Consider the following 576716-nt stretch of genomic DNA (forward strand, 5'->3'; position numbering starts at 1 on the left):
CGTGTGCTCTGGTTTCCTTCACGGTGTTCCGTTGCGCCAGAAGTGGTTTAGTCCTGCTGGCCACATGACCCGGAAAGCTGTCTGTGGACAAACGCCGGCTCCATTCGGCCTGAAAGCGAGATGAGCACTGCAACCCCATAGTCACCTTTGACTGGACTTAACTGTCCAGGGGTCCTTTACCTTTTTTTTTTACCTCCACAAGTGCATTGCCGTAGAGAAGGCTCTCTCCTCCACAGCCACCTGCCTCACCTCATTTGGAGATAGAGCATGGAGGAGGGTTTGCCCTTTGTACATGTGCCTGGGTACTCTAGTCATACCTCTAGGTCAGGCATCCCCAAACTGCAGCCCTCCAGATGTTTTGGCCTACAACTCCCATGATCCCTAGCAGGACCAGTGGTCAGGGAAGATGGGGATTGTAGTCCAAAACATCTGGAGGGCCGAAGTTTGGGGATGCCTGCTCTAGGTCTTCAAATGCCACTAACATGGACTTCACAGAACATACTGGTTCTGTCACATTGTTCTTACTCGAAATCCTGCTACGCAGCTTAGATTTCCCCCCTCTGTGCCTTGTAATGTTGCCATTAACTTCCTCTATGTTAGATCTACTAATATAACACTTTGGTTCATTTTTATGGTTTGTTTTCCTGGAAGGAGCCCAAGCCTTTCCAATACAGTCTGCTGATATGCTATAAATATGTCTGCATCCACGTTACAATATTGACGCTGTATTTATATTCCTGCTACTACTGGCAAACCTGGAATGGTTTCTGAGTCAGTTGCCAAGATGGGTAACGAAATAGTCTCTTCTGCTTCATACAAAACACTGTTCAGGTTACATTTCCCAGGTCTCTTGTAATCGTCTTGAATTGTGAGGGTCTCTGTCCTTATCCAGAACTTTCACTGTGGCAGATATTTCCTCTCTTTCCTCGAACCTTCATCGACAAAGTCCTGTAATCATTTCATTTCTGAGAAAAGAGACTCTTCATTTTGTACTGTTTTGTAATGATTTGACAAATACCGGTAATTCCTTATATTGTCTTTTTAAAGATAATGTCAACTTCCTAGTTAGAATGGTGTACATGGGGGGGGGGACATAGCAAAAACTTTCTCTTTTTTTGAAAATATTTTTATTAAATTTCCCAAATAAACAACAAATAAAATAATATTTTTTTTTACATTCCACCTTATATACCCCTCTCATTTCCTCACGCTGCCGAGCTGCAACTTCCCTCCCACCCTTCATCTGGATTTCTTGTTTCCTCTTATCTCGCACTTATTTTATACTAACATAAATAAATTAAATTCGTAGGATTTATTTCAGTCCTGCAAGTATCTTTAAACTTCTACAGTTCTTCTCCATGCAATCAATAAATTTATTCCAGTCCCCCTGGAACTTTGCATCTCCTTGGTTTCAGATCCCACAGGTTAACTTTGCTAGCTCTGCATAGTCAAACATTTTCATCCGCCACTCCTCAATAGTTGGTAACTCATGTAATTTCCATTTTTGGGCTAGTAATGCCCTCGCCGCAGTTGTGGCATACATGAATAATCTCTTATCACCCTTTGCTATCTCTTCTCCCATTAGTTCCAATAAGAAAGCTTCGTGTTTTGGGGGGAAAGTGTACTGAAAACATAGCAAAAACTTTCAGGGAGGTGTCACAGAAAAGTGATTTCCTGCTCACCCAACATCAATGTTTATAACTCAAATTATGTATACTGTAATTGGTCTGGAAAGGTCACGCCCACCCACTAGTCACATGCATGGAAGGATGCTCCAGGCCAGGAGGAACAGGAAGTTCCGACTGGCTGGACCAAACATTCCCTTGCATGTCCACTCTAGCAAAACAAGGAATGTTGTATTTGACTGCTCCCAGTGGATTATATCCCACAATCTTCAGTAAGCACATGTGCTGAAGTTCAGAGAGCAGCGTTCTGTGAGTAATTTGCAAATTGCTTGATGTCCTCGCTGTTGTTATCCTCATGCTTGTCGCTGTATACCTTAGTGTCAATTATTGCTGCTAATGTGCTTTGTCCCAAATATCTTCGAGCAGCAGGAGCTTTGGTTTGTGCATGCTGCACTCATAATTTTCATATGGTTTCCATGATTTTTGCTAGCCTGATCATTTTAAGAATTAATCACACATGATTGAGGAATGAGCTCAGACATGAAACTGACATCCAGATTGCCAAATTGAAATATTCATGAAATAAAAGCACTACAGCTTTATAAATCATGGTGATGCTATTGATTTCTTCCCCCTCCTTACATTTCCAGAATGGACTCATAAATCTGTGTGTATCAGACAGAAACAACATAAATGGAGGGACTGATTTGTTTTCTGTTTGCATGGGTTTCCCATTTTGCTTTTGGCTTCCATATATCCTTATCTGGAAGAAGTATGCATTTAGAGCATGGGAGACAATTTGAAGCTAGTATTTCAATATTGAGAACACTTATTGATTGTCCGAGTATTTCCTTCTCATAAACTTCAAAGATTGTTGATGTTTAAATGCTGTTAAGGGGAAAAAAAACTATCGATGTGTTGGTTTTATTCATTGTTCACTGATACCTTGATGGACACGGCAATTTAAGTGTGCTCTGCTTTCATAAGAATACATTTGAAACCGTGAGGCCATTTCAGACGTGACAAAATTCTTAAACTGAAGCAGCTTCCATGTAGAAAATTGAATGCCAACTATGTGCAATAATCAAACACACACTTGTATTCTGCAGTGAGCATGCCCGCTCTGGGAAGCTGAAATTGGTATAACAAATATACACAGAATGAAATGTACATGCATGCAATCATTACACATGGCAATCTGAATGTGACTATATGTGATTTTGTTTCAAATCTTGTTCAGAATGTTTTTCATATCTGATGCAATCATTGGTACAAATCTTTCTTCAGGAAATAGTGTTGTTGTTTAGTCGTTTAGTCGTGTCCGACTCTTCGTGACCCCATGTCTTGCACTGCCTCCCGCAGTTTGGTCAAACTCATGTTCGTAGCTTCGAGAACACTGTCCAACCATCTTGTCCTCTGTCGTCCCCTTCTCCTAGTGCCCTCCATCTTTCCCAACATCAGGGTCTTTTCCAGGGAGTCTTCTCTTCTCATGAGGTGGCCAAAGTATTGGAGCCTCAGCTTCACGATCTGTCCTTCCAGGGAGCACTCAGGGCTGATTTCCTTAAGAATGGATAGGTTTGATCTTCTAGCAGTCCATGGGACTCTCAAGAGTCTCCTCCAGCACCATAATATGTAGTATAGTATGTAGTCATAATAGTATGTAGTCATAAAATAAGCATTCTTTGCAAATGCATTTTCAAAATGACACAACCTTGGGGGAGGGGGGGACACATGTTACTTATGTGCCCATCTAGATAAGATCCACTACATCAGCTGACATGAAACCTGTCCATTATTTTGAAATTGCCGGGTCTTATTTCCATGTAATGATGTATTCAAGTAGGCTGCAATATAGATAATAATAATTTATTATTTAAACCCCGCCCATCTGGCTGGGTTTCCCCAGCCACTCTGGGCGGCTTCCAACAAAATATTAAAATACAATAGTCTGTTAAACATTAAAAGCTTCCCTAAACATGGCTGCCTTCAGATGTCTTCTAAAAATCTGGTTGTTTTTCTCTTTGGCATCTGGTGGGAGGGTGTTCCACAGGGTGGGTGCCACTACCGAGAAGGCCCTCTGCCTGGTTCCCTGTAACTTGGCTTCTCGCAGTGAGGGAACCGCCAGAAGGCCCTCGGTACTGGACCTCAGTGTCCGGGCAGAACGGTGGGGGTGGAGACGCTCCTTCAGGTATACTGGATAGAGGCCATTTAGGGCTTTAAAGATGCATTGACAATAAAAAATAAGGGTTTGTGAAGGTGTGAAAATGAAAACATATCAATAAAAAGGTAAAAGTTTAAGGTCTCCAGCCCCAATACAGATAGACTTTGTATAAGATATGTTCTTATTAACAAATAACTTTTTTTCCAATTCTGTTGGCCAAGCAAAAGAGAATAACCCATGTTACAGTGTGCTACAAGCAAAAGGAGACTAGTGTTTGAGATATCCTTTTTACCACAAGGTCACTTTTATAATAGTCATGCAAGAACCCCTGGAATTTCCTGTGATTTCTCTAGTAGAAAAAAGAAAGAAAAGAAATTTAGTGAATGAGTGTTGCTTCATGCTAAACCAGTAACTGCTCTATCTGGGGTGGATTCTCTTACTATCTTAAACTACCTGGTATTATATTTAGCCTTGGTTGGATGCATCTCTTTTGCTCCTTACGATGACAATGTATCTGGATTACTTAGATTACTCCTTAATGGATTGCTTTGTGAAGAATCCTGCTACTAAAAATTGTGTATATTGTATACACTGTGCTTGTGGGCTATTATATATATCTATAGGCAGTACCACCTGTGCAACCAGGACCAGGATTTCTGAACATAGGTCCAAAATACGTAATAAATGCTTAGACGCCTCCTTAGTGCAGCATTTCCAGCAAGCAGCTCATACAGAGAATGATCTGAGCTTCTTTATTTTGTGGACCTTTAAAAAACTGCTTTTTAGAACTGTGGGCATATGAAGAGCATTGTTACAAAAGGAGTATACAGTAAATTAATGTTTCAACTTGGAACCTTGTATCCTAAGGGTCTTAACACTGAATTTGATTTGGGATGTTATGTATACGTTTAATATGTATGTATTCTATTGTTTAGTGCAGTGGTTCCCAACAGGTGGTCCGGGGACCCCCAGGGGTCCGCGAGCTATGCCAGAGGGGTCCGCAAGATGCTATTAGAATAAAAAATATATTAAATATATTTCGTATGATAACAGATTTTTTGTTTTGGCCGCTTCCTGCATGAGCAGAGTCTAGAGCAAAACTAGAATTAGATAGAGGTGGTAGTTCTGCTGTATGCCGTTAGGTGGCGCTTTACAAACACTACTGTTTTGCAAAGAGGCAGCACGCGCATCCTACTAACGCTCACCTCCCCAAGAAGCTTTGCGCGCGTTGGCTTCATTTGTGCGCTACTGTGCAGGTACCCTGTCTTCTCCATTCCCCTCCCTCCTCCCTGGCGTGCGCTGCCTCTTTGCAAAACAGTAGTGTTTGTAAACAAAGCAAGCATTTTCTTCCATGTGTTTCATGAAAAACAAATATAGGAATCAGCTGGACATGCGGTCGGATTTCAGAGTGAAAGTTTCAAGTTTGGAACCTAATATTTCAGAAATAATGGACTCAAAGGACAGATTTAACTCATCTCATTAAGAACTGAAAATTAAAACTAACTGTATACTGATGGAGTACTCTGTTGTAACTGTAAAAAACGTATAAATATAAAATATAAAAAGACACTTAATTTGGCTCTCACTTTTTAATTTTAGGATTAGGAATTAATGGGGGTCCTTGTCACAATAGCGGCTCGATGAGGGGTCCTCGAGAAAATTTTGTTGGGAACCCCTGGTTTAGTGGTAACAGAAAATTGACACTGTACCTTTAACCAGGTAACCATGTAATGATTGATTCCATTCACCTGCTATGTATTTAATGCTTGAAGCAAGTCTGAACATTAGCTGTGCCTGTGAATACTGTCTTATTTTGTGTAAACTGTTTTGTCTGACTGGGTAAGATATAGCATGTTATTTGTGCTTTACAATTTCTTTGTATTAATATACATTGGAATTTGAGTGCTATTTGTACCTTGCAGCCGTTTGAACTGATAAAGATTGTGGAGAAACCTGTTGCATATCCGGAGGACTGGTCTTCCTTCATTTTGCCCACCTGTGTTTACCTGATCATGGTGGTGGCTATATAAGACCTACTGAAGAACATTCATCCAGCTCTTTCTTTCATCCACCTGTGTTGACTTCACCAGGGTGGTGGCAGTCTAAGACCAACTGAAGAGTTTTCTATCCAGTTCAGTTTTTACAAACTATCTTGAACATTCTTTATTTTTCTATTGGCAGCAGGTTGCTGTTCAATGCTTGGACAATACCCCCTTGTTGAATGGTTCGTTTATTCAGACTTTAAAACATTCACTGTGCATATAATTCATTCTATGTTTTTGGCAGAACCAGTATTGATCTGCACATGGCATTGTAACATGTTTTTGTTTGTTTGAATGGTCATGATAACTTTAGTCCAGTTATTATCCCAGTAAATTCCCTTTTATATTTATTGGCCAGTTTGTGGTGGTTTGTTTTTGTTTTTGAATCCTGCTACATGCAACATTTTGTTATGCCATCCCTATTATTATTTATGCCTTTTTTCACTATATATATATATATATATATATATATATATATATATATTGCTTGATTGTTTTTTAAATTAAAAATCTCTATGATTCTGAGATCATAGGGATTCTGAGATCCGATTACATGCATCCAAGCTCATGGCTGAACTTACCTTCCTGGCAAGAATTTCAAAATGAGACAAGAGAGATTTGCAGACAGTCCCTACATTACTACGGTAATAGAGACCAGTTCATGTGGCTGGATTTTGAAACCTATGGTTTGAAGTCACCTGGGTTGTCTTAGACACTTGTCATAAGCGGTGCCAGATTTACGTATAAGCTAAACAAGCTATAGCTTAGGGCCCCACTCTCTTGCCCCCCCCCCAAAAAAAAATTAAAGCGAAAAAACCTGGATGTGCATTTCCAAAATATAAGATAAAAAACAAATAAAACAAAACATACATACAGCAACAGTGTTTTGTGTTGTGTAGGCTCCTATGATTTATGTAATGGGCCCCACCTGCTCGCCTACTCCCTAAAATACCACTGGTTTGCTCATTTCTATATATAGGGTGCCTACATTCTGCATGGACTGGTTGCATGGCAACGTGTGTAAATGGCTTTAGATACCTATTAGGTCCATCAATTACTATATAGCATATACTCAACACAAAAAAGCGACAGTTTGTTGTTGACACAAGACAGCTGGACATATAAAGGGCTCCATTACCTTCAGTAGTTTAGGGCCTCATCAAACCTAAATCCAGGACAGATCTGGTGCAGGGGTTTGCAAAGCAGGGGCAAAAGTTTTAAGGTCTGGGGCCAATGCCTGGGAAGAAAATAAACCCAGCCTGGACATGTCTGCAAATGCCACTTCCGATCCACACCAGCCCTTCCTTTTCATGTATTTATGTCCCTTCTCCATCAGCTGTTTTAGGATGAGCAGTTTCTCTTCCAGCCTGTCTCATCCTTGGCAGACATATTCATTTACTATTGCAAGGGGCAATGGAGGATGGCAAGGGGATCTTCAGGGAGCCTGCCGTCCAGACTGAAGGACATCGGCAACTGAATCCAATTTGAGGACATTAAATATATCTTCTTTGTTTTCAACAAGCATCTAATCTAGCTTAGTATAACCACAGAATATTGCTAATGTGGTATATCATGAATCAGCATAGAGACATATCTGCAAATGGTTCCCACTGTCTGGTTGTACACAAGATATTATTCATTTACCCTTTTCATCTTGTCCCTGCAAGATCATTAGTCCACTGGGTTATAGCTAGGGCATGCAGAGAGGTCTCTGTAAAGGGAGGGTGCTTCGTTTGCCGACTATTCTAGACTGCAGACTATTAAATGGAAAAAAATCATTTAAATGTGTAGTCTACTCTTTTGCTTTAGTGGTTTAGAGTCTCATCCTATATAGGACAGTGCTTGCCAACCCTTTTGATATGATAGCCCACAAGTCCAAATGTACTTGGTTGGTGACCATTATTTATTGTCACATGAATTTTTGACCTTCGGTTTTTGGCAGTATCAGTTCCTTCATTTTAGCTGCAAGTTTGCTTATTTTATATCAATGTTTGAGCCGTCTGTGCAAAAATGTGCTTAACACCCCTATTAATGTGAAATTTGTTGAAATATTTATAGTACTTACAAAGTTATTCAGGGCTGGTTTTTTTAATTGGGAAATGTAAGAATATCAATCATCTGATTGCAGAATGTTACTTCATAAGCTTTAAAAGTTATTCTAAAACATATGGTTACACAGACAGTGTTAGATAAAACAAGCTATGAATATTTTTAAATAGTTTTAGCAATGATCAAATCTATTTTGGCAAGTACCAGTGGGATGGCTGAGCTTGTATATTGGCAACAAGTCAGTCAGTGCAAGGTGGTCAGACCCAGTCTCAGAGCGTTACAGACACAACACTTGCTACTGTATTTCTTCATAGCAATCACTGCTGAAAAGCTTGGCTTTCAAAGATGTACTACCCCAATTGGCAGCGGCAGGCCTTGTGAGGAACAGTTGAAGGAGCTGGGCATACTTCACCTGGAAAAGAGGAGAATGAGAGGAGATGTGGTAGCCATCATGAAATATCTCAAGGGCTGTCACAAGCTTGTTCTCCTGCTCTGTAGAATGGATTCTGCTCAAACCAATGGATTCAATTTATAAGAAAGGAGTTACTGTACTGACTAAGTATCGGGAAGAACTTTCTGACAGTAAGAGCTGTTTGATAGTAGAACGGCCTCCCCCAGAAGGTGGTGGACTTTCCTCTAAGCAGAGGTTGAATGACCATCTGTCATGGATGCTTTAGCTGAGATTTCTAGATGATCCTTGGGTTCCCTTCCAACTCTGCAATTCTATAATGCTATACTACTTGTAGCTTCTATTTTTTAACCATTGGATAATAAGAACACATACACCTTGGCCCCTCTGTGGGGGGAAAAGTAGCTTCTGCGGTGATAGACATTTTAGTGGGAAATGGCACAGGGAAAAAAGTTTAAGCATCCTCCCCCATCATTCCTCTACTCAGGGTAAAGGTAAAGGGACCCCTGACCATTAGGTCCAGTCGTGACCGACTCTAACTACAATGCTTGTGCAGTGCAATGCTACCCAACACATAATAAGAATGCATACACAATTCTTCTCCTCTGAATTTTTCCTGTGGTTCTGGAGTTCCAAATTACATGATCTTGTTTCTGAACTGGGACTGGTCTTTTTGGAATCTCCCTTTGTTTTGGAATTTTGTGCAAAAGTGCTCTGCAGGGATGGTTTCCTGCAGCTTTCAGTTCCTTTGCTTGTTCGTGACTTTCCCTCCTAATGATGAGAGTGATGAAAATGTGCACAGATAAAATACTACCCAAACCCCCTCCCCCCCAAAAAAATGAAGACTGCAAGACAATTATTTGTGTGGCATCTTACCAACATGTAAGAAACCATGTGTGCTTCACTAAGGCAATGGACTAACAACACCTTGATATAACCATGCACACTCCATCAGTTGTCCTAACTCTGTGGCAGGGCCGTCCTTTCCATTTGGCTTAGTGCCGCGGTGCGCCAGGGCGCCTCCCCATCAGGGGCGCTGGGCTAGGGCGCCCAGCAGCCCTGCACGCTGCTCATGTTCGAGGCGGTGAGTGAGGTACTGCTGCTGAAGCAGCCTAGCTCTGCCACTGCCCCTCTTCCGTTGCACTTGCAGGGGGTGGTCGACTGTATCTTCTGCCGTGCATTGTTCCCGCCACGCCCCCTCGCAACAGCAGGCTTGCAAGGGGGGCGGCGGGAGCAGCACCCGAAAGGGCTCCTTTCGGTGCACTGTCCCCGCCACGCCCCCTCACAACAGCAGGCTTCCTAGCCGCCGTTCCAACGGCACCTAGCAAGCGGGGGGGGGGACACCAGAGGTATTTTGCACCATGGCGCTGGATACCCTTAAGACGGCCCTGCTCTGCGGAATGGCCCTTCCCCAAAGATTCAGAAGGAAACCTATTTAAAAACTACCAACTGCGGAAGGTAACATTGAGCATCCACCGGCTTATTATCTCCTCCACTGAGATGCTGCGAAAACTTATTGATCTATATCTGGATGCTTTGGGAAACAATTCTTCTTTGCTTTGCTATAAAATATGTCACCTCATCAGGTACTGCATAAGAGAACCCTGGGCCGTGTTCAAAACAAATTCCAATCTTACAAACACCATGGAGGAATTTCAAGAAATGGTGAGGGTTCATGGTGAGGAGCCTAATGGATACGTCTCAAATAAATGCTCGAGAGTGGTCCAGAAAGATAGCACAGCAGATAAATTCTAACAGCAGTAAGTAACGAAAAGTGTCGCTACTTTTTGATCGCTTGGAGCCAGAGGAGATGTCGGAGCACCTCACTTACCTTGAATTCAAATCCTTCCGACGGATATCACTTCCAGATTATCAGAACTACATCATACACCCACCATCACATTGACTGCTGTTTTTGTGCTGCTTGATCCGCAGCTTCTATTTTTTAACTTCTCTGATGGGGTTAGATGCCAACAGCATGTTGCATCTCCGCTAAAAGATCTGCACTGGCTGCCCCTGTGCTATGGGCCAGATTCAAGCTGCTTGTGTTGATATATGAAGCCTGGAAACAACTTGGGGCCAGGATATCTTAAGTTATCCTTATATCCCATCTCAATCATTGAGAGTATCCACAGGAGAGCTTTTGGTTGTCTCCCATGTTTCAGAAGCCTGAAGGGCTTCAGATAAAAGTCGGGCATTTACTTGTCAGTCCCATACTGTGGAATATTCTTCCAGCAGAGATTCAGTTGCCATACTCACTGCTAGCTTCCAGCTCTCTCTCGAATACCTTTTTATGACAACAGGCCTAATTTTGCTTAAAATTTCTCCAAGATGAGCCACCTACTTTTACGATTATCTTGTACAGTGTTTATGGTATCTTATATTTTATTGCATCAGCATATATTGCCCACTGACTTGGTTTTTATATCAGTGGGCGGGTTTATAAATATTTTTAGGAATGAATAAATCAAAGTAGCACAAATAAAGGCATAATGGTAGCGGAAAGTGTGTGCAATTCTGCATGCTGGGGTTCTGAAATTAATTGTAGACGGAACTACTTCTAGTTAAAATAAAACTAAGGAGGAATGGAACATCTGGAATAGGATAAAACCATTTATCGTCAACTACCCTGAACTAGCCTTTAAGTTGTAGTTAGTAGATATGTAGAGGACAGATCAAAAAGAATTATCTCCCAGAGCATTGCAGTACTATTTCTCCCTGCTCTGAAGCAAATTTTCAAAGCAAGATAAATTCATCCAACTGGCAACCTGTTAAGCAAACCTACAGACTTTGATGTCACACCTCCATTCCATTTTTCAGAGTTGAGGTGGAAACACATTAGCTGCATCATCAACAGCTAATCTCTCCTGTCCACAATTTCGAATTTGAGAGAGTGTCATAGCTTTGCCGGAAGCCCACAATGGCCTGACAGGGGCTGGGAAATTGCTAGGCAACCTGTAAATCTGCTTAGCAAAGCACTCCGTTTCTCCTGTTAACATTTTGGCTTCGGAAGCAACTTCACTTCTCATTTGCTCGAATGACACAGGCAGGCAACTGCCGAAGCCTCTTCATAGACAGGTGCTCTCAACACCTTTTATATTTCAGTACTTTTTTTCACATCTCAGGAAAACATAAATACTTCTGATTTTTTCCTAGTCCATTGTAGAGGCGTTTGCCTGCTGGTATCAGCACTCTTTTTTAAAAAGTCCTTTCCATTGGGTTTTCTTTTCCCCATATAATTATAGGTTGGCTGGGGTTACATAATAATGCATGTGCAAAAGACAGGCTGGGCTTTTCAGGGAGTTCCATTATCTGTGTTACGTTTGTGATGATACTGGCTGGTTTTCTCCAAAGGCAAGGATAAAATGGGCAGATACGATATTTTGAGGCAAGCTGCTGTTGGTTGAATTACATAGATGGATTTGGTTGGCCACTGAGAGGATGTGCAAGTTGTGGCCTTTGAGATATCACAGATAACTGTTGTGCTTTTCCTAGAATATGTGAATAGTCCTATTGGATCATACAAAAGGTCTGGTATCTAGTGAAGTGTTGTCCTTTTCAACGAAAGGCCTTTGAGAAGTCCCTAGGCAAGATTCTCCCATGGATGGTTCCTAGCAGTTGCTATTTATATACTGCCGGCTTTAAAGAATGCCAGTTATGAACATAGGTAGAAAGTTTTCTCATATTGCCTCTCCAGGGTTTCAAGTAGAAGTCTGGTGGTTCTAACGCTGCTTTTGGGGTTCCTTGTTTCTGTTTTGGAGATATGAGTAATCTTTCTTTTACACTTAGATTGCATTATTTTAAATGTTGTGTCTTTGATTATGCATGTTCTGTTGCCTAGAGCAGTGTTTCTCAACCAGTATGCCTCCAGATGTTTTGGGACTACAACTCCCATCATCCCTAGCTAGCAAGACCAGTGGTCAGGAATGATGGGAGTTGTAGTCCCAAAACATCTGGAGGCACACTGGTTGAGAAACACTGGCCTAGAGTTTTGGCATGGGTGACATACATATCTAATAAACTGATTAATACTGATGATAATAAATCTACACAAAAGAATCACATTTAAAGGAAAAAGGGGAAAGAACATTTCTTAATTTATTTTCTTACAAAAGGCACTCTGATACTTTTTTGTTACCCAAGAACTGCATCTGTTAACATTCGGGAAACAAAAGAGAAAAACCTGATCCTCACAGAGTTGGTGGATAACTAAGTTTTAAGCTGCCCATTACCTAGGAAGGAACATAGCAGGTCATATCAGAATACATAGTGATCAATTTCCTAAAGCATTCCTAGTAAAGCAACACACAGTTGGACTTCTTCCGATGTCCCAGTGCATTCAATTTCTTTAATAGATCTGAAGGCAAATATTTGAGAGTTTGCCCTCCACAGCAGCTTTGTCTCCTCTGCACTTATAATAATAATCAACATTTCAGAAGCCAGAGGATGTGACCTACTCGACTTTTCACATTATGAAATGGAGCTTCAGTTGTAATGCAGAATTTAACAGAGGATATGATTTACTGAGCATGTTTAACTCTGAACAACCTTTTCGATTTAGTGGTGGTCATGACAGCATTAAAAGCAAATCTCAGAACCATCTTAGTGATATATTAAAAGCATCCATAAATTGAAAGCGCCTTGTGATGGCTTGCTTTCTCCAATGATGCTGAAGAATACCCAAAACACTCTGTGCATCAGAAAATAGGGGAAATGTCTGATCAAATAAAACAAGGTTGAAAATACTTTTATACTGGAATTTATTTTTTCACCTGAACACTGCTAATGAAACGGGATGTTCCTCATCGTCTTCATAGTGGATTTGTGTATGTGAGTAGTTTCCGTTGATGCAGGGTGCATCTCCTACAAAACCATTTTGTATGTGCAGGAAACAAAAGTTTCCTTTTTTATTACACAATCAACAACCGTCCTCTCCAGTTTGCATTTCACAGTGTCTGAACAAAGTGCAAAATGTCCACCTTGGATACATCTCCCAGGTAGCACATTTCAGTCCATAGCTTTTGAAAACGCAGGGTAGAGAATTGAAGATCTCCGAAGCCCCTTCTGTGATAATCTTCAACATAAAAGCACACAACTGTAATCCACACAATGTACTTGTGGTTTCAGGAGATGTGCTTTATAAATCCTGAGCATGGTATTTGTTCTCTATTCTCTTCTCAGCATTATACGATCCACACATCTTCTGCCCCGACAAGACAGTTAGGCAGCTGGGCTTCCTTTGCTGGTGTGTGTGTTGTGTTGTGTGTGTTGTATGTGTGTGTGTGTGTGTGTGTGTGTGTGTGTGTGTGACAGTGGCTTACTGTGTGCTGTGGACATTGCCATTCCCAGACTATTTTGCAACACCCCCCTGCAAAAAATTTGCACACTTCAATTTTCAAAAACAGATTGTTTTTCAGAAATGATAGAATTCTTCAAAATATAAAATGAAAGTAAAATATTATCAGAAATGGATAGGCTGTAGCAAAATCTAATCTTTGCCACTCACATCCCTTTGCGGCTGCCTAGTTGGCCTCATGATAGCTCTACTTTGGCCTTGGCTATAATTCCACAGCACAAAGCCATTTATGGGAAATTACTTGCAGAAATGTGTCCAGGCAGCAATCTTTTTAGGAGCGTCCGATTTGTGCTCGACTGCACACATGTGCACCACTTTCAGAAAAAAGTGCATCTCTCACCACCAGATGTTGTGGCCTAACAGCTTGAGAACTTTTGTTTAGCCACTTTGTCTAGTAGGCGGCTTAGCAAGACAGACCACTTGTCTGACTGAGATTTCAGTTATTATGGCTCTCCTGCACATCTCGGCGTGGGGAGTTATCCTGCTACTAAAACATGGGAATGACTATTAATCAATGCCATTTTTCTAGGAAAAGAGGGGCTGGAACATGAACATCTTTTCTTATTCTCTTATGGTAAAAGGTAAAGGTAAAGGACCCCTGGATGGTTAAGTCCAGTCAAAGACGACTATGGTGTGTAGCGCTCGTCTCTGCTTTCAGGCCGAGGGAGCCGGCATTTGTCCACAGAAAGTTTTTCCAGGTCATGTAGCCAGGATGACTAAACTGCTTTTGGTGCAATGGAACACCGTGATGGAAGCCAGAGCACACAGAAATGCCATTTATCTTCCCACCGCAGCAGTACCTTAATATCTAGTTGTGATGGTATGCTTTTGAACTGCTAGGTTGGCAGAAGCTGGGACAGAGCAATGCACAGATTCAAACCGCCGACCTTACGATCGGCAAGCCCAAGAGGCTCAGTGGTTTAGACCACCGGAGAGGTGCTGGAACTGAAAAAAAGCCCTGCTCCTAATGCTTGCATTGAGATGTCATTACTTGTTTTCCTTCCTAATAATAATAATAATAATAATAATAATAATAATAATAATAAATTTATTATTTATACCCCGCCCATCTGGCTGGGTTTCCCCAGCCACTCTGGGTGGCTTCCAACAGAAAAATAAAATAAAAAAGTTGATTAAACATTAAAAGCCTCCCTAAACAGGGCTGCCTTCAGTTGTCCTCTAAAAGTCTGGTAGTTATTTTTCTTTTTGACATCTGTTGGGAGGGCATTCCACAGGGCGGGTGCCACTACCGAGAAGGCCCTCTGTCTAGTTCCCTGTAACTTGGCTTCTCGCAGCGAGGGAACCGCCAGAAGGCCCTCGGCACTGGACCTAAGTGTCCGGGCAGAGCGATGGAGGTGGAGACGCTCCTTCAGGTATACTGGACCGAGGCCGTTTAAAAATAAGATAGACATCTTAGCAATGAAACACTTTCATGTCAGACCCGAGATCCCAACACAGCAGAGCAGGAGCACAGAGAGCAGATAAGGGAAGCTTTCACCCATGTATTAACAGCAGGACTTCAGACATAGACGAGAGAACTGAGAGACCAAGAGTTAAATCACAGAAACCACATTGCTGTATACAGTGGTACCTCGGGTTACTGACCCAATGTGCCATTCACATCCCAAAAAGTCTGAAATCCCAAGCGGCGATAGAGTGCATGTGCGAAAGAGCGATAGAGTGCTCATGCACATGCAAAGCGCGCAGAATGCTTCTGCGCATGCGCGCATGGCGGAACCCGGAAGTAAACACTTCCGGGTCCACAGCATTTGCAACTCGGAAAAACCCAGCCCGCAGTGGACGCAACATGAGGTATGACTATACTGGACTGTGGGTAAGACACCCGTTCCTGGGCTTCCTGGGAAATTCTAGTCATCTGGCAATTCAACAAACAATGTCTGGCAGGCTCGTAATAGACTGAGTTCCTAGTTAAATGTCACTCAGTGTCCTTGCACCCAATGTATTAGAACCATACTGCATTATATGCAACCACATGTAAGAAACTTTGCTGGCTTGCTTCTTTGCTTGGCAGGCAGAAAAGTGATTAACCTTACCTTTTTCTGCTGGTATTCCTCAACCACTGTGTGTGTGTTTCCTCCCACGTGGTTCCAGATGCTTGCTTGCAAGTATAAATGAGCATCTGGAATCCTGCAAAGGTGAAAGCAGACCAGGAGTAGGGGAGATACTGGAGAAAACTAGTGGATGATGACTTAGGTTCCCCTTCCTTTTCTTTGCTAAGAAAAGTATGTGTCTTGCTGCCATTGTTTTCAGCAAAGGAGCAAGCCTTCCAAGTTTTCTTACAAGCAGTTGGAAGTGCCATGCAGTTTGTTCCTTAAACTAAAGTCAGTTATTCCACCATCATTATTAAAGCCAGAGAATATGTAGGAAAGCTAGCTGAGGTTGGGGGGTGGGGGAAAGGATGACAGTGTAAATTCCAGAATGCCAAGTACCTAGATCTTTTGGTTCCTCAATTGATGATGTGTCATATAAACCCTTGAGAAATTATGTGATGTTATGTGACATTGATTAAAACGGATTTTCCACTGAATTATTCTCTTCCAATAGTAAAGTAATGAGTCATGCCTGATGTGTCAGTCTCTCACATTTTGGCAGTTTAAGTATATACATCCTGGGATGTGATCCAACTGTGCTAACGTCTGAAATAAAACAGAATGAAAAACACCACTCCAATTTGACAATGGGAATAGAAGTGCGTTTAAACAACTGTATGGAGAAACTATTGTTCTGAATGTATGCTGTCATAGCACATTGTTAATGCGTTATTTTGCGGAGGAAAACAAGTATGGTAAAGGACCATTGAATCAACTGCAAACATTCAGATTTTTTTTTTTGCTGGAAAAAACAATGCACCATTACAAAAAAAACACTTGGGAGCAGGTGGGAAAATAATCCAGGATATTAATCACAAACTGTACTTTAAGCTGGATCTCTCGGCTCACTGGAAAGGGTGACAGTGGCATTAGGACAAATTGCAGCACTAATAGAGAATTGGGGGGGGGGATAGCTGGAGAACATGGAACGTATTTCATTGCTCTGGAATGATCTCTTGTGCTAAAGTAGTCTGCAAACTTAATTCTGAGACTGAGCAAGTGATGGAAATGATCATCTCCAAGTTGAGTGTACAGTACAGCATTCAGAGTACCAGCTGGAATCAGAGGTTTTCAACATATGCAGGTGTAGTCTACTTTGTGGTCAGGTAAAGGTAAAGGTAAGGTCCAGTCGCGGACGACTCTGGGGTTGCAGTACTCATCTCGCTTTACTGACCGAGGGAGCCGGTGTTTCTCCGCAGACAGTTTTTCCGGGTCATGTGGCCAGCATGACTAAGCCGCTTCTGGCGAAACCAGAGCAGCGCATGGAAACGCCGTTTACCTTCCTGCCAGGGTGGTACCTATTTATCTACTTGCACTTTGATGTGCTTTCGAACTGCTTAGGTGGGCAGAAGCTGGAACTGAGCAACGGGAGCTCACCCCGTCGCGGGGATTCGAACCGCCGACCTTCCGATCGGCAAGCCCTAGGCTCAGTGGTTTAGACCACAGAGCCATCCGTATCCCTTGCGGTCAGGTAGCCCAGTGATTGCTGACGGCTTCAGTAGCAGCGTGAGATTCTGTTCTGAAACAGCTGCAGGGCGCAGGATCCTGCTTAGGGCAAGCATGGCAAACCAATTAGCCTTTATAAAACCTCTTATAACCCACGGCACTAATCTGCAGGAGGAGCTTGCAGGGACTTGGCAGACCATTAGAAGATGCTAAGAGCAATTGTTGGTCCTGCCTATGAGCATCTTCACATACACAACTACAATGAAGTTTATTTTTAATACAGGTACAGCAGGAATGGTGATCAACCACATCCAGTTTGGCCTAGTGACATGGCTATCTTAGGCAGTTCTTTCTGGGTGTCATGAGAAGGGAGCAAATCGTTATTTGATTTATGATTCTTGCACTGCCAGAGGTGGGTAGAGATTCATCCATAGCTGCCAAGTCTCCCGTATTCCCCGGGAAACCCCCGTTTTTCCAGCTGTCCCCAGCCGAAAAAACGGATTTTTTTTGTTTTTCCCCCGGTTTATTCTGGCGCGGCGGCCATTTTGGAACTGGGCAGAGCATGCTCAGAAGCGACTTTTGATGCTGCTCTGCCCAGTTCCAAAATGGCTGCAGCCTGACTTCTGGTGCGGGGGTCATTTTGGAACTGGGCACAGCAGCATCAAAAGTCACTTCTGAGCATGCTCCGCCCAGTTCCAAAATGGCGGCAGCGCTACTTCCGGTATGCTACTTCCGGTCCGATCCCTTATTTTTCAGAGAGGAACTTGACAGGTATGGATTCATCCGCTTCACATTTCAATGCGAAACCACATCATTTGCACTTCCCATAATAATACATAAACCTGAAGGAAAACAGCCTTTGAAATTCTCTGGGTTTTGTGTTGCAGTTCTTTAACCATCCCAAGGGTACAATAATAGTAATAATTTATTATTACGGTCAAAGACCAGTTCAAGGTCCCAAGGTCCCAAAAGTGTCTATAACAGGGAAGTATGCGAGAAAATGCATACGTTGTATAATAATAATAATAATAATAATAATAATAATAATAATAATAATAGTCAGATTCGTCCATCCTCAAGATCCTTACAAGAGTTTCTGCCCCATATGCCGGGATAACTTGGCTGACTTTTGGTATCATGCAATTTCATTCAGATGGGGCCACCATTTGCTGCTCAAAAAGGCCCTGCTCTCATGTTTGTAACAAACATTACAAACAGACCCTCCAAGTGTCATATTTTCCAGGGACAGTCCCGGATTTACAGAAGACATCCCAGTTTCTGATTTGATCCCAGATTGTCCCACTTTTCCCTTGGAAAGAATTGAGTCATGCGGCCACCTGAGCCAAGGAGATTAAAAAACAATACAATCTTTAAGAGACACCTGAAGGCAGAACCTGTATAGGAAAGGTTTTTTTAATGTTTTATTATATCTTATATATGTTGGAAGTCACTCAGAGTGGCTGGGGTATTCTAGCCAGATGTGAGGATATAAATAATAATAATAATAATAATAATAATAATAATAATAATATAGGACATCCTTATTTTCATTGGAGAAATGATTGAGGATAGGCAACCATTATATATTCAGGAATGAATGAAGCACCCTATATGTTCGAGAAAACCTTTCACCAAGAGCAAAATCTATTCTGGGTTTGTTAGGCTTGCCATATGTCAGGAAAATTCCTGCCATGTCCTGGGTTTCGGATGTAAAAATGGTGTCAGGGGAATTTTGCCAAATCAGCAAAATTTCAGGCAAAACCCGGATGTATAACAATGTGATGGAAAAAACAGCTCAAAAAGCTTAAAATCACTAATTGGGGTTAGGATTCCCCCAAAAAGCTCTACAATTTGGGTTTGTTCCCCCCAAAACTTAACAATTTACTTTTTGGCAACCCTAGGTTTGTTCTTTTGTGGGGTGTTTTGTTGCTGCAGAAACACACCTTCTGGGTTTGTTCACACACACACACACACACACACACAACGGTTCATCTGCAAGAACTGGTTCACAACATAAATGGATGGCAGTCGCTGGAGGACTGATATGAATGCTACATTTGATATTATTTGCAATTTGACCCACTGACTCTTTGGTCATGGGAATAATACAGGAACCAGAAAGAGCGCAGATTGACTGTAGCATTTGGAAGGGCCAGCAGCCGGGAGACAGTGGCATTATTACAGAGCCCGTTTAAAACACATAATCTCATTTTACAACTTGAGGGAAAGAGCAGCAGGTCCTATTTATAGCTGGTGGCGGGGCGGGAAAGGAGGGAGGGAAGGAGAATCTATTCTGGCATGGTCAAGTTGAGCAGCGTGTTGTGATATGAGATGGGGATTGCTCTACAAGAGTCATTACTCCTGTTTATTGAATAGCACGCTAGTTATTAAAAAAACAAAAATCAATATTAATGGCCGGGACACAAGTTCAAGCTGACCCTGAACAGTTCTTATTAATGAAACTGCATTTTTCTTTCCTCCATCGCCCCCTTTTTTTCCAGCAATCTCTTCCCCTCCCCCAGCAGCTCTGTCTATGTTAGTGTGAAAGTATTTTATAAGTGATTATGTTTCCTTATCACTCGGCTTATCATCCAGCTATCATACAGGTGAAACATACATACATAACATCAAAGGTTTGTGCTGGGCAGGTAATTCACTTTATTGCAGGGTGTCCCACCCCACCCACCGCCAAAAAATAACCATCAGTAGCTCCCACTTTTTCCTTGCCCCACCATCTGCAAATAGGAGCTCGCTTGTTTCAAGACTCCTTGTTGTGCAGCTGTTAGAATGTTACATTGAGACCCGAATTCAAAACTTAACCCACTCAGCCGCAAAACTCACTCACTGACGTCGACCTACCTCAGAGGTTTGTTGTAAAGATAAAAGCTGGGTAGAACCAGATACAGTGTCCTGAGCTCCTGGGATGAGCTAGAAATCTGAAAGGCAGGTAGAGTTTTAACTCTTTGGTAATTGCCGGGAGAAATATCAACAACCTCAGATATGCTGATGACACAACCTTGATGGCAGAAAGTGAGGAAGAATTAAAGAACCTTTTAATGAGGGTGAAAGAGGAGAGCGCAAAATATGGTCTGAAGCTCAACATCAAAAAAACTAAGATAATGGCCACTGGTCCCATCACCTCCTGGCAAATAGAAGGGGAAGAAATTGAGGCAGTGAGAGATTTTACTTTCTTGGGTTCCATGATCACTGCAGATGGTGACAGCAGTCACGAAATTAAAAGACGCCTGCTTCTTGGGAGAAAAGCAATGACAAACCTAGACAGCATCTTAAAAAGCAGAGACATCACCTTGCTGACAAAGGTCCATATAGTTAAAGCTATGGTTTTCCCAGTAGTGATGTATGGAAGTGAGAGCTGGATCATAAAGAAGGCTGATTGCCGAAGAATTGATGCTTTTGATTTATGGTGGGATGAGACTCTTGAGCATGGACTGCAAGAAGATCCATTCTATCCATTCTGAAGGAAATCAGCCCTGAGTGCTCCCTGGAAGGACAGATTGTGAAGCTGAGGCTCCAATACTTTGGCCACCTCATGAGAAGAGAAGACTCCCTGGAAAAGACCCTGATGTTGGGAAAGATGGAAGGCACAAGGAGAAGGGGATGACAGAGGACGAGATGGTTGGACAGTGTTCTCGAAGCTACTAACATGAGTCTGACCAAACTGCAGGAGGCAGTGGAAGACAGGAGTGTCTGGCATGCTCTGGTCCATGGAGTCACAAAGAGTTGGACACGACTAAACAACTAAACAATTAATGAATCAATCAATCAGTATGGCTATGGTTACTCAGAAACTCAAACTGTAAAACCACAGGATTGGAAGAGACCCCCCCCAGAGGACATCCAGCCCAAGCCCAACCCTAGAACAACATGAATCACAACTTATGAATTTACTTGTTAAGGCTGTGGGATTTACTCAATTTATGATTATGATTATTCAATTTCTATACCGCTTAATATATTTAAAATATCTCAAAGCGGTGTACAAAAAACTGAAGCAACAACAACTTGAACAAAAAAATTTACAAAAATACATAGTTCCATATTAAACTGTTACATTAATACAAAGTTACTAATATATATATATAGATATATAAACAATATCAAGTCACCTGTTCGTCCTCCGCTTCTATGTTCCATTGTGATCATTTGAGAAGCTCACCAGTAAGGTGGATTGCCAGCATTTCTGTATTTTAATATTTTGTTGGAAGCCGCCCAGAATGGCTGGGGGAACCTGGCCAGATGGGCGGGGTATAAATAAGAAATTATTATTATTGTTGTTATTATTATTATTATTATTATTATTATTATTATTATTATTATTATAGCATTTCTTATCAGAATTTCTAGATTATTTTGATGTCTTTAATGAAATCATTAACTAATTAATTACTCTGTTAATGGTGTCATTAATATGTCAATAATTCGACAATAGAAGACAGCATGTTGAATAACCTAGTATTTGACAGAAACGGAACTGCAGCAGAATAGAAACAGCGCTGATTGTGACAAAGGCAGATTGGAACAGAAATAGCTGCATTTTTCCATCCCTAGGAGCAACTGGCATGGGGAACCAGCCTTTGTCAAACAAACAGATTATCTTTAAAACACATACATATACAATATTTGATTTTCATCATTATCTAGCCTACTGTAAAGAAATAGGAAACAAAAGCTTGGCACGCTGTCCAGCAGCATTGGAGCATGAGTCGAAAAATTGCAGAAGAGGGGTCTTTTTGGTTGTTTTTTTTTTAAGGTATTGATCCAAACCAGGCTTTGTTGTGCATTACACATAAAATGCAATTAGAAACAAAAGTTATCCATCTACACAACATTAATTGTACTAGTATAAGTAATTCATCTAGAGAAGCAACTGAAAGGAAACGATGGAAACCCAAGCAATGCATTTGGGGCAGTAATGGGGCCTGTTTCTTTAAAGGTTCTTCCGGCCCACCCTTGAGGCAAGGTGAGGGGACTGCCTTGGGTGGCAGGGGAGCAGATCTGGTCTCCAAGGAATGTGTTGCCCACTGCTGCAATGATAGCAACAGCTTTGTCGTGCTCCTTACAGGCTATATCTGCTGCCTCTTCTGTAGCCCACCCTCCATGCCATCTCCATTTCTTCTCCCTCTTGGTCAACAGGAGGTGCTGCTGATCTCCTCCAACCCTTTCTCCCGGTGTAGATCTTTATTCTCACCATGTTCCTAGTGTAGATCTTTACTTACCTCTTCTTTCCTGGCAGATGTGCATGTGCGTGCGTGCGTGCATGTGCCATTTTGTGGTTTGCCTCAGGTGCCAAAATTTCTTCGGCCGGCACAGTCCCTGTTCCAAATACCTGAGTGAATAAATATGCTTTTGGGAGGGGTTGTTCCTTCACACGCTTCTCCCAGTTGTTTGTTATTTTTCTGATGATTAATTCTGCATGGGCCTAACGAATTAATCGGAGCTCGTTTTTGACCTGTAAAATTGTCCCTTGAGAAGAAGCTTAGATTTCACTGAATTAAGGCCTATCTTCTTGGGAAACTCCATGAGATCAGTGATCAAATTTCAAAGAGGAGGGTCCAACCACTGCTAAAGCTAATCTCCTAATAGCAGAAGGAAATATCAGCCAACCCACCGGTTAAAAACCCAGAGAACATGCCATGTTATCAGTAGATTTTTGAGAACAGAATAGGGTTTTCAAAGCATTTGCATAAATTATACAAAGTAGGGAGGCTTATGATGCCTCGCAGTGCTTCCCAGCTGAAATAAATGCACAAAACACAGCCTGTCAGTTCGGTGTATTTGCATTTCAGATTAACAAGCCAGGTCTATGCATTCCACTTTGAGTGGTCAAGTACTGACAGCTCAGGACATCAATACATCGTCAAGGGGTTTTTACATCCATTATACCTGAACTGCATTGTACATTGATTTATGTCTATCATCAGGATTTATAAGTACAGGCACAGAGCTACAAACAATTTAGCTTCACATTTAAATCTCCAGGTAGTCTCTTTTTTCAATATCAGAGCAACAGTCTTTGCTTTCTCCAGCATCACAAAGCCACTTGTAAGTCTTGATACTTTTTTCTTTTTTTCTTTTAAGAATGCAAAAGTTAGGATTACGTGACTGTTAGCTGGTGACTGCATGCCTGTCAAGCACGGGGAGTGGTTAGGGTCTTGAAGCCAGAGCATATCCCACACCTGTTACAGCTGGCAGAGGGTGTTGAACAGTCCTCAGGGGCAGCCTTATATAGGGCTGGTTTCAGTGAAGCCTCAGAGCTGTGAAGCGAAGATTATGATGTTCAGATAAGAATCTCAGTAAGAGAAGTCACTCTTCTCTTGAGGTCAAATTGCCAATGTTTTCCATTAAAGTCTGAAGGAATAGTGATGGATCTACAAGGCTGTGGACTTGGAGAGGTCAGGGGAGGCTGAGTCCCATTACATGGGGGTTCTTCCTTGTCTCTCCCGGGCTGCAAGGTCCTCTGCACTGACCATAATTATGTCACTTCAGTTTGGATTCCACATCATTGTCTTTATACGATTCAGGCCTGCGTAGAGTGAGACAATAAGTAAATAATAAAACTAAAAATGGAGGGTTGAATAAAAAGGATACATAGAACTGGGTAACACCAGTGTGTTGTTCTGGCGGACTGCCTCGCCAGAGTGGTGCATGCTCTGGTTATCTCCCACTTGGATTACTGCAATGCACTCTACGTGGGGCTACCTTTGAAGGTGACCTGGAAACTGCAACTAATCCAGAATGCGGCAGCTAGACTGGTGACTGGGAGCGGCCGCCGGGACCACATAACACTGGTCCTGAGAGATCTACACTGGCTCCCAGTACGTTTCCGAGTACAATTCAAAGTGTTGGTGTTGACCTTTAAAGCCCTAAACGGCCTTGGTCCTGTATACCTGAAGGAGCATCTCCATCCCCACCATTCAGCCCGGACACTGAGATCCAGCACCGAGGGCCTTCTGGCAGTTCCCTCGCTACGAGAAGCCAAGTTACAGGGAACCAGGCAGAGGGTCTTCTCGGTAGTAGCACCCACCCTGTGGAACGCCCTCCCACCAGAGGTCAAAGAGAACAACAATTACCAGACCTTTAGAAGGCATCTCAATACAGCCCTGTTTAGGGAAGCCTTTAATGTTTGATGGATTTCTGTATTTTAGTATTTTGTTGGAAGCCGCCCAGAGTGGCTGGGGGAACCCGGCCAGATGGGCGGGGTATAAATAATAAATTACTACTACTACTACTACTACTACTACTACTACCTACTACTTTTTCATTGTAAGAGATACTTCCTGTCCAGGTCAGGGGTGGTCCCATGGGCATTTTCCAGGTCCTGCAGCCATCAGCACTGACTGAGTATGCCCAATATGGCTGAGGATTGGAGATATCAACACGTACCATGCATGGCTTTGTAACAGTCCATCTCTCTCCCCCAACCCCAGCACCAATTTGCACAGTGTTCTTCTTCCTGTCTCTGACCACCCCTCCCATCCAATACTACCTTAGGGGCCCTTCTCTTATTATCTTTGCAGCATGGGAGTGTGGCTTCATCTTGGACCAAAATATAATTTTAGAATGTCCTGCGCCATGCATCACATTGCAGAAGCTAGAGCAGGTGTGTGTAACCATTGGTCCTTCAGATGTTGCTGAACTACAACTACCTTCAGCCTCACCCAGCATGGCCAATGACCAGGGATCATGGGAGTTGTAGTTCAGCAACATCTGGAGGGCCAAAGTCTCTCCCCATCTGGACTAGAGCAATTTTGTCAAGGAGAGTAGCAGCTGCAGCAGCAGCATGGTTTCCTTCTCTGTGGTAGAGGGCTTCTCACATGGTGTTCAGTGGTTCAAACATCTCAAAGCTAATGGGGAAGGGAACCTTGTCCATTCTGTTGCACAACATTTATGAATTAGCTATTTGCATCACTGTACCCGTCAGCTCTGGACAATTTCTGTTATATATATATATATATATATATATATATATATATATATATATATATATAAACCCAGCGTATCTTCCTTGAAATCAACAACTTCCACCAGCTGAGAATGTAATCTCATAAACTGAAAGACCTTCTCAAAGAGCTCTAGTCCTTCCATTGCCAACACCTTGGGGAAATAGTCTATATGTCCTGGTGGAAATGGAGACAGCTGTTGGTCAATAAATCATCAGAATCACTGAAGACTGATGAACAGAGGGCACACTGCAATATCATAGCTTGTGGCTAAGTTCCTGGGTTGCTCAGTGATGTACTTTTGATGCATTGCATATCCGTTAACTTTTATTACTCTGGTGTGTGCATGCAAATCTATCGATTTCTCTGTCTGGAGGAAATATTTAATCCCTCTTCAGAGATAACAATTTTTTATTATTTTGGAATGTGCCTTTCAGAGAGTCGTAGCTTTCATCTGCAATGGAAGGCATTGGCTGTAGGTAAGATCCAGGGACCAGAGGACTTTGTTTTCAAACAGGGAACAGCTATTAGAAGATTTCTACTGATCCATTTGTACCTGTCAGGGGGACTCCCTACAGGGACCCTCCCCCAGTCATCCTGACCAACACTTCGCCCAGCAACAGCACGAGCAGCAGGTCAGGAGGAGGGAATGAGGAATGGAGCGGAGTGGAGAGGGGGCTCCAAGACGTGTCAGAGCCTCAGCACTGACCCAGCTGGCCAGAGGAGGAAGGACAGCGCAGCGAGGTGTCGGAGCCTCTGCAACGCTCCAGCCAAAGGACAGGAGAAGGAACGCAGCAGCCCCTTCCGGCGCCCACGTTGAGTCGTGCACCCAGACGTAGGGCAAGGGGGCGGCGTTTTGGGGTTCCCACTATTATGCTGGCGCAAGAGCAGACAAGCGCCATTTCCGGGTTCTGAATCAGACTAGGCAGTCATGTTTTCTGATGTCTCCGCACTGTAAATAATACGCACAACAAAGCTCTTAAAGACAGAGCAGCCTGGAGCGTCCTTACTCTGGAGTAGCCGCAACAATCCCCTGACAGCACCCTTTATGTATGAAATGCTTCATGAAATCTTGTGTTGTTTAATTTTAGGGTACTGAGCAAATGGCATGTTAAATTATTTCAGAAGATCAAGTGCACTTAAATCTTTGGAAAAGCTGTTTGATAACCCAGTGGGCTTATAAGGCAAGTATCAGAACTGATTCAGACATGCAGGCATCATACCGTACTCCGTGTTGCCTTCCATGTGAAAATGGAAGTGTCAGTCAAGTCTATAATTGGTGGGTCTACTTGACTGATTTGTCCCCTCACTGACACACCAGTGGTGTTGCGGGAAAGTTAGGAGTGCAAGGAGGTCATAATGACAGGCCCCAGACAGCCATCCCCTGAGGGTGCCCACAGTCACATCCTCAACAAGAGTAATAAATAAATAAATAAATAAATAATTAATAATAATAATAATAATAATAATAATAATAATAAATAATTTGTGAGCTGGTAAAGGGCAATGTAGTTGTTAGCATGTTGGACTTTGGTTGAGGAGAATTGGGTTCTCATCCCTGATCAGCCATGAAGTTTCCTGGGTGACTGTGGTTCAGACACTGTCTGAGCCTAACCTATCAAACAGATCATGTGCCAAACAGGATCTGTCCTCCAAAATCCCAGCCAACGTTACACCACTGACAAATAGCACCCCAGAGGATGATTTGTTTATTTTATTTTCAGTGGTACCTTGGGTTACAAACACCTTGGGTTACAAACACTTCAGGTTACAGACTCCACTAACCCGGAAGTAGCACCTCGGGTTAAGAACTTTACCTCAGGATGAGAACAGAAATTGTGTGCAATCGGTGCAGCGGCAGCAGGAGGCCCCATTAGCTAAAGTGGTACCTCAGGTTAAGAACGGACCTCCGGAACAAATTAAGTTCGTAACCGGAGGTACCACTGTTCTTTACAGAATTTGCATACCACATAACTGTAAAAACCAGCTGTGGTAGCTCCTGCTGTGAAAAATTATTGAAAATGCATTCCCAAATGTTCCTGCTCCACGACAACACTGCCCCCAAACCCATGGTTGGTGTTTTTTAAAGATGCCTTTAGGAATCTGGGTGAAATGTTCACTACATTCATAGCTTGGTTAATCAGACAGAATATAACTTTCATGATTGGCGTTGTTGGGCTCTTGGGCTGGATCTACACTGACCTTTTAAATGTCATTAGAACGACATTAGATATATCATTGCAAAACGTCACTGGTACATTTAAAACGTTCCTCGCCTTTAACAACGAAGTTTCCCTATTGCCAGGTCCTGATTGTTCTTCTTCACCCTCTGGTGTCACAATACAGTGGTGCCTCGACTTACGAATTTAATCCGTTCCGAAGGCACCTTCGTAGGTTGAAAAATTCGTAATTCGAAAAGCGCCATTGGAAACGCGATTTCCCATAGGAATGCATTGGAAACGGAAAAATTTGTAAGTCGAAGCAACCCCATCTAAAAATTCATAAGTCGAAAAAACCCTATCTAAAACCGCCGCAGTTTCCGTTCGGATGTCGAGGAATTCGTTAAGTGTGCGGCCATTAGCCCCATTCGCAAGTCGAAAAATTCGGTTGTCGAGTCGTTCACAAGTCAAGGTACCACTGTATTAACATTGCAAGCAAAACATAATCTGCCTATTACGTTATGGAAATTATTCCTTAACCGTTCCTTAACATTATTGTAGATTTGCCCTGGTGAGGTGTCTCAGAGCAAGGAGGAGGTCTAACCAGGGAGCTAGTCCCTTTGAGGGAATCTTGCCCAAGAGTTTCCCAAAACCTGACACCAGTCGCTAGGCATAACAAATGTCTATCCAAATCACAAGCAACAATATCAGCAATGCAACCTTCAGCTCACTTAAAAGCTGTTGCCTGTCTCCAGTTGCCTGTCTCCAGTCTCCAGTACTAAGGTAGGGCCTGCAGTGTCCTCTAAAGATGCGTCTTGATAGCTATTCAATGTTTTGGAAAGATGTAAATAGATTTTAGGAGTTTTTAACAGCAAGTTGGCAACGCTGTGGAGCCATTATTCCCTTGACAAGCTACTTCATCAGCTTCAGTGACACAGCCATCAGTGTGCTGCAGTGGAAGTAGGCCCTTGGGAAGGAGGACCGTGAGAATTTCAAGAGTCTGAACATTCCCAGATCGTCGAGTACAAAAATAAGAATATCCTTTTCACAGCGATCCTTAAAGAGAAGCCATAAAGTTTGACTTCTGTGGCTTCCTTTACTCAAACTCAATGAATTACAGTATATCATTAGTCTTTTCAAAAATAAAGCCATTGTAATCTACATCCACAATTCCACCCCCCCCCCCTTTACCTGCTACTAGAGGCATAACATTGAAAGAAGAGGAAACTCTTCATTTGATCATTTCACTGCAGGGGCTGAAAACATTGTAGTCCTCATGCAGACAATGCCAGGATAGTGAATATAATTTCCCAGGTGCTCCTCTCCTGCAAGTATTCCTCCCCTCCTTTCCTGTAGAGGAAAGGAACTTATTGGACTAGAAATAAAGCCAAACCACAGAGTACAAATAACATTTAGCTACTTGAAACCTGAATTGTAATTTGACCCTATACTGTGGGAACCTGGAAGAGGACAACAAAGGAGCACAGTTGCCCTGAGGGTGATGTACACAACTGTTGTTGTTGATGATGATGCTTGAAGAATCTGATCTTTGCAGATTCTGATTTGGATGGACCTGATAGGAGATCTGGATAGAACCATAAATATCCACCAGATTACGCACTTATAACTCCCCCCCCCCAAAAAAAGGATGAAAATACTCTTTAAAAAAATGTTTTCAGTTGAAATCTTGTTTAGGAATGCATATTTTGAGATAAAGTAGCTTAGAACTATATGTTAGCTCCATTGGTTAGAACACAGTGCTGATAATGCCAAGGTCGTGGGTTCAATCCCCATATGGGCCTTTTGGACTAGATGACCGTCAGGGTCCCTTCCACCGTCACGATTATATGATATAAATGGAATCTGTGGTGATTCTTGGGCTGAAGTATTGTTTACGGGGGGTTGAGAGAGCTGTTGCTGTTAATTGCTGTTGTTGTATCTTTAGTTTTAAATCTTATGATTTATGTGGAAATGGTTCCCATTAGGTTGTGTACTTTTTGATGTGTTTTATTTATTGTTTAGGACTTCTGTTATGTCTGTAATTATGTAAATCTTGTCATGCTGTAAGCTGCCTTGAACATAGTTTCAACTATGAAAAGACAGCATACAAATAAAATGATGATGATGATGATGATGATGATGATGATGATGATGAAAATGTTACGGGGGGAAATGGCACAGTCCAGAAATCTAACTAAACTTTAGTCAAAATTCAGCTAAACTTTACTCAAAGTAGACCCATGGAAATTAATGAACAGGACTATGTTAGGTCCACCAATTTCAATAGGTCTGTTCTGAGAAAATGTTAAATAACACCAAGATTTATTTGTCCATCTGCTATTGCTAACATGCTTAAGGATGCCCGAGGAACTTTTGACACTTGTACTTTTACTGCTATAAATGGGAATGCCAGAATATGATCTTCTGTCCAAAAGCACTGTATTGGGGTGTGTTTGTTTGTATGTGTACACACACACACACACACACACACACACACATACACACACACACACACACACACACACACACACACACACACAAGATCCTTACATCCTTACTCCTATTTGGGAAACTGAGTACAATAGCAAACAGAAATATCAGGTGTGCACCCAACTATCCCAAAAGGCCGGTGCAAATATTTCCTAGGACAAAAAGAAAAGCTGAGTGACATGTGCCAAGCTATTATATTGACAGTTGTTCCAAGTTTATACAACTTCATACTGCAGGTGGGAGGTTGTGTAGCTGAACACATGGAAAACATCCTTCCTGGAGAAAGTTAGGATACCAGGAATAAAAATCCTAGGGATTTAAACATGCAATCTCTCTCACACATACCCCTCTTGGAATATAAACTGCCACATTCTGAAAAGAGCCATGACATGTGATAGTGCTAAAATGCACATTTTGGTTCAAAGGCATGCACATTATTAAAAAGACAATGGGAAAGGCATATGGAAAAGCCATAATCCCAAACCCAACAAGCCTTTAATTTGAAACAAATGGTTAGGAAAAACCCCAGGGTTCGGTACATGGTTTATACTGAGTGCAGGACATTATTGGAAAAAATGCTGTTTTTCCAGTTCTTCACACAGTATTAAAGCATCTGTAAAACTTGGCTAGAAATCTAATGAGAATATGTTCTTTCATGGGGTTTCTGGCATTCTGTTTAAGGTCCCAGCTGGTGACACTGCTAAGTGTAGCATCACTCGCTGGTATTCTGGTATCTCTGGTTCTTGATCTTGGCCAGAACCAGGAAATGATTACAACATTTTCTAGCCTTTGAAAAGATCCATTTTATTTCACACTTAGCTACAGAGGTCTGGAGGAAAAGGAAGAACGGGGTGTTTCTCAAAGCAGAGAGGCCATCTCAAACAGATCTGTTAAATGAAAGTTGCTCACAGCTTCCTTACACTACACAGCATAACTTTGTAGGGCTTACTGTTCTATCCTCTCCTCCTCCATAAATTCATCTCCGCTCTGATATAATTTTCACCAGCGCAGCTGTGACCATTACGTAAGCAAGGGGCAAGCAGCAAAGACCGTCACCTTCTGCTTAAAGCACTTCCGAGGCAAGCAGCAACCACAACCAAAATTTGGCAACCAAAATTATCACGGTGCTGCTGCAGATTCTCTGCAAGGAATAGTGCCAATGCTGACGGTTTCTTAGTCTGAAAAAGGTAAGATGAGAAAAGGGGGACATGATAGAGAAGCATTAAGTTGTACATATTGTGGAGTGAATGGAGAGACCTCCCCACCCCCACCCCAAGTCTCATAATAATAGAATCCAGGATCACCGAATGAGGGATATAGGACAGACAAAAGAAGCACTGTTTCACAACACACATAGTTAGAACTATAAAAAGTACTACAAGTTATGATGGTGACCTTCAATTTAAAGGTAAAGGTAAAGGGACCCCTGACCATTAGGTCCAGTCGTGACCGACTCTGGGGTTGCGCGCTCATCTCGCATTATTGGCCGAGGGAGCCGGCGTATAGCTTCCAGGTCATGTGGCCAGCATGACAAAGCTGCTTCTGGCAAACCAGAGCAGCACATGGAAACGCCGTTTACCTTCCCGCTGTAGGGGTACCTATTTATCTACTTGCATTTTGACGTGCTTTCGAACTGCTAGGTTGGCAGGAGCAGGGACCAAGCAACGGGAGCTCACCCCGTCACAGGGATTCGAACCGCCGACCTTCTGATCAGCAAGCCCTAGGCTCAGTGGTTTAACCCACAGCGCCACTTTATAAAGGTTTTAGATCAGTGGTTCCCAATGAGCTGAGTACTGCAGACCTCCTGTTTTTCAAAAGCCAAGCCATGGACCTCCTACTTTTGAAAAGGTTGATATCTCTGTGGTAGGTTTCGTTATGTGAATGGTGCCACTATACCTTCCAACATGTCCTAGCACAAAACCAGGCTGTGCATCTTCCACAGGGCTGGATTGAGGTTTGATGAGGCCCTAAGCTACTGAAGGTAATGGGGCCCTTTATATGTCTAGCTGTCCTTTGTCAACAACAAATTGTCGCTGTTACTTACATCACTGGAGCCTACACAACACAAAACACTGTTGCTGTCTGTAGGTTTTATTTTATTTGTTTTTTATCTTTTATTTTGGAAATGTACATCCAGGTTTTTTTCCCTTTAAATGTTTTTTTGGGGGGGCCAAGAGAATGGTACCCTAAGCTATAGCTTACTTAACTTGTATGTAAATCCGGCACTGGTCTTCCAAGCCATGCTCCTGCATGAGTCATGCGACCTGTACATTTTTGCCTAAGAGCATGCCCCCCCCCTCCCAAAGGAAGGTCCGGGACAGTTGACGGGTACCTGCCACAGAGCCCCTGAGTGGGTTACATGGATCTACAGGCCACCAATTGGGAACCACTGTATTAGATGAAGTCAAGGAGGATAAGACTGTAAATAGTTAGTAGTAATGGCTGACTATATATTACCTCCAGGATCAAAGCCTCTGAATAGAGGGTGGAACAACTATGGGTTAATGCCCTCAAATCCTGCCTTTGGTCTAACAACAAAGACAAATTATAATTCTAAAACAGTATAAAAAGGGGCACTTTTTTTTATTCATGTTGTGCCCGCTCATCCTGCTCTTGCCTTTGGTAAACAGAAGACATGAAAATATCCAAATTATTTGGTTTCATGATGTTCTGCCAACAGTCTCCAATGAATAAAGAAATTAAATGTCATTTTAAAAAAAATAAAAAATAAAAATAAAACTATTATTTGTTTCACTTCTAAACCCATATATCTAATGACAATTTTTTTTTTTTTTTTGCAAAGATGATGGTGAATAAGCTGAAGATTAACCCGGAGAATGTAAAGGTACTGTTGGAGCAGGATGTTCCTCATGTTTGTGTGTGTTGCTTTCAGCCAAGTTTGTGCTTCTCCACTGTGAAAATTTATGAGCTACAGAAGCTTCAGGGAAGATTTGATTGCACAAAGTGGTGGAAGAACCCTGTAATCCAGAGAGATCACCCTTCTTTACTGTAAGGTTGCAAACACCTATGCACACCAACTGAGCATATGCCTCCTGGAACTCATTGAAACCTACTTCCAAGTTGACAAGGACCTGGACTGTTAGGGTGTAGATATCGTTGAATGCATTAGTTCCTAATGAATGTATATTAGATCAGGCCTTTAATGGGATGTAGCACAGATGAAGAGACCAAATCCAAAAGACTTTTATCAAGGACTGATTCCCCGTTAAAACTCCTTAATCAAGGTATTAATTTTATACCAGCATTTCCTTTCCTGAGCTATAGCAGAGTATTTTAAGATTATCCAATTATTGCTTAAGAAGCAGTTGAACATCACTAAGAACACATATACCTCACCTGAGCTATCAAGCAGCTTTGGAGCACATCTCTTTGAGAAACCTCTGCGCTCTAAACACGAAACTATCCTCATCTGGTCCAACAAATTTCAAAAGACCTCAGTAATTGGAGTAATTGTAATGCATATCCCCACCCCCACCCCTCAGGCTTAAAGTACAGGCAGAGGTACAGTCATACCTCGGTTTATGTATGCCTTGGTTTGAATATTTTCAGTTTAAGTTCTCTGCAGACCCGTCTGGAACAGATTAATCCACTTTCCATTACTTTCAATTGGAAAGTTCGCTTCAGGTTAAGTATGCTTCATGTTAAGTACGGACTTCCGGAACCAATTACACTCATACCTCGGGTTAAGTACGCTTCAGGTTGAGTACTTCGCGAATCCGTCTGGAACAGATTACTCCACTTTCCATTACTTCCAATGGGAAAGTTCGCTTCTGGTTAAGTACGCTTCAGGTTAAGTACAGACTTCCAGAACCAATTGTGTTTGTAAACCGAGGTACCACTGTAGTGGCATTCCTATCCCCTTCCTAGATTATTCCTATTTATTCCTGCAGGTATTTTGAAATATAATAAGATGGCTTTCCACGATTTGCGCGAACAATTAGAATTTTCATTTTAAAAAACAATTTAAGTTCAGTTTATTTGATTTATTACCTCTTCTTCACCACCATCGTTAAACATTATGGTTGAAAAGTAAGAACGTGACCACACACCATCAGCCTGATCCTGTACCCCCAATGGACATGAAAAGCACGCACTTCTCTACACATAATTTTTTGTGTTCTGGCTTATTCTCCCTCTTCCCTGTGGTTAATGGCTGTTTTCTACATTTATTTTATTTAAGTTTTTTTAACCCCGTATTTCAGCGAAAAACCAAATCAAAATAAAGACTCCCCATGCTCTTACAAATAACCTTGTAAAAAAATACAGAGTCCCTGTCCTTAGGCTTATACTCGAAAAACACCACAAAAGGAAACAGAATTGGGAGGGAGGAGGAAATAAGCAAACTCAGGTTCACATTCTTAGAATTAAAAGAATAATATGTTCTAATTACCAAGTGGGAAGGAAACATAGCTGTCAAGTTCTCCCTTTTTAAAAAAAAAAGGAAATTCCCTTATGCTGAATAGGCTTCCTCGCAAGAAAAGGGAAAACTTGACAGCTATGGATGGAAAGGAGAAGAGGGACCAAAAGTTGCTATTGCTCAGCCGCACTGATGAAATGGCCATACATACCTTCTCTTTCCTCCTCTGCCACAGCTGGTGCAATGATGGAGGGAGGGGGGGGTCGTTGCTCATATCCTCCAACATTCCTCTAATGACAATAGGGACGTCCCATTCCATATTGATAGTTTTGCTATTTATACCCCACACATCTTACTGGGTTGCCCCAGCCACTCTGGGCAGCTTCCAACATATATAAACACATAATAAAACATTAAACATTGTTTTTTAAAAAACCTTCCCAATACAGGATTGCCTTCAGACAGCTCGGGGGGGGGGTCAAATAACTCCATAGCCCCCAACATATCTCTGATGAAAATAAGGACATCCTACTATAATCTCCAACATTTCTCTGATGAAAATAGGGACATCCTAAGGAAAAGTGGGATCAAATCAGAAACCGGGACGGATTCCTTAAATCAGGGATATCCCTGGAAAATATGGAAACTTGGAGGCTCTGGTTTCTTAGCAAAGTGGGTCCTAAGAGAGAAAAAAGAGCAGGGCCTTCTCAGTGGTAACACCCACTCTATGGAAGTTCCTCTCAAGAGAAGCCTGACAGCCTATCTCAGCCTCTGGAAACATGTATGTTCTTACTTCAGAAGGCATTTCCTCTTTAAAGATAAATATTATTATTTTTCTGCTCTGTGGAACCCAGCCATTCGAGTCAGGTACTTTAATTAATTCTTATGTTTTATTGATTTCTGCAAATTGTCTGAATGCATTTTTACTCATTTGTAAGCTTCCCCGAGGCTCTGTTTACAACATGTGTGTGGCAGGGTAGGAATGGAAATAAATAAACTCCTAACTGTCATTGACTGAACTAATTATGCCCAAATGGCCCCAAACAATTTAAATCAAGAATGTATTTGATGGAAGGACTCCTGAATAAAGGAGTTCAACAATTAATTACATTAATCGGAATTTGAAAAGATGGAGATTCTTTGGATCTATTACAATAGCAGCAGCAGGAACAAGCAGATGTTTTCTTGGCAGAAAGAGAAAGCAGCCATGGGAGTATTATTATTTTTTATCAGTGGTGAAGTCATTCATGTCTAAAACATGTTAACATATTTATAGTTGACAAAGTACTCACTAGTGAAATATAGTACAGTATACTGTTTTTCAAGGAGAATTCCCCCATGCAATATGAAAATACTAGACAATATAAGAAAATTCCAGTCTTGAAAATGCCTATCTGTGGTTTTAAGTACGGGAGACGTCCCCGCACGATTGCTTAGCAGACAATGATCTACTTTCGTTAGTTTAAAAACTTTGTACAGCTTCTGAGGTCCTTCACGCAAACCGCAGATCATTTGAGCCAACACTTTCCAGTAGATTCTAGAGCAGGCACCCCCAAACTTCGGCCCTCCAGATGTTTTTGGACTACAATCCCCATCATCCCTGACCACTGGTCCTGTTAGCTAGGGATCATGGGAGTTGTAGGCCAAAACATCTGGAGGGCCGCAGTTTGGGGGATGCCTGTTCTAGAGCTCATGGTCTAGACTAGGCTCCTTGACTTGAGCGGGGGGTTTCAGCCAGTGTGCCATGGCACCATGGGGTGCCTTGAATGATGGTTAGGGGTGCTGCGGTCAACACTGGCCTCTGACCCTCTTTCCTTCCCTCTCTTCTCTGATGCCCTTGTGTCACTGTCTCCCAAAAGCTTGTGTGGCTGTTTGTTGCAGCAGCCCTGGCTACAAGCTCCCCAAGCGAATGGTGCCTCTGGGGCTGGCCAGGGGGTGCTGGTTGCCAGGAGCTGAGGCAGCCTCAGAATAAGCAAGCAAGTGGGTGAGAGAGCCCAGCCAGCCAGTTCGCCAGCCCTTGCTGTTGGGAACAGACGGACAAGTGGGAGGCCGGGCAGCCAGGCAGGTTTAGCTCCGGCCTTTCTTGTGCTTTCTGTGCGCAATGCTTGCCTGGAAGCTCAGTGCCCGGCGCCAAAGGGAGCCTTTCCCCCATGCAGGCCTGGCAGTGCCCACTGCTGTTTCCCAAGGAGAGTAAGAGCATGGCCTCATGTTCACCTTTGGGCAGTTTTCATCAAGCTGCTAAGACTGGGAGCATTCTCAAGACTGGCGTTGGAGAGACCACCTTTCTTGGGGGGGGGCAGATCTCAGAGACCCGGGGCAGTGACAGCGGCTGCCTGGAGGCCTCCCAAGGAGAGGAGAGGAGGCTGAAGGAACACTTCACAAGGGAAAGTGTTTGAAAATGGATATGGGGCTGCCAGCTCTGCAGGCAAGAGATTACATAGCTGGGCTTCTGAGCCAGTTCCATCTGACAAGCTGAAATGGGTGTGCTGATAGAACAATCTCCTTAGAGCTATGCTGAAGGCCTTCCAGTTGTAAGAATCGCCCTATTACTTAGGTACTCTGGACTTGAAATGAGGATTTGGTGTCCACATTTTATTGTTGTACAAGCAGAGATGGCGCCCTGCCTCTGGGTTGTGTTGGTAACAAATCTGCAGCCCGTCTGTATGATCAGAGTTGCTTCCTTATTTGAATAATCCAGAAGATGGAAAGAAATCTTTCTTCTTTCCGCTAGGCTGCCTACAGTATAATGATCCATAGCATTCTCCTTGGAAGCTGCCTTACTTATAGCAAGTGAGATTATTTGTTCCTCTCCGAATGGCAGGATCTCAGATAAAGGAATTCGATATCACCTACTACCCTTCCTTTGGTTTTCTTTTTAAATTGGAGAAGCCAGGGTTGGAACTCAGGACTTTTTGCATGCAGGGCATAGAATCACAGAGTTGGAAGGGGACCCTGAGGGTCATCTAGTCCAAACCCCTGCAGTGCAGGAATATGCAACTGTCCCATATGGGAATCGAACCTGCAACCTTGGCACTATCAGTACACGCTCTAACCCAGGCAGGGGCTCTGCCACTGAACTACAGCTCCTCTACTAAAAGCAGAAATGATTGACCTTCGTGAATTAATCCCTGTTCTCATAGATTGCATGAATCACAGCCACCCCATCCTACCCTACCCCAGATCATCAGGTCTATAGTACTGGGCATGGGGCAGAGAGTCACGTACAGCCAGTGCACCACCAGGAATTCCTCTTTTAAACTATCATTTTCACTTCCAGTTACCACTGAGCATTGCTTAGCCCATCAACTCCCAGCCTGGCTTACCAAAGATAGCAGCTGTTGAATAATGTGCTAAATATTTTTTTGCCTCTTCTCATCTCGCTGAGTACATCTGAGCAGTGCAGAGTGCTCTCTGCCCCTCGCCACCTAATGGGGTCTACAGTTACCCAAGTCAAATACTAGATTTCACCAAAAACAAACAAATCCATTTTGTTTCATTAGAGGTTTTATCAATCATGATGTGCAGAAATGGAGGTCGCAACCACAGTTTCCCATCTCACAGGCAGAGGAATTGCCAGCTTCAGCTGACAGCGGGGAGAATTTGGGTGAGTATTCTAGTTTTACTGCCAGGGAGCGGGAGAGAGACCTGTGAAGTTTTCTGCCTCGGGAGTCAAAATAACTTGCGCATCGTGGGTCTTGACCCGAGGGAGAAGAAGCCGTTTGCAAATGTCTTGGTCCAGCCTCGTGAAAGCTGTAGCCCAGTGACCGAAGCGGCAAGTCTACCCACCTCATTGCATAATATGAAAGGACAGGGCTTTGTGCTGGGAGGAAAAGAATGCTTCTGTTTCTCCTGAAACAGTAGCTGCTCCTTTTCCTGCAGAAATTGCTAACTGCATAGCAATCAGGTCAGCTCGGGAACCGGGCCTGGTTACAGCCGAGCGGCACCTCTTGACAGACATGCCGCCAGCCTGGCGCTCCTGTTGGATCACTGCCTCCACTTCAAACAAGATGGCGACCAATTCTAATCCGCCGTAGTAATCGTCAGTTGGGCAGGGGTATATTGCCCTGCTGAACTAAATAAAGGAGAGTGAAGGAGGTTTGATATGTTGTCTGCGCACCTTTGGCGATAAAGCACTCCTTCTCAAAAGAGGAAGAACTTATCACACAGTGTTATTAGCTGTGGTATTAATTGGCCAAATTAAAATTCAGCCAAGTAGACTGCATATTTAAAATGGCTGGCTGAATATAGCGATCATTTGTCAATGTCCTCTGCTGAATTGTTAGTGAGACAGGCCTGAACGCATTATTCAAGACAGCAAATGAATAGTTCCAGTTGCTATGGATACAGCTCTGGTGAGGGGTAAATGTTCGCCTCTTGGCTCTCCTCCCTACTCTGTTTTTCCCCCTTTTCTCTTTCTTTTTTTACGTTCAGATTTGGAACATTGCAGAATGCAGAGGATAGTGCTGCAACGAAGCTCTGGAAAGTCGTTTTGTGACTTGAGTGATTAGCAGGTGTATTAGGACTGATCAACAATTATCTGACCCAAAGTAGTGGCCATATGATTTCTGCTCATTAACTCTCCCCTTTTTTCCATGGTTCAGCCAATGGGATCAAACTGACATAACTTAGGAATACTGAGCCTTTAATGACTAGCCTTTAATGACTATAGGAGCACCTCCTTCAAGCACAACCTCGATAAGAATACACAATGAACTTGTGCCAAAAAGGTTCACACAAACTTACCCCTGTGAACTAGGACAGGCTGCAAGATGCTCTGTTACTTGGTCCGGGGTGGCCACCATCTGCATTTTTAACCTTTGGCCTGACACACGCAAAATTCAGATCTATGATTAGCATTTCTGGGAAAGGGCAGGCTTTTCTACAGAGCTACTTTTAAAGCTCTGTGAAACCAGGGTTATATGAGCACCAAGAAGTTTAGGGAGAGATTTAGGCTCAACTCCAGGGTTCCAATCAAGAACATTTATTTAAGAATCAAGACAGAGAAATTCAGACATTGGAACCCTGCTTCCCCAAAGAAAAAGAAAAAGCACAGAATTAAGTAGGTCACCCTAACTGGTTGGGACACTTACAAAAACAAACCCCAAACACAACTACTCACATCTCAAAGTGGATGCCACGCAAACTACTGGAGGGCAGCCTGGGTTTTCATGGTTGCATATTCTGGTCTTGACTCTCATGAAGTACAAAGGGGATTGGAGAGGGAAGATGGAATTAAAATGCTCCAATCCTATAGCCTGACATGGTCCTGTCTTCAGGTTGGTTCTGCATCAGTCTTAATTAATAATCATGGCGGAGGAGATGGAGCCCCGTTTGGATGCAGAATGATACAGTGGAACCTTGGCTTTTGACCGGAACCCATTTCGGAAGACCATTCAACTTCCGAAAAGTTTGAAAACTGAAAGCGGAAGCCTCAATACAATAGGGAAACCCAAAACGGAAGCCACGTGGCACGTTCAGCTTCCGAAAACCATTTGAAGACCAGAGCAGTTACTTCTGGGTTTTCGGCGTTTGAAAGCCGAAATGTTTGACTTCTGAGATGCTTGAAAACCAGGTTCCACTGTATAGATTTTGGTGTCTGTAAAGGTTTGAGGGAAGCTCTCCTGGAGGCAGAGTAAACAGCCTAAGGCCAATAGAGGCTGGAAGACAGACTGTGGGGAGAGACAGACCTCTGCTTTGGGGTCTGTTTGGGTTACTTCATATTTTATAAGATGCCGAGCCTGTGCCGGACAGCACAAAACACTGTATGGATATTTTGCTTGTATCTTTGATGCTTATGTTCTGTTTTTGAAGAGTTATGACAGTAAAACTTTGAATAATACTTTTATATGCCTGGACATAAAAGGAGTCAGATCTCATGCTTTCAGTCGCTTCAAACAGCACAATATTAATATCTGCAACAGTGCTTTCCTCCCTACCTGCCTGTTTTTCTGTACTGTTTCCCTTCAGCTGCCCACACTATATTGTTTTCTTCCTGGCTTGCCACTGAACTTACCAACCAAGAACTCCTCTCTTAATCTTTTCCCTCCCCTAACTGTACTTGTGGCCAATCCAGTTTCCCTCTCGCTTTCACTGTCTCTGTCATCCTTCAGTGGGATTTTTTTTTCTTGTCCTTTTGTCACTTTCAAGGTGGGTGTTTTTTTTTTTAAAAAAAAAGTCATCATGAAAACTGATTAACAGTTTAGTACTTATTTCTCTTAACATACATGTTTTTTGTATGCAACTTGACCTAATAGGTACTTTTTTTTTGTAAAGCAACTCTCCCTAATATAGCGCATTTTTTGATGTCATTTTCACCAATACGTGCTTTTTTAATGTGCATTTTACCCAGGCATGTGCATTTTGCCCTGGCTGTATAACTGCACTGCAAAATACAGAGAATGTTTCGGTTTGCATATTGTTTTGAAAAGTGAAAATCAGGTAAGGTTTGCCCTTAAATGTTTACTTTTTAAAAACTCTTTTTGGTTATTGTTGATTTTAGTTATCTTTTAAGGGCTTGAAATTACTTGTTTTAAAAACCTGTTTCTAATTGATAATTTTAATGTTTCTTGCAAACTGCTTAGAAATTTTATTGCGCTCAAGAACTACTGTATGTTAATGTTGTTAAGTAATAAATTAATGCAAACTGAATCAGATTTCATCCTCAACCCCATTCCTCCTGGCATCCCCAGCCTTCATCGTAAAAGACTACTCCAAGATGACCACCAAAGCCTATAATTTTTACTGAACATCCCAGTTCCAGTTATTCTGTAATACCCTTTCCTCTCAGTGATTTCACAGGCCATCAGTTGGCTTGATTTTTAAACTATTTTATTTATTTATTTATTGAATATTTCTATAGTGCCATATCATGGAATTATCGATACAGTTTTTGAAACAGAAAGCTTCATTTGAAAACTTTAAACTTTTAAAATAAAAACATATAATCACTAGCTGTACCCGGCCACGCATTGCTGTGGCTGAGTCAGGGGCCCCATTTCCCAGGACAGGGGGACGCTCTGTGTGGGTCCCCCGGTGGGTGAGGGGGTAGGGAAGTACCTATAGGTAATGTTGGGAAGGGTCTCCCATTTCCCCCACGGTGGAGGTGGTTTCAGGGTGTGGTGTGGCGGCAGGACCGGGGTGTCTCTCCTGCCGTTGGTGGAGTCGGCGGAGGGGACTTGTGGGCCCGGCCTGGCTGTGGAAGTGGCGCCTGTGACAGTGGACATGGGATCAGGGCCCAGTCTGGCTCTGCAGAAGGCATCGGGGGCGACGGACACGGGATCGGGGTCAGGCCTGATTCCAGAGAGGGTGGGGGCAGGGGCACAGGAGTGGCGGTGGGACCGGGCCTGCCTCTCCTGCTGTGCCTGGAATTGGCGGAAGGAGTTGTGGGCCCGGTCTGGCTCTGGAGCAGCCTGGTGAGGTAGGAGGAGTAGGAGTTGGGGGCTGGTGGTGGCGAGGTAGGAGGGGGAGGAGGGGGAGGCTGGGGTGTGATGGCAGTACAGAAATGGCGTCTGTTCCTTTGCCGTCCACTGGAGGGAGCTATTTCCCCCCACAAATTCATGTTTTTACCTGTGACAGGTGTCACATCTGTGCAATCTAAGTTTATGGAAACACTCGCATATTGGACTGGAACGTTGTGTCCAAATTTCAACTCAATCGGTGAAGCGGTTTTGGAGAAAGATCATGAAACACAAACATGGACCTTTTACATATATATATATATATATATATATATATATATATATATATATATATATATGGGGTTAATAAAAAATAACAATTTAATAAACTCACAACAACAAATGAGAAATCTTTATTGGACATACAGATAGAAAATACAAATACAATGTATAGTAAAAAAAATTAAATATGTGCATATATATATATATCTTTATTTATTTTTATGAATATATATTATTTTATAAATATTATATATATATATATATATATATATATATATATATATATATACACACACACACACACACACACACACATACATATACACACACACACACACAAAGAGGATTAAACGAGAAACTATAAGTACAAAAGAAAGAGGGTGAAGGTTTAAAAACGATATGAAGAATGTTGAAAATAGACTGAAATGATAAGGAATGTTATACCGCGCAACCAAACACATGAATTTAAAAACAGCAGAAAGTAGTGTGGAAGTTGATCTTAGGGAATTCTTGTAACTTTAGGTTTGAATTTTAAGAGTTGTTGTTATTATTATTACTATATTAAGTTGAATTTTTATTTGAGAATTATAGAGAATTTGTAAAGATAATGATTGTAATGAGCCCAAATGTTTGATAATGGAATATGTTGTATGTGAAAATTAATAAAAATTAGTTTTTTTTAAAAAAATAACAATTTAAACAGTTGCAAAGGCTTGTCAGCATAGAAAGGTGTTTGAGAGACACCAAAAAGTAAAAAGTAGGGTTCCTGCTAAATCTCTGCTGGAAGAGTGTACCACTTTTATATATATAGTTGGGGGGGGAGGGGGGTATTGTTCTTTCGTTTGTTACCTAGTGTAGAGCAAGCATGTCCAACCGGTAGATCACGATCTACCAGTAGATTGTGGTGCATCCCTGGTTGATCCCGGTCGATCGCGTTATCCTGATCGATCCCCCCCACAAAAGCTCAACAACGTCAGTCACCGACTCCACACCTGCAGTCTAGCCACAGTATTCATGGCCAGCCCAATGGCAATCCCACATAGGGCACCTTATAGAAATCCAGTCATCATGGTTATCAATTACTTATAACCAACCTTTCTGATTAGGGGTCACCGCAAGAACTAGCATGGCCGGTCTTCTTTCCAGAAGGCCCAGTACAATGAGGCAATTAGATCAAGGGAAGTAATAGTACCACTGTATTCTGCTCTGGTCAGACCTCACCTGGAGTACTGTGTCCAGTTCTGGGCACCACAGTTCAAGAAGGATACTGACAAGCTGGAACGTGTCCAGAAGAGGGCAAGCAAAATGGTCAAAGGCCTGGAAACAATGCCTTATGAGGAACGGCTTAGGGAGCTGGGTATGTTTAGCTTGGAGAAGAGAAGGTTAAGGGGTGATATGATAGCCATGTTCAAATATATAAAAGGATGTCATATGGAAGAGGGTGAAAGGTTGTTTTCTGCTGCTCCAGAGAAGCAGACACGGAACAATGGTTTCAAACTACAAGAAAGAAGATTCCACCTAAACATTAGGAAGAACTTCCTGACAGTAAGAGCTGTTCGGCAGTGGAATTTGCTACCAAGGAGTGTGGTGGAGTCTCCTTCTTTGGAGGTCTTTAAGCAGAGGCTTGACAGGCATATGTCAAGAATGCTTTGATATCTGAACCTCCCTATGTGTAGAGACTTGAAAGGGGGATATATGGCAAACTTGAAGAGTCAGGAAGGGTGCAGGCTCTTCATGTTGGCTAGATTCAACGTATTCCCCTCTATGAAGATAAAAGGAAGATATCTAGCTCTCCCAAAAGCCAAACATTTATGTAAATGCGGGAAGAATGAACCTGATACATTGGACCACATTTTCTTTTCCTGCAATTATGGTATTAATGCGAGAAGGCGATTGCTGGGTGCTTTGCAGGTTGATGCATCGATCGCTGCATTGCCAACTATTCAGGGGTTACTATCGGATAATAATGATGGAGTTACTTTAGTGGTGGCTGAGTTTTTGTGCTCGGTTTATGCAGAGAGATTGGGCCACTGTGGAGAGGACCAGGGGATGCTAATTGAAAATTGATATATCGCTTTAAAATATTAATTTAATTAATAGGTATTTTATTTCATGAAGTCTCTAACGTGAATGTTTTATCTATAATTTTGTTCTGAAGCTCTTGAATTTGTCATGCCTAATAAAGGTTATTGATTGATTGGCTTTGATGGTGTTTCCTGCTCGGCAGGGGGTTGGACTGGATGGCCCTTGTGGTCTCTTCCAACTCTATGATTCTATGATTCTAATTAAGAAACAGACCACAATCCCATGTTTTGCTTTGTTTTGTTTTTGACATCTACCTTCAGGCTAGATGAAGGTTTAGGATAAGTCCTTTTTAAAATTAAAATACATTGCAGGGTTTTCCCCCTGCCAGTGCCAATGGTTTTAATTTATTTCTTAGCGGGGATTATGTCAGATATGAGATAAGATTAGGCTCGACACGTTTCTTCCTCTCACAGGTATAGCATGATGATAACATGATTATACTCCATCCCCGTTACTAGATCTGGAGATAAGTCGTCGGGGCAGCCATTCCTTTGTCCCTCGTGACATGAAAGTCTGAGGAGCTGTATCAGGAGTAATTAACTTGTGCCATTATCCCATGTGGAGATCAGCGATTGGCAGGAAATGAACCTTTGTCAGCGCTTGCATGCACAGAAGTGCTAAAGCCAAGATATAGGACATTGTTCAGTGTCTCTCCTGTAAGCATTTCAGATTTTGAAAGAAGCTAATCTCCTGCGCTATAGCAACTGACAGCAAGCATGTGGGGTTCATGGTTTCTAGGCAAGGGGTTCATTTACACCACATTTGCCCATTTTAATTCAGCTAACACCTTGATCCTACAGACCCAATAGTAATCAAAATCCCACTGATTTCAATGCAACTGAAGGGAGAGGTTTGCCAATTGTGTTATTGAGCTAGATCTGATCCTATAGTTTGCATTGTTGCATTGCCCCCCCAATATTCCTCCTAAAATGCTTCTTAAAGAAGCTTTCCTCTTTGCCTCTATGCCTCCGTGTGTTAAAGTGCAATGTAACAGTGAGACTTGCTATCAAGGCTAAGAGCTGACCTTGTCTGGAACACAGAATGAGAGGCAGAGAGGTTTATCAGCGGTACTGCCAGCCTGACGCTGACGCTGGAATCCTTTACGCATAGTCTTACTCAAGGCTGAGTGAGGATGCTACCAGGGCAGCATGAGTCAGCATGTGTTTATGCACAAGACCGGACACAGGAAGATCCATATATGTACTTGTGACCCCCTTGCATGCACACATTTACAGAGGAGGGGGAAAGGAGTCCAAGAAGTGTATAAGAAGATTTGCAATTTGTGTTTCTCTACTCTTGTCGTGAACTGATCACCTTGAGTCTCTTATTAATAAGAAATTAAATTCTTTCTCTGAATTCAACCCCCGGTGTCATTATTGACTATCTCTGTCCTGCCTGGGCGCAACTTAAGGACCCTTAGTAGCTGATAACAAAGAGGGCTCCTTCACAAGCCACATTTTACCAAGTGCCCTTGCCATTGGCTCCCACAGGTATGGATTCTCAAATGCCCGCCCTTTGAATCAGTGAAGTCTAACATGTAGCCCTACAGATATTGTTGGGCTCCTAGTTCCCAGTATGCTCAGTGGTTAAGGATGATGAAAGTTTTAGCTCAACATCTGAAAAGCCATTGCTTAAAATAATGAGGAAACTATCATATTTTCCCATGTATAACATTCCCCCCCCCGTGTATAAGACACCCCCTATTTTGGGGAACTCCAAATTAAGAAAATGGGGAGAAATTGCCCGATGTATAAGACAAAGATCTCCATATTCAGAGACTTATGACTATTGTAGGCCACAGCGCCCAACATCCCTGGTCATTGGCCATGATGCCTGGAGCTCATTATTATTATTATTATTATTATTATTATTATTATTATTATTATTATTTATTACTTATACCCCGCCCATCTGGCTGGGTTTCCCCAGCCACTCTGGGCGGCTTCCAACAGAAACATTAAAATACACTAATTTCTTAAACATTGAACAGGGCTGCCTTCAGATGTCTTCTAAAAGTCTGGTAGTTGTTTTCCTCTTTGACATCTGATGGGAGGGCAGGCGTCACCACCGAGAAGGCCCTCTGCCTGGTTCCCTGCAACTTGGCTTCTCTCAATGAGGGAACCGCCAGAAGGCCCTCGGTGCTGGACCTCAGTGTCCGGGCAGTGCAATGGGGGTGGAGACGCTCCTTTAGGTATACTGGACTGAGGCCGTTTAGGGCTTTAAAGGTCAACACCAACACTTTGAACTGTGCTCGGAAACGTACTGGGAGCCAATGTAGGTCTTTCAGGACCAGTGTTATCTGTCATGAAGGTGACAGATTCCCCACCCCTGATTTAGTGGTATAGCACAGATGGTGCTTATGAATCTCTATTTCTACTTTGCTTGTCTACCATACAGGTAGCAGCCAAAAGTTCTCCAAACTGGCAGAAAGCCTTAACCTTGGTTCATGCAAGTTCTGAGTGGTTAAGCATGATGTTGAAAGTTGAAAGTTCTTGTGATGTCCAGCCCCATCTCTTGAACCAAGAACCCAGCACTTTCCATGGTCTCTTTTGCCACCCTTTATTCTAGTTTAAAGGTGGGAAGGTAGCACAGATAGCCTCAGTATGGACTTATATTTTTAAACCCATTTCAGCCACATTGTAGAAAGGGGACCAAATAAAACAGACACCCCATATTCAGTGGACAGTTCTGGATCGGCCCCATGACTGGCAGAGATTCAAATTACCCCATGATAAGGGTTCGAACCTATCTCCCTGAGGTCCAAGACCAGCAGTCTGCCCACTCTGGCTCAGCTGAACTGCTTTTGAGCAGTTTTTAGAAGTCAGTTTACCTCAGGAGTAAAACACTCAGTTGGGTCTCCTCCTTGTTTAAATGTCACCAATTCCTTTTAGTAGAATCACAATCTATTAGGAATAAATAAATTCTCATAGTTGATACAAACACCCAAGGGCAATAATCTACAGTATGGGCCATTGACTTGGAAAATGTAATTACGAAATTAATGCCATTTTTGATTTATGAGAGGAGTGCAACACGGTTGAAAACTACAGCATATCTACTTTTTTAGATGTGGATTTGAAGTATACAAATATCCTAAAGCAGGCTAAATGAAATGTTGTTGTTTTTTTAAAAAAATGAAACTTCTTCTCTTCGCAGAATTTGATGGAACAAAAATACAACAGATCAGTATTTTGCCTGTGAGTTGTGACATGGAGCAAATGACTTCTCAAGGTGGAAAACCAGGGCCTTTGGGGAGCAAAAATAATGGTGATTATTTACAGGGAATAGTAGGTAGAGGACACAGGGATCATCACAGCTTGAGCCACTGCTGCTTTCAAACCAGGCCTGCTTGTGTGAAATATGAATTAAACCATTCTCCAATCTGAGGAACTGCTCCAAGCAATAAGGAGTTAGTGTCTAACACACACATGTGACGAAACCTACTGAGATGATCTCTCTCTCTCCACAACCTTCTCACCATCTTTAGGTAACTGAAGCATCTGTATCATCCTGCCAAGTGTCAAGGAGAAAGATACCACACTTTGGGGGCAGAGGAGGGGGAAAATATGTGATAAAATGTCCATAATTCTGTCAGAAACGGGAGACGAGGGTGACAAGTGACTCCCATAACCAGTATATGAGAAGCAGAAAAGCTGTGTTCAGGCAGCCAGAGAAAGCTGGAATCTCCTCACAGGATTTAATATAGTCAGGTGATTACAGTTTTTCTTCCACTTGGAAAGAGCTTTTTTTTGGGGGGGGGGGAACCCTCTCCATTGCAGGTATAATGATGAATGAGAGTTAAACAGGCCAGCCAATTTAAATACTGTGATATATGGGTTGCTGAGAACGGTGATTGTGAGGTAATACAATGCAGCCTTGGTTGTACTGTTGGAATATGGTATATATCTTGAATGACAAACACGTGCCTGTAGGTTAGGGTCTAGTTGTCCAGAAGAGCGGTTTGCCTGCTAGTACTGCGTAGTGGAGAAAAGATGGATGGCAAAACTCATGCATCTTCTACAGATGAATGGATGTGAACTGTTGTGATATGGGCAAGAGACATGGGGTTGTATTATTGTGGTTTTTTGTGATGGATTAGATCAGGCTTCCCCAAACTGCGGCCCTCCAGATGTTTTGGCCTACAACTCCCATGATCCCTAGCTAAGAGGACCAGTGGTCAGGGATGATGGGAATTGTAGTCCAAAACATCTGGAGGGCTGAAGTTTGGGGGTGCCTGGATTAGATCATCAAAAGTGGGTCAAAGGAGTAATTAGATGGAAGGCTAATGAGTTTAAGATAAGATAAACCCCCAATGTCTGAATTCGCCCTCCATTATTACGATGGTAAACTGTTTCTCTTCTTCTTGTTACTACTACTAATATTACAGTTATTTATTATTATTTATTTCGTTTTAAAATTTGCATGCCACCCGAATTGCCACAGGTCTCGCGACATAAAAGAAGAATATAAAAACACAAAATATGTAATAAAGGTCTGTATAGTTAAGCTATGGTTTTCCCAGTAGTGATGTATGGAAGTGAGAGCTGGACCATCAAGAAGGCTGATCGCCGAAGAATTGATGCTTTTGAATTATGGTGCTGGAGGAGACTCTTGAGAGTCCCATGGACTGCAAGAAGATCAAACCTATCCATTCTGAAGGAAATCAGCCCTGAGTGCTCACTGGAAGGACAGATCCTGAAGCTGAGGCTCCAATACTTTGGCCACCTCATGAGAAGAGAAGACTCCCTGGAAAAGACCCTGATGTTGGGAAAGATGGAGGGCACAAGGAGAAGGGGACGACAGAGGACGAGATGGTTGGACAGTGTTATCAAAGCTACCAACATGAGTCTGACTAAACTGCAGAAGCCAGTGGAAGACAGGAGTGCCTGGCGTGCTATGGTCCATGGGGTCACGAAGAGTCAGACACGACTAAACGACTAAACAACAACAATGTAATAAAAATAGGAACAACACATTTTAAAAGGGCATTGCATGTCAAGGCCTGGTTAAAGAGGAATGTTTCTGCCTGACACCTGAAGGTATATAATGAAGTTGCCAGGCGAGCCTCCTTGAGGAGAGCATTCTACAAATGGGGAGCCACTGCAGAGAAGGCCTGTTCTCATGTTGCCACTCTCCGGACATGTCATGGAGGAAGCACATGAAGAAGGGCCTCAGGAAAGGATCTTGGCGTCTGGGTAGGTTCATATGGAGAGAGGCGGTCCTTGAGGTATTGCTGCTACTACGACTATTGCTACTATTACTATTATAGTGAGTCAGACCACTACTCCATCCAGCTCAGTATTGGCTGCGCTGTCTGGCAGCGGCTTTCCAAGGTTTCGATCAAAAGTCTTTCTCAGCCCTGCCTGGAGAAGCTGGGAATTGAAACCGGGGCCTCCTGCATCTAAAGCAGATGCTGTGTCACAAAGCTAAAGCCCTTCCCCATTCACTCTGGTGGGCTGCAGCTGGGGGGGGGGAAACAAACCCCACAGGTTGCATCCTACATTGAGGAGCCTTGCATTGAGCAGCAGGGGTTGAACTAGGTGTGTGAGACTTTCCAACTATGTGATACTTACGTTTCATTGTATCACTAGTACATCTTGTGGGCTAAACCAGTGCTCCTCAACCTTGGGCCTCCAGATGTTTTTGGCCTACAACTCTCATGATCCCTAGCTAGCAGGACCAGTGGTCAGGGATGATGGGAATTGTAGTCTCAAAACATCTGGAGGCCCAAGGTTGAGGACCACTGGTCTAAACCACTGAGCCTCTTGGGCTTGCCAATCAGAAGGTCAGTGGTTTGAATCCCTGAGACAGAGTGAGCTCCTGTTGCTCTGTCTCAACTCCTGCCAACCTAGCAGTTCAAAAGCACGTCAAAGTGCAAGTAGATAAATAGGTACCGCAGCGGTGGGAAGGTAAACAGTGTTTCCGTGCGCTCTGGCTTCCGTTACAGTGTTCCATTGCACCAGAAGCGGTTTAGTCCTGCTGGCCACATGACCCGGAAAGCTGTCTGTGGACAAACGCCGGCTCCCTCAGTCCGAAAGTGAGATGAGCGCCGCAACCACATAGTTGCTTTTGACTGGACTTAACTGTCCAGGGGTCCTTTACCTTTACCTTTTTACCTTGCACTCGTGCACAAACACAAGCGCATGAAGGTTCCTACCCTTAGGCTTAACTACTGTGGGAAGCTAGTCAAACTTGCCTGCTTAGAGACTTGAAGCAACCTCTAGTCGTGATGGGGTGTGTGTGGAGAGAAACGGCCTAGGCATGCTATATTTGGCGTAACATCTTTTTTGTTCCTTCTCAGTCTGACAAAAGACTCATCTAGATGAAATCCAGAAATTGCCCAGCGCCACAGTAGCTAGCCTGCTGTTTCTTTGCCTTCATTGTTTAGGAGTAGGTGGGTGGGGGGTGGAATCTGTTAGTGTTTAAATATACGTGGGCAGATGGAGGGCAGGTGTTAATGGAAAGGCTTTCCCCCCTGAAAATCATTTCCAAGGAACCATGTGCAACGGAGATAAGGATTTTTTAGGTTTCTGCTAGAACCAGGGAAATTAATAACAACAACAAAAAGACCTTTGTGTGGTTGGTTGCTTAATGAAATTAGAATTCTGAAGGGAGCAAACTGCTTTTAAAAGTTTGCAGCGGTTCCCCACACAAGGATCCCTGGTTTATTTCCCAGCATATATTTTATAAGCAAGGATTGTCACACCATAATATATGAGAGCGATGAATGGCTGCTGTGGCTGATTACACACCAAAGCATTCAATCATTCACAAACGGCTGTTCATTTCCAATATACAATGAGGCAATGGAGAGTGCAGTTTGTGCAGGCCTATCCATCTTTTCTACAGGAGTAAGTCTGTGTATGTGTGTGTGTAAATGAAAACAAAGAACGAGATCCAGTTTGCTCTGCTTGAAATAAAGGTGAGGGTTGATAGTCTTAATTCTCCATATTCTCTATAAATCAGTTAGCTCCTGCATCAAGAATTGTTGACAGATGGGAATGTTTTGACATGGTCTTCTGGGATTGTGATATTGTATTACTGTATTATTAATCTTCACTGCTGGAGCTCACATACGAACCCAGTTTGCACGGCGTTGAACCCAATAAGGTTAATGGTACATCAATCTGGATTACTGATACAGCTCAGACAGTAGTATGTTATCAGGCACCATATTAAGTCAAATATTATTTTGCAAAATGGGGCCGGAAATGTTGTGAATATTCTCATTCTGTATTATACTTATTGGGTTTAACATGATCAACTATAGCTAGTATGACTGAGAGAAGGGTGACTGTATCTTTGGAAAGTTTGCACATGGGTATAATCGAAGAATCATAGAATTAAAACCGGAAGGGACCCTGAGGGTCATCCAATCCAACCCCCTGCAATGCAGGAATCTCAAGTAAAAGATCCATGACTGATGACTGTCATCACTCTGCTTAAAAACCTCCATGGAAGGTGATTCCACCACCATACAAGAGTCTGTTCCACTGTTGAAGAAGCTTTTGCTGTCAGAAAGATCTTCCTGACCTTTAGTCAGAATTTTCTTTCTTGTAACCTGAATCCATTGCTCCATCCTTCACATGACAGCCTGTTAGATAAACAGGACTTCATTTCAGCCTTTCCCATTGTGGTGCTCCTTTGATTTTTGGACTATAGCTTCTATCATCCCTGACACTCAGCCATGGTCTGATGAAAGTTGTAGTTCAAAACTTTGGGATGGGTTTTTGGAAGATGCAGATCTAAAGCAAATATTTAAAAACGTAGCATAAACACTGACAATTGGGTACCACTGGCCTGCGAGCGCTCCAGTTGGAGAACAGCCTTTAACAAAGGTGTCATGGACTTTGAAGACTCGAACTCAGGACGAAAGGGAGAAATGATCTAAGAGGAAGGCACGTTTGGCATACCCTCACCGTGATCAACTCTTGTCTGGAACCTGTGTCCCCTCTGTGAAAGGACGTGTGGATCCAGAATTGGCCTCCAAAGTCACTTATGGACACAGTATTAAGACTGTGTTCATGGAAGACAATCTTACTCGGCTATGAGTGGTCAGCAAAGAAGAAAAGAAGATTCCCAGGCTATTACCTCAAAGGAAATTTTGCTGACTCCATTTCCTTTCAAGTTATGTTGATTTCCTAAGATTAGGTAAAGGTAAAGGGACCCCTGACCATTAGGACCAGTCGTGACCGACTCTGGGGTTGCGCGCTCATCTCGCATTATTGGCCGAGGGAGCCGGCGTATAGCTTCCAGGTCATGTGGCCAGCATGACAAAGCCACTTCTGGCAAACCAGCGCAGCACACAGAAACGCCGTTTACCTTCCCGCTGTAGCGGTTCCTATTTATCTACTTGCATTTTGACGTGCTTTCAAACTGCTAGGTTGGCAGGAGCTGGGACCAAGCAATGGGAGCTCACCCCGTCACAGGGATTCGAACCGCCGACCTTCTGATCAGCAAGCCCTAGGCTCAGTGGTTGAACCACAGCGCCACCTGGGTCCCTTCCTAAGATTATGTAGTACCTAATACACAATTTAGGAGTTTTGCCCCGCATACTTAGCTTTCACACATGGTAATTAAATAATTAGAAACATCTAGTACATAGGTCGCCACGGGTGGCTCTGTAGTCTAAACCACAGAGCCTAGGGCTTGCCGATCAGAAGGTCGGTGATTTGAATCCCTGTGATGGGGTGAGCTACCGTTGCTCGGTCCCTGCTCCTGCCAACCTAGCAGTTCAAAAACACACCAGCGCAAGTAGATAAATAGGTACCGCTCCGACCGGAAGGTAAACGGAGTTCCCGTGCGCTGCTCTGGTTTACCAGAAGCGGCTTAGTCATGCTGGCTACATGACCTGGATGCTGTCTTCGGACAAATGCCAGCTCCCTCAGCCTATAGAGCGAGATGAGCGCACAACCCGAGTCATCTGCAACTGGACCTAACGGTCAGGGGTGCCTTTACCTTTTACTACATTGGCCAACTACACACATGGATCTATCTTAAATATATACGAGGCTCACTATTTTCCTGTTCTAACGCACATAGGAAAATATTTCCTTTTTTAACCTTCTCATTCAGAGTGAAGGCCACGGATGATTTTTCATTTGTCTTTAGTGACATAATCATGTAAGGAAATGTGATTGGCTAACTGGCAATATGACACCAATATGTTCACTACAGGGTCCCTGATTGGTTGGGATTATGACATGAAGAAGCAAGATGCACACATAGTAGTGTCAAAGCAGCAGCATAGCAGGGCTGGAAACACATGGCGGGAAAACATGAAAGGCCGTGCAAATTTAGGAGCATTTCAAGGGGATTTTCACACTCTTTCAAAACCCATTGTTCACCATCACAAAACGTGAGAACAGCACTTATCCTTGCACCTTTGCCCCAGACAGCTAGTTCCCATTGCTTCCTCTGTGCAATGATATGCTCTCTTTTTATCCAGATGTTTCACTAGCAGAAATTAATGCACAGTCTCATAGCCATTAATTTATTGTTCATGAAGAAAAGCTCCACGTACTCGCATGAGAAGTTATTGAAGGCTTAGAAACAGAGGCTGTGAGTGAATAGATTTCTTTGTCAACCAAGAATGTTTAATTGATTATATAATTTAACTTGTATGTTCTATTTGATAGTCTCCTATTAGAACTCTGCCCTCCTACTTTATAGTCAATTGTAAGCTCCAGCAATGGCAGAATATATTTATTTGCTTTAGAATTTGCAATTTTCTGCCTTATGAACTAATAGTTATTTGCAATTTCTTTCACTAAGGGGAGCCTATTGCCCCAGGAAAAATGATTAGCTATCATTCAGACTTGTAGCCTGTTTATTTTTAGTTATTTCTTTTATTTATTTTGGATCCACATTTATTTTGGATCCTACATCAGCACGACACAACAACCACAAGGCTTAAACTGGTAAACCTTAGCACTCTCCCATTTGAACTGACCATATAATGGTGCATTTCTATGAGAATCCAGTGGGTCTCACAAAATGTTTAAGAAACCCAGACCTGGTTTATCCTCCTTAGCAATTTGCAGTGTAAGTGGCCTAAGATGGGATTGTTATTATATGTTTGGGTGGTGGATTTAACCCATATCCCAGGATGGGAGGAGAGGTATGATGGGGCAGGAATCCACTCACAAGTGGGAGGAGGCAGGCAGACTCCTCGGAGGCCCCATATTTTGTTTATGTATCCTGTGTTTTTATATCATGGTTTTATCCTGTGAGACCTGTGGGTAGATGATCCTGAGAGCATATACCAGCCTCCCCCAATGGTGTGTCCTGCATATGTTTTGTAAATAAGCCATAAGATGCCACCGTCTCTGCTGTGCCGCATTGTCCAAAAGGAAACACAGAGCCCTGGTAACCCCTCACACCATTTGGTGGTGTGTAACAGCACATACATACAGTGGGGACAGGATTAAAGAGGTCTTGAAAAATTCATAGAGAAGACTATCAATGGCAAGTAGCCATGACGGCTATGCTCTGCTATGCTCAGCTGGAGGCAGGAATGCTTCTGAATACCAGTTGCTGGAAACCACAGGAGAGGAGAGGGTTCTTGTGGTTGAATCCTGCTTGAAAGTTTCCCACCAGCATCTGATTGGCCACTGTGGGAAGAGGTTGCTGGACTAGATGGGCCATTGGCCTGATCCAACAGCCTAATAATAATAATAATAATAATAATAATAATAATAATACCCCATCCATCTGACTGGGTTGCCCCAACCACTCTGGGCGGCTTCCAATGAATATGAAAGCATAATAAAATACCAAACATCGAAAACTTGCTTCAGGTGTCTTCTACAAGTTGTATAGTTATTTCTCTCCTTGACATCTGATGGGAGGGTGCCACTACCGAGAAAACCCTCTTATGGTCTTAACCATGGGTAGGGAAACTAAGGCCCCGGGGCCGGATCCGGCCCAATCACCTTCTAAATCCGGCCTGCGGACGGTCCAGGAATCAGCGTGTTTTCATGAGTAGAATGTGTCCTTTTATTGAAAATGCATCTTTGGGTTATTTGTGGGGCATTGGAATTTGTTCATATATTTTTTTCCTTCAAAATTTAGTCCGGCCCCCCACAAGGTCTGATGGACAGTGGACCAGCTACCTGCTGAAAACGTTTGCTGAACCCTGGCCTTAACAGATCAGATATAAACAGACTGGGAGTTATACTGAATAAATTAACACAAACACGCCGGGCATGTGCAAGGCACCATTTCTCTGCACTTGCACAAATGAGCTCCCCGTAGTTTGATTCCCCTTTTTTCATCCGGCAAAGGAAACTGTTGGGAGACAACTGAAAGCTTCTAAAAAGAATGAGTGCGGCAGGCCTCCTAAGCATTAAATTAGCCAAGGCCTACAAATACCACACCTACCAGATTCTTCTCGATCCTTGCTTGTCAGAAACATTCCATGGCGAGAGAGAACCGCGCAGATACTTTAATTAGCCAGTGTAAGACTTCAGTTTGCATTAGGGTTGATTTTGGCCTCTGGCATGGATTCATCTCCGGCGCATAAAAAAACCCTATGGGCCCGTCTAACAAAGCAAACCACACACACACCTCTCTCTCTAAGGAAATTACAATCAATTTCCCCTCTTAGCAATACAGGCAGAGAGCCAGACAGTTGCCAAAGCGCTTCAGAGATAAAATATCAATTTCCCATCTACTCGTCCAGCCCCTAGATCACAAAAGAAAGAAAGAAAGGCACAGGGGGAAGAGGAGGCAGAGTCACAAAAACACACAACTCGTCTCCGTATCGAGAGAGCAGCTTGGCAACAAATTCTTACTGCATTATCGAAAAAGCAGATTTTTGATGTAAGAGTTAAAACAACAACATTAAAACAGAATAAATAGGTTGTGTTTGGGGGTTGGGAGTCTTTGGTCCTCTTTACTGAATATTTACAAGGTAGTCATCATTGTGACAGGCAAGCGGGAACTGTGAACGAGAGAATGAAAAATGTTACCACCAGGATATCAGGGTGGGACACATCATTACTACTCTGTACACTGAGAAGTATTGGTTCCTCCTCCTTGGAGTCCCTAGCAAAGGCGCCCGGTGGAAGGACAGAAAATAAGTTTGCCTATACTTCCATGGGGTCTCCCAAAGCTGTACTCAATTTTTTTTTTCCTCATAGAAGAGATTGTCCTGCTAATATAACCCAGTGAATGATGGAAATAATGCTGAGATTGGGTAATTTATTTTTTCATCAAAAGCAATTGGTAGGTCTTGAGATAAGCCAGTAATTGCGTGGGAAGACCCGAAAGACACAGTTGACAGCAATATTAGTTTAAGATTATTGGCATAATTTTGACCACAACTTGATTGATTACAGAATGTGAGTGGTTTGCTTAGGCCTTGGTTCGACTAGCTGCACCTACACCTTCGGCAGGACAGCACTGACAACTGGATTCCGGCAGAGGTCAGTAAGGGTAAACATCCTGGGGGAGCATTGGTCCTACCGCAGACACAACCTCACCCCAACATGCTCCCAGGTGCTCTGTTGTGGCCCTAACCCCTGAAAGGGGATCTAGGAGTCTAGGAGTCTTGGTAGACCACAAACTTGACATGAGTCAGCAGTGTGATGCAGCAGCTAAAAAAGCCAATGCAATTCTGGGCTGCATCAATAGGAGTATAGCATCTAGATCAAGGGAAGTAATAGTACCACTGTATTCTGCTCTGGTCAGACCTCACCTGGAGTACTGTGTCCAGTTCTGGGCACCACAGTTCAAGAAGGATACTGATAAGCTGGAACGTGTCCAGAAGAGGGCAACCAAAATGGTCAAAGGCCTGGAAACGATGCCTTATGAGGAACGGCTTAGGGAGCTGGGTATGTTTAGCCTGGAGAAGAGAAGGTTAAGGGGTGATATGATAGCCATGTTCAAATATATAAAAGGATGTCATATAGAGGAGGGAGAAAGGTTGATTTCTGCTGCTCCAGAGAAGCGGACACGGAGCAACGGATTCAAACTACAAGAAAGAAAATTCCACCTAAACATTAGGAAGAACTTCCTGACAGTAAGAGCTGTTCGGCAGTGGAATTTGCTGCCAAGGAGTGTGGTGGAGTCTCCTTCTTTGGAGGTCTTTAAGCAGAGGCTTGACAGCCATCTGTCAGGAATGCTTTGATGGTGTTTCCTTCTTGGCAGGGGGTTGGACTGGATGGCCCTTGTGGTCTCTTCCAACTCTATGATTCTATGATTCTATGACAAAAGCATGCCGAGCCCCTGGATTCCTTGAACGGAATACCCTATCACACATTGGGAGGGGCAGGTGTGACAACCTCCCCTCCACTGCTCCTTGAACCAATGCCTAACCGCCAAAGTGTACAAAGTTATGACGATTTGCTGCACGGCAGGCGAAACCCAAGAGGTACCAGCCAATCAGCCAAATGGGAAAATTCCTACCGGGCCCCTGCCCCCAAAGCAGACGACCCATAGGTCCCCCGGCTGCAAATGCAATGCAACCCCATTGGCCAGAATTACCTCAGCAACCGAGGGACCCGATCGGGTTGTTGTGGCTATCCAAACGATCCCACCCACACAAACGGTGAGGTCAGTCTTGGTGATCTCACTGCAACACGTTGCCTTCCATGATGAGGAAATGATTTGTCAGGAACGGCGACTAAGTCATGCAGCTTTACCTGGGGCATGGTAAATGTTAGCACAAAGTACATAACGGAAATGAGGTTGAAATTTGGGTATTTATTTATCACTATATACAGTAGTCTTCAGATTGAACTGTAAAAGCCAGTATTCTCTGATGATCTGTCTTTCTGTCTATCTATACATACTGGGCCTGAACCTGTACTAGAGGGCCCTGGTTGCCATATGTCCTCTTTTTCCAGGACACATCCTCTTTTTCACGGGTGTCAGGGGCTGGACTGAGGAAGAATGGTGGGAACCGCCCTCCCCTCTTCCAGCACCTTCCCGAGAAGAGGAGGAGAGTATAGACTTAGAACAGTGGTTTGCAGAAGGTCGTAGTTCGGAGGTGGAGGAGGAGGGGAGAGACAGCTAACAGACTCTTGAAAGCCTTCCTGACCCCCACCCCACCCCTCTCCCAGAACAAGGCATGCCTTGAGAGTAACAGAACAGAAAGCTCAGCGGCAGAAAGCACAGATCCGTTGTCGCAGGGGTGACATAGAATAGGAGGGACTGAGAGGGTGGGACTTTACTTGGAACAAAGTCATTCTCTAAGAGAAACCACATTCCTTCGTCTCTCTCTGTGAATATTGAACAAACTACTTGGTAAGAACTCTTCTGGTTTATCTGCTTCTTGGCATCCCACCGTGGGAAGGATAGGATTTCCTGAAACCTTGACAAGGGGTAGAGTCATCATAGCGAATGAAGTCAGCAAATGTCTCCTCTTTTTCTCTCTTCAAAACATTGCAACCCTACAATGATTGCAGGGTTTTGGATGTGGGGCAACTTCCATGGAATCTTCTTCCTTTCGGGGGTGTGTGTGTGTTCCTTCTATCTTTTCAATTCTATGATTCCCTCTCCCTCCATAGGATTGCTCTACCCATTCTCCATCTGTAATATGGCACCAAAGGTGCGCACCATACCTATTGGTTGTGAGCTTTCTTGAGATATAAAGCTGGTAAAGCACTTTGCACATTATTCCTACAGAGATACTTTTTTTATAACAAGGGTCTTAATGGTTTGGGGAAACGGTAGCAGGTGCAAACTAACTTAAAAGATTTACCTTGCAGATTCACTGACATCGTTGAATGTATTCTGCCCTGTTGTTATTGGCAAGGGCCCCTGTTTTTTCTGCAATAATAACAGAAGGGCTTTTAAAATTATATTCTGCTGACACAAGCCAGTTGCATACATTGAAGTGGGCAGCGCGGAGAGTTTTAAAAGCATCCTGTTTACAGGCCTGATGCAAAATGATCACCGTTCATTACACTGCCCCATTTGCAAGGTGCTTTTGGGCTCATCTGCGAAAGCCAGACAGCACAGATCTGACCTTGCATCTTCAGTCATTGCTATTAGACATTGAGTATGCTTCTGACAATTGCTAGCACTGGCCATTGCGAGAGAGACGGGAGGCACAGTTTAGCATTTGCCAGGCAGGGGAATGCAGGCTTGAGTGGGATCTTAATAGACAATGTTTGAAACTTTTTTTCCCATTTTTAGAAAACCACACTATTACTCGAGATCAATGAATTCAGCATACCAAAATAAAATTCCTGCGCTCTTAATGACGAAACGTAGTTATAATGTTTAGAGCACTGAGAATCATTTTCATGCATTTTAGCAACCCTCCTGTGTGAACAAAAGGAGTGTTGCAATACATTAAAAGGGTCCCTGGTTTCTGAGTAGTTGGTGATAGTTGTTGTTGATGATAATACAAGTGCCATGTTGAGTTTGGTGTCCAACCCTCAATTTTGTATGAAAAGTTAACTCAGCTATTTGGTACAGCTGTGAAGTAAACAGTACAATGTTTATCCACTCAAGACAGAACAAGGATCATAATGTTTATTCGCTCAGGACAGAACAATGCAGTATATTTGCATTCTCCCTCCATACGTTTTTGATACTTGAGAAGCAGGCAGTCACGTTTTCGCCTGAATTTCCTGCAAGAGATAGCAGCTGTGGAGTTTATTTCGTATCCTATGCCGTGTTCCCATTGGTCATCAATTGTGGTGAGGGGGGTTGTAGTGCCTTGGAGCAGTATTTTCCATATTGTAGATGCTACCCCTTTGCTGTGTCTCTGCTAGGAGTTTTTCAAAGTTAGTAAGTGACCCGATGGCTGCTGTTTTTGTTACTGCGTTGTTTTAGGAGGTGTGTATTTGGTGGCAGGTCATCCAGGGTATTTGAGTATCCCCTGGGAACCAACCAAAGACCTCTGGGTGTAGGGTGGTGTATAAGTTTAATAAATAATAATATTAAATTGATTCCTCTTCATGCAGGGAGCCCATTGCAATCAGATCTCTAAGCTTCCCCCACCTCCCGGCGTGGGCAAAGCTATGCCATGCTCCACTCTGGTTGGTCATTTCGCAGTCACTCGGACCCTAAAGCCTATTTGTTAGAAGCCGCCCAGAGTGGCTGGCGAAACTCAGCCAGATGGGCGGGGTATAAATAAATAAATAAACAAACAAACAACAACAACAACACTTGTAATGCACTATAAACTAAGGTAAAAATGGATTGTTTTTAAGAAAAATAGAGAAAATCTAGGATGCATTTGAAAAAGATTGAAAATGGAAAGCATGAAAGGGTGGAGGGAAGTCTAAGGATTCAGTATTCCTAAATGTTGATGATGGCTAATGTTTGAATTTAAATGTGTAGCGTAAAACTGAATAAAAAAAGATTATAAATAAATAAATGAAAGACGTTTAAGACATCTAGTTAATTGGATCCTCTTCAAGGAAGGTACGCATTGTGCTCAGGGCCCCAGGCATCTCCCACCTCCTGGTGTGGGCAGGGCTATGCCCTGCTCCACTCTGGTTGGTCGTTTTGCGGTCAATTGGTCTCTAAAGCCAATGGCTTGCCTTGGGGCGTAGCCGCGAAACACTATTTAATCCTCGCACGATGTTTGCTGGACCTCTTTGCCTTTGCGCAGCGGATCACCCCCCATCCCCCTTTATCTGATGCGTTGGCCTTCCTATGGACATTGTTGGTTGCCTGTTTTGCAAGGGGGGCCTGGTAGGATTCCCCCCCCCCCATCTGGCAGATTGGCAGAGCCATTTGGTTTTCGCCTAGCAATCGTCACAACTTTGTAAGGTTTGGCGATTAGGCATTGGATCAGCAATGTGTGGGGCGGGGAGGTGAAGCCATCACCTACCCCTCCAAGCCCAAGGGTATTCCATTGAGGGAATCTGGGGTGGGCCTGGGTCTTGTCCGAAACCCCGCGGTAGGGGCTAGGGCCATACCAGGACTCCACGGGGGCACCAGAGGGAGCTCGAGTCGGTCGGCATCGGCGGGGCTCCCTCTGGCAGTGTTTCACTGTGATGAGGGTGGGAGTCTGATATGGTTTGGATGATTCCAATACCTAAGCCAATACCACTCACATTCTGTATTCCATAAAGTTGTGGCCTAAATTTTGCCCAATAACTTAAATTAAAATCCCATGATTTCAGATACATCCCTTCAGGGTGTATCTGAAGAAGTGTGCATGCACACGAAAGCTCATACCAAAATATAAACATAGTTGGTCTTTAAGGTGCTACTGAAGGAATTTTTTTATTTTAAAATCCCATGTCACTGTGTCTTCATTTATGGGCAGGGAGCCTTTACCTGCCCTGTTTGGAGAATGAATGCAGGATTCTGCACAGAGAGGAAGAGATCCAGCATGGACCTCTAGCCGTTTTCAAATTAATTCCACACACAAACATACTGTATTTTTCGCTCCATAAGACACACTTATTTCCCCCTTAAAAATAAGGGGAAATGTCTGTGCGTCTTATGGAACGAATGTGTGGTCGATTGCTGGCTCCCTTTCCGGCGCCGGCCCCTTGCACAGGCCTCCATTGCTGAATGTTCTGCAGACGAAGGCTGTTTGTTTCCCCAGCGACATGTGACTGGCTGATTAGATTATCTGTCTGGAAACTCTAGAGATGGTTCCCCTTTCCTTTCCTAAAGAAGCTGTAGAACTGTGAGTTGAACCCCATAAAAACAGAATTTTTTCCCTTTGCAAAGTAAGCTCAAAAACTTCGAGCTGATTTTTTTTTAAAAAAAGGGTTTTTTCCCCTTTGCAAAAGAAGCTGCAAAACTTTGAGCTGATCCTCAAAAAAAATGGGGCTTTCCCCCTTTCCTCCTCTAAAAACTAGGTGTGTCTTCTGGTCAGATGCACCTTATGGAGCGAGAAATACGATGCTTGGTTTGCTAGTGCAAACAGTATGGTCCTGGTGTGGGATTCTCCCCCCCCTCCCCATTTGACAGAAGGAGAGACTTGAAAGGCTAAAAAGAAATGTTTTTTTATTGTTATTTCAGAAAGCAAGGCTTAAGAAAAGACAACCAGGGCTGCATAACACTGACATTTTTATTAGAATTCTTTTGTAACAAATGGAACTTGTGTCAGCAAATAACTGATTTTCATACAGACTTTCTTTCGCCACCAATGTAACGAAGTAAGAAAATAAAAAGCACGCCTTTCATTCTGTAAAACATTTACGCGTACTACTAATTAGAGGTAATTGTATTTTTTTTTCAACAAGCCATTTTACAAGGTAAATTTTTTTATTTCGATTTTTTTGTTTTTGTTTTCAGTCTAGGCATCCAAAACGAGAGCAAAGAACACAACTTGTATTATCTTTGTAAAGACACTCCAAGCTCGAATGGCAAAGCCACGTAACAAGATGGATGACGGGAGCTGCAGCCTTCTGATATTCTGTTGGGAGTATCAGGGCACTCGAAAAAACGAAAACGAAAAGAGAGATCACAAAACCATAAAAGGAGCCGGGGAGAAAAATAATAACAACGAGGGGGAGGGAACTTGCATTTTGTTGTTGCCCCTGCAAACGCCCTCCCCCCCTTTTAAACATGTTTTGTGTTATTTACATACACACAAGTGGATTTTCATAAGCAGTTTCCTTACAGATGGGTTCAAGTAATAATACTATTGGGTGTAGAATCATTAGGGCAGTGCATAGTACAAAGGTATAGAAAGTGCAAGTCTCCCTAGAGTAACCCCTTCCTTCCCCCAGCCATCCTCGCCAACGTCTAACCATGCAAACCAGGTTTTTTTTCTTTCTTTTTTTTATTAAAAAAAGAGCTAAAATAAAAGTTCTGTACAAATAATTTTTTCATATATTTTGCGTATTTCTCCATTGTTAACTAATTACAAAATTATACATAACTACACATACATAGGTAAATAATAGCACCGTACTGGTTATGCTGATGAAACCGAATTCTGAGCTTGGTAAATGGCAGATAATGACACCTACTAATTAAAGAAAGAGAGAGAGAGAGAGAGAGAGAGAGAGAGAGAGAGATCACTGCACAGCAAAGATACAGAAAATGGAATGCACATCAATGATTTGGAGAGAGTTCCTCGTTAGAAGCAACTCCTGAATAGCAGTTTTGACGGGAATATGTGCGGCTATTTCTTCCTCTTCTTGTCACGTGAAAATGTTCACCCCTCACTCACTAGTGATTTCATACAACGCTTTTCTTGAGTAAATCAAATGATTTGTTTTTGTTTTTTGCAGAAAAAAGACCAATTGTTTTCATGAGCAATCGGCCTGCCTGGTGTATGTCTGCACATGGATTTTATTTTCTTTATGCTCTTCTGTGTGTACATACTGACCTCACAAGCCACATGACACACACACCCCATGCGCAGTCTGCAGTGACCACAGAGCAAGGACGCACTTGAGCCCCATGCAAAATGGGGTCGGCGGCATTCTGTCACGCACTACCAATCTTGCACTTCCAATACAGAACACAGAAGGTTCCTGTGCAGACATGGCTTTCCTCTATGCTTCTAAAATGTAGCATTTTTTCCCCACTGGGAGTGTCTGAAAACCGGGTACTTTTGGCTAAAAGCATGAGTTCGCTGCATAATCTGGCACTTTAAAAAAATACTATTTCGACAGAAACAAATCAAAAAACAAAATGAAACATATAGTGCACATTCTTCTCTGATTCTGATGTAAGTTAGAGAATCTCATTCTGAGGTAGCCTTCTATAATACTTTATTATTATTATTAATTATTAATTATTATTATACATATATATGTTTAATTCCCCCCCCCCATTTTTGCATTTTTATATATAAAAGTGCTCAAATAGAATGCTTTCTAGTGTTTGGTCTTTTAATATATTTATTTCTGGTAGTGATAGGAAAAATGGAAAAAGAGAGAGAGAAAATTCTAAGTCAAGATCAATTAATCACTTCCTTGGTGATCCTATTTTTTTTTAAAAAAAACCACATTTAAAACAATTCTTTTGATATTTATGTTCCAACATGGTGCTAGGCTGAACCCAGACCATTGCAAGAGCAAATGGCTTCCATTATAGTGCCTCCAAATGTTTTGTACCGTCCACAAAGTAGGGGGGGGTCCACATATAATCTTCCTTACATTTATGCCCTCCGTCCGCTTGCCTGACCCAGCTTATCTCAGGAGGCCTTTTAGCCTGAGTAAAGTGAACATGCTTTGGCCTCCAGTGAAAATTCGTGGGCATGGATATGAATCAAGATCCATTCTAATCGCTGCTCCGATGTGTGTTAAGGGGTATCTATCTACCTTCTCTTTTCAGCACGGTGCTACTGGCTTCGGATAACCAATGCAATGGATATGAAAACAGATTTGGATAAACAGCCCCTGGCTACCCAACTGCTTGGGATAAACATGGATTAATATTTAACACCAGGAATGCATATTCTTAAAAGACCTCTTTGTACATGTGTTGAAAAGCTAATGCTTTTTAATCGAAGAAAAGGTTGGGGGGGGGAGTGACACAGAGAAATGTGAGTTCAACTAATGCAAATACAGACGAAACAAAACTCGAAGAAATGCTATCAAAATAGGCATCAAATATAAGGCACTCTAAATGTAAAAATTAAAATTAAAAAAAAAACCCTCAGCATTTTCCATTAATGCTGTACGCCACAAAAAGAGTTCTGATTCAACAGAGCAACATGAGTTTGGCTTTGCCCCATTATACATCGTCAATGCACATGTCCTACCGTATACTATAGACAATTATACAAGTGAATACATTTTTAAAACATCTTGACAACTATTATATTACAACATTCTCCCCTCCTAAGGGAATATGCACTGACCTTTCCCACATGCACACTTCCTATATTTAGTATGGTTTGTTTATTGCACTAAGGTGTTACACTAAGATGTTTTTGTATGTGTGAGATGCGTGTACATATGATTTCCATCCTTTTTTTCTCCTTTTTTTTGGGGGGGGGGGGTAGGACTGAGTTTCAAGTATCACTGATGTGCATTCCTCATTTCCCCTGGAAAACAGACAACAAAACAAAAAGCCTTCAGAGCAAAACAATGAGATGCAGACATGTTCAGAAATATTGTATGGACTAAATGTAGCATTTTGGATTCCCCTCCCTTCCTCCACTGCTTCAATGAATCCAAGTCATGGAAGAACTGATATGCGATATATGCATTTCTGTCTATCTATCTACGTGCATAATTGTAGATTGATAGAGAGACAATAATAGAGATATACATATATTTATAGATATAAAGAGAAAGGTGTGTGTGTGTGTGTGTGTGTGTGTGTGTGTGTTAATAGCAGCTTTATACTTTGCGCTTCCCTGTTGATTCCAAAAGAAACAAAAAACAAAACCTTCCATATGTATATTAACTGATTTATATTTCATATTGTTTTTAATAATAATAATAAATCAAAATGTAAAAGCAATTATCTAAATGAGAATGTGGTCCTGGAGATAAATATAGGGCTGCACAAAAATGTGCAAATTTTCAAATTATTTAACATTTCTACAGCGAGATATTACAGGTAACAGTTCTACAGCGTAAAAAAATCTACAATTCTGAAACAAACAAACAAAATGAACGGTTATGCAACTTTTTTTCCTCCAAATTCACTTCATTGAATGATAAACCTTTGTTTAAAAAAAAGAAAAGGAAAAGAGTTTACACAGTTAAAAATGAAGCACAGGTCAGCAGTATCTTTACAATACTAAAAAACTAAATCAAGGACTTTCTTTTTAAACATTCGCCCTTTCCCCTCCCACCCCCCCCCAAAGTGTTATTCATGAGCAATATGGTAGGAAGGGGAGATGTTGAAGCAAAAGAGTTTGTCTTTTTTCAGAGCAGCCAGGTACTGGCCCTTTGACAAACATCTCGCACTGAATTGCAGGACTCCCAAGTTCCACGTTGTTAACTATCATGCAATCCTGAACAAGATGATGGTTCTTTGCAGAATTTGCTCTTCCCTTTAACTTCAACCAAAGCCGAATCCTTGAGGTCTCTGTAAAATGAAATCCTTCAGATGCCTCAATCAGTCTGGATTCTTTTTATTATGTTTCTGGATAAGGTTTATTGAACTGTGAATTTGTTGGTCCACCTGGAACAGTTTCCTGTTTGTTTGTTTGTTTTCCTTTTAATATTTCCCCACTAATTGGTCTTTAGTTAGGAGTTAAGAAGTACTTCTCAAGCACACGGTATGGCTCAGAAGAGGCTCTCTGGATCTTAAAGGGCCTGCAGTTAAAAATCCAGGATGGTCGGGGATTTTGTTTTACGTTGCATAGTGATCAAAGCTGCCCAGGTATTCTAGTGCGGCTCGATAGCAGAACTGATATTGATCCTTGGGGGAGAAAGAGAGAAAGAGAAGTTAAGAGAAATCCTTTTGCTGCTTTCTGGTTATAACACCGCCAATTTCTTACCCGTGAATGGTTAGCAGAACTGGAGACGGTTGTGAGACATGCTGCTCTCCCTTCTGGGGAGAAGTTCTTTGCTCCTTTATCTTGCCAGCTTTAACCATTGCTTCATGTAACTTCTACACATATATTAACCGGAACACCTACACCTTATCCAGGTTTTGGCACCAGTTGTGCTTCCCTAGCAAACCTGGGGTTCTTGGCATGTGTACCTGTACAATAATATTGCTACAATTTCTGATGCGGCTTGTATGGATAAGAGAAAATAAGCAAAACACCAGGAAGCTCAACAAGAACTTTTGTTTCCTGCAAATAAAAGATTGGTTGGAGGATAGATGGCGGCTAACAGATTGAGGTTGAATCCTGACAAGACAGAAGTACTGTTTTTTTGGGGACAGGAGGCGGGCAGGTGTGGATGACTCCCTGGTCCTCAGTGGGGTAACTGTGCCCCTGAAGGACCAGGTGCGCAGCCTGGGAGTCATTTTGGACTCACAGCTGTCCATGGAGGCGCAGGTCAATTCTGTGTCCAGGGCGGCTATCTACCAGCTCCATCTGGTACGCAGGCTGAGACCCTACCTGCCTGCAGACTGTCTCGCCAGAGTGGTGCATGCTCTGGTTATCTCCTGCTTGGACTACTGCAATGCGCTCTACGTGGGGCTACCTTTGAAGGTGATCCGGAAACTGCAATTAATCCAGAATGCGGCAGCTAGACTAGTGACTGGGAGCAGCCGCCAAGACCACATAACACTGGTCTTGAAAGACCTGCATTGGCTCCCAGTACGTTTCTGAGCACAATTCAAAGTGTTGGTACTGACCTTTAAAGCTCTAAATGGCCTCGGTCCTGTATACCTGAAGGAGTGTCTCCACCCCCACCATTCAGCCCGGACACTGAGATCCAGCGCCGAGGGCCTTCTGGTGGTTCCCTCATTGCGAGAATCAGACAGAGGGCCTTCTCGGTAGTGGCACCCGCCCTGTGGAAGGCCCTCCCAGCAGATGTCAAGGCAATAAGCAACTATTTTACTTTTAGAAGACAACTGAAGGCGGCCCTGTTTAGGGAAGTTTTTAATGTTTGATGCTGTACTATTTTAAATATTCGGTTGGAAGCCACCCAGAGTGGCTGGGGAAACCCAGCCAGATGGGTGGGGTATAAATAATAATAATAATAATAATAATAATAATAATAATAATAATTCAGATATCTTACTGTGTTTAGTTCCAAGCCTGTATGGCTTTGCCAGAGAGGTCTTGGTAATTCTGGGTTCTTTGCAACAGGCTGGTGGCATGTGAGATCAGATGACCCTCTCTCCTGTGGACCCTGGACTTTTGAATTCCTTGCTTTCAGATGTCGAACTAGCCCCAATTTCGGGCATATCCAGAAGATATGGAGAGGCGCAGCTTTCTGCCCAGGCTTTCAGAAATACGGTGACTGCTCACTCTACTGTTACTGATTTTACTGGTTGTGCTGTCATTGTAGTTGTATGATATGATATTACTTTATGATTATGTAATCCACCCAGGGTATTTTAGTGAAGGGAGGGCAATAAGTGCACTTAATAAATGGCTACTGTTTCCTAAATCATTTATTGCTGCTTAAGTGCTTAGAAGAAACCCCATGTACCAGTTTCTGTTCCCATGGTAGTGGGGAGCAATATCCTGGTGCACCAAGAGCAGGCATAGGCAACTTTTGGCTCTTCAGATGTTTTGGAACTACAACTCCCATGATCCGTAGCCAACAGGGCCAGTGGTCAGGGATCATGGGAGTTGTAGTTCCAAAACATATGGAGAGCGAAGGTTGCCTATGCCTGACCAAGAGAAATTCTTGGAATGTAAGTTTCTCCAAAAAATAAATAAAAATTAAAAAATTAAAAAAATTCCGCAGTAACAAAGGTTTAAAGCAGGCATAGGCAAACTCGGCCCTCCAGATGTTTTGGGACTACAACTCCCACCATCCCTGACCAATGGGTCTGTTAACTAGGGATGATGGGAGTTGTAGTCCCAAAACATCTGGAGGGCCAGGTTTGCCTATGCCTGGTTTAAAGAGTATTAGCAATAATTTCTTGCACACTGTAATACCAGGACTGCTTTGCTATGGGGTTAATATATCCATGTTGCTTTGGAAAATGTGCAAATCAGGCCTAAGGTCTGTCTTAAATGGTGTTGTATTTTATTCCAAAGCTTGCTAGGAGCTGTGCTGAATGTTGTGGTACATAACTGTTCCACAAGTTTTTATATATGAAGGTCAAAGTACATCCATGATGAGGCAAAAGAAGACGAATTCTCAGTTTAAGAGAAGGAACGTCAAATCATCCAAAATGCAAACTTGCAAATTTTATTTTATATGTGAGTGTAAGTATTTGTTTCTAGGAACTAATGGGACATAAAGACATTTTTCATCTGCAATAATACTAGTAATAGAAAATAAATGGATTTTACTCTTGAGTTTTGTCTGAGTTATTAGGATCAGTGAGAGGGGAAATGGCCCAATTCCATTCTAAATAACTTTGTTTTAAAAGTTGTTAAAACTGTAGTGTTGGACTACAAGCCTGCAGTCAAAGATTTAGGAGCTATGTCCTAATCATTGTTTAAAACCCAGCACCCTGTGCTTACACCTGGCCTACAGACTCCCAAATCCATCCATTCTGAACTCCCAAATCCATCCATTCTGTCAGAGCTCCTCTCGTCCCTGGGAATGTAATGGGGCCCTTTATATGTCTAGCTGTCTTTTGTCAACAACAAATTGCTGCTTTAAGCCATTTGCACATGCGGACTGTAGGCACCCTATACAGTGGTACCTCGACTTATGAACGACTCGACAACTGAATTTTTCGACTTACGAATGGGGCAAATGGACGCACGCTTACGAATTTCTTGACATCCGAATGGAAACCGCGGCGGTTTTAGATAGGGATTTTTCGACTTAACGAATTTTTAGTTGGGGTTGCTTCGACTTGCGAATTTTTTCCGTTTCCGATGCATTCCTATGTGAAATTGCGTTTCCAATGGCGCTTTTCGACTTACGAATTTTTCGACCTACGATGGTGCCTTCCGAACGGATTAAATTCATAAGTCGAGGCACCACTGTATATCGAAATGAGAAAACCAGTGATATTTTAGGGAGCAGGCTAGCAGGCAGGGTCCATGACTTACATCATAGGAGCCTACACAACACAAACACTGTTGCAAATGTATGTAGGTTTTATTTTATTTGTTTTTTTATCTTATATTTTGGAAATGTACATCCAGGTTTTTTTCCTTTAATTTTTTGGGAGGCCTCCAAGAGAGTGGGGCCCTAAGCTATAGCTTGTTTAGCTTAGACGTAAATCTGGCACTGTGTGCTTGCCCAAACTGTAGTTTACTGTGTTTGCAGCTGTTTGCATTCCCAGTTAATCTGCGCAGACCTCAAACAGCACCAACCTCAATGCTTTTGCCCCGTAAAATTGGGTTTTACCAGATTTCCTTCCCATCCTCTTTCTAAGAACTGTCCTTCAAAGTGCATCTTTTTCCACAACCCTCTTCCTCCATCCCCTTTCCCAGGATGGGCAGGCTCCTCTTTCCACCCAAGGTTATACTTGTGGGGCTCTGTCCAGCAATCTTATTTTCAGTGCTAGAGCTGAACCCTGAGAACATATACACTCTCTCCCCCCCCACAAACAGAGTGTCTTCTAGGTTCCTCCTCTCACTCCCTCTTTTCCAGCTCCAGTTCCAGGGTCAAATGAGTTCTCCTGAAGAAAGGCAATAGCTGCTTGGCAGGACTTTTGATTGTCCATTCCATTCTTTCTCTCTTTCTGTGGCTGAGAAAGGGAGAGGAGCCAGCAATGGCTTTTTATAAGGGGGCCGAATAAATGGGGAGGCTTCTGGGAGAGCAGTAAGAGAATATCAAGAGGATGTTTTTTATTTAATTTTTTAAAACTCTCTCTCTTTCTCACACACAGAAAAACAACCAACAATCTTCTCTTTTGCTACTACTACCAGTCACTAGACTGCAAGGAAATGCATTTTCAGCTGGATGAATGGGTCTCTGCAATGGATGTCGTGTGTGTGTGTGTGTGTGTGTGTGTGTGTATGTGTGCGCACCTTTTGTGTTTTTAACTTCTTTTGCTATTTTTACTATGCATCACCTTGAGATCCTTGTGTGGAAAGCAATTCATTCCTACTAATTCATTAAATTTATTAGGCTTTTCTGCCATGGCAACTAAAAGTGACTTACAAAATGTTAAGAAAAACAAACAAACACATGCATACATTAAAACCAGCAAAAAAGGGGGGGATCCTACTAGATTAAAACAGCTCACCCATGAAAAAACACCTTGAATAGTTATAACCAAAGGCTTGATTAAAAGGAATATTTTTGCCTGGCACCTGATGAGCCTTCCTGGGGAGAGCATTCCACAAGGTATAACACATCTTTCTCCCCACTGCACTTCCTGCCTGATGCCCCACTGTTTGTGGCAAAGCTTCACTCTGCCACAAACAACATTCAGTTCAATGAAAATTAAGGGATATCCTAGGGCTTGCTGATCGGAAGGTCGGTAGTTAAAATCCCCGCGACGGGGTGAGCTCCCGTTGCTTGGTCCCAGCTCCTGCCAACCTAGCAGTTCGAAAGCACGTCAAAGTGCAGGTAGATAAATAGGTACCACTCCAGTGGGAAGGTAAATGGCGTTTCCGTGTGCTGCTCTGGTTTCGCCAGAAGCGGCTTAGTCATGCTGGCCACATGACCAAGAAAAACTGTCTGCGGACAAACACCAGCTCCCTCAGCCAGTAAAGCAAGATGAACTCCGCAACCCCAGAGTTTTGACCATTATTCTATAGCTACCAATGTGTGTATGTATCATAGAATCAGAGAACTGTAGAGTTGGAAGGGACCACAAGGGTCATCTAGTCCAACCCCTTGCAATGCAGGAATCTTTTGCCCAAAGTGGGGCTCAAACACACAACCTTGATTTATCCCAGACCCCCTATACAGTGGTACCTTGGTTTATGAACTTAATCTCTTCCGGAAGTCTGTTCTTAAACCAAGGTGTGCTTTCCCATAGCAGCGGGGGAATCAGTTTGCAAATGGAACGCACTCAACAGGAAGCGGAACATGTTGGTCAAAGTTGACCAACCAAAACACCTACTTCCGGGTATACAGTGTTCTTAATACAAGTTGTTCATAAACTAAGCTGTTCTTAAACCAAGGTACCACTGGATAGATAGATAGATAGATAGATAGATAGATAGATAGAGTACAGGTGAAACTCGGAAAATTAGAATATCGTCGAAAAGTGCATTTATTTCAGTAATGCAACTTATTATTTTTTATTTTTATTTTAAGTTTTACAAATGCTTTCTTTTGGAAATTCCATAGTAATAAAACAAAAATAAACAAAATAAACAAAAATAAACATCGCTATTACATTTCATTAATTATATTCCATTTATAATTGACGCGCCTAACGACAAATAATTACAATTACAACAAATAAAGGCTTGACATATCTTGCTTTGCATGTCATGCATCTATCTCATATATTGGTTTCACCTTTTAAGTTGCATTACTGAAATAAATGCACTTTTCGACGATGTTCTAATTTTCCAAGTTTCACCTGTAGCTAGCTAGCTAGCTAGCTAGCTATAGAATAAGTGGAAGAATGACAAGTTATTCTTACCTCTGTCTGTACCATGGCTGGCCGTTGCGTCCTTAACATTTTGACAGTCTGGAAGATATCTACAACACCTTCGTATCTCATTCTTTCCAACACAATGCTCAGGGTTATGAACACTCCGGTCCTTCCAACACCAGCACTGAAGAAGGAAAAAAGGAAAGTGAATAATTTGGCTGACTGCTGAGCTGCAGAAACGGTATGTCATATGTGCAGACAAACCTTCGATGCTCCATAAATATCTTTACACGGCAGCTGTAGATTGCAAGGGGATCATTATTTGACAAGCTGAAATGTATTTGGAAATGAAGTGTTGGATATAGCGGAATGATTTGAAGGGATTCTTAGTTTTTAACCAAATACAGAAGGGCCATTAGAAATAGAAACCACAACACTTATAAATGTTTGTTCCAAACGTGTTCTTTCCAACAACAACAACAACAAAAGCAAGCTTGTTAGTCCAACTGCAATAGCGGGATAAAACTATTTTCATTAACATGGCAAAGTCCAAAGAATCAATGCAATAAAGGATTGGGATCATCTGGTTAAAATATTTGTTATGGGTTGCAGACCACAAGTTTATGCCACAGAGAAACAGCCCTTTCCTGGCTGCCAAATTGGGGGAATGGCCTGGCTGCTGTAGAAAATTGTAATGATGGCTGATGAAACTAGCGTATAACGACTGAAACACATAGGGATAAATTGAGAAATGGAAGCTCCTTCTACTTCATTTTTCTTGTACAATCTAGGAAAGCATTTGGTATACATAAAAATCTCCGGGATGGATTTTATTGCAGGAGGGGGCAATCTTATTATGAAAAGCAGCTCAGTATGATTATCGGTCCCATATTGTAGATGATGATGGTGATGATATTCATTCATTCATTCATTCATTCATTCATTCATTAATTCCCTGCTCATTTGGCTTGGTTTCCCCAGCCACTCTGGGCGGCTCCCAATAGAATATTAAAAACACGATAAAAACATCAAACATTAAAAACTTCCCCAAACAGATAGGAGAATGGGGTGACATTTGAACTTAGGACCTCCTGGATCACAGCACTATACAACTTCCACTCTCATTTGTTTCCACACACCCCACCCCAAATTACCATTCTGTCAAATCATTTCATCAGTTTTCATCTCATCAATGGCATCTGAGGGTGATTATTACTTACCTACAGTGAACCGAGATTGGCCCATCTTGCCCAAACTGCTCTTTTGTTTTATGAACTTGGCCTATGAAATCAATAAACCCTTCTCCTGACTTTGGCACTCCTTGTTCAGGCCAATCAGTGAACTGGAACTGCCTCACCGTCCGAGACTGGCCGTCCTTGAATGAAATATACACATATAGGATAAGCAACACAGTAAGGCAGAAAACAAGGTATTTTTTTTGGGGGGGGGGCAAACCAGCGAAGGGAAAAATACTGTAACCCACAATGAGCAAAAGGAGTGAAGACACTTCTGAGACAATGCTGACGAGGCTCGTGTTTCCCTTGTCGTTTTGCACTTGGTAAAACCACACTGAGATAAGAATGCAATTTCATTGACCACAGTGATGCTCAAATTGCTCCCTGCATTGGAAAGGATGTTCTCTGACATTTAAATCCTGGAAAAACAGGGTCTTGAAGGGACAAGGAAACTGTGAGCTAGTTAAGTGGGAATTTCCCTTCTTTCTGGTGCAATGGAAGGCACTGCAGTGCCAACAAAATCCAAATTCTCTTTATAGCTAACTAAACGTCTCTGGCTTGGCTACTAGGCTCTTCTTCCTTAGCACTCTTTCAAATGTGTCTCTCTCTTTCCGTAGGAATGCCATCTGTAAAGCTGCATCTTTTGCAAAGGGTGACTGGAAAGTGCTCATTCATGTCTTCTAATCCCAACCAGTACCGGGTTGTGCTTGGGCCACCAGGTCCCGTCCCCACCTCAGTGTGGTGTGGCGTAGGTGTCCTGCGTCCCACTGAGGGTGACCCGGCCACACCATTTGCCAGGTGGCCAATCAGGGCACTGTGGGGGTGTGGCTAGGGCCAATTTAAACTGCGGTACAACTTTGGAAGCTTCTCTTTCAGCCTCACGCCGCGGATCTCCCGCCCTCCCACCCTCTTTTAGGTAGGGTCGCTGGCCTTGCTATGGACTTCGGTTGGTCGCCATTGAGGGGCCTGGTAGGACTTTTTCCACTTGGCAAATTGGCACCAGCCACTTGGCTTTCGCCTACCTCGTAGCAATTGTCACAATTTTGTAAGGTTTGGTGGTTAGGCATTGGAATAGCGATGTGGCCATCACCTGCCCCTCCATGCGTAAGGGTATTCCGTTAAAGGAATCCGGGGGTGTGGATCTCGTCCTAAGCCCGGGGAGGGGCTAGGGCCATGCCACGACCCCAGTGGGAACCCAGCGGGGCTTGAGTCGATCCACATCGGCGGAGCTCCCCCTACGGGTGGTTTACCCTTCCAGACTCCCTGCAAGGCGGGCAGGAGTCCAATATAGTCTGTTGATGCCAATGTCTAAGCCAATACCGCTCACATCCTTTAACCAATAAAGTTGTGGCCTAAATTTTGCCCATAACATTAACCTAAAATCTGTGACCTTGTGTCTTTATTCTCCTGGGGGGTGGCTTGGGGGTCTTGAAGCGCAAGTGCTCATTTATGTATTCTAATATCTACTAGTAAGTTGCTGGCCTATCTGGGTAGTAGCTAGCTGCCCTTCAAGCATAATGCATAGGACATGGAAATGGTGATGGAGCCAGTCTAAACCTCCATAGTATACACACCCCAAACTGTATGGCCCATGGCAAATTTGCAGAATGTGCCACTGTAGCTTCTTATTTTGCTCAGAAGCAAATGAAGAAACAAGAACGAACAAAACCTACTCTGTACATTGCGCGTGCACGCACACACACACACTGACTCACTGTCTCACTGTGTAAACTCAGGTCATTCAAGATAGTCTTGTGAATAAGCCCAAAAAAATTTCAGTGGTACCTCGGTTTAAGTACTCAATTGGTTCCGGGGAGCCATTTGCTCCCCGAAAAGTACTTAAGCCGAGTGGTGCTTCCACGCACATGCAAAGTGCCACTAGAGCGCTTCTGCGCATGCGCGGACCGCACAGATTGCTTCTGCACATGCGTGCTCCGTAGAACCTAGAAGTAAACACTTCCGGGTCTGCGGAGTACTCAAACCGAAAGTACTCAAACCGCAGCGGACGTAAACCGAGGTATGTCTGTACAAGCACACACAATGTTTGAGTCCTGCTACCCACACATACATAAGGTAATCATTTGATATATGTTGACAGCCTAAGAGTTAAACACAAAGAACCATCAACACTATGCTTCCAGTTTACTAAAGTTTAACTATCTGGTTGTTTGAAGGTGAGCTTTGCCTTTGTAACTGAAATGGTAAATCAAGAATTGAGTTCATGATGGTGCATTTTATGACATGGGCTGATTAAGACTGCCTTACATTTTTCACCCCCTAACCATGCCCACAACTGCAGTAGTTTTGGGTCTTCGTCTTCATTTCAGTGACCCAGAGATAAAATGTGCCAGAACCAATTTCACACCAAAATTAAGACACCCAGCTCTATGATTTCTGAAATTATCATTGGGGAGGGGGGAGGCATTATTTTTTATTAGTATTAGTTCAATTTTATACCACCCTTTCTCCAAAGTTCTCAGAGCGGTTTACAACATTAAGAACATAATTTATGCAGCTTAATCATAAAAACATAACACACAGCATAATAATACACAACATAATAGTAAAATAATCATAATTATAGCCCCCCTCCCATTTAACAGGCCATCAATTATTTAATGACCAAAGACCTGGGTAAAGAGGAATGTTTTCACCCGGCACAAAAAGACATGTAATGACGGCACCAGACGAGCCTCTCTGGGCTAGTGGTTATTGCAAGTGCTGCAAGAGAATGAACTATTTTGCGCAGGGGCCATGTTAACCTTCTCTGTATTGTTCCAGTTTTAGTATATGTGCTGCTGTCAAAAAAGGTTATTTATGTATGCCACTACTGTGGTCGGTGTTTTGTTAGCCCCAAAACGAGTGAGGTCCCAACTAAAGAAGAATGGCAACTTAAACTGATGGAATGTGTGCAGCTTGCAGACCTAACATATACAGTGGGACCTTGACTTACGAGCTCCTCGACATCTGACGTTTTCGACTTACGAAAGGGAAAAGTGGCCGCGCGCTTACGATTTTTCCGACATCCGAACGGAAAACCCGTTCGCGGCTAGATGCGGTTTCCTCGACTTACGAATTTTTCTGTTTCCAATGCATTCCTATGGGAAACCGCTTTTCCTATGGGAAACTCGACTTACGAAGTTTTCGACCTACGAGTGTGCATTCAGAATGGATTAAATTTGTAAGTCGAGGTCCCACTGTAGAATAAAAGAACAGGGAGAACATATGTTTAAAGAAGGTTGGAAAATGTTTATTGGATATATGGGGGAAATTGTGTACACTTGAAAACATTGGCAGCATTCAGATAAATTCAACGGTGTAAATAAGTTTTGATGGATGTAATAATGGAATGCTGATTGGTTTAGTTTATGTAAAATATGCAGGGATTTATGTTATGCAAAATGAGCCATGGGAAGAGAAGAAAGGAAATCATTGATATTTTAAGGCTGTCTAAATGAATATTCTAAAATGTAAAACAGAAAATTTAATAAAAATTATAGAAAACAAAGAGAATAAACTGTTTTGCATCTAGCACAAAACTCTTGCAGGCCTCAGTGCACATCACTGAAGGACCTGATCACAATTGTTGCGCTTGCTCGTTTTCGCACGTTGTCAATTTGTGTATGCTGCGACATTGAATAGAAGTGACACAAATTGAGCTATTGCTGCTAACCTTCATGCCTTCCGGATACCTCAGACTTCCTGAAAGTCTCTACTTTCCCGCCATGGTAAGAGAAACACAGCAGATGCCATGTCACTGTGCCTGTGAGCTATAACTGTACAGGAGAGCAGGAGACGGGAAGCTATTGCCAGATGCCAATCCCTTAAAACGGCACTTTTTTTGCAGAATGAAACCAATGAATAACCTCAATGATTATGGGAATTCTGTTACAGCAGCTTGGAAGCCGGAGGCAAGGGGTGGGGGTGGGGAATAATTATACCCCAACCAAAGCATTCAGCTATGATTGCTTTGACATGGAGGTGAATATAGGTTTCTTAAAATAATAAACCCAAACAAAATGATAACTTAGTTGATGCTATTCCTCGAGTAGGCTTTCGTTTTCTGTCCAATTCCACAGTACATCCTACAGCAATGATGTATGCAGGAGGAGGAGGTGTTGACAATCACCGAAATCAGCAATGCCCAATGAAAAATTATAGGCTTGGTTTACCCTGACGCAGACCTATAACACATCTTGTTCATCTTAAATATTTTAAATAGCAGAGACTTCTCTTTTGCCTGATTAAAGCACTCGGTGGCTAAGTAGTACAGTCATGTGGATAATTGTGAAAAGACACCGGAGCTACAGTGTTATTCAGTTTGTAGCATTCTGATGAGATGTTCTTGAACCAAGGAGTGCTTTTGCTTCGTTAAAAGTGCCTTTTACTTAAGAGGAAATAGCAGCAATTCACTTGAAGCGGACATGCAGCAAAGCTTGTGAAACCTGCAATGCCAGCAAGTTACTTCACAAATTGCAATCCTATTCTAACGTCACACTTTCGCTGCAAGCAACTGTGCCAGCAGAAATGTTTAGCGTCACAGGGTACTAATTTTTGTCAACTAAAAAAAGATCAATTGCATATGTCTCTCTTCTCAAGGTGTTTTGCGTTAATAATTTAGTGTCTACTAGTTACAGGTAGGTAGCCGTGTTGGTCTGAGTCGAAACAAAATAAAAAAATTCCTTCAGTAGCACCTTAAAGACCAACTAAGTTTTTATTTTGGTATGAGCTTTCGTGTGCATGCACACTTCGTCAGATACCTAGCTTTTGAGAAATTCCTACTAGCTTTTGAGAAATTCCAGCACTGTTATATCATGAAAGGCCAGAACAAATATCTATAAAAGACATTTCTATCTTGCTTTAATAACTTGCATGTTATTTAAGGCTGACACCAAAAAGACTGTGCGGTGGCAGTAAGCTACCCCAAAACCTGCCTAGAAATCGACTCTGCTCTTAGACTACTGGCATGACGAACAGTCTGTCTTGAAATTTAACGAGATGCTCATTTATGGCAGTCACTAAAGGAATGCCAAGAATATATTAACACCTTTAGATTGTATCCTCTGCAGCTACGAAGGAGTTTAGGCTTTTTAGTTACGTCTTCACTGGTCAGGCAAAGCAACAACAAAATATTGCTATTTTCATTGCACGCAAACACGCACACCTTGGGGCAGCTGTCTGATTAAAACAGTTAATTGAGTCCATTCTCTGTCTAACCCTAAGAACTAGGTGACCATCTGTGTTTCTATCTCTCCATAGATAAAATCAGATGCCTTTGAAAGAGGTTCACAGTGTAGAAAGTGTTTCTCACAGATATCATTGCTATAGAAGTGCCGTGTGCAGCTGCCCCATTTTGTTGACCCTGATCGTTAACACAGGATTCAAGTGCAAAGCAGAAAGTGGGAAGTAATCATGTGACACTTTACACTGTAATTCATACTGGAAGGTAGGAATAGTCCCTTCCGCCGTAGGAGGAGGGCAGATTGTGGCCTCCACGAGCACTCCACGTGAATGGGGAATGGATGCTTCCCCCCCGCCAGCCCATTGGCTTGCTCCCGGTCGTGGCGCTCCCTTGGCGCATCCAATCAGGACGTTCCAATTTAAGCAAGCCCGCGGCCGGGATATGGCCTCTCTTCTCCTGACCGCTAGCTGCTTCGTTTTTCCCGCCCACCCTCCCTTTAGGCAGGGCTGTTTTTTGACATTGCCTTTGAGGGGCCTGGTAGGAATTTGCCCACTTGGCAATTTGGCTCTGGCCTGGTGGTTTTCGCCTACCTCGTAGCAACTCGTCACAACTTTGGTTTTTGGCAGTAGGCATTGGATTATCTCTGAAAGGTTACAGGTGTGGGGGGGAGGTTGCTGCCATCACCTCCCCCAAAATGCCGAAGGGTACTCCCTTAAGGAGTCCGGGGGCATTGCCATGTCCGAAGCCGTGGTAGGTGAGGGCCTAAGGCACGCCCCCTGGCGGTGACCCCAGGGTGAGTTCCTAGTTGATCTGCATTGCAGGGCTCACCCAACGGTGGTTAACCCTTCACAGACTGCCAGCAGAGCGGACTGGAGTTGGATATAGACGGTTAGATCCAATGCCTAAGCCAATACCTCTCTACATCCGTAATCAAGAAAGTTGTGGCCTTCTACGCCCATTAACCTTATGCAATGTGTCCTGTGTCTTTATTTATTCCGGGGTGTGTGGGGGGTGGGGTGATCAGGGCATTGCCACACAAAACACAGAGCTACTTTCACCAATCTAGATTCTTCAGTTATTGTTTACGGCTCGCAACATTACATTGCTGTTGCCATTTTTAATGTGTGCAAAAAAGTAGTGAACACAGACATAATAAGAAGTATTGAGTTTCCTTTTTTCAAGTTGAGAGATGGGAATCCTGTTCCTATAGGTGTGCACAGCCTGACCCTATAGATCTGTGCATATAATGTCATGTGGTACTCACAGGTGATTGCTTTCACAAGTAACTCCTATAGCAACTGCAAAAGCCCTCGGAAATCCACAGTACACAAATGTCTGTTTCCTCTTCATGCTCAGTGTGAGAAACTGAGATACGAAAGCTGGGAGCTAAATGTCACTTTAAACCTAGGTTATGGGCGCAACAATGGAATGCCTAGGTCCGCTTTTTTTTTTTTGTAACAAGAATACAAAGTTGAAAATGAATGAACTGCAGCTAAAATATTATGTTCATTTCCCCCATAGTCTAGTCCTTCCCCTGCCCACCCCCCTAATATTTTTAAGAGGGTCTCTTCTCCAGTTTTCAGAGCATGGGCGTAGGCAGGGGGGCAGGAGGGGGCAGTTGCCCCCCCCCTAGAAGCAAAAAAATTAATGTATTTTACAGACCATAACCAGCACTTTTCCCCTCCAAAAACTGAAGTGGAAAGGGCTTTGCTTTAGCAAGAGCTGCTAAGTCTCCGCTTGCTGGGGGGGGGGGGACACAGCAGTAACAAAAACACATCAAATAAATAAAGGAAAGTGGCTACCAGTAGTTAAGCAGTTAAGACAATGGAGCATATATCCCCAGGCAAGATTCGATAGCTGACCATTTCACCCTATTGTTCTTAAGTGGCAGTTGTTAATGGGCATTCAGGAGCATTAAGAGTTCTATTGGCGATTTAATGAGGGTGCAGACTCAGAGGATTCAATTTGAATAAGGTGGCTCTGCAAGGCTAAAAAGAAGTGAATAAGAAAGGGGGGGGCTGTAGCTTTGACAGACACAGTGATGTTTATAAAAAGCATTGGTGTTCCAGTCTGCCCCTCCTCCTGCATCTGTATACTGTAAATCAGGGGTGGCCACCTCCCAAGAGACTCTGATCTACTCAGAGTTTAAAACTGGGGGTGATCTACCCCCTTTTGGGGGGTTCAGGTCAAAGCTGTTGAGTTTTTTTTTAAAGGAAGGGAAGCCCTGTTTTTTGGGGTTTAGGTCAAACTTGTTGAGCTTCTTTTAGGAGGGAGGCCCATTTTTGTTTAGGGCTTCAGGTCATAGTTCAACTTTTTTGAGGGAGGAGGAAAATTTTGGGTGAGCTTTTTTTAGGGGTGCCAGTGACCTACCAGTGATCTACCACAGACATCCAGTGATCTACTGGTAGATCACAATCTACCTGTTGGACGTGCCTGCTGTAAATCAAGCAGAGAGAAAGCTGCTTACAAGGCTCCTGTACATGCAGAGTTCCAGCATCACAGCGTCACCCAGAGGCACCCACAAATATGAGTTATCCCTCTCTCTATTTCTTCCTTCCTTCCCTCCCTCTTCCATCCTTAATAAAATACGGGGGGAGGCAGATAAGCCCCACATAGAAAGCCCATCAACATGGGGGGATGACTCTTTCAAATACGGTATTTACCAGTAATTGGGGGGGGCACCTAGGCCTCTAGGTGTTAGATGCTATGCCTAGGAGTAGGACAATTCAAGAAAGCAGAACGATGCATATGGTATGGTAATATATCAATAGAATCATAGAATTGTAGTCGGAAGGGACCACAAGGGTCATCTAGTCCAACCCCCTGCAATGCAGGATTTTTTCCCTAAGGTGGGGCTTGAACCATGGTTGAAATATTATGCTGATATGCAGCAACGCCTCGGAGCCGTCGTGGCTGCGGCCATGTCTTGCCTCGCCCTCGCCCGCCCTGCCACCCCCTCTCGCCTGCCCGACCCTCCCGTCCTCTCCAGCCAAGCAGGGTAGCCGCCAACGCTACCAGCCCCAGAAGCACAAGGTGGCCGCTGCTGCCACCGCCACGATGTCATCAGGCCCGTTGGCCCTTTAGTCCCACCCACTTTGTGGCCCCTCCCCTTCTGTGCATTGGCCCCGCCCCTGAACGACCATGGCTTGCCCCCCCCCTAGTTTTGATCCTGGCTACGCCCCTGTTTCAGAGCAAGGTGGTGGCTGATTTTTGTGTCTTTCCCCCTCAATTTTGTGGTTGCCTCTCTTTTTATTCTCTTTTAAACATGGCAGCCATTTTGTGGTATGCCACAACACCACAGCAGCCATGTTTCAACTGGCACCCATGTCACTTCATCAAAATTCCAAATTTCCCAGTGGTCCAAATAGGCTGACAATCCCTATTTTATATATACAATGTGCAGAATTCAACTCAAGGACAGATATTTGCCTTCACAGCTTTATTTTTTTTTTAAAAAAAGAATCAGCTTAAAACTTCTTGGCCAATGTCTGCTGGGACCCACCCCCTGCCCAAAGCCAGAATGGGATGCAAAAGAATTTCCAGCGGTTGGGGTAGGGATTCAGTATCCTGCGCCGTGGTGAACTTCAAGTAACCAAGCCCAAAATGATTTAGGGCTTTAAAGGTCAATGGCAGCACCAAAATACACCACCAACTAGTGCAACTGGCAAATATAGCCGCACTGTGTTGTAATTGCCTGGTGCCTGCCAATATCTGGACGGCTGTATTTTGCAATTTGAAGTTAAAGGCAGGCATGATACTGGTTCAGCCTGAATGCCAGCCGTAAGTCTGTCCCCAGTAGCGTAGGAAGATTGGGGCCGTGGGGACGCGGCGCCCCGGGCAGCGTGATCCCAGGGGCGCCATCGCGGCTGCCTGCCCCGCCCCCAAAATGTGCACCCCACCCCTGCGTGCAGCGTGCCCCGCCCCCAAAATGTGCACCCTACCCCTGTGTGCGGTGTGCCCCGCCCCAAAATGCACACCCCGCCCCTGCACGCGGTGCGCCCCACCCCCAAAACGTGCGGCACGCCGGGGGCCGCACGCCTGCTCTCCGCCACTCTCTGTCCCATTGGTAACAATGGAAGCAAAATAGCATAACTCTGGCTAGAGCAAGTGTGATGACAACTACTATATTAGATTTTGCACTCGAGTTTTGCACTTGAGATTTTGCAACTTGAGCTTCCTATGATTTAAAAGCTGGGTCTAGGAACTCTCCCACGCGGCTGCATCCCCACAGTATATCTTCTTTGAGCCAACTTTTAATAGCAGCAGCAAAAGCAGCAATCCTTTTGAGCTGAGGGAAGGCTCAGAGTTTTAGGAAGCTGAGCTAGAGTTTTTAACGGAGAGACATTTTGTCCCTTGTAAGCGCAACACTCTGTTAGGTTTCTCTAATCAACGTTATTGCCACAGGGCTTCCAAAAATGGAGACGAGTAGGGGGGTTTATCCTGCCATTGAGTGTGAAGTGTTACAAATCACAGCTTGAAAATGGCTTGAGCCAGGCCTATAAAAATGTTTATATACAGTTAATCTTATATCAGCAACGAACCTCCGACTCAGCTGTTCAGATAAGGAATGCAAAATGAAAATTAGCCCGTCAGGGTCACGGCCGTGTAGCTCTTCTCTGCAGACAGATTAGAACGCCGAGGAATAAGCTATGCCAGGAATCAAATTATAATGTGTAAACCTTGTCAAGCTTCCCTTAAGAATGCCATTTGCTCTGCAGTTTTTAAATCACACCACATTAACCTTCCAGCTCACACAACCTAAAGGGCTGCTGCAAAACAACAACATATTTAAAGCCTTAAGTGGAGACAATTCCTTTAAAAAGTATTGGGAGACGGCGGATTGAGTAAGGGAATAGGGGAATAGCATTTTGGTCTTCTGATCAGTTAACTGTGCTCCATTACAAAAAAATCATTGGTTGGATCCAGACTCAGTCTTACTTAAAAGAGACCCACTCAAATCAATAGAACCGGTAATTTATCAATCAATAGAACCAGTAATTTATGTCCATTACTTAAATTTGTTAAGGTGTTGGGAATTGCAGCTCTGTGAGGGGTAAACTACAGTTTCTAGGATTCTTTGGCAGAAAAATGTTTTTTAAATGTATACATAACCAACCAGATCTGCTCTCCTCCTTCTCTTTTTGCACAAAGTGAAATATTTCTTCACTTATATTTTTAAGTAACTTTCATTACAGTTCTTTAGCACCCATTGTTGGCTTGAAAACAGAGTTACCAAGGTGGATATAGATGGAAAATACAACAAGGAGGCCTCTGTTCCCATGGGAAGCTGAAATTCACTGGCAGGTCTCGGACCAAGGCACAGTTTGGTTACTGCGTACATCAGGAAACCAAGCACAAGAGGCAAGTAAACTGTCCTGTCTGTGCAAGGATTACTGGTAGCTCAGTTGTACTATACCCTTCTCCTTCCTCTGTCCCCCTCCCCCCCAAAACTGCTCGGGATGTGGAGAAATCTCTAGAATAAATCAGGGGGAGGACACGGGGGAGGAGGGAAAGTTGCGTTGTGTCCTGAGTGATTACAGTAAGTTAGCACAATGTTGAAAACAACCCTAAGCGCTGGCATGTGGCTGGAGGGGTGGGGGAAGCAAATATGCATCACGTTGAAGTATCAGGCAACTGGACCTAGTTCTGTGGAACTTACCCTGGCATCTGTGACCTTGAACTCCCTTAGGATATACTGCGGCATGTTGTATTCTGCCATGGGATCCACCACAAAGTACTGATACCTGGCTGAGCGCTCTGCTGGCCAATACTGGTGGCATTTTTCCTGCAAGGGGTAAAAATAAGGCAATTCATTTGTTTAGAATTCTATGCCACTCTGCCTTCCAAGGAGGTTGGGAAAAATAACACTTACCGTACTTTCCTGTGTATAAGAGGACGGTTTTTAAAAATTTAAAAAACTGTTAGAAATTGGGGGTCGTCTTATACACGGATAGTGCACTGGGGGACGGACTTGTGATAGGTTTGTATCGCTAGCCTGAGATTGTCAGCAGCTTGTTGACATGTTATTGGTGGCTGCGGCAAGGGCTGTTGATGACTGGGTGTCGCTGTGGCAATAGGGCGGGCTATGGGCGACTTCTGGCGGCGAGGGGACGCACGATAGGTGGCTTTAGCGGCGCATGCGAGTGGCAGCGTACTTCATTGGGTGAGCAATTTCCTTCACCTCCCCCTTAAAAAAGCTCAACAACTATGGGCCATCCTCCCCCCATTTTATTAATTTGAAGTCCCCCAAAATAGAGGGGTTGTTATACACACAAAAAAATGGTAGTTATCGAAGGTCGAACATTTACTGGGAGTTAGCCCCCCTTGAAAACGAGAGGACTTGCTTCTGAATCGACATGCACAGGCTTGCACAGTGAAATGTGCCAGGCAATGGCGGAGGAAGCCTCTTGGGTGCGGAGCCTCGGGGGGTCTGCTTGCCTCCTCCCACACAGCTGCCCTACAGCTGGGGGGGGAGGCAGTGGGCGGACCGTTAGGGGCACACGCCGGAGCCACCGCGTCTCTCCCAGCAGACACGTGTCTCGGGCGCACTGCAGGCCCCACGGTGAGTGCCGCCTGGCATTTTGTCACCCCGCTCATTGGTGACACTCAGGGCGACCCGTCCCTACCGCCCCCTCTTCCTCCGCCACTGGTGCCAGGACAACCAAGCAAAAGCCCACCCTCCCCACTCTCTTCATCCAGCATCTGCTCCCAGTTCTCCCTTGTCCCTCAAAGCTGCCGCTAGTCACAGCTCTGCCATTAATTAACAAGCTCAAGTACTTGAACCGCACCAGCCTATGTATCTTCACTTCTCACCCTCATTCTGCCTTTACCGGGTTTGCTTGAAACGATTCTTTCTAGCTGCTGCCCATTTTGTTCTTCGTGTTCACAGCTCCCTTCCTCTTTTATCTTGTCTCTTCTGATAGCTCCTGAACACCATTGCCCTATGACTGCATTCATCTAAATTCTTTCCCCACTTGTCTCCAAGACTCTTCCCTCCTGATTGTGCTGTACACTAAAACTAACGAATGTATGTGAAGCACCTAGATTTCCCTGCTGCTCCCATCCCAACGTTAACACCCATTAGGGTTAGCTCTTAAGGAGCTAACTTTTTAACAACAACCCCGAAGGCCAGAAATGCAGTGCTTTTGTAAAATGCAAAGAAACTCGTGGGTTGCAAAAGTCTGAAGAGCCCCTAGGATTTTGGGTGTGTCCAAATAACAATGTGCATGTTTTATGAGTGTATCATATTGCTCTTTTTGATAATGGATTCATTTGTCTGGCAAATGTCTGAGGAAGCAACATGATCATCAAATACAGTTTAAGGTTGTGAATCTTCTGCCAGAACTGCAAGAGACAGGAAAATAGGTACTGAGCTTTTTTTATTAAAAAAAAGACTTAAAATTAAATTATTACAAGACTGGCTTAAAAGTTATCATCCATCTATATTTAATATATAATACTGTGTTTGCTTTTCAAATCATCTAGCTAAAAATACATATAGCTTTTCAAATAACAAATCATTGCATCTCTACAGCTAAGTGGCTTGGGATCTTTACTTCACATAACTCTTACATAGTGGATGAAACACCTCTCTCTCTCTCTCTCTCTCTGTGTGTGTGTGTGTGTGTACACACATGCTAAAGTTCTTAGAATTTTATTTAGACAAGAAACTCTTAATTTTAGAGTATTGACACTGATACCAATATAGCAAAACAAAACATTTTGATATAGAACCAAAGTCTTCTGAAAACAAAGCAATGTTCTTTTGAAAAGCACTCGAATATTTCCCAGCCAGTTGCAGAACTACTAATCTTTTCTCCAGCCATGTATAGAAGAGTTAATATTTACACAAATCTTGTAGAGATTTATTAGCATTGCAAAATGATGTGAATTATTTGTTGACTTTCTCAGACCTATAGTTGAAAGAGTTTCCTTTGGATGATCCCTCGGCTACAGATTTTAAATATTTTGGAAAGAGCCAGCTCCTGCCACTTTGTACCAATGACCTAAATTTCAGCCTGGTTGACAGCCTGTTGAATTTCCAGAGCTGGTGGCAACTTGGCCATAACTTTCTGATTCCTTTGACAAAAGAGATCCACCTGGTCTTAACTCATAGAACTAGGAGATGTTGCTGTACTTGAATATTTGTTTTCTATGTTCTGAAAGTGGTAGGATTTTTGAGGGTAGGCATAACAAAAGCAAAGAATCCTTAAATGGCACTCCTAAAATCCCAGCGTCTTGCAGAGAATACTGGGACCTAGTTCTCACAAACATCAGATGTTGAGGTGGTAAACCTTTGTCTGGATTGCACCACTTCTAAGACTGAATGCTCCTTCAATTATTTATTTTCAGTTGACCTGCACACAGAAATGTTCCACCCTAGCCTTTTCCCTGCCATGCCTAGTTTTAGGAATACATGAATGTTCATGGGGAAGCATTCCAGAATGTAAGCCTTCGCCTGCAGACTAAAGAAGTGATGCTGTTAAGACAAAAGACAGGCACCTCATCTGATGTTTGTGAGAACTAAGCCACAGGGGCTTGGACTAGTTGACCCTATGTGTTGACTCAACACTTCAGAACATATCCAACAAGCCCCTCAACTATATTGCAGCTCTCTAGTCATTGGCTAGGTGCTTTTCAAGAGAAGTCACCCTCCATTATAAATTTTTTCATTGAGGAACCCGGAACCCAGAAACAATGTTTAAGAACTACCGCTCTCTATAAACCTTAGCATATATTCTTGACATGATTGGGAGCTACCCAGATCATATGTTGATGTTGTATGTATATGAAGACATGCTAGTTACATACATCCATACGTTTTTATTATGTGTGTCCTTGAGGATTAGCTTCCTTTCCATTATGCCTAGCGAAGACTATTCCCTATATATCAATAATAGTTGGTCCAGTGTAAGTAATTGCTCTTTCGAATCGCTTGCTCTTGCTGCACATCCTATGCCAAACCAATTTTTGACATTGACTGTCTGGAAATGTGCCACATACTTACTCTGCCCATTTCTCGTAGTTTAGTAAGCATGACTACGATGGTTGAATTGTGCTCCCAAAGCATTCTCCAGAAATCTTCTGTTGTTTCTGCCAAAGGTCCCTGTGTAGCGATATAGGCTTTTTGTTGCCTAAGTTTGAAATAGAAGGGCAAACATTTACCAATCCAAGGAAGTCAAAGACTCTCTTGTTGAATATAAACATTCTGCTGAACCATCATCTCTAAGCCATGTACAGATGTAAATTATTGATCGTAAGCACATTAAAAACATATTAAAGATTGTTTAATCAAACGATAGCATTGTTTTGTTTTTTGGAAGTTTGTGGAAGAAATTGCACTGTTAATATTGTGATTTATGGCTTTATCTTATTTAAATTTTAATGCAACTCTAATAGCTCAATTTTGTGAGCTGCAAAAAGCACTTAGGAAACACTTAGTGGTAAAGCTCCATTTTTGCATTCAAGGCTGGCTGTCATACAGTCTATTGAGCTCATGACTTATGGCTCCAAAGCACTTTTTTGTTTTGTTAATGACGCAAAAGTATAGGGAAAAGTTTTGAAGTCGTGAACAAAGGTGGGAATGTGGCAGGCTAGTTCATTTTCTTAAAAGCTGCCAAGAAACATGGCCCCACTTTCCCCTTCTACAAGTAGAAATCTGCTATTCACCCTCAAAGGCTCAGGCCACACATTTAGTATCTGTAAGGTAAAGGTAAAGGGACCCCTGACCATTAGGTCCAGTCGTGAACAACTCTGGGGTTGCGGCGCTCATCTCGCATTATTGGCCGAGGGAGCCGGTGTACAGCTTCCAGGTCATGTGGCCAGCATGACTAAGCTGCTTCTGGCAAACAAGAGCAGCACACGGAAACGCCGTTTACCTTCCCGCTGTAGTGGTACCTATTTATCTACTTGCACTTTGACATGCTTTCGAACTGCAGGAGCTGGGACCGAGCAACAGGAGCTCACCCCGTCACAGGAATTCGAACCGCCGACCTTCTGATCAGCAAGCCCTAGACTCTGTGGTTTAACCCACAGTGCCACCTGCGTCCCGTATCTGTATAGTAGTATCTGTATAGTATCTTAAATAACCAGCTGCTGGAGTCCTACTGTTTGTAACTTTGCTGCATTTCTGTACCATCTGTTTGCTGCTTCACTGCCAGCGTTTGAGAACAGCGAACTGAAACGTCCATATGTTAGTATCTTAACATGTATTATAGGAAAATCAATCTGTTATTGCTGTGACTTCCCATTTTCAGAAGCGGACACATGATAATCAAGTAAAACTCTACATGACAGCAGTTTTAGGGAAAGGCTCTTTCTGTATTTCCCCTTTGTGACAGGGAACCCTTTGCAGTGCCTGCTCCATCTACATTGCTCTGGCAGGGATGGGAGAAGATCTAGGCACAGCATATCTCTTTTCTCCAACAGTATTAGCCTTACTGAAAAGGGAGCAATGCTGAAATGCAACGCACAGAAATACAGACTCTTCCTATGAGAACAGACATTTGACTTTGCTGACTGGTACAGGTAAGGTAAGGTAAAGGGTCAAGGACTCCTAGACGGTTAAGTCCAGTCAAAGGCAACTGTGGGGTTGCGATGCTCACGGCGTCTGTCCACAGGCTGCTTTCTGGGTCATGTTGCCATCATGACTAAACTGCTTCTGGAGCAATGGAACACTGTGACGGAAACCAGAGTGCACAGAAACGCCGTTTACCTTCCCGCCGCAGCAGTACCTATTTATCTACTTGCACTGGCATGCTTTCGAACTGCTAGGTTGGCAGGAGCTGGGACAGAGCAACGGGAGCTTACTTCGTTGCTGGGATTCAAACTGCCGACCTTCCAATCGGCAAGCTCAAGAGGACTACAGAGGCTGCCACAATAGCAAGAAGAAACAGCTGCATAGCACATTGGGTTGTGTCCACCTATGTTAGAGCATACCCACTGAAATTGACCCACTTCTGTCGGTCGATAAAAACTTACAGAATTTGTAAAGAAGAGGGGTTTTTTACCACACAGAAAAACCCTGCCTTTTAGTACCTGTATCCATCGATAAAGCTGGCATTGATATAATCAGACCCTTCTACCCCTCGAATAGGCTGCAAACATATCCTTGTGGATTCATATGGCATAATATTAACAAGGCGATTTTTAAATTTATTACATGGAAGATTGGCACTGATGAATCTTGAAGTGTGAGCTTTAGAGCTGGCTAGCCGCTGTGGAAAGAGAGAAAGAGCATGATTTTTGCAATTGTATTGGACCAAACCTTCTTATACAGATAATTTCCTATCGCTCCTTCACGCGGCACATTTTTAAACTATGGAACATGCTATCGCAAGATGCTGTGGTGTTCCTAACTTGGAAGGCTTTGAAAGGGGGGTTAGAGAAATGAATGGAGAATAAGGAAATGTCAAATGCTACCATCCAATGTGGATATGTACTAGCTTCAGGAGGTATGCTCCCGAGCACCCTTTGCTGGGGTTGGGGAGTGAGAGGGGGCTATTGCAAGCTGTGGGCTTCAAACAGGAATCTGGTTAGCCATTGTGAGAATAGAACGCTGGACTAAACAGGCCTTTGCTCTGATCCTGTAGGGGGCATTCTTATGTCCTTGTCCAATTGTTTGTTGAATCTCACATGCAAGAAATGCATGTTTCCAAACCCTGCTTTAATGCAACGCTAACTCTTTAGAAAACAAACTTACAAAGGTATATTCCGCATACCCCCTAGCAGAACGACTAGAATTTAGACTGTTGCTAATCTTCATAGGGGAAATCTACCAAACCACATGAACCCATTTGGAATCAAGTCTAATTTCCCCCACCCCACCCCAATAAAACAGTTTCCACTGTAAAACCGCACGGGGAAACCCCCATTATACAAAGTACCTTAAATTCCAGTTCCATCCCTGTGACATTCTCTCCTGCTTCTATCTGTGTCAGCTTCTGAATATATGCATACAGGTTCCTGGCCGGCACTTCGGTATTTCCACACGTCACTGCTTCAAGCAGTGCATCGTGGATAAAGATGTATTGGTCCTCCGTCTGAACCATATAATTCCTCTGGGCTCTCATTAGTGTTACGTGGCCATAAATATCTACAGTCTTTTCATGCTTTATTCTCTCTAGCATGGCATCTATTACAATGAAACAGCCGGTCCTGCCAACTCCAGCACTAGGGGGAAGGAAAAACAAAACACAAGATACGTGTAAGCGATAGAAACATTACAGTATGACATTTCTTGACATACTGTCATGGCAACATACATCATGCATTGCAATGGATCCTGCTTTCCAGTGCGTTTTTCAGTAAAAACAAAAAAGGGAAAGGAAAAAGCAAGGGGCTCATAACTTGATACAAGTGGGTATAAAAATTGTGCTGTGGGTGTAAAAATTGACCACCATGAGCAGTTTTTCTTCTTCCCCACATTACAAAAAAAGCACTACTGCTTCCTAACATACATGCTGGTTCTGTTAATTTTCAGGGTATTTTTTGATAACCAGGTCCCCTCCTCAAGATAGCTCAGTCTCGTGAGAGTCGTTTCCCTGTGGTGAGATCTGGGTTGGAAAGTTCCATGAAATTCACCCCATTCAAGCATGCAGTAGCTCATGGGACTACTGTTGAATCATGTCACAAAGAAGCAGCTCCCAACACTATGGAAGTACTATGGGGGAAAGCCCTTTGCTTGCAAGTGACAGTGAGTCATAGAATCACGGAACTGTAGAATTGGAAGGATGTAGAAAACTGTAGAATTTTTCCAGGATGAAGAGGAACCAACAGTAAGCACTCTTTGCATTTGGTCAGTCAAGCAGCTACAAATACGCCTAACAGTAATCTCACCCAGCCCACATTTTACCAGCTTCTCTGCAAGAATACCATGGCAGACTTTGTCAAATGCCATACTGAGATCAAGTTACACTATGTCCACAGCATTTCCCTTGTAACACTGTCAGAGAGAGAGAGAGAGAGAGAGAGAGAGAGAGAGAGAGAGAGAGAGAGAGAGAGAGATTTGCCTGGCATGACTTGTTTTCCAGAAACTCATGCTGGATCTTAGTCAGCGGCAGAGCTTCATGCTCCACCACCGGGGGCGGAGAGTAGGTGCGGTGCCCCCAGGGATGTGGTGCGCGTTCTGGGGGTGGGTCGGGGTGCACGTTTTGGCGGCGGGGCACATTGTGCGCAGGGGCGGGGCATGCGTTTTGGGGGCAGGGCGCGCCGTGTGCAGGGGCACGTCACGCATTTTGGGGCGGGACGTGCGTTTTGGGGGCGGGACGGGCAGCCGCGATGGTGCCCCTGGGATCGCGCCGCTTGGGAAGCACTGCCCCCACCGCCCCTACCTTCCTACGCGCCTGGTCTTAGTAATCACTGAATCTTTTTCTAAGTGCTTAAAGACCAACTGTTTAGCTAACTTGTTTGAGGACCTTTCCTGGTATTGATGTCAAGCTGACCGGTTGGTAGTTACCTAGGACTTCTCCCCCACCCTTTGAAGATGGAGACAACCTCCACAGGGACCTCCTGTGTTCTCCAAGAATTCTCAAAGATTATAGACAGAGCCTTTGATATCCATAAACTCCTTTAGTACCCTCCAGTGAAGCTCATCAAGCCCTGGAGATTTGAATTCATTTAAAGTAGCTAGGTATTCCTTTACCACCCTTTCCCCTATATTGGGCTGCAGCTCCCGCCTTTTATCATTTATTCTTTTAACACCAGATTGGGCACTGCTGTCCTTTCAGGTGAAGACAGAGGCAAAGTGGGTGTTGAGTAGTCACCCAATAGCATTTCTCCATCTTCTCCTATTTGCTTCTTCTTCTTCTTGCTTTAAACATAGTTGAAAAAAACTTTTTAAAAATTATTTTCTGAGCTGTAGCCCACCTGACATTCACCCTGCAACTGTGCGCAGGGGCGGGCGTGGGGGGCGGGCGTGCCGCACGCAGGGGTGGGACGTGCACTACCTGTGTACGGTATACTATTCCTTTGTGATTTCCACTGTCTTCCATTTCTTATACTTAAATCTCAGCTCCTCTGTAAGCTCTCTAAACATTTGTGCCTTCAATATTTCACCTTTAAGGAACTCCCATCCACATTGGACTCCATTCTCTTTGAGTATTTCTGACCATGCGATTTCACGCAGTAGTTCCTTGAGCTTTTTGAAATTGGCCTTCTTAAAGTGTAGAGTGCATGTCTGACTACACTCAGGTTTCCCTTGCCTTTGTATCAAGAAACCTAAGAGGACATGATCACTTCCTCCCAAGGGTCTCAATACTTCTTGGTTGATCAGTTTCTCCCTGTCGGTGAGGACCAAGTCCCCTTGTTGTTTCTTCCAGCTTCTGCGAAATGAAATTGTCAGCGAGGCAATGGAGGAGTTTGCTGGACCTTTCATTCTTGGCAGAGTTTGAATTCCAACAGATATTGTGCTAGTTGAAGTCTCCCATGACTACTTTATCTCTCCTTTTTGAGTGTTGTTATTGTTGTTTTAATAATCTTTATTGGTTTAAAATACAGATCATTTACAGCGGAAACAAAGAAGGAAAGGAAAGGAAAGTAAAAATGAAGAAAAGAAAGAAAAAAACTGTATACAAAAAGAAACTGCATCTTCTCAAATAACAATTAAATAAAAATTATGGATATAAAACTTCCAACCGTTCTCATTATACTGTTTATACTGTCATTGTTTTCTCACACAGATTTATGTTATATCATATTATTTTCATATAATCCAAAAAGATACCTATTACATTTTTTTACTTACAGGTATCATTCAAATTCTGCTAGTATGGTATTATTTGTACAATATAGTCTTAATATTCCTTAAATATTCTCCATTCTCCATATATTTTCTGATTTGAAACTCCTCTAACTCTTCCCATCAGTTTTGCTACCGTAGTTGCAAGTACTCTATCATAAGTGTCTCCCACTCTGTTATCATGCTTGCTTCGGCAGCACATATACTAAAATTGGGTCCTTTTTGAGTGTTTGGTAATCTGCTGTAGCAAGGGATCATCCAAGTCTTCAGCCTGGCTTGTGGGGTTTATACATAGCTGCCAAGTTATCCCTTTTTTACAGGGATTTTCCCTTATGCTGAATAGGCTTCCTCGCGAGAAAAGGGGAAACTTGGCAGCTATGGTTTATAGCAGATACTCACAGTAAGGTCTCCTACATTTTTTACCCGTGTACTCTCAATCTGCCTTTTATGTTGTGGATTTCTTCACAAGTGTACACATCCTTTACATATAATACAACTCGTCCCCTTCCCTTCCTGTTTGGTCGACTCCTTCTTAACAGATCATACCCCTCCATTTCTACATTCCAGTCAGGAGTCTCATCCTACTAGGTTTCAGTAGTGTCTATTAGGTCCTATTTGCTACCCTATATTAAGAGCTCAGATTGGTCTTGCTTGTTTCCCATACTCTGTGCATGAGTACAGAGACAACTGAAACCATGAGTCATTCCCTTCAGCTGCTTCCTTCTTGCAGTTTCCTGCCCTTTAGCAGGTTTCTGGAGCACCACCTCAGTTTCCTGTGCCTCAGTGAAGCTATTATCCGCAGGAACATTGTTTCCATCCCACTAAGGATTTAGTTTTACACTAATTGGTTATCACCGAGTGTATTTTCCACCTTACCACACATTGCGGGTTTTACTCCAATTAACCAAATAAAACCTAAAGAGATTGAAATATTTGATTCACACTACTGCTGTTGTCCGACACTGCAACAATTGCTTCCTGAGCTCAGGGCATGTATTTGGTGCCCTGAGCACTGGGCATTTTTGAATCTTTCATGAGATTCAGTTCCATGAAAATCTTGGCAAGGGGTGAAAATACAGTCATACCTCAGGTTATGGCCGCTTCAGGTTGCGTGTTTTCGGGTTGCGCACCGCACCAAACCCGGAAGTCCTGGAATGGGTTACTTTCGGGTTTCAGCGCTCGTGCATGTGCAGAAACACTAAATCACACTTTGCACATGCGCAGAAGCGCCGAATCGCAACCCGCACATGCACAGATGCAGTGTTGCGGGTTGTGAATGCAGTGGGTTGCGAACGTGCCTCCCGCATGGATCACGTTTGCAACCCAAGTCAGTGGTGTCGCTAGCCTTCTGGCTGCCTGGGGCGACAAACCTGTAGGCACCCCGCCGGGGGGCAGGGCGTCCATCGCACTACGGAGCAGGTTGCCAGGGGCGGTGCTCCAGCGCCCGGATCTGAGGATCCTGATGCTAGAGCGGCACCGCCGGCAACCCGCTCCGTAGCTCGCTGACGCCCCTCGTCGCTCCGTCTGAGCAGGAAGAAGCACAAAGCGAGCTATGGAGTGGGTTGCTGGTGCCGCCGCTCTAGCATAGGGATCCTCGGATCCGGGGGCTGGAGCACCGCTGCTGGCAACCCGCTCTGTAGTGCGCTTTGTGCTTCTTCCTGCTCAGGCAGAGCAGCGAGGGGCGTCAGTGGAGACGCCCCTCGATGCTCCATCTCCACCTGAGTAGGAAGAAGCACAAAGCGCGCTATGGATAGGCTTGCCGCCCGCTTTGTGCTTCTTCCTACTCAGGCGGAGGCGGAGCGGCGAGGGGCTTCAGTGGCTGCCGCTGCTCTCTGGCCTGCCCCTTGCCTCTGCCCCACCAGGAAGAAGTGAGGGACGAGGCCAGCAACACCAGGGCCTCTGCGATGGTGGTCGCGCCGCTGCCATGGTAGCGGCAGCTATCGGTCAAGGTGGAGAGGGGTCGCCACGCTGCCCCCCACAGAGTAGAGCCTGGGGCACCCCACCCCCTATTGCGATGCCCCTGACCCAAGTGTCCACTGTATGTGTTTAAGAGACTGGGAAAAGTGCAGAGTAAAGGGCTTTCTTTCATTCTCTGAAAGGATGCTACATAGACACAACATCACCAGGCGAAAAGCTGACACCAGGATCACATGATCCATGATACTCCCAGGGGTTCTCCAATCACCTTTGTTGCTGACTTCCCTACAACATGCTTGAGGCTGAAATCCATGACTCAGGAATGTGGCTTTATTACAATTTTCTTCAAAAGTGGCCAATTTAAATCCCACAATTAAGGTGTGTTTTATTAAAAGAGGAAAAGCGTCTTTTGTATCTGTGATAATAACATCCCTTAAACCCACTAAACCTGCAAAGACAAAAATATCTGATGCCCCTTTTGTTAACGAATTTCAAAAAGAAAGATTTTTTCTTCTAACTCTATACAACAAAGCTCACTGACATTTAAGTTCAATCAAGAGTGATCAGTCCGCAGTATTGCTTTGTTAACTAAATTAGATAAAGGAATTAATTTGTCTTTTATTTGTATGTGAAATTGGTACGTATACATTTTTGTCAGAACCACCAAGGTCAACCAAGCAACCCACATTTCTCTTATCTAGCTCATTATTCTAGGATTCTATTATTAAATGCTTGTTTTGATTCCCCCCCCCCCAACCATCACTGTTGTGGTGTGCATGACTTAAACTGAAGGATTAGAATTTTTAAAGAGTAGGAAAGTCTCTTTGATCTTGCAGAGCTGAGCTTGGTGGCATGGTGATAATAACTGATGTGCATTTTGCTTCCCTCCCTAACTCATTTCTATAGCGCTGAGTCCCAAACACAGCATGAACAGTACAGCTGATAAGGAATCTCTGGGTTATCTAAGCCTTTCCTTGTCTGAGTTGCCAAGCACTGTTCCTTCAAAAGGAACAAACTAAGCCCTAAGCAGTTAAGTTTGTTACGTTTAGCCGGAAAATCTTAGAGCAAAAGAGGGGGCAGGGGGAGATCTGCCTTACGAAATGCCAAACTCTATGTAACGGGTAGCCTATGTACGGCCCTCCAAATGTTCAGGCACTCCAACTCCCATCGGCTCCATCCAGCATGGTGAATGGTCAAGGATAATGGGAGGTGTAGTCCAAATTGGGTACCAATGCTCTGTGGTTTAATTTTTTACAAAAAAACATGCTGATCACAATTTTCAAGAGCTGTCAGAATGTGTTTTGCATGTGCACAAGCAGTTATAATCTTTTAGTAAAATATAAAAAATTACTTATGCTATGGATGTTTTGGTCTTATCTCATATTTGAAAGCATGTAACATTATGCATGTATTAGTGTGTGTGTGTGCACATTGTTTTTTGCTTATGTATTGGCCTATAGCAAGGGTGGGGAACCTCCGGTTTGCAGGCCAGTTTGGACTGCAAGGCTGCTTTTTCAGCACCATGTCCACTAGTTGATCAGCTGACATAATTCTGATGGGTGGGTTATGTCAGCTGATAGGCAGGGGGAATAAGTCCTGCTAAATTTGGCAGGATTGAATGCAAACCCCTTCCTGATACATGAAAGGGATTCGCATTCAACTCCTTGCTAAAACGAAGGGAGGACTTCATTTTAGCAGGGGGTTCCATGCAAACCCCTTGTAATCTGGAAGGGATCTGCATTGAAACCCCTGTAAAATCAAATATTTTCTCTCTCCCCATTTTAGTGAGGTGCTTTGAAGTCCCAGCATTAGGACTTTGATGCACAAAAACACCTGATATTGGGAAACTGCAAGCCTGATAAGTTTCTGATCCACAGATCCAAAAAGATTCCCTACCCTTGTTGGACAGTGCTCTTGAAGCTACCAACATGAGTCTGACCAAACTGCAGGAGGCAGTGGAAGACAGGAGTGCCTGGCGTGCTCATGGGGTCACGAAGAGTCGGACATGACTAAATGACTAAACAACAACAACAACAACCCTTGTTCTATAGAATAGGAATGAAAAGTTCATTTGATCAGCTTTCTTGGAAGTATGTAGAGCTTCACAGGACTCTTCATTCTGTCTGGTGAAGAGTTCCATGATGCTCAAAAGTTTGCATGCCTCTAACCTACAAGTTTTGCGTTACTTTTGGAAATTAATCAGGCAACTTGAAGGAAAAAAGTTTTGATGCATATTGTTTGGATCCAAGCCTGTTCTCAGGGTGGGGGCTTAGGTCATGAATGTTAGCAGCACGTCTACTCAGAAGTAAGTTCCACTGTGTTCAATATAGCAAAGCCCCACAGATGTGAATATACCATTGCAGCTGCGGCCAAACAGTTATTCTACTTCTTGTAACAACTTCATTTCATTCACTTTACTCCATAAGACTGCTCCCAAACTCTAACAGTGTGTGTGTGTGTGTGTGTGTGTGTGTGTGGAATCTTTTTATTTCAGTTAGCAAAAGAAATTGCAGTGTTTACAAGCCAAAAGACTATGCAATCCATTAAACAAGCATGCCTACTAGGAAATTGTTATTGCTTCAGTGCTATCATTCATCCAGTTCCAACATTTGTTTTCAATATCTGCAAACACAACTGAGTCAGTCCTGTGAGTTGAAATATGCTTAATGTCCCATGATGTGATACAGCTACAGTATGCAGAAAAGGGAAATTAAGAGGCATTCGGGGGGCCATTCCATACTGAAGGCATTGTGTGGTTGTGCTGGGAGACTGGCTTTTCTGATTAATTTGTTGCTATTACAGTGCTGACCCTTAACTGATATTTCAGTGATCTGGCAAGGGAAGCCATTGTAATTACGAGATTTCACAGGCCATTTATTTGGAAGAACAAAGATATTAAAATATGGGCCAAAAATCATTCAGGACATATTTGACATATATCAGGGGATAATCCGATTGAATATTGCGGCTTTGGAATATATAGAGACTGCCGTTTTTTGAGGTTTGAGTACATAAAGCAACTGTGATAAAAACAGAACGAAACAAACAAACAAACAAACAAAAAAAGCGCTGATGGAAAGGTACAGAGTTTATGGAGAAGTTATATGGTAAATTAAACGACAGTGCCAAAAACAAAAACAGAGCAATTTTGCTAGGAAGATTGTTGTAATCAGAAAACAAAGTGCACCATTTTTACACAAAAGCAGAGTACTCACAGTAGCTCCTGTGCTCTACACACCGAAAGTATTCAAGTTTTATAGGGATATTCATTCAAATTAAGTAACAATGCTACTGTGACGATAACCTGCACCATAAGCTACCCGGAACTTATTGAAGGGGGGTGGGGGAATACAAGCAGGGCTTTTTTTTCAGCCAGAACTCACTGGAACTCAATTCCGGCACCTCTCAGGTGGGCGCCATTGCCATTCTAAGAGAACAAAGGAGGAGCTCATGGTGAGTTCCGGCACCTCTTTTTCTAGAAAAATAGCACTGCATACAAGTATTTATGTTCATATTTAGTATACTTATATCCAGTGCTTTTCTTAAGAATGAAGCTCTGTGGGTGCTAGTACAGTGCCTCGGCCCAGTCTATCTGAAGGAGCATCTCCACCCCCATCATTCAGCCCAGACACTGAGGTCCAGCTCCAAGGACCTTCCGGTGGTTCCCTCACTGTGAGAAGTGAGGCTACAGGGAACCAGGCAGAGGGCCTTCTCGGTGGTGGCACCCGCCCTGTGGAATACTCTCCCATCAGATGTCAAGGAAATACAGTGGTACCTCGGTTTATGAACACAATTGGTTCCGGAAGTCTGTTCATAAACTGAAGCGTTCATAAACTGAAGCGAACTTTTCCATTGAAAGTAATGCAAAGTGGATTAATCCGTTCCAGACGGGTCCGCGAAGTACTTAAACTGAAGCGTTCATAAACTGAAACATGGGTGTAATTGGTTCCGGAAGTCTGTTCATAAACTGAAGCGTTCATAAACTGAAGCAAACTTTCCCATTAAAAGTAATGGAAAGTGAATTAATCCGTTCCAGATGGGTCCACGGCGTTCATAAACCGAAAATTCATAAACCGAGGTGTTCATAAACCGAGGTTCCACTGTATACAACTATCTGACTTTTAGAAGACATCTGAAGGCAACCCTATTTAGGGAAGTTTTTAATGTTTGATGTTTTATCGTGTTTTTAATATTCTGTTGGGAGCTGCCCAGAGTGGCTGGGGAAATCCAGCCAGATGGGCAGGATATAAATTATTATCATTATCATCATCATTATTATTAAACTCAAAGTGGCATACATGAGATTCCTAGGTGGTCTTCTGTCCAGACACTGGGGAAACCCAGCCAGATGGGCGGGGTATAAAAATAAATTATTATTATTATTATTAATTATTATTATTATTATTATTATTATTCGCTTCGGCAAGGTAGTTGCATCATGTGCCCTCAGACCAAAGTAACAGGAACGACACATAGATTGGGAGTTTGATGGTGGAGGGAAGGACTGGTCGACTGCTGGTGACAGCGTTATGGGTGACACAGATTCTTAGCATTAAAAAAAAGGAGCTGTCAAGTGGAGCTGCTACCTTATTGCCCAATGCTATTTTGTTATTCCACTGAATAAGGAAGCTTAATGGCTAAAAAAAATTCTCCTGGTGATTACTCAGAGGACTGCTTTTTGATTCACATCAGTGAAATCAATGGGCTTAAGTGTGATTAACTTATATTGGCCGTTAGGTACAACAGTTATTCAGATCTGTGTTATACTGCTTAGAGAGTTGTCCATGCTTTTCAGGTGGGAATACAGTGTACAATTAAAGCAATTGCAGATAACAATATGCATACAATTGGCAACAGTGGTTTGAATATGCATTTTGCAATATGCAAGGCCAGCATGCAGGAAGGCAGAAATATCCGGGGAACCAAAGGGGGTAGGCTCTGCGCATCTCAGTGTTTTGCTTGATCCAGGCACACAACATGTACCTTTGGATAACACAGGCATATCTTAGGTTGGTACAAACACTTTAATGTGCTGAATTGGATCAAATGAATTTCTAATCTTTCCAAACTTGGGGGAGGAAGATTGTAAAAATATAATGTCATATAAGTCACATGTGTCTACTGCTTCAGAATCAACATGTTACATCAGAAACACTTTCAATAGGACATGGTAAATTTCTGTTTCATGGATTTCATTCCTCAAGCTGACAATCGGCTGATTGTTGGCACTGAGGAAGCCCCGTGTATAGTGGTACCCAAGCCAACAAACAGTAAGAAGTTGAAGAATAAAGCAGCAAGAACAGGGCAAGGTAGATGCATGTCACATGACAGGGAAAGCTTCTGTACTGTAGGGCAAGTTGTGTAATGCAACAATAGCTGTTTTGTTCAAATCAGTGGGAATAATGTAAGTATCTGTTGCAGAGTGCTGTGTACTTTACAGCACTTATCTCTTTCCTCCGCACAATACCTGCAGGAAGGTAAGATAATGCTTACAAGGTAATTTTATATTAGACAAATCAGTGGGAACTAATTGTACCTAATACAAGAAGCAAGTACTATACACAGCAGGCTTAATCACAGTCATTTAAGGTTACGAGATTTCCAATGCGGGGGAAAAAATAACTGTCCATAATAATCACGTACAGGAGATGTGAATGTGGAGTTGAATTAGATTATACTACTTATTGCCTTCCATCTCTGTGGTTCCATTCATGGAGAGATTGAGGCCCAATTTACTGATCAAAGTAAAAAGGTAAAGGACCCCTGGACAGTTAATTCCAGTCAAAGGCGACTATGGGGTTGTGGCGCTCAACTCGCTTTCAGGCCGGCGTTTGTCCACAGACAGCTTTCTGGGTCATGTGGCTAGCAGGACTAAACTAAATGCCATTTACCTTCCTGCCAGAGTGGTACCTATTTATCTACTTGCACTTTGATGTGCTTTCGAACTGCTAGGTTGGCAGGAGCTGGGACAGAGCAATGGGAGCTCACTCCGTCAAGGGGATTCAAACCGCCGACCTTGGGCAAGCCCAAGAGGCTCAGTGGTTTAGACCAGTGTTTCCCAACCTTGTGCCTCCAGCTGTTTTCGGACTACAATTCCCATCATTCCTGACCACTGGTCTTGCTAGCTAGGGATGATGGGAGTTGTAGTCCCAAAACATCTGGAGGCACAAGGTTGGGAAACGCTGGTTTAGACCACTGATTATACATCTAGTGAACTGTCTCTCCATGCATTTATGTTGCTTGTATGATGATCAAAAGGTTTGGGATCAAAAGGTATGATGACTCTTGGGCAACTTTTCATTTCGAGGCACTTCTCAAGTGTGGTTCTAATCAGCCTGAACCACATGGGTATCTATTAGGTCCTAGTGGCAGTCACGTTACCAAGGCGGCATGTAAAGTGGGCTTAAGCACCCATCTTAAGAAAGGCTGTGGAAATCTCTCTTGGCTTCAGGGAGAGCAGAAATAAATGAATGAGCGATTAATCCTCAAGAAACAAAGTCCTCTATCCTTCCTAGAATATTTTTTAAGACCAAGGCAATTTGTGATATCAACAGATGGCATATTACCGCATAAGCCACGAGGCACATTTTGTGATGTCTGAGTGACAAATTCCCACTGCTACAGCTCTTATTGCTGGGCTGAAATGCCTCTCTTCTGCCTTGCTGTGTTTACTTCCAACTGGGCTATAGGGGAGGAAGAGGCACAGATCCCCATGTATTTCTTGACAAAAGATGCCCTTTACAAAATATGAGGATTTTTCTCTTGAGAGTCAAGGCACCCAGCAGACAGATTGCTATACCTGACTCAGACTTGACTTCAAATTTCTCCTCAGCTGCTAATTTCATGGGTTAGCCTTGTGAGCTTCTGAGCCCCACCGATTTACTCTGTAGTTCTGCTTTAATTCTCCAAAAGAAAAAGAAAAAGCTACCATACACTGAATGTGCGATATAAAATTGCAAGGAAATAGTTGTAAGGATCAATGAATAAAACTGTATTTATATGGAAAAGATGATAATTTGTAGGGATCCTAAATCTACATTTCAGCTCTAATCAACAAAGGGACTAGGCATCAGAGAGGCACAATCTTCATAGCTGCCAAGTTTTCCCCTTTCTCGCGAGGAAGCCTATTCAGCATAAGGGAAAATCCCTTTAAAAAAGGGATAACTTGGCAGCTATGACAATCTTCTCTAAGTAAGTGATTATCATTAGAAGCTATTTAGAGGGTTAAAACGGGAGCAGAAAGAGACATTATTCTAATTTAGAAGCCAATGATGATGCATAGCTAATTAGAACATTGTGAAATTAAAAGTGGAGATTATTACCCTAGGAAACAACAAACCTCAATAGCACAGATATTTGTCATAAATGAACACTGCTTTATAATATCATTTAACCTGTGTGTATGCATGCATGTGTAGCAATTAAACAAGCTCAAACTCAATGGCGGGATTTGAATCAGGTGTTTTGAGGGGAAAGGCCATTATGCTCATTTGCCGCCAGTAGCAGTAAAGTTCTTCTAGATGAAATATTAATTGCCTCTGGTCTATTTTTGGGGGAATCCTGCAACGTGCTTAAGTTTTTACTCTGCTAACTATATGTTGGAATCTGCTCTGGATCCATATGGAGTAGAACAGGCATCCCCAAACTTCGGCCCTCCAGATGTTTTGGACTACAATTCCCATCATGCCTGACCACTGGTCCTGTTAGCTAGGGATCATGGGAGTTGTAGGCCAAAACATCTGGAGGGCTGCAGTTTGGGGATGCCTGGAGTAGAATTTCATGACACTGTATTCTACCAAACTGGACAATTGATCCAACTAGCTCAGTTCATTTATTCATTCTACTTACCAGATTATTAAGGCAGCTGCTGTCTACTCTGATCGACACCCATCCCACCGCCTCCTATCTTGTACCTGGAAATGCTAGTGCCCGAAGCTGGGCCATTGTATATGCAAGGCATATTGCTTTATTTCCAAACTGTGGCTTCTATATCCATATCATTTCACCTTTTCAACAAACCGTAATTTTGAGATATGCTGCTGTTAGAAGGGCCAAAACATACATTAAAGGAACATTGGAAACAGAATCAGGAGGGTTGTGCTCTGAATTACAACATGTGAAATGGTAATACAACCAAAATGCCACATGTAAACCAACACTGCAACTCAATCTTCTGCTGAAAGGAACAATTGAGGACAGGGGGAAATCAAGTTAACCATGATTACTCATTTTGAGGGGTGGTATTTTAGTAATGGAACACTGGTTGGAAGGACTCCGTGCAAAGATAACAGGACTATTTTTGCGGCTACATTTTCGTTTTGGAAGCACAGAAAAATGCTTTTTTGACAAAGGAAGGCTTTCATGCTGACTACTTTAGATCAAAATACAGGCTGGTTCAAGTGGAGCCAAAGAGGTTAAGCAGCCAAAATTGATGCTATGCATTCTGTGTCTGAGGCTATTCGAGAATTCACTGTAGGTACAGCTGGGAAATCTCACGAATACCCTTGTCCAGATCTCAGCTATTAGGGTTATAAAAATATTTTCACATTTCCTGCAGATGGCTAGATTCTTTTCTTTGCTCGTAATTTTAATTCAGAATTCATTACAGACAGCTGTTGGCTCTGATAGAAACTAATTGCTCTTTTACCAGACTCAGCTGTGAGCAGTCAGGCTTCCTTTCCCTTATAGAGTATATATAAACACAGGCAGGAAAAAATTAACTAAATACATGTGGATAAAATGACTCATTGAGAATACTGATCAAATAATGTTTCAAACCACAGCGCAGGTCAAAGAAAATTACAAGACTCACAGGACACGATAAATACCAGGAAATAAGGACTAATAGTGATAAGTTATAGAGTGGCATTTCTATTTCAAGAAATACACGCAAGACTGTATTTTTGTAAGTGGTCAGTTTAACAAACTGAAGCATCATCAATCCACCAGGAACATATTCAGCAGAAAGGTATTTGCATAGGAAGACTGTGCCTGCTAGCAGGATCCTTGCACCTAATCCATTCTTTTCTGGGAAAATAGATAGCAGATGTGCAGAGGATCCAAATGCTAATGACTACAGAGTGTCTCCGCGAAATGCAAGGAAGCTGCCGTCATGCACTGGAAAAGCTCAAGGTTAGCCACTTTTGTTGGGGAACACCGGTACTGTGCTTCAACAATTGAAGCACAGCCTGCCAAGCAAGCACCTCTGCAGTACACTTCCTTACTTGAAAGGACGCTTCAAACCACAGCACAGTTCAAAGAAACAGGAGATATGCAGCGGAACAAGCAGAAGCTGCAAATGGTCCTTGCCTGTAGCTCCCTCCAATGGGTAGGAAAGTAAAGGTAAAAAGGTAAAAGGCCCCTGGACGCTTAAGTCCCGTCAAAGGCGACTATGGGGTCGCGATGCTCATCTCGCTTTCAGGCCAGGGGAGCCGGCGTCTGTCCACAGACAGCTTGCTGGGTCATGTGGCCAGCATGATTAAACTGCTCCTGGCGCGACAGGACACCATGACAGAAGCCAGAGAGCACGGAAACACCGTTTACCTATTTATCTACTTGCACTGGCATGCTTTCAAACTGCTAGGTTTGCAGAAGCTGGGACAGAGCAACGGGATCTTGTGAACCACCCTTAGACCTGTGGGGATAGGGCGCTATACTACCACTACTACTACTACAACAACAACAAAAACAACTCACATAATTTTAGCATCTGCTCATCAATAAGTATTCCCTCAAGTAATCAGATATGGTCTGTTTTGATTTATAACTTGCATTAGCTGTGGTAAAAGAGGACAGAGTGTTCAGACCAATACTAAACATCACTCAACGTGACTCGTTTCCTGGTCAGCATGCTTGTTTATTTTTAATGCTCTTTTACAATTTTTTACACCATACAATATTCATCCTTATCTCTTATCCTCGGACGTCCCAGTCCATCTCTGCATGGCATTCTAGGTACCGGTAGTCTTTTTGTTGGCTGCATAATCTATTGTTCCACCCATTTTCATCTCAAATCTTCCTTTATTTAATGTTACCTGCTGCTCATGCGTTCATTCCTACTTGCATGATAACTGACTATTATATCCTCTGAGTTACTCTTCAAAACACTTCCACTCATCTCTTATCTGTGACTCGTCCTTATTTCTTAGTTTCACAGTCATAGTTACTAATTCTGTGTAGAATTAGAATTTCAAACTGTGATCTAATGTCAGGGCCTTAGAGGACATGAACAGGCATACTGATGCCCACAGTATTTGAAAGCAAAGGTAAGAAGACAGCTGTGGAATTAAATGTTGTGTGGGGGGGGTCCCCATTAGGCATAATAGAGGAATAATAAAATATCCCATTTGCTAGAAGGAACAAACAAACAAACAAACAAATGTGAAACATTTGTATTTAAGATTGTTGACAGACAATCTATTTATTGAGCATTCGTTCTGACTTTTTGGCTGGGGGGGGGGTATATGACATTGCATCAAGTAATCACTACCCAATGGTTCCTAGTGCATTTCTTCATCATTTTCCTTATAGCAAAAAGTTAGATTTTGGGGGCGGTGGGAGGAATGATTTGTAGTTCAAGAGTGCTGAATCAGCTTTAACTGTGCAACCTGGTTTTGCCAGCAAGTGACTGAATTCCACCTGAAAATAGCAACAGCACCCTAAGGTTTCTTGTTGTATTTATACCGCACCCACAACTAGATCCCTTACAGTTGAGAAATGACCACAAAGCGCCCCAACAAAGGTTTACAGTCTGAATGATGTGACACATTTAGGGAAAAGGAGCAGGTGAATTTGGAAAAAAACCCTCAGCAAATCAGGAATAAAAGCAAAGCAATCAGACCGGGAAGCTTGGAGGGGAAACAAAGACAAGTCTTAGAAGGTTGTTTGAACACAGTGAAGTAGGACAAGTATCAGTGGGACGAGAATTCCAATGATAAGAAATGATAACAGAGAAAGGGCAAGTAGGAGAAACAGCAGAAGTGAGGTGGCACATACCAGAAGACAAGAGAATACATTATAGTCAGAGAGATGTGAGATAGGAAGGTACAAATTGAATTAAGTGATTTAAAGATGAAAGATAAAAATTTAAATATAAAATGGAACATGCACAGAAGTCCATAAAGATCGACATGATCAAAGTGGAAGGAACAGGAAAGTAAGCATTCATAATAGAAACCCTAGAATGGAGATAAAGGAAGCCCAACTAGAAGAACATTACAATAATCATGCTGAGAAATAAGAGAGGGCGAACTCTTGGTTTTAGGGTCAATCTAGGGAAAGGCAGGAACAAACCTCAGACTATTAGACAGATGGAAACAGAAATATGAGTGAAGGTGTGAGAGGAGGAAGATAAAACGGAATCTAAAACAGCAGCAAGATTGCAACCTTGAGGAGAAAAACATCATAAAGATTAAGCTAAAAGAAAGAAGAGAGGAGGACATTGGAAACCTCCCTTTCTGGCCGGAACAAATCGTATGTGGGGAATGAATGATGCGAGTTCTGCATCTGAAGTATGCTCTTTTTAATAAGTGTATGGGACTGTTAGCTGCACCTTACTTGAATTACGACTTCAATAAAACATTTAAAACTTGGCTGATTACTGTTCGGCAGCCTTTTAACTGTGTATGAGGGGGTTATTGTTTGGCTGTTTTGTTTTAATTATTTACTTGTTTTTCTCCTGTATGTTATTCTGTGCACGTGCCCTGAGATGCTGTGATGAAGGGTGATATATGAATCAAATAAATAATGACAACAACAACAACAACAACAACAACAACAACAACAACAACAGGAACTTGACATGAGAAGACAATTCATAGTTAACGTTTAGAATGACTTATGAAGTTTATGTTCAATGTATTTACATTAATGCGCTTACATGTTGTTCATGCACTTAAATATCTCAGATTCCCCACTGTAGATATGGCATAAAAATTGGAAAAATTACACCTTCACTTCCATGTTATTTGCCAGGAAACCTGATCAAAGAAATGTTCTTGTATTATTCAGTATTTATAGTTTTGTGTGTATACTGTCTTGTTCAAACTATGGTATTTGATGTTTAAAAAAAGTAAAGTGAGGCTCTATGTTTGTATGTTTTAATTTCTGTAAACTTTTACATGTAAAAAAGAGTGTCAGGTGAGCAAATGAATGAACTGGCATCAAAGTGTGTGTGTGTAGGGGGGGGAAACAAACTTCTAGAAATAACTTCTAGAAATAAAACATGAATATCTCATAGCTGGCTGAAATTTATCTTTAGCATATCTCTAAATGAGAGCACATTCCTTAAATCCACAATTCACATTTTTCAAAGCTGCCCACCTGCCTTCTTTCTGTTACTCATTTTATGGACATTAGCAATGTATCTGAACACTTCATTAAACCATGTCCCTTCAAGGATTGCCCACTGGTGCTCTGTTGCAGAAACACAAAGGATAAAGGCCTATGTTTCTATACAAAGCTTCTGGGTAACATTACTGAAGCAATTGCTAAGACTTCTGTGAAGTTCTCAAAACAAAACAAAAAGGTTTCCAGATGCCCTCTGGTGCTATTCGGCTATGATCTGATGAGCACCTGTTTGCCAGCAATAATCCGACTTCAAACGCAACGGTGTGCTTTTCCTGCTATCAATAGACCACATGTTACACTCTGTCTATTGCAGATTCATAGAATTAAAGCCTGAATTTCAAACAATAAGTGCTCATTAAAAGGACATTTAATTTTACAAATTAAAGCAGAATCAGCATGGAGGCAATGGTTGGACTGTGATATTGCTAAATTGCTCTGGAATAGGCAGAATATTATGCAGAGGTAGAAATGGATAACTAAATGAGGCATTTATAAGTTATTCATTAGAACCAGCTCTGCTGTCTGGCAAATGGGACCAATGGCCATGACATTCCACTTCTAGAAGGTATAAGTAAGTGCCAGCTGGAAAGTTGAATGTTACTGCCATTATGATGATTAAAACACTATCAGCATATGTAGTGCTCTATGGAATGACAAAAACAGGCTCCTACACCAATGGCCTAACAATCTGCACCTATCTGGATTCTGTGGTATTCTAAAGTTAAACTAGAGTTGTGGTTCTTAGAAACACAAAGCAAAACCCCAAATCCTTGAGTATGCATGCATTATTTGTTAGTAGTAAGACCTCTGCCATTTATGGGTACAGCAAAAATTGCTTTGAGCTTTTCTCATTTCTTTTTTGCAGGCCCAGCACATCTGAGCTGCCAAGAGAAGATGCATGGATTGCAGGCTAAGGGTTAAAACCATTTAAATGCAACTTAGCAATTAAAGGCATTGTTTTCATTTTCTTTTCCTGCAGATGACTGTTAGCTGGTTCCAAGCTGCTTTTGCTTTTGTTCCTAGGAGTTTGGCATGCTGAATCTGGTCGGTCACAATCAAGAGGAAGTTGGTTATGTCTCAAGTCCTATTGAAATCAATGGGGGAAGACAATCACAACTAACACATCCCATTGATTTAAATAGGGCTTAAGTGCACCTCTTTGGATTGCTGCCATAATATATAATTGGAGTGCACAGTCTATAGAAAATTTCAAGGGAATAGATTATGGAGGGCCAATCACATGCTCTCAGTGGAAGCTTAATTGCCTACATCGTCAGTTAAGAAAACAATTCACCCAGTACTTTATCACTGTTGCTTAACAGAACTGTTTATTTTTATCCTTATTTTTTAGCTGCACTGTATAAAAGCTTTTTTGGCACTCATGAAAATTACATCCAGTTTTCACATCAAGTCTTTCAGTTGCAGCTCTTAAATTCATACATGAAAACTTATTTGAGGGATGCTTATGATTATGTTTTTCATAAATCTACCATCAACACCGTTTGCTCTCAGCTCTGGAAACAAAAACAAAGAAAAATGAAACACGGAGGAGGTCTCCATAAAACAACTTCGTTTCAGTTAGGAACAAGAGAACAGGTCTTGCACTCATTGTTTTCCTCAGAAGAAAGTCCTGCTGTGTTTAATGAGCCTGACTGGGGTATATGTGCACTGGATTGCACCCCAGGAAAGAACAAAATGAGAACTAAAAAGTACAGTGCTCAAATTCTGTGGACTTAAAGGACAGTGGGGCAAAAAAAAAGTGAAAATAATAATCCAGGGCTTCCTTTTTCCTGTCTCCCAGTTGCTGAAGAACAAAGACTTGACAAAGAGTTCTTTCCAATGGCTTCAATGCTCAGGTTACTGTGATGGGTATGCAATTTGCTGCCTGAAGGCATTTCAGGCAATATACATGGCTTATCCAGAGAACAGAGACAGCTAAGGCAAGTGCTCTAGCTTTGAAAACTTTGAACATTGATCTGACACTGTCACACCCTTTTGCTACCCTGTATATATGGAGTATATATACCACTTCTAGAAGGCACTAGGAGAAGGGGACGACAGAGGACAAGATGGTTGGACAGTGTTCTCGAAGCTACGAACAGGAGTTTGACCAAACTGCAGGAGGCAGTGGAAGACAGGAGTGCCTGGCATGCTCTGGTCCATGGGGTCACGAAGAGTCGGACACAACTAAATGACTAAACCACAACAATGATATATGGAGTGCTCAGGGATGGGTATAGTATCTGGTGGGGGACATTTTGTTCTTCTTCTGGGTTAGTTTGTCTACCTTTGGTCCCCACCCTGCACTCTGCTCTCATCTATGGCTCCTAGAAGCTGTCCGCATGCAACAGTGGACACACACTGGGAATGGCTTCGACTGGCTGGCTAAACCAGGTGAGGGTAGCTGATAGGTCTCAAACCCCCAGTAAGTTAGGGACTTTCCCTGCATGTGGAGAAAGGCTTCGGAGGGTTGAGTAGACGAGAGCAATAGTGGGCCCACTGGTCAAGAAGGCGGTTTCTGCACATGCTGTAGAGGGAAGTGGGGCTCGTCCACTTGGGAAGGTAGCCCATCCAGGAGAAGGAAAACTCTGATCCTAAACATCCGCTGCCTTGCGAGAAGAAACGGCTAAGGAGCAAATCCTACCCAAATCTGGAGTGGAGTTGCGAAGATACTCCCAGTATCTGATGGCGCCAGGGTGGGAGACACAATGTGCACCGTGGAAGTGTCAGAGAAAGGCAGGAACAGAGAAGGAGGTGGGGCTTGCAGCTATCGTCATGGGGATGGATGATGAAGAAGAAGAGGAGTATGGATTTGATATCCCGCTTCATCACTACCCTAAGGAGTCTCAAAGCGGCTAACATTCTCCTTTCCCTTCCTCCCCCACAACAGACACTCTGTGAGGTGGGTGGGGCTGAGAGACTTCAGTGAAGTGTGACTAGCCCAAGGTCACCCAGCAGCTGCATGTGGAGGAGCAGGGAAGCGAACCCGGTTCCCCAGATTACGAGTCTACCGCTCTTAACCACTACACCACACTGGATGAGACAAGAGAGCAGGCTGAGGAAGCTCCCTCCCCAGGATCCTTGCCAACAAATTTTCCCACTCCTGGCAGAGGCTCCCACATTCTGCTGGAACCCTCCCCAAGGTCCTTGGCCAATCTTCCATCTGCATCATCCTGACCTGGCCAGCCCATGACAGCCTCAAGGTTAAAATGCACCTGAGGGACTGTCTCCCCTAATGCCATCTTGCCTGCTGCCCAAATATCAAAAGGAGATGTCCTTCTCTGTGTCCTACCTCAGTTTACACAAGGTTGACAGCAAGAAGCTATAAGGCTTTCTCAGTATGGTGTGGGCCACTTTGCTACTTGAAATGTGAGCGGCCACCTTTCTGGCTGCCTTTTGCTTGTTGATGAAGACATTTTTTAATAATAATAATAATAATAATAATAATAATAATAATAATAAACCCATCAGGCTTTGCCTATTTATTTTATTTAAATGCTATGTTTTATCTGTGGTATCTGCCTGTGTTGGATTTTTAAGGCATTTCTATTTATATGATATTGCAGTTTTAAATCGTTGTAAATTGCCTTGAGTAGTGCATAGGAATTAGAAGCATTGGGCAGAAATTTCTGTTTTTTTAATAAATAAACAAATTATCAGCAGATTCTTTCTACAGTGGTACCTCGGTTTATGAACACAATTGGTTCCGGAAGTCTGTTCATAAACTGAAGCGTTCATAAACTGAAGCGAACTTCCCCATTGAAAGTAATGGAAAGTGGATTAATCCGTTCCAGACGGTCCGCGGAGTAACCGTTCATAAACTGAAGCAAACTTTCCCATTGAAAGTAATGGAAAGTGGATTAATCCGTTCCAGACGGGTCCGCGGAGTACTTAAACTGAAGCGTTCATAAACTGAAACATGGGTGTAAATTGGTTCCGGAAGTCTGTTCATAAACTGAAGCATTCATAAACTGAAGCGAACTTTCCCATTAAAAGTAATGGAAAGTGAATTAATCCGTTCCAGATGGGTCCGCGGTGTTCATAAACCGAAAATTCATAAACCGAGGTGTTCATAAACCGAGGTTCCACTGTATTTAGAATTGTTCAAAATTGCTTATCCGATTGCCTCACATTTCAGGTAAAACAAATCAGGGATATAAATTGAAATTACTTGTAGCATATATAAATAGGTAATAAGAAACTTCCTTTCACAAACAAAATCAATGGATTTGCAAGATCACCAGAACAGATGCAGTTTCGTACTTTTCGGGTATATCTTTCCAACTTGGTGGGTATCCAATGTTTTGAACAATTGGGTTCTTCTGCCTTCGGAGATTCAGCTACTTGAGCTGTATGTTGAGCAAAATGCTAGCGATCGCAAGGTCCAGGCACACACTGTCTTTCCCATAAATGTTCCCAATAAATATTATCACATAATATTATAGCTAGTATGAGGGGAGCCTCTATGCACTTATGGTGCTGGACTCATGAGAGCTCAAGAATGCCCCTGAAACTGGCAAACTGGAATTGGGGGAAGCATGCAAGCAAGTAAACCACACTTGGGAGGTCCCTATAAGAAGGATTACAAATATACTTGAGCATGTATATGGAAATTCTGCTTGGGTGGATTCTGTATCCATAGTTCCAAGTCAGGGGTCAGCAAACTTTTTCAGCAGGGGGCCGGTCCACTGTCCTTTAGACCTTGTGAGGGGCCAGACTATTTTTTTTGAGGGGGGGGTGAACGAATTCCTATGCCACACAAAACCCCCAGAGGTGCATATAAAAACACACTGATTCCTGGACCGTCGGTGGGCCAGATTTAGAAGGCGACTGGGCCGGATCTGGCCCCTGGGGCTTAGTTTGCCTACCCATGTTCTAAGCGCACCTCCCAGGAATATATGCTATCTTGAGGTAGCCTACTTGCATTTTTTGGTACATTTTCCTTCAAACAAGCCCCATTTGCATAAACACAATTTCAAGCTTTCAAAATAGTTCACCATGTAGCTATTGCTCGGAAACAACTACCACTGTGTTCTAGAGCTCCTTTTCAGCTTGTGGGGCTAGTTCCATGCCTGTTTAGACTACAACCATCATGTATTCAGTTAATCAGAACTCCCAGCGAATGGGAGAAATGCAAATGAAATGCTATGTGCAATATGTGGGATGCCAAATTATGAGCCATTGGCTTATGGCATTAACCTGTCACTTGCAAGCGTTTGTTACAGCGAAGCCTGCACTTACCTGCAGTGAACAAGCATTGGCCCAGCATCCGGAGGATTACAGGTTTTCACTCGTCGTAAGAAAGCTAGGAATGGTGTTGGGTGTTCTGGAACTCCATGGTCAGGCCAGGCAGTGAACTGAAACTGCCTCACTTCTCTCTTCTCACTTGATCCGTTCTGCCAGAGAAGAATGTTGGTTGGAATGACTGACCATTGTCACAACAGTGCTCCAGAATGGAGCAAAGGCATATTTGCCACATCACCATGAGTCTTAAATAAAATTCCATTTAAAGGCAGAATATGATAATATCTCGCAAGCTGAGTCTGTGGCTACTCTAGAACCGTGGCACGTATTTAATAGTGAACCTGTATTGGATTTATCACAGTAACAAACTTCTCAGTGATGGTGCTGGAAAGCACTGCTATTCACTACCAGTACTACTGCAGCTAAGCAGGATGGGAGCTATTGCATAGCCAGCCCAACACTGAGAATGCATTACTTAAGCCAGAGTTTTTCAACCTTTTTGAGTCCACGACTCCCTTGGCCAACTACATTCTTTCTGCGGCAGCCCTGTGGGGCTCAGGAGCCCAGTTATGTCATCCCTTGCCTGCACAACTGGCAGCCTCTCACCCTTTTTCAAACACCTTCCCTTGTGCAGTGTTCCCTCAGCTTCCTCTCCCCTCTCCTTGGGAGTCCTCTGGGCAGCCACTGCTACCGTCCCTTGTCTCTGAGCTGCCCCCCCACCCCAAAGAGAGGTGCCTCCTCCCACTGCCCCACAGGGGCCTGGGACTTCTCTGTCCATTCCCAAGAGCAAGGGTTGCCGCACTGGGTGGCTGGGCTCCCTCGCCCGCTTGCTTGCTTACTCTGAGGCTGCCTCAGCTACTGGCAGCCTACATACCCTGGCCAGCCCCAGAGGCCCCATTTGCCTGCTGAGCTTGTAGCCAGGGATACTGCAACAAACAGCTGTGCAAGCCTTTAGGAGGCAGAGACATGAGAGGGCATCAGAGGAGCAAGGGAAGAAAAGAGGGACAGAGGCCAGTGTTGCCCGCAGCATGCCTGACCATCATTCAAGGCACCCCAGGGTGCTACGGCACACTGGTTGAAAACCGCTGACTTAAACTAAAGGAACTGGCTGTAAATTAGATTAGAAAACAAATATTCAAATAATTAAAAGGAAGAGGAACTGTTTACTAGGGCCATGGAGGGAAGAAGGACAACGAGTAAAAGATTTCAGAGTTCTGATATGGGTTGAATGTCAATAAATGTTTTATAGTTGTAAAGATGTTTGATAATGGCTAGTAATGTTATGGTCCCCCCTTCCACAGCACTCTGCAGGCTTTAGATAGGAAACTGGGTGAGCATTTAATTCTAGGGAATCTTTCTGTTGCAAGGAACTAGACTGTATGGTCCCATGTAATCCAGTTATATTGTTATAAACAACCATGACCCTCTCTCGCCACCAAAAAATATCTGATGCATACACAACAAAGAATTACCTTGTAAAGTGCAAATGTTCTAACACAGTATGTTGCCAATTCTACAGTGTCCAACAAGGTCACCTGGATCAGTCCATATGTTTCGGTTCCTCTGCTCGGCCAATACTGATCACATTTCACCTGCAAAAAGCATTTTAGGCAGAAATATGTTCACTTTTTAAATAGCATGAATCACGTTGCTCACAGCTGAAAACTAATGAAAACAGGCTGACAAGAATATTACTATGTTGGGATAGGAGACACCCCAACAGCATGTGGTCTAGTTGCTGTGGAAATGATCCAGATCATCCAGAAGGACGACGAGATGATGGTGCACTTGGGGAACACAATATAAACAAGCTTCCTGAGCACTCAGCATGCCGAATGGGACAATGGGACCTTGAGCCTTTATGCTGCAGATTTTATAGGGGGTGTTTCACAGAAAAGTAGCGTCATCAGTAATGCTTGATGTGTGCAACTCGGTGGGCCAGATGGTGTGCATCAGCACAGCTACAAAATAGATTGAGTCAGGAAGAGGATTCACGAAACTATGTTGTCTGATAAAAGAAACTGCTTCCTGTTCCACCTCTCTCATCCTCAGCTTGGCATGTATGTACAGTAAAAACGAGGAATTCTTCAATAATATGACAAGAGGGCTGCATGTTTTTCCACTGAGATGGAACTGATCTTCAAGGGACCTGCTTTTCTCCAGTTCCAGAAAAAGAGATGCTATTTTCTGTCCTTTTTTTCTCAGATATCTGGGGGGGACGGGGACGGGCACCCAGAAAACATACAAACCAAAATCTTAAGCCAGAGGTGTAAATGAAGGCAAAGAAGGGAAATAGCTGGGCATGACTTCCTCTATCTGCCCGGGCTTTGTAATTATTTAAGACTGTATGCTGGTGTTCTATCTTATTTTACTGCTCTGCTATATCTTGTTTGTTTCTTCATTATTAATTCTTTTTAAATTTATGCTTTTATTATTTTACTGTAGGCAACTCTGAGAATTACCTGACGACTGCTTTCTGGTAACAGGAAAACCCAGGAATTTAGTAATAACCATAGTGGGTCACATTACATGGCTGATATGTTGGATTTGTGGGTTTCAATTTACACATATCTATCTCAAAACTACTGATTTTGTAAATAGTTTTGACCACTGGGAGGCGCGTAGAAAGAAGTGCCATGGTACAACGGCATCAACACAACAAGATGCTTTCATCTGCCCCAGCTGCAACAAAACATGTCTCTCTCATATTGGTCTCTACAGCCACAGCAGGCACTGCAACTCCCCAACGGTTTGACTTCACGGCAGAAGGTGCACTTTTCCATTGTCTCCTGAGACGGATGGGCGCCAACCAACCAAATTTGGAGTCAAATTTTGTTCTTGAGCTCCAAAGGAAATCCTCCAGCCATCTGGTATTAGGACAGACTGAAGTTAGCATTATTACTTAGTATTTTTGTTTCCAAAGGGCTACAGCCCAGGAACAAACAGGCACATTTTAAAGATAAGAAAGATCTGAGAAGTGTTCTGAGTAGCTGGTTGCTGGTGGAAGAAATAAGACTGTGCTGAAAGAGCCTTAGACGTTATGGCCTCAGTGGGAGGACTGGGTGCCTTGGCTGTGTACCATTGGTAGGAAGTTTCACCACCTCATTTAAAAAGACAATAGGGCAGATAATCCAGAAGCACTGCTTAATAACATCCTTTGAAATTCAGCTAGAAGCAGTATCAACTACGCTAGAGCAAGAACAGATTGTTTTAACAAGGCAGCTGTGAAGCGGAGGTCAAAGGTTGCAAAGCATGAAAGGCTAAAAGGTGCAGTCTTGTATAAAAAGAAGGTGCAGTCTCCTTTTTATGCAAGACATAATAGAAGACTCCTGTATGCTTCCAAATGCAGAAATGACACAGTCCACTGGCTGAAATGAAAGCTGTAGGCGGGCACCATTTCAAACCTGGTGAGTTTAAAAATCTATTACCAAGTAATATTCATGAACCTGCACACTCCAACAAATCACAGGTGTGAAAAAATTATAGGCCGAGGGATCGGGTGTTTGTCCGCAGTCAGCTTCCGGGTCATGTGGCCAGCATGACAAAGCTGCTTCTGGCGAACCAGAGCAGCGCACGGAAACGCCGTTTACCTTCCCGCCGGAGCGGTCCCTATTTATCTACTTGTACTTTGATGTCCTTTCGAACTGCTAGGTGGGCAGGAGCTGGGACTGAGCAACCCCGTTGCAGGGATTTGAACCGCCGACCTTCTGATCAGCAAGCCCTAGGCTCTGTGGTTTAACCCACAGTGCCACCTGGGCGCTACACACACACATATATGAATGTGATACTTGATAGTGAAGTGTAGAGAGAAAATTTTGTGATAAAAAGGTCTAGTCTCGCTTAAGAACATCCAAAACAACTCTTGTTGGTTAGTAAGGAATAAGTGAGGCTTTACTTGGTTTCTTTTCTTCAGCACCTTGGAGAGCCCCCGAGCAGTATGGGGACTAAGATGCTCTTTCCTCCCTTCGAGAACTGCTTGAGTGTATTTTCAAACTGTGAACCTGCTTCAGAAGCCCTGCCAATTTTGTAAGGGTAAAATACTGATCTCCCACCCTGTAGTTTTAATTTGTGCTGACATATTTGGCATTTAGCATGGCATTTATTTTGAAGATTCTGCTTGACAGACTTTTCTGTGCATGCTTATTAATTAATGGCATGATTGTCCTACCAGTACATAAATGGGAGTAGAAAATTAACCTACAGAATTATTTAGCGTAACAGCAGCACAAGGCAGGTGTCAGGCTAAAAACAATTGCACCATCTTGACTGCCAACTGGGCTGCACAGCAATAATTTTGCTGCTGTTTGTAATGGCATTCATGCACAGTGCCAAATGATCAACTTGCCTCATTGCTGCCTGGGATAGCTCAGTTGGTACAGCATGAGGCTCTTAATTTCAGTTCAAGCCCCTCATTGGACAAAATATTCCTGCATTGCAGGGGGTTGGACTAGATGACCCTCATGGCCCCTTCCAACTCTACAATTCTATGATTCAGTGATGCGGTCTGAATTTCTTGAAATGATACTTGTAATAGAATTTTGATTTTAAAGCATTCTTTGATTTGGGCAAAGTCACAAATGAAAGGCAGCATTCCCACAATGAAAATAGGAAAAAAATACCAGTGAAAGAAATAATAACAACTTGGGAGGAATCTAAAAGACACTTCAAATAATGGTTGCTTTGAAAGTTACATGAACAATGAGTTAAGATAATTAGTTTTCAATATTCTAACTCTCTGGGTAGTTTGCAATTCCATATCTGGGCAGCATTTCCTATGACTTGAACAGTAAGAGCCCACCCAGAATGCATGTCCTCTAGTTTCGTCTTCTAGCTGGTACCTATTTCCATCAATGAGAATGTAAAGGAAAAAAACCCCATAAATTCCCATTTAATCATAAATTCCCAACAGTACCTGATGTCACATGACAAACTACTTTTGGAACGGAAAGGAGTTTCAAAAACTCCTTCGCTGTATTGTGTCCGGTGCCTGCTAAAACCTTCTTTGTTTTGGCATGCCTACCCAGGCATGCTTTTTGAATGTGCAATTCTCGCACATGATTTCACTGTTAAATAGTTGCTTTTTAAAATTGCTGGTATTTTTTAATATTATTTTTAAACATGTTAACATGTTTGCATTGACCTGTATTTTTAATTACTATTTTAGCTTGTCCTTCACAAACCACTCAGAGGTCTTTTTTTGGGTATAAGCAGTGCATTTGTTGTTGTCGTTTAGTCGTGTCTGACTCTTCGTGACCCCATGGACCAGAGCACGCCAGGCACTCCTGTCTTCCACTGCCTCCCACAGTTTGGTCAGACTCATGTTCGTAGCTTCGAGAACACTGTCCAACCATCTCGTCCTCTGTCGTCCCCTTCTCCTTGTGCCCTCAATTTTTCCCAACATCAGGGTCTTTTCCAGGGAGTCTTCTCTTCTCATGAGGTGGCCAAGGTATTGGAGCCTCAGCTTCAGGATCTGTCCTTCCACTGAGCACTCAGGGCTGATTTCCTTCAGAATGGATAGGTTTGATCTTCTTGCAGTCCATGGGACTCTCAAGAGTCTCCTCCAGCACCATAGTTCAAAGGCATCAATTCTTCGGCGATCAGCCTTCTTTATGGTCCAGCTCTCACTTCCATACATCACTACTGGGAAAACCATAGCTTTAACTATACGGACCTTTGTCAGCAGGTGATGTCTCTGCAGTGCATACATTTGGTTAAATAAATAAGTAAGCCAGTTTGTGGTAAACGACAGCTGAGGTTGAGGAATTTACAGTCAGCTGTTCAAAGAAATAAGGAAAACTGAGCTAGCACAAGGCTACTTCCTGGTCTACATGTTACGGATTTTTGTTGTCGGTATGGCGATATTCAAAAAGCCTGTCTTTGTAAGCACTGTCAAGATCAAAAAGAGCAACTCTGTCAGGCTCCGTTGCTTTCAGGCACCCATTCCATAGGAAAAAGAAGAACACAGAACAAGTTCTATGGCATCACAGGGACCTTTGAGTAATCTTCCATTCCTGAGGGTAGGAGTATTTGCAGGGGGTTAGCATCTTTTTTCGTGTTTCTTTTAGCACCACTGCCACCACCTGGGCTGAAAAGATGGCGAGCGTATCGGGTTCCGACCCCTTTGGCAAAGATAGGATGGTGGACAGGAAGGGGCTGTGATGGGGATGGGAGAGGGCCTTGGGTAAGGTTACCAGACGTCCCTGTTTCCTGGATTTACAACTCAGTCCCCATACAAAAAGTTGAAAAGTGTCCCTGGATTCATTGGGAGGGAAAATCTGGTAACCTTAACCTAGGGACCCCTTGATTTCTGAAGACTGACAAAACCATGCAACCAGCCCTGGATCTACGGCAATGTGTTTTCTGCTGTGATATGCAATAACCGGCTTCAATTAATAAACGGTTTCTATTCTATGTAGGAGCTTAAGACTACTCCTTGTCACCGAAGGAGATATTGGCACATGTTTGCTTCTGATTCAAGAAAGGATTTTGCATTTGAAGATTCTAATCCAGGCATCCCCAAACTTCGGCCCTCCAGATGTTTTGGACTACAATTCCCATGTTCCCCGACCACTGGTCGTTAGCTAGGGATCATGGGATTTGTAGGCCAAAACATCTGGAGGGCCGCAGTTTGGGGACGCGTGTTCTAATCCAACAGAACCATGTCTGCCCCAGCCAGGGCTGCATGTACACAGCTGAATACAATAAGCTAGAATCCCACCAATCAGCTGGTTGGTGGGAAAGGACTAGCAGGGTAGGGTAAAGAGGACCAGCCTCACATTTCTGCTCCTGGAGATCAGAACGTTCAATACCTTATCCAGGCCAGATATGATGTCAGAAGCCTGATCCTTTGAGCCTTGCTCCCAACTGGATCAAGGAGTTTGGCTTTAAGCACAGTATCAATGGCATAAGAAAACTTGGTGAACGACTGTAATTGAGAATATATATTAATAAAGCCTTTGCCACATTAAAAAAAGAGAGTCTAGAACAGAATAACTCTGTTGAAAGCCAATAATCTTCTAGTTACAAAGCCATGACATGTCTTCCTCAAAACAATTTATTTAGTGGACAACAAAAATGCTATTTTTGAAGAACCACATCTTAGCTTTATTCCAAACTCTCTCCACCCTCCGCTGGCTGCCCAGAGCAATTTAAATTTTAGATTGTCTAAATAATGCAGCAGGGAAACAATCTGAAACCACAACGGGTTTGCAAGTTGAAAGAAATGAACCAAAAAAGGATGTAAGACTACATATGGAAATTCTGTAGAAATGAATCCTACCACAAGTCATATATATATATATATATATATATATATATATATATATATATATATATAATATTAATGCTTTGAATTGCTTTATGTATTCCTGTCTGTAACTGCCAGCTGCTATTTCTAATCTCTGGTTTCCACCGCTTAAGATTTTCCTTTCGTTTCATACAAACGAAACTCATGCATGTAATAAATATGTTATCAACATTCTTCCATGCACCAGAGTGTGCATAATCCTTTTTGATATATATTATGTGGGTGATGACAAAGTAATAGGACTGACTTTCTCTGAGGTCTGGATTAGGTCAGGTGAGATTCGGGAGATGACATTTAAAGTGAAAACAATAAAGTGTGAAGGGTTATAAATGAAAGAGCTCCTTTGCCCTGCAGCTTCCCCCAAGGCAAACAAATGAATAACTAATTCACTGTAACATCTTCATTCAATGTACTCAGCTGTTGAATATGTAAGTTCTCAAAGCTGGGGTTAGTCAGACATCTAACACATGCTAATGAACCAAGTAAGTTTCTTTCTGTTGGTGCTTCCCTCCCACCCCTTAAAAAGAAAAAGAAAAAAATCCCTTTATCTATGCAGAGCAGGTTAGAAAGCTAAAGCACAGCTGCAGGACTAAGCAACAGGAAAGCAAGTAAACAAAAATAGGATGGAAGGTAGGAAGGAGATGAGGTCCCACAGCAGAAGGCTCTTGCCTTCCAGATAAAATAATTATCAAGTCTGCCACAGCACAGGAGGAAAAATTATTCACTCTCTTGCTCTTCGTCTCACAAGCACCATAAAATACAGAAACCAAAGAATAACAACACAACTGGTATCTCAGCTGTTTTTTTAAAAAAAATAATACTGCAGTGTATTTTCATCTCATTTGGGCTACATTAATCTGCTTTATGGTATTAAAAGTGCAATAAATGTTATTGTATCCTCGTTACCAATCCCCCACAATCTTAGACCCAGAAAGCTGAACACAGCTCACCAGCTATGTTTGCCACCTCTCCCTGTATTTCTTTATCCTGCCAGGCAATAAAAACAGGGCATCTGTTGAACCCTGGTGGACCACAATGTATGGTTAGCGGTTGTGTTCAGTCACAAACTGCACAGGCATTATATTGCTGCAAGTGACATTTCAGGGTTCCGGGCTTAAACCCAGAGTTTGTTTTCATTGGAATGAGGGACAGCGGAGCCTGCGGTGTCTTCAAGATATATGGTTTGTTTACGCATATCCAACCTGAGTTTAGGATGGAGGGGCTCACATCAAGAGGGTCTTGCTTGCCTTGGATTCCTGCAGAAATCAGGGATGGCTTTGTCTTACAGGCTCCAGCCTGCAGCTTTGCTTCCAGCTTACACACCCCTCTCCTGACTCTGGCCTTTGTCTTTCTAACTACCAGTGAGCTGAGAGAGGGGAGATTATCTGTTTGCCATCTGGCACAGTGCCACCTTAATGGCCCATACTTAGAGGACCATTAACACAACAGGAAGCTAGCCTGGCTATTTTAGCAATTGAATCTGTGCTGGATCCAGGAATGGACAAGGTGATTCAACCTTTTTCAGGGCAAGCAGTGAGATGCCTCTGCCTGCCTAAGTAGACGCTTACTTACAAGGTTCCTACGGTTCACTCACCAAAACAGGTACTTAGCAGGCCTGCACAATTTGTGCCAATCAAGTTGAATGCACCCCACCAGTCATAATTATAGCTTGCAGTGCCCTTGATTTTGCAGTCCTAGTCATGCAGGGGGGGGGAACCACATATTTCTGGAGACCATGATGGGCTGCATTTTGCTTGCTGGATCACAACCTATGGAGTCCTGCCTTCAGGGAAATCAGGAAAGAGCCGTAGCTTTTACTGCCCTTGCAGGAAACTGCTCTGAAATAGGCCACGGTGGTTTAAACATATGGGCTGCTGCTGATCAGATACCGGTAGCATGGGTTAAATTCCTAGATTTACTAACCACTAAAAAACCCCACCTTAAATGAAAGATATAGGTTGCAATCTATAGGTTCTAGTGCAACTGCAAGATTCACAGCATCAAATAAAACTATATGGTAAGAGCATTATTATTCTGACCGGCACTTTTGAGAGAATAATAAAACAGACAGCAGAGTTAACTAGAAATTGCAAAAAGCAATTAATAAGTGGACTGAGCAAAATTTCATTTGGTTATTGCAAAACATGTTTATGTGAATAGCCTAGCTGTGGCCTGCAGTGTTATGATAAACTGTGGGCATTTAAGTAACAAAGTCTTCTGCAAAGGAGTGTTTGTTCCCTCACACTGGTACTAGCACAGAATACTATTTAGAAGTTAACTTTATTATTATTATTATTATTATTATTATTATTATTATTATTATTATTAGCAGATAATGAGAAAGAGGCAAAACATCCTTCTACATTGAGGTCCACTGAAAGCCGAGATAAAGCCTGCTGCACCGAGATAAAATACAGAGTAGGCTGATGGGGGAAAATTGTACACTGGGATGCTCATTATCAACATATATTTGTAAGTAATAATATTAATACAGGTTGAATACTCAGGCAAGCAATAATATTTTCAGTGTACTGTAATGGCTATGGGCTTGAGATTGCTAAATGTATCCACGTAAGGTTTTTAATAAGGGACAAATCATTAAGAAAACCTGGAATAGCACAGTACTTTTAAATGCATTTGGTTAATGCAATTGGTTCTGAAGACGGCATTTAACAGTTTTCTCATTGTAGATCTCAAGTGCTTGTGTTACGGTAAGTCAGCAACCCAGATCCGTTATCACAGATTGTCTTTTCACATCACATCCCAGCCTGCCTCCCTGTGTAAGGTAATAAGGCAATGTGATAACAAAGACCGATAGGCTCTTTGAAACGTGATAACGGTATCACACCAGCCATGTCAACGAAACCTGCAGTTTATCACTAGGAAAACTGGAAAGTGCTATCACATGAACAGGGCTGTGTGAGCTGGACTCAAAATGCAAAAAAAGTAAAATAGCATGCACTTTGCATTTAAAGATCAATGGCATGATGGATTGATATCGCAAATACAAAAGCTCCAAGACTTTAATGTACATATTTAATCTCTTTCTCACACACATAACCCAGTGAAATAAACAGAAGTTTTGGAGACATTCAAGGTAGTATCCCTGAAGATTTCCATATATACCAAGGTGTGGAGTAAAGGAGAAAAGATTGTGCATTAAAGACAAAGAGCAATTTCTGTAGTTTGGACGTCTTTTCATGCAGCACAGCTCAAACAAAGGAGCTGAAATGAATGAAGAAACTATTATAGACATTTTGGACCCCCATCACATTTGAAAGTCAGTTTTATGGATAAACTATTCATGAAAGGTTAGCCAAATATGAATATGAAGAAATATCAAGTTGTCTTACCCTGGACCTCTCTTCCAGTTTGGTCATCATGACAACTGTTGCTCCTCTTTGTTCCCAGATCATTCTCCAGAAATCTCCAAAAGTTTCAGGAAGGGCTCCTTGTGTTGCTATGTAGGCATTCTGTTTTCTGTAGCCGTCTATGTAGTTAGCATTTATATAATCGCTCCCTGGTATGCCTAGAAAGCAAAAGGTGAACATGGCCTTGAGAGTTCACATGGTTTCATTTCAAAAAAATTTTTGATTAAGAAACAAAATGACATTTCAGTACTTTCCAACTTTTTATACATCTTTGTTTTTCTTAGTATTTTCAGGTGCTTGTTCTTTTCATTTACCACGGAATATTTACCTGTTTCACTCTAGAAGGTTGCTAATGCAATCCCTGCTTCTGGTGAATCAAATAAATTGTAACTGTCTTTGCATTATAATCTGCTAAATTGTGTTTCATTATAATGCACTTTATTGCATTCATCATTCCTGTGTGACCCACAAAATTTGGCTTTGAAATTAAACACATTACCATATTTACTCAAGTCTAATGCACCATCGAATCGAATGTGCACCTCAATTTTCAGAGCCTAGAATCCCAAAAAAGTATTTGCTGGCAAACATAAATGTGCCTTTGAATCTAATGTGCACCTTAATTTTCGCAACGTTATTTCATCAAAAAAAGGTGAGCATTAGATTCGAGTAAATATGGTATCTTTAGCTCTAGTGCCAAACAACTTTCCCACAAAATCAAATTATCACCTAACCAAAGTTTCCTAACAGTCCATCCTCTTTTCCTTTTTTTTGTGTGCTGCTCACTAGAACTATGTCCAAAGAACCTTCTGTTAATATCAATGAAGAAATTAACTATTTTACCTTAAGGAATTGGGAAAGCTATTCTGTCACCGGTCTATTTTATTGTTTAAAATTATTATTGTTTAAAATTTTATATTAAGAAGTAACCAACACCATTGCCTTATAAATATTAGCAATATGCCAAAATCTGGACTTGGGTTGCTGCTGTAAAAATACTTTCTTCCATTCTTGACAATAAAGAGAGCTGGACAATAAAGAAGGCTGATCGCCGAAGAATTGATGCTTTTGAATTATGGTGCTGGAGGAGACTCTTGAGAGTCCCATGGACTGCAAGAAGATCAAACCTATCCATTCTTAAGGAAATCAGCCCTGAGTGCTCACTGGAAGGACAGATCGTGAAGCTGAGGCTCCAATACTTTGGCCACCTCATGAGAAGAGAAGAATCCTTGGAAAAGACCCTGATGTTGGGAAAGACTGAGGGCACAAGGAGAAGGGGACGACAGAGGACGAGATGGTTGGACAGTGTTCTCGAAGCTACGAACATGAGTTTGACCAAACTGCGGGAGGCAGTGGAAGACAGGAGTGCCTGGCGTGCTCTGGTCCATGGGGTCACGAAGAGTCGGACACGACTAAACGACTAAACAACAACAACATTCTTGACAAGTGTGATTTTGGCTCCAACTGTTTCTCAATCCATTGTCTTTCTTACACATAACCTGTTGCGATATTATACCCCCCCCCCCAAAAAATCCTAAGTGTCACAATGTCATTAAAGCTCTCTATTCAAAGAATGGCATTATAACATTGCCACTTGTCGTCCAGCACATGCAATTTTTTAAAAAACAAACAAATCCCAAGGCTTTTCACATTATTAAGCAGAGATGTGGTTTTATGAAAAGTTCTCCTACACCAATGGAAGGTCCAACTACTCTGGCAAACTGATGGCTATCAAGAAGTTTCTGGCCTCACTGAAGCATGGCATGAAGGCAAAGAACCTTTGTTATTTGTCCTGCTTATTTTAACTGGAGCCATTAAACCTTTATGGGAGAAATCAAGGGGAAAACAGTCGGGATCACAGACTGGGAGGAGGAAGGAAGGCAAAACGGCTTTGAGGTCTTTTCTACAATCAAACAGTATAGACCTTTTATGAAAGAAAGAAAGAAAATGTGTGTCCCTACTCTGAACATTGATAACCTCAGTGACAGAAGTTGAGAGAACTGGAATAAATCTGAAGAGCGCGCCATTTTTTAATCTTCCCCAACCACCTTCTGATACAGTATGAGCTTCACTAGTACCAAGTTGCACAAGTTTGGCCTATATTTCTGTCCCACCACATAAAAGACCCGGAAGCACCTTGTACTACATTTCTTGCAAGAAAAAGCCATTGCGCTTCAGTTTGTGTGGCTGCCAGTAGCCTGCTTACTTGCATGCACACACAGCAGGGCGAGGGAAGACCGGGGTCTGAGCGAGTCGGCAGCCCCGATGAGCGAGCGAGCAAAGAGACAGGTGGTCCAGTGAAAGCAGGTGATCAGGCAGTTGGGCAGCCAGGCCTTCACAAACTCCTTACCACCCAGGGGTGCCAACCATAGCTGCCAAGTCTCCCGTATTCCCCGGGAAATCCCCGTTTTTCCAGCTGTTCCTAGTTGAAAAAAACGGATTTTTTTTCGTTTCCCCCCGGTTTATTCTGGCACGACGGCCATTTTGGAACTGGGCAAAGCAGCATCAAAAGTCACTTCTGAGCATGCTCCGCCCAGTTCCCAAATGGCGGCAGCGCTACTTCCGGTCTGCTACTTCCGCCCGGTCCCTTATTTCTCCGACAGCAACTTGGCAGGTATGGTGCCAACTTGAATAAAATAGGGGGGGAGCAGGTTGGCCCCACCCCATATACTTGATCACAAGGTGTGGTGCATGCACACCACTTGAATAGCAATGCCCATCAGCCTCAAATATTTTAGGGGTGTGTGTCAAATGAACCTCAGTTGCTAGGAGTTTGCTTCTGTGCAACCCATCACTTTCTCCTCTTCATCAGTCACTGCCAGGAGGAAGCGAAGTGTGCATTTCAAAATGCATAGTTCCTTCAGGCAATAGCAGGATGGGAAGAAATACTTTGTTCTCTTTTTTCCTTCCTTTCTTCTGGGAGTGGTGGTGGCAGAGGGATCTTGGGATTGGGGTGAGCTATGGGGGGGATCAGGGAGGGGAGTTGTCAAGAGGGGTAACAGAATAATATCATTAAGAGAACTTTCCTTTTTGCCACACACACACACCCTTATGTGCCCAATTCTTCATTCTACCACTCAATTATCTTTGAAGAAGCACGGTGACCTGTTGCGACCCTATTTAAATTTCAAGACAGTTTGGATATGATTTTAAAATTGTATGGATTATTTATGAAGTTTGCTTTGACCTGCGGTATCATCTTTGCTGACCCTGAACAACTATAAAGACTTCTTAAAATCTGTATAAGCAGGAGCGAGCTGCAACCAGAATTTGGACAGCTTTTCGCGTCGGGGGGGGGGGGTGATGACTCCTAGCTCCAGGTCATAGACTCTCTCTGTGTGTCTCTAGTTTCTTTAGAAGTGGAATGATGGTTGAAATTTTTCATTTATGAGGGGAAAACGTTGTGTGAAATAGACCTCGGTATACAGAAGGCAAGCAGTGCTGTCTCCTGCGTGCCAATTTACCTAGGGCTGCACATCATAAACGCTGCAGCCCCCTTCATTTCAGTGGGGTCTCCAAGTCTCTTTTTTTCCCCCAAGCCTCAGTATGTTAGCTATGTTTGGTCTCACACCAGAAGTGGAATGAAACAAAGTGCATTTCTATGTCCATCACTGCTCATGCTCACTATGTTTTATTGAAGCTACTCCACAATACGACCCCAAAGAACAGCTCCTGAAGCTTAAGAAAGTGCTATGGGTAACTACTTCTGCTGAGCTGAGCTGAGCTGAGCTGAGCCCCACAGAACTGGGGACAGTGATCATTTATTTCTGCTGCAAACTACCCTGAGGATCATACACCGAAAACATGGTAGTTATTCAGCTTAGAGGGGACCTAATTTGTAAGCTCTACGCTAAGCCCGGTAGAGGAACAGTTTATTATAAAGCAGAGAATTTGGGGTTCGCAACATTTCTGGTTAAATGAGAAGGTTTTCATGAATTTCCTGAATGTGGAAGTATGAGTTAATGATTCAGAAAATAACACCAGCTGGGCACAATGCCACACACCCTCTATTTATCAAAGATGATAAAACATTTCTGCACAAAGGAGATGAGAGGGGAAATGAGGCCAACATGAGAAATCTATACCTAGTGGGTATTATATCTGAAAGATGTGGACCGGGTATGTTATAATAGAAACATTTCCCTGCATAAATTAGAACAACATTTACAAATGTCTGGTATTGTTCTGCAAAGCACATATTATTTCACAAAGAAAAGCACTGAAAATAAAACAAAGAACAACATAAAAAAGGGGGGTGGAATCCCACTCCCACATTTCTGTGCATAATACAGTGGTACCTCAGGTTACAGATGCTTCAGGTTACAGACTCCACCAACCCAGAAATAGTACCTTGGGCAGTGGGAGGCCCCCATTAGCTAAAGTGGTACCTCAGTTCCAGGTTAAGAACGGACCTCCAGAACGAATTAAGTTCTTAACCCGAGGTACCACTGTAAATCTTCTGAGAAGGCTGGTTTCTAGCCACAAGAACCGATGCAGCCTCATATTCTCATATTATTTTAATCAAGGTTGGAGTCAAAAATCAGTCACAGCCTTTCCTTGATTCAACAAATCATTCAACAAGTTTAGGGCTAGTGAACCAAAACCATAATCCTCGAGTTGAATAGCCTCTCAATACAAGGACAACAGATATTTTTGCATGCTGAATACGATGACAAGGCCTCAGATGCTTTTAGCTTTCATTATATCACGGGCAGATTCAAAGTTGCTTGTGCTCTCATTAATTCTGCATAACCAGAAGACTTCCACTGCAATGCGGGTTCACCATCATGGTGAGCACGATTTGCGGTGGGGGCTAAACAAACCACTCCTGAGTCCAAAGGTGGGGACATGAGTGGTCACTCCTCTGTTCCTGGGCAAATTCTGATGTTACGATTTTGTGGGTCAGCTCCCTGGGTTTAAAAGCAAAGGAAAGAGGTTTCTCTTTCTCTTTGGCTGCGTTTCGGACCCCCACCCTCCCTCCGCTGTTTTTTAGGCCTCTGTGTTGACATTGCTGTGCCTCTCAAGGGGTCGCCTGTATTCAGGGGCCTGGTAGGAATTTTTCCATTTGGCTGATTGGCTCGTGCCATCTGGTTTTTGCCTACTGCATAGCAAGTAAGTCACAACTTGTAAGGTTGGCGGTTAGGCATTGGTTACTGGTTGTATATGGGGGTCTGTTGACTTCGTTGGCCCCTTGTGTTAATGCCTGAGTTAGGGGAAATTCTGGTCAGGAATACAGGGGCTTTATGCAGTGTCCATATCCCCGGTAGGGGACCAGCAACACACATGGGCCCCTGGGAGCCTGAGGGGAGAGGGGAGAGCCTATTGGACCCGACTCTCTGTCTCTCCCTGTAGGGTTTCCCCTTGTTGACAAGGCGAGTTTATTTCCTTCTGTCCTTAGTTGACAGTTGGAGAACCAATGCCTACGCAACCACTCACTGGTTTGATTTGTATTCAATAAAAGTTGTGGCCAAATTCATGCAAAAAACCATTAAACAAAAATTCTGTCTATGGTGTGAGTTATTTGAGGGGTGGTTTTGGGGACCTCCACACACAAAGAGCTAGGATTTCCCTGATCCAACGGTAATCTGAGGGTTTCCAAATCTTTGATTTCCAAAGAGATCGCTTGGTTGGTAGAGCATGAGACTCTTAATCTCAGGGTCGTGGGTTTGGACCAAATATTCATGCACTGCAGGGAGTGTTGGCATTTTCACCCCTCCCATTGCAAAGATTGCCTGATCTTTTGTTTCGCTTTCATGTTATGAGAAAGGAGGGGGCAGAAGCTGCTCTTTGGTTCTTCCGTCTCTGCTACATAAAGTTTCTCACTCTTATTTGTGTAGAGATAAGATGGCTGCATGAGACGGCTCTTCTCATGTATGTTTGTAGTGATTTGTAGTGACAGTTAGAAATCAATTAGGTATGCTTCAAAACCTCCACAGCTATGCTTCTGTTTTTTACTCTGCTGAGTTGGGTGCTCACAATGAGCAGGTGTGAGTCCACTGCACCAGGACCTGTTCTCCGGGAATGCTGTGTCTATGTTCCTGTGATCGGAAGGTCGGGGAAGGTGCTCCAGTCCCCTAGCCCATGCACACGCTTAAGACGTGGGCTGAACAGGGCATACTGACAGGGGGTTGGACTAGATCAGGCATCCCCAAACTTCAGCTCCTCAGATGTTTTGGACTATAATTCCCATCTTCCCCGACCACTGGTCCTGTTAGCTAGGGATCATGGGAGTTGTAGGCCAAAACATCTGGAGGGCTGCAGTTTGGGGATGCATGGACTAGATGATCCTCGTGGTCCCTTCCTACTCTACAATTTGATAATTCTATTAAGTAACTACACCTTGGTCAGTGGATGGTTTCATCAGGTATTTTGCCCCTGTCGGTGGAGCAATTCTTTGCTTTAGCTCCTTCCCTTTCCACGCCCTGTCTTTTCATCCATGACCCACATGGCAGCTCTGGGCAGCTCACAGCAGATTATTAAAAACACGATAAAACAAACAGGGCTGCCTTAAGATGTCTTCTAAAAGCCAGATAGTTGTTTATTTCCTTGACGTCTGATGGGAGGGCATTCCACAGGGCGGGTGCCACTACTGAGAAGGCCCTCTGTCTGGTTCCCTGTAATCTCACTTCTCGCAATGAGGGAACCGCCAGAAGGCCCTCGGTGCTGGACCTACTGTTGGCCTCCGTCGGAGACTGACTTCTAGTGTAGCTGTTCTTATGGAGCCTGTGTAGATTGTTGCTAGTGTGAACCTAGCATTAGTAGAGATGGTGCATGAATGATGGCTTGTCCAGTCAGCTACCATCATATTGGAATGCTTTCAGGCTACATGATCATGATGAAGCAATCTTGCTGAAGCTTAGTATGTGTGCATTTTAACAACACACACATACACTTCTGCATCACAAACAAAGACTACTACATTTATAATCTATGTTCTTGGGGATGGGAGAGGTACTCATGGAAAACACCCTTGTCATTTAAAACCTCTGCAATGTACTCTGGCAATAGCAGGCAAACAGAGAGAAATGACATGACGGCTGCTTAAGAATAAATATAAATGTGGGATTGCTTCTTAGGGTCCCTCTTCCCATGCTTGGGGGTGGGAGGGAAAAGCCCCTGGCAATACTGTGTCACAACTAATAGTACAAAAACAATCAAAGAGTTCAGGCAATTTATTGAAATTCTGCAAATCTTTGTTAGCTCCATAGCTTGAGGCGTTTTTACCCACAAGCACAGCAACAACTGCCATCATTATTTAAATTTGCGTAGAACAGTCAGAGATGTCAGTCATTTCAGCAGCCAGCTTTTTTTTTTAAAAGCACGGGTCAGAAAAGGGACAATGGGCCAAATTTGCTCTCGGGTTCACACCAAATAAGTCTCTATTTACAGCATTAGTGAAACCAGACCTTGAGTTTTGCTCAGCATCTTGTGCACAGAGTGTGTGCCAATGAACAATGTCCCAGATTTGTCTGTGACATAATTTAAAGAATAAACATCTAGTAGCATAACAGAACGCCATTTTCAGGAACCATTCAAACATCATATCATTCTTTTCTTGATCATGGAATGAAATCCAAAGAATATTAGGCCTTTGTTCTCGGGGAGGTGTTTAACTGCACAACAAATACACACATTTGCTACCAACTGGCTTCAGGCGGACACAGATTAATTTCCCTAGGGGTTCTGCCTTTATGTACATCCCTGTGAAAGAGACAGAAAACTCTAGCAACTCCCAGAGCCTAGATGTACAGGTATGTAGAGAAGAAATGCCTGGGTGTGACATCTTCTCCCTCTCAGAGATCCCTAAACAGCCAGTGTGTGCTCTTACTGCTTAAACTCTTGGGGCTGTTTGAAAATTTATTATTATTATTATTATTATTATTATTATTATTATTATTATTATTATGCCACCCATCTGACTTGGTTGCCCCAGCCACTTTGGGCAGCTTGCAGCAAATAAAAAGATCAAACACAGTAAACATCACACATTAAAACTTCCCTATACAGGGCAGTCTTCAGGTGTCTTCTAAAAGTCAGATATTTGTTTATTTCCTTGAGATCTAATGAGAGGGAGTTCCAGAGGGCAGGTGCCACTACCAAGAAGGCCCTCTACCATATACTTTCTTCGACTTAGTATCTCATTCCCATGCCCTCCAAGTGCCCCAGTTTTCCAGGACAATCCTGGAATTACAAAAGCCATCCCGGCTTCTGATTTGATTCTGGAATGTTCCTATTTCCCCTGCCAGTGCCCCCCCCGGACATCTCTGGGAGGAGGATGAGCCGGCGCTTGGCCCAAGAGGTGGTGGTGGTGACAGATGTGGCGGTTAAGGAGCATCCCAATGTCTCTCCATGGCCGCCGACGCCGGCCTCCTCCCTTGGGTAGCTTGTAGTAGCTGCTGGAACGTGGGTGAGGAGGAGGAGAGTCAGCACTGAGAGATTGGGGTTGTGTGCAACAATATTTAGGTAAAGGTAAAGGGGTAAATCATGAGAAGAGAAGACTCCCTGGAAAAGACCCTGATGTTGGGAAAGATTGAAGGCACTAGGAGAAGGGGACGACAGAGGACGAGATGGTTGGACAGTGTTCTCGAAGCTACGAACATGAGTTTGACCAAACTGCGGGAGGCAGTGCAAGACAGGAGTGCCTGGCGTGCTATGGTCCATGGGGTCACGAAGAGTCGGACACGACTAAACAACAACAACAACAAAGGGGTAAAGGGACCCTGACCATTAGGTCCAGTCATGACCGACTCTGGGGTTGCGCTCTCATCTCGCATTATTGGCTGAGGGAGCCGGCGTATAGCTTCCAGGTCATGTGGCCAGCATGACAAAGCCGCTTCTGGCAAACCAGAGCAGCACATGGAAACACCGTTTACCTTCCCGCTATAGCGGTTCCTATTTATCTACTTGCATTTTGATGTGCTTTCGAACTGCTAGGTTGGCAGGAGCTGGGACCAAGCAACGGGAGCTCACCCCGTCACAGGGATTTGAACCGCCGACCTTCTGATCAGCAAGCCCTAGGCTCAGTGGTTTAGCCCACAGCGTGTACTAGGGTGATGACTTTTTCTCTTTTTTCCTCAAAAATTATCTCCTGTAGCACAAATGGATGAACTTTTGCCTATTAATGACTAAAATGAGGTATATTCCATTAAAATATTTAAAAAGGTGACACACAAACCGTTTTTAATTTTTTTGTATGCCGTTTTACCATTTTATAAAATTGTATTAACAATTATATATATATTTAGTATCAAATTTGGACACAAAACCACTTCCACAATGGGGAATGTTCTTAGCAACATAGGGTATACAAATGTCACACCTGCACAAGGTAAAAGCCCCTTTTGGGGACCTCAAAACTCAGCCAGCAGACCCTGCCGGGCATGCTGAGAAAAGAACCTACAGGAGAGGTAGCAAAACATCGTCCTCTAGCGGCATCTATACTTTTACTGCAGCTAAAAAAAGCTTCCTTGTGTGTTTGATGACCCTATATAATGTTGTATATATGTGACTCTAAAGCTTGGGTTCAATTTTATATCTGCTTACAGTGACTTCAAAAATGGGCAAAAAACTGATAAATAAATTTTTAAAAATCATTTTGTGTGTGAGCTTTTTTTATCAAATCTCTTTGAAAGTTAGATTTTATCTAATCTTTAATGAAAGCTCATCAAATTATGATACAGTGGTACCTCTACTTACGAATGTTTCTACTTACAAACAGAGCTCCGTCCGCCATCTTGGATGTGGTTTAGATAGGATTTTTTCTACTTACAAATTTTTAGATAGGGTTGCTTCTACTTACGAATTTTTTCTCCCAATGCATTCCTATGGGATTCGACTTACAATTTTTTTTCGACTTACGAATGTGCATTCGGAACGCATTAAATTCGTAAGTAGAGGTACCACTGTACAGGGAAATGAGGTTGTAAAACAGTCATCACCCTAGTGTGTACGCCCCTCCAACCATCCTCCAGATACCGTCTTTGTATGCAGACAGAGACACACTCAACTGAAAACGAAAATGCAACAGAATGATTTCTTCGTACCAGTTCTTTGCAAGGGATTGGGGGGTGTAAGAAACTCTCTTGCTGTTATTTCTGATTTACTACAAGGCTGCTTTCATGAGCAGTACAAAAGAAGCACTAGAACAAGCTGAACATTCTGTATGTACAAAGGTAAATGAAACAAGAGCTACGCAACAGAGCTGGTAATGCAGACCTCAGCATTCTTCCTTTGATTCAGTGAAGAAACTTGTCATCTTAAAAAAGCTTTAATTAGACTTCACACTTTATTTGCAGACTGAAATCGCATCGTGAAATTGTTTCAAGCCTTGACAAAGGCTAAGTACTGCACAATCTCCCTATTTAAGACAAATTAAACCATAAACCTTTGCTTGGGAGATGCTCTTCTAAGAAATGCACAATTAAAGAATATTTTAAAAGAGAGTTTGAAGTAATAGGATTAATCTTCATAGTGCTTGTAAACAATAACCTTCGGAAAAGCAGGCGAATGAACAAAAGGAATGAAGATGTAGTTTTGGTGGGAAACAATGAAGTTGTGTTCACTAAGTGGTAAAGAGAACTATAGCAGATATAATTTATTTTGTGTGTATAAAATAAGCTTGCAACAAGATATATGCTTGTAAGGAGATTAGTCAAATTTAAACTCACCATGGCAAGCATACACACACACATATATCAGAAAACCCAACTGCAAGTGAAAACTCAGTAGAAAAACTGTGCCAATGGCAAGCCCTTTAAATAACAAAACAAGGGCATTTGAAGACTTGCATGCACAGGGAGTTGTGTAAGGATCACTAAGTACTAGAAATAGAAGAGTATGAAGTTGCAAGGGATTTTGCAAACGAAAACTGGATTCATTTGGGGTGGGGGACAGGAAATGGACAGGTGGGCAGTTAGTAGGCAATTCATAGGACCATTCCATACCCTACAAACTCAAAATTATCACATCTGTATCCTGTCTTTCCTGGAAGAAGAAGAAGAAGAAGAAGAAGAAGAAGAAGAAGAAGAAGAAGAAGAAGAAGAAGAAGAAGAAGAAGAAGAAGAAGAAGAAGAAGAAGAAAGAGGAGGAGGAGGAGGAGGAGGAGGAGGAGGAGGAGGAGGAGGAGGAGGAGGGGCATTGATGGGATTTGCCCATTTTTACCTTGTAACAATTCTGTGAGAGGGAGGTTTGGATGAGGCCCCCTAGGCCTCCTAAGCCTATGCACCATATCAGGGGTAGCCAAGTTCATACATTCCATGTGCTATTGGACTACAACTCCCATAATTCTTGCCCATTGGCCACACTGGCTGGGGCTGTTGGGAGTTGGAAGCCCAACAACTTCTGAAGTGCACCCCATTGGCTACTCCTGCACTCTATCACACTGGAGCAGAATAAAATTGGGTTCATTCAGAGCCAGCTAATTCCCAATGCTTTTTAATGAAGCATTTTACGGAGATACTTTTTTTTAGGAAAATCCTTGGAAGGGTAAAATAAATGCACTGAAATATGCATTCTGGAGTTCAATATATTTGGCTAAGTTCCTTTAAAAAGACACACCACAAAAACCTAAATCTCATAACAACATCAAAGCACTAGTTTCTATAGTAACCCAAAAAACAAATGCAGCTGTGAAATAAATGTAATGCTAGGCAGCATTTTTATTTTCATATTTGGAATGTTTACTGTTTCTTTAGAGCCTGGCAATAAAGTCTCTAAGCTTGGGAAAGACATTCCACTTAAATATGGCATTACAACCCACTGTTTTAAAATTCTTAGAAATACAAGACGGCGGATATATTTTGAATAGCATTCTTGCAAAAGCTGTACTCTAAAAGGGGAGCAAAATGAAAAGCAGCTAAATTTATAAAAGTGGATATGGCTCAACAGCAATTCAGGCAGAGTTACGTGGTTGAAAGCGTGTAGGGCAAAGTAGTCAGACATTTGAAAAAGGGTGACCTGAGTTCAAATCTCTGCACAAGGACGTCACCACGAGAACTTGGGCTAGTCACACACTCTTCTTGTGAAAATAAAATGGGCTATGCTACTCTGAACATTTTGGGAGAAAGAATCAGATAGAAGGTTGAGAAATAACCAAATGGATTGTGTCAATTTTATCCCTAGTTGCTCAACATTTGAGGCCAGGCAGACGAATGTTTCCAGTGCCAAAGTATTGAGCTGGATGTAATGTCGCAAACAGTGCCGGATTTACGTATAAGCTAAACAAGCTATAGCTTAGGGCCCCACTCTCTTGGGGGCCCCAAAAAAATTGAAAGGAAAAAACCTGGATGTACATTTTCAAAATATAAGATAAGAAACAAATAAAATAAAACCTACAGTGTTTTTTGTTGTGTAGGCTCCTATGATGTAAGAAATGGGCCCCGCCTGCTAGCCTGCTCCCTAAAATATCACTGGTTTGATCATTTCTATATATAAGGTGCCTCCATTCTGCATGGACTGATTGCATGGCAACATGTGCTAATGGCCATAGGTCCATAAATTACCATATAGCATATATTCAACACACAAAAAACAGCGACAATTTGTTGTTGACAAAGGACAGCTGGACATATAAAGGGCCCCATTACCTTCAGTAGCTTAGGGCCTCATCAAACCTCAATCCGACCCTGGTTGCAAATCATGAAAACTCTCTCTGATCTGTGATGGCTGTTTCTCATCACTACTTTCTCTACCACTACTTTCAATCAATGGGGCAAGCTGAGAGTGCCTGTTAACAAATTTAATTCTTTTATAGTTTCCCCCAATATGCAAAGAAAATGAAGAGTTGTTCTTGACTAAGAACTTACTGGCACAATTCACATTTCAAACTTAGTCTAGGCCATGCTTTAATGCAGCCTCAACGTGCATCGAAGCATTTAAAAGGTGTGTCATCACAGATCAACCCAAAATGGTTTCATTGTAAAAAAAAAAATATTTTGCAAATTAGCAGCTTGGGCAGTGCACGGATGAAATAAAAATGTAGCCCTGTACTCCTGTCATGACCCCCTGAATGTTCACCAGGCTGCATTTTTATTTTAACATACATATTTTCTCCTCTACAACTGGAGTAAAGTAAAATAATATGACATTTCTTTTCTAGCTCAGGTTTGGGTCTCTGGAAAGACCAAAACATTGCACTGCACTTAACAGGAGCTCTGAGTAAATTAAAGCTCCAGGGGTCAGCAAACTTTTTCATCAGGGGGCTGGTCTACTGCCCCTCAGACCTTGTGGGGGGCCGGCTATATTTTTTTTGGGGGGAGAACAAATTCCTATGCCCCACAAATAACCCAGAGATGCATTTTAAATAAAAGGACACATTCTACTCATGTAAAAACACCAGGCAGGCCCCACAAACAACCCAGAGATGCATCTTAAATAAAAGGACACATTCTACTCATGTAAAAACACCAGGCAGGCCCCACAAACAACCCAGAGATGCATTTTAAATAAAAAGGACACATTCTACTCATGTAAAAACATGCTGATTCCTGGACCATCTGGGGGCCGGATTTAGAAGGCAATTGGGCCACATCTGGCCCCCAGGCCTTAGTTTGGGGGCCCTGCTCTACATTTTCTCTTTCTCATACCATTGACTGAACTTTGTTTCTTGCACAGAAAGTTGCTTGGGTTCACACACACTGAATCCGGTAGCCCTTTCAAACTTGGCTTTACTGCTTACTCAGATCTCTTTCCAGAAAAAAATAAAATAAAATTGATTGCTTTAGCATGGGATGCACTTTGTATGGCCTATATCTCTATTCCACAGAAGCAAAAACAATGAAGAAAAGCAGAACAGGCTCAACAATGGCCATGAGTCCCCCTAATAAGGAAACAATCCACTTCTCTCAGGGTACTGAGAGCGCAAAGCCCACACACTTTGTCAAGAAAAGAGGTTCTTTTTTTTCTTTCGTTTTGGATACCCAAATCTCAAATTAATATACATGCGAAGTGGCATTTGGGCTGGGAAGCTTGATATGAGGGAACATAACTGACACAGCTAAAATGCAGTCAATATCATGTAAATTACCTTACAGGTGGAACAAATGTAAGCAGATTATTTCATGCAAATTTTTTTCCAAGGCAATCATTTAAATTTTCTAATATATTTGTGAAAAAAAGCCGTCTGCTATCAAAGCCTCCGAAATGCAGCTGCAAAAAATTAGGCAGAGATGTAGGCTCAATAGTGGGGTTGTGTTTTCCTCCAGAAAGCGTTCACTTAGCTCTGCATAGCACACTGGAGAATTGATTAGACATTTATAAACACAGCCATTGCTCCGTCCCACAACTGCTTGTTTTAGGTATCAGATGCTGCTTATCTAAGAAAAGATTAAGTGCCATACAATTTAGCATGTCATATATGAGGAAGGAGCTATGAGCTCCTGTGCAAGTAGCCAAACTACAGTAGTTGAAACTTTCCCCATGCTACAGTCATGGGGTTGTTTTTATCACATGACGATGTATGTTTTCATTCCACATTGTGGAAAGTGACAGAGACAGGATGTTTGTATGACTGTGTTTCCATGACGTAGGATGTTTCTCCTTCTGTTCTTCCTCTTTGCTGTCTGATGCTGAAGAGGAAGGAACTGAGTTACGATGCTCTGAGTGTTTATGTGAAAATACATGTTGTTTAGCCAAATGCTGTGCTACTGAGTCTGTACATTGACTGCATATACTCTGATGATCCTGAGGTGTGCTGATGCCTCTAAGGCAGGCACCCCCAAACTTCAGCCCTCCAGATGTTTTGGACTACAATTCCCATCATCCCTGACCACTGGTCCTCTTAGCTAGGGATCATGGGAGTTGTAGGCCAAAACATCTAGAGGACCGCAGTTTGGGGATGCCTGCGCTAAAGTATCAGTCACTGTGATGTTTCACTGGAGAAAGAGCTTGAATCTCCCGAATGACTGACCAGGAGTTAGAGAACATGCCAGACTCCTACTCGTGTGTAGGACCTCCTGTTAGAAACATCTCCTTATGCCTAAAAGCAACATTTTTTTAGCCGAGGGAGCAGTTAATAGTGGGGTGGCCTTTGAAGGAATCCGTCCATGGATCAATTTCTAATGCGCCAAATGGTCGTGTTTTCTGATCATTAGGACTGCCTCATCTAGACAATTTGGATTGTAAGTCGTGCTTGGCATCGAAATAAAAGCAATTAAGACCTCTGTAAACTCAGCTGTGATTGAAGGTCACCATTTAAAAATAGTTACCAACACTACCAAACCACAAGAATCAGATACTCCATGTGCACTAAATCCATTCAAGTCCTTTTTTGTTTCACTATGACTTCAACACACTTAAACACAGTGTTAACTTCTACCTGCATGTTGGCCTGGTTCGCACACAACACTAACCCAAGAACAAGCAATGAAAAGAAAAACCATGGCTGGGAGTGGCTGCCAAGACCACATAACACCGGTCCTGAAAGACCTACATTGGCTCCCAGTGCGTTTCCGAGAACAATTCAAAGTGTTGGTGCTGACCTTGAAAGCCCTAAACAGCCTCGGCCCAGTATACCTGAAGGAGCATCTCCACCCCCATCGCTCAGCCTGGAGACTGAGGTCCAGCTCCAAGGACCTTCTGGTGGGTCCCTCACTGCGAGAAGCGAGGTTACAGGGAACCAGGCAGAGGGCCGTCTCGGTAGTGGCGCCCGCCCTGTGGAATGCCCATCCGATATCAAGGAAATAAACAACTATCCGACTTTTAGAAGACATCTTAAGGCAGCCATCATTAGGGGAGTTTTTAATGTTTGATGTTTTATCGTGTTTTTAATATTCTGTTGGGAGTCACCCAGAGTGGCTGGGTATAAAGAATAAAATTATTATTTTGTTATTGTTATTATTACTTCATTTAGAAGACGTCTGAAGGAAGCCCTGTATAGGGAAGTTTTTAAGGTTTACCATGTTTTGGTATATGCTAAAAACCACCCAGAGTGGCTGGGGCAACCTAGTCAGATGGGTGGGGTACTAATAATAATAATAATAATAATAATAATAATAATAATAATAATAATAATACTTTTCACCCCTAGTCCTCCTGCTTCTGAACTACATGGACATGGGCTCATGGGTTGTCTTGCCAAAGTTTTTTTCTTGGTTTGGCTTTTTTGGGGCTTATCTGCAGGTACTGTGGCAGCAGGAAGACCTGGGGAGGAGTGAAGCAGATGTGATTTTCATTCTGAGAACCCACATGCTTGCTTATGTGTGAACAAGGCCTCGCTAATGAACCAGAGTAAGCCACCCGTGAGCAAGCTAAGCTAGCTGTGAACAAGGTCTCTCTGAAGAGCTGCCCAGTAGATCTACCTAGAGTTGCCCAACTGATTTTTATATCCAGTCTTCCAAGGCTGTATATAGTGGCTCTACATCCAGCTCTCTTCCCTGAGATCCCTTAACTAGTAATACAGTATTGGGAATATGATCTCAAATCTCATGCTTAAAACAATGTGCTCTGCCGCAGATCTATGAACGCACCACAAAAGATGATCTCTGGATTTCCTTTACTGGAACTAAGGGTATAAAAAGCAATTTATTTCCAAGTCAACCATGATCCAGATTATCCAGCATGGTCAAAGCCAGCCTTTCAAGGTAGTATTTCCAGATCCCCAACCTGAAATGTAAGGGATCAGTCCAATGACCTTTCATGAATGTGTGCAAACTTTACAAAAGCAAGAGATACGTCTCGCTACCCCCGCAACAGTTTATAGCAAACCACGTCCCATAATATAACACGAATAGTTGCAATTCAGATGGTATCTATTAGTAACTTGCAAAAGGCGTTTGCTCAATTTATATTGTTATGCAATGCTTTTAGAAAGACCCAGCGTCTCTGAGGTAAATCAGAAAGCAAAACACTGTTCTTTCTGGTTCACACATTATCACTGCAGGGGAAGAAAATCTTCCGCGAGGTGCCTGCTTTTTCTCACACATGCACACACACACACACACACACACACCCCTGACACCCACACCACAAATTTGCACCTTAGCTGTTTTTGTTATTGCTGGGTGTCGGAGGGTCGTCGTGGCTACTCTAGAGTAACTTTGCTTGAGTCCAGTTGGTCTTTAAAGACTTTTATTGTGCAAAGTATTTATAGTGCAGAGACTGCTTAAAACATGACCTCTCAGTCCAAATCAGAATCCGACAATGGCGTATATCTGTTCCTACGCCAGCAAAGTAGTCAGGGCACCCAAAACGCCTCCCCCTTGACCTGCATTGCGGTGCTCTCCTTAACTCTTGCACCGGAAGGAGTGGTGTCCTCTCAACCTCTTCCTGCTCAAGGCAGTGGAAGGGCTCTCCAGCATCCTTGAGCCCTTGCCTACATCTCTCCTCCCCTGAGCTTTCCCATCGTTCCACATGCTGGCTTCTCTCTCCCTCCGAGTCTCTCCCCTCCCCCCTGGCTGCTACAGACCCACTGCTGCTCCCTGTGCTTGGCGAGGTGGACGTCAGGATGATGGGGGCTGGCTCCCTGCAGGGAGTCCCTGTAGGGAGTCACCCTTACACTGGGTAAAAGAACTACATCAATGTATGTTAATGGCATATTAAGTAATGAACTATTTCACTCCAAAATGAATAGTCAGAAAATATCAGTATGAGGATTTCAAAGCTCTGAGTTTTAGCCGAGTTTGATACTGTGGAAGATGAACTGCTTTTAATGTACAACGTCTGAAGGTTTGCGGGATTCCATTTTCACCTTACCTTCTATTGCTGATTGGAGAACTCGAGAATGGTCATAAGCGATGACATTTGCGTATCTATTCTTTGGTTTATTTACTTCCAGGTTAGAGTGTTCCCATGTGAATTGCTGCCCTGGGTCAATTGACTTGAGAGAGAGAAAGAAAGAGAGAAAGAAGGGATATTTGTTATTATTAGCTGAAGAACTATTTTTATTTTGGAAATACTCACCTTTTATAAAAGGTTCACATGTACTGCATAGCTTAAAGCACTTAACTGTGGGTCTTATTCCACTGCAATTTGTCATATTGGTACTTAGGGCTCATCTTAATGTCTGCTTGTCCTGCTGCTTTACCCTGGAGAAATCAGAATGCCACCTGGGGTTGGGGCAGATTTCTCTGAATCAATGTTAAAGAGCAGGTTTTTCTGGGGGAAAGCGCAAGTGTGGGTAAGCCCTTATTGACAATCACATTTGACCGCTGGCCTTGCAAGATACTCTGTTATTACACAAAACAAGAGAAAAACCTATTCTGTTGTTGTTGTTGTTGTTGTGCGAGAGAGAGAAGTGAAGAGGTTATAATAATAAAACGGAGAAAGAATAATGGAAGGCTCAAGTAGATTTAGCTATGGCAACCATAGAACTGGAGATTTTCTCTACAGAATGCCTGTGCCCCTGTACACTTGCAAGGGAGAAGAGACTTCATTAGTGCCACCAGAAACCCCTTGTTCTGAGGATAGGCTCTCAAGTATCTAACCAAAGGTCATCAATTAAAATTCCTGATGCTGCCAAGGTAAAGACGTTTCTGCAGGAATCTCATCCAAACAGCTGGTTGGGCTTGTACACATGGTGCAGTTTAAGCATATGTAGACAGCAGCTCATCCATACCAACAACTGAGCTGTAGAACACACTTCCTTGAGGAGGCTGAGCATTCCTTCATTAGTGATCTAATTGGGGTGGACTGCAGTAATGTGGTACCCTGAGCAAGGACAAAATTTGATGCCCCTCTCAAAAAAAAATTCATTATCACAATAACTCATTTTTGGTACAAGATTCAGGTAGGTACCCTGTTTCTCCGAAAATAAGACGTAGCCATAAAATAAGCCATAGCAGGATTTTTAGGCCTTCAAGGAATATAAGCCATACCACGAAAATAAGGCATAGTGATAGGCACAGCAGCAATGCCGGCCACGGCAGGAGGAGGAGGGAAAAAAAATAAGACACCGCCTGAAAATAAGCCATAGTGTGGTTTTTTTTGGAGGAAAAATAAATATAGGACGGTGTCTTATAATATGAGAAACACGGTATGTGTGGCCAGTGTTATGAAGCAAAAGCTTAAAATCTTATTTTTAACTAGAAATAAGAGGGAGAAAGTACAGAAAATGGCAGCCCTTCATATTATCTGAAGCTTCAGTGATTTACCAAAATCAACCACAAAGTTCTGATTCTCATACTGAGCGAAGAGCGTCATTTTCAGCTGCTTGTAGTTTTTATGCACTGCTTCCACACCCGAGGACCTACTTCCTTCCAACCTGGCAGTACAGCAGTTGCTCCGTTTATTCTTTCCTGCATCTCCATGTTCTCCAGAAACAAATGAAGCATTCAGTTTTCTAGAGCTGGTTTTCCAGCCCACACTTTTTAATTAGCATAGCCACAGTTAGACAAACACAAGCATCTCAAGTCAGAAATCTTTCATAAAACGCCCTTCCTACACACGGGCGTTCTGTCTTTTTGTTTTTTACAAGATACTGCAGGCTAGGTCCCTTCTGCCCCATATTATGCTGGAGCTAGGCTGCATTTAACATCTAGCAGATATTCACTGCAGATTAAAGGTAAGGTACAGCTGTACCTTAATAACAGCAGTTGCCTCTTGGCACACCACCAAAAAGATAAGCTGTAATTGAAGCAATTCAAAGCTCCCTGGGGCTCCATTGTGCACACAGAGGATTCTCTCAGGGGGCTTCCTCATTCTTATTAAAGCCAGAAAAAGCTCCACATGTGTGGGCAAAAAGGTGTCCCTAGTGATGCAAAGAACAGAAGGGCACCTGTTCATGTGTCGCTCCCAAAGGTGTGTATCAGAGCGGCTGCAAGCACACTAGAGTTATGATGCTGCAATTAATCTTACCTGTTATCTATATATAAAGGTAAAGGGGCTCCTGAACATCAGGTCCAGTCGTGTCCGACTCTGGGGTTGCGGCGCTCATCTCGCTCTATAGGCTGAGGGAGCCGGCGCTTGTCCGAACCAGAGCAGCGCACAGAAACGCCGTTTACCTTCCCGCCGGAGCAGTCCCTATTTATCTACTTGCACTTTGATGTGCTTTCGAACTGCTAGGTGGGCAGGAGCTGGGACTGAGCAACGGGAGCTCACCCCGTTGCAGGGATTCGAACCGCCGACCTTCTGATCAGCAAGCCCTAGTCTCTGTGGTTTAACCCACAGTGCCACCTGGGTCGCCTATCTATCTATATAAAAATGTAAACCAACCATGTTTGTTTGTCTCCACTTTTCACCAAAACCGCTTGACCGATTGCGTTCAAATTTGGACACAACGTCACATGCGAATAAGCAATTCTACACATACTGTTTACGTAGACAGACATCACAACAGCGCCAGGTTAAACCCCCAAACACTGTGTTCCGTAGCACACCACTCAACCAAAAGTGCATGCTGGGAAATAGAACCCAGAAGCTGCGTCTCCAAGGGGGGGACATAATGCATGCTGTGAAATAGAAGGCCGAACCTACATCTCAGGAACCAATATGCTGTAACTGCCAGAACGGCCATTCCTCCACAAAGGGCCACGCTGGGATCCTGCCCCTAGCCACCCATGTCCCAAAACACCTCAGCTCAGGTTTGCAGGGAACGGAGCTGGGGTCCCACAGTAATGCGTGGCAGGGCCAGCTAGTAACACATAAAATTCATTAGTAGTTTGAATGCAAGGGGGTGCATGGGAATGGAGGATCACCAAGTTGGCTGTGTACATTGGCCATGATCAAATGAGACAGCTCAGCCTGAGTACAGAAAGCAGGGCTTCCAAACAGAAGCTTTTTTTTAACAGGAATTACAGGTACCAACATACCAAAGGAGCAGAAAAGACTCATTATGTCTGGAACAATGGCCGCCCGGATGTTATTAGCCCCAAAGAAGACAAAGTCCCTACCAGAGAAGAATGGCAAACCAAGCTGATGGACCATGCCGAGATGGCGAAGCTGACTGGAAAACGCAGGAACCAAGAGGATAAAAACTTTATAAAAGAATGGGGAAAATTTTAAAGTTACTTAGGGGACCACTGTAAGCAGATGGAAACAAGAGCAGGATTTTGACCCACTTGTAGTGTAAAAAATATTATGGACAATCTGAAGAAGTGTGCATGCACACGAAAGCTCATACCAACGACAAACTTAGTTGGTCTCTAAGCTGCTACTCCAAGAAGAAAAAAATATTTTGTTTCGACTGCGCCAGACCAACACGGCTACCTACCTGTAACTATGGACAATATGGTTTGATATAAAAATTGGAGTACGGATGAATATTCAGTTGCAAATGTTTAAAATGAGCGCCCATGGAAGGGATGGGGGGAAGTCGCGAGATTCAGAGAATCTCTTTATATAGATATGTTTTTACTAGTTTGTGTTCATTTATACCTTGTATTTGTAAAACCAATAAAAATGATTTCGTAAAGAAAGCAGGCCTTCCTTCCTTCCCTTTTTTACTGTCATGCAATTAATCCATGTTTCCATCATTACAAAAAAATAGATTCCTTTCCAGCCTTGCATTTCCACACTTTGCATTCCAATAATTGACGAAATATATCAATCTTTCCACAATCTGCCTTTTCTCCTGTTTGTTCAATTTATTCATTTCTGCCAGTTCAAAGCTTGCTGGCATATCCATCGTGTTGCCCTTACTATTTTTTTCAGCTATCATCAAGAACCAAATTAAAGATTTCAGATCTGTGGGCATATCCTCCTGATCAAATTTTTAAACTGTCCACGTTGGAAGAACTCTTAAATTGTTCCAAGTCATATCCACTATATACTGAGTAATATTTGTCTTCAAAATTAGGTAATTCACATCATAAGAGGTAATTCACATCGTATCCCCCCGCAATATGTAGGAGACAATGCTCGAATCTATATTTAATTATATATTTGAATCCAGTTGCCACTATTTTGTTCTGTGAACCACCCTGGGACCTCCAGGTATAGGGTGGTATATAAAATCAATAAATAATAATATTTCTGTGAAATCTGGGGAAACAGTCTAATCTTAGCTTGGTGCTCTCAACCTCACCATACTTCATAAAAGACCTGTCTGGAGGGAGAAATCTAATCTATATTTCTCAGCTCTGAATAGCCAGGCTGGAACAGAAAATAGAGTGATATTGGCAGAAACACTGTAGAAGTGTGAAAGACCAATAACTCATGAATAACAAGTCTGTGCTAACAGTTTTAATGAGTGCTCTAATGGTTTAATGGATTACACTTAAAGAGGATCCCTAGTAGATTCATTCTGACAGTTTGTCTTGAACAAAGCTGCCATTAAAAGATGAACTGGATTTCTTCACATCTGGTATGCAGGCTGAGACCCTATCTGCCCATGGACTGTCTTGCCAGAGTGGTGCATGCTCTAGTTATCTCCCGCTTGGACTACTGCAATGTGCTCTACGTGGGGCTACCTTTGAAGGTGACCCAGAAACTACAACTAATCCAGAATGCGGCAGCTAGACTGGTGACTGGGAGTGGCCGCCGAGACCACATAACACCGGTCTTGAAAGACCTACCTTGGCTCCCAGTATGTTTTCAAGCACAATTCAAAGTGTTGGTGTTGACCTTTAAAGCCCTAAATGGTCTCGATCCAGTATACCTGAAGGAGCATCTCCACCTCCATTGTTCAGCCCAGGCACTGAGGTCCAGTACTGAGGGCCTTCTGGTGGTTCCCTCACTGCGAGAAGCCAAGTTACAGGGAACCAGGCAGAGGGCCTTCTCGGTAGTGGCACCCGCCCTGTGGAAGCCCTCCCACCAGATGTCAAAGAGAAAAACATCTGCCATACTTTTTAGAAGACACCTGCCATACTTTTTAGAAGACACCTGTTTAGGGAGGCTTTTAATGTTTAAGAGACCATTGTATTTTAATATTTTGCTGGAAGCTGCCCAGAGTGGCTGGGGAAACTCAGCCAGATGGACGGGGTATAAATAATAAATAATAAATATTATTATTCACAATAAATGCATGTACTGTATAACATGATGGAACGTTTTTTAAAAAAAATGGTATGTGCAATGCAGTTGTAGCATCTGCATGTTCCCCTGACTAAGGTTTTGCATATTTTCACCCAAAATGTGAATCTCTGTAGGAAGCAGATTCTGGATTTATGCTGGCTGCCATTTACCCGTGACATTCCATTCACGAGACAAATGGATCAGTAGGCAAAGGCGCCAATGAATTGTCATGTAGTAGTTCATACTGGAAGACTCTCTTGTCAAACTTATGCATTAAAATAGGGTCCCTTGTTCATAGAATCATAGAATTGTAAGGGTCCAGAGGGTCATCTTGTTCAACCCCCTGAACTAGAGGGTCATCTAGTTCAACCTTTTGCCCAATGTGAGGGTCAAACCCATGACTGTGAGATTAAGAGGCTCATGCTCTACTGACTGAGTTTATCCCAGCTGCCTAGAAGCTACTGACCATACTAACCCAGGAAGGTGCCCACAGGCCTTAAAACTGCACATTCGAGAAGGAAGTCCAGCTAGCTGTGACAAATAAGTCATAGTACATAATATAGGGAAAGAGGAAAAATCAATTAACTATTGTCCACATAGGAAGTAAAATAAGCACTTTTCCAAAGCAGCAAGACTTAGGATAAAGGAAACTTTAGTTTCCCAAGAAACTAGTGCTGTTAAACTTGTCCTGCAATTCCGGGGGGGGGGGGATCACTGATAGTTTCTTTCCCCTTTAATAATTTTCAAAGAATGGTTGGGGAGGAACCAGAAACTCTGCCTAGGTGAAATATGGAACATATAGTGAACAAGGAAAGGGTTCCATGTATCCCAAGAGTCTAATTGGGTTTTGTTTTTCAAAAGAACAGTACATGAAAAAACCAGTGATGCAAGACTGCTCTACGAGTGTGAAAAATCCTGTGTAAAGCTGAAATAAACTTGGAGCAGAATTAAGAGAAAGTGCTTCTTCTAGCACAGGAATTTCTACTTGCACCATAGAAATCCCCCTCTTTCTGCCCCACATTCTCTCCAAATCTGCTCTGAAAGTTGCGGCAACTCCTGGAACAGATGGCGAGCAAGTGGAAATTCTGTTGTGCAACCAAAAGTCCTTCTCCTAGAGATAGTACTTTGTTGAAGGCTGCCCAAAGACCCAAAGCTAATGCAGTGTGGTACCTCTGGATACGTACTTGATCCATTCCAGGGTACTGTTCTCACCCCCAAAAGCACATATCTGAAGCGGTGCTTCCACGCATGTGCAAAGCACCAATAGACCGCTTCTGCACATGCGTGAAGCGCGCAGAACGCTTCTGCGCATGCACAAAGCATGCAGAATCCTTTTGCGCATGCACACGCAGCGAAACCCAGAAGTAAACACTTCTGGGTCCACCACATTCTTAAGCTGAAAATATACAACCCACAGCAAACGTAACCAGAGGTATGACTGTAATTTACTCCTGGGATCCAACTGACTCCTTCACATCTTTGTTTTGTTTGTACACAGGAATTTACAGGGTCTCTCCCCTGCCCCCGCCCCCCAAAAAAGTGTGTGGGGAGACTTCTCCAATGATCTGGAAGTGGTAGCACAAAATAAAAAATGGAAATTGTGTGTGTATCTACATATGACAAAACTAAGAAAGAAATATATCTATATTTACATATGACAAAACGAAGACAGAAATACAGAAGTATTCTGACTTTTCCCTGCGCTCTTTTGCAACCTTCCTGGGGATAACAGGTAGTTTGGTAGTTTCACTTTCCCATTCATTTCCATGCCCCACCCCCTGTAATTAGACACTTTCAGTTAAATGAAAGTTTTATTTTAAAAGCCAAAAATTGGACATGGGGGCAAGGAAGATGAAGCTCTATAAGACAACTGACGGTTTGTCTTCATCTCTTCTTTTGTGACATCTTCATCCCCCCCCCCAAATGGATCTGCCAGCTTTAGCAAATTAATTGTTAGAGTTCAAACAAAAAGATGGTCATGTTTTCAGACCTGTAAGTGTTGAGGAGTAGGTGCAGCATGAAATGATCCAAGCTTGCTAAATAAAATCTTAAAGCTTACAAATATTTCAAACAGCTGCAGGGTTCTACAGTAACCCTGTTAATGCAAGAGGGCTATAAAGAAGGCAGGAGAGAAAAAAATCAGTATTTCCATTTTGGCTGAAGTTGAGGCACACAACAAATAATATTACTTTAAACTATTATGTGTTTAAAGTTACCGGATATTCATATATCTAAATTTTTAGCAAAATCATACGGCAAAGTCCTTTTAGGACCATGCGACTAGATTGCTCCCCATCACAAGAAAAAAAAAGTAAAATACACCACACAGGGAGAAACTAAAGTATCAGTGGTGATGGGCTAGGGTTTCTGTTCACCCATTCAGAAAGTATTCTACAAAGGCGAGCAATCAAATATTCAACCCTTAGTCAACATCATAGTTTTCAAGGAAAGGCTGCAGCCTAAAGCATTGGTGAAGTATTAGCTTAGTAATAAGTCCCTCTGAAGTAAGCAAGCACAGCATATAGCAATCGCACTGTGGAAAGAACAATAAAGTTAGCACCCTGGTAGATGTCAAAGCAAATGGATGATGTGGAACTAGAGAATTGTTAACTACCTCTGAAAATGAAAAATTTGACCCTCTTTTACCAATGTCAGGTTTTGCTTTGAGAGTTTCATATTTCAGATGAATCTATCATAAGATGCTATTTTATTATTCAGGAAACTTGCCGATTGAATGGGATTTACATATTGCTTTAGCAAAACATGAATGCTAAATACCTGAACACTAATACATCATCACAGCAGAAATGCATTTTCCGTCCACTTTAGAAACCCGAACATAAGAAAGTAAAAAGCAGGTCTTATTGCTTATTTATAAAAATTTCTACACCACTTAATAAACAGCTCTAAGCAGCTTGCAATAAAGACAAACTAACATTCAATATTAAAAAAAAGAAAACTGGGTGAAAACAAGTTAAGAGCATTGCTGCACATGACAAACAAAACTGACCAGTGTAAAAAAACCCGAGAATTAAAAATTTAAGAATCAAGAGTCTGTAGCCTGGGCTCCTGATTCTGCCCTCCTAGACGAACCATGAGCTGCAAGCTGCAAGCCATAGGACAAACCTTGGTTACATCTTTGTGATTAATCAGGAGAGTTGCCAAACCATGAGCCTGGGTTCGAACTACACGTTAAGCCAAATTGTGGCTGAACACGGGGCGGCACAGCAGGAAAATGACCTGCTTGCTCACGGTTCATACTGAGTCGTGTTCCATGCTAAGCTATGATGTGTGACCTAAGCCATTACCTTAGAGTAAAAAGCTTGTGTGTGTGTGTGTGTGTTAGTACTTAAAAATGAAACCTCAAGATACAATTCACTTTAGTAAATTATTAATGCCTCCCATCTGATGATTCACTGGCAAAATCCAGCACATCGACCAGCGTTGGTTGGGTAAAGAGGCAGAACGTGGCTTCACCTTCGCCAATATTAAATGTTAATGAAAAGAGCTGCCTTTAATGTATAGCATTGATAAGAGGAACCATTAAAATGATGTACAGCCCACTGCACAAGCTAAGTTAATGCACACATTCTTCCTTGTGCTGCTGCCTCTCTGGGCCGGTTTGTACACTCGCCCGTTATTTTCCCTGTGGGGAAATGGGCATATGCAAGGCTTTGAAAGGGGACATAATTTCACGAATTACACCTCCTGCACAAGGAGGCCACGCACACAAATCACACCTTGCTTTAAGTGCATCTCCAGTCATCCATGCCGTGAAGATCTGGTGAGTGCATGAACTAGCCATTCTCTCTTGGCTGTCAGCATATCTGTATATATACACAGAGCCATTTAACACCGACTTAAACACAGGGAACAGGACAGTCTATGAAGACCCCCAAGGGACCTGCCCTTTTACTACAGTATGGCCACATTTGCATAGCCTGTCATGCAAGCAAACTGACATTGACTTGAACCGACACGGAAATGCTATTATTAGTACAGTATTTGTTTTTAACGTTGTGCTACGCAGCAGGTACTCAACCTGAAAACAAAAGCCTACACTTTCACAATATTTTCTGCCCAGGTCAGATATCTTAAAGCACCCAGGCTGTTAGCTGTCAAACAACTAATAATTAAAATCACGAAACTAAAGGGCTAGGAAGAAAATGCTCAAGCAGCAATTAGGAACGAAGCAGGTATTTGATTCAGTGTTGCACTTTGCATGTTACCAGACATTGAGAAAATAGAATTTGGTTTCTATTTGGCACACTGACTGTATGTATGGGCACATTTCCTATTAATATATTAAAGTTGTACCTCAGAAGTCGAATGGAATCCGTTCCGAAAGTCCGTTCGACTTCTGAAACGTTCAGAAACCAAAGCACGTCCAAAATGCCCAGCGAAAGAAATTCAGAACACGCGGAGCTGATGGAGAATTCGCTCTGGTTGATCACATTAGAAAATAATGGGACCGCTTCAGTTTATGTTGCTTGAAAGACTTTGGTTGGAAAGTAACAAGATTGGGCCCCTGAATCTCCTATCCATGCCCCTGCTCTGAAAAGTATTCAGACCAAGCATCCATGATTTGTATCTTTGGTCTAGAGACTTTCAGAGAAACAATCAATCAAATAAACACCGCCCCTAGGTGCTAGTGCAATCTCTTAGATATGTTGAGAACATATGATTCGAACTGCTAACCTTCCTATCAGCAAGCCCGAGAGCCTCAGTGGTTTAGACCACAGTGCCACCTGCGTCCCAACTACACATTGGAGAGGTGGTGGGGATGTCTTCACTGGACACCCATTACTTGTTGGGTTTCTGTCTCCCTGCAATTCCCCCCCCCCAAAAAAAACCCCACAGTCTCTCTCAATAAGTTGCATGGCTCCAAAAACCAGCAGTGGGAGTACGTGGGATGCAGAGAAAGCAGTAATGTGTATACAGATTTAGAAAGAGGATTCCCAGACAGAACTAACAGGGAATTCCTCCTGTGACAACCCAGGGGCAAGCCAGGAAATTAAACAAAATAAAGGAACAGACATTGAGGAAGGAACGAATGGAGAAGATACCCAACCATTCTATACCGGAAGCCAGGAGCACACTACTCACAAGTCACTGCTCTCAAATGTGGGAGATTTCAGAATGAGAAAGACACTACATCATTTTATGCACAACTTTTCTTGTTTTCTTAGGGCTTTTGTTTTAAATTATATACTACTTTATTTATTTGTAGAAAGGCACTGTATTTATGAATCAACCCACTAATCAGATAAGATGGTGGACTGCATCTTAAGAACCACGCAACTCGTATCATACATCCAAGGGGCACTACACACAAGATTGTGTTATGGCACAAGTGTCATTTGCAAGGAGAAATTAAAACATGTCTTTCTATGCTGGCCAGATGTTGCAGATTCTTTAGACTCTACTGCTTGATCTCAACAATTTTGTTGCCGCCATCTGGATATAGGTAGAAACCAAGGCAAAGTGATACTGACATTTTTAGGAACTTCTACTATGCAGAAGGACAATTGTGAAGTTTCTGCAACTGACTATACATGGGGGGGGGGGGGAGAATGCTTGTAAATGACAGAGGAAATGCTTGTGTGCACAGTTTATACAGCATGATATTTGACTGTGAACACTGCATAACTACCTGCAATTGACAGAAAATCACTCCTGACTTGCATTAAGTATGACTCTGAACCTTAAAATGCCCTTCAAGTCAACACATTTTAGTGAATACTGGAGATTGTATTTTTCTCTTTGACAGTAATGAGATTATTTTTCAGATCAGACTTAAGGCCTTCTCCAACACTGCATCTTTAAATGATATTCAGTTCTGTCCTATAACGGCAAATGTTCAAATGCAATTTAAAACTCTCCTGCCCAAGATACTTATATATACAGGATATTTATAGTCTCCAGCAACTTCTATTTGTATAAAGGTCATACAAAACTGACTTTTTAAAGTAACATTTATTAAAAGTACTAGCAAATTCTGTTCGCCCCACAAATAAGCAATCCACTCTTTACTGTCAAATAAAATGTGATAGTATTAATTCACCTAAAGGTCTCTATACTATGTTATATTAGAAATGTCAGTGTCATCGGGAACACTTAATCTCAGAGTCATTTGTCTCTAACCCTTACACATGATGTGCAAGCTTAAAAAGTGGGAGCTTAAACTGTAAAACTACCTGTACTTTATACTACTTTTGTGATTCGGGAGTTCAGATAATTTTGAATCAATTGCAGCACATTATTAAATAGTCAGGGGAGCCAACTGCACAAGACTTTCCATCCTATGTGTGTCAATTGTCACACATACCCCATTTCCCCCCTTACGAGTGCTTTTCACAGGTATGCTCTCAAACAGAAGTATTTTACTCTAGATGTACAGTCAAACTTTGTATCCCGAATGCCTCCGTTTTGGAAAGTTTCGGCTCTCGGACGTCAAAAACCCGGAAGTAAATGCTCCAGTTTTCGAATGTTTTTCAGAAGCCGAACATCCGACATCGCTTCCGCTTGAGTGCAGGGAGCTCCTGCAACCCATCGGAAGCCGTGCCTCGGTTGTCAAATGTTTCAGAAGCGAAACGGGCTTCCGGAATGGATTATGTTTGACAACTGACTGTTTGACTGTTCTTATTTATTCAATAATAATAAAAAACCAAGATCATGGCCACTGGTCCCATCACCTCCTGGCAAATAGAAGGGGAAGAAATGGAGGCAGTGAGAGATTTTACTTTCTTGGGCTCCTTGATCACTGCTTAGCACATGTCGCGCTGCTGCTTTTATACTCCCCCCCCACACAAATTGATTGGGGAATTAGTCCTGTGTAATTGTGGTGCCACCCTGGCATGAGCATAGCTGCCAAGTTATCCCTTTTTTAAAGGGATTTTCCCTTATGCTGAATAGGCTTCCTCGCGAGAAAAGGGAAAACTTAGCAGCTATGGGCATGTGGGTAATGGCTCCACCCACACCAGGTTGGGGGACTGGGTTGAGGGCCTGCCTGAAACCAGGGCCATCTATTAAGATGATCCCACTTCTCAAGATTCTCTGAAGACATTCAGGGCTGTACTTTGAAATGAGTCTGAAGTTTCTGAACAGTCTTCAAAGGTAGCAAAACAAAGAGTTTCCTATAGTAATCTAACCCGAAAGTTACTGGGGTACAAATACATCATCCACACCGCCACGCCACCATCTCAGTGATGAGTAACATGAGATGGCTACGTAGATAGTATAGAAATGAAGTATTTTACTGACCGAAGTAACTTTCGGAGTAACTACTGTTGTTTGAAAGACTAAGTATGCCTATAATATGATATATGATGTGGTGACCAGAAAGACTATAGAAAGTTGATGAGAGGGGAGGAAGTCAGAGATGATTTAGGAAACCGGCTTCTTCATAGTCATTAAGTTCCACTATGCCCAAGAGTTCTGAGAAATGTTGAAGTCGTAAATGTGACTGAATACAAATGGAGTCCAATGCCAGTGATTTCTCAAGAAGTCCTTAATTCGTGGATCACTATAGCCATAAATAATATGGTTGTGTTTTCCTTGCACATTTGGGATACATGATAAACCATATTGTCCTTTGAAAGAAGCACTACTAGTTTATGGCATTTAATGGATTTTGTACAAGTCCATTCATTCACCAATTATTGACATGAGAGCCATATCTGCGTGCCAATGTACATCTTGGGGGTTGTAATCCATGGACTATTAAAAGGGTATTTCAAAGCTGGTTCCTGTTATGATACTATTAAAACCCACAATTCATGAATTATTGATAGGAGAGGTAATAATGGCTTGATGCTGTTATAACCTATAATAACATTGAACAAAATCCTTAATCTATGAAAAATTTACTCAGTGGACCAACACATCTTCTAAAACTGTTCCGACATAAGGTAATAAAACAAGCACAGATCTCAAGTCAGTTAGTTCCATAAACCATTAATTAATTGGATACAAAACGTAAGCTTCATAAATCATTAAATGTAGAAGTGTCCGCTCTCTTTTCAATATTTCTGCCTCAAATTTTTAACGGCACAGATTTATTTATTTTATGTATTCAGTTACTGAATTTACTATTTCATTCACAAAAAATAAAAGTCAGTGTGCTGGGTATAGAGGACAAAAATGACATAATCTCACATTGCCTGTCTTTTTATGTATTTGATTTGTTTCTTCATAATTCTGTCTCATATTTCTTCCGAGTGGTAGCACTCGGTTATCAGTTCAAAACATAACAGTGTTTAGTGTCCTGCGCATGTTTTTTAGGTGTGCAATAATAACCCCACCAAGTTCATACCTGGTGAAGCATTAATAGACACTGGGACATCTTTGTCATCTAAGAATCTTGTTTCTCTTCCCTTCATCCCCTCACTTCCTATTATGTTGCCCCTTCTCCCATTTTGCCCCTGGCTATTTCCATCTCCCTTCCAATTGCTAGAATGAAAATGGTTTCCCCAGTAGTGATGTATGGAAGTGAGAGCTGGGCCATAAAGAAGGCTGATCGCCAAAGAATTGATGCTTTTGAATTATGGTGCTGGAAGAGACTCTTGAGAGTCCCATGGACTGCAAGAAGATCAAACCTATCCATTCTTAAGGAAATCAGCCCTGAGTGCTCACTGGGAGGACAGGTCCTGAAGCTGAGGCTCCAATACTTTGGCCACCTCATGAGAAGAGAAGAATCCTTGGAAAAGACCTTGATGTTGGGAAAGATGGAGGGCACAAGGAGAAGGGGACGACAGAGGACGAGATTGTTGGACAGTGTTCTCGAAGCTACAAACATGAGTTTGACCAAGCTGCGGGAGGCAGTGGAAGACAGGAGTGCCTGGCGTGCTATGGTCCATGGGGTCACGAAGAGTCGGACACGACTAAACGACTAAACAACAACAATATTAAAGCAGAATACTTTCCCAAAGGAAGAGAATTTCAATTCCTCACGAGACTGTTTTAAAAAGAATCAGAAATCTAGAATTTTCCAAATTCCACACAAATGAGGGAAGGTGCAGTCCTAAACATACTTGCAGTACCATTTATGTTGTGGTTTTATGTTGTAACCATCCTGAGACCTGTGGGTATAGGGTGGTATATTAAACAAACAAACAAACAAAACCAGTAAGCCTGTTTAGGACTGCAGCCTTACTTGCTTGGAAATGTTCCAATGAGGCTACTTTTCAATATCTGCGTTTAGGAATACATTATGACTATCATGGACAACATACAGCGAAGTTGGTTTATTAATGTGTCTACAACAGGCACCCCAAACTTCGGCCCTCCAGATGTTTTGGACTACAATTCCCATCATCCCTGACCACTGGTCCTCTTAGCTAGGGATCATGGGAGTTATAGGCCAAAACATCTGCAGGGCTGCAGTTTGGGGATGCCTGGTCTACAATAATCCAAATGATAAGTGATTCCTGGCTCTAGGGAACTGGGGTATTACCTCATATTCTTGGGAAAACTTCAGGTTGTCATTAGCCTTCAGCCTTTCGATGTGATCCGCAAGTTCCGAAATAGGTATTGGTGGGTGGCTAGCCATACCTGTTCAGGAAAAAAGAAATGATAACGGCATGTAAAAAAGGCACAATAAAACAGAGGGTTTGCAACCCAGACTAAACAGCAGTTCAGAATGGCTATAAATGTGTAATAAGTAAGGATGTTGTAAGGTGACAGAAGCAGGCAGGTAGTTTAGTCACTCAAAGCAAGACATGCTCTGGAGAGATGAGCTTTGAAGCCAAATTACTAAAAATTTAAAATAAAATCCACCAAGCATATCCCCAAAGCTAACATTCCTAGTGTTAAAAGAAAAGAAAAAAGTTATTATGCCAAGACTTAATGAGGTTAGCTAGGTGGGGGGGGGGGATGAGACAGTTAGACCTTAAGCTCTGACTTCTGCTTTGAGGAATGACTCTTAATGTCATATCAAACCCCTTTCCTTGCCTTGAATGAAATGGAAACTGTGCTGGACTTAGGTGAACAAAAAGTGAACTGCGGGGAGGGAAAAGCCATTCAAAGAAGCCTAAACGGAAAGAATAGTACTGACAGAAAATAAAGTGATTTATGAGGGAAACTAACTTGAAGAATGTAGGTTACCAGGGTAACCAGAGACATTTGATCCTGCAAAAAAAATAATTGCAAAAGTAAAAAAAAAAAAGGAAAGAAAGGGGTGGAGTGGGAACTTATTTATAACAAAATAAATAAATGGATAGTTTGATGCTTAGAAAATGATGGTTTTAATCTCATTAGAAAATGATGGTTTTAATCTCATGACTAAATAAGACAGGGGGAAATCTAATGTGGTTTTTTTTTTTTGGAAAAATATTTTATAAAGTTTAGAACATTCACATGCAATTATGGATTGCCAAAGTCCCATGCACTGCTGCTTACAGACAACAGTCAATAAAGACAAGATTAGACATCAGACATTTTGAGCTTCAAAAATGTTTTCACTAGTAGCAGATTGTAGAGGTAGGGGGTTGTGGGGAGTCAGTTCAGCTGAACTCAAACACCTGGCTTACGCTAGTACATCTGAGAAAAGATCTCAACCCCAAGTCCCTTTATCAACCCCCAGAAATTACCTACAATCTACTTCAGGTGTAAACATCTTTGTCTACCAATGGAAAAATAGTGAATGCAGACAAGGTTTAGGGAAGGGGTGGGAAAGAGACAGAGGGAAGGATAGGACCAGTGGAAGGGAAAGACAGAGGGAGGGAAAGACAGAGGAGATAGGCGATGTGGGGTCAACTAGCATGATCTGCCAGCTGAAAATTTTAGCAGTGGATATTTCTTTTCGGTTCATTAATATGGATGGTTTTCCACCCACCCAAAATGTGTTTAGTTATTATTTATGTTAATTTTAATCATGCCAATAATAATAATAATAATAATAATAAAGCTTGTTGCAGGGAGACACATAGACAGCTAGAAATTGTTACACTAGCAAACCCCATGATGTGTTGAAATTATAGAACAAAACCATGGAAACTGAAGCGAGGAGCTCAAACTGGAAGCCACATTTTCAGGGTTTTCCGGCACTGGTTTGAAGGGTGTGCTCTAAGAAAGCTAGCTTGCAATCGCTGCAGCGCAGCTTTACATGACATGAGCAGAAAATAACAGTACACATCATTCATAAAATGATTTTTGCTACATTTTTTACTTAGCTTAATAAAGTCCATAGGAAGGACCAGCAGCATGACATTCAAATCTTGTTTTGTGGCTATACACTGAATAATTGTATAGCCAAAGCAACTCCATACACAGTAGTTCTTTGCAATGTGTGGTCTGCGTGCTTATACTTTTAAAGTCAAGTAAATCAGAAGAAGCCCCCATAAATTGAGGGAACTACTTTTTGGAAGATAAAGCTCTAATATTTTTCTTTATATGAATCTGATTTGCTATCTCCCATTTTCATCACGTGCAACAATTAAGCTGGTTTTCTTTTAAAGTAGCCGTCAAAATTTATTTGATCCAGATCGAGCACCCAGATGAAAAGGAGGAGGGGAAAAAATAATATGGGGGAAGGCACAAGAAAATGCTAGGCTTGTTCAGAAATGGAAGTTGAATGATGGAACATCTAAAACAGTGATTGAACAGAGAAAATAATAGAGACAAAGATGTTTAGACCTTTTCGAGCGAATCGTGGGAGAGAGTTATTATCATATAAAGACTGAGTGGTAGTTTGGCTAGAGAGGGAGGACACAGAGCCAATCAGGGAAGCGTAGGGGACTGAATTACTGCTCAAAGCTGTAAAAAGTAAAGCCAGTTGGAAACGGGAAAGAAATTAGTAGCAGTAGAAGACCATCATATTCAGTCAGTTTACATAAAGACAAACGGATCATTTCACATGCACATTCTATCTGTGGACATTTAGTACTGGCAGGAATAGGTGGAAATACAAGGCAACTCTAACACATGAACATATAGCTCTGAATCTGTGGGTCAGCTGACTGGAGAAATAGCTTTCCATATGGCACGAAAGTGTTATTTAAATCAGATTTTTTAAAAATCAAGACTTCTAAACTTATCAAGCCCCTTTTCAGGTGGATTTAGCTTTTCATACTGATGCATCTATGCTGAAAGGAGCACTCGTCCCAAAAGATACTGCTATGATCTGCCATTTATATTTATAAAGCATCCTCTGCAGTTACACGTTTGAGGCTCATCAAAAGGTGGCATGAAATCTTTCTCTTTTTTAAAAACAGAAGGGATATAAAACCCAACCCAACAACTTTCAGAATTAACCATCTGGTTATTACTAGAGTAAAGCTTCCTTAATTTTATGGCTAATGCAAACTAAGTGCATTTCAATAATGTTCCATAGTAATCTCGTAAAAGGAAATAATTATCACCATACAAGGTTTTTTTTTTCAAAGTTTTGTTTTTTTACAGCTGTCAGGTGATATTCCCCCACATTGCTACTCACAGATGATATTTGTTCAGTTTATAGGAGGGGTTTTTTGGGGGGGGGCGGGCGGGGCGGGCAACAAGGTATGAGTACACATAAATGCCAAATACAGTCATTGGCGTGTGAATGGGCTTTCAACTGACAGTCATGGTCTATAGGTTTGTATTCAGCTATGTTTTACTCAGAATACACTTCCTGAAATGAAAGGATTGAATTTAGTCATGTTCATTAATTTCCATTTAGTTGAATTCCACTCTTTCTGTCCATTCATCATGAGACCATGTTAACTCAAAATACTGTGCAAAATACAAAGATTATTTAATGGACAATTTCCATAATTATATATGTCATAGAAGCATATTGTATTAACTCGTATGTAGTCAAAACAGATGGGAAGATTTGCCACATGCTAGCAAAGCAAAGCACTGGCAGTTATTTGCTTCTGAGCAAAGCAGCACTGGTTCCGATCTTTGAACCCTAAACTGTTTGGAACCAAGTTACTTAAAATACTACCTATGCCCATATGGACCAACCTCAGCATTAAGATCCGTTAGACGGGCCCTATGCTTACGGTCATCTGTAAGGGAAGTTAGGACAGCAGGCATGAGAAACTGGGCCTTCTCGGTGGTGGGTCCTATCTAGGGAACTTACTCCCCTGAAACCTGATTAGATTCATTTTAAGAGGGCCCTGAAGCTGGGTTTATTATTATTATTATTATTATTATTATTATTATTAGTCTGATTTTAAAGAGGAGGGTAGGTCATTGTCTTTGTTCCTGTAAGTTGCTTCCATGGATGTTAATTAGAATTTTAAATTTTAGGATGGGATGGCTGGCTTGAAAGGAAACAGTTTTGCTGCTCTTTCAAGTTTTAATTTAGAATTTTGACGTTGTGTTTCGAAATGCTGTAAATACCACGTTGAAAATATATTTATATTTGAAAGGAGGCTTAGAGGTCAAATAATTTTTAAAAAATTACAGTGATATTCAAACCCTACAAAAAGTAAACCGGGTCTTCTCCCCCCCCCCTTGACAGCATGCCAATTTTACAATGAATATAAAGGAACAATGCAACACACAGCAGGACAAAGGCACAGCAGTGAAAGCTGGCAAAATTCAGCCTAGAGAGATGCATGAAAGATCTACTGCACCTCAGTGCCGAGAGCTAAATATTCGGATTTGCTCAGCTCCCACTGATACTTAACCAAGAGAGCAAACACATCCTAAAGTCTGATTCACACTTTCTACTACAGATGTGTTCGCCGAGAGTACACCAACATCTTCTGGTAAACACTTTAAAGTAAACACACACATGGGAAAGCTCTGATCTGCTACAGCTCCCTGTCATGGTCTTCTGTGTTTTATGAACACATTCCTTTACATTCACACTTCGAAAGGCAGACGAAGACAACCACTAATATGGAGTGTTATATGGGTTAAATTTGTTATAGTGTTATAGCTCAGTAAAACTGAACAGGAATCCCACTCTTGTGGGAAACCTATTTCCAACTGGGGATGTGTGTATTTTCCTTTAAGGCTTTTTTTTAAAAAAATAAATAAATCATCATCATCATCTAATTTCTGCTCATGGGAGACATTTCATTTTAAACAGAGCAAGTAGCTAAAGGTTTGAACTTGAAATGGCATGAGGGTTTTTTGTGCATTTAATGTTGTCAATGCAGCGCTTCACATATGCTCAACAGGGCCATCTCAAGCATATCTGGCGCCCTGGCGCCGTGGTGCAAAGATCCCCCCGGTGCACCCCCCGCCCCACTTCCCAGCGTGGCTGTCTGATTCAGCAGCACGGTGCCCCCCTGGTGGCCCAGTGCCCTGGCGCCCTGCGCCACCCAGCCTTGCCATATGGCCGGCCCTGGTGCTCAAGATGAGAATGCAGTGGAATCTCAGTTTCTGAGTGTCTCAGAAGCCAAATGATTCAGAACCTGAGCGTCGTACCCCGGATGTCGAATGGCTTCCGAGGCACGTTTCTCCATTTTCTCAATGGAATTTGCCGACTGCCCATTGCGCCTCAGTAATCGAACGTTTCAGAAGTAGAACAGTCTTCCGGAACGGATTGCGTTTGACAACCGAGGTACCACTGTATTCCTTGCTTAGAATGCCTCACAAGCACAGTGCTCTGCCCCCCCACGCCAGTACATGTTTTATTATTATGGGCTGCCTACAGCAATAATAATAATTTATTACTTATACCCAGTGCTTTTTTCTGCTGGTACTTACTCTAGCAACTCCATGGTGAATATTGCCACCATTTTTTTTTCTAGAAAAAAGCACTGTACAAGCATATTCAAGTCTCCACATTAAGAACCTTATTTTTATTTTTTTAAAATCACCCCCCTAAACTCTTAAATACCATTTTCACACAAGAGCAACACTGGGGTAATTAAGCAAACATTCATGAGGACGAAAGAAAAAGGCGTTTCCCATGCTACTGTATTTTTAAAGCACAGCTCTGAAGGCAATGATCAGTTTACAGTTAAAATGTGGTATCAGCCCAGGGATTAGGAACCTATAAATATTGCATTATTTGCTGTCTGGTATGAATAGACCCACATAGGCATAATTTGAACACAATGAAATACAGCAACATTTTTATGATCTATTTTTATCTACTATGGAAGACTGGATATGGAATAACTGATTGGTTCAAAATTGGGAAAGGAGTATGGCAAGGCTGTATATTGTCTCCCTGTTTATTTAACTTATATGCAGAATTCATCATGCGAAAGGCTGGAGTGGATGAATCCCAAAATGGAATTAAGATTGCCGGAAGAAATATCAACAACCTCAGATATGCTGATGACACAACCTTGATGGCAGAAAGTGAGGCGGAATTAAAGAACCCTTTAATGAGGGTGAAAGAGGAGAGCGCAAAATATGGTCTGAAGCTCAACATCAAAAAAACCAAGATCATGGTCACTGGTCCCATCACCTCCTGCCAAATAGAAGGGGAAGAAATGGAGGCAGTGAGAGATTTTACTTTCTTGGGCTACTTGATCACTGCAGATGGTGACAGCAGTCATAAAATTAAAAGATGCCTGCTTCTTGGGAGAAAAGCAATGACAAACCTAGACAGCATCTTAAAAAGCAGAGACATCACCTTGCTGACAAAGGTCCGTATAGTTAAAGCTATGGTTTTCCCAGTAGTGATGTATGGAAGTGAGAGCTGGACCATAAAGAAGGCTGATCGCCAAAGAATTGATGCTTTTGAATTATGGTGCTGGAGGAGACTCTTGAGGTCTGCAAGACTGCAAGAAGTTAAAAGCTATCCATTCTGAAGGAAATCAGCCCTGAGTGCTCCCTGGAAGGACAGATCCTGAAGCTGAGGCTCCAATACTTTGGCTACCTCATGAGAAGAGAAGACTCCCTGGAAAAGACCCTGATGTTGGGAAGGATTGAGGGCACAAGGAGAAGGGGACGACAGAGGACGAGATGGTTGGACAGTGTTCTCGAAGCCACCAACATGAGTTTGACCAAGCTGCAGGAGACAGTGGAAGACAGGAGTGCCTGGCGTGCTCTGGTCCATGGGGTCACGAAGACTCGGACATAACTAAACAACTAAACAACAACATGGAAGACTAGGAAAAGCCAAGAAAAAGTGTCTCTGCAGTGGAGTGGCTTGTACAACATTTCCTCTCCTTCAGTCAAGTGCATCAGCAGCAGCAGCTATGATGTTCACACCAGGACCCTGCATGTTTGCTCTTTTGTGTTAAGCCATAGTTTGAGCTGAGCATTTTGTGCAATCAGCGACACTGAGTTGCAGCTCATTCTCTTGGCTTCGTAAGGAGGAGAAGGGAAGAAGTGGAGTTATTGTGTTAGGTTCACTGCAAATCATCATGGGGTAGTAAAAGGAATAAAGGTAAGAGAGGGTGAAAGAATTACTACAGCATAGAGCTGTAGTTAGTCCAGCCCCCCTCTGAAATCTCCTTGGGAACTTGCAACACTTTCTAGAGAAGAATGTGTTGGAATCTTGACTCCGTTCCCTCTGTGCTCTTCATTTGACATGTGTTCACTGCTCTTTCATATTCTCAATGGGAGTGGAATGTGTTAAAGAAAGCTAGTAAACCATAGATCAGAAAAAAGAGGGGAAGAGAGAGAGAAAGCTTTTTCTTATTCTTTTAATATGTATTTGAGGCAGATGTGGAAAATTATACCTTTGCACTTAACAAGGCACTGCAATGAAATTTGAATTATTTAACCTAGAGTGATCTTGTGTGTGTGGTATGTGAATACTCATGCTTGTATGATTGTGTGCCCTTCTGCTACCACAGTCACAATGGACCAGGCCCTTAACTCTTAACTTCTCTGTCTTTTTGTCTTTTTCCACTGAAATTATTTGGTGGTGCCAAACAAAAGAAACACAGAGATATACAGATGCAAACCATACAGGCAGGACAATAGCTCTTCTGAAAATGCTGCTGAACTACTTAAACAAAGATGCCACAAAAGGTAAAATTATTCCCATGACTTTCTTCTTAACTATTACTCTTATGGCGAATTCACACATGACTGTAAATCTTCCTTCAATGACTCACCACTGAATATGGAAACTGCTTCCATTCAGAAGTAGAGTGTTTGATTTGATGTAATGTGACATGAAAGCCCTGCCTGTGGGATTTGATCTGTTATGGTCGTTACACACAGGCAAGTTATCGTTCAACGTTGCAACCATGGAGTGAGGAACATGCATGAGTGAACTGACCCTTAGAAAAAGAACTAAGTAAAAACAGAGTTCTTGTAAGAGCATGATAAATTTAAATCTTACATTGATCAGCAAGTACAGAGGCATTACTTACAGTATGTGGTCAGAAAGCTACAGTGGTACCTTGGTTTACGAACTTAATCCGTTCCGGAAGTCCGTTCTTAAACCAAAGCGTTCTTAAACCAAGGCGTGCTTTCCCATAGCAGCGGGGGACTCAATTTACAAATGGAACACTCAACAGGAAGTGGAACATGTTCTGCTTCCAAGGCAAAGTCCACAAACCAAAACATCTATTTCCGGTTTTGCAGCGTTCTTAATCCAAGTTGTTCATAAACTAAGCTGTTCTTAAACCAAGGTACCACTGTATTTCTATGTAGAGGCCAATGAAGGCAAACATAGCCAACCCCTTTAATCAAACACACTTTGTCGACCCATTTCCTCTTCCCATGTTTTGTAATATTTTTGGCTCGTCCTGTACATTACACGTTTCATTGACACTACATACACCATGGCTAAAACTAATCAGGTTTACATCTCAAGAGGATTTTAAACTAAGGGGTACTTCTGGATCGACTGCTGTCACCTGAAGCTGAGGTGGCCTCAGTGGCATAGAGTGCCTTCCATTGGCTTCAGCTGGTGGCTCAGCTGCACCCATATCTAGACAGCGAAAAGCCTAACCTCTGTTGTCTATGCTCTGGTAAGCTCTAGGTTAGATTACTGCAATGTGTTAAACATGGGGCTGCCTCTGAAGATGGTTTCGAAACATCAGTTGGTGTGGAATTCAATGGCCAGGTTTGCTCACCAGGGAAATACAGTTCGAGCATATAACACCAATCCTGGTCCAACTACAATGGCTCCCAATTAGTTTCCGGGCCCAATTCAAAGTGCTTGTTTCGACCTATAAAGCCTTAAACAGCTCTAGTACCGCACTTCCCCATATGAACTGACCCAGAACAACATAAAATTGCCCGGGTTTGCGTGCTCTGCCATGAAAGGTCAGGAAGGTGGCAATATGAGAACAGGCCTTTTCTGCAGTGGCTCCCCATTTGTGGAATGCTCTCCCAGGAAGGCTCACTTGGTGCCTTCTTTACAGATATTCATGCACCAGTGAAAACATTCGTTTTCATCAAGGCCTCTTGCTTATTAAACGATCTAAATGTGTTGCGATGGTTTGGGGTTCTTTTTTGGGGGTGGCGACTATTATGTTATGTATTGCGTGTTTTTGCTTTTATGTTGTAAAAAGCCCTGTAATAGGTGGTATATAAATTTAATTAATTAATCAATCAATCAATCCAAGAATTGCCAATGTGGTGCCCATGCCTTCTCCTGTCTGACACACCCCCTCACCCCACTCCACTCAATGCCCCCATGACCATGAGGCGGTTAGGATAGTTATGGTTTATGCCAATGAAAAGTACATAGAGCTGAAGGAGGAATTTGGAAGAGTGACTCTCTTTCCCACTTCTTCTTTTGGTTTGATGTGCTTTTCTACTAGAGCCAACTTATGTCCAGATCCCAAAAGAAGTGAAATATGTGCAGGAGTGCCTGGCGTGCTATGGTCCATGGGGTCACGAAGAGTCAGACTCGACTAAATGACTAAACAACAAAATGTGCATGCATGCACACAACTTCTTATTCTCTCTCTCTCACTCTCCATATATATATATATATATATACCGTGGTACCTCGCAAGACGTATTTAATTCGTTCCGCGAGTCAATTCGTTTTGCAGAAAATTCATCTTGCGAATTGCAGTTTCCCATAGGAATGCATTGAAATTTCTTTTTTTTTTTGCCCATAGGAACGCATTAATTAAATTTCAATGCATTCCTATGGGAAACCGCGATTTGCAAGATGAACTTTTCACAAAACGAATTCATCTTGCGAGTCACCATCAGATCGCAAGACGCATTTGTCTTGCGAAAACAGTGGAAGGGGAACAGAAATCCCCAGAAGGTGGCACCCACAGCGTCCACTCACTTCAAGTGTTCCCACATGTCTAAGCATGTTGGTGACCTCTGAATTAATTAAGCATTCTCCATCTCATTTTTATCCTACAACAATTGTCAGACCACAGACAAATACTAAAGAGTTTTCGTAACTCAAAAAGAGAGAGAGGAAGTTTTGCATCTTACCTGGGGTCTGAAAATTAAGGCGCCGTAGCTCTACTGGATCTGTGGGGTGGTGGGAAGGAATCTCCTTGTTGTTGGGTATGCTGCTCTTTCTCGAGTCCGTCTCTGCCCTTTTCCTACATGGACAAAGGGAGCACAGTCATTAAGAAGTTAAATTCATCATTTACAAAGAGATATATTTCATCCTGTCCTTTGCCCCCCGTCTCCGTATTTTAGAATGCAATGGGAATACTACATTCTGTGGGATTCATTTTAAAAATGCAACATTTTAAAGCGAGTAAGCTGCATACAGAAACTGGGGGAGGAGGTCAATGGACTGCTAAGCAGATCGCTCCATCAGTGCAAGCATTTTCTGCTAGCCTGATGGAAGATCTAACCTCTTCTTCCCCTGCATGCTACTATACAGTATAGGGGTTTTATTGGCACCCACAGGGACAATTAGGGGGTGTAAAAGAGGAGGAGATGCAGGGAAGCCCTATTGCCCTAGCTTCGGCTCCTTCCGAGGGCTTCTGCTGGCAGGACTCGTCAGCTGAATCTGGCCCACATTGTTTGGAATTAATATGATATATGAAGTAGGAAATCTTCATGCATGTAGTACTTTACAACAAAGTAAAACTGGGGTTTTCCTAGGATTATTTATAGAAAAGAAAGAGCTCCTTCTTCAGTAGCACCTCCCAACTAAACATGGAACTAAAGGAGGTTGATAGTCAATAACTGGCCAGTTCCTCTGCAGCTGTGTTTCCTGAATAGCACCACTTTGGAAGAAGTCCAAGTCTTCTTGCAAAATTGATTCTATGATAGAGAAGGCCAACATGAAATATTAAAAAGAGTTGACACTATTATCTCTAAAAAAGGAAACATTCGATTTTGAAAGCTGTTTTAAGGCATCTTCGCTTCTTATGTACCTGGCCCTGTTTATTTAGATTGGTTTGTTATACATAATGTTTGCCAACCAGGTTAGGGAAATATAAAGCTGCATCATACTGCATAAGACAATTTAGGAAGGGTTGTGGCTCAGTGGTAGAGCATCTGCGTTGTATATAAAAGGTCTTCAGTTCAATTCCAGGCATATCCAGGTAGGCCTGGGAGAGAACTCTGCCTGAAACCCTGGTGAGCTTCTGCCAATCAGAGTGGACGATACAGAGTGGTCCAGAGATGGACCAGCGAGGCAGCTCCCTATGTTCCTATGGCTATCTAATTTTGTATTTTATCTACAATGACTGGCACCAATTCTCCAGGATTTCAGGCACGAGAAAGCCCTGTCAGGAGATGATTGGGCGGTGCACCTGGCATCATTTGCATGCAAAACCTGCACTGTCCTACCGAGACATTTTATGTACATTGGTTTTCTAAGTTTCCCAGTCAGGGAGCAATTGTTCTTCACTTCTCACCTGTCAGGTTTACTGCTCCATTATTATGCAGCAGAAAAGGAGGGGAAAAGGTTAAATGTTAGTCGGCCAATGGCAAAAGAATTACCACGACAATAGAATATGGTGTTTTGCAATTAGGATGCAGAATGTAACAGCCCATGAAAACATGAAAAAAAATTCTAATCATAGAAAAATATGAGGGCACAGGGTACATTCAAAGGAAGTACTTCATGGCTGAAGAAACTTAAGCAACATTTGGATAAGTTTTGCTTGAGACAGAGGTTGTATCAAAGGCATTCTTTTCTTAAGGCATCTCTAGGGAAAAAAACCCAAGGCCACAATATACAGCATATCAGGAGGTAGGAGATACTGAAAGTCTATTATTATTTTATTTATTTATGTCTTGCCTTTTTCCCTGACAGGAACTCAAGGCGGCTTACAAAGAAAATAGAAGCAGCTAAAAACATTGGGGGGGGAATCATCATTGAAAACAATGATCTATTGAAACATACAGGTCATTAAAATATCTTATTTGGAAATATATTACTTTTGGGAGAAAAGAAAACCGAATCTTTGGATATATATATATATATATATATATATATATATATATATATATATATATATATATATATATATATACACACACACATACAGAGAGAGAGAGAGAGAGATCCAACAAATGCATTATTTCAAAAAATAAAAATAAAATTTGAGCTGCATTTATAAAATTACAGCCGTTTACACTTTTTATTTTTACTCTTAAAAATCTCTTGGTAGCAAAGATTCCAAAACAACCACTAATCACCTCAGAGTAGCATACCCGTCAACTTCCCCGAAAAAACAAGTACTGGTACATCACATTTTTCCCTGCAAGAGAAGGGCAGCCATTCTGGGAAGGTTGCTCTCGTGAAATTTTAGGCCAAGATCTCAACTCCCCCCAAAAGCATTTTATTCCGGATCTGGGATCTTGTATGGCATCCCAAAACACACTTTTCCTGGGTCCACGATCCTGCGTGGATCACATGACTCTCAGGGGATTTTGGACCTGGAAGAAGATGGGGTCCTGTTGTAGGGTATGCAGTAGCATTGCGGAAACTCTGGCCTGTGAGCTGAATAAGGTCCTGAAGAGGTCTCAATTCAGCTTCCATTGTCACTTTCTTGTCCCACACCTGATGCAATATGTGACATCAAGTATGGAGCAGGTGAAGATGCAGCTGTCTGCTGAAAGCAAGGTTTGCAGGCACCAATGATCAGCAAACCCTCCTCATTTTCCCTGTGTGGTTTGAAACCCAACCACACAGGCCAATAGACAGGGCTTCGCAGGTACCAAAGATTAGCTTCTGCTCATCAATTTGCAGAGCCCTCTGCTTTTGTCACTGCAGTCTGATTTCAAACTACGTGGGCAAAGCAAAATGCTTCACGTGATGTCATGGAGACACCAGCTGGTGGACAGGCAGGTAGTTCCATCCTCCTTACACAATCACCCACAGGGGTGGGGAAAGCTAAACACCTGGCCTTCTGGCTGGAAACAGTTCTCTACCCATGCTTTAAGAGAGATGAATTGATTAGAATAAATATTATGATAATATTATGATCTGTGAGAATAGGATAAACTAGGAGAGCAAATGTAGCCACAGGAGGTAGTTCAGTTGTGCCGATCAGGGCCGGACTTTGGTGCAGGTGCTCACTCACAGCAGGTTTGGCTTACCACATTTTGAAGTTAAGCTCTAATGCCATCCCCAAAGATCAGTGAGCCCAGAGTCTATAATTACCTCAAATGTGATTCCTTGTCTCTCAATTGTAGATAGGCGATTGAATCATGTGCTGTCAAATGACTTCTTTCCACTCCTGATAATCTGACCTCAGTTCTTGTACTTGTTTCTTCCAGTACATTAACTCTTATATCTAACTTGGACCCTTCAGATTTGGTCTGATCCACTTCTACCTTAAGATTTCCAAGGTCTTTATGTAAATTTTCCAATTTCTCATTTATTTTATTTGCCTCTTTTTTTCACTCCTGAAACCTCCTGCTTAATTTGAGCAGAGTCCTGTTTTAAGCCGGCAATATCCCCTCTGATTTCCAAAAGCAATAGCATAACAGACTCCTCTGCCCTTGAATCTTTCCTCTCCTCTGCTTTTCTTGTTCCACTTGCCATTTGTAAACAATTTCAAGGCTGGCAAAAAGCTGCTCTCCTAGCTCAAAGTCTCAAGCAGTTCTCAAAACAACAGGGAATGGCTGGCAGAGTAATACCTTAAGCAACAGTTTCACTTTTAACAGTCACTTTAAAAAGTCTGTTCAACTTGCTAAATTGTTCTTCCCAGTTTGTAATTACTTAGGAATGAGGCTATGTAAGAGTTCTCTCTTTGTAACACTTGCCGATACTTTCTATCAGTCTGTTAGGAAACAGTAATACTTTGTTTCAACCTTTAGAGCAGGGGTCCCCAGACTACGGCCCGGGGGCCGGATGCGGCCCAATTGGCCTCCCAATCCGGCCCGCGGCGCCGCCCGCCGCCCGCTCTTACGGCGCGCGGCGCGGTAGCGCTCTTCCGGGTCAGGGAAAAAACGCCGAAAATCCTTTGTGCGCATGCGTATGGGCCTCTCCCGACCCGGAAGAGGTCATTTCTGGTGCACTTCCGGGTCGGGGGAGGCCCATACGCATGCGCACAACGGATTTTCGGCACTTTTTCCACCCTGGAAGCGCGCCGCCGTGCCAGTAAGCGCCCGTGCGCATGCGCACGGGCACGCACTCCCCCGCCCTCCGGCCCGCCGCGCGATCGGCGTGGTGGGAACCGGCCCAAACGCCGGTAAGTCTGGGGACCCCTGCTTTAGAGTCTCTAAAAAGTTTAAATGCCTCACCAATCTTCCTAGAGGCTCCGCTCCCTCAGAGGAGAAAGGTGCTAAATAGTCCCCAATTAATTGCGTCTCAGGATCATAAAACAGTCTCTTACCACCCTCCTTTCCCTGCTGAAAAGAGGGGGTAGTTGCTTTAATCCTTAAAGGAATTTATCAATCAAGAACAAAGGCAATGGCTTCGGTTTTGTTGCTGCTGCTGCTCAAAGCACTTCCGAGAAAGGGATTGACTTCCTTGTTTGAGCACCCTTTCCTAGCCCAAATAGCTCCAAATTAATTCCAAATCTCATCTACTCACAGTCTTTTCGTGGCTTTTTATTCCTTTTCTTTGGAAAATTGACTGCAGACCCAAGGACAGGACACAGAGCTTTGCGCAATGAAGTTAGTGGTAAATCCACAGTGCTCACGCCTTCCACCCCCCTCACTCTCAGCTCCCTCAAAGGGGTTTTACTAGGGGAGTGGGAGTCGCAAAGAGCACCCGCTGGGTCTCCAAGCCTCCAGAACACCCAATCTGGAGTTTTAAAGGGGTCTGCAACGCTCTTGCAGTGCCCCCAAACTTCAAAGCACTGGAGTTTCTTTCTCGGAAAGAAACTCTCGTCCTGGCAATGGCGCGTTCAACCGGAAGTGAGAAAGAAAACAATCCCTAAACTTTCTCACTTAGCCCTTGGTTCCAACAGAAGGGTTACACTGCCAAGGGGGCAACTCAAACTTGTGAAATTATTGCATCCTATTTTTAGCTTGCATCTCTACAGAGATCTAAGAAGAGACTTCCAGGCCTCTCAGAAGTCTATACATAGCCAAACGCTCCTGAAAAACCAAAAATTGTGTAGGAATGATATAAGATGATAAATGAACATTGCTTAATTTAGATTTAAAAATGGACCCAGTGTGGGGGGAATCGAGGAAGTCCACAATGTCAAGTTAATGTAAGAATTGATTTTTTTTTCTTTTTTGTCTGTGTTTTATTTTTATTTTTGCATTTTGTTTTTGCTTTTTGTGAATTTTTGTATTTTGAAATGTTTGAAAATCAATAAATATTATTTGAAGGGGGAAAAAATGCTCATGAAAAACCATGGCATGTGATAGAAGGATTTTGCGTATCCGAAACATAACAGCTCAGGTGAGAAAGGTATCCGTAACTGATGAAACTGATGAGAAAGGTATCTGTAAAAGGAATCACATTTCTTTCTACCCCAGGAATGACTAACATATCTAAAGCCTATAAACTATTTTGTAAACTTACCTTTTGTAAAGGAGTATAGCTATAACAATACAGATGATAAACACAACTGCAAGAACTGGTCCTACAACCCAAATCAAGCCTTCTTCTTCATCTGTAATTGGCTGGGGGTTAAGATCCACTGATACAACCGTTTCAGAATATGGGCTGGTTGCATACATGGTCTAGAGGGGGGAAAGATTCGTAATTAACAGTACAGTACCATTTTTTTTAAAAAATAGGTTTCTTATTAACTGAAGCTGGGTGTATTGGGCTTTGTCCATTTCATACTCAAAGCTTTTATTCAAAGCTTTGGGCCAGTTTCAAGATAAAAGTAGAAAAGGGACACCAAATAAGTGCACTGTATAAGCATAAAAGTAGACTAAACAAAAGCCCCTCTTGCACTTAGACAAAACTCACAGAAAAAACCCACCAGGAAACAAGCCTTTGACTAGAATTAATTAATCTCAATAGGTTCAGCCCAGCACACACACATGACAGGTTTAAGAGCCAATTAGGAAGACACTTGTATGTAAAAATGTTAATGTCTGCTGCTACACCTTCCCACAATCCTCTTTCCATTTGTGCTTAATTATTTTTTAAAACTGTATTACATGCAGTTAAAACAACTCAAGCATAAAAGGGACATAAGAAAGAGATGGATTGCATAAGAGGGAAAGCACAACTCATTATTTAGATCACCTCAGGAATTCTCCTTTTTGTTACATTATTTTCCAACTCTGCTACATTTCACTGATAAAGTCAGTGGCAAATTACTATAATTAAAGAAACTAGCTGAGCATGTCCTTGATTAGTTCCCTCTTTTCCAAAGATGTTTGCCAATGAGCACCACTGACTGAGCAATATGTCTCGCGGCAAGAAAAGCCTTCTTTCAAAGGCATGATAAGACTCCACTGTGAAGCTCACGCCTCAGTAGCACCGATCAGAGATTTCAAGAAGCAAACCTTATGACTTGCACAGGATATGAACAGTGATGGTTAAGATGTTGATAGTGATCCAACATACCCAGAAATGTGAGCCAAGTCAATGTGCAGTTTGGTTCTCTTGGACCCTCCACGAAGTTAGGAATATAGGCACCCGCCAGGGTCATAGACACCTGGAATAGGTGATACTCGTGTGCTTGGCACACAACTACCAGCATCCCCACATTCTGAGCTTTCCTTTTTTATTTTTAAAAAACCCCTAAGTCTCTAGCTCTCCTTGAAAGGAAGTTATGAAACAAAATATGCAGCTACCATTCAAAGCGATTTCTGTAATATGGCTTCTCCTGCCTTTCAGTGTGTTTAAGTAATGAGTGAAGTCAGAGCTGTGATTGATGAGTCAGTTGCTTGGAAACCAAGTGATAAGAATCCCTGGGGTTCTAAAGATCTGCTGTTTTGCCCTCCCTTTGGTGCAGTTTTCCTGCTTCTGCCTCATTTTCTAGTTCTTGGAATCTCTCTAGTCTTATCTTCATTTCTCCCTAGCAACTAGGACGCATCTTTCCTGCGGTGGGTTCAAGGTCATATTGTAACTTATTTTGCGGAAGTACTAACACGTAATAAGTGCGAGTGGATGTTAAAGGACCCAACCCCAGTCGCACAGCAAATGCAAAATGTGAAAACTTTGCAAAGAGGTTGAGACATGGCTAAAGACCAGGCACTCAATAAGAATGCACTGTGTAGTTAACTTACAGTACAATGCTATACATGCCTACTCAGAAGTAAGTCTCTTTGTGTTTAATGGTGCTTCCATGCAGCCTAGGCTGTGGTTTTGCACTTGCACTGTGTGGTGTGTGGTGTGTGGTGTGTGGTGTGTGTGTGTGTGTGTGTGTGTGTGTAAATGGGGTTCTTGGGCCTTTAACAGTTGTGGAACAGGCAGAAATTCAACAGCATAAGCCATTTCTAGTTTGGCAATAAAATCATGGGGAAAGCTTCACCTGTTCACATTCTGTTTCTCATACATTTTATTACATGTGTGTTCCCCAATTTGTTTTGAGGCCCTCCACTACATCTGCAAAAGAGGGCAGAAATTTGCATAAGACACAAGTCTATGCAAATTTTATGCAGATGTGTGTCCCCTTTTGCAAGTGTTTTGGAAGGTCCAGTCCACAGACAGTGTATTGAACCCAGAAAATCCTGTTGACTCCCCTGATCATATCTATATGGCAACTCGTTCGTAGTGTTAATGCATAACCATTAACCTTTTACAGTACATGCATTTGTGCAGTGCCAGAATTGCGTATAAGCTAAACAAGCTTAGGGCCCCACTCTCTTGAGGGGGCCCTAAAAAATTAAAAGGGGAAAAAACCGGGATGTACATTTCCAAAATATAAGATAAAAAACAAATAAAACAGAACTTACATACAGCAACAGTGTTTTGTGTTGTGTAGGCTCCTATGATGTAATTAATGGGCCCCGCCTGCTAGCCTGTTCCCTAAAATATCACTGGTTTGCTCTTTTTATATATAGGGTGCCTACATTCTGCATGGACTGGTGATTTTGTTATGTACCAATGGTTTTAGATACCTATTAGGTCCATAAATTACCACATAGCATCTATTCAACACACACAAAAAATCAGCGGCAATTTGTTGTTGACAAAGGACAGCTGGACATATGAAGGGCCCCATTACCTTCAGTAGCTCAGGGCCTCATCCAACCTAAATCCTGCCCTGCATGTGTGCAAGGAGGGGTGGGGGTGGAAGAAATCACATACAGTGGAACCTCGGTTTATGAACACCTCAGTTTACGAATTTTCGGTTTACGAACGCCGCAGACCCATCTGGAACGGATTAATTCACTTTCCATTACTTTCAATGAGAAAGTTCGCTTCAGTTTATGAACGCTTCAGTTTATGAACAGACTTCCGGAACCAATCACACCCATGCTTCGGGTTAAGTACGCTTCAGGTTGAGTACTCCGCGAACCCGTCTGGAACGGATTAATCCACTTTCCATTACTTTCAATGGGAAAGTTCGCTTCAGTTTATGAACGCTTCAGTTTATGAACAGACTTCCAGAACCAATTGTGTTCATAAACTGAGGTACCACTGTATATCTTGCATGAACATATTGGAATACAGTAAAGGCAATTCATAAGGCAATTTAGGCACGCAAACATGCTGCATCCATGTGTACTGAACTTATACACATTGCTGGGTATGTGAAAAGGATCTTTACTTTTATGTAGAGAGACTTATCCAAAACTGGAGAAGTCATTCAAAGAAGTGAAGGGAAAAGCCTCATTTCTCACAGTATGCAATTAATATTATGAAAGGAACAGAAATGTCAAGCGTTGGCTCGAATGCTGTGGAGGCACCGGAGAGGTACATTTTTAGGAACAACATAAAACTTGCAGTCAACTTACAGATTCCGAGTGTTCCATAACAGCTAAAATAAAGACAACATATTCTTGGCCGTTTTGGAGCTGCTTGTTTTCAAAACCACCATACTGTTTCTTATCCCCCAGGGTGAACTCAGTAGGAAGAACTTCAAAGTGTGCTGCAATATATGGCTTTAAATCTGCTTCTCTCCCCAAACGAACACTTCGGCGTTTCCGTGCTATCTCTTTAAGTAGCTTTGGGGTAGGAGAGGAAAAAGAGAGAGAGAAGGGAGAAAACAGAAAGATAACTGTAAACAAGATTAATGTAACTTATTGACAGGCTGATTTTTTAAAAAGAAAAATGTATTAAGTCCTAGGAACTACAAAAAAATAAAATTCAGTGTCATTTCATGACAACCTCAGTTACAGTTATCCAGGAGTCAGTCCCACGGGTATTGCTTCAGAATAGAAATGTACAGGAGTGCGCTATAAATTACAATAATGCCAGCACTTTTATATTAAGTAGTAAGCCTCTTTAGAGTTCCACACAACTTGCAGCCTCATTCTCAGTTCAGGAAAAACCTCTGTTACACTTAGCTAGGAGTAGGTACCATTCAACTCAATGGGGCTTACTACTGAGTGGAAATGCATGGCGTAGTTGTAAATCTCACTACTGTTTATTCTTAACAAGAAGAGGACGTCAACATCAGATTTTTAAAAATGAATTTTTAGTTACCGATATTGTTGTCCCCACTAATTCTTTTTAAACGAAAACAGACACAAAATAAAGATTATGAGGCATTTGAGATATGAATATTACCATTTCCCCCCATCACGTATCAAATGACGGTCAACAATAAGGCACTTTCTCCATCAAATTAATGATTTTTTATTGCAACATATTTTTTAAATGCTACAGTCAGTACAGAAAAAAAGTAAGCAATCTACGACACTTAACTCATTACGACATCAACAGACTGCAAGTCAACCCACACCCAAAAACTTCTTTAAATAAAAAAAGAAACTGTTTTTAACTGTTAAAATAGTTACATGATTTAAGCAGTTAGCATAGTGCCCGTTTAACACATCCTGAAGCAAAGTTCTTAACGCGAGGTACAGGGCAGTCTCGAGCAGGTCGGTCGCCCTGGCGCTGAGGGGCGGAGATCGCTCTGGTGCCTCTGCCCTCACAGGGCGCTGCATGGTTTCAGCGCGGTTTCACCGCACGGCGCCCTGCCTACCGGCCCGGCGCCCTGGCACACCATGCGACCAGGGGTCTACCTAGAGCCGGCCCTGGCGAGGTACTATTTCTGGGTTAGTGGAGTCTGTAACCTGAAGCGTCTCTAACCCAAGGTACCACTGTAGTTCTTTATCTCCTTACATCTGAAGGGAGGGTGTTCCATACGAGGGGTGCCACTACTGAGAAGAACCCTGATTCCCTTTAACTTCGCTTCTCGCAGTGAGGGAACCAGCAGAAGACCCTCAGAGGAGGACCTCCGTGTCCGGGCTGGATTCTGGCTCATCCTGGCTAGCACCAACCATAGTTAAGCTCAATGCAGAAATAAAAACAATCCATGGTCAGGGGCGACATGTGGCAAACAGTGGGCTGGTGGAAGGGAGGAAGAAATCCAGCTGTTCATTTGTGAATCCCAGCTGGATCTGGGAAGGCCGCCATTTAAATCTGTGTCCAACCACAACACTCACTGAATGACCCAGGGACTCAGGAATTAAATGCAGTAAGTAACAGTCACAGTCCTAGCCTACACTACCATCAAAGGCTGTGGAGGAAAGAGTAGAAAGCGCCTGGAGAAAAATTCCATATAAAAAAAATTAACCACAGTTAAGGGAATGGAAGCATTCTGCCTGCAAAGGTCCTAATTTATCATCACATTGTGTTTAACTAACTATTAATGCCACGAATCATGACATTATGTCTATGCTGCAGAATGTCAATACCAGGTTTAGGAATGAAATAAGTATTCAGTTAGCAAAAATGTTTAATAAATAATAATAATAATAATAATAATAATAATAATATATTATTTATACCCCACCCATCTGGCTGCGTTCCCCCAGCCACTCTGGGCGGCTTCCAACAAAATATTAAAATACAGAAATCCATCAAACATTAAAAGCTTCCCTAAACAGGGCTGCCTTGAGATGCCTTCTAAAGGTCCGGTAATTGTTGTTCTCTTTGACCTCTGGTGGGAGGGCATTCCACAGGGTGGGTGCCACTACCGAGAAGGCCCTCTGCCTGGTTCCCTGTAACTTGGCTTCTCATAGCGAGGGAACCGCCAGAAGGCCCTCAGCGCTGGACCTCAGTGTCCGGGCAGAACAATGGGGGTGGAGACGCTCCTTCAGGTATACTGGACCGAGGCCGTTTAGGGCTTTAAAGGTCAGCACCAACACTTTGAATTGTGCTCAGAAACGTACTGGGAGCCAATGTAGGTCTTTCAGGACTGGTGTTATGTGGTCTTGGCGGCCGCTCCCAGTCACCAGTCTAGCTGCCGCATTCTGGGTTAGTTGTAGTTTCCAGGTCACCTTCAAAGGTAGCCCCACATAGAGCGCATTGCAGTAGTCCAAGCGAGAGATAACTAGAACATGCACCACTCTGGCGAGACAGTCCGCGGGCAGGTAGGGTCTCAGCCTGCGTACCAGATGGAGCTAATAAACAGCTGCCCTGGACACAGAATTGACCTGCACCTCCACGGACAGCTGTGAGTCCAAAATGACTCCCAGGCTGCGCACCTGATCCTTCAGGGGCACAGTTACCCCATTCAGGACCAGGGAGTCCTCCACACCTGCCCGCCTCCTGTCCCCCACAAACAGTACTTTTGTCTTGTCAGGATTCAACTTCAATCTGTTAGCCACCATCCATCCTCCAACCGCCTCCAGACACTCACATAGGACCTTCACCGCCTTCACTGGTTCTGATTTGAAAGAGAGGTAGAGCTGGGTATCATCAGCATACTGATGAACACCCAGCATGGGGGATAGGACAGAACCCTGAGGCAGCCCACAAGTGAGAGCCCAGGGATCTGAACACTCATCCCCCCCCCAGATATGCTAGTAAGCTTCTAGTAAGAGGAGTGTGTATGACTTTCTAAGAACATGCCATGGATTGGCAATGACACAGAGGAAAGGGAAGAAGGTCCTGGCAAGGGGTGTAGCCACAACTGGTACACACCAGCTGAAGATGGGGAAGGGGAGGTTGGGGACTTAGGAGATACTCATGGGACATCAGAGGACATTGCGGGGGCATTCAACAGTTCAGGGGAGACAGAGGAGATCACCAGAACCAGAGGTTTCCCCATCTTCACAGACACGGAAGGCTCTGAGGTGTTGGGAACAGGGGGAAGTGCACTCCAGGAGACTGAGGCAGGTAAGGGAAGACAGCCCAGCTCACTAGGGGCCAGGTGGAGATCAGGGGACTCATTAGGTCTGGGAGGATGTTGTGGTCCCTCAGGTAGATTAGGTTCAGGGCAGGTGAGGGCCACCCGCTTGGTTAAGTGGAGAGACACAGCTACTCAGCTGGAACAATCAATCAAGGTGCTTCAATCAAGCTTGCGAAGGATAAAAGGAAAGCAAGACAGAGACTCTTTGTCTGCTCAACTTTCTCTGTTGATGGAGCACAGCATGGCTGATTCAGGAACTCCACTGGACTGTGAATTCAGGACGGACCCCAGGTTCCAACCCTGGAGGCGGGAGTCTGACCTTGCTTGTTTTATTGAACCTGGACCAGTATTTGACCATTTGGACGGCCTGACGACTCTCTGGTGTTGCCCTTGGGACTGTGTGCACTATCAGGACTTGCCTCCGGCTATGCTTAGGTTCAGGGCAGTACAGAAAACTGTATTGTGGAAAAAGACATTTACATTTGTCCTTAATTGCAGAAGCTGAAGTTACATATAAGTCTGGCCGCTAGAACCAAAGGAATAAAATTTTGTAAAGGGACAACTGTACAGAATATTTATTTTTGCCCGTGCAAAAAGAATTGAGAAATGAGTTTTCATTTGGAAATCAAGATTTGCGATTACATGTGTATGTCTCTGCACTAGCATAAGTAAGAGAGGAGGAAGATAGTATATAGAGGATTTCAACCTAAATCACATGAATGAATAGACCTTAAGTGCACTCCTTCCTTCATTCATATTTTAGTTATAGATGATGCTGTTGTCATATATCATTAACATCATGTGCATCCCTTGAGGTGCTTTTCCCCCTCCCGATCAAGGTTAATTTGAAAAGCAATGAAGTCATCAAAATCTGTTCCCAAATACCTTCCAGATTCTGTCCATAATATATTCTTATTCTTGTGTATTTATATTCTTATTCTTGTGTATTACAGATTCTTGTAATACATTTTTCTTGCAGATTTCACAGCATTTAGAAATGCAATTTAATATTATTTAGCAAGGCATTTTCATGTTAATGTTAGGATTCCAGCTGAAGAAACTTTAAATGCAATGTACTTAGATAATGAAGCTAGGCACAACTTACAAAAGGCAAAAAATGCAATATTTAGATGCCACACACACCCTATTGCAGAAAATAAATATATAAATGGCATTTAGTGGCATTAGTTGACTCTACTGAGAGTCTTACATGAAATATCATCTTCACTGTTGGTTCACAGAATAATAAAATGCACTAGTCTGAGTTGATGGAACTTCCAGTGCTTAGTGAATTCAATTTGAACAGCATATGAAAGGAAAAGACATCTCTCTCTCTCTCTCTCTCTCTCTCTCTCTCTCTCTCTCTCTCTCTCTCTCTCTCTCAGCTGAAATTGGTTTGTGCAATAGAACAAAATGTAAACATTCTTAAGCATCTTCTAAAGCTTTTACTACAGATTCATCGGCACCCTTCCTTAAGTTTTCTAGGCCTCATTGGGTAAATGGTATCATCACCTACAGGTACTGCTTTTGGAAGGAGTTGTTGGAGGCAGGGCCGGTGCTAGGGTTTTTTGCGCCCTAGGCAAGATCACCTTCTGCCCCCCCCAATTAATAAACTTAATAAAATTAATAAATAGAAAATAGAATTAATAAAAAATAAATAGAAAATAGAAAATAGAAAAATAGAAAAAAGTAGAAAAATAAAAAGTAGAAAACAAAAACAAAAACAAACAAAAATAAATTAAAAACAGCTGAGAGGTGTGGCGAAGTGCGCCTCTGGAGCTTTGGTCTCCACTGTGCCTGTCAGCTGTTGAGCGGCTTCAGGCCGCTCTCCGAAGGCAAGCACGTGCCTCAGGATAGCAGCCTGAAGCTGCTCAACAGGTGACAGGCGCAGTGGAGGCGGCACCGGCGGGCGGCGGGCAGGCTTGCCAGTGCCCCCTCCATTTTGGCGCCCTAGGCAGCTGCCTAGTTCGCCTAAATGGACGCACTGGCCCTGGTTGGAGGTACGCCCTTGAAGTATGTTCTCTAGAGCCAGACTTTCATAATGCAAAATGATAGTGGTCAGAAACGGTGCTGCCTCTCTTCAGCCCTGCAGATAGCATTTATGTGTGAGGTTTGCTACATTATCGTTGGAATAGTGGCCAATCTGGGCTCATGTTACTTTCTTTTAGTTTCTTTCACCATACTCTGTTCCAGACGTCGGACACTACATATGATAGAAGATGCTGAAAGGTTACTTGAGAGACCACCTTGCCCTTTATATACCCAGTGGGCAAAGCTTTTTTTTTTCAGCTGGAGCACGCTGGAGCTGCGCTCGGGCACCTCTAAAGTGGCAGGCACCATTGCACATGTTCCAGCTTGTCAACATCCTTCTTAAATTACGGTGCCCAGAATTGGACACAGTATTCCAAGTGTGGTCTGACCAAGGCAGAATAGAATGGTCCCATTACTTCCCTTGATCTGAACACTATACGTCTGTTGATGCAGCCTAGAATAGCATTAGCTGTTTTTGCTTCTGCATCACACTCTTGACCAGGCATCCCCAAACTGCGGCCCTCCAGATGTTTTAGCCTACAACTCCCATGATCCCTAGCTAACAGGACCAGTGGTCGGGGAAGATGGGAATTGTAGTCCAAAACATCTGGAGGGCCGAAGTTTGGGGATGCCTGCTCTTGACTCATGTTAAGCTTGTATTCAACCAAGACCCCTTGGTCCTTTTCACACATACCACTATTTCAGTCATCAATACTTTTATCAGTGCCAACACTGTGAGAAGTCCCATTCAGAAAATACCCTTTCCAATGTTAACTATAGGTTTCCTGCCTGAAGATCTCAAATTCCTTGCTGTTGAACTGGGTGGGGTGGGGGAGGTAGGGATTAATGGTGAATAGCTTCTTAATTTTGCCAGCACTTGTTCATGTTAATTACTGGTGTCCTCTTACTTCTTTAAAATTGCAAAATAATACTGTTGTGCTATAAACAACTGGGAGAAAAATGAGAAGAAACAAGTGATCAAAGATAGTCTCCTCTGTGGATACAGAAACTGACACCGAGGTAATTAAGAAAGGCTATTCATCACTAATTTCCTGGCAGCAACCAACAAGAAGCATTAAAAGGTGCATGAACCGAGAATAAGGAAAACGTTTAAGCACAAGGACCATTTGAGGCCTCAATAGTCTTTTGTGTGTTCACACACAGGACAGGGTGGAGCTGCATGCAATTTGTGCTTTACTAATGATAAAAAGTCACAAAACATGGTTGGGAAAAATGCAACAGGAAGCAATGAACTATGACAATGTGACCATGAAACAATCTTCATTCTCCATGAAAAGTGACTGAACAGTGTGTGGCAGTTCCAGAGGCAAGGAGTTTAGCTTTAAGGCCAAAATCTAATGTAAGACTAATTCCGCCTATAGGGACAACCCTGAAGTCACCGCTTTCCTCAATACTTCATTGTTATGGATAACTGTATCACCGCTGGAAAGCTGGAACACCTGCACTGATAATATTTGTATAGGCATTCCAAGAGCCCTGAATTAACGTTCACAACTTAAAACAGGGAGTTCTCTTAGAAGTTTTAAAAAAAACCCTAAAGTATCAGAAACTTCAGAGTCACTGCATGAAGAGTGGCCCACTTTGGAGATGTTTTCTGTCCCCTCGTGAGTTACTATTAGAAGCAATTCTGAAAGATATATGAAGGGCTTCAGCTCTCGATCAGAAACAATTTTCATTTTCCAGTCAATGCATATCTTATTTCTTCCACCATTAATTCTACAATGTGGTCTCAATTGTATCTGTAAAAAATGGAAAAAGAACCCACCCTGCCCCAAATGTTTCTGAATTTAATAAATGTCCTTTATCAAACTATTATACCGATTAATGCACCACAACTTGCACAATGATTAAAATGACCCTTTGTTATGGAAAGCAGCAGCAGCAGCACAGACCCAAAGAACTTAATGGCGAGAAAGGTCAGTGTCAACTACAGAATCCAGACTGGAATCTGTTAATTTTGTTGTAACGGGCTGTGTAGTTTTGCAAGTTAAAAATGGTCCGGGTCCCGTTACTGGACTGTTGAATTTTTAATTGTTCCACTGTGTGATGGCAACTAAAACTGAGTTTAGCTGCTTTTTGCCTCTCTAGACAACTCCAGGTCATTAAAAAGAAGAAACCACATTAAAGCAAGCAGTCTGCACATACTGAATGTTGTTACTACAAGCAAAACACAGCCAAAAGTTGGCTGTTGGTGTTGGCTAATGGCTTAAGAGAAATATAACCAATGATACCAATAGATAACAAAGAGCAAAACACAAAGCACCTAAATAGAAGCTTAATCTTGGGGGGTGTTAATCCCTCTTTCCCCTCTTCCCACCTCAGTATGTGCACCAAGCATATGTCAGGATATAACAGAATCTCAAGTGACTCCAGAGTATCACACAGTGAGGAAGCTGTGAATGAGAATATGAGAAATACACAGATCTCCCATTCTTCATAACAATGACCAATGGGTTCTATTGAGTCCTGAGGAAATCTGTGTAGACATTGTGCCTGAAATGAGACTGGACTATATTTTTGTTAGGGTACCGTATATTCCGGCATATAAGATGACTGGGCGTATAAGACGACCCCCAACTTTTCCAGTTAAAATATAGAGTTTGGGATATACTCGCCGTATAAGAAATACAACCTGGTGTATAAGATGACCCCCCCCCCCCGACTTTTGAGAAGATTTTCCTGGGTTAAAAAGTAGTCTAATATGCAGGAATATACAGTAATTCAAAGAGAGTAAGCTTTCTGAGGGTTTTGTTGTTGTTGTTTTGTGAAGAAAATGAAAATTGGTGTTACTATGAATTTCTAGTTGAAGAGTAGACTGGAGGACAATCAATTAACAGGATGGTTCCTTCCACTGGGGGGTATATAGGCAAGGTATAGGCTTTGAAGAATATTGCCTCCTCTTCCACAGAGAGGGGCCATGCCGCTGTACAGATCATACTGACAGCACTAAGGAGACCCCCCCCCCAATAATCCATAAACCACGCTCGATACAAAAAATGATGCCATAAGGACAGGGACACAAGAAGATACTGTATTATAACACAGAACGAGAATACTTCACACGGGATAATGAATTTTCAGATAACTGAGATGACCTCAGTAGGAAGACTGTTCCACCCTTGAACCTAGAAGGTACTAAGCAGAATCAGGGTGGGTCCGAGGTCCTCCGGTCCACTCTTCAAACAGAAATTCATGATATGACCAATTTCTGTTTTTGCAAGAATAGACTGGAGAACATTCAAGTAACAGGATTTACTAGAACAGCACCCATTGGAGTAAGGAAGGGAATTCCACTTTATAATTTTGATGAATGGGTGGGTGGGTGCCCATGTTGTGACCCTACAGATATCTAGAATCTGAAGACTTCCTTTGAATGCTGCTGAGGTAGCAGCGCCCCAAAGAGAGTTTGCAGTCAGGGCTGTCTTAAGCATATGTGGCGGCGAGGTGCAAAGATCTGCCTGCCCTCCCCCAGGTTGCCCAGGCGCACAGGAGGGCAGAGCTGGCTGGCCGGCCGCATCAGTGTCTCATTGGCTCGGTCAACCCTGAACTGGCGGAGCAGAGCCGCCAACAGCAGAAGAGCCCGCTGTGGCGCTCCAACTGACGGGCGGCTCTTCCTCGGACTCAACTCTTGGACCCCGAACTCTCGGCCTGGTGACCCTGAGAGACCGGTGCCCTGGTGCCCTGCACCCCTAGCGCCTATGGGTAAGACAGCCCTGTTTGCAGTCGAACCTGTAACAGGAGAATTGTCCAGTGTTGTATATAGGTATTTATATTTAAATAAATAATAAACGAATAAAAAATAAATAAATAAATGTGTACCCCACCCCCCGAGACCATTCCATTGTAACTATCCAACCTCCCAAAATTCCAGCATCTCTTGCAATGGTTTAACAACTTTCCCATTTTAACAGCACAAATTCTATAAATACTGTACCTTCCCTATCTCCTCAAAATCATTTCTCCTGCATATTCTGCTTTACCTTAATAGCACATGCTAATTTATCATTAATAGCTATGACCCTTTGTACCTCTTTATTATATATAGGCTTGAACAATGGCTTCTCCTCAGATCTTAGAAACCTTTTGCCCTTTACTAAGCCCTCTAGCTGTGCACGGGATTAAATTCCACTTCGATCACAGCTGGGGAGGGAACAGCTTCCCTGCCTGCTGTGGCCAGACAACACTCCACTCTCCACCTAATTAATTAAGGAAAAACCGAAGATGTAGCTACATATTATATACATTAAGAGGGATGTGTGTGTAGGTCCTCAGGCACTTCAGCATTGATAATGCAAACTCTACTAGACAGATTAAGCTCTCTACGCCAAACTAACAAGCACCACTGTTAACAGAAAGGGGCCAGTATCTGCTGAAGACCCTTCCTCCAACTTTTTGACCCACACTCCCTGCATCTGAATGTGCTGAATTAATATGAACGCTCAGACTGTTGGAGATTCATTCCCCGTGTCTGCAGTCATGGGATTGTTGTCTATCACATGACTGTGTATGTTTTGACTCCACAGAGTGGGAAGTGACAAAGGCAGGATGTTTGTTCCATGAAGTGGGTCTATTGTCCTTTGTTCTTCCTCTTTGCTGTCTGATGCTAGAGAGAGAGGGAGCCATGTTGCAGTGTTCTGAGTATATTATATGTAAATAAAAATAAATTAGCCAAATGCTGAGTTGCTGAGGTCTTTTACGCAACTGCGAAGACTCTGCAGATCCCTGAGTGTGCTGATGTTTCTTGGCATCAGTCGCTGTGATGTTCGGGCTGAAGAAAACTTTGGAAGCTCCCGAACGATTGACCAGGAGGGAGGGAACATGCCAGTCAGGCATGTGTCTCTGCCAGGGTCCTACTCTTGTGTAGGAGATCCTAACACAAACATGCTATGCAAGTTCATCACAGGGAATTCATCCAAGGTTACTTTGCAAGTAGTTTAGTGTTGTTGGTGTCCACCTTTCACACAGATGTCCTTTCATTTTAGGTCCGAGAGCATATAAAAATGCAATATGAGAATCATAATTCGTTGTTCCCAAAATAATTGGGGATTTCCAAATTCAGTTGTGCCCAATTGAGTTTGAGTCTGAAGGTGTGTTATATAAAGTACTTCCGCACACAACTTCAGACAGGATTGCAATTTTCAAGTACAGAGTTTACTCGTCTCTCTATTAACTAATACACTTAAGACGAGAAGGTTTTTTTTAAAAAAAATTAAAAATCCAATCATTTCAAAATGCCATATGTGTCAAAATAATGGGATGTTTTGAAATTAATGGAGTAATTTGCCCACAAGCAAGATAGAAACTGACAGGTAAATATATGTTAATTAACAGCCCAGTTATTCGGTGAATATATGAGGTGCCTCACTCATTGTGCCTAATCTTGGAGCGTAGCAGAAAAAGAGCCTGAGACAGACATATACCAGCACAGGAGAATCAAGTAAAGAGAACTGAGAGGTAGGTCAAATGTTAAACTGCAGAGCAAATTGCAACTTAGCATGTGATTCAGCTTTGGCAAACACCCCATTAAACGAACCAGACCTTTATTGGAGTTCATATCAATGGTGATTAAGTTTTTGCTGACAACTCATTCCACCTACTGCATTATGTCTTATAATCAGCAAGGAATAAAATATTAATGCCAACAAAGATCAGACAGTGTGTGTGCCTCATTGCAACTTAATGTCTTTTAATTTAAGTAATTAGCTTTTTGTTTCTGTCCCCAGAGGCGAACTCCAATACAAAATGGTAAGATTTTTTCCCCCAAAAAAAGTCAAATTTGCTGACATGGGTACATTAATTGGACACAATCATTAAGGCTGCTTCTATCACAAGCAATTTTACAGGAAAAAAGAGCTAAAATAAGCACATGGTACCTCGTCTAATTCCATTTCGTCTGGGCTCTCTCGTGGTTTCATGAATTTTCCATCAGACTTCTTTATCAAAGGCACAATGACAATATAGTAACCTCTGCAAAGAAAACAAAACATAAAATGAGGCCTGCATAAAGGGAACAGTGTGTTTATATTACTTCTGTTTAAATGGTGCTCCCATGTGGAGTAATCTGTAAGAAAATCCTTTTTACTCTCCAGTAGAACCATCTCTGGGCATGAAAACTTCTCATCATCTGAAATGAATTGATATAACATGCAGATTTCCGGCATAAAGTTAATTCACAATTCTATGGGTTTAATCCCTTGAGCAGGGTTTCACTCTAACAGAAGGGAAGAAGGGTTTTTTTAAAAACCAATTCTCCTGAGAAATAGGGGACCTCCTGAAGTGTTGTAAGAAAGAATTGACTGGTTAAATTGCCTCCCCTCCTACCTCAAGGAGACAGTAGTCAGTGAGAGCTTCTTCCACCAGCAGAAGTAATTTCATTTGTGGAAAGGTGGATCTGGATCCAACCATACACATATCAAATTAATTTATCCAAAATATCAAATTAATTCAGAATTCTATATATATTATCCAAATATATAAAAGGCTCCACTCCACAGTTCTCTGATAAATGCAATAGAACTATTCATGAAATATCACCATGATTTTAGAAGATACATTTAATTGATGCTCTTAAATACTATGAATGTAGCCAAATAAATGAGATTCCAGTAAAAGTGCAGGGAACTCAAAGGTGTTATGTTCAAAGGGAAATTTACTTAAATAAAATATTACTCGCATGAACCTTTAATTTAGGGTGCAATCCTATGCACAGTTACTTGGAAGTAAATCCCACTGAAGTCATAGACCCTTGCTTCTGAGTAGACATGCATAGGATTGCACTGTTCAATATTTTAAGGTTTACAAAACAGTTTAAAGCAGACGGCATTTGTGAACTCCGAACACTGCAAAAATTAGACATGTGCTATCATACCGTTGGCCCTTTTTCAAACTTAGCTGGATGACAAGGACAGCAATTAAAGGAATGAAATACATTTAAAAAGACCTAAATAGGATTTGTTCTTTTACTCACTATCAGTGTAGGGATTGAAACTATGGATTACCAACCAAAACACCAGTCTATTCCAGTAATAATTACAACAAATTTGGATTAGAAAAAGGGAACGTCTCCAGGTCAGTTTTTTTTCTGATGCTTACTTTCTGAAGTATCAAGGCTGCAATCTTATACCCACTTATCCAGGATTAAGCCTCACCAAACATGCCAGGGTTTACTTCTGAGAAGACATGCATAGAATTGAATTGTGAGTGTTGCTGCTGAATTTTTCAAATGAATCGAATCGAATCTGGAGGCAAAAGGGCTTTGATGGAATTTAAAGGGGACCTGCAGATTTGTATTTTGTACTAATGTGCTCACAACATAGAGAGTGGTATAGAAATTTATTAAATAAAATAAATAAATACCCATAGCGGCCTAGAAGAATTCTACATCACCACGTAGCATGAACTCTGAGGACTCTCCTGGGGAGAAATGGGGTCCTCTGCTGCTGGCCTCAATTTTAACTGGGGCTGCCAGCAATGGCCAGCATTTTACTCCAGAATGCTCACCAGAGAGCCGCAATGCATTATGTTACAGCCTGGAACATGTTCTGGAACATTATAGAACTTTAAAGTGGGTGGATCAGGTCCGGATTTAGGTTTGATGAGTCCCTAAGCTACTGAAGGTAATGGGGCCCTTTATATGTCCAGCTGTCCTTTGTCAACAACAAATTGTTGCTGTTTTTTTGCGTTGAATATATGCTATATGGTAATTTATGGACCTAACAGGTAGCTAAAGCCACTTGCACATGTAGAATGTTGGCACCCTATATACAGAAATGAGCAAATCAGTGATATTTTAGGGAGCAAGCTAGGGGGAGAGGCCCATTACTTACATCATAGGAGCCTACACAACACACAAACACTGTTGCTGTATGTAAGTTTTACTTTATTAGTTATTTTATCTTATATTTTGGAAATGTACATCCAGTTTCCCCACCCCCCTTAAAATTATTTTGGGGCCCCCAAGAGAGTGGGGCCCCGAGCTATAGTTTGTTTAGTTTATACATAAATCCGGCACTGGTGGAAACATGGATCGTCCTCAATCTTTGCACGACCCAATATGAAAAGAAAAAAAAGTGGCCCCCAAATACATCCATTTTAATGCTGGCTATATTATGAACCTATTTTGTCCAAAGTAAAAGGAGCATGGTTTTAGGAAACAATGTTAAGCTATTGTCAAATGCAGGCAGCACAAATGTTTACATGTAGGTGGAACCATGGGGTCACGAAGAGTCGGACATGACTAAACGACTAAACAACAACATGAGAAAAAGGGAGGTGTCCACGCTTCAGTAGACTGTGTCTTCACTACTTAAAAAGCAGCTTGAAGAAGAAAAACCACTTTGGATATGCTTTGATATGCACTTTAATAGCTTTCTCCTTCTAAAAAGTATCTCATATCCATTATCTTTCTTCACCCCATATCAGCAGTTAACGTAGATGCATGAGAATTTTCGTTTCTTGGCAATGACTCGCTACAACCTGTTTTCAAACACCGCAGCAATTCACCTAATGGAACCGAAGCACTTGCAAAATCAATACACATAGGTAGCCAGGTCAGATTACGAAACTTTATCATTTTTCATCCTAGAAGTCATTAAGATTGCTTGCAACCTCTGCTCAGGCATTCCACACAGAGTAGACAAAGTTGTAAGTACAGGTTTAAATTACACATAAAAAAACCCGTGATGGCTTTTTAAGAGAAGCTTGGGAATTTAGTATACATTCCAACCATTTGCCTCCTTTATCCTAAAACTCAGCTTCAGAAAATGTCTCCTGGATCATGCAAAGATCTGCCCTCATAATGTGGCCAATAAATATTGCAAAGTGCTGACTTGACTGTTTAATGTTCTCAGTAATGCCGTTTTCAATTAGATAAGAAAATTGGGACTTGAAAACTAAAAGTAACACACTCTAAATAAAGCAGTACACACACTGATTTGGCTCTAGCCAAAATATCAACAAGTTAATAGATCTGACATTTACCATAGCTCTGATGTTCATATGCAAAGTCGACTATTAAGTGCAAACATTTCCTCATCTGAAATTAGTTACTGGTAGCTGCTTTCTACAGTGATTCAAATAGTTGCCATTGCAACTATCTTGTTTCTGCTTTCCAGTTTTCCCAAATTCAAAACTAGAGGGGAAAGTTCTTATATCTGTTGTCCTACATTTGATACGGAGATACAATGTTGTTCAGGCCTTGCAGATACAATAGTCTGGATTCAGAAGGCCTGGATTTTAAAACCCCATCGTTTCACAGGATAGCTTTAGCCAATTAATCTCCTCTCAGGCTCAGCTCTCTACTATAATAATTGAACAATGCACTAGCAGAAGTGCCAGAATGGCTCTGTAAATCAATTCATGAAGTCCCAAGCTTACTACCTCCCTGGCCCATCCAGGTAAATTGCAATGCTGCAGCAGTTCTGCCCCACTGTGAATTACTCTTGCAAATCACCCCCACATCCATACTTTTCACAGATTGTTAGTCAAAGGAGGACATCGGGCAGGGGTAAAGGAAGGAAGGAAGAAAAAGGTTTTATTCAGCTTTTAAGAGAGCAGAAAGCTGTTGTGTGTAGACCGTTAAGATGGATGCATATTGCTGGCTTAAATCCCTAAAGAAATTACTTGGCATTACATCCACTTGTGCAGCCCACCAAAGGATATTAATTCTATTTACAGAAACTGTTTTGCGCACTGGTAATAGTATCTATTGTCCACCTGTGAAATGAACCTATTGTGCCAAATGTTATTTTTTAATAAACTCCCTTAACACAACTGGAGACCCGTAGAGCATTCAGAAACACCGGTAGCTCATTCTAGACAGACAAAGGCATGTTCAGTTCACTGTTGTAAATCAAAATGTGACCCGATTCCTTTAAATATATATATAGGGTAAAAATGGGAATGGTAAATTTCCTGAACAAAATTAAAAAGAAGCATCTGTTGTTGAACAAACAAGAGGTCATTTTTTTAAAAAGCCTAACTGATTTCTTCCTTAACTTCTATATTTGGTCAGCATTCAGCAAACCTAAGGAGCAGGCAAAGAGCTTTTTTATTTCTGATCTGAGATTGTGTGTGTGTGAAAAGAAAAAGAGTAGTGAGTTCTGTGTGTCAACATATCTGGTACAGTGGTACATCTGATACAGCATGTACAGTGGTACCTTGGTTTACAAACTTAATCCGTTCCAGAAGTCCGTTCTTAAACCAAAGCATTCTTAAACCAAGGCGTGCTTTCCTACAGCAGCAGGGGACTCAATTTACAAATGGAACACACTCAACAGGAAGCGGAACATGTTCTTATTCCAAGGCAAAGTTCACAAACCAAAACACCTACTTCCGGGTTTGCAGCGTTCTTAATCCAAGTTGTTCATAAACTAAGCTGTTCTTAAACCAGGGTACCACTGTGCATGCAAGAATGTGCATATGTGGTGAATGTGTGCACACATATACATTGACTGTGCTCAAGGCTGGCATGTGGTCCTCAGTTTGGTGGCTGACTGTCAATGTAGCCCTCAGTCAGCCCTGGGTTAGCGAATAACTCAGAAAACCATCCTTCATAGTCATGATCATGGGAATGCAGAAGGGGGAATTAGGAACCCAAATAACCCAGGAAGAAATCGTGAAAAGGAATTGTATAATAATAATAATATTTATTATCTGTACCCCGCCCATCTGGCTGGGTTTCCCCAGCCATACTGGGTGGTTTCCAACAAAAAAAATAAAATACATTAAAATCTCACACATTAAAAACGTCCCTGAAAAGATATGCCCTGTCAGCTTTCTTGGCTGCCAACTAGGCCCCAATGTTGGGGGGGCATTTAAAGCAAGGTGAATGTATTATGTCTCAATTACCTTATTGTTCATTTCTCATTGCCACTCTGACATTCATCATCAGAGCATTGCCTAAAGACAATTCCTTCTAACGAAAAACAAGTACCATATTTTTCCATGTACTGTATAACACGCCCCCATGTATAAGACTTTCAATCATGCATTTCAGTACCTATATATATATATAATTATATAAAACAAGAGTAGACATTAACTAGCAGTCTGTAAGAAATGGGACCATTTCTTACAGACTGCTAGTTAATGTTTACTCTTGTTTTGTTTCAAGCATTCCGTTTTCAGAATATCTCACACATGCATTGCCATTCTCTCTGGGTCAGCCAGAGAAAAGATAGCTGGTTAGGCCTAGCATCCATACCTTGGATAGCTTAGCTGTATTCATGGTCAACCCTTAAAGCTGAACTCCAAGGAAAAAATCTTTTAAAAAATTAGTTGATTTTTATCCACCCTGGCTCCTATGGATATTTCTATAATTAAGTTTCTGCCTTTAAAATCATAATAAAGGAACTGCAGCCCAGGTCCTTCCTCTTTGGATCTTTGAGCCTACGTCAAATGTCATCTTTTCCCTCCCTGCTTGCCACCCTGCAAGAAAAGAGATGCTAGGAGTCAAGTCTGCCCAGAGTCAGGACAGACAGCTGTGCATTTGCCATTAACCAACATAGCTTCCTGAGAGCTCACCTTTAGAAAAAGCTGAGTTTACTCGGTGGTAATAGATGTTCAGGTGCATTTCTTATTTATCACCTTAGATATTGTGGCTAATCCCTTGTGAGCCACAGCACAAATTCAGCCCTGCTTCCAACATTTCCACAACTTATGAAAAAGGTTATTGTCTTCTCCGCAGATGCTAGCTACTCCTGTTTGTTGTCGTATTTCTATACGCTGACCCTTTCTGGTAATTACTTTTCTCCATAAATCATTCTGATGCTTTCCGTCTTCAGGCTTCCTTTTCTATTCTTTTCTACAAACTTTATCTTTACTTAGTTTAATAGCAATGGCTTCATCTTCCACACTTTAATCCTGTTAACACTCCAATGTAATATATTTTCATATTGCCTCATCCTGAATTCCTCAATTAGCAATAAAGAGAGGATCTTCCATTTACAAAGCTCATGGTATAAAATGTCACCTGAGAAAATCCAGGCTGTATCCCCAACAATATTTAACAACCTGCTCATTTTCCTCCCCATTTCCTTCGTCACACACATGGGAGTCTTATAGGAAGCAAGAATCACTGCGAACAGAGCAATAACACTTATTGATTGTACTGTGTTTCACGCTTTCCTAGCAACTCTTTATTGTCCATCGTTTTGAATCCCTATTGGCGCTTTGCTGTCAAGTCTTTAGTACTATCTTTGTTGTTTAATCTGCACAGAACCATTTAAGAAGCCTTGTAAACCATGTTCCAGGACTGTGAACAGAACACATAGCTGCCAAATTCATTTATTATGGGATCACTTTTTAGAGTTAAATCACAATGTGCTATTTTTGGAAATAAAAAAAAATCTGTTTTCTAAGCAATGTCTGTGATAAAAAGGTTTAAAAGGGAAGGCAAAGTAAACTGCCATTGCCCTATTAATTTGCACACGATGGGATTGGACTGCTAAACATAACTGACCCATCTTATGGTTTTGTCTTACAGTGTTTTAGCCAACCAAAGTTCCAGAGTTTATGTCTTTACTAGGACTAGAGCCACTTTGAGCAGTTCAATAAATGTGCAAAGGAAGTGCACGTCCCATTACGACTTCATTTATACTTCTGCTGTAGCCGACTAAGAACATACATCTCCCAGTGGAAGACAGAGCACAATCACTCCATCTTTGCACATGTGATCAAGCAGCATTATTCAAAGTAGCAGCAAAATCAACTCTGTGGGTACATCTTTTTACTAAGGCTGTTTTGTTGATAGGCTGCTGCTGGGAGAAAAAATTGGGACTGTGAAGTGCTATTTTTCTAGAAAAAGAGGTGCCAGTGGAAAGAGGAATGGCATGTAGATTATCTTCTCTCAACTCTTAAGGAATATGTTCATAATCTTTTCAGGTTTCCTCTACATCAGGCACGTCCAACAGGTAGATCATGATCACTAGCTCCGCCCAAAAAGCTCAACAACGTTGGCCCCTCCTAAGAAAAGCTCAGCATTTTTGCCCTGCACCCCTTAAAAATGGGCTTTCCTCCTCCCTAAAAAAGCTCAACAACTTGAACCCCCCCAAAAGGGGGGTAGATAACTGGCAGTTTTTAACTGTGAGTAGATTGCAGTTTCTTGGGAGTTGGCCACCCCTGCTCTACATTTACAAATATTTAGTAAATATTTAGGGAGCCGGCGTACAGCTTCCAGGTCATGTGGCCAGCATGACAAAGCTGCTTCTGGCGAACCAGAGCAGCGCCCGGAAACGCCGTTTACCTTCCTGCTTGGAGCGATACCTATTTATCTACTTGCACTTTGACGTGCTTTCGAACTGCTAGGAGGGCAGGAGCAGGGACCGAGCAACGGGAGCTCACCCCGTGGCGGGGATTCAAACCGCCGACCTTCTGATCGGCAAGCCCTAGGCTCAGTGGTTTAACCCACAGCGCCACCTGGATCCCATTCTGATAGGTTGACCTAAAACATGCAGTTCAAGGCTGCAACTACAGCAGCTCATGGTTTTAATGCAGTGAATCCAGTAAGTAATAAAGTACGAATGGCTTTTGACGTTTAACTCACTTTATAGTTTTGTTTGCAGGAACATCTGGTAGCTTCACTGTTACCATTCCGTCGACATTGGTCTTATCAATGAAGAGTGGTTGGGTTCGCAGTACATCTGGCGCTGTTTTTGCTGTTACCCTGTGCTGAAGACCTCCAGCGCTATTGCCTCTATTGGTCAGGACAAATGAATATGATGTCTCAGGCTTCAGGTTGGTGATAAGTTTCTGAGTGGCTCGGCCATCTACCTCAACTGCCATTTTCCCATCATCGTACAGGATCTAAATTAATGATATAATAATAATTTATTATTTATACCCCGTCCATCTGGCTGGGTTTCCCCAGCCACTCTGGGCGGCCTCCAACAGTACAGCATCAAACATTAAAAACTTCCCTAAACAGGGCCACCTTCAGTTGTCTTCTAAAAGTAAAATAGTTGCTTATTGCCTTGACATCTGCTGGGAGGGCATTCCACAGGGCGGGTGCCACTACTGAGAAGGCCCTCTGTCTGGTTCCCTGTAACTTGGCTTCTCATAGCGAGGGAACCGCCAGAAGGCCCTCGGTGCTGGATTTCAGTGGAGGGGGTGGAGACGCTCCTTCAGGTATACAGGACCGAGGCCGATTAGGGCTTTAAAGGACAGTACTAACACTTTGAATTGTGCTTGAAAATGTACTGGGAGCCAGTGTAGATCTCTCAGGACCGGTGTTATGTGGTCCCGGCGGCCATTCCCAGTCACTAGTCTAGCTGCCGCATTCTGGATTAATTAAGTGAGGGTTTTCATTTTTGTTAGCAACTTGTTCAGTAATTAAGGGAAAAAAGAATAAACCACATCAGCTGCATTTTACTGCTTTTGATCCAGCAATACTCAGGAAGATCGTAACGTTCTGTTTATCTTCTCTTGTCTGTAAGTATATGCCACAACTACCGCATGTATGATTCTTCAGAATTGCCTGAAAACTTCAGTTATTTGGGGGGACCTTAAAATAATGATTCCCAGCAGAAACAACTTACTTTGAAAGGCAGAGCAGAGTTGTAATTCTCTGGTATCTCCCAAGAGAGCAATACCGATGTCTTCATCACTGCTTTGACATGAAAATTTTTTGCAAACACTGCTGGAAAAGGAAAAAAAAAGCAATGTATTTAAAGTACATCTTGACCTCGGGATCCCATCCCATTTCCGACACTAAACACACTCAACAATTCTCCTACCTGCTTTTAAAAACCATATCCCATTCTTACAAATGGCAACTCAAAACGTTCTATTTCTCTTACCTGCAATTATTGCGTAGGTGTGAGCCAGACTTGCCTGATATAGGATAACTGAATACTAATGAATCCAAAACACGTAAGTTTCACATACTTTACCTCTGGTGTTAGTTGAAACTATTTATACGGTGGTTTGGTCAGTTTTAGTAACAGCTTCAAAAATATCGATATCCAAAGACCGAAATTCCTTTAAAAGAAAAGTCATAAGCAGACAAATCCTACCTTGATCCACAGGTAGTGTCCTGAACTGGACACTGGGACTATATGGACCAGGCCCTTTGCTTGTGTGTGCACGTATTTTTACATCATATGTGGTATCTGGTTTTAAGCCTGAAAGCGTCATAGGAATATCGGCAGGAACAACAGACATCTCCGTTTGGTGATGTGCCACATTGATATCCCTGTACTGCAGAGTGTATTTGGTGATAATACCATTTCTTTCCGATAGGACGGGCGGTTGCCAAGATAGCTGGACTGAAGTTGAAGTGGCACTTTCCGAGCGAAGGTTTTGAGGGAATCCGCTTGGCAGATCTTCTGGAATGGAAATTTCCTTTACCATCTCCTCCCCAAAGCCCACTTTATTTCTAGCTGAAAGCCTGAAGACATACGAAGTCCCCTTGTGAATATCTGTAGCGGTGTAGTGGTCGTCCTTGTCTGTGAAATCCCGCGTCGTAAAGGCATCTATGTCTTTGCGGCCAAACCTCAGGCGGTAGCCCTGCAGAGGACCGTATGTGTCAACAGGCGGGTGCCACTGAATTAGAGCTGTACTCATTTGGGTGTGGCTAATTACAAGCCGAGGTTTTCCTGGAACTGCAACACAAGGTGGCGTTAGCAAGCAAAGCGGGCGAATGAATCATTTCTAACAAACTTTATTCATGTATCTTGGAAAAAGTTATGTATGTGACGGACACACCATTTCCTCCTGTTCATCAAGTATTCATTCAGACACCACAACAAACTTAGGCACTTTGTCCTTCCTACCTCCTCTCCCTAGCTTCTAACTGGAGGGCTGGGGGAGATAAGAAGAGTGTATATTTCTACGAAGCCTAGTGACAGAATAGCTTTTACACACTGGGACATAGTTTCTAAGTGATTAATGGAAACAAGCTAAAACGAATCCCAGAAAACTCACATGTTGAGAAGGGGTGTACTTCAGCATACAGTTGGTCCAATGTTAAAGTTTAGCATCTCTAGGGGGAGCTGGAAAATATTTGTGTCTGAAACCTTTAAGAGATGCTGCCTTGGTGTAAGGTCAGAGTCATTATATGTTCGTTTGCTACATTACTATGATCTAATCCGATGGCAAATCTGCCCATTTCAGATCTCTGGGCATATATATTGTATAGTAAATTGCTTTTACTATTGTGGCAGCTATCCGGTTTAGGACAATTTAAAAAACACACACATTGATCTGTTTTGCCTAAATATATATAGCCACGTGATGTGAGACTTACTATTATTTCTTTGTGGCAGAAATAATAAATTGAAGATGACTCACATGCATTGTAAATCACTTGGTAAAATAAAAAGCAGATTAGAACATTTTGTCATATATCAGGCTTATTATAGTGGCTAGAATCCAGCAATAGGTCAACAAGTGATTAGGAAGTTCTTCTGAACAGGGACCACTGAAATTGAGTTGCACAACAGTACCACAATTGTGTTTTTAATTATGAATTTTGGAAGTAGCCTCACATTTCTGGAAAAGCTAATGACAGGAAGTTCAATTATCGTTGCTGTGAATGACAACATCACAATCTATATATTTAAAATAAAATAAATCCATCTACAGGAATTCCTTCTGCCCAGTGCTCAGCTTTTTCTGGCCCCACTTTTTTTTTTAAAAAAAAAAACACCTTTGTTCATCCAAAAGCTACACTCTCCATCCTCATTGGGGTCTTGTCACCAGTTTTATCTATTTGGTAAAATTGTTTTAGTATTTCAAATGTTCTATACACTTAGGCCTACTGGGGGCGTAGCCTGGGGGGCAGGGGGGCATAGCCCCAGGGGCATGAATCAGGTGCCCACATGCAGGCAACTGCAGTGTGGCGGTAGAGGGACTCAGGAGAGGTGGCAACTGCTTCACTCACGATATACCGCCAGGTGAAGTAGATATCACGCTCTAGCCCTCACACCAATACAATATCAATACATCACCCAGGCCTATTCTACATCTGCCAAGGGCTGCGGCGCTGGCTGGGGCCCCACCCCATAGGAGGCTCAGTGTGCCCCCCCCCATTTTTCTCCGGTGGAGTCGCTCCATCATTGAGGGCTGGGCTGGCACCCTCCTGTTAAGATTCCTACTCCGTGTTTGCAGTCATGAGATTGTTGTCCAGGGATCAAAACTAAGGGGATGGCAAGAGAGAGGGGAAGAGAGAGGGAAGGAAGGAGGGAGGGAGGGAAGAGAGAGAAGGAAGGAAAGAAGGAAGGAAGGAAGGAAGGAAGGAAGGAAGGAAGGAAGGAGAGAGAGAGAGAGAGAGAAGGGAGGGAAGGAGGGAGAGAGAGAGAGAGAGAGGGAAAAAAGGAAGAAAGAAAGGGGGGGAGGAAGGATGGAAGGAAGGAAGGATGGAGCTCCCGTCCACACACACCCCAGCTCAGGCTGCTCCTCCCCCCTCCCATGTTCCTGTCGCTGGCTGCAGCCGTGGAGGGGGCGGAAACAGCCCGATTTCCATAACCCACAGCGACTTTTCCCCTTCAGTTTTCGGAGGGAAAAAGTGTGGGTTATGGTCCGTAAAATACGGTATTTTATTATATTTTTGCTTCTGGGGGGCAGCTGCCCCCCTGCCCCTCGCTGGGTACGCCCATGTTGTTGTCTATCACATGATGGTGTATGTTTTCATTCCACAGTGTGGGAAGTGACGGAGACAGGATGTTTTGTATTACTGTGTTCCGTGAAGTAGGACTATTGTCCTTTGTTCTTTCTCTCTTTGCTGTCTGATGAGAAAGAGGAAGGAGCTAAGTCAGAATGCTCCGAGTGTATTATATGTAAATAAACGTAGATTAGCCAAAATGCTGTGCTACTGAGGTCTGCTACGCAAACTGCCAGTACTCTGCGGATCCCTAAGTGTGCTGATGCCTCTTGGTACCAGTTGCTGAAGAAAGCTTTTGAAGCTCCCGAACGATCAACCAGGAGGGAGAGAACTTGCCATTTGGGCATGTGTCTTTACCTGGGTCCTACACGAGAGTAGGACGATCCTAATACCTCCAAGCTTGGTGCACACACCTGCCCTGGGCACCAGAAACTGCTGCTACACCACTGAGGTATGCCATAGCCACCTCCCCAAACATTTTGAGTTTCAATTCGGAAAGCATCAAAGCACAAACTGCTGGTTGCAAGGAAATGAAAGGAATCTCAGTCTATTTACCTGCACCAGTAGTGGACACCAGTCTGGGTTTGCTTCGTGCTCCATCTCCTTTGGTCGTATAGGCCGTCACAGTGAGAGAATAGGTTGTCTCGGGCTGCAAACCTGCTATTATCATTTCCTAAAATGAAGTAAAACAAAAACCAGAATGTGCATTTAAACATATGCACTACTAAATCAAGATAGTTTTGCCTTGCAATTAGTTGCAACATATAACATTCAGCGCACATGGCTTTCGTGCTACCTGCAGCGATGGCAAGCTTTTGGTCGGACCAGAATAGTGGGTGAGGCCTTGCAATGCAACTGTATTTCACGTGTGTCAGCAATAAGCGTGAAGGCATTTCTGAGCAGCATGCCCCAAGTCGTTTTGTCAAGCAAAAGGCCAAAGGCTGAGTGCTGTTAACTGTACTAATGGAGGGGGGGGGAATCCTTTTGAAATTCACTCTGTGTAGAGTCTTATTCCTAGTGTAGTACAAATAAAGCGGGGAATGAGAATCAATTTGATTAAAGAATTTACTAGCCATTATTTAAAAAGTTGTGCTATCACTGGCTGTATACCTGAGAACCCTACTTGCACTCCAACTTCTAAAGCTGTTTTATACCGTGCTATTTTTCTAGAAAAAGAGAGTGAGAGAACTCACCATGAACACCTCCCTTGTTCTCTTAGAATGGCAATGGTGCCCCCCTGAGAGATGCCAGAACTGAGTTCCAGTGAGTTTCGGCTGGAAAAAGGCCTGATTTTATGTAATATATGAAGGTTGCATTCATATGCACTGTTCCCAGAAGTAAGCCCAACTACTTCCGAGTAAAGCATGCATAGGACTCCACTGCACTCTTGTAACCCACCTCACATATATAAGGAATGAAGTTCCATTGAAATCAGAGTGGCTTACTTCTGACAAAACATTCTGAGGCTTGTCCTCTAGCTACTATGAACATTTATTTAATGTAAGCCCAACTAAATGTAACAGGGATTTTATATATATATATATATATAAAAGTTAATATGCACAGGATTGTACATTAGAAAGCCTTTTTTTTACTGATTAAAAATAAAATACAGTGGTACCTCTGGATGTGAACAGGATCCGTTCCAGAGCCCCGTTCGCAACCAGAGCAGTGCGCACCTGGAACGCTGACTCTGCGCATGCTCGCCGCACGATTCTGCGCTTCTGCGCATGCACATGATGTCATTCGGTGTGTCTGCGCATGAGTGAATCACCAAACCCAGAAGTAACCCGTTCCGGTACCTCCGGGTTCAGCGCGTTTGTATCCCGTGGTGTACGCAACCCGTAGCGAACGTAACCAGAGGTATGACTGGATATACACTTTTATTAAAGTAGTGTTTATAAAGTGGCATTCAGTATAAGAGTAATTTGTTCTCTATAATCTGAAAGAGCCATTAAACATAATTTGAAAATTTGGTTTCAATGGAACAAGAGAAAATGGAAAAGGCATTTAGTATTGAATACAATGTGTTGTGGGTTTTTAAATAAACAAAAGGGGATGAAGATTAAAGCATGTTTGAAACTGGCTCTGAGGGCAGGTTGAGAAAGTTATAAATCAGTAACAATCAAATTGCTAATTACTGAGGAAAGGATCATAAAGTGAACAGAAGTGGGAACTAATGGCGTTTAATTTACAGACTAGGTATCAAGAGTATGATCCAGTCAAAATTAAGCCTTTTAAGTCCCACTGATTTCTATATATGTGCTTAACACGCTCCCACTGAAACCAATGGGACATAATTTGCAATGTAAGAAAGCATGTTCTTAGTTCTTTCTTACTTCCAATTAGTAAACCCTATATGCACTTTTTTCAACGCTAATAAAAATGGTGAAGTTGGGTTGCAAATGGCGTTTCATGTATGGATGGCAGAGTTTGCAAACAGATTTGTTATTAAACAGAATGGCTATAAAATGAATAGCTCAATAAACTCAGAGTGCCCTTGTGTGGAGACTTCCCATACATCAGTAGAGCTCTGGTTTATTCCTGATTCCACCTACCATGGACAGCACACTTGGCTGTTACCATCAGCAGAAGCCTCTTTTCTTCCCCTTAAACCCAGTTGTGTTGCTTATGTGCAAAGGGCTGAAAATAGGGATTTTTGGGTCATGTGACAATCACCTATATATCGACACTGTGTTCCCCCTAGGAGTAGATTGAGTCCTTTCTGTAAAAAGTATGACTTAGCCTCAGAAATACTGTACTTATCCGTCTATAAGATGCCCCCATATATGACACCCCCTATTTGGGGGGGACTCAAATTTAAGAAAATGGGAGGAGATGGCACAGAGTTGTTGAGCTTTTTTTGCGGAGGATTGCCCAGAGTTCTAGAGCTTTTTTTAGATGGGAATGCCAAAAATTGCTCACCCGCACGCATCGCGAAATCCGCCTCCTCCCATCTGCCCCATCGCCAGCAGAAGCTGCCAATCACCCACCCAACTCCCGAAGCGTCAGCCAATCAACACTACCCATTGATGCAGCAACCAATAACATGCACAATAGCCGCTGACATCCACAGCAGCAACCAATCAAACATCCACCCTATGCACTACCCATGTATAAGACGACCCCCACTTTTTAGCACAATGTTTAAAGAAAAAATATAGTCTTATACATGGAAAAGTACGGTAGGTTGTTTGAGATTTGTAAAACGCTCATGTATGTGTAGAATCTATGAGTGCAATCACCCAGTGAGATAACAACAACAAAATTGCCGTATTAACGGGTAATAAAAATGGGCTGAATAATATGCATCTGAAAAACGCAATCGAAGGTCTTCAGACTTGGGCATTCGGTCATTCTATGAATAACCCTATCAAGCATATGGATTTAATCCTATGGGACAACACATCTCTTCCCAGTTAAATGCTTTTTTTTCAAAGATTGAACATGGCAGACTGAATCAGAACAAATACTGAATTATCCACAAGAAAACAATGTGTGTGGATACTCAACATCAGTTCACTGACTGACGACATTTCATCAAATGGAGAGAGGAAACTAGAATGTAGATCCACCCTCAGTTTCAGGGGCTTCAGTTACAAGTGGGAGAGACAGTATGGGCAGGGGAAAGAGTACAGATAAATGGAGATGATGGAATCTTAGTTAATAATGATGGAAGTGATATCTGCAACAAAGCTGTTTAAACATCCCTGGCACACAGCCAGTACCAATGTATATTTTCACAAATATACATTTAATATGATGTATCAATAATGGAAATGGGCACCACGTTAGCTGGTAAAAAATAAATAAATAATTTTGTTTTATAACAAATCCTGAGTGCATTGGGACCTGAGGGTGCAAAGTTATCAAGCAAATGGGAATGATTACATGTTTTGTGTTATTTTAAGAATAGTTTACTGGAGCGCGCTGTGAGGTAAAGTTAGTGACAGTCACTGAACGGACGAGTATGCAAATTCAACACACTTAGGAAAAAACCAGCACTACGCCAAACCAAAAGGAAAGAAAAAAGAAGGCAGAAAAATCCAAATGCCGTAGATGATGAAATAAGATGTTAATCCATGCACATGTGCAAACAACCAAATGTTTGAAAAACAAAGATTAAAGCAGAGAAAAAGCCACCACACTTTTTTGATTGGCCAGTCAGTTTTTACTCACATGTTCAGTAGTATCATCATATTCCCACTAATTGAGAGTAAAGGATTTTGGGAAGAAAAACAGAAGAGATAAGGAGATATTTGTAGCCTGGCTGAGGCAACTTTATTCTTAGGACAGAAAAAAAGAATCATAAAAACTAGCTTGCAAAAAAATCAGCCTGGATTTAGCTCCTTAAAAAAGCAGCGAGACTTGTTGCCAAAATTGTAAATAAGTAACAGACTCTCCTCCTTCTAGGAAAGTAGAGATCCCAGTCTGGAGTGCTTTTATTATTTCATAGTAATGTTTCATGACTGCATTAATTTGAGCTGCTGATATGTAATGAAAGGCTACATTTTGTTTAATCACATGCTACTAAGCCATATTCATTTTCATTTCTATTTTACCTTGTCAAAATTAATTCAGTGCACCTGTTTAGATTAATAGAGGCAATTTATATGTACTTGAGACTTCATGTCAGTAATGAGACCCTATGACCAACAGCACATATTCTCTGCTCCTTCTATCATCTAAAAATGGAATCTGACTTTAGCCAGCCCCCCCCCCCTTGGCGGAAAAAAATGTTCAAGAAGGACACAACACGACCATATTGTTCTTCCTTTTAAAAAAAAACACATCATTGCAGATTCACAATGAAGCAAAGGCAGGAATAGTTTGTTCTAATGGTGCTAAAACATTGGTGAGAATAAGGAAAGGGGCTAGCACGTTCAGAAATCATTTAAGGAACACATCAGCAAAATAGAAGTGATTTATATCTCCACAGGGGGGAAAAGTTACTGTTCCTCCTTGAATATACTGTAGTTATCATAAATTGTTTCCATCTAAACTGTTTAGAGCATAATATCTGATGATTATGTCTATTGCCATGTTTTCATCCAGAATCAATCTTAAATGGAATACTTTTGTGGGATACATAGTTTATGATACCAGCACAAAGAATTTCAAGCTCATAAAGCACATAGAGATAATTAAAATCCTATATTTTTGAAGCTTCCTTAATGTGAACAAATCTATTCACTCAGAACATAAATTCTCTATTATCTGTTACAATTTGTGTGAGAGAAAAATAAGCAGTTTTACACTTTCACTACAACACACCAAGAATATCTGTAATGATATTGAATCTAGACATCACTTGTTAGTAGGTCAATTTTCATTTAAACCACAGTCCTCTGTGTTTAATGTATGTAATTGAGTTCAAAACCTATAATACCAAACTCTAGCTGATACTGCCCCTTGATCCAACCAAAATGATTTATTTCAACGGAAGGGATTTAAACAAACGCTTAGCTTTAATTATTTGAAATTAATGGGACTTAAAATGCTTAACTTCAGTTGGGCCTTGCTCACTGAGGTAGTGACAAATTAATGCAACAACAGGACCCAGATAAAATAAAAAATTCCTACTGATGCAATTCCTGGAAACAGGTTAGAACAGGCACCCCCAAACTTCGGCCCTCCAGATGTTTTGGACTACAATTCCCATCTTCCCTGACCACTGGTCCTGTTAGCGAGGGATCATGGGAGTTGTAGGCCAAAACATCTGGAGGGCCGCAGTTTGGGGATGCCTGGGTTAGAATATTCCTGCCAGTCACAGGAAAAATACATGAAATGTTAACTAATAGTCATGCATTGAGAAACATCTTATTTCCCTTTGTATCACATGAATGTAAAATAAGAGGAAAGTAGATGCAATTTATCATGCTTATCAAATACACAACAGATATAGTTCCCAGTCTAAAAATCCTTTATGTGAGGCTATCCCACCCAAATGGGGAACTGGCACTGTCTCTTCTGTTAGTACCAAAGTCAATGGAAGCACTGAAAGTTCAAAATCTGCATTTCAGGTGCAACTGCACATCTTTAGAAATGGTGGTTTCACCCCAATGCAGTGTGACTACTTCATACAGATTGCTGCAGATCCAGAATGGTGAATTATTTATAGGAATATAATCAAGTTTCAGAGGTAGGTAAAAATAAACGCAAAGGACCCCTGGATGGTTAAATCCAGTCAAAGGTGACTATGGGGTTGCGGCGCTCATCTCGTTTTCAGGCCAAGGGAGCCGGTGTTTGTCCACAGACAGCTTTCCGGGTCATGTGGCCAGCAGGACTAAACCTCTTCTGGTGCAATGGGACACCGTGATGGAAGCCAGAGTGCATAGAAATGCTGTTTACCTTCCTGCCACATTTATCTATCTACTCGCAGTGGCGTGCTTTCGAGCTGCTAGGTTGGCAGGAGCTGGGACAGAGCAATGGGAGCTCACCCTGTTATGGGGATTTGAACCGCCAAGAAGCTCAGTGGTTTAGACCACAGCGCCACCCACAGTTTAGTTGCTTAGAGCATGGTGCTGATAATGCCAAGGCTGTAGGTTCGATCCCTCTATGGGGAAATGCACATTCCTGCTTTGCAGGGGGTTGGATTAGATCAGGCATCCCCAAACTTTGGCCCTCCAGATGTTTTGGACTACAATTCCCATCTTCCCTGACCACTGGTCCTGTTAGCTAGGGATCATGGGAGTTGTAGGCCAAAACATCTGGAGGACCGCAGTTTGGGGATGCCTGGATTAGATGGTCCTCAGCATCCTTTCTAACTCTATGATTCTATGAATTCTATAAATGCCTGTTGGCTTCTGAAATATTCAGGGCACTCTGTGGCAATAACCTATTGCAGGGGTGGCCAACTCCCAAGACACTACGATCTACTCACAGAGTTAAAAACTGCCAGTGATCTACCCCCTTTTGGGGGTTCAAGTTGTTGGGCTTTTTTTAGGGAGGAGGAAAGCCCATTTTTAAGGGGTGCAGGGCAAAAATGCTGAGCTTTTCTTTGGGGGGGGCAATGTTGTTGAGCTTATTTGGGGGGAGCCAGTGATCTACCAGTGATCTACCAGAGACTTCCAGTGATCTATCGGTAGATCACGATCTACCTGTTGGACGTGCCTGACCTATTGGTTTGCGGTTCAAAATAGAAGACATAATTATACAGTGGTGCCTCGCTAGACGAATGCCCTGTAAGATGAATTTTTCGCTTAACGAAAAGATCTTTCAAGCGGAGGTTGCCTCGCAAGACGAATTCATTTTGTGAAAAAATTAGTCTAGCGCAGACATCCCCAAACTGCGGCCCTCCAGATGTTTTGGCCTACAACTCCCATGATCCCTAGCTAACAGGACCAGTGGTCGGGAAAGATGGGAATTGTAGTCCAAAACATCTGGACGGCCGAAGTTTGGGGGTGCCTGGTCTAGCGAATCATGGTTTCCCATAGGAATGCATTGAAATTCAATTAATGCGTTCCTATGCGCAAAAAATAAAAATAAAATTCCAATGCATTCCTATGGGATTCGCTAGACGAATTTTTCGCAAAACGAATTGACTCACAGAACGAATTAAATTTGTCTAGCGAGGCACCACTGTACTACTAAATACAACATTATCGTTTTTTGTTATGTGAATTGACAGAATATGTTTAATTACCTGTGCATCAGCCAACATGATATCCTTCAGCATGGGTTGCCCCCTGGGCTCTCCGTTTTCCATTTTCACATAATGCACCTGGTACCCTCGGATTTGACCATGCTGCTTATTGGGCACTGGTGAACGCCACAACACTTTAACAGCTGTAGAGTTGACAGCCTCTACCTCGACTTTGCGAGGAGGACCACTAGGAACTGGAACACATCAGTGGATAAAAGAAGAATTACAGGTACTTGTCCAAAACAACCAGTGTCTTTTTTTTTCTTGTCTTTTTCCTTTTCTTTTTTAAAGTGCAGACCCACTAATCCTTCCTCGAAGAATACAAATGAAATCACCCAACAATTCTGCTCTACAATTTCAGTGAAAAGATCAAAAACCATGACTGATGCAAAAATGGAAGAAAAAAGAGTATTAGAGGAATAGAAAAAACATGTAAAAACGCACAAAAGCCAAGGAAGATGCTTTGAGACTCAAAGCATTGAAGTACAAAGAAGTAATTTAGTAATCAAAATAATAAAAACCAAGAAGACTTTTAAAATGTTGCTTGTTTTCTGATTTTGTTTATTTTTTATTTTTTAAGTGGAGGGAAAAAAGATAAGGGGAAGGGGTGCAATCTTCAGTGTTCAGATATGAAAGAGGGTCAGCATCCAAAATATTTTTTTTAAAAAGGGAGCAGCATCAGTTTTCCAAAAGAGAAACGCTTTAAGGGTTACTCTTAAAGAAAGAGCAAAAATCAGAAGAGCGAAAAAGTAAGAAAGAAAAGGAGGGGGGAATCTTCAAATAGAAGAAAAATATACATGCTTACAAGGGGCAAAACTTTATAAAGTGTGATTCTTCTGCGCATATATTTCAAAGCAAAAACAAAACAAATGCAAATGCAAGCATTTGTGTTTAAAATATTTCGTAAAACTCATCATGGGTCAAAAAAGATGAGCAGAGGGGGGAAACGGAATAATCTTAGACCATACAAAGACAGCAGATTGAGAGAGAGAGTCAAACTGACGTGTTGGATGAAACATACCATCTTCATCTGTTCGGATCAACACAGATTCACTCTCTGGGCCAGGTCCAACATCAGTGTGGGCTGTCACAGAAATCCGATATTCAGTCCATTTTTCCAACTGTTCCAAAAGGTACTGTGATGTGTCCGGAGCAATTCCCAAAATTTCGTGGGGCTTGTCATCTTCTCCATCAATTCCAGTGTACTTGATGGAGTAGAAAGTGATAATTCCATTCTGTTTTTCCACTGGCGGAGGCTGCCAACTTACCAAAATACTAGTGGAGCTGGGGCTGTTGCAACTAATGTCTTGAGGAGGAGCTGATGGCTCTAATTTCAGTAGTGGGTTAAAGGAGGATTTGAGTGTGAAAGAACAGAAGTGGTTTGAAGGAAAAGGAAAAGGAATGAACAAAAGGAAAAGAAAAAAAGAAAATAAATAACGAAGGGAAAAACCAAGGGCAAATAAAAATCGCAAACTTAAAAACAGAAACTTGAGATAATCTTATGAGCCTTGGCTTATTAAAAGTGAACCAACTGAAAATGAATTAACTAAAAGGTGGAAAGGGATGTAGGGGGAAATACATGAAAATGAGCCTCAATATATTGTTACCTACCTGTGATTAAAATTTCTTCTTGAAATAAAAACATCAAACATGATACTTCTTTGTGTCTACTACCTAAGCTTTTATATTGTACGCTTGCTGGTTGATCTGTTATTTATAAGGTTTTTTTTCTTTAAATATATATATATTTTGGCATGTCTGACAAAATAGCCAGTCTATTATACACTATGTTTTAGATAGATAGATAGATAGATAGATCATATATCATATATCATATATCTAGATCATATATCTATCTATAGCCAGTCATTTATACACTGTCTTATAGATAGATATCTATATCTTATATATATATATATATATATATATATATATATATATATATATATATAATTATATATGAAGTGCCATGAAGAAAAGAATCAGAACTATTTTGAAACTCAAGCGCATCTAATAGACATAAAATAAAACCATCACACACCACTCCACTTCTCCCCCTAGCCCACTCCACTCTTTTTCTTTTCTTTTTTACGACTGCAGTGGCCTGGAACAAGTGTACAGTGGTACCTCTACTTACGAATTTAATGCGTTCCGAATGCACATTCGTAAGTCGAAAAAAATTGTAAGTCGAATCCCATAGGAATGCATTGGGAGAAAAAAATCGTAAGTAGAAGCAACCCTATCTAAAAATTCATAAGTAGAAAAAAATCCTATCTAAACCACATTCAAGATGGCGGACGGAGCTCCATTCGTAAGTAGAAACATTCGTAAGTAGAGGTACCACTGTACTACAATTAAGGTTCAAATCAAAAGTATTTATTTCAAACATCAATTGTAGCCAAAAACACTGTAAAGCATGCAGAATCAATAAGGGGATTATGCTAATCTTAGACAAAGGTTTACCTACCATGGAAAAGTGACAGGGCTGATGATTCTGACTGCAACTTGTACTTACCCCTAGGTCCAGCATCTCTTTTATATTTTAGCTCCTCTTGGAGAAACCTCGGCTAGCAAAGAATTAAAGTCTACCAGCGATTTCATAATACATACAAACTAACACCAACCCACGGCCACACACAATACACAAACAGCTAATATGGAAGTTTGCCTAAGCAAAACCAGTGTGGAGATTTCTAATGAAATCTTACGATTCACTTTACTTAAGCAAAAGTTAAATTCATTTGACATAGAACCAAAACGCATGGCCACAGTAGTTTAGAAGCAAATCTGGTGAAAATCTTAATACATTCATCTCTTTGGGGTACAAATCCTATCAACACAGTAATAATAATAATAGATTTTCCTCCAGTTGTATACACAGAAATCACTTTTTTAAAAAATCCCGTTTTATATTTAAAATATTTGGGGAAATTGGGAACCTTGACCTCTTTCACATGCATTACTTAGAAGTCCCACTGATCTCAATCTGTCTCCTCAAGCCCTTTTTGCATCTCTTTCCCAGGTAGCAACACAGAAAAGATTTTTATTTTCTCGTAATTCCTCCCTCTGAGACTTAAAAAAAAAATACATTTCCTAAACATCTTTTTAAACTTTTAAAACTCAAAGTGAAGGATGAGCGATCCACCTTTGTCTGTCTCAGTTGCTTCTGAGGATTCCAAAAACATATTGGCTGCGTCTATATTTCACTATCGACTGTGGTTACGTTGGCAAGCCTTTACCCTCCCACCTCTGTGTGGCCACAGGGAGATGAGAAACTTTTGTTTCTATTTTTGATTAACTGCTGCTTGCAATTTTGTCCGAAAGCTGTGGTTAATCGTAACGGTTTTTTTCCGATTAAACAAGCTAGCTTGATCACACTTGGGCTTGAGGTTGGCTATCTTCAACAGAGCCTACTTAAGATCAGCCACAGTTTAGGATTTAGGCACAACACAAAACGTCGTTTGAATGTTATTTATTTATTTAAACAGTTTATATACCCCTTAAGTACAGTAGTCTCTAACTGTTTTATAAAGATACAATGCAAAAATAAAAATAAGAAATCAGCTAAAACTATGAAATTAAGCTTCAATTAAAATGACTTGCTGGAATAAAATAGTCTTCAGTAGCTGCTGTAAGTTCAGGAAGGAGGGGGCCTGTTTGACCTCAACTGGAAGGGAGCTCCATAAATTTGGGCTCACAATACTAAATATGAGTTGTCCATCCAAGCCACGGGGGGGGCACTATTGAGACTCCCCATAAAACCCCAGTGATCAAGCAGGGATATAAGGAACTAGGCAATCTTTGATGTATCCTAGACCCAATCTGTAAAAAGCCTTGAATCTGGCTCAATGTTGTATTTTAAAGCAGAAACAAAAGCTTTCAATTTCCTCAGTTATACTAGAGGAATGTCAAGAGGTGGGTGTGCAAACCCAAGACTTGCACAGATTCATAGCTGTATGATAAACAATGTATGAATGCAGCCTTTGTCTCGTGTCAGGGGCTGGGGGTATCATATTACTCTTCTAAGAAAACACTATGCTTATAGTTCTTCAAAGTGTATTGACCTGCATGTTTTTAGTTAAGTTTTCTCTATGTAGCCATAACTGAAACATAATAGGATTTCACTCACTTGCCAACTAGCTTGTCAACAAGTATAAAGAAGAGAAATGAAGTAATCAAGGAAAGACACCTACTTGACTGCATTGTTCTAGCTGATATTTCTGCCGTTGAAGCACCGAGGCCTTGTGGAGAGCGAGCAGACAGGCGGAAGTAATACAAACTATTTGGTTTTAGGCCTTGCAAGTGGTATGTTGTAGCTGGATCAATGGAAATCCGCTGCTAAAGGGGAAGTCGGAAAAGGGGAAATGAATTTAAATCTAGATCTTTGGGTCTTCGCTTCTAAAGAATTTCTAATACTTCATCTCAAAAATTCTATTCAGACGTAAGAACCAGGTCACCTCTGCTACCACGGTGCGGTTACAGCTCCAGGCACAAGTCATTGCATGTGGAATAGCTTCATTACACTAAATCCCAACTTTCCAGAACTGTACCATACTGGTAAGTGGTTGGTGCCAGAATGGGATCCTCTCCATGCAAAGCTGGCTGATCTACATCAGGCAGAGGGAATCTCTGCTTCGCATGCTAAAGTAGTGATTCTCATTTGGCCTGTAGACATGTTTGTTTCTCAGGCACACTCACCCACCCTACACCTGACATCACATGCCATCAGATGTGGGCCGGGTAAAGCAGCAACTCCAAAGGAAGAATCAGGAGCCCTAAAGTGTGCTCCCTATTATTCCTTTGCACACAGGACTTGCATTTTGTGCCCCCACTCAAATTGGCTGCACTCGGAGGCTCCCAAGCGGAGCCGACTCCTACCACCACTGGGGTTGGTATTTGGGGCTGGATTTAAATTCTGTGCCAAATACAAGCCCTCTGGAATCAGCTCCCAATTGGAGCTCAAAAATAGAGCTGATTGGTGCAAAGGAAAATGCATCCTTTGCCTGCACAGCCTGGAAACCAAAGCATGTGGGCCGATGAACATGCAATCTACAAAGAGATGGCCCCACCCATCTGTCTAAGCCAGGCATCCCCAAACTTTGGCCCTCCAGATGTTTTGGACTACAATTCCCATCATCCCTGACCACTGGTCTTGTTAGCTAGGGATCATGGGAGTTGTAGGCCAAAACATCTGGAGGGCCGCAGTTTGGGGATGCCTGGTCTAAGCAATCAGTCCATGGAGGCTAGAGGATGTCAGAAAAAAAAAGAACAAAAACTTTTTTTTTACCAATATCTTACTTCTGTTTCTAAGCCAACACTAAAATATGTATCAGTACAGTTATACTTGTACAGTGGAACCTTGCTTTTCAAGCATCTCGGAAGCCGAACATTTCGGAAGCCGAAAGCTGAAAACTCAGAAGTAATTGCTTCCATTTTCAAATGCGCCTCCAAAGTTGAATGGCTTCCGCTGTGTGTTTTTCTTTTTTCTCAATGGATTTTGCCAACCACCCATTGCTCCTCAGCTTTTGAACGTTTCAGAAGTTGACCGGTCTTCTGGAACGGATTACGTTCAAAAACTGAGGTTCTACTGTATTTGTTACAGAACTCAAGATGGCCACTTATGGAAGGATAGACTCTTGGAATTACAGCAGACAGCTTAGACAAACCATAGTTAAGGTTTTTGAAGGGGCTATAGTTAGACAAACAGAACAGAACATGGCACTGTCTTTACTCCTTACAGTATAAATTTGAACATCTGGAATCAGAGCACATTTAGGGTTGTAGAAAAGATAACTCAGGCTACAATCCCATGTGCATTGAATGGGGCATACATCCGAATAAACAAGCAACTGGGTAACCTTCAACTAACACGAGGCTGACTACCTGTCTATCAACTTTCAAGGGCTTTAAAATGTGTTTCAAAGGCATAAAGCTAGTTCACTTACCTCTTCTCCATGCTCTCCGTCTTTGTAAACAAGATCATAGTTGGAGATTGTGTCAGACCGTGGAGGGGTCCAAGAAAGGAGTATGCTTGTTTCGGATTCAGGTTCAGCTTTGAAGTTCAATGGCTGCCCTGGGACTGATGCAGGAGGACACAATATCAACATTCAGTAGGTACATTTACTGGAGGCAGCAGGGGAAATTAAGAGTTGTTTCCTGCAATTATAGACTCCATGCAGACCACCACTTTCAGGTTTAGGTTTCTATTGAAGACCCGCTAATGGAAACAGCCAAGTTTCATTTCTAGTAGCCTCACCTTCCCAAGAGCATTCCAAACATGCATTCTAACCATGTCACTTTCTGTTTGCTCAGCTGGGAATTAATCACCCAGATAGTCCTGTTCTTTATTGAAGTTAATACTGTTGCTCGAGCGGCCTTTCTTTACACTGTCAACATACTGTTTACCAGACAAAATGTGTCTGCACATTGCTCTGATCCAGCAGAGCCACTCAAGTTGTCACAGTACTCTATATACATGACAAACAGGAATAATATGAACTTCTCTGTGTCTTAGCCATATAAACCATCCCCTGAGCCTCCCTGTTTCCTTACTAAAGGTAAATGCAAGTTTGCGCTTACTGCTTAGACATTGATAGGAGAAAACATGACCTACTATGCTAGGAGGCAGAGGGAAAACCCAGCTCTTCTCCACACATTTGGCAATTAAACGCTGTAAAGCGGGGATAAGAGACCGATGTTCCCACGCTACCAAAATCCTATGGGCTATTTTAATCATAATCTCATAGGAGCAGACCGTCTCTCTTTAAAAGTTTGTGATATGAAAGGAGTGCAGTAAATAGGTAAAAAAGGTAAAGGTGAAGGACCCCTGACAGTTAAGTCCAGTTGCGAACGACTCTGGGGTTGTGGCACTCATCTCGCTTTACAGGCCGAGGGAGCTGACGTTTGTCCGCAGACAGTTTTTCCGGGTCATGTGGCCCGCATGACTAAGCCACTTCTGGTGAAACCAGAGCAGTGCACGGAAATGCCATTTACCTTCCTGCCAGAGCGGTACCTATTTATCTACTTGCACTTTGATGTGCTCTCAAACTGCTAGGTGGGCAGGAGCTGGGACCGAACAACGGGAGCGCACCCCGTTGTGGGGATTCAAAACACCAGCCTTCTGATCGGCAAGCCCTAGGCTCAGTGGTTTAGAACACAGCGCCACCCACGTCCCTAGTAAATAGTAAATAGGTACTTGGTCACAAAAGAAGACTAACGGCCTCAGTCCAGTATACCTGAAGGAGCGTCTCCACCTACATCGTTCTGCCCGGACACTGAGCTCCAGTGCCGAGGGCCTTCTGGCGGTTCCCTCGCTGCAAGAAGCCAGGCAGAGGGCCTTCTCGGTAGTGGCACCCGCCCTGTGGAACGCCCTCCCACGAGATGTCAAAGAGAAAAACAACTACCAGACTTTTAGAGGACATCTGAAGGCAGCCCTGTTTAGGGAAGCTTTTAATGTTTAATAAATTATTGTATTTTAACATTTCTGTTGTAAGCAGCCCAGAGTGGTTGGGGAAACCCAGCCAGATGGGTGAGGTATAAATAATAAATTATTATTATTATTATTATTGAGGAAAGAGGATCCAGTTACCTGCCCCATGAACAAACATAGGGCTTGCTCGTTCCATATTTGCTTCATATACTGATGGGCACTAGAGCAGGCATAGGCAAACTCGGCCCTCCAGGTGTTTTGCTAACAGGACCAGTAGTCAGGGATGATGGGAATTGTAGTCTCAAAACATCTGGAGGGCCAAGTTTGCCTATGCCTGCACTAGAAAATGGCCCTTAAAAAAAGCCCTAATTATATTTCTGTATAGCTTACAATTAAAATATCAGTGTATCAACAGTTACTTTTGCAAGGACTGGTATACAATGTTGGACTCTACTGGTAAAATGGGAGATTCAAATACTGACTCAACCATGAAGGGTACTGAGGTCTTGACAAAGTTATTATCTGTAAGGATTACTGTAAGTATGCAGTATACTGTAGGTATAAACTTGATTCATGTATGTCACATGCAACTACCTGGAGAGTGGTAGGGTAAGAATAACAGACCACTGTCCTGTTTTTTTACTACTTTAATGTGCTGCTTTAAAAAAATGTTTTTAATCTGTTGAGTCTCCCCATGAGAGCTGTGATCAGACTGGATAGGCAGTAAGGACAGGGCATTGTGTGTGTGTGTGTGTGTGTGTGTGTGTGTGCGTGCGTGTGTGTATCCCTGACATGCACAAGTACATAATTTTCATTTTCATTTTAACATGGCAGGGACGTTGTATCCCAAGGAAGTTATATTCAGTGCAGAACTTTCCTTTTTCTTTAGATATTTGTCCTGTGAGGTCATTTATCATTACAAAAGCAGAATATGGAAATGGAGCTCCTGAAGGAACTTGAGAACACATCAACAATATATAACCACGTAATTAACATACAAATGGAAATAGCGAACAAATGAAGTTTCAGAGAGGCTGTTCATAGCATAAGAACTGTTAACGCTATGTACAATCCACAAAAATGTCAAAACTATTCATTACTGGGTAAACTTCACGGTAAAGTCAGAAAACGTAGATCCCCAATCCAACTCACAGCTTAGCCATCTGGATTTAGAATATGCTTTTTAAACACCTTTACTGGATTCATCTATAATATGTACCTTTGACTTTATTGCTTAGAACCGACAGATACCAACCCTCCCACCCCAGCCGTACCGGTGAGAACTTTCTGGAGTTTTCCTCTTACCTCCTGTCTGAGTGATGACTTGAATGTCACTAGAAAGAGGCCCATCGCCAACTGAGGTAAAAGCCAGAACTTTCACAGAGTAAGTTTTCTGCGGTATTAGATTCCCAATGGTGGTTATATGGCTGTCGGCCACATTGTGTTTCAACCAGCTGTTGACATGTTGGGAGGGGTCCATGGTGTAATAAACTCTGTAGCCTTGTATTTGTCCGTTGGGTTCCTCGGGTTCTTCCCACTGCACCAGTATTGTGGTTGAGCTCAACATGCGGGCTTGTACATTGCGTGGTGCGCTAGATGGTGCTTGCTCCGAGGTCCGCGTTGATACCGGTTCACTGGGTGGCCCCCGCCCAATGTTGTTGACAGCAACAACTCTGAACTCATACTCGGAATAAGGACTTAAACCAGCGACACTGTATCGAGTTGTGGCGACTCCATCAATTTCCTTATAGAGCTCCTCAGAGTTTTTAGGTTTATGCTGAATTATGTAGTAAGACACTGGCTCGGGGTTTCCAGAATCCCAAGTCAAAGTAATGCTTGTTGCTGTGCTTTCTGTTACAACAGGAGTTCCTGGAGGTTTAGGTAAGGCTGCAAGAAAATAAAAGACAATTGATTCAATGGGCAGAAAATTAAACCACAGCACCCTGACTAGGTTTAAAATAAAAATAAAAAAATGAATAGCAATACGGTTTGGTGAAGGGCCACATACAATTCAAAACAGAACACTGCTTTATTCAAGTGCAGTGGTACCTCTACTTATGAATAACTCTACTTTCTACATTCTGCATCTTGGATGCAGTTTAGATAGGATTTTTTCTACTTACGCATTTTTAGATAGGGTTGCTTCGACTTGCGAATTTTTTCTCCCAATGCATTCCTATGGGATTTGACTTACAATTTTTTTTCTACTTACGAATGTGCGTTCGGAACGCATTAAATTCGTAAGTAGAGGTACCACTGTATTGCCGAAAACAAAAACAAAATATTATGGAAAAAGCATTTTGTTGCGACAATAATTTGACTAAACAAGCCTCTGATCTGCTTGCCATTTTAGAGTCAATGCTAATTGAAACAACCCCTGTGTTGCAGACTTGAGTCTAAATACAAAAAAAAGAGGCAACACGTCGACCAATTCCAACTGGCGAAATATATATTTATTTTTATATATTTGTAACCCCTGCAGCAGGGGTTACATATGTGTATGACCCCTGTTCCACAGATTGTATACAAACACTAAATTTAAAAAACTGAAGAAGACCAAACCGAAACAGTATGATTACCTTGGATCACTGTCATCGCATGTCGTTATAGTTTATAAAGATAAAAATAGATATATATTTCGCCCGTTGGAATTGGTCGACGCGTTGCCTCTTTTTTTTTGTATTTAGACTCAAGTCTGCAACACAGGGGTTGTTTCAATTAGCATTGACTCTAAAATGGCAAGCAGATCAGAGGCTTTGGGACTTTTCCTTCATATGCAGAAAATTTGGGTTGCCATGGTAAAGATTTATCTCTTTATTTATTTTTGAAGTAGATTGTATGCCCCTTACCTTTGACAGTTATCTGTGCTATTGCTTCTATAACACCAAGAGTAGACATGGCAACACAAGTGTAATTTGCAGATTGTCTGATGTCATTAAGCTCCAGGACATTCCTTCCTATTGGCATGTCATCTTCCGGGGTAAGATCTTCTGCTCCCAGCATCCATTTCACATATGGCATTGGAGACCCCACAGCAACACAGGTGATGTTAACACTCCCTCCGGGCATAATTTCATGGTTGGTGGGTGGGATCGAGAACCTCGGTGGGACCCGGCGAACTGGAATAAAACACACATGAAGCTAATAACCCATACAAAAATGGGGAACATAGATCGTGCACAAAATATTACATGCATTTATAGATACAGTTTCAACTATTAATTGCTACAGTACTTATATATGCCGAAAATAAATTATAGACCAGACAGGTATATTGTCTGTACATATTTGTTTACATTTATTCATCAATATCTTTAACCACATTCATACAAAGATTCCCCCCCCCCCCCCGACCTAGTAGGGCCTCACAATTAACTAACTATATACTAACAATACACCAAACACCATGCAAAAGATACACACACATACATACATACACACACATATATATGCATGTATATTCTGTCTGCATATGTATACATATATATGCACAGAAGAAAACCGGAGAGTCGACAGCATGCTTGAGTTGAGTATCAAAACCAACTTCAAAGCTGCACACTTCCAGCTGATGTGACGAAATGTGCTGCAACACATTGTCACATCACAGCCCTGGAACACATCACCTACGGTACACGGAAAATGCAATTCTGATTTGCTGTCAGACTCAAAAAGTGGATGCAGCCTCAAGACCTCACACTAACACTGAAACAGACATGGGAGATATATATATATATATATTTATATATAGTCACAGGAGAAGAAACAAAGCAAAGCCAGTATGAGAACTGGTTTTTGGTCATGCAGGCAAGCAAATGACAAGAGTCTATAGGGAATCATGCTTAGGGAGGGAATGATAGGAGAGAGAAAAAATGTATAGGGAAAGAAAAACAATTAAAAGGAAAGGGGAAGGAAACATACTGGGATAGAGAATATAGATTTTTTTAAAAAAAAATGTGAAGGCAAGATAGTTTAAAAGAAACAGGGATATTAAGAGGGTAGGACAGGGAATAGTAGGATATTTGTTTAAGCCTGGGATTATTATGAAGCAAGTATACAGTGGCAGGGAAGGAGCAGAACATTAAAACATTCCGGGTTCCATGGCGTCCACACAGAGGGGGAAGCAAAATAAGCTGCTAGGATTAATAATACTACTAAAAGCAGCTCTACGTGTACAAAACGAGGGACAGTGATATCTAAACTATTTAGCAGCAGGGCATTGCATTAACAGAGCAGTTAATATTTAAGAAAACACAACACTGAGAAAATTACCAGGCAATAACAGATCAGTGTTCCTGCTTCAAATATTCTGTGTGTGTGTATGTGTGTGTGTGTGTGCATGTCAAGAGGCAACAGAGGCTTGCGTTTCCATTGCACAAAATACGCCGTGCTTTACGTGGGCCTTCAAAACAAGGATGTCTTTGAGTCAGCGAAATAAACAAACCGATACGTAAATAAATGGCTACGGTCCTGGCCAGAGAACGTTAGTCATGATTCATGTCCCATTGAAATCAATGGGAGGTAGGTTAGTGGTAATTAAATTCCTCCGCTGAAGTTAATGGCGGGGGTGGGTGGGGAATGGCTTAGCGTTATACGCCGACAAGTGTGATTTAAGCGCAGTGAACTTTCGTTGGATTAAGGGACAACGAATACAAAGCGATCATTTCATTACCCTTTGCGCTGAATTGAGATAAATTTCTAGAGTTTCGATAGGGGCTTAAAGTGATGGCCTCGTGAGTGAATGGGATTGGCATAGGGAGGACAAAGAGTGAAACATGCCTTCAGCAGCCAATCAACCGAGGTCACACAAAGCAAGTGAGGGGCAATGCAGAATTTGTAGTACTGAAAGAAAACGAAAAACGGGGGGAGGGAACTTAGGAGAAATATTAGTCTTCATGCTTGGGCTGCTTGCTTATAGGAGCGTCTGCTGGAATTCATTCCTGTATCAGCAGGCATTAACAACAGAAACCAAAGGGAAATAAAATTGAAGAAGGAAAAGAAGATAAAAAAGAAGAAGAAGAAGCAGGAACACTGACCAGATTGACAACTCCTTGAAGTACTAAGCGTGTTACTGGCTTGTCATGCACCCAGACTCTCTCCCTCTGTCTACATGCACAACGATACCAGCACACATTAGAAGCCATGACCGGGGCATTCTCTGCTTAAACATAACACCAACTTAAAAATAAAAAGGCCACAATGCAGCTACATTCATTTCATTTGTATTCTTTGTTATTGGTTTAATTAATAGTTTTGTAAGGTGGGTAAAAAAGTAAAAAACACACCAACCTTCTCGCAGCTCTGAGGGATGTAGGGGGTTTGATGCAGAACACAATGAAATGAGGAAAGGAGAAAAACAAGGGAAACACAGAGAGAGTAAAAAGGCCATATCAAGGCTTTCAACGGCTACTTGAACAACTTTTACTTGTTCTAATCAAACCTTCCTACCTCAGCTCTGACCGTAAGCAATTTCTCGCAGCTATCGTGTTATTAGAAACTAGCATCATTTGAGTGGGTAAAGGGTATCCCTTCAGGTCATAACGGCACACATGCCTCATGCAAGAAACACTACTTCGAAAGGAAAAGGACCAGATAGCTTCCTAAGGAGGCCAAAATAACCTCCGAACCCTTTCTAGTCAGAAAGCTAAATCATAAAAGTTTTGTACAGCGTTCCCCACACCAAAGTAATGAGCTCACAGCTGTATGAACCAAAATCTTCCTCCATCTTTGCCCCCTCCCCTTCTCCTTCCAAACCACCCTTTCTCTTTGCAGGGAGACGGGATTTTTTTGTGTAAATTATACAGAAAGGGGTGCTCTCATTTCAGAGCCAGACCCTGAAAACTGCACCAGAAAGGAAGCACTTTAAATATATAAAACTAGAGAATGCTTCCATTGGTTTTAAAAGCATTCATGCCTGTTACCCTTACACAAATATACTTTTTTAAAATGAATTTATCCTCCCAATTCATATCTATGAAAGAAGACAAATCTGTCTGCACCCCTCCCCCTTTTTTAAAAAAATACAAAGAACAGCCAGTTCATTACAGCAGTGCCAGGGATTACATATTACTGATAAAACTTCAATTTAGGAAAAAAAGTATGTATGTATTATATTTATCGCTCTAAGAAACTATGCTTAAAGAAACAGAGAAGGAAGGCCACACCACTGTCCTCTTCGGCAAGAATTTCCAAGCTAAGAACTTTTCCTTTTCAGCTCAGAAGCAGAGGTCATGTGGGTACAACACACCTCAGCACCCTGAGTTTCAATTAGAGCTAAATTAGTTGCACAGCAAGCAATCACATTAGGAATTATAAACCAAAGAAAGGAGAAGAGGAAAACCCAAAAACAAATGCAACGCTCAGGTCAATAGTCAATGCAGGAAAAAGTAGAAGTCAAGATGTAAAAATGTAAGCATACTTACAAACCTTAAGTCCACAGAGGTGGATTGGACTCAAAGGTGCCTTTATTCATATTCCTCCCCTCGTCAAATTCATACTCTAAGCCTTTTTTCCAATGTTTATTTGACTCCCCCCCCCATCCTTTGCCCAGATACTTTGCTTATTACTGTAGTTATGGCATAGACCCCAAGAGTAACTTAACGCCCCTTGTGCCTGAATGAATTGTAGATGCCAGGGTTTGTCATTCCTACCTCTGACATATAGATTAGCAGGGGCAGAATACCGTGTCCCCGCACTGTTGGTTGCAACACACTCATATTTGCCTTGGTCAGATTCTTCGCTCAGTTCGATTTGGAGGGCACCTGTAAGGATATAAAATACATTGCCAAAGAGACTGTCAATGAAGGGTTTTTTTCAGCTCCCAACGACACACCGCTTAATAATAATGAAAAGCCCTGTATGCGGAGGTCCACTCAACGTCGCTTCATTTTCTCGCTACAGTGGCACAGGCAAAAATAAATAAATTATGATGTGATGAAAAAAACAAAGAGATTATTTTTTTCACACCATCAATGCTAGCACAGGAAAACAATCTGCATTTGGCAAACATATTTTCTAGCACAATACACTGTTTTCTCCTAGACTATTAAAATGAAGATGGGTGAGACTGCTTCAAGGAAATATGGCTTTAAAATAAAACATTAGGTCATAGGGTTGTCACTGTTTAGCTGATTAGATTATTTATTTATTTATTTAGCGCAGCAAAAGCAATACAAAAGGTGGCACTCGGCAAAAAGAAGAAAAAAGAAGAAGAAAAAAAGTGAGAAGATGGGTTTCAAGAAAGTCTTCCGCTGAAGAAGGCCAAAAATGTGCAGCGAGTACAAAAAAGGGGCTGCTTAAAGTGAAAAAAGAAACAAATTAGTCATTTATAGTAATCAAAATATTCCTTTAAAGAAACAAAACTCCCTTAAAGACATGCAGATTGGTAAGAAAAAGAAAGACATTTCGCCACAACTTACAATCTTTTTAGTGCATTTGCTGAAAAACAAGAGCAGTTGAATTAGGAGGCAAAAAAAATGTTAAAAAGCAGGGGCCAAGCCAACAAGGAAGAAGCAACCAATCACTGCTGAGGACCATCGGGATGTCAACCCTAAGACACCCATCAAAATCCACGGCTGGGATTAGCAGTGTGGTGTCACAAAACCCAAGAAAAAAACAAAACAAGAATTACAAAAGACATGAGCAGTTGTTGTTGTTTTATATAAAATGATTAAAAACCAGTAATACCACATATCACCAAGAATACTGAGCCATCAACCTTTCCATTTCCAAAGCCTGAAGATCAGAAGGATACAAAAATCCAGAGATGGGTAAATCCAAGAAAAATATATATATATAGTTGCTGTAATTTATTAGGGAGAAGAATGTGGTGGTTTTTTTCTTGTTGTTTTACTTTACTTTATAAAGTTAAAAGAAAAATATATAATTGAACAAAAAGGGAATAAAAAAATAAACCCCCTTGAAAGACAAAGTTAAAAAGTAGATATTCCATGTTGTCGTCTGCATGTCTGCAACTGTTCTCCAGACCATCTTGGCTTGGTCCAAAACAAGAACAGCTAAGGAAGAAAAAAAATGATCTTTTTTTTTTTGCTCCAGTTGGACCAAAAAAAAAGAAAGAAAAAAAGGGAAAAAAGAGAAAAGAAAAAAGGTAGAAAAAGAAGAAGAAAAAAAGGAAGAGAGGGACAAATGGTACGCTGTGACTGGGTTGTGTGGCCTGAAGACCTGGATATGCTTTCTTTGAAGCATATCACAAAGTAACAAATCTTTTTTGAAAGAAAGAAAGAAAAGAATGAATGAATGAATGAATAAACACAACTTTTTTTCTCTTTTTTTAATGAAAAGTGAAAAGGATGGTGGGTAAAAAAAACAAACCACAAGATGGAAGTCACTGATCATAACTCAATAGGAAGAAATAAAGATGAAGGACATTTCTGTAATGCATTTGTTTTGTTTTAAAAATGGCTATAATGGGAGGTATGAAAGGACAGAAAGAATAAGATCATTCTGTGAACGTTAGTTCAGCACTCTTACCTCTTATTGGTGTACCACCTGGGTGGATAATATGAATGCAAATAAGATTAGAAAGAAGAAGCATTAGTACGAGAAGAAGGAGGCTAGGGCTTTGGAAGAAGAATCAAATTAGAGTTACAGAATTAAATAAGGTCTTAAAAGAAACTTGAACTTCTATACTGTAAAAACAGGAATATATACTTTGAGGTACAATTATTAGATTATAAAAAAAACAAAAACAAAATACAAGTGTACCAAAATGGGCAAAGGCCATTATTTTCAGGGGGGAAGGGGCAAGGCAGATCATTCTTACAAGAGCTTAGGTGTTTGGTTATATAGGGTTAAAAATATATATTGCACAGGCCTGAAATCCTAAAAGAAAACCTTTACAACACTATATTTAATACATAGTTTAGGAAGAGATAACTATTAAAGTGAGAAATATATATATATAGTGTATGAAGATATATATATATATATATATAATAGAGAGAAAGAGAGAGAGAGAGAGGCTATCTGGAAATAAATACTGATTATGTTGGACTCACTTGTCATTTACTGCACTACATCTAGGTGATAGATGTGTATTGTTCCTTCTAACTTGAGAGTTACTAGGACTGATACGACAACATTTCTGTGAAGGGTTGTGTGTGTGTGCCGCTACAAAGGTCCGGTGGCTACACTGTCTGTTAGTAAAATGCATGCCATGCCTTTTAAGAGTAATCATCATCATTATAATAATAATACCATAATCATAGTATTCTGCATATGAAAATTAGTGGGGGGGTGAAGTGCGCTTCAGAACTAAGCACTTACCAATAGATTCTGGAGATTAAAATACGGAGAGAAGAAAGACAGCATAAAAATATTATTATATTCCTTATAATTTGGTACAAAAGTTTTCAAGTTAAAGCTTTATATACTAAATCATCTACGTCACAACTGAAAATTTACTTCTAGTTTTACAATAACAGAAGCTTAATCTACACAGTTCTGCTGACAACAAGCATTAGAAGTTGGTTAACAAGACGGCTTAACATCACAGGACAGGTCAAAAAAGCTGAAAGTTCTGGGAAGAGATATGGCTAGACAACTTGATTCTGCAGGAAGATCACTATCATAGCTGAAGCAGACTGCTAATTATATATCCCACCCTTTTGTAGTATATTAATATGGGAATAAGCTTTTTAAATTTAGTAGTAAATAATTTAGAGTTATCTTATTATGAAGCTGCAAAGACCATAATATGGAGTTGAAAGGAGTCGTTGGAGAAAGAGCAGTGAAAAGCCGGGCTCTACTTCAAATTCAGGCTTCTGTAGATCTGGACACGCTAATATTGACGAAGCTTTGGGTTTATGCACACTACTGTGGCTAAATGCACCAGAAAAATAAATCTCAGCCAGTAAAAATCTCTCCCTTCACAGGCTAACCCAGTGACTTGAGATTATTATTCTTGGTTGGCCTGCTTGCTTTGGGGTCAAGGAGGATGTTAAGATAGTGCACATGAGAAAAGTAGAGTGAACCATGTACTAGTGAGAGAAAAGATAGATGTGTCCAAACTGTCTAATCTTTGGTGGATTCAAAAGGTTGAAAAGAACTCACAAAAACACAATTGTTATAGAATATTTTAATTGTCAAATAAAGAAAAATTGATTGGGTTTGATGGATATAACCATTGGCACTCCTCGCATATTCTGAAGTCCAATGTTGAAGTAACTTAATAATAATAATAATAATAATAATAATAATAATAATAATAATAATATAGATAGGGATAGAGAGAATGGATCTGTCAAATACTGCCAAAACGCAGCAAATAAACTGAAAATATCAAAACTACAGTCACAGCAGTGAGCGTTGTGGAGTAAACAGAAGCTGCAAGACACACAAACAAATAGACTCTGGAAACAGGCTACGACAATAACACAGACATGGACAACACGCTCGACAACATAAAAAAGAAGAGGAGAAGAAGAAGAAATCATAACCTATAAAATAAAATAAAAATAATTAAAAAGGAACGTAAAATAAGAGAGAGTATAATTTTGGGCATTAGTGCAAACAGTAACAAGACCTTACCTGATCGTAATTGTTTGATACGCCCATTGTTGTTGCTAGTGTCCACGGGTAAAAAATCTTTGAACCAAGTTATTTCAGGATCAGGATTGCCACTGGCTGCACATAACATGGTGGCCGTTCTAGTGCGTTCAACCACCTTTAGTTGTGGGCCCATATCAATGGTGGGGAAACCACGAGGAATTTGATCCTCTGAAAAAGAGATTAAAAATCAAGTTTATAAAACATTTCCTATCACAGCTATATTTGCACATCCTCTAAATGTGTGTTCCAAGCATACTGGGTTTCATCCATTGTTGTCATACAGCTGAGAGAGTTAAGGCTTCTATCAGTGGAAAGGAGTTGGAAAGTTTTTCGGAGTTAGTTCCCCCCCCCCAATTCCTCCTCCTCCTCCTCCTCCTCCTCCTCCTCCTCCTCCTCCTCCTCCTCCTCCTCCTCCTCCTCCTCCTCCTCCTCCTGCACTCTAATCCTCTAAATCTGGAGCCTTTCTAGAACAGATGGGGCAAAGGTGGGTATCACCAAAAGATACCCTGACGAAAACAACCTATCTACAGTGGTACCTTGGTTGTCGGAGCTTGGCTCCCGAACAAATCAGCTCCTGAACACCGCAAACCCAGAAGTGAGTGTTTCGGTTCGCGAACGTTTTCCGGACGCCGAACATCCAATGCGGCTTCTGATTTAGTGCAGGAAGCTCCTGCAGGCAATTGGAAGCTGCCCCTTGGTTTGCGAACTGTTCCGGGCATCGAACGGACTCCCGGAACGGATTAGGTTTGACAACCAAGGTACTACTGTATCGAGCAACACTGTTTAATACAACCAATTTTGTCTACGGTTAGAGAAAACTATTTGATCCTGGCGTGTTATCACCAAGTACAGTATACCATATTTTTCCATGTACAGTGGAACCTCGGTTTATGAACACCTCGGTTTATGAATTTTCGGTTTATGAACGCCGCGGACCCATCTGGAACGGATTAATTCACTTTCCATTACTTTTAATGGGAAAGTTCGCTTCAGTTTATGAACGCTTCAGTTTATGAACAGACTTCCGGAACCAATTACACCCATGTTTCAGTTTATGAACGCTTCAGTTTAAGTACTTCGCGGACCCGTCTGGAACGGATTAATCCACTTTCCATTACTTTCAATGGAAAAGTTCGCTTCAGTTTATGAACGGTTACTCTGTGGACCATCTGCAACAGATTAATCCACTTTCCATTACTTTCAATGGGAAAGTTCGCTTCAGTTTATGAACGCTTCAGTTTATGAACAGACTTCCGGAACCAATTGTGTTCATAAACCGAGGTACCACTGTATAAGACTAGGGGGTTTTTTACACCAAAAATTAGGTTTAAAATTGGGGCTCGTCTTATACACAGGTAGTGCTGGGGGTGTTTTCTTAATCTGGGGTCCCCAAAATAGGGGGCATCTTATACACAGAAAAATACGGTAGTTTAAACAAACCATATCTTCCCAAGCTGGGATCTTTTCGAAGAGTCAGGATTGGTGACTCAGATGCACAAGTTCAAGTCTCACTCAGGTGTATGGAAGCCATTCTCAGGTGGCTATTTGGATCCACATTTCTTTCTGAATTAACAGGTATGATCAGAATAAGCATAGATCCATAACAAAAATGTCCATACATGTATGGTGTGTTTCTTTTTTACTGCTTATAAAGGCTTCAGTTATAATTTTTTATTTTTTTTATTTTTTTAAAAAAGCAGTACAGCTACCTCTAATTTTACTTCAAGATGACCCTCAAAGAGAAAAAAAAAGACCAATAACTGTCGTATAATGCATCCTTTGTTATTAAACATCTTGCTTGGCTGGTATTGACATGGAATTCTTTAAGGAATAAAAATAATTGACTACAAATTGTCCAATGTCAAACACATCACTTGCTTTGCCACGAAATGGTGTGATCTTTTCACAAAGTTGCAGCAAAGCTTTCGGAGGCATCTGAAAAACTTGGAGGGATATCCTTGGATACTTGTCAAATCTCTGCCTTCCCTGGTGACTTCTTTCTTTCCAAGGCTATTTAATCACTGACAATGTGAATGCACATAAATATCGCTACCAGAGAGTGGTAGTCACTAATCTTCTGCAAGTGTGAATGTCTTTTTATCTCTGCCAATAAGCAGGAAGTGTTAACGGCTGACAATGTTAGGCCATTTGCTATAGGCTCTTACCAAAGAAACCTACATTAGATAACAAATTATAAGATGTGAAGCCTTTACCTTGGGAATTGCAGATAAGGTTTGACTTGTGCCATGCTGAAGTACTACTCTAATACATTTGCATGACCTTTCCATTTCCTTCTTGGCTCACAAAGAACACACTAGAGGCCCCTTTCTCATATAAACAAGCACACAACAAAGATAATCTATCTTGCATACTAATAGGGTGGAGTAAGCAAAGAGCTTCCCTCTCTTATTTTTAATAAGGGTAATTAAATTCTATCCGTCCCTCTTATGCACAGAACCTCTCCGAATACATGCTCGTCATTAAATTTTCATGAGAAACATCACAATGTAACAGATTCAAATAGTCAGAGCTGTTATACTTTGACAGTTGTGGCTTATTTCCAATCAGGCTGTCAGGTATTTGGCAATAAAACCCAGTATTCAACATAAAACGGACTGGGGGAAATAATGGAATTTGTAATTGGAATGCTTATCTCAGTGGGTGTAGTTTATAAGACGTTAATTGCTTTCTGCTCTACTTTAAATTTATTAGTTATTTCTACAAAACCTGTCTTTCCAGTTTGATGGCACCATGTTTGACAGATCATCAAAGAAGATGAGCAATCACATCAATCAGCAATGATACTGCAGCCACATTCACTTTTTTGGGGGGTGGGGTGAAGGGAACAGCTAGTAATCAATACATTTTTAACTTTAAAAATCAACATGAAGTGAAGAGGGGGGGGGCATTTTGTCTTCTTCACTAGTTTGTACATTACTGTCATCATTAGGATTTTAACTACAACGTCCACCACTTTTCATTTTAATGTTGTCATGCTGAATTAGCTAGTAATTCATCAACAATTTAAATCAGACCTGACCTTCCTAGAGCCATATGACAGTGTCATTTTTACAGGCCATTAAAGGGCAGATTTCTGTGCTCAGGGAGCAATATGAGTAATGTACGTATTTGTTTATGGTGGCAGCTACAAGAAATTTGGAAACATGACATATTCTTAGCATTTGCAAGGTGTCTTGGTAGTAAATATGTTCTGCTACTAAATTTCTTATTCAGTTCCAGGGATGTGTTCCTTGCAGTCTATCAACCTGAAGAGTTCCGAGGATGAATTTCGAACCAGATTAAGAATCTTTAAGGGAAAATACAACAACACTGTCTTGCATGGGGTCCACTGTGTTTATATTATGTTTTCAGAAGGTATGTGCCACAATTTTATAACAGACTTATCACTTATCCAAACACAAGAAATTAGTACCCAGACCTCACTATACACATCACAGATTCAGATAAACAAACAACTGGACCTGTGTGTAGTACTGTAAACAGATAAGAAGCCTTAAACAAATCTCACTTTTTTGTTTTTTGCTGCTCTACTGCAACCGTTTCACCAGAAACCATGGTGGGAGGGAGGGAGGGGAAGAGATCAGACACTTAAGAGAGCATTTTTTCCTTCCTTGTTTGCCTTTTGCAAGATTTCAGAGGGTTCCCCAGGTTGCCTCATCAGTTTGGGGTCAACATTCCATGGTTGGGAATGCATAAGAAATTTTCCCATAGGAAACCAATCATCAACTCTTTAAGCCATGGGTAGGCAAACTAAGGCCCGGGGGCCGGATCCGGCCCAATGCGCCTTCTAAATCCGCCCCATGGATGATCTGAGAATCAGCGTGTTTTTACATGAGTAGAATGTGTGCTTATATTTAAAATGCATCGCTGGGTTATTTGTGGGGCATAGGAATTCGTTCTTTCTTTCTTTTTCAAAATATAGTCTGCCCCCCCCCACAAGGTCTGAGGGACAGTGGACCGGCCCCCTGCTGAAAAAGTTTGCTGACCCCTGCTTAAGCGAATGTTTGCACAACAAATGGTTTTCTGAGAATGCATTGTGTTCAGATAGCAAGACATGCACTGACAATGCCACGCAGAAATCATTTACTTGGTGCATTTGTAACTTACAGAACCTTATCTGCCTTCACAATCTAATTTACAGCTTTAGTCAATAAATGCACCCGGACTAGATTCCCCCAATCTACAGAAAAACAAATATTGAATAAGGCAGTGATTCAGTCCCCACCGATTCTTTATAAAGGTTGAAACTCACTGCAAATTTTGAATGCATAAAAGGTCTGCTCAGATTATCCAGAAGGTAAATGTTCTTCAGGTATGTGACCATGTATTTGAGCTTTTTGAACTCTGCTACTTTCCAGTTTCTCTCCTTCCTTCAGTTTGGGCGAAAAAATGGGAAGATGCAGCTTTTTTTTTTTAAAAAAAGTGTTGACATGCAGAAAGCTCACTAACACTTCTGCTTTTCACACTTCCAGGTACCCAAAGGGAAACTCACACAGCAGTTATGCAATCGGTCTCCATACCCTGTAAGTACGTCACCCATTGTCACAGGGCCGGCTCTAGGTAGAGTCCCGGTGGTGTGGGGCGCCAGGGCGCTGGGCCGGTAGGCGGGGCACTGCGCGGCGAAGCCGCACGGAAGCCATGCTGCACCCTGCGAAGGCGGGGGCGCCGGAGCGATCTCCACCCCTCAGCGCCAGGGCGCCCGACCTGCTCAAGACTGCCCTGATTGTCACTGGGATTGTGCTCCCTCTGAAGAATGAGATACAGATATTGGAGGTACTCCTGGATACATTTTTGACTCTAGAGGCCCAAACATCTGGAGGTTAGCAGTATATTCTACCAGCTTTATCTGGTTCACCAGCTGCATTGATTACTGGACATTAGTAACCACAAGACTGTGTTCTGTGAGGGGAAGGATAATTTGATATCCACACGAATCCAAGCTTACACTGTTATTGGCCCAGTCTTGAAGACTGTTCTTCCAACAGAAAATCAGCAGGCATCTCCAGCACTGATTTTTAAATTTTGCTGAAATCTTTTGGCGCCAGTCTTATGCACACAATTAAAGAAGCAATTCTCTTACAATTACCCAGTTATCTTTGCTATTGCTTTTTATGTAGGATATACTGTATAGAAAGAGAGATATAGATATCATACAATGCTTTCCATTTTTTAAATGAAATTGTGGTATTTAAGTATTTTTATGAATCAAAGAAATTACCTATCATTCCAACAACTTTACTACTAAAATGCACTGCAAAAACACGAGGAGACAATGAAGGCACCCATATATATTATTAAAAGAAATTGCCATCCATCTATCACACACTGTAGTTATACTCTAGACAGCAATCTGGCTCTAACCCCAGTTGCAATCTCCCACTTGAGACTCTCACCAAAGGGGAAAAAAAGCAAGCTGGTACTTTATTCCCTCTCAACCAGTAGTGGCCTCTGACATTCTAATCCACATAGCCCACACTCCACAAAATAATAATAATAATGCAACCATTGCCACAATCCGAAAGGTAGAACCCAAAAGGACAACCACCTCTTTGGGTAACTTTAGGGTAGCACATCTCAATAATGACGGCTTTGTGGGTTCTCTGTCCAAATGTCAATTAACACTTATAGCTAGTCTACCAGCTCCATCTGGTACACAGGGTGAGATCCTAGCTGCCTGCAGATTGTCTCGCCAGAGTGGTGCTTGGTCTAGTTATTTCCCGCTTGGATTACTGCAATGTGCTCTACGTGGGGCTACCTTTGAAGGTGACCCGGAAACTACAACTAATCCAGAATGCGGCAGCTAGACTGGTGACTGGGAACAGCTGCCGAGACCACATAACACTGGTCTTGAAAGACCTGCATTGCCTCCCAGTACATTTCCAAGCACAATTCAAAGTGTTGGTGCTGACCTTTAAAAACCTAAACGGCCTCGGCCCAGGGAGCGTCTCCACCCCCATCATTCAGCCCTGACACTGAAGTCCAGCTCCGAGGGCCTTCTGGCAGTCCCCTCAGTGCGAGAAGTGAAGATACAGGGAACCACGCAGAGGGCCTTCTCGGTAGTGGCACCTGCCCTGTGGAACACCTTCCCATCAGGTGTCAAGGCAATAAACAACTATCTGACTTTTAGAAGACATCTGTAGGCAGCCCTGTTAAAGGAAGTATTTAATGTTTGATGTTTTAACATGTTTTTAATATTCTATAGGGAGCCGCCCAGAGTGGCTGGGGAAACCCAGCCAGATGGGCGGGGTATAAATAATAAATTATTATTATTATTCCCCCATGCTTCTGCCTTGACAATCCCACCCTTAAGCATAATTGTCTGGTCTGGAACATAATTGTTCCTTGGAAAAGGAAAGGCCTATCAAATGTCCATTATCAGGTACAGCTGGTTACATCTACTTATTCCATAGTTCTGCTCTGATCAAATGACATCTGGTGCCAGTAGGGCTATCAGGGAATGGACAGGAACAATGTTCTAATTTCCATACTGCCCAGTCTAGCAATTTCACTGCCAGCATCTCCCAGGAAAAGTTTAAACCCCATTGTGTTTTTTTTTCATTCTTTCTGGGCATGGGAGAAGGCTATGGAAAGCAAAGTCACAACTGATAATGCTTTATACTGTCAAAAAATTGGCAAACGACCTGAATCAGTTTTATAGCAGGTTCGAAAGTCAAGCATTATCAACTAGTGCCATTAAGTCGGCGCCAGAGGCACCAACAGCCACCTCAACCTGTTCTGAAGTCACTCCGCTGATGATCTTGAAAAAGTGTTCTGCACACTTTGTACAAAGTACTTTTACATTGCAATGTAGCAAAAACAAAATTCCAAGTATGTCAGTACTTGGCCAATAAATTATTATTCTATTCTATATTTTAACAGCCCCCCCCCCAAAAAAAGAGTAGCTGCAGGTGCTACAAAATAGTGTTTCTCCCTTCCTTACTTTTTGTGGTGTTGATAATGGTGCTCCCCCAATTCTGTGGTTGGTTTTGAGCAATCCATTGAGGCCATAAACTGGCAGGAGCAGTAACAGGGTGGATAATCTACACTTGGGGAAAATGAACAGCTAGTCTATGAAAGAAAATGGATTTTCTGAGCTTTTAGAGACCTCTGGGTATGGGGTGGTATATAAATTCAATAAATAATAATAATAAAATAATAGGGGGAATAGAAGCGGAACTGGGGTGAGAATATTTTGGGTTTTTTTCAATGGTTTCATGCACTTTCCCTGTATACGTAACAAAGTATGGCTAATCCACAATAGTTGTCCACTGTGGAAGCAGTGTTAGTCAACGCTGAATAATCAATGTCTGTTGGCTCAGTGGCTCTAAACATGCACATATGTGAATCTAAACTCCCTGATGAATTGCATGTGTTTATTTTCAAATGTGGGACCCAGGTGGTGCTGTGGTTAAACCACTGAGCCTAGGGCTTGCTGATCAGAAGGTCAGCGGTTCGAATCCCTGTGACGGGGTGAGCTCCCGTTGCTTGGTCCCAACTCCTGCCAACCTAGCAGTTCGAAAGCATGTCAAAATGCAAGTAGATAAATAGGAACCGCTACAGCGGGAAGGTAAACGGCGTTTCCATGTGCTGCTCTGGTTTGCCAGAAGCGGATTTGTCATGCTGGCCACATGACCTGGAAGCTATACGCCGGCTCCCTCGGCCAATAATGCGAGATGAGCGCGCAACCCCAGAGTCGGTCACGACTGGACCTAATGGTCAGGGGTCCCTTTACCTTTATTTTCAAATGTAATTTCAAGCTCATCTCAAATTCTAGCATTAGGTGAAGTTTTAGCTGTGATGGATGTCCAAAACAGCCATTATTTCCCATTTCAGCAATATTATTGAAACTTCTCCAATATCGTTTCCCCCCTAGCACAGGTATATCTTCAACCTTTTTAGACCCAGCACCCACTTTTAAAACAAACATGCAATTGGGGACCCCTTTTATAATATTTTACCATATATGTAAAAGATAGCATATACTACATGATGGTAGTGTTCCTGTTGTGACCCACCTTGGATCAGGTGGCTACCCAGCAGATGATAGCCAGTACCCTAGTGGGCACCTTCAAATTCACCTTGAAATTTCATTTTATGCAAAATTCAGTAGCAACCAGCTGAAGGACACACCTGCCCCATACAGTTTTTAACAGAGAGAGATAATATCAGTACAATTAACAACCATAATAAAGCCAGCATGGAAAAAAAGCTCTGTTCTGCATCACCATATACCAAGTTTATCCCAATGTTGAGTGCAGACAAGGGCCTCTTTCAAAGATCACAAGACAAGGGCAGACTGGTATAGGAAGAGGGGCTTAAGGAAGAGCAAAAAATTCCTGAGTTATGCAGTCAAAAATAAACTGTTGTGGCAGTCCTGAACTCTTTTAATGAATGAATAATAACTTTAAAATCTTCGATGCTGCTCAGGTTCACATTGTAGTAAAATGCCCCGCAGTGTACGCATTCTCTATTAGGGTTAAGTATTCCGCCTGCTAAACTTCAATGTAATAAAGGCTCATTTGAAATAATGGGAGGCTCACCGGTGTACATGGTTGAGAGTCGTATAAATTATTCATGACAGATTTCATGGTCAAATTGTAATCATATTGGAAATTTCACAGTTTGTTATGGATTAACCGGAAAAAAGCAAATGCATAATGTGGACACTGATGCCTTTCCCAGAGAATAGTGTGGCATTGTAAAATAAACCACACACACAAAAAAACCCACAGACAGTTGAAGCTTCTATTTTTAAGTGAAGTATGTTAGTTATTCAGAGCACTAAAAAACTCCCCACCGCCACAACCAGCAACATCGCCATTTTTAATCTAGCAGCTGCTTCTCAACTGCTTCTGACAGGAACCAAAATAAACCTGACAAGATCACGTTTTAATATATTTTTGCATTAAAAATGCATCAAAAACACACTGGCCGGATACCACCACATTGCCTGTCTTTCTGCATCGCCTTGAGGAAAGAGCAGGTTCAACTTTTGGTCATTCTTTCCATAACTCCAGTAGCACCATCCTTGAGGTCTTGTCAAAGCAGCAATCTCAGCCTCTGGGGAAAGGACCAGATAGTTCTGCAACCCACAGCAGTTCTCTAGCAGCCCATTGAAGAATAATTCTAGAGCATGGGTAGTCAAACTAAGGCCCGGGGGCTGGATCCGGCCCAATCATCTTCTAAATCCGGCCCACGGACGGTCCGGGAATCAGCATGTTTTTACATGAGTAGAATGTGCCCTTTTATTTAAAATGCATCTCTGGGTTATTTGGGGGGCCTGCCTGGTGTTTTTACATGAGTAGAATGTGTGATTTTATTTAAAATGCATCTCTGGGTTATTTGTGGGGCTTAGGAATTTGTTCATTACACTGGGGAACAGAATTTTTGTTGCATTGACACCTGCAGTTGTTCTAACCTAATTTCACCGTGCTGATTTCATATCTGAAGTCGGTTTTGTTCTGTAAGCTCTAGTTTTTTTGCAATTCATGTTTTTCACTTTTCACCTGAATATTCGTTTTTCACAATGCAAGAATTAAATATTTTATTAAACACATAGCCAAAGTAGTACAATAAATGCAAGTGACTTATATAGCATTGAAAATTACATGTATAGTATTGAAAATGACATGTATGTACAGTTAGAGGTATGCAAAAAAAAATGTATTCCCTTGGGATACAGTATACACTGTCCCGAGATTTGGAGGAATATCTGTATATGGATATATATTTGGATATTTTTATTTTGTATTTGTAAAACCGAATAAAAATGATTTTGTAAAAATGGAGCTACAAGGAAATGTCAAGATACCACAGTTTTTATTGGGGTACCTGGCAGCAAGGGTGTAGCCGCGGGGAGGGGGGAGGGAGGTCCCTCCCAATCAAGTAAAACAATAGAAATACTTCACTAACTGACCAGACGGTGACAGCAGTCATGAAATTAAAAGACGCCTGCTTCTTGGGAGAAAAGCGATGACAAACCTAGACAGCATCTTAAAAAGCAGAGACATCACCTTGCCAACAAAGGTCCGTACAGTATAGTTAAAGCTATGGTTTTCCCAGTAGTGATGCATGGAAGTGAGAGCTGGACCATGAAGAAGGCGAGAAGAAACTAATTTTTATATATATACAATTTTTAGTTTCTTCTCTAGCATGGTGAATCATCAGTTCTGTTGAATAGCATGGTGATTTATCAATTCCATTGCTACCCCCAATGGCAGCCCCATTTCCTGTCACGGTGTTTCTTGAGTCTCAGACGGAAGTGAGCGTTTAATGTGTGAAGTAGGAGTTGGAATCTAACACGGTGATTGGTCAGTTTTGTTGCTACAACCTCCGACGGCAGCCTTCTTTCCTTTCCGAGTGTTTCCTGAGTCTCAGGTGGAAGCAAGCGTTTAATGTGCAAAGCAGTGTGAAGTAGCATGTTCTTTGTACTTTTGTCCATCTACTGTATTTATTTTTCCCGATTCGAAGTATAAAATGGTGATTTTCTTGAGTCAAAATGAGAGGACCCCTAAACATTTTTTAAGGGAAAAAAGCATTGGCTATACATGAAGTAGCCACTATCACTTGATTCAGATGTATTGTAGAGAGATCCGCTCTTGTCCAGGCTTTTCTTTACCGCTAAGACTTGGAACTGTTATACATGTCTGAATCATAGAGTCACAAAATTATACAGGGACCACCAGGATCATCTAGTCCAGTGTTTTTCCAAAGTGGGTGACACTGCCCCTTTGGTGGGGGGAACTGGAACAATCCAAGGGGGTTGTAGTAGTCTCAGAAGCAATTGGGCGAACGTTGAATAAAAATAAGGGGGCAGTGGAAGCATAAAGAAAGGAGAATGAATTTTTAAAAAACTGTTCGTACATGCTTAATCTGTTGGGAAATATTGCTGATCACCGAAGAATGGATGCTTTTGAATTATGGTGCTGGAGGAGACTCTTGAGAGTCCCATGGACTGCAAAAAGATCAAACCTATCCATTCTGAAGGAAATCTGCTCTGAGTGCTCACTGGAAGCACAGATCCTGAAGCTGAGGCTCCAAGACTTTGGCCACCTCATGAGAAGAGAAGACTCCCTGGAAAAGACCTGGAAAGATGGAGGGCACAAGGAGAAGGGGACAACAGAGGACGAGATGGTTGGACAGTGTTCTCGAAGCTACTAACATGAGCTTGACCAAACTGCGGGAGGCAGTGGAAGACAGGAGTGCCTGGCGTGCTCTGGTCCATGGGGACACAAAGAGTCGGACATGACTAAACAACAACAACATCAACAACTGACCAATGATGTCAGTTCTGCCACCCTAACGTAGTCCTCCCCCCAACAAAAATCCTGACTACGCCAATGCATGGCAGGGTCATCAAATGAGAGAAAGAAGGCCAACGATTCTTGACAACACATTTCAAAGCTTTTCGTACATCCTCCCTAGCACACTTAAATTGGACACTGATGCACAATATAAGAAGTGAAAGCAATCAGCCAAAACACACATATATACAAACACACACACACACACACACATATATACTCACACACACTCACTCACTCACTACAGTAATGATATATAATTCATGCTTCTTTGGAGCTTATTAAACTCTGAGCGCAGCCAGTAATTTACTGTTTGGAATACGAAGGAAAACTTCACGTTTTCCAGCCATTGGTGCTTTCAGTTTATACTTTATATGTTCTGTTCGCTTCGGAAAGCCGTCTGTCTGGACCACTTACCATGATGAATTAGCACCCTTCCAGAGGAAGTATTTCAAACCTTTTGACTTCTCCTGGCAAACTCTTGGTATTACCTCGAGATCACCGCAGGTACAAGACCATAAACACTGTTATTAGCTGGTGGCCCATCCTACCACTTTCTCATATTCCCACCACGTTGCCCTGGATAAGCTCACCAGCAGGTTAACCTCAAACAGCAGGAGTAAGATTATTGTATTTACTTCTGATTGGGAAGAAAATAATAGCTCTTAGTTTCAATAGTCTTTATAACCGAGTGTGCAGCAGCAGGAAGCTGCTGATACAAGGAATTTTAAAAGCTACCTGGATGACCAGCTTAAATAAAATAAGAAAGAAAGGAGAAAAACGGAAGAGGGAAGAAACATAGCATTACGAGTTTGGAGTGGGTGGATAGGCTAGAAGTCTGAGATTCTTCTAATTCCTGGATCCAGCACAGATTCAATTTCTGGCTCGCTTCCTGGTGAGGTAATAGCCTTCTAAGTTTGGACCATTAAGATAACAAAGGAAGTGGCTCTGTGCCAGACAGCAAGTGGTTCCAGCATATATCTTGCTCATGTTGAGAAAGCTGATATATTAACACACAACCTAATTAGATGGGGCAATTGCCATTAATTGTTTATTGGGCACTTGCTGGAAGGGTGGATGTGAAGGTGGACCCTCTGTCCCTTTTCAGGACTTTTCTTTTAAAAACTTTCCCCTCCCATGAGTAAGCATGGGGAGATAAATACCTTATTTATCGCTCGATAAGATGCATGTCAGGAGTATGGGCAGGAGTCAGGCTCTGGGGCCTGTAGTGCCTTGCAGGACTGGGGCCTGCCTCAGCTTGTGCTGGGGAAGCAAGGCATGGCCACACAGGTGAAGACATCAGCTTGTGCTGGAGAGGCAAGGAGTAGTCACCCAGGTGGGGCCACTTGATATCTCACTGCACCTGGTGGCAGGAGCTGGGAGGGATAAAAGCCCAGCATTTCCCTTCAGCTCTTTGCCACAGCAACGCCATCCCTGCCTGGTTGCCTCTGGCCTCTTGCTCCTGGAACTCTTGCCTTGTCGTCGCCTTGCTCCTCGACCCTTGGACCTTCACCTTGCTTCTTGCTCCTGGATCCTTTGCCTTGATCCTTGCTCCATGGGCCCTTGCCTTGCCGACGCCTTGATCCTCGACCCTTGGACCTTCGCCTTGCTTCTTGTTCCTTGAGCCTTTGCCTTGCCCACGCCTTGCTCCTTGACTCCCAGACCTTCGTCTTCGCCTCTGCCTTGCTCCCTGACCCTGTGACTGCCTGCTGCTGGACCCTCAGCCCTGCACCTGTTCCTGCTTCTACACCACCATCTTGCCTCTGGTCCTGACGCCCGCCAACCGGACCGTGACAATGCACTTTTTTCCTCCTAAAAAGTAAGGGGAAATGTCTGTGCGTATTATGGAGCGAATGTGTGGTCCCTGGAGCAAATTGCCCAGGGGCGAAAAGCAGATCATGCCTTTTTTAAAAAGAAAAAAGAAAGAGGGAAGGGGGTGTTGAAAGGAAGCTGTTGAGCAGCTGATGGCAAGCAATCGTGAGGGAGATAAGGGACGCTAGTGATAAAGGAGGCTGCCTGGGAGCGGGGAGGTAAAGACAGCAAACTTGCAAGGAGAGGAGACAGGAATACTAAAACAAGCAATGAGGAGAGAAATTAGAAGAAAAGGAGGAGCAAAAAACTGCTCCAGCTAAGGAAGATGATAAGGCAAACAAGAGGGAAGGGGGTGTTGAAAGGAAGCCACTGAGCAGCTGATTGGCAAGAGATCGGGAGGGAGATAAGGGATGCTAGCAATAAAGGAGGCTGCCTGGGAGGGGGAAGGTAAAAGCACACAGATCCTCAGGATTTTTGCATTGGGTCACCCCTAATCCACCATCAGATCACATAGCATGTCCATGGCTATAGCCTGCACACACACACATATTTTTTCCCCCTTGTTTTCTTCCTTTAAAAACTAGGTGTGTCTTATGGAGCGAAAAATGCGGGACCAAACGATGGCAACTTCAAGTCTGGCATAGTTTACTTCCTGGTTTAGGTGTGTACCAGCAGATGGGGCAGGGATTGGGTCTTTCAGATCCCACCTCCCTCATGTCCTCCTGCAACATGCCTTCAAATCATCCCATCATGTACTCAACCTAACCATGTTCGAGAATCCGACATCAGCAAACCGAGTGTGGCAAATATTTCCATGGTGGTAAGAAAGAAAAATCTGAATCGGTGCTCCTTTTCAGAGGTCCCATCTGCACCACACATTTACAGCAGTATCATAACACACTGAACGGTCATGGCTTCCCACAAAGAATCTTGGGAACTGTAGCTTGTTAGGAGTGCTAGGAGTTGCTAGAAGCCCCCTGTTTCTCTTTACAGAGCTGCAGACTAATGGCACTAATGAGCTGCACAACAGCATCAAAAGGAAAGTGAGGGGGAAACCCCCTCAAAATATGATAATTTACCCATGAACACTGCTTAAGAAGCCTTTCTATAACATATTATATGTTTTAGAAGTTTATTCTATTCTATTTTTTATTTCTGACAATTTTGCCACTGCAGAAGTTGAAATGAATGCACAGGAAGGAAACAGTCCTGTCCCTCTGTATTGACTAGCTCTAGAAAGAATGAATAGAGACCACAAAAAGCCCCCAAATATGTTACTTTGTACACACTAAATTAAAACAATTTCTCCTTCAAGACTACAGAGACTATGGTTAATAAGTTATTAGGGTTTTATGGCTTGTTGTTTTGTTAAGCCAGTGATAATCACCTTCTGAAAACCAAAAACTAGGTTTTCAACTTTAATTAGCTCTTTTAAACAGCCTGTGTCATAGTAAATGTCAATAAGAGCTTTATTTTCTTTCTACTAAAGCCATTAGCAAAATGAAACCATAAATGTGCTTGCCAGTTAAGGTGAGTTTATGAATTGTTTAAATGACAGGTGAAATTACCCATTTCACTTTCAGATTATCAAGGGATAATTGCAGTTATCATACAAATAATATAACATGCACTGCTTCCCAGCATATTACTTTTTGGGAAATTTGGGAATAAGCACATCACTGTGCTTAAGAACACTCAAGAATTTATGGTACCTAGAGCCCAGTAAAGGCAAAACATCTTGACACTGCAGGAATCCATCCACCTCAGCCAGGATGACATGGTTAGGGGTGATGGGAGTGCAACAAAATCGAAAGGTCCAGAGGTTCCTCATCACTGCATTAGCCCTAGGTTTGTAACTGAAGTCTGGCCCTAGCCTTTTGCCTCCTTATATAGTTGGGTGGGAAAAAAATACATTTCGTTGTTCCTCTCTAAGGAATTAAGCCTTGCTTGGCTAGGGACTTTTATGCAATTTTTGTTCAAATTCCCTTAAACTTATAAGACCAGGACATATGGACGGGGCTAGCTTAAGCCACTGTGATTCATATGTAGGTAACCTCACAATCTGACTCCCGTAATGCACTCTAACTAGGGCTTCCTTTGTGATTGGTCTGGAAGCTGCAACTGGTGCAGAGTGCTGTGGTCAGGTTGCTGCGTGGAACACCTGGAACAGCCTTTCTCAACCTTGGGTACCCAGATGTTGTCGGACTACAACTCCTGCCATTCCTGATTACTTGTCCCTCTAGCTAGGGATTGATGGATGATGCAGTCCAACAACATCTGGGGACCCAAGGCTGACGAAGGCTGAACTAGAAGCACACACATGTGTGTGTTTCTGTGCTGGCGGAACATCATTTTCTACTGTTGTCTCTGTACTGCCCTTCTTTCTGCTATACACAGTGCTTTTTTCTGGGGGGACACAGGGGGACATGTACCCCTAAACATTTTGTAAATCTAACGGGAGAAGAAACTAATTTTTTTATATATACAATTTTTAGTTTCTTCTCTAGCATGGTGAATCATCAGTTCTGTTGAATAGCATGGTGATTTATCAATTCCATTGCTACCCCCAATGGCAGCCCCATTTCCTGTCACGGTGTTTCTTGAGTCTCAGACGGAAGTGAGCGTTTAATGTGTGAAGTAGGAGTTGGAATCTAACACGGTGATCGGTCAGTTTCGTTGCTACAACCTCCGACGGCAGCCTCCTTTCCTTTCCGAGTGTTTCCTGAGTCTCAGATGGAAGCAAGTGTTTAATGTGCGAAGCAGTGTGAAGTAGCATGTTCTTTGTACTTTTGTCCATCTACTGTATTTATTTTTCCTGATTTGAAGTATAAAATGGTGATTTTCTTGAGTCAAAATGAGAGGACCCCTAAACATTATTATTTTTAGGGGGGGGGAAGCACTGGCTATACATGAAGTAGCCACCATCACTTGATTCAGACGTATTATAGAGAGATCCACTCTTGTCCAGGATTTTTTTTACCGCTAAGACTTGGAACTGTTATACATGTCTGAATCATAGAATCATAAAGTTATACAGGGACCACCAAGATCATCTAGTCCAGTGTTTTTCCAAAGTGGGTGACATTGCCCCTTTGGTGGGGGGAACTGGAACAATCCAAGGGCATTGTAGTAGTCTCAGAAGCAATTGGGCGAACGTTGAATAAAAATAAGGGGGCAGTGGAAGCATAAAGAAAGGAGAATGAATTTTTAAAAAACTGTTCGTACATGCTTAATCTGTTGGGAAATATTGCTGATCGCCGAAGAATGGATGCTTTTGAATTATGGTGCTGGAGGAGACTCTTGAGAGTCCCATGGACTGCAAGATCAAGCCTATACATTCTGAAGGAAATCAGCTCTGAGTGCTCACTGGAAGCGCAGATCCTGAAGCTGAGGCTCCAAGACTTTGGCCACCTCATGAGAAGAGAAGACTCCCTGGAAAAGACCTGGAAAGATTGAGGGCACAAGGAGAAGGGGACAACAGAGGACGAGATGGTTGGACAGTGTTCTCGAAGCCACCAACATGAGTTTGACCAAACTGCGGGAGGCAGTGGAAGACAGGAGTACCTGGTGTGCTCTGGTCCATGGGGTCACAAAGAGTCGGACACGACTAAACGACAACAACAATATCGCTTACTGCCAGGTCAAGCGCCCTTGCAGGAAGGCAACAGTGCCTCCCCTGGATCTGGCAGTTGTGCTGGAAGCGAGGGGTTTTCCCGGCTCAGGAAGTGGATCGTACCTTGCCTCCCTATCTGGCCAATAGCAGACAGCCTGCAGCGCCTCCCCCCCCCCCCAGTTTTCAAATCTACTTTAAAGAAGGTAGATTTCTAGGGGGGTTCTGGGTAATTTTTTTCCTGAAAAGGGGGCAGTAGGCCAGATATGTTTGGGAATCTCTGATCTAGTCCAACCCCCTGCAATGCAGGAAGCCTTTGCCCCATGTGGCGCTCAAACCCACAACCCTGAGATTAAGAGTCTCATGCTGTACCAACCGAATTATCCTCAAGACTGAAGCCTTTTGAGATTTTCTTTTTTAATACCCTGATTTTCTTTTTTATCCACTTTCATTTCCTATATTGCTGCTTTATTGATCTCATCTTGTTTGTTCTTGTTTTAGAGATATATTGCTCACTTCTTAGACTCACTGCTTAAAGATTTTCAAAATATTAAGCAGCTTATAAATGCTTTTAAATAAGATACATAAATATTCAATCTAGTGCATGGGTAGGCAGACTAAGGCCCGGGGGCTGGATCCGGCCCAATTGCCTTCTAAATCTGGACCACAGATGGTCCGGGAATCAGCGTGTTTTTACATGAGTAGAATGTGTCCTTTTATTTAAAATGCATCTCTGGGTTATTTTTGGGGCATAGGAATTCATTCATTTCCCCCCTCAAAATATAGTCTGCCCCCCCCAAGGTCTGAGGGACAGTGCACCAGCCCCCTGCTCCTGCTAAAAAAGTTTGCTGACCCCTGATCTAGTGCTTATCATATTGTTTTTATCTTGCATTTGTTGCATCTTGCAGTTGCTTATCTTTTATCCAGCTTTGCTTTATATTCCAACCTATCTTTTTGTGCAGCATGGGCAATGCATTGCTGTAGTATCACTACAGTCAAAATAATAACAGCTGTAAGTAGCAGTTAGAGTTATTCAGGTTACTATCATTGATAAAACTGGCTGGCATGCAGCAGTTATATCTTACATTACTTTTAGAAACTTAAATTGAGAATGTCATCACTGCACCGAGGCCCGTTCTGGACTCTGATGTTTGTTATGATGTACAGCAACAGTTGTGTGTTGTTGTTATTTTTAAAATCAAACAGGCAACCAAAATAACTTCAGAAGGCCCAGTTGAACAAACACTTCTTTTTGACATTTAATGCAGTAGAAATGAGAATGTAAAAGGGCAGTCATGCGCATCCTGGTCAACTTCACTTAAATCACCTTGCTTAATCTACTGTATGAATACTCAAAGCCCTGTCAACCACTTGACTTAAACAAATTATGCAAAAAGAAAAGAAAGAAAAAGAAAAGTTAACCCCACAGTTCCATTGATTCAGGGAAGGCAATTATAGATCAATTTCTATTTATTTTTTTGCTCACTCTACAAAAAAGTGAAACTTAATTTCCTACTAATATGTTGGCCAAACTTTGGAAATACAATAATCTTATCTAGAGGGGGAAACTTGAGAGAGAATAAGAAAATATGGTTTTCTTTTCTCTCTGCGGAGAAATGGAAGACGACAAGGAACAACTGCAATCTTGCAGGAAATACGCAAGTTTGCATATACATGCAAAAAATAATAATCAAACCCTTCATATGATCAGAATGATCTACTCATCATAATAACAAGACTTGCTTACGGTTAAGAACAAAATATATACACAGAGAGAAAAAATGCTGTTTCAGTTTTAGAGTAAAGAGACCCAATTTTCAAATGCCTGATAGTCAACTTATGTTGTTTACAAAGAAGGCCACAGAGTTGCAGGAAACAGGGCAATCTAGCCATCGAAAGTCTGGACCTATGCCACACAAAGGCAGCCTGCAGGATTTAACTTGGTCCCCTTATGCAGAACAGCTACTTTCCCCAAAGGAGGAAGGCCTCCCTTCGCTCGGGGCTGCTGACCGGAAGTGACTAAGGGAAGGTGCCCCGGGCAGCGGCGGAGGAAGCTGCTTGGGTGCCTGAACAGGCACACCCAGGGGTGGGGCGAGCCGCCCAGAGGGGTGGGGCGCACCACGGGGCCTCTAGAGTCTGCCTGCCTCCTCCCACTCAGCCACCCTACAGCTGGGGGGGGGGAAGGCAGTGGGCAGACTGTCAGACCGTTTGGGCAGCGCAGAGCCTGCGCACCCAAGCCACCGTGCCTCTTCCAGGAGAGACGCGTGGCTCAGACGCACAGCAGGCCTTGTGGTGAGTGCCGCCCAGCATTTTGTCACCCCCCCCAGTGGTGACACTCAGAGCGGACCGCACCCACTGCACCCCCTTCCTCCGCTATTGCATCCTTAATCAAGGGAAGGCTTGGGACAGACTAGACAACGGACCCAAGTGATTTCCAGGTCATTTCCAGACAGCAGCCCCAATGGTGCATGTTGAGTCTCTTTCTCTCTCTCTCCTCCCCATGTGCCCTCCCTATTAAAGTGGTGGTGCCCTGGAGGTTCAAGTCTCCACAGAACATCTATTATTATTATTATTATTATTATTATTATTATTATTATTATTATTTGGAAGCAGAGATCTGTGCCTGTGGAAGGCAGCAAATCCACTTTATGGCTGGGTCTTCACATCCTTAGAGACAGTATTTATCCTAAAGTTGAAGGATGGAACATCTACTTCCTTGCAACTCCAAAACAGTAGACTTTTAAGAATCCTCCCTTTACAGCAGAAACAATTCAGTATACTGAAGTTAACTGATTAACGTTGAGTTGAGTTGACGGGGGCGTCAAGCTAAGTATAGCACGTACACTCGCTGTTAACCTTCCTGGAGTCTGATTTCAAACATTTCCGTGGATACACTACATTAATTTATATGGTTTCAATTTTTCTGACACTAGCCTCCAGCCTCTGGATCTCAATGAAAGACCCTTTTAATGTGAATCAGGGTTGTGGGATTTTTAAGACATTAAGCGATGGCTTAACCCAACACAGTGGAGGAAGTTTTAAAACAAATGCGAGACGTTTTAAAAATGAGTTAGCCTTTTAAAAATTTCTTTAACGACTAATCCTGTTCTGGATAGGGTTGCACTGTGAAGGCCAGGTTCACCGTCTGAGGAAGTTGCTGGTGCATCTTTCAAACAGCAACAAGATGAACAAGGATAAAGTCACAGCTCTGGGCCCCATTGCATGATCAGTGATGTCATCTACCTTATCTCTTTTCTTATTTATTGCTGTGTCTTTGTAATCCACACAGCCACATAAATGATCTAATTACTGTGTCTACAAGCTGCATGTCCCAGGTAAATGTACTGTACATCTCCCTGGACTTCAGGTGACTGACAGCCTAGAAATAGCCTTTTAAACAGTGCCAGATTCTCATCTCTGTGTTTGAAAGGTACAGCTAAACAGTTTTCAAGGCAGCCTGGATGAAGCCTGAAATCGAAAAAAAAAAAAAAATCAACTGATTTGAGCTCTTGTGTCAACCTTTTGTCTAAGCAATAAGTACATTATCTTTGCACACTAATGGCTTGCCAATAACACACAGCTGTCCATTTACTATAGAGCGTGCAATAGATAACTCAAATTTATTTAGAAAAATAGAACTATTTTCGGTGTTGTACTTTCTTATCGTCTATTGAGCCATTAGTTTACATTGGTTTCAACAGGGAAAGGAATGAAAATATTCCATTATCACAAATGAAATTCAATAACAATAAAAAAGATAGTAGCTTTGCCATCACTGAAAATAATTGGTTATCTTAGCAGCTGCATTAAACTAATCTGATGTTTCCATCAACAATATTATCAACATTTATTTATTTGCATTACATTAGGTTATAAAGATCCTAATCAAGAACCCATTGTGCTAGGTACAGTGCCTATCCTTAAGATGACTTTCTGCAAGAGAGACTCTCTCTTTCTGTAAGAATGAGAACTAGGGAAATTCACCCAGGGAGCCAACAATACCAAACAATTCACTAAACTGAACCAGCTTTTCTTCACTGTGGCACATACAAGAGAAAGAAAATTAGCTCTTTTCCTTTAGCTGTGAGTAATTCCAAATATTTTGGAAAAGGACTTCCATAACACCAATCAAAATATGCTGTGACTGCATTTTAGTGCCTCTGCTTATTTTCTACGCCTGCAGCTTGATTCCTGGCTGCATGCAATAAATGATGCTGGGGAAACGGAACTTACCATGAATTTATGTTTGGAGATTAGGTCACAGGACATTCTGCCTGACAGGGTGGTGCCTCTCTCTGATGAGCCTGCCTATCAAGTCCAGAAGAAGGCATCATCCCGTCAACAGAATGCCCTCTGACTTAATCTGGCAAACAATCTTTCTGGTTTGGGCTGAATTTTCCAAAGTGTTATACTGTGTTTTTCCCCACAAAAACAGGTAGAGAAAAAGAGTGATGTGTTCTCCACCAAAGGGAAACACTCAACCTCAAATAATAATAATATACACAAATGAAACTCAAGAACAGTTTTACAAAATTATTATGCTTTGTTGTAAGGGAAAGGGATGTGTTTTTCTTAGTGTGCTTTTCAAACCAAATATGGTTGTATGAGTACATCCATTTTACAGCTGGGAAGTAGAAGGGACCACAGCTTCCTAAGAATAAATCTTAATAAAACCTAAGGTGTGTGAGGGAGCATTACTGTTCCAAGGACTGGGTCACACCCACCCACCAAAATCTAATAGGTGTCTAAGACATGGGTGCACACTAATGTTTCTGGGCTGGAAAGTAAATATACCTAGCAACTGTCCCACACATGCTCAGCACAATGTGGACACACACTTGGAAGTTTATTTCTTTTATTTCTTTTCTTTTTTAAGCAAAGCACTTAGTTACACCAGCTTCGATGGTGCAAGGGCTATACACAGCATCCTTGCTAACAAGCTGCCTGGTTGATCTACCTCTGCAGCCTTGCACTGAGACCCAGATGCCTGAATCTATATTGTGACCTTGCCCAGCAGTGAAGCATATGCATAGCTGCCAAGTTACCCCTTTTTTTAAGGGATTTTCCCTTATGCTGAATAGGCTTCCTCGCGAGAAAAGGGAAAACTTGGCAGCTATGAGCATATGCCCGTGCTGCCCAGGGCGGGCGCACTCCTGGGGGGTGCGGAGGGTTCCCTCCCAGGTGCGGGATAGCCACTCGGCTCGAGTGCACGGAGCAGTGCGTGCGCCCTGCAGCCAAGGGCGGAGCGAGCTGCCCATGGGGGCGGAGTGAGCCACCTGCCCCTGACCCCCAAGCCTCTCCCAGCTGTCAAAACGAAGGGGGAGGGGAAAATGCCACCAGCAAAGAGGCGTAGCTCCCCCTTCCCCCGATGGCTTGGAGTAGGCTTGACTTGGGAGTCGCGGGCGGATGGCACGCTGAATGTGAGCCCCCTCAGGGATGACACCCGGGGCGGACCGGCCCTACAGCACCACCTTCCTCCGCCACTGGCCTCGCCCCTTGCATCTTGTCTTACACGGCAAATGCTGTCGTCTTCCTTAGTGGCAGCTCAAGTTGCTTTAAGCACCTCCTTGCACATGGAGACAGCGGAAGGAAACAGAGGAGACATTCCAAAGGGACGACTCTCTTGTGGACTAACACAGCCTCTTCCACCTCTGAGACACCCTGCAGCTCTTTCTCCACCTCCTTTCCATGCCCCCTCCCCGTCTCTGACTGCCCTGTCTCTTCCCCTCTACCATCGCCCCTGGCGGCTGCCTCTTGGGTGACACAGAAGCATACAAATCACTGGCCCCTTCCCCTGGACCATCCTTCTGCCCCCTGCCTCCTCTGCCATACATCCATTTTTCGGGCTCCTGTTTGTCCCTGACAGCATCCGAGAAGAGGCCCACCATTTCTAGTAGCTCTGGCAGCTGGGCAGCAGAATGGTCTGGGCAGAGCTGGTCTTGGAAAGAAACGTATCCCAGGTCTATCAGGCTGTTACTTCTCAATGGGAAGACTTGCTTTCCATCCATAGGCAGATCTGGAATTGAGGCATCTTTCTACTCACAGGTTAAATCATCCTTTTCTTTTCAGTGGTTCCTTTTACCTCCCCCAGCTATTATTTACCCTGCCGCTGCAATCAGCATCACCCACTGCATTTCCCAAATTAACCTAATGCGTTGCACTGGACTACACAGCAGGGCTGTCGTATGCTGCTCTCACTGCACATCAGCAAAATGGGTATAACAATGCTAGATTACTCTGCAATGTAACTTTAGTCTCTCAGTTACAGCTCTGCCCTCTGGAATACAGATAATAATAATAATAATAATAATAATAATAATAATAATAATAAGTATGTGCATTGACAAAAACATTTACAAGCTCAGCAAAACACTACCTCCACCACATTTTTGGGGTATAAAATAAGACCCGAGTGCTGACCTTTGTTAGGGGGAACTCACAGCACTAAAATTCTCAGAGTGGTTTAACAGTCATCCCTTCTTCCCAGAGAACTGAAAAGTTTAGCTCCGAGTTCCCTAAACTCACAGCACTCTTAAACTATAGTTCCTAGGATTCTCTGGAGGAAACCGTGGCTGTTTAAAATATGATACTGCTTTAAATGTATGTGGCCTAAAAGCCATTTTTTCAAACACAACATTTTAATCTTTCTTGCTAGAATGCAGTACCATAAATGAACTTTTAGCCCAAACTTAATTGATTATGTTTCTGATACTTGTGACTATTGCCATAGAGAAAGGTGAAGTGTAGCTGAATCCTACAGTGAGCTAGCAGGCAAAAATATTCACATATTGGAGAGGTCTGCTGCCAGTGCATTTGAAAGAACACCTTCATTGATTGAAGATAAAAGCACGATTTGATGGCAACAATTCAAGCTTTAATTTACAAGTGCTTGAACAAGCCTTTATAAAAGATTTCACTTCCCCTATCATATATCCAGTGTGACTGTATACAAAAAAACTGTACACAAAAATTCTTGTCTGCAAAGAGCAATTAGCATTAATTTGGTGAACAACTTTTAATGATTTTTTTTAAAAAAAAATTCTTGCGTGCTCTCTCTCTCTCTCTCTTGCACCGGCCATAAAGAAATGGCATATTGATTTGTTTTCTGCTATTCCTGTAGCAGCTGCTGGAAAATGGATTTGCAAATATAATAGCAGGGTTGTATTCTACTCATTGTTTTTACCTGAGTGTAGGGTTTGGGATTGTTGTTTTTTACATGACATTTGCCATTTCATGAGGCATCGGAATACAAGTGTGCACCCATTGTTACAAGCACTAATGAAGACTGTATTATTTTCCACATTTTGCTGCAAAATTCATCAATTCTTTAATAAGACATCTTCAAATAGCATAATGTTTTAAAAAGCATGATAACTTTATAGTTGGCTTAGAAAACCCTGGTGGTAAGAAATGTCAAAATGATGGTTTGGTGGGGGAGGAAGAGAACTGAGAACTCAGGGTGCAATCCAAGCCCTATTCCCAATCTGCTCAGCTGGAGGTTTGGATGAGGTGCAAGAGTCGTTATATCCCTATGTCTACCATAGAGTACAGCACTCTGAACTGATATTGCCTTGCCACAGAGCTCCCTGCCTAAAGTGCAGGGGGGGGGGGGTTTCAAGGCTCCAAAGCAAGTATTGTTATTCCTGAAACTGGTTCCTGGGTAGCAAGAAAGACTCATGTTTAAATCAAAACTCTCTAGCTATTCATGTATGCTACTACAGCGGCGAGAATTTTGATAGCAAAAATTGGAAGACTGGAGAAATGCCAACTAAAGAGCAATGGTAAGGAAAACTGATGAACTATGCAGAATTGGCAAAATTGACAGACAGACTTCGAGAAGAGGACAATAGTGACTTTGAAAGAGAATGGGAACCATTTATAGTATACTTGCAGAAACAAAGTAAGACTGTTGACTCGATGACAGGATTTAAATAAACACTCACACCTTTACTAACAAAAATATGTAGAAGATAAAGAAATAATATAGTGTATTTTTTAAGAAACAGCAGTATATAATAAGGGAAAAACAAATCAGAAGTGGAAGTTGGGGGAAGCCCAGGAGGGGAGGGAAGAGGAAATGTGATATAAATGTTATGGATATGAGATGTATGTAATGATAGAAAAAGAATATTGAATAAAAATTTAATAAAAAACAAAACTCTCTAGCAATTAGTTATTGATTACCAGAAAAATGAGTTCCCAAGAATCTAAATGACTCCTTATGACAGTTTGTTTCATACCACAGTGTGGACCTTTGAAAGATTTCACGTGGGCCACTTATTTGCGCTTGCGTAAAACAAAAGTAATGGCACATCAGAAAATATTTTTGTGACCAGTGTCACCTTCATGTGGAAACAGAAATGCAATGGTTGCCAGTTTGAAGAAGTCACCTTTCATGAATATGGACTTTGCTGATACAAAGGCTCAGGCAATTGAACTTTTGACTCAGGCTAGGTGAATATTTTTTTTGCCCACGATCCTTACTGTTTCCCCTTTCCTTTTCAAATTGACTATTGATCTAAATGCATCTCTACCCTATAACAGTACAATTTATAGCATTTTAAAAGAGATCCTTTAGTCACCTTCAGGTGCCTTCTTACGTTTACCCTCAAACTCTGCCCACAACTGATGTGCCAAGGGGTCATGTTGTGGATACGGCAGGCAGGAAGATTAACACATACACAACGGACTTTGTATTAATGAAAAAACACATGGCTCTAATGGGAGAAAATGGTCAGTCCGCTCCAACTCTTGCTGACTCCTGCTACAATATCTATTTATATACAAAAACACCACTTAGTGTAATAGAAAATATCTAAATAGTTTACATAATGACAACAGACATGCAGCAATATTCAATAACATTTCTTTAAAAAAAACCAAATTAAAAACAAAACACAAATGTATATCAAAAACTGAGCAGCGCACAAAGCAAAACTTGGGGGGGGGGAGCACAAGATAGTTTATGAAACCTTGAATAAACTTATGCTTTTAAGAGGTGTTTAAAGGTCATTACAGCGCCATTTTGATTCACTTGTAGTGTGAAAATTACTATGGACAATATGGTTTTAGATATAAATTGGAGTAAGGGTGAATATGTTGTTGTAGATGTTTAAAATGATAACCTATGGAGGGATGGGGGGAAGTATCAAGATTCAGAGAATCTCTTTATACAGATATGTTTTTACTAGTTTGTGTTTATTTGTACTTTGTATTTGTGAAGCCAATAAAAATGATTTCATAATACAAATAAAATAAACGTCATTACAGCCCACAGCTCACAAATTATGTAAGGGAGGGCATCTCAGAAGGTGGGTGCTTTACCTGGAAGGCCTACTTCCACACTGAGACCAAGTGTCAGGGATTGTGCTGAGGAGGGCTGCACTGAGGAGGATCAGCAGGAGCCATCCCCTCCCGCGATCCTGAATCTTCCCAGGAGCAAGAGGACATTATAGCTTTGGAACAGTGGTTTGCAGAGGGGCATAGTTCAGAAGGCAGAAGCTGGGAAACACTGGATGGGTAACAGCTAGGAGAAGAAACACTGGGAGAGAGAGGGTTAACAGAATCACAGTCTCTGGAAAGCATTCACACACACCCTTCCCAAAGACATGGGGAGCTCAGAAAGTGTTACAACAGAAAGGGCAGAGGGTACAAGCTCAGATTACAAGACGTAGGAGTGACATAGATTAATAGGGATGGAAGGGGGTAAGCCTTAATTGGGAACACCACCATTCTAGGAAGGCATGTTCCTGTGTCTCTCACTGTGGTTATTAAAGAATCTAACTGGTAAGACATTCCTTTCGTTTGATCTTCTTATTTACTACCACAGGGGAGGAAGCCGATTCCCTGAAGCCTGACACCAAGTGACAATCTAGTGGTTATGGAAGGACCAACAGAGGCTCCTCAGAAAACTGCCATTTTTTCCCCTGCACCATGGAAGGTGGTTTGCTATGAATCCTGGCCCAAAGTTGTTTAAGGCTTCAAATGTCAAGAACAAAACACTGAATGTGGCTCGGAATTTAACAAGTTAACATAACACCCCATTCTAATGCTTTCTAGCTGCACAGTTCAGAGGCTAGGATTACGCTGCCTAATACATTAAAAATATTGTAATGGGTCTATAGTAAGGAATAATCTGATGTATGTGCTGTTAGATTATCTCTGTGCTAAAATGCTTGAAAAATAAGATGCTGGAATTTTTATTTTATTTTTTTAAAAAAATCCATTCATTTTGACTAGAATGGCTTTGACAAAATATTGGAAGTCAAACAGTCTCGAATAACTTAGTTCTATCAGTGTTAACATATTTGACATTAGCACTTTGATCCCAAACACAGGCAATAGACTTAACTGTTTTTAACAACCTCTGGGGAAAAGCAAAAGCAAACAGGGAAGCAAACTATTACACTTTGCATAATCAGACACATTGATTTCAGGTAATGCGAATATTGTTTGTGCTATAATAATAAGATATGTTATTGAATGTAATGTAATAATAAGATCCTTATTATATATTAAATTGTAAATGTGAAATGAAATGTCACACACATAACACACTTCGGGGTCCTTGTGTACATTTCATAGGATAACTACAGTAATCATAAATGTGGGTCTCATCTGACATGCCACCCACAAGTTTGTAACCAGGCATTCTAAATACAGAAAGAGTATTGGGAAAACTTTCATTTCTCAAGTCTTATTGAAATGAATGAAGGTCCGGCCATCTTAAATTAGATACTCATTTGAGATCTGAAAGGTCAAATTTGAAAGAGAGAAAAAAAGATGAACATTTGCTGCAACTGTATTGCTTGATATGCCTAAAACGGGCTGCATTGTAATAACATTATTTATTTATTTATTAGATTTATATACTACCTGTGAGGGACAGGGGATACCGAGAGGTCCCTCCCATCTTAAGGTCCAGCCCATCCCCAAGCGCTGGGGAGAGCAGGGAGAGCTCTGCCTCCAGCGGAGAATCAGGAAGTGGTGTCCGAGGCTCAAGCAAGGTTGCGGAGCCACTGACCCAGGTGGGACAGGAAGGGGGGAGCCCGGGGGGAAGGCCAATCCCCCCGACTCCGGAATTGCGCAAAAAACGTAGGGGGAAGAGGCTGGGTCTCCCCAAGCTTCTTTGCTGGAAGAAAACGCGCCAACCTCCATTCGGAGGTACTGACACCTGACCGAAAGCATGTATATAGATCGCTCTGAGCACTGTAAATAATCAGCACTTAATAAAAGTCTAAAAGGACTATGCTGCGAGGAGTCATTACTCTAGAGTAGCCGCATCAGCGTCTCTGACACTACCTTTCATCCTAAAGTCTCAGGGCAGCTCACAGAATAAAACACAGGATAAAAACAAGTAAATAGGTTAAACAAAATAGCGAAACAAGAACACACACACCCCAATAACAGGCACATATAAAAAGGCTGTAGAATATTAATCAGCCAAAGTCCTGGTTGAAAAGGAACATTCTCACCTAGTGCCTGAATATATATAATGGAGATGCCAGGTGAGTCTCCTTGGGGAGAGCAATCCACAAATGGGGAGCCACTACAGAGAAGGCCCCGTTCTCGTGTTGCCGCCCTTCAGACCTCACATGGAGGAGGCACATGAAGAAGGGCCTCAAATGCAGAGTCCAGGATAGTTTATATGGGGAGAGGCAGTTCTTCTGATATTGCCATCCTGAGTTGTTTGAGGAGAGTCAGACAAAAGCTATCTATTCACCAGCATTCTGTTGGACACAGGTGGCCTTTGAGAAGCTCGTAGAAAGGAAATATGGATAGCAGACCTCTCCCACTGTTCATCCTCAGCAGCTGGTAAAGGTAAAGGTACCCCTGACCATTAGGTCCAGTCGGGAACGACTTTGGGGTTGCGGCGCTCATCTCGCGTTTTTGGCCGAGGGAGCCAGCGTTTGCCCGCAGACAGCTTCCGGATCAAGTGGCCAGCATGACTAAGCCGCTTCTGGCGAAACCAGAGCAGCTCATGGAAACATCATTGGTATTCAGAGGCAAAAAAACCCACCATCATACTAGTAGCCATTGATACTTATCCTCCATGCATTCGCCATTCACTTTTAAAATTCACCTAAGTTTTATGTTACTTTTCCTATACAGAGGTTGATCACTGTGCCTAGGAGAAAGCATTCATCTCCCAATATAAGGAAGGGCAGATCAAGTGTAATTTCTGCCATGGGTAAATGGATTTGCCGTATAGGAAAACGTATGAAGCAGCACTAATGCACTTGTGTATTTTGGGAACGGATAGTGTCACTTCTGAATATTTTTTTTGTCTATAATGAAGCCATACGTATTAGGGTTTCAGCACATCCCACAAATCTTTAGATATGGATGCAACTCCCAGGAGTAGATGTAGCATAGATGCCTTTCAAGTATAATGTGATAAATAGTCGTATGGGGAAAAGAATAATCACTTACTTCTAACATTTGGAAAATTGTTTGGGAAAGTATTTGTCATTTCTATAGCTTGTCTATAATATTGGTTTCTCAGTCAACAAGAATTCTAAAGAAATAAAACCTTATAGTAAAGGTTTGTATAGCACAAAGGTTTATATAGCCCTTTTTAGGGAAGCTTTTAATATTTAATGCTGTATTGTTTTAACATTCAATTGGGAGCCACCCAGAGTGGCTGGGGAGACTCAGCCAAATGGGTGGGGTATGAATAATACATTATTATTAAATTATTATTATTATCCATGAATATTTACCAGGGTTTTTTTTTGCTGTTTTTCCTAGTTCCAACCTTTTCCCAAGACAATTTTTTGCAACTATATTTAATGCTATTTGGTCAGTAAGATTTAAAAACTAATCTTCTGAATTTACTTAAGGTTTGGAAGGAACTATTTCCCCCTAGTTGATCCTTTAGATGGCAGATCCTGTAGTAAACAAGCATCTTGCAAACCAGTCTAATATGCCAAATCTTGCTATATTTGGGGAATTGTTTTCTTTGCAGTATCCTTGCGAGTTAATTGGGATCCCAATCTCTATCGTAGGCTGTGGCCTATGTAAACTGATAAGACATACTCCTTTGTGTATGTCATCATAGGTTTCTAAGCAAATAAAAGCTTCCTGATTTTAAGAGTATGGTTACCACGTTTCCATGGAGTAGCTACAGAAAGATTTAGGAAGATTTAGGAATCAGAATGAGATTTGCCTAACAAAAAAGCTTTCAACAACTTACTGAGTGCATAGCAATAAAATTTATCGAAAACAGGAGTTGGGGGGGGGGGCAGAAAATGAAGAGCCCAAGAGTCACTTTACTACATGCTCAAAATATGATGAAATGGCAGTGGTGATAAATATATTTAGGGAGGGTGGATTTTAATAACAACGGCAGCAATTTCTGCTTTCTCACCAACAATAACCCTTAAGCAAAGCTCTGAAGTTTACTTTTGTAGTTATTTTTATTTGTCAAGTCTCTCTTCATCATTTAGAGACAGATTCCCCCCCCCCCCTTTTAGTTCAGTGCTGTGATGGAATCAATACAAATCTGCTCTTAAAATATCTGTCTCTGACCTGTGTTTGTTTTAAGCTGCATCATTCATAATGGTGATAGATTGGTAATGGCATTCCTCTTTGTCCGCACAAAGCACATAGCATAAAAAGTACATATATTTTACGCCCGAGGTCAGGAGAAAAATAATGGATAAAGAGTGAAATAAAATAGACTTCGAGCTGAAGGGGGCTGAGAGCTCTCTACAGGATACAACCAAAGCAGGCAGTACAAAGTCCATTACACTCAAATGTTCTTGAAGCATTTCAGAAGTGAAATTGTTTCCACAGGCTAAGGCATAAAAAGTATCAAGCTTTTACATTTCCATTGGAAGGATAGCCTGCAGGAACTGGGCAAGAGTTCCTATTCAGGATCTTACTTAGCATATTCCATTTATCAATCTTTACCTTAAGACATAAACCCATTTGTTGTTTATGACTAAAACTGCACACATTGTGGTTGTCATTATAGACTTTATTGTGTTTCATTCCTTAGACTTAACATGTAACAACTGTTTTAAAATGTTTTAAATAGTTATAATTTTGGTTCCTCTGTTTTGTTTTCGTCGGGTTGGTGTTGGTTAAATGTTTAGTTGGGGTTGGTGGGTTTTTAAAAATTGGGTATAACTGTAAGCCAGGCATGGTCAAACTTGGCCCTCCATATGTTTTGGGACTACAATTCCCACCATCCCTGACCACTGGTCCTGTTAGCTAGGGATGATGGGAGTTGTAGTCCCAAAACACCTGGAGGGGCAAGTTTGGCCATGCCTGCTGTAAACTGCTTGTTGTTGTTGTTGTTGTTGTTGTTGTTGTTGTTGTTGTTTTCTATTGATTCAATGGTTTGTTTGTTTGCTTGTATAGGATATTTTGTTTTTTAATGTTTTATGTTTCTTTGTGTCAGATGGATGGGATATAAATTTAAAATATTATTATTATTATTATTATTATTATTATTATTATTATTATTATTATTATTACAATCTGAAGAGGGTTCCTGAAGAAGCACTTTAGGAGAGATCTAGGAGAATAGTGGGCAAACCCCACTCACTCCTTACTGAGATATGATGAAAAAAGCAATTGTATTTATGACTGATTTGCACAGAAAGCTCTCTGGAATTATACAAAAGAACTGTTTGATTTAATTCAATTCTTCAAGTATGCATCTTATTTAAAGCAGGCTGCAATCTATTCAGAGCAATAATTCACTACGAGTGCCCATACAGAATACATGGCTATGCTCTCAGTTCAACAGAGAAAGAACAGGTGCCAATTGACAACATTACTGAATTTACAAGGACCAGCAGAAGATGATAAAAAAATTCCTTCAGTAGCACCTTAAAGACCAACTAAGTTTTTATTTTGGTATGAGCTTTCGTGTGCATGCACACTTCATCAGATACACTGAAACAGAAGTCGCCAGACCCTTATGTATATTCAGATGGTGGGGGTGATGGGAATGGGTGATGGGCTGATAGGAGTGGTAAACCTGTTGATGACTGTTAACGACTGTTAATGACTGCAATTGGTCTTGTGGCGGGGAGCAAGGGCTGAGGTGCTACGAAAAGCTTGATCATGTGTAATGAGATAAGAATCCTATGTCTTTGTTCATTCCAGGTGGCTTCATGGTTTTAAGCTTGCTAATGAGTTGCAATTCAGCAACTTCTCTTTCCAGTCTGTTTCTGAATTTTTTCTGTAATAAAACAGCTGCTTTGAGATCTTGTATAGAATGTCCTGGGAGATTGAAGTGTTCTCCTACTGGTTTCTCTGTCTTGTGGTTCCTGATGTCAGATTTATGTCCATTTATCCTTTGGCGTAGGGTTTGGCCTGTTTGTCCAACATAGAGAGCTGAAGGGCACTGTTGGCAAAAGATGAGTAAGAGGGTGACCCAAGCTTGTCCTCCCACCACCATGGTTTGTTCTATTTGCACCAAGGTTACCTGGCCATCTTTGGGGGTTGGGAAGGAATCTTTGCCTGATGTCCAAGCGTCGCCTGTGTCGGGCTCATTTTTGCCTCCCTCAGGGACACTGCTTGTCAGGGGACACTAAATGGCTATTTGGTGTCTTCTTCTTTATTACAATTCGACAGGTGGACAGTTGTTGAGAAGTAGAAGTTGGGTTACCTGCAGGAGGGATGGCTGGCATGTTTGCTAGGCAGCTGTGCCGTAAGCAGCTGTTTCTTTGGGCTAGCACTCCAAATGGGGCAGGCTAGCCCTGATAGAAGCAGCTAAATTCTAAGCTTTCCCATGCAATCAACTAGCAGGACAGTCATGTCAGGAAATCCTCACCACCAGTCTCGTTGCATGTTAAAAGCTACAGTGATACATCGGGTTACAAACACCTCGGGCTACAAACACTTTGGGTTACAGATGTTGGGAATTCCATTCCAGATTAAGTTACAGACATGTAGCTGTTGAGTGTCACATGTCTGTGACGTTCCGTTGCATGTAGCTTTTGCTTTTGCTTCTGCGTTTTGACCACGAAGGAGAGCAGACACGTTTTTCTCTCTCTCCTGAGATATGCTGAATAAATGCTTGTAAATATGCCACTACGGTACTATCGTCTCTCTCCTATCGTTTCTGCTGCACAGTGGATTCTGCTATTACAGAGTGTCCTGGCTTCTGAAGCCCGGGTCATTATCGCACACTGCACCAGAGGTTGGAGATCGTATCGGCAGGCGGCCGGGAGGGCACACAGCCCTCGTGTCTCCCATGGTATATACGAACCACAGACTGCTAACCCGGAAGTGCTACCTTGGGTTAAGAACTTTACCTCAGGATGAGAACAGAAATTGTGCACTGGTACATGCAGCAGCAGCAGCAGGAGGCCCCATTAGCCAAAGTGGTACCTCCGGTTAAGAACGGTTTCAGGTTAAGAACAGCCCTCTGGAATGAATTAAGTTCATGACCAGAGGTACCACTGTACTAACTTTTGCCCTATTTAATCCTGCCACACGTAACTGCCACCCATAATGCCCCTTTAGATGACACACACAGTAAACTGCTATGGTTGAACTCCCTCCAGTTCCCCCACAGAAATACCTCTACGTGCCGCAGGTAGAGGCATATTAAGCAGAAGAAAAGCACACTTTCTGTGGTCACGATAGGTGCTGCACGGTTGCAGTTGATGTGAGGTATAGCCCTTTAGACTGAACCTGTGAGTGCAACAACAACAAAATGCGGGAGCACAGGAGTGAATTGCACATGAAATTAGGACTGCATTGGTCCAACAAGCATTGTTCATAGAAAACTTGGGCCAACACTCAAAAGCTTTACCTATTAACTTGACGGGCGTACTGTTAGATTCAGTGGTGAGTGTGGGTTGCCAGGACCGGGGGCCTCATGGAAGGCAGTGGGTGGATGGGAAGGAAACAGAGTACACATGCACATTCAACTGCCTAATGACATTGGCATCAGCCAGGAGATTGCAGATGCAGAAATAAAAGAAGGAGAGTCCTTCCATTCCCTGGAGAGGTCACTTCTAGGTTTGCATGGAGAAGCAGTTTTCAGTGGAGCCCAGCGACAGAAGAACGCAGATGTATTGAGGCAGCACTGGGTGTTGACATTTTGCACCCCTAACAATTCTGTGCATGTGGCAACTGCCCCTGTGCCCCCCCCCATGCTACACCACTTGTTAGATTACCATATTCAGTTACATGCTGTGAAATTAAACACACTGAGAAAGCTCTGCAGAATTTGCTTGTTGCAGATATGTACATGTATGTGTGCATCTTGGCCTCTGATGGCTGAAGCAAGGTTGGCCTGCTCACAAACTGTAAAAACTCTTATCGATGATACAGGCCTAGCACTATCAAAATATGGTAAAAGGTCAGCTAAGACCGCAGTTTCATCTTATTCATGAGCCTTTCTGAACAAAACAAAGCTTGTTCTTAAGATTGCAAACAGCTCAGTGGATGCCTGACCTCAGCTCACACTGTTTCAGTAGTGTATATTTATATTAGGTACTTGTCGCATGTGTTAGAGATAGACGTGTTTCCCTTGGAGCTATAGTATTCTGCTATCCTAAGGCACGTTTGTCCAAAGACTGTTGCTTGTAATTGACTCCCAATACATCTGTGTCAAGGAGGCAGGACCACTTAAAGGAGAGATTGATTTCTTTCTGCAGCAGAACCATCTAATTTTTAAATACCTAAGATTATATCTTACCCTCACCAAGACAAGGCAGGTTGATAGCACAATAGCAGTGTAAAAACAAAGCCATGCTGAGCTGCAACATCAATTTGATGGAATTTTCCTCAAGAAGAGGTTACAGATTCTCTCGGTTGTAGGCATTCCACAAATTGAGGCAAATGACTCAAAACCGAGCCAGTACTTGGTTGCTGAGGAGTTTCCTGTGGCAGCCAACACTGTTGAGGTCCATTCATAATAATAAACAACAGGGATAATAAATGCTTTCAGCTTTCTGCTCCACAGCTACTTTTCGTAACAGTGTCAGGTCACACATACACACACACAAAAGACTCTTGCTTATTTTTCATAGAACTGCACTAAATATTTATGATGTTATATGTAACAAAGCAACTGAAAAAGGAACATATGCACATCAATTAAGTTTGTAAGAGCAAATATGCAACATACTAGAATCGTGCTCCTCAAATGGGTGCACTGTGCTGATCCTATTGAACAATTTCATGACACAAGGTGTCCCCTTTCACTCTGTAAAGATCTGATCAGCAATTAATTAAAGGAACTTAATTGTTTTGGCGTGTGCGTGCGTGCGCAAACTTGTGATATTTTGGTTAATACATAAAATCTGGGATTTCTCCATGCATTATCTCCTACAGTATAATAGCAACAGACAGCTGGCAGGTATTACACTCTGATGAAAGCTCTGTTTCTTAAGTACTCCAGCCAGAGCAATACCTTGCAAAGCAGCTTTTGCTGATGCTACCCTATGAACAATGTTTAATTCGAGAGGTGCCAGGAAGAACGGGAAAGAACTCCTTCCCTGGTCCCATATTGGAGGTTGCTTGGAATATAAAATATCCTGGGCTCTTATGAGAGGAAGAGTAAAGTTTAGGAAATGATAATGATGGTGTAACTCTAGAAAGAAAGAAAACTACACACACACGAGAGAGAGAGAGAGAGAGAGAGAGAGAGAGAGAGAGAGAGAGAGAGAGAGAGAGAGAGAGAGAGAGCATGCACAGAAACACTACGGACCTTGATGATATCACCAAACATTCCAGAGTTGAGTCCTAGAACTCAATGTTCTAGGTCCAGGCCCTGATGGCGAACAGCACAAAGGGCTGACTTTTGACCATCAGCCTAACAGAAGATCTTGCAACACATTTAGGAAAAAGGAATATGGTACACTTATTTATGTTAATTTAGGAAAGCTAAATGCTGTGAGAAACTAAAATGTTTAATGCACAGCTATTGACAAATTTTAATACAGTGGTGCCTCGACTTACGAATTTAATCTGTTCCGAAGGCACCTTCCTAAGTCCAAAAATTCGTAAGTCGAAAAACGCCATTGGAAAAGCGATTTCCCATAGGAATGCATTGGAAACGGAAAAATTCGTAAGTCGAAGCAACCCTATCTTAAAATTCGTAAGTCGGAAAATCCCTATCTAAAACCGCCGCGGGTTTTTCCCGGATGTCGAGACATTCGTAAGCGCGCGGCCATTAGCCCTATTCGTAAGTCGAAAAATTCGGTTGTCGAGTCGTTCGTAAGCCAAGGTATCACTGTATTGGTGTTTTCAACAAAATATGTCAGCTTGACATATTTTAACCCCCTCTCTCGGTCTCCATGACCCAACCCCTGTCTGTGCAAAAAACTCTCTTTCTTAAAGTCCTCCCAGCCCCAGCTCAGGCTTTTGACGTACAAACAGGACAGGGGGCACCTTTCTCCTAAAAAAAGACAATCACATTTTTCTAGGGATGGGTGGCAACCCTATATAGTAGAGGCAAATAGTGTTCCCAGCTCAGGAGAAAGAGGTGTTTAGTGTACTACAAGTTGCCATCATTATCCAGTAACCAAGGACAAGGCCTGATTCCTGTGATACAATCATACTCTTAACACTAAAAGGCCTGCAATATTCTCCGCACATGCTAAGGTTTCCTCCCCTTTTACCAGGTACAAAACCTTTGAACGTGCACAATATGCAACTAGCCTTTTCACATTCATAGATCTTGCCTTGCAGTGCCTTGATGTCCTCTGCCAAGACTTATCCACATAGGAGCCCAAATATGTCTGCAAATTTCTGTTTGTGATACCAAAACCATTGTAGGAATTCTTATGGAAAGTAATCATTTTGCTATGTTCATATCTTGCTTCACAAGATATGCTGTGAATGGGGTTCATTTCATTCCTCTTTTTTCCCAATTCAATCTTTATTATTTTTTTCAATATATACATTTATACAACAGTCTCTGTTTTTGTTTGTAACAAAAAAAGAAAATGGTGGCAACTGAAGCAAATATACTTTGTATACCTCACAATACACATGACACTACAATTTATGAAAAAGGAAAAGAAAGAAAGAAAGAAAGAAAGAAAGAAAGAAAGAAAGAAAGAAAGAAAGAAAGAATAAAATAAAATAAAATAACATACAGTAGTTGAGGTTTTAAAAAAAGACTTCCAAACTTTCTCATTGTACGTTATCTGTTAAATACACTTTTACCGTGCAGTTACTTATTTCTTCTATTTTTATCATGAAAAGGTAAAGGTAAAGGGACCCCTGACCATTAGGTCCAGTTGTGACTGACTCTGGGGTTGCGCACTCATCTTCCATTATTGGCCGAGGGAGCCGGCGTATAGCTTCCAGGTCATGTGGCCAGCATGACAAAGCCGCTTCTGGAAAACCAGAGCAGCACACGGAAACGCCGTTTACCTTCCCGCTGTAGCGGTTCCTATTTATCTACTTGCATTTTGATGTGCTTTCGAACTTCTAGGTTGGCAGGAGCTGGGACCAAGCAACGGGAGCTCACCCCGTCACAGGGATTCGAACTGCCTACCTTCTGATCAGCAAGCCCTAGGCTCAGTGGTTAGCCCACAGTGCCACCTGGGTCATATTTCTATGTAAATTGTAGTATATAAAGGTAATTGACAATTTCATTTTATTCCTCATAACTGCACACTAGGCTTGGATGAAAGACTTGCCCATTTCTAGAGTGGCAGCTATTGAGCTTCACAGCAGAGCAACACAGTGGGAATTTGAATTTGGGATTATCACATTCAAATCCAGCACTCTAGTTACTACAACGAAGAAGGGAAAAAAATACTGAATATCTGATTGTTTTGACAAGGAACACAAGATTCCTGATGGGGGAGCTGGAAATAATCAACAACAGATGTTTCTTGAACCTTGAAAACTATAGAGCACAATCTTAAAAAAGATTACCAAGGAATAATACCATTAAGGATTGTGGCCATAATCCACAATAAATGAAGCCACTACAATTCATCCACAGGAAGGATACAACGTGAACAGACAGGAGCAGGTTTTGAGCAATAAATTCACTTAGTAAAATATAAAAGACAATGCTGTGTCTTGCCTTTCAATACCAGGTGATTAGTCTAGCCATGTGCAGACAGGCATATACTGAAACCAGTTATCAACACATGTAAAAATACAATGGTGTGTTTTAAAGCATCATATCAGAGCGTCTGGACAGCAGTGACACCAATCTCTAGCTCAGACTTCTAGAGAAGAGAGGAGGATTGGACCCAAAGCAGCCAAAGCTGAAAGAGGAGGGATTATAGTTATTAATGCTTTGTAAAGGACATGAAACCTCATGCTTCAGAGATTAACCTAATCTCTAACAATTAGAGGCTAGGGATAAGACTTTCATTGGGGGGTAGGGCAGATTACCCCACATTTCTTACACCATCCCTCTGAAGCATCTGTTGTTTGCTAATGTCAGAGATTTCTAAAGTCAGAACCTTTGATGGAATAGGTTTCCTTTTAAGTAAAGAAAGCCGACAATAAGAAAATCCCATTGCAAATGTAGACAACTCAACTGAGATGAAACCAGCGCAACATAATATGTGCACGGACTGAGATGTAGGTCATCCTAAATTCCAGTGAATTAGAATGGTCAAGTTACAGGCCACATATTTGGGGGGGGTGTTGCATGTTCACACCTCTCCAGTTCCACATAACTAAATATTCTCATTACAGGTAGGTAGCCGTGTTGGTCTGGATCGAAGTAAAATAAAAAAATTCCTTCAGTAGCACCTTAAAGACCAACTAAGTTTTTATTTTGGTATGAGCTTTCGTGTGCATGCACACTTCTTCAGATACCACTTCTTTGGTATCTGAAGAAGTGTGCATGCACACGAAAGCTCATACCAAAATAAAAACTTAGTTGGTCTTTAAGGTGCTACTGAAGGAATTTTTTTAAATATTCTCAGTCTTCTCCAAGCAATGTGGCTAAATTCCAGGGTTGCCAACTTGAAAAAAATATTGTCGGAACCCAGGTAAGCCCTGCCTCACGCAACTGATGCAGTATGGAACGGGCCCATCAACTTTCTTGGGGGCCAGACCCCCCCTCCAAATATTTTATTGTGGGGGCCGAAGCCCCCATGGCCCCTGGGAGTTGGCTCCTTTGTGGCTATCCGAAGTTGCAATGTAATTTATTTATTTTTTTTCAATTGCTTCAATACTACACCCCCTACCTATCCCACCCCACCCCCATTAAATAAAATCCCTTCAACTATTTCAAGTAAACTGTACCAAATAGCATCTCTTAGGGTATTCTATCAGGACAGTGCCTTCCAGAACTTATTTTGCTTTTTTAATTGAGCAGACAGGAGAGGATTTAATATGAACTTCCACAATATATTGGGTGGGGAGGGAGCTTCTCTCATTCTCAGTCAAACTGAAATACACCTGAACTATGAGGTGAAACTCTGAAACTCCCTTAGAGATGTACGAGCGAGCATTTAAGTGAGAGATAATAGAAACATCATATAAAATAGATTACGGCAGATTCCAGCTTCTTTTTTTAACTTCCAGTGCGCAAGCACACACATACCATGTGCTATTTCATCTCACCTAACAACGTTATAGTGGAACGCAGAGATAATTGCACTATGCTTAAGAAACACAATATGAAGAATATACTGCATATTTTAGTTAAAATTAGTCTCTCATGGCACATCTCATTTTCTAGGGTCCACAAAACTGTAGGATTTAATTTAAGAAGGAAATCTTTAAGAAAAGATCAAAACTGCAGAAACAAACTTAGTAAAAATAATAGCATTTTATCCTAAGGTTACAGTCATTAGAGTGTTATAGAAAGTATTCCTTCGTGCCAAGAATTCTGGTCATCAAGTTCTAGGTTCAGACTCAAGCATAGCTGATCATCTAAAAAATGTAACTCAGAGTCTTGTACAAAAGTAGAAGCATTATTTCAGATGGTTGTAGCAGACTATGACATAGATGAAACAGCGAGTACTACCAACAGGGCACACGCAAGACAGAATAACCAGGTAGAATTTCAAAATTGTGACTAGCTGGGTTTCTGCTCTGCTTATTAGAAAATACACACACACAAACACACACATACACACTTGGCGGAGAAAGATGTTCAGAGAAACTGGGAAGCCACTCAGGCTTCATTTGTTGTTCATGTCAGAAGCACATTAACTTCACATCAACTGGAGGTCAGAATATGCACGGTGTAAAGGAGGGCTTCTCAAAAAAAACTTCCCTGCAGTACTCACTTGAGACACCTGAAAATGGTGGTTCATGCACACACAGCCAGCCATGAAATGACAGAAGGTGGAGGCAGTAGTTGGCATAATCTGCTGGCAATTACTGACATAATTTTCTTCTGAGATCTAAATCATCTTTGGAAAACATTGAATTATTTGCCATAGTGTTTGCATACAGCAAAGAGGTGAATTGAATTTGTGTTCATGATGAAGCAATGAAGTTCATGACCATGGTCTGGAACACTTGGGATATGCCACATGAATAGTCTAGACACCTAACATAGTCAAACATGGTCCAATTTCTTTAGAATGGGAAAATAAGAATTCTGGACTGCTTTGAAAGAAGCTGTTCAAGACCTTTGCAATAGTTTATTGTATATTATTGACTTTACACAGTCCATTCAAAGTTCCTGCCCTACTTGACATTCTTTTCTCTCTCTCTTTTTGGCATTTTTTCCTGCTTCATGACACAGGTTGAAGGGCTTGACAGAGCAGGCCCCTGACATTTCTAAAGTAATCACAGGGAAACATTTGGCTTGCTGAATGTGGAAAAAGTGCCCTCTTTATGATGAAAAATAATAATCTCAGGGCCGATTCCTTTTTCTGACATGTTGAAGTCACCGTGAGACAGTTTTAACATGCCAATTTGGCGGAGTTAACATTTTGGCTCAGTGTTCCCTCCTGTGATGACAGATGGGATTTAACACGCTGGGGCAAGGCACAGACATACCAGCGACCATAGTCACCCTACAAGATTGTGGTAACTTTATGTTGTCAAGAAGTAACCTGAGAGACATAGTTTCAGTCTCAAAAATGAGAAAATACAGTAAGACGGCTGACTAATCATGAATTAGGACCTTCCCCATGACAGCACCCAGGGATCAGGCCAGCTGTCAGGGAAACCAGACCTGGGTCTGTGGTGCCCCCACAGCTGCTAAGGATCCCTTTTCTGTCCTTTGGGCTAACCAGACAGAGATATTTTTGTGTGTGTTAGCTGATTCACATGCTCACTAACTGCTCTGGGTTGGAAAATATATTTTAAGAGATCTGAATCGTATGTTGTAGGTTATTTGAAAACCCCAGCAAAGCAGCCTGCAGACCACACTGCGTGACAATTACTGGCCTATCTGCACGGAGAAGTGACAAAGCAGCACACATCCCAGGGATGGCCAGAAACAGTTTCACTTGCAAATAAAACAACCCTCCTCCAATTTTGCAAACAATGTCCTTCATCTCCATCAGGTGGTTGTGGTTTTTTTGGGGGGGGGCAGGGGATTGATGGCACTCACTGATGATGATGATGATTGATTGATTGATTTATACCCCGCCCACTCTGGGCGGCTTCCAACAAAAGATTAAAAATACATTAAAGCATCAAACATTAAAAACCTTCTGATACAAGGCTGCCTTCAGATGTCTTCTAAAAGTCAGATAGTTTTTTTTCCCCCTTGACATCTGGTGGGAGGGTGTTCCATAGGGAGGGTGCCACTGCCAAAAAGGCTCTCTGCCTGGTTCCCTGTAACTTTGCTTCTCGCAGTGAGGGAACCGCCAGAAGGCTCTCAGAGCTGGACCTCAGTGTCCGGGCTGAACGATGGGGGTGGAAACAAATTTTTAAAAAAATCCTTCCAGTAGCACCTTAGAGACCAACTAAGTTTGTCATTGGTATGAGCTTTCGTGTGCATGCACACTTCTTCAGATACACTGAAACAGAAGTCACCAGACCCTTATATATAGTGAGAGGGTGGGGAGGGGTATTACTCAGAAGGGTGGTGGGAATAGGTGATTGGCTGATGGGTGTGGTAAACCTGTTGATGGGGGTGGAGACGCTCCTTCAGGTCTGGACATACTGGACTGAGGTCGTTTAGGGCTTTAAAGGTCTCTTTGAATTGTGCTCTGAAATGTACTGAGAGCCATATAAAAGACGTGAAGGTGTGCATTATTTACTGTGCTACCTGATCAGTCTTTTTATCTACCTTTCAGTCTCTGAAGAACAAGGCTTTGCAGAAAGTGGTGATTATTTAGTGTTCACCTAGTGCCAAAAGAAAAAAAGAACAAGTTGTCATGATTTTGCAGCTCAAGGCGATACGGTAATACAAATCTGTTTAGATAAATGTATATAAGGAATGCTTTGCCTTTTCCTTTATTTAAGACAAATATCCATTCTAAGCTTTACGAAGAAAGAACTCCGTCTCCCAAAACATGCAAATAAAAAAATCAATGGGCAAAGTTAGCCATCCTAAAGTCTCACCAATTTCACTAGGAGACTGATGTGTGTGCATTTGTTCTTCCACACCTTAAGCATGTAAAATGAGAAAACCAAACTCCTGTACTGAAAATATTCTGCCAAATTTTAAACTTGAATCAAAAAGAAAACAAATAGCCAATCGAAAATAGAAAATCTGAGAACACAGATGTCATGAATATGAATGTATATCATGCTAATCAGACAGGTACCTTGCAAATAGTATTTGTGACAGAAGCTGGATTAGGACCAGTATATATTGTGCAGATTTTTTTAAAAAACCTAAAATATGAAATCCTGGGGTGATGGTGTATTTTTAAAGCTTAAGGCCCAGCAATGCACTGTTACAATACCTTTTGTTTTGTTTTTCATATTGTCATCTCCTTCAATTTATTATTTTCCTAATTTTAAGTTGCATTGGTACCGTATTATGCTTTATTTTCATAGAAAACATACCGTCTCCCGAAAATTAAGAAATGTGCTTTTCGTTTCAGACCCTCATTTCTTAAGCTCACTCAGAAAGACCACGATTGCAAACAAAAATAACAATGCAAAATTCCTAGCAGCTGTTCACTGAACCAGCCACCTGTTTCTTCTTGAAGCCTTCCCTGTGTACTAGCTAACTGTTAACATCCCACTTATATTTTTCAGAGACTTGCTATAAAATAACTGAATAAAAGCCCATTGTATCTTATCACTGCTTTTAAAAGTTTCAATATCCCTACACACAGCTGGATTCTGACACACACACACACACACACACACACACACACACACACACACACCCTGCTGCATATTATTCAGTGGTCCATTTTATCTATTTTACACCCGTTTACAATGTTGTTTATGATCATGTAGATGTTTTCATTATGACCGTCTCCTTTATGAATCCTCGGTGATTCCAAATCAAGCTGTCAATCTAAGTCACATTTGTTATCAGTACATACATTTCTATCCTCAGTAATATAAAAAGGGGGGAATATTTCCCCTGTCTTTCAGATGTTTGTTTAGCACAATCAGATCAGAGCTAATAATGTCCAGGTTCCAATTTCTAACTCAATGAAATGCAACTAAAGCTTGCCCATTCACAACTCTCTTTCCTTTCTATACAATTAAAAGAATTCCAAACAATAGAATAAGAATATGGAAAAGACCCAATGATGCAACAGAGCCTGTTTTCAGGCCCCCCAAACTTACATTGTGTAATACGGCCTCGTTTCAAAATATATAATGTGGATTATTAAGATGTTTAAATGAAACCAGTAGGAGAACACTTCAATCTCCCAGGACATTCTATACAAGATCTCAAAGTAGCTGTCTTATTACAAAAGAATTTCAGAAATAGAGTGGAAAGAGAAGTTGCTGAACTGCAATTTATCACCAAACTTAAAAGGATGGAGAAACCTGGTCTAAATAAAGACATTGGATTCTTATCTCATTATACATGATAAAGTATCTTTAACCATCTCACCCCTTGCTTTTCCTGTGGGACCAATTGTAAACAGTCATAAATTCTTCCTGTAAGACCAAATGCAGCCATAAACATTTATGTTTAAATGAGTACATCTATATAAACAGAATTCTTACAGGCCTTCTCTCTCCTACATCGGGCCTGCAAAACTGTGAGCATCACACTATCTGCAGTTTGAAAACTGTAAGCATTTCTGTAGAGTAGCAGCTAAGTGGCTGAGCTGTGAATATGGAGGTCCAACAGAACAAACCTTGCTCCTGACGTGAAGTCAGTTAGGCGATCATAGTCAGGGTACTTATTACCTGTCAACTAGACTGTCTTCCCTCCAGCAATTTGGGAATAATAATATTGGCCTGTAATCTGAAGCATTTTGAATAGTGTGAAAATGAGTAGACATACCCACAAGCCGGGGGGAAAGCCCAGAATATTCATGGGTGTCTGAACCAGTCAGATGAGAGTTGACTAGTTGGGCAAGACTCTGAATAATAATCAATCTTCCAATCAAAGCAAGGCAAATCAACGGCCTCAGCCCAGAATACTGAAGGAGCATCTCCACCCCCATTGTTCAGCCTGGACACTGAGGTCCAGTTCCAAGGGCCTTCTGGCAGTTCCTTCACTGCAAGAAGTGAAGTTACAGGGAACCAGGCAGAGGGCCTTCTTGGTGGCGGCACCTGCCCTGTGGAACGCCCTTCCACCAGATGTCAAGGAAATAAACAACTATCTGACATTTAGAAGACATCCGAAGGCAGTCCTGTTTAGGGAAGTTTTAAATGACTGATGCTCTAATGTATTTTTAATCTTTTGTTGGAAGCTTCCCAGAGTGGCTGGAGAAACCCAGCCAGATGGGCAGGGTATAAGTTATTATTATTATTATTATTATTATTATTATTATTATTATGACAGACAACCTCAGTACCTGGGCACACATTTGAATGTAGATGTTGTCCAGCCAAACAGCATTTATTTCCAAAGGATGTGTATTTCATAGGCACAACCCCATAAGAATTCCGCCCCAATTGGTCAGGCATATGAATACAACTAGATTGGGGCAAAATCATTGCAGTACATTTCTGCCAAGTAATGGAGCTGCCTGCATTGTGCATCAAAACAGGGAGCACTGGCTGCATAGTTCTGTTGCATCATGTTTGCTACGTGATCCCTGATTGGGTGGAATCACACAGTGAAAAGGAGTCCTTAAAAGGAGGGGTTTTTTTTTACAAGAGATCAGATGATCAGTAAAACGATAGCTGCAAAGTGGTGTAAAAATGTGAAATATAATCCCTTCCCCATGAACGATTTCCCCCTTTCACATTAAAAAGGTTGCAACAATTCTGCATAGCACTATTTAATGTTCCCACTCTCTGTAAGCAGCCTGCAAACCATTTGTCTGTTTGTTTGCTGTTTGCAAACTGTGTTTTGAAACAGACGGTAGTTAGCATGAAGATCAACAGAAACACAATGTTGCGCCATGCATGCTTCAGAAAGGCACATGAGAGAAAAACAGGAGGAAGGAGAGGTGACAGCACACACTTCTGGACTCCTAACTAGGTCTGCTTTTGGTTTCTTCCCCCCTTAGAAATTAAGGTTGATCCATCTGCAACAGAAGATAGGGACTAGCTGGGGTTTCAAGGCAAGTCCAAGACAATCTTCTACCCGAGGCAGACAAAATTCCACGTATAGAACCTGACCGGGCTTGCAGCTGAATCTTACCATACTTCAACACTGGGAATATAATAACAACTTGAGGCAGCAGGATTTTTTTTGGGGGGGGGGGTTGAGGACAGTCTGTATAACATGCACAGCTCTATACTCCAACAGAGAATAGCTGTCCTGCCACCATCTGCCACCTGAGGCAGTCTCATTTTGCCCAATGCTAGGGCCAGCCCTGGGCAAATATGGGGAGTGAGGGACTCTCATTTATTCTGCTTGAAATGGCAGAACTGCTTCTCATTTTGACTTGAGAAGACATAACGATATAGTTGCAGACAACTGAGTAGATTCTGCTACTTGCAAGGTTTTGGATAAGTGGTGGGGGGGAAAAGAAAAATAGCCCAGGTTTTATTCTCAAAGGCTCTGGTTTAGCATCACTCAGAATTTAGACAGCATAATGAACCTCTCACATTTGAAATATGGAAAAAGAACCAAGCTTATGTGTTAGTGATGATTTAAGGGAAAAAATTCTACAGGACAATTACTGGTGTTAATTTCTTCCTTGTGCTTTTATCATGTTTGCTTTTAACATTTTAAAGATTTTAATTTGCCCTGATATACTATTTGATTTGTTCTGGACTTGTCTTACTTTGCCCCATCTCTTTATGCACGTATGTCAGAAGTTTGACGTTGTTCCATTCATAGTCTTACTACACGTACTAATGTTATTTTCCTTATATGGAGAAATCCTTGTGTCAATAAATTATGTTTACGAAAATAAGTTAAGAACTAACAGACACCTCATGCTTTGAATTTGTGAATGACTTGCTTCTCCCCTTGCAGACAAAAAAATTCCAGGCTCTCTATGTCCCTTGATCAATTGTCTGAACTGCTTTCACAGAAGAAAAACAGGATAAATGACTAGCAATGGCTTAGGAAGTCATGAATATAGACAACAGGACTGGTCCTTTCCCTCAGTAGTTATGATTATGGTGATATAGGAAATAGAAAGGTAAAATGCAACTGCAAATGTTCATAATGGCTTGAATACCAAGACGAGGCACATTGTCCCAAGCACCTTGCTGTCTCAAAAGCCAAGATTTAAGAGTTCTGAACAGGTTCCAATTTGGTGTGATGGCAGCTTGCTCCTAGGAGGAATAATGCTCCCCTTTCCTGCTCCCCGCGGCCAAAAAAGCAAACAAACCAAGACCTTGAAGGAATCTGTGTGCAGATATCTGTTAATCAACCCATGAAGTTATATGGCGCAATTCCATTTGCTCATTTTGTGGACAATGCACAATGCTGCCAAGTCAAATGTGAAGATACTCGAGGATTAGAAAAACAACAACTGTGGGCCTAATGGCAATGGGGCAAAAACTGACATGTTTAAATTGGAGCCAGGTGTGGGATTAAGCAGCTGGAAAAGGCAATTGACTAGCAGAGTAGAAAGTTACGGAGAGCGTTTTAAATTAGTGAGAAATTTCAGAGTAGCATTAAAGACAGATGGAGCAAGACAAAACGTGCCACATATTTTTTGTACTTTTATTATTGTTTCAATGAAGAGAACTGCAAATAATCCTTAAGAGGCCAAGCAACGGGATAAGGAATGTTTTACCTCTCAGAAAATAACATGACATAATTGCATGGACTAGGATTCTGAGTTTGTGTTTGCAGGTGAGACCATCTGCTATTAAGAACTCTGCTCCCGTGACACTCCATAGTATTTCCATTCAAAAGTAGTACAAAGAAAATTGCAAGGATGCTTTTACATCAGAGCCAGAGTCAGGAGTTTGCCTTGTCAGATAGACCTCTGCTACAAGCCTCATTCCAATATGGAACCTGGAGTCTCCTTGCTCTCATCCATGTCCTTCTTCCTATTGCTGCTTGTTCACTTGCACTCTATGAGCAAGTGCAAGTGGGCGAGGAATTTGGTTCAGATTTTAATGGGAACACTTTCCAGTACAATAAGAGAGCAGCTGCCCTTTGAAATTTGCACTTCTCCCAGTTTTGTGATGCAGTTGTGCAACCAAACGATGTCTTAAAAAGCATATATTCATGAAAATAGCATATAAAATGCATCGTATCAAGGGGACTTGATAGGGAAAATGTGTATATCAGGCAATACTACCTACAAAAAAAAGTTTATTAGCTCAAATGTGCACTAAAATGCTGCCAGATTTTCAGGATGGTTAAAAAAAAGTTGGAAACACTCAGGGAGAGGGATCCAATGAGAGAATCATGCCCAAGGATCTTCTGGAATCTGGTGCTGTTCTTCACAGACAGAATCATGAGTGTAAGATAATGATCAGGGCTGGATTTAGGTTTGATGAGGCCCTAAGCTACTGAAGGTAATCTTTATATGTCCGGCTGTCCTTTGTCAACAACAAATTGCCACTGTTTTTAGTGTTGAATATATGCTATATTATAATTTATGGACCTAATAGGTATCTAAAGCCATTTGCACATAACAAATAGGAGCCTACACAACACAAAACACTGTTGCTGTATGTAGGTTTTATTTTATTTGTTTTTTTTAATCTTATATTTTGTCAGCAATCCCATAATGCATGTTCCTGTATGCATTTTTCAATGATAAGAAGCCTGTTTAAGCAAGTCAATGGCCCATTTGGTCCAGCAGCATCTTCTCACATTGTCCAATCAGATGCCTGCGGGTAACATGAAAGAAGGAACTGAACACAATACTCCGATTCCTAGCGACCGGTATTCAGAGTCATACTGCCTCGGACAACAGAGGTGGAGCATAGCCATCATCAAGTCTAGTAAATGCTGGTGGCCTAATCCAGGCATCCCCAAACTGCGGCCCTCCAGATGTTTTGGGCTACAACTCCCATGATCCCTAGCTAACAGGACCAATGGTCAGGGGTGATGGGAATTGTAGCCCAAAACATCTGGAGGGCCGAAGTTTGGGGATGCCTGGCCTAATCCTTCATGAATTTGCCTAATCATCTTTTAAAGTCATCCAAGGTTAAGTTAGATTGATTAATTTCAATAGGTACCATATTTTTCCACCCCCGTGTATAAGACGCCCTCTATTTTTGGGGACTCCAAATTGAGAAAATGGGGGGAAATTGCCCATAGTTGTTGAGCTTTTTTGGGGAAAGGATTGCCTAAAATCGCTCACCCACCTGACCAACACTGAAAATAGCATGTGCCACCGAAGCCATCAATCCACTGTTCACCAAACACCTGTCCCATTGCTGCAGAGTCAGCCTATCGGCAGGACCCCTTGTCACATCCACAAATCACCCACCCTATCGCCGCTGATTATCTCCTGCTCGCAGCAACAACCAATCACCAGTCCGCCCTCTGCACTACCCGTGTATAAGACACCCCCCCCCAAAAAATTAACATACTTTTAAAATTAAAAAACCCTCGTCTTATACATGGAAAAATATGGTATATTCTGAGTAAAACCTAGTTGTGCGCCACCCATAAAACATGTATTCCTTTTATTCTTGGCCACTGGCGGCTTCTTTTTCTCTAGCAAAAGATGAACTCTATCAAGGACAAGTCATACTGTTTATAGGATCCCTTTCCCAACCTTAAATTAAGTGGCTTCTGATTGTGATATCCCTCCTTCATTCATCACCCAGTCAAAACTCAAACCTGATGCTGATCATTCCAGCTGGTATTTCTATCAAATTTAGTGCAAGTTTCACTCAGCAAGCAAGTTTGGCCTCTCTTCTCCCACCCTCCCTTTCACATACCCCCCTTTTAAAAAATATGTTAGCTACACAGTCCATAAACCTTCCATTTATTGTCTAGTATCTGAGCATTGGTGCATATTTCACAGAATGGCTTTAACTTTTCCAAAGGAAGCAATAACCTAAGATATATTGGGTCTTCCGCTCACTGTCTTGGTTTTGTAATAACAGAGATTTACCTCTGCCAAGATCTCTCCTAGCCCTTTTGTGTAAACCTGCAGTTTGCAAAGGAAAGAAAATAGCATCAAGTTCTTTTATAAACTAGTGTGCAATCCACAACTTGAATGCAGCAGACAGTTCTGTATAACCACTGAAATAAACAACCTGGGAAAGGTTTTTTTTTTTTTTTCAAATCATTCTCGAAGTTAACTTACTATGGGCAAGGTGGTAAATAATATTTGGGGAAAGTACAGTGGCAGATACTTCCACCCTCATGGGCCCGGCAGCGTCTAAAATTCAACCATCAATTTTAACTAGGATTTCAATATGTAATCTAAGGAAGCTGTTAGAACTGTTGGAAGTATCATTTTAAAGCACATGAGTATGGCTGATTAAGGGTGGGGAATCAAATAATTAAAATGTCTGGTGTCCTAAGATTGAATCCTTGAACATGCAATGGATCGGGACATCTTCTGGCTTTGTAACTAACATAGATTAAAAATAAAATAAAAAAATTTCCTTCTAGTAGCACCTTAGAGACCAACTAAGTTTGTCATTGGTATGAGCTTTTGTGTGCATGCACACTTCAGATACCTATAACAAACTTAGCTGGTCTCTACCGTGTTTCTCATATTTTAAGACATCCCTACAAAATAAGGCATGGCAGGATTTTCCTGAGGTGGAAAAATATAAGGCATACCTCGAAAATAAGCCGTACCGGGTGGTGGAAGAAGGTCTGTGGCAAAGAAGGGTTGCTGCTGCCGCGTTAACCCCCGAGACCTGGCTGCAGCCTCAGCGCGCAGCGCGTGCAGCCCCAGAACCCGGCTGTAGCCTTTGCACATCACGCGCGGACACCCGGGACCTGGCTGTAGCCTCAGCGCGCAGCCCCAGGACCCGGCTGCAGCCTTTGCGTGCGGACACCCGGGACCCGGCTGCAGCCTCAGCGCGCAGCACGCACGGCCCCAGGACCCGGCTGCAGCCTTTGCCTGCTGCACGCGCAGCCCCAGGACCCGGCTGCAGCCTCTGCCTGCCGCGCGCGCAGCCCCAGGACCCGGCTGCAGCCTCTGCCTGCCGCGCGCGCAGCCCCAGGACCCGGCTGCAGCCTCTGCCTGCCACGCGTGCAGCCCCAGGACCCGGCTGCAGCTTCTGCCTTCCGCGCGCGCAGCCCCAGGACCCGGCTGCAGCCTTTGCCTGCCGCGCGCGAAGACCCAGGACCCGGCTGCAGCCTCTGCCTGCCGCGCGCGAAGACCCGGTGGGAGCAGGTCTGTGGACTGTACAGATACCGGTACCGGTACTTAATTAAAAAATAAGACATCCCTTGAAAATAAGGCATGCTGTGTTTTTTTCAGGAAAAAATTAATATAAGACATGACTTATAATATGAGAAACACGGTAAGGTGCTACTGGAAGGATTTTTTTTTATTTTGTTTCGACTATGGCAGACCAACACGGCTACCTACCTGTAAATAGATTTAAAACATCACCTTACAAATAAGAATGTGTTGAATAGCTGTAAACTCTCTTAATGACCTCATTGTACAGAAGATAGACTGAATAAAGGGCACTATGAGGTAACTGATCCAGGCTAAGTGATCTTTAGTGTGAACTCTTAAATCAGGCATCCCCAAACTGCAGCCCTCCAGATGTTTTGGCCCACAACTCCCATGATCCTTAGCTGACAGGACCAATGGTCAGGGATGATGGGAATTGTAGTCCAAAACATCTGGAGGGCTGAAGTTTGGGGGTGCCTCTCTTAAATCAAGTTACAGGTAGGTAGCCGTGTTGGTCTGATGTGGTCGAAACAAAATATCCCCCCCCCTTCCAGCAGCACCTTAGAGACCAACTAAGTTTGACATTGGTATGAGCTTTCATGTGTATCTGAAGAAGTGTGCATGCACACGAAAGCTCATACCAATGACAAACTTAAGTTAAGAACTTAATTCATACTGGAGGTCCGTTCTTTGTAAGGCAATTGTTCTCTGCACATGTTCAAATGCACTTTCATAGCATTATATGTCCCCCCTCCACACACACACCAAGTTTTGCAATGCTACAGCTGCCCACTTGCTTAATTGACTGACAATATTTGCACACCGACAGAGACTTAAGTGTACACCTTTGCAGACCACTTTCAAAACTGATACCAAATAGAAATAAAGAATTGTGTTAGCGTACTTTAACGACAAAATATGCCATGCCCTCAATGTTCCTACATTCTCTGTGATCTGTATTGTCTCTATACACTTTTGAAAATATGGCTATGAACATCACCTTCACTAGACATTGAAATAATTCCTATTTGATGGAATACTGCTGGACTTGATACAATACACATTTCCTTTGTGTAGCTGGTCTTACTTTGCTCACAGTTGCCATATAGCAGTTTAAATACTACAGTATTGATGAACTGGTGAGATTACCTATAACACTAGTGACTTATCAAGTGCTTTCCACCCATTTATTATTTCAGAAAACCATTTGGCCAGCCTGTTCTACAAGAAAGCACTTTACTAGGAATGATGTGCTGCAGCAGACACTAAAACAACGGGAGTGAGACTTCAGAACAGAGCTGCTCATGATATTTCATTATCCGACAGCTTAATATTTATGGTGCTATAAGTGCTATAAATTCTGGGACTTAACTACTGGTCTTGATTTTAATACGATTATCAACTTAACTTTCACCACCCCACCTCAACAGAGCTACATTTTTAACTCTCTCAGTTCCAAGGCACTACATTACTCTTTGGGCCAAACACAGATATATGACGATGTTGATTGGTTGGTTTTCAAATTCAGCAGAAAACTCATTCTCTGAACGCAACCAAATACTGTGGCATTGGCATTATATGGCAATAGCACTATTATTATTATTATAGTCGTACCTCAGAAGTCGAACGGAATCTGTTCCAGAAGTCCGTCTGACTTCCAAAACGTTTGGAAACCAAGGCGCGGCTTCCAATTGGCTGCAGAAAGCTCCTGCAGAAAATCAGAAGCCATGGAACCCGTCACTTCTGGGTTTGTGGCAATTGGGAGCCAAAACATTCGACTCGCAAGGCGTTCGAATTCCAAGGTACGGCTGTATTATTATTATTATTATTATTATTATTATTATTATTATTATTTCATTTGTACCCCACCCATCTGACTGGGTTGCCCCAACCACTCTAGGCAGCTTCCAGCGTATATAAAAACATAATAAAACATTAAAAAGCTTCCCTATACATGGCTGTCTTTGGGTGTCTTCTAAAGGTTATATAATTACTCATCTCCTTGACACCTGATGGGAGGGTGTTCCACAGGGTGGGTGCCACTACTGCGAAGGCCCTCTGTCTGGTTCCGTGAAGTTTCATTTCTCGCAGTGAAGGAACCTTCTGAAGGCCCTGAGAGCTGGATCTCATGGGCTGAACGATGGGGGTGGAGACTCTCCTTCAGAGGGGTGTGTGTGTGTGTGTGTGTGTGTGTGTGTGTGTGTGTGTGTACACATATACACACACACAGCTCTGAAGTTAGTGTTTAAAGCAGACTGCTAATGATTACCTGAGCTGTCTGCTCAGTTCATAAGACTGAAAAGCATAAAATATTACATCATGACATATTTCCTTTTAGATGTTGTACTTATTATGGCCTAAAATGCAGAACAAGGAGTGCTGTAAGTTTGTTTGTACTCACTGCCAACAACTACGGCCATGTTATTAACAATTTCCTTTTCACCATTATGTGTGATGCGTCAACTCAGAATAAAAATGCAATGAGTGTCTTGAGCAATTGTGGGATAATTAATAGGAAAATGAATATTTATTTAAAATTCTCTAAGACTAAATTCATTTTTGTTATGCAATTCGTTTTAGTAGAGACAAAGAAGGCAACATAGCCAGCTACCTGGTACACTTTTGAGCTTGCAGTCCTCACTTCAAACAAGATGTAAATCTGCCTATCTTGTCTGCAGTACTACAGACCTGCCAATTCATATCAAACAAGAAGATTTCTTTAAAGAGAATAATTTGCAGACTTGTTCTGTTAGAAGCACCCTTGGTTTCAGACAAACTGGTATATATATGGGCTGGGTTGTTGGAAAAGTGTCAAAATAAGCAAAAATAATAAAAATGGGAGAAAAGATAGAGCAAAACAGTGCATTTTCAAAAACTATTTGCAATTGATGGAGATCCAGCTCCCAGTTTGCTTTACAAACACATGCTTAGATTGCCAAATTTCATTGAAATGAGAAGCGCAGTCATTTAAAACACATCAAATAAACATTCATTTTATTACAGGGAAATGCAAATATCAAACCTTAACAAGTAAATCGAAGGCCTGCAATTTTAAAACAGCAATAACAATAACCTTAGGGTGTGCTTTCATTATGTGGTTGACTTTATGAGATGCAACTGGTATTTTTCTTTGTGTGACTCTTCTATGAGTCAGAAGCTAGTTAATTCAAATTATAATCCAGTCACCCTATGCAGCACTTAGAAGTAGATTATAGATGCATAGGCCAATACAAAGAGCAACCATGAATGCTCCTTATTATGTCTTTCACCTCTTTGAAACATACATTCTGTCTTGCAAAATCTATTGTGAGTATAATCCATGTGTATCAAGCCCCACCAATTATAACAATGTAATGCTTTCCACTTCCCTGGTCATTTTTCACCTATGTCCACAATATTTTAGGTCTACTTATTCTGTTATTATTGATATATAATCATTGTAATTTTAAACCATTCAGAATATACCTAATTGGGGGAAGGAGATCCCATGACCCTATACAAACTTACCTAGGAATCAGTCCCATTGAACTCAGTGTGCCTTACTTTAAAGGAGACATGCCTATAGAATCATAGAGTTGGAAGAGACCACAAGGGCCATCCTGTCCAACCCCCTGCCGAGCAGGAAACACCATCAAAGCATTCTTGACATATGCCCGTCAAGCCTCTGCTTAAAGACCTCCAAAGAAGGAGACTCCACCACACTCCTTGGTAGCAAATTCCACTGCCGAACAGCTCTTACTGTCAGGAACTTCTTCCTAATTTTTAGGTGAAATCTTCTTTCTTGTCATTTGAATCCATTGCTCCATGCCCGCTTCTCTTGAGCAGCAGAAAACAACCTTTCTCCCTCCTCTATATGGCATCCTTTTATATATTTGAACATGGCTATCATATCACCCCTTAACCTTCTCTTCTCCAGGCTAAACATACCCAGCTCCCTAAGCCGTTCCTCATAAGACATTGTGCTAAGAATCCAACTCCAGCCCCAACAACATTTGTAGGCCACATCCTGTTGGCATCTCTCTGGCATAAGAGCAACTGCATTGGTGGTGGGAGGAATTTAGGACAGGAGCTTGAATGAATTTAAGTTTATCAGGGTGCCCACTAGTTTATTTTAGACCAGATACTTAACGGTTGTAGTAGATGCAGTTAGTACACCATGAAACACAACTCAGAAGGCAAACTGCTTTGTGGGTGCATTCACAAGGTTGTTCAATCTAAATGAATTTAATCAGGCACCCCCAACCTTCGGCCCTCCAGATGTTTTGGACTACAATTGGACTACAATTCCCTTCATCCCTGACCACTGATCCTGTTAGCTAGGGATCATGGGAATTGTAGGCCAAAACATCTGGAGGGCCGCAGTTTGGGGATGCCTGAATTTAATGAAGGCCATACATAAATATGGATTCAGAACAGGGTGGGGAAAATGCCTAGAAATATTTGGAGGTTGCAGTACATGTGAGAGGTATGTAGCAAAAGTGCATGGGGGAGGAAACAGAAGTTCAGCATGATGGGGCAGATCAACCACTATAAACTTCAAAGTACAGTGGTACCTTGGTTGCCGAAGTTAATCTGTTCCAGGAGTCCCTTTGACTCCTGGAATGGTTCAAATACCAAGGCTTCTGATCGGCTTTCCTGCACTCAATCGGAAGCTGCATAAGCCACGTCGGACGTTCGGCTTCCAAAATACATTCTCAAACTGGAACACTCACTTCTGAGTTTGCAGCGTTCGGGAGCCGATTTGTTTAGGAGCCAACCCAGGTACCACTGTAATTGCAAAACTGAAAACAAACCAGAAATAATCATTGAAGCAGAGGTGAGTGCGATAGCCCTTGGCAAACAAGAGTAGGCCTTTTAGGATAACTGTAGTAAGGTTATCAGAGTGGACAGGGAGAGGCTGTAAACCTATGTCCTTGTTTTATTATCTTTATTGAGATTACACTGCAGTATGAGAAACATCTCTGTGATAACATTCTACCGAAACAGAAAAGTTCCATTACATTCCTTCCAACTCCAGGTAATTACTTTTCAAGTTTCTTTGCAGACAGCTACGAGTCTGTAATTGCAAGGCAAGAGGATTTTCTTGTCTTATACTAAAATCTTTTAAATGAGATTTTCCTACTAAATGCATAGTTTGTGTTACTGCACAAATACAGAACATTTGCAATATGATTAAATGAGTTATAAAGCTGCAGGATCACATTTCCTCACATAATATTAGCAAGGTATCTACTTTCCACCTCCAATATGACAATTAAAACCCTGTACTGAAAACACTGTTTGGCAATGTGAACCGGAGCTGATTATTCAAGATCACGATGGATTCAGGAGACAGTGCTAATACTGATGATTCATTTAAAGCGTATCATATGGTTCTGTTGTCTTCGTGCAAAAGTAAAACATGGTATACTGTGACTAGTTTGTGGCCTGGTATGTTGACAGTCAGGTCACTTGGACTGAAGATGGGAAACCTACTGGTCACATAAGGTATTTGGCAATAGATTCAGAGCTTAACTCCACCTCTGAAGAGAGTATCTAGTCCAGGGGTCAGCAAACTTTTTCAGCAGGGGGCCGGTCCACTGTCCCTCAGACCTTGTGGGGGGGGCAGACTATTTTTTGGGGGGGGGAGAATAAACGAATTACTGTACCCCATAAATAACCCAGAGATGCATTTTAAATAAAAGGACACATTCTACTCATGTAAAAGCACACTGATTCCCAGACCGTCCACAGGCCAGATTTAGAAGACGATTGGACTGGATCCGGCCCCCGGGCCTTAGTTTGCCTACCCATGGTTTAATCTCATGTTTGATGAATAAGGGGACAACTAAAGGCAGTGCCCTACTGGAGTCTCTTGGACATGTGCATTTAATTAGTTGTATAAAGTGAAATGTAAGACTAGGGGAAGAATTCAGATATGATTTTATTCCTTCATCTCCGGTCCAATTACCAATTTAAAAGTGCTAAAAGTGAGTGTGAGCATCTATTAAGAATCAATCAAAATAGATTAAGAATCAATCAAAAATTAAAATTTGCAGTTAGCACTAACAAAATTTAATGTCTACCTCTCTGAGTTCCTTGTGAGAACTATGTTTATTATTTATAAATAGTCATTCCTACATACAGCAGTTGTCTTTGGGTATAACAACATTTCAACCCAATGTTGTTGTTTAGTCGTTTAGTCGTGTCCGACTCTTTGTGACCCCATGGACCATAGCACACCAGGCACTCCTGTCTTGCACTGCCTCCCGCAGTTTGGTCAATACCAACCCAATACCAACATCCTATGTCTTATTTCTATGGTTAGCCCCTTACTGGGTAGCAAGTATCACAGTGCCTGTGTAAGCAAACTTCCTGGTGAGTGGGGCCCTATTCCTGAGTAGCCCTTTACTCACAAGGAGTCATCTTCTGCAGGCAGGCATTCCTCCTGACTGTGAGGGTCTTTCCCTGCCTATTCTTGGGGGCTTACGGGTAATTCTGCTTCTGCTTCAAGGCCAAACTCCCTTTCTCCAGTGAGGGATCCCTACTTGTCCCCTGCAAGGATACCAGTTCCTCCTTGACTGTTCTTAAGGTCTGTTCCTTTGTTTCCAGATCCTCCTCAGAAGATTAGACATCTGGCAAAGGCACGACCTCAATTTCAGGTATATATATTTCTCTCTTGCAAACCATGATCACTAGCCAGCCTTAAACCAGTGTATCTAGTTGGTTTAGCAATCAGGGTTTGTTAGGGCCCAGTATGACTTTATAAAACAAAGTTCATGGTTCAGCATGGCATGGGAATTTGGCTACTGCTTTCCTGAGGATTTGTTGCCTTTTGCTTTCTCTGGCTCCTCCCAATACAGATCCCAGCCCAGGGCAGTACGGTTCCAGATACAAGAATAAATGTGTGGGTGTCATTTCAATTCAAAGTATCCAACAATGCCCCCCCCCCCGATTAGATACTGGAACAAGAGCATCTTGAAATTTAGGCAGTGGGGAGTGAAAGTGTGTCTCCACAGCAGGCATCACCAAACTTCAGCCCTCCAGATGTTTTGGACTACAATCCCATCTTCCCCAACCACTGGTCCTGTTAGCTAGGGATCATGGGAGTTGTAGGCCAAAACATCTGGAGGGCCGCAGTTTGGGGATGCCTGCTCCAGAGCATCAGGAGACTAAGTGATATTGTGCTCAGTGATTTCATGCTAAGGGGCAGTTTTGCTGGCTTACCCACCATGCAATGCTAACACAGAGAATGAAAATTCAAATACACATTATTACATGTGGGTATAAAAGGTAAAGGTAAAGGACCTCTGACAGTTAAGTCCAGTCGTGGATGACTCTGGGGTTGCGTGCTCATCTCGCTCTATAGGCCAAGGGAGCCGGCGTTTGTCCGCAGACAGCTTCCGGGTCATGTGGCCTGCATGACTAAGCCACTTTTGGCGAACCAGAGTAGTGCATGAAAACGCCGTTTACCTTCCCACTGGAGCAGTACCTATTTATCTACTTGCACTTTGAAGTGCTTTTGAACTGCTAGGTGGGCAGGAGCTGGGACCGAACAACAGGAGCTCACCCCATTGTGGGGATTCAAACCGCTGACCTTCTGATTGGCGATCCCTAAGCTCAGTGGTTTAGATCACAGCGCTACCTGCGTCCCTTCACACATTTGGGCATACTGACCATTAAATGAGAGATACTACAATACGTTCTAGCCCTCTTATTACGCACTGTGTGAAAATATGAAGTTATTGACCAGGCCGATTACCCTTCACATTGCCCATTAGAGCAACAACATTGTGAAGCATTCTTCAATATAGCTAGCCTCTGCTCAATACATGAAGGGCAGGGGGGGTGAAGGGGGAAGAGTGTCTGTTGAGCAGCAAGGGAGTAAAACTTACATTAAGTGACAGTTTCATTATGTTCATTGATCCTATGCCAAGTGGCAGTCGCACTATTTTATGTCCACTACAGAGACAAGATCGCTTAGGGGAGGAAAGAAGCAACAACAAAATGATGTTCTGTGTTGTCATTCATGTCTGTTTTGGTTGTAGATACCGTGAATTCTAAAGTTATAACGTTAATGTCTAAAATAGATATGACTAGTGACTTATCTATGATCTTGCAATCAGCATGGACAAAAGAGGGAAATGGGTAACAGCAGATACTGATACATTCAGAGATGTAGGCCATCCACATCCCAATTAGAAGTTCTGATGAAACGATCTTGCAGCAATTCCTTCTTTCTCTTCATTATCTCATAAAATTCCTCTTATACTCTCCCAAACTCCCCCCGCCACAGCTGACTGTGAGTCCATAACTGTTGCTACACTGTCACTAGTGTTTTTTTTTTTTTGTCCCTATTTTTCTTGGAAAAGCTTTTGTACCAAATTGCACAGCGGCTGTTTAAACTCAGAAAATACAACCATACCTTGGTTCTCAAACACCTTGGTATTCGTACGTTTTGGCTCCCAAACGCAAAAAAAACCCGGAAGTAGTTATTCCAGTTTTCAAACTTTTTCAGAAGTTGAACGTCCGACGCGGCTTCTGCTTGAGTGCAGGAAGCTTCTGCAGCCAATCGGAAGCCACGCCTTGGTTTTTGAATGGTTTCAGGAGTCGAATGGACTCCCAAAACAGATTCAGTTCAAGAACCAAGTTTCCACTGTAACAGACATTAGTTAAAAAGCAGCTTCTAAATTCTGCCACAATGGGGGGGTGGTGCTTCAAAGCTATCTGAAAGACCAAACGCTTTCATATGAACCTGCCTGAGCTCTGACCTTCTCTGAGGCATGCCTGGTGGGGATGTGGAATTGGGCCCGCTCAGTTCCAGCACACATGGGGTGTACCCAAGGGGTGGGGGGGTGGGGGCAGCTGTCCCCCTGAAGCAATGCAAATTAATACAATCAATATGAATCAATACAAATATGAGGTTCTCCCCCCCAAAAAAAAATCCTGGTTACACCCATGGCTTTTCACAGACTTTGGAATTCCCACCCTAGAGAAGCCAGCCTGTCTCCCTCCTTGTTCTTCTACTACTGCTGCTAGGAGTTTAAAGACCTTTTCATCCCAACAGGCCTTTAGGGACTGAATGGAAAGGGCTAGTGTTGTGATGTTTTTAATGTTGTTCTCATCTGTATTTAAATGCTTTCTAATGACTATCTTTTTAGCTTTTTCTACTTTATTTGTAAGCTGCTTTGAATCCCAGGGCCAGGGGAAAGGTGGGATATAAATAAAGAAAATAATAATAAAGCTCAGATCCTAGAACAGTCACAAACTCACTGGTCACCCCTTGGCAAATCACAACAATGAACCTCAGAGGGCCTTCTCCCTGGTGGAAATTATTCAAATTTCCATCCCCAGGAGGAAATAAGACATAATGGCTGATAGGAGGACCACCTCCTACTCTGACAAATTGTTTCCTTCTTGGAAAAATGTTGGGTTCTTTGGGTAGGCAGAAGCAACGTCAGAACTTTGCAGGACCAAGGCAAGTGGAGGAATGTAACCTCTGACCCTGCTGTGCAACATCCCAAACAAATAATCACTTCTCATCTTCAATTTCACACTTCTAAAGTTGAAATTGTAATGATCTGCCTCAATGGTTTGCCACAAGGTCAAACACTTTAGCTTAAGCCAACTTTGGCATGAAAACATGAACAAGCCAGGAAATCTTCTGTAAACTATAGTCTCAGTTTCATCCAAACCAAGAAAATGCAGTTAACAGCTTCGGAACAACGATACAAAGCCGTAGTGTGAAGTTACTTAATATCTTGAAGTTATTAAACATGGCTTCCTAGTTCAGAGGAAACAGGAAATTATAGTTTACCGAAGACTGCTATGCTTGTCCATTGCCTCCCATGAAAGGAGGTGCAAACGGATTATTCATTCCTATCTCTGCTTACTGAATATCTCTACAAGGTTCATTCATATCTCTGGTTATTCAACAGAGATGAAATCGTCAGAATTAGCCCAATGAACAGTATAAAAGTGTTCTCTACTTTTAAAATGTTAAGTAAGTTGCAATTACTGTCGTTTTTATTACTATTACTGTCACTGTTACTACTATTATTTTCAAGACTCTGTAACAGAGATATGCAAAGATGTAGCAACGAAAGTTCTACTCTTACTTTTTGTCTTGTGGAACTGGGAAAATGTTAAGGAAGACAGTGAACTGTTGTTACTCCTTTTGCACAAAACCTGGTCACAGGTTCTGTTCGACTAATGCTTGTGACTTGTGACTTGTGCCTCTGCATCTACCATCTGCTACATCTGCCATCTCTACATCTGCTGCTCGATAATATTCAAGGCATGCCCTCAAAGCACAGCTTCCTCAACCATGTGCAGCAAAGATTCAATCATGTCCCTTGCTAGGGAGGAGACAACAGCAACTATCTTAGCAGCTGAATGCAAAATGCATTTGCAAGCCTACAAAAACTCTGTATTCCACATCAATTAATATCAGCTGTGTTTTTATAGCTGCCAAAGTATCCAACAAAGCAGGGAACTCCTGTTGCCAGATTCCCATGCTGAAGAAGGTCCTGGTGGGCACACTCTGAAAATGTGGCTGATCATATTTAACGGCTCGTTTATCAGCTAAAAGACTCAAAGGAATGTTCTTTGCTCCTCTTAAAATGAGTGGGAGTTAGATGTGGGCACAGGGAGTAGAAAGTAGTATTTTGTACCCTTTGATGTTTGAATTGCTAATTGGGGTGTTTCCTATAGTAATTTTCAGCATCAGAGGTTAACATGAACAAGAGTATTTAGAATTCTGTTTTAAGAGCTATTACCATTAGGCTTTGTGTAACGGAAAGACAAATGTGTTAGCTTTCAGATGCTCACAGATGGAAGGAAAGAGAGAAGGGGGAAAAGGAGGAAACCCAGTATTTTGCCCAAATGACTTTGAAGCAAAATGAAGCAATTGGGAGCCATCTACCTCAACATGCCCCAACTCGTACTGTACTACACATTATAAGTATGGTTTGGCCATATTCCAAAGGTGAAATGACCCTGCCATCAACAAACATGCCTATATGATCATTCTGCACAACTGGAAAAGGCAGTTCTTAAACCTTGTAAATTCATTGGCCAATTTAACAGGCCATGCTTTGATGCATGAAAAGAAGGCAGAGGATATTTAAAATCATAATTTCAGGGGTTGGGAAAAAACTTTTTTCAGCCCAAGGGTTGTATTCTTGTAAGAAGAACCTTCCAAGGCCTGTGTGCCAGGGGCAGACACGGCCAGAGGTAAAAGCTGCTGAAAAACAGAAGCAAAAGTTGGTGGAGGAATGGAAATGGATCATATCTTTCTCCAGTAGCCTACATTGCAGCCACGCGAAAAACAGAGGTTTGAACACCAAGACTCCTTTGAGCAAAATCATGGTACAAGGATCCACTCCAAGCAAAAATGGTTGAGGAGGACATGGAACAGGACCAGTAGGGGTCGTGGACAGGTATGTTCTGTTGTGTTTGCTATTCCTGATCTCTCTTTTATATTTTTTGCTGATTTTTTTACTCAATAAAATGGTGCCCATCCAGAGGAAACTAGTCTTGCCCATGGAAACTGTTTCAAATCACCGGGACTCACACTATCTGTGGCTAGCACAGTTACAACAGGGTGTAAGCAAGAACCAGTAATATCTCCCAAACCTTCCCCCAGCTACTCTTGAAGGCAATTGACACAGATAGTAGTCTCAGTTCATAAGGTAAAGGTAAAGGGACCCCTGACCATTAGGTCCAGTCGTGACCGACTCTGGGGTTGCGTGCTCATCTCGCATTATTGGCCGGGGGAGCCGGCGTATAGCTTCCAGGTCATGTGGCCAGCATGACAAAGCCGCTTCTGGCAAACCAGAGCAGCACACGGAAACGCCGTTTACCTTCCTGCTGTAGCGGTTCCTATTTATCTACTTGCATTCTGACGTGCTTTCGAACTGCTAGGTTGGCAGGAGCTGGGACCAAGCAACGGGAGCTCAACCCGTCACAGGGATTCGAACCGCCGACCTTCTGATCAGCAAGCCCTAGGCTCAGTGGTTTAACCACAGCGCCACCTGTGTCCCTAGTCTCAGTTCATACTAAGAGATAAATAAGTTTCCCGTCTTCAGCAATCATTGGTAAGATAAATATAGTAAAATGTTAGCTGATGTATGCATTTATGGTAAGTGTACATTTATGGCAAATGGAGATGCTAAGGGCTTTTGATAAACTTTCCATCAGTTACAAAGTTTTCATCAGCCATCCTTCTTGATGCTCAGAATCTGAGAACTGACATACAACTGCCTACATTTCTAGTGAATGCTTTGTACAAAGGCTGTACACACAGATTCAGTTAAGCCAAGATCTTTAATGAATTATAATCACTCCGCTGTTTGGTTTTGGCAGGATGGAAGGGACTGATGTAAAGAAAATCAATAAGGCACTTAGAAGACTTTTGTCAAAGTTATTCATGCAGTTACTAAAAATTGAAAAGCGCCAAATAAGGATTTTTTTCCCTCCTAATGCAAAATAGAAGGGAATGGGACTAGTGCCAATTCTAAGGTGCCAAAAAAGGAATACTTTTAACCTTGCTTCTTATTATTTATTCATATTACTTTTATACATAATAAGAATCAATCCTGGGCAGATGCTTCAAATTATGATTTCAACCAGTTCGATAAGAAACATCAGCACAACAGATAGAAGGCTCAATAAAATGCTTAAATGGGGAGATGCATTTACTTCTTCTTTGAAGCTAATGTGAGGCTATGTGAAGCTGGTGACTGTATTGTTAACAGCAACTAGGAGTCAGTTGGTTCACCTAAATTACTTTTACAGAGTGGTTATTGTGATTTAAAATTCTGTCTCCGTATTTTAACCCTGAATTCCTTTATTGTGCTCTTCGTTGCAACATATGAAATTGTAATTTGAACTGTTTATTATGTTATGTCTGTCTACTGATGGGAAGATCTTATATCCAGCAGCCCTTGTGCTACCTACCACCACACTGTTCCAAAGGGTTCCCTACTCTTCTTCTGCAGATGGTGTGGGGAACATGCAGAGAAAAGAGGAAGTGCGCAAACAAATGTCTCCCACCAACAGAAGGAACACAGTTTGGCACAATGCATTGGCCCGGTTCACACGTTATGTTAAACCATAGCTTAAAACAAACTGTGGTTTAATGCAAAAGAGTTCCCATGATGTTCCTTCCCCACTTCTGTTGCTGACCAGCCACAATCAGATACCAGGGTTTGTTTTGAGTTTACCACTCATGTTTTGTTTGGAAAAGCAAACCATGAGCTGGACAATACAACAAGCAGAACTTTGGTTTGTTCCATCCACAGTAACAGCAGGACTAGAGGAGAACCACTATGGGAATCTTTGACCCATGTACATGTAATGAAATGTAAATCAAGTGCAGCGTAATAGCAAGGAAGGCAAAAATGTAAGTAGCAAAATTTAAAAACTGAAGGTAAATGGTCTATTATTAATTGAGTCTATCGTCTTATTTCAAAACCATGTATTAATATAAATACATAAAATAAGAGTTGTAGTCAACAAAGTTTTACTCAGAGTTGAAATTTATGGACCTAAACTGGCAGTGTCCATTGATCTCCAAGGGTCTAGAGCAGGCATCCCCAAACTTCGGCCCTCCAGGTGATTTGGACTACAATTCCCATCTTCCCCGACCACTGGTTCTGTTAGCTAGGGATCATGGGAGTTGTAGGCCAAAACATCTGGAGGGCCGCAGTTTGGGGATGCCTGGTATAGAGTTAAAAAAAGGTTTAAATTAATGAAGGGTTGGACATTTAGAATAGCTGAATTTTAAGAGATATCAACAACTTAATTTCATCTACACTTTAAAATTAGAACTTAACCTAAGAAATAAGTAGGTCTAGATGAAGCAGGTGAATAATCTGTTCTGACTGAATAGCCTCAGGAATGCAAACTCACATATGCTTTTTAGAATCTAAATAATTCAATTAACACAGTTGGCTACAGGTGAACACAGAATAAATATAGATATAGATATGATTATCCATGAGAAACCCATGTTTGAACAGGAAGCCCCACAATGGAGAATGACAGCATACCAGCAGCGCATGCTAATAAGCTAAGTTGAGAGAGTGACGATTACGGTTATTTAATTTCTATATCGCTTAATATATTTTAAATATCTTTAAGCGGAGTACAGAAAACTGAAGCAACAACATACAGCTCAAACAAAAATATTACAAAAATACACAGTGACATATAAAAATGTTACATTAATGCAAAGTTACTTATATATGAAAATTAATATCGATTCATCTGTTTACCCTTCCCTCCTACGTTCCATTGTGTGGATCAATGGAGCGCCTCACCACTAAGGTGGATTGCCAGCACTTCTTATCAGAATTTCTATATCCTTTTGATGTCCTTTGAGCCAAGAAGTGTGTTAGAACATTTGAGAGTGGATAACTAAGTTGCGATCAGCACATTAGTCTGGGAGATGCGGATCACGTCAATGCGTATTGGAATTCGCAAAGACCAAATTCCTCAAGCGTACCTAATTTTCATTAGATATTCTATAAAGCAGAAAGCTCCTAAGCATTAGCCTCAGTCAGCAGACCATTCTGGGCTATTAAACAGCAATTCACCTAATACAGGAATGGTTGATAGTTCATCAGCAACATAACAAAACACTCTTGGGGGGGGGGGATGAATGAGCGTACCTAATCAAATATCTATTTAGTTCTAGTGAAACTAAAAATAAATCTGTAGCAGCTTGGTTGAGGATTGCACAACATCTCCACACATTAAAAGTGCACCGAAATAAATGTACATAGAGAAAATGGCATTGTGGTGAATCTATTTCCAAGGTTCTCAAACATACCACTGTACATGTAGGGATCTTACAGACATACATATGTCTGCATGTAGCAATAAATTAACATACAGAAGCCTGAATGTAGCCTATCTAGCAGTTTGAAAGCACGTCAAAGTGCAAGTAGATAAATAGGTACCACTCCGGCGGGAAGGTAAACGGCGTTTCCGTGTGCTGCTCTGGTTCGCCAGAAGCAGCTTTGTCATGCTGGCCACATGACCCGGAAGCTGTACGCCAGCTCCCTCGGTCAATAATGCGAGATGAGCGCCGCAACCCCAGAGGCGTCTGCAACTGGACTTAATGGTCAGGGGTCCCTTTACATTTAACTATATTCTTCTTGATTGTAAAACAAACCTCAAGGGCTTATTAGTTGTCTGGCATATTGACACCTGCCTAATGAGAAAATTGCAGACAGCACATGACCATTATTACACATGTTTAATTAATATACCAATTAATGCCAGAATAGACTTTTACTTTATGTGCACATATAAATAGTACATGAGAGGAGTCAGAAGTCATGATACATGCTACTGTCACCAAATACAGGTGGAACCTCAGTTTTCGAGCATCTCAGAAGCCAAACGATTTGAAAGCCAAATGCTGAAAACCCAGAAGTAATTGATTCCGTTTTCGAACACGTCTCAGAAGTTGAACGGCTTCTGCTGCGTGTTTTCCCTTTTTTCTGCTGTGTGTTTTCCCTTTTTTTCAATGGATTTTTGTTGACCGCCCACTGATCCTCGGTTTTCGAACATTTCGGAAGTCGGACAGTCTTCCGGAATGGATTACATTCGAAAACTGAGGTTCCACTGTATTGGAAGATATGTTCAGAAATTCATGGAAGCCAATTCGAATTAAGAATTTTCAGAAATAACACCTGTTCTATTCAGTGACACCTAAACAGATCAGACAGTAGGATCTCAATATGTGACTAAGATGTTGGTGTAAGAATTGCTAGGATTTATTTGGCCTTCGGGGATTTCTTTTTTAAGAGAAGTCAAGCTTCTTCAAAAGGTGTGGGCTTTACCTGGGACAAGCAGAACCAAAGTACTAGAACTTAAAATTGAAAAAGGTCACAGAGTAGCTTTTTTGTGTGTGAACTAAATTGCCCTATGTCTTCAGACAGGACAAAATATAGCCAGGGGTTGTTCCTGGCCATGGCTCACTGTTAGTGAGGAGAGAGCTTACTCACAATACCAGTTTTGGATATCGTGCTAAGCCAAACATTGGTTTAGCCCATCATAGCAGCAAAAAAGACCATGGAGGAACAAAATAGCTACAACTTCCTGATCACATGGTCCTAGCACACCATAGTTTGACTTACTGTCATGTGCAAACCGGGCCACTCTTATAGCTGCTTAAAATCAAATTCCATTCAACAAAATTAGAAACACCTATTCCTAACATGTTTAGGTTGGGGTAGAGAAGGAGGGGCGTGAAATTTTGAAAGGGCGTGAAATGGCTGACCCAATACAGAGCTTGGTGCATCTAATAACAGTTGCCCTATATTTATGTTTAAGTATGAAAAATGAAGCACATTGACTTGACATGAGTCTTCATTATTCTATCCATGTTGACTTCATGCTTTCATCAATACTACATTTCACAAGTAGCTCAGGAAATAAAAATGTGATGGCATGCTTCCATTACCTGGCAACCCTATATATCCTTGCAGGCCCGCTATAGTAGTTTGATAGTAAATCATTTTAATGGAATATTTTAAGTCACAGTGAAACCTATGCACAAGATGATTTATCTGTTTGTAAGGGAGGGTGAGGAAATTCCATTTATGATTGAGCTGGTGAATAGTGGCTTTATTAATGTATTTTTGTGCAACAAAGATTAATGGAAGAATGGTAAGTCAGCTTCACCATTCGATGTCAGTTTAGAACAGACATTGCATTACCTAAAATAAAATCTATCTTAATAAGATCTAATGCCATGCATAAAATCCCATACTATCCATTAAAAGGGTTTTTTGGATAGGTTGCTTTAATCTTAGATGTTTGATTCTCTTACCATGGCATGGCAAATAAATCTTTCGCCTTGGTGTATGCATTAATGCACATCCTTTGAGTCTGAAAGTCATATTTCTAAAAATAATTGGCCATATTTGGACCTCAGTCCAATAGGTGCAAACTGTGATATGCTAAGAAATGCACTTATTGTAATGCCCGTGGAAAACTATTTAATTCCTTCAACTGGTTATCACTGAAACATGCACATTGTTCACATTTCTAAAACTAGCACCAACACAACATGCAGAACACTGTAGCTTTTAAACCCATGGTTTCCAAAAAGCGTCAGGATGGAAGAGTGTTGTCCACGGTACCCTGTTTTAAAATATCACCAACCAAGTGACAATGGACTACTGGCTAATTGGAGTTGGCTACATACAGGTGAAACTTGGGAAATTAGAATATCCTCGAAAAGTGCATTTATTTCAGTAATGCAATTTATTATTATTTTATTTTTCTTTTAATTTTTACAAATGCTTTCTTTTGGAAATTCCACAGTAATAAAACAAATAGTTACAATAATACAAAAATAAACATTGCTATTACATTTCATTAATTACATTTCATTTATAATTGACCCGCCTAATGACAAATAATTACAATTACAACAAATAAAGGCTTGACATATCTTGCTCTGCATGTCATGCATCTATCTCATATATTGGTTTCACCTTTTAAATTGCGTTCCTTTAAAAAATGCACTTTTCGGAAATTTTCCGAATTTCACCTGTACAAGTGCTACAGTGATTCCCTTCTTTAAAGAAAGAATCCAATGTTGCATGAGTGGGTGTCCAGTCACACAATGGGATTTCACCTTCCTCTCAGGAGAACCTCCAGTACAGTGCACAGGGGAAGAAAGTTTAGATTGCTCAATCAGGGAAAGAGATATGCTTACACTTCCAGAGTGTTCTTAGTGCTGCTTTGAATTCCACCCATTATTTTTGGACTTGGGCAGATACCCTCATTGTGGAATCACAAAGAGGAAGGGGGAAAGTAAGAGTATATATCAAACGTATACTTCGTTGGGAAAGTATTTTCCCAACTTTATTGGATGTGTTTGGAAATGTTGTTGCTCTCATGATGAGTTGTTCTGACCTTCATATGCATTTAATTTTGCTAACACTTCCAGTACTCTAAAGCAAACACACTTTTCATTTCAACAAACTTTCTGTCATCGCAATGGTGTACTTGATAAACCAGCAGGCTGATCTAGCATATGAATGCCTTTTAGAACTATAGAAATCGAATATTTAGGAACTGAATTCTGCAGTGACTTTATCAAAGTATTTATACTGTTCTTTTTTATCCATTATCAAACGCCTATGCAGTGAATAAAAGTGCTTAGTGTAAAGTGCATTGGAACAACCCAGTTGTTATTATTATTAATTATTATTATTATTATTACGATTATTATTATTATTAGGATTTATAATATGCCCTTCCTCCCAAAAGGAGCTAAGGGCGGCTTTTCTGTTTTACAGGCCCAGAAATGTAGTTGTGCAGCTGCACACCAGTTACACATCTATTGCAGCAGAAGAGGAACAAGCCCTTGGTCAGAACTGCAACACACTTTTCATGCTACCTCCACACATTTTTGCCTCTGGCCAGGGCCGTCTTAAGCACCTCTGGCGCCCTTGCGCCGTGGTGCGACGGATCCCTCCTGCGCCCCCCCCGTCCCATTTCCCAGCACGACAGGCGGTTGGGCAGGCGCAATGTGGCTTCCGAGGGCACTGCTGCGCAGAAGAGCGGCCAGCGGGCGGGCGGGTGCAGCCATGGCACCCTGCGCCACCCAGCCTGGCTGTAGGGCCGGCCCTGCCTCTGGCTGTACTCTTGTTGCTGCTAAAATGTCACCATGACTCAAACAAAGGAAAGAGTGCGGCTGCTGGATGTTGCAAGGAGTCTCCGCTACCATACTATGTTACTACGTTACACAATTTAGGTCTTCAGATTCACTGACCCTGCAGACCCATCCCCAATGCCACGCAAAAGCATATTGTGTCTTGAGGCCCCAAGCCAGCCCCCCATGAAATAACTACACATGGACACAGAATTAAGATTGATGGGTAACATTAAGGCCACAACTTTACTGATGGCAAATTAAATGTGAGTGGTATTAGCATAGGCATTGGCTGAAGACTATAACAGACTACTGCCCCAGTTGGCATAGCCTATGTAGGTAAACCCATCGGGGCAGCAACATCGGGGTTTTGCCCGACAGAAGCTTACTGCGAGGTTCCTGTGATCCCGGCATGGCCCTAGCCCATCAAGCGGACTTCGGACGAGATCTGGGACCCCCAGATTCCTTTAATGGAATACCTTTTGATCATTGAGGGGCAGGTGTTGGCCACACCTCCCCTCCACACACAAAATTAAGCCAATGCCTAACCGCCATACCTGGAAAGTTGTGATGATTGCTAAGGGGGTAGGCAAAAAACCAATTGCCCAGTGCCAATTTGCCAAATGGATAAAAATTCCTACCCGGCCCCTGTCCCAAGACAGGCGACTCACACATAGTCCAAAGCAAGGCCGAGAACCTACACTAAGGGCGGTAGGGTGGGTGTTCAGCAGCGCCAATCAAGTGCCTAGGGCACTCTTGTGCTGATGCTTATATAATTCGTTAACCACCCCCACCCTTTTCCTGATTGGCTGTGAACTGTGATGCCTATTTAGAGAAATGAAACTTAGACCTAGAAACGAAACCTACTTAGTCAGGGGTGTGTCCAGGGGCCCAGTCACAAGAAGGACTGCCTTCTGAGGACGATCCTATCTGCAAACATACACAAAATGGATATTACAGGAGTGACCATGTAGGTGTGCATGTGTATGAGAGTGAGAGAGATCCAATTTCATAGAATCATAGAGTTGGAAGAGACCACAAGGGCCATCCAGTCCAACCCACTGCCAAGTAGGAAACACCATCAAAGCATTCCTGACAGATGGCTGTCAAGCCTCCAGTTAAAGACCTCCAAAGAAGGAGACTCCACCACTCCACCACACTCCTTGGTAGCAAATTCCACTGCTGTACAGCTCTTACTGTCAGGAAGTTCTTCCTAATGTTTAGGTGGAATCTTCTTTCTTGTAGTTTGAATCCATTGCTCCGTGTCCACTTCTCTGGAGCAGCAGAAAACAACCTTTCTCCCTCCTTTATATGACATCCTTTTATATATTTGAACATGGCTATCATATCACCCCTTAACCTTCTCTTCTCCAGGCTAAACATACCCAGCTCCCTAAGCCGTTCCTCATAAGGCATTGTTTCCAGGCCTTTGACCATTTTGGTTGCCCTCTTCTGGACATGTTCCAGCTTGTCAGTATCCTTCACAGTACTCCAGGTGAGGTCTGAACAGAGCGGAATACAGTGGTACTATTACTTCCCATGATCTAGATGCTATACTCCTATTGATGCAGCCCAGAATTGCATTGGCTTTTTTAGCTGCTGCATCACACTGTTGACTCATGTCAAGTTTGTGGTCTACCAAGACTCCTGAATTTATTCAGACTGAAACAGAGAAGACTTACTGTCCTTACCATAGGACCATAACATAGAATGATCTCGCTTTAACTCAGCTACACTATCCATTCCGTATCGGAATAAAGCTTGCATTGAAATGAGAATTTCCACTTGCATCCTGCTTCTTGCCAAACCAAGAGTTGTTGCAATTTTGAAGCTAGCATTATACTCTTGGTCTCTTCTTCCTAGCCTTTTCAAGGAGTTAGGCATCAATAATAGAGACGAGCCTTCCTAATGCTTTTTCACGCCATTTACCCCATGCACAAATTGCCAGTGGGTCACACAAATTCATCCCCGCATATAAGCTCACTGACACCAAAAGGCTCCACTTCTTCCACTTGCAACTTGGGCGCTCTCCAAATGACTTGCTGTTCAGCTGTTTTCCTGCTCCGTGTTATTTATTCTGTTTGCATAGTAATAACTCTGATGAGGCATACAGTCATTTGGGACCACATTCTAGTGCAAGCCAAATAAAATAGGAGAAAAGCGGGGAAACAACAGACATTGCAAAACACACTCATACACGTGTTCAAAAAACTACTAACTCTTCTCCTAGAGAGATGCAGCAAACAAGTCCAGCATTTTTTCTTTCTTGAAATAATCTATATAGAGATTGCACTCCTAATTTTCACATGAAGACTACTTTGTATAGCACGATAATGACATAATTGTACACAAGTCTGTACACGATATACACTAAAATGGTATCGCATATTGTGCAGCAAAACCAAACTGCTTGGACTTCAGAGGGATAATCAAGAATCCCTCGACCACATATTTCCATGGACTTTGTCCCTTAATTTTCTCCCCACTTATGCATCTTCTACTCGCCTGTAGCTGAGTGCAAGTGCGGTGCCAAGAAATAATTAAATAATTCAAACCAAACCCAGAAATGGCAAGAGGGAACTGGAGAGTCCTTGTGGCTCATGAAGAGACCCTCCCCAGAGCCCAAAGAGGATGTCAGTGATGGCGGAGGAAGCCCCAAAGAGACCTGAGGAATAACAGGGCTTTGTTTAGGCTGCTCAGCCTCCCCGCCTAACAGCTGATGTGTGGGGTAGCAAAGCAGCAGCAGCAGCAGCCACATTCCCATGTGTCCTTCCGCCAGCCCCAGAGCTTGAATTCTGGTTGTGTCTATTTTTGGATACATTATTTTTGGTTTGAAGAGAGAATGATGGAGAGGGCATTTAAAGGGTCCTCCTCACTTTACATGATTTCACTTATGTGTGCGGGGGCCAAGAATGGAAACCTTGCATGCGTTGGGGGGGATGCCTGTACCAGCGTTGACCTACATTTATTTAGATAGCTGCTATTTTAGTGCTATGTATATGCATTGCAAATCTCTATGTTGGACAAGAAGCTACAGTTAGAACTGGGTATGGAATAACTGATTGGTTCAAAATTGGGAAAGGAGTACAACAAGGCTGTATATTGTCTCCCTGCTTATTTAACTTATATGCAGAATTCATCATGCGAAAGGCTGGACTAGATGAATCCCAAACTGGAATTAAGATTGCTGGAAGAAATATCAACAACCTCAGATATCCTGATGACACAACCTTGATGGCAGAAAGTGAGGAGGAATTAAAGAACCTTTTAATGAGGGTGAAAGAGGAGAGCACAAAATATGGTCTGAAGCTCAACATAAGAAAAACTAAGATCATGGCCACTGGTCCCATCACCTCCTAGGAAATAGAAGGGGAAGAAATGGAGGCAGTGAGAGATTTTACTTTCTTGGGCTCCATGGTCACTGCAGCTGGTAACAGCAGTCACGAAATTAAAAGATGCCTGCTTCTTGGGAGGAAAGCAATGACAAACCTAGGCAGCAGCTTAAAAAGCAGAGACATCACCTTGCCAAAGGTCCATATAGTTAAAGCTATGGTTTTCCCAGTAGTAATGTATGGAAGTGAGAGCTGAACCATAAAGAAGGCTGATCTCTGAAGAATTTATGCTTTTGAATTATGGTGCTGGAGGAGACTCTTGAGAGTCCCATGGACTGCAAGAAGATCAAACCTATCCATTCTGAAGGAAATCAGCCCTGAGTGCTCACTGGAAGGACAGATCCTGAAGCTGAGACGCCAATACTTTGGCCACCTCATGAGAAGAGAAGACTCCCTGGAAAAGACCCTTATGTTGGGAAAGATTGAGGGCACTAGGAGAAGGGGACGACAGAGGACGAGATGGTTGAATGGTGTTCTCAAAGTGACTAACATGAGTTTGACCAAGCTGCGGGAGCCAGTGGAAGAGAGGCGTGCCTGGTGTGCTCTGGTCCATGGGGTCACGAAGAGCCAGGCACGACTAAATGACTAAACAACAACAACAACATATGCATTGCAGAGGCACAATTAGCAGCAATAAGAGACATGAGGAGTCCTGACACAGGAAGGTGCATTTGACTCAGTTCTGCTTTGTTGTAGAATTAATTTTGCAAGGATAATAATATTTTCTGGCTAATGGCACATTTGTGAGAATTATTAGTTCCATTACACTTTCTCCTATTCCCTCCACTACACAGCCTGGAGTGTTCTTCTGAATCCAATCCCATTTGGCATCCCACAGTAGATACTACTACAGTGAGTAGCCCACTACTGAATTTAGAATACATATTTGATAAACAGTGATTCAAAAACTGAGCAACAGTGAGCAAAAGTGTGTTTTGCAGATTTGGGAATGTCCATGCCTACATTTATGAGCTTCCTTTATCTCATTCCCTAGAAAGTTCCATATTTTCTCTCAAGCCTAACAAAACTGACAACTCATTAATCATTTCTAATTATATGCTGTTTGGGAGAGAAATTTCTCTGTACAAATCTTTATGCCCAGAGAACTAGTTCATAATGATGCATTTATTTCTAGTCCCTTATTATGATTACTTTTTTAAATTTTAAAAAAATCAAGTAATCCACACTTTACCAAAATTGTTATGATTGACCAGTTGTTTTCATTTCAATCATTCATTTTAAAGAGGGGGGAGACAACTGTTTGACTAACTGTCAAGAAGTTATGCTTTGTTCTTTAATGTTCCTAGCAGAGCTCTCCAGCAGAAACACTTTATAATAAAAGCAGTAATAAGTACCATTTTCACAGCAGGGAAAAGAATGTTCATCTTCAAAAATGGGGTATTAATAAAATGTTATCATAATGAACTATCTAATTATGGTCACAAAGTACTACACAGTTGCTGGTATAATTATTTGTCACTTGGGGGTGTTAAAGTCTTTCCCCATCCCCCACACAGTCCCTCTTCACATGCTTTTTGTTTTGTGTGTGGCTGTGTTTGCAAATCATAGTAAACCGTATGTATTGCTGTACAGTAATGTGAATATAGAATTAGCTCTGACTTCCCACCTCCTCTAGCACAAATGGGAGCACCAAAACATGATGCTTAATTAGCCATAGATCTCAATTCAGGATAGTGCTTTGCATTATTCAACTACAGCCAGGAAATCAAAAACAAACCTTGGTTTCACACCATGTTTTCCTTGGGGTGAAACAAACCACAATCCCTAGTACAGACATAATGCCAAGGCAGGTACTATGGTTTGTTGCTTCCACTCACACTAGGTTAGAGGCATAACGGGAGCCAACTGCAAATTCACAATGAACTATTAACCATGGTTTACTGTGATATGTAAACACAGCCAGTGTGTGTTCTGCTTTTGAGATAGACATCTGCTTTTACAAAAATGAAAAAAACAAAACAAAACACTTTTTGTTGTGTTATTTTCACGCACCTGGCTCATCAAATCAGCAACTGACAAATGATGCATTGCAGGAGAATAATGAAACTCTTCTGTTATTCAGATTGTTACAGGCACCCAAATCATGTGTTTAGATGGTATTTTTGGTTAGCCTCTGGAAATTTGGCAAATGCAGTCTGCCCTACTCAAGTGCAACAACAGCCCAGCTCCCCCCTGCTCTATGCTCAGGCAGACTACCATATCTCTTATTTCATACGTAATTAGAAATACAAGTTCAAGTCAGAAGTTGGCAACTGAGAATATATCATGGAGACATAGATTAGTTGTACTGTATTTTATCTTATTATTTATCTTTATTTACTTGTTTATGTATTAAAAACTTTATATTGGAACTTTATTTTACAGTTGTCAAGGCCAGTAGCTAGCACAACATATATACTGTTGTTTATCGCGATTAGTTAGAAGTGGGGCAGAGTGTACCCTATATTCTTACGTCACCTATGGAGACACTTTTGAGAGCTGTTTAGTATGAATGTTCACTACATGTGCAAAGCAAATGACAATAGAGATCTGTTGTATGGACTGTTAAAATTATCTCACCATAGTCTTCCACACAGGGTGAAAGCACAAATAAGCCAGCAACAAAACCTAATCAAATCTATTAATCTCAAAACAGCAAAAACAAACAAATGAACAATATGATTTGCAAAGTTTCCAGGGATCTAAAACAGCAGTGGGGAACACCCCAGTCTGTGAACCAAATCAGCCCAGCAAAGATTGTACGGTTTATCATCCAATTTCTCCCAAAGTACAGTTACCTGATCCACACCTGACACCATATGGGTCATATGAGTCATCATATGGCTGTCAAGGAAAAACCAGGAACCTTAAAGTGCTCTCCCTATTCTTCCTTGTGTTGTGTTTATTTCCACTTTCTATCCTCATTGCCCAACCTACACAGAGCACGTTGAAGATCATAGAATCATAGAGTTGGAAGAGACCACAAGGGCCATCCAGTCCAACCCCCTGCCAAGCAGGAAACATCATCAAAGCATTCTTGACATATGCCTGTCAAGCCTCTGCTTAAAGACCTCCAAAGGAGGAGACTCCACCACACTCCTTGGTAGCAAATTCCACTGCCGAACAGCCCTTACTGACAGGAAGTTCTTCCTAATGTTTAGGTGGAATCTTCTTTCTTGAATCCATTGCTCCGTGTCCGCTTCTCTGGAGCAGCAGAAAACAACCCTTCTCCCTCCTCTATATGACATCATTTTATATATTTGAGCATGGCTATCACCCCTTAACCTTCTTTTCTCCGGGCTAAACATACCCAGCTCCCTAAGCCGTTCCTGTTAGGATTTGATAGTAGATTCTGTTCCACATTAAAAAGGAACAGGCTTGGAAGAGGATGTTGAATGTGTCACATGATGTATACTTCCGTTTGTTGTGCTATTGTATTGTATTCACTTTACTTCGCTATGCTGAAGGAGGAAGACGTATCTGTATATGCTCTGATATGCTTCTAGAATAAACTGCTTGTAAATATTCAAGAACCTCTCTCTGTGTCTTATCTGCTGCCAACCACGCTAAGGCCTTTGTTTCCAGGCCTTTGACCATTTTGGTTGCCCTCTTCTGGACACGTTCCAGCTTGTCAGTATCCTTCTTGAACTGTGGTGCCCAGAACTGGACACAGTACTCCAGGTGAGGTCTGACCAGAGCAGAATACAGTGGTGCTATTACTTCCCTTGATCTAGACGCTATACTCCTATTGATGCAGCCCAGAATTGCATTGGCTTTTTAAGCTGCTGCATCACACTGTTGACTCATGTCAAGTTTGTGGTCTACCAAGACTCCTAGATCCTTTTCACATGTACTGCTCTCAAGCCAGGTGTCTCCCATCCTGTATTTGTGCCTTTCATGTCAGAGTTCATTTCCATCACAAGTATGAACCATGGCAAAAAGGCGGAAGTAGGGAACTATGTGTTTATACACAACTTGGAAAATGTCTCATAGCGATGAAGAGCAAATTAGCCATTCATACTTCAAGGGACATGAAATAAAAATACCTATAAAATTGAGAGGAGGAGGGAACCAAAACTCCAAGACCCCCACCCCCCTACATATATTATTCCTTGGTTATCACTGAGTATCTACAGATGCATCACAGGTAACAACATATATGTCCTTATTTTTAAAGACTGGAACTCAGATATAAAAGGCCATCTGATTTCTGGCATTTACCACAAGGAAGTTGTCTCTAGTGGATTCACATGACACCTGTGAATCATGAAACAAAACACATACAGTATATGGTAGGAGCACAAAATGTTATTTCAAAGTCATCCTTGATAGCTCTGATTGACCAAGAAATACAAAGAGTCAGAACAAGATGACAAGCATTCCTATTGCTGAAAGAAAGGTTGTTTGTGTTCACCAAAGTGCTTAACTACCTACAGCTCATCATTATGTAAATAAATTCTGTTTCTATAGTTTTGCCAAGGTCAGTGTCAACTTGCTTAGGTTACCTTTGATATAAATGCCTATCACACAGCATAAAATGCCAAGGGCAGCACTTTGAAAACCCAATTCATCCAAAAACCGTAGAGTGCATTTAGCTCTAGCTCCCTTCTTCATTTTAAATTCTCCTATTTTTTTATGTCTGAACTTCAGTATTTCTTCTGAGAGAAGAAAGAACAATTTATACATTAAAAGCAACCGAAAGTACATCAAATGAAAGTAGCAACTGAATGTACATCAAATATAGCTTCTCTCCAGATCACATAGCAACCTATCCACCATAAAGCAGAAGAGATAAACCAACAGCTATTGTAGGGACGAATCCCAGGCACCGGGAAGGAAGATATCACAAACTGCACTCACTACACACAACTGCACAGGGCACAACTGATTGCGATGTAATCATTATGTCAACTCAGTTTGAAAGAGAACAATTTCTAGGTGAAAAACAGATCAGACTTTTCCCATTTTCAAGTATACTGTAACTCTGTTAACACATTTCCCTACCATCTGTAAAAAAACAAAAGCAAACAAATATCTATAAAATAGTAAATATATGGAAGCCACTTACCACGTAACACAGTGAGTCTTGTGGACACACTTATTTCTCCAACACTGTTGGAAGCAACACATTCATAAATAGCTTCATCTCGTGGAGTCCGTAGCGGTTGTATTCTGAGAACGGATCCGGATCCATCATCAAACTCTATTACCTATTGAAGGAAACAGGAGCTGTCACAGGTGTTGTAACAAATACCTGCCCCTCCACTAAGCCTGGGTATTTAATACAGAATCTCACTGGTCTAAATTCCTCTAACATGGACATCAATGATTGATTTCCTACGAGTGGAAAGGAGCAGATTTAAGAGTCAGTCATATCTCCTGGCCCTAAGTAAGGGGGATAAAATGCAAAAGAGAATGCAGTTCTCAAATTTTAACTCACTATAAAACTCTCTAGTGGTGGGCTGGCCAAATTGCCATTACTTTGAAAGCAACATAAAAGACCAGTGATGGCGAGCCATGTGAAGATCATCCAGCCACGCCCATGGCATGCATAGTCACCATGACCAAATGACTGCAGGGGGGGGGGGATATCTGTGTCACTCACATGCATATGGGGTTGGCTGGTAGGTATAATACAAAAAAAAGCACAACCTCCAAGGCCACCTCAGCCATCGCCCCCAGAGAGTTTGTTCTTGTGGCAAAGGATCCACAGCCTATTCCAGGCCTCAGAAGACATATGTTTCATGTTTAAAATGGTAAGCAGGAATTAATGGATGCCTTTGCAGATCATCATCACTGAGGGACACTGAAAGGGCGTGAAACTGTGAGCATGCTGGTGTATTTTGGGTCTGTGACTGACTTACAACCACATGGCAGATGAAAAATTGAATCTGGGAAACAAATGTACAGCTAAGACCACATCAACAAGTTTTTTCATGACCTCAACTTTATTGGGCATGCAATAATTGTCCAGTGCTTTTAAAAGTGCTTGTTTAGTTTGTTTATAAAGTAACTGCATACTTCAATTTCATAAAAAAAGTCAAAGAGGTTTACAAAAAGTAAAATGTAATAAGAACAACCCAGAACAGCACACAGATCACCAGGTGTCTATTAAGTAGCACGCTTTCTTAATTTTCTGCATAAGCCTGGTGGGCAAAAGAAGAGAGGCTTCAGCAAATGCCTGCAAGTCCATACAGAAAGTGCCTGTATACAATGCTCTACTGGAAGTGTTTGCAATGGGAGTGAGCTAACACTGAAGGCTTGGTTTTATGTTGAAGTCAAATGTGCTCACCAACTCAGGAGACAACCAGCAATGCTCCAGCCAATGATCTCAGTGACTGAGCTGGGTTATAAGAGCCAATGTGGTCCCTAAGGCATCCTAGACCTATGGCGCTCAGGGATTTGTAAATTAATATAAGGACCATGAACCTAGTTTCCTTTACTAACACCTGTTGAAATTTGCAAGCACTGGTGGATGGGAGGCAGGAATCCCCTTACTACTCCCATATGCAGGGCTGCAACCACAGTGGTTGATTAAGGATAGTTTAACTCCATGGAGATTTCAGGGAATTTGCTGGCTTCTCTTGCCACCTTTCAAACAAACACAGATAGAGCCATATTCCCTGTTCCTAACTTCTAGAAAACTAGGATAAATGGCAAGTTTGCCCCTGCCCTGAAATTCACTCAAGATGGAAGGGGAATCCATCCACATTTAAACAAACGTGTGCTAAAAGCCTGTTGAAAAGTCAGTTTAAACTCTCCTGGGGTAATAAATAATGGATGATATCTTTTTTAGCCTTTCATATACATTTCAGTTTACTGGGGAAAATGCATTCTTCCCTAGACTTTGATCTACATTTTTAAAAATGGGAAATTAGAAATTGAACAGCCATGGAAGCCTAATTCAAGAGGCACTTCAATATTTAAAGGATCATGCGAAGGAAAGAGTTTGACTCACAGACCATGTACACTTCTCTTCATATAATGCTTGTCTAGTTCCCTGTTTCACACAATCCCTGCATAGTTTATATGTCTTTGGTGTATGTCAATTAATCTTGGGGAACATGCAGCCTCCCACAGAAAGCGGCTAAAATGTTCAGATCTCATTTTTTTGGAATAGGCAAGGAAGCATAGGTAGATTGTGGGTTGCAAGATGGGAGGTAAGGAAGGAGAGAAACCTCTTCTTCACCTTACTCCTCTTATTCTGCTTTGGGGTTGTAATAAAAACATAGCAAAAGCAATATAAACAAACCGATAAATATTTTGCAGAGTTATACTTCTAGATCTATATTTTCCTAGACTAATGTTGTGCTATATATAAACTAGGACTAATAAAGCACTATATGCTGAGATTTAATAAAGCATTATATGCTGCCCAAGGCACAACAAATGCTTAGTAAGGCAGGAAGGATCCTACTGCAATTACAGGAGCTTGGATAGCTCCAAACATGCAATTTGCTCCAACAAGCTCTGGAACTCAACAATTTGGTTGGTGGGAGTAGGACTCCTGACACAGAAGTGAGTAATTAAGTTCTTGTTTAACCACTCCTATTGAATATGTATTACCACATTCTGAATCTGTTGATATTGTGAAGCACACATAACCAAGGTAGTCAGTGTGATGTCCTCCATCTGTTGTTGGACCACAACTACAACTTCCATTAGCCCCAGCCAGAACCTCTAATTACCAGGAATGATGGGACCCCAAAACCAACAACACGTAAGTTCATGTGCTTTGCCTCAACAATTCTATACCAGTTGAGCCTTGTAACAAGCAGTGAAAACTCCAGATTATTATTTGAGGTTAACATGTATATAGAACATTCATCATGGCTACGAACAGAGGAGTGGGAAGGGCTGAAGGCCTACTGCAGTTCTTTGCCACACACACTGGTCTAAAACAGTTATGAATGCAAATTAAAATGATATAGCAAACATATTTGTTCCTAACCTGGTTTGCTTACAGAAGTTCCAACAGCACAAGTATCAGTAACAACAACAATCAAGTATTAAAGTGTGAAGCAGATAGCATCTACAATGTTGGGGTTCAATTCTTTTTCATCTCGGGAAACTGATTAAAAGAAACACTTAAGAAGAAATGCAGTGGAGAATACTTATTCATATACAGTGGTGCCTCGACTTACGAATTTAATCCGTTCTGAAGGCACCTTCGTAGGTCGAAAAATCCGTAAGTCGAAAAGTGCCATTGGAAACGCGATTTCCCATAGGAATGCATTGGAAATGGAAAAAATTCATAAGTCGAAGCAACCCCATCTAAAAATTCGTAAGTCGAAAAAACCCTATCTAAAACCGCCGCGGTTTCCGTTTGGATGTCGAGAAATTTGTAAGCGTGCGGCCATTTGCCCCATTCGTAAGTCGAAAAATTCGGTTGTCGAGTCGTTCATAAGTCGAGGTACCACTGTATATATATGAAAGGTATTTTCTGTTACATTAAAGTAATAATAATTAGGACTATAAACCAAACTTGGGATTTACATATTAATCTAAAGCTTGGGTACAGGGAGAGGGAAATGAGTGCCTCTCAGCAATGTATGTAAGAAAATGTGCAACAAGAGCTTCCTTTGGGATGACGTCATTAAAGTCAAGCAACGAGGGACAAGAAAGGGAATAGCATTAGGCTGCCCTATTGACCAGGAATATGATAAACAATATCATATAGTTTAAAATGATATGATTCAACCCCACAAGAGGCCATGATGGCCACCAACTTTGATGGCTTGGAGAGGATAAAAGGATTCGAAAACCCATAGAAGATAAGGCTATCAATGACTACCAATAATGAAAATGTTCCTCCTCTTAATGGCAGAGAGGCAGAATACTTCTGAATTCTGGTTGGTGGAAACAAAAGGAGCAAGAGTGCTGTGGTGGCCCTGCTTTCAGGTCTCCGAAAGGTATCCAGTTGGCTACTGTAAGAACAAGACGCTGGACTAAATAAGCCACTCACCTCACCTCAGCAAGATCTCAATATGTTCTTAAGATGCTATAACCTACTATCTACCATGCTTCTATTTAAAGGTAAAGGGACCCCTGACCATTAGGTCCGGTCGTGACCGACTCTGGGGTTGCGCGCTCATCTCACATTATTGGCCAAGGGAGCCGGCATATAGCTTCCAGGTCATGTGGCCAGCATGACAAAGCCGCTTCTGGCAAACCAGAGCAGCACATGGAAACGCCGTTTACCTTCCTGCTGTAGCGGTTCCTATTTATCTACTTGCATTTTGACGTGCTTTCGAACTGCTAGGTTGGCAGGAGCTGGGACCGAGCAACGGGAGCTCACCCCGTCACAGGGATTCGAACCGCCGACCTTCTGATCAGCAAGCCCTAGGCTCAGTGGTTTAACCACAGCGCCACCTGGGTCCCGATGCTTCTATTTATGATTGCTTTTTTTCCTCATTATTGTTTGTGTATTTATTTCGCCCCATCAACCTGTAAACAACAAAGAACTTCCCAAATACTGATACTAAACATAAAATCTGAGAACTGTACGCTGGACCAATATGCAGGCCATTAGCGTACATGCAGCCGTGCCATCTCGTATCCGATGGAAGGGGATCAGCAGCAGGAAGGGGCTTTGGGGCATAGTGTACCAAGCCCAGGAGAAAAAGGCAAGGCTGGAGAAGAGAACCCCATCCCAACCCAAATTGGCACACTATTACTAACATGGTGGTTGTATTGCTTATGTGATGCTGATTCCCACTGATAAACCACTGATAAACATTATCCACTACCCTTCTGAGTTCTTAACCTGACTTGAATATTTTTTCCAGTGTCTTCCCAGAATCATACTTCTAACTCTTCGACAAAATTCACCATACATTGGGAGCTGTATTTGGGAACAGGTCACTGAGAAGCACAGCACAGCCAACCCAAGCAAGTGGAATACAAAAGAAGAAAGCAGAGTAGGGATTACAAAATAAATCAATTCATAGCACATCTCACTCTCAGTCTGGTCAGGGGTTATGTGGAGAACTGTTACAAACTGAACTAGAATTTCTATTTAGGGAGAGATCCTAAAATGTGTGTGTGTGTGTGTGTGTGTGTGTGTGTGTGTGTGTGTGTGTTTTGTTCCGGTACACCAATGTAAGCATCAAGGCTGTAGTTCAATACGATAACTGTTCAAAAGCAATAGGGAATAATCAGGCGATATTAAAGTAAATGTTTTTCAGAGGAACAGAACAATGGACCTAATACCTCAAATCTCTGATTGCTGACTTTCTTGCCCTTTTTGTTCCAGACAATCTTAGGTCTCGGGTCTCCTGTAGCTTGGCAGATGAATGATGCAACTCCCCCAGAGACTCCTATCTGGTCAACGGGTGTTCTTGTAAACTTTGGTGGTGCTAAAAAAGAAAAAGAAAAGCAAAATAAATCTAAGCAAGAAATATCCAAAAGAGTGCGTCAAGCTGTCAAAAGAACTAAAATAGAAATCTGTTGTTTCTCTAAAAACAAGGTTAACCCTTAAAGCAAGGGAAATGAAAGCTGGCATGTAGATGGATACATTACAATATTCCTGCACAGAAGGCACTTTCAGGTAGGAATTAACATGCTGTGTGCATGCAGATCACTGCATGGGATCATCTCATATACAGTGTACATTGGGGTGGGAACCGGGCGCCCTACAGATGTTGTTGGACTACAGCTCCCATAAACCCTGACCATAAACCCTCCATTTAGCCATGCCGAAAGGGAGACAGAATCTAACAACATTTATATGACCATGGGTTCCCTTTCCTTAATGTACATGAACTAGGATACTGCGTCCAATTGGGGGTGCCTGGCCTCACTGGTGGAGGAACGGGAGTGTGGAGGGAGCAGACCGCCCCCCAGCACCACTATTCCGGTAGGGTGCCATTGCAGCACCCCCTCTGGACATGCGGCATGCCTCATGCAGGGGGGGGTACGTCACGCCCTCGCGGGCAGCATACCACGCCCCCGAAATGTGCACCACACCCCTGTGGGTGGCACGCCACTCCCCTTGGGCATGTGCCATGGCCCTGGGGGCACCAGCCACGTCCCCGCCTGCTCTCCGCCCCCAGTTGAATAGCTTTCTGTTTCCTTACACCAAATATGCCAAGAAGGTTGAAGTTCCAAATGGAAACTCTCACAAAGACCTGCCTTCATACAGGATTAAAAGGAAAAATGCTTATTCATTGACATGGCTCCAAAATGTGATTTAGCGCACCTGAGCTCACACACACACACACACAGACACACACACCACAAGCTACCATAGAGAGAGGGATAGACATCCCGCCATCAATCAAACAAAAGCTGGCAGAGGGAGAGAGAAAGAAACAGCAAACAGAACAATCAATTATCTGTGAGGAATTGCAAGAGGGGGGCTCATTCCCCCTTACTCAGAGCAATAAAAAGTATTTTGTTCCTGTGTTTGAATATACAGTGTCATGGAATGCTACTAGCAGGAATTCATCCGCAATGTTTAATAATTTAATGAGATCTGTGAGTAAAAAAATCCAGTGATTGGAACCTGTGTTAACTGAAGCTCTTGGTTAACCCTGAGGCCAAATATGCCCTCTGACATCTGACAAAAAGACTGATGCACTGATATCTAATTAGGGCATGCAGATGTATGTGCTGACGAGTCCTTGAAGACAACTGCAGCAGTCTTTTCTGTTGCAGAACTGGTCAGCCTTTCAAAATCCTTATTTTTTTCAGAGAGGGAGAGGGAGAGGGAGAGAGAGAGAGAGAGGCAATAAAAGGTTCAGTGAACCCAGTACGGAGCCTTTGAAGTCTGTTGGGTTAGCTTCCTCAATAGTCCAAAGGATTCTTGGCTATCAAGAATCTACATGCCTTAGAAACATACGCGTTCCTAAGACTTCCATTAACAAATTAATATTCGTTCTGCTTAAAGAAAACTGCAAAAAAGAATGAACAAAAACTACAGGAGGACTGAGTTGCTGAAAACTGTTGGCCTTAATAGGTGCTATCCAAGTAGTGTTCAGAATCACCCAATGTTTATTAGTTTGTTTCTAAATGTTGCTATTCAACTGTTGGTGAAAATAACTGACCAAGGACAACTGACGAAGCAGACAAGGTAAAACTTCCTTTATTCATATTCTTTTTATCGTTAACACCAATAAAGCATTTGCATGATCTATTATTGATAGAAAATGCAACTAGTTTATATTGCCAGATTATCATTTTCTTTTGTCTATATAAGGAAGAATGAGCTACCTTTCAAATTGGCTTGTCAGAGTTCTTTGTAAGTTAAGGTTTGCACATTTCTTCACAAACTGAATGGTCTAATAAAAGCTATCACATTACTATCAAGTCAATAGTCTCCAACTCACATATTAATGCATCACCCTCTTATTTATGGTGGTTGTGAATCATGTCGAATACAGATTATTGTGATAGAAAATGGTGATAATTTCTGGACATTCAGTTACCAAGACGCTCTATAGCACCATTCTGCTGATTAGCACGAGAGCAGCACCAGCTGAAAATTGGCACACATTTTTAACCTTCTTGGAACACCAAAGTGCAAAGTCCAACAAAATGGCTCATTGGCATAGCTCATTAAGCAAAGTTTCATATCTGCGTGGGAAAATTCCAATGCAATATATGCCGCCGAACAAAACGAGACAGAAGTTGCTTCCAGTAAATTAGTCACACAGCATATGCCCCTGAGTTGACCAGGTTGAACATCCAGCTGGGAGAGATAATGAACAAGTAAAGTTCAGTGAAAATGGCAAACACTGTCCTTGTTTGTCTGATTTAACACAGACTTGTGGATGTCATAATATGCACGTCTACTTCCAAACACACAACAAAGGCATTTATAAATCCATTCATTCATTTATCATATAACATTGGTCAATATGGCATATATTATTATTTTTAAAAACCCTGAAAGGTAGGTTATTACTATTCCCATCCTACAGTACTAAGGTTGGAGGCTGACACACAATGACCTGTCTAGGCCATAGAGCAGAATCAGTGCTTGATTTAGTCTCTTCCCATCTGATACTTCATGCTAACTAATGTACTGCACCAGTTTTTGGACTAATAGATGGCAAGCCACAGATAATTTTATTCAGAAACACATTTTTTAAATGAATCTTTACTTGTGTCAGCCGTTGGCCATAGCAATAAAACAACAATACAATATACAAAGAATAGAAATAAGAAGTCAATCATATAGAATACATTTTTAGGGTTTTGAATCAATAGTCAAATAGTGGATCTTATTCTGATTGCCCCAGATAAAAACCTTGCAACCTTTGCTGTCACCTGCTCATATTGATCTGCCAAGAGAAAGGGCACTGTGGCAGTGGTTGGGCGACCCGGAATGGACAATAAAAGAGGGGCGATAATTTCATTTCTCAAGTCTTTATAAAGAGTGCAAGCCAGAAGGGCATGCACCACCAATTTGGGACTGCCATCTCCACAAGTGTTTTTCGTGTGGAATCTGTTGGAATCGTCCCTCAAGTACAGCCGAGGGCAATACATTCGATCTACAGAAACACATTTAATGAGTTGTGTATTATGGAAAGGGCAAGACTGAGTTGCTTTGTAATGTTTGGTACTGTAGGAGGTTCATCACAAGTACTTAGAACCACCCCAGGGGTAATTGAAAAGTGTGAGCGCTGTTAACGCATTACTCACATACATGACAGCATTTTATTTGTTGTGTTTATTTATTTATTAGATTTCTATACCGCCCTTCATCACAAGATCTCAGGGTGGTTCACAAGATTAAAAATACAAGATAAAAGCACAAACGAATAGTTAAAACAAAAAGAACATGAATAAGGGCCTTAGATGATGAACACAGAGTCCGAGTTGGTGCATATATGGGAAGAGTCTGTCTTTGAGGTGACCCTTGGAGAAGGGTCGTGCTTTTAGTCCTATCCTACAATATCAGCTCTTGTTCCTCAGACAAATGCACTCTGAAGGAAGATGTGAGGGTAAATATATCCTGCACACAGAACCAAGAAGGTTTGGGGCACACACTTGCTGAACCTGTGGTTCAGAGTAGGACATGATTGTATCAGCCACCTGTTACGAAGGAGGGGTGGGCCTCAAGAAAACTTAGATCATTAATAATCAGTGTTTTTAAAACAAAAAATAAAAAAAATATTCCTTCCAGTAGCAGCTTAGAGACCAACTAAGTTTGTCATAGGTATGAGCTTTCGTGTGCATGCACACTTCTTCAGATACAGTGTTTTAAAGTCATTGATGTTTTTAAAGTCATTGATAAGCCTATATATTGGTAGATCTTATTATTTTTTGTGCATTTTTAATTGTGTTGTAAGTAAATAATAGCAATACGTATATTGTTAACAGCAACAATGACTGTTTGATTGTCACATGTATACAGTATTATATAAAATCATTATCAATTATCCTAGTTTTTATATTTCTCCAAGACAAACTACTAAACATATGCAGCTCAACTGATGGATCTGGTTGCCCTTCGTTTCTTTTTAAAATAATTTTCATAGCAGACTCATTTACAGCATTCACTGCTAATTTACTCATTAATCATAATTTATCACATCAGTTATGCTGATCATCATTATAAGCAATTACTGCTCCTTAATTCTAACCTGTGCTTACAATGTACCTGCAAATTGGCTTGTGCAAGAAGTTAATTAGCTTTTATTTCTAAAAGGGCACGCAAGTGAGCTATGATTTCATGAAATCTTTTAAGCAAACTCCCAAACAAAGCTTCTGGTATTTTCCTGAGGGTTATAAACTGTCAGTCATAGTATTTCAAAGCTAAGAAATTGTTACACACAATGGTATACTCCATGTAGGGTGGCATTAGTGATAATTCTACCAACAAACCTTTACTTTGATCCCAAGACTTGCTATGCAAATAAATACATGCTTGGGATGTTAAAGGCCCTTAAGCATATTCTTCAAAATATTTTCTTTACTGGGATATCCATTAGTAGTGTGCTACAAAAATAAGTGTACATAATTATTCTCCTTGTCCAGCACCTTGCAAAGTATACTTGGCTAGTCGGCTCTGCTTGCCTTGGTGGGTCACAAATTAGACCCTCCAAGTGCCTCTATTTTCCAGGGACAGTCCTGGATTTACAGAAGCCAACCCGGTTACTGACTTGATCCCAGAATGTCCCGCTTTTCCTTAGGATGTCCCTATTTTAATTGTACCAATGTTAGGAGGGTATGGAGTTATGTGACCCCCCAAGCCAAGGAGATGAGAATCATACAACTTCTAGAAGACACCTGAAGGCAGCCCTGTATAGGGAAGTTTTCAATGTTTAATGTTTTATTGTTATATATATATATATATATATATATATATATATATATATATATATATATATATATTGGAAGCTGCCCATAGTGGCTGGGGCAACCCTGTCAGATGGGTGGAGTATAAATAATAAAATTGTTGTTACTGTATTCCAGGGATGTTCAACAGGTCGATCGCGATCTACTGGTCGATCCCTGTGTGGTTTTGGTCTGGCCCCCTTCCGGCCCCGCCCCACCCTCCACTGTTGGAGAACGGAAGACAGAGTTCACAAACTGAGGCTGCTTCCCCACCCCCCCACGCCAGCAATCCTTCGGTGAGTTGCTGTTTCTCTTTGGCCCCCAAATAATCAAAAAATGTTGTACGCCCCCTTTCCCCCCAAAAATCTAAGCAACCAATGCCTCCCAAACCCCCTAAAAACGTGGCTTTTCCTCTCCCTAAAAAAAGCTCCACAACTTTGACTAAGGTTACCATATTTTTTTTAAAGAATCCAGGGACACTTTAAAAAAAAGAGAATATTCTGTGATCTCCTCTGTTGCGCGGCCTTAGTCTGGGCACTGGCCTGCCCTCTTGGAGCGCTAGCCACCGTGGAGTAGGCTTGGGTCGGACCTGGGCTCGGCCATGTGGCCTTGCCCTCCCGGTGCTCTCCAACCTCTCCTCCTCAGCGGCGGCAAGGTCGGGGCTCCCCTCTTTTTTATCCTTCCTCTTTCTCTCTCTTCCTTCTCCTTCTCCTCTCCTCCTTCTCCTCTCCTCCTTCTCCCTGTGTCGGCTCCAGGGTTTTCCTGTCGGCCGGGTGGCCGGGCGCTCTCGTTCCCAGCTCAATTTGGGTCATGGGGGGGCAGTGGTTCCCCCAGTTGAGGCGCTGGGCGTCCCCGGTTCCCCTCCCCCCCAGCAGTGGTGGCGGCGGCAGCAATCTCAGCAGCCCGGTGCCAGCCTGGTTAGCGCAGTTGGCTCTGGCTGGCTTCAGGAGCTGCTCACTGCCATGACTCCGCCATTTTGCCTCATTGGAAGTCCCCATATGATGTGTCTTGTGCTGTTGAACCAATCACGCAACATTCATTCCCTACTAATAAATCTACAACACTTAAAATATAAATCTGGGGACATTAAATGAAATCAGGGGACATTCCGGGGATGGATCTTGTCCAGGGGACCCTCCCTGGGAAACGGGAATGTCTGGTAACCATAACCTGAACCCCTAAAAAGCAGGGGTAGATCACTGCCAGTTTTTAATTCTGTGAGTAGATCGCAGTCTCTTGGAAGTCGACCACCACTGTTCTGTTCTGTTCTATTCTATTCTATTCTATTCTATTCTATTCTATTCTATTCTATTCTATTCTATTCTATTCTATTGTATTGTTATTGTTATTGTTATTGTTATTGTTATTGTTATTGTATTTTATTTTCATTGGAGAGTGTGAAATTATGCAGGCATATTCTACACATCCCTATCCACGTGAAGTAATTACCAGCTCTAAATTACCCATTCGGATGTTTAACTGTGTTCCTGTAAATACAGCCTTCAGTACATATAGGACTTTTTTTTAAAGGATATCACAGTACCTATGTCATTCTATGAACACACAAGAGAATTACACTGTAGTTCATCATGTTAGCTGGTATAAATCAGCTTTACTCCACCAACTTCAAAGCAACTATATTCATTTACGCCTGACAAGGATTTCATCAAATCCAAATGCCTGGAAAAAATACAGCTATACAAATTTGCAAACTCAAATATATAGGCATGGCTGAAGCATCTTTGGAAAAAGAATCAACAACTCCTAAAGGGGATTTTCATAAAATAAGCCTTGAGTAGACTGTCACACTGTTCAACAGTCCTGTGTCAATGTCACTGTTTCCACAGAAACAAATTAAAGCTGCAAAGAAAATCTCCAATTCCTATTTGCCTTGTCTTGTGCAAACCAAGATATTCTCACACAAGACATTTATGTTACCAGCCAGCTAAAATCAGCCACTTCCCTTGGTCTTAATAAAGTGAGCCAAACTTTGTAAAGCCCTTCTGTTCTAGTATTCAGAAATGTAGTGTGATACATGGGTGATAATAATAATGTAGAATATTTTGTTCCGGAAATTGCAATTTGGTGACAAACAGCCTGATAAGTAATCGAAAGCAGGATAGGTGTGTTACATTTCCCAACTGCATAAATCTTGTTCAAGCGACAAGACCTAATGTGCAACACAACATTCTGTAGAGATTACAAACACTTATTTCGCTGGAGATTGTGCATATTTTTAAAATGGGACACATATTATCTCTGACCCAGGGACATGGGAAAAATTCCAAACTAAGCCAGACAGCCGCAGGCATTCACTTGCCAACTAGCATTCCTGCACCCACATACTAATTTATAGTTTATATAGCTTAATTGGGAAATAAAAGATCTCTCGCATAGAAAGACCTTTTGTGAAAACATGTAAAAGAGCCTCTAATTAATGCTTCTTCTAATTAATGTTTTTCAATAGTATTTTCATGATGATTATTTATTGAATTTGAATTTGTTAGTCGCTTTATATTGTCCAGGGCAATAGAAAGTGTGTCTTTTAAAGAACTGGACGAATGGGTGTGAGTCATGGGGAGCATGTATGAACTTAATAGTGCTTAAGCTTATTATTTGTTGTTGTTGATATTTTGTTAATGTTGTTAATATTGATTTATAGATTATGAATGCTGTATTGATTCATTAATCATACAATATGTCTTTTTCTGTAATTGTGCTGTTTAGTGTTTTTTTTTAAAAAAAGTTTTCCTAATAGGGTTTTCACATTGTCATTGAATTTTTTTAATGATTTGTTAATTATTTTATATGATTTGTGCTGTATTTGCGGTGTTCTATTATGTTTGATGGTGCTGTTGATAATGATTGTTTGCAAATGCTTTGAGATTCATTGAAGTGTAAAACGGTACAGAAATGCAATAAATAAAATAAAACAAATCACTGCAGAAAAGGCCCACTCTCGTGTTGCCACCTTCTCATGGATGGGGTGCTTGAAGGGTCTGGGTCAGTTCATATGGGTAGAAATAGTCCTTCATGTATTGCGGTCCTGAACCAAAATGACTGAACATAAAGTTCGATTGAAATGGATCTAGAAAATCAGGTTCCCCCAAGAGCTCCTGGCGTATGATGTATAGAAAATGCAACAAAGTATTTTTTTTACTGTGTTTTGTTTACTGTAGAAATTTGTATCACAACATTAAAATAAAAAAGGGACCTCTGACCATTAGGTTCAGTCACGGACGACTCTGGGGTTGCGACGCTCATCTCGCTTTACTGGCTGAGGGAGCTGGCATACAGCTTCCGGGTCATGTGGCCAGCAAGACTAACCCACTTCTGGCGAACCAGAGCAGCGCACGGAAACACCGTTTACCTTCCCCCTGTAGTGGTACCTATTTATCTACTTGCACTTTGGGGTGTGTTTTCGAACTGCTAGGTTGGCAGGAGCAGGGACCGAGCAACGGGAGCTCACCCCATCGCAGGGATTCAAACCGCCGACCTTCCAATTGGCAAGCCCTAGTCTCTGTGGTTTAACCACAGCGCCACCTGCGTCTCATATGTGGATATATAGGCTATTGCAAAACAACAACTTAAGTCCTTCCATGGTTGTTGCACTTTAAGTCAAGGGTGAGATAGCTCAGGCCCAGGGGGGCGGGGCTGGAGACCTCAGGACTCTCCCTATGAAACATTCCTATTTCCCAGGCCACATCTCTCACCAGCCTACACTTGGCCCTCCTCCATTCTGACGATGGATCTTCTTTGCCAGGATAGTGAGATGGAGCCTTTGACTTTTGTGTGACTGGAATATAGCCAACTTACAAAGGTAAAAGTCACATTTGTGGCTCCACCCACTTTCACACCTGGCCCCACTTGCTGTTGCAGTGCATCCCACACAATGCTGCCTATGAGGCAATGATGCCCTTGAGCTAAAAAGAGATCTCCCCTCCCCTGCCCTTTTTAAGTAGTTGAGATCAAAATTTTCGGAAGTTTTTATGGATATGTAAAATGGCATAATCCAGGCACCCCCAAACTCAGCCCTCCAGATGTTTTGGGACTACACCATCCCTGATCACTGGGTCCTGTTAGCTAGGTAGGGATAATTCTGTTGTCAGTTGTGAGTTATTTAAGGTAATTTCTGGTAAGCCTCGACACACAATTGCTTTCAAATAGTGAGTTGCATATTGCCAAGGGAATGCCATTCAGCAGCAATATTGTAGTAAAGGTAAGGGACCCTTTAACAAAGGTCCATTCTCTGATCAGCTGTAGTGCTTCTTCTGTATCTCAGTCACAGAAGGTATCAGGAATCATCTTGACGGGTCGATATGCAAATGTACAAAATCAGTATGTAAATCTCTACACGCATTACACACATAACACACATGCAGAAGTAAAAATACGGTTATCTGTTCATGCGTAGTGCTTATTTTTTATATTGCATATGATAAATAATTATATATAAAATCTGGATAGGGGCTTTATCTACCTGAATTAAAAAAGGAACTTGCCAGTTAATCCAGTGTTAAGCCTCCAACCAGCAGCAAATGAAAAGGATAAAGCCTCTTGAATCTAAAAGGTTAGTGACGTGCAGCTCTTCATCCCTCTGGAACATTACATAACCTTGTCATATTCACTAATTTAATGAAAGAAAATTCTGCTTCAAAGCTTTCTCTTTCCCTCTCTTTTCCTCTGCCACTCCTTTTTTTCAAATTTTAATGTGTGCTGACTGCATATGAATTATTTGGTAACAGAGATCTGAAGCTGTTGTAAGATAGAAGCAATGAGTCTTAAAATACCAAACAAGATCTTTCCCCCCCAGTGGAATGTTCCCACCAAGAGGAAAGGGAGAGCACACAGGGTTAAGTTTCAATTAGTCTTTGAACATTTATGAACTATTTTGCCTATTAGCGACGCCTTTGCTGATGTGGCTTAAAAATAAAATAAAATACCTGTGTTCAACTACTCTTATTTCAAAACTAAAATCCAGGTAGCTATTACAAAATTTCAGCTACCGTGTAAAGGTGACTACTGCTAACTAAATAAATTTCTAGTTATCGAAATGCACCATGATGCTGTTTTTTCCCATTCATGTGGGGTGGATTTCTGATAGGAAAATATGAAAGGGAAGCAATTTCTTCCCTGCTTTTCATGATTCAGAAAAAAAGAGACTAGCAACTTCTGAACATTTTGTATGAGCTAGGATGAGGCCTAGTGTTGTTGCTAGATAAGGAACCCAATATGAATCAAACAATTTATACAATTCTTTCTTGGGGGGAGCGGGTGTGTGGAGGGACCATCTTCACCATAAACACATTTGTGCTATTTCAGTTAAAAAAACAACCACCTTTAAAACCATTTCAGGATTGCTGCTTATCTACCTGTTTGTAAGCAATCTGTATCATATTACAGTACTGGAAGTCCATATCCCACCAAATATCAAATTGGAGAGAGGAGAGGTAAAAGGAGGCCCTTGTCAGACCTATGGCCCAGATTGAGACAATAGGCAATATGTCTCACATTCATAACTGGATTACTCACATAGAAACAATTTTATTTGTTTTAGATGAAACATTTGCATTGCTCATTTCTACATACTGCACCAAAAGTGTGCAACCATCTATTAAACAGCAATACAATTTAATTCAACTCAAATACAGTGGAACCTCTACACACATACAGAATCCGTCCCGGAGGTCCGTTCATGAGTCGATCCGGGTCACTGGTAGAAGCACCGTTCTGCGCGTGCGCATTCAGCGGCAGCCACTTCTGCGCATATGCAGACGGCAGGAGCCACTTCTGTGCGTGTGCAAATTGCGGCAAACCCGGTATTTACTTCCGGGTTTGCCGCAGTCGCGAGTCGAATTGATCGTGAGTAGGGGCGGTGGTAAGTCAAGGTTCTACTGTATAAAATTAATAATAAACTTATAACCAAAAATAATACTAGCCATCATTAATATAAGATAACATGATGCCACTAACAGAGAGTCTAAGAAAATAAAATAGTTTCCACCTGGCAACTAAATGATAAAAGTGAAGACACCAAGCAAACTAATATCTGATATGAAGATACCTAAAGTCAAGCATTAACAGGCTCATATGGCAGAAATGCTCTTTATCATTGATTCTTCATGGGTAGGATTATGAGCTAGAATAGGAGGGAGAGAAGAGACAAGATATATTGTTGCTACATACCATTTAAAAAATCCAGCTGAAATTGTTCAATGACTACCTTTGCACCTTCCAGTAGCACCTTAGAGACCAACTATGGCTGCCTACCTTTGCACCTATCATTCAGAAAGTATCAAAATTATGTGTCATGTGTTTCATATCCTGATGCAGTTAAATTAATAGGAGGTGATGACTTAGTATTTTGCTAAGTTTACTTTTACAGTAGAGACCATATCAAGGCAGTCCACAACCGCTGTCTTGTCGTTTTTATTCTGCTGCTTATGACAACTCTTGTTATGAATCAAGATGCTTAGTGGAGTAACAGAATTTCTCCAATGATTTTGAAGAGATTAATTTCATAGCTAGCATTCAAATTGAAGTTTAGTGACAGAAAAATTGACATGCCCTACTTGGCTAAGACTTAGTAAAATCCACAGTTGAGCTGGCAAACCAAATGGTTGATGGCCCAATTTGCCCTCAGATGTGCAGTAGTTTATCCTCACTACATATGAAGTTATCTTCTGAAGTGGTAGATATTTATATCCCCATGAACATTATGGCATATAACTATGAAAACTAATCCTTTAAATCGCATAATGTTTCTATTCGATGTAAGCAGTTGGGAGGGTGTTAGAGTGATTTATGTTAAACACAAATTATGACATAGAAACAAACTAGTAGGCAAATAGCAAGCAACAAATGATCAGCATGGGATTCATGCCCTCAAAATGTGCTGATGAAGACAATTAGTGTTGATGACTTTAATAAGTGTTATACAAATTCACGGAAGATAGGTAAGTATTCGCCATCCCTATATGGAACCTTCAAGATTAAAGGCTTCCGATGTAAAGAACACAACAGGTAGGGTGTCAACTTTCATACTCTCCTGGCAAGGTTCTCTGAGGATCTGAACGGTCACCAAACATAACTGTATGTTCTCTGATCTGATCTAGTGAGGCCCTTCATACTGTATGCAAATGCATCAGTTTAACCATGTTTAGAAATTACACACTTGGCACAATACCAAGCATAATCTGTTTTTCCACACTTCAGGCCCAAGATGTAGGTGGAAGAGACATTAATCAGGGTAAGAGAGGATTAGAGTCCCTTGCAAAAAAAAGGGGGGGAAAGAAAAACGATGGCATTGAAATAACCTTTCCAATCTTTTCCATATGCTAAAGGTGAGAACAAGCAACACATGTTCTGCAGCGCAAGGAGCAATTGTATGTTCAAGACATGGGTACCCAAGATGGTGCCCTCTAGATGTTGTGGACAACAGCTCCTATCACCCTCCACCAGTAGTCATGCTGGCTGGGACTGAAGCGAGTTGTAGTCTAAAGTATATGCATGTTGGCTACCTCCGGCTTAAGGGAAAGAGACAGGTTGCTTCCTTTAGCTCAGAGATATACCCTCAAATCTCATTTCATGGCTGGAAAAAAGTGGCAAGTGGGTTCTGCCCTGGGCCCGTTGTTGCTCAACGTTTTTATAAACAACTTGGATGAAGGAACTGAGGGGATGATAATCAAAATCTTCACCCTATTGTGTTTTTCAGCCGATCTTATATTGCGCTTTTTACTCTTCCTTTACTCATATGTATACCTATGTCCTTACTATCCTTACTATCCATTTTGATATTCATTTATTTGAACCCTCATAATTCTATGGAGAGATCAGCGTTCTCCATGAAACTTGCTATGTAATCTTTGAATTTTTTTTCAATCTATATCCCTTTTTTGCTCATTTATTCCTTTGATTTCTGCTATTTTTGTTGCCAAATTATAATATGATATCATTTTATAGGGTGGGTGGAGGGATGGGTGGGGGGGTGAAAAGATGAAAATTGATCTTCATTTATGCACTGATTGTTTATTATTTATTGTAATGTTGGTTTGGTTGTTTGTGGCAATATGAGAAATTTTTGTAAATACGTGCATGAAAATTAAATTAGATTGTGGTTGTTGTTTTTTTAAAAAAGGATAATCAAAATCTGTAGATGACACCAAACAGGAAGGGGTAGATGATTCTGCAGAAGACGGAATTATTTTAACGGATTGGACTGGGCCCAAACTAACAAAATGAATTTCAATGGGGACAAATGTAACGTCCTGCACTGGCTAGGTCTGGCGGGGCTCTCCTAAGTGATGTGGCAGAGGCAGGCGGCATAGGGGTTGACCCAGGAGAGGGGGCCAGCGATTTATGGGGTTTGGACAACCCACGAGAGTGGGGGAAAGAGGGACGGTCAGGCCATCAGAGATGGAGATGGACATGCAGGATGTGATGGAGGAAGAGGCTGCTCTGAAGAGGGGCAGGCCAGTCAAATCCCTGTCGTCCTCCACTCTTCTGTCTCCTAGAACAAGAGGGAAGAGCAGCAATAGCCTCCATGTAGGAGAAACCTCAAGTTGCATGCACACACCTTCTCACATAAGCTGGGGGGGGGGCATGGCTCCTCTGCTGGTACAATTGGTCCACAAGGCACAGAGGTTAGAAGCGAGTGTGCATGGGTTTCCAGGGCACCGTGGAAGTTGTTTTGAGTGTGTACTTCTGTCCATAAAGAATTAACTATAAGATGTGTGCGTTCTTTGGCTGAGGGTGCCTAGGACATATACTTCCCAGATTCACATATATAAAATGTGGGACTCCTGGCTTGCCAGCAGTACATGGGAAAAGGATCTAGGGGTTTTAGTGGACCACAAGCTTAACATGGGTCAACAATGTGACGTAGCAGCAAAAAAAGGCTGTTGCAATACTAGAGAGCATCAACAGAAGTATAGTGTCCAGATCAAGGGATGTCATAATACCACTCTGTTCTGCCTTGGTCAGACCACACCTGGAATGCTGTGTCCTGTTCTGGGTGACACTATTCAAGAAGAGTATTGACAAGCTGGAATATGTGTGACAGAGAATGAACCAGATGACCAAGGGTCTGGAAACCAAGCCTTATGAGGAATGGTTGAGCGAGTTGGGTATGTTTAGCCTGTATAAGAGGAGACTGAGAGCAGATATGATAGCAATCTTCAAATATCTAAAGGGCTGCCACATGGAAGATGGAGCAAAGTTGTTTTCTTCTGCCTTGGAGGCTAGGAACCAAACCCATGGATTCAAGTTGCAAGAAAGGAGATTCTGTCTAAAAATCAGGAATAACTTTCTGATGGCAAGAGCTGTACGACAGCTCCTCCATGGTGAGGCAGCACAAGGACTCGGGAAGGGGTGCAAATTTTGGCCTCACACAGGACACCATAGTACCCAGCTCTGCCACTGGATGGGCTAATGAGAAGGCACAAAGTCATTCTTTCCTGCCAGCCCAATCCCACCCACCAATTTTCACATTACTTGAGGCATGAGAGCTGCTTTAGTGCAACTCCTTCCTGTTCCATCAGATAACACGAGAAGTGGCTTCCGGTCCGTCGCGCTGGTGGAAAAAGGATGCAGGGACTTCGCGCTCCGAAGTCCCTGGCTTCGTGGAGGGGGGGGAAGTCCGCAGAGCGAGCGGACTCCCCAAAAAAACATCGGGTAGAGAGTCCCGGTGACATAGCGCCCAGCTGCTTGCTCCGGACGCGATTCCTCCGCTGCCCAAGAGCTCCGTAGAGTGATCGAGAGCCAGCGGAGTGGAGTCGTGGGAGCCATTTTTGGGTTTCATCTTACCTCCTTGAAGTGAAGCTCCGAGTCCTCAGCCTGCAAGCGGCGGATTCTTCCAAGAAAATAAAAGACCTTTACAAAGTAAGTCAAATCTTTATTTGGACTTTAAAATTTCAATTCTGAAGATAGGAAGAGATTTCAAAACAACAGAAGCCGATCTCTTCCAAATGGTCAATCGGGAGGCGCATTAAATATCCTCAAGCCGAAAGGGGAAGTCTTTTCTAGATTGTGGACCCGAGAGAAAGAAAGACTTTACAAAACCTTCCCAGCCCCCGGTGTCGATACCCCTTGAGGTTCAGCAGTAACAAGGGGGAAGACGTTTTGACAGCTGTCAAAAGCTGTCAAATTGCTAAAAGGATTAAGAAAATCGACTTTATTGTTGTGGATTATAAAAACTGATTGAAGAGGATTCAGAAGTAATTTAATGGGAATTTAAATTTGAACTGTGATGAAGTTAAAGACAAAGGAGAAGATCAGCCAAGATGGAGCCGACAACGTGGTAGAGAGGAATTTTCCAGTACCCTTCAGCCCTTATCTCTGGTCTGCCTGTGGTTAAGTGAAGTATGAAAACAAAGTTTTCTCGAGCCTTCCAGGAGGCTGTGCTGAACTGAACTATTTTCAAATATGGGAAGATATTTACAAGGAACGGCAATGTTTGAATCCAACAGCAACGGAGAATGAGGTGCAAGATCAAGATTTAGAGGACAATTTTGAGACTGAGACTGTGTGTGAGGAGCAACAATTTGATAACTTGGAGACTGATTTGGACCAAAAAAAATGTGTTGGATGATGAAAAACAAAGATTTGAACAAGGAGACGAGGCCGACAAGGAGAAGCAAAGTGAAGAGAAGATTGATGGAAATGTAAACCCTGGAGGGACTGAAATGTGGAGTGGAGTTAGTGAGGGGGGGTAGGCAGGAAGAGGGGGGAGCAAAGGACTGGAAGTGGAAGTGGGAAAGAACTGGTGTGGGGTGAAAACTTTAGTTTAAGGTTATTTTTCTGGTTGATGAATGACGGTTTCTGAATCTTGGCCTGCTAAAGGATATGCTGATCCAATTGGGGGAAGGGACATTGGGAGGGGGGAAGGAGAGAGTTTTAAAAGTTTAGGGTTAAGAGTTTTCTGGAGGGAGCAGAAGAATGGCTGAGGAAATATGTTAGAGTTTATTTTTAATATTTTTAGTGATCAGACAGGTGTTTGGGTAGAGAACTGCCTGTCTCCCTCTCTTTACTCTTTGCATCCAGTGGCAGGGGGTGTTTTGAGGGGAGAGGGAGGGGTGGAAGGAAACCCAGACACAAAAATGGAACCTTTTGACTGCTGAACCCCTCGGGTTACCCTAGTGGCAGGCGGGGACTCGGAGGGGGGCAGCATGAAGAAGGAGGAGGATTAAGTCAATATGATAAGAATAAGATTTTGAATTAGAATAGAAAACCCGCCATAATCAATTGAAGAAGTTAGGAAATCCAGGAGGAAGAGAACTGGGGAAGCCGCAAGCAAACTGTTAAGAGAATAAGACTTGGAATTTATATATTTTTTTCTTTTTCTTTTTTCCTGTTTTTTCTTTTTTTTCCCCTATCTGTTGTTTTGTTGTTAACTAAAGTGTTATATTGGAGAATTAGCTGGGGGACAAACCAAACCTCAGAGATCCTCCGCCTCTGTCCTCTCAGTGGCAGGGGGGGGTGAGGGGGGAGGAGGGAGGGGGGAGGTCAAACCCAGCTTAAAATGGACCCCTTTGTTTCCCAATGCCCATGGGTATCACTGGTGGCAGAAGTGGTCTTGTGGGTGGAGGGTAAATGAAGGGACTGAGCTTATTTTGTATGTTTTGTATGTTTTGTTTCTATAAAAATCAATAAAAAATATTATTTTTTAAAAAAAAACAGATAACACGAGAAGTTTGAGAGATCTCATGTTGCAACTCTTCTGAACACCAGTGTTGCCCCTCCCAGAAATCAGAACAATCATCAAGTGTGTTCAAAAGACACAAGCAAAATGTAGATGAATATGAACTATTACAAATAACCAAAGAGGTTTTAACACTGATTTATCCTTCTCTGAGCACACTAAACGACAATCAATGTTGGTTGTAAAGTCAAAACATTTAACTTCATTTTTTGCTTATATAATACCATAGGAAAAATTGTTTTACCTGATAACAACATGCAATTAATGCAATCATTTGTTATTGTAAATTTTTTGCAGTCATTTGTTTTTGTGTATATCAATCAATAAGTGCAGCCAGGCATTTTATCCTCAACTTAAAATGTTTATAAGTTTGGGTTACATGGCATATGAAAATTTGCAGTTCCTTGAGGATCCCTAGAAAATAATAATTTTATTTTTATATTCCTAATATGAAATGCATCATCTGTAATAATGACCAAATAACCTGAAATAATTATTGCACTGCACAGAATTCACTCAATTCACTCATTCTTTTTTCTTTTTCCAACTGAGTGGCTTCAGAGAAGCAACTTCGAAGGGTTCAATAATTTTGTATATCACTCTATCAAAGCTGGAACTGTAAAAACTGAAAATAATGTAATCAGGCATTGCAATAAATATTTAGAAGCTACACTTTGATGTTTCACTTTAATACCAAACCTCTGTTTCAATGCAGGCACTCAAATGAAAGAACACTTTGAAGATATATGCAGATTTTATTTTTCCAGTGAACCTTGGGACCACACTGCACTTTCCCTCCATATGCACTCTGACAACATCAAGTTTGCAAAAGTTCTTGTTAATAATGATGATGTTTATAAGCATTTATATGCCACCCTTCTTTAAAAAATAATAATTCTCAGAGCAGAGCGTACAAAGAAAATATCAATACAAAAACACACTAAATCCCATCATTGCAATAGATGGTATTCAACAGAGTCCTACTCAGAGTAGACCCTATGGAAGTTAATAAACATGACTAATTCAGGTTGAACTTAGGTTCAACGATACAAAATCTGCAAGAACAAATTGTCTAGTAACAAAATATCGGCAAATATTTGGGTGCATAAGTGGTGATGACAGCGGAAAGGTGACTCACAGCAACTGAAAAGGCCTGCCCCCAAGTTGCCACAAGACATGCCTGCAAGTTCATCCCACCTCTCAAGAAGCCAGAATCATGGAATCCACGAAACTAGAAATGCAGACACCAACTTCAACTTATCTATTTATTTAAATTATAATATTTGCTGCCCTTTATCATAAGGTCGCAACAACATAAACTCCATAAAAATAGCACAATCCTTTAAAAACACAAAGCAACAAATCACTGGCTAACAATTACCTAAATATGGGATCCGTTAATCAGGATCTGGGGTCCTCATACTGCGGAAATCAAATCTCAGCAACAAGGGATAAAATCGCATCTAAGTCAAGCTTGTAGCTCCAAAGTTCTGACCAGCTGCGGCATCCGATCTACACTAGATTGTCATGGGATCAATATGCAGGGCTGGCCCAAGACATTTTGCTGTCGGAGGCCCAGGTTGCCTGCCGCCGCCTTGCAAGTGCCAACACTAAAAAGTGCTGCTGAACCATTCAGTCCACAATTCCTGCCTTCTTCTAAACAGGTCACTTCATCCTGCTGCATGACAGAGACAGCTATTTCAATATGTACAGATCCTGCCTTTTGTCCTTCATTTCATTGGCTTAAAATGAAAGCTAACACCAACTCCTCCTATTTCCGGTAGTAAAATGGGAAGAATTTTGTCTTCAGAAATACTGCGAGATGGGAATAAGCCAAAGAAGAAGAGATTCTACTCAGCATCGTCTGGGTCCCTAAGCTTTATGTCTCTACACAATCTGAGCTTTCTGGGCCACAGAGTAAGCTCACAAGCACCACAAGAAAATGGCACTTTTATCCACTCCCATCTTTTTATATTCTCCCAACCTTATTTAAAGGGACGGAACATCTACAATTACAGAGTTGTGCATGTCAGGTATGTATTTCAAAGACATTAATTCCTGCTCGTAATTTTGAAAACAAATGCATATACTGGATGGCTTCCCCGTCTTAACAAGCTGGCACAAACCATGCCGCTGAGACCCTTTTTTTAATTCACCTGTATTAGAAGGCCAGTTCCATTAATTATTTTAGTCAGCCACCTTGAGATGGATACTCAGCTGGTGCAAACTGCCTGAGCTCCATAGATGCTAACGAAGCAAAACCAATTTGCAGGCACTGAAGACTTGACCAATTATTTTTAGATTCCATTGTTAAAGCACAGTACTTGCAGGAGTACATATGCAATATGACAATCAAGGATTAATTGTAGAGCTACCAACAATAACTGAAGTTGCATGCATAATTCGTCATGCAGCAGCCTGGAAAATTACCCCTGGCTGCACAAGTTGATTGAATAGGTATAATCTGACACATTTCCTACCTTCCCCACCAGAGTACTATAAGACACCAAGTAGCTGTAACTAAGTTTCATTAAGTCTGCTAGTGATTATCGCAAAGAATGTTTAGAAGGACATTTGCCTTTTCCCCCCAAGAAGTGTAATAAATGGCTTGGCAGGCAAGCCAGTCAGTCAAACAATATGGCACGAAAATGGTAGGCTCACTAAATAGATGGCTGTCTTTAAAATACCTGCACTTAAGCTTCACATCAGACAGCAACAAACCCACATTTCGTATAAAATGACATGCTGTACTTATGCCTTGCAGTTAAATATAGAAATTCTTAAGTAGTATTTGTCATACAAAGTTGTTCCCAGAAGCACTTTTGTGAAATTAAATGGACTATTTACCATTCCGCGCTCTTCCATTAAAAGGTGTCATATTTCTCCACACATTTCTATGCTGACAGACCTCCAATTCCACCTCTGAAACATACAGGGCACAAGCTTTGTCCAGAAATAGTGCCTGCACATATGTTGTGACATATGGCATAACAGAACAACAACAAAACCTTGGTGCACGTGTTGGCGCAAGACCAGACAACTATGGAAATAGAGGTCTAGGCACATCTTTGCATCCACCAAAATCTGTTGTGTGAGGGGACCTGGAGGGTTGGATACTGCCCTTATTACAAGGGCCAAAGTGGAAAGAACGAATGTTGCAATGTTGGCCACGGGTTTTATCTGGGCACCAGTGAAAGTTTGCTGACATTATTCTTTCTAGAGCAGTGATGGGCAACCTTTTGAGCTTGGTGTGTCAAAATTCGCCAAAATACCGAGCATAACTCGGGTGGTGTATCACTTCGAGAAAAACACCATAATTTCGTGATATTTATAGTTTAAATAACAAAAATGTATAATTGTAATATATAACTGTATATAATAAACCAAAAATTAATTATTTAACCAAACCAAACCAAAAACCCCTTATTTATCACAAAGTGCCCAGAGTTGTTGAGCTTTTTGGGGGGAGCTGCTAACTAAAGTTTTGGATGTTTTTTTGGGGGGATGCCCCAAAGCTGCTGCGCTTTTGGGGGGGGGGAAGAGAACAGAAATAAATGATGATTAATACCTTCGCTGGAACTAACAAGCAGCACCGACATAGTCTGCCAAAGTGCCAGAAAAAACAGCACAGAAAGGGTTAAAAAACAAATCTCTGGCTACCAGCTGAGACAGGCTCTAGCAGAGAAGAACAAATGGGGGGGGAACCAACAACAACAGCACGAATGGGCCGACAGGCTCTAGCAGAGAAGAACAAATGGGGGGGGAACCAACAACAACAGCACGAATGGGCCGATGGGGCGCGTGCCAGCAGTGAGGGCTCTGCGTGTCACATCTGACACACGTGTCATAGGTTCGCCATCACTGTTCTAGAGACTGATTCACACCAATTAATACAGTGTGCATGGCATTCCAGAGCTATGTACTTGGAACATTTACACACACACACACACAGCACACACTCCTGTAAATCAGCAGCTTGATGAGCGTGTCTAAAGGAAGTGAATCCAGAACTTGCTCATGGATTTTTGCCTTTCATAAGCCACTCCTCATGAGCACAGCCACCACCGGATTTGGTTGTTTAGTCAATTAGTTGTGTCCGACTCTTCGTGACCCTATGGACCAGGGCACTCCAGGCAATCCTGTCTTCCACTGCCACCCAGAGTTTTGTCAAATTCATGTTCTATCACTGTCCAACCATCTCGTCCTCTGTCATCCCCTACTCCTTGTGCCCTCCATCTTTCCCAACATCAGGGTCTTCACCAGGGAGTCTTCTCTTCTCATGAGGTGGCCAAAGTATTAGAGCCTCAGCTTCAGGATCTGTCCTTCCAGTGAGCACTCAGGGCTGATTTCCTTCAGAATGGATAGGTTTGATCTTCTTGCAGTCCATGGGACTCTCAAGAGCAGGCATCCCCAAACTGCAGCCCTCCAGATGTTTTGGCCTACAACTCCCATGATGCGTAGCTAACAGGACCAGTGGTTGGGGAAGATGGGAATTGTAGTCCAAAACATCTGGAGGGCCGAAGTAGTTTGGGGGTGCCTGCTCAAGAGTCTCCTCCAGCACCACAATTCAAAAGCATCAAAAGTGCTGGATTTACATATAAGCTAAATAAGCTATAGCTTAGGGCCCCACTCTCTTGGGGGCCCCCAAAAAAATTTAAAGGGGAAAAACTGGATGTACATTTCCAAAATATAAGATAAAAAACAATTAAAATAAAACCTACATACAGCAACAGTGTTTTGTATTGTGTAGGCTCCTATGGTGTAAGTCATGGGCCCCGTCTCCTAGCCTGCTCCCTAAAATATTACTGGTTTGATCATTTCTATGGATAGGGTGCCTACAATCTGCATGGACTGGTTATTTTGTTATGTGCAAATGGCTTTAGATACCTATTAGGTCCATAAACTGCCATATATCATATATTCAACACAAAAACAGTGACAATGTGTTGTTGGCAAAGGACAGCTGGACATATAAAGGGCCCCATTATTTTCAGCAGCTTAGGGCTTCATCAAACCTAAACCCGGCCCTGTGGCATAACATCAAGCTTCTTGACTGGGGAAAAGAGAATAGCTACTTGTTCATGTGATTCACAATCGAGCTCAGCTTTTGTGCCAGAGCTGCTTCCCTGTCTGTAATGCACCTAGATGGTGTTGCACATCTTCTAACATTGTGTATGCCATCAAATGCCACCAGCGCCCTTCGGCTCTCCATACCAGGCATCCCCAAACTTCGGCCCTCCAGATGTTTTGGACTACAATTCCCATCTTCCCCGACCACTGGTCCTGTTAGCTAGGGATCATGGGAGTTGTAGGCCAAAACATCTGGAGGGCCGCAGATTGGGGATGCCTGCTCTATACAGTCATACCTCGGGTTACAGCCGCTTCAGGTTGCATGTTTTCGGGTTGCGCTCTGTGCCAAAACCGGAAGTACCAGAACAGCTTACTTCCAGGTTTCGGTGCGCGTACATGTGCAGAAGCGCCGAATCGCGACCTGCACGTGCGCAGATTCAGGGTGTGAATGCTGTGGGTTACGAGCGTGCCTCCCGCACGGATCACATTCGCAACCTGAGCGTCCACTGTATTGGACAAACAGGCCAAACCCTACGCCAAAAGATAAATGGACAGAAATCTGACATCAGGAATCACAAGACAGAGAAGCCAGTAGGAGAACACTTCAATCTCCCAGGACATTCAGTACAGGATCTCAAAGCAGCTGTCTTATTACAAAAGAATTTCAGAAACAGGCTTGAAAGAGAAGTTGCTAAATTACAACTTATCACTAAACAGAAAACTATGGAGAGACCTGGTCTGAATAGAGATATTGGATCCCTTTCTTATTACATATGGTAATCATATTTCCTGTGGGACTAATTGCAGTCGTTATCAGTCATCAACAGGTTTACCATACCCATTGAGTCAATCACCCATCTCCTACTACCCTCCTGAGAAACCCCCACCCCCACCCCACCCCACTATATGTTAGGGTCTGGTGACTTCTGTTTCAGTGTATCTGAAGAAGTGTGCATGCACACGAAAGCTTATACTGTACCAAGAACAAACTTAGTTGGTCTCTAAGGTGCTACTAGACAATTTTTTAATTTATATATATATATTGACTGTGTCAGACCAACATGGCTACCTACCTGAATCTAGATGGAACAGGTTTATATCAACAGCTGAGTAATATTCAAAGGAGGGCTGGTGATCAAGAATGGCTATACTGTATGCATGATCTGTGTTTTGTAGCAAGTTGCTACGAGACTTGTTACCTTACATCTTGTCCCCAAAATTGGATTCTTATTCATTTTCTTCACTGCCTGAATTTTATCCAGACTTGAACTCCACTCAGTTTCCTATTGGCATTCTAATTGACCAGCTAGGGGCAGCGAACTCATATTCCTCTTCAAGTCTCAAAGTCTGGCTCTTGCAAAAACAAAAAAAACAAAAAAAAACCCCGCAATCTGGCTTGACAAATCATTTCGTTTCCTGACAGCATCTCTACTGATGTCAGTGGAGTTGCACTGATACCATAAAATATAAAATGCAAATGAGAAAATTGGAATTTCTATTACTTTATTAAGACTTCTTTTTTTACTTACTTAAGCAATAGGCAAAGAAATAAATGCGCTACTGGTATGCAGTAGTTCTGTTATTATGTTTATGGTCATTAATTATCTGATAAGATACACAATAGTTATTACAGTGGAACCTCGGTTTATGAACACCTCGGTTTATGAATTTTCGGTTTATGAACGCTGCGGACCCATCTGGAACGGATTAATTCACTTTCCATTACTTTTAATGGGAAAGTTCGCTTCAGTTTATGAACGCTTCAGTTTATGAACAGACTTCCGGAACCAATTACACCCATGTTTCAGTTTATGAACGCTTCAGTTTAAGTACTCCGCGGACCCGTCTGGAACGGATTAATCCACTTTCCATTACTTTCAATGGGAAAGTTCGCTTCAGTTTATGAACGGTTACTCTGCGGACCGTCTGGAACGGATTAATCCACTTTCCATTACTTTCAATGGGAAAGTTCGCTTCAGTTTATGAACGCTTCAATTTATGAACAGACTTCCGGAACCAATTGTGTTCATAAACCAAGGTACCACTGTACTGACAGAAGAAGAGTATGGGTGGGTTTATTAATTCAAAATGTTCCATTAAAATAAAATGTAGTAACTACGTAAAAGAACAATTACTTCCCCTAATTATTATTACACAAGCATTTTCTAAGTAGCTTTTGCTGAATGAGCAACTGCATGTCTTCAACATTATTTCTCTTTGTTTCAGTCTATATTCAGAATCAAGCTGTTTTATTTAAACGTTCTGTGGATGAACACATAACAGAGTCAATTACAATCTGTCCTTGCTGTTGCCTTTTCTAAGCCAATCGCTTCCTGTTTCCTGTTAAACGAACATGGGGATTTTCTACATTTATGAAAAACTCAGATTACAATGCAATGTATGTTTTTTTTTTAATAATACAAGCATTGCATAGAGCTGCAATTTCCAGGCTGTGATAATTCACAGCCCACTGTGAATTAGATTTCTTAGGTTTGGGGCCAAAAATGGCCATAAATAATATGAAAGGCTGAAGACGTTTTCCTAACTATTAATTTCTACATTGTCATTGTGTTTTCACATGACATAAAAGCCACTTTTATGCAATCCTGGAATTCATCTGCAAGCCTGGAAGGGTTTTTTTTTTAGGGGGGGGGTAAGAAGCTGTACCCCAACAAATGCCTTGTAGGATACTCATTGTGGAGCCTCACACCCTCCGAGGATTGCCGCTTTGAAACTATTCTTTAAGAGGACAATTTAAGAGTCACACTGCCTCCTCCCTCAATTTTACATCTTATATAATTTGTGTTAGTGCTTTAAAATTGTATACCACCTTGGGTGCTTTGGTAGCAAGGCAGTACAGTGGTGCCTCGCTTAACGAATGCCCTGCTTAACGGAATTTCCACTTAATGAAAGGATTTTTCGAGCGGAGCTTGCCTCGCTAGACGAATGCGTTTTACGAAAAATTCATCTAGCGAATCGCGGTTTCCCATAGGAATGCATTGAAATTCAATTAATGCGTTCCTATGGACAAAAAAAAAAATTCAAAAAAAAATTCAATGCATTCCTATGGGATTCGCTAGACGAATTTTTCGCTATAAGAAAAGACTCCTAGAACGAATTAAATTCATCTAGCGAGGCACCACTGTATATAAATACAAGGAATGAATGAATGAATAATTGTTGTTCTCCAATTGTCAATTCTGCCCTGGTTTTATATACAGTCATACCTCGGTTTAAGTACGCTTTGGTTTGAGTACTTTCAGTTTAAGTACTCTGCGGACCCATCTGGAACGGATTAATCCACTTTCCATTACCTTCAATGGGAAGGTTTGCTTCAGGTTAAGTACGCTTTAGGTTAAGTACAGACTTCCGGAACCAATTGTGTACTTGAACCGAGGTACCACTGTACTTCAAGGCAGTGTCTTCAAACTGACTTCCTGGCAATATTCTCATAAAAATTTCCACATCCTCTACCCCTGCTTTGTGCAAAATCTTGCCTGATGAAGAGTTCTGGAGAATTTGAAAGCTTGTCACAATGTTGTGACATTTTGGTTGGCTCAACTGCTTACTGTTGTCTTTTGAATTTCTTGCAGGCCCATCCTAATCAACTCTAAGGTAAAGGTAAAGGGACCCCTGACCATTAGGTCCAGTCATGACCGACTCTGGGGTTGCGGCGCTCACCTTGCGTTATTGGCCGAGGGAGCCGCCGTACAGCTTCCGGGTCATGTGGTCAGCATGACAAAGCCACTTCTGGTGAACCAGAGCAGCACATGAAAAGGCCGTTTACCTTCCCACCGGAGCGGTACCTATTTATCTACTTGCACTTTGACGTGCTTTCGAACTGCTAGGTTGGCAGGAGGTGGGACCAAGCAACGGGAGCTCACCCCGTCACAGGGATTTGAACCGCCGACCTTCTGATCAGCAAGCCCTAGGCTCTGTGGTTTAACGCACAGCGCCACCTGGGTCTGCTAAATCCCATTACATTCAATGGGGCTTACTCCCAAGTAAGTGTGATTAGGATTGCAACATTAGTTGCCTCTCTCAAAATGACTCAAGGTAATTTACAGGAAAAAATATATATAATAAAAAATTCCTTCCAGTAGCACCTTAGAGACCAACCAAGTTTGTCATTGGTATGAGTTTTCTTCTGCATGCACACTTCTTCAGATCCATCCGCTCTGGTTGGCCAGAAACTGGCCAATAATGCGAGATGAGCACTGCAACCCCAGAATCGGTCACGACTGGATCTAATGGTCAGGGGTCCCTTTACTTTTACCATTAAGGTGCTACTGGAAGGTTGTTTTTTTTTTTTACTACATCAGACCAACACGGCTACCTATCTGTAACTAAAAATATATAAATATTATTACCTTTGCTTTTTATGTTCCTTGAAGGATACGAAATCTAACCATTTAGGGTAGAATATAAATCAAAGAAAAAATATTTCCCACCATCTGAAGATGGGATACTATTATGCTATTTGGCTCTATTTGACTCTTATTACCAGGTATGACATCACAAGTTTTTTATTCTCATGAACACACAGAAATCCATTAAACTGGAAAATTCAGCACTAAGAAAACCTTTGAAGTAGCATCTTTATTATTGTTAGTAGATAGTTTTACTTAATTGTGCAAATGTGAATTTTATAATTGAACTGCATGGGACTCAAGTAGTTTATGTAATTGACTTTTCATCATCTGTCACCAAAGGCACAATTAAAGCAAAAATTAAATCTGAATTGGACACTAATTTTCCCCAAAGGACTGAACATTGCACATACTTGCAATGAACAGTTTTTAAATGGTTTTATAGGAGTTTAAATTTCAAATATCTCAGAATAAAAACAAATGTGCACTTATAAATTTGACAGACACATTTAGTTCAATAGATTTCTATTGTGCATAATTGTGTGTTGTAACACACAGAGACACACACCCTGCGTCCTCTTATTTTGAGGGAACAAGATTTCCTCATTTATTTAGCAATTTCTCTCTAGTGTTTCACCAGAATTAATCTAGATCACATTTTCTCAACTTTTCCCATATGTTTCCCATATGTCAGGCATAGGCAAACTCGGCCCTCCAGATGTTTTGGAACTACAACTCCCATCACCCCTAGCTAACAGGACCAGTGGTCAGAGATGATGGGAATTATAGTCTCAAAATATCTGGAGGGCCGAGTTTGCCTATGCCTGCCATATGTTGTTGGACTACAACTCCCATCATTCCTAGCCAGCATGGCCAGTGGTCATGGATTATGGTTGTTGTAGTTCAAAACCATCTGGGAAACCAAGACTAAGAAAGGTGCCTCTAGATTATACAAAAACAATGACTACACTTTTTACAGGTAAAACTGGAATATGTCTTTGTTCATATTTTTCAGATTAAATTAAAAAGGCTGTGTTCATTTTTTTGTTTATTTTGGACCAATCCAAGAAGTATTGCAACAAAGTATTAAAATTTTGAATAAAAAACAGTAGTTACTATGAGCAGCAAAAGCCAAGAGCTGTGACGCTGCAGTCATATCATGAGAACCAGCGCAATGTAAAACAGTGGTAACCCGGTTTTGGAGCATCTCAAAAGCCGAACATTTCGGGTTTTGAACACCAAAAACCCAAAAGGAAATATTTCCATTTTTGAATGTGCCTTGGAAGTCGAATGGCTTCCACTGCACATTTTTAAATTTTCTCCACAGAATTTGCAGAACGCCCTTTTGCACCTCAGTTTTCGAACATTTCGGAAGTCCAACGGTCTTCCAGAACGGATTACATTCGAAAACGAACTACCACTGTAGTTGGAATCTCATACTAGAAAGGGAGAACCAGATTCAAACCCTCAATTTACCATGATGGTCACAATGTGACCTTGGACCAGTCATTAGCTCATGCTGGAAACTGCTGTTGCCAGTTTTGCCTCTGTTGGATCTGTAATAGTGAGGCATTATAAGACAGACAAAGCAGAAGCCATACCTCTTTCATAGAGGCTGCCAATTCCATCAGGTCAGTGCTGGATTTACATATAAACTAAATAAGCTATGGATTAGGGCCTAACTCTCTTGGGGCCCCCAGAAAAAAGCACTGCTTATTTTACTTTCCATCTCTTTTTATAGTACAGCTTTTTGACAACCTGAAAACAGCATTGGGGGGGGGGAATTCTCTTCGAGAACCACAACTGGGGGCGATGGTGGTGAACAAGCAAGAATTCATATAGTATAGATCATGCATGTCCAACAGGTTGATCACGATCTACTGGTCGATCGTGGGGGTGTCCCAGGTCGATTGTCTACCCCCCCAAAAAAAACCCTCTCCTAAAAAAGGCTCAAAAACTTTGGTAAAAAAAAAAAGCTCAACTTTGGTCAATCCTCTCCTTAAAAAACCTCAACAATCCCTAGTAATGACAATGGGTAGATCATAGCCAGTTTTTTAATACTGGGAGTAGATCTCAGTCTCTTGGAAATTGAACATGCCTTGTATAGATGTACAGATTTACTGGGTGTCTCTCCCCCTCCCCTCCGGAAATGCCAAAAGAAATATTGCCACAGCGGCAGGGGCGTAGGAAGATAGGGGCGGTGGGGACGGGTTGCCCCGAGCGGCGGGCTCCAAGGGGCGCCATCACGGGTGCCCACACCACCCCCAAAACACGCCCCCCCCAGAACACGTGCCACGCCCCTCTGGGAGGCGTGCCACGCCCCTCTGGGAGGCGTGCCATGACCCCGGGAGGCGCGCCACGGCCCTGGAACACGCATCCAGCCCCTCCGGGAGGTGCACCCGCCCCCAGAACGGGAGCTAGCCCCACCCCCGCCCCCGGTGCCAGAGCATGAAGCTCCACCACTGCCCTTCGGGGATAAAGGAGATAGTATTTTAATCAAGTTATACCTCCATGGAATTTCTGAATGGTTGTAATCATTGTCAAACACGCTCTTTCTCATGGTATGTTGTCTTTTCATGCATGCTGTGACCAGTTCATTCATTTTCATCTGTACTGGATGTACTTCGTTAAGACATTAATAATAGGATAATTACCCTATTATATAGCAGGGCAGAATACACAACGTGAACCTCTAAATCCTTATTGACATATGGGAGTATGTTTGAATGTCAAGCAATTATAAAAACCCTATAGAAATTAATTGCTTTACATAAAATCTTTGTCCAACTATGTATCTATAATTATTCTCAGAGGTTAGCCATGGAATATAGTACAAGCAACGTCTCTAATAATCAGCAGTCCCCATAAAGTAGTAGTAGTAGTAGTAGTAGTAGTAGTAGTAATCTGCCAGCCTTGCATGACTAAATGAGCTGTGCTAGTTTCCAATGCGATTTATATAATTAGCTCCTGAATAAAGCTTCATTCCTTTAACTTTTAAATGCCCCTGATTCACAGCTTATATACTTTTTTTAAAAGTAACTTGCTTTGGTGTTTGAAAATGTGCTTGAATAATATAATTATATATATATATATATATATATATATATATATATATATATATATATATGATATGCCGCAGCTAAAAAAAAAACTTTATCAAAAAGTCACATTCAGAAGCAAAACACACTATAAATGGCTTAAATAAACAGATATTCACAGGAGCAAAAAAAAAAAAACCCGCTTGGCTTATTGCAAAAGTCACTTATCCAGCAACAATGCCTTGAAAGTAAATTCAGGAATGGAAATGATTAATGCTAATGTTCCTTGGTTATTTGTCATTTAGCCTAGGCACGATGTAAATCTATGTTGGATAAACCCACTCAAAGAAATGCAGTATGCAGCAATATTTTTTTTTAAGCATTAGGGAATCTACAAAAACAGCATTAACATCAGAAAAGTGTTTCGAACATGTAGCGTTTATTTAATTATTAAGGCTCTTCAATGAAAAATCCTATTCCTGCAATGCTACAAATTCTTTTATTGACAGCTAAAAACCAACAGGGGCCACCCAGAGATTGAATGAAGGAACCTTGTATTTAAATAATTAACATTATGTTCTTAAGCCACATATATGAGCAACACTTTATCCAGTGTGTGAACCTCTTGAAGCCAGACTTAATGTTCTGCTCAGAAAGGCTTATTGCATGTCTCAGCCTTTATTAATATTTGAAATTGAAACAACATGGCCAATTATTTTTTTTAAAAAAATGACAGTATCCCCCCCCCCAACCAGCATTTTGTTCAAGTAATTGCCTTTTTATTTATCTCCATCCAGGTTGACTACAGGAAGCAGACAAGAGCTAGTTTTTCAGACACTCAGAGATTAATGATACACTCTACGTATCACTGTTGTTGTTGTTGTTTACTTGCCTTTCACACCAAGGTCCCAGGGAAGGTCACGACAACTTAAAATGCAATGTTAGCAACTGGGGAGGGTGTTGTGCTTCGTTAGTTCTGCTTCTACAACCCCAATATATGTCTATTATTTATTTATTTATTTATTATTATCATCATCATCATCATCATCATTATTATTATACAAATATCATTAGCTACAATGGATACAACATTTGGTGTTTGTTCACATCAAAAGTTAAGCTCAGCAACTGATACCACAATAATTCTGTAAAAATACAGAATCTTTAGAAGGTCAAACACAGTCCAAATCTCAGTAAGAGACTGGTCACCCTCAATCATAAGTACTGATTACACGAAACTGGTAATGGGTTCGAATCTACAAAGAAATAATGCCTTTACAGCCTTGACTACCAAATACGTTGACTTAAGGAAAGATGTATATGTTATCTTGAGGCTACTGGAAATATACTCCCTAGCTTAAATAAATAAATACTTGTACGGAATTAAAAGCATGCTGAGTAAAAGGATATTATCCCTTTAGGCAATTTCATATAAATGTGCTATATTTAATAAAGTTCAGGAGTTCAAGCCTGACATCTTTCCATTCCATGCAATTCGTGGCTTTGATCCAAAGAGCTACTTAGGGTATGCCCAAAGGCTTCGGCATACCCAGTGAGATTCCTGACGCCCTCCTCCCCCTTTAAACAGCTGATCTTCTTGCCATATCTCAAACTGCTTTCAACATTTAGTGTCAAACTCCCTTTGCAATTTGGCACGAGGCATATGGAGTTGCTGTTTGGGCAGTGGCGGGGGAGGGGGGCAACTAAGCCCCTCCGGAGCTTGCTTGGATCCTGGCCTACATGTGCATTTCCATGCCCACTGCTAAGTTGTGTGACTGTGCCAAATTGTAACCATTATATTAGATTAAGTTCTTTTAGTTTGTCGTAGCATTAAGCCTTTTAAAAAATGTGTTTCCCTGTTCTCAGAGCAGAACAAAGTTGCTATTAATCATGAGGCTACTTAAAAGAAATCACTCTCTCTAGAGCTGTTGAGCTATGAAAGATTTATAGGTCTCCAAGGCTAATCCCAAATGGTTATTATTATAGCTTACTCTTTTGGATGGAACTTTCCTCTCTGTGTCACATACGAGACCACCCACCAGATCACGTTATTCACCCTCCAAGATCAGCAAGAAAATATATCAGCTATAACTTAACAAGGTTTGAAAGGGGGGGGAACCACACCTCTGTTTGTCTTATCATAGCTGTGCTAATTAGTGCACAATTTGTGCTGGCTGTACTTAGGTGAAAAGTGAACTTTGTGGTGATGTTGAGGAGAGCTTTCCTTGTCCAACCGCAACACAACAGCCCTCACTGCTTTACTATACGGTAGTTGCTGCCACCCCATCTCCTTTTTGGTCACCTACAGCTCCAGAAACAAGGGGGGCGGGTTGGGGATGCCTCCAAAGCAGTTACTGTTTTCAAAAGGCCAATGCACCCAGCACCCCTTAGTTAAAATCTTGCACACAACTTGCTGGGGAAAGAGCTAACTTCCAGCTGCCTTATCCCACTGCAGAGATCAAAGCAGCATGCTCATTTCCCTGGCAGACCACTTCCAACTTCCTAAAGACTAGTAGTTCTGAGACAAACACACCCTGCAATTCCCAGGTGATTCTCTTATCAGTTACTCAGAGTGTAAAGGCAGCCCATGCTCCCCAAGTGCCTCCCTCCCAGTGCTCAGAAGAACATGCTACTTTCAGTAGCCTGGATTCTTTACACATGTGGGGATTCTGGAATCCTACGTTTGGCAAATACAGTGGAACCTTGGTTCTCAAACGGCTTAGTTGATGAACAAATTGGCTCCCTAACACCGAAATCCCAGAAGTAAATGTTCCGGTCTTTGAACGTTTTTCAGAAGCCGAACATCTGATGTGGCTGTCGGCTATTGTTTCCAGGGTGCCTGTGCCAATCAGAAGCTACACCTCGGTTTTTGAACATTTCGGGAATCGAATGGACTTCCAGAACGTATTAAGTTCGAGAACCAAGGTTCCACCGTACACACATTTCAGTGGCCAGCACTTTATGAGAAATAAAATGTACAGTAGATGCAAAGCAGACATAAAGTCAGAACGGAATACAAAATAAATCAGGGGACTGTGGCTCTAAACCTGAAGGAATTCCTGCCTAGCTGTCAGGAGCTGGACTCAGGAGTTGTTGTTGTTTAGTCGTTTAAGTCGTGTCCGACTCGTCGTGACCCCATGGACCATAGCACGCCAAGCACTCCTGTCTTCCACTGCCTCCCGGACTCAGGAGTAGGTCAGCAATAATAATAAAAAACCCACCACTGTCGGCAAAAGTTAATTCGTTATCCAAAGAAACCAAAACAGCACAGGCCTAGTGAAGACAGTATGTTATGGTTGGGTCTCTCCTACAGAAGGAAGGCAACACTGGCAGCAATCAACTCAGGTTTGATTGCTCAAAACTCACAAATCACTCTGGAGCTCAGTCACTCAGCGTCAGCTTCCAAGTTTGCTGTTGCCGAGTGTGAGGTACTCCCCTTCCTCCTCCCACTTTTAAATCCCCACTTACGCTTCCTTTCCTGTTCACGCCTTTCATTCATCTTTGCCAGCCTATGCACCTGGGGATGGGCAATTCCCGGTAGCTCTCCCTCTGAATCTGAGCTACAGCTGTCAGTCTGCATCTTCTCCCTTGAACTCCCCCCTCCCTTCTCCTTGTTCTCAGCACTCAGGCCTCTACTGCAAATTGGCTGCTCCTTCCCCCTTCCTCATTCCTGCCTAATCACCTCCACCGGTCTCTCCGCACTCTCCCCCTCTGTCAGCAATGGAATGCAGCTGACACAGTAGGCCCTGCCCAATAATTCAGTTGAGAGGACTGGTGGTCCCTACCTTCCCACCGCTCTATAAGGCTCTTCCCTGGTTCCTTCCCCAGCAGTCTAAGGCTATATCGCCTTGTCTCTCATTGCTCCATCTTCTTCATGTCTCTCTGTGTTCGGGGAGAGTGCAAAGACCCGCATGACAGCAGCTGCTATTGGTCACTATTCTACTGTTCCAAATTCTATGAAAGAACATTCCAAGTGTTATTCCCAGTGTTGTAGTATTTATATATACTGAATATAAGCCGCACTCCCCCCCCAAATTCGTGAAAAGTTGAAGTGTGGCTTATATTCGCGACCTTACGCCGCCAGCAAAATGGCGTGGCTCCCCCCGCCCAGGAGCGCAGGGCGACGTCGCCCTGCCCGCCCGCTACTCCCAAGCCTCCTCTGAGCTGTCAGAACAAGGAGGGAAGGGGGGAGACCACCGGCAAAGCGGTGCAGCTCTCCCCAGAGAGCAACCCAGCAGTGTGGGACAATGGCATGCATCCCATCCGCGGCTCCCAAGCCTCCCCCCAGCCACCAAATTTTAAAGGTGTTGCTTATTTGTGGGTGTCGCTTATATTTGAACCAATACAGTACTTCAGCCAAGCTCCGTAATTGATCAGAGTGGTCAATCAGGATATATTTTGGACAATTTGATGGGTTATATTATACTGGAATTGTAAACTATTGCTGTTCTCCTTCCAGGGAACATGGTCCAAGGGTAACATTTTTACCTGTCAAAGGTTATCTAGTGAAAAAGCTTTTGATTTCAGTGAAAAGAAAATAATACAGTTCCACCTTTTTTTTGTTCTTTTAAATGATTCTTCACACTGAACAATCAGGAAGTTTAAAAACTGTTAAGAAAAACTCCGCAGGCAAGAAGTTTCATGTGTATGACATTTAAGCTAAGGAAGAAAACATATGGCCCTCATGTTTTGTTGATTTTTGCAATTAAATACAAAGGACAGAATTAACTTATATCACGTGATCCAAATGCAGATGAAATATGATGGCACTATTTAATTTATGAAAATATTTCCCTTGTGCTTTAAGAACAAAATGACAAGATTTTTTAATCTTGGTCTTTACAGCCATGATGAAACCTCCCTGTCCTCATCTCCAGTATGGTGAGGGAAAGGAACAACATAATCTTCCCCTATTAGCTGGAAGGATTTCTGGGTAATTTTAAAAGAACCATAAGCAGCAGTGAGGAAGTTTGGAAATTTCCCCAACTATTTGTTGTCTATACTGTTGGGGGGAGTTTTGTCATCTCAAGGACACACTCCTTCCAGAATGGAACTTGAGGCAAAGTGATGTTGACACTGTCCAAAGTGAATGGAGCTTATCAGGACTTTTTTCAGGTGGAACTTGCCAGAACTCTGTTTCTGCACCTCTCAGGTGGGCACCATTGCCATTAGAAGATAACAAGGGAGGTGTTCATGGTGAGTTCCAGCACCTCCTTTTGTAGAAAAGAAGCGCTGGATCTTACCTTTGTTCAGTAGGTTACATCCTAGCTCCACAAAAGATGGGGCTTCTGCACACAAACACATGCAAGGAACCAAGAGACAGAATCTCAACTCCAGCCAGGCAAAGCTACACAAGGATGAAGCCAAGCAGGAGTGAGGAATGTGGCCTGAGAAGAGCGGGGGTCTTGGGAGAGTCCCAAAGGATGGATAGACAAGGTGAAAGGCCTTCCTCCACCTTAACTTCCCCATTCCTGGTCTACACCCAGGGTAGCCAACAAGGTGCACTCCAGATATGGTTGGACTGTAAATTCCTTTCTTTGTCCATGGAGTTTTCTTGGCAGGGATACTGGAGTGGCTTGCCAGTTCTTTCTCCAGGTGGATCACGTTTAGTCAAAACTCTCCACTATGACCTGTCCATCTTGGGTGGCCCTGCATGGCATAGCTCATAGCTTCTCTGAGTTATTCAAGCCCCTTCGCCATGACAAGGCAATGATCCATGAAGGAGTGCCTGGCGTGCTCTGGTCCATGGGGTCACGAAGAGTCAGACGCGACTAAACGACTAAACAACAACAAGAAACAATGATCACTGGCCATGCTAGGTGGGGTTGATGGGAGTCCAACAGCACCTGGGGGCACTGCAATGAATACCTCTTGTCCAGGCATGCCCAACTTGCGGCCCTCCAGATGTTTTGGCCTACAACTCCCATGATCCCTAGCTAACAGGAGCAGTGGTCAGGGATGGTGGGAATTGTAGTCCAAAACATCTGGAGGGCCGCAAGTTGGGCATGCCTGCTCTAGTCTACACTGACTGCAGTCAGCTGTCTAGCATCTTAGAAATGGGTATTCCCCGATCCTACCTGGAGAGGCAAGGGTTTCAGCCTACAACTAAGCTGCAGCTCTCTGCAGCATATGGCACTGAATAATCTAGATCAGGCATCCCCAAAATTCGGCCCTCCAGATGTTTTGGACTACAATTTCCATCTTCCCCGACCACTGGTCCTGTTAGCTAGGGATCATGGGAGTTGTAGGCCAAAACATCTGGAGGGCCGCAGTTTAGGGATGCCTGATCTAGATGTTTTCAAACAGGAAAACTATTCTACCTTGGTTAGAGGGAGATAAATAAGTCCTTGCCCACCTAGCCTGTATTTTGCACACAGAAACAATCACAAAGATGCTTGAGTTGCTGTTGGAGGCATTGAAGGCCAGTGGGAAAGGGAGTGAATACAAAATTCACACAGAAAAATAGAGATCAACTCTTGCTTTCCATATTAGTGGTAAGTGTGCATTTGGAGACCAGCTTTGGGTATGAGATAAGTTTTCTGTAAAGGCTTTAATTTAATTTTCTTCTATGGTGCAGTTTTGATTCAAGCCCAGGACACCTTCCTAGTTTGGGGAGCTTTCTAAAAGCCAAGCAGGTTTTAGAAGAACACAATATTCTGTTCTTTGGATGACGATCAGTTTTGCCAAATGTCTGTTTAGCTGTAAAGTCTGCCCATTGGTTTTCTTTTCTTATTCCTTGTTTGTTTCCTTTAGGTTTTTCTAAGATTTTTCTAAGGTTTTTCTAAGGTTTTTTTCTAAGATTCTGGTGTTGAGAATGGAAGTTTGAACAGTGTTAGTCTTACTATTGTTATAGAAGTAGGGGGGATCCCCCTAAACACTGGGAACAAATAAATTCTAGGATTTTGATTGGGATATGGATTTAAAAAACCATAAACTGTGGGGCTGTGGCAGGCAGGGAATTCCTGGGCAAACCAGTCTGGCTGGCTGCAGGAAGAGCAGAGTTATTTGCATTACCCTAGAGAGCCATTGAGGGTGATCTCTGGTGTGACCAGAGACTGGAGATTTGGAAGGCTTCCAGGGTAACTGCTCTGGGGGAAGGCAAGGGACTTCTGGGAAGAAGGAGGAAGAAAGGGGAGATCCATCTTGGTGAGGGGCAAGGAAGGACTACCTGAAATGCTTTGGACCATGCTGTAAGATCTGGACCCCTCCGTGCGGACCAAGGATGTAAATAGGCGGATAAACCCTATTCCTTAAAGCATGACAGTCTCCACAGTGTCTTCTGTTCTCCAAAGGGACACAGACCCTGTGCATGTGCCTGTGACCCCATGCTCTCTGACCACTGCTTAGCAGAGAGAGGGGGCAGGCACTGGGTGTTCGTAACATTATTACATTCACCAACCAATATATTTATTTTTTGTGATTACTGTAAAAAGAGAGGTATGTGTGTGCACTCTGGTTACTATACTTCAAAGATTATTAGTCTGCAGAAAAAGTATAATGGAACTTTCAAAATCTCTTATTATTCTGATGCCCACCCTATCTGCACTACTATCTTACTTTTATCTGTCTCTGTCACATTTTGTTGATGTATAACTTAAATGTGAAGAATATTATTTCATGCTGATTGACTTTTACCTGTGAAACTGTGTCAACATCAACAAAGAAATGCTGTGCAATTATTTATATTTGTTGTAATGGACCTTCAAAGTCGTTATGGCTAAGGAATGTAACTAGCCCAAAGAGATCAAAGACAGGATTGTCTCACCCTGGAATTGTAGAATTACTTTGACACTCATCAGGCAGCTGCCTTGTCATTTTGCTATACTTAAACTCCATTTCTTCTAATCATTCATTCTCTTCATAAACTATATTATTTAATTACATGCCTCTACTGAACAGAGGTCGGCTGTTAATGACAACTCCATATTGTGATCTTGCTTTTATTACTTCTTACTACTGAGATAGCAGATAGTCACAATCAAATTTCTAATTCACTTGGGAAAAGAGGCTGACACTTCATCTATCAGTGAACAGCTAAAAAATCCCAAAGATCTTTTACAGGAAAGAATTATATAAAATTGTTAATTTCATTGCAATTGTGGAAAATCCACTTCATTTTGGGGAAGGAAAGTGGAGTATAGGTTATCTAAAATAAATAAATACCATATATTAAATTAACAACACAACAGCACTTGAAACAGAATTTTGGAATAAAACATGTTTGTTCTGACACATCAAATAACTATGACCTAATATCACGAAGAGAACACATGTACTGATGCATGTTACTTTCAAAACTAGTGTTACATCCCTGTACCAATACTATTTCATTCTGCTTATTAAACTATCCAACTAACATGTGGCAAATGATATTTAAAACACTGTGTTGGAAATTTTTTGTGGTTTTATTTTATAGTTTAATGTAATTTGCACTTGTTTTTAAAACTGTGCTGTTTTAGTAAACCACCTTTGGACCATTTAGTGAAGCAGTGCAGGCTATAAGAATAAATGAATGAACGAACAAATGAACGAATGAAATAATCTTCTCTCTTATGTAAGAAAAAGACTCAGAATTAAAGACACATTAAAAAAAAAACAAATGCCATAGATATATAGCTTGCCTGAGGTTCCCCTCAACCTCAAAGTAGCTAGTCACTTTTCACCATCATTTCTTAGTGCCCTCTGGGGGAAATGAAAGAACAATCAAAGTAGAAGCCAGAGAATTAGGGAAAAGGAGGTAGCTGATAGCATTGTCCATTATTATTATAATATTATTATTTACTATTATTATTAGGGAACTTGCACCTTTCACTAGTCAATTCCATGCCAGTTTTTTCATTTAAGAGAGAGTCTCAGAGCACTGTTCAGTGTGAGAATTTTTGAGAGACACGCCCACTCTGATATCGTAATACAGCAGCTACAACTTCACAACGATGACAGATGGTGGAGACTAGCTGGCCCATGCAAGATGGCCTGATCCTGAAGGCATATTCTTAGAAATGTAAAGGAACAGGAAGGAATTATGGATGGTTCGTGGACTGTAGAACATTTTATGCTGACGGTTCTCTGCGTTACAAATTCTCACACGTGACATGAATGCTGGCAACATCAACCCCACTGTGTGGGAAGCCCTTGCAAATGAGCTCATTGTCTGAAGACAGTCAGGTCATGTATCCACAGCAGTGATCAAAGTGGAATGACCTCTGGGAGGAGTGCTAAGATGAGAAATGTCATGGTGCATCTGCAACAGCACAACCAGACACTTTCACCTGTGCCCGCTGCAAAACATGTCTCCTGTACAGGGCTGTCTTAAGCATATGTGGCGACGGAGTGCAAAGATCCACCCACCCACCCGCCCACGGTTGCCCAGAGTTGTTGACTTTTTTTAGGGGGGACCCCCAAAGTTGCTGACCTTTTTAAAGCAAAGGTTCCTCAGCGTTGTTGGGTGCCTGGGGGGTAGGCAACCAACGCAAGCAACAGAGGAGCCCAGGTCAACAAACCAGCCCAAGGCGCCGGCGACTAAGCGAAGCTGGGCGGCTTGTGGTGTAAGCAGTGTGCACTGGGCGTGCCTCGCCATGGTCCTATGCCAGTCCCAGGCGCGCAGGAGGGCAGAGCCGGGCAGCCAGCCGCCTCAGCACCTCGCTGGCTCACTCGCCTCTGAACTCGCCGCCCGGACTCAACTCTCGGGCCCTAGACTCTCAGCCTGGCGCCCCTGAGAGCCCAGCATACCTGCCAAGTTGCTGTCAGAGAAATAAGGGACCGGGCCAGAAATAGCAGACCAGAAGTAGCGCTGCCGCCATTTTGGAACTGGGCGGAGCATGCTCAGAAGTGACTTTTGATGCTGCTTTGCCCAGTTCCAAAATGGCCACCACACCAGATGTCGCACTGCAGCCATTTTGAAACTGGGCAGAGCAGCATCAAAAGTCACTTATTTGCATGCTCCGCCCAGTTCCAAAATGGCCATCGCGCCAGAATAAACCGGGGGAAAAACAAAAAAATCCATTTTTTCAGCAAGGAACAGCTGGGAAAACAGGGATTTCCCGGGGAAAACGGGAGACTTGGCAGCTATGGAGCCCAGTGCCCGGGTGTCCCACACCCCTAGCTCCTATATGGTCTCTACAGCCACAGCAGGTACTGTAACCTTCCAACAGCTTGTCTTCACCCCCAAAGGCGCAATCCTCCATTGTCTCCCAAGACAGAAGGATTCCAACAAAAAGTTCCACTAATGCCAACGAAAACCCCTTTGTTTATATGGCAATCCATGGTATAGTTCAGGTTTGTTTTGCTTCCAGGCTTCCAGGCAATGCCTTTTGCAAAACTTTTTAGATCAATACTAAGCTGGTGGATGTATAGACATCCAAATATATATCTGTAAAAAATATGAACCTGCTATAACCATCCTTAAAAAACAAAAAAAACAAAAACAATACAAAACTAATCCCAATTATATGGTTATATGCCCCCAAAAGGCATGTTGCTATAGCAAGGTCCCTTTTAAGGGGAAGTGCTAATTAGCCACAGTCTAGTTGCTATTGTTCCTACTTTACTGAAGCATATCTCACTAGCAGCAGTTTTCAGGAGAGCGCACATCCATGGGTTACCATAATCCAACTTCTGCTTTGGTGAGCACCAGGGACTTGCAATCTTTGGCCATGATTTCATTTCTTGGTGGGAGTCCAAATTTACAATGTCAAGCTGCACAAAGAACTAAAATGAACCAAATGCCATTGGGAGACCAGGCATGAGTGCTGTAAGTAAGGGAATCAGTCCAATCCATTGATGATTTAATTAGCTATATTAATCAAGATAATGAACAAAAGCAAAACTATAACCAATGAGGTTTATACATATTTTCTTGATTTAGGCTACACAGATGTAGCCAAACTGTGATCCGTGTGGCCCAAATATATATATTTATTGTGGTCCATAGACCCACAGAACAGTTTCCAAACAAGATACAGTTAAGACAACCAAACAACAGGCGAAAGAGACCGAGGTAGTCATGTTGTTATGTCTAGAGCATGATGGTCTTTGTTTCTTGCGACCTCCAAAAGAAACTTTGCCACGGTCAGTGTAATATCATTAGACCTATCCTCCAGAAGGTATTCAATACGGGAGGCTTCAGATCTTACCAGCAAATTTGCTAGTAAGGGTTTGATCAGTTGATCCCTTGCTTGCTCATACTGCCCACAATGCAGTAGGATATGGTTCGTGCAATCGACGTCCTGAGCACATAAGCAAAGCCTATTCTGATAGGGGATGTGTGGCCCAAATAGCACCTCCTCCGCAAGAAGAACTACGAGCCTGGTTATGAATGAATTCATGGCAATATTCCCTATGCGCTTGTACTGATGTCTGCCACCACATTCAACAGGTCCGAGGCAAACCACCACAAGGCGCAGTGGGAAAGTGAATCATACTGTACAATGGTTAAAGTTGCACTAACATTTTGCTTTTGAATGTTGGGCACACAACTATATAAGACTAGCGTTGCCATTTCCTGGACATATATAGAATACTGCAGTCAGCAGCCGTGTCCAGGCAGAAATCGTAAAAATAACGTCTGGGGAAATCTGGACGCATGGCAGCCCACGCTGGCAGTGCCGTTTTGCAAATATTCCATATAAATGGCTCAAAACCGGCATTTTTGCCAAAACAGCTCAAACAACTTTGGGCAGAACTAAAAAAAAAAACAACTCAGCAACTTTTCCGTCAGGATTTTCACTGCTCGAAACATGGCAACCCTACATAAGACCATACTGAGCACATGCCTACTACACTGTGCAGCTACAAGATAAATATTCATTGTTAGTTTCAGTATTGGTAAAGGTGTCTAGTGTTGCAATCATATGCACACACAAGTTGGAGTAAGTCCTGTTGAATTCAGTAAAATTTTCTTCTGCGCAGATATTCATGGATGTGTTGCACTTGTGAGAAGTCTACCATTATACGACAGGGGTTTTTTTCTCTGCCATCGACACTTCTGTAGACTCTATAATCAATCTCGTGCAAATAATTAAGCTACATATTTAAAATTCACTTCGAAATGCAGGATAAAGCACAGTATGGAAAGCCCTGGTTAGAAATACTCACTTGTCATTTCAGTGATTGAGTCCCTGCCTCAGGAACGATAAGCATAACATAACATTAGAGCAGTGAAAAAGTAACTTCAATTGGGTATTTTTGTGTAATGGGCCTTTTTCCACTTCTGCCTCAGAAAACTTTTTGAAAACTGATAATATAAGTGCCTTACGAGACACATTTTAATGTCAAATTTAGCAAGTGCAGTGTAAAATTACTGTCACAATACTACATAGCAATTTTCGTAAAATCAACTCAAAAAGAATTCCTAGGGCTGTATTGTAACGTGCGACTGAAATAACTTTTTTAAAGGGTGAAAGCAAATATAATAACTCTGGTTTTTGCAAGGGGGGGTGGATGCAGACAACACTCCATTTTCAAACTTATTTCCAACTGAGACTACGTGAAACAGCACTGAAAACAGCTACATTTGACATCCAGTGTGAAAGAGCACCACACACACACAAATGAAGACAGATAGCATCGAAAAATAACCGTCTTCATTATTCCACATGAAAAAGCTCCGCACTAAAAGGTTAGTTCACACTCACATTGAGGAACCTCCACAAGTACAGCTAGCTGCCCCTCCTAGAGAGTGAAGGGGAAGCCAGGTGAGTTTTGTTGTGAAACGCAAGTCTTGTTTCTCCGCTGTATTGTGAGGCTCCATTGACATTTATGCAAGGTTAAAAATTGACTGAGTAATGAAATCTATCAAGGAGAGCCAAAAAGATTTTTTATATATATATATATATAAAAGGCTTTCAGAAAATAAACACAGAGCTCTACGGTTATGCTATGTTTGTGTGAGTTGGTGCAAATACTCAAAAGGCAATAAAGTATTTCCCCTAGAATAAAATCAAAAGGTTTATCACAGCCATCACTGGTGTTTTTTTCCCTAGACTGAATTTCATTATTTAATAAAATTCATGTGCCGCTTGATTGTAGAGAAAAGACCATTATGGGAGCTGATAAATATACAGTATATCCAATTCCTTGCGACTAGGTCTCTTTAAAAGCTATTCAGTGACACTGAACATTAGCATGCTCATTATACAGCAAAACGAATCAAGCCAGGAAAAGAGGACAATTATCCAAGAAGATACAAAAATGTAGAGTAAATCCATGTGTCTCAGGGGACCTCCCTACAGGGAGCCTGACCAGCACTTTGCCCAGCGAGAGCGGCAGCAGTGGGTCAGGCATAGGAAATGAGGATGGGAGTGGAGTGCAGGAGGCATGGCTCAGCGATGTATCAGAGCCCCTGCACCACTCCAGCCAACAAGTAGGAGAGGGAGCACAGCCGCTCCCAGAGCCCGAATTTATGTGCGTGCCCAAACACAAGGTTAGAGGGCGGCGTTTCAGGGTGCCCAAGCTATTATGCTGGCCTCGGAGCAGAAGGCCGCCATTGCCGGATTCTGCAAGTGACTAGGAGGTCATGTTTTCCGCTATCTCTGCACTGTAAATACTATGCACAATAAAACTGTTAAAGAGAGAACAGACTTGGGCGTTTTTACTCAGGAGTAGCCACAACAATCCCCTGACAATGTGTTTTGAGCATATGCTCTTTGTTCTTTTGTTCCCTTTCCATTCACTATGGTGAGGGCTGTGAGATTTGGGCTATATGGATATACATACTAGAATCATAGAGTTGGAAGAGACCACAAGGGCCATCCAGTCCAACCCCCTGCCAAGCAGGAAACACCATCAAAGGATTCTTGGCATATGCCTGTCAAGCCTCTGCTTAAAGACCTCCAGAGAAGGAGACTCCACCACACTCCTTGGTAGCAAATTCCACTACCATGAAATAAAATTTAAATCCTTAAAATGGAACATACAGGACCAGGTTCAAGAACTCAATTCTCTTTCCTGCTCCTTCCCCAAATATCCTCACATCTCCTTCAAATCCACCCTGAAGGGTTGGGACAATCCCCATAACAGCCTAAGGGATGAGGGAGTTTGTTCCTTCAGACAAACATAAAAGCTTGAGGTGAAGAACGGTCTCCTTAGCACTATGTTGAATTCCACCACACAGTTAAATAAAAGAGGGGAGGATGAAATTACAATGCACAAAATATCACTTGATGAGCAGAAAACTGCAAGAGGCACTTGGTGGCATGAAACTGATATGGGTGTAAGATGACTAAAGAGGTAGGTGGAAAAATGAATAAGGGAGCACGTCACCCATGTGCATAACTTTATTGTATTATATTCGTATTCTGCTATCCTTCTAGTGATAGTCTTCAAGGAAGGATGGCTTGCATGAGGTTCCCACACAGTTTTCTATCCAGGCACGGACCAAACCCAGATTCATTTTGCTTCTGTAGAGTTGTTCTACAGTAGACATGTCCAACTGACCGACCGTAATCTACAAATAGATTGCCGGGGCGATCCTGGTAGATCGCTGGATCGTTGGCAAGTAATGTAATCACCCCCATTTCCAGCTTTAGAGCTGCATGCGATTGCCAGCGCTGTACTTTCATGTGAGCGATTTTTTACACACACACCCCGAAAAGCTCAACTTTTGGAAACCCCTCCCCTAAAAAACGCATGCTCCTCCTCCCTCCAATGACAATGGGTAGATCACTGCCAAAAAATTTTATACTGGGAGTAGATCACATTCTCTTGTAAGTTGGACATGCCTGCAGGGCCATCTTAAGTATATTTGGCGCCCTGGCGCCGTGGTGTGACGGATCCCTCCGGCGCCCCCACCCCACCCTGTTTCACAGCGCAGCGGCCGGCCGGAGCTGCGCGCTTGGAGCTGCACGGGTGGGAGCAGCTGCGCGGGCGGGTGCAGCGCACAGCGCGGCTGCCGGGGCGCAGCTGTGCGGTGGGTGGGCACAGCTGTGCAGCGCCCCCCCTGGCAGGCGGGCGCCCTGGCACCCTGCGCCACCCAGCCTGACCATAGGGCCGGCCCTGCGTGCCTGCTCTCTAGCACACCTAAATATTAGGCCTATTAAAGTCCCAATAGAGGAACATCGCCTGGCTGTGAGTGCTGACGGCCTTTTCCACCTGGCCTAGGGTGCAGGGCCCAGAAGTCTCACCAGCTCTGCTAAAGAGGCGCCTGGTGAGACCGGAGGGACATTGCTATGCCTGACAACAAACCCTAACTATTGGATTCTTTTGCCCCATCTTTTTGTGCCTGCCAAACAGCTGTGTCATGCTTATAATATTTCATTCTCTTGCTAATTATGCTGCTTTAATGTGCATTTTATATTTGGCATCACTTAGCAATGGTTTTCGGGGTTGTTGTTTTTCAAACATTTAATATTTTTTGTTTCTTAACTTTCTGTTAAGTATTCTGTAGCTGACCTCCTTTGTAATGCTTTATTTTGAAATCTTTCAGATAATATTTTAGTTTTCTGTTAATTATGTTGCTTTGACTGTATGCTCTATATTTGACTTTCTTCAGAAATGTTTGATTCTGGATTCTTTTATTGATGTTTTAATATGCTGTGAACTGCTTTGAGGTTTTTCTTTAAAATATAAAGTGGTATACAAATGTACAACAACACAACAAGGTAAAAAGATAAAGGACCCCTAGATGGTTTAGTCCAGTCAAAAGCGACTAAGGGGTTGCAGCACTCATCTCGCTTTTAGGCCACTTCTGGCACAACAGAACACCGTGACAGAAAGCAGAGTGCACGGAAACACTATTTACCTTCCCGCTGCAAAGGTACCGATTTATCTACTTTCACTGGCGTGCTTTCGAACTGCTAGGTTGGCAGGAGCTGGGACAGAGCAACGGGAGCTCATCCCGTCTCGGGGATTCGAACTGTCAACCTTCCAATTGGCAAGCCCAAATAATAGTTCCCCAATGGGGTGTATGGAGTGTTAGAGGAAGGGTGGTGCCTCTGGTGTGGGAGATGTCATGCTCTTTCTGGGGTAGTTTGACCACCTTTGCCCCCCACCCTACACTCAGTTCTCACCTGTGGCTCCCAGAAGCTATCACCATGCAACAGCAGCTACACCCCAGGAAAAACTTCAACTAGCCGACTAAACCAGGTGAGGGTAATAAATGGGTCTCAAACCTCCAGTGAGTTGGAGACTTCTCTTGCAGGCTTGCACCCTGGGGAGGCCACTTCTGCGATGCTAATGCAGAGGTTTGACTTCACTCCCAGAGGCAATCACTCCAGACAGATGGATGCCAACAAGTGCCACAATGCTTTGCAGTCCAAAGAAGAACTGGCGAAGTAATATCTGTTTTGCTCTCTTCCAAACAGTGCACATTTAGTACTATCAAAGGACTACTTTTCCAGAATATTATATGGTTAGTGCTAAGCTGGGGGACAATTCGTCCAGAAAGTGACAAGCATACACCAGAATATTTACACATTATACCTAACTGAAAAATAAAAGCACTATTACAGCTGCCTTGTGCATGTGTGTAGGACAGGGAGTAGGGTGTGTGTTTGTATGTGTGTATGTGTGAAGCTTGTGCTGCTATCTAATTCCAGTTTTTTCACGCTGTCAGTGGAGAAATGTGTACACAACGGCACAAGCTTTCATTCTATTCTAATGAACTAAAAGCTTTTACCAGAAATGACGATGTCAAGCATTATCCAGGACCCAAAAAGAATGCACAAGTAATGTGCATGGCCAGAGATAGATCCTGTTTTGGGACAAATATGCTAAATGCATCCGTGCCTCAACACTAAATCAGAAGATTATAGCCATGAAAATAATTACGGTCCACTGGTTCACGGAAGCACGGACATTTCCCAGAGGTGCATCACCTCAGCTCCTTCCTAACATGATAAACCATAGCTCATCATTATATCTGTCTGTAGCAAGAGTCCATACAAACTTGAGCATTCCTAGATAGCACTGTAAAGGAGTCACTAAATCACCAATTTCATGCCCTGTTATCTCAGCAGTCAGAAGAAGAAGAAAAATCAGTGTTTCAAAGCACAGCAGCGATCAAACTTTATTTGTTTACAAATAAAGTAAAAAGTGCTTCTGTCTGTGGGGTAAAAAGTGCTTCTGTCTGTGGGGTAAAAAGTGCTTCTGTCTGTGGGGTTTTACAGTGAGACTACAATTAACCCTTAAGATTAGTGTGAATAAGAATGGACTAGAGAGGACAAGATTCATTTCTGCTTCTTCAAGGAAGCAATTGAGTGAATGAAATGCTATGGAACGGGCCTTCTCTGCAGTGGCTCCCCATCTGTGGAATGCTCTCCCCAGGGAAGTTTGCTTGGCGCCTTCATTACACACCTTTAGGTGCCAGGCAAAATGTTCCTTTTTAACCAGGCCTTTGGTTGATCTGTTTGACATGCAATACCTTTTAAAAGTGGCTCTTTTCTGGGAGGGTGTTTTTATTCTGATTATATATGTTGTGATCTTTTTTAGTGAACTGCCCATATAGGACAGTATATGAATAATAATAATAATAATAATAATAATAATAATAATAATATAGTTGTATACATACAATCTGGCTATTGCATTCTGCACACTGTTCAAGTTGTTGGTTATTATCTTTAAACGTCTGTATAAAGTTAGTTTGGACCACATGGAGATCATGTGATCTAAATGGTGTCATTATTATCATATTCAAGTAAATGGCACATTACTACTACTACTACTCTTTTTCCCAGATCAAGGCTCAAGGTGGCTTACAAACATTAAAACATGGATAAAGTAAAAAAAGCAAAAAACTTTAAGATTTTTAATAGTTAAAAAGTAATTAAACTACTGTCAGGGGACCACCAGGGGTCAGCGGAATGGTGCTAGATCTCCAGGAAGTTTGGCATTCTGAAAGTGGTGTTGAGGCTCCTGAGGTGGAGAGGGAGCCTGGAGATGCTGACAGCTCAGTTTCCTCAGGGACGCTCTGAAGCATCGGACCTGAGCGCTGTGGAGGGAGAGGTGTCAGAGACCAGGGACCCTGTTCAACAGCTGAGCAGTTCAGGGGGCGAAGGGAATGTCCCCGCCCCTTCGCCCCAGGAATGCAGGGGGGACAAACGCCAGGAGCAGAAGCAGAAACTGAGGGCTCCAAAGTTCCTATGTTGGCGGCAATCTAGACGCGCACCACTTCCGGATTCTGACTCGGACTAAACAGTTATGGTCATGATTGCTCTGTCTTGTACATATGTATATAATAAAACTATGTAAAAACCAGTTACGGAGTTTGGAATGCGTTACTCGTGAGAAGGCAACACAGCACCCTTACAACTATACAACAATTTAAACAATATAAAAGCAAATTTATTGGAAAAAACACACCCCTGCCTGGGTAGCTCAGTTGGTTAGAGCACAGCACCTATAACACCAAGGTCGCAGGTTCGATCCCTATAAGGGAAACCTGCATATTTCTGTATTGTAGGGGGTTGGACAAGTGTGAGAGCCAGTGTGGGGTAGTGGTTAAGAGTGGTAGACTCGTAATCTGGGGAACCGGGTTTGCTTCTCCGCCCCTCCACATGCAGCTGCTGGGTGACCTTGGGCTAGTCACACTTCTTTGAAGTCTCTCAGCCCCACCCACCTCACAGGGTGTCTGTTGTGGGGGAGGAGGGGAAAGGAGATTGTTAGCCGCTTTGAGACTCCTTCGGGTAGTGATAAAGCAGGATATCAAATCCAAATCCAAGGTGATCCTTAGGGTCCCTTCCAGTTCCATGTGTCTATGATTCTATGATTACAATATAAATAGTAAAAACAGCACAACACCATTAAAAGTATTTCCCTTAAAAAAAAAAAGAGCCAGTTCCCCACAGCCCATCAGAATAAAACAGTCTTCACCTGCTGACAGAAAGGCAGCAAAGAGGGGGCCAGTCTAGCTTATCTAGAAGGACCATATTCTCCCATACAAACAAGCCCAGGCTTTGATATCTTTTGGGGTGGCCCTTCTTTCATCCCCATCACCCTCACCGGCATGTTTGGTGGGGACACTGGAGAGGGACTTCTTGGTGGCTGCTCATAGAATTCAAAAATCCCTTTCAAATAGCCTAAGCTGTAAAAGGCACTAGAGGTGATAACCAGCACTTTGAATTGTGCCTGGAAACAGACCAGGAGCAAGTGGAGCTGTTATTCCAAGAGAGTCGTATGTTCCCTGTAAGATCCAGTCAGCAGTCTGCCTGCAGCTCCCTGGGCCCGTTGATGTTTCCGAGAACTTTTCCGCTGCAGCCCCACAGAGAGAATGTCACAGGAATCCCAAGGCACGTGGCCAAATCAGACATCTTCAGGACATACCGCAGACTTCTTCATTTCCATTACAACAGTAGCTTCAAAAAGCGCACACAGCCCTGAATGTGATAGCAATGAGGACTGCCAAATGTATGAAATGAGCCAGCGGTGAATTATGAACAGATGGCACAGAAACTCCACTCCAGAGTTAAAAACGAAAAAAAGCCTGACAATTAATTCTCTGTGGGAACAAAGGGATTAGAACTCCTCTAATAATATTATTAGAATGAAGAAACTTATTAGCTTTGTGAACTTTCTTCATAGGCGAAACTTCCACAGAAACTAAGACAGGACTTGACTGTATATCTGTTACAATCCTATATCCCCCAAGACCTTCCAGTGACAGAGCTATCTAGGAATGTACAAGGAAATCCATCATTATCATTTATCAGGTTTTTGTATGAAACAGAAGAGGAAAGGAGAGCTTGTGCATGGCCAACTGCCACCTTTGGTCAAAAGCCAACTTTGACCAAAACTTCATAAAATGGCTTAACCTTTGAAAAAGCTTCAACAATGACAACTGTTCCATCCCCCCCAAAATAGGAAGAACCAGAAACAATGATGAGTTGTCTTAGGGAGTCTTGTGAGTTTGAATATCTTTTTGATTTTATTTAAACTAATGAAATTGGAATATGTGAATCTGCAGAGCCACCTTTGTACATTTCCATCTAACAGCAAAAATCTAGTATCATATTATATTGCCCTCTCGCCAGATTATTGTTTTGCACTGAAAGAAGAGAACCCCGGGGAATGTTTAATTACAAGCAAAAGGGAAATGGCAATCTATACTCATTGTGCATCTAATCGTCCTTCAGTGGCAATCCTCAAAACGCTCTGCTGGAAAACCTCATCCGTTCCCCAAAATGAATTTGCCACTACAACACACAGAGCAACAGATCTCGTGTGTTTCAAACTGAGCTGCCTTTGTAATCAGTCACAACACACTCTGTTCTCTCTTCTGAAGTTCGTAAGTGCAAAAAAATGTAAAAAAATAGAGCTAGGGTCATTTCTCAGAAATATTGTAAGCCATTCAGTCATCACTATATACCAGACTCCTTGACTACATCAGCACAGCAGGGAAGCACTGTCGCTAGCTATAGTTTTAGCAGCATTTATTAATCTTACATGGCAGAATGCTCAATAGCAAAATGCAGGGATTCAATCCCCCCCCCAATAAATAAATACAGTGGTACCTCTACTTACGAATTTAATGCGTTCCAAACACACATTTGTAAGTCGAAAAAATTTGTAAGTCGAATCCCATAGGAATTGTAAGTCGAATCCCATAGGAATGCATTGGGAGAAAAAATTCGTAAGTAGAAGCAACCCTATCTAAAAATTTGTAAGTAAAAAAAATCCTATCTAAACCGCACCCAAGATGGCGGATGGAGCTCCATTCGTGAGTAGAAACATTTGCAAGTAGAGTTATTCGTAAGTAGAGGTACCACTGTACATAAATACTGCTTTGCAGCCATGTTACCCTTTTGCTTTTATATAACATTTTGATATAGCTAAGCTACCATTTTCTTAACTAACTAGCAATCAGGAATAGTAAGCAGTATGGTCAGTAGAAGGAAATAATGGAAGGTTTAAAAGTAAGACTGAGAATTGTGAAGCTTGACTGGCGGGTGAAGATGACAGAATACTTGGAACTTGGGAAAATGACCGGGAGAGTAAGAGGATACTCAAATCAGAAAGTGTGTAAAGAATGGATAATATTTAAAGAGTATCTAAAACAATACTGTGAAAATGTAAATCTCCTGACAGGTTTGGATTGAATCTTGATTATTAAGGGAAACTATAAATGTAAAAACAAAAACAAAAAAAACTTTTTCGATATGTAACAGATATAACAGGATAAGTGCATACAGTATAAGTTAAGAATATGTAGAAAGCACAGAGAGGTGGATCGGAAGTCCAAAGTGTGTGTGATGTAGTAGAAGTGTTTTTAGTTTTTTGTTTAGTTGTCACTAAGGTATTGGCTTTTGTTTTGCTTGTTTGTGTTGTTTTATGTGAAATGTCTTGCAATAAAATAAAATTAAAATTAAAGAAGAAGAAGAGAGAAATGTGATCCCTTTCTCGTAGACCAGGCATCCCCAAACTTCGGCCCTCCAGATGTTTTCGACTACAATTCCCATCTTCCCCAACCACTGGTCCTCTTAGCTAGGGATCATGGGAGTTGTAGGCCAAAACATCTGGAGAGCCGCAGTTTGGGGATGCCTGTTGTAGACCATCAATTCCTCTGTAACTCACTGTCATTCAGTTCCTTTAAAAACAAACATACAAAAAGTGTTGAAACTTTGTAAGCCTTCTTTTGAACTTTTGGTTTAATATTGAGCAACCTACAGGAGGGGATCATTGGGAGTGGGTTAGGAAATGTCAAGAATACAGCGGCCTGCCTGTTATCAGTCTCTACTTTGGGTGAGTGTCTTCTCTGGATGCTGTGGCCTGAAAAAGGAAGATATGTACTCACAAGCAGGTGTGCTTAGGAGGTCACCTGAACTGACAAATGCTTCAGGGTGTAGAGAGGGGCATGCAGGTAAAATGGACTGTCTTTAGCATATGCACCGCAGGGGTGCAAAGATCTGCTGAGCGCCCCCCAAATTTAGTTTAGCCAACCCCAAATTAACTTTTATTAAGCTTTTTGGGGGAGGGGGAAAAGCTGAAGTTGTTGACCTTTTTTTTATTAGGAGGGAGCGAAGTCAAAATGGTTGAGCTTTTTGGGGGAGGGGAAATCGCTCACCTATATCAACGCAGCAGAAAAAGCTGCTTTTGTTTCCTGACTCAACGGGAATATTTGACACTACGGAGTAACAGAGCTGGGGGGGGGGGATTTTCGCTCCATTGCTTTTCACTGCTGCTGATCAAGAGGGACTGGTATACAGTAAGTATAATTTTGGAGGCCCCCAAACCCCTTGCACCCCCAGGTAAAGATGGCCCTGCAGGTAAGCCTTGCCCCCAGGGTCCTCATCCATATGACACACCCACCTCAGCCCCCACCTGTCCCATTATTGTGCAGAGGAGGTTGAAAACAAGCAAAATGCTCTTCATGGGTTTTGCTTTATCATTATCCCCGATTATTTTAAAGAATTTTTTTTAAAATTTTTTTAAAAAACTTTAATTCGTTTAAAAAAAGACAATATACATAAAAAACAGAAACAAAACAAAACACACACAAATAACATATAATCGAAATCAAATAATGTCAAAATAATAATTTCGAATCATACTAAATCATAACAAATCATACTCAAATCAAATATAAATTAAAACATATTTAAATCATATATAAAGCAAAATTTTAATCATTCAAACAGACTGACATTCACACAAAACTGAGTGAAAATAAAGACCCCCAATTGTAAAAAGGCGTCTACTTCTGCTTAAGTACAACTGAGTAGGAGCTTCCTCTAGGCCAGGCATGTCCAACAGGCAGATTGTGATCTACTGGTAGGTCATGGGGGTGTTCCTAGTAGGTTGATCTCTGGCCCCCCAGTGATCACCTTAGAAAAAAGCAAAACAAAAAAACAAAAACCCACAACTTTGCCTTTCTCCAAAAAGCTCCATAACTTTGGCTTCTTAAAAAAACTCAAAAACTTTGGGTAGATCACTGCTAGGTTTTTTTTTTGTTTTGTTTTTTACAACAATGGGTAGATCACTGCCAGTTTTTTTAATACTGTGAGTAGATCGCAGACTATTGGGAGTTGGACATCCCTGCTCTAGACCTTACCTGTGCAACACAGGCAATGGCCACTCAAGCATGGACTAAGCATGAAAACCTTGGGGGTTAGGGCTTGAATGTATTCTTAACCTTTTACATATTAAGGATATCTGAATTCATTTAAGTAGATACCGGTAGGTATTCCACCACTACCCCCTTTTCCTATGGTGGGAAGCAGCTCCCTCTGTTTTCCTTCCAAACAAATGGTGGGAAAGTTAAAAATCAAAAAGCTATGTTTGGCAACTTATCTTTTCTTAGGATAAAGCTAAAATTTTGCAGTTTTAGTTACAGGTAGGTAGCCGTGTTGGTCTGAGTCAGAGCAAAATAAAAAAAAAATCCTTCAGCAGCACCTTAAAGACCAACTAAGTTTTTATTTTGGTATGAGCTTTCGTGTACATGCACACTCGTATCTGAAGAAGGTCTTTAAGGTGGTCTTTAAGGTGCTACTGAAGGAATTTTTTTTTATTTTGCAGTTTGTTTCCTTCTTTCTCTGGTCCATCTGATGTAAATCGTGTGCACATTGCATGCAACTGGATACCAGTAAATATGGGTGCCTACTTCTTCGTGGAATAGCAACACAAAGAGAAGGCAATTTTCAGTGCAGAATCGACAAGAAACGATTCCTTGATTTCCCCCCCCCCTGTCCACAACTTTTTTGCTACAACTCCTCTCCCACAACTATTTTTTACACATGTCGGGTTTCTATGTGTTTGCATAAGTAAACGTGGCTCTGAAACTCTGGGGTGGAGAAACAGCATGAAATGGTGGGTTGGAAAGGTTTAAATGCCCTTTTCCTGACCGCTTCCGCTGCTTCCCTTTGCGATGCTGTTTTTCGCCAAAGAGCAGGAGGTTAAGGGTTACACTCCATGGGATATGTACCTTGTCTTTCAAAGAACCTAATTAAATTTGCCCCATCTTACATTAATGGGACACAAAGGTGCTTAACTCTGGTCTGGATTGCGATCATGTTTTGTAGATCATATTCAAAAGGAGGAGCAGGGAAGGAAGGAAGTGAGGAGTGCAGACAAAGTGGGTGGCCCAGGATGGCCTTCTCACAATCCCCTGCTGTCACCAGTGTGAGAAGGAAGAAGCCTGCATTTAAAAACAACAGGCTTCCTTCCCTGGATTGAATCAGGGGAGGGAGAAGTCTTTCTCCCCTTCACATCCCCCCACAGCGATGTCAACGGAGGGGGACACACAAAGCATTGATGACATTCCAGGTGAAGGAAGCCTGCCTTTTAAAATAGAGACTTGCTTCTCACAGCATCAGGGGAGTGGGTGGAGAAAGATCTGCCCTTCATTATGCTTTCTCTAGCAGTGGCAGCATTGAGTGGGATGGGGGGAGGAGGGTAGTTGGTGAGCTGTGAAGTGCAGAGGGTTTTGAAGGGTGAGCTGTAAGTGAAGGAGGGAGTTTGGGGCAAAGCATAAAGGGAAGGGATTGGTGGGTAGGCAGGTTTGTGAGCAACAGGAGCAGGAGCAGCAGCCTGTGTGTGTGTGTAAGGTAAGGTAAGGTAAGGTAAGGTAAGGTAAGGTAAGGTAAGGTAAAGGACCCTTCGAGAGTTAAGTCCAGTCAAAGGCGACTATGTAGTTGCAGCACTCATCTCCCTTTCAGGCCAAGGAAGCTGGCATTTGTCCACAGACTAAACCACTTCTGGCACAACAGGACACCGTGACGGAAACTAGATTGCACGGAAATGCCCTTTACCTTCCCGCCACAGTGGAATCTATTTATCTACTTGCACTGGTGTGCTTTCGAACTGCTAGGTTGGCAGGAGCTGGGACCGAGCAACGGGAGCTCATCCCGTTGTGGGGATTCAAACTGCCAACCTTCTGATCAGCAAGCCCAAGAGGCTCAGTATTACACACACAAACACAAAAGGGGCATATATACATAGCTGCCAAGTCTCCCGTATTCCCCGGGAAACCCCTGTTTTTCCAGCTGCCCCCAGCAGAAAAATGGATTTTTTTTGTTTTTCCCCGGTTTATTCTGGCGTGACGGCCATTTTGGAACTGGGCACAGCAGCATCAAAAGTCACTTCTGAGCATGCTCCGCCCAGCTCCAAAATGGCGGCAGCGCTACTTCCGGTCTGCTACTTCCGGTCCAGTCCCTTATTTTTCAGGCAGGAACTTGGCAGGTATGGGCATATATAACTAATGTATACTATGCACTTAAAACACATTTCCATTCCACCTTTCTTCATAAATAATAATAATACCACAATTTAACATCTCACTTAACACCTAAGTTACCAGCACTTAGCACTAAATCATAATGCACCAACAGATTAAAAACGTTATAAGAACAACTATCCAGAAACAAAAAGCCCTTTTTTTAAAAAAAAAAAAAGGAAAAGGAAAGTGTATACTACCTTTCAGGAGGCTCAGAAAGAAGTGAAGGGTGAGACTGCCTCCTTCAGAAAGGAGTTCCAGAGCACAGGCAGAGTCACAAATAAAGCATTCTCCCTGATCCCAAACAAGAAAGGCTACTGGGACAACCAGCAGGGCCTCGGAACATTGTCTGTTGAGCAGTCTTGAACAGGAGATAACCCAGTCTGAAACCAGCTTCAGCCTCGTGTAGAACACATCATCTGCATATGTATATGTCTGTATGAGACATGTATGCAGATGACTGGAGGCAATGGAAGGGACTCTGCAAAATTCAACTCCCATAATGCACTTTGGATACTCGGGGTCTATAAAATGCAACATTAGCATGGAAGGATGATGACTTTCCCCACAGAGCATTTAATGATATTTCTGCCAGCAAGAAATTTCAGAGAAACATTTTCCAAGGGGAAATACTTAATTGGAAACTAACCAACCAGACCTACTTATTATCCTTAAGTCGGCAGTTTCACGAACTACTCCAAAGAAGCAAGTGTGTTAACAGAAACAAAAGCCTCTTGTCAAAACCCACAGTGCTTAATAGCTGATTGCCAAATTTTATTTTGTTTTGAGCAATAAGGAACAGAATGCTGAAAACAACGATTTGCAAAGCAAGGAAATCTGAAAGCACTTTATTACAAAATTGCCTGTTTAAAAAAGTAAATCTGCTAGTGATTCTCAGGAAAATATTTTTTTCTGTATTCAAATGCTTAACAAAGGAAAAAGAAAAACTGTTGAAACAGTTGCGCTTTTGTTCATTTCCAAAAGCTACTGAGAAGGTTTACACTTTGTTTCACTTTAAAAAAACAAAACCTGTGATCTTTGCAAAGTTTTATCTGACTTGTGACAATTTATTCTCCAGTTCTATCAGCATGATCATTTTACAATTGGCAAAACTTCAGGATATTTTTTAAAAAATCTAATGTCCTTTAAGAACAATTTCCACATTTTTTTTAAAAAAGTGACTCTCTTAAAATGCCTAATTGAAAAAAGATTAGGCTATATCCCAGTTCATTATTTATTGGCTGAAGTGTTAAAATGTCCTTGGCTTCACCTTATGCACAAACATCCCAGCTGGTCATTTAACTATCTGGAAGAGGTCCAACATTCACCACTGTCATTAATTTGCAAATGTGTGTTTTCAGTGTTTGCATTCTAAATTTCAGTCACTCTAAACTTAACTTCAGACTATTCTGTAAACATGATTGAAAATGTTCTTATATTCAACAAATAAAATATTCAAAAAAGGAAAGAAAAAAAGGAAAACCACGAGGAACAGTCACCAGAATCTGCAGCTTAGTACACTCATTGATAAATTGATAAATTAACTTGAATCAAAGTGTGATAGTAAGAGCACGCTATATACTTCACGATACTTCTTTCTTGACGAAGATGTTCAAATAACAATTATCCATGCTGAACCCAAGAGACAAGTAAGTAGCATCAATGATTCCCCTGGGTGCTTACAAAGCCCCTCCAAATTAATGATTCCGTCAAAATCAGCTCAAAGAAGTTACCAGTGGTAAATGCTGCGAGTTCAAGTGATGTCACCAGAATACAGACAAACCTGCCTCAACTAGTTCATGCAAGAGGGGTTTTCCCTCCTTGTTGTGGAAAGCCAGAAGACAGCTGGGACAAAGAACACGTGTAAACCAGGCAAACCTAATGATTTCCTAATTAAGAAGAAGATATTATCTTCTCATTAATTGGCAAGCTAATTGACCAAAACTCTGCAGTACCACAATATGAGTCCCGGATTTAGAACCTAGGTGCCTGCAGTACACCAAAGTCTCCACACTCTAAAGCCCAGCCTCAAAGTTGACAGTTTTGCTTGGTTTATTCAAATACTGTACTCTACGACAGCTGTTGGACATAATACATTACAACAGCTGCTGTGACAGACACAAAGGACCTGGAATTTTAATTGGCCTCAACATTGCATTGTTTGTCTTTTCGGAGCTTGAAAAGAAAATATCCAAGGAACTGGGGGGTGGGGGAGATACCTAGTAAGACTAAGTGATGTTTGCCTTCTGGCAAGCAAGGTTAGGTTTTGTTTTGGCTACACAATTTTGCTCGCATTGTCTCTTTGAAATGACTGATCACAAGCAAACAGAGAGCAGTAGGAACCCTCCAATGCGCAAGAAAAGGGGTATTAACGGCAGGGGGAGAAAAATAGGCAAGTCAGTAAATAATCCCTTTCAAACACTGGCTGAGAGCCAAGGTGGATCGCACAGTGTCTCAAGACTGAGTCAAAAGCAAGATTATTTCACAAGCCCCCAGAATGTGCCAACCATAAACAGAACTCTTCATTATAGCCAATATTTTATTTGCAAGGGTGAAAATAGTAGATGGGGGGAGAGCTTACTTTCAGCATCAGCACAGAGCAGGAAGCAGAGGAGCAGTACTGCTGGCCTGGCTACATGCATCCTCCGACAGCTTGGCACCAGCATGCTTTGGCGGCTTCGATCACTGGCTTAGAAGCCACTGCGAGTCTCTCCAATCTGAAATTCCAGATGAAGAATTTTCAAAGCCTGGGAGGAACAAGAAAGAGAGAGAAATATTTAGAATGTTTTTGCTCCTTCCTTTCCAAATACATAAACAATGCACACTTTTAATGAGCAAGATAAAAGCATTGGATTCCAGCCTTGAAGGCTAGGATTAGCCTGGTAAAATGACCCGAGAGGAAGCACATTTTAACAGCCACTACGTTCTTTTCCAAGGCACCTTGTAACCCAGGTTGTGATGATCAACAGTTTCTATGCGCTGCTGAGGTGTCTCCTTTCCCTAGCACCACATCACGAAAATGAGCTGTCATTCCTAATGATGTCCTGCTTTAATACTTCAGCTGGAATAAGCCATACAGATACTCTAAAGAAGGGTTTAGGAGGATTCAACCTCCAGGACAAAAGCCTGCTAACAAACAACATATTGGAAGCTGATTTCCTTGCATCAGGTAAGAATGACAGAGCTAAATCTGCTTCTGTTCCTAATGCGCTATATGCAAGGCTAGGATATTGGTATTTGTGGATTAATCCAACCAAGTCTTATCTGGTGTGGCGTCTTGGAAATCTGTCCACACAAAATTGTTATTGTTTCCTCTCTTATTTATCACTGAAGGCGAATTATATAATTCATGGATAAATTATGAATCAAGATTACATATTCCTGTTCAGTCGGTTTAATTTTGTATCTCGTATAAGAACTAATGAATAATACAGCATGAACATCTGCCTTTAAAAAGAAATCAATTTGACTCTACTTTATTCACTCCAACCAAGCTATGTCAGAAACATAACACACACACAAAATGCATCGCCTCCAACAGGAAATTCTAGAGATATCCAAAAATAGATCTATGCCACTAACATAACTCTACAATTTAATTGTGGTTTTCTAAGCAGAGGTAAGATATATGCTTTGGCAGGTCTGAAACAAGCACAATGGAAAGAAAATACTATTTATATCATAATGCAAGAACTGCTTGCATGAAGGAAAGATTAAGATGAAAAAGGGGAGAGAAAATAATACCAATGATTATTCTACTGAAAAAGATTGTTACAGATCCGTGGGTGGTATGTGTTTTAGATCACAGAATATTATTAAAAATCTACTCGAGATAAGAAAAAGAGAAGCAGATACTAGAAGTCAGCTGCAATAAAGCTCATGGAAAACCAGCTCTTGCTTTGATTGCTGCTATCACAAAACACAAAACCCTAAGAAACCTTCAATGTGCTGAAAGTACCAGCTCTCTGCTTTCACCGCTACCATCTTTGTGCCAGCATTTCAAATGACAGCAAAGTCCAAGAGACATCAGTCCTGTCGGACTCAATTTGTGTCTGTGCAAGCGTGTCAGAGCCAACTGCTGCAATAATGACTCCCATACTATCACAGAAGATGGGAAAGTGTATCAAATGCATTTTCAAAGACGAGATGATTTTGGCTTTTGCATCTACCCATCTGAAGGAGTAATGACAAAGGATCGAACTATTTCCAGATACTGATGGCCTTGTGGAGGGCAGGTGGGGGGGGTAGGGGTGGATCTTAACATTGGCAGCAGCACACAAGTTTTCTAACTGTGCCTTTAGAGAAGGCACATATAAATTAATGAGCAAATAAATGGTTCAGGGGAGTAATGAAGAAGAAAATTGTGAGCTGCATCAAAGACCTTTTCAACTAAGTTATTACTTTAATGTAGCGCTGGGGGGGGGGAGAGATTTTTCTCCTGCGGTTCAAATGTGCAATGAAGCTTTTGGTAGCAACTGAACAGACTATAATACAACTTTTAAAAGGGGGTGTATTCAATACAGCCATCTGGCAGGTTTCACTCTATTGCTTCCCAAGTATTTATTTATCTTGGTCTTGAAGATTGTCTAAAGATAACCTTGCCTTCTCATATTTTGAAATGCTAATTAGTGAGACCATTCCCCCCTTTTTTCCAGGAATTATGGCCACATCCTCCCCCCCCTTTTTAAAGTTCCTATCAGGTTTTTCTGGGAGGATAAAATGAGGAAGGGTACAGACCCCTTCCTAGCTCACCTAAGACATATTTGCTTATGTGTTGCTTGATTGGGTCAGAAACAGGGCAGATTTAGGTTTGATGAGGCCCTAAGCTACTGAAGGCTTACCTTCCAAGTCCCGGACTGCAGAATCTGGGACCGGCAGCTGTGTGACACCAGAAGTTGAGTCGACGCAACTTCCGGTGTCGCTCCGCCCATCTATGGGCACCAAAAATGGCCGCCACCGACACCGGAAGTTGTGTCTATGCACTTCCGGACATGCGTAGATGCGACTTTTGAAGCCAGCGGTGGCCATTTTTGGTGCCCATAAAAGGGCAAATCGGAAAGAAAAAAATGGCCGCCGGCAGGAGAAAATAACGGAGAAAAATGGGAAACGAAGTGATACGGGGGACCACCGGGAAAAGGTAAGTAAAAACGGGGGTTTCCCGGGAAAAGCGGGGTACTTGGCAGCTATAACTGAAGGTAATGGGGCCCTTTATATGTCCAGCTGTCCTTTGTCAACAACAAATTGTCTCTGGTTTTTTGTGTGTTGAATTTATGCTATATGGCAATTTATGGACCTAATAGGTATCTAAAGCCATTTGCACATACAGAATGCAGGCACCCTATATATAGAAAGGAACAAACCAGTGATATTTTAGGGAGCAGGCTAGCAGGCGGGGCCCATTACTTACATCATAGGAGCCTACACAACACAAAACACTGTTGCTGTATAATAAAAAAAAATCCTTCAGTAGCACCTTAAAGAATTTTTTTTATTTTTTTATTTTTTATTTATTTTTTTATTTTACTTCGATCCAGACCAACACGGCTACCTACCTGTAACCAGAACTGTTGCTGTATGTAGGTTTTATTTTGTTTTTGTTTTATCTTATATTTTGGAAATGTACATCCAGGTTTTTTTTTCTTTAATTTTTTGGGGCCCCCAAGAGTGTGGGGCCCTGAGCTATAGCTTGCTTAGCTTATATGTAAATCCGTCACTGGTCAGAAAGCACATTCTTCATCATGACTGACAATCCTGGCAGTCAGTCAAGCAAATTACATACCCCTTTGGAATCTTAAGACAATGGAATGGACTACAAGCACCGCGCAAGATATGATGGAGAACAGCAACAACTGACAAAAGATGGACATAATACAGTACAAGGAGAGGAAGAAACATCATGGACAGAAAAATAGCCACACACAAGAAGAACAAAGAGAGAGTTTGAAGGCTTTGCCTGTAGGACTTAACTTGATGTGTTAACGTGAGTGGAAGTCATTAAAACTGCAGCTGTGGTATAAGGGTTTGTTATTCTGGCTGCTATGTACAGTAATTGGAATTTCTTGAATACAGAGTTTCTTAAATACAGAGTTAAAGTAAATTATCAAATCATCAATTCTAGCATATGGGGGGGCCAACAAAAAAGTACAATTTGGCATCTGAACAATTGGCATTATTAGTTTTATTATAATTTGGTATTGACAATGAGGCTTTTATTGGGTTATTGTAACTGAAAACTAATAAAAACTATTACACATAGGAATCTTAAGACAAAACTATGGGACTTCAGGGTGATGGTAACTTTCTTCCTGCAATATACTTAAGAGATGCTTCTGAAACTCTATTAAGCCCAATTAGTTCACCAATTTTGGAGTCTGGTAACAAATCTTTTTTTTTAATAAATAAACAAATAATATATATTTTTATTATTTCTAAATTCTGCTCAGAACATAGTGCATGTGGTTTGTTGCGGCTTTCAGTTCCTTCAGTTGATTTCCTTTGTTTTGCCCCGCATAAGCAATAGCAAACCTCAGCCCCAGGGGCCAGATTCTTCCTTCCAGTTCTCCCTGTCTGGCCCTCTTAACTCTCTCCAGGCCACTCCCATTCCACAGACCATTTCCTGAGGCTACCCCTTTCCAGCGCTGCCTTGCAACCTCCTTAAGCATTTTCTTTAAAAAAAACTAACATATTTGATTGTTTTAATGAATAGAAATACAGTAACAATAACCATTAAACATCTGATTGACAAATGAAGCACTCCAAATAGCACTCCAAAATAAGTATCATTTTTTTCTTCAAGGCACACACATATCCCCCCCCCCGAACTGAAGAACCCCGGGAGCAGATGGTTTTAGAGGGGAATTCTGTAAAACCTTTAGAGAGGAAGTCACACCTTGGTTGGTGAAGGTGCATAATGCTTTTCTGGGAGGTGTAAAAATCCTTCGTTATGGAGGGAATTGCAGTTGGGGGAACTGTGTGGGCAACACCAGTCCTACCCCCACTGTACATAAAATAGCTAACCCCTTCCTTCATGCTACTATGTTAGTTTGGTGGTAATGGTGCAATGTATTAGCAGCGGGAAGTCCCCCCTTCCTTGTTCATCCAAACTCCCACAACAATGACAAGTATACAGTGGTACCTCTACTTACGAATTTAATGCGCTCCGGACACACATTCGTAAGTCGAAAAAAATTGTAAGTCGAATCCCATAGGAATGCATTGGGAGAAGTCGAAGCAACCCTATCTAAAAATTTGTAAGTAGAAAAAATCCTATCTAAACCACATCCAAGATGGCGGACGGAGCTCTGTTCGTAGAGTAGAAACATTCGTAAGTGGAGTTATTCGTAAGTAGAGGTACCACTGTATTCAGTATTGTGGGTGAGAGTCCATCGGTGTTTTCTGGATGAGCCATCTCATCGAGAAAGGGCACCCTGTTTCAAAAGGCAGCTCTTTGTGAGAAATTGGGGCCTTTGAAATATAACTGGTTCCATCTAGCGCAAGGCGCCTCTCTCTCTCTCTCTCTCTCTCAATGTAGGCATTGCGTACGCAGAGGTCACAGCCTTTCTCCGTAACCGATGAACTGTAATGTAACAAATTTGGCCACAACGTTCCATGCCCACCAGTGAGGGATCTGGCATAATTCCCCCCCCCAAAAAAGCAAACCTTTCATACCTAAAATAATGATTAAACGCAAAAAAAAGTGGCGCCCAAATTAGACGTCACCAGCAGAAGCTCTGAAGACTCCAGCAGCATCCAATAGAAAGGCAGATCGCCCACTGCTGCCTCGAAAGCCGCGCCACCAGATGACACCACAAAATTCCACAGCAACCAACTGAAAACAGGCCTTTTTCAGCAACAAGGCCCAACATTGCCAAGTGAAGGTAGGGGCCTGCCTGGGGGGAATGGGGGGCCGAATAGGGGGCAGGGATAGGTAATGGGTCAGAACAGGGTTGGGGGAGACACAGGGATGAAACCTGCCCTCTTCACAGTATCTCACCTCGGCTTTGCAGACTAGGCTGAGTGGATTTAGGGGCCTGCCCGGGTGGGAGATGGGGGGCGAATAGGCCGCAGCATAGAATCAACTGAATATGGGCCTTTTACAGGACTGTGCCTTTGGGTAGAATAAATGTTATTTCACATAACACACATGGGTAGGGGAGTCAGGGTTGGGACAGGGCAAAATTTCACAGAACATGCACATTGGGGGAATGATTGTGTGCAAAATGAACGGGTCACAGGGATAACCCGGGGGGGGGGCTGGATGGAGGAGAGGAGGGAAATCACAGGAGTAAGTGGGGGGTTAGGGGGAGGAGTGGGGGGAAATCACAGGGATAAGCTGGGGGGTGAGGGGAGGAGTGGGGGAAATCACAGGGATACGTCATGGATCGGCACAGGGTAGGGGAAATCACACAAATAACCCACAGCAACGCGTGGCAGGGCCAGCTAGTTGTTCATAAAAGGCTTGGTATCTGTTCCTTTGATCAGGCAAACATTTTGAAGGAATGGTCTCCCAGTCCTACAAGTTGCTACTCGAAGAATCCATGGGCTCTTCAGAGACCCTGTGGGTCAGAGGCATAGTGTTGAGCAGCACGTTTCTGGGGAGCACGGCTCCCTCCACCCTCCCCAAGCCAGTCCTTTACTGCTTTTGAGCGCTCGGGGAGGGCGGTTTGAGGGACGCAGTGGCCAGGCACCCTTTGATCCCAGTCTCACCTTTGCTGGTAAGGCTGGTATCGAGAGGTGCAAGGCTGCCACATCCCACACCAGCCTCAATGAGCAGCCTTACGAGGCTCAGATCTGGGGAGGGGGGCGCAAGGAGAGTGCAACAACCACGCCTCTCGGGCGCCATCAAATATTAGAAATTCTCCAAGTTAAACTGGAATTCAGGACAAAACACAATACAGTTAACCCATGGAACGGGAAAGAAAGGGGGATACAGAACACTCATGCTTGAAAATGCATAATTACATGTCAAGGACAAAGTGCAATCTCATTTGAAATGCATTTCCGCCCCCTCCCCTCCCTCCACCCTCTTGTGTTACATAAGATTTCTGATTTCAATGTGTTGCTCCAAAAACACTTCTTGCACCTCTCAATATTTTCAGAAAGATTGTGAATGGGAATCTATGTCACAAAATGTCAGGCAGGCAGGAAGGTGATGCATTTTGTAGATATAAACACCCTGCTCTGTTCACCTCTCCATCCAGACGTAAGTGATTAACAATAGCAAAGTCTTTGGCACTGTGCCCCAAGTGGCTCTCATTATCGTTCACATCACACAACCCAGAGCCCTTTACTGATCCTTTCCTTTGCACTCTTTCGGAGTGCCACGACGTTAACTAACCAGAAAACATACTAATATGTTCCCCTGCAACCCTTGCCCTTTTAAGGGGGGGGGGGAGAACTCTTTAGCTTCTTGTATGTCTGCGATAGGCTTTTAGTATTTCAGGCTGTGAAAACACACACATCTGGAATGGGAAAGTGCCATTTTAAAATACTGTTAGTGAAGCCATGCGGATGACAGGGCTGCTAACACTGGGCAGGAACAAGGCAGGATATAGGCAAATGCTGTCAAGCAGCTCCACAAAAGCTCTGCTTTAGTTCTGACCTACAACATACTTTAACCTCGGCCCTCAACCTCATTCATTGATGGACAAACAATCGTGCCAAATAGTACTGAATAGGGTAGCAGGAATTCTTCTTCCACTACACTTGCTTTTAAATTAAATCTCTAACTCTAAGAACCCTTTTCAGTACCCAGCAACATCCTCATGTCCATTGTGTATGCTACTGAGTCACATTTAGCTTCAAACGTCCAACAGCCAAAAGCTAATCCAGACTGGCATATTTCAAAAAGAAAAATAAGAAAGCAAGAAGATTAAGTTCAATACTAAGGAAACGGGAATTGTATACAATTTAGGAAAGAAGTATCATTTGGGATTTGTGAAGGAAACATGCACAAAAAGTAAAAATATACGGCCCTATATTGCAAACTCCTCTTTCTAGAGAGAGATAACTTTGCAGGAGTTGAGGGCGCTGTTTGCATCTTACTTCATGCATTGAGGCTCCGAAGGCAGTGAAACGTTTCAATATTGCCATTGCTGATGCTCTTTTCATGAAGCATAGCAAAACACAATGCTCCATAAATATTTTATTCATGGGAATGTCATCTGCCAAAAACACTAGCATGTAGAAATTTTTGCATGCAGGGTTTCGATATATGCACACAGGCCGATCCATTACAATATCTGCTCAATACAATGGGAAACAAATTTTAAGAAAGAAAATGAAGGCTACTGAAACAGACACAGCAAGAGATTTTTTTTAAAAAAAAAGAATGCTGAAACAGTATGTTGTACCTTGAACAGAGTACTGGTCTACAGCATAGGTCTGTACTGTATAGTTAAAGCTATGGTTTTCCCAGTAGTGATGTACAGTATGGAAGTAAGAGCTGGATGATAAAGAAGGCTGATTGCCGAAGAATTGATGCTTTTGAATTATGGTGCTGGAGGAGACTCTTGAGAGTCCCATGGACTGCAAGAAGATCAAACCTATCCATTCTTAAGGAAATCAGCCCTGAGTGCTCCCTGGAAGGACAGATCGTGAAGCTGAGGCTCCAATACTTTGGCCACCTCATGAGAAGAGAAGAATCCTTGAAAAATACCCTGATGTTGGGAAAGATGGAAGGCACTAGGAGAAGGGGACGACAGAGGATGAGATGGTTGGACAGTGTTCTTGAAGCCACCAACATGAGTCTGACCAAACTGCGGGAGGCAGTGGAAGACAGGAGTGCCTGGCATGCTCTGGTCCATGGGGTCACAAAGATTCGGACACGACTAAATGACTAAACAACAAAACAACAACAAGAAATTAATCTAAATAAAATCAAATAACGTTACCACACCAAATAAATTTGAAGACTCTCATGAACAACGTTCTTAAAATGTAACGCTGCCTACAGATTTTCTACATAACTAAAGCATGTGGCTGATTTTTGTATGGCATCTGCTTAAAGACAGTAGTATATTATTATATTCTAATAGTGATACTGATCTCACATCAATATTTTTATTCTATAAAAGAAGTAGCCAAATTGAAATATATATCTGCCTATCAGTTATTCAAAGCTTGCATATGTCCTACATCAGCCTTTAAAAAGTGAGGGCTCAATCTTGCAATGAACATTTTTTATAGAACATCCACATGCACATTGCAAAGTTCAGACACTAACAGGACAACCTTATACCTATCTACCCGTAAGTCAGTCTCATTCAAGCTTACTGCCAGGTAAGTGGAGATAGGATCACAGTGGGATTTCTGAAAATACATATAGGATTAATTGACTAAGAAATCGTTCGTGATTCCTATATAAACCTTAAAATCAGACACGAAATTTCCCGTTTCAGAAAAAGGAAACCAGAATGTCTTGCTTGCTATTTATATAGTCAAGACTATATACCAGCATGTCAACTAAGCAACCAACCTAGAAATCTGAATCTGGGAAATAAACTGTACAAATGCAAATGTTCTGCCTCCACCCAGGAATAGAGCATCTTTTCTTTAACTTACTGAATGGAGATAAATGATTATGTCTCATGGCAATGGAGACAGTCAAAACCTGGATTGTACATACAAGCCATACTAGACCCTTGTCTTGACCTAGAGTAGACCTTCCAGGTTTGACCCTGCTCAAGTGTCATTGACACCCCACCCCACCCCACCCCACTCCGAGAATAGATATACACCCAATGCCTCAGTCAAAGGCTACCTACATCTGGAATCCATAAAGTTGTCCTGTGCAGTTTTTATACTCATCTTAGGCTAGGCCTTTGCTCTCTGGGAGAAGGATTCACTGTGATTGGGTCCTCAACTGAGGGAACCATTTCAAAAAGAAAGGCCAATGTTTTTAACAAAGCTTAAAATATGCATTGCTGACTATGTAAGGTGAAGTTACAACATGTAGTGTATCTTAAGAAAACGCATTGTAGTACACTTTGTGTCTCTCATAACTAAAACCTTGGTTTTCGAATAGCTTGGTTCTCAAACGTTTTGTCTCCCGAATGCCGCAAACCTGGAAGTGAGTGTTCCAATTTGCAAACTATTTTTGGAAGCCGAACATCCAACAGGGCTTCCGCGGCTTCAGTTTCAAAACATTTTGGAAGTCGAATGGAATGATTTTTTTTTTATTTTGGAACGAATTCCGTTTGACTTCCGACGTACGACTGTATAGCAAAGTTATGAACTCATGTCAAACAATTGCCATTAACAAAATAATGAAAGGATTTGTGCGGTCTCATGGAAACCTACTACATGGCCCTGTTTAATTGTTCATTACAATAGTTGCTCAATGTTAAGGATGTGTTAGCCAGAAATATGTGTACTTTTGAGAACTAATGTACAGAACAGAGGAGGCAGGAGGGGAAGTCTCCTGCCATCTACAAATGGCACTGCTGAAACAGAAGTGCCAGAGCTGGGGATTGCTCAGCTGGCAATTCTTATGTTACAGTATATTAAGGGATTTTGGCTGTATTTGAACAGTATTTGTATTGTATGAATGAAGCAGTTGAAGGCAGCTAAGAAGCATCAATAATATGTTGAGCTCGTGCATGTAGTTCCACATCTACTTCTGGGGCTGTTTTGTAAACAGATTTCATGCTCAGCTGCTGACCAGGGAGGAACATCAATAACTGCCGAGCCCCTGTCATAGAGGCAGAGAAAATTTGTACAGTCCAGTGGTCACAAATGACTTGGCCCACCCCTAATTCAGGAACACCACCAGGCGAAAGGAATAGAAAGGCAATCAGGACAGAAAATGATAGAACACATTAGCTGAGCAAGGAATTATTTTCCACTACAAGAAGAATATAGGATTTTGAATTGTTTCTTCGCCAATACATTTCAAAGGCTTGAAATAAAATAAAATAGACATGATAACTAATACACTCCTGGAACGTCTACAACTGCCTGAAGTCTGTATTCAACAGGTTTCTTTAGCAAACCAGCACCATAATATCAGTTTGTTAGAAAAAATATTTCCCCAGCTCAAATTTTCTAGTTACATCTTGCATAAAATGCTTACCGTATCCGTCAATCAGTTACTTCCTAATTGACCGGAGGCATAGTTTAGGAAGAAGTGTGCAAACTTAGAAAATATCATTAACAAAGCATGTAAGATATTTGTGGCCACATTATTTTCTGCTTTTTATGACTAAGGAAATACATACTAGAGACATCAATGTACCTTTAAATTATGCAGAACAATAGAGAAATCCCACGGTTCTCCGTGTTTGCAGTGTTAACTAATTAATTCCATCAACAAATTGACTGCTAGAGTGCTCTCCCAATTAAAATTGCTCTCTGTTACCAGCATGGGACACTGCACTAGAGTGTCTGCTGCAGAGGCAAAAAGAAAATGGAAAATGGCAGACTACAGACATCCTGCAGACTACAGACAAGGAATGTCCACTTCACTCATCTATTTGCATGGCAAGGTCCCACCCCCCTCCCGAGGTTGAATAGATTTGACACCAGTATTTTAGGTTAATGGGCTAAAAAATAAGGCTATAACTTTATTGGTTACAGACTGTGAGCGGTATTGGCTTAGGCATTGGACCTAACCGACTATATCTGACTCCTGACCATCTGCAGGGAGTTCGGGAAGGGTTAACCACCAGTAGGGGGAGTCCTGCTGATGCACATCAACTAGGAGCTCCCCTGGGGCCACCAATAGGGATCGTGCCTTAGGCCATAGCCTCCCTAGGCTTCGGACAGGGCCACGCCCCCCGGAATCCTTTAATGCAATATCCTTCAATGTGTGGGGGAGATGATGGCGCTACCTCCCCTCCTCTCTTCTCCAGCAATATTCCAATGCCTAACCGCCAAACCTTACCAAGTTGTGACGATTTTCTACGAGGTAGGTGAAAACCAAGTGGCTGGTGCCAATTTGCCAAGTGGAAAGAGTCCTACCAGGCCCCTCAATGGTGACCAACCAAAGTCCATAGCAAAGTCAAAAGAGATGAAAACCTACAGGGTGGGAGAGTGGGAAAACTGGAGCAGCTGGAAGCGTGAAAAGGAGAGAACTCCCCATCGCGTCCTGCTTAAATCAAGCAGGCCACACCCCCAGAACAATTGGATTGGTCACCTGGGCAGTGACGCGGCCAGGAATCCCCCCAATCATGTGGGGCTGACCACACACCCCGCGCATGTCGAGAGGTCATGAGAGCCCACAACCCCACCTCCTCCTTAAGGTGGAAGTGGCTTTAGGTTACTAGCTAGGTACCAGAAAATTCAAAGGTGACAAGTCATTCTGTTTCTGTGTATTTATGAAATACGGCACACAAAATGGGAAAAAGGTAGCAGAACTGCTTTGATGAAAAGACAGAAGATGTGGTATCACATTCACATGTCCAGCTCTCCAGCACATGGTGGGACACAAGACCTATGAGCTCATAGTTCTTGTTATATTCACTCAGAAATTTCCCAAGTTATACTCCAGAAAGCTGGAACTCATGTTTCCCAGCCAATCTGAGGGTGTAAAACCACGGCACCATTCATGGCAGCCCTCTCTTTTCCAAAAGCCCTCCTGACCAATGCCCAACCCACAAAACACAGTCCTCTTCCTGTTAACTTCCTCTTTACTTGGTGTAAAGGAAGAAAGGACTAAGGTTTTCTCCTTCATTTCCTCTCCGTGGCTCTAACACGCTGGGTAGCAACACACCAAGGTGTAAAAGAAAGGGGAGTTTTGGAGTGGTAGCTTCCCCAAAGGATTCCTTTAACAGAATACCCTATAAAATGGAGGGGCGGGTGATGGCCACACCTCACCTCCCCACGCTGTGCTAAACCAATGCATAACCACCACACGAGCCTTGCGCTCACCGCCAATACCATCACACCAGTAGCCATCTGTAATCTCTGCTAGCATTTGTCAAGAAATTACAGGATCGATGTGGACTGTGGCTAAGATTGTGTGTATGCAGCTTCCAAAATCAGCATTCCTTAGTCAATGGCACACATTGCTCCAATTTAGAGATAATTAACTAAGTGTCAACAGACTTTTCATGGTTGAGGAATGGTGTTGACATGCCCCTTCACCATGCACACACACACACACACACACACACACCCTCAACTGTCCAGCTCATGCAGTTATAGACATGAAACATCTGTGCATAGAGGTCTTTATATGGAACTTATTGCTTTAAGATACATAGCTGCCAAGTTATCCCTTTTTTTAAGAGATTTTCCCTTATGCTGAATAGGCTTCCTCGCGAGAAAAGGGAAAACTTGGCAGCTATGAAGATAGTGGAGAAGCGACCCCACAATTTTCCCACCATGCACAGTCTGCTGCCAGCTAGTAATTGCAACAACCACTGCTTCATGGTCGTGCAACTCTATTAAATGGTTCTCCTATCTATCTAAACTTTTGATATTGATCATCTAGAAGAAGCTGGTTACAAATAAAACTGTTTACTGGAGAAGAGGCATAGCTGATTTCCAAATCAATCCTGACTGTTTCATTATACACCAACTGCACTTGCATTGTAATGTTACATGGATATGTTGAAGAGTTGCAAGGAGCCAACACAGTTGGGATATAAGCTTTCTTTCCATCCATTATTACAGTTGATTCTAAAGCTAGAAAAATGGTTCAGGATAAAAGAATAATCTCATTTACATAATGGCTGATCACTTTGCCCTTATAGCTACCAAGCTATGATCCCTAGCTAACAGGACCAGTGGTTGGAGAAGATGGGAATTGTAGGCCAAAACATCTGAAGGGCCGCAGTTTGGGGATGCCTGGATTAGATGATCCCAGGGTCCCGTCCAACTCTACGATTCTGTGATTCTAAATGTCTGGTATCTCACTTTTTTTTTTTCACTTACTATCACCTGTCACAGTTTAATTTCAGAAAACTGGTTGGGAGGTGGGGAGAGCAATGATGTTTCTTTCAGAGTTTATTTTAATATTTAAAACCCTCTAATAAATTGCCCTTATCTTGAAACAAAACATTTTCTTTTTTTCCTCTGTAAGGCGATAATGGAGAGTTCTGTACAGAACACTGCAGTGTGTACTTTGAGGGGGTTTCATCTTTCAAAAGAATAAATGCTTGAGCAACTGATGCTAATCCAAGGAAGTTACTGCTGCACATTCTATTATAATGGATAAGTCTCTTGATGTGTGTGCTCTCCCTGGAGTATTTTTCCAGATTGATTACCATCTTTATAATGAAATGCTCAATTACTGCTTTGAAATAGGTAATTATAAAGAGAGTGTGTATTTTCCAGTTGGGGATTTTGTTTTGATCCCCCCTCCCTCTTTTAATTATCACTGCATGAAAGGCAAGTGAAGAAGTTTCAACTGCAGCTCAGTTTCTTTCTAAAAAATGAAAACTATTTGTGGTGCTATTCGTAAAATTTATATCGAAACCCAACTTGTGAAAGTTTTATTTCCCACTATCAAGGATACAGCAAACGCCGTGTGTCTGTGTGCGCTGTCACAATTTCTTGGGAATATTTGTCCCTGAACAATGGAGTCAATCTTGGCAAACAACTTCATGAAGTGTATAACAGGATACAAATTTTGGCTAGTTGCAGATGGATTAACGTCAGGAGTGCACTTGAAGGTGAGGCAACACAGCTGTGAAGATCAGGGCCCTGCTCCATATCTTCTTCATAGTATTAGGCTGCCTCTTCCGTTCTGTTGCCTCACCTTCAAGCCTGCCTGGAAAGTATATGCTATGACGTGGGAAACATTAGCTGTAACAACATATAGGTGGAAGTTGGCCAAAGTGGGAGGCAGCTATTCACACATGCTCAGAAACACTGTTTCCTGTTTGATTATGTTTTTATATACAGTATGTTGGAAGCTGTCCAGAGTGGCTGGGGCAACCCAGCAAGATGGGCAAGGTATAAATAAAAATTGTTGTTGTTGTTGTTGTTGTTTGTTGTTACTGCTTCATACGGGTAGTTTTCATACTGTTAGTGGGACGCGGGTGGCACTGCGGTCTAAACCACTGAGCCTCTTGGTCTTGCTGATCAAAAGGTTGGTGATTTGAATCCCTGTGACGGAATGAGCTCCTGTTGCTCTGTCCCAGCTCCTGCCAATCTAGCAGTTCAAAAGCACACCACTGCGAGTAGATAAATAGGTACCACTGTGGCGGAAGGGTAAATGGCATTTCCATGCAATCTAGTTTCCGTCACGGTGTCCTGTTGCGCCAGAAGCGGTTTAGTCATGCTGGCCACATCACCCAGAAAGCTGTCTGCAGACAAACGCTGGCTCCCTCGGCCTGCCTGAAAGCAAGATGAATCCCACAACCCCTGGCATAGCAAGGGGGTGCAATGGGGGCGAGCCACCCCGGGTGCCACCCTGGACGGGGGTGACACTCAGCACCACCACCCCGCAACTCCCAAGCCAAGCAGCGCCACTCCAGTGCCGTACTCCAGGATTCTCCGTTCACGGCTGCGGCTGCAAGCAGAGGATCCCAGCACCATTCCCGTATGACACTGGAGTGCTGTTTTTTGTGTGTGTTGAATATACTGTATGTTATATGGTAATTTATGGACCTAAGAGGTACCTAAAGCCATTTGCACATAACAAATAGGAGCCTACACAACACAACACAACACAAAACAAAACCCTGTTGCTGTATGTAGGTTTTACAGTATTTTATTTGTTTTTAATCTTATATTTTGGAAATGTACATCCAGGTTTTTTTCCTTTATTGTTTTGGGGGCCCCCAAGAGAGTGGGACCCTAAGCTATAGCTTGTTTAGCTTATATGTACATCTGGCACTGAATAGAACCAATATTCAGCAGCCTATAAAGAGACTCTTCTTTTATATACCTTCCATCCTGCAACCTGAAGACAGCTGCTTTGTCCAAATGCCTTTCAAAACAATTCTTCTATGAATTGACAGGCATTTTTCCTGAGGGTTAACTGGATCCACGGGGGTGGAGAAAGTGCTTTTAATTTCAAGGGTCAGAAGTTAGGAGGAAAACTATAAATATTTCTGTTCCTGAGCACTCCTCCTCCTGCAGCAGCAGGCCATTAATTTTGGAAGAGGTTTTGCTCGTGAAGGAAGTCTTTCAGTTGCTGATGTGTTGGGTTAGTTTATACCGCTTGCTTTAGATTCAAATATATGCCATCGATGGGTGAATTATTTATTCTTTCTTTTTTAGACAAAGGCTAGCAAAAGCATTTGGGCTGCGTGAGAAAATGCAAACTATCTATCCGATCACCACTGGCCAGGATTAGTAAATTAAACTGGAATTAATCAGAGTGCGTCTTAGCACTATCAAGCAATTATGGTCAGGGTACTGGCACAAGGGTGTGTGTTAAAAATGGGCTGTAATTTTAATGAGGTGTGGTGTTCACTGGCAGTCCAGCAAAATGAGTGTGAGATATGTTTTGTATCTTTGGGAGATAGAGGGGAAACAAATTCCAGAAACATAATCCTACTTCAGAACTTGAAGGGGGGTGATCACACATTCCTTTACTTTACAAAGATTAGATACAGTTCTAATGAATGCTAGAAGGCTGATACCAAGTAGAATTGATATATTTATTCAGTGGAGGAAGCTGCTTCATAATGCAGTGTATCTTATATTGCTATTTTATTTCTTTTAGACTTTAATAAGTGAGGAAAACCTTCTTTCTGAACGCTGCTTGGACATAATAAGGCGCGGATTACTCAGACACCTTTTACAAACCGCCACAGGAGTTTGGTTATTCCTTCTGATACCATGACTTTTCAAGTTATCTTCAAGCAGCTCCACACACACACACACACACACACACACACACCTACATTCATAATGATGTTCTGTTATTTGCATTCACCACAAACCACACAACAACAGATTGCTCAGATACATTGTAGTCTGTTTTGAGTTCACGAGTGATTCATGTTGCTATGCCTAGCAACCATTTAATATCATGGAAGCTTTGCACAAATATTACATATTGGCTGTAGACTATCCCTTACTCTGGGAAGAAGAGATACTGGCGTTCTTTCTGAATATGTACATAATAAAATGAGTGAAAGCATTTCTGAATGCTACTACATGACCCCCAAGCTGGTCTGCTTATTCCGTTTGCCATAAACCACAGAGCCTAGGGCTTGCCGATCAGAAGGTCGGCGGTTTGAAGCCCCACAATGGGGTGAGCTCCCACTGTTCGGTCCCAGCTCCTGCCCGCCTAGCAGTTCGAAAGCATGTCAAAGTGCAATGGCATTTCCGTGTGCTGCTCTGATTAGCCAGAAGTGGCTTAGTCATGCTGGCCACATGACCCAGAATCTGTCTGCAGACAAACGCCAGCTCCCTTGGCCTATAGAGCGAGATGAGCGCTGCAACCCCAGAGTCATCCACAACTAGACCTAACGGTCAGGGGTACCCTTACCTTTACTTTTACCTACCCTAAACCATACCTGCCAAGTTCCTGCCGGAAAAATAAGGGATCGGCAGACCGGAAGTAGCGCTGCCACCATTTTGGAACTGGGCGGAGCATGCTCAGAAGCGACTTTCGATGCTGCTCTGCCGAGTTCCAAAATGGCCACCACGCCAGAGATCGCTTCTCCGCATGTCCAGAGACTCCAGACATGCGCAGAAGGAGCCTCCCCCGGCCGGTAAGTAGAACAGGGGGAAACAAAAAAATTCATTTTTCCAGCAGGGAACAGCTGGGAAAACAGGGGTTTCCCGGGGAATACAGGAGAACACAATGCAGTTCTTTAATATGCATTGAACCATATGTGCATTCAACATTGATAATGTAAAGTGCAAACTAGTTTGGAACAGACATTTGAAAAGGATTCTTATAATGTGCCCTGAAAACAGAAAGCAACTACAATGGAAACTAAAATGAATCACAGATTCCTATTGACTTGACAACCATTTCTTTAAGGCTTTATCTGCAGTCGCTGAACTATATTCATGGGGTAGTGATTATGCCTTTTCTTCTTCATCTAGATATGTTCGTGCTCTTACAAACTCTGAATCTCAAGGTTATGAGTTCAAGTCCCACATTGGACAAAAGATGCCTCCATTGTAGGGGGTTGGATTAGATGGCCCTCATGTTCCCTTTCAGCTCTACATTCTGTGATTCTGTGACCATTGTTCTAAATATGATATCCTTCCCTTCCTCCAAAGTGCATGGTTCTTTATCTTCCATTTTATTCACACAGTTGGGGGCCACCAGGTGGCACTGTGGTTAAACAACTGAGCCTAGGGCTTGCTGATCAGAAGGTCGGCGGTTCGAATCCCTGTGACGGGGTGAGCTCCCGTTGCTTGGTCCCAGCTCCTGCCAACCTAGCAGTTCGAAAGCATGTCAAAATGCAAGTAGATAAATAGGAACTAGAAGGACAGATCATGAAGCTGAGGCTCCAATACTTTGCCCACCTCATGAGAAGAGAAGAATCCTTGGGAAAGATCTTGATGTTGGGAAAGATGGAGGGCAAAAGGAGAAGGGGACTACAGAGGACAAGATGGTTGGACAGTGTTCTCGAAGCTACGAACATGAGTTTGACCAAACTGCGGGAGGCAGTGGAAGACAGGAGTGCCTGGTGTGCTATGGTCCATGGGGTCACGAAGAGTCGGACATGACTAAACGACTAAACAACAACAACAAATAGGAACCGCTACAGCGGGAAGGTAAACGGCGTTTCCATGTGCTGCTCTGGTTTGCCAGAAGCGGCTTTGTCATGCTGGCCACATGACCTGGAAGCTATACGCCGGCTCCCTCGGCCAATAATGCGAGATGAGCGCGCAACCCCAGAGTCGGTCATGACTGGACCTAATGGTCAGGGGTCCCTTTACACTTTACCTTTTTTATTCACACAGTTAGGTTAGATGGAGAGAAAGTGGCAGAGCCTAGGTCACCAGCTGAGCTTCATGACAATATATGCCCTTTGATTTACACATAATCTTTGCAATCAAGAGTTATTATTGTGCTAAGCAACAATGCAATTACCTTTTTAAAATAAAACAAATTAATTTATAAGTCATTGGCTTGACTTATGTTGGGGGGAAAGGCATGTCAAGGCAACATTTCTGCCAAAATAAACTGGTGGTACTAACATCTAACTAATGGTTCAAAGAAAGCACCTAAGTACGTGTGTTTGCTGAACTTGCCGCAGGATAGGATTTTAACTAACAGTTGTAACCCGATCCCCTGGATTAGAAGCAGTGTGGGAATTATCTAAATGACCTTTGTGGACTCCAGAAATAAATCCTAATGGCTGGTTGGGCTGGCTACTGCTTCTTTCAGGAAAAAAAGAAAAATCAAGACAACAAAGTGAAAATCAGAATGAATCAAGAAAGCAAACAATTATAAGGCAGACAGAAAGGAATGCTTTTGTCCAACTGGCATAACATTAGCTGCAAATTGCGCCCCTCAATAAGCCAGAATTTCATCTCAGCATTTGAAAATGACAAAAGGTGAATGCTATATGTTCTGGCTCATGTTAACATAACAAATCAATATACTGAAATGTCAGGATATGGTCTATGCTAAACATGGTATAAATGCATTGTGTACTGCTAAAAAATGTGAATGGCATGTTATAGCATCTACCAATGCAGATTGGTCCGAGCAGGTAATTGGATTCTCCCAGACAGGAGGGACTATACTATGGCTTGCTGTTCTGATTAAGTCCTTTAGGGCCAGTGTTATATCGGTCCCGATGACCTAGGCACTTTGCACTACTTGCAGCTTCTGAAGTGTTGCTAAGGGCAGGGGCATTCTGAGGTGGGGGCAGGGGGTGGCTTGCCCCGGGTGCCATTCCAAAGGGGGGTGACAAATTGCCAAGCCCCAGGGCATGCCACGCTCCCCCGGGATGCGCACCACGCCCCCGCGGGCGGTGCACTATGCCCCCAGAATGTGCACCACAGCCCCTGGGACGAATGCCACGCCCCCGTGGGCAGCATCCCACACCCCCTCGGGCATGTGCTACACCCCCTGGGATGAGCATCATGCCCCCTTGGAAGAGCTTCACGCCCCCTTGGACTCATGCCATGCCCCCACGGGCGGCACCCCACACCCCCTGGGACACATGCCACTTCCCCTGGATTAGTGTCACGCCCCCTGGGACGAGCGCCGTTCTGGGTACCGGTCCAGGTTGCTTCGCCTCTGGCCAAAGGCTCAACCATTTACAGTGCATTACATAATCTGATCTGGAGGTTATCAGAGCAAGGCTTTCCCTGACCAGAAACCACTGTAACTGGCACCCCTAGCCACTGAAGTCCCCTGCTCTTCAAGTGACCAGACTAGGTCAATGAGTACCCCCAAGTTCAAGAAAGCATCATACTTTAGGACAGGCATCCCCAAACTGCGGCCCTCCAGATGTTTTGGCCTACAACTCCCATGATCCCTAGCTAAGAGGACCAGTGGTCAGGGATGATGGGAATTGTAGTCCAAAACATCTGGAGGGCCAAAGTTTGGGGATGCCTACTTTAGGAAAACATATTTTACAAGTAGTTCATAAAGAAGAAGAGCAAAAATTAGGGCTTATTGCTCTTTCTTGCAACCTGAGACAAATGCCAGCTTTTTTTTTTTTTAAAAAAAAAAGAGTTATTTTAAGGGGCAAGAGAATATATTAAGCAGATGAAAGTCACGAGACAATTAATTTCATCAAATCTCTGATAATGCAGATCTACTATCTTTTATAATGGGTTTGGCAATGAAGTCCCTCATCATATTTTCTTAAAATAAAGGCACAGAAAACAAGGATTTTCCTAAAATAAAAAAATTCCTTCAGTAGCACCTTAAAGACCAACTCAGTTTTTATTTTGGTATGAGCTTTCGTGTGCATGCACACTTCTTCAGATACAGTTATCTGAAGAAGTGTGCATGCACACGAAAGCTCATACCAAAATAAAAACTTAGTTGGTCTTTAAGGTGCTACTGAAGGAATTTTTTTATTTTACTTCGACCCAGACCAACACGGCTACCTACCTGTAACAAGGATTTTCCTGCTACAGTTCCACGTTTTGTGCGACAAAGAAGCACCTCTCAGTGTTTGAGAACAGTAAACCATTATCTCAGTAGATTAACTAAGTGACTGGCAGAAAGTTTTAAGCGCTCGGGTCCTAATGATGCTTTGCTATTATGTATCTCAGATGATCCCTAAAACCTGAGCTGATTAGTTGCAACACACTGACAGGGAAACCTGATACTGTTTTATCAAGTTGCTAGCTAAAGAGATCCTGCTTACAAACAAATACTGCAAGGATATAAGCCAGAAACCGTTGCATATTAGCTGAATGGAGGCTAAATGGGATTTTCCTAAGAAAAAAAGACCAATATTTAAAACTTAGTTTCCAATTCTGGTCTCATTTGCCTAACTTTGCAGGTATATTTTACACAAAGGTACCAGAAACAACTGAAGTGTGTCTATGATCTATTGGTTTCCTGCTTGGCAGGGGGTTGGACTGGATGGCCCCTGTGGTCTCTTCCAACTCTATGATTCTATGGAACATAGAGCAGCATGCAAAGCCCTTCCGTACTGTAAGGGGGAGGGATTACAGAGAACCCCCCCCCCCACTCATCAGAAGCAGCCCGTCTCCAAGCAGTCATGAGAGCGAGGGGTCTGAAGGGGTGAGTCAGGAAACGGAGAGGGAGTGCCAGACATCTGGCAACATCCAAGAGCCCCTGCTCCACAGGCAGGAAGAGAGAGAGGTGGAAAGAGTGGACAGGAATAGGGCAGACTGCAGACCCTTTCCCCCGGCACCGGAATTGAGGAGGAGGAGAAAAGGGAGGAGATTCACTGTCCCGAGGCTTTTATGTTGGTCCAAATCGCGGAAGGGGGCAGTGCCGGATTCTGATTCGGAATGAGGAGACATGAAACCAGTAGCTCGCTACACTGCAAATAATGTGCACTAATAAAGACTTCTGAAAGACAAGCATGTGGAAGGTCGTTACTCAGGAGAAGTCACAACAACCCTGATACGTACACACAGCCCAATTTACACATTGGTCATGTTTGGATGACGCAGTAGTAATACATAACCATGGCATTTTATATTTTCTTACAAGTATACCTATCATCCATCCATCTATCTATCTATCTATCTATCTATCTATCTATCTATCTATCTATCTATCTATCTATCTATTTAAAGCATACTTTACATATGATATTCTGGTAAACTAAGCAAAAATAAATTTAAAAAACAAAAGTTTACACCTGCTCCTATGTACCAAAAATGAGAATTCTTAAGCTTTAATGCACTGGAAACATACCCCAGGGTTCATTTGACTTGATGGGGAAAAATTTCATAACATATATTAAAATGTGGCCCTTTCTCCCCATCTGATCTATGTGGCTGGCATTCTTTTAAGATCAGGTATCTTCTAGTATTCTGAAGCTTTTGTTCTACTTCATCCTGTCAGTAAACAAGGCTTGTGCTCTCTTGTGTTGTGGCACTGTTGAAACATCTTCTTGACACCAAAATGTAAGCATACACAAAAGTACTATCAAAGCTGGGAGTTATTTGCACTGCCCACTGCAAAAAGGTGCTGTTTTTGGCATCCTTTTTAGCTTAGCTTATTGGTGAACTTTAACATTAGCACAATAAAGCTGTTATTCAACTCTGTTCACTGACAGCAACCCCCTGTTTCAATTCTGTCTTTTAACCACAGAAAAAAAGGAACTTCTTTAAGCAAATAAATACAAAATGGATGTTATTTTCTTCTTTCTTTGCCTTCTGAAAGGTGTAAGATAAAGCACAAAAAGCTCATTGTTACATACAAAAATCCACTGCAAATTGAATTACTGGTGTCACCGAACTTCACCATTACCTAGTTTAGAATATGAATTCAACCAACTCACATGATTTGACTGAATCAAGCAGCCTTTCCTTAAAAAGTTCTTTTCCAGCTCAAAAAGTTATATGCTTACAAAACCACACACACAAAGACACACAAATATTCCTTACCCACCTTTCATTGCAAATGCAATTTCAGTGCAGGTTATAGTTAAAATACAAATATATATATAATGCTAGCTCAGCACTAAGAAATCCTTCAAGTTTGGGAAGCAATGACATTATCCTAGTACAGTACTCATCTCAAGAATTTGAATACTCAGAGAAGCAAAAGGCATCCTTAGCCAGAATGAAAGTAAACTAGGAGAAAATATTTCACAGTCCTGTGCCAGTGGTACTTAATAGAAAGGTCCTGCCAACATCCTGGCAGAATAGCGAAGCACTCTTTCAGCCTTTAAAGGTAAAGGTAAAGGGACCCCTGACCATTAGGTCCAGTCGTGACCGACTCTGGGGTTGCGCGCTCATCTCGCATTATTGGCCGACGGAGCCGGCGTATAGCTTCCAGGTCATGTGGCCAGCATGACAAAGCCGCTTCTGACAAATCAGAGCAGCACATGGAAACGCCGTTTACCTTCCCGCTGTAGCGGTTCCTATTTATCTACTTGCATTTTGACGTGGTTTCAAACTGCTAGGTTGGCAGGAGCTGGGACCAAGCAACGGGAGCTCACCCAGTCACAGGGATTCGAACCGCTGACCTTCTGATCAGCAAGCCCTAGGCTCAGTGGTTTAACCACAGCGACATTATCCTAGTACAGTACTCATCTCAAGAATTTGAATACTCAGAGAAGCAAAAGGCATCCTTAGCCAGAATGAAAGTAAACTAGGAGAAAATATTTCACAGTCCTGTGCCAGTGGTACTTAATAGAAAGGTCCTGCCAACATCCTGGCAGAATAGCGAAGCACTCTTTCAGCCTTTAGGTAAAGGTAAAGGGACCCTTGACCAGTAGGTCCATGTGCAAACGAGTCTGGGGTTGCAGTGCTCATCTCGCTTTATTGGCCAAGGAAGCCGGCATACAGCTTCCGGGTTATGTGGCCAGCATGACTAAACCGCTTCTGGCAAAACCAGAGCAGCGCATGGAAACGCCGTTTACGTTTCCGCTCGAGCGGTACCTATTTATCTACTTGCACTTTGTGCTTTCGAACTGCTAGGTTGGCAGGAGCAGGGACCGAGCAACGGGAGCTCACTCCGTTGCGCCGATTCGAACGACCGACCTTTTGATCGGCAAGCCCAAGGATCTGTGGTTTAACCCACAGCACCACCCGCATCCCATCTGTCAGCCTTTAACCTTGCCCAAAAGTTTTGATTCATGACACAAATAACGGGGTCTATATTTGGCATCATCAAGTAATGAGCAATGCCAATTCCAAGTCTTTTAGAAAACTTGTCTTCCAAAATATCTGAACACAATTACCATAGAACTGGATAATTGCACCTATAGTTTATCATGAATTATTTTGCAAAGAAAACCAATAAACAAGTTGGCTAGGCTCATAGAAATGTATTACTTTCCTTTTATAACTAAAGTGGATGGAGCAAGAGATTAAACAAAAATTGAAATTGATGACCGAATAACATAGTAATTGAACATTTTTTGGGGGAGGGGGAATAATAAACACAAGCTTATTAAGGTTTATATTATTAGTTGTACAACTTATACTAATCAAATGCAGTAAGTATGGTCATACCTTGGATCCCAAACGCAGGGCCGTCTTAAGCGCCCCGGGCACCATGGAGCGCCGGATCCCTCCGGCGCTCCCCCGCCCCGTTTCCCAGCGCGGCACCACAGCGGGCGGGCAGGCACAATGTGGTTGTCAAACTGGCGGACTGGCCTGCCAGAGGGTGTGCGCAGCTCGTGGCGCCCTCCTGGCGGGCCGGCGCCGTGGTGCCCTGCACCACCAGGGGTCTACCTAGAGCCGGCCCTGCCCGAACGCCTTGCGAGTCGAACGTTTTGACTCCCGAACGCCTCAAATCCAGAAGTGTGTGTTTCAGTTTGTGAACATTCTTTGGAACCCGAACGTCCAATGAGGCTTCTGATTGGCTGCAGGAGCTTCCTGCAGCCAATCAGAAGCTGTGCCTTGGTTTCTGAACATTTTGGAAATCGAATGGACTTCCAGAACAGATTCCATTCGACTTCTGAGGTACCATTGTACTAAAAAAAAAAAAATCAAAATTCATATTATTGCTTGGAATATGATGAGTTCAGACCATCTCAAAAGGCACAACTGGTAAATCAATCCACTTAGCATGTTCATGCACCATTTTATTTGAAGAGGAGCAAGAGAATTCATGCAAATCAAGAACTTGGGCTGCAATCTTAAATACTTACTGCAAAGTATTTAAGTATTTACTACTGAACAAAGTGGAATTGACTTCTATGAATTATTTCCAGCTCAATAATAAAAATAATAAAAACCTTCCTGGTCAACAAGGAACAAAACAGAGAATCATCTGAATACTGTTAGCTGGCAGAGATCCCAGCTGTTGAAATAACTTATGATCTGTTTCTTGAATGGTCTGCATATTTCCTGGCTTACCACTGAGCCTAGCTTTGCTGACTTCCCAAACTATCACTCATTGACAAGAAAATACAAAGAGCAACAGTCACAATATGGCACATGGCCCACTTCTGAATGAATATGACATTCATATGATGCTACAAAGCATATCCTCCCGGCCACATTTTTTCCCCTTTTGTACAATCGTTCCCACATGCAACTCATAGCATTATACCAAGCAGGAGCTCCACAGCGCAGAATATAAATGATGGAGGTGTGAATTTATTTGGAGAATATTTCCACTCTCCCAAAGGGAGCTCTGCCTATTTTACTTGTGCTATCAACAACTGGGAGGTTATATTAATGAAATAATACTAATATAGCCTGTGTGGTGTGCAAAGTTTAGAGGGACAACCCACAACCTTCAAATCAGCTAAATGTTAAACAATTGGGGAAAGTAGGACATACAGTTTGTGGTGTTGGAAGGGAACGGCTTGTGTCCACCATTATATTCTGTTGAAAGGGGTGGATAAATGTCTAGCCTCCCTACTGGTCCTTGGCAGAAAATGATATTCTCCTACTGCCACCACCCTTGCCTGCTCTGGGCTTTAGAGAAGAGGAAGGAGATGGCAGCTGAGGTGCCCTCCAGCCTTTGTGAATATTCGAACTGATAGCTGTTAAAGGTCTTTCAGTGCAAGCAGTACACCCCTAGCAGCAGCATACTCAGCCTCTAAAAGAGAAGATATACATATTTCCTGAAAAGTGCATAAAATGGTATGTGCATGGGCCAGGCAAGCAAGAATGTCACTCATCACAAATGATGTCGCACAAGCAAGTTAATAGCAAAATACTATGCGGATAGCACATTTTAGCATTTGCTTGCATTTTTTCGGTAGAACTCATTGAATACAGGGCAGGTAATAGACAAAAGGTCCAACATAACTTTGGAAAACACTAGCTTATCCAACTGTGTAGCCAAACGAATGATTATGATGTTGGATGAAAAGAATAATTCCCTTGCTGACAACAATATTGTTCAATGTTCTTTTAAAGATGTTCATATATGTGGCTGATGGCTGAAGCAATTCACAGCATAAACTTTTGGGGGTCCTTTAGGGAATAACATTAATATTCATTTGAGTAGATCAAGTTTACAAAAGGAAAAGGGAAAGAAGGAAGGAAGGAAAAGGAAGAACCCTTAAATAAACCACAGGTTAATTCATAATATATCTTAGATACAAAACTAGACCTGGAAAAGCACAATAAATGATATTGTTTCAAGCCACTACATGTTAATTTTGTAGAGGATAAAAGCCACAGAGCATTATAGTGTTCAACTCTAACAGTATCTGTTATAGTACATAGGACCGATAAAATTTAATCTTTATTCTTCCATTCATTAATTTTTGAAAGGGAATACTTTCAGAGCACACCAAGTGAAATGACATAACAAAGACAATTTTGCAGATCAACCCTTTTTAAGGAAATCAGAATGATGGGGACTAAGCACTGATTAAAATAATTATCTCGCCTTTCCACAAGAATGTACCCAAGGTGCCCAAAGTGTAAATTGCATTAATACTTACTGAACGGAAATCCTACATATATATATATATAAATAATTTCCACAGTGGATTCTCAATCCTGCAGCTTATAGGTTGCATCCAGGACTGCTGTTCCAAGTGCACAATGCACTTCCCTTTCTCCTGTCTCCCCCTCAACATCTATTGCAGATGGTTGTGCGATTTTCTGCAGCATATTTTTGGAAGCATGGGGAGAGGAGAGGAATAAGAAGTCCAGCTCCACAAGTGGGATGATGCTCAAGCAGAGCTGGCTAGAACGCATAATATTTAGAATAATTTTCTCTGCTGGTGGCCAGCATTAAACATCTCCATTTATGCCTACAGCCATGCAGATTGAGTCTATGAAAACAGTTCATGTGATGGTTCCTCCACATGGAAAAGCATACTAAAAGTTACACCTGGGTGGTTAAGAAGCCATCACAATATGCCATTTGCTATTGCACCATTTGCATTGCAAGCATGGCCTGAGTGCTCCCCGCTCTCTCAGATTTGCTCTACCATATAAACCTAGAAGCATTTGTAACTATTCCTTCCTGTTGCTCTGTGTCTGCAGACTCCCTCTTCAGGGAGATATGCTCATTTGGGGAGCTTCCTTTTTGTGAGGAAAGTCACAAAGAAAAGCTCCAATGGACATCTATGCATTGCAGTAGGACTTTATGGCTGGAGTAAATACATTGCATACCTTCCCACTGATACTATCAGACAGGCAGGTCAGAATTCAGTATTGCACAATGCTTGCATCTCTAACCATCTCACACCCGGGCTTTTACGGAGTTGAGGCTAAATAATTTAATAAAGTTGTGGTCTGGTTGACACCAATGTATCAAATGCCTTCCTTAGTCCAGCTGCAAGCAGACATCTATATGCTACTTGGGTTGCCAATGCAATTTCTATTCAGAGTTCCCCCTAATCATAGTTGACTTTATAGATAAAATCAAAACTAGAGAGCATGTTTTAGGAAGAAAAACAAAAGGTTTGTATATCTAAGGTTCTTCCGCAAAGATATGTATGCTACAGAGACACAACCTTTATTTTAAGGTTCTGCCAGCACCATCTTTGCAAAATTATCACTGGAAGAGCCTGTCAGGAGTATGGGCAGGAGTCAGGCTCTGGGGCCTGTAGTGCTTTGCAGGACTGGGGCCTGCCTCAGCTTGTGCTGGAGAAGCAGGGAGTGGCCACTCAGGTGAGGCCTCAGCTTGTGCTGGAGAAGCAAGGAGTGACCACTCAGGTGAGGTCACTTGATACTTCACTGCACCTGGTGGCAGGAGCTGGGAGGGATAAAAGCTCAGCCTTTCCCTTCAGCTCTTTGCCACAGCAATGCTATCCCTGCCTGGTTGCCTCGGGCCTCTTGATCCTCGACCCTTGGACCTTTGCCTTGCCGACGCCTTGCTCCTTGACTCCCAGACCTTTGCCTCAGCCTTGCTCCTTGACCCTGCGACTGCCTGCTGCTGGACCCTCAGCCCTGCACCTGTTCCTGCTTCTACATCACCATCTTGCCTCTGGTCCTGACGTCCTCAGCCAGGGCTTCAACTGCCCACCGACCGGACCGTGACAGAGCCAAATGTTAGAGCATTGGAACATGAAGAGGTCCCAGGACATTATAATCCCTAACTTTCTCAATCTCACTTTACATTTAGTTTAATATATACCGCAGGTTCATCCAGAGTACAAGAAATAGTGTACTGCAAGTGATTCACCAAAATGTTACTCTAACAGAAGGAAACAGTGCTTTGAACAGAGGATGTTAACACATTGATGACGTAGATGAAACCAACATTAATAATTTTTTTTTAAAAAACGATGAAGCAGCTTCAGTAATTTCCACACTTAAATCATTCTCCTAACATCTTCAAATGATTTATCTTTCTTCTCTCTCTGCATTAAGACTTCTGTGACTCTTTCGTAGAGGAATGTATTATACAAGAGACATCATTTTTAAAAGATGAAGAGTCAGTCTGCAGAGAAATGTAACAAAAAGCCAATACTTGCCTATAAAGAGAATGAATAAATTTCACGAGGAAAAGATATATTCCTAGTTTGCTATCTACTAGAGTAGCTACCATCTTAGAAATATTATCAGTAGATTTTAGCTTTGTGCAAGACAGAATGAATTGGTAATGATCTGACATTCCCAGAAGCAAGATTTTGGGGGGAAGGCCTATCAAATATTTTCATATTGTATTCTTCAGAAGTACAAATAAGAGCATGGGGTTTTCTGAAAGTAATTCTCATTTTGCCTTCTGATATTCATTTGATAATTTGCACGAGGTAACCTTCAAGAGAGAAAATTATTCTGACTCTTCTTTCCCTCTGGAGAAGTGTAACAAGCCTTCCACATTTTTTCATGACTGAAACAAGGCAGATGATTTAAACAATGTTAATAATTACATAGAAGCCTTGCTTCCAACAGTACTATTTTCTTAACTCTAAGGTTGTGGAGTGATGTAAGCATGTAAAGATATTAATGCAAATACAAAAACATAAATGGAAAAAAGGATGCATATGTATTAGTATTGCAGTTATTCAATATGTCAAAACACTTATAATTAATCCACCTATTTTACGGCCACAATATGTTATGGTTGGAGTGTTTGCCTGACCTCTAATGATGACTCTTCTTATCAAGCAATACTTTCTAAGTAGAACAGTAAAACACTGCATTAGTGACAAATCCCCCTTTCTATGCCCCTTCAGCCTTTGGAGTTCAACTCCTCTCACATTACAGTATTTATTGAATTTCCCAGCCAAACGGTGTTCTGCTCCATAAAATTCTGACAAGTGGACTCTGCCAAGCTAATAATGACTTCATTCTGCTGAAATAAACTTATTTCACTGCAGCAAACAAAATGACATGACCTGGAAAGGTTATTTTTAACTGGGTAATGACTCAATTGCAGCCAAGCATTTTTCACGAAGTTCCTGGTTATAGTTAAGTTACGTTTCGTAACTGCTAATACATTTTGTATGGAGTTGCTTTCTCCTTTCTAACCCATTCAGGTCTACAACAGGTATTTTTAGGGACAGATTGTGGTCCAACTTCCTTAACCAATAGTTCAGCAATCTTTAGCAAGCCCCCTACAAATATTGAAGAGCAGCTTTAAAAAAAAGTCATAAGAATGAGACACACGCAAACTCACTGACCTTCTAGAAGTCTTCAATTAGGACTAATTAGGAGGAATTTTACAGCATTAATTTTTGGGGGGGGGGGAAATTAAGGGGTGTAAACCACACACACACACCCCAAGGATCTGTGGCACCGCTTCCCTGGTTAGAGCCAAATGAGGAGCCAATGGGTGGAAAAGTATTCAGCTCATTGAAAGATGTGTCAATCAAGATACAGGGTGAATAAGATCACAGAGCCTATGCCCCAAGTATTGGGGAAGCAGGCACTTTTACATTTTGCAGATATACCTGAGATCGTGCTCGATCTCTAAAAGCTTCCTAATTGGCTAGAGTCCTGCATGGGCAAAGCATGCTAAGCTCTAATTGGTCTTCTTCCCACCTGCGGAGGGGGGTGGGCAGTGGCTTCAGGTTTGTTCCCTGGTTGCATTAGCAGTTTCATATACCTGTATGATATTTGGCAAGCCACCTAGCATACCTTCCGGCTATGTCTTGTGGTTCCCCTACCTGGGTACTTTCCACCCTGCTGAATGAACATACTGTGGTACTTTCCATATCACATTCACTTCTATTGTACTTTGCTAAACTGGTAGATGATTATTGGAACTGTTTGTGGGTTTATGCAAGCGTAACAAGCTTCTGCTACATATGGAAAAGGTGGAGACAATATAGGGTTGCCATACATCCGGAATTTCCCAGGAACTGCATCCGGGCTTCCCTTTAATATTCGATTTTGGCGACATATGGAAAAAAGTTTCAAAACCTCAATTATTTTTCCAATTTTCCAAATAATAATAAAAAAGTTGAACAACTTTGGCAAAAAAGTTTCATTTTCTGAAATATGGCAAGCCTACATGAACCACTTTGAACAGAATGGCCTCTAGAAATTACATTTTAATAAAATAAATAAATTACCATGTCATTTTTTTTGTTAGGCATTCAATATTGTATTTATTCTTCTCTCTTGGTTCCTGGATCATCTGGGGGAAGGTTCATTATTTACAACCCAAGCATGCTAGCTTTGATAACTCCAGTCACAGTTGATAGGTACATTGATTCCTATTGAAATAAATAAGCTGAAAGCACACAGAACTATGAGATGTACTGCAGCCTGCAGCTTTAAATATATTAGGTCCCTAACACATAGGGATGGAAGTAGGGTTGCCAGACTCAATAGAGGACAGGACTTCTGTGCCTTTAATTGCCCTGCTCTCTTTTGAGTCTGGAAACCTTAAAGAGAAACAAGCAGACCCTTTGCTTGGAAATTAAACAAAGTGGTCTGGTGGTTTCTCTTTAAGGTTTCCAGACTCAAAAGAGAGCAGGGCAATTAAAGGCACAGAAGTCCTGTCCTCTATTGAGTCTAGCAACCCTAGATGGAAGATATGTAAATACCTGGCCTCCCGGAACAAAATAAGAAAGCAACCAATGAAAAACAACAGATTTGGAAGATGAACAAAAGCTAAACATGACAGACTGAAAGGAAGTGGCCCATTACCTCTGAAGCTGGAAAACTAACATAGCATGCCAATGAAAATGGCTCAGAAGTTGTCCTATGGTCTGGGAGAAGGCACTTCCTATATACATAAAAATAGCCAAATGAACCAAAAACCAGAATCCATGGCTAAGATGTGCCTATTAATGCAGTTTACGAAGTGAAGAGGACCTAAAATCAGTTTTTAAATCTTTTGTGCTTTTTTAATTTTAAGAACAGATCACAAAGTCCAGCCAAACAGGCAACTTTAAAAATTATCAGATTCATGGTTGCACCTGAGTTACTTGCAAAACCTTTTTACTGAATATTTTCTGGGCTGAGGCATCCACTAGAAGGATTGGTAATCTGTTGTATGATGCCTACAGTACAGTAGTTGAAGGGATTCGGGTGTATTTGTTTCAGCCAAGGGTAACTTCAGAGATGCTTTTCTACATACAGAAAAAGATTCCTTCTGTTTGCAGAACTGAGTCAGATCAAAGACTCCTACTCAAACAAACGACAGGCTCCTCCTATATGTAGAATGTGGGACAGTGGGAGGCAATTTTTGCCAATTCTACCACCTCATTGCTGCCTCCAGCATCACTTCCCATGTAGGTTGTCGGAGAGTAAGGGTATGTGTGCAAGAAGTAGGACAAAATCACATCTATCCTCTCTTCCATGTGAGCATCCAGTTTCTGGAGCTCTGCTCTGTCAAAATGTGGACCTGACCCGGTGGCAATGACAATATACCAGTTAAATTGTTTTGCAATCAGCCAAAGGGTTGAGAGACATGACCAAACATACTATAAAAAACCCAGCAATTTTATTAGGTATATTTGTTTTAAAACTGCTTTTATCTTCATTTCTATTTTAATAAATTCTATGTCAGTTCTTCTAAATTTATCAGTAATTTTGCATGAATATTTTACATTTTTGCATGCAAACTGATTGGGGGCTTTTGGTGATTAAGCAGTACATAAATCCTGCTGAATAAGTAAATGTGGACAAGGGCAATACTTCTCCACACATACATTTACAGTAGAGAAACTGCATGACTAAATGGACACATGCACTGCACAGAAAGTGATCTAATCTAACAAGTGTTCTCTATACTGAAAACTCTTCCTTCAAGCACTCTTTCTTCCATCAGTTAACAAGATGTCACTAGCTAATAACAGGAGAAACCAATGTGTAGGCCTACTGCTACCGAAAGGAGTGTACAAGTGGCTTTTATACCATAAAGCAAGAGAAATTGAATTTGCACAGATGGTGTGAAACCATCAAAGTGCTTGGCATTCCAAAAATATTTTTAATGTTATTTATTTTTGTTTTCCAAATGCATGACATTTTTTAAAAAAATTAGAGATACCACCAGACACAATGAATCTGTGAAGGGTAAGTGAAACCTCTTAATATCAAGAGGGAGTTGAAAGCATTTACCACGTTTCTGAGAAGTAGGAATGACTGATAATGTCAGTTGTTGCATTTGATCTAAAAAGTAGCATGTACACTTGACTAAGTATAAGCAATTTAGGTAAAGGGACCCCTGACCATTAAGTCCAGTCGTGACCGACTCTGGGGTTGCGGCACTCATCTTGCATTATTGGCCAAGGGAGCTGGCGTACAGCTTCCGGGTTATGTGGCCAGCATGACAAAGCCGCTTCTGGCGAACCAGAGTAGCACACGGAAACGCTGTTTACCTTCCCGCTGGAGCAGTACCTATTTATCTACTTGCACTTTGACATGCTTTCAAACTGCTAGGTTAGCAGGAGCTGGGACCGAGCAATGGGAGCTCACCCGGTCGCAGGGATTCGAACCGCCAACCTTCTGATCAGCAAGCCCTAGGCTCAGTGGTTTAACCCACAGCGCCACCTGCATCCCCTATAAGCAATTTAGAAAATACTTATTTAGAAAATACTTATTCAGAGCTAGCAGAAAAGGGCCACATTCACACCATATATTGAAAACAATATGATACCACTTTAACCAGTCATGACTTCCCCAACAAATTCTGGGAGCTATAGCTTTAGGTTATTAAGGATGCTGAGAGTTGTCAGGAGACTCATGTGGAAACTGACATTGCCCCAGACAATAAGCCTTGGGGGCAGCAACTTCATCCAAGAGATCACCTTCATCAACTCATGGATTTGGATGAATGCTAAGGAAATGGACGTAAGGAAGAAGGGAAAAGAATGCTAACATTTCCAAGGAAGGAAATGTATGACCCAACACTGAGGACAATGTCCTAGATCAAGATACAAAAATTAACACCAGGCCTGTGCTTAAAATGCCATAGCCATTCAAAAGATTCTGCCTGACAGACCATATGAATTAGCTTGAACCAGCTTATACCTACTGCAAATATGTTTTATTTATGCTAAAGTGTAGCAGCTTTAAAAGAGAGAAAGGGATTAAAAAAAAAACCATAGGCAACACGAAAGCCAGAGTGCATCTGTTTCTTTTCATTTAGTGATTCATTTAAGGATAGTACATTTAAAGTACAAAGAGATAATAGAATCACAGAACTGGAGAGTTGGAAGAAATCCCAAGGATCATTTAGTCCAACCCCCTGCAATGCAGGAATCTCAGATAAAGCATCCATGACAGATGGCCATTCATCCTTGTTTGGTTTGCCAATAACCTATGAGATATTAATCAGCTACATATACTGTACATCACTGCTTATTACTTAGAGGAGCCTGTGGTATACTCAGTACATTTTATATGCATTTTCAGTAATAGAATTGATATGTGTTTGAAATAGGAGGACATTTGGAAGTCTACTGATGTCTTCTGCTTGCCTTGTCATCGACAGCCGCACAATACTTTTTTCTCACAATAATGAATTTGAAACTGCTAATAGATGTGAAACTGGGACAGGGAAAAGTGAAGAGGTTTTTTCCAAGATGAAAAGTCAAATGCCTATGGGAAAACAGTGTCCCATAAATAGTTAGGACATAGACAAAAAAAGCCAAAGGTTTGCAGGTGAATTGAAAGGAAAGGGTAGGGGAAAGGAAAACCGGTTCACCCTAAGACATTTTCATTGTAGCAGCTCTGACTGCTGAAAAGTCAAGTCGCTGATAAAAGTTAATAGCTGCTTGTGTCTTCTATTCTGGGAGCTCTGCTACAGCACAACTTCCCAAGTACAGTACTAAAAGCTACACTGCATCCCACAAAACTAGTGTCTTGGTCACGAATACCCATTGCAAGCCCAGCGCAGCTTTTTAGTGGTTCATAATTTGATAGGAAACACATGTATAGCCATACCCAATACTTCAAATTCTATGGGTGAAATTTATCCAATTCGTATTACCACACAGAGCAGCAATTATCAAATTACTGCCTCCAGAGACAGCTGTTGTAATCATACAAAAGGAAAGTTCAATGGTCCTCCCTGGCAAATCAAATCATTCAATACTTACAATCATACCAGGGAAAATATGGGTATGTAACTCTGAGCAAAATGCCAAATTAAGTCTGGTGTGACTTTCCTGGTTGATTGCACAAATAATGAGGCATATAGTACCGTAGAACAGCACCCATAGTGAGCTGTTGCATTCTGTGTGGTATGCATTAAGTACATATTTAAATATTTCCCTCCCCCCCCCTCCTATAAATTCTAATTGCTATTGATACAAAATACCATTTACTTATGGTCACTAAAGAGGGACCCAGGTGGCGCTGTGGTTAAACCACTGAGCCTAGGGCTTGCTGATCAGAAGGTCAGCGGTTCGAATCCCTGTGATGGGGTGAGCTCCCGTTGCTTGGTCCCAGCTCCTGCCAACCTAGCAGTTCGAAAGCACGTCAAAATGCAAGTAGATAAATAGGAACCGCTACAGCGGGAAGGTAAACGGCGTTTCCATGTGTTGCTCTGGTTTGCCAGAAGCGGCTTTGTCATGCTGGCCACATGACCTGGAAGCTGTACGCCGGCTCCCTCGGCCAATAATGCGAGATGAGCGCGCAACCCCAGAGTCGGTCACGACTGGACCTAATGGTCAGGGGTCCCTTTACCTTACCTATGGTCACTAATCTAAGCAATACATGTCACTTTATATCATTTCATACCTGTAATACTTGTAATAATTTTGATATATACACTTCAACACAACTTTGTCAATATATTCCGAAATGTTTATCAGTTTGTTTTATTTTTATTGTTATGTAATACTTGCATGCCATATGCTCTAATGTAAACAAAGATGTATCTCAATTCAACCATGTTAAACAGATTATAAGGACTGAAGATTCCAGTTTAAGGAACCATTCATAAGGGAAATACTTCCTTGTTAGACGGATGAAGTTGGGTTGCATAATATGAATATGGCTCTTGCTTTATGAAATGATTCTCACTTTGTTTCTCATGAGGTTTGTTATTTCATTTTCTCTTTGGTAGTATTTAAAGAATTGCCAACTTAAGGAAGCAACAAAACTGAAGTTGAAAACATGACAAACCTAGACAGCATCTTAAGAAGCAGAGACCTTGCCGACAAAGGTTTAAGCTATGGTTTTCCCAGTAGTGATGTATGGAAGTGAGAGCTGGACCATAAAGAAGGCTGATTGCCAAAGAATTGATGCTTTTGAATTATGGTGCTGGAGGAGACTCTTGAGAGTCCCATGGACTGCAAGAAGATCAAACCTATCCATTCTTAAGGAAATCAGCCCTGAGTGCTCACTGGAAGGACAGATCCTGAAGCTGAGGCTCCAATACTTTGGCCACCTCATGAGAAGAGAAGACTCCCTGGAAAAGACCCTGATGCTGGGAAAGATGGAGGGCACAAGGAGAAGGGGACGACAGAGGACGAGATGGTTGGGCAGTGTTCTTGAAGCTACGAACATGAGTTTGACCAAACTGCAGGAGGCAGTGGAAGACAGGAGTGCCTGGCGTGCTCTGGTCCATGGGGTCACGAAGAGTCGGACACGACTAAACAACTAAACAACAACAAACACATTCCTGGGAATAAGCCCCATTGAATTCAAAGGGATTTCAGACTAGATATGTATGGTGCTGCAGTGTAATAAAATGAAACAGATTCCAAAGTATGCATTGGTTATTCAGTATTAAAACTTAATTTTTCAAAAGCCTAATGACTATAGTTCCAGAAACATGCCTATTATAGCAGAAAAATGAATTGAATTATGTAATACTTTTTATTAAGTTTCTAATTACAATGAGCATTTACCGCTAAACCCATTAAACTGGTCATCACTGTGCCTGAATTTGGTCCTTTGTAATAAAAAGTGCTTTTTTGATATATTGATTTGCAGAGTTCAGAAGTAATAAACAGTACGGTGTAAGCTACATTTTAACTGGTTTGTGTTCAGTCTTGGAAATGTTCAATTATTTGCTCACATAGCAACAGCATGTTAAGGGTCTCTAATTCTATGCTCCTCTCACATTTGATTATTGCCTTTAATTGCTAGTATGTGAACCTGATAATACATAATGAGATTTGGCTGCTATTGATCAGGGTTTGGTACTGCATATTTAATTATGTACTATACATTAAAATAATTTGTGTTGACCAGTCCTTGAATAGGAAATTATCTATTTCTGAAATGATTTATCTCCTAATTGGCTTATAATCACTGGGTTGCATTATATTATATGCCTGAGCTACTAACATTGAATAGTGTTATTCTACATAGATTGATACAAGTAAAATCAAAACAATTCCACACTGGTAAGTCCTGGCAGGACCAAGACATAATCTGCAACAACAGCAGCAGCAGCAACAACAACAGCAACAACAGCAACAACAACAACAACAACAACAACAACACCAACAACAACAACATGCCTAGCAGTGATGGCCCAATCAAGATACTCCCAATGTCAAGAGAGGGTGCCAGGATCAGGTCAGCAATAACCCACTAAAGCCAATTCTTTAACTCTTTATACAAAGAAACAAGACAGCTCAGGAGGCCAGGCCAGGAGAGCACAGCAAACTCTTCCTGGTAGAATTTGCCCCTACAATTGCAAGGACTGAAAGTCTTTGCCTTCCCACAGCTTCCTAAGTTTCCTCCTCGTCCCCCACAATTCCTTTCCAAACAATCTGAGGCTCTGTTGTCTTGCTTTCTTATTGCTCTACCCTGTTCATACCTCTTCAGGATCTGGAAGGCCAGTGGGGAGGGGAGCGGGTCTCAGCTGGAGTGGGAGACAGCCGGGCTTCCTCACCAGCCTGACTAAATGCTGCCTCTTGGCCCCCTTCCTCTCCTGCCTCCTCTGGTTCTTGACTGCTATCTGCCACAGACACATCCTGCTCACTAAACCCTGCTGCCTCTTCAGCTTCCACCACCACCTCCTCCTCCTAGTCTGCTCCCTCTTCTCCCTGCAACCACTCATCATTGTCCTGAGCCATTTAGGCTTTGTAAGTCAAAACCAGCACTCGGAATTGGGTCCAGAAACTAATTGGCAGTCAGGCCAGGATCAGTGTAATATCCTCAAACTATCTTGTCCTGGCAAACAGGCTGGCCACCAAATTCTGTGCCAGCTGATGTTTCTGAACCATCTTCAGAGGCAGCCCTACATATAATGTCCTGCAGTAATCTAACCTAAGAATTACCAGAGCATAGACAACAGACTATCCTGTCCAGACATACAGTAGGCACAGGTGGGCCACCAGCCCAAGCTGATAGAAGGCATGAAGACCAGGCAACCTGCCATCCATCTGGTCTAGGGAACCGCCTACTAAAAGTGCCTCAGTCTTATCTGGACTGAGCTTCAGACTGTGTTGGCTATCATCCAGTCTAATATCAAGGCAAGATTACAAGTCATGAAGTAGCTCCTTCTTTTCCCTCCAGATCCTGTTTTGTTTGCTATCCCTAAGGAGAAATGTTTCTATTTTGCAAAGCTGCACCCTCTCCACCCACACCCTCATATATTTCTTATTAGGAAATTGCAGAGACATAGGATGGTGTATTCAACTACATTTTTTACAATAGTGCAAGGGGAATTCTTCCCTCTCTTCCCTCATGGTACACCTTGAACCATCCCCAAATTTGCTTTGGCGGGTTGGTTGGAGGAATCCCCAAAATAGATTTAGTGGGCATGTTGTATACTGGGGAGATCCTTGTGTTGGTGGAATGATCTGCTTAACACAATCCATAGTTTTGCTTTTAGGAAACACTTGTCTTTAGCATTTTAATTTCTGGGTCACCGAGTCTTCTCAAAGTGCTTCCGGGATTCCTATTATTGACTCATGTAGCCAGCTGACTCATGAGTTTGACCAAGCTGCGGGAGGCAGTGGAAGACAGGAGTGCCTGGCGTGCTCTGGTCTTTGGGGTCACGAAGAGTCGGACACGACTAAATGACTAAACAACAACAACAAGCCATGTACAGATCCCACTTTGCCTGAGGCAAACCCAAACAGCCTCCAGAGCATCTTGCCTGGGATAAAGATTCAGGATTCATTCAAATCTAGTGCACACCACTAATTTTAACTCATTCAAGAGACCAATTGCAGTCATTAACAGTCGTCAACAGGTTTACCACACCTATCAGCCACTCATCCATTCCCACCACCCTTCTGAGTAATACCCCTCCCCTCCCTCTCACTACATATAAGGGACTGGTGACTTCTGTTTCAATGTATCTGAAGAAGTGTGCATGCATATGAAAGCTCATACCAATGACAAACTTAGTTGGTCTCTAAGGTGCTACTGGAAGGAATTCTTTTATAATAGTCACATTTATGCTTCACCATAATTCGAAAAAAAAAACTGCCTTCATCTGGACAAGATATGTACCCCTTCTGTCATCTCATAAAGACAGTGTGGTTCTTGCATATTAGTGAAATAATATGGAGGCCTGAACTGTCACTTATCTGCCTAAAATCATCCTCTGTCTGACCTTTAACTTTTGAAGTTTCATTCCTAAACAAGACAGTTACAATAATCCCAAGGATTACACTGTTGATGGTTTACAATGACATTTATGCTGTGAATTCTACAGGTCAGTTATAGTAAGTGTATAAAAATGTTAAAGATACACACTTCAGGAAAGGGGAGGGGGAATTTTGCCTGTACAAAGTGCTAATATTGTAGGCCCTCTAGAGACAGAACAATTACATACATTTTAAAAGGTCAAAAGCATTCAAATTTGCTGCATTTGTAGAAAGATTTTGAAGAGGTAAATGTTCTGCTAACAACTGGCAGGTTCAGACAGCTATTAAACATCTACAAATGCTGCCTTTTAAAACAAACCTTACAGTCAAAATTGGAAAGCAATTCTGTCATGAGAACCAAACCAGGGGGTTAGCAAACAATCCCCCCCAAAAAAGGATTAACCTGAAGCAGGCAAATATTAGCTCTTGTACAATAATGTTTTCTTTTAAAAAAACAATTTTGTATGTTTCTAAACTTGAGTGTAAATACCAAGAGACTGCCCTGTGTTAGTCGACTAAAAAAATAGAATAAGTAAATAAATATAGCCTGAGTGAGCTCTCTGATAGTGTCCTTTGAGTGGCTCAGGCCTTTTCCATTTTTATTTATTTTTAGCTGGGGTGGGTGGGAGTGGAGAACAATCCCAAGGAAGATACAGACTAGGGAAAGATCTCTCCTTTAGAAGGCTTACTACTGAAAGAGGAAGGTCTTCAGCAGACACAACAAGGCAACGCAGATGGTAAAGGTACCCCTGACCATTAGGTCCAGTTGCGGATGACTCTGGGGTTGCGGTGCTCATCTCGCTTTACTGGCCAAGGGACCTGACATTTGTCCACAGACAGTTTTTCAGGGTCATGACTAAGCCATTTCTGGCAAACCAGAGCAGCGCACAGAAACACCGTTTTCCTTCCCGCCGGAGCAGTACCTATTTATCTACTTGCACTTTGATGTGCTTTCGAACTGCTAGTTGGGCAGGAGCAGGGACCAAGCAACAGGAGCTCACCCCATCCCAGGGATTCAAAGCACCAACCTTCTGATCGGCAAGCCCTAGGCTCTGTGGTTCAGACTACAGCACCACCCACGTCCCTAATGCAGATGGCACCTGTTCAGCATTTAACAAGAGGGAAATCCAAAGGGTGGAAGCCACAACAGCAAAGACTTCATTAATTCATTCATTCACTCGTTTTTGCAATTTATTTACTGTTTACCTACAATAGCCTCTAAGCAGTGCACAAGATAGACAGCACAGAAAGATAAAAATTGGTTAAAAATGTAAAAGCAGACTTCAATCAAAATGCCTACAGGAATAATAATAAGGATAAAGGTCTCTGATCTATGAGCTAAACAGGAAGGAGCCTGACTCCAACTGGAAGGCAGAAAATTGAGCCCACAAGACTGAACAAACAGCTCCTGTTGGGTCTGAGCCATGCATCCAAGTATTGGGAGGGCGACTAACAGTCGCCCCCCCCCCCAAAAAAAGACCTCAGTAATGAAGCAAGGAAGCAAGGTTAGGCAGTCCTTCAGGTACCTTGGACCCAAGTTGTATGCTGTGTGGAATGGACCTCCTGATATGATGGCATCTGCAGAGTGCAGTGTCCGATTTGGTATATAATGGATGAGACTATCTTTTAATGGTGACAGGGAGGACGATAAATGAAAGCAGGAAGAGGTATCGGAATGGTACTGCAAGACAATTTAAAGGCGGAACACTCTTTGGGCTCTGCTTTAGGCAGGAATTTGTTTGGGGCCAGAACTACCAACAGGGATATACAGGGATATAAGAGGAGAGAAATAGGGGGGCATGAAGCCATGGAGGGCTTTGAAGGTAAACACAATGAGCTTCTTGGGGTGGGGCATTGTGAGGGAATAGCAGTTGTGTGGCCTGCTGTGCTGTACAATACTCTGTGAATATATTTGTACATGAACAAAAGTACCATACATATCCAGCGTTTTCACGTGCCCAAAAATCAAAGTCTAATAGCACCACCAATACAATACAAATTACCACTTCCTTGGCAAAAGAATCCCACAGTAAACAGCAGTTTTTTTCCAAGTTCCACACCACTTGTCAATAACGATTGTGTAGTAGAATCAAACAGCTTTAATTAACACTTAACCTTTTTTTCTTTCATGTTTAAATGCACTTTGTAATGAGTGTCTGACAGTCTCATTTACTCTACAAGGGAACTGCCCCTTAGTTTAATTACTTTTCATGTCTCCTTCCTTCTCTTTCATAGTTTGGTTTGTTGTCCGAAGTAGGCTTTGAAAACGTCCATATTTTTCTTAAACAGTAATTGTACATTGCACATCATAAAGTATCATAAAGCATGCAGATGACTCTTTCTTTGTTTGCTTGGCAGGGCCAAAGGCCATGTCAGAGAATGTAATGGGCCTAGATACAGTCTTCAACATATAGCTAAAGGGACCCCTGACCATTAGGTCCAGTCGTGACCAGCTCTGGGGTTGCGGCGCTCATCTCGCTTTACTGGCTGAGGGAGATGGCATACAGCTTCCGGGTCATGTGGCCAGCATGACAAAGCCGCTTCTGGCGAACTAGAGTAGCACACGGAAACACCATTTACCTTCCCGCTGTAGCGGTCCCTATTTATCTACTTGCACTTTGACACGCTTTCGAACTGCTAGGTTGGCAGGAGCTGGGACCGAGCAACAGGAGCTCACCCCGTTGCAGGGATTCGAATCGCTGACCTTCTGATCAGCAAGCCCTAGGCTCTGTGGTTTAACCCACAGCACCACAGCTTCAACATATACTGCTAATAAAATCAGGCAGGAGGGTTAGAGGAAGAAATCCAGTGTGGGCAATGGTGGACCAGCTGAATCTTTGATGCAAATGCCGCTTCATACAAGATATTTCCCTTAGACAAGATATTTACCAGCAGCTGGTAAATGACTGACATTGTCCAAAAGGAAATACAGATGCAAGATTCCAGGCAAAAAAAAAGGCTCTTTATTTTTCAGGTGCTCTCTGACTCTCTTGGGTAACCACTTCCTTTAAAGGCTGCATTAGCTTTGCCACTTCTTACTTGTTTTGTGGATGAATTTTACAGGGAGGGGGAATAAACCGCTTGCCCTTCAGAAAAGGAAATTCCAGCACAGATGGCTTCATGTTCAATAGGGCTGCTGAAACAAATCTTGAGAGATTGCTGTCTTTACAGCTTCTCTCTTTTGCCGCTGCCCCCCACCCGATGCAGATGCAATGGTGCTCCACTTTTCCTTATCTCTTAGGCTATCCAGCCAACCTCACATCATTTATGCATTGCCCAGAGGTTACCTGGCATTTCTTTACACTTCCAAGTTGGCACACAGGTGATATCTTTCCCTTGAACCACAGGCTATAGAGGAGCCAGGAGACTCTACAGATGTGTACACGAGAGGGGGGGTGCCTGTAAGGAGGCCCCCAAGCACGGGCCTTCACATTGTCATGTGTGAAAATCAACTCCTTTCCCAACACAACTTCTAATATGATCACAGCCAGGATATCTCGTTCACATTACAGTGGTACCTTGGTTCTCAAACGCCTTGGTACTCAAACAACTTGGAATCACAGAATCATAGAGTTGGAAGAGACCACAAGGGCCATCCAGTCCAACCCCCTGCCAAGCAGGAAACACCATCAAAGCATTCCTGAAAGATGGCTGTCAAGCCTCCACTTAAAGACCTCCAAAGAAGGAGACTCCACCACACTCCTTGGCAGCAAATTCCACTGTCGAACAGCTCTTACTGTCAGGAAGCTCTTCCTGATGTTTAGGTGGAATCTTCATTCTTGTAGCTTGAATCCCTTGCTCCGTGTCCGCTTCTCTGGAGCAGCAGAAAACAACCTTTCACCCTCTCCTATATGACATCCTTTTATATATTTGAACATGGCTATCATATCACCCCTTAACCTTCTCTTCTCCAGGCTAAGCATATCCAGCTCCCTAAGCTGTTCCTCATAAGGCATTGTTTCCAGGCCTTTGACCATTTTGGTTGCCCTCCTCTGGACACGTTCCAGCTTGTCAGTATCCTTCTTGAACTGTGGTGCCCAGAACTGGACACAGTACTTCAGGTGAGGTACTATTACTTCCCTTGATCTAGATCCTCTACTCCTATTGATGCAGCCCAGAATTGCATTGGCTTTTTTAGTTGGAACCCAAACACTGCAAACTCAGAAGTGTTCTGGTTTGCAAACTTTTTTTGGAAGCCGAACGTGATCTGCTTTGAGTGTTACACTTCCGTTTTGAGTGTTATGCTGAGGTCTTTCTGTTTTTGCTATTTATTTTGCGTTTTTGTTTTTGCGGCTTTTTTGTTTTGTTTTTGTGACTGTGTGGAACCCAGTTCAGCTACTGATTGATTGATTGTGTGACTGAAGTAAATTGTTTATTGCTTTCATTTTATGGATCAGTGGTCTCATTAGATAGTAAAATTCATGTTAAATTGCTGTTTTAGGGGTTGTTTTTAAAAGTCTGGAACGGATTGATCCATTTTGCAATACTTTCTATGGGAAAGCGCACCTTCGTTTTGGAACGCTTTAGTTTTGGAACGGACTTCTGGAATGAATTAAGTTTGAGAACCAAGGTATCTTCTTGCATGATGGTGTGTGCCTGTAGACCTCAGTAAAGGGAAAGGGTTTGTGAAACAGCCCTAACTTCAAATAACATTTAATTTTATGCATCTTGTACCTGAAGACATGTGGATTCTGCAATGCAAAAATGAACAAACATGCTTGGTGGCCACTGCTGCTGGTCTAGAGAGGGTACGACAGAGGATTTAAAATGCTACCGGCCCCTTTTCAAGCAATGTCATACAATACAATTTTAGCAGCCTCCACGTTGCATCAGCCTTAAATTGGGCAACTTCCTGGAATGCCTCTTCAGTCCTGCTCTACTTTGGAATGCAAGCACCTCTGAGACCACTTCAGTTTGCTTAATTTGTTTGCTTTGGCTCCCAACAGCTCCAGGTAAAATAAACGAAGAAGCTGGTGACAAGTTAGTCAACTGTCTCTGCTCAGAGCTAGGGTTGATAGTGTCTGGAGGTTGAGAGCCAAAATATGGGCTTGGTGGGTTAGGGCAGAAGGAAATGGAGCCGGGCGGAGCACCACTGAGTTTGTATCTGTCCCCCGAACCTTGTCCTTTCCTGGTCTCCCCCCCCCCAATCATACCTAAATACATTCCTCAGATATGTGATTACATGGGCACACTGTCAGGGGACCACCCGGGGTCAGCGGAGAGTCCAGGAAGTTGGGACCAGGGCTCTCCGATGGTGACGGAGCCCGGCAGGGCAGCATCTCTCAACAGCCTTCGGAAGGTGGTGCTGAGGCTCTGGAAGCAGTGCAGAGCCTTGAGGATGCTGAGAGGGGAAGGTTCCCAGAGGCAAGGTTTGAAGGGTCGGACCAGAGAGCTCAGGAGGGGGAGGTGCCAGAGGAGACAGCACCAGCCCCCCAGCCAAGCAGTTCTGGGGGAGAGGGTTCTCCACCAGCCCCATCCCCCCAAAAGCTGAGGGGGGGGGGAAGAGGTGCGAAGAGAGGGGGAGATTCAAAGCGCCAAGGGTATTTTGCTGGCGAAAGTCACGACGGGCGGTGCTTCCGGATTCTGATTCGGAATAGGGCAGTCATGGTTTTTGATGCTCTGACTTGTACATATGTATATAATAAAACTCTGTAAAAACCAGCCATGGAGTTTGGAGCCGCTTACTCATGAGGAAGCAACCAGCATCATTACTTACTTACACACACACACACACACACACACACACACACACGATTTTCTTGGCCCCTGGATTTCACCCAGTTCCCCTTAGGTTCAATTAAATGACTATTGTAAGCAACACTGCGTTTTCCCATTCAAACTGAAAAGTCTTGCATGCTTTGCAGCAGCCCATTCAGGACCTGGCTGGATTCTTTCTTTCTAGGTTAAGGCATTTTTTAAGTGCAACGTTTACTGTGGATAAAATGTTAAAGACAGTTGTGTGTGGTTGAACATTTCAGAAAGGGGCAATGCAACCATGCCAATCTGGACACACACAATTCAAACATATTTTTGTTAACTGTTAACAGGTTTTCAGCATTAGGATCAAACTGTGAAAAATGAAGAAAGTTTTTTTAAAGGTTCAACCACTCTATTGTACAAGAATGTCAAGATTGGAGTGGGTGAGGTGAAATTATTGCATAGCTGCCAAGTTCTCCCTTTTTTTAAGGGAAATTCCATTATGCTGAATAGGCTTCCTCGCGAGAAAAGGGAAAACTTGGCAGCTATGAATTATTGTAGGGACATTTGTGTGGAGAACTTAACTTTACGAGATACCAGTGTTCAGGTTTCCTGAATTGCAATTACATGGTAAAATTTTCAATAATATTTACAAGTGAGAATTTTAACAAAACACTTCTCTTCATTTATCCATATAATGCCAGATATACTGTTATTTAATATACTTACAGTTCAATTCAATGCATGTTTACCTAATGTTCAATGGGACTTGGTTCAAAAAACTGAATAGAACTGTAGCCTGAAGCTTGAAAAAGAATGTATTCCTAATTCTGTCACAAAAGCAGGTCATGTTACAGGGAAATGCTTGTTTAAAAGAGCATCTACTCATCTACGGGGGATGTTATAAAGATTAAAAAACACTTCATGCACAATTTCAGACAGCAGTCTGATAATATGAACCACAGTACCTAGCCAGTCAGTACTAATGAGCACCCTAATCACTATAATCAAACAAACAAAGCAACTGTATATTAAGAGAGAATTACACTACTATTTTGAAGGTATCACTTGTTTCTGAATTGGCAATTATATTTGGAAATGGCACATGAATTCGAAATTGCTCCAAGGTACATTTTATTATTTATATTATTATTTCTGAAGTCATAACTGATTGTATTTCTGGAAACAAAACGGCATAAAATTTGTGATTTATTTTCTGCTTTTATTGAAGGGGAAATTTTTAATTAGGTTGTCTTCAGCTCTCTAAAAACCCTTCTTAAAACTTGTAATTTCTGTGCTCGTCTCCCATTTCTCCATTATGTTTAGGAAGGTTGAGTAAATTTTAATTTTTATATCATTTATTTTCTTTCTGTGCGTCTGCTTCTCTCTGTGCCTCCATTTCCTTAGTTTACTTTTCCTTTTATAGATTAGGAAATGTTTCAGGCAGCAGATCAGCAATATTATTAATTAGTTATATGTAAATCAGCTTATCAAAGAACTGGGCAAACTGTGCCTTACACAGCAACCGAAACTCTGGCAGGGAAGCAGCAGAATGGAATAGAATGGGAGAGCCCCACCTCTCGTTCCAGCTAGGGCAGAAAGTAGGGAGCAGATGCAGTCATATTTTTGCTGTGCTAGCTCTAGGCTGGCACAGCAGGGAGACCTGCACTGGGCCTCTCTCCAAGGTTTGAACTGGAACCAGACGTTCCATGGCTAGCCCACTCTGCACCTGCCCTGTGTCATCCCTTAGCTGTGCTTTCTGCAGTGCAGAGGTCCCTTCAGGAGCAGATACCCATGGACAGGGACACACATCAAATCCTAACCCCCTCAAGCAGTACAGATTTGAAGTTACAACTGCAGCCTAGGCTTTTGTACATATCGAGATTGATTTCCCTCTTCTTTTTGTGAGATGGCAGCTGCAAAAATGCCTCTCGTAGGTTAGCTGCCAAGTCGTATTGTTGACATGTTAAACTGTCTATCATGTTTTCACATGAGTCAATGGGCGCATCTTATAAATAGGGACGCAGGTGGCGCTGTGGTCTAAACCACTGAGCCTCTTGGGCTTGCTGATCAGAAGGTTGGCGGTTCGAATCCCCACGACGGAGTGGGTTCCCGTTGCTCTGTCCCAGCTCCTGCCAACCTAGCAGTTTGAAAGCAAACCAGCGCAAGTAGATAAATAGGTACCGCTGCGGAGGGAAAGTAAACAGCATTTCCATGCACTCTGGCTTCCGTCATGGTGCCCTGTTGTGCCAGAAGCAGTTTAGTCATGCTGGCATCATGACTCAGAAAGCTGTCTGTGGACAAACGCTGGCTCCCTCAGCCTGAAAGTGAGATGAGCGCCACAACCCCATAGCTGCCTTTGATTGGACTTAACCATCCAGGGGTCCTTTACCTTTTTTACCTAGGGCTTGCGTGTAGCATTCTAAGTGATTTATTAAGCAATATATACAGGAAAAAGGGACGTGGGTGGCGCTGTGGGTTAAACCACTGAGCCTAGGGCTTGCCGATCAGAAGGTTGGCGGTTTGAATCCCTGCGACGGGGTGAGCTCCCGTTGCTCGGTCCCAGCTCCTGCCCACCTAGCAGTTTGAATGCACGTCAAAGTGCAAGTAGACAAATAGGTACCGCTACAGGGGGAAGGTAAACAGCATTTCCGTGTGCTGCTCTGGTTCGCCAGAAGCAGCTTTGTCATGCTGGCCACATGACCTGGAAGCTGTACACCAGCTCCCTCGGCCAATAATGCAAGATGAGTGCCACAACCCCAGAGTCAGTCATGACTGGACCTAATGGTCAGGGGTCCCTTTACATGAGGTCTACCAATATGAGAAGTGCACTACTGGTGTAAACATGAGCCAACCATAGGGGGCTGCATTTGGGGAAGAGACATAAAAACCTTGCATCACTTGCACATTGTCAATTGTGGGTTAGTAACAGTGTTAGAAACGCAGATACCGTATCTGATAGCCAAATGACACCTTAAACCTAGTTTACAGTAACCACAATGGTATGTCTAGGCGCCATTTTTCCACCCAACGGAGATGAGGATGAGGATGATGAGGATTCATTTCATTTCTATACCATGTTATATTATAAAGAAAAAAATTCCCAAGCAGCTGACAACTCATTAAAACATCAAATAAAACAATCCAGAACAATACAAGTTCAAGCTTCAAGGGGAATATTTCAGATCCTTATCTAAGGGTCGTTTCGCTTCCCCCCCCCTATTTATTTACCAACTTAATATAGATAGCTGCCCCATAGCAGAAGTACTCTAGGAGCCAGTGTGGTGCAGTGGTTAGAGCATCACACTAGGACTTGGGAGATCTGGGTTCAAATCTCCACTCTGTCATGAAGCTCACTGGATGATCTCGGGCCAGTTGCAACCTCTTAACCTACCTCACTGAGAAAAGGAGGGGATATCAATGCAATAAATAAACTCTTCTGCTTAAGAAAGCTGGAGGGGCCAGCCAGATGGAATGTCATTCACCAGCCAGGCATCCAGAGATCTCCACATGGTCACAATGACACATCTTAATACAAAAATGCCAGATCATGTTAGGACTCCTATCTAATGTTTACAGGTATGCTGGTCTCTCTGACTGTACGATGTTTGTCTTACACAACATTCCTAACTTAATAGGAGCTGGGATTTGACCCAGCAAACCTATCAATACAGCTTGCCGTTCCAAATGGCATATCATTCTGATCTGTATTTATATTCCTCCTATATCATGTCATTCACTAAATCTAAAAAATTTAGGGAAAACATAAGAAGACGAAGGTGTAGTATTGATTATTGATTTTGCTAGAGTTCTTTCTACCTTCCTTTGGACAAGCAAGGTTTCATGACATATTTTTTATTTTATTTTTTGCCTTCTGACTCTTCTATTTAACCATGCTGGCATCCTCAAATCCTTGTTTTGTTTTTAAGACGTTCTTTCTTAAAACCCATTCCTAAAACCATTTTTTTAAAAAACAAAACCTCTGAACAAGCATCTCTTCTATCAGAAACATGAAAAAGCTAATAGTAATTGATTATACTATCTGAACAGATCCCAACATCGGTAGCAACGCACAGCTTCAAAAGGCAAACAACCCAATGGTTTAATGCTTGTGAGGAGATCAGCATTAAATGTGCCAATGTTAGTTGCATTACCAGTTGCCGACTGATAATTCGATATGACAGGTGCAAGGCACAAGCGGCGACTCCCCTCCTTTTTAAAACAATTGTGGGCCCTAACTGTTCATAAAGAATATCAAGGTCATTGTCTGGATCAAACAGAAAAAGAGAGCTTCCATCAACAGATGTCAAAACAAATAAGCCCAGATTTGACACACACTTGCAAAACTATCACCTGCTATCAGTGCTAAAATGACAGCTGTGCAGCAAGGCAATGTAGACCGGTCTATCTGTGCCCCATGTATGTCACAAATGGAAATGGGAAACATATGTCTTTCTGCTTCATACCGGATTTTTTTGTTTGTTTGTTACAAACCTGGTTATGAAATTATCTAATCAATCTGTCCTTGGGACCTTTATTTCTTAAATGAAGCAACTGTAACTTTTAATAATTATTTTCGCTATGACTCCCCAAAGAACATTAAGGCTACCTAACCTCCCAAAGGCTACAATTCTACATACTTTAACTCATTTAACTCCCAATTTAACTCTTGCAGGGGTGTGTGTGTGTATATTTCTAAGTGTGTGGTGTGTGTGTGTGTGTGTGTGTGATAACACTGTACAACAACAAAATCTGTTAAGTCAAATGGAAGCACGACTTAACTATTATTTTGCAATGCTTTGGAGAAATGCCTTGTTCTTAACCACGCCTCTTTCCTTTTTAAATTTCTTATTAAAAACAAACCTGATTTCTATATGATTGTATTTCTTCTCCATAAAATCGGATGCAAAGTATAAAAGGCCTTGACTAATGCACACAACATAGATGGAAACGATGTTACTTTACGGAAGAAGCACATAATGATTTTATTATTCTAATTGCAAAAAGAGTCCATGTATTTCTGCAGGATTTTCTGAATAGTAGGAAGCAGCAAACCTTGAAACAAAAGAGTCTATTCCTGAAGAGTTTTAACATCAACTAAGTACTTAGCAATTAATCTCAAACACAAGAGGAAAACTAAACTTAGCTGTAACGTGACCTTAAAGAAGCGCAACTATCGGTACTAACTCTTGCAAGTTGTGGTGCTCCTTTGCATAGTAGTTACCTGTACCCCACAGAGTGAGCTTTAACAACAGCAATATGCACTATCACTGTTGAAACTCTGCCTACTCAAATTGTAACTTACTTACAAGTCAAAAGTCTACCCCAGTAATTTTAAAGAAAATGCTAGTACCAAATTGTAGACAGTACATTCCATTTGGCAACTGTAACCTTGCTTTAAGGAGCCATTTGGCACCTAGCTTTACACATCTGAGTTTCTAACACTGCTTGTAGCCTAGTTCATGCTTAGCTCAATTCCCCCAGGAAACAAACATCTCCAGAAATTGCATTTAAAGACTATTCGGCACATTGGCTTGGATTCAAAAGTGCCCTGATAGCAGAAAGCTTTTCCCACACACAAAAAAGGGGGTTGTTTCTGGACAAGAAGAGGAGAACTGTGTGAGAAAAGCAACTCTTGAGATCTTTTGCTGCACAACTCTGCAAGAGTTCATACGTTAAAGCCAGCATTTTCCTTGTTAATTCTTATTTACCATGTTTTTCACACCACATCCCCTGTTACACTGCACTGAGGAAGCAAACTCACTGTGGCTGTTCCCTCTTTGGTTGATGGATAGGACAGTTTCACAGTGAGCACTGGTACCCTGAAATGGTAGCAATTGCTACCCTATCTCTCCAGTCCCAGGGCAGTTGACCGGTTGTCCTGTCTCACCAGGGACCAAATGCTTTGAAGGCATTTGTCACTGGTGTAGAAGATATTTTTGAATTTTATATTAATTATAAAAAATTAGCTAGAGGAGGCAAATTCATTTAAAAACAATGTGATATTTGACATAGATTATTCTACAGTGGTACCTTGGTTCTCAAAATTAATCCGTTCCGGAAGTCTATTCCAAAACCAAAGCGTTCCAAAACCAAGGTGCACTTTCCCATAGAAAGTAATGCAAAATGGATTAATCCATTTCCAGACATAAAAAAAAACCCCAAAGGAGAAATCTAACATGAATTGTAATAAACAATGTACTGCAGTCACATAATCAATCAGTCAGTCAGTAGTTGAACTGGGTTCCACACGGTCACAAAAACAAAACAAAAAAGCCGCAAAAAGAAAAACACAAAACAAATAGCAAAAACAGACAGACCTCGGCGTAACACTCAAAATGGAAGTGTGGCACTTAAAACGGAGCATGTTTGGCTTCTGAAAAAAGTTTGCAAACCAGAACAATTACTTCCGGGTTTACTGTGTTTGGGTTCCAAGTTGTTTGAGTACCAAGGCATTTGAGAACCAAGGTACCACCGTAGTTTGTTCTTTGTGAGTTTTAAAGGGAGAAAAATGTGGAGAAATCTTGCAGAGTTTCCAATTCTCATTATATAACAAGCAATGAAACTGGCTGAGCTCTGCAAGCAATATGATGAACATTGCAGCCTTAGACCACTGGGGATAATCTATAAACACAAAGAACAAAGTTGACCCTTGATTTGATCTCTGTTCACCTCTCACAAGGGACAGCAATCTAGAGATATCGTTGTAGGGTACAAAACAGCTTGCGGGAAGGGTTCCGAAAGGAAATCATTCTTCCATTCAACTATGTTGCTATGACAACAGAACCAATCAAGCTTCCCCACTAAGGCTTTCATGTCACATTCTGTTAGCAAACTCACATACATTTGAAAAAAAATGTAACTCAAAGCTAAATTAACACTCCGATCATTAAACTATTAAGGTAGGTAAAAGTCATAGGCCCGACTCACTCCCCTTATGGATCCAAGAGCATTTCATGTGGCAATTTACCAGTCATTTCCCATCTATATGTTAATGCTAGGACTATCTGTGTATCTGTGTGTCATTAAACTGTATTACTTCTTATCATTTGTGTGTTCTTGTTCTTAAGCTTTATTCTTGTTCAATGATTCAGCTTAATCGGTACGCTGGGTGAGATCCAACATAATATCAGCACAGGAAGTTTGAGATCTGACAAGTTGTACCGCACAAGCTTAATGGCCACTTTTGCAACACCTTTCACAAGTGCGAGACACAAGATAATGATTTACACCACTGACGAGAGCATGCAGTTTAGGAAGACCCCGTTGAACAGGTTAGTTGTTCCATATTCCCAGATGTTCAGATTAATCACTGAGCGACATTTTCACAGTAATCGAAATATCTTTTGCAAACTGGGTTGGATGCAGCAAAATCTGCACATAGCATTGGCTAGCAGAAGCTGACTTTCCCTCTCTCTTCACTACCAAAGCCACTCTTGTCCCCTGTCCTCTGAAAAGTTCTTCTGAGAATAAGAGGAAGTGAAGTGGAATCATGGAATCATAGAGTTGGAAGAGACCACAAGGGCCATCCAGTCCAACCCCCTGCCAAGCAGGAAACACCATCAAAGCATTCCTGACATATGCCTGTCAAGCCTCTGCTTAAAGACCTCCAAAGAAGGAGACTGCACCACACTCCTTGGTAGCAAATTCCACTGCCGAACAGCTCTTACTGTCGGGAAGTTCTTCCTAATGTTTAGGTGGAATCTTCTTTCTTGAAGTTTGAATCCATTGCTCCGTGTCCGCTTCTCTGGAGCAGCAGAAAACAGCCTTTCTCCCTCCTCTATATGACATCCTTTCATATATTTGAACATGGCTATCATATCACCCCTTAACCTTCTCTTCTCTAGACTAAACATACCCAGCTCCCTAAGTGCAAGGAGGAAAGATCCTGGATAACTGGGCAGAGGAATCTTCAGGGTTTGGGATATCTCCTCACAGAAGCTGCCACCACAAGATTCCTTTACGCTGCATTTTAATGGTTTTGTTCTTCTTGCTTTGCCAGCTACTCAGAGAACCCATGTTTTAGGGAAGCTATGCAACTGCAGGTATGGGACACAATCACATACACCCTGTAGTTATGATGATGACACATAACTTTAATAAAAATCTACCCATTACTTTTTGCCACAGTTAAATGTTCTGTACACCAATCCACTCCCCCCAAGCCATAGAAGTGAAGGGAAGAAGGCCCTTTCCCTTTTTACTATACAGGTTGCCTTCCTAGATTGACAACACCGAAAATAATAGTAATGTCTTATCAGATGGGGAAGTTTAAAATAAAACCTATCAAACAAGCAGCTCCATGCAAATAGAGTGTTTCTATTAAGCACTTTTATCTATTTGATGTATGTTATGAGCAGCCTCATTCCGAGAGTTACCCAGTCACTGTGGTTTATTCAGAATGTAGAGCTAAGCTAACTCAATTAAACCATGGATAAATTAACTTGAAAGGGATCCATTTAAAATAATAGGCCTGAAATTGCATAGAGTTGCAGCTTCAAATTTATATATTTTTTCATAACGTTTAGTAGAATAATCTCGAGCAGGGGGAGTAAGCAATTACAATAACAGCGATAATAATGGCTAATAGCAATATATTAATTTATCTGTTTTGCACTCTTTTTATAAGTTTGGAAAGCAATTTCACTGTGCCCCCGCTTTTTTTAAAAAAAAAAAACACGCAGCAGATCAGGAATTTCCCTCACTGGACTCATTTTATATCTCAGGGTTGCAAGTGACGTAAAGGTTATAAAAAAAATGACTCAAAATATTTCTATCCTCGTTGCAATGACAATTCTCATTTCCAGTATCTGCCGTAACAAAATTTTGTGATTATATAAATTGCCTTGTGGGAGGCACTCCCATGCCTTCAAAGGTTTTGCAGGAACCCTTCAGGAAACCCAAAATACCAACCTATGCAGAAAACACTGTCTCATCGCTGGCTGCTTTGACTTCTGGTTGAAATTCCTATTATGCTGGGCACACTGCAAGAAGCGTGAGCCAGCTTTTGAAAATCCCTCTGACACCTGTAGCAGAATCCTGACAATCCCGAGGGTTTAGCTTTTTCAGACACCAGACGAAATACAATCTAAATTAACCCCAGTCATCCAAAGAATGCATCATTTTTAAAAGGTGCATAGATGATAGATCTGCTCAAGAAGTTTCATTTATCCCTCACTTTTAAACATCTATGTCAGAAAGTTATGTCAAGAAAACGCTGCCAGATTAGATGCAGGAAATCTGGATAGTGGCTTCCGGTACTCTTTAATAAAAGAAAACACAACTGAAACATCCCAAGTTCTTCAAGACTAGCAGGTATGAATATTGTATTATATACATCAAACATGCAAAACAATAATTTGGAATTCATTTCTGCACAACATATGCGTAGCGAATATATATTATACCACACATTTTGAAAAAAAACAAACTATTTTATAGACTTAGATTGGACCGTCTCTAAAACATTTCTCACAAAGAACAGCAACATTCCACCCTCCTTTATTCAGAGATGAAACTACAAGACTATTTAGCTCCCGGGCATTTAAAACACAGATTTTAAAATTAGAGAACATGTTCAATTATGCAAAAAAACAACTATCCAGATCACACACACACACACACACACAAATGTTATCTTTTCAACATTAAAGTTAACAAAGGAATGTTCAAGGCATTGCTAAGGAAGAGACAGAATTTATTTTTTTGAATATTAAATGGTACATCTGTTGATATATGAAGTTATTAAAAACCACAGAACACAGACTTGACATAATGGGTTCAAACAATCATTCCACATGCAGCTATGGCTGCAGACAAATAATATTTTTTAAAAAACAACAACAACACAGAAATCACACAAAACAACTGTTGGGCATGCAACAGCAGGGAGAACTGAATCTAGCTGCCACCACTGCACATTAAGAAAGGGCTAAAAGTACTCAGCCCTAACTTCTGGACTGGGCTGCAAAACTGCAAACTCAGCATCTCCTTGGGCATACCTGTCCAGTTATAAATCTGGCTGGATGAATTGTATATTGACTCTAGCTCAGGGGTGGCCAACTCCCAAGAGACTGTGATCTAAAACTGCCAGCGATCTACCCCCTTTCTGGGGGTTCAGGTCAAAGTTGTTGCACTTTATTAAGAAGGAGGAAGGCCCATGGGGGTGGGTTTCGGGTCAAAGTTGTTGAATTTTTTCAGGGAGGAGGTAAAATGTTGAGCTTTCTTTAGGGGAGCCACAATTGTTCAGCTTCTTTGGGGGGAACCAGTGATCTACCAGTGATCTACCGCAGACGTCCAGTGATCTACCGGTAGATCAGAATCTACCTGTTGGACATGCCTGATTAGATCAGGCATAGGCAAACTCCGACCCTCCAGATGTTTGGGACTACAATTCCCATCATCCCTAGCTAACAGGACCAGAGGTTAGGGATGATGGGAATTGTAGTCCCAAACATCTGGAGGGCTGGAGTTTGCCCAATGAAAAACTTGCAAGACAAAAGCTTCTTGTGATTTTTTGGGAGACTCGCAGGACGAATTGTTCTATGGCCGTGCTTCGCAAGACGAAGTAGCCTCACCACCCTGCACCCCAGAGGCTGCGCGCAAACGGGAGAGCGAGCGCATAGACGGCAGGCAGGCTGCCTGTCTGCTTGGGTGCAAGGGTCCGGCTGCTGGGGAAGTAGGGAGGGAGCCTCTCCCTGGCCCTCCTCCTGCTTCCCCCTCCCTGCCCGCACAGCCCCCTGGGCCTGGGCCGGGCTTGGACCGAGAGGCGGAGGTGCTCGGCAGAGCCTTAAAACTTTCTGGAGCAGCCGTGGCGCTTGGGGGCAATGTGGCTGCTCTGGCTGCTCCTGGGCTCGGTGGATGAGTCAGTGCCGGACGCAAAGCTGGAGGGCGAGCTGGGGGGAGGGGAAGCGAGCGCGCCACGGGGATAGATCTGCAGGAACCCCCTTGTGTTCTTATGTCCCCATCAGGCTGAGGGTTGACTTTGTTCTGACTTTTTTTGCCCATAGGAACACATTAATTAAATTTCAATGCATTCCTATGGGAAACCGCGCTTCGCAAGACGAAATTTTCGCAAGACGAAACGACTCGCGGAATGAATTGATTTTGTCTTGCAAGGTACCACTGTAATAATAATAACAATAATACTGCAATAATAATGCTGTCAGATCTTGAAAGGTTGTTCAGTCAATATCTTCAAAGTCTTACTGTGTCTGTAGTACAAAAAAATGTGGCTTGTAAGCCAAATGAAATTTATAGCCCGCATTACTATAAATATCTGTAAGACTCGTGTAAGATATATTTGTTTTACAACTAAATAAAAAAGGCATGATGATTTATCATTTGACATGATGGAAATACCCAAACAAGAAATGCTAAAGCATGTGGCTGAAAATAATCCATATATAAAACAGAAGGACAGCAACAGTGCAAAGATATTGCTAACACATGAATTTACCAGATTTATGAGCCTAGATTTCATGGGTGATGTAATTCACCCCTGGGAAAGCCTTTCCCCCAAAAGTTTGAAATGCCAGGAAATATTGTGTGTATTTTTGGTACAAACTATCTGTATTAACGTGCAGCGACTCGTAGCTCAGATTTCAATCAGGCTTCTATTACAAGCATTACTTGGAGGGGCAACAAGGAATACGGCAATTTTTGAAAAGCTCTCCAAAGCATGCGAAGTATGAATATAAATAATCTGAATAATTATCTTTCTTCTTCTCTGCCACCACAGATCTTTTTTTAAATAACACAAGTGTAAAAGGATATAATGCAACGATCAAAATGCAACTGAAACTCTCCTCCACCCATTCCAACCAGACTCAGACATAACATTTCCTATTTATGGACCAAATTATCTATTTGTGTTGATTCTCAGTTACTAGCTATACCTTTAAACTCATTCCATGTGGCATATGGAACAAGTTAGATGTATAAGAATTAGTGACTCTCCCCACCCCCTTAACATGAGTTTACTTTAAAAGGACAGAGCAGAAGGGCTTGGTTCGACTTAGAACTCCAAAAGCAGCCTAGGTCCAACCAGACATGTGCTAAAAATGTTGAAACATGTATACTCTGCAGCCTGCCTCATCACTTGCTTCATTGCTTTTTCATTCTGAATTGGAAGCAATTCATGTGTGTGGCATACCTGCCAAGTTGCTGTCAGATAAATAAGGGACCGGGCCGTAAATAGCAGACCGGAAGTAGCGCTGCTGCCATTTTGGAACTGGGCGGAGCATGCTCAGAAGTGACTTTTGATGCTGCTTTGCCCAGTTCCAAAAAGGCCGCCGCGCCAGAAGTCGCACTGCAGCCATTTTGGAACTGGGCAGAGGAGCATCAAAAGTCACTTCTGAGCATGCTCCGGCCAGTTCCAAAATGGCCGCCGCGCCAGAATAAACCAGGGAAAAACAAAAAAATCCATTTTTTCAGCTAGGAACAGCTGGAAAAATGGGGATTTCCCGGGGAAAACGGGAGACTTGGCAGCTATGGTGTGTGGTGGCCCCAGTCTTTAAACCCACAGAGTTCGCACAAATGGCTGCCATGAAAGCAGCACCTCTCAACCTGGTCAGATGGGAGCAGACTTCAGTTCCTCAAAAGAACCAAAACCAAACCAAAATATACAAAAAACCCGTTGGATCCATGGGGACACTCTGCATGGAGGGATTCGGTGTGTCTGATACATGGAGTCCCCAAAAAAAGAGAAAAAAGCAGAAGCTACAATGAACTGCAAACAATTTGTAGTCTTCAGTGATTAATTGCGAAAGTTTGGAGAAAGATTTACGTCTTAGAAGCCATCCTTTGTCACTCTGCAATAACAGAAGCCGTTTGCCAACTCTGTGTAACTGGCTGCAATCAGGGTGCCTTTGTCTAAATGCAAATATACCTTGAGAACATACCACAGGGAGCTTTTTTTTATTACTTTGAACACTTTATTGCTATTTTTAAAACTTTTTTTTCATTCATTTTGCTCTTTTTTAAATGGGACCTAAATGTTTTAAATGGGTGCTGCTTTTCATGGAACTGAGGCTCCTCCATGATTTGCTGAAAGCATCGTGATGCTGTATGACTCTGAGCTTTTGTGACAGCCTCATCAGACCACAGCACTAGAAGTTATCTTGTCAAAATAGCTCTTCCTTAAGCTTTATATCCTAGGTCCTATAGAGTCAAATTATGATAGTATTTTTTTGGATAAAATATGAATAATCTTAACATTGTTGTATGCAATATTTCTGTCTTCTTCTTCTTCTTCTTCTTCTTCTTCTTCTTCTTCTTCTTCTTCTTCTTCTTTTTATTATTTTAAAAAGAAATTCTCTTTAACACACCCCAGATCTTAGCTGAGGAATGTACTGGGTTCAAAGCTTTAACAGTCATCAAAAGGGTTGAAAATGTGTTTAATTTTACTTTTAATAGTTTTTATTATGCTTTAAACCAATTATATACAGTTCCAAAATCAACATTTTAATCAGAGTTTCCCAAACTTGGGTCTCCAGCTGTTGTTGGACTACAACTCCCAACATCCTTGGCTAGCAGGACCAGTAGTCAGGGATGATGGGAGCTGTACTCCAAAAACAGCTGAAGACCCAAGTTTGGAAAACTCTGATTTGGATGATAGATATACAAAAAGGTAATAAGGGGGGGGGACTATATTAAGAGGAGAAAATGTATGATCAATATCTCTTTCAATAAACTTATTAGCATTTTGCCCATTAATCAATCTGCTATAGTTCACTAATTTGGACAAATCTGTTATGTTCTATATTCTCCCATACAATTCAAATATCAGTGGGCAAAATGTCTCCTCCCCCACCACTATCATTTGGCAGTATACACGCTTTAACACCCATAAGTAGGCTTACAACTTCTTTAATTCAGAATGCTATGCAGAATCTGCTGATCAGAAAACTTTTTCCATTGCTCTAATTTTGATGGTTGAGTGTTGGGTCAATTGTTTAAATATTGTTGTAGTTGTTGTTTAGTCATTTAGTCGTGTCCGACTCTTCATGACCCCATGGAGCAGAGCACGCCAAGCACTTCTGTCTTCCACACCAGGCACTTGTGTTTAAATATTATTTATTATTTTAAATAAAAAAAGAATTCATCTTTACCATCAAAATGGAAAATATTTATCCCAAAATCAAAAATATTTATCCCATATCCCATATTTATTTATCATGCTATAATCTGAGTTCTCTGGACAATGAACAATTAAACAGGTTTTAAAAAAAATAATGAAAAGCAAAAGGGGTCTTCTCCATTGTGAAAGAGGGAGACTTGAAACAGTTCAAGTACTGAATATAGAAACTTAACATATGTAATTAAACTAAGACTACAGCTTGAATTTTCTACCAAGTAACTAAATATACTCAATATACTCTCATAAGAGAGAGAGAGAGGTAACTCCTAAGACCTACATTTCAATTCACCTCAATTTTGCTCTCTGTTCATAATGTTTTAACTTGGTTCTTACTAAAGGAATGAATCATTAACAGCACTCTGAACACTACTGATTTATGGAAATCTATCTTTTTTATTCTTTGTTTGTATTTATATTATTATCTAATATATATTTTATTCCCTTTAGTTATGTGATGTTCTGAACAATAATACTTAGTATTTATATAAAAGACTACAAATGTTCAAGTACTCCACATACATTATTTCAGTAATCCTTATAATAACCCTTTGTGACAGGCCAGTATTATTATCTCCTAAAGATATATCAAAGGGGTGCAAGACTCAGAAAGCAACTTGCCCGAGGCCACTAGTTCATGGTTATGATGAGATTTCAACTGGCAACTTCCCAACTCACACTCTTAAACATTAAGCTAAATCACTCTACAACATTTTGGATTTAGACATTCACGATTCTTCCTTCTTTCCGAAAACATCAATTCTAATTGAATATTGCAATATTTGAAAATGAGGTATCTGAACAGAGATTGGCAAGCCTGGCTTACAACATTTGTTGTACTGAATAATGGTAGCATATGGTCATATTTAAAACATTTAGATGTATCTATTTATTTATACCCCACCCATCTGGTTGGGTTTCCCCAGTCACTCTGGGGAGGGGGGCTCCCAACAGAATATTAAAAACACGATAAAACATCAAACATTAAAAAGTTCCTTATACAGGGCTGCCTTCAGATGTCTTCTAAAAGTCAGATAATTGTTTATTTCCTTGACTTCTGATGGGAGGGCGTTCCACAGGGTGGCCACCAATACTAACATCATTATAAACAACTTGGACGAAGGAATTGAGAGGGTGCCCATCCAATCTGCAGATGACACTATCCTGGGACAGGCAGCTAATGCCACAAAAGACCAAATCAGGATTCAAAATGACCTTAACAGATTGGAGAACTGGGCACAAGCTAACAAAATGAATTTCAATAGGGACAAATGTAAGGTTCTTCACTTAGGCAGGAAGAACCAGCGGCACGAATATAAGATAGGGGACACCTGGCTTTTTAGTAGTATATGTGAAAAGGATCTAGGAGTCTTAATGGACCACAAAGTTAACATGAGTCAACAGTGTGATGCAGGAACAAAAAAAAGTGATTTGTATTCTAGGATGGATCAACAGGGGCATAGTGGTCCAGATCAAGGGAAGTAATAGTACTACTGTACTTTGCCTTGGACAAAATACTGTGTCCAGTTCTGGGCGCCAAAATTTAAGAAGGATGTTAACAAGCTAGAATGTATGCAGATGAGGACAACCAAGATGACCAAGGGTCAGGAAACAAAGCCTTATTAGGAACAGCTGAAGGAGCTAGGTATCTTTAGCCTGGAAAAGAGGAGACTGAGAGGAGATATAACAGGCATCTTCAAATATATTTAGGGCTGTCACGTGGACAATGGAACAAGCTTGTTTTCTCCTCTGGAGGGTAGGTCTCAAAGCAATGGCTTCAAGTTACAGGAATGGAGATTCCAACTAAACTTGAGGAATAACTTTCTAACAGTAAGAGCTGTTCTACAGCTTGGCAGGTTGTGAGTTTGTCTTCTTTGGAGGTTTTTAAGCAGAGGTTAAATAGCCACCTGTCATGGATGCTTTAGTTGAGATTCTTGCACTGCAGAGGCCTGGGCTAGAGGACCCTTGTGGTCCCTTCCAACTCTGCAATTATATGATTCTATGATTTTGTAACAATAAGATTATAAAGCAATTTAAATACACCCAATGTTAGTTTCTGATATAGCAAGTTTGAATCAGGTGGTTATATCAAGTTTAAACAAATTCCACAGAAGTGGACTAACCATACAACTTTAGTCACTTACAAAGTAAATATTTTCCTCTACTCTAGCTCTTCCCATAAATTGGAAGAAAAAGAATCCTTCCAGGAAATGCCAACAAGGCTCCTATTTAGATTTGCACTTCCTTATTCTATCATGGTCAGTTTTTTAAAAAAAAATTGGTATATGTGTATCAGGGGACCGAAAAGCATTTTTTATTCTTTGGCAAATCACAAAAAGAGGAGAGGTTCTCTTGTGGATCAAAAACTGACCGGACTGCCATGTGAATGCACATTATATGAAAGTTCACTTCCCCGAACATGAAGAATTTGTACCCCAAGTCACTATGTGAATGCTTGATTCACATATATGAAACCACACAGAGAGAGAAACGTTCCCCAATCTGTCTCCTTAACTTCAGATCCTCACTCCCTCCTCCCACTTCATCGCCCACACCCTCGGTGGAGCCTGTCTTGGTTTAAAGCCTGGTTTCAGAGGGGTTGTGCCCCCCATCCACTTGTTGTGGTTTCTTTAGCTGACTCAAACAAATACAGTGGTACCTTGGGTTATGAACTTAATTCATTCCGGAGGTCTGCTCTTAACCCGAAACCGTTCTTAACCTGAGGCTCGCTTTCACTAATGGGGCCTTGTCGCTGGTGCATGATTTCCGTTCTCATCCTGGGGCAAAGTTTGTAACCCAAGGTACTACTTCTGGGTTAGCAGAGTTTGTAACCCGATATGTTTGTAACCCGAGGTACCAATGTAATTCCCTGATCTTTAAACAACTCTGAGCAGCAGACAGGAACACACCTGATCAGTGTCCACTGATAAATAACACATCCAACATGCCAAACAGATGGCCTGGCCCTTGGAGAGGGCCTCTGTCCCTCCCTCCCTCCCTCCCTCCCTCCCCCCCTCCCTCCATAATTAGGGAAGGAGCTGTGTTCAGGCTGGGTCAATAATAATTCCTGAGTGCTTTGAAGCATCTTGGCAAAAATGAAGGAGGAAGGGGGTGAGGGGGAAGAGGAAGTCAATCTGGCTGTTCTTCTTTAAGGGGAACATTTGTATTCTGGGACTGAGCTTTGGAACAAGTGAAATCAACATGGGGGGGGGGGAAGAGAGATTAATGTTTATCTTCCAGTCTACAATCCTTCAAAGTGCTACAATGAAGTTATCTATGCTTTCTAGGTTTTTAAAAATCATTTCATGGTGAACCTGTTCTGGGTATCGGATGCATTGGAATTTCCCCTATTTAAAAAAAGAAGAAGGAAATTTTCAGATGGCTATATGAATGCTTGCCTTACAAACAAATATTCAGGAACAAATTAGGTTCTTATAGTGGAACCTGCATATAACAGGAAACAGGAAGTAGGAATAAATGAATGGTTCTCTTGGTGGAAGGATATAGAAATAGAATCTCCCCCACCCCCCACCCCCAGGACTGGTATGGGTCTTGTACTTTTAAACTTGTTCATAAATGATCTATAGTTAGGGGTGAGCTGTGAGGTGACCAAGTTTGCTGATGTGCACCAGCAACATTTTATTTTGTTAACACAAAATTCCCAAACTGTTTTTTTTAAAACTTAAAATGTATTTTAAAGAGTAGTTTGGACATTCTATTCAGGGAGAGCTTTGAGATCTGTGCAATGCTCACATGATGCAAAGACAGAACAGTATTACAAATTTCAAAGTAAAGTGCTTAGAGGTGAATTTTAGCTGGGGAACTCATTCAAAAGCCTGCCATTACAATTCTCTACTTTGAAATATGATTTGCTCTTCTGTTCTGGCATCTGATTCAAATGTAAGGAAAATGCAATAGCTAGTCATGGTGACAGTATTAGTTAAGGCTTCCTCAATATGGAATATTCAATTTAAAATTATGAATTCAACCTGGCATTCATTGCATAATTTTTCAGTCAGCTATAATTGCATACCTTTCAACTTTTTAAGGCATGTTATCCTGATAAAATGATTTACATACACTAATTTGGCAAAAACTGTTTTCTAGATGGCAATGTTCTTCCAAAGCCATATTCTATTTTTCCTTTCGTGAATTATTTTGACAGCTGGAAATGAATGCAACTTGTAATTTACTTGTATCTATTTCCTAATTTACTGGTGTCCAGTAAAACAATTCAAACAGCATGACAGATAAAATGCAATAATGAAAAGCATTCTTAAGACTTCCGAGACCTATAATGTACATTGAATACAGACAAGAGTTAAATATTTATTTTGATCTTACTTGTGCTTTCAAGTGTAGTCTCTAAATGTATTTGAGTACTCAACAATGGGAAACGTTGTGTAAAAGTATACACATTGATCATGCAATTCCCAGAGCTAATTGACTGCCTTAATTTACCTAAAGAGAGAGAAGTGCCTTGAGAAATCATTCCAGTCTCTGCCAAAACTCTGACTGCTGGGAGAAGTGTGTTTTTGTAGTCATAAAAAGAGAACAACAAAAAGATGTCAAACACAAGGCTAGTGGAAACTGGCGTTATGATGTCCTTCATGCAAGTAATAAAGGAAATTGCCAGTAACATGATTAAGGAGTTACAAGAAAGACTAAAACGATAAATTCCAAGCATTAGGAAGACAACTGTAACATTCTGGAAGAGGGATAAGGAACCTGTGAATTTTTAGAAGCTGTCAAACTCCAATCAGTTCCAGCCAAAATGGCCAATGACGAGAAACATTAGAAGTTTTAGTCCAACATCTGGAGGGCCACAGTTTTCCTATTGCTGCTCTAGAAAAACACACTTTTTTATCATTTACCTTCCCAGTTATATATACACACACACAAAGACATAGTATTTAGGTAAACATAATACAGGACAAAGAAGAGCTAGATATATGGGAAGCAAAAGTACGTGCAAAAGTTTTCATATGCAAAAGCAAGTGTGAAATAGCAGGCAACGTCCAATTGCATTTTTAAAAGTCAAACTTTTATTATAAGACAGGGTGTAGACAGGCAGATGGGACAAGCCCTCCATGTGGTGCCAACTTAAAAAATGCAATTGAATGTCTTTCCACATATGCAAAACTATTAGGTAAAGTAGTTTTGTCAAACTTGAGGCTGAATTGAACTATTCAGTGGGAAAAGTAGAAGTGTTGGCCGTGGGTATACATAAAGAAAAGTGGGTTTCAACTTGAGCTCCATCTCCTTGGCCTACCAGTCTAGCAGGAAAACAGGACCGGTACCTATTTAAATGGACATAAAATAATCATTTACCAATTTCATTAGGTAAATGGTGCAGTTTCTAGATCTTTTGATGGTTATATATGAATTTGCTTAGTTTCAGGTTGTTGGGTTTTTCTTTTATAAAAAAAGCACAGATTTAATTTCTAATCATTACACATTTCCTGTTCATCAATGACATGCACAGAAATGAATTCAGAACAGTGACAGGTGTGGGGGGGAAATCAATATAATCAAACATTTTTATGGAAATAGCAACTGTGAGCTGGTTATAATTACGCTACTGAGAACTTTTTTAAAAAAAAATCTGATCCCATATTTTCAGGAATATATCCCACGAAGAGGGTGATTTTCAATACAGTCCTGGTAAAATCAAGAGAACAACTCTAGAATAGGAAGCGTTTTCTTGGTGAAAATAGGTTAAAATGCATCAGCCTCTCACTGCCATCATAATATCTAATCCTGGGGTTTTATACTCTTAATGTATACACAGAAGGGTATTGTCAGAAATGTGCTGTGAACTTTATTTTTCAGATGATGAAAATTAAAACTCCAAATTGAACCCAGATTGTGCTGCTAGGGTTCACCTGGAACACCTTGATCCAGTGGTTTTCGAAGTGTACTCGAGGAACCTTGGGATTCCCTATAAGATTATCGATTGGAAAGATTCTGTGAATTGCAGCTTACCCACCATGCCATGCATGGTAAGGGTTTACAGAGCCTATAAAAGATCACATGCTCTCAGCCTGCCTGGGACAAGTTCACAAGAGCGAATAGCCTAGTAGATGGAGCAACATGCTCTGGAACATTCTTGGGTTCCATGCCGATGTTAAGGGTTTTCTTGTGAGGTGGCTTGATGTGGAAAGGCAGAAACTTTCCCAATCACAATGATTAATAAGTGGTGCCTGAAGAATAGGAGTTCATCTTCAAACCATTAAGCCATGCTTCCTACAAATATTTGAAACAACAATGCTTAGAATTAAGATGGGCAACAACAACAACTGCTACTGATTGGAAATGCATGCCACTCATTTTAAAGTCACACATTTTAATCATTCAGCAAGAACTGTGCAGGCTTGTAAATACCAACTTACTCAAGTTGATGAGCAGGAAAAGAGAACAGGCCTCCTGTACCTTGAAGAGCACCTTTAATAGTTGTGTAGAAGACAGAATTCCCTGTAGTAATTCCTTCTTTTCCATTAAAGGCTTAGGCTTCCACCTAGGCACCCACAATTCATTGCTCACCTACGACAAAGGAAAACTAATCCATCTCCTGACAACCAAGCGGAAGAGCTTCTATAAACTTCTAGAAAGTTCTCCCACATTTTTCAGGCTTTTATCAATGTTCCACAAGTAAGTAACAAAGTTATGTAGGCAGGGAAGCAGCCTAATAAAAACCTTTTTGTGAACTATTTCGAGCCCAATTCGTAAGGATGGAGTGCAGTGCAGCACAGATGTCACAATTCTAGGACAAATCATAATAAATTAAGCATCCTGCACCCACTTATTTGGAAGTATGACCCACTGAACTCAGTGGAACTTGCTTCTGAGGAAACATCAATAGGCCTGCCATATAAAAGGGATTAAAGTCAATTTTATTTATTTAAAGCATTTTTAACCTGCTCATAAGCCAAAAAGGCTCCCAGAGCAGCTTACGGATGAATAAAAAAACAAGGCAGCTCCCACCCTCAGGCTTACAATTTAAGAGGGGCAATGCAAAAGAAAAGTGATGGGGAGGAAGGAAGCTCACCAAAAGATCACTAAGGAAACAGTCAGCCTAGCAACGAAAACTGTGTCTTCCCTTCTAGCTATCATGCATGAATGGAGGATGGGGCAAGGAGGCAGGGCCAGATGCTCTTTCGCAATTGCAAAGGAAAAGGAGCCCGCGAGCGACCACAACCTCCCAAAACCTCCCAAGGATTGACCAGTGCATCGCAATTGAACAGTTGGACATCCCTGGTATAAAGCATGCATGAGGAACCCCTCATCAGTCCTGTTTCACACTCTCCTTGAGTGTTTTTCCATGGCTGGAATATGTCATTGAACTCTGATAATATTTCTTTCTTGCCTGGATGGAGGATAGGTGTGTGGGTGTGTAGAAACTAGTCTAACATACATAGGTTAAAAAAATGTGAATGTATTGCCTCTGGCCCTTCCACCAACACAGTTCTTGGCGATGTTGTTGCAATGGCAGCTCTCAGAAAATCTCCCAGACTAAAAACGGTTCTCCAACCCTGGTCCAATTATGCACCATATTCCCAGATGGTGTAGTGTAAGTGGTCAACATCACAATCCAATACATGTTAACACAGAACTATGTCTCGCTGAGTTCTGGTATCTGAAGAAATGTGCATGCACACGAAAGCTCATACCAATGACAAACTTAGTTGGTCTCTAAGGTGCTGCTGGGAGGAATTTTTTTTATTTCATTTCGCTGAGTTCAGTTATGCTGACTCCTGTGGAAGCTATGAATCAGGAATCCCGGGTTCCAATCTCACTGTGCCATGTATTTACTAGGTGCCATTGGGAAACAACAGTTGTCTCAGTCTCATCCCGATCCTTTCTTGTCTGAAAAACTATAAGCCACTCTAGAAGTTCTTGGGCAGGAGAGACAAATATTAAATAACTGTAATAAAAAAACAAAAAATGGGACAATAGTGACCCATCTTATAGCGTTGTTAGGATTATGTTTTAAAGTTGGAAGGATCACACTGCTATAATGTTGTAACGATTATATATCAAGCAAATATGGTCAAGCCCACTCTCCTAACACATTGTGAGACCCTAATCAGATAAGTCAAGAATTCATAAAGGTGAAATTTCAAGGGCAATGTGAATCTTTCAAGAACCTAAAGCAGCTGTACACATTACAATCGGCACTGGAAACACCAATGTTTCCTGCAGCACATATGTAATGTATAGGTGTTGTTCATGTGTATGCATCTATCATTGAAAACACACGTGTACAATTCCTGGAACGATGGCCCAATCAAGTTTCCCAGATGGGTATACACAGATGCTTGCACGTAACAGTATGACATCACATTACATATTTGCTGCACCAAGTGCCATTTTAATACCAGTATTTCCCAAAGCTATTGTAGCATGTAGAGCTCCACCAACTCTGAATCATCTTCTACATGTTTACCCTTACAACTTCCAAACTATTCAATCCTCTTTCCCCTTTACTGAAAGAGCACCAAAGACTGAACTCTTAGTGCCCACGTCTTTCCCCTCTTGCTGACATCAAATTAGACTCCACTTAAGGCTACCACTAAAACGATGGAGAAACCAGAAGACAGTGCTATATATCTAAAATGGCTGGTTCCTGTTGCAACCTTTTATGTCAATCATTAATTAACATTTTGAAGACAAGGGAAACCTTTGCTCAGAGATTCAGCAGCCTTGTCCTTTCAATTAAAGGTGCTAGAGATCACAGTGAACATCTCTGACACCTGGCAAATGGCCTCCAGAAAAATTAGGAAAGAAATAAAGAGCAAACTTGACATTCCTGATAAGATTAAATGAAAAACAGTATGGAATAAATAAAGGAAGAAAGTATATCACATTTAAGACAACAGCAGATTGCGGGGAGATAATGAAGCCCACTTATTAAAAAAAAAACCACGCTAATAAAAGTATGAACAATATTTTGGTTTGGGGGTGTTCTCAAATAGGCCGACACAGCTATGTATAATGTGTGCGTTGAAAGTTGAAACGATCTATAGATGTAGTTCATTTGAGAAATGGACTAAAGATTTGCACTCATTAACTTGGCTCTAAGGCGAGATGCCCATGGGGCAGAAGTTGCCCCCAGTTCCAGTCACAACACATAGGCAGTTTAATGCTCCAAATGGTTTGCTGCTACAGAAGATAAGGCTTCAGTAATACAGTTCCAGACATTAATATAGACATAGAGCTTGTAGGCTTTGCAGATATAGACACAGATACCTGTATATACAGGAGGGACCCAGGTGGCGCTGTGGTTAAACCACAGAGCCTAGGGCTTGCTGATCAGAAGGTCGGCGGTTCGAATCCCTGTGACGGGGTGAGCTCCCGTTGCTTGTTCCCAGCTCCTGCCAACCTAGCAGTTCGAAAGCACGTCAAAATGCAAGTAGATAAATAGGAACCGCTACAGCGGGAAGGTAAACGGCGTTTCCATGTGCTGCTCTGGTTTGCCAGAAGCGACTTTGTCATGCTGGCCACATGACCTGGAAGCTATACGCCGGCTCCCTTGGCCAATAATTTGAGATGAGCGTGCAACCCCAGAGTCGGTCACGACTGGACCTAATGGTCAGGGGTCCCTTTACCTTTACCTTTACCTTTACCTGTATATACAAGTAGAAAGTACTGTTGCTCCAGCAATTCAAGACATTACACACACTCCAACTCATGGACAGACTCACTGACAAACTAACGAGCTGACATACCTTCATCACTTATATAGACAGTACTGGGCCATTCAGATAGCAACTGGCTTGGCTGACCATGCACCTGTTCGCTTGTCTCATACATGGGGAGATTTGTATCCATGAAAGAAATTAACCCCTTCCTCCATGTGCACTACCTCCAACAGGCTCTCCCAACTGTGTCCATTTAAGGAAAGTAAAATAAAAATAAAAATCAGCTCATCATGTTCAGTTCCAGTACAGTCATACCTCAGTTTAAGTACGCTTCAGTTTGAGTACTTTTAGTTTAAGTACTCCGCGGACCCATAAGTGTTTAGTTCCGGGTTCCGCGACGTGCTTATGTGCAGAAGCGATCTGCGTGCTTCGCGCATGTGCATAAGTGCTCTATCGGTGCTTCGCACACACACGCTATCGCCGCTCGGATTAAGTCCTTTTCGGGGTGCGAATGGCACCCCGGAACCAATTAAGTTCTTAACCCAAGGTACCACGGTATTTGGAGGTTTTGTTTTTCACTTTTGTGACTGTGGCTTGTGACTTCATTTTTGTGACTTGTTTTTGTAACTATGTGGAACCCAGTTCAGCTACTGGTTGATTGTGTGACTGCAGAAATGGATAAAGGCCCCCCATCCAAAATGACTATCATAAGTGGACATAAGGAAAAAAATGTTAACTTTTTCATCTACAATACCGTCTTATTTATTTTATAGTACAGTACATTGATTATTGACTTCATTTTATGGATCAATGGTCTTGTTAGACAGTAAAATGTGTGTTAAATTGCTGTTTTAGGGGGTGTTTTTCTTCGTCCACTTTCCATTACTTTCAATGGGAAAGTTCATTTCAGGTTATGTACGCTTCAGGTTAAGTATGGACTTCTGGAACTAATGAAGTACTTTACCCAAGGTACCACTGTATAACGTTTTTTAAACTGTTTGATTCGTGGAAGGAAAATAATTATATATCCAGAAGTCAAGACTAAAACCATTTCAAGGCAAGGGCTAGTGGCAGCAGATTGGGGCAGCAACCAGACTGACTGTGGAGTGTTCCCACAACCCTAATGCAAGGTCTGGGATAAATGTGAGGTATGGGGCCCATTCCTGGTGCACATGCACTTTGCCTCCTTTAGTGCAAACCCAAATCACCAAGGGGACGCTTACTGAAAGAGACAAAATATTTCCAAAATGTGTCTGTCCCCTATTTTACCTTAAACCTAGGAAACAAATACATCAAAATCACTAAAATAAAAAAATTCCTTCAGTAGCACCTTAAAGACCAACTAAGTTTTTATTTTGGTATGAGCTTTCGTGTGCATGCACACTTCTTCAGATACAGTGAAATGGAAGTTTCCAGGCACTTATGTAGAGAAGGGGTGGGGAGGGGTCATCACTCAGAAGGGTGGTGGAAATGGGTGATTGACTGACTGATAGCTGTTGATGACTGCAAACGACTGCAAATGGTTTTGCATGAAAAAGCAAGGGTTGAGATGGCTGAAGATCGCTTATCATGTATAATGAGATAAGAATCCGATATCTCTGTTCAAACCAGGTCCCTCCATGGTTTTGAGCTTGGTGATAAGTTGCAATTCAGCAACTTCTCTTTCCAGTCTATTTCTGAAATTCTTTTGTAGTAAGACAGCTACTTTGAGATCTTGTATAGAATGTCCTGGGAGATTGAAGTGTTCTCCTACTGGTTTTTCTGTCTTCTGGTTCCTGATGTCAGATTTATGTCCATTTATCCTTTGGCGTAGGGTTTGGCCTGTTTGTCCAATATAGAGAGCTGAAGGGCACTGTTGGCATTTGATGGCATACACAATGTTAGAGGATGAGCAATTAAATAGTCCTGAGATGGTATGTTGGATGTTGTTGGGGCCAGTAATGGTGTTGTCTGGGTGTATATGGCAGCAAAGTTGGCATCTGGGTTTATTGCAGGCTCTGGTACCAGTGTCCATGTTAAGTCTGGTGGTTGTATTGTTAGGTGCTACAGAATGTTTCACCCCACCATCAACCTAACAATGAACCAATCTATGCAAGAAATACATTTTTTGGACACTACTATAAAAATACAGGATGGACATATAGACACCACCTTATACAGAAAACCAACTGACCGACAAACATATCTACATGCTTCTAGCTACCATCCCAAACATACCAAACAATCCATCGTATACAGCCAGGCCTTACGTTACAACCGCATCTGTTCCAACTCTACAGACAGAGAATCTCACCTAAGAGATCTACAGCAAACCTTTTTAGAACTAAAATATCCACCTGATGAAGTTAAACAACAGATCAACAGAGCCAGACAGATACCTAGAGAGAACCTGCTGCAAGACAGACCCAAAAAAGAAAATAACAGAACACCACTAGTCATCACATACAGCTCCCAAGCTAAAACAGTACAACGCATCACCAGAGATCTACAGCCTCTCCTGGACAATGACAGCTCCCTTTCTCAAGCTCTGGGAGGAAGACCTTTCATTGCCTACAGACAGCCACCCAATCTTAAACAACTCCTCACCCACAATAATACAACCACCAGACTTAACATGGACACTGGTACCAGAGCCTGCAATAAACCCAGATGCCAACTTTGCTGCCACATACACCCAGACAACACCATTACTGGCCCCAACAACATCCAACATACCATCTCAGGACTATTTAATTGCTCATCCTCTAACATTGTGTATGCCATCAAATGCCAACAGTGCCCTTCAGCTCTCTATATTGGACAAACAGGCCAAACCCTACGCCAAAGGATAAATGGACATAAATCTGACATCAGGAACCAGAAGACAGAAAAACCAGTAGGAGAACACTTCAATCTCCCAGGACATTCTATACAAGATCTCAAAGTAGCTGTCTTACTACAAAAGAATTTCAGAAATAGACTGGAAAGAGAAGTTGCTGAATTGCAACTTATCACCAAGCTCAAAACCATGGAGGGACCTGGTTTGAACAGAGATATCGGATTCTTATCTCATTATACATGATAAGCGATCTTCAGCCATCTCAACCCTTGCTTTTTCATGCAAAACCATTTGCAGTCGTTTGCAGTCATCAACAGCTATCAGTCAGTCAATCACCCATTTCCACCACCCTTCTGAGTGATGACCCCTCCCCACCCCTTCTCTACATAAGTGCCTGGAAACTTCCATTTCACTGTATCTGAAGAAGTGTGCATGCACACGAAAGCTCATACCAAAATAAAAACTTAGTTGGTCTTTAAGGTGCTACTGAAGGAATTTTTTTTATTTTACTTCGATCCAGACCAACACGGCTACCTACCTGTAATCAAAATCACTAGTGAAAATCTGGATCAAAATCAACTTAAACCGACTTCTGTACACAGCACACAAGGAGACCAAATTACAAACCAGGCCATTTTGAGGGAATTAGGTGAACTCATTAAGAGCTGTTTGGTCATTTGGGTCACCGTGAACCGCCCTGGTAACAATTACAGTGCATGCAAAAATAAACTGTGCCTTTGACCCCAAAAGGTAAAGTTGGTCAAAATGCACTGGGAATAATTACACCTCCACTGACTAACTTCCAGTAGGTTTCTAATTATCATGAGGCTACAGCTATGGCAGGAATATTAGTAGGAAATGTGGGGTAGAACAGAAAAACAGATGCTTCTAGATCCTTGATGTCACAGTCCAGAAAAAAAAACAAAGAGGTAACTTGGCAACTGGCTGACATATCAAAAAGGTTAAGAACATAAGAATGTTCCTTCATAAAACCAAAGGCCCCATCTAGGCCAGCATACTATTCTCACAGTGTTCGCTCTGATGCCTAGGGTGGTTATGTCAACTAAGCAAATGTGTAAGTATATTGTTCTGACTCTAAGTGATATAGGAACTTTTCTTGTGCAGTAAAGTGTCGTATACAGACAATACTGTACAGATACTGTAACTGCATGAATATAGATCTATTTACGCTCACAAAATCCTGTTCCCAACATTATTTGCCATTCTGCAAGAAACCAACTCAAGATATAGTTAAGGAGAAGACAAAAACAAACTTGAATCTTAATATTTCGGGTTGACTGCGGCAAGGAACAGATTCAGACCTCTCTGAAATCACGCCTGAGTGTATGGACTATTTGTCATTAATCCACACGCAGAAAAGAGCGGTGTGGTTTTTGGAGATGTTGTTGCAATGACAGCAAACATGGATGGAGGGTTGGTGTCACCACCCAGCATCAGATAGCTTCCAGGACCATAGGACAGTCCACTCCTGACTCTGACCTTGAGCTGTCAAAGCCACCTTGCAAATTACTGGGGCTTTGCAGGAAATCAAAATAGTGGAATATGAAATTCCAATTTTAATGACCCACAATATGCCAGATTGGTCCACATCAGGGGTATATAGTGCTTAATTAGAATGTCATGAGGCTTGCAACTGCTCCACACATATCATGGTGGTGTTGGCCCACATCACCAGCAAGTAAGCCAACTTGCAGAAGAGCTGATATAGGAGACCTACCAAATAACATTTGCACAAGGGCCAACACTTCTTAGATGTCCAAGCACTGCCAAGAAAGGTTATACAGGAGGGTACAGTGGATATCTTTTTTTAAAAAAATCTCTTTGGGAAGCTCTTATGTAGTTGAACTACTTGGCATCATTTCATATCTTTGATACACCAGGCCCCTGATGATGTTGCCTTTATGAGAATGCTTCCAATCTCTTACATTGCATGACATGAAGAAACAACTGCTCCAGATGCTAATACTTCTTAATACAGAGATGTTTGCATTTAGTAATTCCCACAATTGGCTAAAAGAAATATTCTTTCAGCTCCAAATTCTACAAAAAAGATGTTTTTAATAGCCATAGGGTCCTTTTCTGCATTTACACTGGCATTTCAAGAAAAGGAAACTAAAATATATATATGGTCTAAATATCTACTATAAATCACTCCGTATTTAGTCACTGTGAGTTTTTGAAGGGCTCCTTTTCAGGAGATTGCAATAACGTTGTTTTCCAAATTGGTATTTTTTTAAACTACAGGATTAAAAGCGCCATCAGTCCAGAAACATACAATTTTAGAGGAATCACAAAAATCTAAAACTCAGAACTATGATTAAAATAACACCCATTAAATCTCTATGAAGCTTAATGATGTTCACTCAGCTTATATGGAAAGGGGAAAAAAATAAGTATTTCAGGTAATAGCTGTGCTCCTAATATCCACAACTCTACACTCTCTTTTTGCTCACAAAGTGAATGGATTTCTGAGGTTGACTGGAATATTAGCTCAGCATTGCATGTGTCTAGTCTAATTTTTCCCCCTCTGAGAAATGCTACTGGTTGAGTTGGCATTGAGACAGAAGGCTGTAAATTCCTATCTTCCATCAGTACCGTTGACCTTAGAGCAAACCCCACAACTGGCTACAGGCATTCAACATCCATCACTGCTCCTGAAACCTAATCTTTCAGGGAAGGACAGCTGCAATGGACAACAGTTAAGCAGCTTTCAAAGATACATTCTGCCATTCGAACAATTAAAAAAAATGAAACCAATAAACTTCCATTTTAACTACTACCTTTAAAACAAAATTGTATGGTTCTCTTTTTATAGTTAATATTTATCTTCTGAAATCTTCTGAAAGTGAACATTCCAAGCCAAAAACATGAAACTGCCCTTTGAAACTGGACTTAATCAGAGCAAGCATTTTAACATTGGGTTACAAAGTGCCCTGTGAAATGCCTTTAAATCCTGCTGATTTCTCTGCAATTTCTCCAGCCCCCCCCCCCTAAATCCACTGACAACATCTCCAGGTTAAGAAAGGCGAGTATTTACGTAGCTCATTCCAGAAGCAATAACAGATTGCAATAAGAAATAAGCAGAGACCAGACAATAATCAATATGCAAAAGAAATACGAAAAAGCCTTGCACAAGCCTGGAGACCAGTTCTTTGCTTATCTCGGAAATCTTATTGTCATGGCACCCAGGCATCAGCTAGCGTGAGAAGCTTGTAGGTTTGACCATCTACAAAATCATATTATACACACCACTTACTGGATTTGAAACATGGTTCCAAGAATATTGAAGAAAACAACCTGGGGATTACCACATTTTCTTGCTCTATTTCATACAATACATTCAATATATTATTTATGGAGGAAAAGTCCACCAAGCAACATCATTTTCCACCCACCAAAACTCCTACATTTAAATATTCATTAGCAGTTTCCGTATAAAAACTCTATGTGTGCCTAATATATGGTCTTATCAAAATAAAAAAGAATTGTCCTTTTAAAGCAATAATATTATCATTTTCAATAAACTAATTAAAAAGTATTGCTCATTTAGAGTGCTGTTGTATTCTAGAAGTACATGAACACATGCAATCTCTCAAGAAGCGATCTCAATAATTTTAATTTTATTAAATTGCTTCAAATTTTATCACACAAGGGTCATATCCATGTGAGTGTACTTATTTAAAATCATGTTTTTCTGGTTGATGCATACTTATGCTGTTGCATGCAAGACATGATATGAGAACATCTCAAATACATTTTTTAAAAAATCTGAAATACAACATGGGGCATTTAGCTACAAAGACAGTTTTGTAAGTTGCCTCGTTAAGTTGTGGAACCTTTTCTTAGAGGTTTCTAAGAAGAACAGAAATATCCCACCTTGGCTCAGAGAAGAGGCTGCATTAGATAAATCTGGATATAACATAGATTAACTTATATGTGGGCCTTTCATTAAACATAACAAAGATTTTTTTAAAAAACAAATAACAAAGATAAAAGTATTAAAAACTCCTTTTTTAAAAAAAAGTGAGCAATAATCTTTTATTGCTTTATTTTCATACAAATATGGTTTTGTGATTTTTCTTTGAACAGAATTCGCAACATTGTGCATTTACCAAAAAATATTTCTGATGTGCATGATTGATAATCTAATAAGAGATGCCAGTGTTCAGTCACAGCTGAGTGACATTATCAGGGAGACAATGTGGTTCAGATAAAAGTATCTTCCGCTGAGTCTGTGCTAGACACAGAACCCCTATGAAAGGAATTTACAGGCAAAGAACTCTCAAGCAATCTTCTTCTACATCATCAGATTTCCTCAGTAGATGTGTTGTACAGGAGCTCTCAACGTAGCAGATCACAGAGAAAAATAATTCCTCCCCCTTTGCTCCCACTTGGCAAATCACTAATAGTATATGAAGGAATATTTTAAGAACTGTTTCTCCTTTGGGCTCTCGTTTGCTATTACATATCCATAAGCTAAGTTCCTTGAAAACCTATCCCAAATAAATTAAGATAACAGCCACATACTCCCCAAACTACGTGAACTACCGAGTTTGCTTCCAGTTGTAAAGTGTGTTACATTTTAACACCAGAAGAATTAATAAGACAACAGAGACAGTGCAATACAGTATAACCTGGTCTCCTAATGCTCAAGAAATATTAGTAAAAATGTATAAAGTGTTGAATTACAAGTAAAGTCTAACAACTGAACCACCTATTATGCATGTCTAGACAGAATTACTCCACAAAGTAATTCTATGGCAAATATATTACTATCCACTGTAAATGCACTAAAAAATTGTTAAAACCAGGTTCCCAAGAAATTGATCTCCCACACAACAGCTCACTTATTAGCACAACTAATTTTATACTAAAATTATCCACACACAAACACAGCACAAGAGTTTGCTTTCATCATGCCATCCTAAAATCTTCAGATTTAGCTTTGGTAAATCCTTTCAAAAATAGAGTTGCCTCTTAGCCTGATAAATCATGTTCAATTTGAAAGGAATTCAATATGCAAATGTTTCAGCTGTTCCTCGGCACAAATTGTCTGCCTTGTCAATTTGAAAAACCGAAAATTTGAAAAACTGAAAATCAACCATCAGGAATGCCATGGTTGGTCGATTTCAAACCTCTGAGAACAATGCTCAGAAATAAATGGCACATCTTCAGCCCATATCCTATAAGCGCTGACTAGATTTCAAGCACAACTTTAGGATTCTGGCAATCACTACTGTAGTCTAAATACACCATCAACATGCACCCACATCATTTTCAGAGTAATCACCATCTTTCATCCCCCCTTTCTTATTTTAGTTTTTTTTGGGGGGGGGGTGAACAGTCCCATTTCTAAGCCTGATATAGGATCTTAGAGCTAACTCTCCCACCCCAAACCTGGGTCCTTTTTATATCGGCTAATAGTGTTAAATTTGGAACTAAAGATGAAACGAATCCAGATGTCAAAAAGGTCGAGATGACCACATTTCAGACAGCAATGTCCCTCAACCCTAAAGGTAGAAAGGGAAGCCTCAAAGTTCCTTATAAGACTTGCCAGTGGGGAACAGCACAAAAATTACCACTCATTCCAACAACATTAGCCTAACCCTTTGGTAATAAATCATAGGTAAGTCTTTATGAAATCGGCACAAAAATGCCCTTCTCGCCAAAGGGAGAGAGAGGAGAGTGTTCCATACAATGGTATTTGCTGCGTAAGAGCAGTTTATACAGGCCCCTAGTGGCTTACCACTCACAGCAGCAGACAATGGGGTGATCCCTACTTTTTTGCTTGCGAAGTTCTAGTGCCATTGCCAATCCAGTGTGAGAACTGCAAGTGGTCTTTTAAAAGAAAATTGGAGAGTACCTTGTGTTTCTAATCACCAAGTCAGAGCTATTGTCAAATACTTCACAGATTTTTAAAATAAAAAAAATAGAAAATGTATCTACCCACACACAAACCATTGTCCTATTGCTGCTTGAGAATATTTGAGTTATATAAAAGCCACAATAGAATGTTTAACTAATGTCACTGTTATTCACCAAGCAGCAAAATGTTGAGACAGGTGAAAATGTATTTTTAAACGCAACTGCTTGAAATCTAAAACCTGCATTTCCCTTTTTAAGTGTCATTCCTACCAAAGAACATATAAATTACAATGGATTTCTTAGTGCCATCTTAAAAGCAGAGATCGTCTGTTTCACTAAACCATGTACACAAACCATGTATCATTCTGAACTGAAAATACCTATAAATATCCTACCATACCTCCACTACTATTATTATATGAAAAGGTATCTAATTATCTGTCTCCCTTTTCTTTGCAAGAGCTACAGAACCTAGTTCTGAAACATGCCTTGTAGGGAACACATCTGATGTTTATAGCAATTCACCAGAGCAGAATTTGACAGCTGAACTTAAGGCGCTGACCAGACTATCAATTTCACATTTGAAAAATACCGAAGCCATACAGTAGATCTCAGGAGAACTAATTTAAGGACATTTTGATGAAGCAAATCATCAGTGTCCCTTAAAAGCAGACATATATGTGACTGATTCATATTCAGAGGCTGAAATCTTTCATTTCTGTTGTTTACGTTACTCTGTTGTAGTGTGTAATCTTTATTTCAAAATGAACAAAAACTCTTTTTGTAATAAAATTCCACCATCAAAGAGGGGAGGCCCCCTCCCCATAATTTTCTTTCCATTTTTTCATGTTGTGGGTATGCATATCATGGGGGTGAAAGAAAATGACAAAAACGTCACCATCATCTGTCGCAATAGAACTTTTGACACTGTTTTCCAAGCAAAAAAAAATCACAGGAACCAACACAAAACACACCATGAAAACTCAATGCAACAGACACATCTCAGCCTCATAAGATTCTGAAGGAACATAAAATCTTGGTGCTGCACTCTGCTGGGGTGAACACTTTACACGAACCACACCAGAAACATAATTTTTAGGCACCTACAAAGAAACTTGATGAGAAATGCACTTCCCAGTGGATTATAAAATATGCAAAACCCTGAAAGGAGGAATGCTGGCGACACTGCCTTCTTCCCAAATAACCTGTGGAGAAACAGAACTAACACCAGCGGAACAGGCGATTGGGGAAAAGGTTAAGTATAAAGGTTATGACTTGTAGGGCAGCTAGTCATTGAGGGCGGCTTGGGGAAGATGGCAAAACAAAGAACAAAAAAAAAACACACCACCTTCACAAGCATTAGGAAGCAACTCAGAAGACTGGGTGGAAGTATTGTGGAAAACACTGATCAAGTAAGTTTCCCTCAAAAAAACAACAACCATGGGAGTACTCTTGTAAACCTTGCCATGCCTCTGTCAAAAGTCCTTGTCTTGGCTGCTTTAAGGATTTTGTAATTATTGTTGTTGTTGTGAAATAATTCCTGTTTTAGCATATGGGTTTACTTAGGAACCCTATGAAGAAGAAAGAGGGGGTGTTATCTGGGCATCCCAGGGGTTGTTCACAACCTCCCCCCCCCCCCCAGTCACACGCGCGCAGGCGGTTCCCCAATCCCAGCGCACTTCGGACGGCATCTCCTCTCGCCTTTGATTTCTGTTATCTTCCCACTGCAATAAACACCACTCAGGACAAACGAGCTAACTCGGTCCATCATCATCATCATCAACCACAACAACAACAAGCCTTCCGTCGGCAGCACCGCACGCCTCCATCTCTCCCTCCCAAGCAAACGGACGGACCTCTCTCTCTCCCCCTGGACACCAATCCTGGCACGCACCAGCCCAGCCTTCTTCCCACCCCACCGCCTTCAGATTCCCCTTATTGTCAGCCTTCCTGTCTGGAGATTAGACCCCCGGGGCTACCGGAGGGGGGGAGAGAAGAGTAGCTGAGAAATGCACATGGCTGTCTCTCATGCACACATCATGCACGCGCGCGCACGAGCGCGCAAACACACACACACATATGCACACACCAGATTTCCAGAGCAGGGGCTGGAAGAAAGAAATGGGTCAGCAGCAGCAGCGGCGGAGAGAATTACCTGGTCATGCTGGCTCCCCGTCGGCTCCCCTCGCAGCAGCAGCAGCGCCGCCGCTGCCCCCGCCGCCAGCCAAGCCCTCCTTGCCGGGCGCTGCTTCTTGGCAGGGCTCCCTTCCTCTCCTTTCGCCTTCCTTCCTCTTGCTGCTGCCGCCACGGCCACCTCTGCTCCTCTTTCCCCCGCTGCTGCCGCTCGTCTCCCGGGAGGCCGATTTAATCCAAAGCCGTGCGAGCGGCTGCCAGCCGAGTCCCTCCTTCCCCTCCCGCGACGCCCCCAAGCGCCCGGGGGTCTCTCGCCGCCCTCTCACGGACCGTCCAAAGCGGGGAAGTGGATGGGAGTCCGAGGGGCCGGCGGCATCCAGGGAGCGGGGAAGCCGGCGGAACTCCCCGGGCTGCCGGGTCTCCCTGGCTGGCTTCTTGCTGCTGCTTGTCCGCTCTCCTCTTCTTCTTTTCTTGCTGCTGCTGCTGCTGTTGCTCCCGGGCTCTCTCTCTCCCTCTCGCTCTCTCGCTCTGCTCTCCGCTTCACCCTCCTCCTTTCTCCTCTTGCTCCCTCCTCCCTCCCCCTCCCTTTTGCCCCTCTTAATTTAGTCCATTCTTTAGCTACAAATAGAAAAACCGGATCCGCTCTCCTCCTCCTCCTCCTCCAAGGAGGGAAAAGAAGAAGAAAAAAGAAGAAGAGGGAAATTTCCCCAAAGTGCAATGCAGACCCAAAAAGGGCAAGTTGGAGATGGCTCGGGTGTTGGAGAGGGATGGAAACAGAATAGGCGAGAGATTCCCCCTACCTTTAAAAAGAAAAAGAAAGAGGAAAGGAGGGGGGAAATAAAGACCCTTTTAGAGGACTCCTCTGGGAAGAGGCGATGGCTGCGCTTGCTTGCTGAGGGACCAAGTACTGTAGTAGGGATGCTCGCCTCCCGCTTTCCTCCCCCCTCTCTCTAGGTGATATTTATATAGAGAGAGGACATAATATATATTATTGCTAAATCCTCTTATGCTGTGCAGATCACAGGATTTGCGTGCGCCCCCCACCCTCAGCAGTGTTGTGAGAAGCTTGTTGCAGAGCCCGGCTGTTTTTAGGCGAGTGGGAAGCGGGAGGAGAACGGCTGAGCCTCTCGCCCTGCGCGCCTGGGTGGACCACAGACGGACGGAGGACGCGAGCAACGAGGAAGGCGCACACGCGCAACGCCGGAGCGCCCCGGGCAGCAACGGTGCGCTGTGTGGGGCGGGAATGGGGAAGAGTGGGGGGGGGGGAGAGAGAGATTGGCAGGGACGGTGACGTCACTCCCCGTTATCTTGCTGTACCAGCCCAGAAAGGACCTCCCCCTTTCTCTCTCTCCCTCTCTCCCCCCCCCAACCTCTTGTGCCAAACAGAGCTACACGCGCACGCCCCGCGTTTGCAAGAAGGCGAGAATCTTGTGCGCCCGTGTTTTCCCTCGGAGAAGCACGCACGCTTTCAAACGCGAGCGAGCGAAGCAGCCGGTTGGGTGCCTTCTCGCTTTGCACCCCGCCTTCTCTCCGCCCTCTTCTGTGAATTTTGCGAGAGCTCCTTTCCTCCTTCTCCTCCTCCTCCTCGCAGCTGCCCTCACGTCTTTGAGGACACGCGGTGCAACCTACCAGACGTTTTTTAAAAAATGGAAACTTCGTGCGCCAGGGAGGAATCGGGGTGGTAGAGACGATAGTTCAGGTCAGGTGGTCCGTTTTCTTGGAGTTAAAGGCCGTTTTGGAGGAATCGTGTGGCTGCAATCCTAACTCTGTTTACATGGGAATAAGCCCAACGAAGTTCAGTAGGGGTTACTTTTGAGTAGACGTGACTAGGATTCTGCTGCAAATCGGTGTGGTGCCCCCCCCCCGTAGAAAAGAAGGGTGTCAGGTTGCTTTAAGGAGGCGAGTAACAAAAGGAAGCCTGTTACTTCATTTGGATTATAAACCTTAAATTGCCAAGCAAATGAAACCTCAGTGTTGCATTCTTCAAGAAAGTTGCTGCCTTGGGATCATTTACATTTGTTGTATATGTAGTGCCGTTTACGTAATAATAATCATATTGGGTGGGAACATGGTGATATTTATATAAACAATAGCATTTCTTATTCGTAGTTTAAGTTAAATAACAGTAATTTGCTATTAATTACAATGTTCGGGTTTCTTTAAAAAAAGAGAAAAGAAACCATGAGGCTTCTGAATGCTTTTATATATACACATACACACACACCATAGCTGCCAAGTTATCCCTTATTTTAAGGGATTTTCCCTTATGCTGAATAGGCTTCCTCGCGAGAAAAGGGAAAACTTGGCAGCTATGACACACACACACACACACACACACACACACACACACACACACACACATGGTAGGTAAAGGGACCCCGACCGTTAAGTCCAGTCACGGACGACTCGGGTTGCAGCGCTCATCTCACTTTAGTGGCTGAGGGAGCCGGCGTTTGTCAGCAGACAGCTTCCGGGTCATGTGGCCAGGATGACTAAGCCGCTTTTGGTGAACAGCAGCACACGGAAACTCCGTTTACCTTCCCACCAGAGCAGTACATATTTATCTACTTGCACTGTAACGTGCTTTCAAACTGCTAGGTGGGCAGGAGCAGGGACCGAGCAACGGGAGCTCACCCCGTCGCGGGGATTCAAACCGCCAACCTTCTGATCGGCAAGTCTTAGGCTCTGTGGTTTAGAGCAGAGTGCCACCGCGTCCCTACAGACACACACACACAAGCATCACAAATCCTTGTAAGAAAACAAACACACACCAACAGTGTGAACCACAAATGTAAAAGCCGTTTCACCACCAGGCCCTGCTATGCCCCCACACTATTATGAAGTATATTCAAAAATAGATACAACTAATTCCTCAAGGTCAAAGTCCAAATATTCTGCAAATCTCTCCCAAAATTTAATCCTTGCAGAGTTTCAGCGTGACCCTTTTTGCTTCACTGATGACCCAATTCTACACACAGCTTGTGCACGGAATGAACCAGGGATCCGATCTGTTACTTGTGTTCCACTCATTTCCCTCTGCAAATGTTTAAAGTACAGTATAGATAATAAAAACAGGCTGACTTCTACCTTCTTTCTGCAACCACTGAAGGGCTGCTTACAGGAGCAACCGGACAATGCCAAGGCTCATTACCATATAATCTGTCTCCAGTGGACTACCAGTTACTATTGGTAACTGAAACACATGAAGTTAGCTATAATCCATAGCTGTCCTATAGTAATTGAAGAATAAATGCTTCCATCCAATCTGAAAAAGGTAAACCACAGTTAAGCTAGTGTGTACATTTGAAACAGCCGTTGCACATGCACAAACGATAGCTTCGTGAATAGGAGTTGGGGGGAGTGCAGGCATGGGATTGGATGAAAGACAAGAGTGGGTGTGTCACCTTGCTGCTTAAAAGCTACTCATGTGTGCATAGACTAACTGCCTTAATTGCAGAATTTCACACTGAGGGATACAGAAATATTAGTAGGCAATAGCCACACACGTTGTGTTAGCACACTGAATTATCCCATTCCTTCCTCCTCCGTCTTTTGTTCTCAGAAAGCTACTGCCCTGCCACATCCTTGTGGCAACTTGATACAGTCATACCTCGGTTTAAGTATTTTCAGTTTAATTACTCCACGGACCTGTCTGGAACAGATTAATCCACTTTCCATTACTTTCAATGGGAAAGTTCCCTTCAGGTTAAGTACGTTTCAGGTTAAGTACGGACTTCCGGAACCAATTACACCCACACCTCAGGTTAAGTACGCTTCAGGTTGAGTACTTCGCGGACCCGTCTGGAACAGATTAATCCACTTTCCATTACTTTCAATGGGAAAGTTCGCTTCAGGTTAAGTACAGACTTCTGGAACCAATTGTGTTTGTAAACCGAGGTACCACTATACTACAGTACATTCCATTTCTTAGTCTGTCTAAGGGCATTAAAGCACAGTTAGTCCATTTGCCTAAAAGAACACAATGTTTCTGTGTTTATACAGAAAATGCTACAGCTGTGTGCATTTATCAACAATTTGTTCTATATTTTTCAAATATACATTAGTAAGCACTGTATAGGAACATGTAAGGTGGGTGAGCTGGCGGAGTCCTACTATCACTTGCCTGTGAAAGGCCTTCAAGCACTGCTTGCCATGAAGACGAATTGCCGCTGTACTGTTTTCCAAAGATACACAACACAGAGAGAGCAGGAAATGGGATTGCTGGAAGGGCAAGGGAGGGTGTAGTGCATTGCCTTAAAATGTTCTGTGAACAGACCTGTTCCTTTCCACACTTCAGGATTCTTTGGACCCCGTAGATGTGGAAACAAATCAGTAACAAAGTTTGAGAATTCTGAAACAAAACATGGGCTTTTTACACATCCAAATTGTAGCCAGCTCATCCCCTTTTGCCTGCAGTAGTCAGCGCATCCCCTTTTTAAAATTTGTTGTCAAAACATAAATATTTGTGTTTTAAGTCTGGCCTGCACTATATGTTCCATCTCTCCAATTTCATTTTCTACAGCACAACTAATACTGGTATGGTTTGTTTGTTTGTTGCTTGTTTAAAAGAAAAGTGTTCTCACAGGTGAATTTTTATTATTATTAAAAAAAAATCAGCTTAATGTTAGATTAATACACTAGAAGTATTGCTGGGGAATCACATAACTGCTATTTCAGTTATACCATATTTGTGAGTTTCTGATAGGCATCTTGTTGGCCACTATAAGAACAGAACGCAGTATAGACCTCTGATGTAGTAGAGTGCCGCTTACGTCATTATGCATGAATGCTTAATTATTGAGATCAATTATGCATGCAAGTTCTACTCAGAACAGACCCACTGGAATTATTGGACCTAAGTTAACCATGCCCATTAATATCAGTGAAAACATACCGGCAAAATTGTAAAACAGGACACCTAAAGGAAACTCGAGACGGTAATTGAAACAAGTGCCCATGTACCGATGGATACTATTTTGAGTCTGATCCTGTTAAGATAGAATTTGTACGGTCTTCAGGTAGATGTTTGGATTATGCCCAGCACGAGCCAGCCCCTCTTGTCTCAGGAGTACATTTCACTGTGTTCAATGGGCCTTACTCCCAGAGAAGTATGCCTACCATTCAGCCTTAATTATAATTGAAAAGGCCTTTCATATGATTCAGCAACAGAAGCAGACTTCAATGAAAAAAGACATGAAGGTGGAATTCTACTTTTGCGTGACCGATAATGAGATTGCATCTAAGGTTTGTCAAGAAAATGCAAGTAAAAACCACACCTATCAAAATGTATTCAGATATAATTTCAAATTTATCTTGTTTATTTGTCATCAGACAATATTATGAAACCTGTGCTTGCCAATATTTCACATGCTGTAATGCATATTTATTGGATGAATAAATTGTGCATTTTGAAAGCACTTTGTTTTGCTAAGATGTCTTTTGCCAGTGTTCATTCAACTTTAAAGAGTTCAAACAGAAAACCTGTTGTGAATGCTGGAAAAAAAAAGAGAGACTTGTGGTTGCAATGGAAATGAAAACTATCATTATCTCCTACTACAGGGCAAACCATAAAGTGGACTTAGTTTAAGGTTCTCAAAGTTTTATACTTGAGTTTTCTTCATTCATCATAAAAGAAGTATAGTTTTGAGTTTGGTTTTGGTTTGCTGGGGTTTGTTTTTGGTTTCCAATTAACATGGTTTTTAGGTTTTGCAATAGCATACATGCATAGTAAAGCTGCCACGCATTCTAATGTAGTATGCATTTTGGGAAACTGGTGGAATTTCCCCAGATGATTTTATAATGTGGAAATACCTCAAGTTTAGGTGTCAGTTGCTGCCTTTCTGTCTGCTACGCCAGGGCTTGGGAGCCCACTCTGTTAGGAAAACTTTATTTAAGAAACAGATAAAAGTTCCAGAATTTTCTTTAATGTGTAGGAGTGGCACTCTAGGCTTGATTGGTGTCAGCTGGAGGTGCAAATAAAGGGAGGAAGTTGCACACTGCAATTCCTGAACAAGGAAAGCACACACACACACACACACACACACACACACACACACACACACTGTGCTGTGATACTGTGAGTTTTGCTGTGTCAGGGTTGTTAATTACTGGACTGAGATTATACCATGCTGGAGAGATAAAGAAGGAATGTATATAGCTTGTATATAATAGTAACGGAAATGCTTGTGCAACCAGTCAAGCAATAAAGAAGCTCTTGACTATGAATTTGAGTATGACTCCTGTTCTTGTCCTCCGCCTCTGGGGAAAACTCTGCTACAAACAGTAAGAAGTGGTTTTACTGAGGTACTACCACACTAGCAGAGTAGCGCAGTGGAAGTATGTTGGCGGTCACCTCTAATACACCCACCCATGTTGCTGGACTCCAGTTCCCACAAGGCCCAGACAGCACAGCCAACGGTTAGAGATTATTGGAATTGTAACCCAGCTGTGGCTGAATTGCCAAAGGTTCCCCACATTATGCTACACCATAATAGCCTGAGATGGGGAAAGTGCTGTCAGCTGCTTCTGGCTGCCTCTCTCCTTTTGTATTATCTGTGAAGTGGGAAGGGTAGACATGGCCCTTGGGACACCATGCAATGATATGTCCATTTCCTGTATGGCTAATGAGAAGGCATCATTTGCGTGGCCAATGGTAAGACACCACTTGACTGGTGGCAGAAGTGGAGTGACCCCAGATGCTTGGAAGTAGGGCAGCCAATGTTGCTACATCAGCACTTTCTCTTCTCATAAGCTCATGGCTCTCTCATGCTGGTGTTCCTGGTAGAGCAGCTACTAGCTGTCAGGAATGAGCCAGCTCCTAGTGGAACAGAGAGGGTTAGATCTGACACAGGCTGAACAGTGGTCAGTGCACAATGCTGCTCCCCCACCCCTGGAAATGCCGGTTGCAGAAGGAATGACTGAGAGCGGGCTGGAACACAGCCAAAGCTCTCAGGAGGCTTGAAAAGGCTTGGAGACGGTCTGCCAGAGCAAGAGGAGGCTGGAGCTAATCCAATAAGTCTGAAGAGTTGATGAATGGGAGGGCTGCTAGATAGGAAGCAAACAAGACGTAAGGGGCATAGCTGCCAAGTTTTCCCTTTTCTCGCGAGGAAGCCTATTCAGCATAAGAGAATTTCCCTTAAAAAAAGGGAGAACTTGGCAGCTATGGTAAGGGGTGAAAGTTCAATATCTTCTGTAGACAACGGAAGAAGTCTTCAGAAGGGTTATCTTGAGTGATAACGCTGGAGGCTGCGTTAGAGCTGTCTGGAGCCGTTTGTTTTTGCAATGAATCCTCCTTTTTAATTATCTATGCCAGGGGTCAGCAAACTTTTTCAGCAGGGGGCCAGTCCACTATCCCTCAGACCTTGTGGGGGGCCGGACTATTTTTTTTTTTAAAAAAATGAACGCATTCCTATGCCCCACAAATAACCCAGAAATACATTTTAAATAAAAGGACACATTCTACTCATGTAAAAACACCAGGCAGGCCCCAAGGCCCCACAAATAACCCAGAGATGCATTTTAAATAACAGGATACATTCTACTCATGTAAAAACATGATGATTCCCGGACCATCCACGGGCCGGATTGAGAAGGTGATTGGGCCGCATCCAGCCCCCGGGCCTTAGTTTGGGGACCCCTGATCTACGCTTACTGTGTTATCAAGCTGGGAACCTGGACTCCTGACACTAGCAATCCCAAGTGGACTGTGGGACTGACCTTTTACAAATTAAATGTACACCTCAACGATAATCCACAGCAAAATAGAATAGTAGGCTTGTTCACACACAACTACGCATACCTGCTTTCAGGCTTGAGGAATTCTCTCCCCCCCCCCCCCCGGGCAAATGGTTTCCAGAATCAAGGAGGACCAAGAAATGTTTTTCTTATGATTTCTTCAGTCATTACGGGAGAAGACAAGGAATTCAGTCCTATCCCCGTGATGGAGTTGCTCACTCTGGCTCCTCCCTCTTCCCTCTTTCCCAGCAACACCTGACCCTACGGAGGCCTGCTGTGGTCAAATGTCTTTGTGTCTGTTGCTCTTGCACCCTTAATGAATGCCGCATTCTAGGGGACGGTGGGTCATCTATGCTGTCCAATGAAATGTCAGCTGTCTGGGCTATCTCCCCACCCCACCCCACCTCGTACTTCCTCTTCTAACACTTCATAACTTTGCAGCTGGCCAGTCTCTGCCTCATTTATCTCCCTCATAGCTCGGCTGTAATTCAAACTGGCCTCCCTCTACTCTGTCAGCTACAGAAGAAGGGGAAGACAATCTCCACTATACCTCTTCCTCTTGTTTCCAGTCCCTGACACCTTAAATGCCATGTACACCTTAACAAAAAATGCATTCTACATTCTTTAAAAACAGCTTATCACGATTCGCATTATAGCATTTGTATGTGACTGATTCTTATGAGTTGGATACAACAAAGTCATACTCAGAAGTCATTGACAAAGTCATTGATTTGAAGCACATTGAAATCAATGTGCTTAGGAACATACTGTAGCTAGCTGCCCTGTACCAAATCAGACCAGTGGCTCATCTAGTTCAGTATTGTCTACAGTGCATGGCAGGAGCTTTCCAGGGTTGCAAGCAGGGGTCTCTCCTACCCTACCCGGACATGACGATGACTGAACTTGGGACCTTCAACATTGAAAGCAAAATTTTCCCTGGACATTTCAGTGATTGCCACCTGGACGCTGCTTAAGGGTGAATACCAGCTATGTCTGGAAAATTTCGGACATATGTTAACCCTAAGATACACCCCTAAGTGGTGATGGTTGTTTTTAAAAAAAGGGTATTTACAACTTTCAGTGCACGGTACATGCTTTTATTTCCAGTTCATAGCACATACTCTATTGCAGCCTAATAAACCTTGATCCTACTTCATCAGTCTCAAATCTCCACGGATTTTTATCGTGTGATTAATTACCAGCTTCCTGGAGTCTTTTTTACTCTCTTCAATTCCTTTACTACAAAGAGCTGAGATAAAAATAGCAAGCATGGCAAAAATAATGAAAAAAAGTAAATGTACTCAGAATCTCTTTCTTCTTCAGACATCCTTTCCTTTAAGTACCAAAGGTTTATCATTTGAAAGATTTATAAGAATCATGAAAGTTTAAAAGATGAAGATAAACCACTGAATGACTCCTTAGAGATACGAAATTAGCACTTAAAACATACACATATCGAAGGTATATTTGAAGAGTTTATTACTTTTGTTTACTGGCAATGTATATACTTACGGTATTAGCCGAGTAGTTTGTAAGTTTTGGTATTCACCAGATGCAGCAAAAGGGCCTTGCGCGCTATAAACGAGAATTCTAAAGGTGCAAACGAAACAACTGGGGGTCTGTTTCTCTTAGTCACTTAGAAATCCAGGGCTTAATGTGTGTGTTAATGGAGCTTTATGACTAATCACCTGTTAGATTTCAGCTGACATCTTGTCACGCTGTAACTGTAAATAATAAAAATGCATGGCTATCTTAATGTATGCAACTAAAGAAAAAGGAGAGGGAGAATATTCCATAATATTGCTTTGATATGGCACAGTTCCAATAATTTAATGCATGCACTAGTTAGTGGCTCCACTCATAGAGGCCCAAGAACATTTGTGGACAACTTTCTTCAAATTGTCTTACTGTAAATTTAGACCACCTCCCATCCTTTTCCACCCCCAGTACAAATGAGTGTGCTAATTTACGCACCTGAATTCTTCATATATTCCTGAGGCTACCCCCCCATCCTGCATTCTGCATCCCTTCCCCCAAATAGCACATCGCAACTTCAGAGTCCCAGGTATGATATGAATAATTTCAATATAGGAACTCTCTGTTGGCAAGTAGGGTCCAATGCACTCTGACAGCAAGGGGCACTTTGGTGTCAGTTTCCCACAACTCCAAGTTTCATGTATTCCCCAACATGAGAAGGTATGAATTGCTACATTGTGTTTCAGGACACTCCTCCACCTTAAGTTAGTTATTTAAAAAAAATCAAGGGTTTCTTTTGTTGTGGTTTTTGAGGGCAATTCTATTCTACTGCAATAGGAAGAAAACCATGCACATAAAGATCTTGATCTTGCAAATATGCTGCTTAAATTTATCAGTTACTTGTCATATCTAAGAATCTCAGTCAAGAACCTGCTCTGTCCATTTTATGTGTGAAAGGAGTGTAGAGGGTTAAAAACACTTGTCTGTTTTCATAATAGACAAATTGCTTTCCTTGCCATCACCACAAATTACATCAGAGGTCAATAAAAAAACCCCACATGTTTACAAAGTTAGGACCTTCCTTGTGACCCAGAAAAACTGACACACACACACACACACCACCACCATTGCAGCTAACAGTTTGCACAAAACTTACTAATCCATTTTTTGGGGTCACTGAGACCTCAACTCCAACAGCAAATGTTGGCAAGCAACCTGCACTCTCACCTTTAGCAGCTGCCCAGAGTTAATGGCAACTCTCCATTCAGAACCTTTTGCTGTTCATGGAAAAAATCTTTCCAAAACATGTTGTTAAGAGTTGTCATAAACTCTTCTAGGGCACAATGTCAGTGCTCCCCCTCCAAAATAATCAATAAGCTCCTCAAATTTGAGCATTGCCTTCAATGCCAATGTAGCAATGTGAGAGACAAGCCTTCCCCTTTGCACAACATATGGGATATAATTACCAACACACTCCCACAATGCTTTGTGCCATGCAAGAATGCTACAACTGATGAGCAATTAGTGCCATTCAGATGGAGGTGTCCAAAGAGGCAGTATGCACCATCCAAATCCACAAGGTAGGCATAAAATTCTGCCTGTGTTGCTATTCAAAAACACCATGTGTTTATGGTGTAGATATATATTTGGGGAAGGAAGGAAGTGCCTCAGAGGTTGAAAACGTATGCTGAGAAACTGGCAGTGCATGCATTTCCCCAGAGTTCCTTTCACACAAATCCAGAAGTGTCAAGAGCAGCATTATGGTTTTCAGTAATATTTTTCGGGTTAAGGGCATCTGCAGGCCAGCAGTCCCTCTGTTTTCAGTAATATTTGTTAGGGAGGATTCGGAGGAGCAATGGACAGAGGAGGCGGAACAGGGGCTCAGGGATGCTGAAGAGCCTTGCAACCACCTAGAGCAGGCATCCCCAAACTTCGGCCCTCCAGATGTTTTGGACTACAATTCCCATCACCCCTGACCACTGGGCCTGTTAGCTAAGGATCATGGGAGTTGTAGGCCAAAGCATCTGGAGGGCCGCAGTTTGGGGATGTCTGACTTAGAGGATCGGGAAGGAAGCTCAGACTCAGGAAGGGAGGGGGCTTTCAAATCAGCACAGACAAGGAGGGAAATGAAACCTAAGGATCAAAGATGGTTTGGGAATCATAGGAAGCCACTCCCCGAATCTGACTCAATGGGTTTGGATGCGTAATTCTGAACTGTAGCTGTTTCTTGTATATATGTAATAAAGACTGTAAATACCACGCTGCTTGTGGTGGGTGTTACTGTGAAGGGGAAACACCACCTTTACAATATTTGACGAATGTTTTCAGATCTGCTCATGTGTTTATACACAAATAGATGTATCTCACATTCACATTCATAGCAGTTCTCCTGCTGGAGACAATTGGGCACCAACAATTAATTCCCTAATTACTTAGAAATTCCCTAATTCCCTAATTACTTAGAAAAATAACCAAGAACCAAGAAGCACCAATCAAATTAAATATGTGTGCTTATTTACGCAAAATTGCAAACAGTGAATAAAATGCCATAGCTTGGGGCATGGATACAGAAATATAAACTAGCAGGACGGTTAGTTGTGGCATCCTACCCAAACCCATGTTGCCTCCACAGTAAGCTTAAACAATTCATAATATAGAAAAGGAGACAGCTTAAATGGGGAAGTTTAACAGCTGTCAATGGTATGAACAAAGAGTCCTAGCAGATCTACATGTAGGAAACACCTGCTTCGTGTTGTATCTCTTCTAGTCCTGCAGTTGTGAAATGTGTTGACTGTGCATTGGCTGGCCATGTAGCATATGCTATGGATGCAAGATCTATGAAATATGGTACTCTTGTTACTGGTAATTCACAAGTCATGTTTATTGCACTTCTATACCATACAGCACTGTTCACAATTAGACCCCATGGACAATTCCTGCAGGTTTTTGCAGGTTTCTGGGGCTTTCTATTTATTTCAAAATATTTCTAGATCATTTAGTGTTTTTTTAAAACAACAACAAGTTTTTTTTTTAAAAAAACCTATTTTGTTTTTTTTAAAAAACTAAAAGACGCCTACCAACAATACAAATCAACATAAAAACACCAAAACAGTATTTTAAAAAGTCAGAAACAAATACCCAGTGATACATGTCCAAACTTATGGGCAGCCTGTGCAAAAAGATACATCTTTATATATTGTTGACTTGGATGATGTCTGCATAACTATATTATTTACTGGGAAAGGGAAGGTCTTAATAAAGGCACAACTATCAAGAGTTGCAAATGGTGTCATGCCTAATACTTTCCATCAATTATTTTAATTGCATGGCTTTGGAAAGGTCCCCTACATTCACTTTTTGCTCTCCACTTCCTCCAGCCTTCCATTTGTCCTTCTGCTGTTTTCCCCACTTCCCCCAAGCTATCTTTTATTAGCACACGGCTTTGCATCTGCCCCTTTCAGTCTCTGTTCCCCAATTCCTAGCATCATCTTGCCCGCCCTCCTTCGGGTATCTGTAACACCACTACAGCCCCCGTGAATGGACAACGAGGGCTCACAGCATGAAAAGTAACAGCACACACATTGACCAATTCTCTGACGTTTTCCCCTCCGTTCTGTATTCTGTAAATCAGGTGCTGTCTAAATTTGCTTCAGATTTGCAGTAAACTGATAAGACACAGGAAAAACTGCTGTCGTGCCACGGTTTCTAAAATGCAGTCTTATGCATACTGAGAATTGTGGCAGGATATTCTTACCTGCCTGCCTGCCTATTTATTTATGATTTATTTGCTTGGTTTTTATTTTATTATTATTACTACCAAGCACTAACGGTTTTCTAGGACTTCCCATTACCAGGAATTAGTAGGATAAGTTGTTGCTGGATTGTTTCTTCACTGCTGCCAACAAAAGGGCTGGTGGGCCAGTTGAAATGGCTTTATGGACCGGATCTGGGTCCAGGCGCTGCCATTTCTTCAGCCATGGATTAAACCCACAATAGCAAAAAAAATCTGCTGACTGTGTGTGAGTTTCCCAAACCATGTAACTATAACATTAGGAGAACAAGAATCAGCTACCATTTAGCTGTGAGGGTTTTTAAGCAAATGGAAAGGGGAGATTAAATCTGCCTCACTGCATACTAATTTTTAGCAGGGCTTCAATTTTTGGAAGAAAAAAAAAAGTACACTTCCATATTAAACTAGCTCTGCGAGGGAGATCATGCATTAGTCACAGTTCCACAATGGAAGGAGATTTATTTTTTCAAGAAGGGAAGCAAGTTCTCTTGAGTTCTGTTAACACAAAAACATTCAGCGTCAACCACAGCAGATGTATTTTCAGGTCAGCGCTGAAGTTCAAACCAGTCCTGTATGTGGATTTCATGTACAGTACTTGACTGCCACAGCAAACTGTTCAAATTGCTGGCAAGAAAACTTCTTGGAGCTTGAGCCTGAAAACTTAAATGGTATTTTATTTATGCATGAGGAACCTTGGATGCAGCACAGAGCTCCCCCCCATCCCGCTGCCTTGCCAAAGGTGAGTAAGGAGGCAGTGGGCTTTGGGAAGGAGACACGAGGGCTCGGCCAGGTCCTAGAGTCCTCCTACCTCCTTCCCAAATCTGGAAAAGTGCTAACTAGGCTTTGGGAAGAAGGCAGGAGGACTCAAGAAACATGTCAGAGCCTTACATATCCTTCCCAAAGCCTAAAAAGGTAAAGGACCCCTGGCAGTTAACTCCAGTCGCGAATGACTCTGGGGTTGCGGTACTCATCTCAGCACCTAGTTCACTCTCTTTGTCCAAACTGATTTCATTTTATTTTTGTCTATCATAGTAAGTTCTTTCAAGGCACAGAAAGAGACGGCCATGTTGAAGCGTAAGAAAAAGCTCCAAAATTTATAGCTGGGTTTGAGAAAGACCTTTATTGGGACCAGTGAAAATGTCCCAAAAGTGTGGCAAGCTTTTGAGTTCTGTAACATCAGGCAAGATGTCACACAAAGGAATGGGGGGGGGAAGCAAAAAGCACAAAACTAGGCTGGATTTTGTAGTCATAAGGTCAGCTTGTAGACCATTCCAGGAGGATAATCCTGGCTGAATAAGTCTTTCCAAGATGCTACAGATATCAAGTTATACTCCTAGGATTCTGGGATAAAGACACAATGGCTGGTCCCTGAGAAATCAAAGTGTGAGAAATTACAAGTGGGTTTAGTTGGACAACTCTGTATTTGGGACTAATATCCTTGTGCCCACAAGTGCAGCTCAGTTATTGTGGTGTGATTCTCCCTTGTTCTGCAGGCTGTTTCTCCCTAAGGTCCTCTTACATTAAAAAATGTTCTGCACTCATACATTTAATATTCATTCTGGTTCCCTAAATCATTGGTCTTTAGTTGGTGGGCTGGGACCTGCCCCTGCGTTGTGGCCTGATCTAAGGTGGTTAGCAACAGTAGCAGTGCCACTAAATAAATACATGGAAAGCACTGATAAATGGGTGCCCAAATGCATATTTGGGATAAAGGTGTATCCTGGATCTAGCAATAATGAAAACTACTTCCAAAGATTATGCAAGAGGGACTATTAGGTGTAATAGTTTTTGTAAGACACACTGAGAGAAAAGGTTACAAAGCAGCCTAAGTCTAAAGAAATAAATGTTTTCCCCACTAGGGCCAGCACTTTTTTAAAAAGTCTTTTTTGCACCATCAGTCCTAGCCTTCCTCTAAAAGGTAAAGGGTAAAGGGACCCCTGATCATTAAGTCCAGTCGTGACCGACTCTGGGGTTGCGCGCTCATCTCGCATTATTGGCCGAGGGAGCCGGTGTACAGCTTCCAGGTCATGTGGCCAGCATGACAAAGCCACTTCTGGCGAACCAGAGCAGCACACGGAAACACGGTTTACCTTCCCGCTGTAGCAGTTCTTATTTATCTACTTGCTTTTGACGTGCTTTCGAACTGCTAGGTTGGCAGGAGCTGGGACCAAGCAACGGGAGCTCACCCCGTCACAGGGACTTGAACCGCCGACCTTCTGATCAGCAAGCCCTAGGCTCAGTGGTTTAACCCATAGCGCCACCTGGGTCCCAGCCTTCCTCTACCTTCTCCTTAATGGTACTGCCTGCAGCAGGTAGCTTCACCTTGCTGCCTGCCAGGGACTAAAAGGCTGGGTATGTTTTTTCCAGGGAACCAGGTGGTGCTGTGGGTTAAACCTGGAAGCTGTACGCCGGCTCCCTCAGCCAATAATGCGAGATGAGCTTGCAACCCCAGAGTCAGTCACGACTGGACCTAATGGTCAGGGGTCCCTTTACCTTTACCTTATGTTTTTTTCCAGCACACCGCTTACAATCTGGATCTATGAGATCCAGTTCATAAATTCACCCTGGGAAAGGATTAAAGGGAAGATGGAACTGCAATTTTAAGTAAATATTTGGTTCTTCAAATGTAAATCAGACCCTAAAGCTCGGTCGCAGAAAACCTGTAGAGGAAAGAGCTTAATAATAATAATAATAATAATAATAATAATAATAATAAATTCCAGGAGGGCTAGTGGACGATAATGATGAAAGGCTGCAATTGCCACTTTCTCATGCTTGTTGCAAGCCAACAGCTGATTGATATGAGCAAAAGAAAGGAAGTGGAAGCAACGTGAGCATTTCTCCATAAAGCAAGCTCAGGCTCTCATCTCTGCATCTTCTAACATCCTCTTTCCTCTATAGCAAGCCAATTATTTTCTTTTTAAAGGAGGCCATTCCTTGCCTCAGCTTGAAAGATAGAGGCAGAAAGATGGAAAGGGGAATTATCACTGATTCTTCCTCCCCTACTGCTAGTCCAAAAAACACGCACATGGTCAGTAGTTGGGTGTCAGGGTAGATTTATTACAACATCAAAATAAAAAGCCCATTTAAAAATGCACATTTACATTGTGATTATTTTTAGTTACAGGTAGGTAGCCGTGTTGGTCTGACATAGTCGAAACAAAATGAAAAAATTCCTTCCAGCAGCACCTTAAAGACCAACTAAGTTTTTTATTTTGGTATGAGCTTTTGTGTGCATGCACACTTCTTCAGATACACTGAAATAGAAGTCCCCGGACAGTTATATTTAGAGAAAGTGTGGGGAGGGGTATCACTCAGAAGGGTGGTGGAAATGGGATTATTATTCGCTTTTATATCTTCCTCTGTATTGTACTGCTACTATTCCCCCCCCCTCTTGTGCACTGAATCATTTGGGTGCAAAAATAATTCAGTATGGAGATACTATTGCAGGAAGTTCTGCTAATCAAGATACAGGTATCCAGCCTGTTTTGGTGGGGGTTGCATTTCACCTAATGGATCAGGGATGCAGCTTGTGCGTGCTCTGGGATAAGATCTCTTCCCGACTCAGGGGGAGGAGATATTGTGGGCTCACGAGGCCTTCACGTGGGGGGGGGGGAAATGGTCAGCATTCCTCCCCAGCCCATTGGTCAGTTCCCTGCCGCGGCACGCCTGCGGTGCGTCCAATCGGGGCACACCGGGAGTGTGTGGCTTACAGATATAGGTGAGTCCGCGGCAGGAGATCGGCCTCTTTCCTTCGGACCCAGCTCATGCGTTTCTCCCACCCACCTCCCCCGTTCAGGCAGGGTTTCCTTCTTGACGTTGCCTATGGACTTTGGTTGGTCGCCGTTGAGGGGCAAATCGTCACAACTTTGGTTTTGGCGGTAGGCATTGGATTATCTCTAGAAGGTCCAGGTGTGGGGGGGAGGTTGCTGCCATCACCTCCCCCAAAATGCGGACGGGTACTCCCTTAAGGAGTCTAGGGGCGTTGCCAAGTCTGAAACCATGGTAGGTGGGGGCCAGAGGGCACGCCCCCTAGTGGTGGCCCCAGGATGGGTACGTAGTTGATGTGCATCACAGGACCCATCCAACGGTGGTTAACCCTTCACAGACTGCCAGCAGAGCGGGCTGGAATCGGATATAGTCGGTTAGATCCAATGCCTATGCCAATACCTCCCTACTTCCGTAATCAATAAAGTTGTGGCCTTTTAGACCCATTAACCTTACGCTATGTGTCTTGTGTCTTTATTTCTTCTGGGGAGGCCTCGGGTATTGCCACACAAGATGATGCTCTGCTGTTTGTTAATTCCTGTAGCAGTGGCGGCCAGTAGCATTTTTTAGGAGTTTCAACAAGTGCACCAATTGTGCCCCCCACCTGAAGAAATCAGATCTGGCTACATCCATCCATGCCCTTGTTACAGGTAGGAGTACTGAATTCATTTTCTGTGAAAGAGGTAGGATATAAATTGTTGCAATAAAGTGTTTTGGGGCCTGTATTTGAAAAAGTTCATATCTCAGAAGCTTGGAGAGAAATGTTTCATTTTTGTCCAGAGACATTGTCCACACATTTTTGTTTTGTCTGCCTCATATTACTTTGAAGGCTCCTGTCTTGGATTAATAATAATAATAATAATAATAATAATAATAATAATAATACTATTATTATTACTTGGGGTGATTCAGACATATTCCACTTCGGTACAGAGAAGCCTTGAATCTAAAAAAACAATGGCTTTTTAGCCTCTACAGGCATTTAACTGGAATATCTTGCAAAGAGTTGAAACTCTGGGGGGGGTTGCCATATTTAAAGAAGTGAAAATCTGGACACAAAAGTTGAGCTTGTTCATTTTTTTGCCCAAAGTTGTTGAGTTGTGTTGTTGTTGTTTTGACCAAAGTTGTTGAGCAAAATCTCAGAAAAAATAAAGTTTTAAAACCATTTTTAAGGAAATTCACCCCAAAATCAACACTTTCCCCAGACATTTTAACCGATTTCTGATATTTTCGCCTATCTTGGTTATGTTTATTAATTTCAGTGAGTGAAACTCTTGAGAAAAACTTAGATGAATACCACCCATTGTTTTTTGCATGCTGCACCACAAAGTTTCCCCCAGAGGAACTTTGACAGAAAGATGGATTATAAATGTTTAAATGAATAAAAATAATGTATTGCTGCAAAATATCCCGTGCATGGTTGTCAACTAGTCGTATAACTGAGGCAAATCCTCGATACAGCTGTGAGGACCTTTTCTTCAGACAGGAGTGGTGATGTCATGCTCTAGCAAGCGTAGGAGGTGATAATAAGGCTTTTACATTTACTAGAGGAAGTCAGAGAATGAGGGTAGCTTTTCTATAACTGTCAGCTGATTCTAGTTTTTTGCTAGATACTGCTGCTCTATGTGGTGTGTGTGTGTGTGTGTGTGTGTGTGTGTGTGTGTGTGTGTAAAATGAATCATGCTTCATGTTTGGACTTGCTCTTCAGGGCACGGCTCTGGGGGGTGGGCACTGCCATGATGAGCTCTTGTGCTTCACAATTTACCACTGTTACCACTGCTGCCAACCTTTCATTATTTCCTTTGTATTCTCGCTTTGGGTCATAGTTACTTGCCAGCCGCCAAACCATCTCATGTTGGAGAACGGCCACATCTTTCTGTATTGTCATAATCAACTGTGATTCACCCAGTGATCTACTAGTTGGTATCTCTGATAGATGGGTGAATTTAATATGCGTTCTGGCACCGGATACATTCTGCCTTTCATCCCTTGAGTATCAGCCATAGTAGAAACAGTGAGTCAACTGTGGTTCGAAGCGCCGCGACTCAAAAGCATGTCCTGCCTCAGAAAGAAACACTAAACACTGCATTTTGTTCTCTTTAGATGGCAGAAAATCATAACATGCTACAGCCAAGGCGTGCAACGTCTAACACCAGTAGGGTAAACAAGATCTGTTCAGGTATGAAGTTTTGCGACAGAAGTTTGTGCTATCTTTAAAGAGTCGGTCCAGGAGCTGGTATTTGGAACCAGAATATTCTGATACAGCTTGGAGTTGGGGCTCGAAGGAAGAAGTGGAAATAAAAGAGACTAGTTCTTTTCAAGGTAAGGGACAAGGAATGATTGTAGGAGGTTGTCATACACTATCCCCATGTCAAAACCCTTCATCGTGTTGGCTACTTTCAGCAAGTTGTCAGATGTTAGAAGAAGCAAAGCCTTTCTCTTGACAGGCTGAGAACCAAGTTTTCAAATTGTGTTTTTAAATCTGTGCTATAAACAGTTTATGCCATTTCTGTTGCTAGGTAAAGGATTTTATTTGGGGAACAGAAGGTTACATTTTATTGTCATTTTTTATTTTATTATTGTTTTGCTGCTTATTTTAGATATTTTATATTGTATTTTTAACGTTATCTTGTTTGCAAACCTACCCATGTAATATTTGTTGAATCATTGGCCAGGTACATTTAACATATAAAAATAAAGAAAGCAATAGTCTTCTCTCAGAACTTCCTTCAGGGGCTTTTATCAGTTCTTCTATGCCAGAGTGGGGAATGGGATCCATTCGGTGGTATGGATTCTGAGCTGCTCTACCCCTGCCGGTGGCTTTGACATGTTGACAGGGGCAGCCACTTCTCCAAGCCTGGAATTTGCAAGTTCCCTTACACTGCTTGTTCTATTTAGGGAAGCTTTTAATCTTTAAGAAATTAGTGTATTTTAATATTTCTGTTGGAAGCCGCCCAGAGTGGCTGGGAGAAACCCAGCCAGATGGGCGGGGTATAAATAAATTATTACTATTATTATTATTATTATTATTATTATTATTATTATTTATTTATTTATTTATTTGTATGGCATATCATGGAACTAAAGTTGCATCCTTCAGTTAATTGGTGGCTTCATCACTATTAGCAAATACATTTTCATTCATGTTTAACCAGGTTTTGGACTCCAGTCCAAATACTGGAATACTGTTAATTCACATGATTTTGTGTTTTGCATCTTTTGAAGATCACAGCATTTCATTTTAATTTTTTTTGGTCAAAACCAGCACCTTTATTTTTCTGAAACAAATGAGTAGCAGCTGGGGTCACAGAGCAAAGCTAACCATCCAGGGTCTAATTTTAAGGAAGGCAGAGTTGTGGGTTTTTCCTTGCCATTTTACTTTCACCATCTTTTTGAAGTGTTCAGAAAGGCAACTAGATGACCTGTGCTCGGAACATTGCTTTTTGAAAGTGCTTTGATGTAGTACTTCCTTAACTACATGACCACCTCGAAACCTAAAAAAAAGAGATGGCAGAACAAACAGCTCTGTTGATAGCTGTCACAGTGGCCTGAGTGGACTACTTCAGAGTAACGACGCTACGCAGCTCTGCATTTTATTCTTTTATTGGTGCTGCGTATTTACAGTGCTGAAGTCATTGCTATTTACACGGAGTGATGTGGTCAGTCGGTATCAGAACCTCCAAGTGACTTTTGGCGCGTCTTTCCCCAGCACAAAAGTCTTGGAAGCCCCATCCTCTTTCCCCTCCTCTTCCGGCGTAATTCTGGGGTTGGGGGGATGGGTCTCCCCCCCTTACTTCCCCCTTCCTGTCCCACCTGGGACCCTGGCTCCGCTACCTTGCCTGAGCCTCGGACCCGACTTCCTGCTTCCCCACTGGAATCGGAGCTCCCTCTGCTTTCCCCTGTGGTCGGTGATGGGCTTGAACTCAGGAGGGGAGGGACTTCGCGATATCCCCTGTCCCTCACATCCACCCCCCTCCCAAGCTCCCCTTCTCCCCTCCCCAGGTCCCCCCCAGGTGTCGGTGACGACTGGAAGCCTAAGAACTCAGTGCTTTCCGAGCCCGTTGGTGTGAACACCTCCGCCCAGTCCTGCGAGGCTCCCCCTTCCGCCTGGGAGGGCTGGAATCCCAAAAATTCCGTGGCGTCCGAGCTGGTGGGGGTAAAAATGTGCTGCCAATCTGCTTCTGCCTCTGACTGTGTGGATCTCGGTGACACCCATATCTCGTCTCCCGATTCCTCAAACTCCGCTTCCCAGCGCCATGGTGAGCTGCTCTCCCGTGCCTCCTCCTCCTCCCCCTCCCTTTCCATGTGCCAGGGCTTGGGTCTGTGGGGAAAGAGGGCGTGAAATTCTTCCACCAAGAATTCCTCCTGTATCTGAGTGGCTGGGACCCATTCATTCTGTGACGGTGGAGCATCCTCCCATGCCATGAGGTACTCCAGGCCCCCACCCCTCTCCGTGAATCAAGGATGGCCGTGGCCTCATTGAGTTGCTCCCTGCCTCCCCTCTCCCCCCCTCCTTCGGGGGTTTGTTCGCTGTCTCGGAGCCTGCTGCTTTCCCTGTACGGCGACAGCAGCGATCTATGAAACACTGGATGCACCCTCATATCCTCTGGCAGTGCCAGCCTGTATGCCACCGGGTTGACCTGTTGCGTGACCGTGAAGGGGCCCAGCCGTCTGGGTGCCAGCTTTTTGCACCTCCCTCTGGTGGGAAGGCCCTCCGAGGACAACCAAACCTTGTCTCCCACCCTGATGACCTCCCCTTGTCGCCTGTGGCGATCCGCCCCCTTTTTGTACGCTTCCTTGGCCCTCTCCAAGTGTTCTCTGAGCTGCTGGTGCACCGTCTCCAGTTCCTCTGCCCAATCCTCAGCCTGTGGGCCCTCCTCCTCCTCCTCCCCCTCCCTCTCTGGGAAAGATCTGAGGTCGCGCCCGTAATTGGCCTTAAAGGGCGACACCCCTGTGGAGACGTGCACTGCATTGTTGTAGGCAAATTCTGCCAGTGGCAGGCGATCCACCCAGTCCGTTTGCCGCTGGCTGACGTAGCATCTCAGGTACTGCTGCAGAATGGCGTTGACCCTCTCCGCCTGTCCATTGGTCTGCGGGTGTCTAGCCGTCGACAAGCTGACCTCCACCTGCAGGAGGTTCATGAGCCGCCGCCAGAACCTGGAAACAAATTGGCGGCCACGATCCGAAATAACCCTTAAAGGCAATCCATGCAGTCTGAATACGTGATCAACAAACAGTTTGGCTGTCTCTTCTGCAGAGACCGCCCTGGCACACGGTATAAAGTGGCACATTTTGGACATGAGGTCCACCACCACCAACACTGCGGTCTTGCCCCTGGAAGAAGGCAGATCTGTGATGAAGTCCATGGACACCACTTCCCACGGCCTGTGTGGTGTGGCTAAGGGCTCCAGCAATCCTGCTGGCGCTGCTCTGACCACCTTTGCCCGCTGGCAGGTGTCACAGCCCCGTACATAGTCTCGAACATCTTCCCTCACCCCTGGCCACCAGAAGTGTCTCATGACTAGGTGAGCGGTTTTGTCCCTTCCAAAATGACCCGCCGTTGGGTTGTCGTGCATCTGCTTGAGGACCGTACGTCTAAGCTGGGTGGTGGGCAGGTACAGTGCACCCTTGTAGAAAAGCAGCCCCCTGCGTTCTGCAAAGTCCTTTGCCTGCTCCCTCCCCCCTCTCAGTTCTCTGAAGATGCGGTTGGCAAATTCATCCGCTGCCGTCAGTGCTGTGAGTTCTGCCTCGCTCACCACTGCTGCTCCGCAGGACCATGCTGACGGGGGGAAAATGTGCCTTGGTGCTGGTGGCGCCTCCTCCTCCATGTACTCTGGCTTGCGGGAGAGGGCATCCGCCCTGACATTCTGCTCCCCCGGGATGTAGTGTATGGAGAAGTTGAAGTTCGAGAAGAACTCTGCCCACCGTTTCTGCCGCTGGTTGAGCACCCTGGCCGTTCTCCAGAACTCCAGGTTCTTGTGGTCTGTGCACACCTGGATGGGGTGCTTGGCGCCCACCAGGAAGTGTCTCCAATGCTTGAACGCCGCGTGGATCGCAAGAAGTTCTTTGTCAAACACCGTGTAGTTGCGCTCGGGCTGTGTCAACTTCCTGGAGAAGAAGGCACAGGGTCTCCACTCCCTGTTGGCGTCCAGTTGCAACAAAATGGCGCCCACAGCTTTATCAGAAGCATCTGTCTCAATGCGTAGGGGCGCGTCCTGGACCACGTGGAACAGGTTCTGGTCCGAGGCGAACACCCTCTTGAGGCTTTCGAACGCTGCTTGCGCCTCTGGTGTCCACCTGAACTTCTGCTTGCCTCTCAGGCAGTCAGTGATGGGAGCCGTAACGCGAGAGAAGTTCTTGATGAACTTCCTGTAGAAGTTGGCGAAGCCTAGTAGGCGTTGGGCATCTTTGCGCGTCCTGGGGCTGTGCCAGTCCAGGATGGCCTGCACCTTGTCCTTGTCCATCGCCAGCCCCTTGTCTGACAGCTTGTAGCCCAGGAAGTCCACCTCCTTGGTGTGAAACTTGCACTTCTCCAGCTTCACATACAGGTGGTTCTCCTTCAGGCGCTGCAACACCTCCCTGACATCCTTCACATGCTGCACTGGGTCATTGGAATAGATAAGGATGTCATCTAGGAAGACCAAGCAGTTCTTGAAGAGTAGGGACCCCAGGACGTGGTGCATGAAGGCCTGGAAGCATGCTGAGCCCCCTTGCAACCCGAAGGGCATCACCAGATATTCAAAAGAGCCCAGAGGCGTGAACATCGTGGTTTTCCATTCATCGCCTTCCCGGATCCTGATCAAGTTGTACGCCCCCCTCAGGTCGAGCTTGGTGAAGATCTTGCCCCTGCGTGCTGCTGTCAGCAGATCATCCACTCTGGGCATAGGGAAAGCCACCGGTTCCGTCATGCTGTTCAGCCGTCTGAAATCCACCACCAGGCGGCGCTGTTGTGTGTCTTTCTTGTCCACCCAGAAGACCGGGCTGCCCCCTGCTGCCTTGCTTTCTCTGATGAACCCCCGCTTGAGGTTCTTGTCGATGAAAGCGCGCAGATCCTCCAGTTCCTGGTCTGACATGGCGTACAGCTTGGCTGGGGGTATAGTTGCCCCGGGCACCAGGTTGATTTGGCAGTCAAAAGGCCTGTGTGGGGGTAGGTGGTCGGACTCCGCTTCGCTGAAGACCTCCTGCAGGTCCCAGTACGGCTTGGGTATCGCCTCACCCCCTTTGACGTGCATGGTGGCCACCGTGGCTATCGGAGGCCCCTCCCCTGGTTGGTGCTGCATGCAATGTTCCAGACAAAAGTCCGATCCAAACGTGATGCATCTCTGGTGCCAACTGATGGAGGGGTCGTGGCGCGCCAGCCAGCTCATGCCCAAGACGATGGGGGGGTCTGAGATGGTGGTGACGTTGAATGCCAGTGTCTCTGAGTGCCTTCCCACCGTCATTCTCATGGGGGGGGGTTTGATGAGTGATGGCCCCTCCCAGCAGCTCTCTGCCGTCAATGGTTGCCACGTGCAGAGGAAAATCCAGCTGCAGAAGCTGGATCTGGTGCTGTTCTGCAAAGTTTCTCGAGAAGAAGTTCGCTGACGCCCCACTGTCAATTAGGGCAAGTACCGTCAGGGGATAGCCATTTGGGAGCGTGAGCGTCACTTCTAGAACCACTCCTGCTCTGGGAGGGGTGGGCTGGCTCTGCTCCTCTCTGTGCGGGTGGGCGGGCTGGGGCTGTTGTCTGCTGACTGTGCCTGGCTGCTGCCCCTTGTCTCCTGCAGCCAGGCTTTCCCGTTTCCCTGCTGTGGTGCTGCGTCAGTGGGGGAGGGCACCACCGTTCCCGCCTTTCCTTGCCACTCCCTGCGATGTGGGCAGTCTCTGACGAGATGCTGGGGGGAGTTGCAGAGAAAGCAATTCCCGCCCTTTCCCTCCTTGCGTCTTGGCGCCGCTGGGGTTTGAAAAGCCCCCGCGCGCGCGCTATCAATCTGCATGGGTTCCTGGTCCTGGCTGGCCCCAGGCGTGGCTTGCCAGGGTTGTTGGGGGGGTGGCTTTTCCTGCGACCGTGGGAACCAAGCCCTCTTTGCGCGCGTTGCTTGCTTGTCGCTCCACCGGGATTCCTGTCTCACCCCCACCGCCAGAGCCGCTTTGCTCAGCTGATCCATAGTACTGGGCTTTGGACCTCTCGAGAGCTCATCTTTCACCTCCTCGTGCAAACCCAAGTAGAACGCCGCTTGCATAGGAGGCGACTCTAGTTGCCACCCCAGTCTGTGCACCAGCATGGTGAATTTCGCCCAATATGCGCGAACTGTCATATTTCCTTGGCGTAAATTATGAAGTTCCTCCTTGGTCTGGTCCATATGACTATCGGAGGAATACATCGTTTTCAAACCTTCTAGAAATTGTTTGACATTCTTCATGCAAGGATTCTTGGTTGCTATTAACGGTCTTAGCCACTCCCTGGCTGCCCCGGTAAGGTGCTCCACAATAAACGCTACCCTGTGCTTATCATCAGGGAACTCATTATGGTGCAGCTCAAGAGCATACACGATTTCAGTCTCAAAGCCATGATATTCCCTCGGGTCTCCATTGAACTTGCTTACTAGGGTCCCGGCTCTCCTTCCTGGCAGCACTTGGATTGGGGGGGTCCCTCCCGCCTTGGCTTTCTCTGCATCCAGCTTGCTTTGGAGGTCTACCGCCACCGCCCTTAATTGCTGCTCCCTTTCCTGCAGCGCTCTCACCTGTTCCGCAAGTTGTACCCGGTCGTCCTGCACCTTCTTGGTCTCTTCTTTAGCTGCCTGTAATTCCCCCTGAGCCTGCAGCGTCAGCTGCTGCAGTTCTTCCTGGGCTTGCTCCGCGATCTGCCGCCATCTCTCCGCCTCTGACACGCTCATCCCGGCAACTCCAAAGTAGCCCCAAAAATGACTTGGAGGTTGCTGTCACAGTGGCCTGAGTGGACTACTTCAGAGTAACGACGCTACGCAGCTCTGCATTTTATTCTTTTATTGGTGCTGCGTATTTACAGTGCTGAAGTCATTGCTATTTACACGGAGTGATGTGGTCAGTCGGTATCAGAACCTCCAAGTGACTTTTGGCGCGTCTTTCCCCAGCACAAAAGTCTTGGAAGCCCCATCCTCTTTCCCCTCCTCTTCCGGCGTAATTCTGGGGTTGGGGGGATGGGTCTCCCCCCCTTACTTCCCCCTTCCTGTCCCACCTGGGACCCTGGCTCCGCTACCTTGCCTGAGCCTCGGACCCGACTTCCTGCTTCCCCACTGGAATCGGAGCTCCCTCTGCTTTCCCCTGTGGTCGGTGATGGGCTTGAACTCAGGAGGGGAGGGACTTCGCGATATCCCCTGTCCCTCACAATAGCAACTATTTTGAGCTTAATGAGACAATATAAGTCATATGATGGGAAGCTTATAAAAGGGCTAAAATAAAAATGAAACTGAATATTATATACTGTTACATCCAGAGAGATTGTTGTTTTTCCTCTGTAATTATGGAGATCTCATAGTGATGGAGGGGAAAAGACAAACAAACAAACAAACAAACACACACACAGAGAGAGAGAGAGAGAGAGAGAGAGAGAGAGAGAGAGAGAGAGAGAGAGATGGCTCAAATGAGACAGAAAACAGCAAGTGGGGAAATATGGTTCTGCTACTCAAAACTCTGAAGGTTCTTCTGGGTCACTAGCCCAGTCTTGGCTACTGAAGCATGTAAACAGTGCCCTTGCTTCTCCGCCTGTGGTTACTAGGTTACAGTCCGTCACAAGAACACCGGCTAATGAATATTTTGATCTCGGTGCGGCACACTAAGCAGAAAATCACAGCTATACAACCACATAACTAAAGCACTACACATGTTCCTATACTGAGATGTTTAACGTTACAATGAACAACAACACGACAAAGAATGGCATCTGATATCACTAAAAATGAAGAGGAACAACAACAACCCCCATTTCAACTATTTTTGCTATAAATAGGAGACATTGGAGTCTATGGTTTTAAGTTTTAAGCTTGGAAGGGGTGGGGACATAGAGTATCTAACTGAAACTTGCATTACCAAAACACTAGTATTACAAGACATTTTGTAATTAGCTCAGTAACGGTTTGGGGGAGGGGGCAGACAACAACATCCTTTGGGGTTATTAATAAATTGTACATTTTTGTCTGACTTAAGCTTCGGCAGAGGGAATGAGTTCAAAACCAAGTTTAAGTGGATGATAGTTTAAAAGGGAATAGCTAGGCTGAGATCAGAGCTAGAATACATTGGAGTAGCCTATGAGAGCCCAAGATGGAACTGTCAGAACAGACAAAAGGTCAATATCATCCCAGGCACCTTCTCCCTCTTCTGGCCATCTTCTGGGTCCCAGTAATTCTTCCTCTTCCCTAGTTCTGGCTCCTACAGAGTAGACCCAAGAAGGTGAGGCGCTGCGGTTGCCATGTAAGCACTCCTCTGCTACCTGAGTAATAATAATAATAATAATAATAATAATAATAATAATAATAATAATTTATTATTTATATACCTCCCATCTGGCTGTGTTTCCCTAGCCACTCTGGGTGGCTTCCAACAGAAAAAATAAAATACTACCCTGCCCATCTGGCTGCTTCCAACAAAAGATTAAAAAATACATTAAAACATCAGTCAGTAAAAACTTCCCTAAACAGGGCTGCCTTCAGATGTCTTCTAAAACTCTGGTAGCTGTTTTTCTCTTTGACCTCTGGTGGGAGGGCGTTCCACAGGGCGGCCGCCACTACCGAGAAGGCCCTCTGCCTGGTTCCCTGCAACTTGGCTTCTCGCAACGAGGGAACCGCCAGAAGGCCCTCGGTGCTGGACCTCAGTGTCCGGGCAGAACGATGGGGGTGGAGACGCTCCTTCAGGTATACTGGACTGAGGCCATTTAGGGCTTTAAAGGTCAGCACCAACACTTCGAATTGTGCTCAGGAAAACGTACTGGGAGCCCTTCTGCTGTGCCTAATGCTGTCTGGGTGAAGGAGCCGACTGTGGTTGAGGTGGAGCAAGATCCAGGTGTGGTGTGTTGGGTCCTCAGGTGAACCAGACAAAGTGTCTTTGTGGCTGAGCAACTAGAACTTCTCCCCTGTGATAGTAAGTTCTGTGGGATCCCTGCTGGCATTGGAGGTTTCTACAGAATCCCACTTCTTTTCCTTGGATGAGGTACCACTGGAAGTGATACTCTTGTCATGCTCCTGAGGTTTTCCAAAGCTGTTACATTTCTCTTCCAAAGTTCCAGAGTCACATCCTACAGCCTTTGACTGGACTTAACCATCCAGGAGGGGTCCTTTACCTTTACCGGCTTTTAAAGCCATACAGTGGTGCCTCGCTAGACGAATTTAATTCGTTCCACGGGTCTCTTCTTATAACGGAAAATTCGTCTAGCGAATCCCATAGGAATGCATTGAATATTTATTTATTTATTTATTTATTTATTTATTTATTTTGCCCATAGGGACACATTAATTGAATTTCAATGCATTCCTATGGGAAACCGTGATTCGCTAGATGAATTTTTCGTAAAACGAATTCATCTAGCGAGGCAACCTCCGCTAGAAAAAACCTTCCGTTAAGCGGAAATTTCGTTAAGCAGGGCATTCGTTAAGCGAGGCACCACTGTACATGCCCTGAGGCCTAGGTGTCTGAAGTTCCCTCACTCCAGCCTAAGAGCTTCCTCTGGGTGCCACTTCTGTCTGAGGTGTGGTGGCAGGGTGGCGCTGTGGTCTATACCACTGAGCTTCTTAGGCTTGCTGATCAGAAGGTCAGCAGTTTGAATACCCATAACGGGGTGAGCTCCCATTGCTCTGTCCCAGCTCCTGCCAACCTAGCGATTCGAAAGCACACCAGCGTGAGTAGATAAATAGGTATTGCTGCGATGGGAAGGTAAACAATGTTTCTGTGCACTCTGGCTTCCCTCACGATGTTCCGTTGCGCCAGAAGCGGTTTAGTCATGCTGGCCACATGACCCGGAAAGCTGTCTGTGGACGAACACCGGCTCCCTCGGCCTGAAAGCAATATGAGCGCCACAACCCCATAGTCGCCTTTGAATGGACTTAACCATCCAGGGGTCCTTTACTTTTAACTTTTACCTAGAAGGAAGACCTGTCAATTGTGATTTCAGCATTCTTACTCCTGGGTCATTTTCCTGGTGCCAGCACGAAGTCCTTTCGGCATCAGAGGAAGACTATTATATTTTCCCAGGCTTTTAACTTCAAAGTGTGCAATCTGTGGCAGAATTCTTTTAATAGCTGCTTACATTCTGATTCCCCCCCCTCTTTCATTTTCACATGATTTGCTTAGTAAGCTACCCTGAAATACTTTTGCACTGAAAAGCATGGTATAAATTCATAAAATATTACAGTATCTTCTAGAATGCCGAACTGTGATTCTTGCTTTTTTCTGAGCCTGAGCTGGGTTCTTACTAGCTTTTGAAGATAAAGGTAAAGGTAAAGGGACCCCTGACCATTAGGTCCAGTCGTGACCGACTCTGGGGTTGCGCGCTCATCTCGCATTATTGGCCGAGGGAGCCAGCGTATAGGTTCCAGGTCATGTGGCCAGCATGACAAAGCCGCTTCTGGCGAACCAGAGCAGCACACGGAAATGCCGTTTACCTTCCCGCTGTAGCGGTTCCTATTTATCTACTTGCATTCTGATGTGCTTTCGAACTGCTAGGTTGGCAGGAGGTGGGACCGAGCAACGGGAGCTCACCCCGTCACAGGGATTCGAACCGCCGACCTTCTGATCAGCAAGCCCTAGGCTCTGTGGTTTAACCCACAGCGCCACCTGGGTCCCAGCTTTTGAAGATAGAAGGATGCAATTTGAGATCTCCTCCAGAGGTCACTATGCAGCTTTTCCTCCATTGGATCCGAGCCCTCCATCACTCACCTCTCTCATATCCATTAATGTCCCTACCCTTTGTCTTCAGGTCTTCCTAGCTTTTGGACATGGCTGCATCCATAAACGGTCTGAAAAGTTGCCACTGTCCCTTTATTAAAAACCACCAGTCCTACTGAGTTAATTGGAATGACCCAAGAAATATAGTAGAAGAAGAAGCAATCATTAAAAATTGAATTAATGTACACATATGTTCTGCCAATGCTATACTGTCACACTGTAACAGCAGTTCACAAGCAACAATAAATTGCAGTGGAGACATAATGACATGAGATGAAGCACAAAAACTAGAAATATCCAGGGGCAGCAGGAGGTTATTACACAGTCTGGAGGAAAAATGCAGAATGGGGCTGGAATTTCCTGGGATTCAGCTGCTTTTGGGGTGGGGAAGAGTTGGTGAAAGATTACACCAGTACTGTAGTGTCCTTTGGTGAACAATAGTTAGCACCCCTGCCAGATCAGAGTACGAAAACATCACAATGGAAAAAATATAGCGGAAAACTCCAGCATTCCACATGGGAACATCTTCAGCCTTGATTCGACAGATATGCATGAATCAGTTGGTCAGACGCATAATAAAATAGTAAGCTATGACAAGCCTGTAACTCACAGTGGCACATCTGCCTTCAGGTACCATCAAGAATAAATTAATCAGTACACTGCCAACTTGTGAACATCAGCAATGTTATAGCCCAACAGCACCAGGGGCTGTTCTTCAACGTTTTCTCTTCTTGAATAAACTATTTAAAAGATAATCTCCTAGTTAATTTAATCTGCAGCGCTCAAACCATTTGCTCTGGCAAACAACCTCAGGGAACTGAACTCGACTGGGTGGTTTGAGGACATCAGCCTGAAATAATGTGCACAAATTGGAAGCGCTACATCTGTCAAGTAGTGGGCAATGGGTCTTCACTTGCAATCCATTGGCCCCCTCAGTTTGTACCAGTACTGGAGGTCCTGTGGATCCCTGGTCGTTCTATGACAGCATGCATATGGATATTCAGATATTTATATAGCCAATAAATCATTTGTTGATTACTTGTAGGGAAAATCAAGGGGGGGGATTTTAGAGAATTGTTTGGCAAAATACCAAAAGGAAATAAAAAGCCTATGGTTGGAGAGAGATAGAAGGAAGGTAGAACTATATATGTGCAGGAGAAAGACAGGTGATGGAAGACCTGGGATGGAGAAACTAGCTAGAAAATACCTAAATAAACACATGAGAGAATCAGAAGGGGAAACTGTTGGACCAGTTCACTGGAGGTTTTAAAGTAGAGGTTGGGTGGCCATCTGTAATGGATGCTTTAGCCGAGATTTCTGCATTGCAGGGGGTTGGACTAGATGACCCTTGAGGTCCCTTCCAACCCTCTGATTCTAATCTTTGAGGCAGCCAAAGGTCACTGCAACTAAGAGTCCATTAGGCATAAGACCCAATAGCTTTGTATGTGTGGCTTTTGCTTGTCCATGTGCTGTAGTTTTAGCTTAATAAAACTTTAAAATCATTTTGAACTTGTCTGATCTATCACAGCTTAGTTCAAATGATGGGAAGACTCCAATGGAGTCCAGGTTCACCCCTTTAAGCAGGGTCAAAGGATCCCTGTTGGAGAGGGCTGGGGTCAAATTATAGTATATCTCACAAAAAGCCTTATATTCAGTACCATAAAACTTGAGCTGTGCTGTTGTTCCACTTGCCCGTCCCACGGAGAGAGGCTCCAAGTTCGCTCTGGTTCTTGGAGCCAACTTCTTTCCATTGTTGGTGGTCAAAGGTGATAGCTGGGACTTTAATTTAGTTATTCATGCTAAAGACGTTAAATTATTGCATGTAAAGCTTTCATGCTTTGTGCTTTGTACATTTCCATAACTTATCTTGAACCTTAGAGAAAAGGGAGAGATACAAATCTTAATGAAGTGGAGTCGCTGAAAAAGTTGACAAAATCTGAGGGAATAATGGATGATAAGAGGTTTTGGCATAAGGCTAGCAGTGTATATTTTATAAAACAAGGGAAGGGGCAAGGGACTTCTGCTGTTGCTTGTATATTTCCCGACCTAATTTGGAGGAGAGAACCTGCTCAGAGCTTATGTCATAAGGCCTGGTGGGATTGTGGCTGCACACACATCTTACATTTAAAGCACCCCCCCTCCTGCAAAATAAGAACCCGGACAACTTTAGCTTCCTCTGGGTGCTAGGAGTGGGATCTCTGTGAGAAGCAAACTACAGTTTCCATGATTCTTGGTGGTAGGGGATTGGTTTAAATGTATGTTGTGCACTTAACGTTTGTGCTATGGAGGGTGAGAAAATGAGATGGGATTTCTAGAGTGGCTAACGGAGAGGAAATGTGATTAAGGGAAATTGTACAACAATACCACTGCAGGCATCGCCTAATCTGTACAAATGCTGGTGAGCTTTACTAGGTGGACTGTGGTCATGTTGGTTCATCCTCCCCCCCCCCCTTTGATGTTCAGCAGTTCAAAAGTTCTGGAACATGGTTGCTGTTTACTGTCAATAAGTTCTCCACATTAAAGGTAAAAACATAGGTAAAGGACCCCTGGATGGTTAAGTCCAGTCAAACCTGACTACGGGGTGTGGTCCTCATCTCTCTTTCAGGCTGAGGGAGCCGGCGTTTGTCCACAGACAATGAAAATATCAGATTCCATCTGTCTGACATTAACCCGGAAGTAACTGCAAGGGTGGCTGAATTCTTGTCAATGGTATCTCTTAGAGTGGTGAACGGCACTATTTAGCAGGAAGAAATCCTTGTTATTATATATTTCACATGGCAGTTGTTGTTTTTTTGTATATATTTTAAAATTTTATATATGGATGTTTTATGATGCAATACTTGTAATTTCTAATAAAGATTTGGTGAAGTTAAGTAAGTAAGTAAGCTAAAAGAGGGTGGAAGGAAAACAATTGTTTCATTTTTCTATCTGCCCCATTTCTACCTCTGTTCCCATCCCACTGATTTCATTTGCGCTGACTGAGGTAGCTCGATGACTGCTGTACTGCAAAAGAAGGACTAAGGAAGAGTTTCAAGAAGCTGAAATGTTTGGGCATGCAACACTCTGGGAGAGGAGTAGCATCTTAAAATGGTATTACGTGCTCCTCCGCACACAGAGCTACAAAGTAACCCTTCCTTTTCCTATTTAATAAATAGCACGCGAGCCATGATTTTCTACTATGCACTGACAGCATCAAGTATAATTATTTAGTGATTGGCTTCGCACACACAGAATTGGCAATTAGGTACCTTATGAAAAAGTGATGGGAGGAAGGAATAGATGGTTTAGATATACAGTTTGTAACAGGGAGGTACTCATCTGTGCCTCGAAAGGGCATGGGTTCAAGTCTATATTAGTCTCACAATGAAGGGTCACCATTGCCATACGTTTCTGCCAATGGGTTCGAGTTTCCGTCTGTTTGGGGAAACCAAAGTTGATCGGATGTTATGCATCACTTGTGGCTGTCAGAGCACCAGCCTAATGATCCAGTGACTGTCCATTTGTATGTTCACTTCACTTTTTAGAATTTAAGATATAAGCCAACAAAGAAGACTTGAAAATGCCCAGACACCATATTTCCTCCCCTTCCCCTCATTTAAATGACAGTTATTTTATATTGAAATATTGTTTGCGTGTGTCCATTCTAAAGGAGGGGAATGCATTTTAAGCTTCAAGCATTTAATCGAAATGTATTCTCTTCCATGGACAGAATATGATGGATGAAGGGATATAATTTTTATTATGCTACAGTGTTTTAAGTACGCCAGTTTTCAGTGTGTAAAAATAATGGATTTGTTGGATAGACAGATCGATGAAATCAGTTTTACTCCCTTTAGTGTAATTTGATTTCTAATCTATTTTGGTTTATCCAGTAAAATGTATTCAGAAGGGACAGAGAATGGGAGCTCTAGTAGGTGGAGACTGTTTTAAAAAAGAGCTTTTTTCAATAGGGGAAAATAATAATATTGAATAGAAATAATAAATAACAAGATGAAAGATGAAAAAATATTTTTTTAATAATTCCAGTGGCTCCTTTAAGATCAACTAAATATAAGTTTTCAAGGTATGAGCTTTTGTGTGTAATACACACTTCGTCAGATATTCAACCTTATGACTGTTGATGACGGTTATGGCAGATGGTTCCATAGGGAAGGGCAAGGGATTTTTAAAGGGATAGATGACCAAAATTGGCTATAGTATGTAAAATGGGACATGAATCCAATATCTCTATTCAGACCAGGTCCATAGTTTTTAGTTTGGTGATGAGTTGTAATTCAGCAACTTCTATTTCAAGTGTATTTCTAAAATTCTTTTGCAAAAAGACAGCTACTTTTAAGATCTTGTATAGGTTCAGAGATGAGCTGGTAATGTGCAAGTATTTTGATTTTCAGTATCCTGCCAGTAAAACAGTGCAATGTCAGATTGATGAGTATGAGAGAGACTTGTGCTGATAACGCCAAGGTTGCAGGTTCGATCCGCATATGGGGCAGCTGCATATTCCTGCATTGCAGGGGGGTTGGACTACAATAAATGATTCAATTCTATGATTCCGTGATTCTAGCATTTATCAGCTGGGATCACGCTAGCTCTGCCCCATCTGTACCTTCTGATTGGGTCCTGTAGCGGTGGGTGGGGCATATGCAATGTATTTTAAATAAAAAGCTGGCAGCCTTGAGTCCCCTTCCACAAGGGAGGCTTATATCACTTTTCATTTTTGCATGCCTCCGCTTCTGTCATTGGAACACAAAAACTGCCACTGCGCTAATGCGCAAAAGTCCCCATACAGTGGTACCTCTACTTACGAATTTAATGCGTTCCGAATGCACATTTGTAAGTCGAAAAAAAAAGTAAGTCGAATCCCATAGGAATGCATTGGGAGAAAAATTTCGTAAGTCGAAGCAACCCTATCTAAAAATTTGTAAGTAGAAAAAATCCTATCTAAACCGCATCCAAGATGGCGGACGGAGCTCCATTCGTAAGTAGAAACATTCGTAAGTAGAGTTATTCGTAAGTAGAGGTACCAGTGTAGTAAAAAAAGTTTTGTGTCACCTGTGAAAACAGCTTTTGACCCCTAGAACCATAGTTACATTTGGGTTTATATCCATCTTCATTCTTATATTTCTGACTGCAGATTCTTGCAATAGCTATTTGGAAAAGAAGCAAAGCAGAGAAGGAATTGCTGAGAAAAGCACTGGAGGGATTTATACCAAAAATATATTAGAAATGAAAATAGATTAAAAAAAACTTGAATAATATTAACAAAACAATCATTATTCCAAAATGCAGAGATAGTTTGCTAGGCAAAAACTAGAGATAAAAGAGCTCCTAAGACACCATGTACTGATTGCACAGTAATTGAGAACTGGTACATAAAGTTGTATTACGGCATTGGTTTGTCATCAAAAACTTGTCATGCATTTAAACTAAAGTGCTGGAGGTTATAAAAACCAGAGGCCGCTTAAAACTAGACTTCTTGAAGACGTTTTAAACAAATCCACAGCCTTCAGAATCATTCAGAACATTTGAACTTGGGTTTAAAATTAAGTGGTTCTGGGAGCCGATTGTTGCAAGCTAAATAACTCTGCAGTTCTGTAAGTGGGATATTGGGGGAATTGGATTCAGGTATTTTAATCCCCCTCCCCACGTTACCAAAAGCAAACCTCTTTGGAAAACTGCCCAGCTTCCCTCCCCTCCCCCAGGGACAGACTTGGGTAATATGGTACCCTAATCCAGGTCAAAATATGGTACCCCCCCTATAGTTCTTATTTTCACAATAATTCCTCTAGGTACAGTTGCTTTGTATGGATCTTCTCAGTAGGTTCTCATATAAATATTGATATTATTATTATTATTATTATTATTATTATTATTATTATTATTATTATTTAAATTGATTGGGGATATAAATTGATAATTGTTTTATAAAAGCCTCAAAGAAATAATCAGTGTGTGTGTGTGTGTGTGTGTGTGTGTGTGTGTGTGTGTAGGTGTGTGTAGGTGTGTGTAGGTGTGTTTTAAATTGACATTTCAGATCTTGTTTTCTCACCCCACTTCCCTACCACCAGGCATTTTAATCCATTTTAATCGACAATTATTTTAAAACCCTGCCACCAATTCTGTCATTAAATGCTTGTTTCACTCAGAAATCTGTGGCCAGGGGAAAGCAAAGAACTGCTAAGCTGTCTATCTCAGTTCCATACATCAGCATTCATGTGAATATGGTTAATATTTGCTGCCCCCTGTAGTCTATTCTTACACTGATCTATATATTCCAAGCAAAGTGAGCTGTTTCAAACTCAGGTGTCTAACACCTAACTCAGATGTGTTTGTCGAGGAATTGTTCAGTTCTGAACTTTGGCTTTTCTAGAGGATGTTTGAGGGCTTGTTATTTCCTTTCAGGGATAGAACCCAACTGTGTTTTCGAATGTGTGTCATATTGCAGAAAAGGAAGCGTGCAAAGAAAACATGGCTACAGTATCTTTAAGCAGGCAAAGAAATAACCGTTCTAAAGGCTTGGTTAGGCAGCTTCCTAGTAGCCTCCTTTCATAGATAACAACCACCCTGCAAATTCCATTGCACTCCATAATCATCAGGAAATTGAACCCACAGCTTCTGCCCCAAGCAGTCAAATGTTCCACTTGCCATCATCAGACAGCTGTCTTGGGTATAGAAAGAAAAGAGAAACTCTATAGAAGGGTGGACAGCTGTGTACACAGGTTCTAGGCTATAAATACTATTGCCTTCCAGCTCATGATGGACGTCCCATTCAGCCTGAACATGTTTCCATCAGCTGTGAATATAGAGCCCCTTCTTGCACAAGGGCTCCCAGGATCATTTCAAGGCAAGGAGTCATGCCTGTTCCAATGGAGCTAAACCTGGCACCACGCTGGGTGGGAATCCTCTGAAACTCATACTTCAGTGTCCTTCAGGATATTGAAGGATCCTGGCATTCCAAAGCTAACAGTGCAGTTTAGCAGCATAAAAATTGGTTTAAATGGGCTTGTCTGCTATTGTTGGCTCCATCTCCAAACTACACCCCGGGGAATAATTCAGCTCTTTTAATGATGCATACTTATAGAGAACATGGTAGCTCAATATGCTAAATAATAAAAGCACAAGAACAACTCTCGCAGATATAAGCAACACTTGTCATCAGTCTGTTTCCATTCAAAAGTTGCAAAAAAAGAAAAAAAAAGGATCTACCAATTTGTAGCTGCAGGAAATATGTTGACTATAGGAAACAAGAGTCTGTTGTCTATAGAAAATGTTTATACATTTCCATATGCAAATGTTGCTTGCGTGGCTTGAACATCTAAGGAGAGTGAAGGGGAGGTGGCGAGATTGATGCAGTGTGTCACGGTCCGGTCGGCGGGCGGCGGGACCAGAGGCAAGATGGTGGTGAAGAAGCAGGGTCGAGGAGCAAGGCAGAGGCGAAGGTCCACGGGGCACGAAGCAAGGAGAAGGCAAAGCAAGGGTCCAAGGAGCAAGGAGCAAGGCGGAGGATCCAGGAACAAGAAGCAAGGCGGCAGCAAGGCAAGGGTCCAAGGAGCAGGAGGCCAGATGCAACCAGGCAGGGATAGCGTTGTTGTGGCAAAGAGCTGAAGGGAAATGCTGGGCTTTTATCCCTCCCAGCTCCTGCCACCAGGTGCAGTGAGATCTCAAGTGGCCTCACCTGGGAGACTACTCCTTGCCTCTCCAGCACAAGCTGAGGTCTCCACCTGTGTGGCCACGCCTTGCTTCTCCAGCACAAGCTGAGGCAGGCCCCAGTCCTGCAAAGCACTACAGGCCCCAGAGCCGGACTCCTGCCCATACTCCTGACACAGTGTGGCGCAGTGTGTTGGCCTTGCCACAACCTCACCTCTTCCCTGCACATTGCTGAATGCCACAGGGATGGTGGTGACTGCCCTGCCAACCACAACTGCTCCCAGTCCTTGGAATCTGGTAATCCTGGAGTGCTTATCCTGTACCAAAGTCTGCTGTACACTTTTATCTCCAAGACGGGCACCACTGCTTCAGTATGGACAGCAGTTTTAGGTTGCCATATGTCCTCTTTTTCCAGGACATGTCCACTTTTTCATGGGTAGAGTCGTCATAGCGATCCATAGTTAAAAGCAGAAGTCCTCTTTTTTTGCTCTTCAAATTATGGCAGCCCTATCCTGGGGCTATCCCTCCATGCTTGAATGTCTGTTGGCTTGCTTGCCACCAAACTTGACTCGCTTGCCTGATTGCCTGCATTAGGTACTTGACCACACTTAGACCTGGATGCCCAAGAACTCAAATCATTTAGGAACGGACCGACCCTCCTCATTTTGCATATCCCTTTTCAAATTGCAGCCCATGACCCAGTCACTTCAGTTGTGACCTGCCAGCAACTGCAAGGAATGATTTTGCAAACATAATTATTTCCCTTAATGATCAGATTATAATAAGGCAGAGCTCCCATACTGTTCCATGAAAGTGGCTTATTAGCAGTGTCTTCCTCATGCTGTTAAGAGAATGTTTTAATTTTGCTGAGCGTGGCACGAAGAACCAGCTTGGGTTTCAGATTTCCGAGACAAAATAACATTATTTATATTCGAGATGTTGGAACCAGCTTCCTAGAATCCAGTGCATAAAAGTCAAGGCTATGCATTTCTGCACAGGAGCTTGGGCATGTTGATCCGAACATGTAGAAATTAGAAATTCTTGTCTACAGTCAGCTACTTGGTGCATCTGGATGGGGAAAACAGACCTGCTGTTGGTTGCACAATGGTAAATAGCTTCACATGTTTGTGATCTTTCCTTTCCAGAGGCAGCAATTAGAATAGGGTGTACTTGCAGTTGCCTGGACCACACACATATTGTAGAATAGACAGTACTATTTTTCTAGAAAAAGAGTTGCCACAACTCACCAGGAATACCTCCCTTGTTCTCTTATAATGGTGCCCACCTGAGAAATGTTGGAACTGAGTTCCAGCAAGTTCTGGCTGAAAAAAAGCCCTGAGTATTGAACAAGGGAGTCAAATCATGCCTGGTGAGATCAATAAATATCAATAAAGGGCATTAGAAGCAGCTGTCCACTGTTTGCATGAGTGCTAGAATTCCAAAATGAATGTGCTCTTCCTTCTACCAATCTCACATTAGGAGGAAAAGAAAGACAACAGGGTTGTCTTCTGAACAAACAGAGTGTGGGTTTCATGGAGACCACACCTCTAGTTAGGGAATCCTTTTGAGGACAAAGGGGAATGGAGAAAGAGGGGGTTTTGATGCCCAGAAGCAGGGGAAAATGTGGCAAGGAGGACTTCAGGGGCTTCTGAAGGGTTTATTATCATGTGCAGGTCTTAGGACCTCTACAAGCACAACCAACCCTTCTAGGACACTTTGGGCCAGTTCACACAAAGAGCTTCTCCTAGCTGAATAGCTGTAAGGTAAAGGTAAAGGACCCCTGGACGCTTAAGTCCAGTCAAAGGTGACTATGGGGTTGTGGCACTCATCTCGCTTTCAGGCTGAGGGAGCCGGTGTTTGTCCACAGACAGCTTTCCGGGTCATGTGGCCAGCAGGACTAAAGCGCTTCTGGTGCAACGGAAGACTGTGATGGAAACCAGAGCGCACAGAAATGCCGTTTACCTTCCTGCCACAGCAGTACCTGTTTATCAACTTGCACTGCCAAGCTTTCAAACTGCTAGGTTGGCAGGGACTGGGACAGAGCAACGGGAGCGCACTCTATTGTGGGGATTTGAACCGCCGACCTTCCACTGAGCCTCTTGAGCTTGCCTTGAATAGCTGTAGCTGCTTCTTGACCATTTGTCTGCCTGCGACTACATGGAGAAATACTAATGTGAACCAGGCAGGCAGGCAGGCAGGCAGCAGCCCTAGGACTGTATGCAACTCTCAGCCTAATATCAAGGACCAACCAGCTTACTTTGATAAGCCCTCAGCTCAGAACTGTGGCAGGAGCAATATTACCCTTCCCTGTCAGCTGCCTGGGTAGAAAGAAGAGAAAGTGGGGTGGGGTGGGGGGGGAGGGTGCCCAAAGGAAAGAGAAGGGATGACACTGCCTGATTTTGACTCTGGTCCCACCCAACAGTGGGTTCAGCCACCCCACCCTGCCCTCTTCCAGGATGGGGTCCCAGACATATTACCACCTCAGGAATGTTGCCCTCAGCTGAAAGCAAAACAAAGCTTGCCTATCATGGATAATGTCACTGTTTCAGCAGCTGGAGATTTTGCCATGCAACCCAATAAGGGGCCGCCAAACAGTTGCCCAAAATGTGCTGGCCATTAGCAAAGGGCACTGTCAGGAATACAAATTATGTAATGAAAGTATCTAGTGGCTATCCCAGTATCAAGAAGAAAAACAGAGGTGTTTTTTTCCTTTTGACTTGTTCCCTAAGAATAAAATTTATGGGCATCTGTAGGCTCCGGACCATCAAGAATAAGGAGCCATTAGTTCAGTGAAACAAAGGAACAGGTTATTCAGCTGTATTTTTCACTACATCAAAATATTGAGGGATGGGTAGAAATAATGAAAAAGAGAGGGAGAGGGCAGGGCATAATATTATGTGAGATATAAGCCATTGTGAGTGTCTGAGTCTGTCTCACTAGAAGCCTGTTTTATTTCTTTTCACTTGGCAAAATTTTCAGTTTTGTATTAAATATGCTTGTGTGTGTGGGTAGGAAAGGGCCTGATATACAAAGTAAACATTTGATTAATTGGTGGGTCCCCGAATAGCACCTGGGCAGTTGATAAATTTTCTGCAAAAAAACAAAACACATTCAGCTAACAAATAATCAATGAAACCAATTTTCTTAACACAAAGAAATCAAAAAGCACTAAGCGGTTTGCAAGAAGCTATGCTGGTATTATCAAGTTTTCCATGCGATCACTGACCCTATTAACTTAGGGCACCTCCAGACGACAGGCCAGTATTTCTGATTAGACAGCGCTTGCTGCTGGCTACTGGAGCTCTCACTCACCCTCTCCGGAGGCACAGTGGCCCAAACAGACAAATGTTAAATACATGTTCACATATTTTTAAAGGTTTTTTTAAATAGCAGCCATGGGAGGGCCTGCGCAACATCAAAACTTCAGCATGTAGGAAACACTTTCCCCCATGATGCAATACAAACAAGAATCCCTCTCCCTAAACAGGTATTTGTCCTGTCAGAAGACCCAGGATTAGCAGTTTGTGGGGAGTCCATAGGCGAGGGAGAGACTTTAGCTCCACTCCCTACACGCTACAGACTTGATTTTCCTCCCCGCCCCTGCAGCTGCTATTTAACATGTAACCAGCCATTTAATATCATTTCTTTCTTAGTCTGCAGTTCCCCAGAATATCAAGGGAGCCAGTTGAACTCTGCAGTGCTGCAAGGGATGCTTGGAAATGATTCTGTCAACTGCTCATCTCATCTCATTGTTTCACAGAGACCAAGGTTTTTGACAGGATCATCACTTTCTGTGCAGGGAAAAACCCTCAGAGCTTAAAGGAATCAATCAGATTCTGTTGCTCTCCAGGGACATACCATCTAAATGGGACAAACACCACCACCCCTGGGAGGGGGATATTGCCACCAATCCAAACTTTGCCAGCTGACACTCCAACCATGATGGGGTGCTCTGCAGCTTCACCCCATACATCACTTGGGGGCAAAGACTACACCAAGAGTGTGTTGATCTGATGGCCATTTGAGACAGCACCATAGCTGTTGTGGAAGGCCTGATTTGGCCCAACAGAAGCCTCCACATGGACACTAAAATAACCCAGGATTATTTTGAAAGTATCTTCCAACATCTTGCCACACATCACCTCAGCCAACTTGATCATCAAGGCAACTGGGCAACAGGGACACATGCAGCATCCCCAGTCCTACCCTCTGTCTCAACATGAGGTACAAAGCCTCCAATTCCGCCCCAATATCAAGTGGTTTTCTGGTAATTGAGTGGAATTCCTATGGTGACAAATGCTGACACCATTACCCTCCAGTCTAGCTTGGTGATGGACTGAGTATTCAGGCAGGCTCAGCTGAGTTAGGAGGTCAGATCCACCCAACTCCCCCACCCACAACAGTTTCACAATTCCTGCTCCATTGGCAAGGGCACAATTCCCACATACAGATATTAGCCTCTGCATGGCCATGGGGCAGAGGAGAATTGCATCCTTTGTCACTGCTATCACTGTAGGCGATGTGCTCATGTTTCCTTTGCACGGACCACAGTTCCTATGTATTTCACAAAACCAGGGGGGGGGGGGTAGGAAGAGAACAATGTCTTCACAGGTGGAAACATATGTTAACATTTCATTTCAGTATTTTTGAACTTGCATTTCCAAAACATTGTCATTCAGGGAAAACGTCACAGCACTGCTCTGCGTTTATTTCCCCCAAAAGATGCTCATACAGAAATGTCCTTCAGAAGAAAACAAAATACCACCAAGAGAGTCCTCCAGATGAAACAACTTCTCCTGTAATCAAATAATGTTTATGAAAACAACACAGACACTAAAAATCATCCACCACTATAGCAATCACTCTAGGCTTTAGTTTATGATTTAAATTTTATTTAAAATTAATAAAAGCTGCAATCCCTATGCTGAAAAAATTGGCATCCACCGAGTTCAGCTTTTTGTATTATTATTATTATTTTTTTTAAAAAAACACACTAAATGCTTAGAACTGGCAAGACTTCAGAGAAGGGCATAATAAAATGAAGAGCTGCTTGCCTCTGGAAGCTTCGAAGTAGCAGAGGAAAAGGAATGAAAAGGACTAAGACTCCAGTGTATTTTATCATTTATATGGGGGTGCCAGGGGGACTTCTGGGAGAACAATCCCCCCCCAAAAAATATACCTCCCAATATTAGAAGTTAAAGGAACAAATATATATATATATTATTTTAAAAAAAACCCATGTCTCTCTTTTCAACTTTGTGCTTGGGAGTTAGACACTGACTTTGCAGAATCACTGCAGTGAGTTGCAAATGATGTATGAAATGAAAAAATCCCTGCCCATGGCACAGAGAAAATCTATAGCTAGTATTCTGCAGTCCTTGTGTGTTGCTTGCTGCAAGATTAAGTTTGGCTGCAGTGATTGTCTAAAAGTCAAAGATAAGGAAAAAAAAGTTAACTGCTTTTCATCAGCTTCATTTTAGGCCCTTTTATACATACTAATTCTTGCTTTGACTTTTTTTTTTTGCAATTATACTTGGCTGATTATATTTGTAATTAAGAAAATGGTTTTAAGCTGGATTCCCAGCACCATTTCACCATAGTAAGAAATAGTTTGCTATACTAGAAATGGACAGATCCCTCTGCTTCATGTCACTTTCACATATGTTCACTCATAAGTCTGTTCCATCCTAGTTCTGTATTAATCTGTGATGCTGTTTAATGCTCAAATATCAGTGTTTAAATTTTTAAATGCAAATACGTAGGTATTTATAAACACATTTGCTTTCAAAATATGCAGTTCAAAACATATTTGGATACCACTTCTGAGCAGAGAAGCGTACTGCAACAATTGGTTAAGTGAGAAATCTGGTGGATAACTACATTCTAGCCCAAAGAATCTGAGAGGGGCAGTTCAGGGAAATTTGGATCAAAAGTCACAAAGATCAAACTTCTCAAGTCAGCGGCAGAGGGGCAGGCCGAGGGTGGGACGAGCCACCCATAGGTGCGGGGCGCATCACGAGGCCTCCGGAGTCTGCCTGCCTCCTCCCACTGAGCCGTACCTGCTGCACCCCACTTCCTCCACCCCTGCCTCAAGTATCTCTGTACTGGTTGGGAAACACTGCACTACACCACACTGGCTCTCTCTGTTACAGTACACATGTTTAAAACAAACAAAAGTATTGGAAGAACTATATTGTAAAACTACCTTAATTAAATCAAGCCCTAACAGTGCTATATCCTGCACATGTTTATTCTGGTGTGCCAGTTCAATGGGGCTTATTCCCCAATAACTGCATGCCAGATTGCATAAAGGTAAAGGGACCCCTGACCATTAGGTCCAGTCGTGACCGACTCTGGGGTTGCGCGCTCATCTCGCATTATTGGCCGAGGGAGCCGGCGTATAGCTTCCAGGTCATGTGGCCAGCATGACAAAGCCGCTTCTGGCAAACCAGAGCAGCACATGGAAACGCCGTTTACCTTCCCGCTGTAGCGGTTCCTATTTATCTACTTGCATTTTGACATGCTTTCAAACTGCTAGGTTGGCAGGAGCTGGGACCAAGCAACGGGAGCTCACCCCGTCACAGGGATTCGAACCGCCGACCTTCTGATCAGCAAGCCCTAGGCTCAGTGGTTTAACCACAGCGCCACCTGGATTGCATAGATACATGCATACAATGCTAGTTCTAAATATAAATGCAGCACATTCTCCTTTTAGCTGTAAAATGGAGACAGTGCCAGTCCAGTGACAATGTAAAAAGAAGGGAAAATGCTATACATCACCATTACTGGGTTTCAAAAAGGTCCCAGGTAGTTGCACACCAAAACCTCTGAAGAAAATGCCAGGATCTATCAATCAACAGGATTTCCCTCCTGCACATCCATTTATATTTGTCATTGCCCAAGTCTATGTATGTGACAGAACCTGGTTATCGGGTGTTTATGTTGTCATCCAACTAAATGACCCCTTCTTAGAGAAACACTCTTGTAATCAAGCCTTTTTAGCCTTTGTGGTCCTTCCCCATCCCATTGGAGAGTTCTACAGGCAGCACCACAGTAAATGCATTTTGTTTTGAACAAAGCTATTATACGTGCTCTGGTCCATGGGGTCATGAAGAGTTGGACACGACTAAAGGACTAAACAACAACATTCTATTCCCCTATAGAGCTGGCTGTAAAATTCTCCCTAGTATGTATCAGTCTGCTATGGCAATCCACCCAGAGGGTGCAAAACGTTGTCAGAAAAGGTATTAAAAGGGTAGACTTTGTCAGGATGCAACAAGGAACCCTTTGACCTTGTTCTGGTTCCAGGATATATGTGAGTGTATGTTTAAGTCAGTTATTACACCAGTTGTTACATCACAATAACTGTGTCATTATTGCATAAAGGTGGGTACTGAAATCATAATAAAATAATCTATAGATGTTAAAATTCCATAATAAATAACTGTCTATTTTGGTTTTGGCTCCCCCACCCCTCAAAAAAAAAGAACTGGAGTTTGCAGTGCTCACTTCTACCCATTGTCATATCCCAAGATCCATCAATCCCATTTTACTAAGTGCTTATCTTCCACTGCCACAACTTATTTCACTGATAAGGTAACACAAGAGATTAATTAGGTTTGGGGCCATTCTACCACCCAACCTATCTTTAGTACAATTACAGTACAGCAGAATGTGGACTGGAGACTGTCAGTCGAAGGAAACCCTCTGATCTTTTCCTTTTCAGTTATTGTGAAAGATGAAATACAAAGCAACAAAACATCTTAAGTGCACAAACCTAAGAGGCTTGTTATAAACATTTTTTTTAGCTCTCCAGACAGCATGCTTAAGAATGGGAAAGCCATCAAAGGTTGGGAGAAGGTGACTAACCCCACCTCTTCAGCTAAAGGGAAGCAGGTGTCTCTGTGCTTGGATGAACAAACAAAAGCAGTTTTCAGGCAGAGAGGATGGCAAAAGCTGAGAGTTAGCTGAAGGATAGAAGCATTATATCTCTTTCTAGTGATCTGATGCAACCTATGTTTATTCATTTGTTGACTTTGACTTTTTCTGCATTTACGGATATGTTTTGTAATTATTATTATTATTTTTGCCAGTAAGTCAATATTTATTATGAACTAAGTACAATTTACGGTGGAAAAGCAACGTATTAATAAACTAAACATCAACATAACTTGAATGGCTGCAAGGAAGTGGATCTGATTCATCAAAAGCATCATAAACCTTCAGTGGCATAGCTGCCAAGTTATCCCTTTTTTTAAGGGATTTTCCCTTATGCTGAATAGGCTTCCTCGTGAGAAAAGGAAAAACTTGGCAGCTATGTTCAGTGGTCTCTCCTTCGAAGGAAGCCAAACTATCATAGAATCACAGAGTTGAAGTGGAATGGCCCTTGAACAGTCTCAGTGCTTGGGGAAGTGAGAGTACAGTATCTAAAAGCACCTAGAAGACCCAGAAAGTGCTTGCTCTATACACTTGGGGGGGGGGGTATTTTCCCAACTGAGAAAAAGAGAGCTAAGCTGTGAACATCAGTTGGGCAGCTATGATCTGACTAGCATTGGGCCCATTTGTGTGAACAATGAGCCCAAGGTTCCGTCCCATCAAAGTTCATTTAAAGCACACACTCACAAAGATTTCTGGGAACCATTTAGTGTGTGATCGGGGTAAGAGTGCCATATGATCATGGGAAGTGCTTCCAAGAAGTCAGGTTGAGTCACAGTCACTCAGTCACAGTTTTGCAGCCAAATGCACCACATCTGTAATCTACATATTAATTGATGGATACAAGCCATATAGAAATAAAAATTGAAAAGACACAAGAAAATTCTTACAGAAACTAATTCACTGAAAACTTAAGCTGGTAACATTTTGCATAGCTGTAGTTAATGAAACACCTTTTTTGGGTGGAAACAATAATCAGCATGTTGATTTTAGGAAGAAGTGAAACAGATTGAAACAGAATGCAGCTAAATAAGTTTCACATTAAGAAACATTCAGCCAGTGATGAAGCTGAGGTAAAACTCTCTCTCTCTCTCTCTCTCTCTCTCTCTCTCTCTCTCTCTCTCTCTCTCTCTCTCTCTCTCTCTCTCCAGATATATATATACACACACACACACACACACACACACACACACAGTGGAACCTCGGTTTATGAACACCTCGGTTTACGAATTTTCAGTTTACAAATGCCGTGGACCCATCTGGAACGGATTAATCCACTTTCCATTACTTTCAATGGGAAAATTCACTTCAGTTTATGAACGCTTCAGTTTATGAACAGACTTGTGTTCATAAACCGAGGTACCACTGTATTGCCATCTCTGATTCATTTTAAGCATTTTGAGGTTTGAGTACACATGCAGTTTTCTCTTCTGAAAATTGTTAGCCAACTACCCAATTGGTTGAAGTGCTTCTGTAATAAGGCTAACAAACTTAGCATGTAGTTTTTTTTTTATTGAGTTACAGACTGTCTGATCAATACATTTGATCCAGACTGTAATGAGAAAAGCATCAGACTTTACTATTAAGGAACACCAAATCTAAATGTGTTTATTTCTGCTCTGTTTATATACAGACTCGTTCAAGTTCTCCAACATAGTTCTGTTTCAGTGAAGGCTCATGTGCAGTAGCAACTGAACTGTGTACCAAGAAGTCTCATGCCCTGGTTTAAATCTTGTCCTATGCCACAAACACTCATATGTCCATAATACAACCTAATAATATATATATATATATATATATATATATATATATATATATATATATAAACCACCTTAGAAAACTTACTAGCCTGAAAATATTTTTTAATAACCTGCTGGAGTCTGGCATAAGACAGATGGAGAATCTGTCTCTCCTCTGCCCAGCTGACTTGGTTTCTGTGCTGGGTATGCATGGCCACTGAGAGACAGAGTATCCTGCCCCTCCTCTCACAACTCCCTCACTTGCCTACATTGAATTCCACATGTGGAATTCTTTGAACACTCACAAATGATGCACAAACAATTATTTATATTCTAACTAACATTGGAAGTGGGCGAAGGGAAGGTGTTAAGAATTGCTGCAAGCAGAATCCCTGATATGGACTTTGTGCAAAGTAAAAGGGAATTTGCTGCCCACCGCAATAAAGAGTTCCAAAGCTCTATTGCAGAACAGCTTTAAAATAGTTGCAAACAAATGTTATAAGATACAAAATAACATGTTGTTCTTAAACAAACTAGCAATGTGGTCCCATATTATTTTTAGTCCTTAATTCAGTCCAACCACTTTGCTCTCTTCGTCATAGAGCTCAGCCACTACTGCTGCCTATTATGAGAGATAGTCAGCCTGAGTTTTCTGTATGAATTATCTATTAGCCTAAAGACTGAAATGGAAACACCCCACTTTTTCTGCTACATTTCCCAAAGTGAAATCTCCCATGCCTAATAAAAACCTCCACTTGCAAATTCAAACAATTATAACTTCAATGCATATAAACATTACATTTTATGCATGTTAAACATATCTTTAACATGAGGTTCACAATCTGAAGCACTTTGGTGTCGCAACACTACTGGCACCTTCTGCCATAATTGTTACCTCCTTTTATCCTTCTGCTCTAGGAGAAGGTCTGTTGAAGAAGAAAGTATCTATATATATGGAGAGGTGTACAGTGGTACCTTAGTTTTCAAACACCTTGGTACTCAAGTGTCTTGGTTCTCAAAGGCCGAAAACCTGGAACTAAGTGTTCCAGTTTTCAAACGTTTTTTGGAAGTCTATTGTTTCCGGGGCACCTGCACCAATCAGAAGCTGTGCCTTGGTTTTTGAATATTTTGGAAGTTAAATGGACTTCCAGAACAGATTAAGTTTGGGCTTTTGTTTTTGCTATTTATTTTGCATTTTTGTTTTTGAGGTTTTTTCGGTTAATTTGTTTTTGTGACTGTGTGGAACCCAGTTCAGCTACTGATTGTGTGACTGTGAAAATTGGTAAAAGCCCCTGCCCCCCCCATCAACCAAACAATGACTATCATCAGTGCAGGTAAGGAGGGGGGGAATGTAATTTTAATTTTTGTCATCTACAATACTGTCTTATTTATTTTATAATACAGTACATTGATTATTGCTTTCATTTTATGTATGGATCTGTGGTCTCACTAGATAGTGAAATTCATGTTAAACTGGTGTTTTAGTTGTTGTTTTTAAAAGTCTTGATTTTGCATTGCTTTCTATGGGAAAGCACGCCTTGGTTTTGGAATGCTTTGGTTTGGGAACGGACTTCCGGAAAGGATTAAGTTTGGTAACCAAGTTACCACTGTAGTAGGGAAATTATAAATGTTATATTGTCTTACAGTAGAAGCACCAACAGAAATAAAGGATGAACTCTAGTTTTTTTAAAAAAAAGATTCTAAGAAAGAGCAGCAGGGACTGTGATTTCCCAAACCACAATCCTTTTTTTTCTGATAGGGTTAATCATTAAGTGGATCTGCAAGGGGTCCATTAATCAATGTCAGTTGTTGCTATCCTGAAGTTCTGATTGGCTGCTCACAACTAGCCAGCCGCTAACAAAGGAGACTGCAGAGGCTTTTAGAATTCAGCTTCTCCTTCCTTCCTTCCTTCCTTCCTTCCTTCCTTCCTTCCTTCCTTCCTTCCTTCCTTCCTTCCTTCCTTCCTTCCTTCCTCCCCTATATAAAAAAGAGGATATAAGCAAATATTCTTAAACAATTCCAACTAAGAATTTCTTATGAATATAGCTCATCTGTGACATGTTTATATATAACCTGTTTATATATGTCTCTGAAATATATAATAAGAATTTAAAGATTTTTTTAAAATTCCAAAGCTCTTGCATTGTGTTAGAGTAGAGGGAGATCTCTACTCATCTCCTATTTTTTTACATTTAGATTGATGCAGTAATACAGCATAACAGTAGTTAGCAATATAACTACTGCAACACAAATCGCAACAACCCACCATTCCTTCCTCACCATTCAATTCACTAAACATGTGTGCCATTACAATTATGATCAAATGCTCCAATTAACTAACAGAGAATTACAACCATGTGTTCACATACCTCAAAAGTACAGTGATACCTTGGTTTATCAATCTTATCCGTTCCGGAAGTCCGTTCTTAAACCAAGGCGTGCTTTCCCATAGCAGCGGGGGACTCAATTTACAAATGGAACACACTCAACAGGAAGCGGAACATGTTCTTATTCCAAGGCAAAGTTCACAAACCAAAACACCTACTTCTGGGTTTGCAGTGTTCTTAATCCAAGTTGTTCATAAACTAAGCTGTTCTTAGACCAAGGTTAAAAGACACCTGCTTCTTGGGAGAAAAGCAATGACAAACCTAGACAGCATCTTAAAAAGCAGAGACATTACCTTGCCGACAAAGGTCCGTATAGTTAAAGCTATGGTTTTCCCAGTCGTGATGTATGGAAGTGAGAGCTGGACCATAAAGAAGGCTGATCGCCGAAGAATAGATGCTTTTGAATTATGGTGCTGGAGGAGACTCTTGAGAGTCCCATGGACTGCAAGAAGATCAAACCTATCCATTCTGAAGGAAATCAGCCCAGAGTGCTCACTGGAAGGACAGATCGTGAAGCTGAGGCTCCAATACTTTGGCCACCTCATGAGAAGAGAAGACTCCCTGGAAAAGACCCTGATGTTGGGAAAGATTGAGGGCACTAGGAGAAGGGGACGACAGAGGACGAGATGGTTGGACAGTGTTCTCGAAGCTACCAACATGAGTTTGACCAAACTGCGGGAGGCAGTGGAAGACAGGAGTGCCTGGTGTGCTATGGTCCATGGGGTCACGAAGAGTCGGACACGACTAAATGACTAAACAACAACAACAACAAGACCAAGGTACCACTGCACTAGTTATTCTTGCTTTTATCATTATTGACCAAAAACTAAAACAGAAAAACAGAACTTGTTTCATTATATAAAACAAACAAACAAACACACAAACAAACGCATTAAAACAAATCACTTCTGCTGCTTTTATTGAGTTTCTGGTTTTTGTTTTAAATAGTGAATATTGTTCAGAAAGCACTTCATACATGATAAGGCCAACTATTTAATTGTGTCTTATTGTCAGCCTGCAATCCATGCTTGATTTCTGCTTGAAGCCAAGGCAGCAACTATGGGAGAAGCAAGACCTTCTGTGGTGTTAGTGCTGTAACCCCATCCGTCTTTGGCTCAGGTCGTACATGTGTGTAAATAAACCATATATTATAAAGACACCACAGTCTCCGTTGTCCCTCAGTCCAAGGAAACTGAACCCCAGGTAAGCGACTGGAACCCCTGGAATCTCTCACCGCTCAGAGGTGGGGGTGGTATGGAACAACACTAGCCTAACAGGCAGCATTTTTGTAGGGTGACAAAGGGAAGGGGAATCTCTGGTCCAGGGGAAAAATTTGCTTCCAGGTCTTTCTATCCAGCTACTGGGAATCTCTTTAGACCACAGCCCTCACTGACTCCACGCCACACCCTCCTCAAATGTATTTGCTGGCTGATATGTGTTCTTGAGATGTGATTAATGCTTCTTGCTTGCGTGCTTGAAGATGGGCATGTGTATAGAAATGTTTTGTTTAAATAATTTTTATTAAGTTTTACATTTTTATCATAATAACATCACATCAGATAACAAAAAATATAATTCCCAAATATCCCCCCCCCCATGACGACTTCCCTCAACTTCTTCTGGTTTTTTAACATATTAACTTCTCCTGCTTGTTTTTTCATATATATATCTTAATTTTAAAGTCCTTAAGTTGTGTATTATCATAGTTTTGTTGTTTTAACATCATCTTAATAATTTCTATATTCATTTTGTTAATTGTAAGTGTTTAGTCAAATCCTACTAGTGAGTCCATTTCTTTACATTGTTTCTGTAGGTACAACATAAATAGTTCCCAGTCTTTTTTAAAAATCTCTATTGTCTTTCTTTCCAAGTTCTTCAGTTAACTTTGCCATTTCAGCGTATTCCTTCAATTTCTCTTGCCATTGTTCTTTAGTTGGTATTTCATTGGTTTTCCGTCTTTGGGCTAGCAATATCCTAACCTCAAGTTGTAGCATACATAAACAGTTTGTTCTTTCCCTTTGGCAAATATTGACTTGAAATGCCTAGTAAAAACCGCGTCTGGTCTTTTAACAAAAGTTATCTTAAACTCCCCACCCCCCATTTCATTATAAATCATTTCCCAATAATTTTTAATTACAGTGGTACCTCTACTTACATTCACATCTGGTTACATATCCTTCGAGATATGCACATGGCAAACCTGGAAGTATTTTTCCGGGTTTCGCCACATGCGCAGAAGCACTCTACAAGTGCCGTGTGCATGCGCAGAACAGGCACCTCAAGTTGCAAAAACCTCAGGGTCCGTCTCGAGCTCCGGAAGGGATCCCGTCCGTACCTGGAGGTACCACTGTATTTTACAATTCCACCACATGTGAAAAAAACGTGCCTTCATTTTCTTTACATGAAACATCTGTCATGGTTGGGCCAGAATGCAGCCACCCACTTTTGACTCTGGCCCCATTCACCACTGACATGGCATAGCATGTAGAAGGCATGTCGTCCTTAAGGGCATCAGCTTTTTTAAAAAAGGCCCTTATCCCTAATGTTCCCAGTGGTGCTTAGCTGGCTTCTTAAGGCACCAGGATTGTACTTTTTTGTAGTGGTAGAAACACAGCCTTAAAAAATAATAATAGAATAGTACTGTAACTATTGTGGTCTATCTTTACTGTTTTCATTTCTTTAAACTGTCTTTGCTGGGTGCTATTATTATTATTATTATTATTATTATTATTATTATTATTAAATTAAAATGATGTGCAATGGCTAAAATGGCATTTTGGGAAGAAGATTTAAATTTGGAAAATGGCCCAAAGGGTGAAAGGTCCTCCATTTTCGCACTCTCACTTTGAATCTCACACAATAGTATTTTCCATGCTGGATGCAGAAGTAAAATAAGGAACCAGGTTCTAGGGGATAGGTAGAGAATGTAGTTATTTTGAGTAACGTAGCTATGCCAGTCTGCAGTCTTTAGAGACTGTGGCAAACACCCCTACCCCTTACTCCCAAAATAAAAAGAAACCAGCAGCATAATGCCCTGCTTATTTCCGTGGGTCTTGATGCTGCTTGTATGCTTTGAGAAGAGAATTGGTTGTCAACGGTGCCAAGGCAAAGGTGATGTTTCTATACCGAAGAGTGTGTAGTCTGCATTTTATAGCAGATTGGGAAAGACAACAGCTTGAATCAGAGGAACAGATGGATAATCTGAAATATTTTGCCAATTCATCTGTTAAAAAAGCAAGATGCTCCACTTACACGCTGCACAAAGCAAAGTTTTCTGTCTCTGATAACGACAGCAGCCCTAAAGACACCCTCTGAGGACATCTTGGCTGGTGGACAACCGAATGAAAGAATAACCGTTTTGGCAGGAGCCTGTGCCAGAGCCACAGTTCCTCATACATCAAAGGATTATTATTTTTCTTAGCCCAACACACCTGGAGGTATTTCATCGTGGGGAGAAATATACATTCTACTAATCGCAAAGCAGACTGAGTTTGCCCAGACAGAACTAACACCAAAGTGACATGAAAAGGGTTTTTAGCTGGCCATATGCTCTGCGGTTTTCCAGAAATAGAACAAACACATCACCAGGTGGTTGACGCCGCTGCTGGTCAAGCTAATGTCAACACGTCTGTTACTTGCTTCATCAGTCAGGTGTGTGCTACCTGTTGTACGCTGGCTGCCTACTCACTGCTTGCTTACCTGCATTGGGATTTATTCACAAAACTAAAAAGGGCATCATTTCTCTTCAACAGTATTTGCAGGCTAAAACAACAACGACAAATTATTATTATTATTTATTAATGCTTCCCAAAATATCCTAATGCTTCCTAAAACATCCTGCCCTCACATGGTGGTTCGCAACATAAAAATACGAAATGAGAATGCAAAACACATAATAAACGCACACACACACACACACACACACACACACACACTAACAGACCAATAACTCCCCTTTAAATGCACAATGGCATTTCTGTAGCCTGCAGAGAAGAACATTTGGCATCCCTAGGTCTGATCTGAAAGCAAGAGCAGAACATAGCTGCCAAGTTATCCCTTTTTTACAGGGATTTTCCCTCATGCTGAATAGGCTTCCTCGTGAGAAAAGGGAAAACTTGGCAGCTATGGACCAGAAGCGTGTTTACTCATAAGTAAGCTTTACTGAATCCAGTGGAACTTCCAGCTGCGTGACCATAGGACTTCAAGTTGTGTATTGCATTCCCAGGAGACCACTCCCAGCATGAAATGGTGATTTATTGCTGCCAACACTGTTTGTGAAACAAGAACCACATACAGCTCGGAACACAGAGGACAAAGGAACTGGGATTTGTAGTATATGAAGCAATTCATGTTTCATTTATACATTGTTCTCTGAAATACCACTTGATGACTTTATTGTGGGTTCTCTGCAGGCTGCTGCCTCACTTATGTTACAATTTCATCAAGGTTTCCCCCCCCCCCCCCCGCCCCTTTCAGCCAGGCACTGTATTATCTGGCAATGAGACGCCTTAGTTTCTAAAATGTCATCACCACAGATGCCTGCTAAAGAAGTTTGAGCAGTTTTGCTGAGGCAGGACCGTGCTTCCAGGTTTCATGCCTTGCTACTTGTGAGGGCACATGTGCGGCCAATGGCCTCTCAGCCGGTGAGGCATGCTCCCGCCCCGCGTGTGGAATTCCTTGCCACAAGGTGTAGAAAGTGGAGGTGGGGAAGGGCTTTGCTTGACAAGGGAAATGCCCCACCTGCAATCGGAGGCATCTCCAGGGAATGGGTCATAGCTGCCAAGTTTTCCCTTTTCTCGCGAGGAAGCCTATTCAGCATGAGGGAAAATCCCTTTTAAAAAGGGATAACTTGGCAGCTATGCCCCTCGGAGATGCTACTGATTGGCCAATTTGGGATGCTGCAGAAACTTGAGCCAGCTGCCCAGGCAGCCAGGGGGAATTCCTCTAATGGCTGCCTGGCCATGTGCCTGGCCATGTTCTCAATGCCTGGGGATGGCGGCTGAGTGTGAGAGGCAGCAACAGGCGCCGACCCAGGAAGGGGTAAGGGTCCACTGTTGAACTTGTGTGTGCCTGCTCTCTTGGAAATAAACTAGTTGTCCTAATGCTTTTTAAGCATTAGAAGGTACAAAAAAAATGTGTTTTTTTAAAGGTAAAGGACCCCTGGATGGTTAAGTCCAGTCAAAGCATAGCTGCCAAGTTATCCCTTATTTTAAGGGATTTTCTATTATGCTGAATAGGCTTCCTCGCGAGAAAGGGGAAAACTTGGCAGCTATGAGTCAAAGGCGACTATGGGGTTGCGGTGCTCATGTCGCTTTTAGGCACAACAGCAGCCTTGGTCATAGAATCAGTGGGTTTTTTTTATATGAGGGGAAACAGGGGTACATTTTGTGAACATAAGGCCCTTAACTACGCTGAAATCCCTGAGATGTATGGACCCTTGATTCCCCCTGGATTCACTCATGGTCATCTTCTTCCAAAGTAAAAAATGTTGCCAGATGAAACATTAATCAGCACTTTCCCCCTCTGATAAAGGAACTGTGCTGTTGCCAGAGCAAGTTGTAAATGGTGTATGAAATTAAAAAACCTCTCCCCGCTGCACAGAAAGAACAAGGAAAATTAGGAGCAGTTATTCTTGTGTTGTGATATTTACAGAGATAATATTTCATATATATATATATCTTCTAAAAATATTTTCAGGACAAGAAGTCTTGAATAAATGAGAAATGGGGAAATTAATATTAACCTAAAAGCAATTTATCTTACCTGATCATTTCCCTTTCACCTTTCCCTATGTTCTATTTTCAGATCAGATAGTTGAATCCCTGCTATTTAAAAGAAAATGTCTCAAAATATGGAACACATGCCACCATAAATATTCAACTGATCTGCAATGCTAAAAAGGACAGAATTAACTCAAGGTACCAGCCAGTTTAAAAGCTTGTTTTTGTGAACAGCCTGGAGGCCAGCTAACACTTAATTTTCTCTCTATATAACTTCTGATAGGTACTCTAGGAGTCTATGCAGCCTGGAAAAAAATTAAAGAAGAATAAAGTGAATAAAATGAATGGAAGAAAAATTCTGCCTGTATCTCTCACACAGCATGAATATATTTATTCAAGCTCTTTTTTTATACACCTATGCATGAAAAGGCGCATATAAAGAAACCTAAGGAAGGCATTTAGGGGAAAAATAAAATAGTGAATGCTCACAGAAGGTGCTTCCATCCAATTTTCAGTACCCTGTCTTCCATTTCAGCTTCCTGCACTATAGCCCACCACGTTTAAGAGGGTCTCATGATCCTTGGAAGAGGTATCCATGTTTTCCATATTAATTCAGATAGTTCTTTCTTGTTTGTCTGAAAGTTATTACTCTATACCATATAATACCCTATAATTTTCATGCTGGAAGCACCGAACCAGCTAGTCAGAACATCCTAACTTGAGAATGGCTCATAGATAAGTTGTGCATTTTATTGCCTACCTTGTACCCATTTTCCGTTCACTATATTAACAGTTTACCACAGCACCACAGTGCTGCATTTGATGCAGAACCATTGTTACATGATCACAGCCTCTTCAGCTGTTGAAACTGTAGTATAATATCACACATCGCCACAATGACCTGCCTCAGTGGTCATGGCTACCCACCCAAAACATGTACTTTACCAGTTTAGCTGTTTGTTACATTGGGAAGAAAATTACAGACCAGTGTTGAAATGCTTCCAGACTAATGAAGTCTATTCAGCAATATTTTAAGATGCCATTTAGTACTGCTAAATATTATTTAATGGATAATCTATTTCAAAAGTATATCAGAAGGGAATGTGTCAGCTTCAGAATTTTCAATCATAGATGGGAGACTATATAAAGATTTCTTTTTGTTTCTACTTCTGAAGAATTCCCTAAGGAGAATCACACATATGAATTTTTTATCAGAAAAAAATCAGCTCAAGTATTCACTTAACTGGAACAAACAAGAACGCAAACATGTCTAGTAAAACTTGCCCCATCAAGCCGAAAGACTCGGTCCCCTTATGCCTTAGAGATGATAATGTAAACCCTATTTCTGGGGGGAAATAATCCAGAAGAATTGTTAGGTAGTGTAAGGGTGACTCCCTACAGGGAGCCAGCCCCCATCATCCTGACGTCCACCTCGCCAAGCACAGAGAACAGCAGTGGGTCTGAAGCAGCCAGAGGGGAGGGGAAAGACTCGGAGGGAGAGAGAAATCAGCGTGAGGAACAATGGGAAACCTCAGAGGCAAAGAGATGCAGGCAAGGGCTCAGGGATGCTGGAGAGCCCTGTCATCGACAGCTGAGGGAGGAGACTGAGCGGGCATCACTCCTTCCGGCACAAGAGTTAAGGAGAGCACTGCGACGCAGGTCAAGGGGAGGCGTTTTGGGGTGCCCCGACTACTTTGCTGGCGTAAGAACAGACGTACGCCATTGCTGGATTCTGATTCGGAATGAGCGGTCATGTTTTAAGCTGTCTCTGCACTATAAATATCTTGCACAATAAAAGTCTTTAAAGACAAATTGGACTCAAGCGGAGTTACTCTAGAGTAGCCACGACGACCCTCTGACAGGTAGCTTGAGAAGCTCCTGCAGAATACAACCTCTTTTATATGGGCATCTTATGAAATTGGAGCATTTATCTAACAAGAGAAAGGAAGGTCATTGCCATGTGCATATTCCAAGACACCTATCTTGAATTTTCAGTTGACCGATTTAATTGAAAGTTGCATCCTGTATTTCAATACACAGTGCGACTCACATATAGTATTAAAGCAATTAACAGTAAGATCAATTAGAAAGAGTTTAAACAGCAAAAGCAATAAAAACAAGATGACAGCTGGATGAAATGAACTTCAGGTGGCATTGTCCTGCCAATGGGTAGAGCTGTGCAATGATATGAGATAGGGAATTCTATGTTGCAGAACTTTGCTTGTGGAGTTCCCTCCCCTTGGAAGTGTGCACCATGCCATCACTATCTGGCTTTTGCACCTGCTTAAATATGTACCCCTTCACCCAGCTTTTTGCAATGCCAGCACAACTCATGTCATCCGTCTGTTGCAGTTATTATGGTTTTCAACACGGGATACTGTGATTCATTGTTTTAATGCAATTGCTGTAAACTGCCCATGGGTCTTAACTGTTGAACGCTGGATTAGAAAGGGATGGAATAAAATAATAATAAAAGGTGTCCGAAGCATTGTCTCAGGTCCTGCCATCGTCTTCCAAAGAAACTACTCCATTCCAAACTTTTAAGATGGAAAGTGTAATGCTGGTGGTCAACAAAGAGATTTAAAGACTATCTCAAGGCAAATTAAAAAAAGATGTAGTTTAAACACTGACAACTGGGAAACACTGGCCTGCGAGCGCTCCAGTTGGAGAACAGCCTTTACTAAAGGTGTCATGGGCTTTGAAGACGCTCGAACTCAGGATGAAAGGGAGAAATATGCTAAGAAGAGGGAACGTTTGGCAAACCCTCACCATGATCAACTCCCGCCTGGAAACCTATGTCCCCACTGTGGAAGGGCGTGTGCAGTGCTTTTTTCCTGGGGGGATGCAAGGGTACGCACACCCCTAAACATTTTGTGAATCTAAGTTTGGCTTCATTGGGGGGGGGCAGTATTTCAATAAGAGTAGGAAAATGAGAGTACCCCTAAACATTTTCTTTAAGAAAAAGAGCACTGGACGTGTGGACCAGAATTGGCCTCCAATGGTCACTTACGAACACACCGTTAAGATCACGTTCATGGAAGACAATCTTACTTGGCTATGAGTGATCGAAGAAGAAGAAGAAGAAGAAGAAGAAGAAGAAGAAGAAGAAGAAGAAGAAGAAGCTCCTTTCCCCACTTCTTACTACTTTATCCTGCTCTCCATTACCTATCAGCTCCTTTCTAGCTCCTCCTCCAGTCTTTGCTTTTTCAATTTCTCTTCTCTTTGTTCATTCTTTTACAATCTATTCATTTTCCAGCATTGTTCCTCTTCTGCCCCTTCCCATTCAAAGCCACCGTCCCCACACCTCCTCCAGCTCCTCCTGCAGACTCTTCAGAGTGTGTCACAATTTAACCGTGGGACAAAGGAAGAAGCAATTATAGTTGCTGCCTGCTTAACATCCACACTCCTGTAACTGGGTTGAAAGGAGTGTCACCTGTTTGTGTATTTGAGAAATCACAGGGACATCTCTTACTGAGGCTAAAGCTCAAAGCTTCCTGTTATGACACATTGTGAAGTGCCATGAAGTGCTTGTTTTGGGCAGAAGTATATTATAGTGGTGCTATTACGCTTCCTGTGTCTGGCCTCCAATTCCAGTGTCATTAAAATGTGTGTGTGTGTGTGTGTGTGCGTGTGATGGTGGTGGTGGTTGGGTTATTATGAATTTCCACTTCAAAATTGTATTAGGTCCGCATTCAGTCAGCTGGTGCTGGAGGAGACTCTTGCGAGTCCCATGGACTGCAAGAAGATCAAACCTATCCATTCTGAAGGAAATCAGCTCTGAGTGCTCACTGGAAGGACAGGTCGTGAAGCTGAGACTCCAATACTTTGGCCACCTCATGAGAAGAGAAGACTCCCTGGAAAAGACCCTGATGTTGGGAAAGATGGAGGGCACTAGGAGAAGGGGACGACAGAGGACGAGATGGTTGGACAGTGTTCTTGAAGCTACCAACATGAGTTTGATCAAACTGTGGGAGGCAGGGGAAGACAGGAGTGCCTGGTGTGCTCTGGTCCATGGGGTCACAAAGAGTCGGACACAACTAAACAACAACAAAAATCAGCTGGCTTTCATGCCCATCCCTTTGTAGTTTGTTTCCGAACAATAGTCTGTAGTGGTCAGCACACATTGTGTGAGGTCAGAGGAGCAATGCTCTGAGCAGTAAAAGTTGCCTTTCCCCACTACCACTGAATGTTCCTGATACATACAGATGGATTTCTGTTTCACCCTCACATTCCAGCTATGTTTATGATTTCCTTTCCACCTTGTTATTGCAAGGTGACTTTGTGTTCATAACTTCCTCCTCCTCCTCCTCCTCCTCCTCCTCCTCCTCCTCCCCCTCTTCTTCTTCTTCTTCTTCTTCTTCTTCTTCTTCTTCTTCTTCTTCTTCTTCTTCTTCTTCTTCTTCTTGATAAGAAATAGGAATGAATTTCAAAAGGGAAGGAAGAAAGGGCACTGTGGTCTTTCCTCTAATATGCCATAATTATTATCAACTTTTATCTGATGCATCACCTCACATTTCATTAAGCTTCTGTTTTGAATTACTTCAGCCAGCAGTCTACGTTTATTTGTTCCTCTCTGCCCTCCCCCGCAATCTCAAGACTATCTGCAAAGTCCCAATTACTCTGCTGAAGAAGGGGGAAAGAGACCCATCTGGGGGAGAGGGAGGGCGCTGGAATTGTGCGAACTCTCTTTAGAAGCATTGCAATAATGGAATTTAGCCAGAGCACCCAAATCTCTTTATCATTAAAGTCTTTAAGTCTCTGGCTGTATTTCTAATCATAATACATCCTTTGGTCCCTCTGACAGCACCTTACATCAGTTGACTTTCCCCCTTCCAGATATATTACCATGCTAAACGATTATCTTACATGATTTTGAACATTTTGTTATCGAAAGGAAGGTAGTGGTGGAAGAAAATAATAATAGTAAGCCACATTTTAAATACCCCCTGATTCCCTTAAGCTCAGACACTTGTGAAAAATGGTTTGATCAGGGCTGAAGGTGCTGTTCCTTTTAACAGCTGCAGGGAACTCAGAAATTGAATTGGCCAAGCTTCTCTCCCCAGTCTGCGCATGCAGTGATAGGAAAATCTTCGTTCAATAACTGCATGTCATGTACCTTCTAAGCGGCACAGAAGAAAATGGGAATGCTTCCATCCTATGCTGCTCTCAGTTTGTTGTTTCTGAGCGTGTTAGCAATCGAGCAGGTCTGCGGAGCAGTTTGTCATGGACTGCAGCACAGTCAACTGTCTTTTCTTCTGTACTTTTATAGCAACATAGCTCCTATTTGTGGCCAGCTGCTTGCTGGCTCCCTTGCTCCCCACCCCGAATGCATTGGAATTCTGCTACACACAGGGCATTCTGGTGGGAGGCGTGGTGGCTGCTAGCTGTCTGCCACCCCCAAATTACCAAAAGGCTCCCCCAGTACTGGATGCATGAGAATGGAGTGGTGAACAGAGAGGCCCATTTGCCCTCAACCCTAGAACCTCCAACACACATGGAACCCTAATTTATCGAGAGTAAGTCTCCATAGAGTATTGCATCAGTAGCGTTAAGAAAGGGAGACCCCCCCCCCCTAAAAGAGCCCATGCATTGGCTATGTGCCTAGGTATAGCCCTGTCATTGATGATTTTACAAAAATGAATATTGCTTCCTACTTTAGTCCCTTACTTGCCTAGTCACCTCTCTCCTCTCCTTTCCATTTCCCCAAACTTCGGTTATTATTAATCTCTTGTATTTATCAGCATACATACTGATCAACTTCTCAATCTTCTGCCAGCCTCCTCACTCCTCTTTTTGACATTTTCCTCGGTGTTTAGGGCTTTTGTCTGTGCTCAGATTCACATCAGCATGGTCTTCCCGACGAGTTCAATTTACATATAAATTACAGTCTATGGACATTACGGGTTTGGGAGGAGCTCACAATAGGTGGCGATAAAAAGAGTGCTCAACAATAGCCGCCTGGATGTGCTTTTGGATAAGATGCACTGCAATACTGACATTTCTCATTTAAGAAGCAGATTATCAATTAACCTTGTCTGCAACTAATCAAATCACATAATGTTAGACTGTCTTCGGTGTGTCAAAGTGAAAATTTATGTGATGTGATACGACTGCTTCCAACAGTATAAACTTGCAGTAGTCCCTCTGCAATCACGGACTACAATTCCAGGAAAGAAAGAAAAAGATCTTCAGTGTAACTGAATGTATTTTATTTCAATATGAGCGTCCTGGGGTTTTGTTTTTCGCCCCTCGGAGCAATTTTCATAAGAACATGGATTGAGATGAGCAGCAGGGGAAAATGTTTCTTCTCCAGGCATATTAGGGACAAAAGATTTCCAGCACTGTAGCTATGGCTATTTCAGAAGAAAGAGCAGCAATTCAAAACCAAAGGAGGACTGCACTAGACAGCAGAAAGATGACCAAAGATGACCTACTCTGGCAGCAGGTCTGCACAGATATTTCCTATCTGCAATCTAAGTTCCTTTTAGGTGAGTGCCAGACTTTGCCGTTTCTTCGTGCCAAGCACTTACTTCACCACGGAGGTATGGTGACCACCACCACAGATGAATTCAGTCATGAAGGTAGCTTAGAATGAAAAGTTAACCACTCATCTTTTATCACTTGAAGTATAACCGTGGGCCTTGAACTGGCATCTCAAGGGATGAATGTTAGGAATTGCAGTGGTATATTGTGAAGTGAAGAGGCTTATCATGGCAGCCTCCGTTGCCACACCCCCAATTAGAGTCTAAAAATGTAGACCACAGACGTGTGTGTGTGTGTATCTATATCTATATCTATATCATCTATATCTATATCATCTATATCTATATCTATATCTATATCTATATCTATATCTATATCTATATCTATATCTATATCTATATCTATATCTATATATATCTGAAAGACCTACATAGGCTCCCAGAACGTTTCCAAGCACAATTCAAAGTTTGTGCTGACCTTTGACCTTTAAAGCAGGGGCGGAGCTAGGGGCATAGGGGGCGGGCCGCCCCGGGTTCCACTCGGGGGGGGGTGACAGTCGGCACCCACCCAGCGACTCCCAAGGCAAGCCCCTTCAGCTTCCTGGTAAAAAGCCCACTCGGTGCGGAGCGGCACACTGCGCCAGTGGGCTATCTACCTGGAGCCTGGACGCTCTGTTTAGGCTTCATTTAGAAATCGTGGGGGGCGCGATACCCCTCTACATAGCACGCATGTGGAGCAGGATACTGCACATGTGTACAACGTAGAGGGGATCGCACCCCCCGTGACTTCAAAACGGAGCCTAAATGGAGCATCCAGGCTCCAGGCAGATAGCCTGCTGGTGTGGCGGGCATGCCGCACCAGTGGTCTATCTACCTGGAGCTTGGACGCTCCGTTTAGGCTCCATTTTGAAGTCACGGGGGGTTGTGATCCCCCTCTACGTTGTGTGCCTGCGTCGTTACGTAGTGATGCCGCCCCCCCCGGTGCATGGCAATTTGCCATCCCGGGTGTCGCGGTGGCTTGCTACATCGCTGCTTTAAAGTCCTAAACAGCCTCGGCCCAGTATACCTGAAGGAGCTTCTCCACCCCCATCGTTCAACCCAGACACTAAGGTCCAGTGCCGAGGGCCTTCTGGCAGTTCCCTCACTGTGAGAAGCGAAGTTACAGGGAACCAGGCAGAGGGCCTTCTCGGTAGTGGCACCTGCCGTGTGGAACACCCTCCCATCAGATGTCAAGGAAATAAACAACTATCTGACTTTTAGAAGACATCTGAAGGCACCCCTGTTTAGGGAAATTTTTACTGACTGATGTTTTAATGTATTTTTAATCTTTTGTTGGAAGCTGCCCAGAGTGGCTGGGGAAACCCAGCCAGATGGGCAGGGTAGTAATAAATTATTATTATTATTATTATTATTATTATTATTATTATTATTATTAAGTCTATTTATTAGCATCAGTTTAGCTACAATCCCATGCATAGTTTCTTGGAGTAAGCTCTGTCGAACTTGTTTCCAGTGACTCGTAAACAGATAGCAACACTCACTGAGCTTTTACAGAAGATCTTCGGGCAGCTAAAATGCAATCTTTAACTTTTAATGAAACATGCAAATGATCTTTCAACGAAGTGTTACCATTTACATGCTTGTGGAAAGTAGGATTCCCATAAAATAAAACCCTGTCCGCCCTCTGTGTGATCATTTTCTGACTTCCACTGTCACAAACAAATCTGAAATATTTATCACCATCTCATTCATTTGCCACAGGAAGAGACTCATTCAGTAAACCTGGTGCTCTGGAAGATTATTTCATTGATACTGCTCTGGAAAAAAAAATCCCTGAGCTATCCTCTCCCTTCAATACACCACTGTGCTCTATGCCAAGGAATCTGAGCTAGGATATTTCTTCTTGTTAATCCAACTGTGCCTTTCCTTCTCTGTACTAGATGCCAAAGTAGTTGTGCTGACAATTGGGATGGAATTCTCTTAAAATCTCAAGGCCAAGCTTATCTGCATGGATTTCTTTTTTTCTAATTCCCATTTTGCTCCTTGATTTAGACAAGAAGCGAGAGGTTTTTTTCCACCAGTTCCACGAAACATCAACTTAAAATTCTTAAAATGCTCACATATTCTGTGCATTATTATATTGCTATATACCTAAGTATATTATATGAGTATATGCAATGTTTCCAAAAGTAACCAGCACATAAAAAGATGCATACAACAATGCCAAGTTAAAAATATGCATATATGCATATATGCAATTATTCTGCAGAAATTATATATTCAATATATATCAAATGTATCATTTTTTTGCACATCAGTTTGCAAATAATTAGTCAGGATTTAAAGACAATGCACAAATGGCTCATGACATAAGCAGGTGCTTGATGCAACAGGTCCAATATGGACAACTCCATATTTGTTGCCTCATAACCACTAAATTTATGTATTAAAACCATTTAAGCCATGTATAAAACCATTTAAAATGAATACATTTTTCCATCCACAGTTGACATAACAGATGAAGGATGAGTTAGCCCTAGGATTTCCATTATAAGTCATCTTTTTTCCTGTAGTGTTATGCTTTAAATGATTTTTATGAAGCATTTTCTTTATTCCTCAGATTTTATAAAGATTAAAAAAAAGTATTGAGAGAGAGCTAGAGCCAGAGACCACATTTGTGACCCACTTTGTCATCTGTCCCCCTGCAGTGCCACATTTCCTAGCTCTCTGCAGTCTCCAGAAATGCAAGAGGGAAAATTCTAAATAGCTTAAGAAATGGCAATCAATAAGAAGGCAACCGTGCTGTTTAGCTTCAACAGCCATTTGTATAAAAGAGCTATTAAAACAGGAATGAGAGCTGAATGCTTAATAGGATGCGAAGAGCTCACACAAACACACACACATATTCCCAGCTACAGGATTCCTCATCTTAATTCAGAGTAAGTTAGATAGTGCAATTTGCCATTGACCAACCCCTGTCTTCAAGCATATGATTAGAGGTCAGCAACCAGTGACTATGTTAATCTTTGAACTTCACTGATTCTCTGTCCAGCATCCTTGGCAGAAAGAAGGTCTCCTAGCCTCTTAGGAAGCACCTCCAGGCATCAAATTTATCCATTTATCTATTTAACAAAATGTATAGACCATTTAATCATCATCATCATCATCATCATCTTTATCATCATCATCAAAATTTAAGCAGTAATACTGAAAAACACTGGGTTGTATACAAATTGTCCACCATATCATGAATGACACAACTGTCAGTCTATCATGTCAGTTTCACTACATTCTGCCAACAGTCCCATGGTAGCTATCGCGGCACTATCCTTTCTTTGAAGAGCACATCTGAGAGAAATCAAGACTATTCATCTGAGAAGAGATGACAAGGACCGCCTAACTTGTGAAACATACTGTAGATGTTACACAGTGATATTCTTTGAATTTCTTTGAAATTAGCAACATATTAAAGAACACTTATTATTTATGCCTTACAATCAAAAGCATAGCTTGGTTTGCTGAGTGACTTTCATTCATAATGTACATTAGGTGATATCAAACTGGTGCCATTGCACAAGAACATGAGGTTTTGATCCAGTGGGAGATATTTACTAATGGAAGAGGAGGGAAGGCAATTTTTGCCAATTCCCCTCCTACAAAACCTACAAAAATCTGTTCTGGAGAGCCCCCCAATTCTCTAAAATGGATTTTCAGGGAGTGTTAGGGGCTGCCAGGGACAAGAGAAATTGGCAAACATGGTCTCACTTCCCCTTCTCTAAGTGGAGATCTCTGCTGGTGCAACAGAACTAAGAGCACGAAGTGGATATCGCACGTTAATCCCAAATGGAGAAAAGGAGATCTACCTGCAAACTCTGCAAAATGACTACAGTATTTCATTACAGTAGTTTGAAAAGCTAGGAGTTTTAGCAATTATCAGAAATGCAGTTGGAAAATAGAGATCACTTTGATCTATTTGTAGTCCTGTGATGAACAAATTTCACATAACAATGATGACTTAAGATAAACATGCACCCTCATAATATTTGCACATCCCATCTTCCAAGAAATAGCTCTAGCAATAGCATTCCACTCCAACTTCTTTGTTACCAATAATCAGCAAAGAAAATCCACCATGTGCATGCGGGGGTAGGGGGAGAGACTTTTGATATCCGTATTTTGTTCTAAAGACTACTTTTTAAGTTATATCTACTGCTGTTGCCTAGTGAAAATATATGTGGTTTTCTTGATTTGACCGACTTTTTTGCTAGCAAGAAAGTTGTGTCTCAAATCACCATTTAAGCATGTCAGTTCAACAAATGAAATCAGTAGTCACTGGCAAGTGTCTGGCAATTACATTGCTAATAGTTAATCCAACTCTGAAGAATAGAATAGAATAGAACAGAACAGAACAGAACAGAATAGAATAGAATAATTTATTGGCCAAGTACCAACATACTTGGAATTTTGCTTCGGCTACATTGCAATGTAAACGTACCTTATACAAACACTGTTGTGCAATACAATAGCACTGCAAAGGAACTCTGCATGAATATAAATATAAATATGAGAAGAAGAAGAGGAGGAAGAGGAGGAGGAGGAGGAGGAGGAGGAGGAGGAGGAGTTTGGATTTGATATCCCACTTTATCGCTACCTTAATGAGTCTCAAAGCGGCTAACATTCTCCTTTCCCTTCCTCCCCCACAACAAACACTCTGTGAGGTGAGTGAGGCTGAGAGACTTAAAAGAAGTGTGAGTAGACCAAGGTCATCCAGAAGCTGCATGTGGAGGAGCAGAGACGCGAACCCAGTTCCCCAGATTACGAGTCTACAGCTCTTAACCACTACACCACACTGGCTCTCTCTATTCTACTCGCTTTGAGGGGCCGTGCTGAAGCAAATCACTGCCAGGGAGCAGCAGGTATAACCCGTAATAAGAATGAACAAAGTCAGTTTCTTCCATGTAGCTGAATCTCCGGGGACGTTTGGGTCCCTCCATGTTGAGATAGCAACAAACTGGCCATATGCATTGTCCACTATTAAAACACAGAATGAATTCAAAATTGTGACCATATAAAAGCAGGCAGCTATTTAAGTATCAGACACAATGAATCATGGATCACAATCCTTTTATACTTTGGGGAAATTCCACTCAAATAATGTTCATAGTTCTATAAATAAGCTGAACAAGTTTTAATAATATTCTAAGCCAGTTAAATTCATAAGGTTAAGTTGGATTTTTTTTCTTTAAATGGCTAATTATGTATTTTCATAAGTGTGCATAATACATTTTCATTTGGGTCAATAATACATTTTTTTTAAAAAAAAAATCTGCCTAATGATTCACTCAAGAGATGATAATCTAATGGGGAAATAAAACATTTTAATAAAAGTCGTCTTTTAAAATACTGCCTAATTACATATGCAGCCAAAGGACCAGCTTGGGAAAAGTACTCCCAATAAATAATACAATAATTGTAGAGACTTCTGTGAAACGTTTATTTTAAGAAAACCGCCAAGGATATTAAATACCAGAAACTGTGTTTAAATACCAAAATGCTTCTTATAAAATGGGGGGGGGGCATAGAAGCCTGAAATCTAGGCACATGCTTGCATTTTCACCTTAACTGATACCCTATGTTCTTTCACAGAGGCATGTACTGCAGAGAAACATTTGCTTTCATATGAGCCTGCTCTGGCTTTTGCCCATCTTAACTCAGCCCCTTCCAGCATTTACTGAGATCTCCTTGGTGTTTAATATTTATGTATGGACAGAATTCCCACTTGCTCAGCAGTTTCCATAATAACTGTGGCTTTCGCCTGCTTCTTTCCTACAAATGTTGGTTTTTACTTCACTTGGAGAGCACAGTACTGTGAAATCTGTGTTTTTAAATTGCTGTGCTATTCCATAATGCTTCTTCCCTCTGGTACATAATTTTGTTGTCTGAATCAAGCAGTGGAAGTGGTCATGCTATAATGATGCAATAAGCTGAAACTATGCTAGTAGAAGGCAAATCTTTAGTTTAGGAGTCAGCTGCTAAACAAAGGAACCTCTACTGAAATGACTCGCAATCCCTGCTAATGCTAATAAAGAATCAATAGAAAGGAAGTTTTAATTTTCAGAAACAAGCTGTGATGTCTTGCTGGGCTGCAAATTAAGTCTATGGGAGCCTGGGTCCCTAGACCTGAGTGGCTTGTAGCTGAGGAATTATCCACAGTCCCAGCTCTTATATTCCAGAGGAAGTGAAATCTGTACTGTCCAAAGCTGACAGACCATGTCTTTAACTTCTGAGTGGAACCATTTGCTCCCTGTAGATGTGGCAGGCAAGGAGCTGCTCCCTGGAGGACTTTCCCAAAGGATGGCATTCGACAAACCTGTAACTTTTCAGTTCTGCTTTGTGTGACTCATCCTTGCTGCAACTCTCGGCTTTCTGACTTTCTTATTGGCTTAATCCAAAATTGCTATAATCAATCCTAATTTCAGGTATGTAAATCCTTGGATATGAAAAAGGCCTACTTTTTTGTATTGCATTTGAATGGTTATTGAACCAACTTAGAGAGCATGCACACACACACACACACACACACACACACACACACAAATTGGAGATAGGGATTTTTCCAGCCACCTTTCATTCTCTTATTTCTCCCTTTCCCCTCATTCCAACAGCTAACTATATCTAAATAAATAAATAATAACTCCCCACTCTAAAATATTGGGAGCTCAGCAGCCCACATACCTTAGCCTGTCTGTATTATTCACAGCAATTTTGGAACACTGTGCAAAAAAACAAAATTCTTTGCAAGTTTTTGCCATATATCTTTTTGATAAAGTTTAATATTACCCTGTTTTAGAATTCATAGAGGAAAAAGGAACGCTGTTCTGCAAAATATATAACTTCATGACATGGTGTGGAGGCGGGTGGGTAGGGATTGTGTAAAACATTACAGTGGCAAGTCTTTTGTGAGAGGAATGGGGTCTGTATTGATGTTTTCATGGCACAGAAGAGCTGGATAAATTCTTCTCTTATGAAGAATGCATTGTGGAAAAAGAGTATCATATTTAAAACACGTGTGAGCAAATAAAACAGGCTTTTAAGGGTTCAATTCAACCTTGAATTTAAATCTTATTTTGAGGCAAATGGATGAATAGAGCCAAGATGAGATAATCTAAGTATCTATTTACATTGTCTGGAAGGATTTAAGTTCATTATTGGGTACAGGCCATAAGCATCACTTGCTGGAAGCCCGTGTTATATCATTTCTTCATTCTGCATAACCTCCAGTAGATCAGTTACAGAGGGAGTCAGTCAGGGATAAAACTCTGGGTATGGTTATTTCATAACCCATTAATATTCTTATTTGGGGGAAATGTAGGAAGTGGAAAATAGGAAAGAAAAGTCAAATATTGATGCAATCACATAACCTTTCCTCAAGGGCTGGAAAGATTTATCCTGGCAAAAATTTTGTAAGAGACAGCAGGATGAAGGGGCAGGAATCCTCCTAGGTGCTGAAATTGTTAATCGCTATGGAAACACAAGCACTCTTAGAAAAATGTGCTCTTCCTTACCAGTGTCTCTTATTGGATGTATTGCACTCTGGAGAGCTGTAAGACCACTTGGCTGCTATCAAGCTGACTGCAGACAGCTCCTGACTGGAACGTCACCCTTTCCCTAAGCAGGAGATTCCCAAGTCTCTTCCTAGCTAAACAAAGCCACTCCTAAAGGCATCTGTTTGCTATCAACAGATGTAGGGCTGCTCTTGCTAAAGAGGTGAGGCACAAGAATCTTGCCGTATAAAACTGCTTTAACTTAGGCTCATTCTAGTGATAAGGTAAAAAAAAAAAAAGGTAAAGGACCCCTGGACGGTTGTTCTTGTTTAGTCGTTTAGTCGTATCTGACTCTTCGTGACCCTATGGACCAGAACATGCCAGGCACTCCTGTCTTCCACTGCCTCCGGCAGTTTGGTCAGACTACGAGAACACTGTCCAACCATCTCTGTGGTCCCCTTCTTCTTGTGCCCTCATTTTCCCCCAACATCAGGGTCTTTTCCAGGGAGTCTTCTCTTCTCATGAGGTGGCCAAAGTATTGGAGCCTCAGCTTCATGGTCTGTCCTTCCAGTAAGCACTCAGGGCTGATTTCCTTAAGAATGGACGGTTAAGTCCAGTCAAAGGCGACTATGGGGTTGTGGCGCTCATCTCGCTTTTCAGGCTGAGGGAGCTGGCGTTTGTCCATAGACACCTTTCCGGGTCATGTGGCCAGCAGGACTAAACCACTTCTGGCGCAATGGAACACCGTGATGGAAGCCAGAGTGCACGGAAATGCCATTTACCTTCCTGCTGCAGTGGTACCTATTTATCTACTTGCACTAACGTGCTTTCCAACTGCTAGGTTGACAGGAGCTAGGGCAGAGCAACGGGAGCTCACTTCACCACGGGGATTCAAACCGCCAACCAGGGCCGTCTCAAGCTGGTTGGGCACCCTGGCGTGGAGATTGCTCCGGTGCCCCTGCCCTGGTGGGCAGGCGCAGCGTGCAGCATGGCTTCTGCGCGGCTTTGCCGCGCAGCGCCCTTCTACCACCCCGCGCCACCAAGACTACCCCTAGAGCCGGGCCTGCTGCCAACCTTCCAATCAGCAAGCAAGAGAGGCTCAGTGGTTTAGACCACAGCACCACCCCTGTTGCTAGTGATCCTGTGAAATCACTTAGCTACAGTGACTATTGGCTTGCATTCACAAAATACATCAAAGATGCAAAAAATGCACAAACTGAAGGGTTTGATAATTCCTTCCCCATTGGGGTATTTTGGTGGTAGCAGCTGCAGCGGCATGGAAGGCAGGGGCGGAGGAGGGAAGACCACATGTGGTTAGGACGGCATCATATAATATGCATATAATATGCTTCAGTTATATGTCCCAATTATCCCCGACCTTGGCATTGCTGTTTGCCTCTTATTGGAATTGGGTCGATAACATCTTCAGGGTCACAGTTCCCCATATCTGCTATAAGGCATTCACTTCAAATTTCTGGAGCAGTGGTACTGAACTGGGCTGCGTACACACCATATTTTTGAAGCGTGTGCACACACCCAAATCTTAGCTAACCTAGTTTGTTAAGGGTGCTGGGAACTGTAGCTTTAAATGTACACTGGGCACACAGCCTTGGTGAACTCTCAACGCAGCTTTTTATTCCGTGTATACTGGGGTGCCTCTCCCAAATATCCCTCCATATCTTTATAAATGATTAACCCCCAAACAAATTCTCTTTTTTGCAGTGGACGTGCAAAAACCCTCTATTTCTTTAAGTTCAGGAGTTAGTGTGGACACAAGCAACCAAAAATCCATACACAGGTGGGAAATATCAGTAGGTTTGGGAAAAACCTCAAGGTTTGCAGAAGTACAATACACCAAAGGGGAAGGGGAAAGTAGCTCAAAAACAACTGTGGATGTTTAGTAGCAATGGAATGCTGGCTAGAACACTTAACATAAGTACAACATACTGCAATATTTAATTACAGGTCAAACTTCTATCACTTCTCTCATCTATCTATCATCTATCTATCTATCTATTTATCTATCTATCTAATCTCTCTATCATCATCATCACCATCATTATTATTATCTATCTATCTAATAATAATAATAATAATAATAATAATAATAATAATAATATTTATACCCCGCCCATCTGGCTGGGTTTCCCCAGCCACTCTGCATGGCTTCCAACAGAAAAATAAAATAAAATAATCTAATAAACATTAAAAGCCTTCCTAAACAGGGCGGCCTTCAGATGTCTTCTAAAAATCTGGTAGCTGTTGTTCTCTTTGACATCTGATGGGAGGGCGTTCCACAGGGTGGGCGCCACTACCGAGAAGGCCCTCTGCCTGGTTCCCTGCAATTTGGCTTCTCGCAACTAGGGAACCACCAGAAGGCTCTCGGTACTGGACCTCAGTGTCCAGGCAGAATGATGGGGGTGGAGACACTCCTTCAGGTATACTGGACCGAGGCCATTTAGGGCTTTAAAGGTCAGCACCAAGATTTTGAATTGTGCTCAGAAACGTACTGGGAGCCAATGTAGATCTATCATCTATCTATCTAATCTTCTTAATGACATTTTTTTTCCTGACTAGTTTACATCTTTGCAAAGTAATCTGTTTGCGTTCATACAGTAAAGCCACATCTTATGCACATTTAACACACATGACTTCAACCACATGCAGATGAAGATGGGCTAGTAAGGAAAACGACCACCTTTATGCAAAATGAGCTTTGACTGTTCCCCATGAACATATCCTGACTGCCACGCCTTGGCATTGGGTGCGGTATTACTCAGAAGGGTGATGGGAATGGGTGATTGGCTGATAGGTGTGGTAAACCTGTTGACTGTTAATGACTACAATTGCTCTTACAGGAAAAAGCAAGGGATGAGATGGGCAAGAATAGCTTTATCATGTATATGAAGAAGTGTGCATGCAAACGAAAGCTCAAACCAAGAACAAACTTAGTCTCTAAGGTGCTACCAGGCAATTTTTAAATTTTTAATTTTTATTTCTACTGCATCAGACCAACACGGCTACCTACCTGAATATTGTAAAAAGAGTTTGTGACATTCTAAGCTGCTTGCAAGTATATACAGTGCCTGTCTATTGTAGCACATTGGTTGGGCCTGGGCACCTGGAGATCATGAAAAAGCTATGAATCTTCTTAGCTCTGGGACACCATTAGATAAGCCATTTCCCTTAATCGAGGCTACATTTGCCCAGTAACTGTGAAGATGAATGAAGTAAGAACTGTAAAGCACTTTGTACACTCTGAATTAGAACGTATGATACTAAGAGCCTCCAAGTTTTAATTGCATTTACCAATTTAATTGCAATACCAATCCTTTCAGAATCAAGCTTCTATAACCAAAAATAAAAAAAATAACAAAATTATTTACCTGAGATCCTTAAATCTCCAAACGACAGCTTTGATACTTACCTACTTTATGGCAGTGTAACTTCATCACTTCACCAAGTGCTAAGCTGCTGTAACTAGCGTCCCCACTATTGCCTGAGGTCCTGAAACCTAATCATTTACTCAAAGGTACAGCCATGTTGGTGGTGCTATTAGCATGCAATTATTGTACAGCAAGACAGAAAACCAACTGAAGCTGTGAGTCAAAGCAAATTTTGGATTGCTACCAGGGTGATTTCATTAAGACATTCATTAATGCACTATTTTTCTTTTTGAATGGACTAAAACCTCTAAGGAGTTTAAGGGGAAAAAATAGCAAAGCAGCAATAGACACCAGCAATTAAGAGCGTGCTAGGCTTTTTCTCTTGCTAAGGGGTTCTGTGTATCTTAATAACATGTTTGAATTTTTGTCTTATTGTTTGCTTTAGTTGGTACTCCTGTTGGATTCTTTTTTCTCTCTCATTATAATTGCAGGCATTATATCAACGAATGTGCCCCGGCAATCAAGCCTGTGGTTTTTACACTGCATAATAATATACATTTTAACAGTGAGCTGGCCAATTATTTGAAGTTCCATTCTTTCTATTGGTGTAGCCACTTTGTGCAGGCTTACAACTTTGTATGCATGGAGGTTTGTATATACTGAGGTTGGTCTTATGTTCCAGTGGTTCCTTAATAATACCAGTGATTTAATTATTGTGTTGTAACATGGGCTAATGTGATATGGTAACTGCTAAGGGTATGCAACAAGATTCAGTTCAGACCTTAATTCAGAGCTTTCCCAAAGCCCAGGAAGCCTTTGGCCAGCTTAGGGAAGGAGGCACATGCCTGACGTCCCCACCCAATCACCATCACAAATTGGTGTCTCTGGCCCTAATTGTTCCCCTATGAAAAATTTCACTGCACACCAATCGGCCCAGTATACCTGAAGGAGCGTCTCCACCCCCATCATTCTGCTTGGACACTGAGGTCTAGCACAGAGGGCCTTCTTGCAGTTCCTTCATGGCGAGAAGTGAGGTTACAGGGAACCAGACAAAGGGCCTTCTCGGTAGTGGTGCTCGTCCTGTGGAACCACCCTCCCATCAGATGTCAAAGAGATAAATAACTATCTGACATTTAGAAGACATCTGAAGGCATTCAGGGAAGTTTTTAATGTGTGACATTTTAATGTATTTTTAATCATTTTTGGAAGCCGCCCAGAGTGGCTGGGGAAACCCAACCAGATGGGCAGGGTACAAATAAATTATTATTATTATTATTATTAATTATTATTATTATTATTTCTTTGTTTATTAAAACTTCAGCTAAAACTATAACAAGGGCACAGGAAGAAAACATTGTATGTCATAAATTCCCATTTCAAATTTCTATTAACTGGAATTTCATGCAGCCCTATAACTGACCCACACCTCTTTGTGTTTTTCAAATAAGACCCTCCTGTGACAGCTAAGGAAAGGTAGCCAAAAGCAAACTAGCAAGGGCACTCATATGAGCAACAAGGGAACAAGAGAGGTTGGTATGTGGGGCCTTTGGGGATGTTTCTTGCTCCCAGGATGGCAGCTCCTCTGCTATTATAAAGAAAAAGGGTCTCAAATAAGAATGGGGTCACTTTAAGGAAGAGGGAAATGACCCCTTAGAAGGGACCCATTATGTGGGAGATGAACAACTGGCTTCTTGCCCTAAGGATACTCCAGGGGTGGAAGGTTCCTGGGAGTGGGCAATTTGATCATTAGAGACATAGACTGGGTTTGCCGCCCAAGGGAGCACCAACTTGCATGATGACTTGCCTACTATAACATATCTGACAGTAACATATGTGGTCACATGGACATGGTGCAAAATGTACTTTTGAGGTCCTGGCTTGCTCTACCTGTTTGTGTCTCCATTCCCCCCACCCTCAAATCTCTGAATCAGGAGAACTTTCCCAATTTTCTTCTTCTGGTGCTCGGCCCTTCTTGAAGAGAAAGAGGATTTTTGGCAGGTTTGGCCATGATAATATGGAGGGAGGAAACAAAACTGAATCTGTGTTTTTCTGCATATGATTAACATACAAATTATGGACTCCCTCCCTCCAGACATATGTTATGTATTCAGTGGCCTATGTTTGCCTGAGCTTGAGTCTGAACTAGAATTCTGAGACCCTGTGTTCTGAGTTGATACATGATATCCAATCACAATCAAGGTTTGGACTACTGGCATTGGCTCTTAAGCTCTGAGTTACGATTCACAGCTTGGGAGTTTAGACAGCCAATCACGTTGAGAGTGGGAGTGGCCCAAGGCTTCAGAAATACATAAAGCAGTCGCTTTGCACCTGTTGTTTAGGTCTGTTTGCTCAATAAAGTTTTTTGCTATTATCACTGCTTTTCATCTCATAGAAACCCACATACACTTCAACGTGCATGTACTGCACCCAGCTGAAGAGGACACAGTTTTCATTTTGGGATGTTGGGGGCAATGTGTGAGACACCCTGTTTTGGAGATGAATGACATATACACAAGAAATAATGTTTCATGTGTTTGCAGGTATCGTGACTGTATAAAGCTTTGTCTGAACAACACAAGTGTTCTAAGAATTTAGGTATGCAGATGTTACTTTCTTCCAAGTCAGTGAATATTCACTATAGATAAAGGAAGCATTTCTCTAATTAAAAAATTACATTACCAGTGCAAAAAAAAGTTAAATAGTAAAAGTAATGGTAGAATTGGGTTCTATTAACACCAGAGATTGTTTGTTTGTCTCCTTCTGTCTATTTCCTGTCTTTCCTGCCCTGGTCAGAACTTCAGCCAGGATCTTGTATATTTTAGTTAATGTCCCTTCCTGGCTCTTCTAAAATGCATGAAATGAAGTGCTCACAATTTTAGATGAAATAATATCCATAACATTCTTGACCTACTTCCTGAAATTCAGCTCTAGGTTTTGTTTTGTTTCTTAGTGCAGGAACAATTATGTCATCTGCCAGAGTGCAGCCAATTCTTCTTGATCTGGCAAGTGAACATGGTGATGATCAGGTGTTTAAGTTTGACAGAGATAGATTAACACAGAGGAAGTCAGAGAAAGAAAAACAGAGGTGGGATACTTCTTTTTTTCTCTTTGATGTGGTTCCCACTACTCTCTAGCAGCCGAAATGGTAACATTGTTTGGCGAGAATGTTTGCATCTTTAATTAAAAGTGCATTGTTACATTTCAGCTGTCTGAAAATGTTTCCTGAAAGCTCAGTGTGTTTTACAAGTTGTTCCTAAGCAGCGGAGTTTACTCCTTGGAAACTATGCAAAAGACTAATCAGGGCTGTCTTAAGCATATGCGGCGCTGGGGTGCAAATATCCCCCTGGCACCCCCCCCCCAGGTTGCCCAGTCCCAGGTCGCCCCTGAACTCGCAGCGCAGAGCCACCCGCAGCAGAAGAGCCTGCCACAGCGCTTTGACCGACAGATGGGCTCTTCTCCGGACTCAACTCTCGGGCTCCGGACTCTCGGCCTGGTGCCCCTGAGAGCCTGGTGTTCGGGTGCCCTGCACCCCTAGCACCTATGAGTATGACGGCCCTGGGACTAATGGTACATAAATTGAGTGCTATGCTATGTACTGTTACTCTCTGGGGATACACGCACATACAATGCTTATACCTGCATCTGCATTTTTGGTCTCTGACTATTGGCACTTTTTGGATACAGAGCTAAGTGTGCTGTCACTGTCTCCTTTAGTTCAAACTTTTCCATAAAAACACTGAGTATGATAGAAGTTCACCTTATATATTGGAACAGAATATGGGCAACGATGTGCCTCTTTCCCAGGGCCAGATTTAGGTTTGTTGAGGCTCTAAGCCAGGCATCCCCAAACTTCGGCCCTCCAGATGTTTTGAACTACAATTTCCATCATCCCTGACCACTGGTCCTCTTAGCTAGGGATGCCTGCTCTAAGCTACTGAAAGTAATGGAGCCCTTGATATGTCCAGCTGTCCTTTGTCAGCAACAAATTGTTGCTGTTTCTGTGTTGAATATATGCTATATAGTAATTTCTGGACCTGATAGGTATCTCAAGCCATTTGCACATGCAGAATGTAGGCACCCTATATAAAGAAATGAGCAAACCAGTGATATTTTAGGGAGCAGGTGAGCAGGCAGGGCCCATTACTTACGCCACAGGAGCCTACACAACACAAAACATTGTTGCTGTATGTAGGTTTATTTTATTTGTTGTTTTTTATCTTATATTTTGGAAATGTACATACAGGGTTTTTTCCCTTTAAATTTTTTGCCCCCCCCCCCCCAAGAAAGTGGGGCCCTAAGCTATAGCTTGTTTAGCTTATACGTAAATCTGGAACTGCTCCTTCATATCAAACACAATCATGGCTGGGCAATAGAAAAACACTTTCCACGATTCTGTAGATAAAGGCCACTACAGCTGACCAGCCTTCCAAATGAGTACATTAGAACCTCGATTTACCACCGCCCCTACTTGCAAACAATTCGACTTGTGACCGCGGCTAACCTGGAAGTGAATACTGGGTTTGCTGCGATTTGCACACAGGCAGAAGTGGCTTCTGCTGTCTGTACATGCGGAGAATGGCGCTGCCACCGAATGTGCACACGCAGAATGGCACTTCTACCAGATTGACTCACGAACGGACCTCCGGAACAGATTCCGTACGTGAGTAGAGGTTCCACTGTACAAATAGACTGTGACAACTTTCTGCATGGTAAGTGTTTGTTAGTAATTATCCTACCTGACACAGTAAAAATGTGCAAAATTAAGCAACTGTATGGCAACACTGAATTGCTGGCGACAAATTGCGTGGCGGAACTGAAAAGGGGAGCGCAAAGTTTACTCCAAACCCAAGAGAAGTATATCTCTGTTAAGATGCCTGACCTGAAGACTGGGAGGAAATGCAGAGAGGAAAATTGCACTTAAAAGCACCAGAAATGATATATGATTGGGGGGAAATCATCACCTGACATATATACCATCTGTCCCGTCACTAGATGTTGGGTGTCTCTTGAGTATGAAAATATTTACCTACTCCTACAGGCAGAGTCTTTGTCAACTACAGATATATATTATTATTTTTAAAAAACAACAACATGGTGGGGACTGAATGCTATTAAAGGTAACAAGTATATGCACTGGGTGGGGGATAAGGAGGGAGGCTCGGTTCATTTTTATTTATGTGTGTATCCATTCACTTCATTTGTAGTCCATTTTCTCCAATAAGCATGGAAAAGAAACATGGCATAATTGCACTGCGGAACAAGGGAGAGCAAATGGCAAATGGCTGCAAATGGTTCACAGATAAGTGAGGTGAAATATAACAAGGAATCGGAGGAAATGGCAGGAGAAGAAGAAAGGACGAGAAACCAATTTCATATAAAATGTGCATTCCCTAAAGACAAGGCAAGGTGACTAAATAGGTTGTGAGGAGTTTCTCCAAAGTATGGAAAGGTCACTCGCACACCAGCTATAAGATCGCAATCTCTCTGTGTATCTGAAACATGGTAATATCAGCAAATGACTATATCCACGGAGCATAAGGATTCCGGAAGTGCAAATTGGTGACTAATTTGGGCCTTACGGAAAGTTATCTGAATATAGCAGGGTCTTCCCCTGTTTCTCAAGCCTTGGACAAAGGTGCACATTAATTTTAATTTTCTCTGACTCACTTCATTTATCACTGGTTCTACCCTGGAGATTTTATATGCTTCAGATCAGATTATTCCAGGTCACGCTTGTTAAGACTAGAAACTTTGATGTTAAGCGCTGAAATGTCTTGTCAAAATAGCTCTTCTTCTGTACTATTTGGATTGAGGTCCTTCAGTCAGCCAGCTTTGAAAAAAACGGGATATCCCCAGAGAAAGACATCGATGAGGATTTTTTTAAATACAAAGTTGCTTTCATCAGTGTGTCTGGCCTCTTTTTGCTTCCCGTAGGTAACATTTGCCAAGACTTTCTTGAGCTTTAGTGAGATCACAGTTTGGAATCAGTATGTGACCCATTCAACAGCTCATTTTTGAACAAAGATTATGAAGCACACGAAAGGAATAAAACTTGTCCACTTGGTCGACTGATTTCCAGTTATTTTATTGTGGCCAAATGTTCTGCCTCTGCTTCCTTGCACCTGATAGCGAGAGCGGGAGTAAAGCCTTTAAAAGGCAGTTCTGCTAGAGTCAAGGGGTCTGCCAGGGGAAGAGCAAAGATGGTCAAAATTGCTTCACTTCTTCTGTTTGTGGAAGCCTCTACTGCAGGCTTCCTCAACCTTGGCACTCCAGATGTTTTGAGACTACAATTTCCATCATCCCTGACTAATGGTCCTGCTAGCTAGGGACCATGGGAGTTGTAGGCCAAAAACATCTGGATGGGGATAGTTTGAGGAAGCCTGCTCTACTGGACCGAAAGCCCTCATACCAACAGAAGGGGCCCTTCCATAAATGCAAAGATTCAGCTGGATCCAATGTACTGCTCTTAGGTTATTGTTCTACAAAACTGGGTGGTGGAGGGTGAGGACAGTGTTTCCTCATGGTCAGCCTCCTGGGAGTTGCAGGCCAGAAGTGAATGGCGCCTGAGGTGAAACTGGGCAGAGCAAGTGATGTGTCTCTTTCCTGTGTAGAGTAGGCTGCATTCTACCCATGGAAAGTTGGAGGTTTCTACACGTGCTCACACCTCCCCATCCAAGCAAGAAAGTGCCATGACTACAGTTCAATGACACATTTCAGCCATGCAAAAGCACTTAAGCAGGGTATGGAGCAGGGGTGGTGGAGAGGACATGAAGTCTGGGAAAGGAACACGGCCTACAAAGAATTCCGAGGGTCAGACCTGGAAGGTCATGTTTATCCCCTGGGCCTGAGGTTCTCCATCTCTGCAATAAGCTAGTGTTTTAAAATACTTGACCACATAAGTTATCATTACTGTCTGTCTGTTTGAATGCTATTTCCAATCTAAGTGTTCTTGTTGGTTTGTGCGCAGTGGTCTGAAAAACCATTGCCTTATTGGGACTTTTTGGTAAATTTCCAATTGCAAAGTTGCAGACATGTTTACTGGCTATCTTGCCTACCGTGTGAGCAATCGGAATAATCTGCATGCGCCTTGTAATGTCTTTGGGGAAACAGAGGTAGGAAAAAGGCAACTTTCTGAAAAAGAAGATACATTTTTTTTCTGTCTAATAAGTATCCATTATGTGAAAATTAAATTCTGTAACAAAACATTTATGTATTACATTTGTTAATCCCAAATTACCTTTTTTTAATGAAATCAAGAAGTGGAACATAAATTAGTTAGCCTATGTTTTCTTGCGTTGTTGCTTTGCTATTTACAGATGTATTGTAATTTGGGGTAAGGCATAACAAATAGTACTTTCTTTTACAAATGTAGCTAATTTAACAAGGCAGATTTCAGGATAAAAATGGCTGTGGGCAGACAGGAATTCCACTGATGATGTTTCTCTGACATTTAAAACAGTTTCACATGGGACACTGTTTTCTGAAGATGTAATTCCTGTCCATTGCTCCAGACACTAAAAACAAGCCATCGCAGGGACAGAAGCCCAGAAGAGATTTTGGATGTCCTAAAGCAGCCTTCTCCAACCTGGTGCTCTCCAGCTGCTTTAGACTACAACTCCCATCAGCCCCAGCCAGTATGCCCAAGGCAAAAAAAAAATTGATGGGCGTTGTAGTCCAGCAACATCATTCTTTTAGCATCATCATATACGTACACTTTGTCCAACAAACAGTTCAGCTTTCCATCATAACACATAATCTGGATGGTAGGACACAGAAGTATTTACACTGTATTTCAGAGGAATTTGCTAAAGGCAAAAATGGTTGGAGAAAAAAATCTTTTTTTAAAAGGATACAGACAAAAGTTTAAATCATTTGTGGAGGCAGGGAGAGCTTTCCAGTAAAGCAAAGGGAATCAGCATCTATTTCATTTACAGATTTACTTCCAGTCAGTGGTAGCCACCACCTATACGACCCTGCCCGCCCCTCCCCCGGCCAATGCTTCTGGAAAGATGCTGAATAATAATAATAATAATAATAATAATAATAATAATAATAATAATAAATTATTTATACTCTGCCATCTGGCTGGGCCTACCCAGCCACTCTGGGCGGCTTCCAACAGAAGATTAAAATACAATAATTCATCAAATATTAAAAACTTCCCTAAATATTATAACATAGCTTCAATCACAGAATGCATTGTGGGAGAAGATGGCTGCCCAGCTAGCCACTAATTATTGGGGGAAATTTCTGTAAATGAAGAACAGTATTTAAGTCCCACTTCTGCTGACCGTGCCTTTACCGCTAAGGTACTCCTGACTGCAAAAAGGTTTTTTAAACTTTTGCCCACTAACGTGGTTAAAGGATGACCTCACACTTTCATGGCCCATCAGTAGAGTTATGAAAGTGGCAAGATATTTTTTCACTCAGCACTATAAAATACGAAGCACATAAAGACTCGTTTCTACGGAAGGCATAAGCAAGAGGAAACTGTTGATGTAATGTTAGCGAAAATTTCTGCTGTGAAAGTAATCAAATTTCCAGTCATTTAGCTTTGCTTCCATTTGTTGCATCATTACTTATCATTATGAAGGCTTGTGCTGAACTCTTAGGATGTCTCTTAATCTCCCCCCCAAAGAAACAGCCTCTTTAACACCAAAAGGGGGAAATGTCCCATCAAGGTCCAAAATGTCACATAATTTTTCTCTAGTTGGGGCCATCTCGGGCAGCAAGCTTTTACTGCAGTTCACTCAAATGAGGCCCTTGACTATGTCATTCTAAAAATAGCTGCCTATAGTGGCCTTCCATTAATTCTTAACTTTAAAAAAAAATTGGAGGGAGAAAGAAAATCATTTCAAGCTCATTTTGTTTACAGCACATATTGGACAGACAGGGTCACCTTGAAGACCACTCCCCCGCCCCCCAGGCAAACTGTGCTCTTCTTTAGATCCAATGTTAAGTTAAAGTTACTTTGATGATTTGCAAGGTGAGGTCGGGGGTGTTGGCCTCTGCACATTTTCAGGCAAATAGGTATACTGAATTCACTGTAGGTTCCTAAGGTCGTGCTCCACCTTTACAGATTTAAAATAGGATCTAAATGGGATATGCACAAGCACATCCCTATATGTATATACACCCAGTCTTATGTACACTTTATGTTTCAAGCTCATGAGTTAAATATCACATGTATCAAGGGTATGCATAAAGTAACACGTGTGTGTGTGTGTGTGTGTGTGTGTGTACATGCTATTTGGGCATATCCGTGGGGTGACACATGCATACGGACCTGTGTCCTCTACTGTTCACCTGTGATTCCCTAAATTTGTTCAGCAACTCAAAGAGATTCAGAATATTTAGCAGAGTATTTTACGTACGTCTGTGGTGTTTGGGACTGTGCATCAGAAATCCTTTTTGAAAACTTCCTAGGCAATCTAGTAACAGTCTAAATAAATTAATTAAAAATTAAAAAAAAATATCCAGTAGCACCTTAGAGACCAACTAAGTTTGTTCTGGGTATAAACTTTCATGTGCATGCACCAGTAGCTGAGGAAGTGTGCATGCACACAAAAACTTATACCCAGAACAAAATTAGTTGGTCTCTTAGGTGCTACTGGAGAATTTTTTAATTCTTTAATTTTTTTTCGACTGCGTCAGACCAACACAGCTACCTATCTGAATCTAGTCACAGCCTGATAATCAGACCACAGGCAGTTGTGAATATGGTCAGAAAACACTGGGGACCATATGATATAACCATGCAGTCGTTGAACGTTTTGGTTCCCAAACGCAGCAAACCCAGAACTCAGAGTTCCAGTTTGTGAACATTCTTTGGAACCCGAACATCTGACATGGCTTCCGATTGGCTGCAGGAGCTTCCTGCAGCCAATCGGAAGCCGTGCCTTGGTTTCTGAATGTTTTGGAAGCCGAACAGACTTCCAGAACGGATTCCGTTCAACTTCCAAGGTACCACTGTATATACTATTTATGAACCTGATCAGATCATTTTTAAAAGTATAAAAAATGCTTGTAAACAACCTTAAACAGTGTATACAGAATAATAAAATGCATACTACCGGTATATGGAATAAAACAACATAAAACCTGCATAAAATTCTACAGCTGACCGATATGTGATCAATGTCTCTAATTTGAAAATGCTTGGGTGAATTGTAGCTGATATTAAAACTAAAAAACTTCCGGCACATGGCACAAGACAGGTGCCACCATGCTAAAGGTCCTACCAAGTAGCTGCAAGATGGATTTCAAGACCACGCAACACTGGAAAGAGGGCCTCTTCAGATGATCTCAGTGACTGAGCAAGCCTGTAGGGGACTTTGTTTTATTTATTAAATGCATATAGATGCTTTTCAATAAATATTTCCTTGGCATCTTACAACAAAACAGTATTAACCATACAATATATAAGTACAATGTTTCCAAAATGAATACAGTATATAGGGTTTGGATTAGGGAGAACTATTGTCTGTTTGAACAATAGAATATAATAAATGAAGAGGAGAATATTCTCATATGCCTGCCTCTCTGCTTCTTCTTCAAACTTTCATGCTGAAGCCTTTGAAAAACATCCCATGGGCAGAAGGCACAAGATGTTTAGGCTGTTTTCATATGCTTGGTTTCCTGGATTAAATATGGTTAGCAGGTCATGAAGTCTGAATCTGTGTGTGCTGGATTTTGTGCAGTAGGCCACATTCAGAGTATATGTAAGGGTGACTCCCTACAGGGAGCCAGCCCCCATCATCCTGATGTCATCTCGCCAAGCACAGGGAGCAGCAGTGGGTCTGAAGCAGCCAGAGGGGAGGGGAAAGACTCGGAGGGAGAGAGAAACCAGTGTGCGAAACAATGGGAAAGCTCGGAGGCGGAGAGATGCAGGCTCAGGGATGCTGGAGAGCCCTGCCACCGCCTGCTCAGGGAGGAGACTGAGAGGGCATCGCTCCTTCCGGTGCAAGAGTTAAGGAGAGCACCGCGACACAGGTCAAGGGGGAGGCGTTTGGGGGTGCCCCGACTACTTTGCTGGCGTAAGAACAGACGTACGCCATTGCTGGATTCTGATTCGGAATGAGAGGTCATATTTTAAGCTGTCTCTGCACTGTAAATACCTTGCACAATAAAAGTCTTTAAAGACAAACTGGACTCAAGCGGAGTTAGAGTAGCCACAATGACCCTCTGACAGTATAGTTCCAAGTGGATGTTCTAGGGCATTTGGGCCGATGTGGGTGCTCCCACTCTCCTTTGAGCATATGAGGCACATGGGTGAAATATGCACAGGGTTAGAGGTTAGGGGTTAGGGGTAGATTCTGCTCCAGATTCTGTCCCAATTTCTTCTGACTGGGTCTGCAAAAAAGTGTGGATTTCTATATTGTTAGCTATTCTAAAATGATTGTTTAAGCCAGGCATCCCCAAACTGTGGCCCTCCAGATGTTTTGGCCTACAACTGCCATGATCCCTAGCTAACAGGACCAGTGGTCACGGAAGATGGGAATTGTAGTCCAAAACATCTGGAGGGCCAAAGTTTGGGGATGCCTGGTTTAAGCTATGTTTCACTATGCGAGCAGCTTTGCAATCCACAAAAGGCGTATCTCTGTTAATGCAACACTACCTATCTTATCTGTGATTTTGCTGAAACTCTCATTGATGCCTCTGCCTCTGATTGTTGCGTTAAAACAGGCATGTCAAACCTGCGGCCCTCCAGATGTTTTGGCCTACAACTCCCATGATCCCTAGCTAGCAGGACCAGTGGTTGGGGAAGATGGGAATTGTAGTCCAAAACATCTGGAGGGCCGCAGGTTTGACATGCCTGCGTTAAAACAACAACAACACAGCTCCCATTCTCTCACACACAACGATAAGTCAGTAATTAGACATAGTGGATTTGTACAAAACACAAAAGACCTCTCCTGCAAAAACTGGTACTGCCTTTGTATCTTAATTTGAATACAATCCACACTTCCTCTGGTTAGGCATTTCTGATTTATCTGTTTCCTTGGCAAAATCTGGAGATTTAAATTTTTATGAAAAATGAAATACATCATAGGCAGCCTTAGCATTCCCTTGTGGTTGAGGAAACCACCTCATCTAGAGAGAGAATTCTCTTTTGCTGTTGTAAGGAGGCAAAATGAGAAGCTTATTATATAAGTGACGGTTTTTATAACCTTGTCGGCTTTCATGAAGATTCAATTTTGGAAATGACGTCATTACTGCCATGGTAAGAGTGAATACCTGCATGCTGGATAAGATGGTGATTCATTATAAGGATGGCAGCAAAATGAGAACTATCCAGAGCTAAATTAACACATTTTCTAGGATTTCAGTGATTGTGGATAAACAAGTCCTGGGAGCTTTTCTTTTTACCCAATGACTAAAATCACTGTTCAACAAGGACAGCAAACAAGGGAAAAATATTGCACCAGAAGTAGCATTAATCTTTAAAAACGGTATGTAATTAGATCGTGTCATTTGCAGAAAACAGGAAGACTCACTTGCTAACTTGCTAAGAAAGTTAAGTTGTTTGTGTGGAAAAGACTAGCACCTTTCTAGATATCAGCTACAAAACTGCTGATATATTAGCAAGCTCCTTTGCTTTAAGGGCAGTGGTTCCCTCCACCTACAAGCACACAACCAGAGACACCCCACTCTCACCATTTCAATAGCCTTTGATCTCCATAATTAGCATCCACGTCCCTCACAAGTATTGTAAATATACACATTACCATAAATAAGCAAATCACTGTAAGTCTACTTGGAAGAAGTAATGGCTTCCAGGAAAGAGAGCAATTACAATTTTCAGATCTCTCTCTCTCTCTCTCTCTCTCTCTCTCTCTCTCTCTCTCTCTCTCTCTCTCTCTCTCTCCTCTCTCTTTTTCTCTTTCTCTTACTGGGACTTTTGATTTTCTGCCTTATGCTATTGACCCAAGCTGTTCATGCTTCATTAAGACAAACAGCAGTTTTGCTACTGGTTTCATTGCAGACCCTCCAAGTTTCCCTATTTTCCAGGGACAGTCCTGGATTTACAGAAGCTGTCCCAGTTTCTGATGTGATCCCAGAATGTCCCTATTTTCCTTAGGGTGTCCCTATTTTCATCAGAGAAATGTTGGAGGGTATGGAATTACACAACACCCACCCACCCACCCACCCTGGGCCAAGGAGATAAGTAACTATACAATCTTTAGAAGCCCTGTATAGGGGAGGTTTTTTTATGTTTAATGTTTAATTATGTTTTTCTATATGCTGGAAGCTGCCTGAAATGCCTGGGGCAACCCAGTCATACGGGTGGGGTATGATGATGATGATGGAATAGAACCAAACCGAATATTCCAAACATTCCGAACATTCATTACCCCTTTAATCTTAAGGTTCAGACCATTTCTAAAACAACTTTCCTTCCTTTTAGCTATCTTCTAATATTTGGCTCTGGTACTTGCAACTAACTTGAAGCTGGAATATAAAACAAATATAAGATCCTGCTTTCCTTACGTGTTCTTTTAACACAGAGAAGTGAAGGGCATATTCCTACTGACAGCGGAAAAGCGGAGGTTCATAAAATGCACTTTGTGCAGTAGATGCAAGCTCGGTACAGCCACAGACCAAAACAAGTCCACTGGTGGTCACATAATCCAATATCAGCAAAGGAAGAAGCAAGATAGAAATACAAGTTTACTGATCTGATATCAAATTGAAAAATAGTTCAAAATGTTATCATTTCCTTTATTCAGCAATATGCTTAAACCAGATACATCTAGGGGAGATGAGATAAACAACAGAGTTAGCAAAGTAATATTTTTCTTCGAGAGCCTACAGTGCTTAGCTAGAAAGGATAATATAGAGGGAGAATCCGCAATAGTCCCTCTACATTTTAGACTCAGTATTTGACTACTTTGAGTACAAGGAATTAACCCACCGGGGGGGGGGGGGACGACAACACAAAGTATCACATAGCTTGGGGGTCACATTCAAGCTGTGTAGAGACCCTTATGTGTACAGCTATGTACAAATGGCCTCAAAATTCTCCACCCTATGCATGGGGTGAGTGGACCATTAAACAGAATTGCTCCAATGTTTTTGGTGAGGTGGCAGTAGACCAGATTTATTTTTCCCTAGGCGTTTTTGTGGTGGTGGCGGCGGCTGTCTCTGTACGAGTGAGCAAGAACTTCAAGAGTAACGTGTTGGCAGTCTGGCCACCCCACCCCACCCCCAATATTCCACCATGTCCTTGTCTTAGTGTTGTTCCAGGGCCTTTATGGTGGTGGTGCAGAATGTTTGTTGTCACCAGAGGCGCCAGATTCTCCAGAGGAATGGGGGGCCTGGCGTGACATCGAATGATGTTGCAAGGAGCCAGGGGTGGAGGCAAACACTCTCTCAAATTTGAGAGGGACCAGCCCCCTCCAAAAATATGTTCAGGGGACCGAAACTGCCTTAGCCTTTAGGAGTCAGCGCCTACGGTTGTCATAAAAATTGGTAGGGGAATATTTAATGGAAATTCTACAAAGTAGCCTTTCTAGGATGGGTAAGGAAAAGAAAAAATACCAGAAGGAAGTATTTTGCTAAATTTCAGTTCAGCACTAGAATTTTTAACGCTATCATTATCTGCACCAAGCATCTGATGTCCTTTAAGGCTAAATACAGGGGCAATGAGGTCTTCACAGATCCACTGCAGACTGATGTCACCCTAGCTTTTCAAAAACAAATAAGTGAATTAGATGCCACACAGGAGTTCAAATCCATGTGGATTTTAGGTACAACTAAACCACTGTAGAAATTAAATTGAAAGGTGGTAGATGAATGCTAACAGTTAATAATACTTTTGTTGTTATTATTAGAATCTGCAATGGTTTGCAAAAGGTAATTACAGGCTTGCTTGCTTTCAAATACAAATGTAAGACAAACTATAGGGGGGAAACCCCCCAGCAGAGACACACCTCACTATACACTCTCTCCATTCATAGGTCTACACTGTCTTTCATTGAATTATCAGAACTATTTGTTTCAAACATTTTAGAGCCTGTAAATTATATGTACCTGGATTAAGTAGAATTGTTTTTCTTGTTTTGAAGTGTATTGATGTCTAGCCATCAGCTGAAATGGGTTACATGGCCTCATCCCAGTTAAATAGAGTGTTGCTAGCAATCAAAGGTCTATGGCCCTTTATGAACTCACTCTTGTATTTGTAGATTTCATTATTGTACTGCTCCTGCCATTAATCTATCTTCCTCTGCATCAGGATTTGTTTGCCTGCTCATATTATGAAGCCACTTCAAATCGCTCTCTGTATGGGAGAAAACCTGGGAATTGCTTCTCCAACATAGCACCATAGGAAGATCAACAGTCTATTTTAAATCTTAAGACCATCTTAGATTTTTAATGTCAGTATTTAGCTTGGAAACAGCTCAAATGAAATGTTTAATATTTCTAACTTTCAAGATATTTAACAACACTCTAATGTATCTGTTAAGCATGGCAATGGAGCCATTTTGCATTTTACTTGGTTCTTTGAGAATTATCTTGAAGGACTTAGCAGTTTGTGTCCTGTCATAATGAGCCACAAAAAGTTCAGAAAAGTATTCGTGCTTCCTGATGCTTCGGGCCCCAACTCCTTGCAATAATACTTCCAATTCATGCCTTCTTAAAGTTATTTTTTGCTCCTCACATACGGAAACTCTCTTACCCAAAGCCCAAGGACTATGGAGGTTGACCAAATAAAGCTCGACTGGACAATGCATTTTGGCATGCATTTCCTATTTCCTCCATTGCTTCCTCTGCAGAGGAGATAAGGGAAGTGGCGTTTGAATGTACATTTCAGTGAATGCTATTGTGTAAATATTTGGCGTGTTCACAGAGCATGAATGAAGATGAAGCTAGGAGAGGGAGGCATGGGAGTAGTAGGGGCAAGGTAATATGCATATAATTCTCAAGTGCTGAATGTCAGAAGATGATGCCACCTTGAAAACAAAGATTACAATATTCCATGAACCAAGATGCAAGGCATAGTATTATGCATCAGTTTACAAACTCACTTTTGCCATTTGGTCAGCCACCGTACTTTTATGAATAATCATTTTGAAGTCTTCACAATTTCTTTTTGTTTCTACTATGTGAATAATTTCACATAATCCACAAACTCAGCCACTGCTAAACCCTAACTCCAGATAATTCATGAGCCTGTTGAAAAGCACTAGTCCCAAGCTAGATTCTTGGGGACCCCATTTCTTGCACATCTCCAGGGTGAAAACTGTCCATTAGCAATCTCTATCTCTCTTTAGAGTCTACACGTGGATCCTGGATGAACACATCAAGCCATGGACTTCAGTACCACCTCTACACTGATGATAACTGAGTTTTAACACTTGATCTCAGAACTTTCTCTAAGTTGATTCACACATCCAACTCCGTCTGATATTTTTGCTTGGACGTTTCATCACCTTCTCAAACGCAGTATCTTCAAAACCAAACTTCACACATCTCCTTCAGATATGACTCTTAATGCTAAACTCTGTTTCCATTGACAACATCACCATACACCCCATTGAAAAACCTGCTTGGGTGCTCAAATCCCCTTTGCAATTATGTGAGGGGAAGTGGTGATTAGCATGCTTGTCCAGCCCCCCTGCTGTTACTGGCCCCATCAGCCTCCACAAATTGCAGGGCTGTCATCCAGGATTCTAAATCACATGGAAAGCTTCCACAAAGTAAATAAGGCTTCTCGTTGCAAATATTCACTTTCCCAGCATGTGGAAGGCCGTAAAGGCCATCACAGGGATGCAACACAGGAGATGGTGCCAAAAGTCTCATTCCTGCCTTCCCCATTATCATGTGAGTCTTAAACACCTGAAGGCTTTATCTTTGTCTTTGACAACAATCTTATCTTGCAAACGAATTACAATACATTATTGTGAAGCACCATAGATATTGCTGGTAAAGGTTTGGTAAAGTATAACATGCAAAGCGTACAGAACCAATAAACTCTCTCATGAGTGATTCTAGCCATTCTACAAGTGCAAAAATAAAAAAAAAATAAAAAAAATGCTTCCAGACATAATTCGAGGAGAAGAAAAATATAATCTGCAAAGCTTCTTTTTTACTTTCCACTTCAATTCAACTTCTAGATTTTGCCCAGCAATTCCCACTTTGAGATTAAGCATATTCCCCACCATCATAAAATGAAGCAGATGTAAAAATCTTACTTTGGTGTTGTTAGATTCTGGTGTTGTATAAACTTCTCACCTAAAAGAAAAGAAAAGAAACAAGGTTTCATAATCTATATTCTCATTATTCCAGCATCAAAACAAATTGCGTCTTTATTTTACCCAATGAAATCACAAATGCTAAGACATAAACTACATGAAAGAATTATAGTCAAGACATAATAGCAAAAGATATAAGTGAAAAGTTCAGCTTATAAAAAGGAACCCCCCCACACACTATTTTACTTCATTTATTTCTATTTTTGAATTCTACAACTCCACGAGTGATAAAATTATTATTTGTAATTCCGATGCATTGAAGAAATCATATAAGTGGTTTATTTAGATCCGAGAGATTCAATCTATTACCCTGTTATCTAGCAGGGGAAAGTGTGTGTGTGTGTGTGTGTGTACACAAACACACACCTGTATATCCTGTTCACAGTGCTCTAGGACAAGTTGTCACTAGTGGGGAAAGCAATGGGAATTTACTAAGCAATAATGTGTATTTTCACTTCTTTTTGAGATACAGGCACAGTGCAAAAGTAAAAATTGGAACTCCATCCTACTAGGAGAAGTCCCCTTCATTTTAAATATATCTTATGTTTTGTTGGGTCTGGTCCCTTAAGCACCAGCTGATTCCCTTCCTAGATCTTCCCAACTTTATTTTCTTCAAGGCCTGATGTTTATCTTGTCCTCTACAGGATATTGACAGAGCCTCTTCCTGTCTGCTGTGCCCTGCACTCCGTGGCATTAAAACATCTCAGCAAAATCAGGTTTCCCCGCCACCGCAAAGCTCCTTTTGTAGCGTGTTACAGTGTAAATTTTAAGATGACTAGGCAACAAGGATGTATGACGATACATTTTTACTGCTACACAGCGAGATGTTTTGATACATATTATGTTTGTATTTAAATCACAGTTCTTGAGTAGTGTGGTCTATTTTTAGTCTTAAACTGAAAAAGAGATAGGAGAAATTGTACGTAACAAAGGAATCACCCCAGTTGCTCAAAAAGGTTGTCCTGCACTGGGAAATTAATTGACTAAATGTGTATTCAAAGCAGCAAGGGAACAAATTAGACTGCAGGTAAAGAAAGACTGTGACATGTTTTTGCTAAAGGCTTCTAAAGCATGATATTCTATTTTGGCTTGGTGTTACTAAAAACCAAAATGACACTCAGTGGTGTAGAAGCTTACACATTATTCCTAAGGACTGTGCCAGTTGCCAGGTGTATATGGCTGGCATTAACCTGACATAAATATGGTGATAGCAGCAGGCTATTAGGATGACAGTCTTCTGGAAAACTGGCTGATCGACCTCTCCCCCCCTCTCTGTCAATTGCCTTCTAGCAATGGCAAAGTGATTGGAATATTTCCTGCCCCTTTATTTTGTGCAAGCTGGTTCAGCCATTTATTTCATGTCCTACTGCACAATTTCCCCTGTGCTCTTTCCAGCTAAACTGTATGCCTAACTCAATAATGAGGATGTCATTAAACAAAAATGTTATACTTCTGAAGAGGTGAAACCAAATAGTTGATCCTGGAAGATCCAAAGGATAAGCAGCAGCTGAGGCCCACACATTTTGGTTTGGCTTATTAGCAGACCCTAATTTGTGGCTATCACTGACTCCACTCCATGCATTGTCCTCTACACATGCCAGAGAAATTAGGGATAGGAGAGCGGGAGTCATATTACACTGAACTTTGGAGCTGGCTGAGGAAGTTCAAGTGTCCCTTGCTGCTACTTCCCTTCCCAAAGCAGTGTGACTAGGGCTGGATCTAGACATGACAAAGAAGCAATTCAATTAAACCAGGCATCCCCAACCTGCGGCCCTCCAGATGTTTTGGCCTACAACTCCCATGATCCCTAGCTAACAGGACCAGTGGTCAGGGATGGTGGGAACTGTAGTCCAAAACATCTGGAGGGCCGAAGGTTGGGGATGCCTGATAAATGCATTGCAATATCATACGGGAAATCTGGTAGGGAAAGACAGGTCTCCACAGCGCCGTCTGGTGTCACGGTGTTAAATCACATATACAACACACATAAAACACTTTTTCTCTACCAATCTAGCTGAGTCCATGGCAGACCCTCCTTGGATCCAGCAGATGAGTGGCTCTTTTTTGTAGCATTTTTGCAAACTGTTACAACTCTGGGGTCAGAGTCCCTGTCATTGGAGAATGAATGGACACTGGTAAGATGTTCCTTCTGCTTGATCTTATCATTCATAGCCATGGGGGAGGAAGCTGACTCCCCGAAGCCTAACATTAAGGCTGGATTAGCATTTCGCAATCCGTTGTGCATTGATATGCTGCGTTAAGTCACGGTTAGTGATCTGTTAACAACCCTCTATGCAGCAGAGTAGGCTGAAAGCAAAGAGTAAGGTTACCATAACTTCCACCATAGAGCTTCAATATGCTGATGGCAATGTAGTGTGCACGCTCAGAGGATGACCTTCAAACCATCCTAAATAGCTTCGCAGAAGCTCACAAAAAGCTTGGCCTATTGCTCAACATCCCAAAAACCAAGGTGCTGCACCAACAAGCACAAAACAACTCCTCTGCAGTACCACAAATCCAACTTAATGGTGTAACATTGGAAAATATTGATCACTTTTCCTACCTGGGCAGCGATCTTTCTACAAGGACCTGCATTGATGCTGAAATCCTTTCTCCTGACTGAAGTGCAGAGTGTTTGAGGACCAGGACATTCGCAGCGAAAGCAAAATGCTTGTTTAAGAAGCTATTGTACTACCAACTTCACTGTACGCTTGTGAAACACAGACCACTTATAAACACCATCTCCAACTCCTCAAAAGATTCTATCAATGGTGTCTCTGAAAATTTCTACATATCACTTGGGAAGACAGGCAAACTAAGATCACCAGTGTCAAAGCAATGATTCTTCAACTTCAACTTCATTGGACTGGTCATGTTGTTCGGATGCCTGATTATGGTCTTCCAAAGCAACTACTCTATTTCGAACTTAAAAATTGAAAGTATAATGCTGGTGGTCAACAAAAGAGGTTTAACGACTCTCTCAAGGCAAATCTATTTTTAAAAAAGTAGTATAAACCCTGAAAATTGGGAAGCGCTGGCCTGTGAGTGCGCCAATTGTATAATAGCCTTTACCAAAGGTGTCATGGACTGTGAAGATGCTCGAACTCAGGATGAAATGGAGAAATGTGCTCAGAGGAAGGCACATTTGGCAAACCCTCACCTTGACCAACCTTGACCTTGACCAACTCCCGCCCAGAAACCTATGTCCCCACTATGGAAGGATGTATAGATCCAAAATTGGCCTCCACAGTCACCTCCAGACTCACTGTTAAGACCATGTTCATGGAAGACAATCTTACTCAGCTATGAGGGATCACAGAAGAGGAAGAGGAAGAGGAAGAGGAAGAGGAAGAGGAGGAGGAAGAAGAAGAAGAAGAAGAAGAAGAAGAAGAAGAAGAAGAAGAAGAAGAAGAAGAAGAAGAAGAGTGCAGCAGAGATGAGAAAACTATTCACTTCATTGCATTCCATCCTGGACTCCCTTAATCTTCTTTCCTTTCTCTGGTGTTAAGACACATTCCCTCTGGCAGAACTAAAAAAATGCTTAAAGTGAAATGATGAAACAGATACTGAGGATGCAACTGAGCAGACGGTCCCTTTAATTACTGTGTGTCACAATCATAACAGGCATTCTTCCAAAAGTAGAAGTTAGAATGTTAGTGTGGCTGCCTTTGGGGCAATTTGCATCGTATTACCAATAAGGCTTTGTGCTAAAAACTTGTCTGTCTTATTCACTGTCTTTTTCTTTTTTTAGCTCACCAGTTGCAGATCAGATTACATAGAGGAAGGACACCGGCATGCATTCCCCCCTCCCCTTTTTCTTTTACCTTGTACTGTAGGAAGAGAATATGATTGCAGTCTCACTCAGAGCTCACTATATTTACACCCTGATGGTACTGTAAAAGCTCGTAATGTTCCAGTCATATGCAGATATTACAGGAAGAGGATCTAGTGATTTGCAGGTACTATGCTTTCAACAGTGGTAACAATGGGGAAAGGTATGCAATTGCAGGGAGCCGCAAACCAGACATTTGATGAAACAGCTGCAATACTGTGTTTGTGTGGCTGATGGAAGGACCTTCCTCTTTGAAGCCCTCCTTGGCTCCACTCCACAGTTGCTTGCACTTTCCAGTTGCCTGCACTGCTGCTGTGTTCTTGCTGGGGACATGGCAAAAGCAACTGGAGAATCAGATCTCTCCCAAACACCTGCTTCGAGTTTCACACCAAGCTCAGAGGTAAGAGTTGAAGTTCCGAGGGCGATGAGAGCCTGTGGCTGCTCTTCTGTCATGGAGGCTTATGTCTGCAAACTTAGCTTTGACTGACACATTATTTCCTCTGTGCACCCCCAATCTATTTTCTGGCTCACTAAGCTTATAAAACTCTGCCCAAATTCCCCCTCTCAGCCTGTTCTGTAATCCTGTGAACACATTGTCTTCCTGTTCACTCCTTCAACCAGCAAGTGCCAGCTGTTGGGTCCTGGAAACAATTTTATTTACGTTCAGGGCGGGAGAAGATGCTGATGTTCAGAAAGCTGTGAAAACTGCAAGATGTTGTGCCTGCACAGAAAGTGTTTTGAGTGAGGCTGTTTGACTTAGGCAGGGAAAGTATTAGGGATTCCGTCAATCAGCATGCAGTCAAACTCCCTTTAGATCTGTTCACTGAGAAGAGATGAAACCAGTTGCACACATAGTCTGTGAAGCTAATCCAGTTTTGATTGTTATGCTTATGCCTTAAAGGGATCCTGCTGAGAACCTAAAATAACTGCAATGAAAATAAATTTATTATTCATAATACAATCTGCCATATTGAAACTAGCACATTTTTAGCCCCTGTTTTTTTTAAAGGTGAAAGAAGAATGCAGCACACATGGCCTTTCAAGGTTTCCCTACACAATTACAGTGGTGCCTCGCTAGACGAATTTAATTCATTCCACAGGTCTTTTCTTATAACGAAAAATTCGTCTAGCGAATCCCATAGGAATGCATTGAAATTTTTTTATTTTATTTTTTACCCATAGGAACGCATTAATTGAATTTCAATGCATTCCTATGGGAAACTGCGATTCGCTAGATGAATTTTTCATAAAACGAATTCGTCTAGTGAGGCAACCTCTGCTAGAAAAAACCTTTCATTAAGCGGAAATTTCGTTAAGCAGGGCATTCGTTAAGCGAGGTGCCACTGTACCAGTATTTTTATCTTCCTCTTTTTCTTTCAGGGAAAAATAATAATAATAACTAAAAATTTAATTTTAAGTGGTGCCTTTAAAATGTCATGTAATTTCTGAACACATAGGCTCAGCAGTGGCTAATCAAAATATTAAGATGTGCCCCAATCCAGCCAAGGAGCAATGGTACATGGATGCAGCTTCGGTGTGCTGATTCATTGAGAACTACTCATGCAGATTTGATGTAGCACCTGAACCTGATTTTCCCAATCCCAGCACCATGGGGTTCATACTGGCTCTCCTAGTTCTGTGCATTCCGCACCCTGAACAAGCGTGATGAAAAATCATAACTCAAGGAGTGACAAATACAAAAGTTGCCTTTTGCTTACAGATTTACTCCCCGTATTTCAGCTGGCATTCATTCTGCTGTGAGCTACTCAATTTCAACAGGACTACTTAGGAGGAAACTGTTTTAAGCCTGCATCCCAGGGTATTTGTTTTCAGAGATGTAATTAAAAGATGTGCCTGCGCAGGGCATTCGTTATCAAGCACTGTGCATGAATAGTTTAGATGAGAAATGTAAATGAGAAGTCTACAGGAATCCCCTTGTGAATAGAGGCTGGGGAATGTGTATAGTATTTTACTTCTTAGGCCATTATGTGCCAGGAGTAAGTGCTGACCCAATTTTTGTTATTCCAAGAAATAATGCTCCCTTGGAGAGAGCAGCAGAGAAAGAGGGCATCCCATTCGCCATGTATCATGGGTCTACCAGGATGAAAGTGTAAATGTGTAATAAGCTGTGTTAATTCTGCCCCTGCTTTCTCATGCTGTCTGAAAATAGGTGTGATTCAAGGACAGCACAGGTGCTCACAGTATGTGGTCTCTTAAGAAATCAGCTTCTGTTAGGAACTTCTAGCTAATAGCAAAAAAGGATCATGAGCTTGAGGGGTGCAATTGCACTGGGGTGGGGTGTATTTAGAGTGTGGAGAGCTCAGGCAGAACCCACTCTCCCTGTTTAGCAGTTCCTCCATCCTCACACAATTCAACTCCTTAGCTCTCCATTGCACCCCTGAAAACTCTGGCAGTTCTGCTTCTTCCCTCTCACAAAGCCCCAGCAACAATTGCTTTGCATTGGGTCGCAAGGTGAGTTAATATGCCTCCTACCTGACCCCTTAAGTTATGTGACAGAATCAGTATCTGTCTTCTCCCAGGCAATTTGCTGCACACAGAAAAACTAGTTTGGTCTGTATTTTGACACTGTTAAATACAGTGCCTGGCAGCCCATCTTAATACTCCAAGGAATACTATAAAGGGACTTCTGACCATTAGGTCCAGTTGTGACCGACTCTGGGGTTGCGGCACTCATCTCACATTATTGGCCGAGGGAACTGGCATACAGCTTTCAGGTCATGTGGCCAGCATGACAAATCCGCTTCTGGCGAACCAGAGCAGCACACGGAAACACCGTTTACCTTCCCGCTGCAGTGGTACCTATTTATCTACTTGCACTTTTGGCATGCTTTCAAACTGTTAGGTGGGCAGGAGTTGGGACCGAGCAACAGGAGCTCACCCCATCGTGGGGATTCGAACCGCTGAACTTCTGATCGGCAAGCCCTAGGCTCTGTGGTTTAACCCACAGCGCCACCCGCACCACTATAGCACCCACTAAATCCAGGCACCCACAAATTCTGGCACCCCAAATCCTTAACATTCTGCACGTTACTAATATAAGAACAACACAGGACAAGTTTCAGTTATTGCAGCACAAGGATGTGGGCAATATGTTTGACGGGACCTGGCCTACTGCATGCTGCCTTGGCCCCTGTCCATTTTGGCTTGTTTGATCTAGCCAGAGTGGGTTGATCGCACAGGCCCAGGGGGAGCCACATACTTCTTTGCCAAACAGTGTGATCCTGAATGAGGCAGTGGCTCAACTTCTCCTCAAGAAGCTCTCCTTGGATCCAGAAGTCTTGAACTACCATCACCCAACTGGAATATCTCCTTTTTGAACAAACTGCTTGAGAGGCTGGTGGCTGATCAGATTCAGGCATATTTTGAGGAAACATGTTTCCTAGAGCTATTTAAAGCTGCATTCAGACCCATATTGATGATATGTACCAGGGTAGGGACAAAGAGAGTGCAACCCTATTCATTGTCTTGGATGTCTTGGTAATTTTTGATACTTTGATGACAGTATCATTTTGGGTTGGTTCTGTGGGTTGGAAGTCAGAGGCAGGTTGAAATGGTGATTTTGCTCATGCCTGCAGGGTCATTTCCAGAGAATGACAATGGGAACATCTGCTTTTATCATCATATTGCTCTTACTGTTATCCCGTTAACTGGTGGTATTTTGGTTTGGCATTTTTTGTTGTGCTATGCCAGCAATAACCAACTTGGTGACTTCCACATATTGTTGGACTACAGCGTCAATCATCCCTGGCCATTGGGTGGGCCTGATGGGAATTGCAGTCCACACCATCTGGGGAATATTACACCACCCACTATTCCTGTACTAAGCCATTTGAAAAGTCCAGCATGCAACTGATAGATTTTGTATTTGTACCTTGTGCTTCCTCTAAGGACCTTGGGTATAGGGAAGTCTTTTGCATCCTTCGGCTCTCATAAGGTCTTATTCTGAGCACTGCAACAGTATATGATTTAATGTTTTAAATGAAAGGATTGCTTTAGGAAGAAATTGCCATACCGGCTCTTCTACAGTAGAGTCCTTGAGGAATCAGTAATGTATTTCATGTCAGCTTAGGCTGGAATACCAGTGGATTATAATAGGCTTCAGCATTTTATTTATTCACAAGGAAAACTTGACTTAAATTAGTCAGGTTCTGTCTTGGCTTGAGTTGATTAGTCAGATTTACACAAGGGTTGGAAAAGCAATTTTCGCAATTCAAAGATGCCAACTTGTCAAAAGCTAAATCAAGGTGATTCCTGTAGAGTTCGTCTTGCATCAGGGAACCTTGCATGAGCACAAGGAGTAGCAGGCTATTTATTTTCTCTCTGTGCTTCCATCGAGGTATAGTAATATATGGTTGTGATGTTTGGTACGATCCCCTTACCTTTTATCCTCACCCAGTCTTTTCTTCTTCTTTTTTTGGAGGAGGGTTTATATTTTCACTATTTTCCTTTCCTATTTCCCAAGACAGAATGACTACCGCTTTCAAAGTATACTCTGCATTTCTACCACGAAGACATGAACACCATGGTCAAGCCCAGCTTAAGCAGACAAGTGGATGAGCTCCAACCATCCTCCTCCAATATGGAGATATGGCCCAGGGTTTCTCTGTCAATAAGCAACATAAATTATGGGCCAAGCGAAGTTACACGGAACCAGGCAGAGGGCCTTCTCGGTAGTGGTGCCGGCCCCATGGAACACCCTCCCATCAGATGTCAAGGAAATAAACAACTATCTGATGTTTAGAAGACATCTGAAGGCAGCCCTGTTTAGGGACATTTTGTACTGACTGATGTTTTAATGTATTTTTAATCTTTTGTTGAAAGACGCCCAGAGTGGCTGGGGAAACCCAGCCAGATGGGTGGGGTATAAAGATATTATTATTATTATTATTATTATTATTATTATTATTATTATTATGCGTCTCCATCCCCATCATTCTACCCGGACACTGAGGTCCAGTGCCGAGGGCCTTCTGGCGGTTCCCTCGCTGCAAGAAGCCAAGTTACACGGAACCAGGCAGAGGGCCTTCTCGGTAGTGGCGCCCGCCCTGTGGAACGCCCTCCCACCCGATGTCAAAGAGAACAACAACTACCAGACTTTTAGAAGACATGTGAAGGCAGCCGTGTTTAGGGAAGCTTTTAATGTTTGATGGATTACTGCATTTTAATAATTTGTTGGAAGCTGCCCCGAGTGGCTGGGTATAATAAATTATTATTATTATTATTATTATTATTATTATTATTATTATTATTACAGATGCCTGGGAATTGCACAAAGCAATCCTGGAAGCCACAACTTCATGAAAGCAGTAACTTTTGTCTTGGCACATCTATGGTTACAAACAAAACTTCCTTACAGCAATGCCTCTGAAGACAGTGACACAGATTTTAGCTGCCACATTTGCATGTACTGTTGTTGGGAAGTGGTATCTGTCCCCATGGATGAGCAGCATCAGATGTCACTTGTTCCATTCTGCTATATTCATGCAGCTGCTCCACATAGAGCAACTGGACTGACTGTATGCCTTTAGGATAAATGTTCAGCCATCTTGCAATTGCTGGGGGTGGGGAGAGGAATGTTGCTGTTGATTAAAAAAACAGGGCCTGAACTTTCATCACAACAGTTAGATGATACTTCCAAGGAACAAAAGCAAACTTGATGCTTTCGATGAGACAAAAACAAAGGTGATGTTTCTGACCAAGGTTCTGAACAACTCTGTATTGAAGAAATCAGCATAGCAGTAGCAAGTACCAGTATATCCAGTTCGATAGCAACAACAATAATAAGAATCTTCCTCCGAATGGGTAATTTGAATTTGAAGCAAGTGAGGGTTGAAGGGTATATTTAAGCCTTTGGACAAATACAGAAATACTATAAAATATGCAGTTTTATGAGAGTGAAAAAGACCTTATCTCTATATGTACCAGACAAATATGTTTATTCATCATAGCATTTTCTGATTTTTGACCACATATAGACTCTGATGCGGTAAAATGATATGTAGGATACAATTTTCAGAAAAAAAAAACCAAAAACACATAGAAAGTAGTAGGGGGCAGGGATATTAAGAGAAAACAAGTTGCAAAGTCTTTATTTAGCTGATAAGAAGGTTTTAACACCATTGATGCTTTGCAGCTCATGGTCCAGTGCAGGAATGTAAATATACATAAGTAGTTCTGGAATGTCAACACTTGGTTTTCTGCATCAGGGGCAGGTCATATATGACCCATGCAGCCAACTTCTAGGCAAATCAAAATTTCTGGACTATGCAATTTATTCTGTAGGCTAGCTTGGGGAAACCTGATGCTCAAAAGAGTGGAGGTTGTGCTAAGAGGTTCTACAGCAGAGATGACCATGCTGTTAAAAACTGCATTCCGTAGGAGGGGCATTCCAGTATGAGTGGAACCTGAGAAAAAAATGTGTTCTGGGTCAACTAACCTGGGAAAAAAAGCCTTTTTCAGTTTTTGCAGAAGTGAAATCAGATCCTACCTTCCCACCCATAGGCTGATGTTACCTGCGTCCAGAGGTGCCAACTTGCAAGGGAGATTGGGGGGGGGGCAATGTCCTGTGCGTGGAGATGTGTGAGTTTGCATCATGACATCAGGATGTTGGGAGGAATCAGGGGGCGCTCGGCTTCCTCCTCCTCCTCCTGCCACTGGCTGGGGGCTGCTTCCCCCATATTTCCCTTACACAGCAGGTCACTGTGTTCAGTTGCTTCTGTCCTCCTTCTGCTCCACGGCAGGTGGAAGAGGAGAGGGAGCTGACAAATGAAGCCTTGCTGTGCTTAGCTCTGATCTTGGCCTCCTCCACCCCCTGATTTTTTGCCTTGTGGGCCAAATTTCACCCCTGTTGGGCCACAGATTCCCCATTGCAGATGTAAGAGAACAATAGATCTAGGGCCAGCCTCGTTTTGAACTGGGCTGGGTATAGACACACAGGCTTGACTTGATCTCTGTGCTGAATGTCAGGAGCCCCAGTTTCCGACTGGATAACACAGCAAGCGTGGTTAATTAAAAAGGAAGATTTTTTTTGCAAAAACAGAGTTCTCCAGACGGCTCTAACATGCCGCTAATTTCATCAGTCATGATGACCCTTCTAATTGCTTCCTGTGAGACCAGAAACTGCTGAACTTTTTCCTCTGACGTCTTTCCCCCTGCCTCCTATCCTGTAGCCCTCCCATTCGCCTAGACCTGGGACTAAGAGGGTCAGCTCCCACCTCTTCCTCATTCTCTGAGGGATTGCCTTTGCTCTTGGGAGCTGTCTGCAACCCTTCCCTGGGGGATGGCTCATTCATGACACCAAAGCTACGGCTTTGCCTTCCCCCTGTACTAGAAGTCTAATGGAGGAGAAATATCTGTTTGAGTGTTATTGCTGTAAGTTAGACTGCTACTGTCAGATCTTAAGCTCAGCCCATATATATGTGCAACAACAAAAAACCCATATACCACCAAGATATACCACAGTCTTCAGTGACCTTCATTCTAAGGAAACCAACCCCAAGTCACATGTGGGCACCATAGCTGCCAAGTTTTCCCTTTTCTCACGAGGAAGCCTATTCAGCATAATGGAAAATCCCTGAAAAAAAGGGATAACTTGGCAGCTATGGTGGGCACCCCTGAAATCTCTCACCACTTGGAGCCTGGGTTGTGTAGATTATTTAAAGTAATTAGTTGATCATGTGTCGGGAATACTTTTATAGTTAACTCAACAGTGATTCAAAGACGTCCAACTGATTCTTTAGTTTTGTAGCTGATCTATTGTTTGTAATTATAAGAAACCAAGAAATCTGAGGTTTTCATTTTAGTTTACAGCCCATGTTAACTGAATTACTATTACACATTGTTATTAACTGAAAAATGAATGCAACATTTGTTACGGAGCTACAGCAATAATGTGCTAATCTTTCAGTGAAGAACCTTTTAAAGAAAGCAATATTTATTACAGCATTTTATTTAATGCTCAGAACATTGATGTGAGGAAAGTCATGGAAATATTAATGACCTTGTTGTACAAAGGATGAAAGGCAAACTGCAGCTTTTCATCAAAACTTGGCAAATAAGAGAGCTTTTTATAGAAAAGTGGCAGTGGAGCTGAATATTTTATAGGAGTAATCACTTCTAATATTTTTCACAAACAGAAGCCTGCGATAATAATTCTCATTTTAAGAGGTTGCTACTTCAGCTGAACATGCCAAAGAGCAAAAAATTATTCTTCTGCCTCATGGAAGCACAACTCCTCCTTTTAAAATGATCATTTGTAGTTAGCTTAGTGGGCAAGAAAAGTATTAATTTGCAAACATTTTAGATCCCTTAGTTTCCTTCTGTATTTTGTTGTTGCTTTGAATGAATGAATAAACGGCCACATTAGCACTTGCAGTTTAATGTGTGAGCCAAGGATCACTCTTTAAGAGCTGCAATTCAGAGAGGTCACCACCATTTTTGACATTTACCATTTCCCCCCCTTTGTAAGGGACCATTTTCTTGTCACACTGCTTGATGTAGGCAGCAAAGGTTCTAGTCTTTTCTGATCTATGCTGTTACAAGACAGACACACTGAATTTCCCCTCTATTTTTTAAAAAATAAAAAATTGTAACAGTTCACATCAGAAATTCCTCATTAGAATGAAACAAGAAAATATCTAATCTTTGGACAAAGTTATCCACACCAATCTTGCTTCTTAGTAGACTTAAGCATCACATTGCTCATTTTGCAACAAATGAATTTGTGCTCTTAGTTTCCGCTTCTCCTGGAGGCTTAATCCACCCTATTCCAAGTCTCTTTGTAAAAGTCATTGGCACATGTATGCATTACAGGGGTCGACAAACTTTTTCAGCAGGAGGCCGGTCCACTGTCTCTCAGACCTTGTGGAGGGCCAGACTATATTTTGAAGGGGGGAAAATGAACAATTTCCTATGCCCCACAAATAACCCAGAGATGCATTTTAAATAAAAGCACACATTCTACTCATGTAAAAACACCAGGCAAAACCCAAAAATAATCCAGAGATGCAGTTTAAATAAAAGCACACATTCTACTCATGTAAAAACACGCTGATTTCCGGACCGTCCGCGGGCCGGATTTAGAAGGCGATTGGGCCAGAAGTGGTCCCCGGGCCTTAGGTTGCCTACCTATGATTTAGAGGTTGCTAAAGGGCCTAGCAAACCCATGATAACAGTACCTTTTGTAATGCTGTAGAAATGAAGCGGCTTTCTCCTGAAATCCACTGTGGGTTCCACCAAGGCAAATAAAACTCTCGGAGAAACCACCAAATTTGGTTCTGTTGGAATGCAGTGTCAACCCAAATTCAGGCAATCCAAGTTTGTGAAATTATTTCTTTCATTATTTTCAGTAATACTTTGTTTAAAAAGTCATTTATTGCATAGGAAGTTCAACATCACAGTCCCCTTTTGTGTGCAACTGCAGTAAATAGACCAGTATGGACCCAAGTTATCTAATTAAAGAGTGATTTGCATACCTGACTACAATTATGTGTTATGCTTTTCTGGATTAAAACAAAAACAAAAACAAAAAAACCCATCTCCAGAGAGCAGCATAGGTGCTGCATGCTGTGTAATGGACGTGAGGATTACTTAAAAAAATAAAAAATAGCCCATAGCTTCCATGAATAGAATTAACCAGATACCAATTATCACCTCATTGAACTATAAGTCACTGTGACATCTACAACCGAGATCAAACCCTGCTGTTCTTGCAGTTTGAATTAATTAGCTGTGGTTAAAGCAATGTTAAAAGGGGCTAGAATTAGGAGTGAGAACAAAAAAAAAAAGTTTCCTCCATATTTCACAAATTGATGTTAAGAGACAGGCATTATTTTGGAGCAGTTTAGCAGGACCTGGTTAGGGGAGGACAGTTCCATAAATCGAGCTCCAATGTCCCATTAGCAGGACTGGGCAGGTCTTGTGTTATATAAGGTAAAGGTAATGGGACTTCTGACCATTAGGTCCAGTCATGACCGACTCTGGGGTTGCACGCTCATCTCACATTATTGGCCGAGGGAGCCGGCGTATAGCTTCCAGGTCACGTGGCCAGCATGACAAAGCCGCTTCTGGAAAACCAGAGCAGCACATGGAAACGCCGTTTACCTTCCCACTGTAGCGGTTCCTATTTATCTACTAGCGGGAGGCCCCATTAGCTAAAGTGGTACCTCAGGTTAAGAACAATTTCAGGTTAAGAGCGGACCTCCAGAACAAATTAAGTTCTTAACCTGAGGTACCACTGTACTGTACCTTTGTACCTTCTCTCTCCCTCCCTCTCCCTCTCAGATGTGAGAGGATGCCATGGTTGCTTTTTTCCTGTATATAAAGGTAAAGGGACCCCTGACCATTAGGTCCAGTCGTGACCAACTCTGGGGTTGCGGCGCGCATCTCGCTTTACTGGCCAAGGGAGCCGGCGTACAGCTTCCAGGTCATGTGGCTAGCATGACAAAGCCACTTCTGGCGAACCAGAGCAGCGCACGGAAACACCGTTTACCTTACCGCTGTAGCGGTACCTATTTATCTACTTGCACTTTCGAACTGCTAGGTTGGCAGGAGCTGGGACCGAGCAACGGGAGCTCACCCTGTCGCATGGATTCGAACCGCCGACCTTCTGATCGACAAGCCCTAGGCTCTGTGGTTTAACCCACAGTGCCACCCGTGTCCCTTTTTTCCTGTATATATTGCTTAATAAATCACTTAGAATACTACACACACACTCCACGATTGTTTCTGCTATACTCTGCTGATAGAGTGTGCACATGTCTTTAGATATGTGTTGCTGGTGCACACCAGGACTGATTTGTGAACGTCCCGGGCTGCACTTCATCAGGAAGATGCCCGGAGAGGTCTGTCTCATTCCAGGGGCTGTGTGTGCCCCTCCACCCAGACATGTTCCAACAACCCCAACCTCTCCTATCACAGTGACATGAGTTTGTCAACTCTCTTTACTGTCCTTTTCATAAAGAATCACGGGAAGCTGTCAAAGTTTACAGCCGCACATAAGGGAGCAAAAACATAGGGCGAACACAAAATGAAGGCCAGATGATCTCTGCGCTCAGGAGCTTCAGTTGAAAAATGGAGGGGCTAAAATGGCAGCCAGTCTAAAGCACTGCTCTGTTGATGGATCAATCCAGTAGGGATGGGCAACCTCAGAAGGTGAGGGAAGCATTTGGGTCCTAGAACTCTCTGACACCTGAGACTCTTTTTTTAGAAGGGTGCTGTTATTCAGCTATTTTTATTTTTATCATTCACTACAACGACAAGTTTTAAACTGCATCTTAATTGTTTTTTAACTTATTAAAATTTGTGAATGGGTTTTTATTATTATTGTTTTACAATGGTCGGTAATGCCTATTGGGACTTGTAGGGCAGAAGGAAGGGAGACCAACGGTAAGGGAAGCCATAGCCACCGACAAGACTAATTTCCAGTTTTGTACCGATCCTCTTTGCTGCTGAGTTCTACAAGGCCAACACTGAGGAGGAAGAAGCTGACAGGCAAGCCACATAATGGGCTGCTTGTAAGTACAAATGTGGGGGATGGCTGAGACAGAATGAGGTTGGTGGGGGCAGTGCCCCATTTGTCTTAATGGACCAGCCTCCTCTGTTGCTTTATAGAGTATTTTGATGTTCCTTTTGCTTTGAGATGATTTCTGCCATGGGGTGGCTATATGAACATTGTAAAATATAGCAAGGGCAGACTAATGCCATGGGCAGCTTCACTATTGGCACACTTTAGCTCATTTCCAAATCAAAAACATTGAAAGGAACAGTGAAAATCCATCTATAAAAAGCAAATCCATCTATAAAAAGCCACACTGTTGACTATTATAGCTGATGGATTGGCTCCACTTCCATGAGCCCGTACATCTTTTAATCCTCACTCACCCCACTGCGTTCCCACACCCTACGTGGTGCTCCCTTCCCTCCACACAGAGGCTCCAATGACACCTTTCTTCTTTGTCCATCTCTTTTGACTTTTGTATCCTTAAGCACTGGAAGCGAAAGGAAAGTCCGATGCTGTAAAGAAAAATATTGCATAGGAACCTGGAATGTAAGAACCATGAATAGAGGTAAGCTGGATGTGGTCAAAAATGAGATGACAAGAATAAATATCGACATCCTGGGCATCAGTGAACTAAAATGGAAGGGAATGGGTGAATTCAGTTCGGGTGATTGTCATATCTACTACTGTGGGCAAGAATCCTGTAGAAGAAATGGAGTGGCCCTCATAGTCAACAAAAGAGTGGCAAAAGCTGTGATGGGATGCAATCTCAAAAATGACAGAATGATCTCGATACGAATCCAAGGCAGACCTTTTAACATCACAGTAATCCAAGTTTATGCACCAACTACCGGTGCTGAAGAAAGTGAAATTGACCAATTCTATGAAGACCTACAACACCTTCTAGAAATGACACCAAAGAAGGATGTTCTTCTCATTACAGGGGATTGGAATGCTAAAGTAGGGAATCAAGAGATAAAAGGAACAACTGGCAAGTTTGGCCTTGGAGTTCAAAATGAAGCAGGGCAAAGGCTAATAGAGTTCTGTCAAGAGAACAAGCTGGTCATCACAAACACTCTCTTCCAACAACACAAGAGACGACTCTACACATGGATATCACCAAATGGGCAGCATCGAAATCAGATTGATTATATTCTCTGCAGCCAAAGATGGAGAAGCTCTATACAGTCAGCAAAAACAAGACCTGGAGCTGACTGTAACTCAGATCATCAGCTTCTTATAGCAAAATTCCAGCTTAAACTGAAGAAAGTAGGAAAAACCACTGGGCCAGTAAGATACAATCTGAATCAAATCCCTTATGAATACACAGTGGAAGTGAGGAACAGGTTTAAGGATTTAGATTTGGTGGACAGAGTGCCTGAAGAACTATGGATGGAGGCTCGTAACATTATATAGGAGGCAGCAACGAAAACCATCCCAAGGAAAAGGAAATGCAAGAAAGCAAAATGGCTGTCCAACGAGGCCTTACAAATAGCGGAGGAGAGGAGGCAAGCAAAATGCAAGGGAGATAGGGAAAGATACAGGAAACTGAATGCAGATTTCCAAAAAACAGCAAGGAGAGACAAGAGGGTCTTCTTAAATGAGCAATGCAAAGAAATAGAGGAAAACAATAGAATGGGGAAAACCAGAGATCTGTTCAAGAAAATTGGAGATATGAAAGGAACATTTCGTACAAAGATTACCATAATCAAGGACAAAAGTGGTAAGGACCTAACAGAAGCAGAAGACATCAAGAAGAGGTGGCAAGAATACACAGAGGAATTATACCAGAAAGATATGGAGGTCTCGTACACCCCAGGTAGTGTGGTTGCTGACCTTGAGCCAGACATCTTGGAGAGTGAAGTCAAATGGGCCTTAGAAAGCACTGCTAATAACAAGGCCAGTGGAAGTGATGATATTCCAGCTGAACTATTTAAAATTTTAAAAGATGATGCTGTTAAGGTGCTACACCCAATATGCCAGCAAGTTTGGAAAACTCAGAAATGGCCAGAGGATTGGAGAAGATCAGTCTACATCCCAATTCCAAAGAAGGGCAGTGCCAAAGAATGCTCCAACTACCGCACAATTGCCCTCATTTCACACGCTAGCAAGGTTATGCTTAAAATTCTACAAGGCAGGCTTAGGCAGTATGTGGACCGAGAACTCCCAGAAGTGCAAGCTGGATTTCGAAAGGGCAGAGGAACCAGAGACCAAATAGCAAACATGCGCTGGATTATGGAGAAAGCTAGAGAGTTCCAGAAAAACGTCTACTTCTGCTTCATTGACTATGCAAAAGCCTTTGACTGTGTTGACCACAGCAAACTATGGCAAGTTCTTAAAGAAATGGGAGTGCCTGATCACCTCATCTGTCTCCTGAGAAATCTCTATGTGGGACAAGAAGCTACAGTTAGAACTGGATATGGAACAACTGATTGGTTCAAAATTGGGAAAGGAGTACGACAAGGTTGTATATTGTCTCCCTGCTTATTTAACTTATATGCAGAATTAATCATGCGAAAGGCTGGACTAGATGAATCCCAAGCAGGAATTAAGATTGCCGGAAGAAATATCAACAACCTCAGATATGCAGATGACACAACCTTGATGGCAGAAAGTGAGGAGGAATTAAAGAACCTTTTAATGAGGGTGAAAGAGGAGAGCGCAAAATATGGTCTGAAGCTCAACATCAAAAAAACCAAGATCCTGGCCACTGGTCCCATCACCTCCTGGCAAATAGAAGGGGAAGAAATGGAGGCAGTGAGAGATTTTACTTTCTTGGGCTCCTTGATCACTGCAGATGGTGACAGCAGTCACGAAATTAAAAGACGCCTGCTTCTTGGGAGAAAAGCAATGACAAACCTAGACAGCATCTTAAAAAGCAGAGACATCACCTTGCCGACAAAGGTCCGTATAGTTAAAGCTATGGTTTTCCCAGTAGTGATGTATGGAAGTGAGAGCTGGACCATAAAGAAGGCTGATCGCCGAAGAATTGATGCTTTTGAATTATGGTGCTGGAGGAGACTCTTGAGAGTCCCATGGACTGCAAGAAGATCAAACCTATCCATTCTTAAGGAAATCAGCCCTGAGTGCTCCCTGGAAGGACAGATCGTGAAGCTGAGGCTCCAATACTTTGGCCACCTCATGAGAAGAGAAGAATCCTTGGAAAAGACCCTGATGTTGGGAAAGATTGAGGGCACTAGGAGAAGTGGACGACAGAGGACAAGATGGTTGGACAGTGTTCTCGAAGCTACGAACATGAGTTTGACCAAACTACGGGAGGCAGTGGAAGACAGGAGTGCCTGGCGTGCTATGGTCCATGGGGTCACGAAGAGTCGGACACGACTAAACGACTAAACAACAACAACAATCCTTAAGCACAATTTTTAATCTGGCATAAATTGTCTGCCTTGGCTGGTTTTTACTCTAACATCGCTTAAACAAACAAACGAACACGTCTAGGGACAAAATGCAATTCAGCACACAAGTGGGATTAAAAAAAACCAAAACAAAAACCTGGCTAGCAGTTTACTCAGGACGGGTGGTGGTGGAAGAGCTTCTCTTTCCTAGAGAGAGTGTCCCTAGGTGGTGAGTAAAGGGAGACGCTTGGCTTGCTACCCATAGCTGAAAATAAATCACATAATTGTGTGCCTACCAGCCTATTTGGACACAACAGTGGGTTTGACCATCTGCTCCCAAATATGTCTGCAGGCCTGCAACCCTTCTATTTTGGCACTGGGGAGTGCGAAAAAGAGCAAAAGGGACCTAAGAATCAGCAGGTTCAGACAGGTGCCTTGGAAAATTACTCTGGTAGCATGTGTTTCTGTAATGATGATACATCTCCCTTTTCACAGTACCATGAGTTTGCAATGCAGTGGGAGAGCAGAAGGTTGTCACTTCTGGTTATCGCTGTTTTCTCTGGAAGCAGAAGCTCTAACCTCGTGTCACTTAGGCCAACAGAAAAGCACAGTACGTCTTGCAGTCACAAATTTAATTAGGTGCAAGTGTGGTACTTGAACATGATGCCCAAATTGGGAATAGCTATACCATGGGACACTGAAAACACAATGTCCTTTGGGAGATTATATATATATATATATATATATATATATATATATATATATATATAGTAAAAAAAACGGCATGTGGGTGTGTTTCCACTTTTCACCCAAACCGCTTGACCGATATAGCTCAAATTTTGACACAACGTCCCATGCTACCGTGAGATAAATCTTATAAAGTTTGCTAAGACAGATGTTACACCTGGGCCACGTAAAAAACCCCAAACCCGTGTTTCAGAACACTTCACTCAGCCAAAAGTGCATGCTGGGAAAAAGAACAGAGAATCTGCATCCCCATTGGCTGCAGACAATCGCTGACATCACAAAATTCCACGGCAACCAATTGAAAACAGGCCTTATGCAGCAACAAGGCCCAGCGAGAACTGACTAGGCCGCAGCATAGCCCAACCGGGATAACTGACTAGGCCACAGGCAAGAATCAACTGAATATGGGCCTTTTACAGGACCATGCCTTTGGGTAGGATAAATGTGTCAGGGCAGGGTGGGGGGATTTCACATAACATGTGTGGGTAGGGGAGTCAGGGTTGGGACAGGGCAAAATTTTACAGAACACGCGGATTAGGGGGAATGATTGTGTGCAAAATGCAGGGGGACTATGAAGGTGAGGGGTCTCTAAAGGGAGACTCTGAAGGTCCATTTAACAAAAAAAGGTCCATTTATCACAAAAAGCCACTGCAACGCATGACAGGGCCAGCTAGTTACTTGTTATGTACTGAGCTGAATCCTAGAACAATAGGATCCAAAATGCAGCAGTCTGATTGGTTCGCAGGAGCCACCCAATCCAGCTCCAGGTGGAAGTGAACCCGCAACCTGATTGGCCTGCAGGAGCAGCCAATCAGGCTGCTGGCAGAAGTGAATCTGCAACCTGATTGGCCTACAGGTGCAGCCCTGAAGTAGCCAATCACGCAAGGCCCATTGTGTAAATAATGTATATAAGCAGACGTTTTGGAAAAAGAGCCATTCTTCTTCTCTTCTTCTCCTTTGCTACTGCAAGCTGAATAAAGAGCATGAAATTCACTCTTGACTCCGAGTATATTTCATTACTGATATATTCAATGCTATAAAGGAAAGATTATATCATCACTTCTGTCCAACAACAACACCAACAACAACAACAACAACAACAACAACTTGAAGGTAACAGGACAGGTTCCCCATCTCAGGCATACCACGACTAGCTGTGGTTCTTCAAGGTTTCAGAAAAGAGCCTCTCATCCCTGGAGATGCCAGGAATTGAATTTGGGGCATTTTAGATGCACAATACATATTTATCCACTGGGCTACAGCCCTTTCGTGTATCTAGACAAACTCAATCTAACACGCTAACTCTCAACTGAATACACTACATGGACACAAAGAAATGTAGCAAACCTCATTTAGTTCCATGAAAGATGAGATATTTTGATAAAAAGTAAACATGTATTAAGGAGTCTAATTATGCTGGTGCTATACATTTAATAAAACAGTTTATCAAACTCCAGTATCTTCCGCCTTTTCTAAACTGGCAATTTCTCAACCACATCACAATTCCTTATACCATTTATTAATATCACATCTTAGCTTTATATCAGCAGACCTTCAAGCTAACAGTTCTATCCATATCCTGTCATAGCAAACGAGAAGCATTAAATGCCACAAAGGAACCCTCATAAAGAGAGTGTGCTTAATAATATGACTTACAGTATGCATTTACATTCTGCCCATAGCTGCCAAGTTCTCCCTTTTTTTAAGGGAAATTCCCTTCTGCTGAATAGGCTTCCTCGTGAGAAAAGGGAAAACTTGGCAGCTATGATTCTGCCTCAAATAAAAGTAGCTAAGGTATGAGAGTATAGCTTGCTCCTGGGGGTGGGGGGGGAGGGCGTTCCACAGGGCAGGCGCCACTACTAAGGAGGCCTTGGTTCCCTGTAACCTCACTTCTCGCAGTGAGGGAACTGCCAGAAGGCCCTCAGCACTGGATCTCAGTGATCCTTCTGTTAACTAGGAATCCTGAAATTTCATATCCTTTGAAAGCTTATACTAAAGGTGTTGGCGTTGGTGTTTTTTCCCAGTTTTGAGGTGCTACATACTATATCTTGCACTGCAGCTGGAAACAACAGATTCACTTTACATAGCCCATTTTTAAATATTAACTTGAGTTGCTTTGTTTTACATGTTCATAGTTTTCCCCAAGATGGTTCTACCACATGAAATAGATTTGCAAATATATACAGTATAGTGTTTCCCATATGAAAGCAATATATGCCCTCCACTACAGAAGAAGTAGTACTTAACACGATGTTCTTTCCTACATGAGAAAAAGAAGCCACAAGAAAATATGGTCTGTGTTGTTCTACATGTTTCACTCAGCCATATTGTCCTCCAAATTTCTAAACAGCATGTTCACATATAATTTAAAACATGTTTACTGGAGTCAGGTTGTTAGCATCACTGTACATGAATACTGACATTTCACTAACACTTGGGAGGAGGGTGCATGACATTAACAATGTGGAAAAGGCAAATTCCCATCTGATCATCTTATAAAGTGTCAGGACTGGAAACCTGGAACTTTCTGCACCATGTTTTCAACACTGACTAGCAATCAAGTTAGAATCTAGAATTATGGAATCTAACAGTATTTTGATAAGCCCAGCTGAACACAACCCACCCACAGCTTCCTATTTTTTGCTGACTGGAAACAGGAAACAAGCAAGTTCTTAATCACCTGAACAGCCACAAAAGAAGGTTGCAGTTGGCTTGGTATGTCACCAGCGCCAGCCCTACCATAAGGCAGAGTGCAGTGGCAGAGGTAGGGCTGGGGTGTGGCAAAATATTGGAGGCCATACGTTCTGCCCTGTGCCCCCTGAACTCACTTGCTGCCCTTGGCATACCTGCCAAGTTGCTGTCAGAGAAATAAGGGGCCGGGCCAGAAATAGCAGACCGGAAGTAGCGCTGCCGCCATTTTGGAACTGGGCGGAGCATGCTCAGAAGTGACTTTTGATGCTGCTTTGCCCAGTTCCAAAATGGCCACCACGCCAGAAGTCACACTGCAGCCATTTTGGAACTGGGCAGAGCAGCATCAAAAGTTGCTTCTGAGCATGCTCCGCCCAGTTCCAAAATGGCCGCCGCACCAGAATAAACCAGGAAAAAACAAAAAAATCCGTTTTTTCACCTAGGAACAGATGGGAAAATGGGGATTTCCTGGGGGAAACGGGAGACTTGGCAGCTATGGCCCTTGGGTGTGGTGGAAAACACTCCTGCACCGTATATTCTGAAATAAGATTCAACTTTCAGTCCAGTTGGCTTCTGTGTATCGAATGAAGGTAAACAATCCTGCCTGCACTGCTCAGGCAGCAAAATGTATTGGACCAGCCCCATATGTTACAAAATGTGCCAAAGGATCTGCTTGGATTCTTGAACTGAACTGTAAACATTATAGTACTGCATAGCAACTAGCTGACTCAGGAAAAGTTTTGTCAGCAAGGAAAGGTAGGTCTGCACATTTTCGGAAGCTCCTCCTCATGGACTGAAGCATCTGAGCTGAAGACACCTCCATTAATCAACCTCCTGTTTCTGTCACCCTATGCCTCTCATAACTTCCCACCCCAGTACACCAGAGGTACATGTTGCTTGCAACATAAAGTTAATTGAGGGTTTTAGAACCCCTCTAAGATGTAACCAGGATGCCTTTATTCCCTATACAACCTGCGCTCTCTCTCTCTCTCTCTCTCTCTCTCTCTGTGTGTGTGTGTGCATTAAGGTAAATAAAAGCATATGCAAGCATTAAGACATATTTGACTATTGTACAGTCTTCACAGGCATTAGCATCCTTTCAGTAAGCCCCAAAGAGAGAGAGAGAGAGAAAATGCAGTGCTACAAATTTGACTACAGTAGTGTGAATTTGTCATCTGTTCTGCTCTTACTTTATTTCTAATCTTTCCTGCTCTTGCCACTGCCCTTTAATCACTGGCAGAATCCACATCCCTCTCTACTTGCTTTTTGCTAACGCCATTTTTGAATGATTCCACCTGTTACCAGATGCCATTGATCTTTTCTGGCATGAGAAATGGTTAATTCTGTAGTTGCTACTGATCTGTGAGATTCTAGCTGTTTCCTCTCTTCCGGCTAAAAGCTCATTTTTAAATAGCTTTCCTAGTTTACCTGCAGGCTACCATCACTCAATTAACGCCCCCCCCCCCAGCCATAGTTATCTTGTCTTGGCTATTTGTTGTACTCCCCGTGTCATATGACTTTAAATATTCTATAGATTTCCAACTGGTATTTTCCTGTTTCAGGATGTCACCTAATTAGCTCTCATTCACATTTTCACAATTTCAGACCTTGCAAGGGAACATAATAAGAACTTGCAGGTGTAATTTTACATCTATAACTATAATGAATCTATCTGACATCACCAGAATCTGATCGCTGCACTTTTTTAAAAAAAAAAAAGGAATGGGTTCTAAGCTGTTTGCACAACCATCAGCCTTGAGAGTTAACATGATTTATCTATCAAAGCAATTTATAATATAAATTGCCTCCAGGGCACGTTAAGGGCTGTGAGGTGAACCCTATTTGAAGACATATGCCCTTCAGTAGTCCCAAAGTCAGACTCTCTTCTTTGTCCAGGATATATGAAAATAAACATGCTACCATGCACATATATCTCACATGCGCTATGTCACTACCAATCTTCCCCACAGCAGAGCCAATACCTATTGCTTTTCTATCATGTGACGAGGAAAAGGCTGTCTTGTTCTGAGCTGCCAGCAATGTGAAATAAACAAATGAGAGTTACAGGTAGGTAGCCGTGTTGGTCTGAGTCGAAGCAAAATAAAAAAAATTCCTTCAGTAGCACCTTAAAGACCAACTAAGTTTTTATTTTGGTATGAGCTTTCATGTGCATGCACACTTCGTCAGATACACTGAAACAGAATCCATCAAACCCTTATGTATATTCAGAGGGTGGGGGCTGGGGGTGATGGGAATGGGTGATGGGTTGATGGGAGTGGTAAACCTGTAGATAGCTGTTAACGACTGCTGATGACTGCAATTGGTCCTGGGGGGGGGGGAAGCAAGGGCTGAGCGCTAAAGAAAGCTTGATCATGCATAAAGATATAAGAATCTGATGTCTCTATTCATCCCAGATGGCTCCATGGTTTTAAGCTTGGTAATGAGTTCCAATTCAGCAACTTCTCTTTCCAGTCTGTTCCTGAATTTTTTCTGTAATAAAACAGCTGCTTTGAGATCTTGTATAGAATGTCCTGGGAGATTGAAGTGTTCTCCTACTGGTTTTTTCTGTCTTCTGGTTCCTGATGTCAGATTTATGTCCATTTATCCTTTGGCGTAGGGTTTGGCCTGTTTGTCCAATATAGAGAGCTGAAGGGCACTGTTGGCATTTGATGGCATACACAATGTTAGAAGATGAACAATTAAATAGTCCTGAGATGGTATGTTGGATGTTGTTGGGGCCAGTAATGATGTTGTCTGGGTGTATGTGGCAGCAAAGTTGGCATCTGGGTTTATTGCAGGCTCTGGTACCAGTGTCCATGTTAACTCTGGTGGTTGTATTATTGTGGGTGAGATTCTCTATAGGTATCTTCAATCTTCTCAGAACCAGCACCCACTTTTAATCCAAGCATGCATCATGTTAATATTTTAACATGCCTCCATCCGGGGTGGGAAGCAGGATTCAACCTGATCCTAAGCTCCTTCCTCCCAGCATCTCCTCTATTCCACTTCACTGATGGTCCCCTGTCAATCACCTGATGCCACCATGTTGTTAGGTGAATCAACTTCAAAGGAAAGAATTGGGAATGGACTAAGTGCACTCCTGGTTGCTCACCTTTCTTCCTTTGCAGCCTGGCCTGAGTTGAAGCTGTTGTTGCAAAGGAAAAGTTTATTGGCAGCCAAGCTGGACACCAAGCCACCATTGCTAAGGGAGATCCCTGTAGCTGCTTTCAGTGAGGGTTTTAGTGAGCTGCTTTGGGCAGGGATCAGTGGACTAGGGAGTCCCAAGTGGGAACTCCAGGCTGCAGCCAATCCCAGTACAGGGGTTGCAGTCAGCAACTGTAAAGGTTAAAATTAAATAAATAAATTTAAATACTGCCCTACAGCTGGAGGTCTTAGGGTGATTCACAGGATAAAATATAAAAGCACAATATAAAAACACAGAATACATAATAAAATAAAAAAATAAAAACAGAAATGACTGAATAATCTGCCCCCGCCCCCAAAGAAAACCACATTTTAAGAGGGCATTGGATGGCAATCAACCAAAGTGGAACGTTTATGCCTGGGGCATAATGAAAGCGCCAAGCAAACCTCCTTGGGGACAGCATTCCGCAAGCGGGGAGCCACTTGTTCTCATGTTGCCACCCTCCGGGCCTCTTGTGGAAAAGGCACCTGAAGAAGGGCCTCAGAGGATGATTTCAGGGTTTGGGTAGGTTCATGTGGGAAATGGCCCGCTCTTCACATGGCCGAAATCAGCTCAGCATGTGCAACAAAATCAAAGTTCAGTATGTCACAGATTTCCACGCAGTGAAACAATTACCTTGCCAAACACAGTCTGGTTACAACTAGAAATCTTTGTAGCCAGGCCAGAGACTGAGTTTGGGGAGGGATCTGGAAATTGCAACTCTCCTTGCACCTTGGGAAAAAAGGTGGTTATGAGACATAACAATTGGGTGCCCTTTGTTGTCTGGCCAGCTGTGTAGTATAATTTGAATTTGCTCTTCGCATGGGGTCAGATTGGTTCATATTTATCACCTCTCTGACACTGGTAAATAGCAGAAGGTCGGGCTGCCTGCCACTCCATGGGGATGCTAAGGAAGACACGCCTCTTGCTACAAACAGCTCCTACAGTTCTATCATTCTGTTATATCACTCTGTTGACACACAAAAATGGTGAAGAATATTAACCTGCATTTTATATTCAGAGCCGGAATGTTGAAACCTTTATTGCCTCTAAGGATAGAATGATGCTGCCTTTTGTCCCCTCCATGGGCCACGCTTGCTTTTATTTCTGGCGCTTCAGAACCCAGGACTCTCGCACCTTCATTTTTATGAACCGATTGCAGATATGTAAAAGGGGAGAAGAGATTTTCAATAGTCTGTTTTAAAATTTAAATGTACCTAGCTGGAAACAAGAGTTAATAAGCTACATCTTTCATAGAGCCTAAGGGAACAACTGAACAAATTTTATGAGGTATGGTTCAATTATGATGATTACTCTAGTTTTGAAGAATAAACTTAAAATGTTGCCAGAGGCCTCATAAGGCCAGCTTTGGAAGAGTCAATATGTCAGAGTGCTAGGTAGGCATTCTGTGTCTCCGAAAAATAAGCCATTTAAAAAGGAATTTCTTCTTTCTCTGAACAAAGAGCAGTTCCATTTAATTTACTAATGCTGCAAAATACATGATAAAACTACCAACTGTGAAACTCCTCCAAGCCTTCAGCTAAATATATGCACCTAATCTGGTTGCCAACAGGCCCATAAAAATCATTTCGGATCAGTAGGTGCACAAACAATTCTAATGCATTTGTATTAACCTTTTTATTGTTTGCATTTTTCCATTGTATATCTACATCGTAGGACTGCATTGGCCTGTTTCAAAGCACATTAAAGTCACTGGATGTGATTACAATGGGCCTTCAACTCACACTCTATATATGATTAACATTTCAAATTGCCAGTGAAAGGCATATTCAGACTTCAAATGGACTGGAATATTACAAACAGCGTAATATTCTGTGAACGGCACAATTGGTTCAAGAAGAGCTCCCCTACCTTAAAAAACAGCAACCATGCACACACATTGAAATCCATTGAAAAAATTATTCCCAATTTAATTTGCATTCTGTCTCTTGTCCCCCAGCTGCCCCCAGAATCAGGCACTTCAAAATCCCGCCTAATTCCCGATATAACTTAGAACTGGCGTACAAGTGTTTGTTGCTTTCAATGAAGGTCCTAACAAGAGTGTGCCAGCGAGAAGGCTGCCCAGGAGAGCCAAGAAAAGCCTTGAACAGATGCTCAGTGAGCATGTGTACACATGTGGGTATAAAAGCAGGATCCAGGATCCAATTCCCCCTCCCCAAAGACTGGGCTTAAGCTAGAGGGCAGAGAGCAGGAGGTCTGCTCTCTCTCCTGCTCCACATTTAAATCAACCTGTTGCTCTCAGATACAGCGGAACACACTGCCCATCACCAAAGATGAAGTAAGTTTCAACTGCTACAGTGAGAACAAGATGGAGCTTCCGGTGTGATCCAGCACGGCTATTCTTATATCCTTAATGGTTGAAGGCACCATGTTTTCCTTCATCTCAGGCAGCTACATGTTGTTGTTGTTGTTTAATCGTTTAGTCGTGTCCGACTCTTCGTAACCCCATGGACCATAGCACGCCAGGCACTCCTGTCTTCCACTGCCTCCCGCAGTTTGGTCAAAAGGCAGCTACATATCTATGAGCAACTCTGAAGTTGGAACAGGAGACCTGCAGTCAGTCCATTTGTCATCACCAGACAACAAAACTCTGTAACTCCATGACATTACCAGCAGCTTGTCTCATTCCAGGCTACAGCCGTGCCCTCTTAAAACGCAGTGTTATTTGCCTCCTATCAGCCTCCTATCTGCTGCATCTTGCAGTTCTTCATATTCTCTCCTCTCTGCCCCCCCCCCATCGAGCATTTACAGTAAACAACAGCTTATTCAAAGACAGTAAAAACATAGCTGCCAAGTTTTCCCTTTTCTCGCGAGGAAGCCTATTCAGCATAAGGGAAAATCCCTTTAAAAAAGGGATAACTTGGCAGCTATGAGTAAAAAATGAAGCTCCACCAAGAGCAATTATTTTCTAAAAGCTCACTTTTCTTTAGAGGCTAGAATCTGACACCATATTTCACTTTGAGCGGTAGATTCTCTGAGGAGCCTCATTTTGGTAAAGTGGGTCCACTGAAATGAATAGGAAAAGAGAATCTTTCAGACATTGACGGGACTGGCATATCTGTAGGGGCATTGTAATAAAATGGACAATGCATATGCAACATAAAGCAAGCACAATTAGTATATGCACAGACATTTTTAAAAATACAATAAAAGGTCATGGGACCATGAGAATTACTTTAAGTCATTTTGAGTTCTACTGTTTCTAATAATTCTTACTGGTACAAATACACACTTAAATACCACTTGGGATTTCCTGTTTTATTAGAGAGGAGGGAAATGGGGTACAGAATCTGACCCATTCCTAATTATATTTTTTCACAGGCCTGAACTTAATTCATTTTAAGAAACCCAAATACTAGCATTGAGACATAGAATGTTGAAAGCCAGCCAAAGGAATGAAAAGCACAGACTCAATTTCCAATGCTGCAACAACAACAACTACTACTACTACTACTATTCCAGTTAATTTTTGTACTCAAAAAAATGGAAGCAAAAGATGCAGGCTAGTTATAGTCCAATCATGTCCTGCTGAATTATCGGAAGTAAACCTTCTCCCACTTATGACATCCCTAACTTGAACAGGACATGTAGTATCTATAGACAGAGATCATGTGGTAAGCTTGAATAAAAATATCAGCCAGAAGTCTTTATTTAACTGACTTGTTTCCTACATAAATCAAAACAGGAGGAGGGATGCAAGCGTCCAATTTAACACTTAATACTCATCGAATTAGCCCCATGTGACCTTCTAGTTACACCCTAGCTACCTATTTACATTCCAGGGGATTTTAACTTGTGCTGATGCAGAGGGAATTTAAGCAGGTAATTCTCTATTAACGTTAATGGGAATTATCCATGTAACTTGCCTGAGCCGTGATAAGAAAATTGACTTCCAGCTTTCGGTTCTCTCCCTGTCTGCTTTGTTGAAGAAGAAGAAACCCTCCATACATGTGTAAAAATAGAGAATTGCTGCTGTTGAAATGTGAAAACAGCTACTTTCCAGTTACATGGAGACACAATAACAAAGAGGGGAGACCCTGGCTTCTAGTTCCCTAGACAGTGGGCCTTCAGATGGTGATAGCAGTTGACAGACTCCATAGTTGGTGGATTCAGCTGCCCTGAATTCCATTATTTGGCTCCCCTCCTTTCAGTCCCCAAACTTGCTTCTTTAGTTGCATATATTTTGCACCCAGAGCAAAATGAACTCTTTGCTCTGACAAATGCAATGGCATTTCAAGGGTTGAAAGGCAACCGAACTGTTGGTGAACAATAGTTTATTTGATGACATACCACTTTTTATTTGTGGAGCAAGCAAAGTTGGTTTTTCAAGCACAGCACTGTGGAGTCTTGACTCAGATTAGTGTCTTGCTTCCCAAACCTGCAGGTTATCACACCAAGGGCTTAACCATATCTTTGCTCATGGTTGCACTGAGCATCTGAGAACATCAAGGGTAGAATTCAGTGTTGCACTATGCAATCATTTCAGCTTATAGTAATGCTATAGAGCTTAGAGACAGATACAACTCTATGGGAGGGATTAAACTAACGAGTATCACCAGTAGAAGATCTGTGCAATGATTTCTGCTTGCACAATGCGGTTCCCCCCCTCTCCTGCATCCCCTGAAATTTGCTTGGCAAGGGGTGTCAGTCAGGAGAGGGGACACGTCATCCGGCAAATCTAAATCCTTGCCCTGAAGGAATGATGGCTTTAATGTGACGTTGAATTCTTCTCTCTATTTTTTTATTTTTCTGGAAGACTTAGGCTATGGCGAAAGTAGCAACTATCATCACACAGCAAAGTCGGTGAGTCCAATCTAATTCCATTACCATGAAATGCTATATATTTAAACTAGCTCTATATGAGCAAACCAAACTACTGTATGTGTGTGTGTGTGTGTTTGTGTGTGTACACACACACACACAAGGTTGAGTCATGTAAACTAAAAAAGCAGGTATAATTAAGCACGAACAAGCTAAGGGGAAATGGTATGGAAAGGCTAATTATTCCCAAGCAAGCAGAGTAGGAACAATGTTAATTTAAGTCCTATTGTACCATTTACAGCAGGGAAGATAGCAAGGTAAATTCCTGGAGGGTAACAGCTATTTCCCCACTGCAAACACTGAATAGTTCAGGTATAATTACTGCTGCCTATCTTCCTGGGGTCAGATATCACTTTTGGTTCTCTCTCACTCGCACCTAGGACTAAACATCCTTACATTCAAATGCAATGCAATAAAATAAGGGGTAACAAAGCAACATTGCAATCTCATCAAGATTAAGATCAAGGATTTTAAGATTAAGATCAAGGATAGCCATTGCTCATTTACATATGCAGAATGTGGCTAAAGTATGGTAATTTTACTAGAAGCAATATTCACAGCTCAGAGTAACACATTGGCTGTGGCCTTGGGTGTGGGGCATGTGGGAACTCTGGAAACTGAAATTATCTTGTTGTTGTTTAGTCATTTAGTCGTGTCTAACTCTTCATGACCCCATGGACCAGAGCATGCCAGGCACTCCTGTCTTCCACTGTCTCTCACAGCTTGGTCAAACTTATGTTCATAGCTTCGAGAACACTGTCCAACCATCTCAACCTCTGTCGTCCCCTTCTCCTTGTGCCCTCAATCTTTCCCAGCATCAGGGTGTTTTCCAGGGAGTCTTCTCTCCTCATGAGGTGGCCAAAGTATTGGATCTGTCCTTCCAGTAAGCACTCAGGGCTGATTTCCTTCAGAATGGATAGGTTTGATCTTCTTGCAATCCATGGGGCTCTCAAGAGTCTCCTCCAGCACCACAATTCAAATTATCTTAGGCTGGCATTAATATTAAACATTACACCTTCTGCACACTGGTCAGAGAAAGCTCACAAGAAACCAGATGGTGAAGCTTTTTTGTTCTGGTTGGCACCTTTCTTTCTTGGGAGACAATGGAGGAGTGTGCCTTCGAGGTTGAACTCAAAGCCCTGGAGAGCAAACAGTTCCCGCTTCTGGCTGTAGAGACCAATAAACGAGAGTGGTGCTTCTGCAGTCGCACCATGGTGTTTATTTTCTCTGCACTCCTCCCAGAGCTCATTCCTCCTCTGTCTCTAGGCAATGCAGTTATCTGCAAGGAATTCCCACGCAGTGTGGTTGATGTTGCCTGCCTTCATGTCCCGTTTGCAGACATTTTGTAACAGAGACTTGGCCTGCCAATGGGCCTGGTGCCTGAATCCAGATCCCCATAGAACACGTCCTTGGGGGTGCTACTATCTTCCATTCTATGGACCCAACCAAGCAAGTGTAGACGTCACTGAGACAGGAGTGTGAGCATGCTGGGAATGTGGCTTGGGAGAGCACATCTTTTTTTTTGAGACTCTGTCCTACCATGTGATGCCCAAAATCTTGCTGATGCAACACATATGGAATGTGGCTGTAAATTGCCCATGACTCACGTCCGTAAAACAATGTGCCCAACATGCTAGCCTGGTAGACCTTCATCTTTGTATTGGTCAATTTCATCACCTTCTCCCATACCTTTTCGGAGAGGCAAGCCATTGCCGTAGCCGCTTTGCCAATAAGCTGGTCCAGCTCTGTGTCTTTGGAGAAGTTGCTGGTTATAGGGGGAACCCAGGTAGACAAAATCTTCTACAACTTTGAAACAAAGGTAAATAAACATATGCTCATATTTGCTGATGAACTGGGAAAATAAAAATCTCAGTCTCACTCCAGCACCTAACAGCAGAACCTCTTGGTTTAATTTTGCTTAGCTCTTCATTACAAGGATTAAAACAAAATAATCCTATTGAGAAAGAGGTATCCTTATTATGAAATATATTTAAACCCCATGTCTACATTTTATACATCATAATCCAGATCCTCTCTGCTGCTGTATTCCCTTTGCCTCAGATTTCATCCTGGAATCTCTTCTGGTGTACATTTATTGGCTGCATTTATGAATGGAACAACAGTAGTAAAAGTGGAATCTAATTGTCAGTTCCAGAATATCAGGGTTTCTCATCCCATTCACATACAATGAATCTTTTTCCTATTTGGAAGGAGGGATGGTTCATAAATTCCCAAAGCAATGTGTGAGTTAAAATGCAGCTACCCTTCAGAATTTGCTCTTCTCCGATCATTGTGATACAGTGCTCCAACCACAAAATGTACAGAAGGAGAAAGTGTGTCTAAAAAGGCATATATTATTGAAAGTAGCATACAAAACTACATTATTTTAGGGGATATACCTTTCAAAATACATTATATGATGCAAAATCTATCTATCTATCTATCTATCTATCTATCATCTATCTATCTATCTATCTATCTAAATGTAGACACTGTGTGCACGGAGGTAACACGCTTGCACCGTAACGGCTGAACCAAATTGCATCAAATTAGGGCAAAGCGTACCTTGCCCATCAGTGAGGGATCTGGCGTGATTGGTTTTTTTTGTCAAAAACCCACACCTTTCACACCTAAAATAACGATTAAACACAAAAAAGTGGCGCCCAAATTAGACATCACCAGCAAAAGCTCTGAAGGGCAGCGCCAAATAATGACATCATCAACCGAGCAACTGAAACCACCAAGGTGGCCATTACCAGACAACCCACAGAGTCAGGCCAGGGCCAAGGAATGGAGATACAGGGCGGAGGCCTTGGCTCGCATTTAAATACTAGCCCAAGCCGACAGACTAGGCCTCGCCTCTACTTTAAAGCCTACAAACTAGGCCTCAGCTCTTCTTTACAGCCTACAGACTAGGCCTCGACTCTACTTTACAGCCTACAGACTAGGCCTCGACTCTACTTTACAGCCTACAGACTAGGCCTTGGCTCTACTTTACAGCCTACAGACTAGGCCTCGGCTCCATTTTACAGACTAGGCCTCAGCTCTACAGCCTACAAACTAGGCCTCTACTCTACTTTAAATACTATCCTGAGTCATAGCTGCCAAGTTTTCCCTTTTCTCGCGAGGAAGCCTATTCAGCATAAGGGAAAATCCCTTAAAAAAAGGGATAACTTGGCAGCTATGTCCTGAGTGCAGCCCTGGGTGGGGGGAGGGGGAGGAGGGGCCCGAATAGGTCATGGGCTGACGTAGGGTGGGGGAAGCCACAGGGTGGGGGGAGGGGGATGGGATACCTCATGGGTCGCTACAGGATGGGAGTAATCACAGGGATGAGACACATAGTCCAGGGGGGAACGGACACATCCTCTCCCTTTCCTGGGCAACAAGGACCCTGAGTCAGGCACAGCAAACAATCATAAGAAAACAAAAATTATTAAAACAACAAATCCAAGGACAAAGTTCATACATCCAGAAAAGCATATTACATCAAAACACTAACCAAAAACAAGTTATGCAACCATTACCATTCAAAACACAAATGACATCAATAATCCCCCCCCCAAAAAAACCCCGCAGCAACGCGTGGCTTGGTCAGCTATTTACATATAAGAATGTGCAAGTTAGGTGAAATGTGTATTAAAATGCACTGGTGAATATTCACAAGGACTTTCCAAAATCTGCAAACTGATGTGGAAATCTAGTTTGGGAAATGAAAAACCAAAATTGACAGATTTGTCCAATTCTCATACGGCTGACAAATTTTGTTTCATTTTACTAAACTGAGTCCCAACGGTGCAGTGGAGGGTGTGGAATCCCAGGACTTCTCTGCTTAGTTCATTCCCTGTAGGGAGTCAGATGTCCTATGTGTCCTCAATAAGTTTGAGGATCATCCAGCAGCTAATTCAAAAATATTTGTAATATTACATTCAGCACAAGGCTATTTAACTATGGTGCTCTGTTTCTAAGCTACCGAGGAACAAAAGTTTTCAAATTGGATATAATTCTCGGTTTCTCAAAGGAAGTTTATCTTCTCAGTAAGGCATATAATCCTCATTGTATTAATAAAAATAAACAATATCAAAAGTGAAACAGTTCCCTGATCCTCCTCCAATTTAATTAGTGAATTGTTTGATCTTAAATGCTTGACTGCAGTTTCTTTTTGTGCCTAACCAAACAGGACCACTTTTTTCCTATAGTATAAGCAACACCCTGGAATTTATTCCAGTTTATTATTCTCTGCAAAGGAGTCAGACACTTCACCGCCTTAAAAGTTATACTTAAAATTAAATCAGTTCAATAGTATCTAAGTACTCTCGTTGGCATTCCACCCTACATGTGGCTTAACGTATACATAACAGTTTTACAAATGTAGGCTTGAACATTCAGATGCTTTTTTACAAATGGTTCCTGATATATGGTTCCTAATATATGAATGCATTGTTATTCTTCAGAGCCAAGGGCCACCACAATTCATAGGTTTCCTAATCATGAACCTCAAATTAAGTGTAAGACGTGTCAGGCCTAACAGTACCATTCTTTTGCAAGTTGCACTGTTTTAAATGATATATATATATATAGGTAAAGGCAAAGGACCCCTGGATGGTTAAGTGCAATCAAAGGTTTTCACTTTTCAGGCTGAGGCAGCCGGTGTTTGTCCGCAGACAGCTTTCTGGTATTATGTGGTGAGCATGACTAAACTGCTTCTGGTGCAACAGAACACAGCGACGAGACCCAGAGGGCACAGAAACACCATTTACAGTGGTACCTCGACTTACGAAGACGATCCGTTCCACGGCCGTCTCCGTAAGTCGAGGTTTTTGGATGTTGAAGCACCACTACAGCGCATGCGCGAAGCGTGGTTTTGTGCTTCTGCACATGCGCTGAACGTGCGTGCTGGGCGCGCACGGCGAAAGGACTTCCGGGGGTTGTCAACTTCAGAAGTCGAAGCGTTCGGATGTCGAGGTATGACTGTACCTACAGCGATACCTATTTATCTACTTGTGCTGGTATGCTTTCAAATTGCTAGATTGCCAAAAGATGAGACAGAGCAATGAGAGCTCACACACCCCGTCCTTGGGATTCAAACAGCTGAACTTCCAGTCAGCAAGCCCAAGAGGCTCAGTGGTTTAGACCACAACACCACCTGCATCCTGTTGAATGATATAATAAAAATCATAATCATAACTATAATTTATTATTTATACCCCACCCATCTGGCTGGGTTTCCCCAGCCACTCTGGGTGGCTCCTAAAAGAATATTAAACAGAATAAAACATCAAACATTAAAAACTTCCCTAAACAGATCTGCCTTCAGATGTCTTCTAAAAGTCAGATAGTTGTTTATTTCCTTGACATCTGATGGGAGGGCGTTTCACAGGGCGGGCGCCACCACTGAGAAGGCCCTCAGCCTGGTTCCCTGTAACCTCACTTCTCGCAGTGAGGGAACCACCAGAAGGCCTTGGTGCTGGACCTCAATGTCCGGGCAGAATGATGGGGGTAGAGACGTTTAGGCCTTTAAAGGTCAGCACCAACACTTTGAATTGTGCTTGGTCTTTTGACATGGTTACTGACACTATGAGCACATGCAGGTGAGTTGAAAGTATTTGGAAATAGCCCATTTATCTATATCAACGTGGTGCCCTTGGGATGTTGTTGGATCAGCCACAGCCAGCATGCCCAATAGCCAGGGATGCTGGGAGCTGTTGTCCTGCAATTGAGGGCCCTACCCTGGCTATCATGAAATCTATTTGACTCTCTTAAGTAGCAGTGAGAATGTCATCATGCATCAAGTGCAGATGTGTGGCAAAATAGCCATCTCTAATCACCCTCAGAAGAAAAGAATCACGATAGTTAAAAAGTAGGTGGTTGTTTTCAGGGGGCCAACCAAAATAATATTACAGCCTGATTACATTGCTGCCAAACACAGGGGAGGGGAAAGGGAGGGGGAAGTGGTCGTTGAGTTGTGTAATGCTATCAAAGCTTGGAAAGGGACTTCTTCTGGGTCATGTAACTCATTTTCCATCTATCAATAAGCCTGGTGCTCAAGGATGTTTCAGTATAATAAGGGCTTCTCTGTGTACGTGGAAGAGTTGCCAAACAAAAATGGCCATGTCAATTTCAGCTCCAGTCAAACAAAGGGAGAGCAATGCTAGTCAGAGGGAAAAGGACAAAATTGATAGACCTGAGTAGGAGAAGCATGCCTGTCAGACTTCTGAAGCTTCTAAGGCACAATAGAGAACAAAGAGCTTGAAAGTAGCACGACAGGACAATTTTAAGGAAAGTGCTTCTTAAAAGCTTCATACTAGATAACTGTTCTGAAATTGCAGGTACCATGTTCCCCTGAGTGGTGTTTTGCATTTTGTTCTGGCCAAGACAGAATTAAAATTGGTGAGGGCAGTAAATTTAGAGAATATAAAAGCCAGCTTGCCTTTTTTTTATTTACCTTACAGCAGCAGAATGTGGTGAAAATATTCTCCATTCTCAGGCGGTCTTCCCTTATTCTCACATTGTCAAGTCCCAACACATATTCCACTTCAACATCGCCAGAATCTCCAGCTTTGTTCTTTGCATTTTATTATAAACATTTAAGTATTTTTAAAATATACTTCTAGCAATGCTATAGTGCTTTGTAACTCACAATGAATACTGAAAATGTGGTAAAATATAGAATCATAGAATTGTAAAATTGGAAAGGTTGTATAGTCCCAACCCTCAGTAATGCATGTGTGATCAGGGGTGTGAACCCAGGTCTCTCTAAATCAAATTCAACATGCGTCACCAAATTTTGCTGGTTTACTACTCTTTGAATGTCAGTAAAAGGTAAAGGGACCCCTGACCATTAGGTCCAATCGTGACCGACTCTGGGGTTGCACGCTCATCTCGCATTATTGGCCGAGAGAGCCGGCGTATAGCTTCCAGGTCGTGTGGCCAGCATGACAAAGCCGCTTCTGGCAAACCAGAGCAGCACATGGAAACGCCGTTTACCTTCCCGCTGTAGCGGTTCCTATTTATCTACTTGCATTTTGACGTGCTTTCGAACTGCTAGGTTGGCAGGAGCTGGGACCAAGCAACGGGAGCTCACCCCGTCACAGGGATTCGAACCGCCGACCTTCTGATCAGCAAGCCCTAGGCTCAGTGGTTTAACCACAGCGCCACCTGGGTCAGTAGATTCCTATAAATTGGAGTTTTCGGTTATGTACTGCTAGGTCCCTTTAGACATGCAGTCATCTTTTACAAGCCTTTGCAAATAATATCTGCTATGAGGAATGGAAACAGGCCAGCAGATTACTATATAGCTTTTAGTGTTTAAAATCATATCATATATTCAGGGTTGAAATATATGTTTGATCTTGGCGTGATTGGCAATTAACATTTCCAGTTCTAGAGGGTAGAACAATTAGGTCCCCCCCCCCATTTTATGAAAAACAGACTGCTGTCTTTTCTCCTCTCCTGTAACACTGAGCAACAGCACAGTTCCTTTTAGGCATGCTAATGAAACATTTGCATTAATCCCTTGGTATTTTGAAGACTGGAGGCATATTTTTAGCTTTGACTACTCTGCGTAGTGCTGTAGTGTTAGTAATTAATTGTGGCAAGAAGTCAATGCTCATGTTGCATGGAGGAATGCTTGAGCTGATGCTCAAAGTTCTTAGCTTTCAACGTTACTTTAAAGATGCATCTACTACACAATCATGGCAAATGATATATTGCTTTAAGTTCCTTGCATGTCACAGCAGCTATACTCAAGCAAATCCACACAAAAAAACCAATGTTCTATAACTGCTGACTTGCTTTTGAACTTAGAAATATAGGTGGCTGCCTTAAATTCAGCCAGAACATTGCACCATCGAGCTCAGTACAGTGGAACCTTGGTTCTCGAACAGCTTAGTCGACGAACAAATCAGCTCCCAAATGCTGAAAAGTAAGTGTTCCATGTTTTGAACTTTTTTCGGAAGCCGAACGTCCGAAGCGGCTTCTGCTTCGGTGCAGGAAGCTCCTGTAGCCAATCGGAAGCCGCGTCTTGGTTTTTTAATGGTGTTGGGCAATTGGTGATCCCCGCCCAGGGGGGTGATCGGCGTGGTGATCCCTGCCCAGGGGGGATTTAGTCACCTCCCTCAGAGATGACACCTGGGGCAGACCACACCTAACGCACCCCCCTTCCTACGCTCCTGCCCCACTCCCCAGGACCCTGAATATCTAACCAAGCTACAGTGGTACCTCTACTTACGAATTTAATGCGTTCCGAACGCACATTCGCAAGTCAAAAAAACCTGTAAGTCGAATCCCATAGGAATGCATTGGGAGAAAAAATTCGTAAGTCGAAGCAACCCTATCTAAAAATTCGTAAGTAGAAAAAATCCTATCTAAACCGCATCCAAGATGGCGGACAGAGCTCCATTCGTAAGTAGAAACATTCGTAAGTAGAGTTATTCATAAGTAGAGGTACCACTGTATTCACAAAAACCTGTTGCATTGTATTCTATTATTGTTCACAGGAAGTCCCGTCTCAGTTGCAGCAATCTAAATCTCAGGTATTTCCTTCCTTGTACAATGAATGTAACCATTCATTGAATGTAACCATTCATTGTAGTTTCCTTTTAATAGGTATTGCAGGGTGGGGAGGAAAATGACAAATAGAAGGTGATGCACACATTTTTATACTTTGGATTTTTTTTTTTTTAAAAAAAGCAAAATATGCACGTCTTGTCCCTTGGAGTGATTATGCAATGAGGCTCCTTTTCCATCAAAGGATTTCCTAACAATATGCTCTTGAAAATGTTTCCTTGCAGTGTATTCCTGATTCCTGCTGCTTTTTCCTCTGAGGTTTGATAGATTTGTTGGTCTGAGATCATTGGCTGCCTCCCCCTACTGGAAAGCAAAGACTAAAAAGAAGTGGTAGCTCTGAAGGCTTCTCTCTCTCTCTCTCTCTCTCTCTCTCTCTCTCTCTCTCTCTCTCTCTCTCTCTTGTAGAGGGTAGTTTTTCACGGAACAGATAATCTCTGTGGGGAAGTAGATGATGTATAATGTAGGGATAAAACTTACTGCTGTTCTCCTGCTCTAACAAAATGCTTTGGATGGCGGCTGAAATCCAATATGTACTATTAGTTCTCTTCATTGCATATAGAGGTGCAAATTGATTTAGGTTAGCAAGGTATCTATGATACCAAAATCTCTAGACTCCACAAGAGTGCCTGTGGCTGTCTAGGGCAATGAAGGAAAACAAAATGTCAAGCCTTTGGCTATTTTGTATCTCTCTGGGATCACCACAATTTATTTATTTATTTTGTCAAGGGAAACAATGCACATGATTTGTCCATTAATAGCTGGCACAGAAATAAAAATAAGACCCAGAACAGGGTTCTTTATAATTGTGAGCAGGGCCAGATTTAAGTTTGATGAGTAGCTAAGCTACTGAAGGTAATGGGGCCCTTTATATGTCCAGCTGTCCTTTGTCAAACACAAATTGTCACTCTTTTTTGTGTTGAATATATGCTATATGGTCATTTATGGACCTAATAGGTGTCTAAAACCATTTGCACATAACAAAATATGTATTTTATCAAAGTAATCAATATAGAAATGAGCAAACCAGTGGTATTTTAGGGAGTAGGAGAGCAGGTGGGGCCCATTACTTACATCATAGGAGCCTACACAACACAAAACACTGTTGCTGTATGTAGGTTTCATTTTATTTGTTTTTTATCTTATATTTTGGAAATGTACATCCAATTTTTTCCCCTTTAATTCACCCCCCCCCCCAGAGTGGGGCCCTAAGCTATAGCTTGTTTAGCTTATACATAAATCCAGCACTGATTGTGAGGGTAGGATGTCAAAGAGATTTAATACTCTGGCCTCTCTCTCTCTTTGGCAACATATATTCACATTTGGATTAAGTCACAAGTGACATGGAGTTTGGCTCTCAGTATAATGTCCACTAGTCTATATCAAGGATGGTCAACCAGTGCCCTTCCAGGTGTTTGGGAGCTAAAACTTACATAATCCCTCATTGCTGCCCATGCTGCCCTGAGCTTGTTATGAGATTTTAAAATTATTTTTTTTACTTTTACAATTCAGCCTACAACTCTTTAAAAATGAAGCGTCACAATCCTAGATCCATTTGGATTCTGTGGAGAAATTCACTCTGACTTATCACTGAAAGCACATTGTATGAGTGATGAAAGGGGGTAGCTTTTAGCTGCATACTAATTTTTTAAATAAAAAAAAGATACGGTATATCCCAATATAACAATGAATGTAGTTTTTCAATAGCTGTTACTGGTATTCCTCATTTATGCAAACAGGAGCATTAATCACAGTAATTTTGTAAAGTTAATAGTTGATCACTGAGTAATTAATAATGAGACACAACCACATTGACCTTACAAAGCATCTCTGTCCAAATTTCAACATTATTATTTTTTTCTACTGGATTTTTCTATATACCAGTAATCGATTCAGTCTGGAACAGATTAATCCACTTTCCATTACTTTCAATGGGAAAGTTCACTTCAGGTTAAGTACACTTCAGTTTAAGTACAGACTTCCGGAACCAATTGTGTACTTAAACCGAGGTACCACTGTAGTTTAAAATTAAGAATAATATAGTTGGGTTTTTTTTTTAAAAAAAAAATTGTTTTAAATATGGATCCTTTAAATAATGGCATAAGGCATGTCTACAGCTGTAAACTGAAGCCTAAATGAAGTTGTGAAAAAACATCAGAAAACTGTTTCAATCATACTTTTATTAATAGCATTAAAAAAGACATTTCCCTTGCAGGGTACCGGTATATATTACCAGGTGAAATATATATAGTAGGAATACAAATTTAGGAATAGGATCAGAATACAAATTTTTCTGTAACTGATGCTTGGTGAAAGCTTTTATGCCTTATGGAACTACCGTCTCCCGCATTTAACAGATGTGCTGTTCACGAAAATGGTCTGAACTCTAAGGTCAAGTAGCCCATTATTTCTGTGGTATCCATGCTCTGTAGCCAAGTCTCTGACAAATGAAGGTGGAAAGTATCTCCTCTCATTATGGGCATAAAATACAACATTATTTAGCGGCCACTAAAATGAGGTGATGGAAAGGGAAATTTTCTACCCTGACAGGTTTTTATTTCTGCTACTTCTGCTATGTGATAAAAAAAACATGAGTTGCTATGCAATCTAAAGTGATTCACAAAGTAGTGAATAATACTTCCTAGTTGACATGGTGCGAGGGAACCTCGGAATGACTTACTATAATTTGTCACATTAGGAGAGTATTCTACGAAAGAATGCTGACACGTACTAAAGAGGTTTCAATGAAATCTGAAATGGTTCATTTGTTATGTCAACTGGAAGGCATTAAGTGATATCTGAAAATCATCTGAAGATTTATTGAAGTGATTCAAAATATCCCTTAATGGAAACTTGGGATACTTGCATAAGCCACATTGTCATTAAGCAACATAAGAAAACCATTTCATCAAATCTTAACGTTATTCATATCATTCTATGGTTGCAGCAGAGTTCTAGTGAAGTCTATTATTTGAAAAGCTGCAGCTGAAGTTCAACGAGCATTTCTGTCAACAACAAAATTGGTGAGCAATAACTTGAACAGAGTTAATATGGCACATATGGTTTAATAAAACAGGGAACTTCAGTTGAAGGCTGCATTGAACCAGCCTCTTTAGAGGAAGAATTTGCACACCTCAGATTTTCCCAGCTATGTGGAACCATTTCTTTATGGTACATAGAAATGTGTGATGGGAAAGCTGTTTGGTAACAGGAGGAGAGGCACTAACTCTGGTTTGAAAATTGTTTAGTAAAAACCCATTCTCACATTAGGGGTGAGGAAATTAAGGTTGCTGAGAGCCCCAACACTTCTTCCAGACCTCCTAAACTATCTTCTTTAGGCAACCTTAGAAAAGCGTGGCAGGCCTAATGAGAACCCAGAATCTTCAAATCTTGAGACACTTGTTTGCACTTTGCCATTTCTGTGCTTTGAAAATTATACTTGTTTCCAAATGGTCCTTCTGTTTCTAAGGCGAGGACAAGCACACAGCACTGTCAGGTGGTTCCTGTTGTGGTCACGCTGCAAGCTTTCTAAATATATTCATAGAAAATATTTCAGCGAAGCTTTGATTTCACAGTAAGAGCTGGTACTAAGACACAATTTCTGAATTTATGGGAGGAAATGCTACAGCTATCCTCTAGCAGAGTGACTCTGCTGAGTAAGTAATGGGAGCTGATGTAAGCAGATTCTGATACTTTTACTGGGATATTTTAGCTAAATTATTTAATGGTGTTTTGTTTTGCTTTTTTAAAAAAATCCTCATAAGAACTGGCAACTTTATTTATTCTTTTGGAATTTTTCCTAGTAAAGACAACTGAAAAAACAAACACATTTTACAATTAACATTGTTTCACAGAGGTTTAGATGGCTTCAGATTTTGAGGTATATGGCAAAAAAAGAAGAAGGGGAAAGCTGCTTAGACTGACCACCATGGGCGTACCCAGGATCAAAACTAGGGGGGGCTAGGGGAGGGGCCAAGGCACGGAAGGGGAGGGGCCACAAAGTGGGCGGGAACGGCGAACTCGCGCTCCGCCGGGCTGTGCCCCTCCCTAGAAGCAGGGCTGGTGGGCGGAGGCGGAGCCCAGCCCAGCGGAGCACGAGTTCAGCGTTCCCGCCCGCCGCGCCGCGCTCTCTGGTTCCCCGCCGCGCTTGGCCTTGCCAGAGAGTGCGACGGGGAGCTGGAGGGAGGGTGCAGCGCGGCGGGCGGGAACGGCGAACTCGCGCTCCGCCGGGCTGTACCCCTCCCTAGAAGCAGGGCTGGTGGGCGGAGGCGGAGCCCAGCCCGGCGGAGCCCAGCCCAGCGGAGCGCGGGTTCGGCGTTCCCGCCCACCGCGCCGCGCTCCCTGGTTCCCCGCCGCGCTTGGCCTTGCCTGAGGGCGCGCCGGGGAGCTGGAGGGAGGGTGCGGCGCGGCGCGGCGGGAATGGCGAACTCGCGCTCCGCTGGGCTGTGCTCCGCCTCTGCCCACCAGCCCTGCTTCTAGAGTAGGGCAGCTGCCCTAACTTGCCCCGTGGTGGGTACGCCCTTGCTGACCACTAGTCTGGCTTGATGTATCTAGCGCCGCATACTCTACGATGACCAGAAGCATCTCTTAGGAGTTTCTGACAGGAGGTTGGAGATTAAGCCTGGGATCTTTTACATTCAAAACAGATCCTCTAAAAGGAGCTGCAGCCTCACCCAACACTCATTCACTGCCTCTGCACATTCAGACTACTACTACTTTTTGTTTATGAGTCATAATCACCTGTATACGCAATCATTTTGAAACATATTCCGCACTAAAGAAGGCTGCAACAAGATACTGTGTAGAAAGACTATTTTGATAGGACTTGAAAATGTTTACAAACTGTTTTGACAGCTATTTAATATATCTCACTCTTGGCAGAATGCTGGCATGTTTGTTCATTGGATTACTGCATCTTTACGTATGCAGCAGGACTAATAGGTCACTGTAGCTACTAAAGAAGGTCTGGTTATTGGTGAACAAATTATGCATTTCAGCTTTGAGATGATGTATTGCTTGTCCTAGCCAGAAGACAGGTGACAATTCAGTGTTTAAGGATACGAATCTAATAGTTATTGTTATTGTTAGAATCTATACACTGCCATTCATCCGAGGATCACAGGGCAGTTTGCAATTTACAAATACAAAAATTCATACTACAGTAACAAACAAAAACAACAGCCCGCACACAGATTAAAATACCATAGATTGTTCAGTTAGCCAAAGGCTTGGGAGCCTGGCTCCTAAAGATATGTAGTGAAGGCGGCAGGCAAGCCTCCTTGTAGGGAGCATTTCACAAGCACGAAGCCACCACAGAGAAGGCCCATTTTTAGGTTGCTGCCCTCTGAACCTCTCGTGGAGGTAGCACGTGAAGAAGGGCCTCAGATGGTGATCACAGGGTCTAGGGTTGGTTTATATCAGGCATCCCCAAACTGCGGCCCTCCAGATGTTTTAGCCTACAACTCCCATGATCCCTAGCTAACAGGACCAGTGGTCAGGGATGGTGGGAATTGTAGTCTAAAACATCTGGAGGGCCAGAGTTTGGAGATGCCTGGTTTATATAGCAGTCCCTGAGAGTTGAACTTAATAAGGGTTACTTCCCAATTATACCTGTCAAGTTTCTGGATTATTTTTTTATCAGCACTCAAGAAATCTTCTCTGTAATCTTATGGCAGCTACTTTTTGCCATTCCAAATAAGGGCGGCTTCAGCGGGGCACCTTCCTGTTTTGCTTCACTTTTATGCACAAGCTAACTAGAACCACAAGAAAGTATTGTTTGTGTCTCGGGAGGCATATAACTTCCAACAGGCTTAGTGAGATTAATCCACATAGCTTGACATTTCCTGTTGCAAGTCTTCAGCCGCACCATGGGGAACCATTTTTACATGTTCATAAAATTTATAGGGGGACATGATTTGAATGAAGGCTTTCAGCTGGTTAAAAAAAAAAAGGTTTTGCTCAATGCAATTGACTGGCATGCAAAAGGTAGCATAAAATGAAGGAATAATTAAATTGAAATCCTTGAACATCTTCTTTCAGCAACATAACCCCCTATGCTGAACATGACTCTCTCTTCGTATTCCATCTGCTGCGTTGTCATCTGTTGCAACAACAAAAATTATACCATGCCATAAATATCCAATATATACATTTATATACTGGAAGTGATGAGAGCAAGAGGAGATATGAGAGCCATCTTCAAATATCTCAAGGGCTGTCACATGGAAGGTGGAACTTTTCTCCTGAGTGGAGGACTCAAACCAGTGGCTTCAAGTTAAAGAAAGAAGATCAGGAATAACTTTCTGATGGTAAGAGCTGTCTCACTGTCTAGTCTCACTCAGGAGGTTTTCAAGCAGAGGTTGGGTGGCCATCTGTCATGGATGCTTTAGCTGGGATTCCTGCATTGCAGGGGGTTGGACTAGATGACCCTTGGGGGGTCACTTCCAACTCTACAATTTTACGATTTTATGAACTGCAGCATGATTTCCTGGGCCACTCTGTTAAACCAAACACCACATGTGCTGAAGTAAATAATAATAATAATAATAATAATACAGTGGTACCTCGCAAGATGAATGCCCTGCAAGATGAATTTTTCGCAAGACGAATGTGTCTTGCGATCTGATGGTAACTCGCAAG

The 576716-nt window shown here is 42.2% G+C and overlaps 1 protein-coding gene across 4 annotated transcripts; it reads right to left on the reverse strand.

Moving 5' to 3' along the window:
* Positions 1-65649: 65649 nt before the first annotated feature.
* Positions 65650-442139, reverse strand: PTPRD (protein tyrosine phosphatase receptor type D). Of its 4 annotated transcripts, none has more exons than XM_035140525.2 (33): positions 441617-442139; positions 362501-362666; positions 305530-305675; positions 300386-300527; positions 222797-222985; positions 218899-219009; positions 215101-215370; positions 213557-214138; positions 210768-210901; positions 209016-209160; positions 205844-206149; positions 204823-205016; positions 201357-201383; positions 197733-197850; positions 194590-195177; positions 194113-194210; positions 193122-193381; positions 185452-185545; positions 174180-174389; positions 170839-170999; positions 165375-165487; positions 155563-155660; positions 140913-141036; positions 123207-123382; positions 114020-114139; positions 112545-112699; positions 90187-90472; positions 89339-89517; positions 87309-87435; positions 83961-84086; positions 73105-73259; positions 71933-72068; positions 65650-66211 (listed from the first exon to the last, which is right to left on the reverse strand). In XM_035140525.2, the coding sequence occupies exons 2-33, from the start codon at positions 362583-362585 to the stop codon at positions 66143-66145; spliced, it is 5724 nt and encodes a 1907-aa protein (XP_034996416.2). In that variant the 5' UTR covers positions 362586-362666; positions 441617-442139; the 3' UTR covers positions 65650-66142. The 4 variants fall into 4 exon arrangements, with proteins under 4 accessions (XP_034996416.2, XP_060124714.1, XP_034996421.2 ...); XM_060268731.1 differs by having other exon boundaries at positions 194113-194213; XM_035140530.2 differs by lacking the exon at positions 201357-201383.
* Between the last annotated feature and the right edge of the window lie 134577 nt (positions 442140-576716).

Source organism: Zootoca vivipara, chromosome 16, assembly GCF_963506605.1.
Source record: "Zootoca vivipara chromosome 16, rZooViv1.1, whole genome shotgun sequence".
Lineage (NCBI taxonomy): Eukaryota > Metazoa > Chordata > Lepidosauria > Squamata > Lacertidae > Zootoca > Zootoca vivipara.

Coding starts and splice junctions, on each gene's coding strand:
- PTPRD (XM_060268731.1), bottom strand. CDS start 362,585: ATGCTGGTGCCAAGCTGTCGGAGGATGCATGTAGCCAGGCCAGCAGTA. Junction 206,150..209,015: donor AGCTAGAACAATGCAGTCAA/GTAGGTGTCTTT, acceptor TACTGAAATTAG/AGCCATCAGCTCCTCCTCAA. Junction 195,178..197,732: donor GGTGTCCACTACTGGTGCAG/GTAAATAGACTG, acceptor CTTGTGTTGCAG/TTCCAGGAAAACCTCGGCTT.